The 426138-nt window shown below is 32.0% G+C and overlaps 6 protein-coding genes and 1 long non-coding RNA gene across 14 annotated transcripts; 4 read left to right on the plus strand and 3 right to left on the minus strand.

The window, feature by feature from the left end:
* The first annotated feature begins 63099 nt into the window (after positions 1-63099).
* Positions 63100-280180, plus strand: Ten-m (teneurin transmembrane protein Ten-m). Of its 2 annotated transcripts, XM_088226371.1 has the most exons (17): positions 63100-63290; positions 188527-188577; positions 258034-258207; positions 259928-260269; positions 261570-261737; positions 264702-264979; positions 265091-265307; positions 265390-265794; positions 269702-270037; positions 270610-270817; positions 271525-271551; positions 273578-273794; positions 274061-274237; positions 274360-274768; positions 275079-275331; positions 275434-279217; positions 279318-280180. In XM_088226371.1, exons 2-17 carry the CDS (start codon positions 188529-188531, stop codon positions 280032-280034), a joined length of 7761 nt encoding a protein of 2586 aa, XP_088082497.1. In that variant the 5' UTR covers positions 63100-63290; positions 188527-188528; the 3' UTR covers positions 280035-280180. The 2 variants fall into 2 exon arrangements, with proteins under 2 accessions (XP_088082497.1, XP_088082498.1); XM_088226372.1 differs by lacking the exons at positions 63100-63290; positions 188527-188577; positions 258034-258207; ... (1 more) ...; positions 261570-261737; positions 271525-271551 and adding an exon at positions 263065-263710.
* Positions 280181-281899: 1719 nt separating this feature from the next.
* On the minus strand, positions 281900-296631 carry Drp1 (dynamin related protein 1). Of its 4 annotated transcripts, none has more exons than XM_088226375.1 (14): positions 296403-296631; positions 296053-296197; positions 295788-295820; positions 294053-294261; positions 293414-293624; positions 292065-292174; positions 290388-290525; positions 289155-289395; positions 287937-288082; positions 287098-287241; positions 286298-286447; positions 284916-285141; positions 284275-284486; positions 281900-282856 (listed from the first exon to the last, which is right to left on the minus strand). In XM_088226375.1, exons 1-14 carry the CDS (start codon positions 296502-296504, stop codon positions 282800-282802), a joined length of 2124 nt encoding a protein of 707 aa, XP_088082501.1. In that variant the 5' UTR covers positions 296505-296631; the 3' UTR covers positions 281900-282799. The 4 variants fall into 4 exon arrangements, with proteins under 4 accessions (XP_088082501.1, XP_088082500.1, XP_088082503.1 ...); XM_088226374.1 differs by having other exon boundaries at positions 284916-285168; XM_088226377.1 differs by lacking the exon at positions 295788-295820.
* Positions 296632-303408: 6777 nt separating this feature from the next.
* On the plus strand, positions 303409-346124 carry LOC148281641 (uncharacterized). 2 transcript variants are annotated; one of them, XM_088226382.1, is made up of 5 exons: positions 303409-303962; positions 327699-327877; positions 329856-330012; positions 343467-343641; positions 344526-346124. In XM_088226382.1, exons 1-5 carry the CDS (start codon positions 303801-303803, stop codon positions 345182-345184), a joined length of 1332 nt encoding a protein of 443 aa, XP_088082508.1. In that variant the 5' UTR covers positions 303409-303800; the 3' UTR covers positions 345185-346124. The 2 variants fall into 2 exon arrangements, with proteins under 2 accessions (XP_088082508.1, XP_088082509.1); XM_088226383.1 differs by lacking the exons at positions 303409-303962; positions 327699-327877; positions 329856-330012 and adding an exon at positions 339433-339538.
* Positions 346125-347277: 1153 nt separating this feature from the next.
* LOC148281642 (protein phosphatase 1 regulatory subunit 36-like) lies at positions 347278-368153 on the plus strand. Of its 3 annotated transcripts, XM_088226384.1 has the most exons (10): positions 347278-347449; positions 349428-349518; positions 349871-349936; positions 351202-351333; positions 352794-352938; positions 354054-354179; positions 355588-355819; positions 362450-362626; positions 363568-363663; positions 366912-368153. In XM_088226384.1, the coding sequence occupies exons 1-10, from the start codon at positions 347355-347357 to the stop codon at positions 367027-367029; spliced, it is 1278 nt and encodes a 425-aa protein (XP_088082510.1). In that variant the 5' UTR covers positions 347278-347354; the 3' UTR covers positions 367030-368153. The 3 variants fall into 3 exon arrangements, with proteins under 3 accessions (XP_088082510.1, XP_088082512.1, XP_088082513.1); XM_088226386.1 differs by lacking the exon at positions 349428-349518 and having other exon boundaries at positions 347313-347449; XM_088226387.1 differs by lacking the exons at positions 349428-349518; positions 349871-349936; positions 351202-351333; positions 352794-352938 and having other exon boundaries at positions 347317-347449.
* Positions 368154-368198: 45 nt separating this feature from the next.
* On the minus strand, positions 368199-379518 carry LOC148281643 (nose resistant to fluoxetine protein 6-like). The gene is made up of 12 exons (XM_088226391.1): positions 379491-379518; positions 378027-378235; positions 376335-376528; positions 375223-375499; positions 373922-374082; positions 373660-373828; positions 371512-371705; positions 371296-371425; positions 370015-370204; positions 369796-369938; positions 368441-368537; positions 368199-368314 (listed from the first exon to the last, which is right to left on the minus strand). Exons 1-12 carry the CDS (start codon positions 379516-379518, stop codon positions 368199-368201), a joined length of 1908 nt encoding a protein of 635 aa, XP_088082517.1.
* Positions 379519-384661: 5143 nt separating this feature from the next.
* LOC148281644 (uncharacterized) lies at positions 384662-409436 on the plus strand. Its single transcript, XM_088226378.1, has 12 exons — positions 384662-386625; positions 390099-390337; positions 392256-392479; positions 392640-392833; positions 393036-393229; positions 393300-393460; positions 393566-393734; positions 395507-395700; positions 402782-402911; positions 405280-405469; positions 408455-408597; positions 408818-409436. The coding sequence occupies exons 1-12, from the start codon at positions 384867-384869 to the stop codon at positions 409337-409339; spliced, it is 4119 nt and encodes a 1372-aa protein (XP_088082504.1). The 5' UTR covers positions 384662-384866; the 3' UTR covers positions 409340-409436.
* Positions 409437-410574: 1138 nt separating this feature from the next.
* Positions 410575-419463, minus strand: LOC148281645 (uncharacterized). The gene is made up of 2 exons (XR_015822310.1): positions 418151-419463; positions 410575-411106 (listed from the first exon to the last, which is right to left on the minus strand). It is a non-coding gene; the product is annotated as an uncharacterized LOC148281645 (long non-coding RNA).
* Positions 419464-426138: the final 6675 nt, after the last annotated feature.

Consider the following 426138-nt stretch of genomic DNA (forward strand, 5'->3'; position numbering starts at 1 on the left):
TTTGTTTTGTGGTTTGTTTCCTTCTACGTGGACACAGTTTGATTGTATATAGATCCAAGTCTAGAGAAGAGGTAAGGAAACATGATCATCATAGACAAAAAATGATTACGAGTACACTGCAAATAGTATTATGTATTTATACCCAACGATAAAAGGTGTTTTCTACCTCAATTAAATTTGTGTTTTTTTAAATAAAATAAACTAGCTTGTGTAACAGTAATAAAAAAGTTACAAAGTAAATGCCGAATCAATTACAATTAATTTTAGTATTTTCAATCAGGTAAAAACACAGTGCGTACATAAATTAATTAATCCATCTTGTGACAGGTCATAACCCTTGCTAATGCCACTAAATAAATAATTCACGTCGACTTTGCGAAGAAACAAGCCCGGGATCTAAGGCTGCGTAGGCAAACGCGCTAACTAGTTTACCACAAAGCGGACTAATCTCTACTCGAATTTATTCTTCATGATTTTTAATAGAGTAGCCGTTATTGAGTCGTCAACAATGTACGTGTAATTTTCTCAAACTGAACGGTTTGGGTATGTATTTAGAAATTGCATTAAGGCAATATGCCCGCCCGTATATGTATTTAAACTGAATATATGTATATAAAGTGTAAAAATAAATAAATAAACATTCTTTCAGGATTCTAATTCCATTTCATACATAAAACAGTATTTTTAATTTCACCAGAACACGGTGAATGTACATACATATGCCTTCAAAATATAGGTATTATTAATGGTTACTGAGAAAAGCCAAGACGCAATTTATTTTACGAGTGCCAAAAGTAGCTTTAGTCAGTTTTGGGAAATACTTGTTTGCCAATTCCAGCAGAAAAAAAAATTAATGCATTAGTGTTGTAAAAATTAGCATTTTCATTGTGAATTCATAACAATGATTTAATTTCGCTTATTTTGATTAATGCGAAATTTAAAAATGTACACATTTAAGCTTTTAAAAGCTATAAAATTAATTATGTAATCACTTTAAAGTAATTTATTTATTATCATATTAAAACCATAAAATTATACATTCATGCAACGTTTCTTTGACTATTTAACTACAGTTATTTACCCCGTTTTAATCCAGTAAAAAAATATGTATATAAAAAACACTAATCAATACATAGAAAAATAAATACAGGTATAATACATAGTGAGAAACATAGTAAAACACATAGTTTTAAAAATAACATAGTTAAAAATTCAATTAAAATATCGTAAAAAACGTATTTGTAAACTCAGTATAATACATAGATAAAAGAAAATACTAAGTAAAAAACATAGTACAAGACAGAGTTAAAAATACATTTTGAAACCAGTATATGCGTAGTAAAAAACAAAATACCCAGAAAATATAAAAAAACATAGAAAAAACATACAGCAAAAAAAAATGTATCTATATATCAAAAACAAATTTTAAATAAACAGCAAAATACAACGTAAAAAAAACATAGTAAAAGCTGTGATAAATAAAATAATGTATTTAAATAATAAAAACAGAGGTTAAAGTAATGAGAGTAAAAAATTCAATCAATAGATAACTAAAAATATATCAATACGGTTCCAACAGCAGCATGTGTTTAGAACATGTTTAAAATAAGCATCTAATGGCCACCATTACGAATACATGTGTTAATTTTGCTATCAACGTTCTTTGCATAAAAACTAAATTCCATTTGGGAATGCATTTTTCCGATTACCCATTACGACGGACAAACGTACTAGATTTGAATATTTTACTATTTACGCTTATGCAATACGTTTCAACTCTGAGTAATAAGGCCCCACAGCTTTAAAGCCTTCCGTACGGACAAAAATCATTCTTGGATTATCAATCATGAAGTTAGCTATAGTTTACAGCAAAACAAAGGGCCGTAGGTACTCAGGTCGAGGTACCTAAGCGTAAAGTGAAACAGTCCGTTACACGTTTGTTTTTAAACCAAAAACCCCGTTGTTTTATGAAATAGAACGAGATGCCGTTTTGACTGTTCAGGTGCTTTCATACTCCAAGCGGTTCAATACATTTTGTATTTTGGGGTTCGTATTACATTATAAAAATATATGTGTAGATCTTAATTACTGTTAACTCTTGTTTTTACTATGTTTCTTACTATGTTTTTTTGTTTTTACTACGTATTGTACTAGGTTTATACATATATTTTTGATATGTGATTTACTACATTTTTGACCATGTATTTCACTGTTTTATACTACTTCAACTTTCTTTATTTATTTTTTCTGTGTCTTTATTACTGTTTTTATATTTCTTTTACTATCTCAGAACGGAATAAACAACTCTAGTTAGACAGTCAAATTAACTTTTATAAATGTATAAATTGAGGTGTGTATGTATATACTAAATAAATAAAAATAGAATACTTTCCAAAGATGAGAAGGAGCTAGAAAACATAAAATAAATAATAGTAGGATTTTTATGGTACCTGAATACAATTTATTACTTTCTACCTATGATTGTAAGGCCGACAGCTGTAGAAATCCACCGATAACTATGTACAATATGGTTCATTATCTTTATTCCACTTTTACGCCTTATGTAGGTACTGCATCAGTATAGTAATCGCAGTGTTTCTTGAGCATTTGTAATATCATTATTTTTTCTAAGTCAACACCAGCACAAAACAGTAAGCAAGAATGAAAACATGAAAAATCAGCAATAGCGTTAGCATTAGCATTTTTAAAGATATGTAATATTTATTCGCATGCTATTAAAATGAAACAAAAATAGCGGTAATGTTCATCACGAGACTGCATTTACATCCCTCTCTTCCCCTATCCCTTCCTCACCACCGCGTCTACACATCCTCTAGCCCAGTATTTTATTTCAATGACCATACCCACCCGCACCGTTTTCAAAAGGCTTCCCTTCTTTACATACATAATATCCCGGCTATCCAGTCTCCTGTAATCATCCGGGATGGTCGTTATTTTTGTTAAAGCAAGCGAACTTTTAAGGGCAAAATATTCTATGAAATGTTTCGGGGAATAAGAAAATTGAGAGCAGTCATCAAAGGGAAAAATGATATATTTGAAGCACTTTTTCCCTTCAAATCTTTCGTCTATGGTTTTTGACGTATAGCCGAGGCGAAAATAATTTAACGGCTTTTGTAAATAAGTTGTACAGTTGTTAGCGCGTTTGCCCACTGAAAAAGAAATCCTGGATTGAGTTAATTTATTTATTCGCTATAAACGCTCAAAGAACTTTTACATAACTGGTTTAAAATTAAGAATAAAGTATCAAGTTACTTAATGCTTTATAGATATGAAGATACAGTACTGCATATAAGAGGAACATATTAAAATATGTTGAAAAATTATTACAATTATATGGAAACTTAAGTTGAAATAAGTTTAATGTAGGTACATTAAGTGTAGATAAGCAGAACAGGAAATTTCTGATTAATTTTTACCGCATTTGAATATTTTTTTAATTTTTTATTTTGTCAAGGTTTATTTATTTTTACAACAACATTTAAAATGATTATTACCATGACATTAATGATTTTTTCTCATTGTTTCAGGTTCGTTAAAAACAGCTGATTCTTTCTGATGTGGTAAATATGGAACTATATTTGCTTTATTTTAGTTTTTAATTAAACATACACTAAATTGAACTCCAATAAAGGTATTATTTTCCTTTCAACAAAAAAAAACAAAATTAATATAAATCGCAACATTAATTGGATAGAAAGCATGATTAACAAACATTTATTACAAATGATAAAGATCTTTTAAAAAATCAAAAACTCTTGAAATCACCCCCTCCATACGCCACGTGACCAGTAAGTATTTAAAAAAATCTTAACGGCGTAATGTCTCATTTTGGTTGGCTACCCTTAAAATTATAAGTTTTATTAGCCATAAAATACCAGAACCAGATATAAGGGGTGGATTACGTACAAAAGAGGCATCAAATGAGTAGGGGATATTAATTACAGAAGTAATAGTTAAGCCGCTTTTTTGTGGGAATTTGGTGGGTTTAATTCACCGACTTGTCTGGCAATATACTTACATTATGTGGCAACAAATTTAAATGAAGTACTGAGAATTAAAAATAATGTACTTCTGAATTATATTGGTTTTAGAATTTTTTAATAAGTATTTTTTCAAAAAGTAGGTATTAGCTGGTTTGTAATTAATGATTAACGGTAAATTATTGGTTTTTTTTTATTTTTACTATTTAACACTTGTACTTATTTTCCTCGTGAATTTGAGAGATTTTTTAAGGCGCATTTCATTCGTGTACATAATATGAAAAATAAGTGATACAACAAAATAAATCATCCTTACTCAACACAGGACTTTTAGTCTCATGGAGTTAGAACTTATGTCTCAAATAATGTTTAATAAACTGCCTTTAAGTAAACAAATAAATAAATAAATAATAAGTGGATTAATTGATTTGAATCGGCCTCGTGGCGTAGTGGTCAGTGCATTTGCCTACCAATCAAGAGGCTCTGGTTCGATTCCCGACATGGTTGACATAAAATGTTTACTTAACAAAATTTGTTTTTACTCGAGAATATTTCGTAGTCCCTGGGCTCGCACCTGAAGCGTAAGACTGATCATCTTACCTACGTGCAACAAAAAAATATGGAATCGTACTACGATTGGTTTACTAATGCAGTGTTCTATGCACCATTTGTTGTATAAAGGAAATGATTATTATAATTAAAGTTGTTTTTATTTAAATATTTGTGTGCCCTGATGATGATTTTTTGACAGAAAATCTCAAGTAAATACTGTAAAACTCCAATAATCCAGATATTTGAATGCTTCTGAAATAATTCAGTCAATTGGAATCACATAAAACTTACTTAAACATGTCCAAGTTAGTTTTATTTTTTTTTATTTCCTGACAACGATCCGGATATTTGGCGATCCGGACGACTAGAGTTCGGATAAACGGAGTTCTACTGTAATTGCATATATCACCCATGATTAAATAAAGTATTTTTAATTTGTCTAATCATAGACAATGACTATATTTGACACCCCAGGGAGTAATTAAGTATAAAAAAAAATAATATAGATGGGTATCATTTTAAATAAAGATGTATGAAATTCTAGACATTAACAGTAACATTCACTATTCTGTGATATTTTGTATATTTTTTAATAAGTAACAAATATAAAATCCAATGTTACAAAAACATTTTAAAAAATCCACAAAGGCATAGCCTGTGTGTGGGTATACATTTTATTTTAAATTTCAATAAAGGGTACGAAGAATATGATAGATATCAAGAAAAAATAATATAAGTGTTTGTATAAAAACACAAATATTTTGTCAAAAATGAAAAAAAATTAACGAAATAATTTCAAATAATTTATCTCCATCATGTCATCCTTATGAAATAAAATAACTATCCATATTCCTTCCATCTGCTGATTTTTGTATATTTAAAAGCTGAAATCTTTGTTGGCGTTGATTAGATTCGCTTGCTGGATAAGTTCACCTACTAGGCAACGCCTGATTACACTTTTAAACCTTTATACTTTTTCTTGGACCAATTGATTTGATCAACTATCCGCGTTAAGTCGGCATTATATAGACAATCGTCAGCTAAAAGCACAACAAGTTTCGCGCATTCAGAATTACTCATCATCAAATTTGAATATAAAATTATTTTAGGTTTATGAATATTATTATATAACCACTGACTGTCTGTTAATGTCTATCGGTTTCGAGACGTACTCGTTTCTTTGTCAGGACTCTCACTACACCAACATGCAAATTGATACTAAAACACACTTTCACCTTTACGATCACTGTACTTTAACGTAGTAATCACGAAGAAATACATAAATTACCTTCAGAATTAAAGGGAGATGCAATCACCATCGTGTTCGAACATGTTCTAAAAATTAGGTTTACAGTATTTAGTGGTATTTTGGAGAATAGGTGGGGGTGGGGGTTGATAAAGGGGAGTTTAATTATATATTAGTATTCACATGGTGTTGTGAATTTTTTGATGTAGATACTGGCATGTCTCAAAACCGAGTGACATAAAATGTCGGTAAATGGTAATCTTAAAATATATATTTTATCTCTACGTGTGTATGTCACTGAACTCCTCCTAAACGGCTTGACCTATTTTGATGAATTTTTTCGTGTATATTTGAGTAGGTCTCTGAATGGTTAAGGTTCACAATTGGTTCACAATTGGATCCGGTAGGTATTACTGTGATTTTAACACACTCTGTAAACACAATAGTTGAACGACACAGATTTACGAGATATTGCACTATTTTTTTTTATTTTCCTTCGAGCCACAGGAAATCACTCAATGGCGAAACGAAAAGATTGAAATATCAAACTCAATTTCAAATGTCACTTAGTATATAGTTTATCGAAAATTCAAATATAGAAAAAATGTTAACTGAACCAACTAATAGCAGGCAAGCTAACGTTTGGGTAGAACAACGTCTGTCAGGTCCGCTAGTAGGTATAATAATATTTACTTAAACTAGTTAAAATATTTTACCACAAAGTTTAAACCTTAATACATTTAAATATACACATTATTTTAATTGTATAGGTTTTTCCACAAACGGAATGCCGAAACAAGAAATAATATTTAGTAAAATAATACTTTCTTGATTCAAATGGTAGTCTTCAAATTGCATGTTTTTATGTATAAGGCCATTTTGTTTACCCTTCATGATTACCTGCATGCATCAATTCGTCCCCCAACTAGTCTTGTAAAGATTGTTCGCAGAATCCGTACGAAGGATAAATCGTTGGTGATTGAATGATAACTTTACAAAGACACGTGTTTCCCATTCGCAACACGTGGCGGTCGGTCGCATGTAAATAAGTTAAGATTACTTAACACGATATGAACACCCGTCTCGTTTTAAGTTACCATTCCCGGTGTGGTACCGTGCTTATGTAGGTACAGATATATAGCTTCACAAGGATTGGATTATTATCTTACACAATCTTTTTCGACTTATGCGTCCTCAAAGATAAAAACGTCATTCATAACTTGGAGAAAGTGGTGTGGCGTTCTGTCTTCTCTTCCTGCCCCATGAAGAAGGCTTTATGTTTTGTTTGTTTGGAGTATAAAAAACGATAGTTGACAGGATTTTGAGTACTGCATCTAAATTAAATATTTGAGGTTGTTGAGATATGACCCTTTGGAAGACTATCGATGACTTTTTTACAATAAATTTTACATATTTAGTCAAAATATAGTTCGAAAATATTTGTAGGTTTTTTAAACCAAATTTAAAATAATTTAATCTAAATGTCAAATTGCAGAATCATTATTAGGTATGCAAGAAGCGTACCACTGCACTGCGCTAGACTATGGTCGAAACCAACAGTACAGTCAAAGTACTAAATAATTACGAGAAAAATACTTTTTGTTTTACTTTTCATTATAAGTTAGCAATTCGTTTCTATTCTAGATAAAAACATTAAGATCAATATAAACAAAAAATTAAATACATACCAACATTCTTTATAACAATCAATGTAAATATTTATGTTCAACAATAAATAAATAATAAATAATATTTATTTTCAATATTTGTGTCATATTAATGAGATTACTACTTTTTTTTACGGAATATTTTTTGTAAACAAAATGTAGCTCGCGCCAAACTAAAAATAAATAAAAGTTTGTCAGCGCGCCTTATAGTTTACAGTATTTTAATGTTTTCAGTTGGAAGTCAATTTTACAATAAAATAAATTGAATATACATGATGTCTAGATTATTTTTGTGTTAAATATAATTTCTTATCTGTTTAAAATATGTTAATTGGTTAAAGAGAATTTACGCTTTTTAAAATGCTGAGCTTTAAATTCAAAATCATGATAAACAAAAATATTGTCCGTATTGTAATCCATAGAGTTTGAAATTTTATTTATTTATTCTTTCGTTTCTTTGCGTAAGACTGTATCTACAATTTCCACCGGAAACGCTTCTCCGCCCTAAGAATCACCAATGAGTTTAAAGCGCTACCAGTTTCGTTCAACAATTTTTGTCCGCCTCTCCGATGCGCCAACCGTACTTTTGAACGTCCGAAACGTCAACTTTCAAAACGCTATAAAACCACAAAACCATGACCTCAAAACGTACAATTTAATTTATTTAGTTCCTCGATAAATAACAAATTAAAACCATACCTTTTTGCTTTCTGCCCTTACAAAACTGCAAATCGTTTTATTTATTTTGTCCGAAAGCTGGTGGAAACGTTACTTTATATCTTGTCAGCGTTATTCTACCATTTTTATTTTTGTCTTCTCAGTTTTTTGCTTGACTTTTTTCTTATAAACTGGACGATATAAGTTTTCTCGTCATTTCCCACCAGTCATCGTAGAGATTGTCACAGCTTTTTTTCTGGATCAAAAATTGAAAACTTTTTGATTACTTCTCCTATAATAGCTAAGATGATTGATGACGTTATGTAAAATTAATGGTTTCTCTTTTATATTCATATACTTTATTTCCTTCATTTTAGCCTTCATTATTTGTGAAAACAATGTTGTTTTTATTGAACGTATATATATATATGTGTGAATAATTTATATAGCCCCATTTTTGTGAAAATTACCTTAATCTATCTGCTATCTACGTGTTATCTACGTATATCTCTATTCATATATTTTTAATAATAATTTATGTCTACAAATCATTAAGACGTGCCTAATATTTTTTTAAAACAATTTAATGTTGATTGTTATTTAGCTCGTTTGGTTATCGATTCCATTAAATTAGATTTTAACTATAAATAAATTCCTAACTTGGCCTTCCGAATTCGTCCAAATTATTGCGCACACAAAAAGATTCCGGCTACCAGGACAACAGAACCCTATAGGAGATTAGAGATACCACATTGTAGATTGCTCCTAGTATGTATGTAGTTTATGTACAGGTACCGTCAGCGTCGTGTGTATCTACTCTTGCTCCTGTGTACCTGGTACGTGAAGGAAGATTTCATCTCAATTTGTCTCGCAGACAATTTGCGCGCATTCTTTTTGTTTCTATTGCTGTTCTTTCTTATGATTCCCGTTCCCTTTGCGTCTCTTCAAGACCAAAGCAGAGAAAATAAAACTACGAACGTACTTGAGTTGTGTGTTCCATGGTGATATCCTTTGTGTTAAATTTACTCGCTCTAGAATATTTGGTTTTTAGAGTATATACAAATAAATTGACTTTTGAAAAACACGTGACGACTAAGTTTTGAGATTTCTTATTTTGTTTACAAAATAACACTCCAGTAATCTATATTTGCTCTTTGATTTAGGGTAAAAGTTTTTGTTGAATTTTTTTACGTGATCATGTCAGTTAGCAAACAAAAAATCTAATTTATGAATGAACTTATCTCTATCAAGTTACTATTAACATGTTTTTTAAATAATCTTTAAATTAATGAATATAAAAAAAAAACTCATTTCCAATGTCATACTAGATGCCGGTTTTAATGTGTTTTTCTTTTTATTTTCATGAATGAAATACAAAAAAACAACACAATTTTTATTGTTGATATTTTTTCCAACAAATTATCTCAAAAAATTAATATGTCAATTTCAAATCAGGATAAATTCGGCACTCAGTTACTAAAGAAACAAGTCAACGTAAATTTCTTAGCCACAAAAATAGATTGTGAGACAACTTTGATCATTTGACTTTCGACTTTGCGTAATTAATTCCTATCAATCAAAAGTTCCTTTTTTATATATCAATGTCTTTTGACTTAAGGTTTCTCGGATTATGACATAGATAAATTGCTGCTATAATTGTTGATAAGTAGTTCAGCAAAAAGGTTACATCTTTTAAAATATGTATTTATTTCAAATAACAAACATGTAATAAAGGCAGATATATTATATGGATTTTTTTTTTAAATACTACTTGACGAGTAATATAATTTGGAAAAGAAAATATGGAAGTTCAGACGTTTACAGGGCTTATGACCTGTCATTGGTTGGTTTATGTAATCACTTTACACAATGTGTAACATTCACCATTTGGTCATGTTTGATCATTCATATTTCTTCAAAGCTTAATGCGGTTGAAAATCATCTGGCTGAATTATTTTATTAATTGGGCAACGCCTTAAATTATTTTCAAAGTGATTTTGTTTTAGCATTTGCTTCAATCAACAGTGTTTTGAGTTTGTCTAAATTTTTCTAGACATGAGTTGCTTTTTACCTCCTGAGGAGTTTTCAAGATTAACTTATATTTCAACAAAACTTTATTTATATATGTTTGCATGTGAACATTTTTAGTGGTAGTTTATTTTACATAATTTATAAGCAATACAATAAGCTTAAAAAACAAATTTTATTGTGATAAATCAAATTATTCATTTTATTTTATTTTATTTTATTTGTTAACTTTAGTAGCACCCCCAATATAATAATATGTATTTTCAAATATAATTTATTTTTAGTGTTGGAATATTTTTCTTTATTTTAGACGTTATTTAAAAATATAAACTTAATCCCACATTCAACCAATTCTGGGCTGTTGACTAACCAACTGATACAAGAAGAAGTATAAAGTTGTCGGAATTTTTCAGGCAAATGGAACAACGGAAGAAATATGGATATTCCAACAAAAGCAAAATGTTGAATGTTACACATTGTGTAAAATGGCCACTCAAACCAGCCAATCACACATATTTAGTATTATGAATAACAATAATATATTCATTTGACATTTCAAGAAAAAAATCGCATTTACATAGCACAAAATAGTATAAAATACAATACATACATCAAAAAATACATTTATCTATTATCCCTAATAGTACAGTACAATAAACTATGTATATTTTCCAATTTTTGTTTTTTGTTGCATCTACCTGTGTCGGTAAACCCGTACCAAGATATATGCAAATTGTATGTGTATGGTGTCGTATCTGTATTACATCATATTATTTTTTTACGTCATACATTTCAGCTCAACTCAAGTTTTTACCTAAAGAGCTGAAATATATTACATCGAATGTAACTGGATTTTCGTATTTAAATAAATAAAATAATTACTGGTCATAAGCCTACTAAATGTCCAGACTACAACTTTCCCTTGTTTAAAATGTTCTTTATTTTTTTTACAATATTTTACCGAATATCTTTTCTCATTTAGTTCAAATCGATACGGAATACTATCTTAACTTAAAAGTTATACGCGACGTTAATGTATAGTTTTATCGTAACTCGGTTTCCTTCACAAAACCATTTCGTGTCTGGCTAACTCAATAATCTTCCTCGACACGAACTGTCTAGTCAAAGATTATAGCGATATCGGAACATCGGTAGTCATATTCGCCCTACACGTTCACGTAAAGAGATCAACTTTTCAACGTTTTATAATACATACGTACATTTTAAATACATGAATATAATTATGCTCATTTGCAGGCGATTTAGGAACATAACAAATGTGGCCAAAAAATCTCGTTTAAATGGTTTCTGGCTCGAGACAGTTCAGCTTACGGTCTATTTTGTTAGCACGTTTACTCACCTTGTATGGGCACTTGCAACACTAGACACATGAAACTCCAGATGACAGGTCTGCTAACACAGAGACGCAATGCGGCGCTAAGGACAGTAAACTTAGCTTCAAAACGACGTCGCTACTCACTTATAATTATTACCGTAAAACTGTTTCAATTTCCACGGCCAGGTTTAAACAATATAGTTCGGTATTCATTTATTTTATTTTTATTTACTGAGGGTAGTATTTACTTTACATGCACACTTTTACTACTACCATACATTTTATCTAGAAAAAACATATATTTCTATTTTATTTGTTTATTTTTCCATACACATAGAATTTTCATTAAAAAATACACTTTAAAAAATTCGTCTTAAAATTAAGCTATAATTTTATTTGGAAAAAATGCCCACAAAGACTTCAGCGTCTAAGCAGGGGCCATTTCTTTTTAATAATTTATAAGTTTATAGTATAGTATATAATAATATAACTTACATATAACTTTGAATTATGTATCCTTACCTCTGTTCTGTATAAATACATTTAACTTTTTAATAACGATACCAGTCTCGAAGATGTCGCGAAAGCGATGAAACCGGTCACTGGATATTCCAAATTTGTGGATTAAAGTATCACTCGTGTTTTATTTATATAATAAATTACAATGAACTTCCATCAAGAATTTTCACTTACAAACTTAAATGTTTTATATAAATATAGTTTGACAAAACCATGAAAAGAAAAACATGATGAACATATGCTGCTATTACAAAAACAGGATTTATTTGTTGTATATTCATGTATTTATTTTTTTTAAAGGTGTCTTTCTCCTCAAACCTAATTCTTTTGGAAGAATTTATTTCGTTAAAAAATAAAACGAATTAATTAACTTATTTCTTCCTAATACCATGCGATGAAATCCTCGGATAATTGGTACTATGTATATAAGTCCTTAATAAAATTAACTCCAAATTACAAATAAAACATTATTTCTAAGTTCGTTCGTAAAATGTCCCAGTTATGGCTTCTTCATTGCTCGTTTCCAGGTATGATATCCTAACTTCGAAATGAAATATCTCTCTAAAGTTAAGTTGACTGCAGCTTTTATGTTATAATGTGTTGGCAGACCATGTCTGGCTTTTGTATGACTTCTTGTCTAACCGTCCATTGAATTGCTACCAACTTGTTCATTTGGCATTTCTAATACTTTCTACTTTTATCTTTTAACTTTCTGTTTGACGAGATTATAACTTTTACCCGTTAAGTTGCAACAAAGAATGATATCAACATGGATAATAGATTTTTATTATAAAAATCAACTTTTCTGTTTAAGACGCTGAATTTATTTATTAACAATTAAGGGTCTTTAAATTCCGTAATATTATCGCATTGTACGATTAAAATAATAATTGAAATAAATTGTTTATATTAAAGCAATGACATTTTCTTATTTTTCAAAAGCCCACAAACTATAATCATCATCATCACTTCCACTCAATACACTCAGTGGTGCATAGGATACTGTATTGATAAACTAAATGTATCAAGATCGTCTGTTACATGATGGTAAGGTGGTCAGTCCAACGCTACAGGAGCTAATCCATAAACCACGCAATATTGCAATCAAAACAACTTTTGAAACTTATGTATCATGTTTACTTTACTAGGAGTTGAACCCAAGACCTTAAGAATGGTAGGGAAACACACTAACTACTGCACCACAAGGTGGACTTACTTTCACTAGATTTTATTTTACAAACAAAACTGTTTGCTTCATCCGCCGCAACAGAGTAAAAAATATCGTAATAACAGTTCATTAAATTGGTAAAATATAGAGAAATCAATGTTTTCGTCCATCGTGTGTTTAAAGAAAAGAGTTTTAAAATCTTGAATACTCTTTGTTTTGATCATAAATCAAATTTCCAATTTAGCAATCACAAAATGTTATCAGTGATTTTTCATTGTTATCTCTTCTTTACACATTTTAAATTCGCCAACAACTGCATTTTGAGTCGACCAAAGAACAAAAAAATTTCATGATATTTTTTCCAGAAAAGCTAATGGCGTTAATTTGCAAAAAAAAATATAAGATAAACTTACACTTTTTTCAGTGAAAAACTAAAGTTCTTACGATCTTTACAAACATTTAATTAAATTTTTCTTTTTTGCTATTTTCATTAGTCGTAAATAACTGTGTTAGAAAATTAGAAACAATTTATGGCAGAGCAGCAATTGAACCTAGGACCTCTGATCCATTAGTCCGCGACACCACCATGACATAACTCAAAAAGTTCATTAGTTTCTTAATTATCTTAATAATTAAATAAACGTGAAATCAAACATCAACAATCTATAAAATAACAAACTTGTTACTTTTTCCCATCAAATTTTTCAATTCGTGTCTCTTGTAATGAGGAATTTCAGCCCTACGGAAAATTGGATACAAAAAATGTTTTCTTGCGCGCGATAAAAATTAGAGCATTAAATTGTATTGTAAAATTTCTTAAAAATGTACGAAAAGAAAATTAATACATTTTAATAAAAACGCACTACTTTGAATGACGTCACTGGTTCATATGAACCATCCAATGATATGAGAGCATTGAAGGATATCCGGTTTGGTCACCGCAAACGAACCAATCGGAAGAACTGTCATAGAACAACCTCTGACGTCACACGCGGAGTTATTTCAGAAATACAAAACTGCAAAAAATCATAGCGCTGATAATACGATATTTGAAAAAAATAAATTTAGCTGAGTTTAATAAAAAAAAATAAAGGAGACAGTGAATTTCCTCATAATATTGTTGTTTGTATGTAAAACACTGCATTTACCTTGCCGATTGCCTATTATTTTCGGGACTTGAATGTTTTTCCTTACTAGCGCTTACATAACAAACAAAAATGGTTTACTTGTACCGATTGAGCATCAGAAGCTCCCGTTTTGCCACTTGAAACAATGGCGTAAAACTTATTTAACATTTCTTATTTTCTCCCGCGCACTTCGACCAAGGAGCGGGTGAGAGCGGCGCTTAAAAAGGCATACGGAATTAATTTAAATGTATTTCGTGCGAAAAAGCCTACCGTTTTGGGCACGCATAGGAGGTAGCACTTCCATGGAAGTTTAAAGCACTCCAGTCCGCCGTAAAACCGGCACTGAATTTAGCAGACGCTATAAAACTCGTTTAAGGGGGAGATCGGGGAAACTTTCATCCGCGCCACTGTTGAGTGATCTACAAATTATATTACCACTCGCACTGTGAGATATTATTATGCCACCTTTTCCCTGATAGGACCCGATGGGGCAGTGAAATAGGCTCCTGCCTACGAACCTGGGGTTCATCGTTGGATCAATGACCTGTTCCCCTTAATTCATCCCATATTATTATTATTGTTGATATCTTAAGTATGAAGCGCCATTTTGTAACAACCTTAAGGGCACTTTGTGATTTTGTGCACTTAAATTTATTTTCATTTCGAATATTTTTTTCCGGCAACTTACCAAAAAACCATAAATTTAACAAGGTATTTACTAAATAGTAGAATAATAAAAAAAAAATGTTTATAGACAACGTTAACTATTTGTTATTTTTGTCATAATTTTATATTTTATTTAAGCGTTTTTTTTGGTGCATTTTTTTTTCAAAATATTTTTGGCAAGCAACTCAGATCTGAAGAAACATAAATTTTCTTTATTAATCACCATATTATATTAAACATATAATTTACCTTATATTTAAGAATATATATTCCAGTAGCGAGCTTTAATTCGCTTTTATTTAAATGTACCCTTTGTTCAAATATAAACCATTTTTCGAAAAAAAAATTGGACTTGTATAACATAGGAAAAAAATTTTGAATCCTCAAATAATAGTTTATCTTAATATATATTTTATGTTGTTGTTACTTGCCTTACCATTTTAAAGAAAATTACAAAAAATATAAATAACATACGGTTTTGGGATGTGTAAACATTATTAATGTGAGCATGCCAATATTTTTCATGTTTTTATAGTTAAACCATTACAAATCAAAATACACCGCTCCATAATGTAGGTAGTTTGAAACCCACCTCACGTGTAAATACCTGAAAAATTGCCTTCATCCACAATATAACTATCTTATAAAACCCTTCATAAAACTCCATTCAAAGTAATAAATTTGAAAGTTTTCTAAGACTGCCATACTTTATAGTGCACAAGATGCGCGCCGAGTATTTTCTAACCCCGCTCTCCTCTCGTTTCGTGAGTAAATCTTGATGTAGTGCGCTAAAGTTAGTGTGACGTCATCAAATATCAATGCGACAATTTATTTAACGACTTTCTGCTCTGGAGACCGTAACAAAAGGTTCCGAGACAAAATGAGTTTATCTAGATGAAATTGCATCTTCAGACATGATTCACACCGATCAAAAACTTTTATACTTATTTTTATAATTTTATTTGACGCAATATTGATTTCTCATAATATTTTAGTTTAAGTTTTTTATGAATGCATGCAATTGGATCGTTTTTATCATATATAATTTTCTTTGAACACGTAACAAGCAGTGCACAGAATATTTTCTTTATTTTTTTTTCATCATTATATTTTACAAATGGTACATGTTTTTTTTATTTTATTAAAACCTACTTTTATACATCTAGTAAATGTTATAACTGTAACTCTCCGAAAAAAGAGACTTCACTCTTGCCCTCGGAGAGTGACTTACTCTGTTGTATTTGTTTATTTATTAGAATCTATTCATTTATTTACTACAATTTAATGGCAACAATTTAATACACTTTTAATAATGGAGATAAATTCGTAAATATCCTTGTGTGTTTTTCATGAATATTGTTTTATTGACGCCGATTAGAAAAAGTTATAAAACTGTCATTTTACAAATAAAAGAACCAATATTACACAAAATAATTTGTACTTTCTAATACGATAATTCAAAAGTTTTATAAATATTTTACATTAATTTTAATGTTTTTATTTCTTCCGTTGTCTTAATAAATTCGGAAAAAAAAATCGATTCTACTTATTTTTTCCGTTTGCTTATTTCTTCTCAATTTATTGATTTAAACTTCCTTTTTTATATTTTTTTTTTTCTGTATTTTGTGATGTGAATCGCTCTTCCTGGAATATTATTTAGGATAAAATACCATTAAAAATATGTATTTTATACAGTTTGATTTTTAAATATCATTACCATACAAAAAAGTTTAAATACTTCTACATCAATAAATCTTTGTATTATTCCTAATAGAAGGAGTCATAATTAATCTTGAAATCGACCGTAGATTTCTATGTGCAGCTTGTTGTTCAATCTTATTAATCCATGGGGATAAACCACCATCAAAACTTTCCCATTCTCTTGTCTCATGGGTCCCATGATCGAGATCCAACAATCTTCAGCAATCGGATATCGAGGGGAGGGTAGGAGGTACCGCATTCGGATTCTCCTTATACATATATGTGTGTACAAAGGTTCTCGTACGTTCACTAAATTTTATTCACAAAGATAATAATGTCGGCCTCACGGTGTAATGGTCAGCGTGTTTGCCTACCATGCTCGGGTTCGATTCCCGACATGGTTATATGCAATATCAAAATGGTGTTTTACACTATAATATTTCATAGTCCCTGGACTAGTACCTGAAGCATAAGACTGATCATCTTACCTTCGTGTAACAAAAATGATCAAGGTACGCTGCGATTAGTGTACCAATGCAGTGTCCTATGCACCATTAGGGGCGGAAAGGGAATGATGATTATGAGATAATCAACAGGATCAACAAATTATGACACGTGTACTTATTATAAGAATCATACAAGAATTTATTTTTTTTAAATAACTTTAAAGTCAACAATATTTTGAGTTTGTCTAATTTTGAGTAGACAAGGACTGGATTCAACTCCCTGGGAGCTGTTGAAATTAACGTATTACGCCAGAGATGAAAATCATTTTAGATAATGTAATATAAAAGTCTAGGCATCTACAGGGCTTATGACCTGTCATTGGCTGGTTTAAGTGACCACTTTACACACTGTGTAACATTCACCATTCTGCCCATATTCAGACATCCATATTCCTTAAATTCCTTCAGCTATAACCTTTATTTATGCGGGTGAGATTCATCTCATTGAATTATTTCACCTACATACTAGGCAACTCATGAAAATTTTATTTTTTCAGTTTCTATTCTTCTTTATGGAATAGGTGGATTTTGTAAATGCCGAGACTTAAATATTACCTTGTCTAAAATGTCCTTTATCTCTATTGTAATATTTTAACTTTAAAGTTTCAAAATAAGGGTTGTATTCTCATGGCAGTCACGGGCAAAACTCTGGATCGGAAATTAGTGATTCGAATCCCCCTCTATCGCAACTTTTTTTTCATAAGGTAGTTATTTAAGATTATAAATTAAACTATTTTCAATAAAAAAAAAAAAAAAATTTTTATCTTCGAGAACTAATGAAAACCACAATTTTTATAAATGATTTAAGTATGTTTTTATATAAGCAACAGCTGACACATTTGAAGTGCATAAATGACAATATAAAAATGTAGAAAAAACCTAGAATGCGTCAGGATAAACGCGTGTGGCGTTCTTTCCATTTTTTATTTTTTAAATGGAGAAAGTTCTAGATATTCACTTGGCCTATGATCTGCCATTTGTTGGTTTGAGTGATCACTTTATATTATGGAAGTAGGTATTGAAGAAATATTCAAACGGAAAAAATGTAATGTGTAAAGCCTATGTTCAAATTAAAATATGTTATTTACAATTACTACGAAAAACAGGAAATCTGAATGATGTGAACAGACTACAGAGACAGCGAAATTAAATATCAAAGTTAGTTTATGACCTTTTTAAATTTACCAGCAACCAAAGAACTCTTTAAACAACTAAATAATTAAATCTAACTGAACTTTTGTAAATTAGCAACTATATGTAATTGTCGACGAAGAACTAAAACTTGAAAAATATTGTAGTAAACATGGACACAATACGAGAATATCAGAACATTATCATATACAACATTATAAAACGAGACATGGACGGTCGAGGTTTACAAACCTAGGATTGAAGTTATACAATAATTTACCATACAAAACTAAACAAAAGACTCGGAAAACTTTTACAAAAGATGTTCAAAATATTATCATTAACAATAAAATATTAATTTTGAAAAGAAAAAATATTTTGTTACATGAATGTAATACGCAAGGGTTTATAAATAAATTTCAAATAAAAAAATGCATTTTTAGGGCCCAGATTTCCATACACTCTTCTATATATATAATAATATTCTCTATCTCTGTTGCAACATATTTTAATCATTTACACGTCCACAGCCTAATTTCTTCTCTTTATTAAACGTTAAATAAAGATAGACCTTTAAATATTTTTAACGAATTATTAAATCTTAACTAACAGACAGCGCAGTATAATAAAATATTTTTTTATTCTGCAAACTCCACAAAAATGTATTTATTTGTATAAAAAATAACTGTGCGTTCTGATTCAAAACATTTTATATTTTATATATGATACATACTTCATGAAATTGGAGATCGAGTAATGTTGCAAATTAGTTTGTTTTTATCGTCATGTTTTTAGCAACATTATATGCGAATAAAAATGGAGAAAAGAAATAGAGATTTTAATCGGACAGAAAAATAACAGAAAATATTAAATTGTCTTGTTATTTTTGCAGTCCGAGATAAAGCGAGATTGCTCCCATCATGGACCAAATTTAAGTTCCCCGTTCTGTGTAATGTATCGCTATGCACCAACTTGTTTGGATAGGTATCCATTTAGTTTTATGATACATGAACTATGATACTAAATTACTGAAGATAAACAAAATAGGGGAGTTTATTTGAATGATAAAAGTTGAAAAAATATATTTGCTTGTTGATTTTATCAATAACCATAATGTATTATTCTACTTAGAATTTTTTTATTAACGGTTTAGGTTCCAACTAATCTTTTGTTGAATTTCACAATAAGTTACATCATAATGCCTTCTAATCTAAAAATACGAATCAACGCGGGCTTTCAATAGATTTTTTTCTAGAACAGTCTAAATTTTCGTGATTGTACCAATATTAAAAAATAGTAATCATTGTTAAAAAATAGAATTCGCTTATTTCTTCGACATTTTTAATTGTATTTTAATCAAATAGGCATATAATCGAGAGATTTTACGGAAAAATAGTACTACATACGGTTTCTATTATGGTAGAATCGTAAATTTATCGATCTGAAAAAAATCTAACAATTGAACGTAGTTATGCAGAAAACAGCCAGTCCACAATTTTGACAAAATGAGATATTGATGTTATCGGGTGCAATAAGGTCAATTCTATGTCCTGCTATAAACAGCCAGACCGCTTTCATACAAAAATTGTTTTATTTACCTTCTGAAAATGGTGTCCATTTCTCAATTTGCAAAAAACACCCACAGCACTAAAAAAATCTTAACACATTTAAAAAAGCATTAAAACTGGTCAAATAAATAGATGAATTCCTGTTTGTAATACATTAAAAAAAAACTAATACATTCATTGTTTATCGTTTGTAAAATTCAAAAACATTCCAACTGTTGTGTAGATTTGTTTATTCACTATTTTCACAAGGGTGCTATTATTTCAGTTCCACTTTTCTATGGCTGGCTGATTTCTGCATAACTACGTTCAATTTTACTTATTTTGCTTGTCAAAGAGCAACTAATGAAGCGACATGCTTGATTTGAACAAAAAAAAATACCCTGAACTCTCGTAAATGGGAATTTTAGACAGTATTTTACAATTGTAAAAAACCGGAGATCGATCAGATAAATAGTTATGTGTTCCAAATAGAAACGTTGGTTGGTACCAAACAGATTGTAGATGTTGGGTTAATTTGACGGCTCAGAATGCCAAGTTGTGAAAACATGGATGTGATTTATTATCATAAATCAATAGATGTTTGTGCAAAATAAATACAAAATTACGTTTTATTCATAATAAGTATTTAAAAATATAAATATATGTATTTTTTTCAATAAAACACTCAACTGTAATTTTAAAAAGATATTGATTTTTATGTATGAGACATTAAGAAATCATTAAATATGACTTAATAAAAATGGTAATATTTTTAATTATTTAGAAGAAGCAATATACTCGTGTTTTTTTTCCTGGTTTTTGTAATTACAAACAAATACAAGGCTTTGCCAAAGCCAGATACATAATAAATATATAAAATTGGGTTATAGTCCCGTGGCTAGTGTTTGCGGACTCACGGATCAGAGGACCGTGGTTTGAACCATAAATCATAAGAATGCAAAATTTATTTTTGTGTTGTTGATAAAACTCATAATAATAATAACAATGCAAAGTTAATAAAAAGGGATAGCAGCTCATAGAAAATAAATTGGTGGAAAAACAATTACTCGCAATTGTTTAAATTAATCAGTAAAATCACCTCAGAATAAAGTAACCATAATTATTTTTTCTGGCATTCATTTGTAATGCCTTCCATGCTTTTTTTAAATTATTTTTTATTTTTATTTAATCATCTTCTTCCAAGTCGGTCCCTCAATGCTGAGGATCGTGATCACCATGAACACTTCTGATTAGTCTGTTCCACTCCAGTCTGTCCTCAGCCTGACGTACTGACTCATCAAATTTTAGCCCCGTAGCCACCTTTATTTGGTCAGTCCATCTATATGGGATTCTACCCCGGCTTCTCCCACCCTTAACTCGGCCAGACATTATTGCCTTTTCTAGATCGTCTGGCTCACGTCTAGCAATATGTCCAAAGAAAGACAGTATCCTTCTCAAACACACCACCGATAGGCGAGTTGTAATATGAAGCTCTTCCAGTATTGATGCATTCGTCCTTCTGGCTGTCCAAGGCACTCGCAGCAGCCTTCTCCAAAACCACATATCTAATGCATCGATCTTTTTCCTCTCGTAGGCACGCATTGTCCACGTTTCAGCCCCATATAGGAAAACGGAGAATATCAGGGTTTCCATCAACCGTTTTTTTGTGTTTATTGAAATACCTCGATCTATATATTTTTAATCATACAAATACATATTTATTACAAAAAAAATATGATAACGCAACCCAAACTCTTTGAGGCCAAGAGCCCTGTGTTGAGTTGGGATGCTTGTTTAAAAGGTTTTTAACATATAAATTTTGATATCGTGGTACGAATTTTCTCGAATTCGTATCTCTCAGTTCAAAATATAATTTCTACTGGATATCTACAAAGGAAAAGTTTGAGTCTATCGTTTCTGGGCTGACAAAAGTTCGTCATTTTATGAAGTGTCACTATATTTTTTATCGACTGTTTTCGCAGTTACAATATACTCCCATGTTTCCATCACTATCGTTATTTCATCTCGCAATTTGCTCGCCTCCACTAAAAAGTTTCAAGAAACTTTTAGAAAGTTCTTGTAAATTGTTTGGAGATCGTCGATAATAACTTTGTCAAATCGTTGCAGGCTTAGGAGTCCCTTCGAACTCGAAAGGAACTGAGGTAGGGCACCTTTTGTGCTTGCCAATGTTAAAAGTTTAGCGAATACTGCCAATTCGCGAACCCCATTATAATAACTTACAGATACCGCGGTAATTTAGTTATTCATGACGTGATTAGATAATTTAAAACACCAGCATCATCGAAATTGACTACGTTCTTCATTGTTGAATTTCACCATATAAATTATACCTATTTTATATTGAAAGCCTTAGTTTTTTCATATATTTTCTTGATAATTTATACACACTATTTTGACGTACCTAATTTTTGTAGTAATTAAAATATCACAACTAGACAATTATAAATGCTGTTTGGGAGTCGATGAGGTGTGAAGAATACCTCGTACTAGGAGGAGGAAAATTTAGAGTGGACTGTATTATTAGGGAAGGAAAGTTGCGCAACTCCACTAACCTGCTGATGGATGAGGCGTGACGAATGCTGGAACCCCGGTGAAGCTGGCACAGCTTGTCTGGATGAATCTGGCGGTCTAAAATTCCGTACGCACTGCTAGATTAGCACAGTTTAATGCTAGATTTTGTACTGATAATGAAATCTTCGTTCCGGCACTCACACGTAGAATTATTGTTACATGGAGTGCGCTAGGAAACGGGAAAGACGGATAGGTAGGTATATATTAGGTTGAGCGTTGGTCCGAACAAATATCTTTAAAAAGGTTTTATTTCAATTTAAATCATATTGATGGTTAATACATGTTTTATATAATGGGTGTTAACATAACTTGTGTCTATTTTATTTAAAATAAAGAGAACAAGAGAACATAATACAATTTTTTTTAAATAAATATAGCAATAATGTATTATCCTTTATTGTTTTATATTTAATTAGTCAATAATTTATTGGATCTTTAACATACACTACCCAAATATCGCAAGCAGCTTTGACAACGTTATTCTCTCGATTGAATGTGAACAGAAGGAAGTGTCGAAAATACTCACTATCGTCTACTTGACAAACCATTTTGAAGGCTTGTAATCAAAAATAATACATGCAACGTAAAAATAAACATCTTGTAGAGCAGAAAATAATTTTCTTTCGATTCACGTATAGCCTTTACTATTTTGTTTTATTTGTGGTGCTTATTTTTTAATTTGAAAAAAAAATACACATTTTATGTTAACACGTAACGATACGGTTCCATTATCTCTCTTATAGATATAAATATATAAAAAAACAACTACAATCCGTTTTTTCGGTTTTGATGAAACTTGCAAAATCAAATCAGTTTTATAAATCTTAATCAAATGCCTAGATTTTAGTCGATTTTTTAAACATTAAACAAAGTATCGTGTTCCATAAAATAATTTTTGGTACAATTAAATTTATGTTAGATGAGGGATGAAAAAAATTATTCAATTTTGAAAATTGAACCTTAATTTAATGTCAATAAACACACAGTACGTTGACATTTTATTGTCAACCCGTAGAACTCAGTATTTGCAGTATTGCAAATACCCACATCTAGTGGCCATTTAATGTATCTAGTCCATCAACTAATACCATTAACTTTAATTACCATTATAAAGTTATGTAAGTAAGTTTCATGACAACCAAAAACAAAATTTATCTAGGTTTAGTAAATGTTATTTGTTAATATTTCTCCTATAAAATTATCCGCGTTTATGTGAAATAAATTCGATGTATATTCAGGCTACTTGATCTATGAAAATAAAAAATGTTATTTCCATGTAATACTTTATAAAGCAAATTTACTTTGGCAAGTCCCGGCTGATAGGAAATCTAATTCAACTTCCATTTTTATCCAATTTATTGACCAAAATGCTTTTTGTATAGCATCCTTTTATTTTCTGTTATTTGAGAATGAATTTGAATTGCAAATGAACATTTGATGTTGCTTGAACGATACGCCATTTGAGTCAAGACAAAAGTAATATTTTTTATTTATTTTTATTTTATGTTTCATAGTGTAGTATAGTTTTATTTCGGAAAGTTCAATTTTGCTAGTATATTAACGTAAAAACATTTAAAATAAATATAAGATTATACAAGTTTATACATATCAAATAAGCATAGAATTAATAAAATTAACAAAAACGGAAGTTTTCATAATAAAGACAGTTAAATTAATTTAGGATAAAAAAATCATGTGGTTGCGTTTAAAAATTACCTTTCTACTTCTGGTTTTTAAGATTATTTTAAAAATTCTTATATTTGATGCAGAAATGTATATTTTCAAAAAAAAAACACACAAAATTTTTAGTATTACGGGAATATGTATTGCATGCACAGAGATTTTCTTTACCACACATTACCAATCATATTTTGTGTATCGCAATTTTGAGAGGTATGAAAAATGATAGAAGCTGAACATAGAAAGCTGCTAATGGCAAGTTATAAAATTTGGTATTCGATTTTCCGTGCAAAACTTTAAGTATGACAAAATAATATTTTATTTTATCATCATACATTTTCTTCCAATTTGCTTCTCTTCCAAAGGTTTCTATAAGCGGCAAAGCCTTCTGCTTCCTTCCAAAGGTCGCATCAACTTTTAAATTGAACTTTTATTGAAAATAAATTGAATTTTCATGTTACAATTGACACAGTACAAATTTTTGAGTGGGTCATATTTTGCTTTGAAAGCGGTTCGGTCGTAAATTTTGAAAAATATTAAGGTTTAAGCCTAGTTTCATATAGCTTTTTAGAATATCTTTTCATCGAAATTGTATTCTTTGCCTCAGTATCAAACCAAATATTTGAACACTTACCCGGTAAACTAAATTGTAACGCTTCCTTTGACATATCAAAGGATTTTTCATCACAATTTTAAATAACATTTTGAAAAATAAACACGATGTCAGTAATTTACAGTGTTACTTCTTAAGCGGTATTAAAAAAAAAAAACTTTATCAGTCGCTACCATTTTGAATATCTATGAAAAGAGACTCTCCTTACATTTGGTATAAAATAGGAACACTTATGTTTTTAGATTAGGAGGAACATTCATTGAAGGGATATTTTTTCACTAAAATATTGGATAGTCCCTGGACTGGCATCTGTAACGTAAGACTGATCATCTTATCCTCATCTAAAAAAAAATTCAAAGCTTAAAAATAAAAATAAAACATCTTTGTCATTTTTTTTAATTTTTTTTATGGACCAGTTTTACAAGTAATACAAGCTTCCTTATAAAGGTCAAATTTACTATTTTTTTTATTTAATAAACTTTAAGTACAATAATGCGTGCACTTTGGCAAGCTTATTCGTAAAAGAAATATCTTCCAGCCAACTAAAAAAAGACAAAAATGGTCAAAATATATTTTATTTCTTTTTTGAATAAAATTGAAAATTTTATAAATACAGCTGTATTTATTCACAGAAATAGCTTGTTGACATAAACTTTTTAGTAAAAACACTTTTTCATTCACATTAAATGATGAAGAATATGGGATATATAATGCATATAACAATATGTAAGCTGCACCGCAATGGAGTGCCTTATTCACCATTAGATGCGGAAAGGAAATGATACTTAATAAAGTATTTAAAAAAAAGCATTTAATTGTACGGATGAGTTTCTCAAAAAAGTATAAATAAATTAATAAAAATTGATCACTTTAAGACATTCTTGTGAATAATAACCCATGATTTCCGGTATCCTTGTAGCCATTTTTTTTTACTGGCCATAACTTAATATTTTACTCGCCGAAATGTTTTTAAAAAATCTATATTAAAAGTGCATATTATTTATTTTATATATGACGAATGCTCGCGAATACTGGGGTTATATTTTTTTAAAATTTTATACAATTTCGACAACAGCGATCATAAAAAAAAGAGTTATCATCATAAAATGTTGACAAAATCGATTTACCAAAATGTTGATTAAAATCGTCGATTGGTTTTCCGTGTCAGTTGTTCAACCAATCGTAGAAGTTCGACTCAAAAATCTGGAGTAAGTACGTGCCATTAACGTTCTATATTTAAACAAACTTTGACTATTACGTATGCCTACGTTTCTATAAATTACTGCCAATTACCTTTCACGCCGTACACTGAGGGACGCGCACAAGCCGAAATGTGAGAATTTACATCCCTCAACACAAGATCGTCATTTAGTACATTTAAACCGTTGGTAGATTATTTCTAGTGAAATTAATGAACAATATAAATATCAATGCTACAATGTTTGAGTATGTCCAAACGCTTGCAGACTGGCTGGATTTCCTCCCTAGGGAGTTATTCATATAAAAAAAAATTCAACAGAGAGGGAAAACATTTTTGAGACGGAAATATCTAAGTCTAGGCATTTACAGGGCTTATGACCTGTCGTTGGCTAGTTTAAGTGGCTACATTGCACACTGTGCAACATTGATCATTTTACTCATGTTTGAACATCCACATTTCCTCAACTCTTCAATCTGTTGACTTTTGTGAAGTAAAGGAGCTAAAACCTTTATTATGCGGGTAGAATAGTGAATTTTACACAGTGTGTAAAGTGGCCACTTAAACCAGCCAATAACAAGTCATAAGCCCTGTAAATGCCTAGACTTTCACATTCCCTTCTCAAAAATGTTTTTCCTCTCTGTTGAAATAAATTTTAATATTAATATTAATGATTTGTTTTTCAGATAAACTTTTCCTTCATTGGAATGGAATTTGCATGGGTGTACTAAATCTAGAATACATTATGAAATTAACGGTGTAGACATACATATATATTAAAAATAGAAACATATAAAATAAAATAGAAAGTTACAATCAGATTCTTTTTTATACGGGTAAATGGAAAATAACAAATAAAAAAGACGTAGCCAAAAAAATATAACACATTTAAACTAAGAAAAAAATACGAAAGCAAAGCATTTTGCATTTTGCACCCATGCAAATTCCATTCCAGTTAAGGATTTTTGTTTGAATAAATATAGTGATATTAAAAAGAAAATGTACCGATATGTGAAAAAAAAAATGTTAATAAACCAAATAGAGATAAAGATAAGTAGTATATTTAATAATCAAAATAAAAACACTTCCGAAATTTATTCAATTACCAACCAGTTTCTAAGTCTCTTTCATCAAGATATAATTTAGAAAATATTTTAATCGTATTTTATAATTTTAACAGTCTACCAAATACTTAATCATTTGGAGTTAAAAAAGTTGTGTTTATACAAGTTTGCTGTGAGAGGTAACGGGGGTTGAAAATGAATTGTTATTTATTTATTATGGATAAATTATATATCGCCGTTTTCGTAATATAACACCTCAAGAGCGCTTTACAAAGTGTTTATAAAAATAAATAATTTTAATTTAACTTTTTAAATTTATACTTTAAAAAAAAGAATTTACTTTGTCATCACATGGTACGAATTTATTCAAATGATGAGCATAAGTCGGTTTAGAGGTTTTTCCGAAACATCACGTCACTCTGACAGTTTTGCACCTCGGCTGGGAGAACATTCCATGCCGTAGGGCCTACGACCGCAAATGCGCGTTCGCCGAATTTAGTGCGCTATTTGCGTAGAGGTATAATAACTTTTCCTCTCCACGTAGATGTAGCTGATCTAAGAGTAAGACGCCTGTCAGCTAGTTTGTCTGGAATGCATAGTTCCCTTAGATATTCCGGAGAAGAGTTGTGCAGTGACTTATACATAAGCCAAAAGAGTTTGTTTGTAAAACGTGGCCAGTTTAATTCTCGAAGTAGTGGAGTAATATGCCTGAACTTAGAGATTCTAAAAAAAGGTCTCGCTGCGGCATTCAATACAGACTGTAGGCGAGTTATTTTATTCATTGGTCGACCTGCGTAGATACCATTACAATAATCCACTCTAGACACTACAAACGCATTTATTAATCAACTGGCCAATTTCAATTGCCCTTTCTTTTAGTCATTAGACAGGAGTGGACTAGAGGAAATGGTGATTCGATGTTTTTTTTGTTTCGTTATTATTTATCGCTTTTTCAATTTTTGAGATTACTGAATATTTTTGAAAATATGTTTTAAAATTAGACAACATCGTCATTTTAAGTCGTTTTAATGCAGTTTTTTTATTATACAGGTGGTGTTCTATCAACAATTTTTTTATTACAATTCAATCACAGATCAAAAATACAATTCCGTGAGTTTTGGCGTAAAATATAACCAGAATCCTGCACAAGCGCTTCCGACTCAGTGGCTGCTCTCCGGTCAAAATTAGGGAATCGAGTATTAAGGAGATAAGTCTGCCCCATAGTGTAGGGGTTGACGCATTTGCCTACCAAACTTGAGTTCCCTTTTTTGATTCCTGGAAAAGTTGACATAAAAAATTGTTTAAATGGTTGTTTTACACTGCGATATTTCATATTTCGTATTCATGAAGCCTGCGATTGATCGATCACCTTATATACATAACAGATTATCAATATTCGTTGCATTTACAGGAGATGTAATAATGGTGATGAAATATAATTATCAAACCAAAAAAATCAATTGACGAAAACAAATACAAAATAACTGCTAAACATTTGGGTGTCAATATAAATTTGGTTCGTTTTTTTTCAAATCCAAAAATGAACTTCAAAAGTAAAACAAAATGATAAAGGTTATACGTTATTCGAAAGAATATCTTCCACTCTACAAGGTATTATGTTTGTTACGTTACGCATATTATTTTATTTGATCACTAGCCTTCAAAATAGTGTATCAGGTAGACAAAAGTAAGCATTTTTGACACTTATTACTATACGTGTATATTCTGTTCGCGTTCAATGGAGGGAATAAAGAGAATAAAATATTGACCATTTGTTGTAATTTGTCGTCTTGTTTTCTTCATTAAGAAAAAACGGACACAACCTACATTAGCACTTTATATTTCGAAAATGAAATCGAACTCGACACGTGAGTAAGTTGTTATTATTTTAATCATTGTTATTAGCTGGCAGCCCTGATTAGAAACATTCTTGTGAATTGCCTTCTCAGTGGAAAGATCGGCTTGGAACAAAAGTGTTCATGTGACATTTCCATAACCTATTTTCCTTCCATAATTACGCATGGCACGCAACTCAGTAACGAGGGTGACCACGCGCCGTGAGATTCATTATCGAATGCAAATAACAATTTTTATGTTGCAAAATGGAAACGATTAATCAGTTGCTATCGGCGTTGTGAATCTTCTCGCAAGTTGGTGCAGATAAGGTACACCTGACGATTTGCGGGACGTGCGTGCTTTTGTGATATTTCAAACCCGCTATTTTGTAATACTTGAACGCATTAAATACTTACCTGTAATGCGATTTGAAAGCGACCAAATTTTTTATGGAAGTCGCATTTGAAAGTGACTTTTTTTCTGGATATTTTTTTTAATGTGCCTATTTTCATTTCTGTGTCCAGGAAAATAAAAATTAGGTTTTGCGTGTGAAATAAAACCAAAGCCCTGGACGAGTGTTTTCAACTCGATTGGTGCTCTCAAGTAAAAATCAAAAAATCAAGTGGAGATCAGTTTAGTAGTTGGTGCGTTTAAATACTATTCTTGAGATCCTGAGTTCGATTCCTAACAAGGTGAATGTGAAGTGTTGGTAGGGTGGAATTTGAAACTGTGATCCGCGCGTCGACGACACTAGTTATGAGACCAAAATCCATAATTCGATTCGATATTGATATTTAGCAAATATTACCGAATGACAGTTTTTCTTAAGATTGCGGCCAACAAAAACCACCTACACAGGTTTTTTACTGTAAAATTAAAGAGCGTTAAAGTTGTGATTATTTTTTTTATATTTTGGAGTTTTCAGTTGTATCGATAATTAAATGTAAATTTTTTATTATTTTATTACAAAAGTCAAGAATATAAAAAGTAAATATATTAAAATGTTCTCTTGGTCTCAGTTTTAGTAATACGTCACCTTAAGGTTTTGAGCTTATTGCGTGAACATAGTTAGCTCCCAATTTTCCATTGTTCGGAGAAAATTCGATATATCAACCGTCATTAAACTCTGGTCGTCCAATCTTAATAATCATCAGGAAATATACGTTAGTGGAAATAAGGCTGTATTTATCGAAGCTGGTTTAACAATGTAACCTTGAGAGCTTTTAAAAGCTTTGCTCATTGTACTATGAAAGAGGGGTTGAATTACAAATTAATTTTAACGTCACACGAATGAAAAATTCCATAAGCGTATTTATTTCAATATGATTTATATAATGAAAGTAAAGTATTTAAGGATTTAATAAACTTATTAAATTATTACATATCTTGCAAACCATCGTCATTATTATTTCTTTCACGACACCTACGAGTGCATAGGGTAATGAATTTTTACATCAATGAGGCATGCCAGAAATAAAAAAATAAAAAAATGTTTACGGACTATCAAATTTTGCCAAATAAATGCAGAAATTAATTTCTTAGAAATTATTAACGTCAGTTGTATTATGTTAACTTAAACTTTTATAATTACGTTACCTTTTTTACAAAAGTTTACTTCTTAAACATCACTAGATGTAATAAAAATGTAAGGTAAGTAATGTGGATAAAAATAAATGATAAATACTTATTAATTTATCTTTTTGTGTCGAGTTTCAATAAGTTTTTAATATATTTCTTATTTGTTTATAGACCATCAAAGTAAACTATTTTTTTTACTGTATTATCAGCGTTATGGTTTTTATAGTTTTGTAATGTTGAAATTACTTGGCTTGAAACAACATTATATTAGTGAGTCGGCTTACCGTAAACTAGAAATCTATCACAACACTATAATTTGTTGATAAGTTAGAACTTGTATAGTAGTTTAAAACAGTTGATTTAAAAAAAATATACGTTTTCGTCACCTTACAATTAAATGCTTTAACTTTTAGCCCGTGGAAGAAAACATTTTTCATATTCAGTTTTCCGTAGTACTGAACTTTCTCATTGCAGTGTTTCCAATTAAGTTTCCTCAAGAAAGAAAAAAAATAGGTCTTGCGTTTATTGTTGTCAATTATTCTATTGTCGTGTATTTTCGAAATAGTGTAAAATATGTTTTTATTTTTCTCCTAATTTAAATAACGTTGTGTGGTTGATACGGTGGCAGTGTCGCGGACTCACAAATCAGAGGTTTAAGGTTCAATCCCCACTCTGTTTCCATCTTCTAACATAATTCATTTTGATAAATGAGTTGATCCCTAAGATGCAAATGCTTAGTTTTATTTAAAATATTAAAATCGCCATTTTCAAAAATGTGTCATTGAAACAGTGCTTTATAAATAAACTTGAATCATTCTAATTATAAGATAGCTAATTGGTGTATTCGTGTTTTTTTAAACTTGGTATTAAATCAAGAAATAATGTGTTTTTAAATACTAACCTATATTTGTATGTGAGTAATAAATTAAAAATACTTTTAACTTCTCAACTTATTTATTTGACCAATTAAGGCTTTCCGCGTCAATAGGCATCTTCACCCTGGTCCTCGTTGGAGATCAGAGTTTTGGTTATTTAAACAACCAAAAGTAACAGTTGCCGTTTTACCTATATAACATAAATCTAAATAATTTATTTTAAATGCAATAACAAATAACATTTAATATAGAATCAATACATACATTACTAAAAATTTCACATAAGTACACTACTATTTTAAATAGTTAATTACACGTCATAAAAATAATAGCCAATTTGTTAACTATAAAAACCGGCAGAGATTTTCTAAATTCCATACGATGGATCTAACAGATGAGCGTTTGGGGATGATCCCACCCCCTCCCTAGTGATCTCGAGTAGACCCCACTATGCCACCCTTAATGGACCTCCGGGGACTGGAAGGGGAATGGCACGTGCAAAAACACATATGATACAGCTTAATACCACGTGTACCAATCGGTGGAGATCTGCAAACTTTTTGACGTGTGCACTAAACTACTAAGCAGATTTATCCCCATATCACTTTTATTTTTTAGTATTTTTAGTCTAGTTTTCTGGTTCCATTCCTCACACAAAACTTCATATCTCATCCACTCAGATATGGAACACACATAAAATACAGTTTTATTTTACACATAACTACGCGAAAACCATTGTTTGATTTTTTGTACGTATAAATTTTCAGACTGACTTTTATCAAATCTGTCTTAAATTACTAGTTAAGGTTATTAACATTCCTTAATTGGAATAAATTACTTGAATTTTTTTTTAATTATTTTTTTAACTATGCCTTCTATGTACATCATACTTTGTTTGAAGATATTTATAATTTTTTTTTAATATTGATAATCACCATCGACTACAAAATATACTTACAAAAAAGTATATGAAAAACTCTACACCTAATCCATTACGTTACTTAGCACGGTAGTGAACAGTATTATTGCTATGTGATTTTATTAAAATGATTTATTTGTAATATCGCCAATACCATTTTAAATATTCTTCGGCTCACTCAAATCTAAATTCAAATATCAATTGTAAGTTATAACAAATTTTTGGTAAAGAAAATTACTAAAAAGTCGTTAATGATATTGCCCGGTCTTTGTATATTCAACTGCCCGATAAAATAAAAGCGAAATGAACATCTAAATCTCAAAGTATGGGCTTTCAATACTTTTTTCTTATATCAGTTTTTTAGCGATACAAGTGATTTTTTTATAAATATTTTTTTTTGTTCCTTGTATCATGCCATGGTTTTTATAACTGTGTTTTATAAAAAAAAATGTACGAGAAATTTATCGTATCCTGGAAGGAGTGTTCATTTTTTAATGTCATAATTACATGTTTTTTAATAGCACGTTGTCTTAAAAACAAATACTTGTTATTTTTCCTCTTTGCTTTCGCATCGTAGTTTGATGTTCGCAGTTTAAAGGTACACATGTTTACGAATATCTATCACGAGAATGTTCGTTCATAACCGGACTGAATGTTTGGTTCAGTCTGTTAACAAGAGACTTCCCTTGGGGCTACAATGTTGAAGTGGTGCACAAGAAATCTGATGGATGCACACAGCGCCTGCACACATGTTAATAGGGGACGAATAGTAATGTCGCAACTGTCAATTTTATTTCAAATACATTTCTTGTTGTTTTTATCAAGGCAAAGTAAATAAAATTTAAAAAATTAAATATACCATTAATTACGAATATATAAAACTATTAATTCTCAATTATTGTATTGGAAGCACTAACTTTGTGGTTATTCATTGTAATAAAATAAATAAAACAACTTTGTTTTTAACCAACAATTCTTTTTTTCCACCTAGTGGTTTCAAAGCAAACAAGCTTCTTCGTCAAGATTTACGTAACTAATGAATTGATTCCTATTTTACTCTTATCATTTCAAATAAATACTACACGTGGACCCAATAAATAAAGTCTTTTTTCCTTACAATATTTAAATTAGACAACTTAGAAATCTAAGAAATTAAAAAAGTGATTCATAATAAAAAATAATCGTTTATAACCAAATAAACAATATTTCTTTTAGTACTCTCCTATCTAGCTTCAAAAATATTGATATCAAATTACCACCCTTGTAAGGAAAAAAAGACTTGATTTATTGGGTCCACGTGTAGTATTTAGTTACCATGATAAAAATAAAATAGGAATTAATTCAATAGTTACGTAAACCTTGACGAAGAAGCTTGTTTGTTTTAAAACCGGTCGATGAATTTTTTTTTATTTTGTTTATTTGTGGTTAAAACAAAGTTGTTTTATTTATTTTACAATTTAATCTTTTTCCTTTTTTTCTCTCTATGAAAAACAATTAAAGCTTCTCACTACTGCCGTATTCTTTTTATAGGTTCCGTCAAATACGGTTAATAAATAAAGAAAAGGTTATACTTTATCAATTCAATTCCAGTCAGTGAACAAATCGCTTTCCTCAATCCAATAAGGTAATTTTTTTTCTGGATTATCTTTTCTCGGTACACAGATGCCAAGCTACCATATTACTGAGAGTTCCTTCGAGCTGTTATTTTTGTTCGGCACAAGCCGTTTTTACTTATATGTTGGCATCGCCTAGCAGTTATAAGTCTTAAGATGCGGTGTGCGGTAAGTTATGGGAAAACGGAATCTAGTTTTAATATCTTCATTAATGCAAATTTAATTTCATCTACGTATCATTTATTATACCTGCTCACTTGTTGAAGTATGTGTTGTCTACAAACAGCCTCAATTCTCCCAGACGGGTTTGTTTTCCGTTGTTCTGACATGAACTGCCGGCTAACAGTCAGTAGTAGGCGTCTAGGACATTGAGAAGTAAAGTAGCGTGGTTAGAGCTCTCAGAAGGTATCCACAATATAATATGTCACAGTCAACTCTATCGCCTCCACTTGATAACAGCGAAAGTTGCATCCGTTTTCCTTTATCTTCATTCCTCTCAAAGTCAAATTGATGCACACCCGAAATTCTTCTTGTAGACCCTTTCTTAAAATTTGCATTTTTCTGTATTGGGCCCTAGAGAGGCACCGCAATTCGTATCTGTAGACGAGAATATTATGTGTTATGCAGGCCTTATATAAATATAAGTATCCGAGTTTTTTTTGTTATAAATAAGACGTTTCTGGAAGAGCTTATTCCGCATTTAAAAGAAATCTTGCCTCATTTAGAGGAACTTGTATTTTTTTTTATTACCTCTCAATAATAAATTCGTATGTCTATTTTTCAATTTTAAATTTAAATTAAACACATAAAAAAAAACAAACTTTATGGGTATAATTTTTTTGTATTTTCGTCTTTAGGAACATTTTTTGTAATTCGCATGCTGTGGACAGTTATAAACCGCTGTTTAATTATTGTTTTTTTTAGTATGTCCAAATCTTTGCAGACTGACTGGATTTGGACATACTCAAAACATTGTTGAATTAATTCACTGGTTAAAGAAGAAGTACTAAAATTAGAAAAAAAAATTGTTGCAAAAACTTATGGAAATAAGGATTTTTACACAAAGGCAGAATGGTAAATGTTACACAGTGTGTAAAGTGGCCAAAACCAGCCTATGGCAGGTCATAAGCCCTGTAAATGCTTAGACTTCCATATTCCATTCTCAAAAATGTTTTCCCAATATGTTGAAATAAATTTAGATAAGTAATGACTTCTTTGAGATATGTTGAATAATCTGTGTGAACAAGGAAAATGGGTTATATTTATTGCAGTTTGTGTAAGTGTTGTTTACTATTTTTCAACTAGCCGGTAGGTTCATTAAGTTGTTGCGTATATTTCATACTTAATTATAATTAAGTAAATTTCTTTTATATTTTTTAACTTTTTTTACGTCAGTTGAATACCCTTAATTAAACCGCAAAATCAATTTACTGATTCGCATATCGGCAAATAAATTTACTTCACATCAATTGAAAAAACTTTGACAAATGGGAGTTAACAGAAGACAAGTTACGGCGTCACTTTCATTAATAACTCGCTTCAAGAATATTGAATTTTCTTAAGTAGAGGGAACTTGTTTACCTGCCTCTAAAGCGGACGGTGTCAAAACTTCTTCAAGCGGTTAATTGATTCTACAAAACGTAGACGACGCTACGTTACGTGTTTTTGTTTTAAACAACGAAAAGTTAAAAGCAATTAAAATTACGTGAATACATTAATTTTGTCAGTACTCTTCGGAGTGTCTTAGGATTGACACCATTACAAATAAAAATACCCTTTCAAAGTGTAAAAGTACTAAGGATTATTTGTCGTTTTAAAGCGGCTTGGCTTAAAGTGTCTTAGACTGACACCATTTTTTTACATCTTAAGACCAGTCATGAAGATGTTTTTAAAAGGAGGTTTTTTTTTTTCTTGCCATTCAATATATTGTGAATAAAAGCTTCTGTGTGCGATGGATTGCCTTTGTAAGGACGCAGTGAACTTCAGTGACAACTGTTTTCAAGTGGAGGCAATACGGTTGACTAAGTCATATACTGCGGATGTTACCTGATCCTGAGTCCTTACTATAGTTCCTTCTTTACAAGGCATCGGATTCTCGACGTCCTGGTTGTTTGCTGCTGAATATTTGTCCTTTTTTCTTAGATTTAATGGTTAATTGAAATAGTTGGGCATTTTACAAAATAGAGTAAATTAATAAAATAAAATATTTACACCAATTTTATCTTTAATATCTTGTTAAAAATAAATCAAGGCGTGATCATAACTCTTGTGAAAATAATCAAATAAATATTTTTAATTAGCCCCCGACAAACTTGGGGATTTCAGGAAATTTTGGGCTTAATAAGTATTAAGTGGCGCAAATTTTAAGTGATTTAGCACTCGTGTTGGTATTTATTTGTGCTTCTAAAAGTTCGCGCGGAGTTTTATTAGAAGATTTAAGCGCCTGAAATTTCTCTTAGTATTTTAATAACTGTTCGAGATTCAAAAAAGTTATCTTAATTTACTCCCTTATTTGATAATTAATCCTTTTCCTGATTGCGCAATTTAAATTTAGTAAATTGAAATTTATGTATTCCAAATAAAATATAACAGTATTTATCTATTGAGCTTCTTTTTTTATGGCAGATCTTAAAGAAATACAGATTTTTTGATGATGTTGCCGAGTTCGTATAATATGGAAATTCAGTGTCTATTTTTTCTTTTTTATTTGTTAACAGAATATTAAACTAAGCCAAATTTTCATTTTTAAATATCAAGTTATCAGCGTTTTGATTTTTTAAAGTTTTGTATTTCTGAAATAACTCCGCGTGTGACATCAGAGGTTGTTCTATGACAGTTCTTCTAATTGGTTCGTTTACGGTGACTAAACCGGATATTCTTCAAAGCTCTCATATCATTGGATAGTTCATATAAACCAGTGACGTCATTTAGTAGTGCGTTTTTATTGAAATATGTATTCGAATTTATTTTTTTTAATTTGCTGTACAATTTAATGCTTTAATTTTACGAAGGGCTGAAGTTCCTAATTTTGTACATTTTTCTATGAAAACTAAATTGAATACTTAAATAAATATGTTTGAGCTATTAAGAGGATATGCGGCGCAAGATAAATTTAATGAATAAATATTTGAACATAATTTTTCTGTCTTTCTCTCGCAGATGCCTCCTCGATATTGTACAAAAAGACAACTGAACGTCGGATTAATTATGCCTAAAAAAATCGTCACAATTGAGGTTTCCTTGTTTCGTTTTTCACACCCCAAAACTGAACCCAATTTTTTTTTTGAGAAAGTATATCGAAATAAAATTATTTATGTCGGTAAATTTTCCGTATTTCAAAATTATTTATCATATTTGTTTACCGTACTTTGAATGACCGCAAATGACACTAGGTATTTTTATGGGTTTTTGGATGGTCTTAGCTTCCATAAGAAACAATTGATCAAAACTGCAATACGATAGAAACACGCTAACAGTTAATATCCATCGTATGAAAAACTGCTCAAGTCCAGGGAGAAAATATGGAAATACGTGTGTGTGAATGAGAGTCAGGCAGAGTTTCCTTTTAAAATCATTGTTAAATGCTTCTTCGTTCTTATTTCACATAAGTCATTGCGACCTTGTTTATATTTAACAATACTTAGGCTGAAATAAAAATTTACTTCGGGTATTTCGTCAAGTTTTTAGATTTACTAAAGCTAACACTTATGTCTTTTCCCAACAGGAGTAGCAAGAGAGTATTAGAACTCACTTCCTTCGTATGTATTTTCAGTCATTTTCTTTAAATGTAAATAAGTTTTTTAATATTTTTACGTGACGTGTTCATATTATTTAAATGACATAAGTTATTAACTAAAATATTTATTTTTCTTCCATTTTTAACATACTTACAGGTAACATACTGTATTATAAATCTTTTAATGATATTCTAGCTCTCCAGGTGGATATAATAAATGTATCTGAATGGGGAAGACGAAATAAATTATTGTTCAATATTTCAAAATGTCTTTCACCAGGGCCCACAAAACACTTTTTTTCTGCCATAGAATGAATGACCAGAATCTTATGCGGACTTCGAAGGTCAAAGATCTAGGCATTACTTATGTGAGTTCCCTGACATTTTATGATCAGATCGAAACCGTTTGTAGTAGTTTGTTGGAGATGTTGGGATTCGTCTTGCGTATTGCCAGGGTTTTTGGTAATACACGAGTACTGAGAATTCTTTATAACTCGTTGGTGCGAAGTAGACTCGAGTCAAATTGTACAGCCATACACACGTACATACACGCACATACACACATATACATGCATATATACATACATATGTGTACATATACAAATACATATACACATACCCACATAAATATTCATACATATACACACATATACATAAACACCCTTACATACACATACATACACATAAATATATATGTATATAAATTTTTTCTTTGTTGTCAAATAAAACGCTGTTAATTAAATCGGTATTTTATAATTGGTAATAACATAAAGCCGTGTTATGAAATTTTAATCAAAGACCGTTTATTTTATATTTTCATGACACAGATTTTTATCTACTCATTTTATATTACGTAGGTATCATAACAATCTTCCTGCCGTCCTTGTGACCCATTTCGTATCACAATTTGTATTCAACTTTCTCGGTTGCGGGAGCGCGTACCTGTTCCAAGAAGCTTAAAGCGCTAAATATTGAGCTTTTAAGCCGTTAGCGACGGCAAACTTAATATTAGCGTCGCTCACGAAGCGACGCCGTGACGCATTAGCGCCGCGACGCACCCGCGTGCCGTCACGGGAACTAGAATATAAAGCAGAAGACTTAGACAACCTGACGTTTGAGTTAGGTTAGCCAATATGAATATCAAAAAATAAAAGTAGGCATAGTGTATTTTGTTATCTTATTTCCAGCTTTGAAAAAAAGAACTTTTTCTTTTGTTTTTTGTATATAAAATAAATATTTGTGTTGTTATAATTTAACCAAATATTTCAATTTCGCCGTAATTATTGTTTTGCTGTTGTTGTAAATAACTGTGTAAGAAAATGGGTTCTGATTGAGTAATTAAAAGGGTTCAGACCTCCTGATTTGGAGTTCGAGACACTTATCACGAGACTACAATCCGTCTCTAGCGATTTACAATTTGTTTTTGTTTTTAACTAATTTACTGTTTTTCGAATATTCTAATTGTCTCAACAAAAACTACTCTTTATGTTGGATACAATTTTTTATGTTTTATGTTTGTTGTAATTCTTATGTCATGGATTCAGCGTAAAATAGTTGTGATTTTAAGATGAGTTTTAATAGATTTTTAAACAACGTTTTAAAACAATTATTAAATTTTGATTGATTTGATGATTTGAATTTGATGAATGATTTTAAATCAATATATTTACCTTGGTCATAGTTCCGTGGTAGCGTTTTGGACTCATTCATCAGGTGTCTGAGTTAGGAACTTTATTCCGTCTCACCTTATTTCTCATTTTTAAGGACGTGTATTTATGACTCCTAAAAAATGGACCCGCATTGAAATAAATAATAAAAAAATGAGAACGAAAATTTCATTTCTCATAATTAATTTAGATTTTTTGTGCTCTTATTGACATAACTGTATTTTTTCAAAGTTTCATAAATTTATTTTCTTTTATTTTTTTATTTATTATCTTATTACATATAGAAACAGATTTTTTTTTATGAGTATCGCATTAATATTAAATCATTTTCTTGCAAGGAAATCAAATACCGTACACAAATCTGAATGAAAAATGAAATAATTGTATGAAAAGAAGACCAGACGCATAGAATTATAATTTTAAGTTGATTGATTTCGCGATTTGAGTCCCCTTCTTTTAACCTAACGTATACCCTTAGGCAACGTTACCAACTCTGCCGATTTCTCGGTATATCTACCGATTTTCGTCGCAATTCTCAGAAATTCTAAGAAAACAGTTACATGAAAACCGGGAATCTGGTTGAAAACTGAAAATCGGGTTGTGGTCCCATGGCTATTGTATCGGACTCACGGCTCAAAGGTCCGTGGTTCGAATCCCACTCTACTCCAACTTGATTCCCATTTTCTAATAGTGAGTTATTTACAGATCGTTGAAAATAAAATATTTGGATAAATCACAGGACGCAAATATTCATTTTTACAAAAAAAAAACGAAAAAATGAATATTCTCAAATAACAATTTTCGGCTGCGTGGCTCGTTAAAAGTTTTTTTTTTTTGTGAAACTGCTCTAACTGATAACGAACCTACTGAAATATATCGATGTATTTTTCCATATTTGCCAATTTTAGCTTGATGGGATTTGGCAACGCCTGTTGAGAACTAAACCGTTAGATAATTTATCCCATATTTTTTTATACTATTATTATATTGAGTAAAAAATTATTAAGTTCTTAGTATCTGTAATAATTTATTATGCCGAAATTCTTGATTTTCTTGACGTTTATTTGATTAATTGACCGATATTAGTTTTTTGTTCAGTTTTCTCTGTTGATATTGTGATAAAGTTTTTCAATGTGAAAAATGGCCGCACTGCCTCGTCGAGTAGGTACTTTAGTAAGAAGTAAAATATATGGAGAAGACGTGGTAAGGAATATAACAAATTGCCAGCCGAGTAGGACTGTATTATTTTTTGTCTATATTATTCTTCATATTTCCGTGCTTTTCAACATACAAAAGTTACTTTTCTGATTTTTAACTTTCTTAACATTCTTCAGATGTTTATGTATTAGAAACTGTAAATGTCAGTAATATTTTGTAGTGACCGACCGAAATTTTTTTTTTAACCAAAACGGAATTTCGGCTTCTGTTGTAGTTTCAGCCAAAACCGAAACTTATTTAAGTAAGTTAAAATCATCTCAAAACCTTTAAATTAGGCGTTTTTTTGTTAATCCTTACAGCTTCATTAAAATCAGTGTTAAATAAAATACACAGTGAAATCATCATTCTTTTTCCGCACCTAATGGTGCATAGGGTACTGCATTGGTACACCAATCGCAGCGTATCTTGATCAATTTTGTTACATAAAGGTAAGGAGATCAGACTTATGCTTCAGGTACCAGTGCAGGAACTATGAAATATTCTGATGTGAAAACAATATTTTAATTTTTTCTCTTAAAAAATATGCGCTATCCTGGATTCAAACTAAAGGTATCAAAGGCACTCTTTTTTCCGAGGATATAATTTACTGTCCTTTAAAATAAAAAGGAATATTCTTATGTTTTTACTTTTATTTTTTAATTATTAAAAAATAATAAGTACCTCCTAATCTTTTACAGAATATAATTATACCTCTATTTATTAAAGGAGCAAAAAAATCAAACATATTTTTTGTTTACCCAAGAACAGGCCATGCCTTTCTTGAATTTTTTGTTTGTTATTCTTACTATTAAAATGTATTTCATTGCTATGTAATTATTCTTTTTTTTTTAATACTCTTTTGAAAAAAAAATTATTCGCAAATATATAAAAATATCTAAAAAATATAAAAAAGTTTATGAAATACAATTATAAATATATTTTTTTATACACCAAACGCCCATAGAACTTTCACAGAGTTGCTTAAAATTACACATCAAGTTATCAAACAATTTCTACTGAAAGAATAATTCAAGCGTAGAATTCAATTTTTACACAGTGTAAATAAATTATTTAATCGGTACCAAAATAAATATAAAACATGTAAGCTAAAGTTTAAATAACCGTCAACAGTTCAACAGATGGAAGAATTGAAGAAATATAGATGTTTAAACATAGGCAGAATTGTGAATGTTACACAGTGTCTGAAGGGGCCATTTAAATCAGCCAATGATTTGTAAGCCTTGTAAATGCCTAGACGTATATATTCCTTTCTGTAAAATGCTCTTTATCTTTGTTGTAATATATTAATACAAATGTATCATTTTAACGCTACATAATTGTATAATATATAATTTATTATATAAAAACAAACAAACAATAACTTTGACCAACGTAATAATGAAGTAATAAAGGAATGACTTATGATTATACTATTTTTTGAAAAAGCATTGACACAATTATAATTTAAATAATAAATACAAAGTTTTGTATCTATCAAGTAAATAATTTAATTAAACAGTGTATCCTTTATCTCACACATACGTAGGCAGCACGCACATACACATAATACGATCACACACGCACGCACGAAGTTCTGCCTCGTCTTAGTCCGGAACTGATTCCTCTCGGGTCCAGGCCCGTGGATCTGTACAGCCCTGAATAACCAATGAGCAGTAGCCAACATTCACTCCACACCGAACGTGCGAACAATCCTAACCTCTTCGTATCTCATGGGATCCTGCTACCTGATTCTAAACCAACATACTAATACTTGATCACGTGAATATATTAAAACATGAATTTACATATTTAAAATATTGATTTTCTTACCAAATCGATATTAGCAAATCATAAAATTGTTTCGTTTTTTATTGTATCACTTTTTTTTCATCGAAAATCACTAATACATATATTTCAATAAATAAACTTTCAATACTTTTCTCGTTTTTGTGATATCCTAATTGCTTTTTTTTCAGTATTTTAGTGACGATATCAATGGCTTATTTTATTTCAACACGGTTTAAATTCATAGCAATATTCAGGTTAGTATTTTAAAATATCTCGGTTATTTACTTAATGTCACGTGTTTATATGGTAATTGTTTATACGGCGTTTTTTTCTGTTAAGATGTATTTTTCAAACTTATTTAGATAACTATTTCAGATTCAATCTTTGCAAGAATATCAATAATTCATATTTCACTTATCCAAATTTCAAAATATTTTAGTTTTGTCGTGGAAAAGTCATAAATTGATTCGTTCATTACGATTACAAATTATTACATCCAAGGTAAATACTGTTTTTTTTTAAAATTAAATTACTAAAATAATATATTTATAATATACTTAAATGTCAAGTCATTTACAGGGCTTTAACTTTTATAAAATAATATATTTATAATATACTTAAATGTCAAGTCATTTACAGGGCTTTAACTTTTTTATTGGGTGATCATCAGTCTTGAAAATGCCTGCAATTCCCATTCCCTTCAAAAAACGTTTTCCATCTCTGTTGTAATATTTATCAATTTTGGTAAACTCCATAGGAGATGGGATCCAGTATTTGTCTGCAAACATTTGGGCATACTCAAAACATCACCTGCATCATAATTTCCGTATCCGCACTTGGTAGTGCGTAGAGCACTGTAATGGTACCACAATCGCAAGGTATCTATATCATTTTTGTTACATGGAAGGTAAGGTGATTAGTCTTACGTTTCAGATACCATTCTAGGGACAGAAAAATATTGCAGTGTTAAACCACCATTAAAACAAATATTTCACGCCGACACTGCCAGGAATGGAACCAGGGATCTTGAAAATAGTAGGCGAATGAGCAAACCGCTATACTACGAAGCCGACTTATCCCTAATCAATTTTGGAAAAAGAAACCGAATCGAAAACACTCGTGTAGAATGCCGGTTCTATTTCACACACAGAACTGTATTACTTTTTTTTATTTTTTTTATTTATTTACAAAGATAAAAATATTACAATTTCACAAACATTTTGAGAATAAAAAACGGGTAATTGACGTGAGATTTGTTTTAATATATTTTCTTTGCATATTTACTTCAGTTTCATTAAAAATTTCATCACAATTTTTCACGAAGAGAATTAAATTGTCGTTCGTGCAAAATAATCTCTAAACCTTTTAGACAATCGAGAAATAATAACAGTTTTTTCTCTATTCCACAGTATTTTCTGCCTTCATCTTTTCGTGCACCATGTAATTTTTAATATTCGCTCATTACGTACTTCTGCACATTTTAGAAATGTCTCACAAGCTTCATTGTCTTTTCAAAGCACGGCACAGTCTACTTCACATTTCGCGTTTCAAAAATACTACGTTTACGTGTAAACTGTAAGCAACGCAGGTTTTTTTAGAACAAAAGTGTCTGGGTCCCTCGGAAGCCAGGGCGCGGGCGTGGGTAAAAGCCTTCCTATCGAGACCTTCAAACACGTGGTACTCTCTGCTGTAGGGGAGGACCTACCTGTCGTCATTTGCAGACTCTATTATACGCCTCCACCCTGCAGACTGTAGGCAGAAAAATCATTAGTTTATTGAAGCTTTGTAAGCTCTATCTGACGACGAAAATAAAAATTAATATCCATAGCTTTCGTTGTAACTTCGTTAAACAAATATTTTTATTTGTCTTTTTGACATTCTACAATTAAAATTTGTTTTTTCCTTCATATTATACATGTATTTTTAACAACGGAGATATTTTGAATCAGGTAGAACAATTTGTGTATCTGGGAAGTATGTTTACAAGGGATGGACAGACTGAGAAAGATATCGAAAGGAGTGTGAGTGCCGAGAACAGAATGAACGGTGCACTGATATCTACTTTGGCAAACAAATGTTTATCGCACGAGGCTAAACTAGCAGCTCATAATAGAGTTATAGTGCCAACTCTAATGTATGGGAGCGAAGTATGGAATTGGAAAAATAATGATGAAAGTAGGTTAAATGCTGTTGAAATGCGATCCCTTGAACAAATGTGTGGTAAAACGATGTATTGTTGCACAAATGTCGGGATCTGTACACTGTGTAAGGCTGAGACATGCATTATCGACAGAATCAAGAAAGGGGTGCTGCGTTGGTTTGGACATGTAGATCGAATGGACAGCGAAAGAACGGCGAAAGACATGGCACGATCAAGTCCATCAAATACTTGAAGATGGACATGTCATGAATAGGAATAATCGGCGTGCGTGCATGAGAAGATGTATAAATGTAGACGGAGCTAGGTCTGTATGCAAAGACAGAGTTATTTGGCGTTCTGGTGATGGTTTGTTGTTGTTTTAGTTGTTATTGAATTCTAGATTTCATTATAAATTATTCCATATAAGACAGTATATTGTTCTTTGTACGTGTAAAAATTGAAAAATTCAATACATTTTAAAAGTGCAGTATACGTGTTTACACGAGACATGTACAATAATAAAATAAAAGTATTTCTTATAATTTTATTCGTTTTAAAAAAAATATGAATCGATATTAATATTTAACTTTAACTTTTAACTATTCATTATTCACATGAAACCATAGAAGTAAAAATAGTCCAGAAGGAGCGTAGAATCATATTTTAATACATCGGACTGTGTACAATAATTCCCCCACTTAGACACACTTTCGCCGGGCGCATACTTGAAGTCACCGAGTAATATTGTCAGATCGCGAAGAATATAACCATAACACAAATGTAAGGTAAAAAAAAATTATTTGTTAATTTTTCTAAAATTTTATTATACACTCGGAAACATTGATTGACACAACAGAGTGGATAAGTAAAGGGTCATTGAATAAGAGTAATTGAATTAATGAACTTTAAACTTAAAATATAACACAAATTTTATTTTACATAAAACGGATATTTTTATATCATGTTGGATAATATTTTATGTTTTAAAGATAATGTTGGCCAAATGTCCACCACGGCGTTGTTTAATCCGAGGTTCAATTTTCATTATTTCTCTTATTATATGAGCAAAGTAGGGTAAATTTTTTTACTACCCTGGCAACACTAACGAAATTTCCATTTTGTTTCTTCGACAATCTGACAGATGGAAAAATAATTCAATTTTTACGTAATGCATTTGTGACACATTCATTTGATAATTACACATGAAATGTGACTGCATCCTGTTTCTTTAAGATCCTAGCAGTATTTCTACATTTTAAAAGGACACAACACGGCATGGCAAATAAACTAATGTGTCAAAACGTAAACTCACTCATTTATGCGTAGTTGAGTCGCCTTCTGTTTGATGTGCGTATGCGGTTTCTGGACTATTCTTAATTCTATGTATGAAACATTATTGTTTTCAGAAAATCAGCTTTATTTTCATTACTTATTCATGTAAAGCAAAAAACAAAAACCCCCGGCACTTTCGATTATTAACATTCCCTCCCTAAAAAGCTAAATTTTTCAAAAGGCTGACGCAATAATTACACCCTAAAGTCCAACATCGGACATGTGAATGGCTTTTCATTTGATTCTCCCTATTTCTAACGAATCTTGGTACCATAGGAACAGATACTAAGTTTAAAGTGAGCCCTTTATATTATAGTTACCCCAGCGCAAACTTCATTTTCATACATATTCATGTTCTTATATGTAAATTGTGTTTATATGTTCCTAGGATTTTGTTTATTTATGTTAATACTTTCCCAGGTCCAAGCAAATAGTCGAGTCCACCTACTCGGAGATATATAGAGAAATTCAAATGGATGAATTATACATTTATATCCATTATTAAATGAAGAAATAATTTAATGAACCTAAATGTTGCTGTACGCTGTCAAATGTATGTAGAATGGTTTCAGAAAAAAAAACTAAATCAAATTCCTTCTTTACGTGTAGGTTCATTAATTTTTAATATTTCAAAACATTATTAGGTTAATTCATTTGTTTTTTTTAAATTTTAAATAAAGTGTATTTGCGGTCGTATGATTTACCTAAAAATTTCAATTTTCGGAGCCATTTTTAATAAGTAGTAAATAACTCACTATCATACAATAGGAATCAAGTCGTAATAGAGTGGGATTTGAACCTCGGACCTCCGATCGGTGAGTGAGCAACACTAGCCACGGAATCACAACCCGATTTGAGACAGAAAAAAATTAGTGCCCACGAAATTGATGTTTGTTTTTATTGAACACAATTTTATTCTTACAATAAGGAAAAAGATAAGATAAAAAAGGTACCCAATATAAACTCAAAGCTTGGTTGCTTTTTATTTCACTAAGATAACGTGTTCTGAGGTAGCAAGCAATTATTCATCGGGTATATTTTTTTATACATTTTATGGTTATAAAAGTACATAAATAAACTAAAAATCAAAATATATATGCATATGAGTATGTTGAATAAAAATATTTCTTAAGAAAGGTCCATCTATCATTAACGTATTCCTGTTATTTATTTAAATTAAAATATATATCACAATTTCTTTAAAAATCACATCAAAGGCGTTTAACAATAATTATCCTAACTCGGCTTGCTGCCACAGAGCACATACGCTGATGTAATTGTTCTTCATTTACTTTCGCAAATGGTTTATATTACAATCATCAAAGCGATATGACTGAAATACAACGAAAAACCCTAAATAAGTATTTCATACACTATTTAGTAGACGAGGACGACCAAGGAAGACGTGGCATGATCAGATAAACCAAAATCTTAAGTCTGTTCATGTCAAAAGCAGACAGAACCGAAGGGCATGTATGACAAGATGTATAAATGTGGAAGAGGCTAGGATTGTATGCCAGGATAGACGTGTGTGGCGGTCCATTCTCTCTGCCTACCCCTACGGGGAAATGGCGTGATGGTAGTAGTAGTATACTATTATTATTTTACTTGTATGTGTTTTTATATTCCTCCTGCCTACATCCATTACTAGATTTTTGGATTTCGAAGCATTAATCGTAAGCAAAATAAAATTGGATTTAGGAACATTAAGATCAAAATTATACGTATTTTTGGTGTTAAAAAAATACACGTATTAAACTAATAATTCCCATCTAAAAGTCTTTTGTCTATGTTTTCTAAAACTGATTTTTTTTCATATGACTACTGCTTTTTATCTAATTATTAATGTCCCTAATGGGAAGTGTGTATCAATTTCTACTTCCGGATATTTTTAATAATTTTTATTTGAAATTATCGTGTAATCGTGTAATACTTTTAATGGCTGTTACATAGGGATATTTTCTTTATAATGAACGATAGTCCTGAAGCGCTAATAACGCACAATAAAAACTCTAGAGTTACCCGCTGTTAGGAACAGATACTTCATCGAGGGAGTTCATAACGAACCCTTTCGTTAGCATAACCCCGTGCCTCAGGAAGATTGTGCCTTTTTTTCTCACAACCTCACGTATAGACTGAGTCAAAAACTATAGACCTGTTAAATTATTTAAAAAAATGATAAAGAACATAAAAATAATTGCATATTCAGTTTATTTTATTTAAAAAAAACGAAATCTATTTAAATTATGAATAGATGCATTTCGCCGTCAACAAAATTAAGATTTACTTTGTTATTTTTATTTTAAAAAATGTTAAATTAAATTAGTATGAATTATTAATTACTCTTGAGATATTAAGCTTTGTTTGTATTTTTTTTTCCATAAATATATTTTTTAAATATTTTATTATTAATTAATGTATCTTTTTTCTTATATTACCATTTACTTTTATATATTTTGTTAATGTTATAACTGTAACTGGTAAAAAAAAACTCGCTCCTGTGCTTGCTTACACTGTTATAGTTATTTAATAATTTGAAGTTATATTATTTCGAATAACCTTGAGAAAAAAATTAAAAATAATACAAAATTAAAAAAATATAACTGAAAGTCATTGTTCATTTAACTTTGAATTCAATTCACAGGAATATTTGTAGGATTCAGAAAAAAATGTCTCTTGATCTCACTAGAAATCAAACACAGATTTCACTTTACGTGATGCAAAAATCTTAACAATTAAACCATGGGAGCTGCCTTTATAAACCCTTTAATAAATGTTATTTAACCGATTTTTCTTAAAATCAAACGAATTTGAATGTTGATAAAAGATTCACTAGATTATTTAGAATACATGTGTTTTTGAATATTTCCTTCTTTTATCACGGAATCATTAAATTGTATCAACTGGTTTTGTGTCGATATACTAACAATTTTAAGGACTCGGCGGTATGTTGAGAAGATTTTTCGTTGTTTTCCAACAATATTTAGAAGATATTGGTTCTGTTATTTTAGGCCACCGTAGTCTCCGTATGGCTACCGTTGTTTATCAAACGGATTTCCCCGCGGTATACACAGCTATCTTAATTAGACCCATAAATAAATTCAGACGCTTATTGAATACGGAGCAAAAAAGCATAAAAAAACGGATTCGTTTTTTCCACTTTTTTACCCGACAACGCTTGTTCGATGGCGGTTCTTCGTTAAATACTTAACAAAGTTGAAAAGGCACGGTAAAAACAAATTAAACACCGTATTTCAATGTATTTTTAATAGACTCTGGCGGCGATAAATGAGAACAGCGTTTTAAGATTTTTCTTCGATATGTTTTAAACGTTCCGGGGTTGGTTTTGCGGGATAGAAGTTTTCTGAAAAAAAAACATTATTTTTCGTGTTGGAGTTAATTTAATTATAAATGCACGGCAAGCAATTTGATTTCAATGAAATATTTTATTTTCCTTATTTAATTTTTGTATAAATCTCATATATCTCAATAAACGTTTTTGCTCTTTTACTTCATAAAATTCGATTTATGGAAGAGTTCAGGAAATGTAGATATTTTAACATCGGCAAAATGCTTGTTGTCTGCATGTTTTGCCGCTACAGAGCGAACAGAAAGTTAGAAATCCAGCTCTCATTTATATTTTAGAAGTAAAGTGACTAGCATGATTTTAACAAAATTACAGATAAATTCTAGTATACGACATATCCTACAGCTACAGAGCGCATGGACAGTTAAACATCTAGACCTCACTTTTAATAGTTGATCTTTATGTCAGAAGAGTGTTGGTGTTGATGTGAAGTCCATGTTATTAATAATGATATTTAGTAAATCTTATGGATTTTTTAAAGTGGCCACTTAAACCAGACAATGACAAGCCGTAAGTCTTCTTAATGTCTAAGCTTCCATATTTAAAAAAATAATAAATATGTGTAAAACATTGACAATCTTAATACTAACTTGCGCGGGGTTATTTGATTACCGCGTACAGTTAGCATACAACAGAATGTTTTACGAATTAATGTTTAGTTAGTTAAGCATGCATGTCGTGTTTATATCTTATATCTACACATGCACCCTAGAACGTGTCTGAATTATCTGTAACCCCATAATCAAATATAACGTCCCCCGACTGGCGCTAAATCAACTTTAGATACACGATTCGCGTCAAAGTGAATAATTCTTGACTTTCAATTCAAAACATTCCATTAATTATCAAAAAAATAACAGCAAAGGTAAAATTTGTTAGTCAAAATATTTAGCTTAATTATTTATTCCTTAAATTATATTAAAAAGTAGTGGCTGGGTCAGTTTTTTGCATTCCTTTAAGTAAGCAGCAAAACGAATTTGCAACAAATAGTCTCTTAAATGTATGCCTGGAGTACGAATTGGTGGTGAACAAAAGTTTGCCAAAAGTTATGGTATTCAAGTAGGAAAATAAAGTCTTGAACAATTAAGAAAAAAATTGTATCTAGGAAACACATTTTCAAGAGATTCGAGAGTAGAAAAAGATGTTAATAGAGAGTGAATGCGGGCAAAAAAATTAACCGCGTACTAAGCACAGTAATTGTGAATAACAATATTTTTATCGAAGCTAAAATGACAGTGCACAGTTTTATTTTAATCACAACACTTATGTACGGAAGTGAAACATAGAACTGGCAAAGGAAGGATAAAAGCAGACTGAGAGCGGTCAAAATGCAATCTCTCAGTTGAATAGATGAGAAATCAATGTATGACAGCGTTACAATTGATAAAATCAGGCAAGATCACAAATCTGAGACAGGTGTAATTGATAAGATTAAGATCAGGGTCTCTGAGAAGGTTTGGTCATTTGGAACGAATGGATGGCGAAAAAATGGTAAAACATATGTACATGGTGAACACGAACCATAATGAACACGACGAGGATGATCAAGAAAGACGTGGTATGATAAGATAAACCTAAATCTTAAGACTAGTCATGTCAAAAACAGACACAGCCGAAGGGCATGAACGATAAAAGGTATTAATGAGGAATAAGCTTAGAATGTAAGTCGGGATAAACGTGGGTGGCGGTCCATCCTTCTTCGGAGAAATGGCGTGATGGAAGTAGTAGTTCGCTTTGTTTAATTTCGAAATAATCGATATAATTTATTTATTTAAGAAAAACTCTCTGCGATATTGTGTACGCGGTCTACGCGCGTGTCCTAAGAGAGAGCATATGTAATTGGGTATGGCAATCGTCAGTTAAAGCTAATTTGTATCTGCTCGTAGTGTTATGTTGGTGTTGCACATTACTCAGGCGCCAATTAATTTATCGATACTAACTGTTAATGAAGTTGATTTTCACGAGACTTACTCAATTTACTGACTGCTTCCTTGGTTATTTTATTGATTGAGTCACCATTTGTTTTGATATATTTTGTAATAAAGTATTTGTTTTATTTTGACCTATTGTAGTATAAAATAAAATATTTATATGTTATAAGTGTTGCTAAATGTAATGATAACTTTTTGTCATCGATGTTTAAGGTTATTACTCGTATAATACGCGTTAAAAAATTAATCCCATATTTAAGACAAATATATGTGAAATAATGTCTAATACCTTTTGAGGCACTTGTAAATAAAGAATAGTTGAAATTAAGAGAAATTTCTCTAAAGCAGGTCTAAGGATCCTTAACTTTTTGGATCAGGTCATAAAGAAGTCTGAATCCTATGCAAAATAAATGTCCGATTCCAGTTATCAGTTTGTTCGAATATGAATAGATTAATGTTATAGAATTTGGAATAACCGGAGGATGCTATTCTGCCTATGTTTTCAGATAAACTTCCATATCACAATAATTCATATTTTTTATTATATTCGTATGTGCTAATAAAATAGTATGAACTGTGAAGATTTGAGACGGCTTCGTACCTTGGGTAGTGTTGCGAACTCCGGAACAGGGTCAGAGAACTCCGCTCAACTACCACTTGTTTCCAATTTTCTTACGTGGTTATTTAAGACTAAAAGGTAATGTTCCGTTCCAAAACGGAAATATTTGTATAATTCGTAAGAACCCAATTATTATTTTTAAATTTTACTAGCCACCCAATGATAATTTGAATTTTTACTTTAAAGTGTGGTAAACTTATTTCCTTTTTTCGCTAGGTTAGTTTTTAGAGTTGTGAATAATTATACTAATCAAATTTATTGTTTAAATTTACCTTTTAAATCCCATCAAGAAAATAATTTATTTACGAAGTTTTCTAATTAAATACTTATTTTGTCACAATCCTTTTTCGAAAAACAAAATAATTAACACAGAAGAGTAATCCTTTTAAGATTAAAGAAAACTCCCTTTCTTCGCTGTTAACCCATAAGCGAGACCTTAAATTGTCTCAGAATCATAAAAAAAGGTTGCGATAATTCTTAAAGAGATTTTCAGAAACTTTTCAATTACCGAGTTTCTATCTCAAATGTGTTTTTTTACAATATTTTTAAAGGTTACATTTCCTTAACTTTTATTATTGAGTCTCTTAGGAAGAGTTTTAATTTAAGGCATATTTTCGCGTATCTTTCTCCTTTACGCTTAACAGAAAAAAATCTTTTTAATCCTTTTTATGTCTTATTTATTTAAAACGTTGTTTTCTCTCATTACAAAAAAGTATATATTTCTTTGATTAAACAATTTGTAGTTAAATTTTCTGTTTATTCAATAAAAATATTTCACCGAACGGAAAACAATTATTTCGGTAAAATATTTAGGGATGTTCTCTTATTCATTGTTATTCATTATTAAATTTAAATAAACAACTCAACATGAATCGGGTTGTGGCTCTGTAGTAGTATTGTTGACTCACGGATCAAAGGTCCTAGGGTCAAATCCCACCCTACCGCAACTTGATTCCCATTTATCCATAAATAATTTACGATATTTAGGAAATGGTCTGAAAATTTTAATTTTTGGTTAATCGGGTTGTTCTTTTGTTCACTTGACCAGAGTGTGTGCAAGTGCAAGATAGAAGCTAGTTTTTTGCAAGTCTTGCAGCTACAAAACGAGTGAATGTTTGAAATTCTAGCATCCTCATTGTGCTTGAAATAAATTTAGATATTTTTCAATTGTTAAAAAAAAGTCTATTTTTGGTTTAAGTCAATAATATACAATCAGCCTCGTGGTGCAATAATCAGTGCATTTACCTAACATGCAAGAGGTCTAAGGTTGAATTCCCGACATGGTTGACATGAAATATTTCATTTAAAAGACGTTTTACACTACAGCATTTCAAAGTCCCTGGACTGACAAGTGAAGCTTAAGACCTATCATCTTACCTTCATGTAAAAAAAATAATATTTTGATTTGCTTTGATTGGTGTACCAACGCAATGTCCTATGATCCATTAGATGCGGAAAGGGAATTTTGATGAAATAATATATAATTTTTTCTTTTTTAATACTGCTGGTTTTGTATGAAAAAATATGAATCATTTCGATATTTTTAGTAGGGTTTATTTGCAAAGGGATATTTATTTACATGTTTAAATATTGAACTTTATACTTTGTTTTATTTTTCGATGATAGGGGAGAAGTGTTTACAAGAGTAGCCCCTGAATACATTTTAAATAAATACAAAATAGTACAATAAATGTAATCCGCCCTAATTCAAATGTGGCGTTTGGGTTTGGACAATTCGTGTTAATTGAGCCTATTTGTTTAGAAAACACACACTTGTTCAATTCAAAAATGTTTATACATAGATTGAGAAAATGACTATGTATACGTGGCCTCAACTTAAAATAATTTACCTTTGCTTAACCTGTCTACTAACTACGCATACCGTATGGTGACACGGAATACGAACATAATTGTTGCATAAGAATTAACTTAATAAGCTAGAGATACACGAATGATACAAAAGATATGAAGTTCCGAATGACACGAAGATTCGTTTAGTTCGGCGCTTTTTTCGTTCGCAAAGTAACTGACCGAGATGAAAGAAACATATCTCTAGTTCAATGTTTCCGACCTTGTCGATATGACCAGGGCTGGTATTCTAAACGAAATTATAGCGCGGTATAGCGCGTTTTTACGTACTAAATACGTATTACAGCGCGCTGTAAACGCGTTCGGAATACCAGCCCAGGTCGTTCGCAAACGACACATGTCTAATTTGTTTTACATTCAAAATAATAAGTTTAACTCTAGGAATTTTATTTTTTCTATGATAAAAATTTCGTTTCAAATATTATAATGATAAAGTTTCACTGAGTTTTTTCACTTAAAATTAATTTTCAGAATTGAGAAACTGAATACCTGCAAAGTATATTTTAACATATTCATAAAAAAAGTTTTAAATAATTCTTAAAAAAGTTTTTGATCGACATATTCTTAACCAACTTTCAATAAAAGTTTTGTTATAATATTTTTTTTTTCCTTTCAAGAGGGTAATTTACTTTAAGGGGTGCATTTTTAAGTGCAGTAATTCACAAAATCGTTTGATACTGGTTCTGGAGTGATTTCAAAACTTTAAGCCCAGCCGTATTGAAACTTTAAATTTTGCATACAGTTTCCTAAAGCAAAGTGGATACATTTATAACTTCAGTTTCTCTACATACCGCTACTTCTACACCAAGATCGCTTTCTTGTGTTTTTCTATCCCATAAAACTTATTTTTCATTATCTCTTGCATAAATTTATTTTAGTTGATGTAGTTTTTAATTAACTCATTTAACATGAGTACAAACATCATATGACAAAACTTAAGGGCATGAATGACAAGATTGACATTTGTAAAGTCTTTGACAAAGTTTGTCATAAATTACTGATAGCTAAATTATGTAAAATCGGTTTTGGAGGTAAATTTCCAAGCTGGTTAACTAGCTACTTGAATAATAGGTAGATAATTGTTAAAGTGAACTTTTTTTTCTCTTATTATTTTTAGTCTACTAGCGGTGTACCTCAAGGTTCTTATAGTGCTTTTTTTATTTTTTATCAACGATATCACAAAAAAAAGAAATAAGTTATGTTTACCTATTTGCAGATGACCTTTTAATTTATAAAGAGATAAAGTCTTATAAAGATTACACTTCTGTTAAAAAAAAAACTCAATTCTCTGGATGAGTGATGTAAACAAAATATATTTTTTTAATTTGTTGCAACAGAGAGGGAAAACATTTTTGGGAGAAAATCCAGCCAGTCTTCAAGCATTTGGGCATACTCAAAACATTGTTGAAAATGAAATGTACTTGAACATTAACAAATATGTGAGGTTATTCGTTTCCATCGAATAAAAAACTTCTAAAATTTAATTACAGTAATAATGGTGTTAATGCTTCTATAGTATCATTGTTAAAAGATCTTTGGGTATTTTTTGATCAAAAATTTGTCTTTTCTTTATCATATTATTGAAATTTCAAGCAATGCATTAAAACATTGGACTTTATTTTGAGAAACAAAAAAAAAGGTCCCTACGATCAGCAAAAATACTGTACTGTTCTCTTGTAAGAAGTAATTTAGATTTGAATTCATCAATCTGATCATCTTGCGATGATGTTTATGTCTGTAATACAGAAAACGTTCCACATAAATTTTTACGATATTTTTTTTTTTTTTTTTATTTTTTTTTTATTTAGAAAACATACAGTCATACAAAATAAGTACTAAGAACAACAATTTTTTAACATAAAAAGACCAATTAAGTTTTCATAAATTAAAAAGATATAAACATTAAATGTGACAAAAAATAAAAAATAAGTTAGAATTTTAAGTGAGAAAAGGATAATTGTTGACATTTGCGTTTTCCATGGAGGTAATAAATTAAAATAAATAAAAATACCGAATGTACACTCCGAGCCATCCACGCACACACATGAACGCACATATAAAACATACACAAACATATACATTACATGCGGCACATATACATAGCATAAACCACTCAAGATGCACATTCAGCAACTATCCCAAATAATCGACCCCATGAAGAAATTTTCTGTACAAATGCAACGTGCAGTTAAAAATGTCTACATCAATACTGAGTCCGTTATAATTTCTACAGGTACGTCTAATGAATGAATTCGAGGTATAATTGTTTTTACAAGTTGGTACATAAAAAAGGGAATTTAATCTAGTATAGCGAAGAGGACAACGGAAACCAATATTTTGTAAAAGATATGGCGAATCAACTATGTTATTGAGAATTTCGAAAAGAAAAATTAAATCATATCTAAGGCGCCTTTTTTGTAGTGATTCTATATTAAAATTGATCAAAGATGCGCCGTAATCATTTTCAATGTTACCAAAACGATATTCCAGGCTCCTTATAAATTTCTTTTAATTGTTTTAATATATAAACTACAATTTTTTTTTTGAATATATAAACTACAAATTAAACATTCCAATACATGATTTGAATTATGACTATTTATCAACACTGCTCAATCTAACGACGCTTTCTGAAAAAATAACTAATTGTGACGTCATTTTACTGTATAAAATTGTAAACTCTCTTTTTGACGTCCCAAAAATACTTGAATTGACCAATTTTAGAGTACTTGCTGTCAACACTAGGTATACTTTATTGTTTAATCGCTCCGGTACTTCTTCCAATCAATAAAACAATTAATTGATACCAAGACTGCATAGGTTATATTAACACTTATGGAACGGCTGCAGACATTGTGTCCAATACTTAACTATCTTACAAGTCCACAATATCAAGTTTATTTGTTGCTGCTCGTCAAACTATTATTGACAATTTAATTCTTTATATTGAAAAATTACTAGCTTGTTTACTTATTTTTTTTTGCTTTAATATTCACTTTTATTGACGCAACTTTTGGCAAATACGCATTTAAAAAATAAAAAAACTCTCTTTTTTTGCGATAATATGCTTGCTTGATTATTAATTTTACTCACATTTATCTTTCTTACTTACTGCAACACTTTATTTACTTTGTTTACTTCTCAGCATTTATTTTATTAACTTATATCTTTGCATTTTTTGTTTATAAACAACAAATAAACAAATAATAATATTATGATCATTGATTTAACATTAAGGAAGAGGGAAACACAATTAGTCTGGGTATGAATGTTAGAGGGAGAGAGGGAGGTGGTGAGATGGGTTTTGCTTGACCAATACTTTTTTGTATTTGATTTACATCCAGTTCTTCGCAATTTAAAAAATCTCATAATGTGTGCTATTTTATCGTTTTTTTTAAATCAAGCTTTTCTTTGTTTCTGTATTTTATCTTTTATATTACTGTGTGAATAGTGGACTTAATTTCGTGGTTGACCCACTGGTCAACTGCACTCAGTACACGCACAATACATTTAAACTCTAAATCTCAATTCCCGTTCTTAACGGGTATTTAAAAACAATTATAAAAATGTTTTTATACTCAACGAAACTAACAAAGGTTTTCAAAAAAACTTTTATGAAACATGATCTCCCTCTGATAGAATTCTCCGAGCTTTGCGTTACAGCCGGCTTACCGCACTAGAATCTAGGAATTCACGGGTTTACAGAAGTTTGCCAGAATTGGTAATTAATTTAATGGTTGTGAGCTATGTGCATAGCTAGAGATAACCACGTGACTTTATGCATAGCTCTACGAGACTCGGTTGTAGGAAAGAGGACTACTATGGGTATCTATGCAAAACCATGGCGAGAGAAATATTTGATTTCGCTTTTGCATCCACTAACCAATTTTCCTTTGATTCAGCATGGAGGGTCTGCAATATAATAAAAATATCAATAAACTTTAAATATTTTAGCATACATAATAATATACTAAATCAAAAACGCTTACTTACCAATGCATTGAATACCTTGAATTTATTTTGTTTTTTTTTCTGTTAATAAATGTCATTGGTTTTAATTTACGCATATTTGTTTTATTATGTTTATAACCTGCTACTATTTATATTCCCAATAAATAAAATAATTTAACCAAATAAAAAATATAAATATGAATGTTTTAAATATGATGTAACTTTGTAATTTTTTGATAAAAAATATTATTCTCTATCGTTAAGGGGATCCTAATCTGTGAAACAGAAAACTATTAGTTTTCTTAAGGTCCAACTGTTTTTTCATTTCCTGGGTGGTCTTCCAGGCGAACGTTGTCCAAATGAGATTTCATTGCCTACAGTATACGCAAATCTGTCGTTGCTCATTCTGTCCACGTAGTCTTTCCGGTATCTTCGTCCTACTACAGATCCAGATCTGCTCCATCGAACGATATTCTCTATTTCACACGTATGTATATCTAATTATAGTACAACGGATTCAGATTCGGAGAGTTTTTCCAGTAATGAACCTTGAGCAGTTTTCATTTCAGCAGTTCTGAATAGCACGAATATCATAAACGAGTAAATATCAATAGTGTCAGATCACGCTTCCACAGAATACGTCATGATGGGACTCACACATGTCTTGTATATTCTGATATTGCTATTGACACGCATAGCCTTATTACTCTACATTACATTCCTCAGACACCCGACACATTTGATGCTTTATTGATCTGTTCTCGGACTTTAGTGTAACTTTGTAAGGTAAGGTTTCTTTTCATTTTTCGCTAGTTTGGGACAATAGTGTTATTCTCATCTGATTATTTTTCATTTGGATTGAAACAACAAAACATAATTTAAATGATACACTCATAAACAGAGGAAGAGCTAAGAGCTACTAGTTTTTTTTTTTAATATCGTAATTTTGAGATAGGAAATTCTATTTGTATCAAAGTCAATTGTAATCTGAGTCGTTTTACAAATAAGTTTTATCTACTCGTATTTTGTTAAGACCAAAATGGTAAAGGATACGCCATGTTTGGTTTAGTACATGCATGATGCGTGAAACATCTCTTCATATCTACAAAGATAAGTAAACATTTCTAATGAATACCGTTGGTTTATATTTACATTTAGTACCACAATTAAGGAATCACTCCAATTATTGATTAAATTGAAGTGTTTCTGTATGTATTTTAGTAATTCTAGAATCAAAATAAATCTGAACTTTATTATTATTATGGATAACTTATATAGCGCCACTTTCGTAATAAAATACCTCAAGGGCGCTTAACATTGTGATTCCATTGTTAAATTAATTTAGTTTAAGCTATTTGTTGTCACGTGCTACGGATTCATTCAAATGATTTAGAGAACAAGTGGGTTTTAAGTTTTTTCCGAAATATCACTTTACTTCCACAGCCTCGCACCTCTGCTGAGAGAGCATTCCATGCCATAGGACCTGCGACCGCAAATTCGCGTTCACTAAATTTAGTGCGCTGTTTGCGTAGAGGTATAATAACTTTTCCTCTCGCCGTAGACGTAGCTGATCTAAGCGTGAGACGCCTGTCAGCTAGTTCATCTGAAATGCATAGTTCCCTTAGATATTCCGGAGCAGAGTTGTGCAGTGACTTATACATAAGCCAACAGAGTTTGCATTCGACCCTCTGTGGAAAACGTAGCCAGTGTAGTTCACGAAGTAGTGGAGTGGTATGACTGAACTTAGAGATACCGAAAATAAGTCTCGCTGCGGCATTCAATACAGATTGTAGGCGAGTCATTTTGTTTTTTGGTAGACCTGCATAGATACCATTACAATAATCGACTGTAAACTGTCTCTGGCGCTCTGTACCGGCCTGACGTATTTTTACTAGCTCCTTTTACTAGACAATCTGTTGTATTGTATTAAAATAACTATACATACATAGAAGAACAAAATAACTCACCTTTTTAGTTTATGAGAACGCTCTAGTCTATAATAAAAGAAAGATAAATGTATTGTATTATAATATTTATTAAGTTCTTAATCGATTCGGCGACCTTTTTTCTTTAATAGCTAAGATACTTGACCCATGCACGGAAGGTTCCCGGTTTAATTCCCGGCGAATCACAAAACTGAATTGTGATTTTCCTTAAGCGAACTCTTTGAATTCGGGCTTTCTGGCTTGTTGTGGTGCATTAAAAATACATTTAAAAAAAAACGATTTTAGAACCTTTATTAATTTCACATAAAACGATATCTAAAAGGCGAATTAACTCTTTTTAAGATAACCCTTACGATTTTGTAATTTTAGCCTTATAACATACAAAAACAACTTTTCCAAGACTTTGTAATAGTGCAATATACGAGTAGTTATTTTTATTTAATGACTTCTTATTTATTAATTGTCATATCATATATAAAACATCATTTATACATTTATACAACGTTGATTTTGCTGTCAAACTTGGGTTATTTTGACCGTTTTAAGACTGTGAAAATAGAAAAACAGTAATCAATAAATAGAAAAAATGAATTAAAAACAATATTTTTCGAAAAATGTTGTAAAATACATAGTAAAAAAACATTATAAAAACGTAGTAAAAAACATAGTTAAATCATATTAAAAACATATTAAAAAAATGATTAACCAACTTAACAAAATACGTAGACAAAAGAACATAGTCAAAGACTATAAAAAACATAAACTTCTTTAGCTCGTGGCTCTTACAACATTTCCATGGTCCGGCCTTTATTTCTGCTATTTTAAAACAAAACATGTTTGCTTATACATACAGTGTTTATATGCGAATAATTATTACGTAATAAATTTATTAGTTCTTTGAACTTATTCAAACTTGAATCTTATTCAGACCAAAATAGTTTATTCGGCTTAAAGCGGTTTTATGTAGCATTAAAAGAATATGAAATATTTTTCACGTCAAACGTAAAATTTAAGCTATTATTTAATACATGTTTTCATGTCACCTACTTGGCTGGAAAATTAATGAGCCTTATTCATTAAAATGGCTTTAGACTGAAAGCGTATTTAATATAACGTGAAATTTTCCTTTACGTTTGAACCCTTATATCTGAAAGCACGCTTAATTAATACGCTTTTTTATTAATTAGACATTTTGAGTTCTTATGGTATCTTTATTTATATGATGAAAGAACTGATCCTTTCATTCAAACACAATAACTTGAAAGAATTTGTATCCTTTATTATAAATATGATTTCATGTTTTACTTTTCACAAAGACGCTTGGACCCCAATTAGGTTTCTCATTATCTTGATTATTTATGAATTCATTATAAAATATTTGGACATCTTTTTTACTTTTCATCCCCGGAATAAGGTTTTAGTGGAAAAAAATTGATTATTACGTTAATTTGTATTTTGTTTAAGTTTTCATCACCTTGATTCTTCCTAAGATATAATTAGTTTTTTCACTATGTAGCTGTAATATAAAAAGTTCCCTATTTCATTCAAACGCAATATTTAAAATTAAAACAATGCTTTTTTTAATTAACACTGGCAGTTAACTAAACCCTTAATTTCTTATCTTAAAAATTCACTGTTTCTCTTTTCATTTTTGCAACAAAGATGGAAAACAATTTTAAGCGGTTCTTTTCCTTCACTAAAGTCAACAGATGGAAGAGTTGAGGAAACATGGAATATTAAACATAGGCGGAATGGTGAATAATACACAGTATGTAAAGTGGCCATTTAAACCAGCCAATAACTGTCACATACATTTGTTAAGCTATAGTAATTTATGAACCTTTACTATATTTTTAAAATTTTAATTGCTTTCTCTTTACTTTTTTTCTGGTTTTTGTATATTTTAGTGAACATTTACCATATGTTTATTGTATTCTTATTTTTAACTTTAAAAAAATAAAAATTCCCCTTATTCCGATTTTGTAATTTTGTATTTTTTTGTTCAATGTAATTATGATTAAAAATATGCCGACCTGTCCTTTTTTTAAAAAAATAACTCAATAAAAAAAATTACAAATCGTTTTGCATATTTTTTAATTTTTATATTCCTTTAAATGCTTTTTTTATTTTTTTTTATTCCTTATAATGACTTTTTATTTTTTTACACAATATGTTAGCATGTTTTTTGAATGAAACCATTTTGATATAATATGTACATATAAACTTTTTATGCTTCTTTTCCTCTTTCATCTACTGTTTTGAGGTGTTTATTTCTACATGATATATATTTTTTGTAAAGCGAAAAGCACTACGTGCTGTGTATATCCATAAATAAAAAAATAAATAACAGGTCATATATTCAAAACAAGAGATAAAGAAAAAATATTGCCAATTTAACTTAAGAAATAGAAAGACTTGAAATATTTACGATTACATTAGAACTGGGTTTATTCAAACTCCAGTCTTCCGGATTGCTTAATATCCGAATTGATATCAAGAAACAAAACCTCGAAATAAGGTCCTCGCTGTTCTTAAACGAGTTTCTTCGTCTAAGCAATTAGCTTTGTTGGACTTGATATAAAAACATGTATTTAAATATTAGTTACCAATTAAAAATCCTTGGTACTTACACTTAATTGGCAAATTATATTTAATTACAAGTTAATGTAAAGTTTATATTTGAAGCACTAACGTTGTGGTTATTCATTATAATAAAATAAATAGAACAACTTTGTTTTTAACCACTAATTTTTATTTTTCACCGACCGGTTTCAAAGCAAACAAGCTTCTTTGTCAAGGTTTACGTAACTAATGAATTGATTCCTTTTTATTTTATTTATATCATGTTCACTAAATACTACACCTGGAAAAAATCAAGGGGTTTTTTTTTTTTTTAATTAGACAACTTAGAAATCTTAGAAATTAAAAAAGCTATTCATAATAAGAAAACAATAATTAATAACCAAATTAACAATATTTCTTTTAGTCCTCTCCTGGCTTACTTCGAAAATAAAGATATCAAATTACCACCCATGTAAGAAAAAAAAACAAAACCACTTGATTTATTGGGTCCACGTGTAGTATTTAGTGACCATGAAATAAAATAAAAAGGAATCAATTCATTAGTTACGTAAACCTTGACAAAGAAGCTTGTTTGCTTTGAAACCGGTCGGTGAAAAATAAAAATTAGTAGTTAAAAACAAATTTGTTCTACATATTTTATTACAAGTTTATGTCATAACAGTGGAATTTCATCAAGAATTGACAACAAGTCAATTTATTTAAATTTGTTGGGCTCGTTTAAGTGAGCTTTTAGTGTAAGTTAGTATAAGTGTAAGTTTGATCTTAGTGTAAGTTTTGCCTTTTCTTTTAAAACATTGCCTTTTACCAATTTAATGGTTATGCAAAGTATCCGAAATTTATGCATATTCTGATAATTGGTGTTTGGCACTCATTGATCCGGATAATTAAAGTTTCACTGTAATTTGAAAAAATAATTCTTGAGAAAAATTTTATTTAAAATTTTAATGTTATTAAATGTTTATATAAGCTTTTAAGATGTTTTAAATTAACTTTATAAAATATAAATTAATAATTTCTGCAAATGCCTAGACTTCCCTGCTCCCTTTTTAAAATTGTCGTCGCTCTATGTTGCAATAACTACAAATTTGATGCTTCTTATCAATTATTTTTTTGACGATTGGTTTATTGAGGATATTTTCTCTTTCGCAGGTCGGGGGCGCCTGTATCCCGCCTACAGCGCTAGCGGCTCGGAGGGCGAGAGCTCGTGCGGGTCGGAGGCGGCGCGGGCGGGCGGCTGCGGGGGCGGGCTGTCGGACACCCCCACCAGCGGCGACGGATCCAACGCCACGCTCACAGACTCCGAACTCGCCTTGGCGAGGGACTCGACCCTGCTCGTACATAACGGTGAGTGCTCGCTTAGGTCCGGTGACGTGGAACGAATGGATGATGAAAGGGTGGTGTAAGCTCATTCTAAATTTATTTGTCTCTCCTACTAAACAGTTCTAAATTCAGACCCACAATACTACTAATCGGTATTTATTTTTAATAAATTTCTCTCCGAGCACAAGTTAGTGCTTGTATCTTTTTTGGAGAGGAGCAGCATAATACAACATAAAATTACACCTTTATATATAATTAAACCCCAATAAATTCCTTACAATTATTTTAATACATTGAATTAAATAAATAACTCGAGTCACCAGAAGTAAAAATCTGATATTTATCAAATCTTCTAAGAGTAACTTCTGTTTTTATGCCCCAATATCCAAAATGTGTAGATTAGTCAATTCATCACACTACTTGGAATTCTTTGAAATAGATTTTATGGCTTTTTGTAGATCTCTTCTCCATGAACACAGTGTAGGATGAAGATGGATTGGCATGGTTTAGCTCGAAGTCTTTTATATTGATCGTGTTTATAAATATATTATTTACCATAATTTTATTGTTCCGGTTTGGTTATTAAAAAAAATATTTTTTTAATAAATTTCATAAAAAGCACATGTTTAAAAAAAAATATAAACAGATCTACTTTATGCATCTAGGAAATGTTATTACTATAACTCTCCAAAAAAAGAGACTAACTCTTGTGCTTGGAGAGTGACTTACACTGTTGTAGTTGTTTATTTATAAGAGTTTATATAATTTTAAATATATGAGTACAGGAGAAACAAAATAAAAACATAGGATACATAAAGAAAAACATTAAACAATTATACATTCATACTTATTAAAATTGAATGTAGGTTTTACACGTGTTCTAACAATTTCTCTAGATTTACTTTAAATTTATTTACGTTTTATCTTATAACCGTTGTAATTGGCTTAAGCCACATTATAAATAATAAATAGATAAAAAAAAATCTTTTTTGAAAAACGTTTAACTTTTTACCTTACGTGACAAACACGTAGTAAAAGCAGGATAATTTATTTTTTTATATGCATTATATGTGTGTCTCAATTAAGATAATTACATTTTCCCGTATTTTTGCGTCATATTAAAATAATATTTTCGTACTTTACTGAGAGTTGTTTTCTGAAAATGTGTCTTACAGGTTATTTTTAGTTTAATGTAGGCCGTTCCTGTTCTTTAAGATAAATTATAATCCTTTGATATTATTTTCAAAGAATCCTTTACATCATATTAAGTTGCAAACAGGATATAATATAATAATGATAAAATATGCTTAATTTAAGAAAATTATAATGAAAACTTTGTTTATTTTTCATAATTCCACGTTTAAAACGTTTCAAAAAAAATAACGCAAATTAAATAAGTTCGCAGGTTTATACAGTCACTGGTATCAAAATGTATCTTTTCGGGTGATCCCGTATAAGTTGTATTCATTTTGGCTACCATTGCAGGAGCCATCTTTACACACAGCTCACTCAAGTTGGGTTCGTTCCGACGTTCCTGCTACCATTGCAGAAGCCATCTTCAGGGTAAACTGTGTGTGAAGATAGCCCTTGCAATGGTAGCTGAAACGAATCCAAATAACGGGGGATCACCCACAAAAGATACGTATTGATAACGCAAATTACACCCTCATTAACGTCGAACCATCAGAAAAACAGGTGCGAAAGTTATCACGGTCACTGTTATCAATATGTTTCTTTTTTCGTTGATACCGTGTGTGATTGGATTGACAAAACAGGATTAGCGAACACAAAAAGAGCGTGCAAACTTGGGCACCCTGACAAATCCGCAATAGCGGAACACTTTATAAACACCGGACATTTATTCGCCTCCAAACCAGAAAAGTTACATAATCCAGTAATTACAGTTCACGAATAATAAAAGAGGCAATTGAAATACACAGACACCCAAATAAGTGCTGGGAGCTCTACATACTACAAAAACTTATATAAATATGTCTACTGCCGACTACGACGCGGTGTAAATTACTAGTACTTAAAAGCATTTTTTTTACTACAAAACAGTATGTTTACCCTGAAGATGACTCCTGCAATGGTAGCTGAAACATCGGAACAAATCCAACACACACGGTATCACCCGAAAAATAAACATTTTGACATCAGGAAAAACGTTTACAATACAGTAAATAGAAACGTTTCTATGGTACTTTTTGTTTTATAATTAATTTAATTCTAAAAATATACGAAACATACATTTTAAGAAAGTGACCGTTTTGCTGGCGGCTAGCTGTAAATATAATATCAAATCATATAATTCGATTCAGCTATGGGAATAAATATCATACATTTTTTTATCGGTATTATAACAATGTTGACAAATTGACGTAGCATTTTTCTATACTCTTTTATGTGATTTTTAGTGAAATGATTTTAGAGGTGATAATATACATTCTTCTAGATTGCAGATTTATTTTACGCAATGCTCGCGTGCTGTATCTGTTTTGTTCAATTTACAACCCATCAGCTTCTTACGGAAGAAGCAATTTCCAACTTTAAATGAGTGTCGCGACAGTGCCAAGGGTAGCACAACCCCCCCCCCCCCTACCACTCCTTCTCTTTCCCAACCATCCCTTAACCGGAAGAAATAGATAATAACAACGGAGGCACGAAAAACACACTGGATAGCAATTTTCATAGACATAATGGTTTTCGCTTTAAGAAATTCTTACCCCCATACAGTGCGGCTTTACTTGTATCGATTCTTTTGTTGGGTCATAATATATTTTCTTTCTTCTTTTTTATTTTGTTTTGTAGCTTTTTTACCCTTAATGTCTTATAAGATATTTCCAGGAAATATTCGTAGCTGAATTAAGCTTTAAAAAATAATTATTATGTTTTTTTTTTAATGTTAATAATAAAACATAATATAATACATATAGTACATATTATACTTCCGTGAGTTATTTAAAAAAAGGTAATTTGATAAATTACTTCTATGCACAGCATACAAAATTTTCACCACAATATTGAAACAAATAATAGAATTATACGCAGAAAATATACTGGGAGAGTATCAAGTAGGTTTCCGAGCGGGTAGATCCACAACAGATCAAATATTCACCGTAAGACAAATTTTGGCAAAATGCTGGGAGTTTGATATAGACATACACCAACTTTTCATTGACTTCAAACAAGCATATGATAGCATAGATCAAGAATGTCTATACGAAATAATGTTACAGTTTCAAATCCCTCCAAAATTGTCAAATCAACAATGTCAGATTCAAGATGTCAGGTCAAAAGAGACGGAGAACTAACGGAAGAATTTGCAGTATCCCGGGGATTAAAACAGAGAGATGGCCTGGCCTCATCTCTTTTTAATATTGTGCTTGAACATGTCATAATAAGAACTCAGATAGACACTAGCTCCAATATTTGTTATAAAAGTAGTTAACTTGTTGGATATGTGGATGATATCAACATTGTCGGAAGATCAATAACAGCCATCAAAGAGGTCTTTGATCCCTTGGAAACAGCTGCACGAGGTGTGGGACTGCAAGTCAATGTTGATAAAACAAAAATGATGGCACAGAGCCGAAACCCATCGCACAGAGCAAGAGGCTGTGTCCAATACAAAGATAACTACTCTTTTGAAGTGGTCGAGCAATTCACCTACCTGGGCTCCAGTATAACTGAGAATAATGAGGATCCAGCAGAAATCAGAAAAAGAATCACAGCAGCCAACAAACAATACTTTTCTTTGCTGCCAGTGTTCAAATCACGTAACGTCCACAGGAAAACCAAATTAACCATATACAAAACAATTATACGTACTGTATTGGCATATGGGTGTGAGGCGTTAACACTGACAGTAAAGATGGCTGAAATGCTGGACACTTTTGAACGAAAAGTACTCAGAAGAATCTGCGGACCAGTGAGAGAGAATAATCAGGGGCGCATTCGGTATAACGAAGAACTTTACAATATATACCAGGCCCCGAGCATCTCGGCACATATGAAGATGCTTAGATTACGATGGGCCGGACATGTACAGCGAATGCCTGACTCACGTGTCCCTAAAACAATAATGTGCGGACACCCGGGAGGAAAGAGATTAGTGGGAAGACCCAGGCTGAGATGGGAGGATGAAGTGAGAAAGGATGCAGCGCAGTTTCTCCAGGTGGCAAATTGGAAGACGGCGGCTGAGGACCGACAGAGTTGGAGGCGAAAGTTGCAGGAGGCCAAAGCTCGATATGGGCTGTAGCGCCATCGGAGAGAGAGAGAGAGAGAGACATATAAAAAAATATATAAAAAATACTTCCGAAATAGTAAGAAAACATTATGCAAGCCACATAAAACCCAGTACTTTACACCATGTATATAAATTACATTAATAACTATCACTATCAAAAATATTTAAGTAATATTTTTTAATTACAACACTTAAGGATTTTCTTTTCGACTTTTCGTGTTTTAGCTCATCGGGGAGTTTGTTTGTTTGTTGTATTTTGTTTTAAGAATAATTTGCATTTTAAATTTTAATACCTATTTTTCACTTAAGGACTTCTATTAAGTAATAATTGTCCGGTAATCATTTATTATTTAGCCTGTTTTTTAAACTAAAATACTTTTTTCTCATTAAAATTCAATAATTATTTTAAGTAAATATACAACTGGTCTCACGGTTAATGTCATTACTATTAAATTTTCATCCCGGTGAGGTCACACCGATTTAAATTTGATGTTCTTCTCAAATTCACGACCGTCATTTAATCTTGAGCGTCTTAGTCGTAAAGCGAAAAATGACATTATTAAAAAATATAATGAAAACGTAAAAAATCCAAAAAATGCAACTTTTGCCCCATGTTTATATTTGTATCTTTTACGCGTTATTTTTTATATGAATAATTATTATTGAGGTATTATTTCAATTTAATCATAGGTATTATCACGTCAGGAGATTTCGCACGAAATTCCGAAATCACTTATTTGCGTTTTGGGCTCCTGGTATTCGAATTCTTCACACCTCTCCCCTTTTAGTTGAGGGTTTGAGATCCGCTTTGTACCACCAGCGGGTGTTCGACACTGATAATTCCTAGCCTCCCGCGGGGATTTTATTTTGCTCTTGTACTCTGCTGCTCTCCTGGTAACTTTCCGTGAGATATTATATTATTTACAGGTAGAAAATATTAGTTTGAATATTTGAATTTCAGTGATTAAGTATTCTCATTTTTAAAATGTATTTGGATTACACGACCTTTTTGAGCATATTGAAAATATGGTCCTTTTCGTATTTCTTTGGAAATAAAAAGCACGCCATATGATAAAAACGAGCTTATCGTCAGCGGATTCTGAAATCCACTTACGGACCCTGTACCCCCACCCCATTCTTGCATCTCACCTATCTCCTATTCATATTCTTCCATAATACCCGAGAATGCTCTCCCATATCTACCTATTACACTCTCCATATGCTATGATTCCTCTCCTTACCCGATTTTTTCAATATTGAATAAAGGACCTTCGCCATTTTCCGAGCACTTATCGGGTATTTGGCACGCAGTATTTCGACGGAAGCCTTTGTACAAGTAATATTAAAATTTCGTACCTACAAAGAAATCTACTTTTCTATAAGCGAGATATTTTATTTCTAACTATCTTTAAATCAATTTCATCGAATAAATGATAATACCGTAATTCTTATTATGTTTTTTTTTCAAAACCCTTAGTTATGCATATTAGTATAGTCAAGTAATCATTTAAATGATTAACGTTATTTTTAGTGACAAACTAAAAATTCATGATATAATACATATTTTAAATAATTCATTCAATGTTGTATATTATTTAATTAAATTGATATTAATTTTAGCTAACAGTACACGTAAAGTCTATGGCTAGATTCTATAAAGGCCAATGTCATAAATCGTAGTATTAAAGGAGAGCAATTATTATTCAGCAATTTTGTGGTATTATAATGAAATTTTCGACATTTTTAATAACAAATATTAATAAAAAACATGTTTGTTTGTATGTATGTATAAAATAGTTAAGTACACAAGTTTTTTTTTATTAACATCTAGCCTCTACAAAATGGTGGCAAGAAAAATATGAAATCTCACATTGGCCTTTTTAAATTCAAGTTATAGATATTTAAAGTTATTTGTTAGTTTTTTTTTTTTAAACTTTTTTACCAAAATTCTTATGTTTTCTGTACAATGCAATCAAATAAACATGTCAATGTATATTTTTTTATGGTAAAAAATAATTTTCATTTTTATTACATCATATTTTTAAGTTTTTCTGAATATGAAATGTTTATGGATTTAAAATTATTTGTGTGTATTTACATAACAGAAATTTGAATAAAACCCTGTGTAAATTAATCCAAACCCGCCTCACCCAATGACTTGGGACCATATATAAGATACAAGTTCTTGATATTAGGATCCATTAAACTCCACAAACTTTACTCTTCATATAAATCCACTACTAGGAAGTTGTAGGAGCTGTTCTAAGATCACCTTTTACCTCCACTTGAGCGCTAAAAATCGGAAAAACTTTGTTACTGTTCTCTAGAGCTTTTGCTAAACTTAAATGAGCGATATGTAAGAAACAAACCTATTGATTTTGATATGGATTTGGCTTCACTTAAAGGATATTTATTCAAGTGTGCATTTATTCGGCATTTATAAAGTTTTATCCTCAAGGAATAAAAATCTCGAACAAAAGTCAATAAGTGCCAAGTCTGAATTTCATACACGTTTGATTGTTGTTTGATTTACATAAGTTTATTTTCTACTTTATTTGATTATTTTTCCGTACATAAATATCGTTCCTGAAATTAATTTAAAAAATATATAAATATACTTTTAAAAATCTTCAGTTTATTGGTCGTAATTAACCCTTTTGTAACCATTACTGCAAACAATGAAACCGGCTAGATTTTTAAAGCCCTTTTCCTGAAACATGTAAGGTAGAGACGAGCTCAATATTTTTTTTGTCTGTTGGAAATAAAAATGAGGACTCAGATGCAGTAATTATGTACCTGTCAATAAATTATAAGGTGATTTGAATAGTAGTGCGTAATTAACACAAGTAGTCATGACAACACCCTTGTGTAGGTTTGTACATAATAATATTATGTTTGTTTGTTTATGTATGTAAGGGTGGTTCTATGTGCGTATTTAATGCAGGAATTGAATGTGATCTGACCGCATTGTTAATTATTGCAATGGGTGCCATAATGTCTTTGTTATTACCCTGTGATTGTTAACAATGCGGTTCTCCATAGCAATTTAAATATCTTCACTTCAAATATTTGCAGCATGGATTTAACAATCTTATAACAATAATAATTTATTAAAGTAAATCCTGAAAACTTCAACAGTAATTTGATTATTTTAAAACCGCTATAAGTAATAAAACAATCGAGTGGAGATAGGTCTAGCTCCTGAAGTTCAGATAAGTAATAAAATAATATTTCAAAAATGGTTAATTAATCATGTATCATTACATATCTTAACAAAATTCATTTATGAGAAATATGAATATTTATGATTTTATTTACCGGAATATATCAATTTTCATTCCATTTCCTAAAAGTCGTAAATAACTTGCGTTGGAAAAATAGGAGTCGAGTTGTGGTAGAATGGGATTTGAACCTAGGATCCTATGAGTTATATAGCTGCAAGACGTGCTGAGATATTTATTTATCGTACGGCACCCCTATGGTGCTTTTTACAAAAATCTCGCTACGCAAATTATCGAACTTTATTTATTTTGGAGGCTCATTGTCATTTGAGAGAATATAAACATATTTGAGCGAGTAATCGTGGATTGTCTTACGGTCGTTTCTTGCTTTGTTGCTTACATGTGCGATACACCACCGACACGCCGATACCACACCACAGACATACAATTTTCATCAGTTTTGAAGCGGGTTTACCTACATAGATAGATGCTACAAAAACAAAGATGGGAAAATATACCGGTAGACAGATGGCAGAAGAGACAATCCGTTATTTTCAAAAATGATCAGGAGAGCTGAAATAAGACTCAATTTTAAGACTTTAATCGACAAAGTAAAAATAAAGGTTTTTTTAATTTTTTAAATGAACTACCATTTTAAATAATGCTGTTTTTTTATATTATTTTCCATGTGTATTCACTTAAATACAAAATAAAACTCTTGAAAACTAAAACGCCGAATTTTACCTGCGCACTGAGAACTCTTACACAATTTGTTGGTGCGTAATAGATTTGAGAGTCGCTCTATGATTTGGGGGCAACATGAACTGAAATACTATTTTATGATAGAGACAATCCAAACGAGGTTTCTGAGATATCTCTACATGAGAAAGTGCAGGTATTGTCAGGGTATAGGTTCTACCCGACCGAGTTTCTCCAGGGTGTGCTTGGCTACAACAGTTTAAAGACCAGAAGGAATGTGTATTTGACTACACACTTTTATCGATTGATAATTCTAATATTATAATGAGCATTGGTTTGTATGTTCCTGATAATTACCTAAGACAGCGTCAGCATAGATTGTTTCATATTCCGATATAAGGACCAACCTTCTTAAGGTTATGCCTGTTGGAAAGGCTACCGCTATGCTGAACAACATCGCTCTGGATATTGATCTGTTCCATGTATCTGAAGGAGTTTTCCATAGCAGGATTATCCTACTACTTTGACATGAGTCTCTTTCATGTATTTTTTTATTTTTTGTTATATGTACGTTTTGAATAATTATGTTTTTAATGTATATGTTATATTTAAAATTAATTAATAGAATTGAATTGAATTGAATCGAATGCGATTGAACTAGTGAGCAATAAAGAGTTTTGATGGTATTAATATTTTCCTTAATTATATTATTATTGATATGTCCGTCGTCATTCTATTGATAAAACCAAGAAGTTTGAGAGATTTATTTACAATATTATTAAAAGGTTTACGATAGGAGAGTTTATTAAAATATGTCCAACAATTAATTGTGACCCCACAAAATTGCCAAATAATATATATTCTGTAATATTCCGATTGACAATATTGGCCCATCAGATCCAAGCTAGTAAGCAATTACCACTTCAACTTGTTTTTAAATGTAAAAATATTTTTAAAAAAAATAAATACTTTTTTTTTCTAACGAAAATATAAATTTAAAAGCATGATGTTTTACTTTGTTTGAAGAATTCGTATTTTTTTCTCTCCACGGCAATAATCTGAAGATACCGGAATAAAGACTATTTTTAGAAGCTTTATATCTTGTTTCTTCTCTTATCATGTATAAACTGTTCATTGTATCCTTTGTAAACGTTTTCCCATTAAGTTTACTCACTCCAAGAACATTATTTATCAACACTTTAGTTCGATTTTCTAACAAGCACCCTTAACGTCCTGATTACACCCTTCTTTACGTACCACCCTGTTATTACAGTCACCAAACCATTAGTCGGACTTTCTTCTTATTTGTAGTAATAAAATTATAACCATCCTATGTGGTCAGAGTGTACTTTGGTGCTACTGAATACCAGTTATGGGGTAGTTCGGGGGTGAAGGCTTCCCTTGAAATTGCTGTTTCAGGGCAGAGCTAAAGGGTTGAAGATTTATGCGAATAATTACAATTTAGTGCCACGCCGGGAGGGTGTGATTTATTGTTATCATTCGGGGGAGATTGCCAATCATAGTTGTATAAAAATATATTAAAATGTGATTCATTCTATTAAAATGCTAAGTTTGTTTTACACGCGGCACTTAATAAAAATAGTATCACAAACCTATGGTTCATGTCCCATGAGACACCAAAAAAATATTAAAGCATGATATAATCTGAACCAAGATTAGACGAGCTCTAGAATTGTGTTGATACCAGATTCGCTGTTATATCAAAAAGTGAAAAAACGCTTTATAATATATCATTAATAACTCATTTTTTAAAAATCTACATGAGTATTTGAAAAAGTGGTTTTATATGTACATTTGGATGCATTAAAATCCTAAAAAACGTTTTCTATAAAAAAAACTGTTCAAATTTTAACATTCACGAGTTGTAAAAATATCATTTTCAAATAATTACAAATGTATGACCATAACCACTATCGAGTTAATAAAACGACATCGTTAATTTTGTACATTTAACTTTTTTTCAAAATACTTATCATATCTGATAAGTTAAAAAACAGGAAAAACGTAACTTTAATAATGTGGTTCCTTAAGCGAAATATTTGCTAATACATATGTTTTAAAGATTTCTAGCAAAATTATTGTAATTACAGAATACGTAAATAAATTAAGACATTTTAGTGTATTTATAAGAACCATAAAGTTGATACGTAAATTGGTAAAGGCCTTTGTATGTCGATAGGCGAGTTAGTATGTTTATGGGCAATTTTATATTCTCAATCATTCCGTCCTGATTAAAGGGCCCGTGTTGTATCAAGTAGCTTTACTAAACGACTAATAAACAAGTCCTCACCTAACCTCACCAGGCTGCCGCCACTTTGCTATAAACTACTCGGCGCACTACCTTTAATTTTCCTTCATCTTCAAATTAGCCTGTAATTTTCTCAGACCAGCTCATGTCGGGAAGAGCATCCAATATCAACGTCGCATAAACTGGGAACTTTACGACGCACACAAAATGCCCGTTGTGAATATGGAGCAAATTTCATAGAAATTCCTCGCCAAAACCCGTGTTTTAGACTCGTAAATATTTTTACACACATCTCTTCTCGTTTTAGTACCGCGGGCGAGTGAAAAAGTCTGCCCAATTTTATAATGGTCAGGCCAATTACATTATCAAAGACGGGCCGAGTTTCGGCTGGAAACTCTCTAGGATTTATTTACTTTTCTAGAAAGGATTGTATCCATCAAACGGAACTTTTGGCTCTCAAAACCGAATATAAGGATTGAAGATAGCCGGTTGGTTGGATATTTGAAGTTATACTACTTTTATCTGAGGTATACTACTTTAAACGGAGGTTTTAATTACTTTGCACAGAAAATAATCACTTCCACGTTATTTTCACGTAAAATATTATCATACTCTTAAATAATTATGCCTGAACACTTAAATTTATTTGCTCACGTTTAATCAAACGTTTGGCCACACAATTATTACTCAAAATATTAAAAACTCTTAAGATTTATTTTATTAATTTAAATTAAGTCGTATAGGTACTTATACAGCAAATAATGTTAAAACATAATAATAAGTAATTATTTAACTACAGTTGAGATATTTGTAATCAATACAATGAAATCTTTCGCTTTTATTTTTTTTTTAGATTGGGATAGTAATGATTTATTGACATAACAATTCCGTTAATCTACTACATTTTTGTGGTAATAGATTTCTCTAAATTTTGTTTATAAGCTGCTTATTGATGTACTATCTATTTTAAAGTAGACATTTTTATACGCAGTGGAAAATAATAATAAAACACGTCTACTTACCAATTCACTTACTAGGCAAGTTTAATTATCCATACTATTATTTATCAAAATGTTGATGTAATTCTTCTGACTTCCCTCTACCAAACCCCGTTAATAATCATTTTGCAAATTTATTCATAATCAATTCTGGTCATGGTTTTACAATGTTCGAGCAATACATTGAATATTATAGGGTCCCAAATACCTGAGTTTGTGGTAAACCCTATTACTTATTTAAGTATTTATTTTACTAACATAAACGGCAAATCTGCCTTTTACAAACATTTATAATACTACATATTTGGCTTTACATATATATTTTTTTAAAAAACATAAATTTCCTTTTACCCAAGATTTATAAAAAAAAATATACAAGATTTACATTTATATTTATAAAATTAACCAAAAAATTATACAGCATATTCAGTAGAAAATTTAAATAATAATTTTTTTTACAGTAATACAACAAGAAAATCATAAGTACAGTTTCATACGGCTGGGCAAAGTGAACAATCAACTGTGTATATTATGAAATGTATGAATAAATAAATATAATTACCACTCACCATCTTTGAAAAAGTTCAAAAGGTTTGTTCTGTAGGAACAATACCCTACACTAAATATATCGGATACGTGGGAATAACTATTGCCGAGTTCATGAAGTCTGTTTAATACGGCATTACAAGTATACACTGTCCGTGAATTGTTGCTACAAAACGGTGGCACCTGTCTAGTCATTCTTTTATCCTCTAGTTTTACAAACCCTTTAAATATGTTTGTATTTATAATAAATTTAATTTATGATTCTGAATATTCAAACTTTGTTCTTAAAAATTTTTCTTTAATTTTAATAAAAATTACGTAATATCCCCTTTAATTTACAATATTTTTCGTTGCTTATGCAGCAGAGCTTTGAAATGAGTTATTGTATTGTTTTAGTTTATGAATGTATTTTGAAAATTAACATAGTGCATAGTACACCATGTTAAAAAAGAAAGATAAAAATATTTATTTAATTAGGCATTGGATTATTTTTTATTTTTATTTGCGTTCTTATGATTTACTTAAATATTTCAATTTTTATGGCCATTTCTAACCAATTGTAAATAATTTACTATGATAAATTGGAAATCAGGTTGGGATAGAGTGGGGTTCGAATCTCAGATTTCTAATTCTGAGTGAGTCCTCAACACTAGTCGCTGGACCGCAACCCATTCATAATAAAAAATGAATGTAATACGTTTTATATCAGTTTATTTAATAACATTTTTACACCTGTTGCAGTAATGAAGAACAAGGTTTGCACCTTCCAATTGTATATTTTAGTAATGTGAATATATACTTCGAACATAAATATTAACAAAGAAAAAATTTCAACAAATTACAAAGTACAAAATTGATTTTGAATATATGTTTGATTTCTTAATAATTATTCGTCTCACTTGATATTTGTTCTCAATTATCCCATATAGGGTTGTGGCGTAATTTTTACTTTGATTTTAAAGTATTTTGATTTTGGTAGTGACTATATGATATAGTTTTTCAAAGTTTATAAAAATGTTTAGTTTATATATTTCTACTTTTATAACACACTATCAACTTATACGTATAATTAACTCACCAAATATGCTGGCTCGTTAATATGAAATAATATTTAAATAACATTGTCCTGCATATTTCAATTTCATTATCAGGATATTCTAAATCATCCATATTTTAATTACAGATACTTGAGATTATAAAAACAGCCCTTCTTCTACACTTTGCACGTGACCATTATGATTCATACACTTTTCCCTGCACGGTCCAACCTGGTTATTTATTTGATATGCAAATCCACATCGACGCCAACCCTCTACCATACAAACTACCCCAGAGTTCTGCAAACCCAACATGGTGTATTGTAATTCAAGTATAAAAAGATGAAAATAATATCAAAATTGTTCTTTTAGTAACATTTTTGTACATCATTTCGGTAATTATGTTTGTAATTATTTTGACATTTTATGTTTTTCAGTATTTTTTTAAATTTACGCGATTATCTTAAAAATGACTTTCTTTTTACTTCCCGTTCATATCACATGAGTACGTTTCGGTAAATAATCATGTAAAACTTTTTATTTCAGTATATTAGAAACACGATTATTTTACAGATTTTGAAAATGTATTTACACAATTTTTAAAGGAATAACCCTCTAAGCCTCTATTTTAGAGACTTGTCAGCAGGTGGAAAAGAGGAAATATAGAAAGAGGTTATAAAAATACACCACAATACTCAGACAAATTAAAGAAATAATGATACTTCGATTCTTTTCTTGCAACTGGAGGGAATTGAACCTGCGACGCCAGTCTCAAAGTTGGCCGTTTAACCAACTGCGTAACGGCACCTGGGGTGCAATTATCAATATCTCTTAGAGAGTGGTTAAATAAGAAATATTTATTTTTTCAAAGCGACTAATTTTTGCTTCATTTATGGCCACACTTATTTATTATTATTTTTTTTGCACCACAACAGGCCAGGAGGCCCAATTACAGTGGTGAATTACATCACAGAACACCCAGGCTTGAGAAAAATCACATTTTAATTTGTGTGTTCTCACCGGGAATCGAACCCAGAACCTTCCGTCTGTGAGTCAAGCATCTTGACCACTACACCATGGAGGCCGCCGATTATGATTAGACATAAAGAAATATAAACATGTGAAATCAAACGTAATGATTTCTTTAAGCTTTAACCTTAAGAATTACCCAAAACACTTAATTAGGTTGAATTAACTCAACCATATTAGTTTTATTTCCGTTTTTTAAGCAGTTTTATACACCATTTGTCGTTTAATCAACAGTGTGGTAATTATATGAAGTAAAGTGTATTAAATTTTAGCGTCGTATTAAAAAAAAAAAAAATTTTGAATGGAATATCTATACCAATATTCACTTAACTTAACGCAAAAAAGTATTTTCGTGATTTCAAATAGTTTTCTTTTAATTTTTTTTCATTTCAACAAACTTTTTTTCGTTCAGTTTTTTGTGATATGATGGAATGAAAAATTTTGATCGCAGTATTTCGATACCAAATTCAATTCTTTTTCGAAGGGCAATATATTATCCATGTCTCGCAAAGAAAACACCCTGTATCCTGCAATAAACAGAAGGAGCTAAGCCCAGACAAGCCAAGTAAGTTCAGGAAACTAAAGTTGCAGACTTTACGATCATTCGCGGAGATAAAAGAAAACAGCTTTTAGATTGTAAAATGAAACACTTGCAGAGTTGTACCGCACATACCAGGTACAAAATATATACGTGCATTGTGCACAGTGCGCCCTGCATACCGGTTAAGGTTAAAAAAATTCTCCACGTATTCGTATACAGGTTATATTTGTTTATAGTAAACAAATAATTGTAAACACACAATCATATAATTATAATAGTCCAGAAACCACATACGCGCATCAAACTGAAGCCAAATAAACTACTCATTAATTAGTAGCTTTACGTTTTGGTCATTAGGTCGCTTAGTACGCAACTGCCGATTTAAATTCAAGTATGCCGTGTTGTGTTGTTTGTAAGTGTTAAAATACTGCTGAGATTAAAATAAAATACGGTTATATCACGTTTTATGAGTAAGAAGCGAATTTACAAATAGTATTATTTCAGAATTCGATTATTTTACTATCTGTCAGATTGTTAAATAAAATTAGATAAAAATTTTGTTAATATTGCCAGGGTAGTCAAATTTTTAACCCGGCTTTCTATTAACAAGCCTGAGTATAACATTATACGGTTCTAATTTACTAAATTATTTTTTTGCGTTTGCCTTATAAAAGTACCTGATTTTTTTCCATAGTCAGTAAAATATTTTTTGTGGTAAAACAAAACATGACATAACACAAAACTATTTTATGTGTGTTATGATAATATATTGTTCATAGTCTGGCAACATTACGTGGCGACTTCACGCATGCGCGCAGGTGGGATGTCAGGTAGAAGGGGACTTTTCGACATTGTACGATCATGAAAGGTGTATACAAAAGTTGTTTTTACGCGCCTTCTGGTATATTATAATTCTATGTACAGAATAGTTGCTTTACAAAATACCAAACACGTTGATTCTATTTATTTTATCCTACAATGCATAAAATACATTTATCAGAACGATAAAATGGGGTTTGTCCCACGTTGTTTTTATTTAAAAAAAAATATAAGCATAAAATTACTACCTTCGCGGTGTTATTATTTTTTCTTGCAACGTCGGATAAATTATCAACAATGGTTTTAAAAATGCATTTTTCGAATCATTGCGATTTTTCGAATCATCTCATAGGAGACTCCTATGAGACAAATGGCACCATTACGTTACCGCGCCGTACGTATATGCATTTTTTTTAAAGTACACTAGTGGGAATGACGGGTGACCTCAAAATGAACAGTCGCTAACTGCCAACCGTTTTGTATGTTCTCGTTTTAAAACTAGAGAAGTGTGAAATAAAGCATACTCAAAGCATTCATAATTCATTAGATTCGTAAATATCCGCTTTAAATATTTAATATGTTGTCATTGTTATTCTAAATTTGTGGAAATATTATATTAAAAACCGTGTATATTCCAGCCAAGATATATCAAGCATATTCCAGAAAGTATCAAGGTTTATAGAACATCGATTTCATTATTATACAAACCTAGATGTCACACAACAGAGACAGAAAAGCATTTTTGACCAAAAAAATTACTCATTATCTGCAAATACGCAAATTTTAAAAATCAGATTTTAAAAAAATCAAATCAAATCAAATTTCAAAAATCAGCAGAAGTAAACCGAAGCCTGATTGATGGTAAAAAAAAGCCAAATATTCAACTCTTGTATAATGCAAGTATTTCTCTACATTATGTGCAAATTCTGGCGCCTTACCAAAACTCAAAATACTAAACTTCTGAGCCGTCAGAATGAGTGCTTAAGGAGAATATTATGTACAAAGTGGTTCGATTTCATTACCAACATTGAAGTCCGAGAACGGACGCAGCAGCCTTCTAAAACAAGCGTTTTGAGGAATTGGCGGTGGACCTGACTTAAACACGTGCTGCGGATGCCTCAGAAGAGTATAACTTAAGTTACCTCTTTTTCAGACCTCCGGGCTACCGCCGTCATGGAGGGCCGTTGGTGATGATCTTTCGGCTTTATTTGGAAGTAAGGGACACGGGATTGACGTGGGAGGAGGTGAAAGGGCTGGCTTCTGAATGCATCTAGTGATGTCACACGCTTCACTTAGAAGTGAATGTAAAATACTAGTCACTGTGTAAGCGATCACATTAAAATCAAAGGGCTTTTTTCTATTTTCCAAATACCTTACAATGATATTTTTATTACAAGGGGAGAACGCGTCTTCTTTGAAATCGATTTTTACAACGAACTTGATAATCAAAATGTCCTGTGTGCCATTTTATTAATAGTAGGTATATACTTAACATTAATATGAAAATAAAACAAAAAAGATTGACAGAGAGGATAGAACGGCACTTTAATTAGTCTTTTCATATAGACCTCTCTTCCTCTACATTCATACATTTTTTGATCTACGCATGACGATTATTCTGACTTATGACTTTTTCGATTTCGATCATACTGTTTCTTTCTCGGTCTTTCTCGTTTTCTGCATCCATCGTCCATCTTTAAGTGCATGAAAAGACGTATATATGTAGAAAAACAAGGTCTGTATGCAAAGACAGATCAAAGTGACGTTTAATCATTTTTGCCCACCTTTACAGAGAAATGGCGTGCTGGTTTCTTTTTTTTTCCTTTCACTTTTCAAAAACGGTTTTTGTCTGAAATAGAAAATAGCTGATGGGTCAACTTGGGGTAAAATCTTCGTTCCAGATTTTCTCCAAACTTACCTTTCATTTCTTCTTCCGAGTTTATTTCGCAATAACGGAAATATTTTCATCCCTCTCGCTTAATCTGCCCTATCAGTAGAAAGAGAGAGCTATTAACGAAGAGAAATGTCCTGAGTCCTGAGGACTCTATATAGCACAATTGCAGAAAATAGGTTTTGGCCTGTGACCTATTTCTTACGCTACACGACATTTACGAAAAAGGGAAAGTTGTTTTTTCTCCTTTTAATGCAGCCAAATTGATATTTTAGGAGATCAATGAAACAACATTGAATACACAAGAATGGGAATATTGACTTTGGTTAAATCAACAAAATTTACAGTATGTTTTTTAGGGTTATTTCATTATTAAAATCAATGTATGGAAAAAACGAAGGGATATGTTCGTTTAAACATGGGCAGAATAAAAATTTGACACTCCGTTAAAAGTCATGGCAACCCTCGTGGTCTATGACTCCCGATAAGAACGCAAAAATCAGTTTGTAATTTTTCGTCTTTAAGTCTGGGTGTTCTGTACTGAAATTCACCACTACAATTCGACCTCTAGTCCTGTTGCTGTGCAAAATAATACAAATCACCTAATCATAAGTTAGGCTCCATAGCTGCAAGACACGTTGCAATCTGGCTTCTGTGTTGTTAAAATTTACCGTATTGTCCACACCACTATATTTGGTGTACTCTGCAGTACCTTATGCAACACTGGGTTTGGATAGGAAAATGATTATTAATCTTTATAATCTAAGAAAGTGAATGGTATGGTAACATTACGAACATTACTTAACGAGTTAAGTTTTCCTTGTTACTGTGTTTTGGTGTAAAAAAAATATTCTTCTAGTTCCTTTTCTTAAACATCAAAGCTATCAGCAGCACACAATGAGATTATAAATTCCTCAAAAAGCTATTATTCTTTCGATCTTTGTTTTCCTTCCGACGATTTAAGGATACGTTTGTTTGGTTGCGTTTAAATATATTGCACAATCGTAAATTGCACCTCAGTCGGACAGGGGTCGGTCGAGTGGCGAACCCTGGGGATAAATTAGCCACCCCTAACCGTTCGACCACCGGCCCAACAACCCTGTATGCAACTGTTCAGCGCAAATTAATTGTTACTGTTTCGTTTGTGTGACATACTATTCACGGTGGCATGGGGCTTATATTATTAGCCTCACGAGTCCTTCTCGCCTACTGTTCACTCCTTCGCCAGATGAATCTATTACCTTTAAGACGAGAAACTTAGACAATTTATCTTCATTTCTGAAAGACCATTCATTGGCGATGCAAACAGTTCAAGAAATTTCGAGAAATACAGTACTTATAATTAATCCTGTAGGTTAATTAATATTTATTACAAGTAATGAGGTTTACAATCAAAATGACTTGAAATTCATCGTATGCGTGTTTATGTATCAAACAATTATTGCAGACTCTTGTATAAAATGTGTATTCATAAACAAATACCCGTTCAAATAAGCCTGCTTTACAATCCTACGTTATTTTGTGAGCATTTTACTAAATAGGCAAGTTAATGTTCAAAGGTTTTTGAAAAATATGTAAATTTTTTAATATACTATCAAACTAAGCCATTTTTCAAATAAGTGTTTAAATGTATCGTATTTCAGTGCCATGATTTTTTAAAGTTTTGTAATTTTGACATTATTCCGCCCGTGACATCACAAGTTCTCGTTGGTGAGTTCGGCTGATTGGTGATTTAGCTCCCCGGAAACCAGAAATCTATAGCGACGATATATCATTAGTTGATTAAGAAGAATTTGTAACGTGGTTCAAAATACTAGTTAATTTTTATTATTTACTTCATTTATTTTTAAAAAAACTTCGCCACAATTAAATGCTCTTATTTCCACGTGTAAGAAAATATTTTATATACAATATCCCATTGCACTGAACGTCCTCATTCGTACTTGCTCATAATGTTATTTAAAATATATGTTTTCTTTTTATACAAATATCAGTCGCATGATTTTTGCGTAATGCAAAGGTATTCATGCTATATTGAGTTTGAAATTATTTTGTAGAACTCCATTTTATAATTTTATTATTAAAATCGAACACTATTTTTTTGTTTAATAATTTTGTTTACTTTATTTATTTTTTTACAACAAAACCAAAAAACATGACATATTTTGCCTTGTTAGGCCATTTACAAACAAATGTGAAGATAGATTAATTGTAAAAAATATAATAATTGAAACTACTTGACTCAAATCAATATCTGATTTAAAAATTAAAATAATTTATTTAGTCTAAAAATGTTCACGAAATCAAATGTGTCTCTGAGACCAAGAGATTTAAAAAATGTAAATTGGAGTGCAAAATAAGAACAATGCATATTATCTTAATGAATTCCGTAGTAATTATAAGTATAATCAATTACAGAACCAAAAAGTAGAGAACAATAATTTTTATAGGTATATTTAATTTCTCGTTTCTTTTACCTGACGATTTTTGCATAATGTTGAGTGTTAAGATTATTTTCCTATCCAAAACATAATGTTTTTTCCTATTCTCGATAAACAGTAACTTGCGATACTTAAAATAATCGTTTGTATGATAAGTCACATTAAAGCGAGGTTTTATGACTAAACTATTTCCTGATGCAATTTCTTTCCCTTCACCACTGCAATATCTGTCAATTTCAAGTATATTTTCTGTTCGCAGTCTACCTTTAAACATTAAAAATATTTTATCTAAAGTCTCTTTGGGGTTTATCTGCTGAGGTTTACCAACTTGAGCCTTTTTATGCTGTTATTCAAATAAAGTTAAGTCACTGAGAGTTTTATGCTCTACTTGGTATAGTTAGAATATATGACTGTATGACGTTGCAAAACTTTGGTCACGGGGAACATTCTCACCTATAATTTTCCCCAGCACTATTCCACCCTCCTTTTCTCCTATTCTCCTGGTCTTTATAGTCTATATAACGTGGAGTGAAGGGCAAACAGCAACCAGCTGACCACGATTTACTACCAGGGGAGCAGTCAACTAGAAGGGACTCTGAATGCAATACTAAAGATTTAAGCTCTCCACTTTTAGCCAAGCTTTACGACTCTCTTGAAAAGTGTTTAACTTAAATACAAACTCCTATGAAATGATTACGCTCTTATTACTCGAGTCGTATCATTTAATTGTCCTAATGAAATTAAACTTATCGTGAAATCTTGGACCACTTTACTAGAAAGTCAGCAAGACGCCACTGACTTTAAAATACCCATATAGGGAAATGGTCTACCACTTTTTATTACATTCATAAATTAACGATCCGTTTTATACACGCAAAAGCACTGTACTCGTAATTTTAATTATTGCACATTTTTCATTCAAGTCATTTTCATTTTTCAAAGGGGTTGTGTATGAAATATAAAAGCTCATTGCATATTTTTTTCTATTTGTGTAATGCTATTATTTTACAATTTATTTATTTATTTATTCATTATCAAAACAGTTTACATAAAAATAAAACAGATAAACATATGAATGCAGGCCAATAGTATGTACATACATTATATCTATTTGAAATAAAATTGCCATTTGCATGTGCAATTTTATAATATTAATAAATATTACAATGAGACTTTACATAAATGTAGTGGCTACTAATTTCTCGGTTTCTTGTTTAATATTTAGTAATTTAAAGAACATCATAGCAATGTATTACTTTTTCTATTATATCCGACGCTCCCCAAACACTAGATTTGGAGATCGTGCTTTTGCCATTGCAGGCTCCTCTGCCTCGAACCAATTGCCTTCAAACGAATCATCGACAGTCCCAGTCAGTTCAGATCCCAACTAAAATCTCATTTCTTTAGTTTATCATACCTTCAATTTTAAATCAGGAAATATAATGTCACTTGAGTTAAAATGTTAATTAAAATATATAATTGTAATCGTCTTTGAGGTGATCTTTCACTAAAATGGCGCTACATAAATCAACCAAATACTATCATTAGTTATTATTATTTGAGGTCAAACATTTCAACTAATGTTGGTAAATAACAAATAATATTAGTATATAACCACTTACCGACTTTTTGCGTTTTGTATTTATTTAATATGTCACTTTAGTTTTGTTAGAATGTAAGTTTAAGTATACAATTGTAAAGCGCCTTTGAGGTGATTTTTCACAAAAATGGCGATTTATAAATCAGCCAAATATTTTTATTATTTTCACGTTAGAAATATTTAATAAGTTGGACAAAAAAAATATTTAATAAATATCACAATGTTTGAAGACAAGTACTGAATTTAAGTATGTCTGAATTGTACAAACATAAGCAGAATGCTGAATGTTAAGCAGTGTGACTAGTGGCCACTTCAACCAGCCAACGATAGGTCATAAACCCTGTATAGGCCTAGACCTACATATGCCCTTCTCAACAGGTTAACTCTCTCGGTTGCAACAAATTTATATGTACTGTTTTATTTATTTAGGATTATTAATTTATTGGATTTGTTTATACTGCATGTTAAAAAACTAAATATTAAAAAATGCAAAATAATGTCATTTCATAGAACAAAACAACCAATTTCCTTCGAGTACCTATTAGAAAACTCCAAAATTGATGTAGTCAAGTCCATCAGAGATTTAGGAGTTGTTTTGGACTATAAACTGACATACAACAAGCATATAGATAATACAGTAAATAAATCACTGAAATTACTTGGCTTCATTAACAGAATATCCTCTGATTTTACTAATGTCCGTACAATCAAAACTCTTTATTGCTCAACTGTTCGCCCTCTTCTTGAATATGCCTCAGTGGCCTGGTCTCCATTCTATGTCAATCGCATAAATCACATTGAATCAGTCCAACATCGCTTGCTTCGAAAAATAGCGTGGATGCTTGGACTAGAGAGAGATAATTATTCTTATGCTGAAATAGAGTCAATGTTAAATATTTCTAGTCTACAAAAACGTAAAACTAATATTGACTCCATTATATGTTCGGCATACTAAAGGTATAATCGATGTTCCATCATTACTGGGACAAGTAAAATTCAATATTCCGACTCGTAGATTGAGAAACAATGAAGTACTGTTCATCGATCAGCATAGAACAAACTATGGCCTAAATTCTCCAATGACCCGCCTTTGTCGTATTGTTAACTCAAGACAGGATCTGGATTTTTTTGGTTTAAGTTTACAACGATTTAAACGAGCACTAAATAAATAGTCCAGATCTTGTCTCGATGTCCCTTATGTTTGTCAATGCTTCTTTCTTTTTTCTTTAAATGTTTTAAACTACTCTTTTATTGTAATATTTAAACCTTATAAATTGTATACATGGACAATGTCCGTTAATAAATAAATAAATAAATGTTAATATATAGACTTATGTTTCCATTAAAACCACTCGATTACTTCAGTAAACATGCCACTTTTTTAAACATTTACCATTACATACATGTTTAAATATCTATATTTTTTTAATTTTTCCATCTGTTGGCTTTTATAAAGTAAAAGAGCTTAAACCTTTGTTAAAGTGAGCGCGATTTTAACAAGCATTTGAATATTCTTATTATTGAATACATCATCCATGCAATAGACGTTTATCAATACATAACTGGAATTCCCTTTTCAATTCGTAATTAGGGTCTGTTAGACTTTTTGATTTATCTCCTTTGATTTTATCATCCCCTTTTCCTGCAGAAGGAACTCACCCCGTTTTACTTGCGTTGTTTTCTATTTCCCATCTGGTTTTGCGGTCTGGAGTTCTGCACACGACTACTCCCACACCCTCACAAGTCGTATATCATTACCCACTTACATACATATTGACGTGCCTTGTGTTTGTATTCAGCCTTTGTTATTCCAAGACCCTTCTGTTTGCCCGAATCGAGAGTTGAAGGAATCCTATACCGTTAATCCAAATGATAATTTTTTTAAACTTAATCGATTTCACTGCAAAAACCACTTCAGGCGAGTCGAGCCCAGGACCTGAAGGATGGTTGGCAATCGTTTCAACCGCTACACAACAAAGCGGACTTATCTTCACTGGATTTCCCTCATCCAGATTTTTACCTTGGAGAAAGCATCGAGTCGAAAACACGTGACCAGGATCTGGTTCAATTTCACACAATACTGAATTCTTCACCCGCCTAATTACAGACAGAAGATTTATAATAAATAAACATTGTTTTTTTGTTTTGCTCAATTTGAGGATAGCTGAAGCTCGAATCGAAAGAAATTGTCAACCAGCGGCTATGCCAGCGTTGCCAACTTTATCGATTTTTCGGTAGATCTGCCGATTTTGGGTGAAATCTACCGATCTACTGAATTAGATCTAAATTCTACCGACTTTTAAACATTTCCGTTTTTTCCGTAGAATTTTTTATTTTACTATTTATTCGTCCTCAATATAGGCAATCCACTGGTAATGTTTTTAATTTACTTATAAATAGTTTATTCCACATTTTTTCAGACAAGTACTAACTCCATAGAACCAAAAGACCAATAGTGATAAATCGTGATTCCCGGTTATTTTTTTAAAGTTTATGAATTAAAATAAGATCATTTCTCTTCATAATTTTAAAGTTTCTATTTTAATAAATGGAATGCCAGCAGATCACTTAGTAAAAATGAAACGTTTTTGTCACCTGTAACTATTTGCTGCTCAAATTTAGTAATCTGTTTCAGCAATTAGTGGTTTTTATTTTTTATCACTAAGCTATAAAGTACTAAGCACTAAGCGGAATCTCCAAAATCAGTCATATCACTCCACTACTTTGTAAATTACACTGGCTGCGTTTTCCACAGAGGGTGAAATACAAACTATGTTGGCTTATGTATAATTCACTGCACAACTCTGCTCCGGAATATCTAAGGGAACTATGCATTCCAGATGAACTAGCTTACAGGCGTCTTGCGCTTAGATCAGCTACGTCTACGGCAAGAGGAGTTGTTATAGCTCTACGCAAACAGCGCACTAAATTCAGTGAACGTGCATTTGCGGTCGCAGGCCCTATGGCATGGAATGCTCTCCCAGCAGAGTGAAGTAATGTTTGGAAAAATTTAAAACCCAGTTGTTCTCAGAAATCATTTGAATAAATCCATAGCATGTGACAACAAAATTAATTATTTTATTTAAATTACAAATTTCAAAGCGTCAATCAAATTGATTTATCTATATAATCACTTTGTAAAGCTCCCTTGAGGTATTATCTTACGAACTACTACTAATATTATTACTACCATCACCCCATTTCCCATAGGGGTAGGCAGAGAGAATGGACCGCCACACATGTCTATCCTGGCAAATATTCCTTACTTTTTCCACATTCATACATGTCCTTCGGTTCTGTCTACTTTTGACATGACAAGACTTAAGATTTTAGTTTTTTGATCATGCCACGTCTTCCTTGGTCGTCTTTGTCTCTCTTTACCGTTCATTTTTTCCATAAATACTTGTTTTACCATTCTTTTGTCGTCCATTTGTTCTACATGACAAAAACATCTCAGATAACCTTCCTTATCTCATAAATTATACTTGACTCTCGAGTCAGATTTACACTCTTGCCTGACTTTATCATTTGTAACCCTGTCATAAATTGATTTCCCACACATTCGTCTAAGAGATTGCATTTCAACTGCATCCACTCGGTTTTCATCCTTGCTCTACCAGTTTTACTTCCATACATAAGTGTTAAGAATAAAACTCCGCTGTGCCTGCCAGTTTAGCTACGATTGACATATTTTTATTAGCAATTACAGTGCTTAGTGCGCCGTTCCTTTTGTTGCCCGCATTCACTCTCCTTTCAACATCGTTTTCTTTTTTTCCATCTCTTGAAAACATGCTATCCAGATATCTAAATTCTTCTTCTTCTTTTACGAGAATAGCGCTATATAAGTTATCTATAATAATAAAATTACGATAAACGTAAAAAATTATGTAAATTATTGTGATCTCATTGGAAATCGAATTCGGAACTCGCCGTGTGTCAAGCAAGCGTCAGACATTAGTCTAAGGGGGGCGCTTTTTGGTTTGATAAAAAGAAATCTATTTTCATGTTTAGCAAAATTGTGTAATGAAAAGGGTAGGAAATTTTTAATACACCCCCCTTTCCCCTAACCTTCCCAGCCCCAAGGACAATGAATCATTTTTTGTTTTTATTTAATCTAATATGTAATACAATAACATAATTTACAAAAAAAATGTTTTTACATTAGGTACATTTAAAAACATTTCCTTTTTATTTATGGATGTAGCCACCCCATTGGCCCACAGGCACGTTCCGGAGTGTCAGTGTATTAATTATTTTATACATAATAGTACATACTTTCACATCAACTGTCAAGTCATCAAAATATTATAAATGTAAAAATTCAAAAGAAATATGAAAAAAGGTTTTAAAATATATCTACACAAGCAAAATGAGAAAGGACTTTTACGAAATCAAAATTATATTCTGGGATATGAAACGTATTCCTCAGCTTCTCGTTTAGTCCGAATAGTGATCCAATTATTATATGTTATACTATATTATTTATGTTTAAGTTAAATGTATTCTTGGCACATATAAATACTTAATATTTGTATTATAACGATTTTTAATTACTTACATTTGATTAGCTTGGCATTTATAATTAAATAGTTTTAGTTTTTCTTTTTTATGTTATTGTTTTATTGGTAAAGGACTACTCATGCTCTAAAGATAAAAAATCTCCATCTTAGAACAGGCTGAGCCATGTTAGATGGAGACAATCATAAACAAAGGATACTCCGTTTTCATTTTACATCAATTAGTTTTATATAGATTCCCTGTTATTAAGTATGTATACCCATTTTTTTCAGTATCTACCGATTTTCACCATCAACCAACTATCATTACATTATAACATAATTAATTGAATTTTATCTCGTTTACTCCGATAAACATATAAAACCCCAATTGACGACTATTGTTTTAACTTGTTTATTATATTACATAATAATTTATTTGGTTCCCCACCAGTTTAATAATATCTGTCACAATACAGGAGCCGTGGCGCAATCGGTTATATTGGCAAAATGAACGGTTAGATGGCCAAATGTGAAACTGGCGTCGCGGGGTCGACTCCTGCCAGTCGCTAGAAAATAAATCCAATAAAGATTTTCTCTCATCTGGTCGGGGTGTTGTGGTATATTTTTCATAACTTCCTTCCATATCCTATCTTTTCCACCTGTTGACAACCCTCTAAAATACAGGCTAAAAATATTTTTAAAAAGATGAAGCTCAGTCCGTCAACAATTAAAAGAGTTATAAACTGCATGCACATATATGCATTTTATTTTTTATCATTAAAATAAAAGCTGTTATCTGCTGAGTCATCATAATTAAAATCAGGATGTCACATTTATTAAATAATACAATTAATTAAGACGTTTTTTATTTTCTTGTGAGTTCCTTACAAAAGAGTAATTATGCTTTTTCGTTAGTAAGCAAAATGCAAAATCAATTTATTATACCTACATATTTTAATACACTCTTTTAATTTTTAATACTAGTAGGTACTTGGAATTACGTTTATTAGGTTTTTATATCACGAGCAATTTAAAATCGTTCATTTATTGATTGGAAAAGTTCACAAGTTCAATTATGTCGCAGACATATTTTGTAGGGTCGTCTACCTCCATAATTTTTATTAATAATTTGCAAAAATGCACATACTATTTTCTGTCAATAGTCTCAGGACTCTTAGAGTTAAATAGACAGTTTTTTTTTCATTTATTTCCTTCTATTATGTTTTCGTTAACTTGTAAACTCACACTTATATGTAAAACAAATACAAATATATTTAAAAAAAAAAAAACAAATTTAACAGAAAAATTTAAAAATCAACTGAATTCATGACGAAAACATCAAATTGCAAAAAAACCTATACTGGTTTTTTCAACACAATTAATATACGGGTACTTATTTGATTTAACGTTACTGGTTAGATTTTATGTTATAATATCTACGGGTCTCTGTCAATGACTATATATAATACAATTTTAACTGGGTTGTGGTCCACTGGTAGTATTGTGGACTCACGGGCTAAAGGTGCGACGTTCAAATCCCCCTCTACCACAACTGGATTTCAATTTTTCCTGCTCAGGTTATGTCTGAAAATTTAAATATTTTACTAAACAATAAGAACCAAAGTATTTCTCTTTAAAAATAAATTACTCACCTGCGCCTAGATATGGTACTAGTTATAATAATTATACGAACATTGTAATCGTAAAGGCTGTTCACTGACAAGCCATATTAATTGATTTGGTGAGTCCTGTAATAAAAAATATAAAAAATTGTTGAAATAAAAATATAATAAACGTAAATCAATAAATCGAATAAAAAAAAACTGTTTTTCATAAATGCTGCAGCAAGATCAAGGTATCCCTATTTTCAGTCATATAATTCCACTACTTCATGAATTATACAGGCTACGTTTTCTACAAAGGGTGGCCTACAAAATCTGTTGGCTAATGTATAAGTCACTGAACAACTCTGCTCCTAGATATCTAAAAAAATCATGCATTCTAGGCGCACTAACTTATAGACGTTTTTAAATTAGATCAGCTTCATCTACGGCGGTAGAATAAGTTTTTAAACTGTACGCAACTAGAGCATTTAATTCGGTGAACGCTGGACCTATGGCATGGAATGCTCTCCCAGCAGAAGTGCGAGTGAAGTGATATTTGGTAAAAAAAAACTTGAAACCCAGCTAATATCAAATCATTTTAATAAATCCGTAACAAAATAAACGGTTTTACCGAAATGTAATTGTTTTCATAGAATCATCAATCAATCATCACAAATTTTCGTAGAAAATGGTGCTACATAAATTACCCATAAAAATAATAATTACGTGTGTTAAATTGATTTTTTTTTTATTCGTGTAAATATATTTCAACAGAGATGAAGAATATTTAATAGAAGAGAATATAGAAGTCTAGAGATTTACAGAACTTATGACCTGTCATTGACTGGTTTTAGTGGCCAATCTATACACTGCGTAATATTTACCATTCTTCCTTTATTTGGACATCTATATCCTTAAATTCTTCCATCACATTTCCATCTCTGTTGTTATATGTTAAGATAGTAAATAGGTTAATACAGATGAAAAACTTAATATCATATTTAAAATTTAATCTTATGGCTTCTTACTTAACTCTTACTGAGGCAAAAAAAAACTCGCCTTACCGTACTGTTTAATAAAAAAATATGCAAAAATCACAGAGTCAAAATCTTAAGAATGAAATATTCATAGGCAATTATTTCAATTATTTATACTTAGTTGAGGTCAATAGTAAAAATATATTCAATCTAGTTGCTAAAAACAACCATCAGCTTATGCTCGCAACGCGAACGAAAGAACCACCCTTGGAGAAATTTGGAAAGATACTAAGTGACGTTTGGCAGAAGCATTAGGAACTTTTTTGCTCGGGTGTGACGCGTGAAATTGTTTTTCTCGCTCCCAAATATATATGTTGTATCAAGAGTGAGACGTAAAGAGTGTGTGATATGCCACACATAGGTAAACTTTTTATCGTATCAGTGATTTATCTGCGATTTCTGATAAAATGCTTTTTCTGTTCTTTATAAGTATTAATTATTTAGTAAAAAAATATTTTGACCGTTACTTTGATGTATAACGGAAGAATACAGAAAATCTTAACCCAAAATTAATTATTTTTATAAGACAGCGAAAGAATGACTAAAAAGATCTACGATGCGAATGTTGATAAATGAAGAAAACAAGAAAAACCGAGAAAGACATGACGTGATCGAGTCCAAAGTCCCAAACTTGAAGATGGGAATGTCAAGAGTAGGAATAATCGGCGTGTTTGCATGAGACGTATGAATGTAGTAGAAGCGAGGTCTGTATGCAAAGACAGAGTGATATGGCGTTCTATCCTCTCTGCCTTCCCCTATAGAGAAACGGCGTGGTGGTTTCTTTGTTTGTTTGTATATTAAGGTTATTAAATGTGATGTGTATTAGCTACACATCAGTGGAAAGCGAGAGTTAAATTCTACTTTAAAAATTATGAGAAAATAGACCTATGTTTAAAATACTATTTTTTTCATTCTATAAAACTGTATTCTTTTATTCCATCTTATAATTTTAAGTTCGATCAAAATAATCCTTGTTTGTTGAACTAGGAATGTGTAGTTCTTAAATCCATATGTTATTGTGTTGTTAGGGTGTGTTGGTGTGTTGGGCCAGTTGAATGTGTGTGAGAGGGTATAGGTGTGTTAGTAATCAGTACACACGCACACAGCCATTAAATAATTTACGGCTCCCAGCCCTGGGCATTTAACTTGCCCAATTTACGTCACAATAAAGTCACGAATCACAAATTCAGACCTGCAATATTATCGTGCTCGCTTGGAGGAGGTGTGATGCAAAAGTTTTATTAACTTTTAATCATATATTTTTTTAAAGTAAATAATCTGAAGAGACTAGTTAATTACAATTCGAATGACTAAATTCTTTATGTTAAAAGACAACCCACGTTCTTCGCTTTGGTCAAACCTTTGTTATTATTTTTAAATTTCATAGTTTAACACGTTAGTGTGATCTTAATTTATTTTTTTATTTATTCTAAGGCATTTTTAATATTTTAAGACAGAATCAAATATTTTCCATTTTTATAGAACGTCTTTGTAAAAAAACTCCAAAATTCACAATGAAAACGACTTCTTCTTCTTCTTCTTCTTATGGTTCCTCTCCCCGGTGGAGATTGGAAATCATCGTTGTGATTCTTACTTTATTGGCAGCTGCCCTGAACAAAGACTGAGTGCTGCAATGGAACCAGTCGCGTAAGTTCTTAAGCCAAGAGATGCGCCTTCTGCCCGCACTGCGTCTTCCTTCAATAATTCCCTGTAGAATGACTTGTAAAATTGTATATTTTTCACCTCTCATCACATGACCAAAGTTCTCATGTTTTCTTTTCTTTATGGTCTTCAGTACCTCTTTATCTTTTTCCATCCGACAGAGAACATCATCGTTTCGGACTCTATCCACCCAGGAAATTTTTAATATCCTCCTGTAGCACCACATTTCAAAGGCTTTGATGTTTTTCAAAGTGTTTTGAGTGAGTGTCTACGTTTCGACGCCGTAAAAAAGTACTGAAAAGACGTAAAATTGAGCAATGCGCATTTGGAGGTTTAAATTAAAGTCTCTACTGCAAAAAAGGATTGAAGGAAGACGCAGTGCGGGTAGAAGGTGTTTTGATTTTGTATCCCTTATTGATGAAGGTAGTTTATTGTATAATTTTATTCCACTACAGTAGTGGTAGCACTGTGCCGATATGATCTTTGTTTAGGAACAATGAGAGACTTGTTTACAATACTTATATGATCAATATTTTTTATTCCAAGTATTTTAGAGCAGAAACTATGTTTCTATTCCTAATAAAGTTTAATATTAACTTTAAGCTTATAATTTCAAATTACCAATGTAGATACTACAGTACCTTTTTCTATACATACGTATTTATTTGTTCTTTCCAAACTTATGCATTCCTTTTTTTTACATTAAAGATAGAGTTCTCTCGCTGAGAATATTATTTTTCATTATTTAAAAAAAAACATATTGTTTCACGGTTAGATTTCGCCTCACCGCTACTGTGGTATTTGTAGTTCTGTTTCTCGTATTTGCTTACTTGTGTATGTATCTGTTAGCTTGACAAATGCCCGTTTGAATGCCAATGGACCGCGGCGGTGGAGGGGTAATAAATCGGTCGGCGGGGTGGGGTTGGCATGGGGGCCTGGGAGGGGAAGGGAAAGGGCATTTTGGTTTGTGGAAAAGCGGGAAAAGTGTACACTGGTGTGATTCGTGGGGTGGCTGTACAAAGAAATCCAGTAGTCAAATATTGATGTTAGCTTTGTATTTTTCTACCAAATATTCATCGTATTTAATGGTCACACTAATGTTGTTACAAATCTCGGATATTACCAGAAGTTACTTCAGATAATATACAGGAAGTAAAGTTTTGATAAAAAAAAACTGATAAAGTCCTTTACAATCCGGTTTTTTTAAAAAGGTTTAAATATTTTTTTTTTTTAATTTCAACTTTTACTGATTTATGTTAACGTATAATATTATATCTACCTGTTGTTACAGTAAATAAATAATACAACAATTCATTTTATTAACAGAAGAGTCATTCATTTATCATTGAACTCTTGAAAAACTGTTGAAAAAACCCTTTGAAAACGCTTATCACGTCATGTTACATTAAACAAAACATCACGTGTACCTGTATGTGTACCATGTAAATAATATTAAAAATGTGTTTTATTTTAAAACGTTTGTATGTTGCAACTGGTACCTGAAGCGTAAAACTGATTATCTTGCCTTTAATTGACAAATAAGGTTCGTTTTACAATTGGTGCATCATTGCAGTGCTCTATGCATCATCGGGTGGAGATTTTGTAGTAATTATGGTAATTAGGTATTTTTTCAATGTAATCAAATATTTTCTTTTTTTTTTTAATTTTGCGCCCACAAAATACCATGGGCCCAGTTTAGGTGGCAAATTATAACGTACGCGTTCAGAAATATGATGTGTGAATAAAATGATCAATTATATATTTGATAATAATTTATGTCGTTTTTAGTTGCTAGTATTTTTTGAACATACTTATACTTGGTATTATGTTTGCTTCTTTTAAAATATATTTTCCTTTTTTCCAGGTAAGTTAAATCGTTCAACATTATGACGTCATGGAAGGTTAATTTTTCATGTAAGTATGTACTAAAATTCCTTGTTCAGTATAAAACAGTATTTATCGATATTATTCCTGACCGGTAACTTACCATTCCTATTGCTATTTTGACTTATTCCGCTCATAATTTCACAAAAATTATTACTGAGAATAATGTTCCGGCGCCCTCCAACATACCTGTCAGAGCAGCTGTTCCAATACTTGAAGGTGCTGGATATGAGACAACTGTACCTAAAAGAAGCACTAACACACTTCTGGTCAAACAATAAGGAGAGGTCTGAACAGAATGTCCGTACGAGGTTTTCTCAGAGCATGAATCACGTCATACCCAAAACCCGTGCGACTTTTGCTCAGAAACATCTTTCATTTACCGCACAGAGAGTGTTCAATATTTTGGAAGAACGTATTAAGCTCTCAAAAACAAAAAATATTTTTAAGAAACTAGTTTAGGACTGGATTTTCCATAGTGGGAGGGATTTGATTGGTAGGAATCTCCTTGATGATTTTCCTAATGATTGAGTTTACTGTTTCAATATACCTATATGTTTTTTTGAATTTTTTATAATTATTTTTTTATATTTCTAATCCTTTATTTGTGGTGATATACTCATGTATCTGTGTCATATAATTGCTGGTCCCATCTCAACACAGGACTTTTAATCCCATGGAGTTGGGACTTATTGTCTCAAATAATGTGCAATAAATTTATGTATGAAAATAAATAAATTCTTATGGTACGTACCACAGATATATGGTGTGTATTATCTATTCAGTGGTACGTATCTTGCAGCAACATACAGAATGAGTAAATTTTGATTCGGAAGGTTACCTACAAAATTAGATACTATATAACTATTTCTACATTACCTTTGCATTTAATGACATATTAATACGCATAAACATACCCTGAGACCTTAAAATTGATGACGCTTAACTCATGCCCAAACGCTCAGTAATGCCCAACGCGTATTTAGTCGTTTTTTAACCGCCAGCCAGGTGCGACGTTTAAAATCGAAACCAAAATGCCTGCTTGTATTACAAAAGTGTGTAAAAACCTTTCGGGTAAGCAATAAAAGCATTGTAAAAAGTATTGCGTAAATATTTGTTCATGAATGATTAACAAAGCCTGAAACAATTCATATTCATTTATTTATTTATCCAATATAAAATACAAATACAAAGTTTACAAAAGAAAATATTTATGCAATAGGTACATTCAATATTATTTTATTTTTATCTATGGATGTAGCCACTCCACTGGACCACAGGCACTTGACGTTTTTTATTATTTTTTTATATTTAAATGAGTAAAAAATTACGATGGTAACCATATGAATATTTTTTCGTTCGATGTGGAGTAAAAATTTCGGCAAAGGTTTAAAATATGCATATTTTGAATTACCCGAAAACCAGATAATTTGCGCGCTATGTGATCATCTCATTTTCGTGCCATGCTTGTGCGCAATGTCTGTTAAAAACGCAGTTGGCGGGCATAATGCGTGACGTCAAAATGACGTGTGCCAACTGCGAGCCGTTTTGTAGGTGATCATTTTTAAACACGTAAATTTTAAATTTAAACTTGTTTTAATTGTATTGGTAGTAATATCATTAGAATCATAATAATCCCTTCTAAATACATGTATTTTTTTTACCGTTTTTACTGACATGCGAAAATACCATATTGTTCACGTTAACCTAAAAGGAAACTAATCTAGTAATAAAGCATAGTAGTGGTAGGAAAACGCGCCTATTACTGTATGCGGGTTTTACTCCACTCGAATTCTTTTTTTTTTTTCGTGAGAGTAGCCATTGTGTCGAGTACTCTCGCCTAGAGTTCTGATTATGCTTCATACATAAATACAATAAAGCAATATGTTATTAACAAGTTATAACAAAGGTGGAGAATATTTTAAAGAAGAAAATATGGAAGTTAAGGCATTTTTACATTATGTTATTTATTAAAATATTGCTTATTAAATCCAATATTTGGGTTTTAATAATATATTAGCAAACACAAGCTATTTTTTTCCAAAACTAATTTTTCTTAACAGATACTAAGCAGGAGCGACTCGTCCAAATAATCGATTATGCGCAGCTTACCATTATATTTTACTTTAAATAATAATGTCCTCTAGTAGTTTTAACTTTGAAAAAAAATAATCTATATTTATTACAAATTAACGTCACCGTTTATATCTTCCTCAAAAATAAATATAGTCATCTAAAAGCGCACCAGTACATAGCCCGTTCTCAATGCGTGAAAGAAACTAGCCGATTATTGCACCTTATTTCTCAATACAAAATGTTTACTGTATTTTAATATCCAAAATCCCCAGTAGGTATTTTTTTTCTTGCTAAGTTCACTCACAGATTACACATTATTTGAAGCTTCTATATTTGGAGAGTAGCATTTTAAACATTATTTTTTAAAGACCATTTTCGTTTGATAGTATTCTGTTGACATATGACGCTAGTTTTTTCGTCCGTGCGTATATTAGTTGGTGGCGCTGCGTTCAATGTTGTCAATTTTTGGCATTATTCATTTTTAGTTTAGAAGGAAATGAAGCTGCTGCTTTCATACGACGCGCGACGGTCAAGTGAAATTTTTGTTGTAATATTATTGCAAATATGTCTAATGAATGTTATGGTTATGTTATGTAATTATGTTAAAAGGATGTATTTTGGCATAAATAAATTAATCTAAATCTAACCTAATCATTTTTTAAAAGTTTTTCAGAAAAAAAATACGTTTCCCATTACGTAAAAGAAAAAACAATTTTTGTGTTCGTAACGAAGAAAGAAGTAATACAAAAATATGTTAATTTTTTTTTAATAAGTAAATATTTTCAGTATAAAATGTAAACTACCAAAAAAATAAACGATGTTTTCAATCAGTGGTAAAAGAAAATAAATTATAAATTAAATTAATTTATTCTACCTATTTTTTAACATTTTTTTAAAAGATATTTTGCATACATGTATTGTATTTAAAAAATGGAGAGTATACCTACATATTTCGCGAATTTATTCATTGTTGTTTCTTTGTTGGATTATTGGTAATAATTATTTTAATTAAAAAAAACTAGGTGTTCTGTCTTCTGCTGTCAACAGGTAAAACTGAAACTGAAGAGATGAAGTTGTTTTTACTCAAAATCGTAGAAAAAAAAGCCGTGTTCCCGTATATACTTTATTACTTATATTTATGTATGTACATACAGGTACAAATTATGAAAAAAAATGTATCTTACCTATAGAAAAAATTAACGTTCGCTACTGTTACTTACGCAGGGAAAAATAATAATTAAATGCATAAGTAAGTCCACCTTAAAACGAACACGAGGCATTTCCTCCGGAAGGCGGTTTTTCTCCTCCCCTTACTCTACCAACCTTTAATAAGTCTTCCAACCCTCTGAGTCACATTCCATTTCTATACTCGGCTATAAATTTAGATTCCCTTCCGTTTTCTAAAACGTGTTTTTTCGATCGTTTTCCTATTAGGAACGTGTAAATGCTCAAAGAATTTTTCAATTAGGTTTAGATATATAATAAAAAGAAAAGGTTTTCTTGTTTCCTTTTCATAGATTTTATCGTGTTAACAACAAGAAAAACTCTGCCATATTTTGCTTTATTGTCAACATTTTTTTTTTTAATCTCTCGCCGGAATATATGTAGGAGAAAACAATACGTTTAGTGCCTAACTTGTTATTTTAAATTGTAAGAGAGAAAATAATAATAAATAAAGTTCCTTTTAAGAAATGGGAATAAAGAAAATATATAAAAATGGCCCAAAGAAGTGGATATGGATATTTATCCAGCATTCAGAATTAATAAAATTGGATATATTTAAAACTTATGAAAGAACTGAAAGATTTACGAATGGAAGCAAAAAAAAGTGATACAACTGTTCTTCTTCTTCTTTTCCACATCCGTTCTTAAGTGGAGCATGTGGACATCACCAGTTGCCTCCAGGAGACCCTATCGCCAGCCAGCATTTTCGCCTCTTCCCACGTAAATACAGCGCCCCTTAGTTCTGCCAAATAATGTCAAAAGATCGTCATCATCATACGACTGATAATTGTCTTTTATATTCTTATGATACCGTGCTATTTGCTATCAGCAAAGAAGGCCTGTAAATTTTAGTACCAAAAGTCTACGATGTATGGAAGAAAAGCAATTTGCTAATGACGTTGTTCAAAAGTTATGGTAAAGGGTAAAAGTAATTCAAATCAAAAGTAATGGTTCTTGAAAGGGATAAAAATATAACTAATTGCGAGACAAGTGTGAACGTTAGTATTCTGAATCAGGTAAAACAAATTTATGTATCTGGGAAATATGTTTTCTAGGGATGGAAAGACGGAGAAAGATATTTAAAGGAGGATGATTCCCGAGAACAGAGTGAACGGTACACCGAAATCTACCTTGACAAGCAAACGTTTGTCGCAGGAGGCAAAACTAGCAGTTTACAATGGAGTTCTGGTACCAACCTTAATGAATGGAAGCAAAGTATGGAACTGGAAAAATTATTAAGATAGTTGGTTGAATGCTGTCGAAATCGGATCTCTTGAGGGAATATGTGATAAAATGATGTATGATAGATGCACAAATGTCAGCATCCGTACAGTAAATGAGGCTGAAACAAGCATTATCGACAAAGTCAAGAAAGGGGTGCTGCGTTGGTTTCGACAAGTGGAGCGAATGGACAACAAAGGAACAGCTAAAAGGATCTATAGTACGAAGGTTTATGGATGCAGAAAACGAGGAAGACAGAAGAAAACATGACACGATCAAATCCAACATATACTTGAAGATTGTCATTTTTAGAGTAGAAATAATCGGCGTGCGTACATAAAAAACTAAAAATAAATGTTTATGTATTTATGTAAAGTCAAAGTAATGTTGTGTTTTATTACTCTCTGCGTACTCATACGAGGAAACGGCGTGATGGTTTATTTGTTCATTTAGTTTTATTTACATACATGTATGCTCGGTATTTTGAAAAGTCTCGGTGGTATAGTGGTTAAGACGCTTGACTCACACCGCAAGGCTCCGGGTTCGATTCCTGGTGACAGCACAAAAATTTAATGTATTTTTTTAATTATATTAAAGTGCGTGCGTGCATGAGAAGATGTATGGATGCAGAGAAAGCGAGGTATGTATGCAAAGACAGAGTGATATGGCGCTCTATCATCTCTGCCTGCCCATACGGAGAAACGGCTCGATAGTTTTTTTGTTGTGTTTGAATGTTAGTATTTTTTTATGCTGTATTAAATATGTATGTCCCTAACATCGTTTCCGAAGCCGCAGGAATTGGAAAATCAATTTTTGTCTTCAAAATTGTTTTAAAGAGTGAAAGGATTTTAAAAAATATATTGAATTCTCAATTAACGAGTCTTTATGTATTTCTAAATTACAATATTTGGAGTTCGTCTAAATTTATGCAGACAAAAGACTCGATTTCACCCCTCGGGGAGTCATTAAGATTTACAAGCTACAACAGGGGTGGAAAACATTTAAACCTGAATATGGAAGTCTAGGCATTTACAGGATCTATGACTTGTCGTTGGCTTGTTTAAGTGGCCACTTTACACGCTGTGTAGCATTCCCTATTTTTCCTTTGTTTAAAATTTAATATTTCTTCCACCTATTGATTTTACTAAAGTTAAAGAGCTAAAACCTTTATTTTTGTGAAGAGATTCATTTGATTGAATTAACATACAATGTAACGCCTAAAAACAATTTTCAAAATTTTTAATTTCTTCTTGGACTGGTTGGTTTTATTACAATATTAGAGAGACAAGTATTTAAATACTAAGAACATTTTTTTTTTTTTTTTTTCCCCATTATAAATAAAGATCAATAATAAAAATAATGTTACCTCACTCAATTAGCCGAGGACACTTAACAATATACTTTTTTTTTTTTTTTTAAACTAAATTTACGGCTCATTGTATTTCCTATTTATGTTTGTGACATATTATTTGTCCCACGTGTCGCATTTAATTCTATTTTATATTCGTGTCAATATGTAAAGCAGTATTGTTTCCAAACCTGATATCATGTATATCTTAAAATTGAAACCCTGTAGCTTTCTGCACTCCTGGCATCCTTCAATCCGTATTTCGTCAGTTCGTGTCAGAGGGTCATAAATCATTCAACAATAACTCACCCCTACCCTCGCCTACCCGGCGAGCCTTACGGTGTGACGTCATTGACAAACTTGCGAATCACGAGACGGTATTTGCAAGCCTGTGCCTGTACTAGCATTGATAAGACGAGACTGAGAATACTTGTGAATCTGGGAAGATAGATTATCCATATAAGATTCAAAACGTAATTAATTACATTCATAAAATTTATCGACAGCTACGAAATTTCTAAAAAATTCAATTGTTTACAAATACAGTTATCTTTCGAGGAAGTCAAATGAATATTTTTTTCCGTTGGTTCGATACAATATTAAGAGCCGTTTGCATCAATCAGTTTGAATTAATAATGTGTACAGTGCATTCGAATGTTTAACAAGTCAGTGTTGAATATATAAATAAGTTAGTGCCTATCGATTAGCCAAGTAAACATTCAATTTTCCAACAATATTTTGAGTTTGTCCAAATTATTGTAGACAAGGACTGGATTCAACTCCGTGGGAGCTGTTAACACGAACACAATACAACCGAGATGAAGAGCATTTTAGAGAAGGTAGTATAAAAGTCTAGGCATCTACAGGGCTTATGAAATATTTTTGGCTGATTTAAGTGGCCACTTTACACGCTGTGTAACATTCACCATTCGTCCATATTTGAACATCTATATTCCTTCAATTATTTCATCTGTTGATGTTTGTAAATTTAAAGAGCTGAAACCTTTTTTATGAGGGTTAGATTCATCTAATATAATAATTTCACCAACATACTAGGCAACGCCTAAATTTTTTATTTTTTTTCAATTTCTATATTTCTTCATAGACCAGGTGGATTTATCAACTCAAATTTTGGAATATTTGTGTACTGTTTATGAAATTTGGTCTACGGTTCTACATAAATTAGTTTTGTTTTTTATGATTAGTTTAGTTTAAATTGTTTATTATGGTAATGATAATTAGGTTAATTAGATTAATTACGTTTTTTTTTTATTATAATGTTAACTTTGTTAAATAACTAATTTAGGGGATGTTTTACTTATTGTAAAATGTTTCCCTCGACACTGGACACCCCAGTGTGGGAATATTATTATGTATTAAAAAGAATACAAACATTGTAAAAGTATAAATAAATATAGATGTTCAAATGTGGGCAGAATGGTGAATATTACACAGTGTGTAAAGTGACCACTTAAACCAACCAATGACAGTTCATAAGCACTGTAACTGCCTAGACTTCTATATTACCTTCTCTTAATTGTTCTCCATCTGTTTTGTTAATACAATTTTTGTTTGTGTTAGCGGGCATACTAGAATCTTTTAACCTTCGTAGATTTTCACGGCCGTTCAGATGCACAATAAGTTTTTTGGGTTATTATGCCGTGTGTCGTGCTTACTTTTTAGCGACGTTTCAGATCTCATTGTAATAAATGTAAAAGCCCGTAGTATATTATAAAAAAAAAAAATAAAAACTAAAAAAATATGTTCTTGATTATTTTGAAAGTTAAAATTTTAATGAACTAACTTTGAAGCAAAAATAAATAGAAAAATGCACAAAACAAAATGTGTTTTTATGTAAATAGCTATTTTGCAACTAAATAAAAATAAAACAATCAAACATTAATTTAAACCGTTTGTTACAGTATTTTATGTAATATAGAAGAGTTGCCAATAAATGTTTGTTTTCGGGGTGCTTTAACAATAAAGAATTTAATTGTCCTTAGACTGGCACCTGAAGCGTAAAAAGCCGTTTGCACATGGGAAATTCAATATTGTTTTGTCGCAGGACTCGACTATTATCCACGTGTAAACAGTAATTTTTACAACTAAAATTTGTATAAATATGTCTTTAGTTAGTGTTTACATGTAATTGATGAAAAATTAGTACTGTCTATTTTTTTTATTGTTTCTATATTTATGTGTATTATATATAATTTTTTCATTGTTTCTAAACCAAATAAATAAATAAATATATTTTAAACATATAAATGGCCATTGATTAATAAAGATTTTAAGTGATATCTGAAATTTTAAAAAATTAATATTTTGTATGTATCTTTTTATGAACTTTTACTAAACTACATTTGAATGAGTTGTTAAAAACAGATTCAGTATATTAAAATTATATTTTAGGGTGTTTGGAACTCTGTTCTCATCTTATTTTTTATTTCAAAGATTTGTGTGATCTTAGTCAGTGATTGATATTTGTAAAGAAGCAACATTTGACGCACAAAAAGTAAACTTGAACAATTCCCAGTGTTGATGCGGAAGGGACTTATCCCCGTTCTAGCATCATTAGAATAATTAATTACGTCGTTAACTGACGGACGTCAACTAAATCGGGGTTGAATGATCACACAATATTATATAAGCATATACAATACACTCAAATGATACACATATGGGTAAGTTTGTATGTATGTACATATATTTCATACGTGCGGCTTAGAGCACAAGACTGTATGTCCGATAAAAAAAGAAATTGTAAAATCACTGTTGAATATAATACTGTTGTAGTTAGTATGTCAGCTCCATTTAAAACAGAAAGAGGTGTGCGTCAAGGTTGCAAATTGTCGTCAAAATTATTCAACCTTTACTTTTACTTTTTACTTTTAATATATTATGAGAAGAGCGCTGGATTGGTGGAATGGTGGTGTCAAAGTGAGAGGTCAACAAAAATCATATCTGAAATATGCAAACTACACGACACTGATTGCCTAAGATAAATCCGAGCTAGCAGAAGCCTTCAGACAGATTGACTTGGAAAGTGAGGCTCAGGGTCTGAAAATAAATAAAAGTAAGACAAAGCTAATGATTGTAGACAGAGCTGGCGGTTTTATACGGACAAGACAGATGCAAGACCTTGAACTGATATATGACTTTGTGTACCTCGGCTCGCTTATCTCCAACAACGGCAGTTGCAGACCTAAAATTGGTCGCAGGATTCAAATGGCCAAAGAAGCAATGAACCGTTTAAAGAAGATTTGGCGAGATCGAGGTATATCAAACTAAACAAAAAAGCAGTTGATGGAAGCCCTGGGTATTCTCCATTTTACTAAATGGGGCTAAAACGTGGACAATGCTTGTCTACGAGAGGAAGAGGATCGATGCATTCGAGATGTGGTGTTGAAGAAGGTTGCTGCGTATGCCTTGGACAGCCAGAAAAACGAATGCATCGATACTAGAAGAGCTCTATATTACAACTCGTCTATCAGTGGTGTGTTTGAGAAGGATTTTGTCTTTCTTTGGACATATTTGGACTCTTACTAGACGTGAGCCAGACAATCTAGAAAAGGCAATAATGTCTGGCCGAGTTGAAGGTAGAAGAAACCGGGCCAGAATCCCATATAGATGGACTGACCAAATAAAGCTGGCTACGGGGCTAAAATTTGATGAGTCAGTTCGTCGGGCTGAGAACAGACTCAAGTAAAACAGACTAATCAGAAGTGTGCATGGTGATCACGATCCTCAGCATAGAGGGACCGACTTGGAAGAAGATAGTTAGTATTATTTTGAAGTAGCATGTATAATTAAAAAAACTTTGTGCGTATAACACTCCACGTTATTCGTAATACTCTAAGATAGATAATTCTCCTCGTAATGAGCTTGGGTCATGGGCCAGGAAGGAGGGCCTAATGTTCTTGCTAAGAGCACCTGGTCAGCACCACGCGAAGAAACTCGTAAAGGTTTGCTTTCGACCTAATAAATCTTAGCCAAAATCAGGTGAGAATTATAACCAGAGCCTATACAGGGTACTGCAGATTGAACGAACCCCTCACTAGAATGAACCTTTCCAAAATGCTTAGATGTAAGTTCTTCAGTGCAGACGAGGAAACACATATACACATTCTACGTGAATGTAAGGCTGAGATTGATATTATTGAAAAAATCAAGAAAGGAGCTCTGAACTGGTTTGGACATGTAGAACAAATGGACAGCTAAAAAACGGCTAAAAAGATTTACGATGCGATTGTGGATGGATGCAGAAATAGACGAAGACCGGAAAAGACATGACATGACTAAATACAACCAATATTTTAAAAAAATGAATATGTTCTACTTAAATTTCAGCACTTTGGGGAGTATTAAATTGTAACAAATCTTTTTTCCAGATATTCTTAAAACTTTATTATGTTTTATTTTCGTTAACAATATTACTGATTTTAGTTTCAAAAATCAACGGTTCTATTATACGTTAACTTAGCAGTTTACAACGTAATCTTAATTCATGAAACTTCGTGTATGGAATTTGAATAACATGGATAACTGAGTCTGGATTCTATTGAAATGATCGGCGCGCGTGCAAGAGAAGATGTATGAATGTAAAAGAAGCAAGATATGTATGCAAAGACAGAGTGATATGCCATTCTATTCTCTCTGTCTACCCTTACGGTGAAACGGCGTGGTGGTGTTTTTTTGTATAAAGTATTCTATCTCCTTATAAATATATTTCTCGATGTTATTTTTATTTGTATATTTTGACTTGTTGACCATGTGTTTTAAACCTTATATTTGGTTGCGTGTGTGCGTACGGATGCACTAATGAGCACTTTGACTTTTATGAAGAGTAAATTTTACTTTCGTAATCAAACCGTATTTAGAACCATCAGTGTCAATTAATAATCTGTACCTACAAATACGAAATTATCGTGCGCCATCGCTGTATCCTTTTAGGGTCAGTAGAGAATAAAACGCGGCACGCGATTTCCTTTTACATAAAAAATACCCCTCACACCTTTACTAACCCATACATTTTTTAATTCAAGGAACGAAAAATTATTTAAGCACGTTTTTTCTAGTGAATTATGACCTGTTGGACTATATTAAATAAAAAATAATCACTTGTCATTTATAAGGATAAAAATCACATACACAACAGTTATTTTTATAACTGTAATATGGTCAGGCGTTCAATTTAATTCTGTATTATTAGACAGTTTGAAAATATTTTTTGATCGGGTTATACGTTTGTTTGCAGTGAACCTAATATATTTTGATTTGTGTTTAAGTTCAAATACTTTTTTAAACATTTCTGTCCAGCAGGTAATTCTGTTTATTGGATTACATAAATAATTATAAATTTAATACTTCATGCCTTTGTTTAAGTTGTCATAATTATGCATGTTAATTGTTTTGAAATCACAATTACATGTGCTGTATTTTACCAGATTCTGTCTTTGGGCAGATAAATAAAAATGTTAGGTATGTGTGTGTAATAGAACCATAACCCTGGACGAGTGTTTTCGACTCGATAAATGCTCTCAAACAAAAATCCCGCAAAAGGAAATCATGTGGAGATAATGGCTTTGTACTGTAGTGATGCATTTTCACCTACCATGCTATAGATTTGAGGTTCAATTCTTAGCAGAATGGACGTAATATATAAATTTTAAAGGTGGTTTGACAATCCATGTTTTATTTTTTTCTGGACTTGTACATGAAACAAAATACTGCTTACCTAGCCTTCCATGTAACAAAAAACATTTACAAAATTGCAATTGTAACCTTAGTGCAATGCCATATACAATTGGTGCGAAAAGGGTAATTATTATAATGATTTTACTTGTATTTTTTTTATTTTAAAACGTGTTAAAAAATAATGAAATATTTTTTTGATTGGATCAATAAAATAATCAATAAATATTATTCTACAAGAAAACTGCGGCCTCCGTGGTAAAGTGGTTAAGATACTTGATTAACACACATAAGGTTCCGGATTCAATTCCCAGTGCGAACTTAAAAATTGAAATGTGATTTTTCTAAAGCCTGGGTACCTGTGTTGTAATTCATTAATAAAATTGGACCTCCTGACCTGTTAAAAAAAAGTGGATTACATGTATTTTCTTATCAAAATCTGATATTTCGTTGTATTGTACGACTTGTGAAAAATTTATTAATACGTATTTGAACCGGGTTGTGTTTCCGTGGCTAGTGTTGTGGATCCACAAGTCAGAGGTCAGGTCTGAGGTTCGAACTCCGCTCTATCAGAACTTGACTTAATTCCAATATTCTTTTACTGAGTTAGATACAATTCATTGAAAACAGACATCAACATAAAAATATGTGTATATATATATAAGTATTTCATAAAATTACAAATATTTATTAGAAAGAATATGTTTATTGATTCCGAAAAATTAACTATTCTATTATAAAAAAAAAATTGTGACTCTTTGAAACAATTTCGCAGTGGAAAACTATTTTTCCCACTTTTCCGGCTTCACCTGAGACTTTGAGCTTTCGAATAGCAGAGAAAATTCGCGACTCTTTTAATCGCTTCCATTGTGTCTCCCATTGTGAACTGTTGCAAATTATTTCAGCGCCGTGCTTCGAAAGCAAAAGCTCCTCTATGCAATCAGGAGGTCTTCGAAGAAAGCTTCAAACGGTGAAATTCGGTTACGCTCCGTAATCGGAAAAGTGTCTTCGCGGTAATTGCAAATCGCAGCTTAAGTTTTCTTCAGAACTTTTATTTATAGCGAATGCGCTTCGTAATAAGTTTCGGGAATCAAATTGTCAAAGAAAAATAAAACACAATGAAATACTGTGGAAAATTCAAAGCTCGCATTGTCTGATGCAAAAATAAATAAATGTTTATGGATAAATTTGAAAGTTTTTAGCACTTAAACTTCTATTTATTTGTTTCGTAGATTTTTTTTACCAAGTTGTAAACAGTAATTGGAAGTGTTATATACAATGCAATATCGAAGTTATCCTTTTATCAATGGTTTTTGAAACAACCAGTGATTATATGTTGTTTCAATTTAGATTAATTAGGTATGTAATATAAGATTTCAATTATATTATCAATCATATTATTGTTAACAAGAACGATTTGATGCAGGAAATGTACTTTATGTTGGAATGTTTAAAGAAACAAAATTAGTTTTATTTTTTTAATGGATAATTTTTTTAAATATAAAATTACATAGGGTATATAGGAACATAATTAATTATAACGTTTTTACTTCTCTAGCAGAGTAATAAAGCGTGCTTAGAGAAGAAGTTCATTTTACTTTCGCTTTCTCAGTCCAGGGACAGTATAAAATTGCAGTGTTAAACTACTTTATTATCATGTATTTCATATTGACTCTCCCAAAAAAAGAAAGCATGACTTTAAGCATTGTAGGCAACGTCAACCACTTTTGATTTTTCTCCACTCGATTTTGTGAAATTATTATATTTGGATAATGAATAGGTATTGTATATGAATGTATTTTTCATATTATTTGAATAATACACAAAGACATAAATACAATATATTAGGTTTTTTCTTACATTCGAAATATTTTAGCAAATTTTGTAAAATCTGTTACTTGTATTACGTTCTCGTAATACGAAAATATACAAAATTTTGTATTGTTTTCAAAGATGTTCCTTCTGTTCAGCGTCGCTCGTTACAGCAAAGCCCCGGATATTTCAATCCCTCAAAGCTGATAATTCTCTTTGGCTGCCAACTCCAGTCAGAACCGTTTCTATCCATTGAAAGACGTCGATAATCGCATTTTACAAGAACGCAATATTCAATAAGAAGTTAATAAGAAAGCGGGTTCCTTTGTTTTTACTAAATAGCTTTCCAGAGAATAAATATTTAATAAATGTTCAACTTCACTTTGAGCATTCATTTTACTGTATTATTCAACTGTTAATTCATTATTTATTTTAAAAATATTTTGTTTTATTCAACTGAATCTATAGGTTAAGTGAAAATAAATTATTTTCAATAACTTGGAAAATTAATAAAATTATTACGTTATTATTATTAAAAAAGAATAATCACAAATTGAATGCTTCAAATAATATCTAATTTTTTTTATCGTGTTCAATAGTTCAAACATTATAGATGACTATAAATAATACTCTCAAATGCAACATTATTGAACAAATTATATTGTAGATAAAACAAAAAACTTTTATATAAATTTAAGTTACAATATAAAAATACTTGGCGCACTTCCACTTATTTATTTGACCAATTAGCGCTTTCACTTTCTAATGAACATCTTTAGACTGGTAAATACTATACAGTGTAAGGATAATTTACATAAAACTAACTATTATCTTAAGCGTAGGTACATATAAATAATATGTCCAAAGAGATATAAAATACTCTTAATATTTCTCTAATTTTTTTTTGTGTACACCATTTTGTGAAAAGGGCCCAAATAATATTGCTATGGTATTTTTTTACAATCAATATGTGTTAAGTTTCCACACTAAGTTTTGTAAAATAAATTAAAACACATTGAAAATAAACGTAAAAATTATTTTTTTCAATAGAAAATGATAAAAACGCCACCCTTAAGTAATTAGTTTCATATTTTCGTTTTGAACTAACTTAAGTTATTTGGTAGGTTGTCTTTGTTGTGAAATACTATAAGTTATACATTTGTTTTGTCAGTATTAAGTGCATATCACTTTTTCACACACAATGGCGGGTGTTATGCCTTAAAACAATTTCGTCATATCTACCTTAACCGTTTTATTTGAGAAATTGCATAGTAAATGTGAACATATTGAGTAACAGAATTATTTTCAATTTGTTTTTTGAATACATGAACCCTTTTTTTATCAAATAAAAAAGTGATCTAATATGCAAAATAAATTCTGTCCTTATTCTGTGTTTTTTTTGTGATTATAAAGTTTCAAATCGTCAATTTTACATTCGGATATATTCGAACGAATTCAGCGGTAAAAAATAAATCGACTGAAATATAATCAGTACGAAGCCGAGAAAGAACTTTGTGAGAATATGAATGTTACTTTGTAACTGACGGGAATCGAATCGAATCCTACGTGAATTCACATTTCTTAGTATTATAATAACCTTACCTGCATTCGGATAACCAATTCATCTTTCCATCTGCACCTTCCCCTAACTATTTCTCACCCTCACCTGTACCTCACCCCTCCCCATGGCCGTCAATTCAATACGAAATCCAATTTCGTTTACGCGCTAGAACTTTCCCCATTCCTTTTTTATAGAAACGAATAGCACCATCTTTGTTCTTCTCGATCCACGCAGTTCCTATGACTCTGTTTGTATTACCTTCTTTAAGCAAATCAATAACACCTTTGGTTAAATGAGGTTTGTTTTCAGTTAACTTTACCAGAGAGAAATGAAATCACTCACACGATTGATAGATAATAAAAAAACAGATTTTCTTTCTATGAAGTTTTTTTTTCAAATAATATTATTAAGGTAGTCTAAATTTAGATCATGCGCTAGTTTCTGGGTGTGTTTTAATTAAAAACAATAAAATAAAATATTATTGCGGACTTGAATAAATTCGCTGTTTTTGTTCGACGTCTCTCGGCTTTTATTCGTTCGGCACACATTTGGCAAGTGTTGTGTGATCAAATCCTAATTATTCTGCAAGTTTGTTTTACGTCTGATATGAGTCTTTATCAAAAAATGCTTCCATTTTTTTCTTTTCACGCTTTTTCGGTGCGTCAAAGCGCTTTTTATTTTCAAAACAAAAATCTTATTTTTAAACAATAGAAACCAATGTTTGCGTATTGTTTTTAATAGAGCATAGTTGACGTACCTTTTTACAAGAATTTTCTGAGTTGCAGATTTAAAAAAAAGTAATGCATTAAAATTCTCCCCAAGCACTATTTTTCGGCGTGAAATTCAACATGTTTAACTCTATGAAGAAATATATTGCTTATTTTTCGGTATTAACATATACTCATTGTCATTTTCAGCTTAATGGTGGATCTTCACGATAGAATCGGCTGTTGTATTGTCCAATGTAAAAAAGCTAAGATAGTACCAGAAATAAAATTTATTTCACACACGATATATGAAGCGGCTTCACAAGTTTAATAGGGTATTTTCACAAATCAAGAATAACGTTAAAAAATATATATTTAGAGCGTATTTTTATGATTTCAATGGTATTTATCAGAGTATTCAAAACAAGTTTTCATATATGGATTTCGGTTTTTAAAATGAGCTCATACAAAACGGCTCGCATTTGGCATCACGTCATTTTGATGTCACGCGTTATGACCGCCGACTGCGCTTTAATAAACATTGCTCACAAGTTTGGCGCCAAAATGTCATAGGTGCCGTTTGTCCCACAGAGCGCAAAACGTCTTATTTTTTGATAATTCACTATATTTATATTTTGGACCATTGTGGAAAATTTATTCAATGTCGCACGATAAAACTTTGATAGCGCTACCATCGTAAATTTCGGCTCTTTTAAAAAAAAATAGACGCTTTTATTATTCGGGTTGTGGTCCCGTGGTTAGTGTCGCGGACTCACAGATCAGAAGTCCGAGTTTTGAGCCCCACTCTATCCCAACTTGATTATATTTCATAATAGTAAGGTATGATAAGATGAGGGTAAGTTTTGAGATTAGAAATATTTATTTTTAAAAAGTGAAAAATCAAAAAAATTAGTGTCTTGGTAATTAAGTTGATGTCAGTTAGTGACAAACTATTTCATTTATCAATTATTTTATATATTTTCATATATATTTTTACTTATCAATCAAGTATTACCACTAGTTCTACGTTGTAATTTTACCTTACGTTATTTAAATATTGTGTATTTTTGCGGGAATCTCAAGAAAATATGAGAAATAAAGGTCTTTTAAAAAGAAAATAAATACACTTATTATGATTTGTAGTGCACTCCCACTTGTTTATTTGAATAGTCTTATTTTTCGTCAGAATTAATGAGCATCTTTTGACTGGTCCAAAAATGTTTATTGTAAAATTATTGACTAACTTAATGTACGTGCTTTTTTATGTAATGACCATATTACACAAATTTCATATTTCAATTTTGAAATATGATTATTATAATTAATTTACAGTTTATATTAATCGTCAGCTGGTCAGAAAATTAATCAAGTGTAAAAATTGGTTTAAATGCACTTTTTGTTTAATTTCTTTTTTTTAATATTTATTATTTATTTTATTTAGTTCTATGATTAACATAGTCTAATATATATTTACAACACAATATTTACATCTATACTTATTCTAACATTATTTATTACTATTATACACTATTGTACACTTAATATCCTAATTTATAATATTCACTGTTTCATGTTTACATTTTCATTAATTATATTCACTATTTACACTATACGTTACCTAATATTTTTCAAATATATACTTTTTACATTTAATTTTAAATATATTTACATTTAATTCATTTTTTATGCTTTCCGGCATTTCCTCAAATAATTGTATTCCCTTGTACAAAAGGCAGTTTAATTTATTTTAATTTAATTTCCTTGGAATAGATTTTTGTAATAAAAAAATCTTTACGTTAAGTCGTTCATTACTTTGCGATTCCGAACCCATCTTTCGTTAGTCGTTGAGTTTACTGTAAACATGAAAGAAAAGTTGATCTCTTCCCCCTAACCACCCCCTAGTGCTCATTTAACAGTTAGTTAAACCCCAATAATGTTGCCATGCATAATGTTAAGAATAACCACTGCTTAATATGCAAATTGAGCTACCGCAAAGAAAAAAGAGAAAAAATATTATAAATTATTCATCAATCCTATGTATCTTGTGGAGTATTATGCATTATGAAACTTGTATTTTTTAGCAAGAAGAAGATGATTGGTTTATTTTGAATACTTTTTTATTGGCAATTTAATTTCATTACAAATATGGGTATCATCAAATAATAAAACATCCATTTGTTTAAGAAAAAAATCATGCACTGTTTTCAATTATTACTATTTGTGCTAGATTCAACTTTACTTCAATATTTGTAAATATTTTACCTTCTTATCGTAAGTAAACTAAGGGCTGATTATTAATATTTTTTGTCATAATTTTTCAATTTCATAAACGTTATTAAACAATATGCTAGTTTTTTACCATGTTAATTTATAATTAAAATTATCCTATATTCTTTGCCTTTATTTTACTATAAAAATGCGTAATCACTTTTTTTTTTAGTTTCTTCGATTTTAAGTCAATTTGAAATCAACAAATAATTTTAAATCTAATTAAAAAAACACTCATGTACCCCAAATTTGAACATACATACACTTAACCACTAATATACTCGTTATATTGTTTTAACAACAAAAAAACATTATTCATTAATTTATGTTATTTTAATTCCTTTTTATTTAAGTCTTTTGCCAATTCAATAAATAAGTAAAAATATTTTATCTGTGGTTGTGTGCAAAACCCGATACCTTTACCTGCCCTTTGGTGAAAACGTTAAGCTTAATTTATCTGAATTAATCATTTCTGCAACCCCTAATAATTTCCATCTTAATTAATATTTTAAATACATTTTTGTATCCTCACAATCCTTTAAAATTAGGGGGAATGCTAGAGATCTTGAGTTACCTACAAGTAAAAATTCATTAGTATTTAATATTAAACCTAATATTTCGTCTTCGGAATACTTTCGGAGTGGCCGTCCCGTCAGCGGGGGTTGCTAAGGAAGTCGCTATGGTAAGGGATGAAAAGGGAGAATTCAGCAATTATTAACGATCTAAAGGTTTTTAATTTGAGAATAATTATGCTGCATTGTTCAAGTTCTATGGATTACTTTCTACGGACGACGCGCTATCTTTGTAAAGATCAATTCAGGTTGTGGAAAATTCCGATGCGTATTGTTAGCTTTTGTTTGATTTTTTCATATCAAATAAAAGCTCAGATAATGATCTGAGAAATCTCTTTTTCAAACTCACCGATATTTTTGTCCTTTAAAATAAACGAAATACTGAGGTTTTATTTACTGACTGTATTTGAGCATTCAAATAAACAAAACGTATTTTTATACGAAATATTTGCGTAAGTATCCAAAACTCACTCTTCAAAATAACGATAAGACTACATTAAGATGTATTTTTAGTATTTATGTTTCCAATTTATGTATAACATTCCCCTACCCAAACATATTTACCATACATATTTTTCAATACTTTTTTCTTTACTCGATATTTTTTCCAGTGTCCTTACTTAATCTCATTGAATCCTTTCATCCGAGAATGTTTTGACAAAGCTTTTTGCTGAAACTATCTCTGCGAGCTTAAAGCTCCGTACATATTATGAGGCAGGAAGTCGGGATATGTTTTGCTATTTTGTCTCTTTACGTTTCAAGCTCTTATCATGTCCCAAGATCCAATGGACCATTGGAGAATGAATATGGTATACTCGGGACCTTTTCAATTATTGAAATCGTAGACGGAGGCTTCTAGCTTGATTAAGATTGTCACCGAAACGGTGTAGCTATCAAACCGTTATGTGATTTTTGATCACGTCTTGAGGATTTTATAGGCGTGGGAATACTAAAACTGTATTTTTTTATAACAAAGCCGATTGAAGTACGTTGGCAAAATCAAACCTTAAGTAAATAAAAAGTCTCGTAAAAACTATTCACAAGATGTTCATTGAAATATTATTTATAGATTGATTTATTTCTTAAAATGTTTAAAGTTTATTTTTTAACAACAAGGCTTGAGAGTGTCAAATTGTTTCACTCCTATGAGTTTAAGAAAAATAAAAATGATATAAATTTGAATTTTTATTTATTTACTTTTATTATTTACTGAAAATTCGAACATTTTTTGCATTAAATGCATACAACAAAAGAATAATAGCAACTCAATTTAAAAAAAATAAAATTGAAACAGTTTTCCAAGGTGTATGATATAAATTATTAAGTACCCTACAATATGTACCCAGTAATGAAATAAAAATGATCAATTATTATGAAAATAAAACTTTGATATTAGTGTTACACAATTTTTATTCTTTCACAAGAACTCTACTTCAGTTTCGGGAAAGCACTCCTCTCATCGACGGGTGATATAAAACTCACAAACAACAAGGGTTTTATTTCACCCGTCGATGGGAGGAGTGCTCTCCCGAAACCGTAGTAGTGTTCTTTTAAAAGAATAATTATTTTGTAACACTAAGAACAATTCAATTAACAAAAATGATGATTATTGCATTTTCTTGACGCCAAAAAAAAACAATTATTTATTTGATCTAAACATAATAATTAATACAGTTCCCATATTTAGTAATCGATTTCATCTTGGATAAAATTATGAAATATCATTAATAAAATTTTCGGTTCGTGAATAAAGAAAGAGAAAATTTCATAATAAATAAATGTAGAACGAAAGACTATAAATAAAATATTGAAAAAATTAAGAAATATTTATAATTTAGAAATTACGAATTATAAAAAAAAAGTTTTTTTTTCAAATTAAATAAATATATTGTAAAAAGAACAATAAATAAATATATCTATGTTAATAACAAAATCATTTGAATAATTTAGTTTTTTTATTTATAACGAACTAGAAGACGAAATGCAAAAAGTGCAACGAATCCTGTCCTGACCCTAATCAGCCTCAGTACAATAATGGACCGGGGATCGAGAAAGTTGACAGCTTTAAATACTTAGAAGTATGGCCAAAGAACACTTTTTTATACAATTACTAAAATTTTTAATAAGATTCCAAAGCAGATCTTAAAAGAAAACGTTGAAAAAACTTTTAAGGAAAAAATAATTAAATGGCTCATATGTAACGAGGCTTTATATCAATTATTATTTTATGTTAACAATCATCTATTAATTTTTTTGTAAATAAATTCTGTGTAAAAATACGTTTGCTTTAAGTTTTCAATAATGTTTATATTACTTTTTAAAATTACATAATTTCACAAACGTTTTTCTTAGTAAAAGAAAAATAAGAAGCCTGCTGACAAGCTGGTTTCGCGGTTTAGTTGGTTTCATTATTTTTCCTTTTATATATTTTCTGTTCATGTTTACCTTCTGAAATAAAAATAAATACAAAAAAAAACTATGGGGCGCTGGATTGACGTGGGAGGAGGCGAAAGTACCGGCTGCCAAAAGGGTCTCCTGGAGGCAACTGGTGACGTCCACATGCTCCCCTTAGGAGCGGATGTGTAAAAAAAAAAGAAGAAAATACGACGAAAATATAGATATTTTTTTAACGATCCATTTACGTTACAAAATGAATGCGTATGTTCATTATTTTCGTGTTGACATGGATTAAATTCTTGTGAACGCACCCACTCACATTTATAGATTTTATTCTTTGATTTGAATAACAAGATTAATCGGTCTTATAATCCAAAAAAATACAGGAAAGTCTAAATAAATCGACGTGATCAGAACACTAACTTACAGTTTAATTATCCCCTACGTCCCTTATAAGGTTCGAGATCAAAAGAAGTAAAACAAAATAAACCTTTCTTAATTAATTCATGTTGTTCGTAAGTCGCTCCCACCGCCATATTCCAATCAGTGTTAGTGGAGGCACGCGTGGGCGGAATCGGGTGAGGGCCGGAATCAGTAATTAACTTAAAAACATTTTTTATTTACGTCGTTTTTCTATGTAAGCGTTGTGAACATTGAAATGCAAAACATTACAGACATGACCTATTAATGTTTTTATTTTTAACCACCAATGATTTTGTTTATTTTTTTTATTTTTGTAATCGTTCTTTTGTGTTTAAAATATAATAAAATAAAGCAATTTTAGCCATAAATTTTTCATTTATTTAAAAACATTTATGTAAGTCATTTCCATAGTTATTTTTTTTATTATTTCATGTTTAAATTAACACAATTTTTATCCCGCCAATTTGTTGTCTTTGCAGATACATACACTTAGTTTATTTTATTTAAAAAATAATTTGTATCAGCTAAGGCTTGTAATGGGGTGGTTTTCTTATTGACCACAATATTTGAGTTTGTAGAAATGTTCGTAGACAAAAGACTGGATTTCACCCCCTCGGGAGTCATTAAGATTAACAAATAAAACAGTGTGTTAAGTAGCCACGTAAACCAGCCAATGACAGGGTCATAAGCCCTGTAAAGCCTAGACTTCCATATTCCCTTATTTAAGGTATTCTCCATCCCTGTTGGTATTTGTTATTCTTATTGATTGGTTGGTTTACTTGAAGCCATTTTTACACGCCTTGACATATAAAGATTTTTGTTTTAAAATCAATCGGCAGGTTAGTCAAATTTTAGTTTTATTTATTTTACCCAAAATAATAACGTAGATATTTTGTTTTCCCTAAAGAAAAATGACTCAGTGTTATACAAAGCCATGTAGAAAGTCATTTAAAAGTTATTTTCATTTTATTTGTGTTAACTATAATAAATGTCTTGTAAAACTTTATAATCCCTTTCTGAATAAAATAGTTACGCACTCCAAAATGATAAAACCTCCTTATAAACAAATATTTTGTGTCGACCTTTATTAGGGTCAAACCTCAAGCATATTGAGCGAGACCTATATTTAAAAAATACTTTTAAAACTGTCGTAACCGGCAATTTAGCGCCCCCCTGGTGTAATGGCTGAGGTGCTTGACACACACATGAAAGGTTCCGGGTTCAATTCCTAGTGAGAACACAGAAATTGAAATACGAATTTTCTCAATCTTGAGTGTTTTGTGTTGTAACTCAATACTGTAAGTCCCGTAGCTCCTGGCATGTTACGGTACAAAAAAAAATACAAAATACAAGACTTACTTTAAATTTCCAATAGGCCGATTAATACACCCCTGGATAAGTATGTAGAGCGTACCAGTGCCCTATCCACTAGCCACTAGCCCTTAGCACCCTTGCTTTAGCCTACATTCTACGTCGTACATCCAGTCCGTCCCCACCCGATGGAATCAATGGTCCCATGAAGCATGGACAGTCCACTCCTTAGAATTTACAGGCAATAAATAAGTCAGGACCACCCAACTGTCGCCACAAGACATTTCGACTCCGTCCCTATTTCTCTTCCCTAACACCGGCCCTGAATTAAATGGAATAAAATTTGAGTTATTTAATACACGGCAACCAATGAGCGCGTTTGAATTTTAAACTTAAGAACCTGACACGTGACAATCGATTTTCATCTTGAAACATAACCTCAAAATTTAATCTTAAATCGGAGTTCTTCGGTTTGCTCAAATAGCGTTTGATGTATGTACGAATATTAACGTATTGTTCTAAATAAAAAACAATATGCACCAAATTATTCCAAAATATCAGCCAAGGGAAGAAAATATTTGTGATGAACGATATAAATCGTATTTATTTCGTATATTAATTAAAAACCACATTCAAAAAAGCTTTCCTTTTTTCAAAACATCCAATTTTTATGGTGTTTATTAATTTATTTTTAATCAATGTTATGTCATTAGTCGACTTTTTTGATTAATATTAGTACCAATGTTTTAGCATCCGATGACAAAATATTAGTTTTGCGACAAAATTAAAATACTATTTTGTAGTTAAGTGAAAACAATGCAAATCTATTTTCTTAAATACATTGCATACAAAATAGACTTAGAAAATGCGATTATGGATTTGGACGCATCATTGTTGGAATTAAAATTTATAGAATCAAACATTTCATACGATAATTTTTTTCTCGCGCGCGGTAAAAATTAGAGCATTTAATTTTACTTCAAAGCTTCCTGAAAATGTACAAAAAAAAAACATTTTGATAAAAACGAACTACTTTGGGCGACGTCACTGGTATAAACCATATGTATATGAATCAACCAACGATGAAAGATTTATCGAAGATTTCCGGTTTGTTTGCCGTAAATGGACCGATGGGCAGAACTGATCTAGAACAATCGGAAGAGAATCTCTGACGTCATACATGGAGTTATTTCAGAAATACGAACATTGAAAAATCTTAGCGCTGATAATGCAATATATAAAAATTGAAAAAAAAAATTTTTGACTTAGTTTAATAGTCTATTAACAAATATAAAAAAAAAAACCACTGAACTATCTTTCGGACTGTCAATTGTTTTTAAATGGAATCAACATTCGTATACCAAATCGCATCACGAGAAACTGCCAATTTTTTAGTCCTCATTTTAAAATTACCCACTAAACATTTCACAATAGTAGTTTGAACCTAATCAAAAGAAATCGTTATTTAGTATGCAATGATGTTGATTTATATTTTTATAATTGTATGTTCGGTTAAGTATTTTTTCTGTTCTAAGTTGTAACTATTTTTTTTTCTTCTTTTTATGAATTATATTTTCTTTGGCTAGTTTACTATGTTACCTGCGCTTAAACATTCATGTTTTTTTTATTCTTCCATCTATTATTTTTTCGCGGAGTAGCAGAAACGTATATTAGGCATAAGCCCTGTAAATGCCTAGTGCTTACACATCTTTATTTAAATAATTTCCGTCTCTGATATTGCATAAATATTTCTTGAAACCTCTTCAGAATACAATCTACTACTTATACAAAAGATTTGAAAATTATACTTTTTTGCTTTACTGAAGGTAGTATTTCCAATATTTCCAAATACATTTGATTTCCATAAACGCCTATTAAATCATTTTCGAAAACCCATTTAAGCAGACATTTGTCGTAAATATCTTTAGATTACGCCAACGATAAACTGAAAAATAATTCATATTATACTGCCACCATTAAACTGATGTAAGCTTTTACGAGCACTATTATTTTTTGGGCAAATCAATGCGCCCCAGTGCTTGAACCACCCATTATCAAATCGTCGACTCCCAAATGAAGTCCGTTTTCAAATCTAGAACGAAGATAAGAGAACGGCGTCCATTAATGCTTAGTAATTATCACACCCCGGCCTTTATGGTTGAATATTGAATTTGGAACCATCTACTCCAGCGGTCCCCAAACTAATCAACAATAAACTAGCCAATCTGTGCAATAAAAGAAAGGGAAACAACAAAAACCATCGTGTCATGCCGCATCAACGTTGCCGTGCAAAACGCGTAGTTAAGTAAAAAAGACTAAATGTCGATGCCAGTTTACTGTAAATTCAAAGATATATGTTGCATCCTTTTACGCTGCTTCACATTTACTGACCGCTGCGTGTAAAACGCTATTTCCTATCAAACAAAAGGTAAGTTCCGAAGCCTCAGTTGAATTGAACACAAGACAAGTGTTTATTGTCGCATTTAGTGTATACATATATATCAATGCCCATATAAGATTTATTAATTAGTAGCTTGCGACCAGGAGTTATTACGTGAAAGACTTTTCTAATCTAGTAGCTAATTAACTGTTTGCCCTAGCAGTTGTGATATTTATTTTATATATTTTATTTTATAAATTTATTGCATAAAATAAATAAGCATATTGAGTAACAGGGAATCTATATAAAACTAGTGAATAGAAAATGAAAACAGAGAGTTTTCTGTTTCGGATAGTCTCCATCAAACATTGCTCAGCCTGTTCTAAGATGGAGATTTTTTATCTTTTAAAGTATAAATAGTTCTATACTAATATAACAATTACAAAAAAAACTAAAACTACTTAATTATAAATGCCCAGCTAATCAAATGTAAGAAATTAAAAATCCATATTATACAAATATAAAGTATATATTTGTGCCAAGAATACGTGTTACTTAAACATAAATAATATAGTATAGGATATAATAAAAAACAAATATAAAGTAATGGAATACATGAAAATATAAATAATAAACATATTTTTCAAAAAAAAATCTCGCTGTACTGTTTATATGTGCAATTATTTTTATTTTTTTATTTGTTTTACGTTTTGAGTCTTTTATATTTGGCAAAAAATCATTAAATATTTTTGGAGCAATTACATTATTATTGCTTTTTACCAAAGGCGGTTGATACAAATGGGACAATACCAATAATACTTTCATATCCTTTGTAATGAATACACTTAAGTCTTTTTGTTCATCAACTGAAGTTAACAGAGACACGTTTGAGGAATGTAATGTATTTGTTTATTTAAAACGTTATCTACAAAACATTTCTGTCAACCAACTATAATGATTACGCCTGGCTACAGAATAAGCTTGCCTGTGCACAGTTTTTGCAATATCTTATACAGTCTAGCTCCAACGGGCGACAGTTTGGCAAGCACTGATCTATACTAGTTATAGTGTGCGTGTGAAGTTCCTGATTACAAATTCCCTTTATCACGCCCATAAATTAACAGATTTCCTGAGAATGAGTTTGTTATATGGCCTAATCATGTAACTTTTTATGACCGATAAAATTTTAACAGGAACTCATTTGAATTTTACAGGTGACATGGCTATTAATCATTTGGATGTCAATTTCTGATGTTATTTAGTCTCTTAATCAGATTATATTTTATCCTTCATATTAATCACATAACTTCGAAACTAGAGCTTGTCTATTGAACATGTCAAATTTATGATATCCTTACATGGTAAGATCTACACAAAAACGTAATTATTTTATTTGGAATGCTTTTATCAATCGTATTTTGAAATAATGCTGTAGAGGTAAAGGTAAATGTTATAATACAATTTCTGATATCGAAATAAATGAGTGAAGTGGTTCACGACAGTTAGTTCTAGATTTCTAACACTGAATTTACTTTTCATAAAATGGAGATAGACCTTATTTGCAATTTAAAAACCTTTCATGCTTTAAATGATGTCTTATCTCTGTAACAATCAATCTGTTTTTACATTCCCAACTCTGTGAGTAGAAGTCAACATTTACTTTTTATCAAATCTTCTAAGAACAACTCTGGTTTTAATGCTCCAACGTCGAGGATGTGAAGATTAGTCAATTCGTGGCACAACTTGAAGTTATTTGGAATAGATCTTCCCGCTTTTTGTAGATTTTTTCGTCATTAAACATAATGTGGGATTAAAAGACATCGGCAAAGCTTTGCTCGAAGTTTTATATATAGATCGTGTTTTTTTTAATATGCCGTATACCATTATTTTAATGAACCTGTTTGTTTTTGCTTTTTGTATTTATATTCTGTTTGTTCAGTTTCTTGTATATATTTTTATTTATGTAAGTGCTATAAATGGCTTAGGCCTTAAATGCAATAAATAAATAAACGCATATATTTATATATATATATAATTCCTCTGTACGTGTGATGTCACTGAACTTCTTTTAAACGGCTTAACCGATTTACGTGCGATTTTCAGAGAAACATAGATCTTTGCCCTATGCGTGTTTGTAGAAAATCTTCAATCTAATGTGTAAACAGTAAATAAGAAGCATAAATGTTTTATTCATTGATCTACCATGGTTACATTCGAGGAGAATGCATTTACAAAAAAATGGAAAGATGTTGTTTTTTGTCTATAATAAAAGTATGTTTTTGAATATTTACAAACAACATTTGCTTTTTGTGGATCTCAATCAGATTCATTCCTTAAATTACTTAAAAATTCTACCCATTTCGTTCTTTTTACTGGATTTTTGGTAATACTAAAATAATATTAAATTTTATACATTTTAAAAAATTGAATTCCTACATAAGTACACCCCTCTGTTGGTAAGAAGACCGGAGTTTGACGTTTGCAAAAAGAATACCCTATTTGAAAAAATATTTATTTTGTGTTTAGGAATTCAACCAAAGACCTAGGTATCAGGTGCCTACCTACCTACCTACCAAAAACCTAGGTACCTACTTAAATTTAATATTTGAATATTAATATTTTTTTGTTTTGGAACTCAATCATAGACTCACAATTGGAACCAGTAGGTGGAAAGTTCAAATATCGAAAACACTATAGGGGAACCAGCCAGGCAACCTGGCAGGCAAGCCAACGTTCGGGCAGGCAACGTCTGTCGGGTCCACTAGTATATTTATGTGTTTTTAACGTTTCTTGGAAAAACTGTTGTTTGTAAGTGGTTTTACTCTATAAAAATAGAAGACTAGTATTGAAGATTACTTATAAAAGTGTTAACTTAGAAATACTTAACCAATAAGTTTTATTGATACTTCAATTAACACTTTTGAATTAATAATAATCTACTTATATTTTGAAAGAAATATGTGTATTGCAGTTATGGAAAGCAAAAGTGGATTCTTTTTTTTTCACATTTTTTTTTTTCAAATTTAATTTTAAGGAAACCGAAAACTTTCATTTCGGTTTATTATTCAACTCTCATTGTATTATTTTATTGGTTAAATAATATCCTTTCTTTATGACATCCTTGAAAAATTTAAGCTCTTATTATTCCGCGTTCGCGTTGTTGATAACGTCTCGATAAAATGCGTATCTACGCAAAACAAAGCATTTTGTTTAATTAGTCACGACAAATATACCAAAACGTACGCAGATATTTTAACTAATAGCACTCTGTGTTAAAACTTACACCGTTGGTGTTCAGCTGTGACGCAGAATAAGTAGGCCAAACGTAAATCAAAGCAGTTAGAGGAATTTAATGGTCTCCTTTTTGTGATAGTTCCTTTGTCCTCCACACCCACGTGAGATCCTGCTACCCTGGTACCACCAAAGGACATGCAAAGGAATGGTATAACTAACGCAATTAAAATATTCTTTCCCTAACCACCTAAAACCTGAATTAAATCTGGCAGTCGTGAAAATATATTTGATGTAGGAGAATTATTTTTAATTTACATTCCTTCTCTTTTTCTTATTGTTAAGAAGTTGATGCTTGGTTAGTTTGACCATACATAAGGTTGCAGGGTTTACTATTGATGTTACCCTGCAAAAATTCATTATTTCTGGATTGATACCTAAAGCGTTAGACTGATCACCTTAATTACGTAGCAAAAATGATAAAATAATGACGTAGATAGATACGCTGCAGCCGGAGTGTCAATGCAGTGCCAATGCACTACTGGGCGTGAATAGGGAAATAATTATGGCGATGATGGTCAAAAAGAAAATTTTTCAGGATATTTATTTTTATTTCACAATAAGAATAATAAACGTTCAAACCATTACAGTTAAACATGCGATTTGATTTTGTATGAGAGTAAGTGTTTAGGTGTGCTTCATTAAAAAGCATGGGGTAGTGTACCGCAGCCAGATAGAATAGGTGGTCCTTTATTTTGAAAAAAACTTAGGATTACGTTAAATAATTATAATTAAAACAAGAACGATAAAGGAAAGAGAGGGAGGTGCAATGAATATTTATTTCGTGTACGTTGAATAGTTGATAAGTTATAATTTCAATATTTTTTCTTATGTTTTCAAATAAATCCCTTCCCTTTCAGGGATATTTATAGGGTTTTAACTAGATTTCAAATTTAATGTTGAAATCTCAAGTTTTCCTTTTGCGGTAATTACACTCTTTTGGGGATTCGAAATTAATTAATAGCTTTCAGATTTTAGATTTACCCTTTCATCTAAACTGTCCTCCTTTTAAATAATCATCAATTAATTTTAATTTTGATTGAACTGTCATAAGTCATTATACAACTACGTCATAAAGTGAAATATCTTGTACTTTATTAATAGCATAATTTTGAAAATATTTTTTCTCCTTAGTCGTCATTAAGACCCATTTAAATAAGCTATATGGTATACACAATCATAATATAAAATATTACATTTAATTCCCTTCTAGGCTGTGTTATTAAAAATAAACATTAAAAAAAACACGGTATTTATTATCCATAGGGGGTAGTAAGTACCTAAAAGTTCAGGTATTTTTAAATAAATGTACAATGAAGAATGCTCATAAAATTATAAAAAAGCACACGTAAACATTATTTTTAGATAATTAATTATTTTTGATATTTTTTTGTACTACCTATCTCAAAAAATTAGTCAAAATATTATTTTTGTTCAAAACATTCACTTTCATCAATGCTTTTAACATAAATTATATTTTTTGCATGTTGGTGTAGTAAGTGTCCTGACAAAGAGACCGATACGTCTTAATAACATATGTACATAAAAAGTCGATACATGGTAATATACGATTATTTACTAACATTTTCTAACTAAATACTTGTAAAAATTTGAGTTACTACGTATGAAATGATTTTTGAAATGATCACTAATTCGAAAATATTAAATGAAATTCATTCCTATCTCGTATTGAGAAATGTTAACGAACAAAAAAGACAACCAACTAATTGTTTTTTTAATTTAACTTTATAAAACATCGAAAACCATACTTTCAAATTCTCTAATGACGGAACAAATAGGGATAATATCTTTTCAAATATTCTCAAAAGAAAACCATTAATAATTTATTTATTCAATATTTTTTACTTAAAAAGGGTTAAAGAAGAATAGGAGAGGGGTCAGGTAAAATAAGGTAACCAATACGAAGCAGTACCTGTTTATTGTTTTACGAAGGTGGTCGTCATTACTGAACAAAGGTATCTCTCGAAATAATCCATCTGTGTGGTATTTTAAATGATGTAAACGTTTCAAAATGCAAATGATTATATTGGAATAGTGTCGTGATTACTTGTTTAAGAAATATATAAATTACAGTGCAGTATAAGTGTGAACAACTGATATGTGGATTTTTTTTAAATCATGATTGGTGAGTTTTTTTAATGCATAAATAAATAATTAAAACTATTTTTTTTTCTCAGTATTTTACCTTTGTGTTTAGTACACATGTTGAATATTTAACCATCTGATTTTTTGGCTCTATTTTTGCCACGTTCTCCTTGTAGTGTAATGTTCAGCGCGTTGGGCTACCATGCAAGTTTGATTCCTAACACGGTAGATACGAAATTTTGATTGAAAAATATGTTTTTTCACTATAATATGGCACCTGAAGCGGGAGACTAATCATATTACCTTCATGCAGCAATAATGATCAAGATACGCTGTGATTGGTGTACTAATGCAATGCCTTATGCACTATTAGGTGCGGAAAGGGAATGACGATGACGACGATGTTTGTTATGTTTAGGCTCTCTTTCATCTGCAGTCTTTTTGAAAAATTTAAATCTTAGCTTCTAAAAAAATCGTTTAGTGTATTAAATTATTTAATACATATGGTGTAATGGCTTAAACGCCTGACTCGCGCACGGAAGGCTCCAGGTTCGATTTCCAACTGTAATTTGCTTTAATAGGTAAAAACCACATACTACGAATACCGATAAAAATATTTGAAATATATGTTTTTTAAATAATATTTTTTTCAAAATCAATATGATTATTGTGGATAAATGTTTTCATACATAACTTTAAAAATAAATCGTAAAAAATATGTCTGGCTTTAGTAATTGTGATGTCAAGATTTGTGACGATGTTCTAAAAAAAATTTAACAGTTGCAAACAAAGTTCAAACACAACATGAATCGTAACGTATTTGATGCGTGGCCAATGCAATGACCGTTTTTGCTAGAATTCATAATAATAAATTTAAAAATATTTTTTCTGCTCCTAATAAGTAGTAATTATTTTATATAGACCCTTATAACTTAAGAATTTTACAAAAAACGTGACTTTCCCCATTCAGCCACCTCTATTGTGGTGTAAAAAATGGATTTGTTTTCATTTGATGTTATTAAATTTATGGTCGTCTTAAATTTTTCGTTTCTTTTCGATAATTCAAAAAGCTTCTTATTTTCAGTTCAACATTTAAAAAACATATTTAATGCTTGAGTACTGCTTACCTCGCCCTGTTATTTGTACTATATACTAAAAATCCACAAATTGGTAATATCGGTTTGTCTGTTAATGTGTTTGAATTTAATTTGATCAATATTCTACTAAATATTTTTGCTTTTTCAATGGCGATACATCCCTCGATTAAAGCATTTATTTTATTTAATTTGGCATCCAGAATCCAATCATCCCGATTAAAAATATATTCATATTTTAATTTTTAAGCAAAAATCTGCCCACTAAATTTTTTTTTTATAATTTTATGAAATACGCATTTCAATATATTATGTAAAATGAACGTTTTTCCATTTATTATACGAGCTCATATATCACAGATCTGTTTTGACTTATTGTAATTTAAAATTACATTAACATTTAAATGGCCCGGTATGGTAACCACTCACTGCCAACGTTACCCCGGGCTAAATCTGCACCTTGTTAGGAACCATAACTTTTACCGGAAAAAAATTTACATAATTTTGAAGTTAACACAAATCCATAAGTATATTTTTGAATGCATGAATTTGGACGGGACGAAGCGGGCGTATGACCTGCAGGGGATTCCTTAGGTTCCCGTTTACCAACAGGTGTTGAAGTGATGAATCGGTCGCGAGTAGCTTTTTATGAAAGTCCCTTTTCTACCTTTTTTGTTTAATGGTCACCCCAGGCACTCTTCGTATTTTGGGATCTAGACCAAGTAAAAAAAACTCTCCGCACTTCCGTTAAAAAATACTCGCTATAAATGTTCCTTCGAAACGGTTACATTTCACACTTTTCTTTTTTTACTAAATACCTTCTTTTTTTATTAGCTTTTTTGTTTTCTGCGGATCGAACATAAGGCGTCAAATGAAAAATATCCTTAGGGGGTTTATAGCTTGATACTTTTTACTCTACTCAAATCAAAATTCTACGTCTTTCTCTTTTCTACTCGAGCAAATTAAATAGCGAAGATGGAGAGAGATTGTAGTAGAAATGTTTGACGGTGAAAAAATTTTTTTTATGTTTGTATCGAATTTTGTTTTATGAAGTTATTGTATTTATTCGAAATGTTTAATATGGCTATATTCGCTAATAATTGTTGCAGAATATTATTTTTAATTTTATTATCTATTTTGCGAAAAAACTCAAATATTTATATGATTGTTTGTACATTATTACATTTTATTTGAGAATGGTTTATTTTATACTTGAATGGGTATGATTTAAAAATCATATGCTTACTTTTTTTATGATTAGGAAATAATTAATTTTTTTTGCCATAATAAATAATACCTTCATCATCACGATTTCCGTAATATACCCCTTAAAGGGCGCTCAACAATAATGGTTCTATGCCCCATTGAATTGAACTTTGATCAAAACCATCCAAATTCTTTAGTGCTCACTAGTTCGACTCCATCTAGAATATACTTCTGCAATTTGGTCACTATTCTATAGAACCTATATTGATAATATCAAGTCAGTCCAGCACCATTTTTGAAGAAATGTGGCATAGTTGCTCAAACTGCAAAGGGTTAATCATTCCTATTTTTAAATAGAGCAATCTCTTAATCTGTCTTCATTGAAGAAACGCAGAAAGGAGATGTACCTTATTTGTATTTTCAAAATACTTAATGCTCACTTAAGCGATGTCCCATCTATTGCGTTATCATCAATCAATTTTATCAATTTTATATTATCGTATCAATTTTATTTTCATGCTCCCAACCGTATCACCAGATGTCAAAATCTGCGATTTATCAAGTTATCTAAGAGCAATTTTTGTTTTTATGCCCCGATATCAGGTATATGTACATTAGTCAAAACGTCACCAAACTTGAAATTTTTCGAGATAGATCTTCCGGCTTTTTGTAGATCTCTTCACCATCAACACAGTGTGGAATGAAGATAGATTGGCATGGGTTAGCTCGAAGTCTTATATGTTGATCGTGTTTATGAATATATTGTATACCACTATTTTATTGCCCTTACGACCCTTTGCTATATGGTTTTATGTTCTTTTTGTTCAGTGTCTTGTGATTATATTTTTTTTATACATATGAAAAAAATATATATAAAAAAATAACTACTGTCATTTTTCAGACAATTCTTAAGTACACTAAAGAGTGGAGATCCACAAGCATTGATTGCTATAATTCATCTTTGCCTGTTCAGAAACAGGGTCACCTGACCAAATTAGAAGCGGTGGAATCAGGAGTCCGTACTTTCGCAGGACCAAAATCCCAACAATCAAAAGTTTACCAGTTTCCGATTTAAATAAATCAATTTTGCACGTGAATCTCAAACAATGACGATTGTGATTGCTATGTAAATACGAAACGGAAATAGTGAACGAGATGGAACGAGTTTCCCGCCTAATTATTCAAAAATCGCGCGCGACGATGTTTTATTCAACGCCATCCCGGATGTGCGGCGGAATCTGTTACTAACTTACAAAAAGGGTGCTTTCCCGCCAGATGGTTTGATGACAACAGCGAAGGAACGTACGTACGTACTAAGCTAAGGGTTACTTTATCAAAGTTTATCTATAACCGGGTTGTGGTCCCGTGGTAGTATTGTGGACTCACGGGCCAAAGGTCCGAGATTCAAATCCCATTCTGCCACAACTCGATTATCATTTTTTCAACGTAAGTTATTTACGACTTTTAGAAAATGGTCCAAAAATTTAAATATTTGAATAAATAATAATAAATAAGAAATAGAGTTTTTCTCTTTAAAGAAAACATGAAAAGTGAAAATTAAACACACATTCATTTTATTTATAATTAGTAAAAGATCAGCCTTTTTTCATTTTCTAAAACAATACCACATTAAGTCCACGTGCAGGCGGAAGAACAATAAATTTTGTGTGTGAAATGGAACCAGAACCGTGGAAGAAGTATTTTAGTGATGGTGATAAGTCGACCTTATGAAATGGTTGGCACTTTTGCCTACAATGCTAATGGTCCTGTGTGTGATTCCTGGCTGGGAGAACGCGAAATATTGGTTTAAAAGTTGGAACGACACTGCTCATAGAACTCATTGTTCATAGACTGGCAACTGAAGTCTAAAACTGATCATCTTACTTGGTAACAAAAATATCAAAATACACTAATTGAATACAAATGCAGTGCCCCATGTAACAAAGTGTCCGGGTAGGAAAATAATGATAACAATTTAATGTTGCGTTCTTGAAAATTCATTTTATATTTTTTCATTCCTTAATTATTTTATTTTAGTTAATTTTAATTGTGATTATTTAGGAACATTTTTAGTTTATTTTACAAATATGTTAATTACGTCTAATAATTTATTTTTGTATTTAGTATATGTTAAAATTGTCTGTACACTATTTAGCCTTTTTACTTAATTAAAAATTATGAATAATATAAGTCAACTGTATTGGTTAATATAAAGGTGCATATTTGATTATTTAAAACACCTTTCACTAGGCTTTTTTTCGTCTATCTTAAGACCCCTCTACATTTTTGGTTACGTATCCAAACTAAACATACTCGCGCTCTCTGCGCTCATCTAGAAACAATATTTTTTTCCGTCTCGTCCTGGCGAAGCGAAGGTATTCGCCGCCACGCCGCGTCAGCTCTTCGTCATAAGGCATTTTTCTACTCAAGGGCGGGCCTCCGCCCCCGCCAGCAGTGATCCGATTAGGGCCCGAGAGGCAGCCGCCTTGATAAAATGCTCGGATGAAGACGCCAGATAACTTCTTACGTAATAAAACGAAAAGCCCAACGGCACACTTATAAATTTAACGTGAAATATATTCATAAGGATATAATTTAATTCTGTGAGGTGCCGCTGTAGGAGAAAATTTTACAAGGCTCGTGTCTTACAGTCAAGTTCATCACATGGACCTAGTATTTATGAGATGACAGTAAAAATTTAAATTATTGAATTTGACAATCATTTTTATTTTGTACCTTTATGCATGTTTCTTTAAATGTACCGCATTAAGAATAAATTGATGATTTATTGTTATTTATTTATTTATAAATTTATTGTTTACCAAAAAACTAATAAAAAATCAGTGCATTTAAAAATGAATATTGAGTGTCCTCTGTTCAGGTTAGTCTTCATCTTACATGGCTCAGCCTGTTCTAGGATGAAGATTTTTTGTGTTATGAAGCATATTTTTCTCTTAGTGGCGTAAATCTAAACGTAGGCGGAGAGAATAGATCGCCACTCGCGTCTGTCCTAGCATACATTCCTAGCTTCTTCCACATTCTCATTTTTTGTCATACATGCCCTTCGGTTCTGTCTGCATTTAACATAACCAAACTTAAGATTTTGGTTTATCTGATCATGCCACGTCTTCCTTGGTCGTTCTCGTCCTACGTTACCGTTCATTTTCACTTTATATACTTACTTTACCATTCTTTCTTCGTGCATTCGCTCCACATGACCAAATCATCTCGGAGACCCTTTCTTAATCTTATTAATTATACTTGACTCAGATTTCGACTCTCGCCTGATTTCATCATTTGTGTATTCACATTCGCATGTTAAAATAATTTGAAGTAATAAATACGGAAGTCAGGCATTTACAAAGCTTATAAGTTATCATTGTCCACCTCATGGTATATTGGTCAGCGCGTTTACTTACCATGCAAGATGTCTTAGGTTCGATTCCCGACATGGTTGATAAAAATATTGATTTAAATATAATAACAGAACCAGCCTGCCAATGGTGACGCCAGTAAGAAGAGCAATATTTGAACGCAACCGTATCTCTTTTGATATCGACATTTTTTATGTAAAAGTTTTTTTATAGAAAGTTCAGAGAGGATAGCTTCATCTTACTCTAATTACAGAGATTTAATTAAAACAAATTTCACAATGTAATTGTTTTGTTATATTTTTTTTCGTTTTATGTATATTTTAAAAATACATTTTTTTTTTAACGCTGCGTGTCGTTCAAAAAACATTTATTTATGTGTAGTTAGACAAAATCAAAATTAATTTATCTTGTGCTTTCTTTTTAGTTTATTTTTAGTATGGTGCGTGTTTTTTATTTTTCCACTTTCATCATTATCGTAAAAAGAATGAAGTAAGCGCAGAGTGCAATATTAAACTTTTCGTATTTTATACTTTCTACTTAAAATTTACTTCAAAATATTTTGCGCTCAGCGTATGTAAAAAGGTTAAAGTTAATTTTCTATTCCTTTTTTACGAAACTGCTCGTACATTTTGAACCCTGGGAATAAAATTTATCAAAAAATATAAGGAAGCGTGTTTCTTTACATGCTTGTTAAAATTCACGCCCATCCAAAATATAAAAATTGTCACATTTAATATTTGGACAAGATGCAATTCCCAACGTTATTATCATTGTTCATTTTTTATTATATTAGGTGTTAATATAAATTGTATTTAATTTTAAAATGAGCACCAAAAGTAAAACAAAATGGCGAAGATTATACATCATTCTGAAGAAAATTTTCTGTTCCACAAGATATTGCGTTTATTTTTAATTACGTATTAACGTATTTTATTTTATTTGATTACGAGCCTTCAAAATGGAATGTCAAGTAGACGAATGTAAGCATTTTCGACACCACCTACTGTTCGCATTCAATCAAGGGGATTAAAGCTGCCAAAGATGGTTGCGATATATGAGCAACGTATGGTGAAGATGCTTTAAATTATTGACTTATTTGTTCTTGAATAATGAGGAGAATACGAAATTGACTTACTTTGTTGAATTTTTTTTTTGTATGACATAACCTATTTTAACAGCCAATAGTGAAAGGACACATGACTAAAGATTTATTAGTTTGAAAGCTAAATATTTTAAGTACAACACAATTTTGTTATATATTCGGTCAAATAATCAACCCACCACTCAAGTCCAAGAGGTTCATACGGTTTATACAATGTATGCTGACCAGCAAACATCTCTGACCCTTTTAAGATCCAGTTGTTAAATCTGTACTTGGTATTATTATTTATTCCGTGTCTGAGCGGATGAAAAATACAGTAATGTCTGTGAAATTACCATAAACCTGGACGAGTATTTTCGACTCGATGACTACTCTCAGACAAAAATCTTCGAAACATTCGAGCATGGACCAGGATTAAAACTGTGGAGGAGCTGTTTCGCGCTGCTCAGGATAGGCAAGCTTTCTTCCGAGTTGTCGTCAACGTCGGGAGGACCGGCATGACACGTGAAGAAGCTGTGCTTTACATTTATTTATATCAAATTTCGTAGTGATTTTAAACGATATTAGTAAGACTGCAGTCCACGAGCTAATTTAAATATTATTTTATGCATATTTTGCTTAGTTTTGAAACAATATTTGTTCTATACTTAAATAATAAAAACTAACTATGCCATTTTCAGGGCGTCGGCAAACGAGATCCTAGTTGTGTTGTAGTAAACCTTTATAAAATTAACAATAGTATCTTTATGCTTTTCAACAAGAAACATATTACGTACATATATTTATTTTGTTTTTTTTGCCGTAGTATCCATCTTCATATTTTTACATTCTGAGTTTCATTTCTCCTGTCCACTTACATACGACTGTTCCTTCCTCCGTTTCTATCTCTGTTCAATCGCGACCCTTCTCATTTGCTTATTTTCTTCACTCGTCTATTTTACGGCTTCTCGCCGCCTTCGGTGCATTATCCACCCTTCATAATCCGGGCGATAGTCTAGGTGGAGTATTTGCATATCACATAGTCGGGTAATATTTCTTGTACAGTTCCTCCCCGCCTCTCTCCCTCAGGTAGCTCCCTTCTCGCCATTGTGGAGTAATGAGATATGGAAAATTTTAGCGAGTTTTTTCCCACTCTTGGTTGATGAAGTTTCAAATGGAATCGTTTTATGGCGAGTTTAAAAAAATGAATGTTTTCTACTTGAATTTCAGCACTTGGGGAGTATTTAGTAATAAAAAATATTTTTCTTAGATTTTCGGAAAACTTCATTATATTTTATTTTTGTTAACAATATTACTGATTATAGATTTAAAAACCAACAATTTATACGAAAAATTACCAGTTTACAATGCAATCCTAATGCATGGAGCCTCATGTATGGAATTTGGAAAATATGGATAACTGAGCCTGGATTCTATTGAAATACAATATCTCGGGTGAATGTGTGACAAAACTGTGCATGATAAGTACACACATGTCGAGATTTTTGCATTATGTAAGGCAGAGATAAGCATTATCGATCAAATCAAGAATGGAGATCTGCATTGGTTTGGACCATAAGAGCCATAGAATGGAGAAAGAACGGCTTAATAAATTAACAAATGTTGATGAACGTAAAAAACAAGGAAGACCAAAAAAGACATGGCATGACCAAATATAACAAATACTTAAAGACAGATATGTCAAAAGCCGAAATAATTGGCTTGCGTGCACCAAAAAATGTATTAATGTAGAAGAAACAATCTTGTATGCAAAGACAAAGTGATATTTCGTTTTATCATCTCTAGCTACTATTTTTCTGCAATACAAGCTTCTTTACTATAAACATGTTTCCTCGTTTCCATTAACTGACAATAAGGATTAAGAATAACTCTTTTTCGGGATTACCGGCTTTCGTGCCCCTTGCATTTCCTTCCGTTTTAGTCGCATCTTCCAGCCGGCTTCAAATTATTCTACCAGACTGTCAAAGCGAGGCTTTTGACAAACCAAGCATACTGCCTTACCTCTCCCCTCCAACTGCTACCCTTCCACATCCCTACCCTCACCCGTGCCTAGCCCTTCGGTCTCCCAGGGGAACGTTTTACGTTTCGGCATCCATGGCAGATATTACCTTAAATGGTTAGTTTTGGGAGAATTATTAATAACGTTGTACAAATTCTTAATATGTTCTTCAATGTGGTTGAGGTACCATTTCAAAATTGTTGTCAATAATTAATTGTATATCTCCATTGACGTCTTTAATTAATTGTAAATTTTATTTCGCAGTCAACGGAGCCATTTTTTGAATAAACCTACATATGTTTAAATTTGCCCGACGCCAAAGTGTAAAATATAAAAAAATAAAAATAATATTAATATTCAAAAATGAGTTAAATATCAAGAGGCATGGTATTTTCTAGTATTTTTGGTTTAAAACTTTTTACCCAATGTAATTTTGTTTTGACATATTAAATTTTCTCACTCCGGGCGAATGTGGAATGAAGTTCTGTGTTTGAAATAGAATCAAAATCCTGGACCTGCGTCTTTTAATCGATGGCTGCTCTCCGGTATAAACACCGAATAAGAAAGAGAGAAGATTAGTCCGCCTTCTTGTTCAGTAGTTGACGCGTTCGCTTACCTTTCTTAAAATCCTGGGCTCGATCCCTGGCAGATTCGACGTTAAATATTGATGTTGCAGATTTTTATGAATTGCAATATTTCGTTGTTCCTGGACATTATTGCAAACCAGTCTTTGAAAATCAGGAGTATAAATAATTGCATTTATTTACATATTTATGAATGCAACATTTGATAATATGTCATTTTTATGTATGCAATAATAAGAACAAAATAAAGAGATAATTAAATGTTAACTACCAATGTTTCTTATTATTTTTTTTTCGATTAGTGACTGAAATAAAATGCTTTTGCTCCTATATTATTTAAGCATCCCATTTTCTGCTTCTAATTCCGTACTTTAGCCAAATTACGGTCAAAAAATTAATTAATTCTCCCTTCAAATTGCGATAAAATACTCAGCGAATTTAAATTGCGCCGTATTCCCTTGCACAATGGTGCACATACTGCATAAGGCTGCAATTTTTAATTGGAGGAAGAGTCGAGTGAAACAGGAACATTCATTCATTTTCGTCGTTCTGCACTACATTCGCATTTAAAATAGGTTCACAAAATAGTTAGTATGTTTTGCCGCTGACTCGTTTCGTTTTGTGGTAAGGTTTTAATTATACATTTACGTGTTTAATTAATATTCACGAATGTTTTGAATGCAAACACATTTCGCGATATGATTTTAGTGCCGATGTTTAAACCTTACGTTACTTGCAATCCCGTGGTTACGTATCATATATTTAACATAACAAAAAACATCAATATTACACAAGAATTGTTTTTTTCTTTTACGTAATGGGAAACGTCTATGTAAATATATGTATTTAATAAGAACAGAAATTGTATTTAGTTGTTTTATTGTAAATATATATATCTGTATGTGAATGTTTTATATTTTGATAACAAATATAAGTTTACAATAAAACTACTTACTATAATTTCTGAACCAATTAAATAAATATATTTACATTAAATTTTCCTATTGCGTAAAAGGAAAAAACGATTCTTGTGTTTTATTGGTGTTTTTTGTTGATATTTCTTGATAAAACTCCATAGTTCATGATTTTGACAAAATAATAAATAAAGTTATCAATGAAACTTCTTAGTTTTGTTTTACTTTTTTATTATTATTTTGACCAACGAGCGCTTTCGCCTAAGTAGGCATCTTCAAGACTGGTGTGTATATAATAGGAGTGTTACTCCACATAATGTACTTTTGTGTACATAATGGAGAGTGACGTCTTACAAAAGTTTGTTCATTTTATTTTTTATTATTATTATTTTAAGGATAATATATAAATTACAAATTTAAAAAAAATATAAACGGTGTTTTCAAACAATGCTACACAAAAAAGAATTATACATGTAGTTTTTCACTTCTTTCTAAAATAGATTGTGTTTCTGACTGCACTTTTAATTTTCTTTGTTCATTTCGTTAAAGAAAAGTATTCCTCTGTAAGTATAATGATGTTGTGCTGTAGTTGTTTTAAATTTGGGAATTAAAATAAACCCACCTGTTGTGGGTCGAATATAAACAAAGAATTAATCTTTAATACGTGTAAATAACTTTCCTGTTCTAAAAATTTTTTTTGAAGTACGAGAATAATTAAAAACTTCCTTTCGAAAAATGGAATCCCAGGAAGCAACCGGTTCACAATTTTGAAAAAAATAGATATTCGTGTTATCGGGTGCAGTAAGGTTAATTTTATGTTCTACTAAAAACCGCCAGATCGCTTTCATACAAAATACTGTATCACTTTCTGAAAATAGTGTCGATCGCAAAAACGGCATTTCTGAATTTGCAGAAAACGCTCACAGCACTAAAAAAATCTTACATTACTATAAAAATCATTACAACTGGTCAAATACATAATAATATTATTTTTATTTTCTATAAAAAAAAACTAAAGTATTTATTGTTTATTATTTTTCAAAGTCAAAAATATTTCTACTGTTGTGTAGATTTGATTATTCACTCTTTTCATAAAAGTGCTATTATCTCAGTTTCACGTTTCTTTGGCTGGCTGCTTTCTAAGAAATCTGAAAAATAATTGGTGTTATAAATATTTGATGAGAGATGCACTCAGAATATTTGGTTTGTAATTTTATTTTTTATAGTTTTTATTCCTAATATATTATAATTCCTGCAAATAATACATATGAGTATATAATAATAGTCCAAACGCGCATAATGTTTGGGAGTTTCTTTAAAATCTTCAGCCGATATTTGTAACAATATACCAACATCCGAATATGTTTTTATTTATGTACCAATAGTGCATTTTTGAAGCGGGTTATTATGAACCGTTTTTTTTCTACCGGCTTTTTCTTTCGTGTACCGTGGCATGTTCAAAATATTTTTCCTAAAATATATTCCTATGGAACCATTAGGGAAGTTTTATCATAAACTGCACTTTGCCGTCACGCAAACATGATTTATTTTACAGTTCTCATTAATAGGTGGATTCCCCTTCAGCTTTCGTTCAAACGCAACGAACATTCATGAAATACTTTGCCTGAAATTTTAATGAGATGTTCTTTCACACATTGCCACAAAAGCCTTCGTCCCCTTACGTCCTTTTGCACCATCCTCTCTACCCTATCGCCACCTAAAACTACCCTTTGCATTGGAAGCTTCAAAGGCAAAACAGAATAGAACGTAGTACGTTTTTACTCTTAACGGTTTTTTGTTCAATTAAGATTACACTAAAATACGATGTTTTGTTCAATTCTGACTCTTTGTATTTCGCCATTTTTATGTGTGCAGGCAAATTCTTTTTGTTTTAATCCTATGACGTTTCAAAGGTTTGATCTGCATATAATATGCTTAGCCTAAGACATATCTTTAACAAGGAATTAGTGCTATTAGGAAATTATACAGTTTGCTCTTTGATAATATGAACTATGAAAACTGTAAAGCGCGTATCTAATCTAAAACTGAAGAAAATAATTGCAACGCTGTTTTTACAGTTTTTATTTTCGGACTAGTATTGTATTGCTACTTATCATATAAAACTTTATACGTTTTTGACCTCACAAGTGCTTTTAGTTCTTATAATAGTCTAAATATAATCTATTTTCATGAAAAAATTCAAATTACTTTAGGCAGAGTAAACAACCATAACAATACCGATTTAAGTAACGAAACAGTTAACATTTAATCGATTTTTGTTTCTAGATATGTCACAAAAGATAAGTCTCTGTACGTCATAAATATAAATGTAATGTTAACTTCGATTTACTTGTAATAAAACATTTGAAAGTGGCATGGTTTATTATTATTTTGCACTTCATAAAAAATATTTTGCCTTAAAAACAATTTGAGACACCTAGTTAGGCAGACTACACACAATCCAGAGAAAACAATTACTACGAATTATTATGTTTATAAACCATTTTTTTTTTAAATATTTATAAATATACTTTCATACTCGTATATATTACAGAATAATTATTTTTTTTGTATTTTTAAAACTTCCCGAATTCCTAAAAATTCATGTTTATTTTAAAACCTTTGCTGAATATGTTTCAATGAATCAGTATTTAAATATTAACCATTGTTAGAAATGATTATCTCTTTTTTTTATTATAGAAATAAAAAACCGGTTATGCTTTAATTCACAAATTCGGGAAAACCAGTGACTGGTTTCATTGCTTTCGCGACATTTTTAAAACAAGTATCTTTATTACAAAATTCCATGTATTTATTTATAAAAAACAGTGGGTATAGAGAATTCAAAATTAAATTTTAGTCATTTTAATTGGATTATTTTTGTGTTAAAGGCCTATTGACAAAGTGTTTAGAAGTAACTGATAAGTTGATATAATGATTTTGTAATGAGCTTAGATATTTTTCACATATATTATTGTTGTGGATAAGGATCTTTAATGGATTAACATAATAAATTTGAAGATTGAAATCTCATTCGTATTTTTTTAATAAATTAAAATAAACTTCTATTAAAAATGTTCATTTACAAACGTTAAATTTTTTAATCATTTTTATTCATCAAAGTTTTGCATCAATTTTTGTTTTTAAAAACCTAACTACACATTTTTCTGACAATTAATTATGGTTTTTCTAAAATTAACGATGTCTAAAATTGACATTTGTTTTGTAAAAAGTCCTGTTTAACAAATAGTGTGATTAAAACAATATTTTCAAAGTTCCAGTCCATAAATGGATTGCTAAAAAGACTAGACAGGAAGCTGAGGAATATGTTTCATAAATAAGCATATAATTTTAGTTTCTTAAAGATCCTTTCTCGTTTTATTGATTTAGGTATGTTCTTTAAATGTTTTATTTCTTTTGAATTTTTACACAATAATTGATGTAAAAGTATGTACGATTATGTATAACATAAATAATACACTGACACTCCGGAACGTGTCTGTGGGCCAGTGGAGTGGCTACATTCATAAATAAAAATACAATTATATTGAATGTACCTATTGTAAAAACATTTTTGAAAGTGAACTATGTATTTGTGTTTTATATTGGATTTAATAAATAAATAAATAAATAAAATTAAATAAATATATAAGTCCGTGTACACAAAAACTCCGTCATTACTCGGTCCATAAAATACAAACGCTTCCCAAAAGAGGTGTATTTAATATTATAATTCCTCTCTAAATCCTCACATTCAATCCAAATTGCCACGGAAAGAGAGGAAGGATGAAGGATTTTTTAATTAAACTTTCACATTTCCCTAGTGACCTCGTTACGGGGAAAGGCCGACCGGGATGAACCGCGATCGACGCCGACTGACGCTAGCGTCGCGACGGTAGCCCGTCTATTTTTCTACCTTTGACCGCTGAAGCCTCGCCGATAATTGAATATAATTCAGCCTCTCCCCGGGCGTGGAATTCAAATATCCGTCGCACACCGGCCGAATGACGTTCCAGACGGAAAATGTAAATATATGTTATTGGTTTAAAGCCGCTATATTGGCTGCTTATTTTCCTATCCAATGACAGATTTAAAATGCTATGCTATCAGTTTTTGTGCTGTTTTTTTCTTAACACAAAAATACCAAATAATTTCCTTCAACTCGATTTTATAAAATAAATTTTCTACAAAAATGTCGAGATCCGTGCAGCATACGAAACTAAGACAAGCATAATCGACAAAACTACAAAAGAGTGATTCATTAACTTTGACATATGGAGAAAATAGACAATATATTTATTTTTTTTAAATATGATAGACAGAGAAAAAGACTTGGTATGACCAAATCCAACATATACGTATTTCAAATGTTGGAATAATCGGCATGTATGCAAGAGTAGGTGTATTAATGTAAAGGAAGCGACTGTATGCAAAAATATAGTGACGTAGCCTTCCATCCATTCTGCGTACCTCTACGGGGAAACGGTGAGGTGTGATGGTTTGTTTATTTGTTTGTTCACAAAAAATATCGTGAAATTGGAGTTTCGGGCTTAATTCCCCTTGAGATCACGGTAATCAAATTTGAATTCTTTTAACCTGAGTTTTTAGTTCAGAGTTATCCACGATAGTATTTTTGTTGCATTGTAGTGAAAATGAAAAACCATACCTTAATAATAATATTTAGAATTAGCATAATGATGATAAATTTTAGTTTTTTTGAGAGAAAGTACATTTTCCAGACGGATGAAGAATTCAGTCACGTGTGTATAATGGAGCCTGAACTGACTCGATGGCAACTCTTAAGTCAAAATCCCGTAGTACGCTGCATTTGGTTTCCCAATTCATTGCTCAATGCAACTCCAGGTGTGGAAAGAGGAATGATGAATATGAATTACAAAAATATTTTTAACGGTATCACGTGTTTGTTAGCGTACAACACAGCATTAAATTGTTTTTTTTTTTTTAGTTTTTTTTTTCATATTCATATAAGTTTTTGTATTTTAGATTTATTTGATCCCTTTTTATCCTAACCTTATACCAAAATATTCTGGTACATTCCATTATTATTATTATTATTGTTATAGTTGGATAATTTAGATAACGCCATCTTTGTGAAAATCACCTCAAGGGCGCTGTACAACAAATAAATAGCCCAACACGTCTTGCAGCTACTGAGCGCAAGGACGGTTCGTATTCTAGTTCTTCGTTTCCAATCAAGATCTTTTCAATAATAACAGACAGGAGCTTGATTACTGCACGTTTTACAGCTATAAAGCGCATGGACGGTAAGAAATCTAGCTCCCATTTACAAATTAAAATATATATAAATATATAAAATAATTCAAACAAGGAGTAAGATTACAACGCGCCTTGCAGTTACTAAGCGCATGGACTAAGTAGCTATTGGTTATAGTTCCATACCCCATTACAAAATGTAGGTATTTTACAATTGATAACATTTACAGATAGAGGCTAGATTATTAATCGTCGTGCAGATATAAAGCGCATGGACTAGTGGAATTCTAGCAACTCAAAATTATATGTGTAAATTTAAAAAAAGTAAACATAAACGTAGATTATACTTATCAGGGTAAATGTATCTACATCAATTCTGATGATGGACGCTGTAATGCAATCTGAAACGTCGGTACGTCGTGTGGACGACACACGGCAAGCAACCCAGAAAAAATATATTGTGCATGTAAAAATACTCATATAAGAGTAATTAATTTACAATGTACACTTTTTTGTCAGAATTAAACAAATTGAAAATGTACCATCTTCATGTGAGAATTTTCCGATTCGTTTTGTTAAACCAAAAAGATTTTTTTTTATGCTTTATAATGTGATGTTTATCTTCTTTCTCTTTAGATTAGCATCGTACAAGGAGAGCTCATAAATATTTTTCATAAGCTTTATTTTTCAGACATTTGTCAAGGCAATAAAAACGTCGCGATTCGCAATAGCTGAACCTCAACTAGGGGAAATACCAACAGCTGCAAGATATCGATCCCCAAACCCACGTCTTACAATGCACCACATTAACCACTGCACTTCTTGCCAATGTCATTTTATTGCTTTTTGCCTCCCAACCATCAGTCATACTTTGTATTTTGAATTGCCTCTTTCTTGTCAATAACAAGATAAAGTATACCTTTTAGTCACCCTTTTTAAATACGTTATTTGATGTATTATATTATTTAATATTTAGCAGCGTTGCGTTATAAAGTAGTTAACTAAGTATAAAAATAATAAAATAAAAAAAGTTCATTTATTTCTGTGAGGAAATATGACTGTTTTAAAAAAATGCGGTTATTTTTTACCAAATTTGTATTTTTTTATATATTTCTCTTTAAAATAATATCGCAAAAATATGGCATCTTTTTAAGTTGACTGTCAACTTCTAGGCATTTTTGCACATCAGATAAACATCCCATAATGCAGGCACAAATTGTTAGCAGTACGTCCAGGATTAATGAACTCAATGTTTTGTAAAGAAAATGGGCACAACTCGAAATTACATGTGTTAGTTTTTGAAGGAAAATATAATAGATCACACATTTCCAATTTTTTATTTGATTAAAATAATTCATAACAAAAAATGCGTAACGTGCAGTACTAACTCTTTGTATTTTAGTGTATGGTGAATATAAATTAATCGTAATACGTTTTCTTAATAAACTGTTTGCGAATCTACTAAGAATCATTATCTCGCATCTGTGTTATATAAATTAGGAAATAGAACCCTTCTAGCTAAGCTCAGTTCTAGCAACAACCTCTGCCTACCCTCTTAGCAAACTTTAAGTTTAACCCCTAAGGATATAATCTAGACAATGTTTAAGACCCCGTATTATTTGGTTCACACCCCAGCGATTGACTTTCACTCCCTAATATAAAATACAATATATCAACTCGGGTTGAAGATGAAAAAATATTTCGTACATATTTCAAACGCACTTTTAAAGGCGCCGGGAATTTCTTATTCGAAAAAAGACCAATTTCGAGGCCGCCCTTTTATTTTCTATTTGTCGTGCGCTATCGCCAAAAATAAATATTTGCATTTTGAGAAGTTCCAATGTGTTTTTTTTTTGTTTTTTCATGCAAATTGTATTTTTTTAGAAGTCTAGCTTTTGAAAGATAACTAACGCAATTTAATCATTCACCAAAATATTTATATTTTAAGGCACTTTGTCGTTGTTAATAACTGTTCTAATAATTGAAATCAAGTTACGTCGGGTATAGTTGGGTTCAACCCATGAACCGTTTAATAAAATTAAACTGAAATATTCGAATCATTCAATTAATTTGTATTGTCATTTTCACTGCGTTTTTTTTCAGTTTTCCGGGTAGATCCAAATTTAATTTTATTATTTTTCATTGACATTTTGTAGTACAACAGTTCACGAGTCTATTCATTTTCTCTTTGTTATTATTTACTTCCAATAAAGTAGCGGGGATAAAAGAAAATTAAACAAAAAAAATGCAAACGACACCCTCTGTGCTGGCGTATGTTTGTTGCTTTACGTAGAATAGATGTTTTTATTGACGCAAATGTCGATGTTGTACAAGATCAGAGGAAATCGCATCCCTTTGAAAAATCGATCTTTATGACACGGGTTACACTTTGTGTTTTAAATTTAATTATTTTATTTAAAAACTTACGTGTTATAGAAAAATATACTTCGTCAAATTAAATTTAGTTAACACAACTTCAAATATATGAAAACATGATAATGTTTTTTTCTTGTTAGTTACATGATACTACTTTTTTGTTAAATGCACAATATTTCTCTACTTACAAATATAAAATATTGTTTGATTCCCTCGATTTGTACAATTTCGAAATGCAAAGTTTTCTTAGAACTGATTGAATAAAATATACACGATACAAAATATTTGTCATATTATTATAAAAAAATATTGCACAAATTAACTTTTAATTAAAATGTAAGATTGACCCGTTTATCCCCTTCGACACAACAAATACTTCAATGCATAGTACCTATGCTGTGTGTAGTAATATTTTGTAGCTATAAAGGTTAGACAAACTATTTAGTTTACGTTATTTGAACCGATATTTATCTATTTAATCAGATGTAAAAATTAACATTTACTTGATTTGATGTTGTTTAATTTCCCAGTCCTTTTCATGAAACGTAAAATAAGAAAATAATCCAAACGCGCCACACAAATCACGCTTTAAAGCTGTTAATAAGAAAAGCTTTAGGCGTTGAGTATTAACTTTATTAACGATCTAAAGTATATACACCGTCTGTCTTCGAAGACCAGCCCCCGGAACGTAATTTGCTTGAAATACGTATCATCCCTAATCCTTTGTCCTCCGTAAGAATTGCTTGTTGTAATATCGGTGGCACATTGTTGGGTAAAGTTTGCCATCTTTTATTCCGCAAAGAATGGCATGGCTCTGAATTTCGGAAGAGAAAGTAAAACATCTTCAAGTTATTGTGTCTCTCTTAAGCTTAGTTTCGAAGTCACCGCTTCGCTATATAATGATCTTTTAGCCCTTTGCTTTTGTCATTTTGAATGAATTAAAACACAAATTAGATAAAACCAAAAACTCATTGCACATTTCTAACAAGTTCATTCAAAGCGGTCATTGAAATTTAATGGAAAATCAATTTTATAAAATTATTTTATTAAAGTTTCAGCATATTTGCCTATTATTCCAAAGTTTTATGAAAAAAACACTTTATACTGATTTATGAGTTAAATGTTTAGTTTCGAAAAAGTTGTCTTCGCCGCCACCATATTGTTTTTGTTCTGTTATATTGTGTTGATATATGCTTTAAATTTTCTAAGTTCTTCCACAAAAAAAATAAAATATTTTAACTTTTCCTGACATTTATTTTGAATTTCACAGACGGAAAAACTATCTTCACGGGGGAAAAATGTAGTTATTTTAGTTTTCAAGGAGTATTTTTGGATACAAGATAAAGCAGTATCAAAATAGGTTGTGTATATTTTATTTGATAAGGAACGTAAATTCCGACAAAAGGGAGATATTTATATTTGCATGAACCCAAATTCTGCCCGGAAACCGTATTGTTTATGTAAGATAAAATAATTCAATAAACAAGATACTCACCTAAAAAACACGATGTACCTAAAACAAACGTGATTTATTAACAGTCAATTGGCTTTCTCAAGGCAAAGATAAATAAAATATATTTTTTAAATTACATATAAATTCTTATTAATGTTTAAAGCATTAACTTTGAGTTCGAACATTTTGATTAATGTTAGTAAATATGAGTATTTAATCACTTACCGACTTTTTATGATTACCGGTTTCGAGACGTACCCGTCTCTTCGTCAGGACACCTACTACACCAACATGCAAATAATAAAATACACACCTTTACAATCTCCGTAATATACATAGTGTTTACGAAAAAATACACATATAGAGTTAAATGGGATGCAAACACTATCACCGTAGTTGATAGTAAAGGTAAAAGTTTATTTTAGTATTTGCATGTTGGTGTACTGAGTGCTCTGATGAAGAGGCGTGTACATTTCAAAGCCGGTAGACATTAAAAGTCCACAAGTGATATTATATTTATATGTACGAACATCAATTAAATAATAAATTCATTCATATGAATCTTATCCACACCAATAAAGTTCTTAATATAATGTTATTAATGGTTTATACGATTTCTTTATATTAAATATTAAATTAATAAATAATTTATGTTTGGAATTAGCCTTAGTCTAAGTAAACTTATATGAAGTTTAATCATTTATTTATTTGAAATCACATTCAGTTTTCAATAATTTTAAATGAAAAAGTTGATTTTTCAATGCTTAAACTTTTATTTATCTCTAAAAATCATCTTTGTCTCTTAAAATATCAGTCTATCTTTAAAAAAAAGTAAAACTATCTCAATATATATTTACAGTGACATGACGTCTAAAATTCATTTCGCAATGACCCCATTATTATTTATTTTATTTAATTATTGTTATAATTTTTTGAATCGGGTTGTGGTCCTGTGGCTAGTGTCTCGAGCTCACGGATCAAAGGTCCTTGGTTCGAATCCTACTCTACTCCAACTTGATTCCCATTTTACAATACTGAGTTATTTACAACTCGTTGAAAATGGCCCTCAAAAATGTAATATTTAGGTAAATCATAAGAACGCAAATATATCTTTAAAAAAATAAATATTTATAATAAATTATGCAGCAATGCAAAATTTATACTAATTGATTATTTATGTAGCGCCATTTTTGTGAAAATCACCTTAAGGGCGCTGCACAGTAAATAAAAAACCTAGCACGTCTCGCAGCTACAGAGTGCATGAAAGGTTTGGATCCTAGTTCCTCGTCTCCAATTATATTATACAATTATTACTGATAGGAGCTAGATTACAGCACATCTTACAGCTACAGAGCGCATGGACAGTAAGAAATCTAGCCCTATTTTTTTATTTATTTGAAAACGAAGTTTAAACTTTACTGATTTCAAAAAAAAAACAAATAAATAGAAATTTGTGTTAGATTACAACGCAAAAGTGTTGCTGCTACTGAACGCAGATTGGTTGGAATTCTAGACCCCATTTACAAAATTTAGGTATTTGAGAGTTCTATTGAAGATAAATTACCATTCGTCTTGCAGCTACGAAGCGCATGGACGAGTGGAATTCTGGCAACATAAAATTATTACAAAAATTAACATTCAGCAGAATAGTAAACTCATGCTAAAAAGTTAACAATAATCAACAAAACAGATAAAACACCGTTTCAGCACTATACATTACAAAACAAATAAAAATATGTAATTAAAACACAGATACATTTATTATACGACATTCGCAGTTTTTTAAGAAATAATATTAATGTTACCATGGTTAATATTTTTGGTAATATTTCATTGTAAATTTTTTTTTATCCAAAGTTACAAAAAACATAAAAAGATATTAGAAAAAGAAAGGTTTATAATGGAACTTTTTTTCAATTTTTTATTCTTCCTCAAACTTTATGATGGGTTTTAATGTTTATGTTTTTTAAGATATTTTTTCGTTTGCAGGTTTCAGAAATGTTTATTTTCATTATTTTTTTGGTGTTTTTAAATGATCTGTTTTAACGATTGTTTTTTTTTGTTACAGGTAAGTTCTTCACAAACAAAACAGCTTATCCGAAATAATTCGTAAGTTTTTTCTTTAATTCCAATTACTCGTAAGCGTATTTATATATGTTATGCTATTCAAGAAGAATTTTATATTTGACAGGCGTTCAAAATATATGAAATATACTTCAAATAATTTATTATCTACTTTACGAGACAAAAAGTTTGCCTTTATTAAAAACTAATGCCATTTTTTAAGAAAATTCTAAAAGAATAAACGTTTTTAACATTTTATTTCGTATCTACCCAAAATAAAATCTTTTCTTTTTCACTATTTGTCGATTTTTAAGCATATCAATATTTTTTTTCGTTATTATTCCTTTATTTATAACTAATGATGCATGCTCTGTATGTGTAAAATTGTTGTATCAATACGATTTGCAGCGTAACTAGATATTTTTTTTTATATAAAGGCATCACAGTGATTTAATTGCATTTTCGTTTTTTAAATTAGTTAATAAAGTTTATTTAGTAATTTCGAATTTTTTATTGATACATAACCATGTTTTGCAAAATGAAATTGTCAACCGAGCGTCCAACGATAATTTTAATTATTTAATATCAAAAGGTTTTTTTTTTATGACGAACTTAAAATGTGTTTATAAGAAATACAGAAAATGAAACGAATCTTTGTTTTCTGATTAAAATTCTCCATTTTAAATTCTAAAAAATAAAATTTCAAATAAATCGTTTTTGAGAAGTGTAATGCACAACCAAACGTTATTTATTTATACTTGAGTTGTAAATTTATTCATTTATTTACGTTAAAAGTTTACTTGTAAAAAGTTAAGTATTTTTCGATCGTACCACAAAAATATGTATTTTAAAAAGTCTGTCTGTATCTTTTTTCAGAATTTTATTTTTGGCAACATTTTCTGAATTTTCTTTCAGCAGCCGGCCTCAAATTCCTCTTTTTTCTTGAATTATCAAGTCCGTCTCATCAATGCAGTAGATTTACTTTTTCTATGCATGAGAATTGGGGGTGGCTGTCTAAAACAACCCCTAAAGAACACTTTGAAGGGATTGATGGATGGCGCCCGCAGAACCCTTCCTTTAAGTCTCTACCCTTTCCTGCTCTTTCCTAAACCTGATACATGGCCGTGAATAATCTATCATTTTATCAAACTGTTAGCAAAAAACGAATATTTATTTTTGCAAACATTTTGTTTGTGTATTATTTAACCCTTATACTTCAGAAATAACCATTCTGGAAAGCGGTTTTATTACTTAATTTACATAGCATTTAACGTCGTGAAAATATAACTTTTTAATGTTATGGTTGAATGAACTTTATAATTTACTGGTATTTCTTATAGCACATAGGTTTATTAAACATTACTTTTTTATTATTAATATTTGTATTTTTTTTTTAAAGTTTTATTAATTTTAACAAATAAGTAACATACAAACGTGGGAATAAAAATTGTATTTTTGTTCCTACAAAGCCGAAGCTTGTCTGCGGGTTACATTATTTTTTTTTATTTTTATTATTTATAGGAGTAAAGTACATAGTTTAATAATAAATAATTATAATTGAATGATGTCTTGTTAACCTTAATCACGAGTAGACTTTTTTTAAAGCTTTAGGAGCAATTCTCGCTCACTTGTCTCCTTAGAAAATCAATTATTTCCAAATTTCCGCAAAATACGCTGGACACCGTCTTCTCTCGCACAGTTAGTTATGTTTAATAGAGATGCTCAAATTTGTGAACGTCAAATGCGTCATTGGGGAAATAAACAAAATTGATAAGTTAATTAATATTATAAAAAGAAAACAAAAAAAAACTCATTGTTTTCAGTTTTTACAATTTTTGCATACAAAAGAGTGAATTTCTCCCCCTAGGGAGTTATTAAGATTAACAACAGAGAGGGAGAAAGTTTTAGAGAAGGAAATAAAGAAATCTAGGCATTTTTTACATGGCAATTTATTAGACATCCATATCTCTTTCTTTTAAGTGTTCTCTATCTTCGTTGATAACAAATTATGTAAAAAAAAAAATTTTTTTTATTTTATTTTATTTTTATTTTATTCAAAAAACATCCAGTCATACATTATAAGTATTAAAAACAACAATTTATAACAGGATTAGAGCTATTAAGTTTTCAAAAAATATGCAAAAGATACAAACATTAAATTTGACAAAAAAGTAAATAAATAAGAAATTCAAGAGTTTTCCATGGAGGTAATAAATTAAAATAAATTAAAATACCGAATGCACATTCCGAGCCATCCATGCACACATTCATGAACACACATATAGAACATACACAAACATATACATTACATGCGGCACATATACATTGCATGAACCACTCAAGATGTACATTCTGAAACTATCCTAAATAATCGACCCCATGACGAAATTTTCTGTTTAAATGCAACGTGCGGTTAAAAATGTCTACATCAATACTGAGTCCATTATAATTTCTACAGGTACGTCTAATGAATGAATTCGAGGTACAATTGTTTGTATATAAATTTAATCTGGTATGGCGAAGAGGACAACGGAATCCAATATTTAAAGGAATAACCCGCTTATCCTTTATTTTAAGGCTTGTCAGCAGGTAATATAGAGTAGATATGGAAGGAGGTAATGAAAAATACACCACAACCCCTAGACCAGTTGAGAAAAAAAGCTTTCTTGTATTTTTTTTTCTTGCAACTGCCGGAAATCGAACCCGCCTGTCTGCAACGCAAAGCAAGCCAATGCAAAGCAGGGGCGAATTCTATTGTTTGTTTCTTAATATTTAGAAGTTATTATTAAAATTGGCATAAAAATATTTTTCAGATTTGCTGTTACCAAATTCAAGGATATATAAAAATACGTCAGTTTACGTCCAAATGAGAAAGAACGTAATTTTCTTTGAGCCCGCATTAATCTTCTACTAAATTATTCTCTAGAAATAGATTATTTTATTCGATCAGCATCATCCCTTAAAGTCTCAAAGATGGCAGCCATTTTAGTTTTATTTTGCAAACAAGATAAATTTGGGGGCCGTCTTTTCCGATATGCGGGCCCTCCTTTAAAGGATCGAGCCTTTTTTTCTTGAACGAAGCATTTCTATTTCCTTTCACTTTCTCAATCGATCTTGCATCCAGACATAGAAACAGGGTTGTCAATTTTAGAAGTTGTAATTGAGTATTTTTTAATTTAAAAAAAATTACGTTATGATGTTATAATAACAATGCATAAATTAACTTGCAAGAAAATATGAAATTTTTGAGTTTTTTGTGTTATTTTTAAACAAAAGATTTAAAATTAAAATCCAGCTTAAGCTAATAAGTGACATGTGAACAATGTTAAATCAATTTTGGAAACTGTAGTCTTCTTAAAACAAATTTCCCTAGAGAGGAGGACTCTTACATAAATTCTGTATACAAACTGTTTATATACCTAGCATAATAATTATATAAATGTGATTAATAAGAACAAAAAATAATGTAACATGCAAGAACAGAAATAATTATGTTTTACATATTTGTTTACTTTGTGGTTCAGTAGTAATTGCATTTGCCTTAAAAATTATGCTTGATTGAATCAGCCCTTTAAGTAAATATAGATATCCATTTTTTAAAAATATTTTACCCTCCATGTCGCATTTTTTTGTTTGGTCAGATCAAATATTTCGATCAAATTAATTGTTATTCGCAACGCTTATTTTATATCATCATCGTAAAGCCCTGTTCTAGAATCCCTAAAAAGGTTTAATATACTTAGTGTTTCTAAAGAAACTCCTCAGATTCGAGTCGATTCCAAGTAATTCTTTACTATGCTCTCTTTCCTACGAAATTTGATATATTTCATTGACTTATCTAAAACGATTTCCTCCGGTACTGTTGTAGACCATTAGAGTATAAATGACTATTTTAATTGAGATAAATTTGTTCATTTCTGTACAAAGAAAATTAAATCTTCAATATAATCAGTAATCTGTGATCTTAACTATCAAACTCTAGAATTTATGCGTTGATGTAAGATTCTAAAAGTATTATGTTCGTGAGATTTAGTATAATTTATAAAGTTTCCTTTTAATTTGTTGAATACATATTACATCCCTAAAATTAAGAATATTTTATATGTATTTAAAGTTTATTATATACATACATTCGATAAATAATTACTTGGTTTTTGTATAAATACTACATACGGGTTTACTGCATTTTAAAAAAATAAACATTTCTATGTAGTTTAAAAAAAAAAAAAAAGTGTGTCATATTAACATTATTTCATTCATTATTGAAATGTCATATACACATAGTTTTTGACAATATAATATAGGTAACAAATTGCGTTTCTTTGTTCATTTTTATTTTTAATCTTTGAAGCCTATCTCGATCAAATGTTACATGACGACAAGGTCATTATTCTAGTTATCAAATTACCAATTCAGGAACAATATTCAATAAATATTTAACTTCTAACCTACCAGGAATCGAAACTGGGACCTCAAGTGTGGTAGGCGAATGTGTCAGCCTCTACACTACGAGGTTTAGGTAATTATCTTCAATCGGTTTTAAAAGATTTTTACTTTTTTTACAATAAAATAATTCTAACATGTATTATTTTTCAATAATAATGTTTGGATAATTTAATAATTTATAAAGCGCCATTTTTGTGAAAATTGCCTCAAGGGCGCTGTTCAATAAATAAATATCCCAACACATCTTGCTGCTACGGAGCGCATGGATGGTTGGGATTCTAGTTCCTCGTCTCCAATTATGATATATTACAATTATGACATATATGAGCTAGATAACAGAACGTCTAGCAGCTACAGAGCGCATGGACAATAAGAAATCTAGCCCCCATTTACATTTTTATTTTCAATTTTTTTATTTGACAATGAAGTTTAGAGTTTAAGTGACATTTTAAAAACGAAATGAAAAGCAAATTAGAATTTAGATAACAACAAGTCTTGCAGCTACTGAGCGCATGAACGGTTGAAATTCTAGACCCCATTTACTAAATTTAGATATTTGATAGTTGATAACATTTACATAATATGATAAAAATTATATGATAGCTAACATCACAAAAAGTCTTGCAGCTTCAAAACGCATCGACAAATGGAATTTCAATAACATAAGAATGATTTTAAAAAGTTAATAATAAAAAATAATTTTAAGAAACGCAATAATAATACATTGAGCAAAGAACTAGTAAGTATGGCAATTAAGTGAACATGTAACAGCACAAAAAGGAAAATATAAAAAACTAAACAAAGATACAATATACCATATATATGTAGGTTTGTTTATTCCACAGTAAACTTTTGATAGTAAATACGTTATATTATGTAAGTTAAAACTTCGGTCATATATAGAAAAGTTGTACTTCAGTGTTACATGTTACGATGGTTTGAGGAATTCACTTTGCCCTTATAGAGTCTCAAGTTAGCTTCTTTAAATGCAGATTTTACGATGACTGCACCCAGATGGCTAAACCTTCACAGGGAGTTGAAAACCTTTGAAAATATCCATGTTGCGCGGTTCGCTATACCGTACTATTTTACCTGCAATTCTACTGTAAGAGCCTTCTGACTCCATTTGTAGCGTACAACAAAAATTGTCTGAAATTTCATCCTAACCCACTTTAAGCTCTAAAACCGTAAATATTTTTTTTATTTTTTGTGTCCATGTTCGGGTGGATAAAGAATACAGTTTAGTGCCTAAAAACGAACAAAATTTTGGACGAATGTTTTTTTCTAAGTGACTTCTCATAATCGAAATCCCGGAAAAAAAATCGAGTGGAGGTACATTCACCTAGTAATGCAGTAATATACACGCTCGCCTATCATGCTTGAAGATTTTTTTGGGAAGGTTTAAATTAATTTTAAAATAAATAACATTTACATTATCAGTATGACCAGAAGACAAAACTTTCTATTTAAAAAAATCTAATAAGAGCAATTTTGCTTCAAATGCTCCAATGCGCATGTGTAGATTAGTCAATTCTTCGCACAACTTAGAATTCTTTTGGAGAGATCTTCCCATTTTTCGTAGATTTCTTCGTAGATCTTTGTCACTAGACACAGTGTTGTATGAAAAAGAATTGTCATGTCTAACATCGAAGTATTATATTATGTTTTTTTATTTTATTTTTTATTTATTAATAAAACATATAAGACATGAATATCATGATATTATATTCCCAGGAGTTGTACGAGAAAACTCATTTGGGACGGTACATAAAAAAAATAGTACATTTCTTGTAGCAATACATAGTATACATTTAAACAATAAAAATTTTAACAAATTTTAACAATCTATGAACTTAATATTAAAAAAGGAAAGAAAACATTTAAACAATCTGTGAACTTAATGTTAATTGTGTTTTTTATATATTTTGTAAACCATTATATTATTGGTATTATTATTCTTTGTTACCTATATTCAGTTTTGTTTGTGCAAGTGTTGTAAATAGCTTAGGCAATAAATATAATAAATTAATAGACAAATCCTTTTATTAACTCCCGCTGTTCTAGAGGTCGTTTTTATGGTTATCTGCGGATTATATATTAAACATATCAAAAATAAATCGTTTGTGTTTAAAATAATACTTTTATGCGTTTTTCGTTTTTGAAAACAGTTATTTCCACAAATGTCATGTTCACATAAATCGGATTTGCTTTCTTTTCATTTCACGAGCATAACGGTTTTATTTCATTAGTCCAATTTTCCGATTAAGACTTAATTTTTTAGACGTTTTGGAAACGTTTAATAATTAGTAAGTTTGGTTTTTTTATCATATAATTTGCATGCAAATTTTCCTTTCCCGCTAGCGGAAATGAAATATAATATTTAAATAAGGCGAAGTTAGAAGTGAGGCCCGCGGAAGCGGGATATCAACAATACAAATTGCGTTAACTGGCATATTCGCATATTCAGTGGCTGCTCTCGCCATAACACATTTGGACCGCGGATCTTTCAGGCTTTTGGGTACCTGATATTCTGAAATTATTCAGATTCCTGGGATTGTCTACAAAGTTTGCCTCAGTGTGGAACGGTTGGATGACTCAGTCACCGACACACGTAAATGCTAATCCGATTGCCAGTCGAGAGATCTCCACTAAATTATCATAATTTTACAAAGTCATATTTTAATCCCGGGAATGTAAAATAAAAGTTAGAACGCAGACAGTTTAAACAGTTTTACATTTAAAATACAAAGTTAAACATATATTTTGAATTTAAAAGTGGTATCTTTTATATTTTTATCCAATTAATGTACTTTTTTTATTATTTTGATATATGTTGTACATAAAAGAGATGAAATTCTTTTCGGATAAATCTTTACATCCAAAAACGAAATAGATTTATAATTCGATTCAAGTATCGTACAAAATTACTTTTTACCATGTATATTAGAACTACAGTATTTTTGCTATTAAAAATAGTAAAAATGAATCCTCAATCTCGGGACTTATTAATTAAAATTAAACACTACCTCCTTTAGATTAAAGCACAGGAAGAACTTCCTGACAAACCAAGTTTTGGAGCAATGTAACAGCCTTTCCGGAATTAATGCACCCTCGCTTTATGCGTTCAAAAATAGCTAAAATATATAAATGTATTTTTTTTTTGTTTTATTTTCTATATTCAAAACGTAATTCATTAGTTATATCTTTGATGGGTGGACATAAGAGTATAATTGCAAAAGTGTAAGTTTTCAGAAGAGCAAAAAGCGTTTTTACTAGCCCAATTATTTAGCTAGAGAACTCATTGTTGGCGAAACGGGTTTTTATTTACCTGACGAAGTCCTGTGTCCTGACGAGTGTCCTGACAAAGAGACGGGTACGTCTCGAAACCGGTAGACATAGAAAATTCGGTAGGTGGTTAAACACAAACATTTACTAACATTTAGTAAAATGTTTTACCACAAATATAATGCTTTAAATATTAATAATATTATTTACAGATTATTTAGTTTGTATAACTAAACTACTTTGAAACATTTAAGTTTGTAAGTGAAAATTCTTGATGGAAGTTCATTGTAATTTATTATATAAATAAAACACGAGTGATACTTTAATCCACAAATTTGGAATATCCAGTGACCGGTTTCATCGCTTTCGCGACATCTTCGCATAACTTTGAATGATGTATCCTTACCTCTGTTCTGTATAAATACATTTAACTTTTTAATAAATATACCAGTCTCGAAGATGTCGCGAAAGCGATGAAACCGGTCACTGGATATTCCAAATTTGTGGATTAAAGTATCACTCGTGTTTTATTTATATATTAAACTACTTTGTATAAATAAATACAAAAAATATTCTTCACATATTATAAGAATCATTGAAGATAAGATATAAATAAGTCTACCTATACTACAAGAATTATTTATACTATTTGTACCGCTCAATGAATGATAGAAATTTTCAGACATATTTTGCTGAGGCTATTTGTACTATTTATACCACTAAAAATATGACACAAATGCGCATACTTTTTTATTGAAACCAAAATTTAATAGGCACGGAGTTATTTATTTATGTTATAAGTAGTCGTACATGTTTAAAACGTATTTACAAATAAGGAACATTTTCTCACGTAATTTTTAAAATTAACAAAAATTCAGTTATACTTTTAAGCCCGCCTATCAAAGATATAGGCATTAGGTTACTGCTAAAGTGTCAATAATAAAACTACTAAATGAAATTGAGTAAGTGAAAACATATGACAGAATATTTTATTAAAGTGAAGTGTTTACAGATGTTTTACGTTTTATCTCACTTAAAACGGTATCAACTTGCCGAGTAAAAAAATCTACCAGTTTGTTTTAATTATTTTTGGTTTAGCTTTTATATAATTTATTTGAACCCTGAAATTTCATTCCATATTTTTTACTTTTTTATCATACCACAGGTATTTGTTTGACGTTCTCCCCGTGATAAATTTTATAGGTGACTTTTCATCTACGGTGCATACTAGAAGAAAAAAATATTGCTCCTAATAAAAACATTTTTTATGGTTCTTTTTTCCGACGTAAAATATATAATATCCAACTTTTTAACAACTTAGTTACGTAGACAGTTGTTTTCAGCAAACGGCTCCATTCTGTGAAAGATGTGCGATCAACAAATTTGCCATTTAACGTGAAGTTTGCAGCGGCAGTGAATAACAACCGGTTGTAAAATTCTGCCTTGTTTGTATGGCAACACTTGAGAATTTTACGCGCTTTTCTCCGTAATTAACGTGCCGTAGCGCGGAGCCTTGTACTCGGAATGGCGGGTGTATTGAGCCAGTGCAGAATAAAACAGCTTTAGCCAAGCCGAGCACGGAAATTGGAGAGCTCAATTAGTAAACTACATTACAGAACTTCTAAAAAGTTGAATGTGAGAAAGGAAATCAACCATTTTTGTGGAAATTGTGTCTACTCGCTTTTTGTATAGCCGATAAATATAAAAAATTGCTTACGTTTCAATAAATGACCTTCCTTGTAAGAACAAAAGAACACTTTTTCATTGTTACTACAGTAAAATACTTTTATTATAAATTACGAGAAAAGTTTTTATAATTTTTTTAGTTATTTTGTGTATTTTGTAGGCTTGGCTTTCTTTCAGTTTTCAAATAATCATATGCACGTTTGTGTTCAACTTTTACGTTATTTTTTTACTATAAAAATATGAAAATCTGTCAGAATCTTTATGAATATATACCATAAAGGCTCTAAATTACGCAATCTGTTTCAATTTATTAACGCGTGAAATTCAAGCTGTCTATCACTGCTTGATTGTGTCGCATAATTTTATGATTTTTTGAGCTTCGGGATTTTTACAGGTATAATAAAAAGTGAAAATGCATTAACAATACTAGAGCCAATTAAAAAAATCCACTGCTTATATAATAAGACTTGATTTAAAGGGATATATTTAAAATGATTTTATATGCGCGACGCTTTTATTCATGTGTATGTATGTGAATGTGTATGTATATGCGTGTGAGAGTTCAAGTGTGTGGGTGTATAAGTTAAAAAAAAAATAATTTGAAAACTTGTATTTATAACGAAGAGGGTATAAAAGAGTGTTTGGTAAGAGGATTGATTATTTTTTTTCAAAAATAGAGCGGTAATAGTTGTAAAAAATACAGTTCTCAATATTATTTTCCTAAATATATCAGTGTACTTTTCAATAAAATAATCTTAAGTTTTACTGATATTATTTTTTGTTGTGGTATTGATGAAAATCGATTTCATTCCAAAAACAAATAAATTGAACCCTTTTGAAAAGTTTTTCTTCCGGCACTTACCTGTTTTCAGGCGGTTCATTATTTTAAAATTTAATATTCTATTAAACAAAGGCATTGGATAAAAAATACGAATCGGCCTTATCCCGAATTCTCTCAAGACACTCCCTTCTTGAAACACGAGGTAGAAGAGTGGTGAAAGCCTTAATTAAAAGGTTTCCCGTTCACCGCTGGGGGTGGAAAACAAAAGATCGCAAATCTCGAGAAACCCCTGAGCAAGTAGGCATTAACATCAACCCTCTGCTGACCAATAAAATGTTTAATTAAATTTAAATCGTTTCGGCGATGTTTGGTTATTCTAATGAATTCCATTTTTCAATTTAAAATCGTGTACTTGATTGTTAAAACTATTACCTAGTACATATTTTAAAGTTTTTATTATACTGGCAGATCCGGAAAATAAACGCAGCTTTCTGTTTGAACAGTATTGTAGAGATTTGCTTTTAATGCTTAAAAAAACATGTATTTATTTGTGACTTCTAAAAACATCTCATATCTTATAAAATATTATGCCATTTATTTTTTCTACTGTTTTTGCCCGCTAAGCCTCTATTTAGAGGCTTGTCAGCAAGTGAGATATAGAGGACATGGAAGGAGGTAATGAAAAATACTCCACAACACCCTGACCAATTGAGGAAAAAATCTTTCTTGTATTTTTTTTTTCTTGCAACTGGCGGCAATTGAACCCGCGAACTGCGCCACGGCACTTGTCTTGAACTTGTCATTGAATTTAGTTAAACGTTTAGAACTAGTAAAGAATACATTAGTTATTCAATTATTCAATATATTTTGGTGAACTATCAAATGAAAAAATGAAATTATACAATATCATGAAAATGAACAAAAAATAAATAAAAAAATAAAAAACTTAAGGTATTTTCTTTAGTTTATTTTATTTTTTGTAGTTCTCAACCAATAAACAACTTGTAACAACGAATTTTGTCTTAAATTGAGGTCATCATTACCTTTTTCGTAAAAAAAACTTTAACCTCTATTTCTGCAGATTTCTGTTTTGGTCTGTTTGACAAAAACAAAGGGAAGTGACAATATCTTAATTTTAGTAAAATATAGCTTTTTTTTAGTACAAATAAGAAAATTTTCAGTTTTACAGTTATTGAAAAAACTCCCATAAGAAATAAAGAAAACAATCAAAGTTAAAAATGGGTTAAGAATATTTCCTTCTTTTCACTCAGTTCTTTATTACTTTTCCTGGATTCAGTGACCTTAGAATCCTTGTGAGGCTTTTAGGCCCTACCCTCTGGCCTCCGTCACTTGAAATCTTTTCTTAAGGGGTTGGGGTGGATTTTTAGGCCCTAAAATACACAACAATGACCTACGCATTCGCTGAACACTGGAAATATCCGAACAAGTTTAAGAGCCCAATTCATACAGATCTATTATTTCGACAATATTTTTTATCTAACAAACCATAAAAATTCAATTTACAAACTTATAAATAGTTTTATATTTCAGTTTCATTTGGATATTCTTTATTTATAAAAATAATTATTTATTTTAAAAATAGCGCTTTACGTGCATGCATTTTACGTTAAAAATATTTTTTTTGCAATTTTTTGGATTTATTCTGGTTACCATGTTAATAATGTTTCTATTTGTTTTTAGTTTTTACACATGCAATATTTTTATTTTATTTTTAATGTGTATTTCCTTTAATTTGAAGATAGCGTAAATAAAATAATTAGTTTGAGACCACTGAAACATTATATATCCAAGCAGTCATACTTGCTACCTAGATGGGTTAATGCTCATTTGGTTGTACATAGGAAGTAAGTACTACTGACTTTGTAACAATAACCGATGAATAAGAGATTCAATGTGTCTGTATAATATACTTATATAAATGTCTATTTGTTTTTATTTTTGCCTAATTTGTGTGCCTATATAAAATTTGCAAACCTTAAACGCATTTCTTTTTTACTTTTTCTCTTCTATACTATACTATTTTACTATAAATCTTTTTTTTAAACTTTACATTACATTTATTGAGTTTAACTTTAACAATTAACTTTATTTCATGTTTATCATATAACTTCGTATTTTACTTTAATTGTGTGCAAATTAGCTACAGTAAATAAATTAAAAAAAACTAAGTTAGGGAAGTTTGAGTCTTTTTTGTTGATGGTTGAAGCTACAGCTACTTAAAAAAATTAAAGTTTGTTTCATCCTTAATCAATTGGTTTACTATGGTTAATCATGATCATATTTCCTCGTTAAAAAAAAAACTACGGCCATTCATCACTGTCATGTGATAATATTTCTGCATCTGGATTCCCGCTCGAAATACCTTATCAAATGTTGTGAACTCATTTCAATACAATAGATTTTCTTCCCGTCTTTCGTTATGGTATGCGACTCGAAGCGGAAACGCGATTTAGTTTTTGCGCTCTCTTTCCGCAGGTATTTTCCCGCGCTTCCGACTTGTAAATTACAGCGACGTATTCCTTGAGTATGGGAAATTCCTTACATCTACAACCTTTCAATACCTTTTCCATGACTAGCGACTCTACTTTCCGCATTTCTTGTGACACAATATGGCACATCAGTATGTACGTGTATCGATGTACAAATCTATCTTTTGTGGGGAGCATAGTGTATTTCCACTATAAGTTACAGATTTTTGTGCCCTAGATTCAACTCTCCGAACACGATTTTAGAAGGAAAGAAATAAAATTTTCGTATTTTTAAACAAATTTATTTGTTTCCTTATTTTTTTCTACGATTAAATTGTTTTAAAAAAAAATCATTTTTCGTGGTAGGTTTACATATTTAATTACCCGGTTCTATTTAATATTTTAGTCTTGTCGGTGTAGATTGCACACTAAATGGAAATCTTTCAAGTAGATTAGAGGAATCAATTTTATTTTTTTGCAAGAGGTCTCGGGTTCGATTCCTGGCATGGTTTATATGAAATATTATTTAAAAGGGTGTTTTTACACTTGAATATTTCATAGTCTTAAGACTGGTACCTGAAACGTAGTACTAATCACCTTGCCCTTATGTAACAAAGGTGATCAAGATACGCTGCGATTAGTGTACCAATGCAGTGCCCTATGCATCATTAGGCGCGGAAAGAGAATAATGATTATTATAAATACACACAAACGTACCTTTTTGTATGAATAAAAAATATTTTTTGCACAGAGTTTGACATTAACATTTGAATTGGTGGCTAGTGTTGCAAATTCTCGGGCCAGAGGTCTAAGGTGCAAACTTCACTCTTCCTTAACTTGATTTCTATTTTTTTAAAGTAAGTTATTAACAAATCGTTGAAAATGGCCATAAAAATTAAAATATTTGGGTAAACTATAAGAACGCTTATATTTCTTTATTCGAAAAATATATATTTTTTTTAATGGTTTTATTTTGCACTGCATAAACATCAAAAACAAAAAACATTAAATGAAAAATAATGTTTTTTAATGATTTAAATTTATTGCAACAAAGAGAGCAAACGTATTTGAAAAATGATATGGAAGACTACACATTTATGGTCGGTCATTGGCTGGTTAAGTGGCCACTTTTTACACTGTGTAAAATTTACTATTCTGCCTACGTTTTAACATCCACATTTTCTAAATTTTTCCATATGTTGACTTTGACTAAAAGAACTGATACTTTAATCATGTATTCACCTACTAGGCAACACCTGAAAACATTTTTTTAATTTTTCTTATAAAATGTTTTCCCTCTCTGTTGCAGCATTTTTAAATAAAAATAAATAGAGAGGAAATCCAGCTTATCTACAAACATTGGACATACTCAAAACATTGTTGTGTTGAATGATATTTATAGTATTTTCTTTTTATTTAAGTTTTTACTGAATCATTCGTAGCGATTTTTATTTCTGTGTGTGTTTCTGGTTGAAAAACTTGATACAGGTCGCCATATAAACATAATGTATTCAAATAAATCCTTTAATTTGAATCGCACACAAAGTTTGCGGTATTTGATAGTGTAGTGTAACACATTTGCCGGGGTTTTGGTGTTTTGGGGCGCATTAGTAGAGCCTAGTGCTGCTGGAAAGGCTTTTCCAAAGTGCTAGGTTTGAGTTCCATAGCTTATACAGCCCGAACTGCCAAATGCGAATTGCAAATGGCAACGGAGTCTGGAAAGTTTCAAGTATCCTTATACCGTCTTTGGTTTCTTTGATGTTTGTAGTTGCAATGCAATGCATTTTAAAATCAAGTTGAAGCAACTTTTCTTAAACCAAATAAATTGTAATCGAATACAAATCATCACTCAATTCAAAAATGTATTACAAACTTGGTGAAGACCTGTGAGTGAAAAAAAGGGACAAGCAAATATAATAGCGCACATGTATTTTTAAAGTGACACAACTCAAAAATCAGTGTTTTCGAGTCATCACAATGTAGGAGATCAGGAAATATTCCTCTAAGAATCATAAAAAGCGTAGTAAAGTGCCCGCCTCTTAACTTTTCCAACATTTACACTTAAACAAATCATTTGTGGAATATGCAGGTATGTAAATGTGTTAGTAAAATCGCGTCGTTTGGTTGGCTAATGTCCAACATCGAGGGCTCATAATATACGTGTCAGTACGATTCTAACTCTCACGACAAACGTTTATTTTTTAATTGTAATTTTTTTAAATTATTATTTTTAAAGCGTGTTGACCGAATATTATATTCAATATATTAGGACGAATCCTGTTCAAATTTACATGAAATTCTTTTTTTTATATTCCATAGTCCCTGGACAGGAACCTGATGCGTTCAACTGATCATCTCACCTTTATGTAATAAAAATTGTCAAGATAAGCTGTGATTAGTAAACCAATTCAGTGTTCTATGCACCATTAGGTACGAAAAAGGAGTTATGAGAGAATAAATCCATTTCTTTTATATTTTTCGCTTTAAAACTCAGTTCAGGTTAAATGATGATGATTATTTTTATATTCTAGGGATGGTATTCTCACGGTATAACATACGTAGATAACGTTTTTTAGCGCGTATTTAATACTAAAACAGGGCGAAAAAAGCATTCTCCACGCACGCTATACCGTCCAGAATACCACCCTTGGATTGGTTTGATATATAAATGCCAGGGGCGAACCGTGTGTAGAAGCGACTATGCGCAGCTTACCATTACAATTGACTTTCCATAATAATGTTTTACTGTATTTTTATTTACAGAAAAACAAATAAATGATTATTGTTTACTTTAAATAATTTCCACCGTTTTTATTTTTATCCTTTATTATTAATATCAATAAAGCGCGCTCAGCGTCTGTGGTAAGCCAAGAAACCAGCTGAGTATTATAACTTATTTTTTCATACAAATAAGTTATATTTTGAATGTCTTAACCCCAGTGCGGGTTTTTTCTCCTAGATTAAACTTGCAGATTACACAAAACCGTATTTCAAACATTATTTCTTGAGGGCTATTTTTCTTTAAGATAGTACTTTTGACATAAGACCATAATTACTTTCATGCATCATATTGCAGGACATATAGCGCTCGACGCGGCCGTTTTTAGCCCTATTAATTTCTAAAACAATTCGGCTAGTTGACATTTCAATTGAACACCTAATATCGACTAAATTCATGTGCTGTTTTTTATTTAATTTTTCATGATCTATGTATTAAAGTAATGGATAGTATATCAATATAATATGATATATCACAAAGTTACATCGCTTGAGTACAAATATATGATATTTTTTATAGCTTACCTGTAAATAAAATCACCATTTGCCACGGGTAGATACTAAGTAACGCTTGGTTTAATAATTATATTCTTTAATTTTTATTTATTTGTGGTTTGAATAACACCGTATCTATTAAAATTGTTTTTTCTTGTATTGTGCATTCAATTGCATTATGAAAAAAATAATATTTGTCAATTAGTGTGGTGTAAATGCAAACTGTATTTTAATGGCAATTTAGGCTATAAATTTTGATGAAAAGTGACAGTAGTTACAGATGGCTACGTTTATTAAAGTGGTTATCTTTTAGAATTTCGTGAAAACGATTTTTTAATAACAAAACCTTATTATCTCCATAACAATACATTTTTTTCTTCACAAAGTATCATCGTGGCTCACCTCGCTACTGACACCCTCATTCCCACACCTTCAAAACTGCAAGACTCCTCTTATCATATTTTTCATAAAAAAAACTCGGCTTTGTAAAGTTTTTAATTTAATACACTGTCCGCATTTTCAAAGGTAAATAAATTCCCGAGTAAAAAATACCTCATAAGAAGTATTTTGAATTCGACATCAAAGGAAACATCATTTCCCTTTTGTGTCGGAAACACTTTTACTATCAGGAGAACAGGTCAACGAGAAGCTTTGACTGGGAAAATAACAAGTCACAGAATAATACTATTCGGTGACAAAAGGTTCATATTCTTTCCATCGTAAAAAATAACGTTGATGTTATGTGTTTTTCACTTTTTATGATGTGCACCAGTGGTAAGTTTTATAAAATACCGGGTCGAGAGGGTGGCTACGTTGAGTGGCCACAAGTAGAACTACCTTTCTCGTGTGTTTGCACCTAAAGGCGTGACGTCACACACCTTCTCACCGTGTCTCTCTGATGGTGACCCCACTTCCTGCGGTAATGATGTTTTTCAAACTAAGCTGAGACCTATTCGTGTATTTTGTTTGCCTGGTATTTTTTTCCTTTTATTGTGCTACAATAATATTTCTAATAGAGGTTTCGCAAAAATGCACCCTCTTTAATTACTTTCTAAAAAAAATCTACCTTTCCATCGATTTCTAATCACTTAACATTTCTACCACACTTTTTTCAACTTCTGCGCCTTTCTTTTAAATTGTATTGTTAAAACACACAATACGTTACCCAGTCATCAAACGATACATTTTGTATACACGTAAAACCGACTGTTTTTATAGTATATTGTTGATTTATTTAGAGTCGTAATCCATTTATACAATTTATAGGGATGAATATTACAATTTAAGAATAGTTAAAAACATTCAAAATGAATAAAAGAAGCATTAACAAACATAAGGGACATCAAGACAAGATCTAGACCGTAATACTTAAAGATTGCGTTTTGAGTAAACAGCGCCGTACTTATCCATGATATACTTTTTTTTTTAAATTGACGAACAACTGTTATAAGAAATATATGTTTTTGAACCATATATTTTTTTCTTAAATCAAGTGGTTCTTTTGATATTTTTTTTAACTATGTCGTATTTACAGATTGCAGTACCATCGTGTATGGACAAATTTACATGATTTCAAATACTTAATGGTCAAATATCTTCTTTAAATGTAAATAAGAACTAGAATTCTAACCACCAGTGCGTTTTGTAACTGTAAAACATATAAAAAAATATTTACTACGCATTGTCCTTGACCTGATTTTCTCAAAAATAACGCATTATAAATTATCCATAATAATTAGGATTTCACGTTATTTAATCGTTGATCTATACTTTTTCATAAAACTTTTTAATTTTCGTATCCGTACACAAAACATTTTAATTTATAAAACGACAATCAGTCATAAAGCATGCCTTTCAACTTTCAATATCACTTAAAAAATTATTAAATTGACAATGCTTCGATTCTTGTTCATTTTTAGATTATTTTTTCGCAAGTGGGTAAACTTTTCCTGTGTCAGTCTTTTGTGATTCCCTTCGTCTCCTTTGTGCAGAGCACTGCTAAAAGAAAATATTTTCTAAACTTAGCTACTTGAGGGCTCCATGGAGAGCCTGCTTCGCCGCAGACGACGGCCCATTGTGATGAGAACCCCTCACTCTTCGCTATTTCAGCCCAATTTTTTAATTACATCTCGGGGCGTTCCTCAAAGAAATTCTGAAAACTTGTCTATTTTCGAGGTCGTTTGAGGATCATGTGCTTTTGGCATACTTTAAGGAAAAAACATTTTTTATTTTTTAACGAATATCTTTGAATTATTGCATTTTATGTTTGTACGCATTTCGGTTCTGAGAACAAATATTTTATTAATTTATTCATTCATTTATTCATTTACTTTATTCATTTACTTTATTCAGATATTTAGAACATTACAGAAAGAAACCCCAATTCATTATTAATACAATAAAAGATCACATATTATAGTAAATAGTTTATGTTTATAAAATCATATAAGAAAAAGTAAAAAGAAAAATTAAAAGTTAGAAAGTGCTTTCCTAGCATTGTTCATACGTAGGCTTATAATATCTTTCATTTCGAGATATTTTATAATTATTTTGTTTTTACACTATAAAAATACAGTTTAGTAAAATCAATGGTTTTTTGCTACTTTTATTTGAGTCTCTGAGTATTTGTAATATTTTATTTAACTATCAAATATTTTTAAAAAGTGACGTTTTTTTTATAATAAGCAAGTTACATTTGATTTTCAATATCTTAATTGATTTTCATTCGCTGTTAAAACTTAAAGATGAAAGTAAAAAATAACTGAAAAATGTCAAAAATGACAGACTTGCACAAAGACGATAATTTTTCAAAGCTCCAAAACATTTTTTGAGGATAGTATGATACATATTATTTGAATCTGTTTTGATTAAAATTTTTGCTGAAAGTATGGATAAAACAATCAAATTATGGCTCGTTTTTTTAGCGAATCGCATGAACTGATTCTTATTTTTATTTACAAAACATTTGTGTTTTAATATTAGAAGACATTTTTCTTTATTTTATATCTATCGTATACTTCCAGTAGCTTCCATTGAAATTTTAATTGCGTATCCACACACAGGCCATGTGTATATATTTATTTGACAGTGTTTTTTTGTATTAGTAACTTATGTTTTTTTGTAAAAAGCACATGAAAAAGATTAATTAAAAATATTATTATTCTATTAAACTATAATTAAGTTTATTTTATTTATTTATTTTATTTTATTAGGTAATTTAACAAAGATACATACTAGAAAACATACAATTTAAAAGCATTCGTCAATACAATTTTACATGCATATATATCTTCAATTATGGAATTACACAAAATAGATTTATATATTAAGATGTAATACATATTTTAAATATTTTTTATACAGGATACAATGCAATAAAAAATAAGTTGTACATTAGTACTATTAAATAAGATTTATTCCTAAGAGATGATTCGCAAAAGCTGGGAGAGTATCATAAAAAATGACAATTTTATTGTTTCGGCAGTATATATTATATTCCCGACACATGCGGGCCATAGGTGTGTGGTATGTAGCATTATTTGAAAACAAATGCAGTTTAAATATTTCCCGATGTCTGATTGTTCTTAACCCCGCATTTATTTGTTTTTTATGTAGGAGGTTAGTATCTACTTTGTAGTTTGATCTTTTTTACAGAAATTTTTTATCAAAAACAACGCGGCGATCAGAGAATTAAATTAAAAAAGAGTTAGAAGTTGCTCGTAATTTGAATTTGAACGTGAGTTAAAAATTTGTAACTTATACAGAAGGTACTTTAAGACGATTTTTGGACAGATTCTATTGAATTTTAAATAATTTTAATATTGCGGACTCCATACGCATAAGGCATTCTCAAGATTACTGCGAATCAAACTCATATATAAGTTAGTGATATTTTAAGTAATTTGTTATATGCATAATAAAATGTTTAAAAAAAACATTACTATAATTCTTTCGCGAGGTCATTCTCTTGATTATTTTTAAATTATTTCAAATTCACAACATCAATTGCCACAAAAATTTAAAGTACCTATTTCAAAATATAGAAACAGGACGTGCGAATTGAAGAATTATTTTTTCCAGAAGTACTTTGAATAAATAATGTTAGTTTATAGAGAATGCGCATCTTGAACATATACCTTTTAATATTTCACCGTTTTTGCTTGTATATGTAATTTTTAATACTATTTAAATGTTATTTGTGTTTTTTTCTTTTTATATACTTTTTTTGGCTTGTATACATAATTTCAATTTTTTCAACGTTTTTGATAAAAAAAATTAACCTGTATTGGGTGTGCGCATATTTTGTTAATTAAAAAAAAAGATTTTATTTTGTACTAGTTCAGTGTGTATATATACATCCATGTAATTTTTAAACTTTTTCAATTTTCTTTCCCAGATTGCATAATGTAAACATTATTTTGAATTTATTTCCATGCCTAGTATTCTGTTTATTCTGTTATTTTCAAGTATTTTTCATACCCTTTTTAATTTGTAGTATATCATAATTTTAATTTTTCTGCTTTTGTTAAATAATATTACAGTTTAAAATTTAAAAACGTCTCTAAAAAAATTATTATCTGTATGTCCCTAAATGAGTTTTTTTTTAAAAAACTCCTTGGGAATTTTGTATATAATTATGTATAATATGTTTTCAATATAATAAAAAAAAATTTAAAAAAATATTTTTTTTCCATTTAGCAGTTGTATTGAGACTTTTAGCAAAATGCGCTTATCATAAATCAATATTATAAAATAGTGCAGTGTTCAGTTCCATGCGTCACTTCAAAATGAATGCACTCCTTTTAGCATTCTATCGGTATATTATTTGTCCACCTTTCTTTTCCCACCCAGTGGCACAGTTCAAACATTAATTCTTCCGCCCTCGCACCGTCTTCATTAAACCTCTCTTCACCAAGTCCAGTACTTCTGTTTACCAGAATCCAATATCCAGAACTTTCCATATCGCCCGCTCCGCCTTATTCATACGCGATGAGGATTTATTGCCCCGAAGTTGGCCGACCATGTTTTTTTATTGCTTCAGATAGTCATAAAATCTTCCTTCATCTTAATATATAAACCTCCAGAATCCACGGAGGCACGGATACATTTTTATGAGAATCATTTTTATATTTCTGCGCTCTTAAGAAATTGGACTGTTTGATTTATAAGACCCTTTATTCGAATCATGTTAAATTTATTTCAGGTTCCAAAATGATAATAAACAATCAAATTACTGCACGAAAACTAACATGTTTTTCCTTTCATTTTTGGTTTTCAATTTATTTTAGCCGTAGTTAAAGAAAGTTGAAAAAGGAAAATTTACCGGTTAGGCGGTTACATCAATGATTCATTTTGGCCCGTGTACAGTAATATAACCCATGTTAGTCTAATACGATTACAAGCAGACAATTTAAACAAAAAATAATATAAAATATTTATTGGAATTTATTTGTGTTTAAATTACATGCATTTGTATATGTGCCGCATGTAATGTATATGTTTGTGTATGTTTTATATGTGCGTTCATGTGTGTGCGTGGATGGCTCGGAGTGTACATTCGGTATTTTTATTTATTTTAATTTATTACCTCCATGGAAAACGCAAATGTCAACAATTATCCTTTTTTCACTTAAAATTCTTATTTATTTTTTATTTTTTGTCACATTTAATGTTTATATCTTTTTAATTTATGAAAACTTAATTGGTCTTTTTATGTTAAAAATTGCTGTTTTTAATACTGATTTTGTATGACTGTATGTTTTCTAAATAAAATAAAATAAAAAAATAAATAAAAAAAAATAAATCGAATGTATTTTTGATTACAAAAATACCGCATTATCAATACAGTTTAGGTGTATCATAATTATATTAATAGTGGCATAGATACACAATCAAGCAATATTTTAGTAGTTATAATAAGAACTAGAATCTTAATAAATACAGCAACAACAAAAAATATTATGTAATATACTTTTCGCATATCGCAGTCCACCCATTTTTGGAAAAAATAAATAAATCATTATTTCTCATTATCAGCAAAAAACTTCCCGCATTAACAAGTTATATTATTTATTTCCAAATAAATAATTATGTGAATAACCATTTAAGATACTTTTGCTGACTTTGCCAACTAGCACAGCGTTGGAAAGTTTTTGTCCACTAGCAAAAACAGCTATTTAATTATTTATTTCAGATAACTATATCATTAAATTATGACTCGAGAATTTGTATTTAAGCAAATCATTAATTTTTTCTTATATCCCGAGTTCTCTATTCTATAAGTTCATTCGAAATAATATATATGATTTTAAAACATTATCATACAATTCGGAATACGTTTTTTTTATTTTTTTATTATTTAAAATTTAACAAAAAGGTTTTCATTGTCATTTATCGTTAAATATGCATTATCAAGGTTTTGGATGTTATGAATGATAATACATATTGTTTTCGTGTTTTCTCTTTTATTTCCACATTTTGTTATATTTATTTTAGGGTCTTCTGTGTTCTAGTGGTTTAATTTTTTCAACGTTTTATCTAGTTTCTATATTCTACGTTTTTATTTTCTGTAATGTTATTTTGTTTTAAATTTACATTAGTAAATATTGTATGTTTGAATTTTCACGAAAATAAAACTTTGTTATTAGTGTTACACAATTTATTTTTTACAAGAACACTACTACTGTTTTGGGAGAGCACTCCTCCTATCGACGGGTGATATAAAACTAATATATTAAACACAAAGTATTAATTTATAATGAAGTGTTACGAAGTTAATGCCGATTCAATTAAAATTGTTGTATTTTTGGTTTATAACTATTACCACAGGGTGGTTGGTAAATATCATTAAAAAATTAAATAAAGGGTTTTAACACATTATCAAAGTTTTGGGTGTTTTGATTGATAATACATATTATTTTTGTGTTTTGTCTTTTATTTCCACATTTTGTTATATTTATTTTAGGGCCTTTTGTATTCTAGCGGCTTAATTTTTTTTAACGTTTTATCTAATTTCTTAATTCTACTTATTTTATTTTCTCTAATTTTGTTTTGCTTTAAATTTACATTAGTATTGTATGTTTGGTTTATAACTAGTAATACAGGGTGGTTGGTAAAAGTTATTAAATAAAATTAAATAAAGGATTTTTTAACACATTACATTTCTAATTTGCGTGCCACTGTTTCTCTGTGTCCGAGTGGATTGAGAATACAGCTATTTAATAATGTGAAATAGAAACAGAATCCTGGAAAAGTACTGTCAACTCGATGGCTACTTATACTTAAATTGGTTTCTGAGAATATCTTAAATTTGGTAATAATTTTCAAAAAAATATTTTCAATTTTTTTTTCTAGTGATTCTCTATTTTGAGAACACCAAACACAAATACAGCAGTGAATTCAGAAAACTTTTTTCCATTTCATCCACGTGTTTTTATAGATTGTTCTACCCCCTCCATTCGACATTAATCCGCTAAGTAAAAGTTCACACAAACTCGGTTGCCATAGTTAAAACCTATAACAACTGCACTACAGCTATAGAACCTTGTGTTTTTTGTTTATTTGTTTTTTATACAGAAGCCCGCCAATGTAAAAATATATAAATACGAAAAGTTCATTAAAAAATATGATTTGTAATACGAACTAATTATTATAATACTATGAAATATTCTAGTGCAAAAAGACATTTTTAATAAATATTTCATGTCGATCACGTCGGGAATCGAACCCACGACCTCTTGCATTTGCATAGTAAGCAAACGAGCTGACCATTAAACCACGTGTTGAACATATTCCTATACATTTGTTAATTTTACTCGTGAGTCAATAAGTCATGTTATCGAAAACTTAAAAAAAAAATTGAATTGATAGTCATTTATGCTAACGTGTTTGTATTACAAAACGAGTATAATATGGTTCCTCAATCTACCATACTAGTATATAATCTTCACAATTAGAGTAAATGAGGGGGTGTAGTCAATCGTTAAGCCTAACGCACACCCCCGATAAACATTTGTTAGTGCATTTTCATTTGCGTCAAACAATCAACGTCAATCACCCACCACGATCATGCAACCCTCCCCTGGAAACGAACCAAACCCCCTTTACCTGCTCAGCTACAGGGCTGCTAGCCCATCCGGAAGGGATGAAATACCTTGCAGGGAGTCGAAGACTAAGGGCGTAATCAAACTAATCGAAGCAAACCAGAAGAGGTATATCCGGTTTCGTTTTGAATACTGGGAAGGAGGCTCTGACTGAATGATAGCGTAACCATTAAATTAAAAATACGTTTTCTACAATAGTTGCTCATTTATTGAAGCGATGAATTCAATAAATAAATAAGTTTATCAATTGTTTTTTTAATCAATGTGTTAGTTTTTGTTGCAATCGTTAATTAAACAGTAAATGCATGTTCATTTTTAATGAAAAACCAGTTTTTTTTTTAATAAAGTTTTTAACTCTAGTTATCTGGATAAAAAGAGTTTGTCGTCATTTCAATAACAACATTTACTCAATGAAAGTAGTATTTTATATATAAAAAAAAGGATATTAAAATGAAATTTATTCGAACCGAGAGGGAAAAGATTTTTTGAAAAGAATTGAGAAGGCTGATTGAAGGGATCACTTTACGAAATGTGTAAAATTTACTATTTTTCATATGTTTTTACAGGCAAGTTTCTTCAGCGCTTTTATCTGATGTTTTTTGTGAATAAAATAATGGTTCGTGATCCCGTGTGTAGTGTCGTGAACTCCAGATCAGGAGATCCGAGGTTCGAGTCCTACCCTAACACAACTTGTTTCCCATTTTCTAACTTGGTTATTTACGACTTAAAGAAAATGGCTCCAACATTTAAATATTTAGGGACATGACAAAAACGCAAACATTTTTTTGTTACATCATTGGTAAATAATAAAAAAACTGTAACTGAGCTCCAAATATTTGGACACAGTAAAAATATTGTTGAATAAAAAAAATATACAATTCAACTAGGCCGATACGATGAGAACATTTGTTTCACTGGAATAAACATAAATAATAGCGTCCAACCACAACAATCATTAATTTTTCACATGTATTTTTGAAATAAATCATAGTGCCAAAGATGCATTAACCTTTTTTTCTTTTAACATGCATTCAGTAGAGTTTTTGAACTTTTTATTTTTGAATTATGTTTTTTAAAGCTTGAAAACGATAACGCATAATATTTTTCTAGTTTTTTTTTCAAAACTATTTATACAAAAAAAAATAGTGGTAAAAATGTGTTATGTCAGGAAATTTCATTACTTAAAGTTATTATATATTTGCAAAAATAAATGAAAAACTCGTTTGATAATCAAACCACTGAAATATTTGAAAAAAAAAGAACGAACTATCATAATTACAATATCGGGGTTTTTAATGGAGTAGTAGTTTTACACAACCAAACGGATAACTGATCCCCAGGAGTCATTTTTTGGAACTAGTTACTTCAGAATGCCTAAAACTGCTTATTAATGTCCAAGGCAAACATAAAAAATATATGAGTTATTTTACACCTGGATAAAGTTGTACCGTCTGGAAATTTCCATATTAAATTTTGTTATTTTTCCAATATGATGTATTTACAAAAAGAAATGTAAAACCCGTATTACAATCAAACCACGGAAACAATTACTGACTGACTAATAAAAAATATATAGATCTACCCCAAATAATTCCAAGTTGTACAACGACTTGACTAATCTACGCATTATGGACAGTGTTGCATAAAAAAATGCTCTTTGAAGATTTGAGAAATAGCAGATATTGACATCTGGATTGACATCTGGATTGACACGATTGAAAACATGAAAAGAAATTGATTGCAACAGAAACGGGACATTAATTACAACATTAAGTTTTTTGAAAATGCATATAAGGTCCATATCCGTCATTCATTTTTCAAATAAAGACAGAGAGACTGTTCCATTTCAAAATATTAGTTATTTCACACCTAGACAAATTTGTTCCATCAGGAAGCAAAGAGTCGAGATAGTATGTACATTTTTTATTTTAAGAGCTGTTCTCAACACCCATATTTAAATTGAACAACTTTTATTTTGTTACTAACAGAGATATCTAAATTGTCTTCCGTGACATAATCACGGATCTCTCGATCCGGGATATAATTTATAATACATTCTTAATCAAACTCAATGAATCGACACCGTCATATCAAGCGGGAAATCCGCATATTCTCTCTCCCCTCAGATTTATGTTTTCCCCAATTATATTCAAAACCAAACGTCTATCAATCACCACCTTCCAGGTGCGTGTTAAGCTTGCATAGGGGATGTGAGCGGGACGGCATGTGTCAGGCATGTCGGCACATCACTTTCTTGAGTCATATTCATTGGTTAAGTTTGTTCCATGTTCGATAAATACGTTTTATTCAATACATGCTTTGTAATACATTTTAAGACAGTTATAAATAGTATTTTTCATCGCAGTGAACAATAAAAACGAATACTTCATTGATGTCGTTTTAGTGGTTGAAAACATGCAGACATGGCGATGAATTCAAAGTCAAGGCTTCCCAGATATCGATTAAACAGCTTTGTCGAGCGCTTAATTCAAAAGCGGATGATTTTTATAAGAATTCAGTGAATTTCAGGCATTTCGACCCGAGGTGGAATATTCACCTAACCCTTATTTTTTAACCCTTCCTGTGGGTGGCTGCTTTGAATATTATTCGTTTGCCTCAAAAAAGTTTCCTCCGATTGAATCAGCATACATAAATATAGCGCCATTGTTGGCTGGGGAAGCTCAGGTGCACGGATTTGTGGTTTCCGAACACAAAAAAGGAATGTTTTACATTATGTAGTACATGTCTGTGTGAGTTGTACATATTTGTATCTCATGATTGTTATAAATCACAAAATCTTATGTGATTTGGGTTACTCATAATAGTACATTGTTTTTTTACCGGTATTTTTACAGCTTTATTCTTAAATGATTATTTAAACATTTTTTTAGTTAATTTCCCTTAATTTTTGACATTTTCATTTTACCTTGTTTTTTCGTGATTTTTTTAATATATATTCAGCAAACGTGTTATAAATATATTTTGAATTTATTCTTAGGAAAATGAGTCATTTGAATTTTTTGTTTTCGCGGATTAAATGCAGAAATGTTTCTCCCAGATCGGTTTGACGAATGCGTTTACAATTTTCCTTACATTTCCATGTCAAACGAAAGAAAACCGCTCGCATTATCCATCATCCCCCCAATTTACTTCAATCCTCCAGAACTCCATCTCAATCAATACCCGCAGTTCTTTTTCCTCATTTCTTTCATCTTATTCTATCGAACGGCGACATGTTAATCTCTCGCCCCTCGGGGGGAAACAGACTCTACGGCAATGTATCATAAATGTGGGTTCGGCTCGGTACAAAGCGGATTGTACCCTTCTCTTTGATCAGGTTTTTCGATACAGCAGTTTCGAACAATTTCCAGTACATGAGGGCTCGGGATAATCCGATTTCGCTGCCATCTGAATGAATTTACCCTATTGAATTCGGTAATGAGGTGTTCCCCTATAGCCGTTAATACAATAAAATTTCCATCACGGATTCCACACCGCCGAAATCTCTCGCCCACCTCCGACTCATTATCGTCGGATTCGACTCTAATTCTTTTTTATTCTAGAAGCCCGCAGAATATTTCACGCTCGAGAACTTCGATTAAATCGAATTTTGAAACTCGCCGATTGCACAATCGCTTGCTTCTGAAGGCTTTGTAAACTGATGAGTAAAAGGAATTCTATCGCCTCCTTTCCATCCCGTATAAGGTTTTGTTTCTCTTGAATAAAAGCTTTCATTTGATGGTATCAACATTTATAAATTATACGACAATCGCCTTATGCTATTTACACATGTCAGTAACTATACTCAAACTATAAACAAGAATATGAAAAATTATTACGACAGCCTTTTCGTCAACTTCCAAAGTAACCCGTAATTTCTTACTCGTATCAGGCGCAATCCGAAAACATACCTCAAACATGTTTTGTTATGTCAAATTAACATAAACTGTGTACGCGTTTTGTTCTGATTTTGCTGAACGGATCGCATGATGAGGAGTAATTATTTCAAAGAAACTCCCTTAGAGCGATCTGATATTTTAAACATGGCATTTACTTCACTGCAGAATCTTGACACAGCGGAACATGGCGGTACCCAAACTGAATTTCATATTCAGCGTTTCGTCTTAGCTCTCTCTCTCCGTGACAGTTTGCATCTTAATAAGGTCGTTAAATCTTGAAAGCTTCTCGCAAATGAGTATTTATGGCGGTCCCAAATATAGCCATTGTAAGATTGTTTCTTCACAAATAGGCTTCGTGTACTATCCAGTGAGTTTATTGCGCTACCCAGAATGTATGATTGACTTTTAGTATCGTTTTATTTCCTGTAAATCACATGAAACCAACCGAACTAAATTTACATGAATCAACTTGGATATAATCCTTTACGAATCATAGATGAAAAAAGATTCCGCTAATTATTCTTGGTTTTCTATCTAATCTCAATCCGGAATAATAATTTAATTTTAAAACTCGAGATTTTAAAACATCAACCAAACGATAAATAAATATTTTTTATTGTTATTTTTATTATCATACTAATGAGAACAAGCTTTTAACATCACATAAATAATTATTTAATAATAAATATATTTACAACCATTTGGTTAGTATTTAGTTATATTTTTGTTATTTGAAAAATTACCCCATCTACTGCGTAATTTAACAATCGGATATTAAGTATTCAATATGGCACTCGGTAGTATCTTTTAATTTTTTATCTCAAGAACAAAAACACAAGCGCTTTTCGCTACCCGTTCAGTTAAAAGATTTAAGAGATAATTAAAATGCAAATGGAAGCAGATCTATCTACAAATGGTGCAAAGTACAGCATCCATTGTGCATCATCCCTTGCTTTTAATTCATTTTATTTTTACTCGAGTCCAAGAGCACCCGGAATGCAGAAGGCAGTAGGCAGTAGATGTGACCGTAGGAGGCTTATTTCCTTCAAACTGACATTTGCATACCTACAACTTCACGTAAAGCTCGTGGTGCTATTATTACTGAAGTGGTAGATATTTCACTAATGGAGATACTTTTTAAAAAAACATTTCATTTGCTTAATTACAGGATTTTATTATTAATTATTTTAACGTTCATAACGCTTTTACGAATAAATAATAAAAACACGTTCAAATCATATTAACTAAATACACAAACGAATGCTTTTTAATGGTCGTGTCTGGTTTGTTTAATATTTTTATTCTTGTTTATTCATATACAACTATTTTTTCTTACAGTTTCAATATCGAAATATGTATACTTTATTTGCATTCTAATTTTTTTTTATTTTGAATTGGTATTTTAATTCTGTTATTTTTAACTGTATTAAATCTTAATCTTAAGTAATTTAAAGCATTTTACATTGGCACGCCAAATGTAATTAATCATCCGTTTTATTAAGGTAAGGTGATCGGTTTTATTCTTCAGCTACCAGTCCAAGTAACGTAACTGCAATCAGTGAACTCTTTTGAAATAAATATTTCACGCTAACTATACCTGGAATTGAACTCAGAATCTCATGTTTGGTTGACAAATACGTCAACTTCTCCACTATGACACTACCGTACAATTACTTAGTAAAAATAACTAACATGAAAAATAAAAAAAATTAAAACGTCCCCTGCCAAAACATAGTTTTTCCAGTTATAATAATTGCTTCTTATTTTGAACCTTTTGAGTTTGATGATTTTTTATTTGTTTTACAAAGGTTTTTTTTTATACATTACCTTTTTTTAGCGTATTAAAAACCTTATTGAAATAAAATCGGCATCAAAAGTACAATAAAATATTTTTTACCGACCAAACTACTGACTGATTTTGCGAATTTTAAATATCTAAATGTTTCGCTTCAGATTTGATTTACCATTTATCAAACGCCATCTCTGCTCCATTTCTGTGATCACGCGGCCAGATTTAAATGCGGGATCTAGTTCCGGCGGATGTGACGTCCGCTGGCAGCGCAGTACACTTTCCCGCCCTCACAATAGTTCGCCCTGACCGCCCCACGAAGAACAATGTAGTTTAATTTTGCACAAGACCAGCGCATTGTCGGGGGCTGGGACGGGTGGGGACGTATTCACCCGAAGCCTTAATCTAGCCATGACTTTCTTATGAGCTCCGCCTGTAAATCTTTCAGGCGCTGAAATTCAGAAATGTACGTTTCACGATTTACATCTCTACCTCTGAAATCTGATTTCAGGATCCTGTAGAAATAAAAGTTTGAAAAATTTTTTTTTTTATTTATCCAATTAAATATTTCATTGTTTAAAAATTTATGTCTTAAAAATCGTTATTCATAACGTTTATAAAGATTCTATTATAACCAATAGAATCTTTATATTTGTTATCAAAAATAAAAATTAATGGAATATTATATTCATATTTATAAATAAAATATCACAAATTGAACGTAGTCTTTAAGGTTGGAGCGTCAAATATACCAATCAATATTCCAAGAGACAAATAAATGCATAAATTTTGTATTATTAACAATTTTATAAATTTTCTAGCTTTGACAGAGGCTTTACATTCGGTTACACGTTATTTAAGGAGTGTAATGTAATTTTTGAATTTTTTGCTTAGTGGTGGTTTGCGTTTAATTTGTGATATTATCAACGTAAAATATTATTTAAAAAGTGTATTTCATATAAAAAAACATTCAAATTTGTTGGTGAAAATTCTAGTAGGAAATTAATTTTAATTTATTATACAAATTCATGATGAATTACACCTTAATCCACCAAATTCGAATAACCAATAACCGGTTTCATCGCTTTCGTAATATGTTCGGTATCTTTATTTTAAAATATTGTACTTATACTGAAATAGTAAGCTGAGAGAATTCAATATTTTATAATAGTATATTTTTTTTGCTTATATATTTATAAGGACCCTTTCACAAAATATTACACGGTAAATACATGAGTTTATATAATGCTTTTTTAATTAGTAAAAATGCATGTATTTTTGTAACTCTAAAAGATACCAGTCTTGAAGACGTCACAAAAATGATGAAACTGGTCGTCGGTTATTCCAAATTTATAAATTTCTGTAATGTGTTATTTAATTTTTTTTATAAATAAAAATGATAATATTTTATACTTTTAAAAGCTGATCCGGGTCACTAGCCACGGAACCAGATCCCGCGTACTCACGGACCACAAAATCAAGGTTCGAATCATCTTCATCACAATTTGATACCTATTTTCTAATACCGAGATATTTACAATTGTCAAAATTTGACCCCCTGAAAATTAAATATTTAGATAGCATAAGAAAGCAAATAATTTATTTTGTAAAAAACGTTTTCTACGTTTATTTTTTTACTGGGTTAGGCCAAGAGGCCCAATAACAGTGGTGAACTGCAGCACAAAACACCCAAACTTGAGAAAAATCACATTTAAATTATGTATTCTTACTGAGAATCAAACCTGTAAACTTCTTCTGACTTCTTCAAAATCAAGCGCCTTAAGGACTACACCACCATTGTCAGTGACGTATAAATAAGCTATTATTATAAGTATTTTCACCTAACCAAAAATATTTGCTGTGACGTAGTTTGAAACATGCTAGCAAATATTTTTTAATGCCATTCTTAACATTTGCATGTTATCGGCATCAATTTAGGCATTCTTCACAATTCTAATAATACACATTCGTCCTAGCTGTAAGTTATGCAAATTGTAATTTACTCACGATATTTCGTTAGCTATTACATATATTAAAATTTAATTTTTGTTACAGAAAATAAAATTTAAATAGTAACCAGAAATATCGTAAGAATATTTATTTAAATAACACATTTTTTTCTGAAATAAATATAAAATATTATTAATATTTAAATCATTAACTGTGTGGTAAAACATTTTACTGAATGTTATTAAATATTTGTATATAACCACTTACCGACTTTTCCATGTCTACTGGATTCGAGATGTACCCGTCTCGTCGTTAGGACACCAATTATACCAACTTGCAAAACCCACTTTACACCTTCACCATACAAAACCCCACCAAAATATAAAACTCACAATATTTACGTTTTTTTCTAAATTTGAGAATGAAGTTTATCTTTAATTTTTCAAACTAGCATCCCTTGCATGAAACCCTACCCCTCCCTAACAAAAAAAGTTCACATGAAATTCTAGTTCGGGAAATTGAGGATTTACCCCATTTTTAGATTATGAATAAAAATCATAAATACATGTATATATTTTTAAATATTATTATTTAATAAAAAGTTTACCATTAGGAATGTTCCCCAGAACTGTAATGGTGTGGTCCTAAAGCACAGTATGCGTTTATATGTACAGTTAATCTAAACGTTTGTTCACTTTTTTATTTTCTTTCTTATTTATGTTTGTTTATATTCTATATTAATTTGTGGTGCATTAATTTGCTCATTTTAACGAGTCACTTGCCAAACAAAAGAGCCTGACTCTTTGTTGTCAAATCTAACATGATTTTTTTTTGCTGACTAAAAGTTGGCCTCACGGTGTAATGGTCAGCGAGAATGCCTACCATGCGAGAGGTATCGGGTTCGATTCCTGACATGGTTGATATTAAATATTTATTTAAAGAGTGTTTACACACTAGAATATTTCATAGTTCCTGGACTGGTACCTGAAGCGTAAGACTGATCATCTTACCTTCATGAAACAGAAACAATCAAGATACGCCACGATTGGTGTACTAATGCAGTGCCATATGCATCACTAGGCGCTTAAAGGGAATTATGGTAATGATAAAAATTAAAGGTTTATAAAGGTATTGATTCGTTGTTTTTTTTAATGCATGAAGTCATGATACCTCCGCGTTGTTTATTGCTTTAAGAATCACGTTCACGGTCCGCGAGCTTCGGAATTCTGTGTTGGCTCATTTGTGACTATTATGGGAACACACGACATGGTCGTGATGTAAACTACAGGCGAAATCGGATGAAATCTCATGTGAAAACCGAATCGAACAATACATCGATATTCATTTAGTTTGGCATACTATAAACCACATGTGGGCAAGCTCCGGGCCGTGGGACGTTTGATCATTCTAAATTCGTTCATAAACTCAAAATATCGAATGTGTTTCTGATTTTTTAAGTGTTTTTTTTTTATAAAATACCTAGATCGATTCATTCATCAATTTATTTATTATTAAGATTTACTTACATGCATACATGTTTATATACTTTGAAGAGAAGAGAAACAGAAGAAACAGTTAACAATTTACATATATAAAGATTTTCTTTTCTTTTTTACATTTTCAATTCACAATTTGTCACCCAACTAATCGATAGTCTGTTCTAAGGCTAACAAATTGTTAATTTACTGGTTTGCAAAAGAACATAGTAATCTTAAATTTAATATTATATTTTAAACATAGAATCAGTCATGAATTTTTAAATTACGATTTTTTACTAAAAACATTGAATTTGTTAAAACTTAACGATAGAAGAAATATTATAGACCTTTTAAATTTATTCAAAATTTTAAATTCAATATGGGATTGCCCTAAACTGTTATCTCTCATCAACTTCATGGTGCCTGGAAGAATGACTAGACAGGTGCCACCGTTTTGTAGCAATAATTCACGGACAGTGTATACTTGTAATGCAGTATTAAATAGACTTCATGAACTCGGCAATAGTTATTCCCACGTATCTGATATATTTAGTGTAGGGTATTGTTGCTATAGGACAAACCTTTTGAACTTTTTCAAAGATGGTGAATGGTAATTATATTTATTTATTCATGCATTTCATATACAGTTTTTTACTCACTTTGCCTAGCTGTGTGAAACAGTACTTATGATTTTCTTGTTGTTTTACTGTAGAATGTTTTATTATTTAAACTTTCTACTGAATATGCTGTATAATTTTTAGATAATTTTTTTAAATACAAATCTTGTATATTTTTTTTTATAAATCTTGGTTTTAAAATTCATGTTTTTAAAAAAAAGGAAAAAATATTCATCCAAATATGTTAATATTATAAATGTTTGTAAAAGGCAGATTTGCCGTTTAGGTTTATAAAATATAAAATAAAATAAAATAAAATAACAATATTAACGGTATATAAAAACAATACGCTGAGCATCAAGGAGAAATTAGAAATATATTTTGCGTTGTAGAACAAAATATTTTTTTTGTAGTCTTGCGCAGCAATCTACTTGGTTATACTGATTTTAAACGTATTTAAGCTGTTTGTGGTTTTCAAGGAACTGTCTAGCGCTCATTAGTATAATAATTTTATCAACAAGCTAGAGGGTTCTTAATAAATCTCCCTTTATTGTTATTATCAAATATCATATTAATTAGTAGATACGGTTTTTATTCAAGGGATATTACCCACGAGCGTTGTTTATCCGAAGCTTTAAATCCAATTTTCGAGGAAATTAGTAAATGCACTCGGGACGTTGGAATAATTTTAATCCAGAGCGTGTCAGTATGTGTAATAATAAATATAATTTATTGAGTTGTAATACAAAGGGCATTTTTTTTCTTTAAATTTTTATTTTGATTATTATACGGTGTTTGCTGACCACGATATTCCGGCCCGCAACTTGGAGGAAAATGAGCAATCTGGCCCAGACTAGAGAAAAGTTTCCTATGCCTGTTATAAACCATATCCACGTCAGAGTATGTGTAAGATTATCATATTTCTTTAACCTGTACCCAGTATGCATAGGGCACCGCATAAGTAAACCAAATGCAGCGTATCTTGATCATAAATTACACGAAGGTAAAGTAAGCAATCTTTCACTTTAGTAACAGACAAATTAAAGTATTATGTGTTAACATAAGTTTTGTATTTTTTTTCTAAATGTAGAGAACAAAAACAAAACGAGCTAGTCAATAATGTATTCTCCTTTATTATTTTACAACAAATTAGTCAATAACTTATGGCATCTTTGTATACAGCGCAAATATCGCGAGAAGCTTCGATTGCTTTATTCCCTCGATTGAACGCGCACCGAACGAGGTGTCGAATATGCTCATTTTCGTCTAACCGACATTTCATTTTGAAGGCTTGTTGTAAGGTTCATAGTCCACGATCAATGACATACATACATGATAAATAATTTCACTTGAAATATAGTGCGACGACAGATGAAGCAAATCAGCGTTTTCTATTAAATTAAATACATTATATTCTGCCAGCCACGAGAGAAATGTACTGCAGTACATTAGCATCGTTCCTATCAGGGAGATATGAAAAACAAATTAACGTAGCCTACAAAGAGACCCCAGAGCGTGGTAACGAACAGTCAATCAATCAACACCAGTCAGCCTAGCCAGGCCGAAGAGTCCGCTCAACGCAGTCAGTTCCAGCATGAAGTTCAAATGCAGACAGTTCAACTTCTAATCGCCGTAACACTCACGAGACATAATTCATTATTTATTCGCCATGTATTGAATACGCATTTAACATCAACCTAGTGTCTTTTGTCAATCTTCAACTGGGGTAGGAGCTCCACCAACCCTCAGCAACGTAATCTACAGATATTTAACGTAAAAGCACACACAATATCTTTTGGAAGAATAAAATATATTTAAAATATATTCTAGTAAATTTTTATTCTTTAATTTTAATTGTATTATTTAACTCTATTTTCTTACTTTCTTTTTTTTATTTCTTTAAACTATTTTTATCTGTTAATTAATTTATTTTATGTTTATTATTTTTTACGTATACAGTATGGTCTGTACTCTTTTTATTTGATTATTAATTAAAACTGAACACCCAATGACAAACTATTATTAAATAGTTTATCGGGATAAAATATATTTTAATGCTTTGTTTTCTTCATAATGTAGTAATATGGTTATAATGTGTATATTTTATTGAATAAAGACTTAAAAAAAACAACAAAAAAAAATTGGATAAACGGAAGTGGAAATAGTAGCACAAACAACTTGGCATTTTATTTTTGATCACTGCCTGCGCTGTCCTGTAAATACGCCATAAAATCATTATACTGATTCCTCCATTTCCTTTATTACTCAATTTACTTCTATACACCTGTTATTCAGTATTGATCTAACACTTATAACTTAGTAACACGCCTCATACTTATTTTCGAATTGAACTTTACAATTTCATTATACAAAGTTATCTACAATGAAAGCGTTTTATAAATGCATATCGTAGCGTTTTCTTGACGGGAAAATGCAAACAAAGGAATTGGTTGATTTATGGTTTACCTACATATTTAGAAACCGTCCAATAATTATTACTAAATGATATGCCGAATTTTCAACCATATTTCGTAATTAACGGATATTAAAATTTTCCTTTGCTAACGATTATTTTATTTCGACCAAAGTAAGACGGTGCACAAAATGCAAATATTAAATCTTTTTTTTTTAATACGCTATCAACAATTTAAAGTAATTTTATAAAGTAGGGTATTTTCACTTTTTTTTTTAAATAAGCAAAAAAATATAAATTATATAACGATGAAATAACTTTGTTTTTTTGTATGTACCACTTTAATTTTTATAATTGAATAACCGATACCAGGATTTTTTTATGTTATCAATGAAGTAGAAAAAACTATTTTATTCTAACATTATAACAAAATGTGTAATGTTTTTTCCTACAGACGCAATTAACTCCGACCTCCATGGTGTAAGTGGTCAAGACGCTTGACTCGCACACGGAAGGCTCCGGGTTCGATTCCCGGTGAGAACTCAAAAATCAAATGTGATTTTTCTCGAGCCCGGGTGTTCTGTGTTGTAATTCATCACTGTAATTGAGCCTCCTGGCCTGTTGTGGTGCAAAAAATAAATAAATTTTAAATACTTTTATCTGACAATATTTATCCAAAACCGTTTAATTTTATGTTTTGGCAAATCTTTGCCGTGGATAAGTACTTTAAGTTAAGTGATTTGAAAAAAATATATTTTTTATTTGTCAAATTTTTATTTCATCAAAGTAAACCCAATTTTTGAAGACAAAATTTTCGTGTATCGTATTATCATTGATATTATCTTAAAGTTTTGTAATATTTTAATTACTCCGCACGTGACTTACTTGTTCTCTTCAGATCCTCGTCGTAATAAGTGCGTTGGCTACATGAAAATTGGAAATCTCACACAAAAATATATCATTTGTTGATTTCGAAAAACTTGTGAACTCATTTTAAGTAGTAGATGTTTATGAAAATCGATGTTATTAATTTTTTTATACATTTTAAAGAAACTACGAGGTACATTTAAACGCTCTATTTTTTTTTGAAAACATGTTTTGTATCCGATTTCCTATAACACTGAATTTTTTTATTGATACAATATGGTTTAATTGTAAAACAAAGTGTTAGCAATTTTTTTAATCTTCTGTAAAGGGGGAAACTGCCTTACGTTTGTTTTCGATGTTAAATGTTGACATTTTCAGATTTCACTTTCTGACTTGTTCAATTTACGTGGAGTTTTGTAAAAATATCTATTTGTATTATAAAACATTATCTTTTTTTCGCTATTTTCTTGGCTCCATACGTCTGCACGACCAGACACAGTTTGCAGCAGATAATATCACCGATGATAATAATATTTAAAGATCTTACTCTCGGATAGTAAAGATATATTGTTTCATCTTTATGTCAAGTCAGTACATGTACGTCACGTTTTGTATTCGCCACGAGAATTGCATTTTGAAACTTAAAAAATGCAGATTTTCTATCAGGTTTAACATGAGAATAAGCGATAAATCAGTTCATACACTACAGAAGCCTAAGAAAGTAAACTGTTTTTATCTTTTACTGTATTTTTTCTATGCACAACTGAAATCACTTGGTTAAACAAATATTATAACGTAAGTCTTGATGGGTTACACATAATTTTTTAAAACCTAATAATAAATTTGTTTGTTTTTTTGGCAAAATGCAGCCAGCCATAGAAAAGTGAAACTGAGGTTATAGCATTCTTGTGTAAAGATTGAATAATTAAATATACACAACAGTTCGAATATTTTTTATTATATCAAATATTATGTTAAATTATGATAAATAATGCATACATACGTTTTGTTTTAATACAAAATAAAATCAAATTACGTTATTGAAAAGTTTCAATGATTTTTAAAGTCTGGCTGATCACACAACCAAAATATGCATTTTTGAGAAAACAGCCGGATCTAATATTGCATGATATTTACTTTCAAACTTTGAAAGTATGAGGTGACATTTTGTTTTAAAACCTAGATCTTAAATTATGACCTGTCATTGGTGGGTTTAAGTGGCCACTTTACAAATTAAGTAACATACATCACTTTACCTATGTTTGAAATCCCATATTTCTTCAATTCTTCCATCTATTGATTTGAGTGAAATAAAAGAGCTGAAACCATTATTGTTGTTAAAAAATTCATCTGATCATTTTATTTTACGTACTAGGCGACGCCTGAAAACAATTCTCCAATTTTTCAATTTCTTCTTGGGCATGTCTGATATAAATAATTAAGTTCATAGCACTTTTTGTAAAAATTTTAGTATAACTGACGTATTTTTCAAAATGACGTTTTTCCATACGAGCAATATTTAGAAACGAGTGGTTTATGATACAAAACTTGGATAACCATGACAAAAATTCTACTCTTTTACTATTTTTAACTGTTTACTATAAAAATCTTTAATTAATACGAATTTTACAACAGTTTATTCGTTAACGAATTACAACATGGATTGAGAATACTATATAGAAGGGATTAGGGAAGTCTAGGCAGTTACAGAGCTTATGACCTGTCGTTGTCTAGTTTGAGTAGCAACTTTATGCTAAGACTTCCATCTTCCCTTCTTTAGGGTATTCTCCATCCCTGTTGTAATTTGTTAATCTTAATGACTCCCGAGGGGGTGAAATCTTGTCTTTTGTCTACAAACATTTGGACAAAATCAAATATTGTTATAAAACCAACTGGTCCAAGGAGAAGTTTAAAAATTGGAAAATTATTTTCAGGCAAATGGAAAATTGAAGAAATGTGGATGTTCTGCTGGTAAAATGGTGAATGTTACACAGTGTATAAAGTGGTAACTTAAACCAGCCAATGACAGGTTATAAGCCCTGTAATTGCCTAGACTTCCGCATTACCTTCTCTAAAATGTTCTCCATTTCCGTCATAATTTGTTAATCTTAATGCCTCCCGAGGGGGTGAAATCCAGTCTTTTGTCTACAAACATTTGGACAAACTCAAATATTGTAGATAAAAATGTTTACCAAAATTTTAAGAAGGCATAATATGATCGATTTTTTTTGTAATGGTGGATTTAAAACTTCAAATAAGCGTTAGTTGATCCTCTCAATCAAAATGTACGTTAACTTTATTTTAAATTCATTTACTTCTGCTTTATTGATGATTACTCATTATTTGGGGATTCGTTTTTTTAAAGAGCTTAACTTGTTACAAGTACCATTGTTGATGCACTTAAAAATATCTAAGAACGCATTAATCAATACTAAGCAGGCATGTTCCCCTATAAATAACGTTTAATTCGACATATTATCTGTAATAAATTTGACTTGGGGTAGAACTTACCCCCAGTAGCCTGTTACTAAAGTGATAATTATTTCCTCTGGCCTTATATAGAACATAAAACGACCACTAGTAAACTCACTAACACCATACCAGAAAGTAGACGTTTCTGTAATATTTAAAACGCTACAACCGTTAACGAGGATAACATGTTAAATAATATATACAAAATATAATGTATACAAAATATTTATGCAAAAAAAAAACGTTTTGGGTATTAAAATATATGTGCTTATACTTACATATCTCGTATAATTAGGAATGGTATAATATTTCTCCCCTATAACAAACAAGAACGAGTAGTAAATAACTCACTATTAGATTATGCGAATCAAGATGAGGTTCGAACCTCGAACTTTTGATTTGTGAGCCCGTAACGCTAGCCACGGGATCGCAACTCGATCTTCATAAATCTTTGAATGGCGTACATAAGAGTTTAACTTTTTAGGAGACTGAAAAAACGTTATTTTGAACCCAATGATTTAACTACGGGACTCGTATTTTGTGAAACGGGTTATGATTTACAGATCACTCAATTTTTGTAACCACATTAACAAATAACAAAAATATTTAACATACGCTGCTTGAACCTTAAAAGATGGGACAGAATAAGTCTAGTTATACTACTAGAACTAATTTTTACTATTTTCACCACTTAATGAGCGATAGAAATAAGTATACTTGTATTGCTGAGACCATCGTGTACTATTTTTGCCTCGGAAAATACCACACAAATTCGCATAATTCCATAATTCAAACTAATTTTTAATTTACGTAAAAAGTTGTTCATTTACATTTTGAGTAGTCGTACGACTACTCAATGTATGCATATAAGCGTCAACCACAACCAGAATACAAGATACTCTAATAGGGATCTGATACTAGGTGAAGGAGTCAACACTGTTCTGGCATCAAGACAACACTATTACGTAACCATAACCTTTCGCCAGAATCGTGGAAAGACGGGAGTGTTGTCAAGTTGCGGAAGGTGTTGACCTCGCTCTTTTATGACACTGGTCGTAGAGAGTAAAAGTTGATGCATGCTACGGATTGAAAATTCTTACTGGATGTCGAAATTAAAATATGAAAATAAGGAATAATTTTGAAAATATATCTATGGATGGCAACCATGAAGTTTCGCATAAATAAATTGTCTATGTTTTTATGAATGTATGTATGTGTATGCGCATGGATGTATGTATATGTGTGTGTATATATGTGTGTATATAAATATATATATGTATATGTATATAAATGTGTATACGAATAAGTTTTTATTTTATTTGTCTGTGCTCTCTATTAATCTGTAAACTATTATTATATATTAGAATGTAATTGCCTGGCTTGGAACGGGGTATGTACCCTTGTTAGCTGGGCAAAGTGAACGTAAAATTGTAATTTTATAAAAGGTGTGAATAAATTAATAAAAAATAAAAAAATATATAGCGAAAATAAACGGTTACGTGAGACGAGGACGAACAAGGGAGACGTGGCATGATCAGATAAACCAAAATCTTAAGTCTGGTCATGTCAAAAGCAGACAGAACCGAAGGGCATGTATGACAAGATGTATGAATGTGGAAGAAGCTAGGAATGTATGCCTGGATAGACGTGTGTGGCAGTCCATTTACTCTGCCTACCCCTACGGGGAAATGGCGTGATAGTAGTAGTAGTAGTATAAGTGTACTGTTAATACCATTGATGAAATACACAAGAAAAGTTTTATCGTACAAATCATAAAATTAACAAAAATGCTGTTATACTGTTAAATCCGCCCATCAAAGAAATAGCAGGATATCTCCTGAGTTTCGAATATTTGAACTATTGAATAATTAATTAATTGTTTTTTTTTGTTCCAGGTATGTTGAGGTCCGCCTTTGATACCAGCGAAAGAGCAAGATCTAAAGAAAGTGAGTCGAAACCAAAAGTTCATTATCAACTTTTTCCTGTTGTCATTGTGGTTTCAATTTAGATTAGAATCATTTTCATCGTGATCATCGAAACTATTTCATTTATTTGGTTTTACAAACAATCATTAGAATATTTCTGTAGAATCGAAGCCATTATTTTATCGTGCTTTTGCATTCTATGTTAATTTCAGAGGCATTAATTTATAGAAACGAAATTTGTTTCCGCAAATTTAATTATATATTCATTTTCTGCTCATTTTGAAGTCTATATTTACGTCATTCTATTTTAAATATGTGGGTATGGAAAATTTGTATAGAAATACGTAGAAATTATATTTTCCCCGATGTTGCGCTTCCGTTTCCGGTTTTCAACGTCAGAGTTTCAGGCTTTTCAGTAACGTGACCTCGGGCACATTTAGAGGAAAGCGTTGGACGTTCTGAAATCATTTTTAAATCTGGAATTGCATTATAAAAGCAAGATACATATTTAATTTATAAAAACAATTGAAACATCATCTATTTTCACATTTTATTGTTATCTCAATATTTGTAGTTTGGTTTTAGTTAATATTTACCAAAACCTTTAATGAGACTTTGAAAGCGTATAAAGGGGATTATGGCGATATTATGCGACTTAACACGACATTTTGCAAAAACTTAATACATTATGTGGTTTCTCGGTACTCGAGTCTTCCCGCCTTGCCATAAAGCTGTCACCGATAAGTTAGATCTTTTGATTCCCAAGCAATAATGTGGCAAGTTTTTTGGCGGTGTCGATCATTAAATTGCAAATTGTTCTTTAAGAATGGTTGACAAATGGCCCCATTCATCACGGCCTTTCAGGAAAAATGATTTGGCCTTTCGTTGGGCGTCGGTCGGGGTGTATTCAATAACCCCCTCCCCGCTCCCCGCTCCCCCCTTCACCCCGTGCGAGAACTCCCGGGGCACGATACATTATTCATTTTGACTTGAAAAACTTTTTCAGAATGACTTTGCCTTTTTTGGCAGTATTCGTATTTTCATAGTTCTATGTTTTGCTTTATACCCCCGAGTTTACGTCTATTTTTTATTATTTCGCGAGCCGAAGTGTAGATTTATGTCGGTTTATTCACCCCACCCCACGCATAATCACTATTGAGATGTTCATCAAACTGGGAATCATCCCCTTCCCTCACCTCGATTAGACTGTTGTACTCCTTACATTGGATAGGTTTAATATTCCTTAATTTATCGAATGCGGCTCCTTCGAAAAGTAGCTTTAAGCGCGTAAGTACCCCAAATGCCGTTAGCATAAGTGTTTTCATCGCAAATTTGGCCAAATGTAATCCTAATTGAAAAGAGAATTCTGATAAAGAACCTCAATTTTTCGCTCTAATAAAATAGCGTCTTATCTGAAATGCGGATTTTCGCAGACGCCTTCATGAAGGGCTCCACCGCGCCACCTTAATAATAATATTATTATACAGCGATGGTACTAATTTCCTGCCAAAGTGGGTGTGAAAAATATATTTGATTGAGATGACTCGGAAGGTTGGCTTATACGGAACCACTTTACTTTTTATATTGTTAAATGGTCGTTAAAAATCATAGAAACAGCGTTCCATCAAAGCATTAACTGAAGATTGCTCTTCTTTAATTTATAATCCGTTTTTCTTCAAACATAAATTTCTTTACGCGATGAATTTTAGGAGCAAATCGTTCATTTTATGATTTAATAACTACTCCGTGGTATCTTTGAAGTGTGTTTTTTAAAATGCATTAAAGAGTTATTTTAAAATATAATAAATATAAAACAACTTTATCGTTCACCCTTTTTCCACCAACCGGTTTTAAAGCTACACAAGCTTCCTTATCAAATTATACTTAGCTTATGAATCTTATCCTATTTTATTTTAACAAAGATAACTATATTTATTTTTATACATCGAAACAGATGGAAATAATAAATTAGATCTTTTTGTTATTGTAAAGATGCGAAATTTTAAGTGATAAAGATACGATTTTCAAAACTAGACAGGAGTGGACTAAAGGAAATATTGTCTATTCGGCCATTTATTATATTTTTCTTATTATGAATCGCTTTTTTAATTTCTCAGATTTTCAAGTTGTCTTATTTAAATATTTCATTTTAACATGTAAAACTTTATATCCAGTGCCTTTTTTAAAATTATGAATATTTTCTATCAGATGGTTAACGAATTCAGTTTTTTTTTTTGGCACCTTAATACCCGTATGCAGAGACAAACCTAAAGGTGAGGAAAGTTCATTCTATTGTCTTCACCTTCGGGTTATTTTCTGCATTTGAAATTAGAATGTACTTTCCTCACCTTAAGTTTTGTCTCTGCATACGAGTATAAACCTTTTACTGTAATATTAAAGTTTATTTTAGTTTTTCGAATGCAGATTGAATATCAATTTATTATTTATATTAAGAAACTTTATCTTTGTGATTTTCAACAATGTTCCAAAATTTTTCCTGTATAGAATGCAGGTCGGTCTCGGGTTCGATTCTCGACATGGTCGATATGAAATATTCGTTTTAAAGGGTGTTTTCACAGTAGAATATTTCATAGTCTCTGGACTGGTACCTGAAGCATAAAACTGGTCATCTGGAATCAAACTATTGTTTAGAAAAAATGACATTTATAAATAAAATCCACATCCATTGTTTAGGTGGGTAAGTTTTATTAATTGTGGGAGAAAAAAACAAATATTTATTTATAAGTGTTCGTTTTTGCTTTTGATTTAATATTTTATTAATTATTTTAATAAGCGGTTAAAAATAAATTCGTATTATATTTATTTTTCAATAATGAATAACTTATAAGTGAGGGCTTCAAACATAAATCATACATTTTAATTATTTTTAAATCTCAAGAAAATTTCAATCAAATTGTTATAATATAGGCATACGATGTAATAGGATGTAGCATTAATATATTGCATCCAAGACTCCTTAATTTTTACGTGTTGATTTTATTATTGAGTAGTGATTATTTAAAATAAAATTCGCACTAAGAAAAACTTTGACATTTTGGCCAACGAGTTTTTGCCGATGTCATTTTGTAATAAATGTTATGTCCCAGCAGGTCAGTTGACCTTTAAAAAATATTCATAATTTTTCTGTTATACTTAATAATACGTCCAATTACATTCATCAAGTAAATCAATTTTATTATTATGACGTCAATAGTGGAATTTTGCGAAGTAAAAAAATATTAAAATGGTTATTGTTTGCATGTTACCAAATAGTTACCCAATACTGTTTACGGCTATGAGCTATGAACTTAAATTTAATATTTTTTTTGCATATATATATATTTTTATATTTGAAACATCAACTTCGTGATTAGTAAATTATAATTTACGTTAAACATTTAATTTAATAAAATAAATACCGAACAACTTTGCTTTTAACCACATATTTTATATTTATACAGCTTGCCCACCACATACCGCTCACCGCATCTGAGGACATAAGTCTCCTTGGCGGTGCCCACATACACGGAAAATTTGCTCGTTGTCAAACGAGAAAAGCTGCCCGAAGGAGCTCTCTGAAATCTGGTAGCCTTAGCGTCTTTGTGCTGAAAGAAAGTAATCCAGAAGTACATAATATGTACTTCATTGGATTGTGACGAGAGGGAAGTGAATTCTTCACTGACTGGTATATCAAACATTTTGATTTTGTTTAAAGCTTACCATAAGGAATGTTCCTCTGAAGTTTCGCGGTCTGGTCCTGAAAATCCATTTATATTACAAAAAAATAATTACGTATCCCTAACTCTATGAGGCCAAGAGCACTGTGTCGAGCTGGGAAACAACGTAATAGAAAACATAAGCATGTACATAATTAAATGATAGCAAAAATAAAAAAATAAATTTATTAGATAAACGTTTATTTCAGAAAACATCTGTACAACACGCTTAATAGTATATAAATCTATGCAATATCTCGCATTATAAGCTCCATATGTATCAGTTAATATTTAATAATCACTGTAAAAATAAAATAGGATATGTTTTTTTAAAATTAGGGTAGGTATACAAAATAAAATACACAAAAGTGCATGATATGATGCGTTTATTAGGACATTAACAAGAAAAAAAATGATAGTGACAATGTCCTAACAAGACAAAACGCGTCACATTATACACTCTTATATATTTAAAAAATAAAAGTAAAATGAAATCTCATGAAAGTATTTTACTTTGGATACCTACCTATACTTTAATATGAAATTCCACTAATTATCTGCACATAAAATATCTAAAATTTATTACTTAAGTTTACCGCGTGAGAAAGAAAGAAGCTTGTGTAGTTTTGAAACCGGTCGATAGAAAAAAGAAAAATAGGTGGTTAAAAGGAAATTTGTTTTTCATTTATTTTATTAAATTGAATGTTTTTATGTGAATTGCCATTTACTATGTGTTACGGATTATTGAAATCATCTTCATAAAACGTTTTCTTGTTCTATCGTACGAGAGTTTGTCATTAAATAACCCAACTCAAATTTAACAACATTATACCAAACCGTTCTACCGTGGAGTTGTTATGCCAGATTTATGTCTTCTTTTATTTAAAGAAACCCGAAATAAATAACTCTAGAGTTATGAAAAAACTACCTTAAGCCATTAAGGAAAATAGGCCGATAATTTTATTTTTTCAAAGTAGTATAAAAATAAATATCGCGGGTTTTTCAGCGTTCGGCGGCAAGCGAAGGCTGTTATAGCGGTCGTTATTTCTAACGGTGCCTTATCGTAGTGACGTCGTTCCCGTGGCGTCCGGCCGCGCTCAGCGACTATCCCAAGATTTCCTTCGACTCTCGACTGATCGAGTTCCCCGCGATAACTGCTCCCAGCTGCAGTTAAGATCGGAAGATAACTCGCGGTAATATTCTTTCCTTCCGATATGAATTCCGTCTGCGGTGCACTCGGGGGGAGATGAGACAGCGGGGTCAATTTGTTGCGAGATTAACTTGTTACGTGTCGCTAGATGGGCGTGCTAATGGACGAGACAAGCACTACGGACCACCTTCTGAGAAGGAATTGTGGGTATAGAATTATCAGGGTGGCTTTATAGCAACAAGAAGTGAAAGAAATGGTGTCTTGAAAAATATCTGATAAAAATTCTCGTACTGGTTAGGCCGTTTGAAAATGTGTCACAGCGTAAATATTTTTTTATACCTGTCTCCTTTTCTCTCGCCCACTCGAATCCTGTCCCTATTGCACCTTTATAGTTTCAATAACTATTCAGTTGATTATTTTGCCACCTGGGGTCACTGTCCGCTTTGACCGCGATTGAAGTGCATGTTCGGTTTGGAGTTTTGCCGCTTAAGCAGAAAAATAAGAAAATCTACAAAAAAGGTCAGTCCATTCACTCCATTTCCTTGCCATCCATTTGCGCTGCGACATTTACAAAATTTAATATACCTACTGTCGAGAACCAACTCACGCATCGCCACGTACATTCTTCGACTACGCCAATAGTAGTTCGTTTGGTTTTATTTTTTAAATGTATCAGCTTTAATTCATCATTTTATTAACTACTACGGTTTCCAATACTTAAGGGCCCATGCGTAGTAGTAAATACGCGGATATTCATTGATATTGATCCGCAAATCGTCTTTTTTCGGTCAAATAGCTCTGTTTCCCCCCCGCCCACCGTTTTAAGTCTTATTAACGCCCCATTTACCGAAGTTCACGCTCACCCCCACATCTCGCTACCTACGATGGCCATTAGGCCCTTATCGTGTAAAAGAAATAACTACTTGGACCAGAATACTAATTCCGCTCCGGAATACTTACTCTAAATTTTGCCAACTTTTCCGAAGTTCCCTCGCGTTAAATGTCTTAAATCCTTCCATTTACTTTCCTTGAAGGATCGCGAGTGATTTCAATCAGGCCGACCGCACATTTATCTCCGTCAAAAATTAGAATCACCGAAAGTTTTATTCAAAGGTTTTTGACAATTTTTATCTATTCCTTTGTAAAGATTTTCCACTCGAGACGTAGAGAACTCTTATTGTAGTTCTTTATAATTAAATTTAACAAAAAAATATCAATGAGATCCTTTATAAAAAGCAAGCTTTAAGTGATCGCTTTATATGAGCACTTTCTTTTTAAAAAATATTAAAAAAAACATATGTTTTAGACCCTTTTTACTTAAATGATTACCACAAATGCAAAAATATAATATAAATAATAGTTTTGCATAAAACAGAAAACCTAATTATGTTTTACTTGACAATGTACTTACGACCCATACATTTTTATTTTAAATGAATGTGTATGATTTTTTTATCATTTAACCTAATCCTCTGTTCTAAAATTACTGTATAATCAAACCATTTTAGAAGTATATATCCTTTCTCATATTACTAATTTCAATTAGGTTCTTAGATTTCATAGAAATGCTTTTGTTTTATTATCGAAATGTATAACTTATTTTTAATGAAAAGATCTTTTCATAACAGTCGTAAGTATTCTCATTCTCAAGTTCTCCTTTGCTAAATTTCATTACTGCATTTATCAAACTCTGTTTCCCCTCTTCTCCTCTAAATTACCCTCTTTTCTCCACATCGATTCCCGCTCAACCACTCCAACAATCCTCAGTTATAAAGTTTTGCCTAATTAAGTTCTGTTCGACTCCTTCCCTTACCCCCGTAACATTTCCACCGCAGAAAAGATTGTACCGAGCCCCCGCGGCACTCCGAGTTTGGCAGTCCCACCATTTTGTACAAATCTGTATCACAAAATGATAAAATCTTACAAGTAAATAAGCGATCGGGTAACAAAGCAGCCCTCCAAATCGACTGTTATTTCCGTGCAAAAATATTATTGCGATAGTGGAGTAATTAGGAGTTGATAAACTTTGGAGTTTCCTCTTCGGGACTCTTTTCCCGACTTAGCGTTCCCTGAGAACGGAGTTCCCCTCTTCGTGGACCAAGATGATGAATGCTCAAATTTAAAGGAGTGTCAAGTCAGTATTTTCGATTGCTGCCTTATCAGATTCGATCTTCAGCTATTTCCAAACAGTCTTATTTCTTATCCGTCGGCTTTGTTTTCCTTGCTAATATCCTAGAGATAAAATTTTCTGTAAAGATTATGAATTACTTTCTCCATCATCTCTTACATCCTACTTTCAGTATTCTACCCTTAAACTTACCTCAATTATTTCGTATTGATATTTATTTCTTATTTATATCAACTGTTAACAAAATAATAGAATACTTTTATATTCAAGTAAGCAAAAGATATATAATAATATCGAAAACCATGAGAAAACCCTTTTTCTATTTTATTATTATTTTAAAATTGAAAGTTATATTTTTAAATAAAAAACACAAAATCTATTATTATCTCATAATATATATCAGTTTTCTGTTAAATAAAATCTCGCTAAATATTTTTACTGTATATTTTTTTTAATTTTTTATATATGCCACAAGTGCGCATGATAGTGGACTAAAGGATCTTATACAACATGTTGAATATGCTTAACCCACTTGCATACAAAATATCTCTATTAACTTTATTACAGGCATACGTTGTTCTTATCAAATATAAACGACCGTGTTTGCGAGCCTCGAATGCCTAGTAACTTTAGGTTAACTTACTAACCACAGTATGAATAATTATAAATATATTTAATTTTAGTTTAATCACACAATTCTGCTTTAAATAATAATAGTTACTGTATTTAATGTAAAAACATAGTAGGATAATATAGTTAAATTATTAGATAGTATATTTTTGCATATTTAGATATCTAAGAATTTTAACATAATCTGTACCATAAAGAATAAACCACGGAGATCACATTGAATGAAATTTTCAGGAAACAAGATTTTGTGATTGGGTGACTTCCAAAACATCATAACTTTTGAACCAATTGAGATAATTTCAATCTGAACCTTCAATGTAAAAAAACTATTATTTTGATAACAATACTTCATAATCTGGGAATACTGATGTTTTTTGCATTAAAACGCAGTGGACTTCAGATTTCTATTTTAACTTAAAAAAAACATTTATAGGACGAAATTGGCCTTCGGTATTTCATTCGTGGATTAAAATAGCTTGGTGCAAAAATTTCTGCATTTTTAACTATAAAACGGCTAAAAGTGGACTTCCGTGTTATTATTTTATATCCTCTAAGGTACAGTAACCATTATGGACTATTTTTTTTCTTATAAGTATTGCAACTATCTACTACATACCCATTCCAAAAGTGGTGAGAGTTAAAGGCAAGGTGTTGTTCTTGATAGTGGAAAAATAGCTAAATTAATAAAGTGTCTACTCAATTACATAATTTTCAAACCCATGTATCTTTAATTTCAAATTTTGTTTAAACCATTGCAGGCCAGGAGACCCAATCACAATAGTCAAATAGTATTACAGTACAGAATACCCAGGCTTGAGAAAAATCACATTAAACTTTTGCAACCTCGATTCCTCCAATTGTTGATTTTTGTGAAGTAAAGAGCTAAAACCTTTAATGATGCGAGTACGATACATCTGACTGAATAATTAATTTCATCTACATACTAGGCAGCGCCTGAAAGGCTCTTTAACTTCACAAAAATCAACGGATGGAGGAATTCGAAAAAATACGCATTCTTCAACAGAGGCAGAATGGTGAATGTTACATAGTGGATGAAGTGATCACTTAACTAGCCAAAAATAGGTCATAAACCATGCCAACGCATAGACTTCATATCCTCTTTTATTAAATGCTCTCCATTTCTGTTGTAATAATGTTTTATTTTGTTTATTTGCATATTATGTTTGATAATTTTATTTGCTGTATTTGTGTTTTTACTAATTTTTAAAATATTTTGTTCATACATGTTACATCTCTATGGGCGTTAATAAATAAGTAAAATAATAATTGATTTGAAAAATATGTGTGAAACATTTTAATTCCGTTTCCGTTAAAGATTTCAAAGCTGTTTCTCTCTCTAGCTTTAAAATATAGCGAGACCTCTTTAAACTACCCTTTATATACTCACCTGTAAAATAGGAAATGTATAAACTGTATGTAGAACCTTAGCTTCATTGCAGGTTGCATGTTTACAGTAAGGCTTTGGAAACATGTACTTTATTTCCTCTCTTATCAAAATCAACGTGACCACCGTCTATTACATGCACCCTTAAGAATTGCTGCTTTTTCTTGGCTCAGCCAAAGTTATTTCAACATTTCAATACACGGTTGGACAAATATTTAGACCAGCTGTTAATTCCATTTTAACTTTCAATTTATTACAGCTATGTAAAAGTATGCATGTAGAGGAAAATTTTATAAATAACTTAACCCTATAAAATTGTTTCTTGCATGGACGGTTAGAAATCCATCCACCATTTACATGATGTTATAATTTGACAATGAAGTTGAGTATTTGAATAATATTTATTTATTTACGGACATTGTATAATTATACAATTCATAGGGTATTAATTTTACAACGTAAAAATAGTTAAAAACATAAAAAAGAAGAAAAGAAACAGACGAGATCTGGACTATTTATTTAGTCATATAAAAATAAGTAAAAAATACTCGTATTTAAAAATAGCAGTTAGATTTGCAGCTTACTGAGAAAAACTAATAAAATAAAGAAGCTCGAGCAGTTTTGAAACCGGTCGGTAGAAAAATAAATGTTAAAAACAAAGCTGTTTTTATTTATTTAATTAAAGATATTTTTTTGGTTAATCGGTTATTGTTCTAATGTCAGTATCATTTATTATATATTTTCTATGTACAACTATATTATCAGTATGTTAAACCAATATAGATGATAAGTATGATTGTTTGTTAATACTATTTCAGGAGTTTCAAATTAATTACATTTATCCTCTCTTTAAAAAAAAAAACTAAAAGAAATAAATGAAGTTTTCCAATTAGAGGTGTACATATAAAACAAGAAATTATGCATTATCCAGAAATATTGTGAATATTATCTCTTATACTTTTTTGAATTGACATATTTCAAATATCGATATGGCCTGCAAATTCATTTCCGGGGTTTTGCATTCGCTATATAGGAGTATTGAATCCAGACACTGTCCGGCTGTCATTACTATAAAATACTCGTTGTTGATGATTTCTCGTATTTCTGGTTGGAGCATAAAGATTTATCATTTACAAAAACAATGGACAGTCTATAATATAACTTAAGATTTTGTGTGAATTGATCAGATCAAACAGTTTTCTCCTGACCCATCTTTAATGATTTAACAAATTATGACTTTACTAGGAAATAAGTCATAAACTAAAAAAAACTTGGCGTTTGGACTACAATTCCACCAGTATATTAATTTATTACGTCTATATAATATATCAGTTCTCGTATAGCTTTAGATTGCTAGTCTGGGAAACTGAATTTAAGATAACAAAATTGGTTTCAATTTATTTTATCCATTAACCATAAAATTTTCATTATAATATCAATATTTCTCATCTTTATTTTACGTTTTTGAGATATAAAATACTTAAAACACTCTCTTTAGAATAATTATAAATTTATGTTTAGTTCAATTTAGTTTTAAATCAACTCAGCACACGCAATTTCAAATATATATAGTACAGAATGCTAAAACAATTTCATTTCTCGAATAACTGTAATTGCGTAACTCTTAATTTAGTTTTTGGATTTGATAAATATTTGCAAATAATTGAATCCCAATATAATATTATATATTACTTTAACTTGATGGCCCAAGAAAATCATAATTTTTGAGTCATTACCTATTTTCTGAATTTTAAGAAAACGGATTATATTGCATAGATGTATGTAGGTATGTTTAATTTGGTTATTACTTGAATTTTATAAAAGGTTGTAAGTCGCGTCTGGCAAAATAATAAAAATTATGTTACCCTATTGTCCATTATTTTCAAAACCGAACGGTTATGGTACCAAAACGAATCATCATTTGTTTCCATTTGATGTTTTAGTGACTGAAAAAAATATAGAAATACGAAACTTAAACGGGTTTGTTTCATTTGAAAACTCGAATGCTGAAGTTAATTCCGTTCACAGCCATCTTTCAGTTCTACTAAAATTATTTACGTTTTACTTCTTTTTAAAACTTTTGTTAACTTAAAACAGTTAAGTGCTCGTAAAAAATGTGTATTTCTGCCAGCGATTTTCCTTCCTTTATTTAAGATAAATTTGCGTTTTTCCGTTTTTTTACTTTTATAATACTGGAAACTTTTAATGATTTCACGACCAAAGAAACAATCTAAACCATAATAAAACAAACAGTTTGCTGATAAACTCTACCTGTAAAAGTTACAGCTCTGATTTATTTTTGAGGATAAATGCTAAGTCAATGAACCTCGTCTGAACTTAAGCCGCTAGGGTTTTATGTTGAAATTGGCGAACAAGCGCCTCATAAATTAGTCGAATGACCTGTATATATATTTTGATAAATTATAAAGCGCCATTTTTGTAAAAATCACCTCAAGGGCGCTGTACAATAAATAAATCTCCCAGCACGTCTTGCAGCTACAGAGCGCATGGACGATTGGTATTCTAGTTCCTCGTCTCCAATTATGATATATTACAATTCTGATATATAGGAGCTAGATTACAGCACGTCTTGCAGCTACAGAGCGCATGAACATTAAGTTATCTAGCCCCTATTTGCATTTTTTATTTTTATTTTATGTGACAATGAAGTTTAAGGTTTAAGTAATATTTTAAAAAACTAACTAAAAAACATTTTTTTTAAAATAGAAGTTAGATTACAGCAAGTCTTGCAGCTACTAGGCGCATGGACGGTTGGAATTCTAGGCCCCATTTACTAAATTTAGGCATCTAATAGTTGATAACATTTACTTATTGAAGCAACTACTACTACTACTACTACCATCACGCCATTTCCCCGTAGGGGTAGGCAGAGAGAATGGACCGCCACACGCGTCTATCCTGGCATACAATCTTAGCCTCTTCCACATTCATACATCTTGTCATACATGCCCTTCGGTTCTGTCTGCTTTTGACATGACCAGACTTAAGATTTTGGTTTATCTGATCATGCCACGTCTTCCTTGGTCGTCCTCGTCTAACGTTGCCGTTCATTTTATTGTAGATAATGTATATAGCGCCATTTTTGTGGAAATCACCTAAAGGGCGCTTTACAATATCCAAACACGCCTTGCAGCTACATAGCGCATTGACGGTTAAGATTCAAGTTCCTCGTTTAAAATTATAATTTGATTCAATAACAGATAAAAGCTAGATAATATCATGTCTTGTCACTACAGAGCGCATGGACGGTATGAAGCCTAGCCCCCATTTATTTTATTTAAAAATTGAATTTCGGTTTTTCTGATATTTTTTTCACAATCGTTTACAAATAAGATCCGGATTACAACATACCCTGCAGCTACAGAGCGCATAGACTTTATTTTTTTTAAATAGTTTATGACAATGATTACATTTAAAAAACACACATTAGCAGGGTAGTAAGTTAGTCAAGTTTTCATAATAAAAAGTAAACAATAAAAAACTAAATGAATAAAGCACTATTTTCACTTATGACGATATTATTGTTCGCAAGATGAACCAACTACCGATGTCCGAGGGGCCCCGGTAACCGAATTAGCCACATCTTTCCTGTATGTTCATAGTTTGCTCAGTCGTATTATTATGAATAACTTATATAGCGCCATTTCCGTAATATAATACCTCAAAGGCGCTTTACAGAGTGATTATATAAAGATATAAATTAAATTTTAACTTTTTAATTAAAAAAAAAAAAATTACTTTGTCACCACATGCTAAGGATTTATTCAAACGATTTAGAGAACAAGTAGGTTTTAAGTTTCTTCAACATCACTTCACTCTCACAGTTTCGGACCTCTGCTGGGAGAGATATATATATCAAGATATAATTAAGAAAATATTATAATCGTATTTTATAACATTAACAGTCTACTAAATACTTAATAAATGTTTGGAGTTAAAAAATTAAGCATATCTTTATATCAAGTGGTGTTTATACATTTTTGTAGTGAGAGGTAACGGGGGTTGAAAATTGATTGTATTTTTTTATAATGGATAAATTATTTTGCGCCATTTTCGTAATATAATACCTCAAGAGCGCTTTACAAAGTGTTTATATAAAGAAATTAATTTAATTTTAACTTTTTAAATTTATTCTTTAAGAAAAACAATTTACTTTGTTATCTCATGGTACGAATTTATTCAAATGATGTAGAGAATAAGTCGGTTTAAAGGTTTTTCCGAAACCTCACTCCACTCTCACAGTTTCGCACCTCTGCTGGGAGAGCATTCCATGCCGTTGAGCCTGCGTCCGCAAATGCGCGTTCGCCGAATTTGGTGCGCTGTTTGCGTAGAGGCACAGTAACTTTTTCTTTCGACGTAGATGTAGCTGATCTAAGCGTACGACATCTGTCAGCTATTTCATCTGGAATGCAGAGTTCCTTTAGATATTCTGGAGCAGAGTTGTGCAGTGACTTATACATAAGCCAACAGAGTTCGTATCCCACCCTCTGTAGAAAACGTAGCCAGTGTAATTCCCGAAGTAGTGGAGTGATATGACTTAACTTAGAGATTCCGAAAATAAGTATTGCTGCGGCATTCAATACAGACCGTAGGCGAGTCATTTTATTCATTGGTAGACCGTAATAAAAGTATACACAATCAAGATTGTAAATCATTACGTTTCTGGAATTTAGTACTCAAAATATGTGCACTGTGCACACTTCGAGAAGTATTTCAAAATCTCATTAAGAAATACGAATACTTTGTTTTTACTGCGTACCTACGTTTTTTTATAAGTACTCAAAATCTCTCCACGTTACTTTCTTCGTATGCTCGATCTTTTATCCCTTAACAAATCTTATTATATAGCCTTTAACCTTTCGTAAATAAAAAAAATCCCATAAAAGCCGCTGTGTCTTTACGCGTTCCATTCGCGCCTAACTTCCGCGCTACGTTCGCGCCCACCTTTCCGCGAACGCGCATCTCGAGTTGTCTCTCATTTTCTCGGGGCTTATTTCTCTCGTAATATTAAGTTAAGGGCGTCGCGGAAACTTTTTTGCGAAGACAACGCGATGCGAGCGTATTCCGAGATGATATAAAATCCTCTTTTCGAAGGGAAAAGATCCCAGCCCACATAATACATCATCAGAGTTGGGAATTACATTAGGTACTGGGCCAGGATTTCGCGCCGTGTCTAGACAATGCGGGCGTTTGATTGGACGAAAAACTCCTTTTTACTACTGAAAACAAAGCGTACCCGCGCTTCTGGATTCCGACAAATCAATTTTTGTTTCTTATACAAATCCTTATCTGCACGCTGTCATTTTGCTTTTGTCATCCAATAAACAAAGAGTTTCGGGATTTCTTTGTTTTCCCGGTTTGCGCTGACTTGGAACAAATGTTTGCTCGGAAATGTTAATAAAAATATTCGCCGAGTATAAACTACACGACAAAGGTTGTTAATGTTGTGACATCCAAACAAAAGAACGTTTATTCTCATTTTATTATGATCGCGAATTTTACCAAATTGTTTCGTAACGCTACGAAATTACATTTTAATACACATTTATGCTGTTTAGCATCAGAACTGTGAAGAGAAATTTTCGTATTTTATTTACCCCGGTAAATCATTTCATCAAAACAAATTAATAATCGCATTCCTTTACAGTAGGTCTTTAGATTTGAGAATTTAATTAAGACAGTTTTCTCTTGTCGACTTACTCCTGATACGTGTTTTGGTAATCAGCATTGTGCAGCATAGAATTATCCTATTAAATATTACCTACCTGTATATTATGTCCCTTCTGATGGAGTCTTTCCATCGTCACGATCCTCTCAATGGCTGTAAACAAATTTTAGAGATATATTTCAACGCAGTTGAATGGTTGAAATATATATTAATTAAACTTTTTACACACACAATTGGAAATTTTAATTAATTATTTACTCGCCTCTCTATTTTCAACAAAATAATTTGGCATTACCAGGAGTACATAAGATATGCGGAGTGAGAAATTTAGCGCCCGCTCTGAGGACCCGTTCTCTTCAACGCCAACGCGCAACGCTCCTTGATTCGCCTCCTAAAACGATACAATGACATCCCTAACTATCACATCTCCTGTCATCGCCGGCAAATCGCGCACCAGGAGAGCAGACATCGTGCGTAGCTCTAGGCTACCCCACACCCTAGCAACACGTGTTATTGCCCCATCTATTTCAATTCTGACATTATTATGAAGCCAACGCCGTGGTACTAATCAAATTATCCCCACTCCTCGGTGTGTTTTACCAGTTTGTACGAAAACCGGTGTAGATGAAACAATCTAAGCAGTTAATTCCACACACCCGCACCCCACCAAATCCCCTAGTACTGGGTACTTAAACATGCATCAGGTACACATACCCTTTATCATGTATTAATATTCCAAATTACATGAGCACTTAATGGGAAAAAAATTCAAGTGTTGATAGGACAGTTTACGGGGGAAAACGTTATTAAATTTATATTCAATCTAAATTTTTGCATTTATGAATATTTAATACCCTATAATACGATAAATTTATACCATATAATAATATAGATGAATGACTCGTCAAGTACCCCCCGTTTAGTTGCAACAATTCGCGAACAATATACTCGTATAATGCTTTTATGAATCGACTCCATGTACTCGGCAATAACTATTCTGACGTTGCTGATATATTTAACATCAATTATTGTTAATATAAATCAACTCTTTTTAATTATTTCAAAGATGGTGAACTGTAACTTACATTTGTCAAGCTATAGTTATGTACCCATACCATATTTTTAAAATTTTAATTGCTTTCTCTTTACTTTTTTTCTAGTTTTTGTATACTTTAGTGAACACATATTACATGATTTTGTGATTCTTATTTTTACCATTAAAAAAAAAACATTTTTCCTCTTAAACTTAGATTTTGTAATTTTTTGATAAATAAATAAGTAAATAACTTTTATCTAAATTTCTAAATTATTGTACTTACCATGCATTCCATGCCGTAGGGCCTGCGACCGAAAATGCGCGTTTACCGAATTTAATGCGATGGTTGCGTAGACGTATAATGACATTTCCTCTCGCCCTAGACGTAGCTGACCTAAGCGTAAAACGTCTGTCGACCAGTTCATCGGGAATGCATACTTCCTTTAGATATACTGGGGAAGAGTTGTGCAGTGACTTATACAACAGCCAACGGAGTTTGTAAAACGTTGCCAGTGTAATTCCGTACAGACTATTGATTAAATATATTAAATTTTGTACAGACTATAGTATTAAATATATTCATGTGTAGTATAGTAGTTATTGTTTCTTAAATGAACAACCCGGATTTTTTTTAAATTAAGTTTTAAAACGCCTTCAAAAATGATAATATTGTTGGAGAAAAGAACATCGTTTGTTCGCCGTAATTTTTAAAATTAGAATTCTAGTGAAAAGTTACCAGAGCAAGTTAATATTCCGATGCCCAGCGGTTTTATCATCAACTTATCTCAACATCAAGTTAATTAATCGTTCTACCTTTGAACTGCCACAGATAGGGCAGTCGTTTCGAAACTTCGAACCGTATCAGCGTTCGTTTGTCTCCGGGCGTTGGAATCGTAAAAGTTTTGGCGGGCTTTAATGTGCCAGTAGATGGCGACGCGATAGACGTAACTGTTGCAGTCCGCAATGCGTAATTTGATTTGACTGCAGTCGCACGAGCGACTCGGATTACAAGAAACCCACGTACGCAAATACCGCAGCAGCGAAAATCTACCCACCTTGCCGACGATGAAACGGCTTCAGATAACAGAATATCATGTCTTCTATTGCGCTTTGTTTTCGAAATTCAAACAGATCCCGATGTTACCAATAATAGTTGCCGGTATAGCTAGGGTTGCCAACTCAATCGACCAAAAATTCGGGAGTGAAAAAAAACAACTTCTTTTTATGAAATGAACGAGTTTTTCTAAAGGAAATCACATATACGTATTTCATAATACGTAATTTATTGTTATGATGTATTAACTTTATCAATTTAAAAAATACTCGGTACACTTCCTCTTATTTATTTGACCAATTAGACCAATGGGCATCTTCAGATTGGTATTTTAAAAATTAATAACTTATATGTAAATTTAAATTATTACTTAATTGTAATAACTTATATGTAAGTATAAGTTATCACATCATTTCAATGGAATTCCTTCAAGAATTGTCAATAAATTATTTAAATTAAAAAACGTAATTTATTATTAAAAACCAATTTTAAAACTAGGTATTTTATCTTAAAATTATGCTTTTTAATCTTATTTGGCACAATAACTACATAAAATCCTTTACAAGGTTAATCTGATTTTATGTGAATTTCATTGAGCCAATTTAATTTTATTATATAAGTTTATTACGACGTTAAAGACACGCGCCGCGGCATTTGCGATTCGAATTGATTAATAAATGCAACTCTCTTAAGTATGTCTTTCTTATATTTTCTTAAATTTATCCAACGTCTTTTCTATTAGTTTTGCTTAGCATAACTTCACCTCGCAACAAACAGTATTTAATCAACATTCAGCAATCGATTCCGGGAAATTTTAGCTGCATTCGGGAGATTACAAAAAAAGGTAATGTCTCGGAATTCCGGAGGGTTGGCAACCCTAGGTATGGGCAACCTTTTCAAATTGCCATGTGTAAAATTATACTTTAACTCCCTCTGAGTGCCTGTCCACATATTTTGGTAGCAAATTCTACAACAGCCCCTGATTAAAATTACAAGTGCTTCATTTCTCAAACAGTTTTATGGATAATTACCCTGGGAAATACGCCGTTTACTTTAATAAGCTTTAAATTGTTTCTTTGTTAGTAAATTGGGCTTTTAATTTAGATCCTTGTACGCACAATCCCTAATTAAAATGTACCACCGTAACTTTCCCGTTCATGCTTATTTATTTTACCTGAAATATTGTAAACGTGTAAAGACCGCCCGAAAATATTAGATAAACTATTTAAAATAATTCAAATGTTTACATTCTCTGTGTTATAAATAATATTCTCACATTAGGTGTGTACGATAATAATGTATATTGAATTATTATTTTTCAACTCAACTAATTTATTTGAATATAACAAATACATAACAAACATATATTTAATACGTACATATTATTAAAAATAAAAAAATACATGAAAGAGACTCATGTCAAAGTAGTAGGAGAATCCTGCTCCGAAAAACTCCTTCGGATACATGGCACAGATCAATATCCAGAGCGATGTTGTTCAGCATAGCGGTAGCTCTTCCAACAGGCATGCCCATAGGCAGGTTGGTCCTGTATATCCGAATATGAAACAATCTATGCTGACACTGTCTTAGATAATTATCAGGAACACACAAACCAATGCTCATCATAATCTCAGAATTATCGATCACACCGCGCAACAATTGATAAAAATGTGTAGGCAAATACACATTCCTTCTAGTATCTTAACTGTTGTAGCCAAACATACCCTGGAGAAACTCGGTCGGGTAGAGCCAAGGATTATTGAAATGTTTTCATATAATTCGATTACATCGCTCCTTACCAAAGGCTATACTTGTGTTTTTTTTTCTTATAAGGATTATAAAATATGTTTATATACTCCCTCAACTCACATACTGCTGTGAAACTTTTGTGTTCACAAAAAAAGTACACAAATTATCAGCGACACAAAGAGCTTTAGAATGAGGAGGCTGGATATTTCATTTCATCTTAAAAGGATGTGCTAAAAAAATCCTTTACACGTGATGATGTAACATCGTGTTACCACAAACAAAAGACAGAATATTCTGAAGTTAAGATTTTTTTTAAAAACATAGAGACATACTGTTAAATATTTATTTTCCCATAATTATGAAAAAAAGTTCAAATTATATAGACCTGTTATAGCAAAATAACTTAAAAATCATAAATACGCCGGGCATATAACTAGCGTGCACTCTCGCCTACTTCCAATGACCGGCTGATTGAACTGAATTTATACTTTTGTTTTTGTTTCTTTCACGCAAACACCGGCCACAGAATAGCTTCTCCGTCTTGATTGTTATAAGTTATATTCTCGTGCTCTTTCTTATACAGGGAGCAGCAAAATGATCTGACCACTTTTAAAAAACGCCTCGACAACAAACGCACGGTGCTCAGCCGACATTTGTTCCATGGCTACTAAAAATGTCCACGCGGGGGCTCTAAAACGCTCCTATCCAAAAAACGGATAGATCATTTTGCTGCTCCCTGTACTATATGCACAGTAAAACACGTCTAAAGATATATCTCCTTTCTTTTCTTTAATCTCTACTTCTTTCCTCTCTCTTCTTTATTCCTTTTTCCCATTGAGTTATAGTATTAATTTAAAGTATTTTATTATCAAATACGATTATTTTCATTCTTGTATATCTTTAGTTTTTTTTATTTTTATTTTCTATTTAACTTATTTTGTAACTTGCATTTTTAAATAAAACTTTTTTTATTGGTTTTTGGAATAAATTGCCATTTGGCAATAAGCCCGCCAATTAACAATTTATATTATGGGCGAAAAATTTGAAAACCAAAAAAAACCACATACTTTGTGGTTTCGTTATCCCATTCATTCGTATAACATTATTCCTCGTATAGTAAGGATAAATATTTTTTGTACTAAAATCTAGCATATTTATACCTACAAATGTTACTTTCCAAATCCGATGGGTAAATTTCCGTTTTCAGATTTGATCAGGACAATTATTACTTTTTCTTTGACGAGATAAAAAAAGAGTGTTTTCACACCAAAAAAAATCTAGTCCCTGGACTGGTATCTGAAGCGTATGACTGATCATCTTACCTTCATGTAACAAAAATAATCAAGATACGCTGCGGTTGGTGTACCAATGCAGTGCTCTATGCACCACTAGGTGTGGAAAGGGAATGATGATGAAGATAACGCAATAAACTTACACACGCACGTTTAGGACCAAAACGACTCAACTCAAAAAATAAAATTTTTGGGAAACTGCAAAAGAAGAATGTAAATTGTGACACCTTCGTATTCTTTCGTCGATTGTTTCGTATTTTTCGAAGTAAGCACCAAATTTTGAATTCAAAACTATACCGAAGGCATTCATCTATGAATCTATGAAAAAAAAGCGTAATAAAAATAAATTATTATAAGTATAAATATGACATTTATTTAATGAGTAATTATTAGATTGAAAAATAAAACAAACAAACAAATGCACTTTGATAAATAAGACAATGACTTAATATTCATTAGGTCAGATCAAATCACCAATCACATGTTTTTATTTATTCACGAAAAGAACTTAAATAAGTCACTAAGATTATTGGTAAGTTGGAACGAAACAATCACAAAGCTAAATTGGTCATTCTAATATTTTAAAAATAAAGTAAAGTTGCCATTTGTGTCGGAATAAAATCGACTCAACCGGCTATCGGTCACTATATGTTTGTCTGCGTTGCGTCCTTCACAGCAATATAAACACACAACTAATAACGTTGCTTCCGTACTGACACGAAACCTAAATTCTCTGAGTAACAAAGAGACCGATGTAACGGTTTTGTCCTATTCCCGCCCGAATGTTGCATTTTTTTAAATTCGGAAGGATGGATAATGTTCGTTGAAGTCATTTTATGATCTTAACTATTTTTTTATTTTTTAAAAGTAAGTCGTTTTCATTCGTAACGTGCGATATGTTGCTGTTCTGTTTTGTTTTTCTGTGATTCGTTTGTTAAATCGATGATTACGCTTTGATTTTCATAAGTCGTATTTTACATTTTCGCTGTGATTGTTCATTGTAGCACCCGATCTTACCTCACTTTATCGAATGGGTATTAACTATAACTATTAACTGCCAGAATGGGGTATTATATTTAACGTTATAAAACGTTTCAAGTGCATCGACTTAAGTGCCATCTGTGCTGTACAAGATGAAACTAAACCTCACGTCCCTAACTTAGATCCCAATGGATAAAGTTCAAACTTAAATCTTTGACCCCGTTGCTGCAGTGAATTTAATGAGTTATGAGACGAGACAACCAAACTTGAGACATAATATAAACTTCACCCAAGATCGGCGGTAATCATTTTAAATTAACTCTATAATTTACTTATGTATAATACAAACATCTAACCACACCTTAGAATCCAAAATTTAAAATAATAAAAGCTAAAAAAAATAATAGAAAACATTTCGTATTTGCAGTTTGTTTTGTTATTTAAAAATCTCCAAGCTTTAATTAATTACACTTTTTTGTTTAACTTTGATGTGTAGATTTATTTTAATAAATTTTGAGTTCTTTGAGATAGATTATTCTGCTTTTCATACATCTCTTCGTCATTAATACAGTATGGGTTTTAGGAGGATTGACATAGATTAGCTCGAAGTTTTATATCATCATATCATCATATCGTCATCGTATCATCGTTCCCTTTCCGCACCATAGGGCACTGCATTGGTACTCCAAACGCAGCGTACCTTGATCATTTTTGTTACATGAAGGTAAGATGATCAGTCTTACGCTTCAGGTACCAGGTCAGGGACTATGAAATATTCTAGTGTAAAAACACCCATTCAAATAAATATTTCAAATCAACTATGTCGGGAATTGAACCCGAGACCTCTTGCATGGCAGGCTAACGCGCTGACCATTACACCATAAGGCCGACAAAGTTTTATATATTGGTTGTTAACTTAAGTTGTGCCCGTTTTTTACCAAATATAAAAATGAACACCAAAAGTTAAACTAAATGGTAGTTAACATATTACAACAGAGATGAAGAACATTTAAGAGAATGTAATATAGAAGTCCAGGCATCTACAGGGCTTATGACCTGTCAATGGCTGGTTTAAGTGGCCACTTTACACACTGTGTAACATTCACCATTCTGCCTATATTTGAACATCTATATTCCTTCAATTCTTTCATCGGTTGATGTTTGTGAAGTTAAAGAGCTGAAACCTTTATTTTTGCAGGTGAGATTCAACTAAGTGAGTTATTTCACCTACATACTAGGCAACGCCTGAAAATATTATTTTTTCAATTTCTATTTTATATTTTATTTCCTTAAACCAGCCATTGACAGGTCATAAGCCTTGTAGATGCCTGGACTTCTATATTATCTTATCTTAAATGTTCTTCATCTCTGTTGTAATATGTTAATATAAACAGCTCCCCAGGGATTTGAATCCAGTCCTTGTCTACAAAAATTTGGACAAACTCAAAATATTGTTAAATGGGAGTTGTTCATTCGAAAGAAATGTTTACTTTGTTACATATTTAAATGTAATTATTAACAAGTCTTTAAAATGGAATATTAAGACAAAAGTGAGCATTTTTGACTACCATTCTAGTCACATTCAATCGATAGAATAAAGTTGCCGAATCTGCTCGCGATATTTGCGCAGTGTACTGTGAAGATTATATTAACTATTTACTAATTTGTTGTAAAATTATGAAGGAGAATAGATAGAATAGACTTTTTTTTTTACGTACTCTTGCTCCCTTAATATGGAAAAAAATTGTCATTTTTTTGTTTTTGATTTTATGTGATTCACGAATTCCTTTAAAACAAAGGTCACGGCTCCAAAAAACTGTAAGGCTTGCACTCTATATGGTTCTAATTGTTGAACTGCCAAGCATTTGGATAACCATAGCTTTCATGTCACTGAAATGAAGATTTGAAGGTAGTCTGTTGGAGTCATGCTTCCGGACAGTCAGGAATGACCACATTCTTGGAACATTTGAGGTAGCTCCCATAGAAGAAAAATTAGGGAAAATAGTCTACGCTGGTTTGGTCATATAACGCGACGTGATGAAGAACATTTAACGAGAATAGTACTAAACCTGGAAGAAAGACTAAGAAAAAATTGCTGTTGGCCAGTTTAGACATGAAGAAAGACAATTGACAAAGACTTTAAGAAACTGACTTAAGCAGAAGGGACCATACAGCCAGGGGGAAAAAACTGTTCTTGTTTGGTTTTTGCTAAATTAATTTTTATTTAATTTATTGATTATTTATTTAATGCGTGCACAATACACGACTTTATTATAGCACAATGATTAATTTTTATGTTCAGACTATTTGGAAATTCCGTAAGTCGGGACTTGTCTATACTAAATTCAATTGACTACCCTAAATTACTTTCTAAACTTTCTATTAATGTTCCTAAGAAAGTTCTTAGGAATAACCTTCGACTTCATACTCCTCTTGTCTCGTCTAATTATTACAGGCAAAATTCATATTTATGGCAAACTTTCAATAATTTTAATGCAATAACAGAATCGCTTAACATAGATTTATTTGCGAATAATCATAATGACGTGTGGTGTTTGCTTTTGAAATAATTTTGTAGCGTTTTTTTCATTTTTTTCTTTTGGATTTAAATCATTGTTTATTTTATGTTTGAGAATATTTTATCTTACTGTGGCGCTACTTGTGAAAACCTGTAATTGGCATCATTGGTATGTGTTTTGTTTTTTACATGTGATAAATGAAGCTGTTGGTTATCCGAATAATTAATAAAAATAAGAAAAAATAAAGTAAACACATTTAAAAATATTATGACATATCAATTTACAAAATGCACAAAATATATGCAAATGAAAAAATATAATACAGATAAGTTATTTTATAAATCATGGTGTAGCAAAGTTAAGATCATGTATATAAAATTTTAATTTAATTATTTTAAATATTAAAAATTGTTTTTCGTAATTAATTTTGGTAGTTACAACAAAAATAAAATAATTCAATCAAACGATAGTTGTTCATTTATATGGTATGAGGCACAGTATGCAATTTAATAATGAAAAAAAAACATTTAAATAAGCAATAGTTAAAATACATATAAATAAATTATTAAGCATCACTATTAAACAATGTTTGAGTATGTTCAAATGCTTGCAGACGGGCTGGATTTTCTCCCTAGGGAGTTATTCATATTTTAATTTATTTCAACAGCGAGAGAAAATATTATTGAGACGGAAATATGAACATTAAATAATAATATTTAAATTAAGAATAAATTAAATTAAAACGTCCATTTTCCCTTCTCAATAATGTTTTCTCTCTCTGTTGAAATAAATTAAAATATGAATAACTTTCTAGGAAGGAAATACAGCCAGTCTGCAAGCATTTGGACATACTCAAACATTGTTGAATTAACTACCTGGTAAAAGAAAAAGTATAAAAATTGGATTCAGGCGTTGCCTAGTTGGCGATTTGGCTCAGCCGGGTGAATATCACTCACGTAATAAAGGTTTCAGCTCTTTTACTTCACGAAAGTCAACAGATGGAAGAGTTGATTGATTTGTTTGTATTACTACGTTCTTCTTTCTTTCCGATGCGGGATCTGGAGCGTGCGGCCGCGGTCTCAATTTGGAACTAACACTGTATTCCTCCACTGTAATACTGGGAAATTATAAAAAGGTTATTGTGCTGACCATGTATATTTGATTGATCACAAACTGACAATACTGCAGTGAGGGGTACAATGAAAGTTTTTAAAGTTTATTTGTTTTGTTATTTTCGCGGTTTGATTGTAAAGAAATATTACATTTTCGCTTAATTAGTTTTTTTTTTAAAATTGATATTGATATGCGAAACTGAAGAAAGACTCGAGTCTTTATGAACAGTTTCGGGAAAGGGGTGGATGCTTTCATTGTTGATGGAAGAGTTGAGGAAACGTGGATGTTTAAACATGGGCAGAATGGTGAATGTTATAGAGTGTGTAAAGTGGCCACTTAAACCAGCCAAGGACAGGTCCTAAGCCCTGTAAATGCCTAGACGTCCATATTCCCTTTTTAATAATGTTTTGTCTCTGTTGAAATAAATTAAAATATCACTATTAAGTTTATTCAACAATGATATGCTTATAAGGGTAATTATAAAAACAACATCGGTACTATAAATGTATTCCCGCAGAAATCCTATACAGTGGTCTCTTCCCTTAATTCCCGTTATTTGTTTTTGTTGTAATATTAAAAAGGGTAGTAAAATAAATGATGGGAAAAGACCTAAACTTAAAAAATCGACTAATAGAAATAGTCACTAGTAATAGTGTGGTTGGTTACGTTTAGACTATTAGATTTGAAAATACACTTTTCCCAGGCATAAACAGCTATGAAGGTATACGATTACAACATTGCCTATTGTGAATATGACTTGTGTGTTTGAATAAATTTAGTTACTCGGAACCTTATTTAACAGAGAATTTGTGTTATTATTGTTTGAGAGAATGTATAATACATTCTGTGCGAAGTTCGAACAACCGAGGATTTTATCATCCGAGAAATACGATAATATTTTCATAATTTACGGTTCATTTATGTATGTACGGTGTATTCCATATTCTGCCCCGTTAGTCATTTGTTTATTTACCACCCAAGAAAACACGTGATCAGCATTATCTGAACTTACCCTAAAACTAGCTTCCCCTCCCCTCCTCGATTAACCCCTACCAATCATCCCCGTACAGGCTCTACCCTTCCCATCCCGGCCTTATAACCTCCTTAAGATATCCTAATATGAGGGTGTTAATACATCTACCAAATATGAAAAGAAATCTCCCTGTAATATTGTACATTTTAACAAAAGTGAAAAGGCAGTGTTCTAAAAACATTTCCGCTTTCCGCGATCTTCTGAAAGACGTATTACAAAAAGGTTTTTAAACCCAATATGCACTATTGAATGGTTTGAAAGCTATTTAGATTTCTAAAGCATATTATTTATCATTTAAAAATCAACATTTACCAATTTATTATTCCGTACACATCAAACTCAGTATTTAATGACTCTTTGAAGTTTAGTATGTGTAAAATATAATCGTGTTCTTGTATCGCTGAACTCATAAAGTTTCTTTAAATCTGTTTTAAAATAATGTCAAATGCAAACAAAATATTTTAAATGAAACTCTTAACACAAAAATATAGTTTACGTGGCCACTTAAACTCATCATCATTCCCTTTCCGCATCCAATGGTGCATAGGACACTGCATCGGTGCACCAATCGCAGCGTATCTTTATCATTTTTCTTACATAAAGGTAAGATGGTCAGTTCAGTCTTACGCAGGTGCCAGTCCAGGGACTGAAATATTATATTGAGAAAACACCCACATAATAAATATTTCGTATCAACCATGTCGGGAATCGAACCTGAGACCTCTTGCATAGCAAGCAAAAGCGCTGACCATTACACCACGAGGCCAACAAGACGAGGCCACTTAAACTAGCCAATGACAAATCATAAGCTTGGTAAATGTCCAGACTTCTGTATTCCCTTCTTTAAAATTAGACAGAAATACATATTAATGTAAGTTCATTTTTTTTTCAGTTTTATGAAAGTCATTATATCGTTGTGAGTAATAGAAATCTTTTAATTTTTAGTATTTTTATGTAGATATTTTTTTTTTTAATAATCATCGGAGTCAAACGTAAAACGAAACATATAAATTTACAAAAGCCCTTCAGGTACCCCAGCGTCGAATTGTTTGAGGAATCTTGAATTAAGATTGAATGGAGTAGAAATTATCATAAAAATATAACGTTTGTAAAAGTAAACTATCCGCTATCTATCTATCCCAACTATCCCAAAAGGAACACTCCCGCATAACCAGGAGTCAAACTAGAGAATGGGTAGTGAAATCTACCACTAACTCTTGATTCGGGCGAAGAAAATTCAGGTTTTTGGGTTCCAAAATATTCTATGTATTACCCGAATGTTGTAAAACCACTACCCGGATTTAAATGAAGCAATTAGCAAACAAATGGTCACTGGGCTTAAGTAGAGATAATTTAGGAAAGAATTAAAAACATATTGTGGTTATAATTGCATAATTGTATAATAAATGCATTAGTCGGTAGTCGTATATTTGTTGATTTTGCTTTACACATAAAAATGTATGCCCTTAAACAGGTTGTACCTAGTTAGGCAGACTACGCATGTCAATTCAGAGAAACCTATTATAAAAAACATTGTAGTAGATAAACAAATTATAATGTTTGTTAATAAACTATAATTACTTATGATATTTATTTTTGGTGTTTTACAAATTATGTTATGTGTTATGTTCGCATTTAAACAAAATTTCTTTTATTTTAATTTTCTTTGCAGTGTTATTTAAAGTACGTATGTCATATTTCGTGTTCTATCGGCCATTTTAAAAATCTAATGTTCTACGGCAACTGTGGAGTCATGCAAGGTTTCGTTGCTTGACAAAAGCCTTTTGAATCATTAGTACAAAATGAAATTGCCAGCACTTTGAAAACGTTTTTCATCCATTTTAATAAGACCTCACGGCTGGTAAACCTTAAAACACAATTCTTTCCACCTCAGTCTATAATTTATGTAACTGTTTTTTCGTACCTTTAATTGATTGAGTTATAAATGTGAAAAGTGACGCTTCTATTGTTGTGTTTCGTGGATGAAACATTCCACGAATCAATTTACAACCTACGTACATTTGATAAATCTTTTTAATTTATTACATTTTCCAAATGATTTCAAAATTTATTCTTAAATATCTTTATCACAATCATCACTGCATAACTGGAGTAACTCATCAAGATAATATTTTACCCGCTTATAATTTTTTGTAGCCTTTTTACTGGTACATATCGTTTTTATTGTTTTTTAGATTCTTTATCAGTATAATAATTCTATGAAAAAAAAAACCAGGAAACTATAGAACAAAGGATGGTTTTTACTATCTTAACCTAGAATTCTCCGACTTGCTTACATAAACCCCGATCTTGGCTTCTTTGATAACCAAAAGTTTCCCTCTCCATCTTTCTTTAGCAATATTCAACTTACGTAATCTAACCTTTATTTATTTATTTACTTAAGTTAGTTAATATTACATTGTATATTAACTAATACATTTACAATTATAACAAATACTTATTAAATATTTCTTACATAACTACATTATTACAATAGACATAACATTTTTTTTTAAATCCGTAAGTTTTCTTTCATTCTTCATACTTTCAGGCATCTCATCATACAGTTTTAACCCTTTATACATTAAGCTATTTTGTGATTTTGTTTTTTTCTTAAGTGGTAGTCTTATCCTATTTCTATTTCTTGTCCTATATTTATGTACATTTCTATTTAATATAATTTCACTTATAAAATACTTTGGCATGAGATTATTAAACACTTTATATATAAATACAAATACATTATACAATAGTCTTTTCTTTCTTTCCATATATTCTTCTTCTTCCTGAACTCCTCTTTTACCGTTTATTTTTTTTATTGTTTATTATTTATTTATTTAATATTTATATTCTGTATAACTTTACATTCACGTGTCTTTTTTTAAAAAAGGGTTTAACTTTTACCACATTCGAGACTCGGGACTATCGACATTTTGAGAGTCTCGAGACATTTTTTATATCGAGACTTTTGAGATGTTTGTATCGAAATTTCAAGATCAGCAGTGCAGTTCTGAATGCTCTTAACGGGAAAAAAACGCGTTACTAGCACAGAATTTATCTACTAATTTACCTGCTGGTTCCAGGCCAATTTCACCCTTAACTAGTCGTTGATTTAAGAAGATTTTTCTGTTACATTTTTTGAGTTAGGCTCAGGGACAAAGGAGCATATGAAGCAAATGAGGCTGAGCCTCACTAAGAAATCATTGCTACTCACCAGTACCTAATATGTATTTTAACTCACATTATACCAACGCATTATGAATATAAAAAACTAGCAACCAATATAAAAATGCCTAAAGATGCCTACAAACATGGTCCGTACGGTATTATTTACTATAGGTACCTACTAAACATTTACGTATATAATACTTATCCTTAAAATCTGAGCTTCACTAGAAATTTGGTATCAAAGACGCCACTGGTTAGGCTATTGTGATCAAGGTGTATTTGGTATATGGAAATAGTTGGTTAATATGTTTTGTATTCATTTTAACAAATAAAAAAAATATTGTACGCTATGATGAACTTAAGAGTAAATGGTCATTTGTGATTAATTTTGCCAAATTATAATACGAAAGATGGAATAAAGGGGTCATTGAGAGGACACCTTATGAAGACAAATGAAGCAGATGAAAACTCCCTGCACGAAGGTCAAATGATATACTACTGTGATTAAAAAGTAAGGCGAAATTTTAAATTTACAATTCGTTGGCTCTTTGATTCTGGCAAATCGTTAAATAAGTAGTTCTGTCAGTGACATCTGTGTCAAATTTCATGTCAGTAGCTGCATTTGTTCAATAGTTACGCACGGTTTTTGTGAACAACAAAAAATCAATATAGCAATGTTTACCATGTCTGATTTTGTTGAGCAATGAAATTAAATTGAATTTTATTTTCGGAGTGAAATCACTGCTTTAAAAACATTAAAAATGTTGCGAAAGATCTTTGGTGACCAGATTACTTCACAAAAAAATGCTAACAAGTGGTGTAAACCATCCAAAGTAGGAAAAGAAAGCATTGAAGACAACGACCTGAACTGAACGACCATAAAAATCAACTGATGAACAACACGTCAAGTAATTCAAAGATTTGGTGCTCAAAAATTGTCTATTGACAATTTAAGACCTCGTTGATTTTGTAAACATTTTATTTGGATCAGTCCAGACCGTTTTGAAAGATTTTTTGTTTTTGAAAAGAGTCAATTCTCATTTGGTGCCAAAAATTCTCATTTAGAAAAAAAATAGCAACGCGTTAAAGTCTGTAAAACAATTCTTTCGGACTATCAAGATAAGATAAAATGCATGAAAGCTAAAAATGAGAATTGGATCTATGCATATAACTCACAAACAACCGACCAATCATGCAAATACTTTCCTTTTGGGAGTTCGATAAAATCGCACCAAAGTCATTTAAAAATCAAGATCGTGTTTTCTGTCACGAGTTCCTTTCATCGGGCCAAATTGTTAACAAAAAATATTATTTGTGCGTTATGCAACGTTTACGTGACGCATTTGCAAAAAGAGACTAAAATTGTTGGCAGACAATTTTGGTTTTTGCTCCACGATAATGCACCATCTCACACTGCACTGGTGCTTCGATTCCATTTCACCAAAAAATCAACTCATACTGTTCAACGACCATCGCATTGACCTTATTTAGCACCATATGACTTCTGGCCATTCTTTAAGCTTAAGAAACCGCTCTGGGGACACCGTTTTGACACGATTAAACAGATAAAAACTGAATCGCCGCGTGCTTTACATGCCATTCTGAAAATCTACTTTAACAATTGTTGGATTGGCAAATACGTTGCCATAAGTGTATTGTATATAGAGGGGAATAATGAATTAGGTTTAGAATGATAAACAATGATTTAAAAAGTTATAAACAATTTCACTATATTTTTTATCACAGTTTTAAAGAGAACTGCTGGTTACTGGATGCAGAAAGCACAAGACAGGGAGGTATGAAAGTGTATGAGGGAGGCTACATTTCAGCAGTGGACAGGAATGACTGTGTGATGATGCGATTTATTTACTAAATTCACAATTTTTTTTATATAAATTGTCGTTTGCGCTAAAAAGTCTCGAAATTTTGAAACTTGGTCTGTAAGTTTTGTCTCAGTCTCTAGACGCAAATTCGTGTAGTTACCACTAATAATGTAATATGTTATTGTGTTTTAGAGTAAAAAATTTTACAGCTCCACACTACGGCCATAAGTTTATTTTTTTACATAAGTTAATATTTATATCTTGTTTATTTCGCTTATTTATTTTGAATAAGTTTCCCAATACACAAGCAGAACATCTGAGCCGTTAAAATCCGTATTTAAGTTAGTCGGTAATGAAATCGCAGGATCCGTGGAGCTGTTACTCTTATTTAAACGCCAAAGTATAAATAAGTTATTCTCGTTTACTCGGGAAATGTTTTCAACCAGCCAAAGGCAAAGCCCTGGCTGTTTTTGAATAAATTACGCGAGTAAACAAGCTTAAAGTTGTTTCCAAAATAATTAAATACAACCAAATCAACGCGAGTTTTTCGATCTTTGTTGACAGGATTCGAGTATTGTTCCTCACGACATCTGCCCGAAATTAGGAATATTTCTTTCAGTATTTGCAGCTTTTATTTTAGCTAAAGCAGTCACTTGAAAAGTATTTGTTTGCTTTAAGTAAATTTACTGAAACTTCGCGTAGTTTTTTTAGGTGAAAATGAGATACCACACTTGATTATGAATGTACAAATAAAATTTAATATAAAAAAACGCTAATATATGATTTTGGTGTTCACAAAATTTGCCGGTATTTTTTTTTATCCAACGTAAATTCCTGTGATTTCGCACAATTTTCCAAAAACACGTTTTATCGTACGAAGTTAAATATGCATTTTATTTATATAAGGAAATGTTTGTAGATGAGTTCTCGATAGACTGAATAACTATTGGGCCGATTTACGAGCGGTTTTCAACAAAATGTAGATCTTTGTCATGAGCATATTTATTGATCTTAAAATTTTCAATTTACTTAGTAGAAAAAAAGTTAGGACCGTAATTTTTTTTCATTGTTAACCAGGGCTGCATTCGCCGAGAATACATATACGAAAAAATGGAAGGATGTCATTTTACAAAATTACATCCTTCCATTTTTTTGTATTCGGACTTATTGCTAAAAGCAATATCTTCCAGCCACCCAAGAAACAGAGTGGCCAAAAGAAAAATTACCAAAAAAATCATTTATTCCAATTTTTCAAAATAAAAATGCGTAAATAATAAAACCTTATATATAAAAAATAACTGATGTTCTTTAGTAGGCAGATGAAACTTGCAAGTATATAACAACATATTATATTACGCACATTAAATGATGAGAAATGTGGGATTAAGTAATGAGTTTGAAGAAGACAGAAATATAGTCCAGAAAAGAGAAAGGAATAAAAATAAAAACAAAATAAAGTTATGTTAGGGTTCTTAGGATACAAGATATATATAAGGATATCGTTTTTATTGCTTGTTGGGGTATTTTTTACTGCAATTTCAATCAAAGTTTTTGCTGGAAAATGTAAAACATCTTAAAAACTTGATTTAAGAAACTAGGTCACTTTTGCGATGTACATAATATTATAAGAGAAAAAAAACTGCCCTATCCATACAAACCCCAAAGTTTCGCTCCCTTATGACGTTTAATATCGTTTCTTTCCCATTAAAGTTTAGTCCATCGACCTGAGTACAGTTTGGGTTTGATGTTTGACGTTTGTACACTGCATGCGACCATTCGTGCATTCTTTTCAAAAGCCGTCGTTTAAATCTACACTACTTTACAAAAGTCAACAGATGGAAGAGTTTGGGAAATGTGGATGTTTAAATGTAAGCAGAATGGTGAATGTTACACAGTTTATAAAGTGGACACTTAAACCAGCCAATGACAAGTCATAAACCCTGTAAATGCCTAGACTTCCATATTCCCTTCTCAAAATGTTTTCCTTTTCTGTTGCAACATATTAAGAATGTTAACTCAACTCATTCTCGTATTATGACATCAATTTTTGATTTTACATCTCTCTATTTTTATCAGACATACTTAATTATACAATATTTTTCTATAAAATATTTTTATTTGATTCATTAAGATAATTACAAATGATTTCTGTTACAATTTTTTAGAATTATTGATTTACAATTTTTTTTATGTGTAATGATTTTTATTTTTTATTAACATTAATATTTATGTTTAACTTTTTTATTATCAATAGTATGTTTTCTAATTAATATTTATTTTTAATTTTTTAATATTATTGTTTCTGATCTGAATTATTTAGGCATCATTTAATGCAAAACACACAAAGAAGGTCATGCCTAAACACAGGAATTTCCTAGCTAGTCGGGACCTGAAACAATGAACCTCTGTACATTATAAAATTGTGAAATAAATAAACAAAATACATAAAAAATGCGGCTTCTGTGGTGTATAAAATAATCTTTATTATTTATTTTTTTAATGTTTGCAACAAAATATTTTTGAAAAGTCATACATGTTAAACAAAAATTCTCAAGAGAATAATGAAAAATCGCCGAAACCCCAAAATGAATCAGAGGTCCGAGGCTCAAATCTGGTTCAACAGAAACATGATTTCATTTTTCTAACTACACCAACAAGCCACAGAAAGTGGCTCGGTGGGGGGGATTTTAGTAACTTTTAATCTTTTTTTTAAAAAATAAAATGTAAAATGTGTAAAAATGTACATCAATGTAAATAAAAAAATGCGTTACTTACCACTTGTTGAAAAAAGCGGAATATGTTTGATAAAAAATTAATTAAATATGAAGACTAGTGATATAACGTGGGGATATTTGGAAGTCATTGCGTATCATAAAGGGAGTTGTTTTTCCTTTTACGAAACTTATTGATTTCTTTTTATTTCCAATCCAAAACAATTCCTTGCTAATCTCGATATAATTGTGAGTAATGCCTAGTAACGCTGAACAGAAGTAATACGAAATAAAGGAATCTTTCCGTAGTCCTTTGCGGGCTATAAAAAGTTTCTTCATCTCTTCCATCCTAACTTCCTACGTCTTTTCTCTTCTTACTTCCTACTCTCTCTATATTCCAATTTCGCCTGCTTCATCAATATCCATTGTGACCACTAAATGGTCCGCCAATGAAAGAATCTCCATTCTGTCTAAAAACAGAACATCAAATAACGTTTACAGACTAATGTACTAAAAATGAAACCATATAATTAAGAAGTAATTAAATTACAGTACCTCTTCAAAAAAAAGACCTACTTAAAATAATGTGTACTTCGGTAATAATATCAATGTTACATTTTTTTCTTCTCGGGATAACTATTGCTTTGTATATCGTCGTTGGGCTGGCAATATCTATTAAGTTACATTGTAAAACTTGTTAATTAGATTAATAAAACAGTGTACCTTTTAATGACGGATTTTAAAAAAATATTTTTTATTGGAAACGCAACGAAAAAATACGTAATTTCATTTTTAAATTATATTTAAGTAGCAAAATTTGTTGAAACAAAATTGTGTAATTACATCGAGATGATTTGTTGATTACAGCGGAATAATTTTATGTTGACACAACCTGGAATTATTTGTTAATATTTTAATTGTATAAAAGCATAATAATATTTTGACCATTTTTAGTTTTTTAATTTAATCATTAATTTTTTTATATTTATATCCCTACAGAGATGAGGTAGAATTTTTTCAAATTCAAGATTCAGGATTATGGATATTCGAGTGTTTACAGGGCTTATGACCTGTCATTGGCTGGGTTAAGTGGCCACTTTATGTAGGTACTACAACATTCCCCATTACGCTTATTTAGCGAATATCAACACCAGGTAACATTTTTGGTTTTTGTATATATGCTACGAATCAAGAACCCATCCACAAGCGAGTTGAAAGCCCCATCTTGGGAGAAAATCCAGATTTGTGTGCAGGTACACGAACCAAAAAAATGTTAATCATTAATTCACTGAATTCCATAAATTGTGAACGAGTTTGCTACGGAAAAAGACGAAAGAATTATTTTTTAATTTGATTTATTTTAAGTACTTAATACGTTTTTTTACACTATTCAACGTCAATTTTATAAAAATAATACAATGAAAAAGTATGCACATTCAATCGTTAATTTTAATAAAAAATAAATATAAAGAAAAAAATACATTGCCCGTATTTGCGGGTGAGAGATGGCAGAATTTCGCTCATTCACTCGATACATTCATAGTTCACACCTTGATTTCTTCATTCACCTTTCGATTCCCTCACCTGAGGCCCGAGCCCCGCCTAATCCTCTCTCACTGCCCCCGAGAGAGCGGTGAGCCGCCCCCGCTTCCACTCTCGCCCCCGTCCCCGCCGCCACCTCTACTTACACTCACATCCTGCCACCCCCTCTCCCACTCCCGCACTCTAAAAGTGTGCAAATGCTCTAGGCTTGATACACCTCGTTAAGGCTGTAGTCTGGTAAAACTAACGCAAAATTAAGAAATCATACGATTTTGCCATTTTAAAGCGAATGTTTTTTTTTAATCGCGCAATAATAAAACAATATAAATTAGATAAAAACAATATTTTTTAAAGGTTTTTCAGTTAAAAAATATACTTTAAAGTTTTATGTTTCGGGTACTAAAATTGCCAACATGTTTTGTTTATTATAAACGGCAACTAACTTTTAAGTATTCTTAATGGAAATAACACTTGACGAATTTTTAGCGTCTGGTTTAGAACGTGATGCGTTGATTAAAATTTCATTTATTTTTTCACTAAAAATCACTATAAAATATACACTATTGTATATTTTTTTTTTTAAATATGAAAATAAAGATTTAAATTATTTTTTGGGATGTTGCATTGTTTAAAACATTTTTGCGTTATTGTAAAAAAAAGGTTAAAACTTTAAAGGTGCTCTGTACAAACGTGATATTTCACTGTTTTGTTGAATTTTCCGATTAATAAATATAAAAAAAGCTTTGTCTTTAATGGCGTAAAAAATTATAATAATCTTCTCAATGAACTGAAAACTATTAAAAATAATATATCAATAAATAAATTTAAAGTTCATCTAAAGAAATTTTTTGAACACGTGTAAAAACATTATTCAATTTAATTAGTATGAAAGTATTATTGTTTTATGTTTTTTTCTTTATATATCCTATGTTTTTATTTTTCTTTCTTATGTACTCGTATTTAAAATTATATTTTTATTTATTTAATTATTCATATTTTTTCGCTTACAAACTATAATTAATAATAAAAATAATGTGACCTCACTGGGGTTTCCCGTGCCGAGGACACTTAACAATTTAGTTTTTTTTATTATTATATTTGAGAATAAACAAAGAAGACTCACTTAAAAAACAAACATAATTAACAAATATTCAGACAGTTTTAAAAACAAGGTATTTATATACATCTATATTATTTATATTAAAAAACACACAATGAAAACAACAAAAACCTAACATAAGCTCTTATTAAATAAACAACTAAAACAGTAAGTCGCTCTCCAAGCACAAGAGTTAGTCTCTTTTTTTGGAGAGTTACAGTGATAACATTTACTAGATAAGTAAAAGTAAATATGTTTAGAATTTCACAAAAACATGTACTCGTTATGAAATTTATGAATAAAAATTAAAAAAATAAAATTGTGTCACCTTTTTTTCTATTGAGTATTTTTTATATTTTTAATTTAACAGCCTAGCTGAATCATATTTTTGAAAACGCACCTTATGTTAAACATCTCAGTTTGAGGTTGGTGTTGCCTAACGCATTTTTGCAAACACCATCCATTTGAAAATGTGTCAAAACTTGATTAAAACGTTACTCATTTTATCTGTTTAAAGCTTAATTCCAATACCAAATTCTATTCTAAAAATATAATTTAGATGATAATAGAGTTCAAAAAATACAATTTGCGCACTTCCAAAAACGTTTTTATCCTGCCATTTTTTCTTTCGATAGCTTTTATATCTACCCCGCATGCATAAATCATCATACGTTTATTCAGATATCAAATTCGTCTGAAGCAATATTGTTCCTTAATGGATTTCCACCGAGTGCAAGAATAGCTTTTTCTCGCAAATCATCTGGGCGGTAGTTATCAATTTATTTTCTCCTGACAGAATCAACAGGGACTTTTTGAATAGCCCTTAAACCTCGTTTTTGAATTTTGTTTCTAAAGTGACGCTCGAGGGAAGTCCGTGTAACACACTTAAATACTTCCATCTTGCACGAGTTGTTACCGGCATAAATTGTAACGTTTTATTGCTCTTCTGTGAAAATGTAATTAAAAAGCGAGACTTTTTGTTATACTCTCTTGTAATTTCGCTTAAACTTTGTTTTTCCGTATTTAAGGCTTAAACAATGGTTGTTTAAACTAATTTATTTGTTAATCTTTCTTTATAAACATTGTTCATCTCGAAAACTTTCCTCGACATCGGGAACATTTTTAGGTTCTAAGTACTAATATTTCAATTCTCAATTTTGGTATCGCCCTTAAATTTATATTTTAAGTGCATTACGCGATTTGATTAAATTATCATTACATTTTTAATTCATTCAATTAATGTCTGTAGATATGCGATTTTTTAATTCTTAATTATAAATTTATTGAAAGTTTTGGAAAAAAAAACAATCAATATAAATATTATGTTGATGTTCATTACAACACAAATACCGCTGATAAATCTTTATTAACTCTTCTTTTAATTAACTATATAAACAAAACACGAGTGATACTTTAATTCACAAATTTGGAATATCCCGTGACCGGTTTTATCGCTTTCGTGACATCTTCGAGACTGGTATATTTATTAAGGAGTTCAATATATTTATACAAAACAGAGGTAAAGATAGAGAATTCAAAATATGAAAGTAAATTAAATGAAGTTATTTTTTTCTTTATTATCATTATCAAAAAATTTGCGAGTTAACTAATTAGTTGATACAATGATATTTTTATGAGTTTAAGTATTTTATTTTTAGTGTCCCATCCTTCGTGAGTGTGTTTTTTGTCAATTATGATTTCTGAAAAACAAAGGGTAAAAAGTCATTAGTGAAAACATATTACAATGGGTATATGGATAATGATTCTTTTAATACCAAAAAATTATGAATATAGTTCTTGAGTTAGATTAAATTACCTCCTAACAAAATATTTACAAAAACATATTTGTAACGTTGTCTGACTCAAATTCATATCGCTCATTAATTTGATTCCATGACTAAGAAAACATTGAATTTCCCCCGTTTTTTCACTAAGAGGGGAATACAAACAAAATGGATCATGCACAAATTTATAAAAACAATAAATTGAATTTCCATCCCTTATATTTTAATTTTGGTTTTGTTGAATTTTCGTTTTGTAAAGAGAAGCCCGTTACGCTCGTGCGGTTCCGATATTGCTCACGAAAGACCCCATTTCCAATCTTGATTCGATTAATAAGATTCCTATTTTTGATAATTCTATAATACGATTACGCTTTCGGAAATTGCGATCAGTACCAGAAGAAATAATTTGGTTTCACGGACCGGCCGCACTCGCCCCGAAACTTTCCCTCGTTTTGTTTGATTTGAAAGACTTCTTTGCTCATTAAAAAACGTTATTTTTCGTTGGCTTTACGCTTAATTCGCAACTTTATTTTCAAATAACCATTTGAAGTAATTCTCCGAGTTTATATTTGTTTGTTTTTACACTATTATCGTTAATTCCTACATGAACTTCTGTCGTAAAATCGAATAATCCAATAATGAATTCTTAAAGTTTGGCATGAAAATAACGATAAAAATAAAAATATCTCGTCCCTTTGGAAAAAAATTACTCGTTTTAAGTCTTATACCAGTTGCATATTATTTTGTGTATTCTTACAAAAAACTGATTATTTTATAAAGGTGCGAAGGTTTTCACTGTCACTGTTATCAATTTGTTTTTTTTTTGGTGATACCGTGTCTGTTGGATTTGTTCCGACGTTTCGGCTACCATTGCAAGAGCAATCTTCAGGGTAAACTGAGTGTTTGTAGAAAAAAGTATGTGTTTAAGTACTAGTCATTTGTACCGTGTCGCTGTCGGCAGTAGGCACATTTCTATTCATTTTTGTAGTATGTACAAAACACTCAGTTAACCCTGAAGATGGCTCCTGCCATGGTATCCGAAACTTCGGAACAAATCCCACAGACACGGTATCACCCAAAAAAGAAACAAATGGATTTTTTTGTTTTCCAAACACCTAAATATGGATTTTAATAAAAAATACGTCTTTTTTCTTTTTCCTAGATGTATGTTTCGTTTGCTTGCGGCTAGCCCTCCTAGTCCTGTCTACACGTCAGACCAGGCGATTTGTTGTTTGGTTTGTTTTTTACGACCAGTTGCCACTTTTCGCCAAGACAGTTACCCCTCTTCACTGGGGCTTAAGGTGTCACCGTTGACTATTGATCCTCCGCTGCCATCCTCGACACAACGTCCCGCCCGACGCCGCTGTCTCCCATCAGCCCATGGCCCGAAGGATGTCCGGGTGGCCCGAGAGAAGACTTGTGCCCCTTCTGCCTGTTCTACCGTACTGATGCTCTTCATCCCCGCTATTAAATATTAAAGCCGTTGAGGTCTTCACCCGAAGCCCTAGGCAAGGGATCGCGTTATACCCCGCAATACTGGGTTATCATCCAAACTTAGCCACCTAAACACTTCAGGGTACCGAAGTGAGAGGTGCCCACCCCCGCGACGTGGACGCGCTGAATAAGAATAACTCCAGTAAGAACCGTAATGACTCAGTCCCCCTGGCGTCCTTTAGCGACAAGAAAATATCAACTCAATAGATGCATTAAATTATTTTCAATCATAAATAATAACAGATTTGAAGAACATCTTTGAAACGGGATATTTAAGTATAGGCATTAACAAGTTTTATGACCTGCCATTGACTGGTTAAACCACACATTTACCATTTCGTCCATGTTAAAACATAATTTTCTCAACTCTTCCATCTGTTTACTTGTAAAGATGTTTTTCTCGTATGTGTCCTATCAGCTCTTAAGTTTTTTTTTTCAACTACTATAGTGAAGGTGTACTCTGGGATATATATATATTACTTATTACTATAATTCTCAAGTCTCAAAACCGATAGACATAGAAAAGTCAGTAAGAGGTTATACAAAAATATTTATTCAAATTTACACCTCTCTCCAGCTTGAATAAGTACGTAACAAAAAACTATTATCCCGAATCGACAAGAATTTTGATTAAGTATTTTTTTTCGAAGTTATTTTTATTCGTATGTTTTACTTGATAAGTTCATTTGTTTTATTTTCTTACTCTCAGCTACATTATTGTGTGCTTTAAATAAATAGACTTTAGAACTATCTGGACTTTTTAAAGCCTCAGTTGTTAGGTTTGTTCATTAGTTCTCTTGCAATCGTTGTTGAACACTTCTCGAAGTAAATTAATCTTTACAATTTGAGCGGGAAAGCGAACTCAAATATCTCAAATCGCAGACCTCTGATCTTCTTAGAAAACTTTCTCGCTGACGACTCTGGACCATCCCCTATTGAAAATACAGAAAACTACCGAACTCCTTTAAACTTCAACTATTAGCTAGCGAAATCTTGTAATTAAACACTTTCGTCGGATTTTTCTGTGGAATTGGAACTTTAATTCTCAAAACATATATTTTATTTTTTTAAATTTATTTTTTTATTTATTTATTTATGACAAAATTCAAGGTTATTAAACTTTACATATTACATACTTTATTTGTACGAAAAATTCCCAATCAGCAAAAGTGCTGGTATGAGGGGATAATATATAACACAATAGTTTAAATGAAAATTCGATAAAAAAAACATCACATATCACTCGTCACACGGGCTGTAAGAACTGTTTTATTTAGGTGTTTTTTAATTACGTACATATTTTGTATATTTTTTAGATCATTAGAAAGTGAACTGTAAAAATTTATTGCCGTATACAAAAAACTGTTTCTTTTTCTGTTGGTCCTTGGTTGTTCGCAAGTTAAATTATTTGATGATCTTGTATTTATTTTATGTATGTTGTAGTTAAAATAAAATTTAATATTTGTCTTTATTTTATTATTTTTCATCTTAAATATCATTTATATTTTTTCTGTGTAGATTTTACTATTTTGTTGTGTATTTAGATTATTAAAATTTAATATGATTTATGTGCCCGAGTGGATTAAGAATACAGTGTTGTGTGTGTATCGAATCAGAATCTCGAGTGTTTTCGACTCGATGACTGCTCTCACGTAAAAATCCTGAAAAAGAAAATCGTGTCCAGATCTGCAGACTGCTAGTTACTCGCTTTATTTATTTTTAATCTTTCAAGATTATTTAAACGAAGACCATTTTTATTAATATGTCAAATTTCTACACCCATGACGTATAACTAAAAAGTTTAAGTGGTTTATACAAGTTTATAAATAAAAGTAAAATGTCATAACATAAATACATAATTATAAATAAAAAATAATATGTGCACCTAGAGGTAAATAATTATTGCGTTTTCGTAAAAATTTTCAAAATTAAACGCAAAATAAAATAACGCGACTTTCCCATTTTTGACTTGAAAACTTTTTTTTAACTTTATATTTGTTTTATGCAACTGAGCAAATAACTCTTAAATAAAAACAAACAATCTTTTCTAATAGTAATTGGTTTATCATGTGCAGTATTGGTTATTATTAATTATCGCTTGATTGTGTAATTCCGAAAAGAAATTAATTTCCTTGGGCATTATTTTTCGAAACGTTAAATAAACTATAATAAAATAATTATATCTGATTCTGACATTCGTCTGCATTGTGTTTTAAAACGTACACAGAAATTAACAAAATTGCTTTCCTTTTCCATCAATGTATATTTTCTAGACCCACCGTTTTATTCTACGTCATTAGATTCGGCAAAAATAATTTACACTCGAATTATTTCCCAATTTTTGCCCCGTCTGTAATCCTTGATCAATCCAATAGACGAGATGTAAACTGGAGAATTTCGTTTCAAACTTTATCATATCGTCGGACATTCCCGCGGTTTTCGGGAATTCCATTTCATCCCGCGGGAGCTGAAAATGGACGTTTACGTAATTATTTAAAACTTGTTTATTAAAGGACCTTTTCTGGTTTTTGCTGTTTGTCCACCCCATTTTTGTTTATCCTATAGGGAATACTTTTAACAAGTTGAAATCACGATACAAACGGCAGGCTATCCAATAAAAAAGTCTCCCTTTCCAAATATAACAAGAGACATTCACTTGTTAAATTTACAAAGTTTTGCCTGTTAAAAAAGAAAACAAAAAACGATCGACTTTAAATTGACGGGCCATCGTAAATTTTCTTATCTTCTGCGATTCTCATTTATTTAACGTCGCGATGGAAAGTTTTTTTGGGCCTCAGATAATATTTTCGTATCATGGCGTTCAATATTATTTACTTTCCGACACAAGGATAAAGGACGCATCCTGAGTAGGTGTCCATTGACCCTAAAGTTAAATTAGTTTCCTCAATTTCTCACGCTCTTGTAGCTAATCTCCTCCCAACGCCGAATATAGGACAGAGTCATGACACTAAAAGGGCAACTTGGAAAAGTTCAAAGTTTCTCGGAAAAAAGGACTCGTGTACCAATTGTCTCAAAAAGTACAACCTCTACACTTTTCCACGCGTTCTTGCTATAAAGATTCGTTGGTAAAAATAATTTTAAAGTCCATTGAATTTTAATTTTTAAAATAAAAAAGCTTTACAAATATACAACATCCTATTATTGAATGTCACAATCATATTACAAATTATTTTTTTCCATCAATATTCATGTCCTGGCTAAAATAAGTAGAATTTTGGATGGGTGTCTTTGCATTTTAGTGTTTGGTGCGATTGCTCGATACACTTAGGTCCCAGTTTTGATTTCTAGCAAGATTGGAATTAAATATTTGTTTGACATTTGTGCCGTTAAATGAATGAAAATTTCGAAAAACAAGTATTTTTTTTATTTTTTAAAAATGAATACAAGACTCTTTTTATAGTCATGTCCCGACATTAAAATGTTAACCAAATGGGGTTTTTCAATACATCTACTTTTGATTAAGATAATGAATTAATATTTAGCTAAATGAAAGCACTTAATTATATGAATAATAGAGTAATTCATTCCGCAAGATACGGCGAGGCTATTTAAATGTTTGAAAGCCTAAACATTGTTTTATTTGCGCGTATTAAGAATTCTCGAAAGCATGTTTCGCAAACAGACTGGGGTGAATGTACAAATGGAGTTTCAGAAATTAGGTCGAGATGAATAAGTTGCACTTTTAATAAACATGGAACATTTCTCTCCCAAGTCAGGAGTTGTATTACAAGAGCAACTCCCCGTGGAGAGCACAAACTCCGCTGTAGAAACTTTTCTTGGAAAACGAAACCCACAGTGTATATTTATTGTTTTAATTTCAAAGAAAAGTGAGCAAATTTTACAAACCATTGAAGGTTCACTTTGCTTTATGAATCAAATCTATGCAGTTTTTGGTGCAAACAGCATTTTTACTGTACATGGTATTAGTCATTCTATGTTAAACTCAATTCATTTTACTGAGTATTAGTTTATTTAAATTCAAAACATTTTTTTATGTTTTACTCTTATCGTTACCAAGTAGAGTTGGTATCTAATCTTAACCCAAATTAAAATACCTTATCGTTACCAAAAAGTGTTGGTTTCTATTCTAAACCCAAATTAAAATACTTTACCGTTACCAAGTAATGTTGGTTTCTATTCTTAACCCAAATTAAAATACCTAATCGTTACCAAGAAGTGTTGGTTTCTATTCTTAACCCAAATTAAAATAATATTCAGGAATTACTTCATCAAACCTTTTTTAGTAAACCAACTTCAGCGCTTTGTGACCATTTATTGCAGAACCTGGGATTTTATTCGTAGTTACTCAATATGTTAACGTACATCTTATTTTTTTTATTTTAAATTCTCTTTAATTAATCAATTTGTGGCATTATACATACATATGTAAAACGAAACAATACCGACCAAAATGGAAACCAAGTCGTTGGAACAATAGACATCATCCCTCTGTAACTACCCATGTGCATTAACCATCTTCCAGGAATTATCAAGCAGCCAGTAGGCCACATTGCGGCGGTGTCTAGCTACTATCTACAAATGATACTCTTCGGACCTCTATCCTTATTTTGTTTACCATAATGTTGAAACAGTGCTTTATTTATTTAGTTATTTATTGCTTACATCTTGGAATGAGTTATTTTAACTTGCTAGAATTCTACTCGTCCATGCGTTTTGTAGATGCACGACGATTGGCAATACGGCTTCCATATGTTAATGTTATAAACTATAAAATACTTCAGTTTTATAAATTTTGTCTCAAATTCCAACCGTCCATACGCTTAGTAGCTGCAAGACGTATTGTAATTTAATTCCTTTTTATTATTTTAATTGACTTTTTTAAAAATTTTATTAATACACTTAATTTTTTTGTCGATTTCAAAAATGTGTAAGTGTGGGCTAGATTTTTTACCGTCCATGCGCTCTGTAGCTGCAAGACGTGCTGTAATCAAGCTTCTATCTGTTATAATTTTATCGTATTTGAATTGGAAACAAGGAACTCGAATTCCAACCGTCCGTGCGCTCTGTAGCTGCACGACGTATTGGGATATTTATTAACTGTACAGCGCCCTTGAGGGGATTTTCACAAAAATGGCGCCGTATAAATTATCCAACATAGTAACAAAACTTTTTATTAAGATCCTAAACCAATGCAAAAAAGGCAACAGTTAGGTGTGCATTTATATATAAATATTACATGTATAACCGGTTTTTTTACTACTTTTAAGAGCGAACACGTTATCTATGCATGAAAACCGTAAGTGCATCGTGGCCTCGTTCCTCCCAAAACACGGCCACCATTTTGTCTGCGCGAATCTTCCAAGACTAAAGAAAATGGCGGTCACATGTAATGTGCATATAGCAGATACGGTGTGCAGATTGCGGCGCCCTATTCTTCAGGCTGAATATTCTGTGCACGTGTCTGCCGCGTGGAGCAGCATCTACAGACAAATGTGCACTGTCTTGTGATGAAATGTTTGCTTTGTTTTCTTTTCTCGTTTTCGCCATCGCAATAGAGACAAAGATATTCAAGAAATCTGAAACCCTTTATATGCTTACAATCACCACTTTTCATATGCCTATTCATTAAATTATGTTTTTCTCTTGTTTATGTACTAATGCAAGAATTATTTATTTATTTAGTCATACAAAATTAAATAATACACACAAAATAACAACAAATAACTAGACTCATTGGGTAGGTGCGGGTTTTATATAGGAACGATTACATAAAACATAACAAGCACTTACAGAAGTAAAAAGAAATGAAATGAGAATGTAGAGAACGAAGGGAGAATCGATTGAGTAGTAAGAAGAACGAATTATTTATTTATATTTGAATAATTTATATAGCGCCGTGTTTGTGAAAATCACCTCAAGGGCGCTGTACAGTAAATAAATATCCCAGCACGTCTTGCAGCTACAGAGCGCATGGACGGTTAGGATTCTTGTTTATCGTCTCCAGTTATGATATATAGGAGCTAGATTACACGTCTTGCAGCTACAGAGCGCATGAACAATAAGAAATCTAGCACTTATTTACATTTCATGTATAAAATGATACAAAAAAAAACAAATGATAAATAATAAAAAATATAAAATAATTTTTTTTAAAGAGTTTTGTGTCATGTCTTTATCGTAATATTAACATATTTTTCAATATAATATTTAGATTTACTGAAAAGGTTTACCATTAAAATTCCTGTAATATGAGAATAATTGATGTATTTATTTTTACTCAGATTTGATGTAGCGATGATAAAAAAAGGCGTGATAATCTGCTATTAAATCTGGGTATTCTGAATAGTACGTTTATAACAGTTCAGTGGAATTTATTTAATAATTCAAAATTTTATATAAATATACTTGCTCTTAAGAAATTAATTAATCTTTTAGACAATTCATTCCAATTGTTTCACGGCAGCTTCATAGTTTGGAATATAATGATTATTAATTTGTTCGATTATTTAAATTATTATTAAATTTTTCTGGGATATTTAAAATTCCTTGTATTTATAAATTAAACATTCTTGAATTGCTCAATTTACCTGATTTTGACTGAATAATTTATTGGAATATGTATCTAGTTAGGCGCGTTGGACTTGAGTTTCACTCGAAGTTTTGCGAATACTTGATAAAATCGTTATAGTATAATCCCTACTCCTGGGTTTAAAGTAGTCTTTGATAGCTAGTTAAAATCACTCGAAAATGTTTTTATTCAGTACACCATGATAAACTATGCATTTTGTAATTTTTCTTAAAAATCTATTGAGTTGGCGATATTGAGAAGTATGTTATAAAAACGTATTATAGTGCTCTTTCTTACTCAATTATATCATTGGTGTTGAATCTCATAAATCGCGTACTTTTTAAACATGTAGGTAGTGGTTTCGTTATTGCTTCTATTTGACTTATTTTTGGTTTTGAAGCCACTTGTAAATGGCACAATTTTTTTTTTCTTAAATGTTTACCTAAGTTCCCTTCAATTGGATCGCAAATATGTACGAATTTCAGTCGGAAGTACCTACGTATGCGTTGTAAAATTGAAAGCAAACTTTATTCAATTCTCAGCGTTTTGTGAAGGGGTTGTCCGAAACGCATTAGAAATTCCATAAGTAGAGCGACGGATAAGCGTTCTCTCAGTCTCCCCAACGGTCGCGAAAGGGTTAAGCCGAGCTTCGGGCCGAGCATTAAAGGAAAATGAAAACAGACAAAGCTTATTAATGTCACGGGGGCTGAAGGGGTCGAGGAGACGAGGATAGGACTATAGAAATAGAAACAGACTATGCCTCTTGTTTTACAACTTGCAGATTTGAATATTTTAATTTGGGGAGAGAAATAGTCTTTTGTGTACATCAGCAATCACGCGTCTGACCAAAAAACGTGACTCCAATTTGAATTCAAAACTCATCTAAAACATTATCATATATTGTATATGCATAATTAGCAATCTCTAAAATGTGCAACAGATATGAAAGCGAAACTCTTACACACTAACCTATTTACCGTTTAACTAAAGATCTTACTACCCGGACTATCAAAAAGACACCAGAAAAATTTAAATAAACTTCATCAAGAGTACCTGTAATATATTATACTTCATCCGATCACTAGTCGGGAAACTGTTCATTATTTTATTTTATTATTAATTTAACTACGATATCACCGGATCATACATATTCCAATAAACACCCATTACTTCTACTAATTTAACACCTTTTTAATATTTTTTTCAGTGGAATATTAAGGTTTGTTTCTTCTATCCCGCGTTTTGTCAAAAATATTCGACTCAAAACTGACCGAGTCTCGATAAAATACACGAACAATGTGTAAGGCTGACCCGAGCCCAATATTTCAACAAACATATAGAATTTAATCACTCACACGAAAAAGGTCGCTTCGATGGTTTTGACATCCGAGGCGCATGACTGATTAGAGTTTGGCGAAAAAGATTTATGAATCTAATGCTGATGTCGTCCTTTTTGGTCCTTGTCAAACTGAGTCCCGTAACATTTTTATAACGTTTGCTAAAAGCTCTTATTTTTCATTGTAATAAATAAATGCAACCAACATTAAAACCAGCTTAATAGGAATAAAACCTAATTGATTTTATTTCGTTTTAAGATTAAATTTTTTGATTCGTATTTTTTATATTTTATTTTAAATAAAAACTAACTTTACATTTCCGTACTTTATTTAATGTGCATCGCTAGCCTAGCTATTAATTTCTCTCCCTATAACAAATGTGCAATTATGATATTTTACGGCACTTAAGCTCTTTCCTCTTATAATTCCGCAAATGGCCAAACTCCGAGACCCAATTTCGGTCCCAAATTAAACGGTCCAAGTCAATCTCTACCTGGTTAGACCTACTTGGACGCTTCCGGCATTGTTAAGGCGTCGGGACGCTCTGCGATGCCCGAGGGTCCCTTACTTGCACCCACCCCTTTACAGCCCGTGTAGCTTTTCAAAAATAACACCCCTGCTGAGAGACATTAATATCTTCTTACCGTCGCTTTCCTGAAAATACAGCCACATATTTGATATTTTATGTAAAAATTGTATCTTTGTAAACGGCATTGTGCGTAGGTGTATTACAAAAAATTCAAACCTTTTTACTTACGAAAAGCGTATGAAAACATTGTTCATAAATGCTAGTTTAAAATAAAATATACCTCCATCCCTCCTGTTACCGGGATAGCATAATAATCGAAGAGGTGTTCTTAAATGAAGAGTTGTTAGTAACCGCCTCTAGCTAAATCCACTGCATGATAGTCGGTGCCCCTTTACTGTTATACCGCAGAAGAGTGTGTTTGCATTTAAATGCTTCGTTTTTCCTGAGGGGAGAGTGCCCTAAGAATATTCGATATGCGGAAAACTTGAATAAGTGTTCAAACTACCTGAGGTCTGTTCCGGCTGTAACGGCTCTATTTTGTATTCATAGCCTTTGTTTTACCTATTATCAATCGAATTAAAATAATGTGGAATTTATTTTTTTATTGATTTAACCTCCATTTATTTACTTCTTCTCGCGGCTTCCCTGACGTGGTATTCGGGAGAAATTAGTTAGGTATGAATTCTTTTTGTCGTTTGGCAATAAGAATATCCCCGATGGAATGATATTTTTTTTCGGGACAGAAAGTAGCTTGTATCAATTGCCGGTCTTCTAACTAGATCAATGAAAAAAATACGACCATCCACTAATTTATGGCGACGTCGCATCGTTATTCGATTCACAAATCCAAAATCCTACTACAAAACTATAACAAAAATCAAACCAAGTTGACCATTGATAATGTAAGTAAATTGAGGAGACTTTAAGAATTGATTTGAAATTTATTATTTTTTACAAACCACCTTACCGCCTACTCGTTTTCAAATAATGCTGCTCATTGTTGATTTTTTTCGTTGTACTTTTTTTAATTCGGGATAAAAAATAAGTGTTTTATTTTTCTTTTCATCTCTCTGGCTATCCCCATGCAAAAAAATCCGTCAATCTGTTGCTCCGTTGAGACGTGAAGGAAACACAAACACACGTTTGTATTTATAATATTAGTATGGGTCATATTTCCAAACTTTGCGCTGCGCGTTCTCAGCAAAGAAAATACGCTCGTATCATTTTTCGCCGCTTGGAGTTTTTTCTGGTAGCAAGAAAAAGAATTTGTCCCCTCTTCTAGAAAAACAGAAACAAATCAACTTTCACAACCTTTTTTCAGGCAATTAGATTTCTCTTCCCACGAGATATCGCTTCTGATCCTGTCATTCATTCTCATCCCGTGTCGCGCGCGTACTACTCATCTCCTCGTGTATGTATGGAAATCCTACTCCTTAAGTACTTGGAAATCCACCCGAAGTTGGACTCCTTATCTGACGCATATAACCCTTTTTAGTTTCTGCTTCCCGGGTAGGTCCTGCGAATATTTTTCCTTCATTAAACACGTCCGTCAAATAACCACCGATCGGTTATAGATTTCGGGGTAGATTTTACTTTATGTGACGGGCCATTGTTTCATAGGAGTATTTCGACCCTTGGAAAGTTAAAAGGTGTTCCTAAAAAAATATTCGTAATCTATATCTTTCACTTTATTCTATATCAAGAAACTCGTATTGCTAACATTGATATATATGTTTACACTAGATGCAGCTCTAAATACTCGTCTTGTCTTCCATTCAACCTAAGTTCCGGAACCCAACTTGTCAATAAACGTGAAACAACCTGAAAAGGAGCGACACACAGCTTTAAATTTACGGTAAACTGGCATAGACAGTTAGTCTTTTTTACTCTACTGTGCGTTTTGCGCGGCAATGTTCACACGACAACGCTCATTTTTCGAAACATAATTTCAAGTAATCGTTCTATGAAGGTCTATTTAATTATACCTTAGTGATTGCTAATAATTTGAAATTTGTTTCCAAATTTTTCAATTTTTTTTGCAACTTGGTGACTCACATTTATGCAATCTAAAAACAAACAGCTTTTGTTTTTAAATATTTTTTATTCAAATTCCCTTAAAAACTTTTATGTTTTGTATTCTTTTTTTTTTTAAAACAGTTATTTGAATTTTAAGTACCTAGTGTATGCTCTCACCATACATAAAATATTGGCAGCCAGGGGCTTGTTCAATCGCCTTAAAAATCAAATATCCGCTTTAATTTAGTCCATCGGATTACGCAAAGTTTTGCAATAGCGTGCATTCACGACTTTCGAGCATCGATCTCTTGTCTACGCCGTGTGTTGAACATCCCTTTCAGATCCCTAATACGCGATAGAGAAATGCATCAATCAACGTAAGCTTCTGGGCAATATAGGACCTAGACAGGTCCCAGGTTTATCTGTTTATTTGAGGTACGAAATACAAGGGTAGCTGTATCACAACCCCCTTGGCCGGCGGCGCTGTAATATCCTAATATAAACGTCATGAATCTCCGTGATATTATGCTTCAGAATAAGGTTACACCCAATAACCCCGAGATATTAGATCATAATTACACACTCGGTTGAATAATCTTGTTTTGAATACATTTCTTATTATTTGTCAAATAATATGGCAGCAAAAATATATTTTTGCTCCATAAAATTTGTTATTTTATCAACCGCTTCAGTTATCAGTTTTTTATATACTTCAACATCTTTCCATTTGAATATCTTATCTTTGCAATTATCTAGTGAGTACAAATAATCATTAAACGTACCTTTTTCCATCTTTTTTCCTGTTCTCTAAAGTAAATTAAAAGTATAATAAATAAAATTAGTTCCGCTTTAAAAGCTTGCCGCAAAATTGTACTAGATGTTAGCAAAATGATACCAGGTTTTTCTTAAGATGTAAAGCTATATTGTAGCTTTATGGAAACATCAGTGCATGTGACACTTGCGTCCGTTTTCTGCTCAGGAAGTGCATTAGCGTCGCGGCGCTATCCGCCACGGGACGTCTCCACACTCTCTACCATACGACGGCGGCGCTTTTCTCGGATTTTCACAAAAAGCTTTAAAAAATCACGCATCGAATACAGCGTTTCGTCTTGGAGGCAATGGAGTCGAACGTAACGCATCATTGTGGTCTACTCTATCTACCCCAAAGTTTTCTGGGAGCTTCCTGTCCCTCCCCCACCCTCGCTTCCCTTTCGAGAGAACTTTCGACCGCTGCACCGGATGTCAGCTTCACCGCAACCCCGAGTTATTTAACCCAAAGTCAAACTGCTTAAAAGTTATTTCACCAAACTAGCCACATTTTATACTTTACTCTACAAGTGGCAAAAACACACAAAAAAAAAGAAACGATCAATAAAGTGCTTAAAACATTTAATCAAATCACTCTGTCCTTCGATGAAATCTCCGGAAAGCTGTTCTCCAATACACGACAATTTCATTTATATTCCGTTCGTGGCCTAGAGATGGTTGCTCATCGGATTCCGCAGAAATACACTGCGAATGACGGGGCCGAATTTTTTTAGTTTGAAGAGGGTCTTTCGGGGGGAGTATCCGCGCCCCCCTCTCTCCCCCCAGTCGCCTTTTTACAACCCCCCGCTGTGTCAACTTCCTCTCGCAAATTTTCTTTTATCATTTACAGCGTGGCAATGTAAATAATGAGAAGACGTATGTCAACGTCACGGCCCGCGGAAAAATAACACCTGTTTTACGCGAGTACGGATTTAATCGTAATTGTCGTTCCCAGCGCCACTTACACGGAAAGAGGTTTTGACGCTGTCTATTACGAAAAAAAAACATTTAATGCTACACTTAATGTAACTTCCATTAAATACAACCGATCTTAATTTTTTCCGCTTCGCAGTGCGAGTTATGGAAATCTTTTTATTTATTTTTCACATCTATACAATTTTTCTCGTTTTATCTTTTCATTTTGTTAGAGCTAAGATCTTTTGATACTTGTTTTATCCTTAAAGTTTGTATTGTGTGCATTCGAAGTAAAATTGTCAAACCCGTGCAGTTTTTACCTCTTTACAAACAGAACTCGGTTTGATATACGAGCGTTTGAAAAATACCAAATTTATCGACGGTCAGATTATAAATCAGCCAGACTGAATATCTGAACTGTCGAATAATAAATGTATGCTCCGAAAGTAATGATGTGAGCGATACGAAGTGATGAATAGCTCTGCATGTGTCCGCGGATATTATTGTAGAATTTGTGGACTTGACAAAAAGAACAGTAGGGAATGATTCATCGTAGATTGTTAGACATACATTATTGTAATTTACATGTTTTTCCCTTTTTTATCTCTTTTCCAAACAGCTGTGTGTAGACCAATTGCTTTTATTCTGTAATATAGATTATAATACCTTCATTTTCACATGTGAGTCGTGTATTTCAAAACCCGCTATCTCTCTATTGCTGCAATAAGAAGAAGACGACTCATGTTTCAAATTGTAGTAAAATGAAAAATAAAAAATGTATTCACATATACGAAGTGGATTGATGAATGGAAGAGGATGTATGTATCGAATATTTGCTCTGCGAAATATGACAGAAAAGTTTCTGGCTAAACACCAAAAACTTTTCTGCGCCTTTGTCGATCTGCAAAAGACATTTGATAGGGTTGAGAGAGAGAAATTGTAGAAGGTTTTATCGGAGTATGGAGTGAATGGTAACCTGGCAAGGGCTATTGCGTCACTGTACAAGGACAGCACAGCATGTGTGAAGGTGAATGGGTCATTCACTTCGTGGTTTAACATTCCTAAAGGAGTCAAACAGGGGTGTGTAACGTCACCATGGTTGTTCAACAAATACATCGATAACTGTATAAAAGAACTGAAAGATTTAAGAATGGGGACAAAAATGATATAACTGTTAACTGTCTTCTGTATGCTACTGATGCCGTACTTCTTACTAGCAGCAAAGAAGACCTGCAATTCTTAGCAACAAAAAACCCGTTTTTTTTTATTATTTGCTTATGAATGTTGATAAACACTTAGACAGACGTTTATGACGTTTATGAAGTTTATAGTTTATATATATATTTAGTTTATATTTAGAACAATAAAGAAATAACAACAAAAAAAAAATATTTATATATTTAAGGTTGTTTAATTTTAAATTTTTATTTAAGTTTCTCATTTTTTGATTGGCAAAATTTTTCCCATATTTTTATTTATTTTTTCCTATATTTTCTGCCTGGATTATACCACTAAAGCAGTGTTTCCCAATTAGTGGTACGCGTACCGCCAGGGGTACGCGAAGTTGCATCAAGGGGTACGCGTGGCAATTTCTTGACTAGGATAATTCAATAAAAAAAAACTAAACATCGTCACAGACTTAACTTCAAAGACGGCTTGACATTGAAGCAGACCAAAAAACAACCAGATTTTTCAGAGTTGTGCAAAGAAAAACGTGCACATTTGTCACAATAAACTGATTTTCACCGTCATTAGAACTGTGGTGTCTCCATAGTTTTGTTTTTTTTTTATCAATTGTTTCTAATAGGAGCTAGGATCATCCAAAACCCTTTCAAAACACCCAGTTTTATTTGCCCGTCTTCGGACCTACGTAATATGGTAATTAATTTTGGAAAACAGAAAACGTACTGATACAAAAAATTTCATTTTAATACTCTTTCTTAAAAAACATTACCGGATCGATTCAGTTTTAGGGTGCCGAAAAAAGGACAGTGAAACAGCGATTTCGTCAATTTCTGACGTGAGGGCATTTACGAGATAGTGACAGAAAAACAATGTTCAAATACCTATTCATCAAAATTGTCTGTCATGCAATTTTTTGTGTTTGAAAAACATTACAACTAATTCTGCTAACTTGATTTATCTGCGTTTTACTATACATAAGGCACTTTGTAGTAACCGTTATTTATGTTTATTACAAAAAATATCGCAACAGAGATGGAGAAAAGTTTAAGAAGGAATATGGTAGTGTAGGCATTTGCTGGGCTTATGACCTATCATTGGCTAGTTCAAGTGATCACTTTACAATCTGTGTTGTGTGGAATATGTGATGATTCCAGTTTTTCATTAGAATTTTTTTTTTAAATCATTTTTACATAAAACACCGCGCGTTACAATAATTTATTGATTTTTAAATTACGAGTTTTTTCGTTAATTCGAAATTTCATATTTATTACTTTGTATATCGTGTTGTTTTACTCAGTTTACATTTTTGCTAGAAAATACATAATATTTTTTTATCGCTCTGGGAACTTGGTAATATTGCTTTTCAGAATATTGGTGTTATTATAACATTTTCCTGTGAAAATAACCCTAAGAAATCCGCTGTTAGAGGACTACACCTCGGGGGCGTCAGATAAAGAAAAGTGTAAAACTTTTTCTATTATGTCATTGAAAATGTATTCATCCAAGTTATCGTCAATCATTTTTACCCGTCATTTTTTATCGGGAACTCGGGTAATAATTGCAACGATAAATCAAAATGACATGCATCCTGCCTCTCCCCGCTGCGGGTGACAATTGTTTATCGGGGGCTTTTTGTAAGAGGCCGCCCGCGCCCCTCGGAAAAATCTCGGGATTAGTGCAAGTGACGTAAACTGCAATTAAACGGATGCACAACTGTCGAGATTATTTACGTTCAAGTAATTAATAGCACCTTGAAAGGAGGTTTGTAATTGCACTACATTAGTAGAACAATGTTCAAATATTCGTCAACTAGGAACAAAACAAGACGTTTAGGCTTTAAAGTGAAAATTGATGGGGAAAATGTTACCCCATTCTGAATGTAATGAAGAATTAAGATACTCTTCATTTAGTTAATTTTTATCCTTCATTTTTTCTGATTTTTTCATTTTTAAAAATAAATATTTATGGACTTATTCCATGCATTTAACAACAGTCAATACATTAGTTATTTTTTTAACTATACTCGTATATGGGTATAATTAAAATAAAATACAACTTGACAAAATTAAAGCTAGGACAAAAAAGATAAAATAATAATAACTCCCTCAAGACAAAATCTGGGTTTAAATGTAGAAAGACTTCCACAAAAAAGTTCGAATCCTGATGAATGGGAATGAGGTTTATTTTAAGGTGTAATAACATGTCCAGGTGAAAGAAACTTTTTTTTTTTAATAAGTCAAATAAAAATAAATTACTGGTGCTTATTAGCATGCATTTGTGTAGAATGCCATTAAATATTTCAATGATTCCTGATATACAAGTTAAAAAACATATTCTAATTATTCTCCTCAAGTGGTGCATAAGGTATTGCATTGATACCTTCAATAGGACAATATAACCTTTTTTTACATTTTAAACGTAATAAAGGTCTATCAAATACTGTCCAGTAAAGAAAACTTTTTTGCTAATTATCGGTGGCAGAAAAAATACTTTCAAATTTGTAATTATGATTTCCCGCAAAAACTCACATTTCATTGGCCACGTGATAATGATATTTATCTTTAAATAAAAGTGCCTACTCTTTAGGTAATAGATTCACGTTTTGTTCTTCCTTTTATTTCACTTATTTATATAAAAAAACAAATTGATATTTTTTTCAAAAACCATGGAATTTAATTTGTCCATAGATAAGGTTATTTTTAAAATCATTTATTCATATATACAACAGATGTTTTTTTTTATTGTTATGGAAGAGGAACAAAAAACAGACAGTATTTTTTCCCAGAAAAACATTATCAGTGTCCGGAAGGCCGTGACATTTAAAACTTTAATATCATACAACCGGGAGAAATATTTAACTTTCTAATGAAACAAAGGATAATTCGTTTGTTTCGGACATTGCCGACTTACTAATAATAGAACATTCTGAAATATATTGGCAGTGGAACTATAAAAAATATCACACAATGACTCAGTGAGACTTTATTGCAGATATGAAATTCAATTGCTTTCAAATTTATGACCAATCCCAGATAAACTTGTGCATGGCCAAATCGGAAAATGCATCCCAAATTGGCGTGGCACAATGAGTATAAAATTGGCGAACGTTTGACCTACTTAACATTTACTTACCTATAAAAGTATAGATCATATCTATCTGAATTTCCATTAAATTGTAACGTTAAACGATGTTTAATCAAATAGTGGGCACCACAATAAGGATTAGATACAAAATAAATCAAATTATATAAATCATATAATACAAAGTATAATACAAATGAATTACATTGTTGGGAGTTAATACAACTGAATTCGGGAATTTAAAAAAAAACGTTTTTTTTAAAAAGCACTTATTTAGAACAACAATGAAACGAAGCAAGTTCAACAATTTTACGACTAAATATACAAGTATCACAACAGTACATACGCCAAAAAACTTTCCTTACACAAACAACATAAATATATGAAAATCCTTTTAAGAAAATAAGAATTGGTAAATCTAGGACTAAGTAAAATAAGGTCGTTAAGGTCACATACTAAGCAGACGATGCAACCACAGTGCAACCTAATCAACATACCTCCACCTCTCACATTGCACTTTATTATTTAAGCTCATCATAATTATCATTATCATAATTATTATACAATCATAATTAAAAATCAAGAGCTTTTTGTTTATATAAATGTACATTGTGTCACAATTATATCTGCTTTCTGTTCACTTAAATCTTTTTATTGCCATTAATTAAATTTACTTTCAATGTATAATAATAATGTACCTTAAAATATATCATGAGATATTTTGATGACAAAAATGGTCCAAAAATATTTCCTTTGATAGTTGCGTCATTCAATCAAATAATTTTTAAGGATTTAGAAGCATTTTTAAGTATTTTGTGGTCACATCGGGTATCCATTTTACATAGCAATAAAAATGTTTTTAATTTTGAATGAAATTATCCTATCAATCAATTACTAATACAATCCAATCACATATGTTCATGTCGAATTGCGTATTCGTTTATTTAATTTTATTTATTATACCGAAAGCGAATTGTAGTCTACTTCAATACCAATCAACGCAACGCGACTACACAACTATACTAAAAGATTTGCATGGAGAACCCTTATTAATGAATAATGAATTTGTAGATCTAGGTTTTGTCTTAAGAAAATAATCCAAACAAAAGTCCTCGCTTTATTTTTAACAGATAAACAGTAGGATCACGTTGAAATATAGCGGCAAATATATCTCCCGAGTCAAAGATAAAGTCTACTGAAATCACTTCCTGAAAATCTTTCAGCATTTGTCTAGCTGTTGAAAAGTTCTCACGCAATCGATACATCCTTCTTCTGCCATAATTAAAGCTGGCGCAATCCTCTTCTGTCCGTTTTCTCTTCGGGCGGATTTGCATAGAGCCTTGGCGGAGGTAATATTAGCCTTCCCTGCGAGAGGGTGATTCATTTGAAGTCGTTATGTTCCCAGCGTGAATAATTATAACGTCCTTAGTGCTTCTTTACCGAGCCCGGGAACACTGTCCCTCCCCGCCCCGCGCCGCTTCGCCCCCGCTCCCACGCCCACTTGATGTGTTTTCTCACACTGCTTGTGCTCCGTACAAGAACAGAAGAAAAACCCTACCGCGGAAAATTAAAACACCGCGGTTTTTCGAGAGCAATGTACAACTTTTATTTTCCAAGAAAACAAGTTCCTCGTCCTCAAAAATTCGTTCGCGTTTTCTTTTGAGAGCTTTGTTCAAAAATGATCAAATAAATGCGAAAAGAAAATGACTTTTAATTTTGCACAGACTCGGCAATCTTGATTACCGTTAATTAATTAATATTTTATCAAGCGGTGTCCGCGTAGTTAAAATACAAAACCTCAGAATGCATTTACCGGTGATTGATATCCAAAATAAGTTGAATGTTTAGATTTGCGTTGCGGAGTACATTTGGCATGTCGAGGCGCTATATATTACGGCGTTGCAGCCACGAATTTACACGGAAAAATGCCCCGCGCTTCCGACTGAGATAATGTCACCTGACATGGCCGGGAAGACGCCACGGAGAGGGGGACGGGGAGGAAGGTATAGGCGATACTATCGCTGTCACCCACCCTGTAATAAATTAGGCGGGAATGTAGCGTGACAAACCGCCTAGCGGGACGATAAGCCCGCCCTCAGCGAGCGGCAAAGATAACACTCAAGTTACCCGTATGTTTTTCTTACTGTCACGGCGCTAGGCCTTCTTTTGTCAGTCTGTGTTTTGTACAAGCGTACTTCATTTGTACGTACTCGTACCTTACTAGACTTGTACAACACTAAAGAAAGATAGTACAACACTATCGTATAGCAGCTAGGGTATTAATATATGTATTTATTCTAAACACGTACGTATTTAAATTTACAAATTATTGATACAGAGAATGTTCAAAAACGATAATTTTTGATACTTTTATCTTTAAAAAAATTATAATTATCCATTCTTGTATCCATCATTATTTTTAGCAGGTATGCTGGATTTTTATTTTTTTAAATCAACACAGTCATTTTGATAAACAATAGATAAAGAATAACAACAAACAACAAGACCAATAATGGGTTTCATATAGGAACAAAAATATAAAAAAACAAAATGTACAGTTCGCTATGGGTGAAAGGAAGTGGGATGGGAAAATAGGGAAGGAAGAGAAGAAGAAATAGTAAGTAAATATAAAACAATGGAAAAAGAAATAAAAATGTAAATAAATGTACACATACAACATACATACATATACACATACACACACATCCATATATACATATAAATATATATATATATAAACATACATACATACACATACATACATATACACTCATGAACATGCATATACACATACATACACATTTATACTTACATGAACATATACGCATATACTAATGCACATACATACGCGTACAATATAATTAATAATTGAATAGTGAAAACTAATAAGAAAAACGATAAAAAATAGTAACTAAAAATTTTGCTAATGTGACGTCTCTATCTCAATTTTGATTTATATTTTTAACAGTATTTTCTTTCGTTGAAAAAATATTCAACATCTTCGAATCTCTTGGGAAACATTTCTATAGGCTGATTTCTGGAAGTATATGAAATCCAAATATACTGAAAGAGATCAGTTTGTATGTTCCCAATATTTATGCTAGAGCTCGATCTTCACGCACTGCTTTACGTACCCAGAAGCCGTACAAACGCAAGTCAGATGTCACCCATTAAAAGAGCAATCCGCCTGCTTAATACGGTTTCTGGAGATAATATGGATCTATTTTTCTCTACATGTCCGCAGTTTAGCAGCTATCTGCTTTTTATTCATTAACTTCTATCTTATATTTACAGTTTACATTACGTGTTGGGTTAAGCAGCCCGTAAAATAATGCAGACTACTACAATTTAAAAAAATAACTTTCTGATACAGCTTTGTACGCCCCGTGGTGATTACAGAGTTTGGTTATCAATAATTTAGCCATCGATTAGATTTTCGGTAAAGTCAGCGTAATTTTTTTTAATTTTTTTTATGAATTCTTCGATTACATTATTTCTGATATGCTCAAACGGCATCTGGAGCGTAAAGCTTTATTTTTCAAACGCTAAAAAAATGCTGTTTTAATTTTATACAGTAATGCTTTTGAACGCATTATATGCAGGCAAGGGGGAGGGTGAAAAAAAACTTTGGGGTTCTTCTATTATATGAAATGGAAATAAATAAAATTGATCAAATAAAAATCACAGAATAATAATTCTGTGATTTTTATTTGATCAAATGCAAAAAAAAGGTTTTTTTAAAACATAATACCACCATTTAACCGGAACACAACTGTCAAGGCGTTTACATTAAAATTGTATACATACAAAAAAATATTCACACGTAATTTTTGTTAATATAAATCGGGTTGTGGTCCCGTGGCTAGTGTCTCTGACTCACGGCTCAATGGTCCGTAGTTCGAATCCCACGCTACCCCAACTTGATTCATTTTTTAAATAGGGAATTTTTTAAACTCGTTAAAAATGGCCATCAAAATTAAATATTTGGTTAAATTATTTGAACGCAAATATTTCATTTTATAAAAAAAAAAAAACAATTTTTGTCAAGTTCCACCAACTAATTATACCAATAATTAAATATTTCCTTTATTCACGAATTGATTTTTTTTTTCTTCGTATTTTTTTGTCATTTTTATAGTTTCATTTATTAATTTTTATTTTTACCAACGTGAATCATCTCAAATACCTTTTTTTTTTCAAATTTTTATAGCACGAATATAAAATTTTCACACAGCAAAACATCCTTAGAAATAGAAACACTCAAAGTTTTAGATTTTCCTCGTTTTTATGTTATTTCTGCGGATGGGAAATCGTTTTAATTGGAGGCAAACCTCCACCGGAACTCGAGGGGCCTTCCGAGCTAAAACTTTCGGATGAATAGAACCTAGACACTGAATGGATAAAGGAAGGGAGGAGAAATATTAGGGAAGAATAATGCTTTAGAAATTGTGTTTTTAACATACTTCTTGTTTAATGTGTTATTCTTATTCATTAAGACTTCTTCATTCTTTATTTACTCGTATTAGTTTACTTCTCGAGTGAATAGCGTGCATGATTTTTTCTTGTAAATTAATCATTTTTCATATCTCATGTTACGCGGGTAGGTATCTTACTTCGCTGTTTAGGCGTGAATGAATATAAAGCTTCCATTCCACAAACACTTTAGCATAATAAAATATTCAGAATAAACTTTCCAACCGAGCATTATCAATTCATAGTCCAACTTTTGCAAATATATCATGATAATGAACATTAAAAACTTGAAGAGATTGTAAAACGCTTAGAGAAAAGAACTTTACTTTTAATTTAATTTTCTTATCGCATTAATTTATCAGCTTCTTAAATCTAGCTTACCAGATTTATAGATCTCGCGTTTTCTCATAATTTTCTGGAATTTTTTTTTATGCATTAGACAGTAAAAATACTAATAATGTTTTCTTTATGTTTGACTTGGGCAAATTATAACGTGTTTATCCTATTGTACTATAATGAGGAAATTTGTCTATAAAACTTACAAAAGTTAAACATCCGAAGAGGTATGGTGTAGATGAATATTTGTATTAGATTTGAATCGAAAATTCAAATCATTGGTTGTGTTCAGACAATCTATAGACGCTCATGATCACCCAAACAACGATATTAAACGAATATATAAATATCCTCCTTTTATCTGTTTCATTGTTCAAAGAGGCCAAAGTCCTTTCAATTAGGCAAATTTACTTAAAGTCGTGTCTTATCTACTTTTGACCACTAGTAAACAAAGAACTCAGCAAATAATTATAACCAGATATTCTTCTAACATTTTTTTTTATTTTTTAAAAGAGTAATACTTAAGTTCTTATTGTTTATTTAAATATTTCATTTTTTACCATTTCGTAAAAGTCGTAAATAACTTGTGCTGGAAAAATGGAAATCGAGTTGTGATAGACTGAGATTTGAACCTGGGACCTTTAAACCACGACTCGGTTCATTTTCACGAATAACTACGTACCAAACCGTAAAACAATTTTGGCTAAGAGGCGTTTCTCTGTGGAGGTCCAAAGATCTTTTATTTACGAGATCAGGTGACAAAAAAGTATGAATCCTTTTCAAAATTGAAATCTAGTTTCAGTAATTTGTTTGCTAGAACAGGAATGAATCGCTGTGATGGAATGTATATTTTAAAAGTTGTTTTAAGACTAGAATATTTTATAGTCCCTGGACTGGCACCTACAACATAAAACTGATCATCTTACCTTCATGTAACAAAAATGATCAAGATACGCTGTGATTTATTTACAAATGCAGTGCCCTATGTACCATTTGGTGGGTTAAGGCAATGATAATGATGATGATGAATAAAAAAGTAAATTAACATTAATTTTTAAAAATTGAGCTGACAAAACACTCTTGTAATATTTTTGATAGTTCGAAATTTTGCAATAAACTCCATACGAAATTGTACGGTATAAGAAGGTACGTCATATTTATGATAAGATATAAAAACTGTTTAAAAATAACACAAATAACTTGTATATTATTTTACCAAAATATATATTTTTTACGTATTGGAAAGAAACTGCGAATACTGCTTGTATAGTATCGTGGACAGATTAACGCTTTGTCGAAGTTTGATACGAAAAGAAAATTATTTACAAGTTTCTTTTCTACTGACGAAAAATTGAAACGTATTTCAAATTTGTTCCTGTCTGACCGTCCAAGTTGCCGATGGAGTTTGAAAGTGCCAAGCACAGTGGTCATCATGGGCCCAGGGAGAGGAAGGGCGCAGGCGGGGGAGCAGGATACGGAAGGGGAGGGGATCGGAAGAATTTTCCAAACGTAGGTTATTCGATGTCGAAGAGAACTCGCAAACTTTCGCGATTTATTGTTTGAAACGAAAGTTTATCTGGATCCAGCGAATCTCGGGCTTCATTTTAATTGGAAACCATTGATTTCCGTTTCCTGTTATACACTTTACAGATTTTCATGGCCTCTTTACTCTTATAACTAATCTCTAATTTCATATACTCTAAAAACGATTCAGAATTTGCAATATTGCAAATTACTGTGTAGGCTTGATGAACTAAAAATTATCAGATATCTAACCTTTTTGCATCGAAATGTTAAAGTCTGGGCCTGTACAGAGGTATTTACTTAAGATTGGCTGTTTTAGGTTTTTTTTAATCAATATTAGCGTTCCTATAATTTACCCAAATATTTCAATTTTGGTGGCCATTTTCAACGACTTGTAAATAACTCACTATCAGAAAATGGAAATCAAGTTAGAACAGAGTTGAGCATGAACCTCGGACCTCTGATCTGCAAGTCTGCAACACTAGGCACGGGACCACAACCGGATTCATAATTTATCGCTTGACACACTGTATGACATTTACCATTCCGCCTATGTTCATTTAATTATTTTTTAGACACAAAAAATACAGGTTAAAATTATTGAAACAAAAACCGTCTACAGGATATTAAGTGTTCTCATAGAATCATCATATATTATAATGCGCTTTTATCAGAGTAAACGTTTTCTAGAACTGTGGGACTTCAAGGCGAATCATACATTTCCTGTGTGCAATTATTAGATTGTCGAAATGTTCATACAACACAACAACTTGCTGATACGAGCGGATATAAAATCGCTGAGAAACACGGAATTAGTATACGACCTCAAGATCCCATTAGGAAGTACAATGAACACTAGACCTATATACTCGTATAAGTGGTAACATCTTTAGTTAGTCAGTCCATACCCTCAGTCTCAGTTCCACCATGTAATCAGATAGTTCAGTACATACACAGTTACTCACTAACGTTAAACGTTTACGTAGTTACACTCACTGTCCATCTGTTTATACAACATGTAATAAACACGCATCTAACATCAACATTGTTTTCTTCTGTCAACTTCCACCTAGGTAAGATCTCCCATGCATCCACACGCACCAAATACAAAATACTAACTTTTTGAAAATGGCCTTTATCATCTAATCGTGGGTTCTATACCAAAATCACAAATACAAAGAAAAAGACATCAAACTTATGTTTTTTTATTAATGGAACTTTAATCGTAGTCAGACTAGCCCGGTTATTCATCAACAAACAAAGTCGTCTATGGCGTCACTCTGTTCTTTTTTTTTAATATAAAAACCAGTGAACCACTAAGAAATTTCTCTAATTTTAATTCGATGTGTTGAAAGCTAAAATGAGATTATTATGTTACTACAAATCAGTGAGTGTATTTTAATAAAATATTTTTACAATCCTACCTACTGCAATGTTGCCTACATAATTGTTCAGTTTTTATGTAATTATGTAATGTAAATAGGGTCTACTAAAACATTTGAAACTTTTAAGGTAAACGGGAACAACACAAATACTAACTTTGTACCCTTTTGAATACTGATGATATGTTATATTTAGTATTTATTTAGGCACTCTGCTCTGGAATAAACTTCAATCTTGGAATAACGTGACTACCTGTATGTATTTATTTGCATAATTAATTGGACCATTCGTACTCGTATTTTTATTCAATAACTTTGTATTATAGTTTTGTGACTAAAACACAAAATTTCAACTAGTTGTTACATATTAACATATTACAACACAGATAAAGAACATTTAAGAGAAGGTAATATGGAAGTCTAGGCATCTACAGGGCTTATGACCTGTCAATGGCTGGTTTAAGTGGCCACTTTTCACACTGTGTAACATTCACCATTCTGCCCATATTCAAAAATCTATATTCCTTCAATTCTTTCATCTGTTGATGTTTGTGAAGTTAAACAGCTGAAACCTTTATGTATGCGGGTGAGATTCATCTAATTAAATTATTTCACCTGCATACTAGGCAACGCCTGAAAATGTTATTTTTTCAATTTCTATACTTCTACATGGACCAGGTAATTTATCCACAATATTCTGAGTTTGTCCAAATTTTTGTAGACAAGGACTGGATTCAACTCCCTGGGGCCACTTGAACCAGCTATTGACAGGTCATAAGCCCTGTAGATGCCTAGACTTCTATATTACCTTCTCTTAAATGTTTTTTATCTCTGTTGTAATATGTTAATATAAACAGCCCCCCAGGGAGTTGAATCCAGTCCTAGTCTACAAAAATTTGGACAAACTCAGAATAGTTGTTACTTGTTAGTACCTTCTTTTAATATATATTTTCATTTATTTTCAAAAGATAACGTGTGTTTATAATACAAGTACATTCAAGTTATGATAATATTGATTGGAGGTCATTTTATTGATTTTACACAAACTTAATGCCTCGTAATAAAATAAATATGATACAACTTTTTTTTCCCACATATTTTTTTTTTCTACCAACCGTTTTCAAAGCTATGCGGCCTATTTATCAAGGTATAATAACAAACGAATTCTATACTATTTTATTTTAATTTAGTAATCACTGTTAAAATAAAACTGGATAAAAGTTAATTATATTTTGATAAAGAAGCTCGTGTAGCTATGAAACCGGTCGGTAGAAAAAATAAATGGTTTAAAACGATGTTGTTTTATATTTATTTAAATATAATAAATAACCACAAAGTTGATGCTTCAAATATAAATTTTATTTATTACCTCAAAACTAATACTTCAGAAATTAATTTTAAAGTATTTTCATTTATAAAGGCCATTTTCTTTTATCGTTTTATCGTGCTACAAAACTGAATCAAAATCAAAATCATTTGGTTCGAATATTGATAACGCTTTTTACCTGTCATTGACTGATTTAAGTGATTACTTTACACACTATGTGACATTTTCAATTTTTCGAAATGTTTGTAATTTCCAGATCACCACATTTTTATAAATTGTACTATCTAGTCAAAGCTGGCGTAATTTCACATTATTTGACACTTCCTTATAGGCGACATCTGGTAAAATTTTTATGGCAATATTATTTATTAACGCGTCAAAGTTATATATATCAAAGTTTTTTCTTTCATAAGAGATATTCGCCTCTTTAGATGAAATTCTTAGAATATTGATGTTCACTGGTATCGGAACTGATACTAACCACCAGCCTACACACATTTAAACACACTCAAAATACTCGTATCTACGATTTTTTTCTTCGGGGTTCTAAAATCAATTCAAAATCAAATTTTAATTCGTAAATTGTCCTATAATTTTAGACATGCAATTGAAATTTATGCTTTAAATAGTACACTTGTATATCTGTTCGTACTTTTTGCTTCGAACTTTTTGTTCATTTATACATAAAAATACTTATGACATTATTTAGTACTATTTCTCTAGATACATGAAATAAAAGCTTTTAAATTTTTTATAGTGCATGAAGCCAAAATATTACTTAGAAATGCATTCCTAAGTAATTTTCTGGATTGTACTGGCTGATACCGGCCCAGAATTAGCGTAAGGAATGGCATTAAAATCGTGATTGTGATTCTTTTCCCCGTCTGTTGTAAGGACATTAGCATAAGACACTGCTTATATCGCCTGTGTTTACGAATTATCTTGGGGAGGCGAAGGGGGGCTATTTGTCTCGGCGAGTAGGAATTTCCGCCCTAGCGACAAACTAACGAACTATTCCCGTAAAGGGTGATACTTGCCACCCCCGAAACATCCCCTCACCTGAATCCGGAGTCGAGTTGTTGTGCTTAACTAGAATCGCACAAATTATTGAGAGTAAATTCGTTTTTTATGTAGTCGGGTTACGTTTATTTATTTTACTAACAGCTCCGTGTCTACATATTAATGCTATCAACTTAAACATATTGAATTATGAATTTTAGTACATTTTTTAAGATGCATTTTACAGAAGATTATTTTTACAGGAGTACAATATGACACCACAACTTCGAATCAAATTATATTATTGATTTTTTATTATTTATGTATTAAAAATACACACCGGCAAATTGTGTTCATTAATTGGTCATTTTACAAAATATTGTCGTAATTTAGAACAAAATAATAATACTTTGTCGGCGATACTGCACAGCTTGAGGTAAATTCGTTTAAAAAACTTCTTTCAGTTAAAATTAATACTGTTTTTTCTTTAAATAATGATGGTCTTTTTGATATTCTAGCGATATTTTTGGTTGGTTAAAATCGTAAGTAATATATTTACAGAATGCTTTTTCGGTTCCCCTACCAAAAAATCTATTGATAGTTACGCGGTGTTGCAGTACACCGACGATATCATTATTTAAAATGTATCGCCATTTTAGAACGTATGCCTTTGTTATTATATTTCATTAACATGTACGGCAAAATTGCCGTTTACAAAACTTATAACATGAACATACTGGTTTTGGTGTATTTGGTTTAATTATTTTTAAGAAACATGAACTTCTTTTTACCAAAGATTTAGAAATAACATTTAAACAGCCTAAAAATAATGTAATATAACACATCCAGTAGAAGTTCAAATCAATTTTAGAATAAACTTTAAAATCTAATTGTAGTATTGTTATCTTATTTTGTATGTATATTGTGTCATAAAAGATCTATTGTTAATAATATTATAAATTCATAAAGACCTATTGTTAGTTTTGGTTGGCAGGAAGACATTGCTTTTACAAAGTTTAGAGGAGTTTCTACACTGCAATCTTTCATTCTTTCGTGTACTACATGTGACTAAAATGATTCAGATACGCTGCAATCGGAAATCCAATTCAGTCCCCTCTTCACCACCGCGTGCAGGTAGGGAAATGTTGAGGAATATTGTTGATTTCTCATCCTAGATGATGCAAGACCATTGCATATTCTGCTGGTCATTGAATAAATGTTGATCCGGATGTCATAATATTGTCTGTTTCGCGTTTGCGAGCGGGCCATTTCGCTCCTGCGCCTGCCCGCCGCACACCCACCGCCCGCGCCCCCACTAAATGAATGCCACCAACGGCAGTATGATTATCAACTTGATTAATGTTCACCTCGGGCGTATTAAAATTCCTTTTCACTACTAAAATGCCACTGCTAGTAGTCGAACCCGTCCTAACGTACTTATATAATATATGAACATTATTCAAATGAAGCGGACTCCACGCTCTTAATGAGTATTGATCAATTTTCTTCCTGGGAAATGACCGCCGGGGGGTAAACGGGGGATGTTTTGCACTTTAGTCAGCATTTTGTAGGATTTTGATAATGATCTTAGAGTACTTCGCTCGGGGTTACAGTTCCTAATCAAATTTTGTTGCCAGTCTGCAAAAAGTGATCAAAAGATTCGCTCTACGTCATAATCAGATTACTGTCTTCCCGATTCACTCGGAAACAAACTTAGGCTTGAACTTATTGTTATCATTTAGATACGATCAGATCTAACATTAATTTCCTTACTAAGTGAGTCCGCCTTGTTGTGTAGGGGGTGGCGGGTTCGGCTACCTTGCATGAGGTCCCCCTTCAATCATCGACACGATCCACAACTTCGTTAATTTTAATTTGTTTTTTTTCACTTCAATATTGTATAGTTTTATTGGACCTCTTAAACGTAAGACTCTTTTTGCGTGCAATAAAACTTATAAATATACCTTTGCTACAATCAAGGCACCAATGCGGCACTCGACCATTGAATTATTTAATTTATTTTCACAAGACAGGCACCTTGACGCAGTTACTTAAACGACAAACTGTGAAACTGACATCGCGTGTTCGATTCCCGCCGGGGAAACATAATTTCTCAAATGGTCTTGTGGTCTATTTTGTTTTCTATCTTCTATTTCTGACAACTCTCTAAAATAAAGACTTTGTGGATTATTCCTATAAAAAAAAACAATGCAAATTTATCAATCATTTTAAAAACAGTATCAGGCTGTTATTATATAATATTTTGAAAAACGCTTTCATAAACAAGTTGTTTTTGTGCATATTATATTAATTATTATTGGGTATTAATCGTGCGGGTGTATGTTTGCTTTTTGTCGAGTAACTTCAAAAATCATAATATTTTTCTTCAATACGTAAGCGCCAATTTTAGGAGTGCCTAAAAATCATATAAGCATGAACCATGGATACCTAAATTAATTGTTATTGGATCCCTCACATTAATTACGAGCTAACCCTTGTATAAAATAATATTATAACGCCTGTAAAATTATACGAAATCAACCTTCTGAATGTTTCTGGTGAACTCTCTAAAATGCTTAGTCACCAAGCCAAATAATTTAGTTCAGTGATTCCTGAGTTAGTCGTAAACTAAAACCCTTCCGAAGCACCCATAAATATTCTAGTTTTGGTGTAAAATTGTACTGAACTAGTATATTAAATTATCAATCCTTGTGTAGCACGCCGCATAAATTCCATTACTAGATTTAAACAGTTTACAGAATAATTTTATTTCATATAAAACACATTCATATTAAATGGATGTATTTTGTATATGATTTTTCTGATAATACAGGTAATGTTATAAAAAAATCGTTCTTTTTAATACTAGTACTTTTATTTATTTATATATACGCCCAATGGGCATTTTTATGGACACATTTATACATAGAAAATTATTATTTAAAAAAGTAAAGACTCAATGGTATATAGTAGACTTTGTGGGAGTGGAAGCGGGAGAGAGGTGTTTATAGTTGAATTTGATTAAGTGTGATCACTTAATCAAATTCAACTATGATTTTGAAAGAAGACAACTTGTTATCAAAGAAATCAAGACTGGTATGTTTGTTGGCAGACCTAAGAATTCTTGGTGTAGGGGAATGAAAACCATTGTTAGTTCTATGGTTACATTATGAAAGAGTAAGTTTTGTCTGAGGTTTATGTTTTCTTTTATCAAAATATTCCTTTATTCGCAACTAGTTGTGCATAGGGCACCGCATCGGTACACCAATCGCAGCGTATCTTGATCGTTTATTACTCGTCTTTCTCGGTACTGGTTCTATTTTACATATTCTGAATTTTAAAAATTTATGTATCGGGAAAAATATGAATAATTTAATCATTCCACGGATTTCTATCCGTTATAGCTTTGTAGCCATAAAAACAACGTTATTATGTTTTATGGTTGATTATTGAGAGGAAAGGTGGTCCAACTTTTTATTATTTAAACGTATTCCCGAATTCACTGCCTGGATTATGGCACTAGAACGGTGATTTTTTGCACACTATAGATATTTACTATTGGCGTGTCTTTATCGTACTGCTTGTCTGATAAATTGTATCCAAAAACTCAAAACACCGCCCAGTTTTATCTACCGTCTTCGGACACGTATACCGTAGTATACAAATATCATAAATAGTTTTGAAAAATGGAAAAATTACTGACACAGAAAAGGCGTTTGCGAGAGAGTGGTAGAAAAACAATGATCAAATACCTATTCATCAAAATTCCCAGACTCCGCCTATCCTCCAAAGTAAAAACGGGAGTGTTTTTGGTTTCACTTTGTTATTTTTAATATTTCGTTGCACTTGTTTTCCATCCATTTATTTTCTATTCTAAATGGTTTTTTTGGTTGTTCGCAGGGTGTTTACTAGACGGTGGCGGCGGTGGGCGAGGTCCCCCTGATGTGCCCCCGAGGAACGCTCCCAGCATGAGTCGACTCAACGGCCGCATCACCGGCAACCCCGCCGACCTGACGGACTTCGAGCCGTCCTGCCTCGTCAGGACTCCATCGGGGAACGTCTATATTCCCAGTGGTAAGCTGCATTTAAACGACTCCAGTAAATGCTTCGAGACGGCTGACCACTGCGATACTGCCCGTAACGCCAACAAGATTGAACAACGCGTGGCATAGTAACGTAGAAATCCATCAGTACCTATTTAAAAGGCCGTAAAAATCTAATAATTTATTCGTGTATTTTTAAAGTAAGATTATTTTAAAAAGAAAAATATTTTAGAATTCTTATTAATAACTTTTTCTTTTAAATTTATTTCAACAGGGAGGGAAAACAGTTTTGAGAAGGGAATATGGAAGTCTAGGCATTTACAGGGTTTTTTTTTATTTTAATTTTTTATTAATACATTTCATAAAAGGTACATGTTTTTTTAAAATTCTATTCAGATGTACTTTTATACATCTAACTAACTACTGACTACACTGGAGAGTGAATTACACTGTTGTAGTTGTTTATTTATAAGAGTTTATATTATTTTGAATACACGAGTACATGAGAAAAAAACATAAAATAATAATACATTAATACTAATTAAATTGAATGCAGTTTTTACACGTGTTCAAAAAATTTCTCTAGATTTACTTTGGAAACAAGTTAGGGTAGTGGTATTGGAATCTCTAATACACGAATCCAGGATACTCGGGAGAATCGGGTTGTGGTCCCGTGGCTAGTGTCCGGACTCACGGATCGAATTCCGCTCTACCCCAACTTGGTTCCCATTTTCTAATAGTGAGTTATTTACAACTCGTTGAAAATGGCCCTCAAAATTAAATATTTGCGTAAATTATAAGAACGCAAATATTTCTTTTACAAAAGAAAAAAAAACTAAAACGAGACAACCCGTCCTTGAGCGCACTGACTACAGGCGTTTTTTAGACGATGAATAGAACATAACTACGCATTGGTGTTAACATTAGTTGTCCGTTTTTTCCAAATGAAGATAACAAGAGGACATAGTATTCTCCTTCATTATTTTGCGACAAATTAGTCAATAATTCAAAGCATCTTCACTGAACAGTGAGCGAATATTTGTTTTTACGTTACAAATGTTTATTTCATTTCATTAGAAGACAAAATGGAATGTCAAGGAGACGAAAGTGAGCATTTTCGACACTTCCTTCTGTTCGCGTTCAATTGAGGGAATAAAGCTGACAAAGCTTCTCGCGATATTTTATTTATTAAAATTTTTGTACATAATGTTATTTGTACATTGGCGGGCTTGTTGCCAAATGGCAATTTCTTCCAACCAACCAATAAAATAATGGTTTTATTTTTATTATTCAAGTTACAAAACATATTCAATAGAAAATACAGAACAAAAAGCTAAAGATATATAAAAATAGAAATAAACGTATTTGTTTATTAGTTACCTTAAATCAAAACTATAACTCAATGGGAAAAAGGAAAAAAAGGGGGAAAGAGGAAAGGAGGAGAGATTAGGGAAGAGAAAGAATATATTTCTTCAGACGTGATTTAAACAGAGATACTGTAGTAACATATTTGATGGTGGATAGGAGATGATGACACAGTCATATAGTTATTAAGTGATTAAATGGTGAAGTTAGAATTCATTAGGCCTACTTTTTAAACATGTCATAATTTATTATGTATAGTTAACTCAAAATCAAAGTTATCGCACCAAATTACTAAAATAAATACCAAATTTTGATAGCTTTCGGGAGAAATAGTTAGAAGTTAAAACTTCGGTCATGCGGTCTTTAACATTCGCTTTTTTTTCTAGGTGATATCCAGAAAAACTCTTCGATGGACTACAAGTCCAACTCCTCGTGCAGCAGTCCCTCCAAAGACAAGGGGATGGGCGGCATGGGAGGCATGGGCGGGATGGGAGGCATGGGCGGCATGGGAGGCATGGGCGAGGGCAGGTGCGGGATGCCCTTCGCCGGGGCGCCCGTGCTGCCCCTCAGGAACAACCTGCGCAGGCCGCAGTCGAGCCACTTTCCCCCCGCCCCCGGTCGCTTCCACTTCCGCAAGGGGTTGGCCTCCAAGTGCTCGTGGAAATGCACGGCGATAGTGGCCATCATACTGTCTGTGGTACTCACAGCTGTCCTGTCGTATATATCAGGTAAAAATGGTAAATAACTCAATTAACCCTTACGTTTCTGCCCCTCTTCCTTACTAACAATAATATTTATTTATTCTAATTAGGAGGTTCGGTACTACGGAAAATTGGATCCAATAAATGTTTTCTTACGCGAAGTAAAAATTAAAGCTTTTAATTGCAAGGCAATGTTGCTAGTTTTTTTTTTTTTATCAACCGATTCTGGAGTGTTTAGATAGATTTACGATTTACAGGAAGCCAATTCACCAAAGGGAATTTGCGACGTAACACGCGGAGTAATTTCAAAATTACAAAACTTTATAAAATTATTGCGCTGATAATACGATACATCAAAACATTTCTTTGAATTTTTTGGCTTAGTTTGACAGTATATCAACAAATAAAATTAAAAAAAGAAACCACTGAACTATCTCAAAACAATTTATTCAAATTACGTTTCTGATTTAAGTCAAGACAATTATCTTAGAAATCCATGGAATAAAATTAATAACTTGTTGGTAGGTTAGACCGAATATAAATGTATATGTATACTTTTTATTTAGAAACTTCGCTGGTCTGTCTTTAAACCGTAACTTTTTTTATTTTATTATATCATTGTCGACTGTTTGTTTCTGTAAAAAAAAAAAATATATCAAATATAGAATATATCGCCAGACTAGGTGGATGAAATATAGAAACGTCTCGTCATTTTCGTAAAATATCTTTGTAAAAGGGCAGTTAGTTATATTGTGTATATAATTGATATTCATAGCACAACTTACATCTTCAATATCTTCAATGCAAGTTCCGGGTTCAATTCCCCACGATGCTTCGTGACATTAAATATTTATCTAAAAAGGCCTTTTCAGACTGAATGTTCATAGTACAAAAATTTATATTTATAAATTATGCTCATAGGTCCTGGACTGCCACCTGAAGTATACTTGTCGTCTTAATACTTTGCAATGGGTGTACCAGAGCTTCACAAGAGAGTGGTGAAATATCTTAATTTCTCTAAAAAGAGATAACAGCCATTAAAATATATTTAAAATCGGTTACAGGCTAAAAGTTCAGCAGATTCTTTCACTTAATATCAGAATACCAGAATATATTTTCATAAATACATATTTTCAACTACCGCCCGTTAATCATGCGGGCACATTTTTGCACAAAAACCTTCACCCCCCATTTATATATTTTTTTTAAATCAAATAAAATATTAAAAAATGATTAGTTGCAAAGTATTATTGCTTTAAATATTTTATATAAACTGAATAAAACAATCTAGATAAAATCTGATTTATTCCATTTCTGTGTGTTGCAGCTTCAAATCTCCTCAACTGGTCATACCAAAATACAAAGGCATGCACAGTTTTAGTAGGAGAGAATCCAGACATCTTCCCTGCTTCCAAAGCCACGACTCTGGAGACCAACAAGTCCCTCAGCAACCGACCCCGGCCGGGGGGCACAGCCTCGGGGGCTCAGGCCTCAGGTAACCCAGACCCTCCTTTCTCACCCACGCTTGGCCGTCGTTCTCGTAGACACGCTAGTCAGCATGAATCTTCTTCTTCTGACCTTTCTCTGTCTGGTGTTGTAGACTCTTCACCGAGTATAGATATTGTGCATGATATGCTAACTACCATTCCTCGAGGTAGCCTGCATGATTTAGATGAGCCTTTGCGAACGATTAGTAACCAGAAAACACAAGTTACTTCGGATAGTCCTCTTGAAGACATTACTGCTTTTGGTGAAACAACCTTTTATGTCATATCTACTGCACAAGATATTTCGACTGAAATAGTTCCAAGTGCAGAAATTGCGTCTGAATCTAGTCAAAATCTACTGACATATTTACAGAGTCGGATCTTAAATCGAAAACAACTATCGCTATGTCTGACGCATCAACGATCATATCGAGTGGTGATAATCCTACAAAAATAATCTTAACAACTGTTGATGTATCCACAAGTACAATTCCTTTTACAAAAAAAATATCAACAGATTCGGATTTTATGTATTCAACAGTTCAATCTTACGAAATTGAAAACTTTTCTCCGTCTACACAAAAACTAAAAAAAAAATCATTATTGATACTTCAAATATTACTAAACATCCAGTAGTAGAAGACGAAGTTTTAGCCATCACTCGCATAGATTCAACCACGCAAACACATATTGCATCTTCTTTTACACAGCACATTTCACACAATTTTTCTATGTCAACAGCACCGACTTACACTCAACATGATAACTCTTTGTTAATTATCAAACCAAATAATTCCAAAATTTACTATATTCCTGAAGAACCATTTTCCAATATTAAAAATCACAAAATAGAATTTGATTCAGATCTCATGCAACGAGATGAACTGACAATTGTTAATTATGAGAAGGAAGAAAAAGAATCTGATGAAATAGATAACACCAGTGAAAAAAATAACAGCAAAAGTACCATCACTAATATAGTAGAAAAGAGCTATAGACTCGATAATAACCAGTTCAAAAATGACTTACCGCTTAAAGATAAAGACCCTATCAGCCAAGTTCAACTAAGTGCTATTTCGAAAAAAAATAACAAAATTAACTACCCACATAAAACGGTTTTGAAACACAGCATGGTGGTGATACTAATATATATGTTAACTCGACTAATGACGTGAGCTATAACAATGCGAGCAACGGAAATAACATAGATCAAAATATTCCTACTATTACAAAACCCCCTCCTACTTTCCCAAAAGTTGACAAGCCTTTGCCTTTGGATCAGGTAACAACTCGAGCCGTGTGGTAGTAAATGTGACTATTTCTTCCGAAGGAAATGGAAATACTCAGCCAAAGCCACTTTATGTTTTATCCATATATGTGCCCACAAACCCTAGCTCGGGTAGCTTGCCTGATGTGCGAATTAATCCAGTCGAAGTCAAGCATGAGTTTGGAAATCACGGCCAATCTAACCAAATGGAGAACTTACAAATCGCTTCAACATCAACCACATCTTCAGTACATCAGCTTTCCACCACAATAAGACCAAGTACCACAACTTCCATCAAAAGTGATGCTCTTTATGGTGGAACATGCCTTTGTTCATGTCCAGTGTGTTCAGATAATTACACTTCTGATAATATTACAGACCCATTTTATGAGAACTATGTGGACGAAGATGAAGAAACGGAACCATTATCCACTGACATGTTTTTTAGTAATACTACGAAAAATAACACGAGTATTGAAAATGTTGATTATTTAGACAATACAACAACGTCGTTAACCTCTGATGAAACTTACACAATGTCGAGTGAATATTCTTCAGTATCAGAGAGTAGCAGTCAAACTGATATATACAGCAGTACAGAATCCTCTGAGCTTACCAGTGAAGCCACAACTGAAGAAAGTACTTCCACTGAAACAGCTTGTCCCTCAGTGACCACCCCTCTACCTCCACTACCCATCATTCTCATCCTAGAAGGTAAGGTTATCAATTTCATTTGCACAACCGTTTGAAGGCTTTCTTAAATTTACAAGACTCAGCTCAACAAAAAATGCATGTGGAAATCTTTCAAAGAAGATACCTTTTGTGATACTTCGAATCGTAGACCCCCACCATCCGTCATCACACCATTATACCTATTGCGCATGTTTTAAAATAACGTTTACATCCATTATTAAAAAAATTCTTTCATTTTAATATTTATGTAATATGCTTGATAGTGTTATTAACAATAAATATCTACTAATTTATTGATGCTCTCAACTGCATGCTATTTGTTATTATAATTACTGGTTGCATTCAGGGTTGTTCCGTGTGCTTCATAGATAATTAGTACGACTTCGAATAGTTTATTTCCAATATTATTTTAAAAAGGTATCTAAATTTTTACACTATGTACCACCATTTATTTTTGTTCCCCTATACAAATTTCTAGTCATTCAAAAAATTTTAAACATCTTTCTTTACATTACCTACAATCAAGTGTAGGTAAATACAAATATAACAACCTGGAATACAAACAGCGATTAGTTGATTTACCATCCATTAATAAATATTTAATAAAAAAATATTTTCTACTAATATTAACTTTTCAAATTAATTACATTATTTGAGGATACTATTTGCAAAAATAAACTCTTTTGAAATATATTTAAGCACATCCTTTAAAAAACTGCTGCAAATAAATATTTATACCATCAAACAATGATATGACCCTTAAATTTAATTTAATTGTGATCTGGATTGCTTGTAGTATCGCCATTTTATAAGTGAACTACAATACTGTACATACTGTTAAGTTTTTTCTGTTAAACTCTAATAAATAATTGAACATTAACTTTTTGCTTGTATACAATCATTTCAATTAACCTTTGTAAATATATATTTAAAAATCAATAACCAGAAAAGCTTTTCATCAACTAGTATCACATTGCTCCTTTTACTCACATGTTATTTTGTATGTCTGTAGGAGCTAGAACATTCCCAGCGAGATCATTTCCTCCTGATGGAACGACCTTTTCTCAGATTGCTTTAGGGCAAAGGTTGTCCAAGGAAATTCCGCCATATAGCTACTGGAATATGCAGTTTTACCAGTCTGAAGCTGCCTATGTGAAGTTCGACTACAATATTCCTCGAGGTGCATCCATCGGGGTCTACGCAAGGCGTAATGCTCTTCCGACGCATACGCAATATCACATCCTAGAAGTACTCAGCGGGTTCAAAGCACGAACAACGAGGGCATCACATGTAAGACCAACTTTTTTTTTTTTAATTTTGCTCTCCAATTATCATCACAAAATGATTTGTGCTAATGCACATAATAATACATAAATAAACATTATGAATTCAACATTTTAGCCTTCTATGAAAAAAGAAGTTACCCATTATATGGAACAAGGGCACTGGTTTTTATCATTATATAATGATGACGGTGATCCTCAAGAAGTCGCCTTCATAGCTGTTATTGCTGAAGACATGACGCACAATTGTCCTAATGGCTGTTCTGGAAAGGGAGAGTGCTTGATGGGTCATTGCCAATGTAATCCTGGATTTGGCGGAGATGACTGTAGTGAAAGTAAGTATTTTTACATCACTCTTGCAAAACAATAAAGAATAATTTTTGTATAATAATAATTCTCTAATGTCTTTGTTTCCAGGTGTTTGTCCAGTTCTCTGTAGTCAAAAGGGAGAATATATCAATGGAGAATGTCAGTGCAATCCCGGGTGGAAGGGAAAGGAATGTTCACTCAGACACGACGAGTGCGAAGTTCCTGATTGTAATGGCCACGGTCACTGTGTCAATGGAAAGTGTGCTTGTATTCGGGGATACAAAGGAAAGTTCTGCGCTGAGGCTGACTGTCCTCACCCAACGTGTTCAGGTCACGGTTTCTGTATAGAAGGATCTTGTTTCTGTAAAAAGGGATGGAAAGGAGCGGACTGCGCAACAATGGATAAGGACGCACTTCAATGTCTACCTGATTGTTCTGGACATGGAACATTTAATTTAGACACTCAATCCTGCACATGTATAGCTCGTTGGTCCGGGGAAGACTGCTCTAAAGGTGAACTATTTAAAATATTATTTTTTTATGTGTGCATTTATAGTTACAGTAAAACCTCGTTTTTACGTTCCTCGAAATCTCTAAACATTACATAGGACCATTTTTTCCATTTATTTTCATTTAAATATTCCCTTAATTAACGTTTTTCGTAACCCCGGTTTTACGTTGAAAATTTTCCCAAACTCATTCGATCTGTCAAAAGACGCCGAGCCGTGCGCCGCCGCGTTTGCCCAAAATGGTGAATAAAATCAAGGTTAATAAGAAAATGTGTAAATTGTTGTCTGAAACTAAATTCAAAGTTCGGTGTAATTGACCATTTTGTTTACGTGTCTAATTTTGACATTTTACTAAATTGTCACATGCAGTTGACACATGTTTAGGAAGAATAAAGTCTTTGCATCAATAAATTACGATGCAGAAAGTTAAAAAATTTAGCAATAGAAATATTATTTAAAGTTATAAACATAATTCAGAAAAAAGATTGTTTAAACAGTTATCATAAAAGTGTGAAACAGTTTTGCCGCGAGTGACAGCTGAATTTCTGTGGTGCCATACTAAAAAAAGTGATACCATATAAATAAAATGTCCCAATATTTAGGGGAAAAATCATTGTATGCAAATTCAAATGTTTATTTTCGTGTTTTTAAGGTTAAGTACCTACATAAAATTATTTAAACATTTTTTTTATTCAATAAAAAAAACACATTGCGGTATTGATTAAAAAAATACAAAATATTTTTTATGAAATCATAGGTAAATATGCATAATCCCCAATAAGGACCGTTTTTACCATTTTTCTGCAGTTTTTCATTTCCTCACTTTAGCGTTTTCCTCAGTTTAACACTTTTTATCACTGCTCCCTTGAAAAGTGTAAAACAGGGATTTTACATATGATTTTAATCCACTATCTGTATCGGCAATGTCACTTCTTATAGACCCATTGGACTCTTACCAGTCTTGGGTAAAGTCCTAGAAAAACTTTTAATTAATAGAATATCATGGAAATTCAACAAATATAATAAATTGAGTCCTCGCCAATATGGTTTTACTCGACAAAAGAGTACAGAGGACGCCATGCTTGACGCAGTAACTTGCATCAAGACGGCAACAAGGGAAGGTTATCACGTGTGTGTGATATCCCTTGACATCAAGGGAGCGTTCGACAATGCCTGGTGGCCTCACATCCTCCGGCAACTAGCGCGACTTGACTGCCCCTTGAACATATTTAACATGTTCAAGGACTACCTTTCGGATAGGATGGTAGAAATAAAATACGCAGGAGCCAGCTCAAAGAAAGGCTCCAATAAGGGTTGCATACAGGGATCTGCTTGCGGCCCGGTGCTTTGGAATATCGTCCTAGACGAACTTTTACAAAAAGAATATCACTGCAATGTTCATTTACAAGCATTTGCAGATGATGTACTACTGGTCATAAAGCACAAAGACATTAACGTTCTGGAGAGTATAACTAATGAAACGCTCTCCTCGGTCACTGAATGGGGAGACAAAGTCAAATTGATATTTTCAGAGGAAAAAACTAACGCCCTCTTCATAACTAAGCGCAATAAGGCGCAGGCACCTTGCCTTTTCATGAAGGGAAAAAGAATTAACTTCGTAACAGACTGCAAAATCCTTGGAGTGGTACTAGATGAGAATCTTAATTGGAGTAAACACGTAGATTCAGTAACGAAAAAAGCGACAAAAATCGCAAACAAATTAATATTCATGGCCAAGCCAACATGGGGTCTTAATCCTGAAATATTGCGGTCAATTTACATTGGAGTAGTGGAACCGATGATCACCTATGCTGCGGCGGTGTGGTCGGAAGCGGCAAAAAGGAAAAATATACAGGCGAAACTAAATAGAGTACAGAGATCTATGGGAATAAGAATATGCAAAGCATACCGCACGGCTTCCCTTACATCTGTACAAGCAATAGCTGGACTGATTCCACTGGACTTAAAAGTTAAAGAGCTGGGAGAAATCTATAATACGAAGAAGAATCTCACCATCACTAATAGACCAGATGATCAAAGATACCAGGGAAGGATAGCGTACACGGAACTGCCGCATCCAAGCGAGCAAATAGGTGAAATCACCAGTTACCCAGACTCGTACGCAAGAGTCAAATTCCCCGTCGAAGAAATCGATATATACACGGATGGAAGTAAAACTGAAGGAAAAGTGGGAGCAGCTTTCGCCGTGTTTAATAATGACGGAGAAGTACACAGAAAGAAACTTCCCATGGCTGACTACTGCTCGGTATTCCAAGCCGAACTCTTCGCCATTATGAAAGCCTTAGACTGGGTCTCTAGCAAGACGAGCAACTGGAAGACTGTCAACTTGTTGTCAGATTCTAGAAGCTCTGTTCAAGCACTTGAAGACGGGGCTCCCGACAATCCGATGGTTTTCTACATCCAAAACTCATCTCGGATCTTAAAGTCCAAAGGCATCGATTGCAAATTTATGTGGATTCGAGGCCATAATGGCCTTGCGGGAAATGAAAGAGCTGATGAACTAGCTAAAAGCGCAGCTCTACACGTAAAAACCGCAAAGCTTTACACTGAATTTCCACTTAGTTACGCCAAAAGAGAATTAAGAAGTCTGACTTTAACAGAATGGGAAGAACGATACCAAAGCAGCACCACTGGTTCTGGAACCAAATACTTTTTAAAGACACTAGAAGAGTGCAAAAACTTCAGAAAATCAAACACGCCAACATTCGAGTCAACCCAAATTCTAACGGGCCATGGAGCCACACTCTCTTATCTTCACAGATTTAAATTGAAAGATAATCCGGCTTGTCCTTGCGACGCACAGACGGAGCAAAACGTAGATCATCTGTTGTTTCACTGCCCCATGTTTGCCATAGATCGATTCTCTTTCGAAAAAGAGTGCAACAGATTAAATGTTCCATTTGAAGATTTTACGCAGGTACTTCAAAACAGGTTACTCTCCGGGATGTTCGTGAACTTTGCTAAAGTAATTATAGATAGAATAAGACCCATGAACAAGTAAAGAGGCTGGCACTCTATACTTGTCATAACAATCTGTGATAATAACAATATTAAAATGTAAACTAATCAAAATTTCTCCACAGATACCTCCCTTTCCTGTTAAGGTTTCTCATGGTTCCCTTAACACTTGGACGAATGTCGGAAAGCGAAACTAGCCCATGAAAACAGAGGTTATAGGTACACAAAACACAAACACGCAAAATGACTCACATAAAAACGAACACATATAACAAAATACATAACACAAACAAGTATAGTCGCATTCGGGGGCGCCGACACATGTATTTGTGTTAGTGCTTTTGATGTGATTGTAAACTAATTGACAGTACACAAACACTTACACGTAAAATCATACACAAAGCACTAACACTAAAAACAGCACAAATATATCACCTTGATAAATAATAAGCAAGGGAAAAACAATGCAACACAACCAAGAAAAAAAAAAAAAAAAAAAATCCACTATCTGAACATGATAAATACTTATCGGACCTCTGTATTAGGGAAAATATGGTCAAACAAAATCAACTCTTATGTCAGCATTTGGATTCAGGGAGAGAAATCTTGTCAAACTCCAGCACTGCCCAAACACTAGGTTTAGAGTATGTGCTTTTGCCGTTGCCAACCCCTCTGGCTGGAACCAGTTGCCTTTACATTTGCGAATCATCGACAGTCCCAGTCAGTTCAGATCTCAACTAAAATCCCACTAGTTTATTAAACCCACAATTTTAAAATCATAAAGTTCAATACGTAATGTTAGGTTAGTTAGAATGTAAGTTTAAGTATAGAACTATATGGCATTCGTAATGTGATTTTTCACATTTTTTGTTTTGTGTAAATCAGTAAAATATTATTATAATTATTAAATAAATTAATATGAAATATTTCAGAGGTCTGCGATCTGGATTGTGGGCCACACGGCTCGTGTGTTGGTGACGCCTGTCGGTGTGACGCAGGCTGGGCAGGAGATGCGTGTGCCACGCGCCTGTGCGACGCTCGTTGCGGTGAGCACGGCCAGTGCAAGAATGGAACCTGTTTGTGCGTCAACGGCTGGAATGGTCGCCACTGCACTATGGAAGGATGCCCGGCTGGATGTGGAGGCCATGGAATGTGTCGAGTAGGAGCCGATGGTCTCTGGGAATGCCGCTGTTTCGATGGATGGGATGGACCCGATTGCACAACACTCAAGGAACAGAATTGCAACGATTTAAAGGATAATGATAAAGGTACTTTCTACTAAATACAAAAAATAATATTTCATAATATTCAACTTCTTGTTTTATTTGAATTGTTGATTTGGAATGAGCTCTTAGCTTTAAAAGTGCAATATCTCACTACCAGTAAAATGCTGGTTACCAACTTGTTCCAGAAACCCGACTATATTATGTGCTTCTGATTTACCTTCTTTCAGCACAAAGATGCTAAGATGATTACAGATAGCTCCTTCGGGAAGGTTTTCTTGTTTGGCAACAAGCTATTTTTCCTTGTTTTTGGGCACCGCTAAGAGACTTAAGTCCTCAGATGCGTTGTGCAATATGTGGTGGGAAAGCTGTAAATATTTGGTTAAAAAAATTATAACTTTGTCTCAAATTGGTTGTCTTTAAACTTGAATAAATAAATACTAATACACATTTAAAATTCGCGTACAAAAAAACATATTTAATAAGCTATATGAAACGAAACACATTTGAATCATTAATACAATAATGTTTTGACTGTTTTTAAGTTCTCCCTGACTGGTTCACTGTAATGACATAAATGAAAATGTGTTACCTAACTGTTACGAAATAATTTTCAGATGGACTTGTGGACTGCGAGGATCCCGAATGCTGCACTAATCACCACTGCAGCTCTAGCCAGCTGTGTTTATCTGCTCCAACACCTATAGAAATACTTCTCAGGAAGCAGCCACCAGCCATCACCGCGTCATTCTTCGAAAGAATGAAGTTTATAATCGATGAAGACAGTCTCCAGAACTACGCTCGTCAGGATACATTCAATGAAAGGTGAGCGTTGTAGTTGGTAGTATATGTATATATCGCTTACACAGAGTGAGTTTCCACAAGTGTGAAGCTATTAAACACATTTATATCATCTTTATTGAAATCAGGCAAATTATTTCTTTACGGATATCTGTTAACAATGCAATGTTGTGCCCCAGTCTACATTCCTGATGTTTTCCAATTGATATGTGTGCGGGTATGAAAATGTCTGTCATTATTTTCTGTTTCTATGTCAATAACAACCTCAATGCTCCATCTACTTGTTTAAGTGTGTGTGTTGTCTAATTTATAAATGTTGAATCATGAAAAGCTTTTGTTGTAACATTCCAAATTCATCAAAACATAATGGGCACTTAATTGATAATGCTCCATTTCATAAAAATTCATTTCGGATTTAATTTCAGTTACAACATTTTTTTTGAGCTTCAGCTGAAAGCATGACAATTCATAAATGTTATGAAAGTATAAGTAAATATTATTTATTCTTCTAGAAAGGAGTTGCTTTGAAGTTTTAAAAAACCACAACGCTTTTTTCCCCACTGTGTTTACAAAAAATATTTCTTTAGATTTTCTAGACATTGACTTCAATAAATAGATAAAACATTTTCTAAACTGGTTTCAAAATTTAAGAATTTACAGTGCTAATTGGTGACTTAGCTATTTCTAAAAAGATTTTAATTTATTTTTGTCATAATTTTTATGCTGCTCAGTGTCTTTTGGAATCAATTCAATGCAAGGTAAGGACTACGACAGAAATGTAATTTAATCAATGAGTTGTAGATTGACCAAGTATTATTGGCGGCGTGAATTATCCTCACTGTGTGTTGCATGAGTGTTTTGTGTGTTTTCTAATCATTAATTTCCCTTGTTTTATGTGTCCTGTGAAAATTTTGTTTGCTTAAACATGTGAAAATATGTATATATATATATATCATAATCCTATTTATGTTCTATGAATTTGTGACACCCATGTAAATATTCCATATATTTTTTATTTAACATAAAACACATTGATCATATGAATGCAAATATTGCATAATGATACAATAGGATTGATACAATCAATGGTTGTATTTTGCAAATAGTAGGTATAATATATTTTTTCCATTGGGTTTGTTTTTTTGTTTATTCAATACCCAGTAATTTTTACACAATACTAATACACGTATGCAGAGACAAACCTTAAGTTGAGGAGAGTACATTCTATTGTCTTCACCTTCGGGTTATTCTCTGCATTTTAAATTAGAATGTACTTTCCTCACCTTAAGTTTTGTCTCTGCATACGGGTATTAGTTTCATTGTTACAGTCACTCATTTACATAAACATATATATTGTATTTAATGAACTTAAATATTAGCTGTTCACAAAGTTTTGTCTGTTTTTTCCAAATTTAAAAATGAGCACCGAAAGATTTTAAAAAATAGCTTAGGTTACATGTCTTTTGAAAGAATACATTGTTTGCTTTTACGTTACGTTTATTTTTATTTTTTTTACAAGGCTTCAAAATGGAATGTCAAGTTGACGAAAGTGATCATTTTCAACACCTCCTTCTGTTTGCATTCAATTGAAGGAATAAAGGTGCCAAAGCAGCTTGCGTTATTTGTGCAGTGCATGGTCGTGAAGATGCTATGAATTATTGACAAATTTGTTGTAAAATAACAAAAGAGAATACATTATTGACTAATTTAATGAAGAGAGCAAGAGGACACAAGTCTTCTTTCTCTTCATTTGGAAAAAAAAACAGTAACAACTTATGTTCACATCAACAAATTAGTCAATAATGTATTCTCCTTCATTATTTTGCAACATATTAGACAAAAAATCATAATGTCTTCACCATATGCTACGCAAATATCGCAAACAGCTTTGGCAGCTTCATTCCTCGATTGAATGCGAACAGAAGATGTCAAAAATGCTCAGTTGGCATTTTAAAGGCATGTAATCAGATAAAATAATATATGTAACAAAAAGCAAACGAAATATCTTGTAACGCAGAAAATTTTCATTTCAATGCCTATGTAATCCAATAATGTAACCTTTACCATTTTTTTTAACTTTTGGTGTTCATTTTTAAATTTTGGAAAAAAAGGACACAACTTATGTTAATATCCGATATAAAATAACTTTCACCATTGCATAGTAACCAAAGTAGCTTAGTTTAGACTGAACACAACACAAGGTTTCAATGCCTACTTTACACAATTCTTCAAAACAATATGAGAGATACAAATTTATTGATTGAATCAGCGTTCATATGTACATGTAAAATTAATCCAAATTAGTTAGAGGAGTGAAAACATTTTTGTAGTTTATAATAACTATAGTTTGGTGAAAAGATAAATCAATAAAATGCAAATGTAGACCCCAATATTTTTAAATACATAATCTTATTTTGTAAAACTGTTGATGATGCAGATAATATTAAAATTCGATAAAAAAAAATGGTTTTGCTAATCAATATTCAATTTGGGTCAACTCTAAAAACAACCATTGTTAATAGTAATATTGAAATATTTGTCCTAGGAAGGATAAAATTACTTTGAACATTTTATCCACTGGGATCTATAGAGATAGAAAGAGTTCTAAAGAAAAGTGATAAATTGACTGTAAAACATCCTGTGAGTTTCAAAACTAAACATATATTAAATAAATAATGTCTGGTGTTGGATTAGAATTGCACCAACATAAAAACGTTAGGTCAAATGTAGTTTAATGTTTGTATCGACTGCGAAGATTACTAATACTTTTATTCAATCGGACAGTCGATCTGGAGTAGTGAGAGGTCGTGTGGTCACTTCCATGGGATCTGGACTTGTAGGAGTAAGGGTCAGCACTACCAAGGCGTTAGAAGGATTTACCCTCACACGAGAGAATGGATGGTTTGAGCTGCTAGTCAATGGAGGAGGTGCTGTCACATTACTGTTTGGCCGAGCTCCTTTTAAACATACATCACATGTCGTCTTTGTTCCATGGAATGAGGTACATTACAAATAAGTCATATACAATAACTAACTGAAATATTAAAATGAAAATACATATCATCGAACAATGATTACTCTTTCTTTGATACCCTGAAATTAGTGAACTTGCGTTCACTACAAAACTGTTATTTTTCTTATACAATTTACAACCTGCCTTAAGAAAATATAAATATTGCCCTTGATATGAAACATGCCACATTGAAAACCTGATGTCGAAAATCTTCATAACTCAAACCGGATTAAAATATTCATATACTTTTTTAGGTTGTGATCATTGATAAAGTGGTAATGACCCTAAATGATGAAAAGACTTTATCCACACCACCACAAGCATGTATAGTGCACGACTATGATGTGATGAAACCTGTCGTCCTCGCTACTTGGAAACACGGCTTCCAAGGCGGGTGTCCCGACAAGAGTGCTATTTTAGCAGAATCACAGGTAAATAACAAAAATAATTACAGGTAAAATAGATATAATCGGTTAAAGTATATTGTCTAAAGGATGGATAAATAAATTGTCAAAAGGATGGATAAATAAATATCAATTAATTGAAATTTCAGGTTGTTCAAGAAAGTCTTCAAATACCCGGCACTGGGCTAAATTTGGTATACCACAGTTCTCGAGCAGCTGGATACCTGTCTACTATACAACTTCAGCTCACTCCAGAAACCATTCCTCCAACTCTGAATCTCATCCATCTGAGAATTACCATTGAAGGCATTTTGTTCGAGAAAGTGTTTGAAGCGGATCCGGTCATCAAGTTCACATATGCCTGGAATCGGTTCAACGTTTACCGGCAGAGAATTTATGGAGTCACAACTGCAATGGTTAAAGTCGGGTATCAGTACACAGATTGCAAGGATATTATTTGGAATTACCAGACTACCAAATTGAGTGGACACGATATGAGCATATCCGAAGTTGGAGGGTGGAATTTGGACATTCACCATCGTTATAACTTCCACGAAGGTATTACTAACTTGTTTAACTTTTGGATCACATAAATTATATACCATACACTAACTCAATACAGTTGCCGGCGGTAAATTACAGACATTAGGCTTAAGAACGAGGCAGTCAGCCATAATCGGCTAACTTCAGCTTTGTTATTCATCCTTGTCGACTCGTGCGATAGAGACGACGCTCTATAAACCCGAACTTAAGTGATTGTGGCAAACAGCCTCTTTCTTAGCTCGATGTCTGTTACTCGCCACCGGCTACTTGTACCTTAGGTTTTTTTATGGTTTTCTCTACTAAAAATTGTATAAACATTCTCCAGGTATTCTTCAAAAAGGCGATGGGTCAAACATCTACTTGAAACACAAGCCGAGAGTAATTTTAACAACGATGGGTGACGGACACCAAAGGCCTTTGGAATGTGCAGGAACTTGCGATGGTCCAGCTTCTAAACAAAGACTTTTAGCGCCAGTAGCTCTAGCAGCATCACCAGATGGATCTATATTTGTGGGTGATTTCAACCTAGTAAGAAAAATACTTACTGATGGAACCGTCAAGACCATTGTCAAGTTGAAGTAAGCAACAATTTTAATCAAATAAATATTATTAAGTTTCATTCTAATTGCCAATAAAATAAAATGAAAAAAATATTTATTTATTATTTTTTATATTTTCAGTGCAACAAGAGTATCATACAGATATCACATGGCGCTTAGCCCATTAGATAATGTTCTCTACATATCAGATCCAGAATCGCACCAAATCATAATTGTGAGGAATTTAGATGAGTATTCAGATCCAGAACACAACTGGGAAACCATTGTCGGCTCCGGAGAGCGATGCCTTCCGGGAGATGAAGCTCACTGTGGTGATGGAGCCTTAGCCAGGGATGCTAAACTAGCTTATCCCAAGGGGATGGCTGTATCTACCGATAATGTACTGTATTTTGCAGATGGCACAAATATCAGGATGGTTGACAGGGATGGTATTGTGACAACAATAATAGGAAACCACATGCACAAATCACATTGGAAACCAATTCCGTGTGAAGGAACTCTTAATGTAGAAGAAGTACACTTAAGATGGCCAACAGAGCTAGCTATCAACCCACTAGATAATACTCTCCATATAATAGATGACCACATGATATTACAGCTTACGCCTGATGGTAGAGTAAGGGTTGTAGCTGGTCGGCCTCTCCATTGTCCAAGTCCACTGTCTGGTTTTGACGTAGAGCTTGCCACACACGCTACTCTGATCATGCCACAGAGTATTTCCTTTGGTCCGGCAGGAGAACTATTTGTCGCCGAAAGTGATTCTCAACGAATCAACAGAGTACGTGTTATAAGTACGGATGGGAAAATATCACTATATGCCGGAGCAGAATCTAAATGTAATTGTCTGGAAAGAGGGTGTGATTGTTTCGAAGCTGATCATTATTTAGCCTCGAGCTCTAAATTCAATACGATATCCGCAGTTGTAGTCAGCCCGGATGGTGTAGTTCATATTGGAGACCAAGCCAATTACAGAATTCGTTCTGTAATGGCCAGCATACCTGATGCTAGTGGCTCCCGGGAATATGAGATATTCTCACCAGAAACTCAAGAAATTTATGTGTTCAACAGATTTGGGCAGCACACCATAACAAAAAACATTCTTACAGGAGAAACGGTTTACTTGTTTACCTATAATGTTAATACAAGTAACGGGAAATTGAGCACAGTCACTGATGCTGCCGGCAATAAAGTATTTTTGTTGAGAGATTATGCCAGTTCAGTTAACTCTATAGAAAACACCAAGGGACAAAAGTGTAGATTGAAAATGACACGAATGAAAATGTTACATGAGTTAAGTACTCCTGATAATTACAATGTAACTTTCGACTACCATGGAGCGTCAGGATTATTAAAGACCAAACTTGACAGTACTGGAAGAAGTTATGTTTATAACTATGATGAATTTGGCAGACTTACAACTGCTGTCACGCCAACAGGAAAGATTATCAGTTTGACTTTTGATTTGAGTCTCAAAGGAGCTACTGTTGAAGTTAGTCAAAATAACCGCAAACCAGTATCCATGCTTATCAAGGGATCATCCGTGGTTACAAAAACTGGAGAAGCTGAATTGAGAACTATAGCATCAATAGACGGCAGTATATCTACTATTCTACCGTGGGGACACTCTATATCTACAGACACAGTGCCATATTCTATTCTTGCAGAAATTGACCCTCTTCTGGGAGAAAGTTATCCAGTTCCAGCAAAACAGAGGATAGAAGTTGGAGGTGACTTAGCTAATAGATTCGAATGGCGGTATTTCCCAAGAAAGATTCAATCTGGCAAAGCAAAAAGTGGGAAATCTGTTGCGCAAATAGGAAGGAAACTGAGAGTTAATGGTGAAAATTTAGTAACACTCGAATATGACAGAGATTCAGCTACAGTGGCAGTTTTCATGGATGATAGAGTGGAACTATTAAATGTTACATATGACAGGTCAGCTAGACCTATCAAATGGGGTCCTCGCAATGGCATATTTGCTGGAGTAGAATTAGAATATGATCGATTTAGCAGACTAACAAGCTGGCGCTGGGGAGATCTTAGCGAAACATATGGATTCGATAGAGCTGGCAGGCTCTTTGAAATTAAGTATGGAGATGGATCTTCTATGATTTATGCTTTCAAAGACATGTTTAGTAGTTTACCCTTAAAGGTTACAACTCCTCGTGGCAGTGATTATTTGTTGCAGTATGATGATGCTGGAGCTTTGCAATCATTAATTACTCCAAGGGGACACATTCATGCATTTTCCCTACAAACATCATTAGGATTCTTTAAATACCAATACTTTTCTCCTATGTACAGATACCCATATGAAATTCTGTATGATGATGATGGACAAATTCTATCCAAAATTTATCCACATCAGTCTGGAAAAGTGGCTTATGTTTATGATGGCTCTGGAAAACTTGAAACCACCCTATCAGGTCTATCTTCTATTCATTACACCTATGTAGAATCTTCTCAACTTGTGAAGACTATCGAGGTAAAAGAACCAAATTATGAATTGAAAGAAGAATTTAAATACCATGCAGGTATTCTCAAAGATGACAAACTTAAATTTAATGTTAAAAGCGGTTTGAGTAATGGACATTTCAAATATCAATATGATGGAAACGCAAGACTCTCAGCAATAGAAGTAAATATTAACGGAAAAGAGCTACCAGCCCAAAGACTAAAGTACAACCAGAATTTGGGCATGTTGGAAGGTATTAGTGATTTGAGAATTTACAGAAATACATTCAATCGATCAGTAATGCAGGACACCAGCAAACTATTCTTTACTATTACGGATTATGATGACCATGGCCGCATTAAAACTATTTTGATAAATATCAAATCATACGATGTATTCAGATTGGAACTCGATTATGACTTGAGAAATAGAATCAAAACACAAAAAGTTCTCATAGGCCGTTCTTCATCTACTGATCGTATCACATACAACAATGATGGACATATTATGGAGATGGTCGGAAGTAGCGATTGGAAGTATGTGTATGATGAGAATGGTAATATCATCGGTGTTATCGAACAAGGTGAAAAGATTGTGTTAGGTTATGATAGTGGAGACAGGGTCGTTCAATATGGAGATGTAGAATTTAATAGCTACGATGGTCGTGGCTTCGTTATTCGTGGTGGAGAACAAAGATATCGCTACAATTCTAGGGGACAACTGATCCATGCATTTGAAAGAGAAAAGTTCCAGACTTGGTACTTCTACGATGATAGAGGTAGACTAGTATCATGGAAAGATGACAAAGAAAATGTCACTCAATACTTTTATGCTAATCCCACGACACCGACCCTTCCAACCCATATCCACTATCCAAAAACTGGCAAGACATTCAGATTCCTGTATGACCAGAGGAATGTTCTTATTACAGTTGAAACAAGCGAACAGAGATTTTATGTTGCTTGTGATCAAAATGGTTCACCTATGGCATTGTTCGACACCAATGGCAATATAGTTAAGGAAATCAAAAGATCACCTTTTGGTAAAATTGTTAGCGATTCTAACCCTGATTTTATTCTGCCTATTGATTTCCACGGAGGCATTCTCGACCCTCACACAAAACTTGTGCACATTAATCAAAGGCTGTATGATCCTACAGTCGCCCAGTGGATGACGCCATCTTGGGAGCACTTAGCCACCAAACTAAGTACTCCGACTGACATATTTTTATACAGATTCCAAAATAATGATCCCATTAACAAACGTCAGAACTTCACATACATGACAGACTTAGCTAGTTGGCTGAAACTCTACGGATATGACTTGGACAAAATGATCGGATCCAAATACACAGGCAGCATGATATATCAACCTATGGCTACTGTCACATCTCCGCAACTTACTCCTGACTTTGGAGTTATATCAGGATTGCAATGTATTAATGAAAAGGTGAGTTTGAGTTGAATTTGTGAATAATCCTTACTCAGTATTAAATTAATTTTCTAGCGAAAATAATTGTCAATAATTTATGTTTTATCTTTCATTACAGATAAACGAAAAATTCTCAGACTTGAGTTTTGTTCCGGCACCACTTTTAAAAATGGAACCGAAGACTAGAAACCTTTTACCCAGAGTCGCCTACAGGAAGGCTGTATTTGGAGAGGGAGTGCTGATATCCAGGCTGGACAACCGAGCCTTGGTCAGTGTTGTAGAAGGAGTTAACAGTGTTGTTCAGGATGTAGTTACGTCCGTATTCAACAATTCATTCTTCCTGGACCTGCACTTCAGCATACACGACCAGGACGTATTCTATTTTGTTAAAGATAATCCATTGAAAGTCAGAGATGACACCGAAGAGCTGAGGAGGCTCGGCGGAATGTTCAATGTGTCGCAGCATGAGGTAGGGGACCAGGGAGTAGAGGTGCGCTTACACGGGGCAGAGGCCGCAGTGGTCCTCAAGTATGGGGTGGACCCCGCGCAGGAGCGCGCCCGTCTCATCAAGCACGCGCACAAGAGGGCAGCCGAGAGGGCGTGGGAGCACGAGAAAGAACTGGTGGCAGCAGGGTGGGAAGGTCGCGCCCTTTGGACGGAAGAGGAGAAAGAGGAACTAATAGCGCACGGTGTAGTGGACGGTTGGACAGCCCAGGATGTGCACTCCACGGCGCAATACCCTCAGCTGGCAGACGACCCGGGCAATGTAGCCTTTGTCCGCGATGGCCGCCGTAAGAGAAGGAAGAGTGGCCACACCCACCGCCGCCGCTCTTGATCACTAGGCCCCCGTATCCAACCCCTAACTCTCCCTTATTAATTCCGCCCTTAATACTTGCGGTCTTAAGAAACCCAGAATGTGCGGCCCTCATCGATAGTTGTATATTAAAATGGCCGACATTGGGAAAAATACAAAATATAAAAGCAATGGTAAAAATATAAACAAATTGTCAGTAGTGTGATATATCGTATACTATACGATTGAGTGCGCGTATCCAAAAGTGACGCTTCAAAATCCACTAATAGTGATTTATTTAATACATAAGCTGTGAATTATATATATATATATATAAATAGTGACTATTTTTTTCACACGCGTATCTCTTAGACATTTTGTTAGTTTTATTATGAGGTCTATTAATAAAAATGTGAGCGGGAGACAATTTTCGCGATGTCTTGTACTCGCGAAATATTTTTATGCGGATGAACTAAATCACAGGGTATCAACTGATAAAATACCAACCGTGTTTGGCCGTTAAGCCGGAGTGCCATATGAAAATATTATGTTTACTGTATATTTATTTTACCGGCTGAGGTTATTTTCTATGTTAGAATCCCCCTTCCTGACTATCTCGCTGAATGAAAGTTTATTGAATTTCATCTCCCGAAACTGAATAGTTAACAGCTAGTCAAGCTTGAGTAATCTAATATTGTTTCATTCGTACATATATTATATATGATTATACTCAAAACTATACTCCAATCATTATTATTTATTAGATTTTGTGAACATAGGCGAATGGCATTTTAATACTTATTTCTAACCACATAACGAAGGAAGTGCTACAATTCAGCGTGTAGGCTGATTTCTCTTGTTAACCTTTATGGATCCATTTTGCTTTTCATGTTAGGTTTGAAAGATTATTAAATACCGATAATAATTGCATTTACCACTACGTAAGATAAAATATGACCTTCGAGACATATTTTTGAATAGCCGCATTTATTAAGAATACTACAGACTGCTGAAATTATATTATAAGAATGTATGTGTTTACTGATGATGGTGATCACAATCTCCTATATATATATATATATCATTATAACCACATAGCCAAATGTAATGTTTAGTGAAATATTTCAAGTAAATGCTGTAAATAATATAACTCGAGAACTTTTGTAGAGGCTTTTATTTAATGTAAGTTGATTTTTTATTCCAATGTATCTGTTAATGTAAAGCATGTGACGTGCAATATCTCACGTAGACTAGAAACTTCAGCCTAGACAGAATAGAATATACAAAGTTTATGGTGTTTGTCCTGACAGTCTCTGTTTTCCTTTCAAACGTGGTGTCTGAATATTACTTTAGCTGTATGTATTGTATGTTTACCTGTATAACGAGAGTGGAGAGCTACATACTGCTACTAGGCAGTTCTGATGGACACAGGCCCAAACTGTGCCGCAGTAAGGTGATATTTTTGGAAAATGTGACTAAACAAAGCAATACTTTGTAACTTGTACGTCTTATTCATTATGTAAGCTAAGTGATGTCTGTGTTGTTATAGAGGAGTCAGTTCTCTAACCGGAGCCACTATAAAAATATAGCGGGCTTACCCATGACAAATTCCAAACAAACTTGGACTAGATACCATTTCATGTTGTAAAAATTTATTGTACATAGGTACTTAATATTACTTGTATAAATTATCATTACTTCTTTTGTACATATCTTTGTGTTGAAGATTATTTAAAGATGATAAATAATATATGGAGCCCTTAGAGAGAAAGGCGGACACTGCATTAGTAACCTGTCCTAGCTAGCCTAAGTCTATCTAGACACAGATTGTGTTGTGCGGGACTGTAACCAGGAGAGGGATGTACGTATAGGCATTATTCTACTGGAAAATGTAATAAAACAATAAATTTACTTACTTATAATACTTCAATATTTTATTTCTCCGTTAAAACCCTCCTAACAATTTCATCACAATCTCTTAACATAAAGAAAATTCATAGTTTAAATTTAAGGCGCCAGACAATCTATCGAACTGAGCCTGCCATTGGTACAATTGCCTATACGTAATTACATATATGTCATTAAAAGTTATTTCTGTACCAATAAGTACAAAAAACATTTGCAGTAACAAAACACAACAACAGGGCTGAAATAACAACATGGCGCTTCGTATTACATCATTATAAACGGCACACTGATAAAATATTGTAAAATGGAATCAATTCATAGCTAACACTACTCCGATACTAGGAATAAATTAAATCACTCGGACCACCCTCGGGTGCTCGCTCCACCAGCGAGTAATCTTTACATGCACGGAAACATTTCTCGGTTCCAGGCTGACAAGCCCAGACAAACATTATATAAAATCACAAGGCCAGAAAAACAATACTGAACATTTGAGTACAAATCGATAGTGGCTTTATATACCAAAATTCATTCTTTAAATTATCGTCGAGGAAACAACTTTTAGAAATTTCTAGAAAAGGGATATTTTCCTAGTTAAGTGATAAAATTCATTGTAGCAATTAAAAAATCATAGGTTACATCATACATTAAAACACATACACATTCTGAATCTATTTTTGTGAACCTACACATAGTAAATTAAGAGAAAGTTTACAAACACAAACTAAGCTACGCGTATTTGTGTGCCTACATACATAATTTTTTGGATAAAGCAGAGTATCAAAATCACCAGCAAAATTGATCAATGTTTTAAAAAAATCTCCTACGAGGTATTATCTGACTGAAACTGTTAACTCGAGAGTATAACGTCATAGACTAGAATTGTAATATCAGTTCATTCACCACAAATGCGTCTCGCGGATTTCGCTGATTATTTGTCCCGCTCTTTGTAAGGCCTGTGAAAGAAATGGGTCATATTAGAATCATTGGACAAGAAGGATGACAAAGTGAGTGGATTCTCCAGCATCACAGTGACTTGTGGAGGAAGAGTTACTAAGGATAGGAAAACAGTTAGATTTGTAATACAAGGAAAAAATTGTATGATTCTTGCATTGAAATAAACAAAAATACAAACAGTGAACCTACGTTCGTTGGGTTTCTGGCACAAGTTAGTGACTACAAATTTTTGAAAAATAAGAATTCTGCATAACTGGCATCAAATAATTTTTGTTTAAAAAAATTAATAAAAATCTGTTTAATTTTATAATATTTGACTTGCGGCTTTATTTGAATTATTGATTTAGGATGAGCTTTTAACTTTAAAAGTGCAATATCTCACAACTAATAAAATGTTCATTTGTACCAGAAACCGGATGATATTACATATTAAATAGATGTCCAGAAATAGAAAATAGAAATTTCTTATATAAAGAACCTGAGTGCATTAAATGTGCACATTTCAGCTACTAGTGCATTAGTTAGTAGGGAAAATAATATGAAAAATATTTCAATTAAAGGTGCCAAGCATTAAGGTAAAATGTACTATTATTGATGTATTAAATTAATACATCATAATAATAATAATAATAAAGCTATTTATTTATATTCGTACAAAGTACATTTTTCTTCAGTATGAACACCTCACTGGACACAACCCGTGTCGAGGCATTAATATGTACAATTTAATTTGTGTAACTAGGTTATATTAGAACCTTAAATTATATTTTTTTAAATAACAAAGCAAATTAAATAATAATAATAGCTGATAACAAAAAAAAACAAAAGAGAATCAACAATAAAAAATGGTACATATTTATGTATAATAATATGCTTACAATATAAAGATATAAACAAATCTAATTTTAAGAACTAATGGCATGCAGGAATACTATGTCTATTAATATCCGCCCACCTCGTTTGGCTACCACCGTGTGAGGTCCCGGGTTCGATTCCCAACAAGGTTATAATGAAAGTGATTTTTAACTGAAATAAGTTCTCAGACTATATTTGATGGTATCCGAAGAGAGATACTGTATACAGAAAAACTTCATTTTTACGTTCCTCAGTTTTGTTTTCCCATTTTTTATACCAAAATGTTAAAGTCCCATTTTTTTCCATACGTTATACATTAAAATAATCACCTCAATTAATGTTTTTTACATTTTTCATTGTTCCGGTTTTACATTAAACAATTTTCTAAACTCATTCGATCTGTCACAAGACGCCGAGCCGTGTGCTGCTGCGTTTGCCCAAATGGAGAATAAAATCGAAGTAAAAAAAAGGTCATAAATATATTCCCTTCTCAAAAGGGTTTATTATTATCTCTTTGAAAACATGGCAAGTTTATTGTCAAGGCAATATGTATGATATTTACCTTCAACATGTCAGCTACTTCTTTACGTCTGTGGGCGATGTGTTCGGACTCATTAAGTAATGTCTCCACCTGCTCCGACTTGTAAAGATGGGTGACCAGCTCAGACTGTAGATTGTCCTTAACATAATTCACTAAGAAATGCATCACAGCCTTTGGGACAGAGTCCTGTATGGACTTGCGGACAATGTAGAAGTATGATTTTATCAGACGTTCTGGAATAAAAATACAACTTATTGATATAAATTTATTTTTGCTCACCCACACCTTTTGGTCACAAATCGACAGGTATACATGAAAGTGGAAAAAACTAGGGTTATATGCAAAGATAGACGCATGTTGCATTCAGATGTTTTACAAATTATTATTATTGTTACATCCTCTCTGCTTACCCCTAAGGAAAACGGTATGATGTTAATCAATATGCAGTAATAATATGTCTACATTGACAAAAAATCTAAATGGTTTAACCCAGCATTTGTCTAGAAAAATTTGTACTTACTTAATTCAATGTAAACAAATTTTTTAAAATAGTCAAATAATGAGAACTATCAACACAATTTTTTATAGAGAGGAACTGCATACTGAACTAATTTTCTTCTTCTTGTTGCCACAGAACTATGCAGAAGAATTAATTAACTTACCAATAACATCGCAGTCGTGTTCTTCTCTATCAGAAAGTTTTCTCGAGTTCAGAGCGAGATCTTCAGGTAACAGGTTGACTGGCTTCATGGGACTGAGCATCTTATTTGGGTAACTCATTCCATTGGCCATAGCTTCCTTAACTGGTCCCTTCCCATTCCCGTTGGGAGTCTGGCTGGGGTTGGGGGTCGGCGGTGATCCGATGAAGCCACTCTTTTGGTTTGAGTTCTGTTGGAAATTTCCAAATGCTCCGTACTTAAATTAAATAAACGAAACACAACTTTCAAGCACAAACCCAAATAGATGCAAAAATGGGCAAATGAAAAACACAAGATGCTCGGAAAGATAATGCAAAATCAAAAGACAACAAGAAAAAATCATTCAATTTAATCAACCAAGGAATATCATCATATCAATCAGCAAAATATCACAATGTATGCCTATTTATTGCTGATAACAGCGGAACAAAAAACAATGATTGAATGAATTTGAAAGGGAATATCTTTTTTGATACAAAGTATCAATCAAACTTTTCAGTACAGTTTTTCTTATTCTCTTATTGATGAATGAGAGTTTTACCTAAGAAGGTATCTTTAAGACTGATAAATATATTTTATTTAATTTACATACATATAATTTATTTTAAGTAGATGAACTATGGAGTTTTATCAAGATATAGGATATGTTTACATATTTCGATAGGAGATCTTTCTTGAAAATAGATTGTGATTTCTGCTTAAGTTGCTAGCTCTGTCACTACATACACATATCAAAATGATTACATACACAAATCATTGACCTGTGGGATTATGTAATAAGTCGCTTTTTAACATTTTAACATTGTAAATCAAAATATTTGAATGATTTGATTTGGTACAATTCAGACTAGATTCCAAAACTTGTACAGCTCTCTCGGTAATCCGGTGATTAATTATTTTGCCATTATTTCACTAGTTGTAAGAACAAACTCAAGCTTTACAATTTTTCAGTATTTGTGTGTCAAAATTAATAAACTGTATTCGCCGTTTGGCAGGAATTTAAATGTATGTGCATGAAATATTTCTTGAGATAATTTTTGATAATAAAAAAAGTTTTACCCAAAAGAATACATAAAACAGTATGTTCCGAGGAATAATTTCGCAACAAAACTATTTTTATGAATAACCTATTTGAATTTTTAGCATATTTTGTATGTATTCACTATAATTTGCCACTTTTACAAATTGGACACTTGCTGGGCTTTGGGGAGGCGGATTAGTAAGAGTACTGTAGTTGTATAGAAGATGTTACATCTGAATACATTAGTCACCATACAAATGTTTGTTACATAAGAATAGAAAAATAAGACAGGGCTTTTAAGAATTTGATTATAAAGAGTACTCACACCAGAAGGCTGTTGTATTTGGTGTCCAGAAAACATTGGGCTACCATGATCACTTCCTTTTAATAAACTAGATACAAGAGCGGCATCTCTGTGGAAGTCTGGATGTTTTGTGTTGATGTAAGCCAATTCTATTGCTACTAAGTTCTCCACCTAAAAATTTTCATATTTTTTTACAAGAATACAACACTCATAGTTCGTATAGAATGTCGAGAGGAGTGTTCCAATTATTTGTGAAATGGGTCAAATCCAGTCCTTGTATAATGCATAGAATATGTGGGAAACCCCAAGCAGTTTCCTAAAAGAAAACATTTATAATACATTTTTCTTACCCGTTGAATTTTGGTGAATTTTAAGATGTTCACTTCACAAAATGTTAAGTGAACATCTTAAAATTCTTAAATTAATAAATAAAATGTTTAACATAAAATCTTGTTTGAAAAATTTACTTGATTTATCTATGGATAGTTTGGTTTGCTTTTCGTTTTGGTTTTGTGGTAGGATTTTGGAATTCTGAACAGAATAACGATGCTACGTCACCATAGATTAGACTAACTGACCGTGGCAATTTTTTCATAGCTAAAGTTGGAGGACCAGCAATCAATACAAGCCATAGAAAACAGGGATAGAAAATACCGAAAAAATGCGTCATTCTATTGGGAAAATTCTTATTGCCAAATGACAACGAATTAATTACATAACTTATTCCCCTAATACCAAGCAGCAAAGCCACGGGTAAAAACTAGTGATTTATATAGCCCTAGCAGATATTAAATTACGTATAAAAATAATTGGTTAATTACCATACAATTGGTTGTTGGGAGCCGAGTTCTCAGAAGTTGAGTGACCACATCTACAATCTTCTGATGTAGCCGAGGGAAACGCAACATTTCTTGTTGAACTTCCGTCCCGCAATGTTGGACAATGCGCTGCATCTCTTCGTGTACCTACACACGTACAAATAATATTTTTTAGATATTTATAAATAAAAAAAGTAATGCTTTTTATTTACAATCAATAATAAAGGTACATATGTATTTTCCAAAGACACAATCAAATTAAATACAAAACATAATTACACAAATAAAATAAAATATAGTCGATTGCATTAAATTATAAATAAGTGATAGAGTTACAAAACCTGCTCTGGAGGCTATTTCTACTTTCATAGAAGAAAGTCGCTATTTTTTTAATGAATATCATCAAAAATATGTTGACAATAAACATATCATTCGGAGTGGGTTATTCAACTCACCGAATTTATTTTTTTGATACGTACACATGAGTGAGATGTGTGATTCATAGATTTCTTAGTTATAAGATTAACATTAATAAATGGCGCTCTTATTATTTATATATCCTGAGCCGATTTTGTAAATCTGTAAAAATCATAAAATGTGAAAATCACAGTTAAAAAAATATAATTACTATAAAATTCAATAAGGGAATGAATCAGACCAAGAACAAGGAAAAATCTCCAACACAATATTGCTAGTGGTAATATTATTTTATAATACACTGATAAAATATTAATGTACGGTACATAGTTGTAAAATTTTCACTCGGCATGAAAGAGAGAATATTATTATTTTGATAAAAATGTTCAGTAAAATAATTGGTAGAAATAGTGAAAGTTCTCTACCAACTCAACACATCTCAAGGAAGGGTCTTCTAATCGTCTGATTTGTCTCTTAACCAGGAGTTCAAATGACACCTCTGGGACAAAAAGGGCAGGACGAGGTCCAGTAGCATTTCTGATAGCAGTTAGAATTTCCATTTTCGTCAAACCTAAAACAATTGGTTCAATGAATAACTTACCTACAATAAATTAACAAAAGGTTACAGCATAACAGGACAAAAAAAAATATATGAGAGGAAGTTATCTCATTAAAACATTAATTTTAATTTGCAAAAAAATTTAGTATGCCTGCTGTCAAAAGCACAAGTATATTTTACGACCAAGGTTTGTTCTTTCTTTCCCGCTAATTCTATTCAAAGGTGTATATTTTTTAATAAATAAAATAATATAACACAGCACAGCCTAAAAAGCGATAGTACAAATATAATTTGAAATGATTAATTAAATAAAATAAATATTATCCCCGAGTAACTTCCTCTAACAGGGTGAAAAATTTTCTGGCGAGCACACCCAGGAATGGTCTCTTTGGAAATCTTTCAACATAAAGAGTCAGTAGAACTCGGGATAGCCTCAAAAAGTAAGGTTATCTGGACCAGGATACAACAGAGCAGTGCAATTGTGGAGCTCAATAGACAGCCCCCAAAGTCTACATATGTTGCCCCCCCCAAGTATCCAGCAAGCTGCACAATGGATAAGCTAATGATGAGCATTGCCACTAATGATGAGAAATTGCCACTGCGCAAATATAATACCGGACTTCCATTTTACACAGTGGATCCACCCAATAAAATAAAAAAATATTTATTGTAACCTTTTTTAATTTAAAGAATTTCTTTTAAAAAATGGTATCACAGATTATTCATTATTACTATCAGACAAGACGTTCAGGCGCATCATTTACCGCACCTGTTTACAGTATCGTTTTCATAACTTGAGATACCGAGTCTTCAAAATACCTCCCTACGCCTACTGAGTAGTAAGTTCATGCAATGGGTGTAGGAAAGTACAGAATCGAATACATAGTATTACTGTTACCCATTATTCAATTGATGTTCCAATAAAAAAAACAATATTCTGCACCATGGTTTTTTGAAACTGTGTAAAAAAAAATAAAGCGTTAGTCCAGTGAGTATAGCCGTGTTACGGATACAAAGAAAAATAAATAAAACATTGCGGTTCAAACATATGATTATTACATACAGGTACATCCTTATCTCTTACCAACAAGGGGATGAATTGAGTCCAGTGTCCGTCCAAATGTTTCATGAAATATATAACAAATTCTCGCTCCCCCGCATAATTCTGTGGTCTCGATATTTCTGGCCGTTCCCTCAATAGTTGAGCAATACGCGCTGGCAAATTTTGTGATAATTTGGAGTAGAGTTTGTGATTTGTCTTGTACATCTTCTCCGTAAGAGTTTAAAAGTGATTGAAATTGTGAGACCATTACGTTAACTCTAACCTAAAAAAATATTCCTATTATTAGTGAAAAAAAAAATGTGCAAGTTCGTGGTAATCTATCATAGAAATCAGTTGAAGATGCCATGAAAGCGATGAAACCGATCACTGGTTATTCTAAATTTGCATATTTAAGTATTACTCGACTTTGAATTCTATAATTTAAAAAATACTAATACAAAGGGTAAATAATATTATTTTAGTGAATGCCATAAATATGATCAACTCTTATACGGAAATGACCAATACTAGTTAAAATCATCATTCCATTCCACACCTAATGGTACATAGGCCACTGCATTGGTACACCAAATGCAGCATATCTTAATAATTTTAGTTACGTGAAAATAAGATGGTCAACCGTCTTACACTTCAGATCCCAGTCCAGGGCTGGTACTCCGAATGCAATTATAGCGCAGTATAATGCGTTTTTATGTACGAAATACGTGTTATAGTGCGCTGTAAATGCGTTCGGAATACCAGCCCAAGGACTATGAAATATTCTAGTGTACAAAAAACACATTTTTTGGCTAAACCATTTTGGATATTAAACCCAAGATCTATTACAATTTATTACAAGAATTATATTTTGATTTGATGCATTAATATTTGCAAAATTAAAAAAAAAATCTTTCTTTTGCTTCACTGACACTATTTACATATTTATCAGTGTTTTTGACACTTCTTGTTGTTAAAATCAATCAGATAAAAAAACTGATAGTAAACATTCATAAAAATTCATTGCATATCAAACAGTATCATAAAAATAAAAACTACTGATTCATCAGATAAGCACAAAATGAGATATTGATATATCAGCGGTGCTATTCTGAACCGCTCTCGCAGCCGAAAAAAACACTTTATCTAGTGTATTTCGTATGTAAATATGCAAGATAAATGGTTTTTCTACGGCCGCGAGAGCGTTTGGAATACCAGCCCAGGTAGGCACAAAAAGAGGATACACGGTTATTAAAACTTAGTGAAAAAAAAATCTACCTTGAGATCGGGTAAGCAGTCGCGAATATGATGCATCAGTAACCTATTTAATGTTTTAGCTAAATATGGAGTGCCATTTCTTGAAGCGATTGTGGGATATTTACGTTGCAAAAAGGATGCCTCATCCCTCAATGCATCCTGTAAATAAAATATTTGGAAGCAATGAGTCAACTGCAAAGTACATATATATTAATTGAAAAGTGACTTCGATGTAATTGTACAATGAGGAACTTCAGCCATACGGGAAATTGGATACAAAAAATGTTTTCTTATGCGGGGTAAAAATTAGAGCATTAAATTGTAGGGCAAAGTTTCTTGAAAATGTACAGAAAAAATAATAATAAATATTTTGATAAAAACGCACTACTTTAAATGACGTCACTGGTTCATGAGAATCAACCTATAATCTAAGAGCTATGGAAGATTTCCGGTCTGCTTGTCGCTTCTGGACCAATGGGAAGAACTGAATGAGAATAAGCGGAAATGAACCTCTGACGTTACACGCGGAGTTATTTCAGAAATACAAAACTTTGAAAAATCGTAGCGCCGATAATACGATATATAAAAATTTAAAAATAATAATTTTGACTTAGTTTAACAGTCTATTAACAAATATATATTTTTTTAAAAACCACTGAACTTCCTCATTTAGATTTTTAAGATACAAAAACAAGATTTTTAAAATACAAATTGAGAAAAATCCCAATTGTAGGTAATCACAATGTAAGTACATATTGTACGAGTACATAATCAGTAAATAGTCAAATTCATCATATCGTATACAATTATATAAGACAATGAGTTTCTCAAACTGGGATTCCAGTTTTAAAATGCAGGTCTGGATTTTTCCATGTGAGAAAAATATGCAATTTGATATGATAAATAAGGTAAAAAAAATGGTGAAAATATAGAGAATTACACATTTACAAAGAATCGTGGCGGTATTTTATGAGAACTAAAATTCCCCCCCCCACACCAAGTGCCGATGTTTGCTCATTCTGATTTTTTTTTGCATGCACATATATTGTTAAAGTTTATATTATTTATTACAATGTGAAAAGTTTCAAAACTTCAAAACTTCACTATGCTCTCAGTAAACGAGGTGTATATGTTCAATTCTGCTGGGTTAGAGCTCATGTTAGGGAAATTGGAAACGAGAGGGCAGATGAGCTAGCCAAGGAGTATTATTCTAAGTTTTGTAAATAATGTAAGCATACTCTTGAATCATTGATATGTCCACTTTGTTGTATAATCTTGTGAAATATTGACAAATATTGCTGAATAAATATTTGCGTTACAGATATTTATTCAAATTATTTTAATTCTTAGTGGTTTATTTCATTTTTCATTAAATAGAGGGATATTCTATTAAATATAATTGAGATTTTTTAATTTCTGCTACAAATAAAAACTGCTTGTACTTCCAAAATTACAACTGAATAAATCTAATAATATCATCGAAAACAGGGAAAACAAAATCCATCAGGATTCTTTCAAAATAAATTCTACTAACTCAATTTTTTTCAATTTTTTTAAGAACTGTTAACTGTCAAATTCTGCCCAGCTATACGGAATGTTTACTCAGCGGGGTTTCAAGGTTATTGATTCATATTCTTAGGTTTTAATCTAAATACCAAGTGAGAAAGCTAATTAATATTGAAAATATCAAGTACTTACAGTGATGGATTTGTTATCTATGATATCTTGTTGAGAACGATTAACTACTCCTACAATACCAAGTTTTACAGGAATCACTCTCCCGCATAAAATTTCAATGGCGTCAGTACCTAAAAAAGTATGCAATTATTTATGTGAGTTCAAGTTTGTTAATAAAAATTATTGTTGGAAGTTCAATGTAATTTACTATAGAATTTTCTAAAAACATATCAAAGGAATGTCATCACCAGCATGAAAATCCAAGCTAACGCTATTGGTGAGAGTTACTGCTTTAAATCAAGAACAAATTTTTGTTTCATATTTTTATGTGACAATTTAAGGTTTCACATGCCTACCTTCACAATTTGGCAAATTTACACAATAAAAAAATGGGGATTTTTTTATTTTTGATAAAATTTATTCGGACCATTTATTCGGTGAGTTCAATTTTTTATCCGTTTATTATGATATACAAATAAATACCTACGTTATAATTCCAAAAAAAAATATTGATGGCATGTACCTGAGTCACCTCAGATTCGCAGATGATATATTGGTCATAAGTAAAGACATGTATGAACTAGGCGAAATTAATATAAAACTACATGAGGCTTCAAAATGGATTGGTTTGGAAATGAATATTATGCATAAAACAAAGATTATGAGTCCAACAGGACGAGACAATTTCATTAACAACAATAAAATCGAAGTGGTTGATGAATACATATATCTAGGACACAAAGTCAAACTTGGTAAGGATAACCAGATAGCGGAGTTACCAAGAAGAATAGGGCTAAGTTGGGCAGCTTTTGGCAAACTAAAGTATATTTTTGAAAATAAAGAAGTCCCTATATGCTTAAAAAGACAAGTATATGAATCGTGCATATTGCTGGTGACAACATACAGACTAGAAATCATGTCTGTAACACAAAAAAGTAGTCAGAAATTAAAATGCACACAATGATCCATGGAAAGACAGATGCTCGGTGTATGTTTAAGAGACAGAGTAAGAAATGAAGAAATAAGGCGAAGAACCGGAGTCGTGGATATCATGGATCGTGCAGCGAAATTGAAATGGCAGTGGGCAGGACACTTGGCAGACAAAATGATGGCAGACACCCAGAATAATAAAGTGGAGACCATGGGCAAACAAAAGAAGTGTTGGAAGGCCACGGAAAAGATGGAGCGACGACATTACCTCTATTGCCGGTAAAACGTGGATGATGAAAGCGGGTGATAGGGAGGAATGAAGACGTTTGGAAGAGGCCTTTATCCATCAGTGGAGAGAACAAGGGTGAAAAAGAAGAATTCTAAAAATGAAGAACTTAGCAGGGCTTAAATATTACATTTACAATAAAAAAAATATATACCAGCATCCATGAGATCTAGTTTAGTAACAACAGCCAGGGTCCTGCGGCCATCAGGATCCACCTCTTTGGACATCTTGATGCTCTCACTAGTGGCCATGTCTGTGTTGGCGGAGGTCACCGCAAGAATTATCGAGTTGGGATTAGAAATGTATTTCATAATCAAGTCTCTTATCTGAGCCTCTATGTCTTCTGGTTGATCTCCAACAGGAACCTAAAACCAATGTTTTTTTCTTGAATAAAATATAAGTTCATTTCTAAAACATATGAAATATAAACATTTCGGTATTGAGAAAAATATTTTTTTTTCTTTTATTGCATGAATTTTTATCAATATGCTTATTTTATAACCTGTTATTATTGTTTGTCTCTTATTGAATTTATTTTTAGATAAGACCAAGACCATTTTTATTTTATTTATCAAGTGCCATTTTATTCTAAATGACACAATTAAAATCAATATAACAAATAATCAGAAATAATTATATTCATAAAATGAAATATGTAAATTATTTTACATGTTTGGAAAAAAAATGAAGCATTTCATGACAAATATCAATAACAATGGTTACGATTTGCGCAATTGTGATAATTGGAGATGATCGAGTCACATTACCATCGCAAGAATAAAACAATGGATACCTTTGTTATTCCAGGTAAATCAACCAGTGTCAAGTTAACTACTCGGGTAGAAAATATTTTCAGGTTAATGGGTTCCGGACAAATTCCTTTTTTGTTTCCTGCCATTCTATCCGTCTCACACTCTATCTCTTGTCGCATGGCGCTGAAGTCCGTGTATATCTTTTCTTTTGTGTGTAAAAACTTTCCCCATTCTTCCACATCGATCGTCCCTGCAAACAGCAAAAACTTTATAAATCAAAAGATAATGAATTAGAATAGAGAAATACAAATAAAGATCAAGTATATTAATTTGAATATTAAAATTTTTCACAAAATAACAACAACGCAACTTAATTGCAAGTTAATCCGGATATTAAGGGTTTTACTGTATTCTTTTTTGAAAAATTCCTAATTTCTTTTAAGTGGGGGTACAAAAAAAGTAGGATTTCACTAATGTGCACATACAAACGTGAAAAAGAAACAGAGGTTAGAAAATATAATTAATTAATTATTTTACAAAAAACCTTTCAACTACTCTCCATTGGAGCAAACATATTTGTCCAATCGTACATTCCATTGTTGGACACATTTTTTATTTCGTCTCCCGTGATGCTTGATAGCGCCTCTGTAGTTTCTACTAAGCAATGTCAGCAAAATGCTGACCTTTCAACTAATTTTTCATTCAGGGTCGCAAGGGACTAGACTGGATGAATAGGGGCACAGCGGTTGTAGCATTTTTGTTCAAAAATCGGCACACAGAGGGCTGTGTAAGAGCAAATTTGGCAGCCATCCTTCTAATCCCTAAATCTTCACTTAAAATTTGCTGCATTGAACTCTCAAGTCACAGATAGCTCCACAACTTTTTTTATGGTCTGCGGTCGGGCCATCGAAGGATGGCCAGAGCGGGTTTGGCCATCAGTTGATATTTCACCTCTTTTAAAACTGTAAAACTACTCAAACACTTGCGTTTTACACAAAGCATCATGTTTGTAGGCCGTTGTTGACATTTCACAAGTGTCAGTTTTCCCAAGCAAGGAGCTAACCTTCACGCCGATCACTCGTTAATCAATCACAAAAACGATGACTACACAAAAACGTCATAAAAAAATTCACACCAGCCAAACGAAACACTCTCCAGCGACGACACTTGCCATACTGACTGAGAATAGGTAGCCCTACATGATCTTACCGGCAAAACCCGGTACTACAAAAACTCTGCCTACCACAAAATTACTTGGGTACCTTGTATGAACGTTAGGCAAATAGACTTTCCACATAATAATTTTAAAAAATTTAATTTTAGGGTTAAAATCTAAAGCTTCGTATATTTCATGTAGATTTTCTCACATAATATTTGAATATAAGGTTAAAATCTAAAGCTTCGTATATTTAATGTAGATTTTCTCACATAATATTTGAATAGCTATACAAAATAGTATGCAGCAATGAAAACATAAGGATGATTAAGAAATCACATTGCTTTCTTGTAATCAACATAAAATCTAACAATCGTATGGACGAATTTTTGAATTTTTATTGTTAATTTGATTGCACGTGTTTCGAAAGATGATTAACTGATAATTCACACTAAAACTGTTACAAAATCTTGAACAAATGCATGAAAGTCTTCAAGGACACATAACAGAGGAAATTGCATGCTATCAAATTCATAAAAGTTTAAGCAAATTGCAGGAAACAGAAAATGGTATTGAATATTTTGGCGAAAGGGCCACACTTAAATATATCAAATAAATACCCTTCATTTTTGGCGCTAAAGTAACGATGCCACCTAAAAATTATATTTTATTGAGATATAAACATGTATTTTACTTAATTTTACAAGAAAATCACATATAAGCATACGTCCATAATAATTCATTTTAGAATACCTTGCAACATAGTTAACATAAATTCCTGACTGAAAACTGACAGACCATGAAATGAAAACAGAGAAATTTAACTTGTTTTATTACTAGAAAATTTCGCTGTGATAAAATAGATAAAACGGTTGATTTGGGTACCTTCTTCAGCAGATCGATGTTCCTTGCTGTCTTTGGGAGCATAAATTAGCTGCAAAACTAAAGGTCTCCTGGTTACTATGCCAGTTCCACGGGGTAGAAATGAACGCCCAACCAAACTCTCGATCACCGAACTCTTTCCCGAGCTCTGCAAAATAATTAGTTCGATTTCAAATAATGAATGACCTTAGCCCTCATAACCATAACAAAGGGCCGTGGATAGGGTAAAACGACGACATTTATATCGCTTTTTGATTTAATAAAGCCATCAATATTAATCGAATTATAACTACAATAAAGAAAGCGATAAATCTAATACATGTTATGCAATATAATGTCAAATTTTCGATTACCTGGGTCCCAAGAACGACAATTTGGGGGAGCTGAATGGCATCAGCCCCAACAGTGTTGAAGACATCTTGTAATTTATTAATCACAGGAATTAATGCTTCCATTATTTCACAGGTATGAAAATACTGAAACTGCGCACAATTTATCAGATTATAGTTTCAAGAATCTCCCAGTACTTGCAAAAAAATAACTTCAAACGAGCACTCCCAACGGACAGACGGCGGCCATCTTAAATTTTGTGTAGAAATGCGAAATGCGAATCGGCATTCTGGATACCCAATCGGTACATGACAAATCGGCATTTCAATCTCGCGACAACTACTTTTAGACAGATTGAAATTATCTTTAAATAGCCTTAATATCTTTGTTATTGTAGCGTGTGTGTATCTTGTTGGTATTTATAAAGTGAATATTTCTTTTATTGTTTTCGAAAATTGCCTATTTTTAACATGTGAATATTTTTTTTGACGTTTCTTGGCTGCTTTTTTGTTTTATTTTATTTTGTGATTGCCTATTTATTTTATTTGCGTACTTTAATTAGTTTAAAAAGTTTTTTTACTAATAAATTATGAAAATTATAAATAAAATAGATATAATATCGGTCTGTTAATCGCAACTCTATTATTTGTCCTGCCATATAAAAAATGTTTCCAGACGAAATATTGTATTTATTACAAAATAACAAGATAAGTGGTACCTACCTTTCTGACACAAAATATTTTTACGTTGATGAAACCTATGTAGCTTTCAACCATAGAATTCAGAATAGTCAAGAAACCGCATGTGCACATCAAACGGAAGGCAACTAAACTACTCATAAATTAGTAGGTTTACGTTTTTACCCATTAGTTTCTTTGTAAACGTCGCTCAGTATGCAATCCAGATTTTAATTCAACTATGCCGTGTTGTGTCGTTTTGAAGTGTAAAAATACTGCTGGCTTAAAGAAACAGGATGGGATTACATTACATGTGTAAGTACCAAATACATGTGTGTGTAGCAAATGCATTACTCATTTTTTTTTCCACTTGTCTATATTTCTAATGAGAACACAAAATTAAAAGGGTTTTTTCTTAAACTTGGGTGTTTTGTGCTGTGATTCACCACAACAATTTGGCCCCCTGGTCTGTTGTAGTGCAAATAAAAAAAGAAATTGACTCGAACTTAAAAGAGATTTTATTTTAATGATCACGTTCCGACCTTAAAACGCATTAACTATTTTACATGATGAAGATAAAAATTGACATCCCATAAATATTGGCAGGATTCAGGGATGTATGCTTATGAGTTTTGAATAACAAAAATCTTATTTAAATCTACCTACATACGTATATAAATAAAGTGCGTCAAAAATTGATATCAATAAGACAGTGGCGCAGTTGGTTAAACGGCCAATTGTGAAACTATTGTCACGAATTCGATTCCCGCCAGTTGCAAGAAAATCTATGAACTATTTATTTTGTGTGGTGTATTTTTCATAAATTCCACCTAAATATATTTTCTCTTTCTTGCCTGCTGACAAGCCTTTGAAATATAAACTGCGGGTTATTTCTTTCAAAAAAATATTTTTTCACGAATAATAATAATAATATGGTCTATAATATCATAATATCATAAGAGGATCTGTTTTAAATTATATTTGGGTAAATTTTTTGTCTCATGATCTAGTACTACATAAATGATTGAGATTTGTTGTGATTTATGTACTGATTCAGTGCACTTTACACCATTAGGTGCAAATGTCTCAATAATAATGATGATGATATAAAAATATGACACGGTTGCAATAATTATTTTTTTAATTATGTGTTTGGCAAGAAGTACAGTAAAATCTTTAAATAGTTAATGGCAAAATGAAAAATAGTTAATAAAAAGGTAAGAAGCATTTTATTTGTATCCTTCTTTAAACATCATACATATCCATATTTGTGTTATATTGTATACCCCCTTACCTTTCGACTTTTTAATGACTACCGGCTTCGAGACGTAGGTACCCGTCAGGTAGACATTAAAAAGTCGATAAAAGATTACATGTTTAGGTATATGTGTTATCTAATATTAGGTGAAATGTTAAACTACAAATCAATGTATTAATTTAAAATATTCTTGTTCTTTTTAGCCTTCTCTTCACGGTTAAATATGGACCTCTCCTAATAGTTTTCATTCTTTTCTATCGTGTGATTTTCTCCACCAGTTCATCCCCTGACTGGAATCATATTATTTTTCTGGGGTCGCCTTACGAGTCTTTTGTTTTCCAACGGTCTCCATTTCCATCTGTCCATCCCTCGTTTCCCTGTCTCGCGTGACCCGCCCATCGCCATTTTAATTTAGCTATACATTGTCTGCTATGTCAGCGACCTTTGTTTAGCGTCTGATCATTTCATTTCTAATTGTGTTCCTTAGACTTATTGCTAACATTTGCCGTTCCATAAACCGCTGTGCGCACTTAAATTTACACATTGTGTTAGCAGTCAATGTCATCGCTTCCAAGCTACGTGTTACCACCGGGAGGATACATGTGTCGAAGACTTTTATTTTTAAGTTTGTTGGAACTTCCTTCTTTTTAAGGATGTGATCGGGTTCACCGAAGGCTGCCCAGGCTAGCCCAATTCTTATTAGTAATAATATAAATATCATATGATATCATTATAAATCTAGATGCCTCTTACAAAATATTTGTATTTACCCATTTACTGCCTTAATAGGGGGCTTCTTAGAAAATGGTTGCTTCACGGTAAATGGGCTATAATTTGGTGCGTAGTAATATATCGCATCAGGGAATAGATTAGTGCAATGCTATGCAACGTTCGAGGAAGTTAGAATCTACCTCTTACTTCATCGCGGTAGAATTACGTCACACAGCATCTAACATCTCGTTCCTACGCTGTGATATTCTGAACACTAAGCACATAACGGGATAATCAAACCTAGAATAATTATTTATTATTTAACAGCAACCAGTCAAGTCATCTCAGTCAGTGTCGGTGATTTCCGTATTCATAATAAAAACATCATTACTTTTGCTATTTCTGACTCGTGAAGTACAGATACGCTTATACCTACACTAGAAAAATTATATCAAATGTAGATTATGGGATTCCACCAAGAAGCTAACGAATTTAAGCAGTGAATATATTTTTATTTAATATCCAAAGAAACAAAAACACGTTTGCCTGTAGGGGTCGTTAGACAGGATATAACGCGATACCATTGTGTAAATACACAAAAGCATACAGACCTCGCTTCCTTTACATTCATAATACTTCTCATGCAGGCACTAGGTTCTACATGATTATTCTGACTTTTGACATTTACATCGACAAGTAATTTATTGGATCTTGCCATGCTATGTCTTTATCGTTTTCCCTCATTTTATTCATCCATCAGCATCCGCATTGTTAATTTTTTAAACCGTTTTTCCGTCGTTCATTCGCTTTAAATGTCAAAACCAAGGCAAAAATCTTTTCTTGATTTTGTCGATAGTGCTAATCTCAGCCTTACCCACCAATTGTACATAGTTTTACCACACATTTACTTTAGTAATAAGAGAACGGACGCAGAAAACTCCTGTGACGACTATCATCAAGCGGGTATACGGTTGGCTGGGTCATATACTGCGGATGCCTCCTGAGAGCCTTGACCATGCTTGTCTACTTTACAAGTCATCGGGTTCTCGACGTCCTGGACGTCAACTGCTGACTGTTCGTCAGCAGTTTATATCAGAACTAAGGGACGTGAACCTGACTATGGAGGACGCACATGAGGTGGTGGCCGATAGAGATGCATGGAGGCTCTTTATGGACACCATATGCTCCAAATAGGGAGCGAATATGGAATGATGATGATGATTCGCTTTAGAAATCGCATTTCGACAGCATTCAGCATATTTAACACATCTAACACTCGACTTAACACGTTTCAAACTTTTAAAAATACAGTAGCCTGCGCAAATTCTTCTAAGTAAATAGTAAAAATAAAATTAGGTTAAATATGTGCGTAGGTTTTCACGGTCACTGTTGTCAATGTATACATTTTTAGTTTCTTTTCGGATACCATTGCAGGGGCCATTTTTAAGATAAACTAAGTTTTTTGTAGAGAAAAAAGTGTTATGATGTATTAGTAATTTGTACCGTATCGCAGTCGGCAGCATGTACATTCCGTGTCATTTTTGTAGTGTGTAGTGCCGGGAACCATGTTAAGTTTAATTTCAGCCGGTCGTCTTTGTTTATGTTATTTAGGTGTTTGGACATTTCAATCGTCTCTGCGCACTGTAATTTCTAGGTTTATGCAAAAGCTTTGGTTCGAAGGCGAAAATATGTCCGGTGTCTATAAAGTGTTCCGCTATTGCAGATTTTTCAGGGTGCCCTAGTTTACATCCGCTTAGATGTTCATCAATTATTTTCTTTGCTATGCCCCCTGTTTGCCCAATGTAGACTTTATCACATCCTTGGCGGCTCAGTTTACAAACTGCTTCCGATTCCAGGAGGTTCTTGTCTTTCTTTATAATAAGTGGACCTTCATTTTTCCCACAGTCCCAAATTTCGTTAAAATAGTTTTTTTTCTTGAGCACTTTGGCTATCCGTCAGTAACATTTTATACATATGGTAGGTACGCAGTCACTCTTGTAACATATTTTTCATTAATCTTCTTTGTAGCTTTTGATATTAAAATTTGGTCAACTTGTTGCTTCTTGTATTCATTGCGCTCTAACGCATCTGTAGTTTTGTTAATTATTCTTCTTTTGTGAAATCTTTGCACATTTGTGTCGCTCTGTTAGTAAATTATTTATCAGTCCTCGTTTTTGTGCTGGATGATGATGTGAATCAGCGTATAGGTATTGGTTCGTATGGGTTGGTTTTCTGTTCAGCGTATGCCCAAGACTGTCGTTTCCAAGAACGAAAGAGTTTTCGACATCCAAGAACAAAAGAGTAATTGTTTTGAAGTTCCATTGTGAACTTTATAAGGGAATGTAATGCATTTATGTGATGTAGAAAAATATTCAGTCCAGTGGTCAGACCGCAAATATCCATGAATAAATTTGCTATCACCGGAGAGAGTGGAAAACCCATGGGCAAACATCAAACATACCCAAAGAAGATCAACAGACACTGTTTGTGAAAGCCTCAAGGACACCTTCCACATATGGTCTTCCCAAGATACACATAAAAGATATCCCTTATAGACCTATAGTTAGCACGATAGGCTCTCCGAGCTAGAAACTAGCGCAGTATTTTTCAAAACATTTACAAACACATACTGGAAAAACTAGCTCGTTTGTTTATTATTGGCCTCATTTTGTGAGCTTTTTTAAAAACATATCGGTCACAGAGGGCTATATTTTAGTGAGCTTTGACGTAGTCCCACCGCTCACAAATGTACCTACAAATGGGAGACTCCATGGCTCTTCTGAAGGAAATTTATGATAAGGATATGTGTGATCTATTTGAATGTTGCCTTAGAAGTGGCTACTTTACATTTCAAGGTGAATGTTATTAACAGATGGAGGGTGTTCTCCAAAATTATAAAAACAAGACAAGAAATATATTTTCGTTTTTTTATTGTAAAGGTACTTACGTGGCGTCAAAAAATATCATTTTTAGTGCCTGTACCTTCACTGTTTTTATATTGTTACTTTCACCTTTAGTATGAGTCTAGGCAAATGAATGAATTCTATTATGTGTGTGGAATAGAACCAAAACACTGGACGAGTGTTTTCAACTCGATTCCTACTCTCATGTGAAAATCTTGAAAAAAGACATCGAGTGGAGATAAGTCCGCCTTGTAGTGTATTGGTTGGAACGTTCGCCTATAAATCACGAGGTCCTGGGTTCGATTAAATAAGGGTGATTCACGAATATTTTTTTTATTAAATAACATCTTATACATTCAGGCATTGACTTCATTATTAGGTACATTGAAATGAGCTCATTGCATTCAGATTCGACTAAGTTAAATCACGAAGGAAATAAATCGATATCGAATATCGACGCATAATCCGTAATTTATTTTATCGACAAGTTCCTTACATAATAAATCTGCAAGAATTTCTTTCTCTGAAAGTATTACAACCGATTTCGACAGTGAAAAAATAATGTTTGTAGGTCATGCGCAGAAAATACGGCTTTTCGGTGATAAATATCATTATTGGTGTGAAACAATAATGTAATGTAGTTTTACAGTATATAATTATACATCTACCAGTCATGTACAAAACAATTTGTATGATAAACACTCGTCCAGCCATTGTCATTAAAAAAATAATATTTAGTCAATCGAAAATGTATATGCTTGTTAACGATTTTGTGTAAAATTGATAGTTATTTAAATATAAAAATACTTTTTAAAAATATATTTTTAAATAAATATCTTATTGCGACTATGCCGGAAATCTAACTCGAGACATCTTGCATGGTAGGCAAACGCGCTGACTACCACGAGGCGGACTCAATAAATTAATACTAGCAAATTTAAATAGAAAAATATTTGAACTTCTAGTAACGTATTTTAATATTATTATTATTGTGCTAATAATGTGAGTTGATCTTTTTTGCATTTCATTAGTTAAAATTTTGATTTATATCCTTATATAAAATAAAACTTGATCGGTAACATAACATTATTGTTTTGTGCACAGTTTTAAAGATCAAAGTTTGGTAATTTTTGTATTAAAAAGTAAATGGATATCTACTTATATTAACATTCGTCTTAAAGGAAATATAAATGTCAATGCAAAATACCGTTTATTGCATTTAAAAAGCCTTGTACAGTATTGTTTTTTACGTGAGCTGTGATAATACAATAAATTTCTTAACAATTAAGTATTTCAAATATCAACGCAATTTATTTGCAATACCATAAACCTTGAAAATGATCACTTTTATTTATTTTATAGGTACGTAAAATCATTAAGTATTAGTGGTATAATGATTCAAATAAACAATCCGAAGTAAAGGTGTAGTAGGTAACCGGCATTCTGTATTCCAAATTCAGTTCGAATCTGACAGCGAGACCGTTGTGACGTTCGTGCAGCTGATTGGCCCGCTAGCTGTCAGACAGCACGTGCTCCGCGAACAAACATACATACATAGTTTCTAATAATAATTTTGTTTAATCCAGAAAACACTTAAAATTATTTCTTATGCATGCTCGCGTGTTATTGCAGTGTTAAGTTCTTACAAAATTAAGACGCTAAAGTGAATTGTAGTGATAAATATAGTATTTGATTACTAATGATATAAAACAATGTGTCATTTTAAGCACAAACATTCTTAAAATCGTGATACGAGTAATATATTGGATATTTATGTGTCTTTAAAAACATGAAGCCGAGGAAATGGATTTATTTTTGAAAATTATATATTGAAAATTGCTTATTACCAACGTAATAAAAAACTCCTATGAAATGGCAACACTTTTTTTTGTGTTGGTTTTGGCGGGAGTGTGCCAGAGCGCGGTGGTGGCGCCGCCATGGGCTAATCCCGTCCTCAACCCTTGCGCAGTACGACCGCGAGGGTGGCAAATGTTATTCTGGCCCGGAGATGGAATGTGTTATACTATTTTTAAGGTTAGAATTGTCCTGGTCCATTATGCTCCACAAATTAATAAATAAAAACAGTATTAACTACTTAGCTCTATGTTTAAACGTGCCATCCAGAAACTTGAGGCAGATCAGGTTTTTCAGTTAGAAAACTTTTTCCACGTATTTTTTAGTAAATTCTAATTTGAATTTTCTTGATTGCTTTGTTTTTTTCTGTGTTTTATATTTTATTTCTTAAATTTACTCATTATGTGTCCTGTATGTTAATATTTTTAATATGTAAATATATTTAATAATTATGTAGGTCCGAACCGTACCCACCATACATTCACCTGGGGAGCTATTCTGAATCTTCTCTACCCTCTAGATAGTGATAACTTTATGAATTTTTATTTTTTGCATTCGTTTACATTTTGCTTCATATCTGGCCACAATGATGAATAAACTTCAAAAAATATGAACACGTGAAATCAAACATGATGATTTTCATTTAGAACATTATTGCGACCTTAAGCATTACCCAAAACACTGAATTCGGTTGGATTGACCAAACCATATTAGTTTTTCTCCACATGCATCATTATGCATCATGTGTCGTTGAAACATCGGTGTGGACGACCATTATACGAAACATACAAAAAATAAAAATCCCCTAATTAAATATTCTCTAGGGGGTAGAGAAGATTTAAAATACCACCCCTGGGCTGCGATTACAAACGCTGTCGTCATCCGTATGTACATGTTGAGACGGTATAAAGCAAAATCCATATTTATGTACGAGAATGTGTATATTTGAATTTTAAAAATAAGTATCTACGTCGGTAATCTGTAATTGAGCATGTTTAGAAAAAAAATATACGTATTTTATTTTTCATACAGAAAACTTAATTCTTCTTTGTGGATAAACTTTAAGTTAAGTATTAAATTTCCTTTGTAATACGGGCCCTCATGTGAGTGTCCGTTGCGTTAGAAGTTAAAATACAAAATAAATAAATAAACAATTTGGTCATCCAATGGATAACATCCTAAAAAATATTGTTTCCAAATAGAAACGAAGTGCTCCTTACATACATTTAGAATTCAATAATTCGTGTCTACACAACGACAAATATCGGTATATCTTATACTGGCATACGAAATACGATGAATGTTATCAAAAAGATTTGTTTTTTTAAGAGTGAAAACCCCTTTGTATTTATAATTTACCCAATTGTTTTAAAAATCTAATTAATTACTTTTAAAAACTTTTTCTGCAGCACAAAAAAAATAATTGTTTTGCTTCTGTTCAGGTTCTAAATATTTATCCCGAATGCCTGTCACAGTTTCAAGAGTACCTACATACAATAGCTAAGGCCAAGAAAAACCCATTTCAACATATTGTATTCTTCAAAAACGAAACTTATTCGTGTCGTGTTCCTAATTCACTATCGAAAGACATATCAATTTTATGCAGTATATATTATTGCGTATTTTCCACATTACATATATCTAGTATTATCGTCTGATGATTCAACAAGTTAGAAGTATTCTGTTTCAAAGAACTTGAAATAATTCATGTAAATCAAACCGGTTATTTTCGTACGCTGACCACATAAATGTGCCAAAAAATACATTGGTACTGTATTTCCTTAGTGATATTTGATCCGATTAAAAAAATGCGTTTGTCTGTTTGTTTGTGTTTCCTTCACGTCGCAACGGAGCAACCGATTAACGTAGTTTTTTTTGCATAGAGATAGCTGGAGAGCAGAATAGTGTTATAGGCTACTTTTCGTCACGAAAAAAATACCGCTCCCTTGGTAAAACTCTTAGTGGAAAAACTCAAAGTAGCGTTCTTTCAGAGCTCAGTTCTATTACGATATTATTTGTCTGTCCTGTTCGGTCAAACCAAAAGGTTCAAGTAATTCTCTAGTTTGGGTCTCTTTACTGACAAATACTTCGTTATATTTCCCTGATACCAAGCAAACAAAACCGCTGGTAAAAGCTAGTAATAATATTAATGCGTAATATTTTAACTAATTTTAATTTGAAAATATTACAAGAAATATGGAGAACATCAGCCAGGGGCGCAGCCCTCGGGGGGACGCACTTTGCAGACCCACGGCCTTCTTTTCTCTTTCTCTTCCTAGAAAAAATAAGTCTTGCGGGGCGCAAAATTCAAATCTTGCCAGGGTCGCTCTTGACCCTACTACGACGCTGCCTTTATATTAAAGGTTTTTGTGTTTTGAAATTGTGAAGAATGTTCTTTGAAATATTACTTACTGAATAAATTAGATTTACAACCAACTTACTACTTTTGTGTAAAATACACGCCTTTCCTCATATTTATGTATGTAAAAGCCTACAAGGCTTTTAAATAAATAAATAATAAAAAAATATATTTAGAGCCTATCAAAATTTTTGTTGACAAGAACTAGATTTAACTTCCTTGGGAGTTATTAATATTTATATATTATAACAGAGATGAAGAACATTTTATAGAACGGAATATAGAAGTCTTGGCTTATACAAAGCTACGAAATCGTTTGTTTATATATTTTTAAATAAATGTAGCATGGTTTCCCCTTTTCCTTTTAGAAAATTAATGAAAAATAAGAAAATACAAAATTAAAACCCACTAATTATATGAGGGTGTTAGAAGCAAACATATAAATCTCCATTGAAGGAGTTACTAAGATATTTGCGAAAAACTTTGAAAAAAGAATTTTGAGATTTCTAATTATGTTTTACTAACTAACTCAATGGAGTGCTATGTGCCGATGTAATGTTACACACAGAGAATAAATATTCGATGTCCAATAGATCAATTGAGAAGACACGAAGATTTTGTAAATTGGTTTATTATTTAAAAGACATTACAAAAAGGCATTTTACTGTTACACTTGAAAGAGACGTGTATATTGAAACTAAATATTACGTCAGAGCGACGTAGTAACCACGAGAGATTACATTTCTAATTCCTCCTCAAAGGACTGCGTATGGATTTATATAATACAAATTTCGGTTCTTTGGAGGGGTAGTTTTGATACTAAAAATATGTGTATTTATTCTTTCCACGCTACATCCTGAGATTTACGCAAAATAATATTTCTCACACGTTAAAGCATATGGTTTTCAAGTGCTTTCTATAAACGACCCTTTTTCATAAAAATGCATGATTTCTGCATTCCGTAAGATGTTAATATTGGTCTCAGGGGCTTTACCAGATAGTCAAGTGCCAAATGCATCAGAACTCTGGGTATATTACATTCTGTGGAGAACGTTTTTTCTACCACCAGCTAACTAAATTACAATACGGAGTATGTAAGCACATAACAGGAGAATGCTAAGTTTGCAATATCAAGTATTTTAATTTAAATCTGTTTTTGCAAGATTTAAAGACGGTTTTGAATTAGGCTATTATTTTAGTAGGTAGATTTTTACGTATAGTTTATTTTGGCATCAATAACTAATTTTCCGTTTTTGGTGAAGATTTCTAAGTTTGCTACAAATACCCTTATATAATGATATTTAATTAATCTCCATGTCCAGACCACCATAGGTAATATTTAATATTTTTAAAGGTACCTGTTGTATTTTTCAAATGTGTAACACAGGGAGTAAAAGAAAATAGGACAAGCTGCGTGAATTGGGAGCATAAAATAATATATTTTAGATGATTTGAGAACTATCAATTGTAACTAATTATTCAATGTAACGTGATTATTCTATTCACGTTTCTCATACAAAAGCCAAATCTCCGCGCATGTTCATAGTTTGGGTGTCTCCAAAGGTCAACAGCCTATACTCATAATAAATAGGCTGTTCAACTAACTGACTGTACCTACATATGTAGTATTGTGAGTGTATATTACCCATCTCAGATAAACGGGTTGTACTTAGCTGCTATTTACAATACTTCTTAAATTATGTAAATATAAACACACAATACAATACACACTCGTAGATACATATTTCAAAATTCGTCCCTTAGTATACCTAGATGGTTTCGTAACTAAAATATTTTGTATTCTTCGTGCAACCTCTCAAATGTTTCCTAAAAAACGTTTTGGATTAAATAAAAATTGATGAGGAAGTCAATTTTTTTACGTAGACTTTTTTGTTTAAATACTTATTATAAAATCTCGTATTTCTTAATAGGGAAACATCACTTTTTTATTTACGTTTTTAGAGTAGAAGGGGTCTACAGTAAAACCTATTTTTTCCTCTTTATTATGGCCTTCTGCCAAAACATGATAACATCGGCCAAAAACAAGTTACAACACAACACAAACAGGGAGAAATAACAACATAGATACAAACAGTAGACATCAAAAATATATAAATGAAGATAAAACTTAATAACTTGAAAAATTACAACAAAACAATAACAAATATAATCTTTTAATAATATTTTTTTTAAATAAACGCATAGGATCAATAATGAAGTTAAAGTATTTTATATAAACCTAGAAATGTAAGAGAAATTTATTGTTAAAACTTAAGAATTAATTTGCACCTATTATTTCAATGAAACAAACATTACAAATCATAATAAGGAACAGTTTGAATATAAAAAATATAAACAGAATGGATTAATAAACAATTTGTAGAAGAAAAAATTCAGAGAAATAAATTGGAAAGGTTATAAAAAATATAAGTAAAATATCAAATAATTTTTGCCTCCCAGTCATTAAAGGACATAAAAAAATGGGATTTAGATCTCCAATGCCTTCACATTTGCAGGCACTGGAGTCTAAAATTTTAATTTTAAACAGATGGGTTGGAGTGCAACAGTGGCCAGACCTGATACGGCAAAAAGTCCTTACAATCCTAGACCTATTGAGTTTACACGCCCAAGGTTCGGAGGGAACATCAGGCTGGATATTATTATTAAAAATTCCCTTTGACAATTCAGAAGAATTTCACTCAACTTTCCAAGAATCGAAATTAACTTCTCTAATCAAATTGAAATATCTGAGAAACCTATCCGGTCGTATTTTAAATTACCAACCTAAGATCCCCATCTCTCGCTTTTTCATTGCCTGATATTCTAATGTGCCTTGGAATCCAGACGAAAACAATATTTTTGGCGCATTGATATAATTTAAAAAGAGAAGAAAAAATATTGCAAATGATAAATGAAAAGTTAGAACTGAATGGGGATAACTGAAGCAATTTTAATCAGCTGAGTGAATCAGTAAAAATAACGGAGTGCGAATAATAAATTTTTTCAACATGGATTAAAGATTCGAGAATTTGTATGCATTCGGCATTAAAATTAGAGAGCGAAGAAGGGAGTTTAAAAATACCAAACAAATTGTCTTGTTCGCAAAAGAAGGAAGCGCTAACGCCACTATTCGATTTTGAACCATCGCCATCGGTAAATATATAATGAGGAACTTCAGCCCTACGGGAAATTGGATAAAAAAAATGTTTTCTTACGCGGGGTAAAAATTAAAGCATTAAATCGTAGTGCAAAGTTTCTTGAAAATGTACAGAACAAATAATAAAAAATATTTTGATAAAAACGCACTACTTTAAATAACAAAGCGATATTAAATTAAAACAACCTAATGCATCTATATATCGTGCATATTAAAATATGTTTGGTGAACGTATAGGAGTAGTTCACTTTGCAGTACCTACTTTGGTATATTACATACAATGTAATTGGTCACATTATACTGCGATTATCAGACAACACGTGGCTATTAATTATTCACTTGTGTTCTTGTGTAATAAAAGGTCGGAACTCAGAACCTATGTAAGTACTGTCTGCCTCGTGTCGGCAACCATCGGCCCACGGAAGTCTGAGTTTCGATCACATTCATTTATCAACTTTAAAAAATCGAACCCGTGTGTACTTTTTTGATTTTTAATTAAAAAAATGATCAAAGCCAACATGAAAATGATCACAATACCAGAGAAAAGTAAACGTTGGACTCCCATTTAGAAAAAAAGCGAAGTCACAAAATTCTATTTTATATTCTCTTTTATATTTTTATTTTAAAAACCACCCTTGAACCGGTAACAAATGCACAAAAATCTTTAATCCGAGTAATTAAAAAAAAAAGATTTCGCTATCCAAGTGACTTGCTATTCAAAGAATTCAGAGTACTTAATATTATTCAACAGTAAATATTATTTATTCTGATAACAAATAAAAATACTATATTACACCTTAATACATATTCTTACATTAATTAAATACATAAATTAACATTAACGTTTCCCATTACGTACAATAAATAAACAATTCTTGTGTACACAATGGAGAGCGACGTCTTACAATAGTTTATTTTATTTTAATTAATAATTAATAATATTAAGAACGGTAGTGGTTACACACATAAACAGAAACAAATACCCAAGCGTCAACCACAACCATAATACAAAATACTCCAATAGGGATTTGCTACTAAGTTAAAGGGTCAACATTGTTCTAGGATTGAGGTTCTATGTCAGGGGTGCTCAAACGGTCGATCGCGATCGACCAGTCGATCGCGAGTGCTTTTTGAGTAGATCTTGAGAAGAAAAAAATTTTTAATAAGTAGGTAACTAAACTACAAAAATTTATTACGTAATAACACTGCTTACGGCAAAAGGCGGCTTTATCAAAGGAACGCGCGGTACTTGTCAAAGAAAAGCCGCGTTGTTTCTAGACTAGACTGTACTAGACCATTTCGGGCGGCGCGTTTGACGGGAACATTCGAGACTTTCGTTCACGCCGATATAAATGTTGCGCCTGCAGGAATTGTAGTCATTCTGAATTGTAACCTGAAGGCGATACTACGTCGATACAAAGTTTATTATTAAATAGTGCGAAATGAGTGCAATGAAGAAATCTAAAACGTATCATTTTAATAACGATTGGGAGGAAGAATTTTTCTTTTGTATGGTGAAGGATAAGTGCATTTGTGTTATTTGTCGTGCGTCAGTTGCAATACCTAAGCGTGGTAACTTAGAGAGGCATCATAAAACGGTTCATAAAAACTATGAAAAGGATTTTCCGCCACAGAGTGAATTAAGAAAACGAAAAGTAAGTAATTTGATATCTTGTTTGAAAAAAGAACAAACCATGTTCACAAGACCAGCCAAACAATCAAAAGCTGCTACGATCGCGTCATTTAAAATATCTCATATATTGGCGAAACACAAGAAACCATTCGAAGATGGATCGGTTGTGAAGGAAGCATTTATTGAAGCAGGTGAGACTTTATTTGGAGATTTTAAAAATAAAACAGAAATCATGTCTGCTATTAGAGAACTTCAGTTATCTCGTCCGACTGTCACAAGGCGTATTGAAGTCATGAGTCAGGACATCGCAGATAAACTAAAATATGATATTATGGAATGTACATACTTTTCTTTACAGTTCGACGAATCCACCGATATGACAGACACTGCCCAGCTGTGTATTTTTATTCGGATGGTATTCAATGACATGTTGGCTAAGGAAGAATTTTTGACAATCATTCCTCTGAAGGGGAAGACCCGTGGCGGAGATATATATGACGTTTTCATCAATTTTGTAAAAAACTACAAGCTACCAATATATAAATTAGTGTGCATTACAACCGATGGAGCACCAGCAATGACTGGAAAGAAGAACGGTTTTGTGGCATTGTCTCGAGCTAATGAAGAATTCCCTTCATTTTTTTCATTCCATTGCATTATACATCAACAAGTTTTGTGTTCAAAAGTTTTAAACACGGAGGAAATTATGGGCATTGCAACAAAAATTGTGAATTCCATCCGTGCACGTAGCTTGCAACGGCGGCTTTTTAAGTTGCAGTTGGAAGATAGGGAGTCAGCTGAACACACTGATTTAGTTCACACGGACGTCAGGTGGTTGAGTCGCGGAAAATTCCTAGAAAGGTTTCAAGAATTATTGCCCGAAATAACAGCTTTTCTAGACGAAAGAGGTGATGACACTGAGATGTTGAAAAACGAAAAATGGCTGATTTGGCATTTTTGACTGACATCACAATGCACTTAAACACCATTAACTTGGAGCTTCAAGGTAAAGGAAAAACTATTATTGAGATGATTAGCGCAGTAAACGCATTCAAAAGTAAATTGCAACTTATGATAGATCAACTGAAAAGAAATGATCTGAAACATTTTCCGTCTTTAAAAGCAAGGATTCCTCAGTTGAATTATGATACGTATGAGGCTGAATTATCAAATATTTTGGGACAATTCGAAATGCGTTTTTATGATTGCAGTAAATTGGCAAATATAGCATCATTTATGAGTTATCCTTTTTCATGTAAAAACATTGAGGAATTAGCTACTGAAGTACAAGTCAGTTTAATATGAACTCATGTTCTGTTGAAAATGAGTTGGTGCAGATTATATCAGATATACATCTCAAAGCTACAGCATCTGATACAAATTTCTGGTGTTTTATATCTGAAGATAAATATCCGAATCTAAGGCAAATCGCCCTTCAACTGACGGCAATGTTTGGGTCAACTTACTTGTGCGAGTCTGCATTTTCTGAAATGAAGATAATTAAGTCAAAATATCGCAATCGACTAACTGACGATCATATGTCATCATGCTTGCGATTGGCACTCAGTGGTTACGCACCATCTTATGAAAAGTATGCTGAGGACATGCAGTGCCACGCTTCAACATCCAAAGTCACTCCTTAGTTGAGTTTAACACCATATGTAACTCTTTTGTTTTGTAACAACGAATAAACTCGCAATTTTGAATAACTAGGAGTTTTTTCATTGATATTGTAGAGAAGAACTTAAGTAAACCTAACCCAAACCTTGACTAAGATAATGTAAATTGTGCGGAAAGCTAATATCTATATATGCTACGGTATGTATCGTGTATGTACGACAACCCTGCATCACACATACTTGCAGCCTCTCAAGTCGATCGTAAGTAGTCTAAAAATATTGAGGTAGATCGCCAGCAGTTCAAGTTTGAGCACCCCTGTTCTATGTATTATATTGGCAAGAAGGTGCATAATTTTTGGCCAGAATTGTGGAAAAGCGAGAATGTTGTCAAGTTGAAGAAAGTCTTGACCTCGCTTTTTCATTACGAGAGGTGAATGCATGCCGCGGATTAGAGATTCTTGATGGATGATGAAAATAAAATATAAACATAAAAAATAATGGAAAAAAAATACAAAAAGCAGTTATAAAGTTTCGCATATATTAATTAAGTTTTATATATTTTATGCATGTATGTATATGTATGCGCATGGGTATATGTATGTGTGTATGTATGTAAATATATGTATATATGTGTATATAATTGTATTTTTTAACAATCCCAAAATGAATATTTTAAAACCGAAATGGTTTTGATCCAGATCAAATGCAAGTGAGCATGTGAAATTTTAAAACCAATTTTAGAGAATTTGATCCGTGTTATTTACTGGCAATTCGTGATGGGATTCCAATACAATTAGGTTATAACTTTTGTTTCCATGTAATTTAAAATACTGATTCAATAATGTACTCTCCTATTTATTTATTTAATGAATTAGCGCATGCACCCTCTAACGGGTGGAACATTAGATTTATTTCAATCTAAATAATTGCATAAAAAAATTTCGATTGGCCTCTGTCCATACATCTTCTTCCCGCGTCCTTAATCTGCATAGAGTTTGTATTCCTTAGGAATATTTATAATAACTTTCCTCCATGCGCAGCTCCCAGGACTCTATAACAGCTGCGGGTGGATGGTGGGCTTAAGGATCTCCCTCAACGTCCCTGGACTCGTGCCTGAAGCATAAGAATTATCACATCACCTTCATGTAAAGAACAACATAATATGACCCATGTTATGATGTAGAAGATGATTGGCATACGCTGCATTTGGTGCGTCAATGCAGCGCCCTATGCACCAACGGACGAGGTTAAGGGTGTGATGATAAATACCCTGCACGAGGGCGTTCGAATGTTTAATAGACTGTAGTATTTATGTTAGTGCTGGTCGGTAAACCAAGTAAACGACCTATTTTTATTTGTGTTAGTACGAATTGCATATTTAAAAAAAAAAAAATATTTTATGCACACATTAACAAGGGATATTAAAGATTTGAATACATATACTGTATAATATGTATTTATATACGTTGAAAGTTATTTTGATATTTCGATTTTCGTTTTTTTCTTTTTACTATGTATTTTACAAATTTTTTAATAAAATATTTTTTTGCCATAAGAACATATACATAGTTTTTTTTATGCTGTCTTTTACTATGTTTCTTGCTATATATTTTGTTTTTTACTACGTATTTACTGGGATTTAGACATGTTTTTTACTATGCTCTTTACTATGTTTCTGACTATGTATTTTGTTTTTATCATGTATTTAATGTTTTTCACTATATTTTCATTATGTCTACTACCTTTATTTATTTTTTCTATATTTTGATTACGGTTTTTATATATTTTTTTTACTTGCTTAGAACGGGGTAAATAACCCTAGTTAGATAGTCAAAGCAAGTTTATATAAATAAATAATTTTATGTTTATAATAAAATAATAATAAAAAAATATATTCCGGCTCGCGACTTAGAGTAAAAATTCGGCCCCAGACTAGTGTCTGGGTAAAGGTTGCTCACGCCTGGTGTATGTTATATCGTGTCAAAGTACCTAAATACATATGTACATGTGCGGTGTTATGCAATGACCAGTCAATCCTCAATACACTTGAACAAAAACAATTAGATTCAATAGTTCCATAAAAAATACCGTTATATATTCATTATCTCTCAATCAATAACAACTTTAGAAATGCAATGAAGCTTGTAATGTTTTTATACATCTGTCCTTGTTTTACAATAAAGAAATCTGTCTCGTTTTGATTTTAACGTAAATCGGGTCTCATATTCAAATACCTGATTGCTGCAATAAAAAAATATGTGTACCGAGCTAAAAATATATTGATAATAATATATTTAAATCAAAAACATTTGTTTTTTAATCCTGCATTTCTGCTGCGATATCACTTTACTAATTACACATAGTACCTACATAGTTTTTTTATTTGATGTTTACGAATTAAGAAACAGTGCTAGCGTAGTCTAGCTTGTTTTTTTATTTAAGAAAAACATTACATATACTATAATGACGGGGAAAAGAGCAATAAATCGGTATTAGTAACATGTACAATACATAACGTTTATTTTACTTATTGTCGAATTATAAAACATTAGTAGATTAGTAGCACACGAATTAATCATTTTCTTCCGCGTAATAAATGTACCAATAGGTTTTTCTAGCAAGTATAATACTTACGTACATTATGTAACATTGATGGTCACATTATTTATTTGGGTCTAAAGTTAATTCTTGCATCTCGTTTCCTTGTTCTCTGATTAGAAATTTCACAAAGTTTTTTTATAAAAAAGTGTCATCATAATTTAAATTAATTTTCACGAAATATACGGACGCATTAAAATAGTCTTATGTTGCTTTTTTTAACTTCAACGTGTATTAAATTATAACATAGCATCATGAATTTCACATGAAATTTTAGTGTTTATTGTTTGACAATATTTATATTTGAAACACTAACTTTGTAGTTAGTCATAACAATAAAATAAACATAAAACAACTTTGTTTATAACCACTATTTTTTATATTTTCTACCGGCCTAATTTAAAGCTACACAAGCTTCTTTTTCAAGGTATAATTTGGTATTAAAATTATCCTATTTTATTATAACAGTGTTCACTAAATATTAAATCTTAACATATGGAGCTAATAAGTCGAGTCTTTTTGTCATGTTGTTCTTGTTAGTATGGGAGGTGTGCAGTGAGATGAATAGATCTTTGAAACTAGACAAGAGTGGACTAAAGGAAATACTGTTAATTTGGTTATTCAATATTTTTTTCTTAATATTAATTGCTTTTAAACTTTAACATTGTTAAAATAAAATATAATAGGATTCATTTCTAAATTAAAGTATAATATTTGTTTATTATATACATATATTTTTTTTAATATATTGTTTTTTACTATGTTTTTTTCTCTTTTTACTCGGTATTTTGCTAAGTTTTTTTTAAATATGCTTTTTGCCATACACATATATTTATTTTTTACTATGATTTTAATTATGTTTCTTACTATGTATTCTGTTTTTACTTAGCATTTTACTGGGTTTTAAATTATTTTTATTATGTATTTTTTAAAATGTTTTTCACTATATTTTCACAGCAAATTTCACTATGTTTTCACGATTGCAGAAAAATCCTTTTTTTGAAATATAAATCTTGTATATTATAAACAAGGTAAAAAATAATGCAACTCCAATATTAAAAATATTTAAAAAACTATGTTTTCACTACATTTAGTATTTTGTTTTTATTACGATTTAAATACATTTTTGCTTCATTGTTTACTATGTTTTTACTACATTTTTTAATTTGTTTTTCACTTTTTCCACCACATATATAAATGTTTCTTTCTATTAATTATTCTTCATATATATGTTTTGCCTGTCTTAGAACGGGGTAAATAACCCTAGTTAGATAGTCAAAGCAACTTTGTATAAATTATAATTTTGTGTATGTAATATAAGATGATAATAATAATAAATAAAAAAAATATTTCACTAATCATGAATTATACATTATTGTTTTAAAATAAATGTAAGACAACTTTGTTTTCAACCACTTATTTTTATTTTTTCTACCGACTGGTTTCAAAGCTACACAAGCTTCTTTAATAAAGTCAACTTTACTAAATATTATTTATTTTATAATAATTAATAACTACAAAATTAGTGCTTCGAATATAACGCTTCAACATAAAAAAAAAATTGTTGTTAATTTTCTTTTTTTTTATATTTACTTAATTATATAAAATTGCCGCAGAATGACGTTTGTTTGTAAAAAAATGTTCAAAAATTACAAATCAAACAAACCTGCTGTGTATTTTTTAAAATTTTTTAACTCGCATTTCTTCTAAAAAAAACATTCTCTTTAAACTTTCCACTTCTGTGAAAAACGTATTTGCCTGCGTATATTTATGTCATATTTAGTTTAAGCAAACCCCATGATTGCATTTAAAAAATTAAACTGAAATTTACCAAAATAAGCTCACTTATATACATTAATAAAAACACAAACAATAATGTTAAAAACGACCCAAATACCTCAAAAAACAGTTTAATTAAAAGCAGCCTATATACCAACAACTTTATGTTCGTATGTATTCAAACAATCTGATTCAAAATAATATATGATTACGCAAGTTAAAAAAAATCACATAAATTTTAAAAGCCATAATAAATTTATAAAATATTCACACGGCATCACATTTATTGTATGTTATCGTATATTGGTATATTGAAATTAGTTAATAAAAATATAGGAATTAATAGTTAATTACAGGTATGCTAAAGACATAAAGGCTGCACAATATATTTTAATGATGCGAATCCGATCAGAGAGTAATATTATATCGCACCTTTAGGACGAAAACGACTCAACTCAAAAAATCAACTTTTTGGGAAATTGCAAAAGACGATTTTAAATTGTGACAACTTCGTATTCTTCCGTCGAATGTTTTGTATTTTTGAAATAAGCACGAAATATTGAGTTAAAAATTATACCGAAGGCTTTTAGTTATGAATCTATGAAAGAAAAAGCGTTATAAAAATAAATTATCATAAGTTTAAACAAGACATTTATTAAATGAGTTATTATTAGATTGAAAAAAAAAACCAAAGCACTTTGATAAATAAGTTAATGACATATTTTTTATTAGGTCAGATCAGGTCACCAAGCACATGTTTTTATTTATTCACGAAATGACATAAACGTAAATAAGTCACTAAGATTATCGATAATTTAAATATTAAAATGACATTAACTTAAATAAGTCACTAATATTATCCGGAAGTCGGAACGAAACAATCACAAAGCTTAATTAGTGTTTTAGTATTTAAAATCATTTTTTGTTTAATCATATAACACAACGTATTTTACAAGTATAACACGTTGAATTACATTCCCAGGAGTTACAAAAACTCAATTCGGAACATAAATAATCTTAACATTTAGAAAATAACACATATTGAGAACAACAAAGAAACAAAGCAAGTTAAGCACCTTTATAACTAAATATAGCACAACAATATATACGCTTAAAACCTTTTCTTACACAAGCAGAATAAATAAATATAAAAAAACGCTTTTAAGAATGAAAAAAGTAATGAATCTACTAAGGGAGATAAGGTCATTAATATCACACACCATGCAGATGATGCTGCCATAATGATGATGAAAACATATTCATGATTATTGGAAACATAATTTGGATACACATAAAGTCAACATGTCATTTGTTTCGGAATAAAATCGACTCAACCGGGTTTCGGTGACTATGTTTGTCTGCGTTGCGTCCTTCACACAGCAATGCAAACACAAGACTAATTGCGTCGCTTCCGTACTGACACGGAATCTAAATTCTCAGAGTAATAAAGAGACCGGTGTAACGGTTTTGTCCTAACCCACCCGGATGTTGCGTTTTTTTAAATGCATAAAGGTGGATAATGAAGTCGTTTTATGATCTTAACTCATTTTAAGCGTTATTTGAGTTAAGTCGTTTTCGTCCTAAAGGTGCAATACTATAGTTGTATAGGAAAGATCTTCCCTCGATGTTGGAATCACGATTTTGAAGTTTCTTAACATCCGAGGAAATATAAATACGTATTGTAAATACATAGCAAATGGCATTTTGATACATTGTAACTTTCAAATATAATATTATGTATAACGGACATATTCTAATTCAGGAAAGTTCAGCATATAACGTAGGCGTTATTCGTTTTCTCTACCACCAGTAACTGCATATTATATTGGCTTTACTATAGTAAATAGTGTTCATTCAATATCTATTGTCTAAGAATATTTTATGTTTGGGTCGTTTACGATCGGACCTTACTGTTATAAAAAGTGTTAATTTATAATTAATTTAATTTTTCTTAACAAATTGAATTATTTACTCATGAAACTTATTAATGTTCATGTCGACTATGTATACAAGTGTATCTTTTGTAACCCGCATTTTTTTACATATAATAAAAAAATTACATGTTTTTGAACTATTTCCTTTATTAAAGGTACTTTATTTTAGAAAGATTAAAATAACATATTGTAGATATCAATTGTAAATAACATATCCATAATTAGATTTTATCGAAGGGTAGAGACCACTGTATAAGATTGCTTCGGAAATAAATATATAATTTCAATGCTGTCTTCATTATTATCCATACACGTATACTCGTATGTGTATATAATCCATGAATAAACTTAATAGTGATGCTTGATAATTTGTGAATATAAACTTCAACTATTGCTAAACGAAGCATAAAATTATTTATTATTATGTTCATTCAATTACAAATTCTACCATATAAATGTGTTACTATTATTACTTTACTGCAGAATTTTGTATTTATTTTTAATATCAATTAATTACCGAATTGAATTATAAAATTACCATGAATTATTAATTACCTATTGTCATTAATTATTAAATAACTTTTCTGCATTCCATTTCTTGACATAGATAAATTTTTAATATTTTTATATATCACTAAATGTTTTTAAATATTTGTATTTAACCACTCACCGACTTTTCTATATCTACCGGTTTCGAGACGTACCCGTCTCTTCGTCAGGACACCAATTAAAATTAATTTTAATTAGGTTGATTTGGTGTCCTGACGAAGAGACGGGTACGTCTCGAAACCGGTAGACATAGAAAAGTTGGTAAGTGGTTTAATACAAATATTTAATAACATTTAGTTAAATGTTTGACCACAAAGTTAATGCTTTAAATATCAATAATATTTTATATATTATGATATTTTTATTTTTTAAATTTTATTATTATTTTGTATAATGGTTTGATTATTTTTTATATTGTTTAATATGTTTATAAATGTTTTTTATTTATGTATAGAAGAGTCCCGACTTAACACGGAATTTTCTAACAAGTCGGGACATGAAAAAATATGATTGTGCCATGATAAAATTGTGTAAATGAATAAAAAATGATAAAAAAGTTAACAAACAATGAGACAAATTAAACTATGAACAGAATATTTATTAATCGTTTTTGTTCAATATTAACTTTAAAATATATAATCTAAAAGACTCATTATTTTTTTTAAATATATAATTTTCTCCAGGTATTATTATATCTAATTTTTTAAAACTATTAATGTGTTCTCAGAAATAATAAAAAAAAACAAAAGGGGTTTTTAATTTACGACTATCTAGTAGCTGAAATACTTATCTAAATTATAAATAAATATACTCGTGGCTATAATATATTATTTAGTGAGGCGCCACACAAAAGACAATAAAAATGTGAAATATCATGTTAACCAAAGCAATATTTCATTTCTATTGCCTGTATGTACAAGCGAGAGTATCTATGTCGAAATAAAACCCAATATATTGTTATAAGTTTGATAAAATCTAAATTCAAATTTCATTATATTATTCCCGCGCCCCGTGATTGAATGATTGCAAAACACCTTAACCCATGATCTTGTTAAAAATGTGTTGCAAAACGACACCCAAGATTTAAAAATATATTACTAATAATAGGTTTAATTTTGTATACAGTATTTAGAAAATTACAGCCATCTAGTAATTGATGGTTTTCCTGATTAGCCACTCGAGCTTTACACTTTCGAAAAACCCTAAAATAGGTTTTTTCAATTAATGAGGAAGTTCGACAGAAAATTTGATGTAAAAAATGTTTTCTTACCGAGGTAAAAATTAGAGCAATTATTGCATGGCGAAGTTTCTCAAAATACGAGAAAAGAAAAATATGTAAAAATAAAATTTAAATAATAAAATTTAACTACTTTAAACCGCGTCACAAGTTCTAGGGAATCAATGAATCACATTTAAATTTGTTGCAACAGAGAGGGAAAACATTTTTGAGAAGGGAATATAGGGGTATAGGCATTTACAGGGCTTATGACCTGTCATTGGCTGGTTAAAGTGGCCACTTTACACACTGTGTAACATTCACAACTCTACCTATATTTAAACATCCACATTTCCTAAACTTTTCCATCTGTTGACTTTTGTAAAGTAAAGGAACTGAAACCTTTTTTATGTGGGTGAGATTCATCCTGCTGAACCAAGTCACCTACTTGGCAACGCCTGGAAACAATTTTCCAGTTTTTTTACTTTTTCTTTTACCAGGTAGTTAATTCAACCATGTTTGAGTATGTCTAAATGCTTGCAGACTGGCTGGATTTCCTCACTAGGGAAAAAGGGAAAACATTTTTGAGAAGGGAATGTGGTGTAAACAGATGGAAAAGTTGAGGAAATGTGGATGTTTAAATAAAGGCAGAATGGTGAATGTTATAGAGTGTAAAGTGGCTACTTAAACCAGCCAATGACAGGTCATAAGCCCTTTAAATGCCCAGACTCCCATATTCCTTTCTCAAAAATGTTTTCCCTCTATGTTGCAACAAATTTAAATATGAACAACTCCCTAGGGAGGAAATCCAGCCAGTCTGCAAGCATTTGGACATACTCAAACATTGTTAAATCAATGAATCAATTATAGAGTTGTTATGTGTGGTAATAAATTTCCGGTTTCCGGGTAGCCATTTGGCGTATTTTGACACTACGGGGCTATACTTTTAAATGTTAGCACAACTCACCGACGACAACTCGTGACGTCACTGGTGGAGTACTTCAAAATTACGAAACCATAAAAAAACATGGCGATGATAGTACCTACGATGCATAAAAAAATTTTTTTTTAAATTCCAATTTGGTTTGGTGGTCTATTAACAACTAAAAAAAATCGCTGTATTTCCTCATTGAGAATATTAAGAATGAAAATGGCTTTGAAATGAAGGTGGCAATTTTTCCCATTCGTCACTGATAAAAACACAAGTTAGCGAATTTTCAAAGAAACGATTTCATCACCTAGTATCATGGCTGATCGTCGCGCTTCGTGTCGCATCGTCTAAAATAATTATTTCATACTCACGCTATGAGACTTAAGATTGAATACTAAACAAATGGCGAATTATCCAAACGTCACGAGTAGGCCCGACCGCGGACAGATAATGGCGAATCATTATTACTTACCCATATCATTGTGTCGTAATTTGCAACTACATGGGTGGAAATCTATTTTCTTTCTCGAAGCAACGCGCTTGCAAAAAAAATTCATTCAATTAGCAAAGCATTTGATATAATATATTATTATTATCAAAAACATTTTTCGAATTTTTTTGATAATAATCATATCGGAAGTATTTTAGATCACTTTAACCAGCCAATGGCAGGCCCTGTAAATGCCTCGACATTCACTTTTCCTTCTCTAAAATATTTCCCATCTCCGTTAGAATATTTACTTTTAACAACTCCCTAAGAGGTGAAATCCAGTCGTAATCAAAAAACATTTGGACCTACTCAAAATATTGTTTATTAAACCAACTGGTCCAAGAAGAAGTATGAAAATTTAAAGAATGTTTTCAGATGATGCCTAGTAGATGAAATAATTGAGTCAGATTAATCGCACCCACATCAAAAAAGGCTTCAACTCTTTAACTTCACAATAATCAAAAGATGGGAAAATTTAAGAAATATGGATTTTCAAATAAAGACAAAACGGTGAATGTTTCACATTGTTTTAACTGGCCTCTTGAGCCAGCCAGTGATAGCTCATCTTCTACTTCTTCTTATCAGCCCGTTTCTTTTGATTTCTGGATAAAGGCCCCTTACAATTGTTTCCGTGATTTTCTGTCCTGGGCACTCTGTTTCCACCCACGTGCCACGAGTTCGACAATGTCGTCAGTCCATCTCCACTGTGGTCTCCCTATTTTCCTTTCATTTTCGTAAGGTTACCAAATGTATTATTCTGGGGGTCCACCTATCAACTTCTTGTCTCGCCACATGACCCGCCCACTGCCATTTTTGTCCTCTCCGCGATAACGGATTTTGTACGATAGGTCATAAGCCCTGTAAATGCCTAGATTTCCATACTCCATTCTGTAAAATATTATCCATCTCTGTGGTAAGATGTTAACAAAGAAACGTCTTCCGAAATAAATTAATCGTATCCCAGTACATAAATGTGTTTTAGTTCTGATTATTTTCTCAAGATTTTCAATGCCTTGTGTAAACGTTTATTACAATTTGTCCCGATCCGTTATCGTGTGAAAAGTTGGTAACTCTATTTTCATGCCGTGTGATAAAATTGTTAAGTGATTGTACTGATTATTCTTTACAAATTGAATGCATTACGAAAAATATGTAATGACGCTATTTCAATCTAAAGATTGCAGGCGTTATCACTGCAATATGGGTGAGTGAATAAAAATGCATTGTGAAATTCGTAGAACAAATGAAATAGCTACATTGGTTATTTTTTATGAAATGCTTCTGATGTGCATCGCTAAAAAACAATGTAGTACCTACCAGGGGCGAATCGTCTAAATAAGCGATTATGCACAGCTTACCATTATATTTGACTTTCGATGCTAATGTTTTATATTTTATTTTTATTTTTATTTATCAAGGAAAAACAACAGTTGTTATATAAGAATACAAAATATAAAAAATAGTACATACATCCAGTTAAAGTTTTTCACAAATATAATGAGAGAATATGTTACACAGTAAAGAGGAAAATAATATATTATATAAGACATGAGAAAAAAAAGAGCTCGTAGGAAGGTTAAGGGATGAGGAAATAGAGTGGAGGAGAGGGATTTTCATAATATAGTTGACCAATTCAAAATTTTGATATTATAATAAAATAAACATAATTAAAGGAACATTAACTTATTACACACTGACAAATGTTTCATTTTATAGTGTTTCAAAAAGTTTTTTTTTTGAAGTCACAAAATTTTGTATTAAAAATATCTAAATGGGGACAAAGTAAATTAAATTTGGAGCAGCTACGAGGGAAACTTATCATTAACCATGTTTTTAGGAAAATAAATAAAATAATTGCCATTTATTATGAATCACCAACCACAGTTTATATCTTCCAATAAAAAAATATGTGTATAAAGTGCTCTCAGCGTTCAGCCTGTTCTCAGTGAACGACGAAACTAGTTGATTACCTCAGCTTATTTCTCCATTCAAAAAAGTACACTATATTTTACATCTCTAACCCAAGTCAGCTTTTTTAGTACTAAAACAAGCTTGCAGATTACAAATTCTCCATTTGGAAGCCAGTATTTCGAACATTATTTTCAAAGAACTATTTTTCTTTGATAGGATACCGTTGACATATTTTTTTTTTAAATTTATTTATTCATACAAATACATGCATATTACAAAAAATACAATAATAACGTATCCTAAACTTTATGAAGCTGTGTTGAGTTGGGATACAACATAATGGAAAGTGGAAGCACGTACATAATTAAATAATAGCAAAAAAAAAAAATAATAATAATATTTCGTAAACATACATATATTTCAAAGGGAATCTGGACAACACGCTTAATAGTATATAAATCTGTGTATCACAATATCACATGGGACATGTGGCATTTGCAGTGGCCGTTTTTGGCATTATTAATTTTAATTTAAAAGAATCGGCCAGTACTTAGGGTGGACATTTAAATCATAATGGAAATATCTGCTGAATGTCATTGTGGTGTTTTTCTAATAAACTTTTTTACAAATATAGTATCAAATAGTATAGAATAAAGCTAAGTTTATCGCGTGGTTAGTAATAATTTTTGTTTGAGCTGATTTTTACAGAACCACAGAAAAATAGTCATTTATAATTATATCACTTACATTGTATGTACTTATTATTAGAAACAAATAAATTAATAAACATTTTTGTAGATTACTTATAAAAAAAATCTCGGCTCGCCACCAGTACTTATATATATGTATTTGTAAATACCAAATTTTTAGTAAAGAACTGAATTTTTATGTTATCATATTACTGAAAACAGATGAGATTTCGAGAGGGTGGGTATTTTTTTACTTGAATGGTATCCAATTTTTAGTTAACTTCACTATTGTTTCTTTGAATTTATTATAAAATTATGTTTATGTTATATTTTGTTGTTTTTTTAAGGCCATAAGTTTTATCTACCTATAAGTATTTTACTATAGTATCACTTTTCTGTTTAATAGGCACTATCAGTCTTACGCCTCAGGTACCAGTCTAGGGACTGTAAAAACACCATTTAAAAAAAATATTTCATATCAACCATGTTGGGAATCGAACCCAAGATCTCTTGCATGATAGGCAAACGAGCTGACCATTTCACCACGAGACCGACATTATTATTATAATAATGATTTAAGGTTTTATATTTTTGTTCTCTATTGTTTATGTAGACATGTAATTAATTGTCCTTTCTGTTTTTGTTGTTTTTATATGTTTATTATAATTTGTAAATGCATGTAACTAGTTTTTGGCCAAAGTAATTATGATTTGGTAAAAGGTCCTTATAAAGAAAAATAAATTGAGTAAAAACTACAGGAAGCCATAAACCTTTTTTTTTATTACGAAGAAATATTAGTGTAGTAATTGTACAATAGATTTTTTTGTACCACAACAGGCGAGATTAATTACAGTGGTGAATTACAGCGCAGAACACCCGGGCCCAAGAAAATTCACATTGAATTTTTTTGTTCTCACCGGGGATCGAACAGGGAACCTTTCGTGTGTGAGTCAAACGTCTTGACCACTACTGCACGGAGGCCGCCATTTATTGTACTTTAATTGTAAAATATAAGAGAATAATTAAAATTTCATAACAAAACTACGTTCCTCTAAACTCTGTGAAAATATTTCATGATTTTGACAGTGATTAAAAAAAATACTAACAAGTTTCAAATCATTCTGTTTTATTAATAAATTAGCGTTCACTTTTAAATTTTGAAAAACAATTTAGAAACTCGTCCATTTGAACAAGTTATAAATATTAGTACCTATGTCGTTTTTAATATAGAAAATGACAAACACGACATGTTACATGTAGAAATACTTGATCTCATGTTCTGAGCTAGGGATAAAAAAATATTCATGCTAGTCGTTGAAACGTTTATTATGAATTAGGTACAATAAAACAAAACAATGAATGAGCGTCACGTTAAATAACATGCAACGACAGAACAATATTAATTAAAACATATATGAATGTACATTTGCACATACCTTTAGTCGTATGTTGTACATAGTTGTACAATATACATACATCATGATGTTAATTACTTCACGCAATTATAAGTATAAACTAATCTAAAAATAAAAATTATCTTGGAAAAAATCACGAATGATCCAACTACTGAAATCAGTACCTAGCTTACATGCTTAGCACGCGAATAATTTTTAAAATAAAGGTGAAATGTTTATTAGAAAGCATTATTTTTTTCGCTTATTAAACAATCCGAACAATCATCATACATGCGACATGTTAAGAGTTTTTTTTAGCATGACTACAGGGCAGTTGGTCCGATGACAGTTGTATATTACAGTACAGAGCTCTCTAGCGTACAAAATAATACATTTAATTATCATGATTTTATCGGGATGAATTATTAGGTTGTAGTCTCGTGGATAGTGTCGCGGACTCGCCAATCAGTGGTCCGAGGTTTAAACCCCACTCTATCACTATTTGATTCCTAGAATGCAAATGTTTTTTTAAAAAAGAAAACATAGTTACTTATTGCCATGATACGGGCTGCTAATGTTATTTATTTATTTATATTTATTAGTTTACTTTGTACTTGCAAGTGGCTATAAGAGAAACCATGATGTGGACACTAAAAAAATGTCAAAAAATCTACAATTATGTTACACAGTGACAGCATGTCAAGCTTACAAGGATTGAATGATCCAAAGTCTACATATCCAATTATCTACGAAATTAAAAAGCTTACTGAAAAAAATACCGAACGTGTAAATAAGAAAATTGCAATCACATGGATTAAGGCACACTATGATAACACGGAAAATGAGCGAACGGATGAATTAGCGAAAAAAGCTTCCAAAATGAGAACTCTCTCTACTTACGACCATATTCCCATGTCATCCAATAAAAAATAGTACAAGAAAAATCATACGATACTTGGAACAAAAGAGCGATACAGGCAAAATAACGAAATTGTTTTTCAAAAATTTAAAGGATGCCGAGATATTGGATACTTTTGGGCGACCTTACGAGCTAACACAAATGCTTTCAGGCCATGGTACTTTCCGAAAATATCTTCATAGATTTAAAAAAAGACTCATCTCTCAAGACGTCCTCCATATATTACAAGATTGTCCTATGTTTGACGTCGAGGGGTTAAACTGCAAACAAATGTGCGCACAAAACGGGCAAATTTTTGAAAACCCAGAAGAAGTAATAAAAATGAAGCCACTGCGGAAAGATACATTGACTTTCTGAGGACTATAGTTACAAAAATGAAAAAAATAATGAAGGAATGGACCCAGATACGTAAAAAATAATTATTGTACAAAATATACATACTAGGAAAAAAACTTTGTATGCATAAGCAAAGCAATAAATAACCGGAACAAGAGGAAAAAATAAATGAAAAAATAAGGAAATTACCCATGAATTTAAATGCCATCAAATACGCGCCATGAACATATCTTAATTCATTAAACGTAATTGGTGTAGATACATGTAGTTTTAATAATTCGAATAATCCGAAAAATTGATATTTTATGAGTAATTTTTAAGAATTTTTCCCACTGATCTTCGACTTAATGTTGCAGCATAAACAAGTAGGCTAAATAGCTGAGTTGATCATGTTTTTCGCAGGTCGGTCACCCTTGCCCCCCGACTATGGAGCTCACCCCGGGCCCCCAAGGGGCGGCGGAGTGCCGTTGCCCCCCTCGCACCCTCCGCCTGTGGAACGACACGGACTGCTTCACGATATTCTCCAGAGGGCCATGCCTCCCGGGAGAGTACTTCTCTCCTGATTTTACAGCCATATCCCAGTAAGTATGACTATATTTAAGAAGTCGTCTTTGCCGCCTGATCATAGTGCTCATCTCCAGTCCTCGGGTAGGGGTGTAATGCCGCTGGAACGACCCGGCAAAGACATGCCTACCAGAAGCGTACCTTTCATTGGATTCTGCAGTCATGTATTATCAGTAAGTATTATTAGATGTCAAAATTCATAGGTGGGATCCTTTTGTCCCCCGGCGCTCGACATGGGGTGGAGTCCTACTAAAATTACCCGGCGATGACATGCCTACCAGAAGAGTATCTACTTCTCGTCTTATTCTAGAACCAATGTCCCAGTCAGTATTAAAATACTGTTTATGAATTCATGATCGTAGACTTAAACGTGTTGTTTTGTTTTTTTCTTTTTCGTGTTGACATATGTAAAAAATATAGAGTATTAAAATACAATTAAAAAAATGTAGAAAAATATGCCTACTTTTTATGATTAGATAAACCAATTAGTGAATTTATAAATAACTTTTTGATTAACCAGCCTGTAAAGTAAAACAACACGAGGGAAGAAATTGCCATTTGAAACATTTGGTGTTTTTGATCTTTGTTTTTAATTTTTTAACTTTATCATAAATATTTTACTTTGGCAATATCTTCATTTTTTTTACAATATTATTATGTTCATATTTTATAATATATGATTAAATTTTGTGTAGGTATATATATGTTATATATTATGTAGCTTTAGAACACGTATTTTTATATCTAGTGAAGCTGCTAGATATATTTTCTTACAATTTTTACATATTTTACACTTACGAAGACTTATTTTGTTTTATTTTGTATTGCAAGTATGGACTTTATTTTTTTTTGCCAATAAACACCGTAATTTGGCACTGAACTAAAAAAAAGAACTTAATAAACCTAAGCACCACCGAGTTTTTAATGTTCGAGCGGATGATGAATACAGTTAGTTCTTTCTGTGAAATAGAACCATAATACAGGACGAGTGTTTTCGACTATTTGCGGCTATTCTCAGGTAAAAATCCCGAAAACGAAAATCAAGCGGAGAGAAGTCCGTCTCGTAGGATAGTGGTTGACACATTCGTCTACTATGCTTGAGGCCCCGGGTTCGATTCCTAGAAAGGCCGATATGAAATATCTGTTCTTTAGGTGGTGTTAAACTGCGATATTTAATTGTCTCTGGACTGGCATCTCAAGACTGATTATTTTACCTTCCCGTTACTGATGATAGAGATACGCTGCATTTGCTTTTTAAATGTAGTGCCCTATGATCATCATCAGTTTCGGATAAGCGTGAAATTATAAAGATATGCAGATGAAATTTAAGAGGGAACATATCATTCCTTTTTTAACTAAAGTTAATTGCTAAAAATTAAGTACCTACTAAGTAGTGACCGACCTCGGTTCCGGTTTTGGCCAGTTTCGGCCAATAAAACGAGTTACACATCCGAAACCGGCGCTCGATATTTGTCTGATTACGTTCGGCTGTACTCGGGTGCATCTTTTAGCTCGTGACTGTGACCTTTAGTTTGTTTCGGGTTTCAGCGGGTGAGTGTTATTAGTTCCAAACAACGAACCAAAAAGCGTAAAAACTAAATGAAAATTCACATGAGATTTGTGGCTTTTATTTCATTATGTTTATTATTTAACACTTATTTTAATGAACGAAGTAAGGTTTAACAATAAAAACGCCTAATTTTGGGCGTTTTGAAGTGACTTAATTTATTTTTTTAAATTTCGGTTTCGACCGAAAATCTTTTTTCAGTCACTACTACTAAGTACAAATACATCAGCCATGTAATTATATACTAAATGACTGTAGTTTTTTGTACCAAGATTAACCTTACCCTCAAATCACAAAATTTCAACAGCAACATCAACCCTGTAAATTACACATCCAACGCACAGGGCAGTTACTCGGGAAGTCGTGAGATATTTGCAACATGGCGGCGATTTTGGCGGATAATTATGTTTTTTTTTGTATTTTTAAAGGTATCGCGTGGGCAGGTGTGTCCAGCCTCCTCCGTGTCCGGACCCCACGCAGATAGTATGGCCCCCTGACGGGCGCTGCTACAGAACACTGACCCGCGGCCCTTGTGTCCCCGGACAACTGTTCATCAAAAACGATGACGGCATAGCCAATTGCACGGTAATTAGATTTCAATAATATTTTTTAATTCGTATTCAGACAGACGAAGAATTTTTATTTTACAATAGTTATAGTTTGTCTAAATTTTTGTAGACAAAAGACTAGATTCCATCCCGGGGGGAGTTATAAAGATTAACAAATAAATCGGGTTGTGGTCCTGTGGCTAGTGTCTCGGACTCACGGACCAAAGGTCCGTGGTTCGAATACTACTCTACCCCAACTTGATTCCCATTTTCTAATAGTGAGCTATTTACAACTCGTTGAAAATGGCCCTCAAAATTAAATATTTGGGTAAATAGATGTACAAATGTATTCCACGACTTTAAATGAAAATTTCATGAAAAACGTATTTTACGGATTTTTGTTACGTTTATTTTACATCAAATAGTTTATTCAAGAGATTTTGATTTTTTGCCTAGTGAAGAAGACCCTCATATATATTTAAAGTTTTTCTTTTAACCGAAAAATAGTTGCATTTGTTTTATTATCATCTCTTTTATTGCTTCTTCCACACGTAACATTTAAATTCATCGTCTTTGTAACTGTGATTTGTAAAGCCCCAAAGCTTTTTAAACATCAACCAAACCAAATTTAAATGACTAAAATTAATGAACATATTACATCAGAGATGGAGAACATTTTAGAGAAGAGATTATTACCTGTCGTTGCCTGTTTTTTTTTTTAAATATTATGCTGTATGGATAAAATATTTTTTATCTAAAATAAATTTAGGAGACCTTCTCACTAGAAAAACCTGTTCTAAGGAGAACAGAAGTGACCAGTTTACACACTTTGTAATATTCACTTTTCGCCTGTTTTTTTTTTTTTAATAAATATTTGCGTCCTTACAATTTACCCTAATATTTTGATTTTTGTGGCATTTTCAACGAGTCGTAAGTAACTCACTATTAGAACATCGGAATCAAGTTAGAATAGAGTTATATTCAAACCTTTGATCCGTGAGTCCGCGATATTAGCCACGGGACCACAACCGAATTCAAATTTGATCATCCATATTTCTTAAATTACCGTAAGTAGATTTTTGTTAAATCAAAGAAATGAAACCTTATATTAGTGCGGGTGCTCAGACTAATAATGCGTAGGTTGGCGCATTATTACTCTGAGTGCGGGTAAGATTCAACTTACTGAATTATTTCACCTACATAATAGAGTGAGTGCTATAGTAATTGGACATTCTAAATCTAATAGTCAAAAACATACAAAAAAAGTATCTAGTGGATATAAATTCTTACGGTTACTTATTTTTTACCATTAGATTTAATTACTAGAGCATGTCCAACTTCTATAATGGAAAATTGAGGCACCCACTTACTAAGCAACGCATAAAAATGTTTCCCAATTTTTCTGTTTTTTCTTGGACTAGTTAGTTTTATCAACAGTATTCTTAATTGACCAAAATGTAAAAATTTGAAGAATTAAAAGGTCCTAGGGAGTGAAATCCGGACCTTGTCTACAAAAATTTTAACAAATTTAAAAGATTGTTTACTTATAAATTTATTTATAAAGTCTTTTATAAATATAAGGTACAAGAGAACAATAAAAAAAAGTAAGACCAACTACAGATTTCACATTAATTTAATATGAATACAGAAGGAGAGGAGAAAAAAAATTCATACTAAAAAAAAACATAAAAATTAAATAAAATGTAAATAAAGGGAAGAAGATATGGTATGGCTCCAACTCTACTTTCCTCTCCTCTCTGTCCATGAACATTTATATTTCTTAGTAAAAATTCACAACCAGCAATAATTAATTAGATGCGGGTAGTAGATGTACAGATGAATAAGTAAGAATTAAAAGTCAAAATAATATGATGATAATGAACGTTTGTTTTTATGAAACGGGTTGTGGTCCCGTGGTAGTATTGTGGACTCACGGGCCAAAGGTCCGAGGTTCAAATACCACTCTACCACAACTCGATCCCATTTTTTCCAGCACAAGTTATTTACTAGTTTTAGAAAATAGTCTGAAAATTTTAATATTTGATCTAATAGTAAAAACTCTAGTATATCTCTTTTTTCATGATAATAATTTTAAAAATTATATACGAATAAACCCTTCAGATGTAATGCAATTTCACATAGATACTACACGCGTTTTCAGGGCCATACCGCGAAATTTTAGAGGAACATTTTGTATCATGTACTTTTAAACATATCCTAATGGATTTTCTGGAAAACCGCATCTTTTAATTTTATTTTCTATTTTTTATTAAACACGTAAGTATTTGAACAACGAAGCGTTGCGCACTGGTCGCGGAATAGGGGAGGGTTTGTGGGAGGGATGCTAGTCTGAGAAATGAAGGATTGTCTCAATTTTCAACTTATAAAAAATATAAAAAAAACAGTTTCCAAAAAAACATTTTTGAAGGAATCGTCCTCTGAAGATTCGCGATCTGGCCCTGAAACACTATGTACTGCCTCGTGAGCGAAATGTTCCCATCAAAAATCAGTCAAGAATTCATTTGTTAATATTTTAGCCGTATCGGTTTACGACATTTTAAAAGTTACGGTCTTCAGACAATAATGAGCTTTATTGGTAGTTAACCTGTAACCGCAGACGTGAAATCTGACTAAGAGTTTTGGTATTATCACCTCGTACATTGGTTACATCAAGACACGGATTATTGAGTAACGGATTGCGTTCACTCTTTCTTTCTACGTAATACTTCTCACTTGACATTGAAGAGCCATAATCGTCTTCAATTAGCATTTGTGGCGTCGACGAAGAACGCATTTGAATGATTGTGTGTTCATCAATTTTACTCATATTTGTAAATGAGTGTGACCTAATTGTACTGAATATTTATGCTCGCTTTTCTTATACCTTGCGTCAGTATTTTTTTTGAAGAACACAGCAAAAATAACTTAGTAAAATACAATAGACACAGAATTTCATTTCGTATTTTGTAGTAAGTATCTGTTATTAAATACGTATGTTTTTTTAATTCAAAATAATTATTCGTTATCCCGAAACCGCTCTGAGGTATGAAGGAGAAAGCCTACCTGCACTTGCAGCTGGTATATAGTCCTGTAGCTCAATCACAAATAACTATCGACGTACTAATAAGCGACGTGATAACAATTTCTCACCATGGTTGTTTATCGTATTCGTGATCACAATGTAACATCCGTGAACACCTAATATGAAATGTCAAACTATTTCATTTTCACGACGTATAATCCTGCTGCGCAATCACATATTTGAATTTTACCGGTGTAAATATGAAGAGTATTCCAAAACTGGTATTTTTATTTATTTATTTTTCACTTTTTTGTAAAAGATACTGCTTACTTTTTTGCAAATGCAATATATTGTATTATTTTTTATAGTAAACGCCAATTTTTTGCTAATTAACTGTATTTATTTACGAGGAAAACAAAAAACAGTACGACACGAGCGTTGACTTCGAGATTGTATACGCGTTGACTAATGACTGCGATAATTTAAGCATGTTTATTATTGTTCATTGTGATCGCCCAAATGCTAAGCATGTTTTTAAGCACGTCGATAGTTATTTGTGATTGAGGTACTGGGCCGCGATTTATTAGGCCAGGCTATCTTCATAGGTTCATACAGAGACGGTATATTTAACTTCTGTACAATCTCTATCTACCTCGGTATGTTCCAACTTCCAACTTGTCATCTCGACTTCATATGACCAAATCCAACCAATAAATACCACAGAAAATTTAGTCCGCGTTCGTTACTTAATTTTATTTTCAAATATATCTCATTTATATTTTAAATAGGCTTTTGTGATAAAAATATTTAAAAAAGCGATTAAAAACTCCAATAAATCCCAATTCAACCATAAAATACTCGCTTGACCATGATTTTTACATGATTTTTGACAATAACCAAGATGGTGTGGTTAACTTTCATCTGTATTTATCTACCGAGCGATTACAAGGCCGTCTCTTTTAATTTCTCGATTCGTACACTCAGGAAGATAGTAAAACATATGAAAAAAATATAATTACTCAATTTATTGATTAAAGTGGCAACAATTTTACGCCTAGATGCTCTCATATGTTAATAAAGCAAAATCTAGCATTATATGTGCATCTAGGCGTTCATTTTCAAAAGGGACGAATTTGTCGTTTAATTCGACTTCAAAATTTACTTATTTCTCTTTCATATTTTTAATATGCTTTTAAGAAAAATTGTGCCAACCTCAGAAGGATTAAAAATTTAAATTAAAAAAAAGTGGCTCAGTGGAAACAAATTTTATTTGTCACTTTTAATGAGTAGATATGCGTACCGAGAGGTACTAGACCCGTCGATTCTAATCGATATACCTACTTCAAAACTTGAAGGTAGGGGGGTATCGGTAGTGTATCTCCGTAATCACTCGGGATAATTTTTATTCAACTTTGACGTCATAAGGAAGTTTATCTCTTTAGCGCGTAGATATATGTACTGTGGAATACGCTCCCCCTTATTACATACCGATGTACCTACCCAAAACATGAAGGTGAGAGGTCGGTAGTGTATCTTCATAATATCTCGGGAGAATTAATCTTTAACTATACCGTCCTAGTGAAGGTATAACGTCCTTAGCTTCCCATTGTAATCGCGGCCCTGGGTGATTCTGTCAGCTTCTCTATTTTAATGAATTTACAATACTATATACAAAAAAATTATATGTGATTTTATTTAAAATTGAACGCTGAAAATACGTGCAATGAATAAATATACAAGCTTTTCCTATTCTCGTCTCCCTTGATACCTCCGTCCCATTTTTTATGTATTACAATTTTATTTTAGACATATGTAAAATTTATAAAAACTGTCATATTTGTTAGTTGAAAATTCTTGCTGGAAATTCGTTGTAATTAATTATAAAAACAAAATATGTTCGCATATTGTATATTATATTAGAGAAATAGGTAGTTAATTATAAATAACAAAAATACGTCTTATCACAAGAATTCAAGTGCCCATTTTATAAATTACATCTTAACAAAGTAAAATCTAAGATGCTCATTCAATGAAATGGGTTGAATTAAAAGTAATAGAGACTTCAAAACTCATGTACATCATTGATTTGTTTACAAATTTCTGTTCATATTATTATGTATTCCGTTAGCATTATGTAAAATGAACCTTCTTTGCATTTATAAAGGCACAAAAAAGCGTTTACTAATTGTAATGATATTCAGCAGGTTATAACATATATTAGAAAGTATTTTTGATTATTTAAAAATTTATGACATCAGTAACGCAATAAAACTGTTTATAGTTAACTCATCATTATCATTAGTGTGATGAAAACATCTTAAGTAAGTTAAATCATTGATTTCATTACCGAACTGACTACCATAAACTCCGCTGATTTCAATAATGGAGTAGATTTATCCATCAGCTGATAGAAAGCAGTTGAACTTTGGTAAAAAGGTCTCACAATGGTCTTAAAAAGTATCATAAAATACTGGATTATTCACTCTTTTATTTTAATTAATCAAATTTATCATCATATCCCCTTTCCACACCCAGCGGTGCTTAAGACACTTGGTAAACCAAATGCAGCGTAGTTCGATCATCTGTTAGATGAAGGTAAGGTGATTAACCATACGCATTAGGCGCCAGTTTAAGAACAATTAAATATTTATTTATTTATTCATATTTTTCGCTTACAAACTATAATTAGTAATAAAAATAATGTGACCTCACTAGGGTTTCCCGTGCCGAGGACACTTAACAATATATTTTTAAAAAATTACATTAGAGAATAAACAAAGAAGACTAACTTAAAAAAACGAAGAAATATTAAATATCATCATCATCATTCCCTTTCCGCACATAATGGTGCATAGGGCACTGCATCGGTACACCAATAGCAGCGTATCTTGATCATTTTGTTACATGAAGGTAAGATGATCAGTCTAACGCTTCATCTACCAGTCCAGGGACTATGAAATATTCTAGTGTAAAAACACCCTTTAAAAAAAAATTCATATCAACCATATCAGGAACCGAACCCGAGACTTCTTGCATGGTAGGCAAACGTGTTGACGTTTTTTTTTATTTTATTATTAAGTCAATCAACAGACTTAAGTTAGCCCTAATAGATTGGCATTAATGAGTAATACTTAATTTAAACATTCTTAAAATCTATTTAAATTAACAAAGTGTATAATTAACAAAAGGTATGTATATAGCATAATCTAGGCGGAAATGGCAAGTGTGATATCGCAGTCAGGAGAGACAACACCGCTTTCTTCTTAAATGCCTGCCTTTGCTGTTGGAACATCTCGGCAGTACCGTTTAGTGAGATTTCGTTGACCTTTACACCACGAGACGGACAATAATAAAATATTACAGTTCAATAAATAATGAAAATAGTGAAATAAAGGTTTTATGAACTACAATAAAGTATTGCAGTTCAAAAAACCTTTTAAAGTAATATTTTTTTTAATTTTTTTATTTACAATTTTAAAAAACCCGTTGGGGTTACATTAGAAATTTAATATTGTCTAGTCATTTTATGTCTCGTCTAGTCTAGTTAGTTCAGTCATCATGCGCTTTTTCAGATTGATTTTAAATTTGTCTCTAGTAAAAGTTTTCAAGTAGTAAGGTAGGTCGTTGTAGTGTTTAAGTCCATTATGTAGTATTTTTGACTGTCCTGTGTTTGTCTTTGCTTTTTCAATATGATAGTGTAGTTGTTGTCTGGTGTTATATTTGTGTATGTCAGCATTTTTGACTAATATTATGTCGTCGTCTTGTATTTTTTCCAGTGTTATTTTGTGCACAATTTTTAAGGTCTCAATTTTAGTCAAGTAGTTTATGTCAAACTGGTGTGTTTTTTTGTACAGTTCAGTCGTAGAGGTCAGGTAGGGTAGGTTGTATGTTAGTTTAAGAATTTTATTTTGTTGTCTTTGAATTCTTGTTATGTCTGTCTTGTTACCAGTTCCCCAGAAGGCGATCATGTAACTTAATTTACTTTTGACATAGGCTTCGTACATCATAATTTTTTCCGTTCTCGGTATAAAATCTTTAATTTTGTAGAAGAGGCTATGTAGTGATGCCATTACTTTAGTGAGTCCGTCTATGTGTTTTGTTCATTTTAATTGTCTGTCCATTGTGAGTCCTAGGTAAGTCACATGTTCTTGTTCTTTAAGAGTTTCGTTGTTTATTTTTATGTTCATGTTATGGTTCTTCTTTTGTGTTTCGAAATGTATTATATTGCATTTCACATCCATCCTGCTAGAAATCGAACCCAGGATCTGAAGAATGTAACGCGTAAATTAATCCTTAATCAAGACTTCTACCTGAGAGCAGCTATCAAGTCGAAAACACTCTTTTATATATAACACCAACTAAAAATGCAAAATATTGCGAATAACCCGGAAATAATGCGGATTTCAAAAAACCTAAAATTGAACATGTTTAAAAGAAAAAAAATGTAATCGGGGCCTGGGCCTCTTAATTTTGTATAGCGTTGCGTAAAATATGTATTCTGAGGACAAGAAACAGGACCAACCTGCAGATAGCTATGCCTGTTTAAAGAGCATCATAATTCAGCTTCATTCTTCTTTTTTGTGTTGAATAATACCTTTAGACGACCTTTTTTGTTTGTTTTTGCGTATGATACGTAGAAGATATACGTAGAAGATATACTTATTATTAACCTTCGATTATAATGGTTATTGATAAGATTGACTGTAACAGTTTTAAAGGTTTTTTTATAGCTAAACAGTAATGGTATTATGTGCAGAGTATCAATTTATGTAGAAATACGTTCACTAACTGTTTGTTTTAAGAAATAATTTTGTGATTCCTGCGAATGTATCTTCTTATTGTATTGAAAAACATTGTAGTTTATTATCTATTTCTATTAGATATGTATTTTTTCTAACACAGATGTGGCTTTTGAGAAAATAAAAGTCTTCTGGCATTTCTAAGCTTATGATCTGTCATTAGCTAGGTCAATGTGCACATTACACATTGTGTAACATTAGTATTTTTCCTATAGGTAGTTGCCTTCTTTATTCACGTGTGGCATTTATCGATTCTGTATAATTATATCCTCGGTTTAAATAGTGTATTTCAATGTTGGTTTTACTATATAGAATTTAATGTTTAAAAGGTGCAAGTTTTTCTTTCCATGGCCAGGCGGGTTAAAAATTCAGGTTTGCCAGGGAAAATAGAACTAGAACCAGAACCTAGGACAATAGTTTTCGACTCTAAAGCTGATCTCAGAATCCTTAATAAAGAAATCGAGAAGAGATAAGTCCGCCTTCTTTTGTAATGTTCAACGCGTTTGCTTACCATTCTTGGGGTCCTGGGTTCAATTCCTGGCCGGGTGGACGTGAAATATTGATTTCAAGGGTTTGTTGAACTACAATATTTCATAATTACTGGACTGGCATCTTACCTTCATATAAGATATGGTCGAATAAAACTGCGATTTTGAGAGTGAAGGAAGGTGTTATTTTATTAATAAATGTACTAGTCTTTAATACTTTAACCCCAGGGCCCCGATTACAATGGGAAGTAATAGAGTTATCTTCGACTGTCCATAAAGAAAAACCAATATTTATGTACGAAAATGAGTAGATTTGCATGAACATTTAATCTATCTTTTTTAGTAACCTACGATTAAACGCGTTTAGAGGAAAAAATTGTATGCATATTCTGCTTTTCGTGCAGAAAACGTAATTTTACTTTGTAGATAAAATTGAAGATAAATGTTAACTTCTCATTGTAATCGGGGCCAAGATACGAGTATTTCTGCTTTTTGTGTTTCTTACATAACACCTTTATCCATTCATACCCTCAATATAAAATCTCATATTTAAATTTTTATTTGAATTATGTAGGAGTTACGACAAAATAAAAGGTGTATATGAGATTTTTTTATTAATTAAAAAAAATACAAAAATCTTTATTTGACTCTCCTGAAAAGTTGCTACATGTCGTTTAGTAACTTTTGCCTATTCGCCGTCGATATTTTTTTATAATTATATTGTTTCGGGGTCTTTCTATGCCGTGGTAGAATTTACGGGATCTGAAGGCCACTTCGTGAAGTCACGGTGATACTTTACTAGAGAAAGTCATTGGCGCTGAACGGGTACGGAATGCAAAGTTGAATTTGTCAAGTCCTGTTTTCTGACCTCCACAAGTAACTCCTTACTATATTATTATGTAGTACACTATGTACAATCTACTTTATACTCGGTAAAACCCGGCAGTAGTGATAACCACAACAATGTCTCACAGATTACCAACTTCTACAAGCGATAAGATTTCCTTAACAAACAAATAATTTACAAATCTTTAAGACCGGGTTGTTTGATCAGTAATAGTATAACCTTGGAGTATATACATCCTCTAAGAGTATAACATTGTAAACATTTAATAAATTATTTATTTTTTTCTTAGAAAAAACATCATTTTTGAAATCATTGCTTTTACTTTCGATTTTTAACTATTACTAAAGATAAGACCCAGGCGGCTCGTAGCAAGACCATTAACGTAGTGTGGTGTTACTCGGGTAGAGGTAAAATATTATAAAATATTACAATATTTTTAATTTAACTTTAATTCACTACAGTACATATACAGATGTGTATCTACTTGTTGACTTGAATCAGACAGTTTTATTTCTAATTTCAAAAGATTTCAAAAATTTTATTTGAAAAATCACTGTAACACAAAAATATTTGTCCTTTGAAAGAATCGGACAATTTCTGGATTTTTTTATTTAAATTCAGTATTTTAATTATTTTATAAGATATACGACTTTTAAAATAATAAAATATATAAACGAAATACTAATTTAACAACTTGTTTAGCATATCTGTACTCAAAACATTATGTGTCTTTATTAACCTATTAACTCAATAATTGCCACACCAAATAATTACGAGAATCTTATTAACCTATGAATTTTGGAAAATGATTATGAGTTATAAATATATATATATATATATATATATATATTTATAAAACAAATTTATTCAGAGACAACGTTTCCAAAAATGAAAAGAATACCAAAAAAAATAAGATTTAATTGCTGTTAAAAATGATTCACGGATCGAAGCATCGAACACTCATATTTAGCACCAGAAACGTAAGACTATCCTTCATGTCACAAAAAATCTCAATATACCTTGCATTGGTGTACCAATACAATGCCCTATGCACCATTATGTGTGGAAATGAAATAATGACGATGATAATTAGCGTGATTCATAATAATTCATTATTTTGATTATATTCATTAATTATGATGTTAGTGTGCAAATAGCGTGGCTGATAGAAACAAAAAAAAACAAAATACGCTGCAATTGGTGTACTAATGCAGTGCTCTATGCACCATTGGGTGTAGAAAGGGAATTATGATGGTGATAGTCCTCCAGGACTTAAGTGTGGGGGAGTTTCCTCTTAAAAAAACATCGTTTTCTGCATTTCATCTTTTGTAAACCTAAGCTTTTCCCGACTTCTACATTTTTAAAATTATTTTTTGTGTCCGAATCTTTGTAAACGAATGCCAAATGACAGTCGACTGTCGTCGTATATAATAATACTTTCATTTTATTTTAGACATTGTATGAACAAATAACTGATATGGATCAGTTGTTTATTAGAATGACAGCATACAATATGGAAATGTACTAAAATTTAAGCTTTCAAAGCTTCTTAATATAGTGAACAAGCACCCTATTTTATTTTCTGACAATGTGGTATTCAAAGACTTTAGTTTATATTTACTCATTTGCATGTAATTTTATTTGACACCCTTCCTTAAAAATAAAACATAGCTAACAAACACCATTAATAATTGTGCATTTATGCTTAAAAGGTAATAAACTCTAAAATCTTAACATAATTACTGGATAATTATAACTATCGTGTTTCACTTTCTATTTCGTCAATTTCCGTAATTTCAATTTATTTTATCAAACCTGTTCTAAACCAGAAACCTTATTGGAATAACCTCTGGCTAACAAGAATCTCATCTTACAAATAATATAATAAATATACAATACATACATAGATTGTGATATAATGAAACCTATGTACTATATATCTGTGCATAAAAGCGGAAGCATAAGCGTTTAATTACACGTTTTTATATGTAAAAGAGCATAAACAATACCCCCAGCTATTATCTCATTAATTTTATTATGTAAGCTTATATGTAGACTGAATATTCAACAGATTGTGAAGGTTCCAATGCAATTTATGCATTGAGGGTGTGAGAAGATGATTTGTGTAAGTAGGAAAAAATTGCCTGAAGACAATATGCCCGCCCTCTAATGTAAACTCTATATGTATTAATTATTATATACACTCACTTATTCAGAGACTACATAAACTTGGCAATGAATTTAGCTCTATTAATATCTTTTGCTGTTCAATATCCAAATTTAAAGAAAGACTTTTATTAACGATAGAATAATTTATTGGGTCATTTAGCCATTTTGTGTTTGAGTCCCAATTGTTTTCATGGTTTTATTTTTTCAATTTCTTTCCATTGCATTTGTATTCTTGTATTAATTTGTTTTATACTCGCTAACAATTTGTAGTTTATAATTACCAAATCTGTGTGTTTTTCATAATGTAAAAACCCGCTAGGGCATTTAAATAAAATATCAAGTGTTTAAACAAATAAATGAGATGAAAAGTATGAGATAACTAAAATATGTTTTCCATTATAAACAATGATTATTAATAAAAATAATGTGAATTCACTGGGGTTATCCGTGCCAAGAACACTTAACAACATACTTTAAAAAATATATTTTTATTTAAGAATAAACAAAGAAGACTTATTAAACAGAGGTAATCAACAGAATATTGGGACAGTTTTAAACACTACGAATTATAAATAATTTATGTACACGTATTTATTATTTTATTTATTTATTTTATTTTATTCAGAAAACATACAGTCATACAAAATAAGTATTAAAAACAACAATTTTTTAACATAGAAAGACCAATTAAGTTTTCATAAATTAAAAAGATATAAACATTAAATGTGACAATTTTTTTAAAAATAAATAAGAATTTTAAGTGAGAAAAGAATAATTGTTGACATTTGCGTTTATATTATTTATATAACAAAACGCCCAACGAAAGAACTAAAACATAACATAAGCTATACATTTGTGGAGCAGTTTATTCAATATTGGTTTGGGCGAATAAGACAATCCATTTTATTTCAACCCAGCTCCACTATTATTATTTTTCTGGGCCTTTTGAACATTTTATCGTTACTAATTATTTGAATATATAGTGGGGAAGTAGGTAATAGATTTTAATTAAATAATTCTCATAATCTCTTTGTCCGAAAGTGGTACTAGTTTGAATTTGTTTAAGTTGTCCTTGTGTTGAAGATCTAGTGATTATATTATTTGTATGTGATGTACGTATTAATTTACTTATTTACACAAAAAAAATACTTTTGAGATGTATTTTGATTAATACAAATTTAAACGTTTTAGTGTATTTCCATGATTTCAGATATAAATCCTTTGCAAAAAAAAACCTATCTTTGAGCATGTATTTTATACTGTTTTCATTTATTTATTCATATTCATTTCGTGCTATAAAAAGGTAATACATATCTACAACTCCACAAAACATAAAGCTTTGTTTAAAAAAAAAATGTGTATCAATGTAAAAAGTCTATTCCCAAACTATTCATTGTGTACAATATATATACGAGGATGTCAGATTAAACTACAATGGTAAAATGTCTTCCTCGGCATATGTTTTACCAGTGAGAAATACATCATAATTTCAATTATATAATAAATATGTATTCTTATGAAGTATTAAAATAAATTAAATTAAATAAATAAATTGGAACAAGTGAAAACATATTATTTAATTATACAAAAACATGAATTACACTATTATATCATCGGCACGGATAACCCCAGTGGAGTCTCATTATTTTTATTATTAATCATTTCCTTTTCCCACCTAATGGTGCATAGGGCACTGCATTGGTACACCAATCGCAGCGTATCTTGGTTATTTTTGTTACCTGAAGGTAAGATAATCAGTCTTTCGCTTCAGGTACCTACCAGTCCAGGGACTATGAAATATTCTAGTGTGAAAACACCCTTTCAAATAAATATTTCATATCAACCAATTTTATTATAAATTATTGTCTACTATATGGAAAAAAAGAATAAAATGAATACGTATGTATAAATTGGGTCATTTTTTACAAAAAGGGAAATAGCATAAAAAATTTAAAATTAATTCTTAAATTGATTTGTAAAACAATAAATTTTTATGATTCTGAAAAAACACGTATCATTTTGTTTACTATTTTAAGGTTAAAAATATTTTTTCAAAATGAATTTTCTCGCAGCAGTCTCATTTAACATAAAAATACAAAAACTTGACTAATTTGCACTTGCTTATACCAGACAAAAAAGCAATGAAACCCTTGATTTCTTTTTCAGTGTTCTGACACCGGTCCAACCAGTGAGCACCGCTGGGAAGAAGATGGGAGATGCTATGAGCCCTATGGGCGAGGGCCGTGTAGTCCAGGGCAGATCATGCTTCCAGAAGGAAAATGCGGCTGCGAAGTGCATCTCCCGCACTATCACAATACCAGCAAGGCTTGTTACCAGATAGGTAAGACTTTATCATCAGGTTTGCAAAATTGTGCATTGAACGCATGTTCACGAACACTAAACATTTAACAAAGTGAAGTCATCGTGATTAATTCAAGAAGAGAGCTAAGGGGCCCGATTACAAAGTAATTTAAGTAAGCAGAGTTATCTTCTGTTGTCTATAAAGTAAAATCGAACTTTCTGGACGAAACCGCGTATTAAATGAGAATAAATATTTGAAAATTTTAAGTATTTTGGTCAGTTACCTGTAGTTAGTTGGACACGCGAAAAAAAATATGTTAGTTTTCTCTTAGTTATACTGAAAATTCGATTTTACTTTATAAACATAGAAAGATATCTGCGTTAATTTTTCATTGCAGGTAATATGAGGACAGGATCAGTTAATTTTTATCGCAATTTTTGTGATGGAGTAAAACAATCATGATCCATGATACGTTTTAGCATATATATATATTTATTTGTTTTCTTACAATTTATGTTAAACTTTTTTATATGTCCCGTGCCGAGGGAGACATTTAATATGATTTTGAAACATATTTTATTAAAAATAATTTAATCAATTATTATATCAATCAAAAAAGATTTAAGTTATTTAAACATCTTCTTGAAGATGTACATTTTTTTCCTCCATAATTTAAGTCAAGTTAATTCTTAATATTTAAAGTATTAACTTTGTGGTCAAACATTTGACCAAATATTATAAAATATTTGTATATAACCACTTACCGACTTTTCTATGTCTACCGGTTTCGAGACGTACCCGTCTCTTCGTCAGGACACCAATTAAACCAACATGCAAACATGGTAGACATAGAAAAGTCGGTAAGTGGTTATTTGGAAATATTTTAGTTAACATTTAGTTAAGTTCATTCGTTTATTTTTCAGGTTCAGTAGGCCCGTGTAACAAAGGCCAACGCTTCAAACTGTCTCCAGATATCCCCGGCAAAGCGCAATGCGTCTGTAAACCAAATAATGTTCTGTGGCAGGATGGGTCTTGCTACAGACTTTACACGAGAGGGCCTTGTGCTCAAAATGAGCTTCTTGCTCCCCCGTCTCGGTGCGTTCCTCTTCCTTGTCGTAAATCAAGACTTTATTTTCCGGAACACAAGAGATGCTTCAAAATAGGAACACAGGGTCCTTGTAAAGTGGATCAAGTCGTTTTATTCGATTTTGAAGCTCGGCCATCCGTCGATGGCATCGCTTATAACGGAATTTGCGGCTGTGCTGGAGCACTTTCCCTGGACAACCCAGACGGTTGTATGATTAGCAAAATGGCGGATGATAGTTGCTCAGATAGTCCCGGGATGGTCGCCATCGATGGTGGTTGCCATATGCTTTACACCAAGGGGCCTTGCGGAGACGGTCAGTGGCTAGTGCCGCAGAAGAACTCGACCAGGTCTTATAAAGATGCTGATTGTGCGTGTAAACCGGGGTTCACAAAGTACCCGGCAGATGATTCGCAGAAGGAAGGAGGCCTTAAAGACTCGTGTCTTCCACCGACAGTGACTCTGGCTCGTTATTTAAATATAAAATATAAATTTTGATAATTTAGGGCCATGCAGGGAAAATACAATGTGTGTATAACTTTAAAACAGGTGATCAAAAGACAATATAGCAATTTGGACTGAAAACATGTATTTATTCTGTGAATTTAATGCATTTAGTTAATTAGTTAATAGAATATTGTGATATAGGATACTGTAATGAGGACCTCATTATTTTAATGGCATTATTATTCCTTTTAACTAAGTACCAACTGAAAAAATAATTCACTAAAAATTCAGTTTTTTAATATTGTAGCATTGTATATGTGTTAAAGGTACTGCTGTCTAAGGATTAAGTTTTTCGTCTGTAATTTACTTAGTGGCTAATTTATTGACTTAGTTTTTTTTGTGATTTTTATTTTAAAATGTATAGTTGGAGTTGTATAAGGCAGGTCATATACTACTTTCAATTTTTTATTTAACTGTCATTGCAGTCTGTTCATTATGCAATGTGTTTTTTATATAATCTCATAAGATAAATGATTCGTTAGTTTGAAAAAAATCACGATTCTTAGTATCAGTATGGAACAGTTTTTATATGATTCAATTCGTGTATAAACAAAACTGGTGACGTAATAATTATAAGTAATGAACTAACTTTACCGAATCTAAATTGTACCTATTATGCAAAATAATGTTTGCATATTCCTATTAATGCATTTAACGTACAATTGATTCATTATTATAGCTAAAAAAGTATAAAATATATATGACTGTTAACTTTAATAAACTTTCGTATTCCACATGAACCAACAAGACTATTTTTTTTGTACAGTCATCATCACGGTACTAATTATTTATTAAATTCACCAATTATTCGCATGCAGCGACTTGCAAATCAATACTGAGATGATTTAGATTTATTTTATCCTAAGCCGCTGATGATTAAGTCCTGTATTTTGAAAAAGAATAAACAATTAAAAATTCAAATAATGATTAATTCTTCACTTTTATTTTAACTCCTTACTCTTGTGTGTATAATAATTTTAAAAATATATTATTGTTTTGTATTAATATTTATACAAACCGGCTATTTTCTGAAATTTACATTTCTTTTAAATGGGTAAATATTTATATTTGTTAAAGATGCAATATTTCTTTTTTTTTAAATGTAAATACTGTTTGTATACTTTGCTCGATGTTTTTGTTCTTTTTGTTGTCTTTTTTTTCACTGGTTTTATTGTAATTATGTTAAAGGTTCATGGAACCGTAAATAAATAAATACATAAATTATGTGCCCAACATATTATTTTATGATAATAAATTCTCGTTGGTCTAAAGCTGCGCAAAACACAAACTTTTTAGATTCATCAATAAATCATATGCCATGAAATGTTACTTTTTCTAAATAGTGCAGAATCATAATATTAGGAATTTTATAATAAACGTAATCTTATTGCATCGTATGTATATTTAAATTGGTATATATTTTTGTGTTATGAAAATATTATAGTAAGTTTTTTTTTTGTAAGAATAAGTATTTGAGTTTTTATTATTTACCCAAATATTAAAATTTTTATAACATTTCCTAAAAATTGCAAATAACTTGTGCTGGAAAAACGGTAAGCAAGTTGTGGTAGCGTGGGATTTGTACCTACGACCTTTGATCCGTTAGTCCGCACACTACCACGAGACTACAACCCGGCTCCAACGTTCAACTTTCCAAGATAAAAGATTATTATTTTGTATACCTACATACATTTTAATGTGACATTATGCTTTAGAGCTTCAAAATATTTTTAAAAAAATATCTTCAAGTTATTTTAATCGTAAAAGTAAATACTTCAAAAAATGTGAGAGAAATCCTTGATTTTTCAATCATCGAAAAATGTCAAGTTACGTGATAATTTTTCTTCACGTGTTGTGCCATAATCGGTTACATCATGATGTGAAATAATGTAAATATTTTAAAACATCATTGTAATAAAATTTAATTAAATATGTCAATGTTTTTTTACTGTATAAAGTGAACCTATTTTAATACCTACACTGTAAATTTGAATTTGTTTGATGGGTAGATTCCAGTTATCTATTCAAAAACATTTGGAAAATGTTTTTTTTTATTACATGAATGAAAGCGAGATCGTCCGGCTTTTGTTTTCATTTGACATTTGAGAAAAAATTCTGAGTGAGCGTGAAATTTTAGCTTCTTATAAATTTAAGTATTTCAATGGACGAAGACGAAGATGATGATGAACGAATCAATCAATTTGAAGATGGACACTGGATGTGGGATACTGATGAAATCATTTTAAAGTTTATTAGGTAATTTTTCTCTACCTCGTTTCCGTAATCCATACAATTAAGAAAAGTCCAGAAACCGTATACGAGCATCAAACAGATGGCGACTTAACTACTCATAAATGAGTAGCTTTACGTTTTGACCCATTAGTTTCTTTGTAGACGTCGCTCAGTTCACAAGTTCTGATTTGAATTCAACTATGCCGTACTGTGTCATTTTAAAGTGTAGAAATACTGCTAGAATCTTAAAGAAACAGGATGGGATCACATTTCATGTATAATTAGCAAATGAGTGTGTAAGTAGCAATTACATTACTTAAAAATTGAATTATTTTTCCATCTGTCAGATTGTTGAAGAAAACAAAATGAACATTTCGTTAGTGTTGCCAGGGTAGTAATTTTTTTACCCTACTTTACTCATCTAATAAGAGAACTAATGAAAATTGGACCTTGAATAAAACATCTCTGCGGTGAACATTTGACCGAGATTGTCTTTATACATCAAATATTATTTAACGTGATATAAAAATATCCGTTTATGTAAAATATATTTTTTTAAATATTTTGAGTTCAAAGTTCATTAATTTAATTACTATTTTTAAATGAACTTTTACTTATCTACTCTGTTGTGTCAATCAATATTTCCGCATGAACTATACAATTTTAGAGAAATTAACAGATTGCTTTTTTTTTACCTTACATTTATGTTTGATTATATTTTTTTCCATCGTGGAACATTACGCGGCGACATCACGAATGCGCGCGGTGAAAGTGTCGCATAGTGGGGGGATTATTGGACACAGTCCGATGTATTCAAATTATTCCCGTAGAATTATAACAGTCCAGAAACCGCGTACGCGCATCAAACAGAAGATGACTAAACTGCTCATAAACGAGTAGTTTTACGTTTTACCGATTAGTTACTCTGTAGACATCCCTTAGTACGCAACAACCCATTTGAATTCAACTATGCCGTGTTATGTCGTTCGTAAGTTTTTAAATACTGATGGGATTAAAAGGGAATGCGGTGGGATCACATTTCATGTGTAAGTAGCGAATTCACAAATGACATTATTTCAGAATCCCATTATTTTACAGTCTGTCAGATTGTTAGATAAAACAAGGTGGACATTTTGTCAGTTTTTCCAGGGTATTCGATTTTTTTACCTGGCATTCTATTAATAAACCTCAGTACAGTATTGAACTGTATTAATTTACTTTTTTACCGAATAATTGTTTAATTATATTTTTACGTTAACCTAATAACCTGTTTTTTTTTTTTTTAATAGTCCAGTCAGTGAAATATTTTTTGTGGTAAAACATAACAAACAAAATTATGATAATGTATTATTTTCGGTCTCGTAACATTACGCGGCCACTTCACGCATGCGCGCAGGCGGGATGTCAGGCTTTTGGACGCAGTGCGATGTACGCAAACATGATTCTTCACGCCTTCTGGTATATTATGATTCTATGGTTATTCCTGCACTATAGTACGATTCACGACCAGAGTCGTCTGGTTTATAGAATCACAAATGTGTTATTGTCCTTATAAGCCTAAAGAATATTGTCAAGCTACATACATGAATCGGTTATTTAAAAAACCCCGTAGTCTATTTATTTCAAATAAAACACTTTGTAATTTTTTTACCACATACGAGTTAAATATAATAACACTACCAGTTTCAGGTATTCTAAATTACCCCTGATCAGGTGTAAATATATACTTAACTAATATATATACACAGATTAGTACCTAGGTACTGATAGGGTCGGGTGGAAAGGAAAAGGCTTTCCTAATTATGGGGAATATTGATAGCAAGGGTGAAGTCCTGACTTATTACGGAACTTTCTAGCAAGGCGGGACACGAAAATTAATAATTATTAAATAATGGAATTGTTTATCAATGAATTAATAAGTTAGTAACTTAAAAGTCTACATAATTATGTATCATGATTTTCTATCTGTTACGCAAAATGTCATTGCATTCGTATTTTATAGTCACAAAATCATCGTTGATGAAGAGGATGAGCCATATGCTCCCGTATCAGACGATATAAGCTTTAGACTAGATGTGGATCTCTTGGAACAAGTAAATAAACCTTACATAAATATTGTGTCCGGGCCGATGAAGAATACGGTTCTGTGTGTGAAATAGAACCTGGACTAGTGTTGTCGACTCGATGCTGCTCCCAGGAAAATTCTGAAAAGGGTAATCGAATGGAAATACGTACCCCTCATAATGTAGGGGTTGGCGCGTTCACCTACCATGCTTGGGATACCAGGAACTGGATTTTTAGCCATCGATTAGAAAACACTCGTCCGGGATCTTGGTTTGGATCTATACACGCCGGACTGTTTTCTTCAGATGCTCGGACACAGAAAAAATATTTTTTGAGTAAATATTTGTTATTATTCAACATGACAGAATTTTTTCATTTTAGGTTATGTTTAAAAAAAAGTTTTACCGAAAAGTTAAAGAAGGAAAACCTGATGTCATCACAATACAGGTACGTACATAATGCTCATATTCGTCTAATTTATTGCTTTGTCTAATTTCATTGTAATTGTAAAATGTATTTATTTAGTGTAAAAGTGCATAAAAATCTAGGTATATCTGATTTTTTTTCACCCTCATATCTTCGGGCAATTACAAAAACTAGGTATCTTCGAAATCAGCATTTTTGAGTTAACCACTAAAAGCACATTTTGTATATACACCTCCATTAATGCCACAAATTGACAAGTCGTGCTTTCAAATCATCATAATATTATTTAAATGCATCAGTTACCTAGTTTTAGTTATTTTGAAGTGATCTAGTTTTAGTAATAGCCTAATTAGTCTTTTTTTTAGTATGACTTGGTTTGACTTTAATTTATATCACACAATCTAACAAGCTGCAAATTTCAAATTAACGTAATATAATCTGCGCATACGGGCCCACGAGAAAACATGAAATAATGTTAATTTTACTTTAATACATAAAAGTTATAAAAAAGAACTAATGTGACAAATTATAGGTATTCTAAGACGTCTTGGTATTGTCAAAAGTGCTATGAGTCGGCAGGTGAAGATCTTGAAGAATCGCAGAATAACCATTAACACCAAAAAAAGACTTGTTAACGCCTTGATTTTCTCAGTGTTCATGTACGGTGTGGAGTGTTGGACACTGAGGGAATCTGAAAAGAAAAAACTCGAAGCTTTCGAAATGTGGTGTTGGCGGCGAATGCTGCGGATTCCGTGGACGGCCAGACGTACGAATGCATCTATTCTCCAGAAACTAGACATAGGAGAAAGACTAACATCTATGTGCGAAAAAAGAATCCTGCAGTTTTTTGGGAATATTTCCAGAGGAAACTCTGATAGTTTGGAGAAAACTATTCTCCTGGGAAGTGTCGAAGGGACAAGGTCGCGTGGACGACAACCGACAAGATGGAGCGGCACAGTCACTGAATTATCAAAATCATCCCTGACGTATGCCTATAGAAGAGATATTAATTCGGCTGTGTAATTAATTGTTAACAGCGTAGGCTGCAGAGCTAATTCTGTTTGATAAACCAGGTATATGCGGACCCCATTAATGCTTGGAATAATCCTTTATCTTACATGTACGGACCGTATAACAGTAACATCAAGACACTAAAAGAAACATTGATATATTTTTCTTGAAGCTCACATGTTGTGGACATTTGGTTTTGTATGTTTTTGTGTAAGTTTTACAGGTATTATTGTTTTAAAATGAAATGAAAAATTAAATACAAATGTATTTTTTAGGATATCAAAGACGTTGTTTTATTCACTGCGCCCAAAGGAAATTTAAATTTTAAACTAATCTGCACATTTCACACTCCCGCGTATGAAAGGTTTACCAGAAGTCTAATTGCGTATACTCAATTTTACTTGCAGGTAATTATTTGGTTATGTTTACTACCGTACCTATGCGCTTAGTAAATATGTTTTATTAAAAATTACTCTCCTAACCTTTTTTCTACTTAATAAATTGACGATATATGCTCATAGCGAAGATCTTCATGTTGCCGCACGTAAATCGGTTCAGTAGTTATTCAATCCATCTAATTTTAAATATAATAATAACCCATTTTACCTTTATTAAAAAATACTGTTTTTAAATAAATAAAAAAATGCACTTTGCAAAAAAATGTATAAATGTAAATTACCAGCTTTTACCCGCGGCTTCGCTCGCGTGGTACATACTGCGGGGAAATAAGTTAATGAACTAGTTTTATCGTTTAACAATAATAATTTTCCCGATTATTTTTTTGGAATAAAAAGTAGACAGTATCGATTGTCAGTCCTCCAAATATCACTATGCAAAAAATACTACGGTCCCTCAGTCTATGGGGAAGTAGCATCGTTATTTATTTATTTTATTACTTTCCATCAAGAATTCACGTTTCTACTTAAAATTTTCCCCGACGGAGTGAGATGTTTTATTTACTTACTTTATAAGTATACATATTAAATACCAGTGAGTCTATAGTCTATGTAAAACTAGTAAATTAGAACATGATTACGGAGCGTCCTCTGGTTAGGATAGTTGCCATCTAACATGGCTCAGCCTGTTCTAAGATGGATATTTTTTATGTGTTACAGTATAAGTAGTTCTAAACTAATATAACACAACAACAACAACAAAAAGAACTTAAACGACATAATTATAAATGCATAGCCAATTAATTATAAGAATTTAAAAATAATAATAATGAAAAACATATCATAAAAAAACAAGTATAAAGTAATGTAATGCATAAGAATATAGTATATATGTATTTCAATTATGTAAAGTAATATGTTTATTATTTTGAGATGAAATTTGTGAACCATGAGACACAGGTCACCTCACCTCTTCGGCTATCCTTATGCAAAAAAATCCCTTGATCCATCTCTCCGTTGCGCCGTGAAAGAAGGACAAATAAACAAACAAACCATTGCATTTATTTGAGTATTAATATTATGGATATAACATTTAACTTGTTGTGATGTCAGAGGTCAAATGATAAATTTGGTATCTAGAACAAGCACTGAAAAGGAAATACATCTATGAGAACAAGAATAAGTGAATAACAACTATCCTTTCATATATATGTGTATATTTCAAACAATGGGAGTCATTCAAATGATTTCGTATACCTACGTATCTGTTTGCTAATAAATGACAATGGAAACTAGTTTGTGGTCAAATTTTCATATTAAAACAATGGAAAATGTTTTTTTTTTTAGCAAGTTTATACGAGTATTTTACCTATTTTCGCGTTAATATAAACTTCGAATTATAAAATTGTGTTTGTAACTTTATTTTTTCTAATAAATATGAACACTCTGACACGTATTTAACCTCTAAACAGGTAGTGCAAATAATGAAGCGTCGATGTTCAGAAGGCGCTAAAAAAATAAGGTTACCTCAGAGCGATGTCATAGAAAAAACTTTGGAAAATAACTTAGCCGATTTTAGAAGTCTTGTTGGCAGAGATTTTTTGTATCTTCACCTCGGTAATATCAAACTATTAATTGTTTATTGTAAAGTATATTGTTTATTTTATACTCTCATAGGCGGAAATTTGGAATACTGTATCGTTATTATTATCACGAATAACTGAAGGACAACATCAAGGGCGCTTTTCAAAAGAGATTGTACGCAGTATTAAATTTGTTATGAATCAATATTTAAGTAAAAATTTTTGTTAAACTTCATATTTATCATTTGAAGATTTACTGAAATGGTTAAGAGAACACGAGGATTTATTTTTTGAAACTTTACTTCGCTCTCACAGTTTCGCACTTCTGCTGAAAGAGCATTCCATGCCGTAGGGCTTGCGAATTTAGTGCTGTTTGCATAGCATCTTTCTTTTATTTTATTTTATTTATTGTATATACGGCCTAAGCCAATTATAACAGTTATATGAAGAAATATGAGTACAAGAAACTGAACAAAAAGAGCATAAAACTACGTAGCGAAGACAAACAAGGGCAATACAATAGTGGTATACAATATATTCATAAAAACAAAAGACATAAGACTTCGAGCTAAACCATACCAATCCAACTTCATCCCACACTGTTTAAGTCACGAAGAGATCTACGAAAAGCTGGAAGATCTATCCCAAAGAATTCGTGTGATAAATGATCTTACTGGTATAATACATTTTTTGATTGTTGCAGATGCAGCTTAGCTGAGCGTAAAACGTCTTTCAGCTAGTTTATCAAGAATACTTTTTTTTTAATTTTGGGCCAACAGGCCAGGAGCCCAATTACAGGGGTGAATTTTATAGCACAAAACACCCAGACTCATATTAAATTTGTGTGTTTTTACCGGGAAGCAAACCCGGTACCTTCCGTGGGCGAGTCGACTGTCTTAGCCATTACCGCACGGAGGCTACCTTAGACTTTGTCGAAATTCAAACTTTGATCCTTACAGCGTTTTAAATTTCAGACACCGAGACATCAAAACTGCTTTCGATTCTCATCACTTCAATATATGTATTTTACTTCCTTTGATTTGCCAGATACGGTTGAAGTAGATGAGGAGGTTAAAATTTGGCAATTCTGAATCGAAACAAGTTTAATTAATTCGTATTTAACGATTTGATTTATTAAAACTGTTTTAGATGACGGTGACATAAAACCAAGAATAAATATGATTAGTGTCGAGATGCGCTACACAGAAATGTTGATTCGAGTTAGTATACAGATTGTTTGGATAGCTTTGCTTCGTCCTCGTTTTGATACCATTGGTAAGGAAAATTGAAGCATTTACTTATTTAGAACAATTTATAAAGCGCCATTTTTGTATAAATCACCTCAAGGGCGCTGAATAATAAGTATCCTAACACGCCTTTCAACTACAGAGCGCATAGGCGATTGGGATTCTAGTTTCCCATTTCCTTAATTTTATTAACTTTATGAAGAGGTAGATTACAACACGTCTTGCAGCTACACAGCGCACGGACATTTAGAAATCTAGCCCCCATGCACAAAAAAATAGTAAGCAGTGTTTTTCATTTATAAATAATTGTTTACAAATAGAATCTAGTCCTGCAGTTACAGAGCGCATGGGCAGTTAATAATCTAGACCCTGTTTACAGTTAAGGTTAAATTTAGGTATACTATGAAGGCTAGCGTCACAAAAAGTCGTGCAATTACAAAGCGCATTGACGAGTGGTATTACAGCAAGATAAAAATGATTTTAAAAAGTTTACAACAAAAGATACAGTAATAATACATCGAGCAAAGAATTAGTAAGTTTGGCCATAGTGAACATGCAACACCAAATATACAGCAAAAGCATTTATCCTGCGAATAAATCATGTTTTCGTGATATAAGCACATGCTAGTTTGGTTTTTCTGTTCTTTTCTTTTCTTTTGATGGTCATGTCATGCCATATTTTTGTGCTATAAACTTTTTAATAATTAAAAAAGGAATGGCCCACTCTCAGACGCTGAAGTCTTTGTGGGCATTTTTTCCAATTTATGTTATAGCTTAATTTAAAGATGTATTTTTCTAAAGTGTATTTTTGTGTATTATATTTATATGTAAATAATATATGTATGAAAAAATAAACCAATAAAAAATATATATGTATATATATATATATAACACAAAGTTTACAAGTGTGAATAGATTAGCTATCACAAAATGTTATAACTAAATTAATATGGTAGAAGACTTTTTCTTTTTTTTTAAATATGTGAGTTGAATTATTATTTTACCTTGCTTGTAATGTACAATATTTATATTTACTTCAAAGCGATAGTTATTTATTTGTTTACTTAAAAAAAAAAACATTTATTCTATTAAATTTACTTCAATGAAAAACTTTGTTTAGTTATTTAGTTATTTTATGTAAGGATCGGTGGGATGTTTTAGCTGAGTATAATACTTTTTTTTTAAACAGTATGAGAAATTTATATTAGTAGTAAACGTATTCCTATGTAAGAGATATAAAATTGAAGTATGTACTGTACAATTTGTTAATATGCAGTTCAGTAGGATTTTTATAAATAATCATTATTATGAATTAACAAAAAAGGTATTAAATCAAAACACATAAAATTATTTTAATAGATCGAAAAAATCAAATGCTACCCAAATGTCGGACTATCGTTCTTTTAAAAATCGTACTATGACAATTTTTTTTACAGACACCGAACTGAACAGAATGTTTCGAAGCCAATTATTCAACTTATCATTGCACAAGTCAAGCAGTAATACTCCTGACCTGTCCCAGTATGAGAAGGCAGTGTTTTATAGAGAAAGGAAAGGTGTTTCACAAATTATTGACAAGTTTAACATATTGTCTCCTGTTGCGAAGGACTTATTTCTATATCCCCAGGACTACAGGCACGTGGGAATTGGGGAAGTTGGATACAAAAGGTAATTAAATACGAACTTTTATTTTGAAAAATGAGGCATCTTTAGTTTTATGTGTCCGGGCAGATGGAGAATACAGTTCTGTATGTGAATTAAAACTACAATCCTGGACGAGTTTTTTTGACAGATAGGGGGTACTCTCAGGTAAAAAATCCTAAAAAGTAAAATCGAGTGCACATAAGTCTGACTCGTAATATATTGGTTGACGCGTTCGCCTACCTAGCTTAAGATCCCGTGTTCGATTCCCGGCTCGATGAATGTGAAATATGGGTTGTTTTCATGTAAAAAAAAAATTCCAGATGCGCTGCGATTATAGTGCCAATGCAGTGTCCTATGGACCACTAGGTACGGAAATGGATATGACGATGTTTTTGAAAAAATACTGTCAACATAAAATTTCATACAAAATATATTACTAAGGCAAATAGGCATAACAGATACCACAACTAAAATTATCTTTCATTCGTAGTTACATAATAAATATAAACATTATTTTGACAGCAAGTCGTATAGCATAAAAACGCTCAGAGTAAAAATGCGCCAAGCTATAGAGGAGCCTAAACGTAGGAAATCCATTCTATGACTATTAAGTATTAAGTTAGCTACAGTTCACAGCAAAATAATGGGCTGTACTCGGGTCGAGAACTGCCAAATCGAATTCATTAAATCCATTGTTGCCGCGTATTGTCATCTTTAGGAATGCTAAAAAACAGGACGTACCTACATATTAACACATATTTTTCACTTGAATTAAAATGAACATTATTTTACTTTTTATTTTTAATCATTCTAATCATTACAGTAAACTTTTAAAATGTATATAAATAGGCGTTTTAGTTTTTAAGACATTATATGGATGCCTAGTGCGGCCCTGACATATTGCCCGTAATCAACTGTTATTATCAACAGTAAACATACAGTAATTCACAAATTTATCGCCTTAATTGAGAAAAAAAAGTATCTAAAATTACTAATATAAGAAAGTTTTTAAGCAACATAAAACAAATGTCGGGACAATAAATACCAAAAATCAATGTAAATCATAGGAAAATATTCGAAATCAACTGCCTGTAAAAACTGATTCATTTAACACCTTTGACGCTTCTACTGTTGCAACCAAACATACTGCAATTCACCATAGTCGATTTTTATTAATTATTACGTAAATATCCAAGTTATTTACAAACAAAGCCAAGCACACCGACAAAAGCATCTGACAGAACCGTTATGTGTTTGTTGTCAAACAAAAGAAAATGGTTGCTAACCAACAAACCAACATCGCTTGCGTTGTATGCAACATAGTGATATGGGGTTTTTCTACTGACATTTCTTGGTGAAACTGCATTTTGCATAGTGATAGGGGTTACGCATTAAACTATGAGGATAATACCTGTAAATGCCCATACTCTTTCTTCGAATATGTTCACCTCGGCAGAAATACCTGGTAATAACGGAACATGGCTCTAGAACCGTTAGTTTCAATTTGATAACATTATTATTTTCATGAGTTAAATTATTTTTAAAATTACTTGGATTTAATCAGCAAATTCTTTGTTTATTTTCTATTAGGTACCATCTTACTTAATTTGAATTCTTAATTAAAATTTAATGCAAATTATAACTTTATTGCACACATGAACTCTTTTGACGAATCACTGTAAGAAATTGTGTAAACATTATTCGTAACCGTGACCGAGTGAATTCCTAAAATTTACGCGTTAGTTTGCGTAATAGATTTGTGTAATTTATTTTTTCAATTGTAACGACTGTACTGAACTGCATAACGACGTGGAACATAATAAATCAAATTCAACACACAATATTTTAGAACTTACAACGTATTTTCGGGATATGAATGAATAAAACCATGTCTCACATTGATTAATTTTTATAAATACCATTTTTTTAACAAAATAACTATTTTAAATTCCAACCATTACTAAATATGTTGCAACAGAAAGGGAAATTTTTTTTCAGAGGGTAATATGGAAGTCTAGACATTTACAGGGCTTATGACCTGTCATGATCGGGTTGTGGTCCTGTGGCTAGTGTCTCTGACTCACGGACCAAAGGTCTGTGGTTCGAATCCCACTCTACCCCAACTTGATTCCATTTTCTAGTAGTGAGTTATTTACAACTCGTTGAAAATAGACCTCAAAATTAAATATTTGGGTAAATCATAAGAACGCAAATATTTTTATTCTTTTTTTAATTGAGTGGTTTAATTAGCCACTTTACACACTATATATTATCCACTATTTTGGCTATGTTTTTTTTTTTTTTTTTAAATATATATTTGGACCCCTGGATTTAGTAGCCTTACTTGTCATGTACAAGGCTAAGGTACTCGGAAAAAATCGTTTTGGTTTGTCTTGGAAATGGGATGTTCGATCACTGATTTTGATTTATTACCTTTATGAGTCCAATCACCATTGTTGCAAAGTTCGAGAACAATGGCGCGTGAAAACTACTTTTAACTACAGTGTGGATATCTGTTAAGGATATATTTTGGCTATGTTTAAACATCCACAGTTCCTCAACTCTTCCATATGCTGACTTTTGTGAAGTAAAAGAGCTGAAACCATTATCATATGGGTGAGATTAGTCTGGCTGAACCAATTTACCTACCAGGCAACGCCTGAAAACAATTTTCCAATTTTTATACTTCTCCTTATACCAGTTAGTTGATTCAACAATGATTTGAGTATGTCCAAATGTTTTCAGACATGCTGAATTCCCTAGGAACACAGTTACACAGTGTGTAAAGTGGTTACCTTAGTCATCCAATGACAGGTCATAAGCCCTGTAAATGCCAAGACTTACATATTACCTTCTCAAAAATGTTTTCCCCCTGTTGCACAAATTAAGATCTAAATAGCTCCCTAGGGAGGAAATTCAGCATGTTCGCAAACATCTGGACATACTTCAACAACTATGTTTACCATATGTAGTTTAGCGAAAGTTATTATATGCACGAAAATTACATCACTTTAACAAATTTGTTTATATAAAAAAACGTTTTTAATAGATAGAGAGCATTTCAGCTCCTTGCAGTTTTTTTTTAAGTTCAGAAAAATTTTATTTTCATAATAAAGTATTACGAAGTGAATGCCGACTCAATTAAAAATGCAGAAAAGTATATTATTCGTCCTTGTATTGAAACAATAAATAATTTTTTCAAATAAGCAATAAATTACGATGATACCGGTATTTTTTTTTTTTTTGTGTAACGTAGGATAAATTTTCTAGAATGGTTTAAAATTTAAAATATACATATTTTGAATTACCCGAAAACGAGACGTTTCCCGCCATGTAGGACAAACGGCGCGAATGACGTTTTGACGCCAAACTTATACGCGATGTTCATTAGAAGCACAGTTGACAGTCATAACACGTGATGTCAAAATGACGTGATACCATCTGCGGACCGTTTTGTATGTATTTATCATAGAATAAAGTATAGTCCAGAAGGAGCGTAGAATCATATTTGAATACATCGGACTGTGTTCAATAATCCCCCCACTATGCCCTACTTTTGCCTCGCGCATTCGTGATGTCGCCGCGTAATGTTGCTTGATGGTAAAAAAATGATCATAACACAAATGTAAGGTAAAAAAAAAATTAAAAAAACTGTTAATTTCCCTAAAATTTTATTGTGCACGCGGAAGCATTGATTGACACAACAGAGTAGATAAGTAAAGGGTCATTTAAAAAGAGTAATTGAATTAATGAACTTTGAACTTAATGCATAAAACAAATTTTATTTTACATAAAACGGATATTTTTATATCATGTTAAATTATATTTGATGTTTTAATGATAATATCGTTCAAATGTCCCCCACGGCGTTGTTTAATCCAAGGTCTAATTTTCATTAGTTCTTTTATTAGATGAGCAAAGTAGGGTAAAAAAATTTACTACCCTGGCAACACTAACGAAATTTCCATTTTGTTTCTTCGACAATCTGAAAATAATTCAATTTTTAAGTGAAGCATTTGTTTGCTATTTACACATGAAATGTGATACCTTTCTGTTTCTTTAAGATACTAGCAGTATTTCTACACTTTAAAAGGACACAACACAGCATAGTTGAATTCAAATCAGGAGTTGCGTACTGAGCGACGTCTACAATGAAACTAATTGGTCAAAACTTAAACCTTCTCATTTATGAGTAGTTGAGTCGCCTTCTGTTTGATGTGCGTATACGGTTTCTGGACTATTCTTAATTCTATGGTGTTTATTTTTAAACCCAAAAAATACTATTAGAATCGTCAAGATCCGCTCTTAATATGTATATTTTATTTTTAACGTTATTTCCGACTTGTGAAAATACACTCTTTTATTACGGTTCAGAGTTGTGATGAAATTAATTCTCATTTTATATCATGGCACCAAGCATTGCAAACACCAGAAAAAATCAGACTCCCAATAAATTATTTGTGGATAACCTATTGGGCCTTATTATGTTGGGCCACCGGGAACTTACCGGTGTAAAGGTGCCTACGATAGTACCTTGTTACTTAAACTTATGTCTGCACAGTAGAAAAATATGTGAGCTGTTTGTTCTGCTTTGTTTTTTTTATTTTATTTTTTTATTATTATTATTTTTTTATTTATAAATCATAAAACACAAAGTATTTTACAAGTATAATACGTTGAATTACATTCCCAGAAGTTAACACAACTCAATTCGGGACATAAATAATATTAACATTTTGAAAATAACACATATTGAGAACAACAAAGAAACAAAGCAAGTTTAGCACCTTTATAACTAAATATAGCACAAGAATATATTCGCCAAAAACCTTTTCTTACACAAGCATAATAAATATATATAAAAAAAAACGCTTTTAAGAATAAAAAAAAGTATTGAATCTACTAAGGGAAATAAGGTCATTTACATCACACGCCATGCAGATGATGCTGCCATGGTGATGATGAGACATCTCAGTTAGTAAACATCTGGATGCCTAAGAAATGTCGTATAGTACAGTGAACACATGATTATTGGAAACATAATTCGGATATACAAAACGCGTGTCAGACCAAATCATGGTGTATACAACAGAGATGAGGATACATAGAGAGAAAATAAAAAATACGAAAAACCTAGTAGAAAAACTAAATAGAAAAACTAAATAGATAGACTAAAAAACTGCTCATAACGTCAGAGATGAAAGTACTTAAGGCAATCTCAGGGAAGCCCAAAAGAGGCAGAATCTAGAGTCAAGAAGTTAGACGGATTTGCAATACCCATTGCATTGTAAATAGATTATGGAGAGATTTTATTATTATTTATGTATATATATCTATGCGGATTTCAGTATAAATATGAATTTTTCATTTATATTTTTTTGACATTTATATTGACACCATAAGTATATATTAAATACAAAAAACAAAAGTGTTATGTAAAACGTGAAATAAAAATATATAAAATTAATTATAAACCGGGTATAAAGTTATGCCTTTTGCATAATGGTAGAAATTTCTACCACTATGCCGAGGCAAAACTTTATACCAGGTACGTAAGGCCCATTAACTTTACCAATATGTTTTTTTTTAAATAGTTGGATATTTGGATATTATACCGTCCATAAATAATTATTGTATCCAGGTTTTGCTGTCCAACGCCTCCTCGAAAGTGTACTCGTACATAGCGTCCTCTAATATAGTCGCATACAACTGATGTATTTGTTTTAATTATCAGATTATGATATCCTTCTAAGCTCATATTTTACGTCACTTGACGGCACGTGTCAGGGGTGTTATTCTGCTTGGCATACGCCTTCTTCAATTTATTTAGGTGGCTCAGTTTCAAGATTCAAATTGCCTGAACGGAATTTCTCAAATCATTGATAACCGTCGGAGTAGAGTTCGTATCGGTTACGCCTTTGTTCCTAAGCCTTTGATATTTTAGAAGTAGCGACGCAAATAAATATTTTTTTTGTGCAATTCGTGAAATTTACGGATATCAACACAAATAACTAAAAAAAATCAGAATACAGTTCTGTTTGTAAAAGTTTTGTTTTTGAAAAATAGCCAGAACCCTTGACAAATGTTTCCGACTCGATAAATTCGCTCAGGTAAAAATCTAAAAAAAACGAAAATTTGTAAAATTTAGTCTGCCTCGTGGTAAACTGATTAAATGCATTTGGTTATCTTGCCTCAGGTCCTGAGTTCGACTTTCAGCAATATCAATGCGAAATATGGATTTAATTAAACGGTGGTTTTCTAATGTTATATTTTATATGCTCCCAGCAGATCAATCACAATGGCTGCACAATGACCGACAAGGTCATTATCAACGCGATAATTTTTTTTTAGTGATAAGTGTTGGTTTAGGACTTTTAATCGACGTGACGTGATAAACATCTGTGATTGAACACCTAGACTAGCCCCTGGAACGCAAGCATCTTGCGCGTATATTAAAATAATGATAGCTTACACACTGCAATTTAAGTTCCGATACAGTGCCCTATGCACCATCATGTGCGGGTAAGAGAGTGATGCTGCCAAAAAGAAGTTGGAATATAAGTTATCTCATTAAAAAAATAAAAAATTGGTTCAGTATAATGGAATAAAATACGTTTTAGGCTCCTCGAGTTTTTTTTACATATTTTTTTCCAGAGATACGTCCACTTTGCGAATTGAATATTTGGATGATGTGTTTTCCCTCCCCGAGGAAAAGATAATCCCGATTGATCTCCATGTCGGTATATTGGGAGAGCCGAGGAACAAGTTCGATATGATGCTGAGAGAAATTTCGGTAGGCAAAACTGGCACCGGTAGCAAATCACAATCCAGGTATGGTTATATCACGATTACATTATATGAGTGAAAATAATAAAAACAAAGTGCGATTTTGTATTTGTTGTAATTCAATTCGCTTACTTTACTTTTTCTCCATTACAAAGAAAATAAAAACATTATTTTATACTTGCACTATCTACAAAAACATACAATGTAATATGCATGTTACATTTACCATGAGAGTTTGATGATGATTTTTTTTATTTGACAAATTTTTTATAAACCCTTACGAATTATAACATTCATTTTACAAAAATAATATAAACATTTTACATTCATACTCTGTTGTTCAAAATAATATTCTCGTATTTTGAAAAGTTTGTCTAAGTCTTTTGTTTAGTTTTGTCTGGTATTTTATTGTAAAATTTCAGTCCCTGGTTCATTAGTCTTGATTGTCCTTGTCTTGTTTTAGAAAGTTGCATATGGTATTTGTCTGATATTCTCGTATAATGTCCATGTTGACTACAATTTATTACAAGTTTAATAATTTATGGATAAATTTTAATGATTCTAGTTGAAAGAGTTCAACTATATTTAATTGCTTAGTTTGTTTAAAAAGTTCTCTAGTTGCAGTTAGATAGAGAAGGTCATATAATAACTTTAACATTTTATTTTGTTGTCTTTGTAGTCTGTTTATGTCATTTTGATATCCTGTTCTCCATAGTAGTTGCGTATAACATATTTTAGTTTTTACATAGGCTTCATACATTAGAATTTTTTCCGTTTTTGGAACAAAGTTTTTGATTTTTAAAAAAAGACTCGATAATGTCGCCACTTTGCTAATTAAATTTTTTTATAAAATTTAATTAGCAAAGTGGATTTTGTGTATAAAATTTTGAATGTATTATTTTTTACAAAATATATTTTTGGTTTTTTTACTCTGTCATACCAACATAAATAAGTGAATGGATTATAATTTCTTTATATTTTTTCAGTGTTGCTTTGAAAGGAGTTATTTCGTCCGTCTCTAAAAAGTCGAAATATTCTGTGCACATGTGCGGGACGTTTGAAGTTCCCTGTGTTAGCGATTCGTAAGTTACAAAAAATATAATTTATAAAAATTAGTGAGATCGTTTACGAGGCTTATTTCAAATACATTTTTTATGACAATCGTTATTAGTGTACCTCACAGTTTGTGGCGGCTAAACTGGTATGAGACATTTATGGATTGATAAAATACACACGAAATGAACACAGATGGACTTAAAAATTTATTAAGATAAAAATAATATTATTTGTAATTTGGGACTTTTTTGTTTCATATCATGAAGTAGGGCACTCAAAAACATATTCTTTTGTGTGCTATAATAATATCATTGCAAATATAGTTCATTTATAAGTTGCTTAACACATACATATGTTTAATTTAAATTATTTATTGACAATTCTTGATGGAATTCCATTGTAATGATGTAATAACTTATATTTACATATAAGTTATTAATTTTAGAAATACTTGGTACACTTCCACTTATTTATTTTGACCAATTAGCGCTTTCACCCTCTAATGGGCATCTTCAGACTGGTGAATATTATACAGTATATGGATAATTTATATAAAACTAAATATTATCTTAAGTGTAGGTATATTTAAAAATAAGTTGAAAAAAATACAATACGCAATATTGCAATGGAACAGAGTGAGACAAATGATCGAAACACGTGTTGGCGGATATTCTATGTTTTGAAAAATATTTTTTGTTTTATTACAATGTACAGGGTCTAACTAAGGGGGCTAACAAGGGTGAGTTTTTAAATTCTGCTGATTTATTAAAATTCTATCGCAATTATTTTTTATCCTATTTATTTCCAAAATTTCTAATCTATCTAACTTTTGACCTTTATGTCCTACATGTAAAATTTTTATGTTTTTTTCTTTATCAAAATTATGTTTTAATTCATTTAAATGTGATGCATAGTTTGATGAGTCGTTATTTAATCTATGTGAAGTTAAATGTTCTTTTACTCTATATTTAATAGCTCTCCCGCTTTGTCCTATATATGAACCAGGACAAGTACATGTTAGTTCGTATATTCCGCTATTTTCATTTGTCTCACTCTGTTCCATTGCAATATTGCGTATTGTATTTTTTTCAACTTATTTTTAAATGTACATACACCGCAAGACAAATAAATTTACGAGTTCTCAAAAAAACTAAAATTGACATATAATGAATTATTCTTGATATTTAATTAGTTTTTTTTATATTGTTTGACATATGTGATGACTACTCGTTATTTCAAGGTTAAAATAAAAAATCTTACTCATGAATTGTACTTAGAAATTGCCATTATATATCAGGTATCAGATTACCCGAACCTTAGAGACCCATAACGGTTCATTTATGGTCGAGTGTTTGTGATGGAATAATAAAAGACATGTTATTTTTTAATTCATATTTAAGAAGTAGGTTCTTATCGCTTTATTTTAAATTAAAGTATTTTACATTTAAACATATTTATAACATTTAAAAATATTTAGTACTTAGTGAATTCACCTTTATTTTTTATAACATGTAAAATTCTATTATTTAGAGAAGCGTAAAGCGAATCTAAAATTTCTGATGTTATTTCTTCTTCCCAAACTTGAATTAAGTTTTTTTTTAATTCCTCAATGTTTTTTGATTTTTTTTTCCCGACTTTTTTTTTCATAATCGCCCATAAATTTTCTATCGGGTTCAAATCAGGGCTATTCTCGGGCCACGTCAACGATTTTAAGCCAATTTTCTCCTTGAATTCATTAATCTATAAAAAAACAATAAATTATTTATCATGTGGTCACAAAATGCATTTAAAAATATATATATTTGTACTCACAGTGCGGGCTCTATGGCACGGCGCAGAATCGTCCTGAAAAATTGGGTCCGCGGTATACTGCGTAATGTCCTCGATTGTTGGAATAATATGTTTTTTTAACACTTTTTTGTACTGAATGGCATTCATCGTACCCTGTACAAAATTTAGAGGTCCTAAACCGTATGCTGTCATGCACCCCCAAATCATCACGTAGGGTGAATGTTTAACGGTTCGAGTGACGCACGACGGATGATATCTTTCCCCACGTTTTCGTCGAACTATCTTTCTGCCGTCTGGACCAAAAAGGTTGAATTTTGATTCATCAGAGAAAACAACATTTTGCCAATCCTCCAAGGTCCAATTCTGGTGCTCTTTCGCCCAATCCAGTCTAGCCTTCTTCATTTTGTCCGTGAGTAATGGTTTCTTTGCGGGACTCCGTGCTTGGAAACCATGCTCCAACAGCCGCCTGGACACTGTTTTTACTGAAAATGTTGATGTGCTGGTAGACTGCACCTCTGCGTGTATTTCAGGTGCCGTTAAAAATCGATCGCGCATAACAATTTTTTTTATTAAGCGATCATCTCGGGCAGATGTCACGCGCCCCCGTCCGATCCTTTTTTCCGTTCTATGGATCCAGTTTCTTGGATTTTTTTAAATAAAAACCTCACTGCACCTTCTGAATACCCAACTCGACGAGATATTTCACAATTAGATATGTTTTCTTGCGACAATGTGATTATTTTGGATTTTATCGCAATCGACATTTGCTTTGCACTTTCCATGATTGTTGTGTTTTGTTCACTCAAACGCGGGTAAAACAAGACTGTTGAGACATTTTAAAATGTAAATATTGTAGAAAGGTGACACATAGTGTCCTTAATTTATTAAACAAAAGAAAGAGGTATCGATAAAGGATTTCTTAGAAAAAGGGTTCAGTAAAGTCAAGGGGCGCGGTAGCAGGTAAACTCGTATTTTTTTTTGTCTTGCGGTGTACCTACGCTTAAGATAATATTTAGTTTTATATAAATTATCCATACACTGTATAATATTCACCAGTCTGAAGATGCCCATTAGAGGGTGAAAGCGCTAATTGGTCAAAATAAATAAGTGGAAGTGTACCAAGTATTTTTTAAATTAATAACTTATATGTAAATATAAGTTATTACAACATACATTTGTCTTCACGTTTCAACTAGTTTGACGTTTTACCGTATATTTTATTTTTTTAGTGTCTTATAAAATTGAATTTTGTTACTTCGTCTTTTTCCTAAATGGGTGTCTGGAATCTTTTCTCTTGTATTGTGATCATGTTCATGTTGGATTTGATTATTTTTTTCAAGCATTTTGTGTTTATTTTTTAGAATTAATAATTTAGTACACGAATACCGCTGTATTGTAAAATATTTTTTTCGCAGATTCCATGATATAATGTTCTACTCTGCAAATGGCTAAAAGTGGTATTAAAATATAAATTTGTTTTCAGATACGTTCTTACCGACACATTCCCTAGTTTTCCACCAAGTAATCGTCTAAGACCGATCAACAAAAAGCAGAAGATGAGATGGTTAAAATATATCAAACCGAAAAAGAAAAAGAATTAGATAATACCGCCGTGTTTTGTTGAGTACGGGGGTTATAATATTCCTGACTAAATCGTACTCAACAAATTTCGTACACAACTAGAGTCATCTATGGGTGATATTTGCGAGAAACAATTCATTTTATTTAATGAAAACGCACTTATTTATTCATAAAAATAAAACTTATTTATAGCCTAACAAATATTACAAAATATGCTATTATATACAGCACTTATTCATTTGTTTTTCTGTAATAAATAAAGACATCGATTGTGGAGTGAAGGGGCCTTTTCAAATACTTTTACGGTTAATTGTTTTCGGGCAAGAACCGATTTCCCGTCCATTTCTTGGCAAATACTTATATTATGAGTACTATCGGAGTTTATTTCTATTAGAGTTTCGTTGGTCATTGGCTCATTGTAGGCTTTCAGTACGATTATAATATTCTCAACCGCAGCACAATCAAAGCCTTCGTTAATGGCCATACGACTAATATATTCGATTAAACCTTTAATATTATTTTCCATAGCGATGTCTTTATATTTTATATTTTTATACGTCCGCCCTTAATATATGATGGGGAGATTTCCTTCCATGCTTCGTCAGTAAGTATGGTTATTGTTATCTTAATGGTTTATTCCTTCCACCATTTTCGGGTGGTTTCATTACCTCCTCAACTTGTTGATGTACAACAGCAAATTTTAGAAGTTATTTATTGCTGTCGACATCATTTTTTCTGTGTATTCATTCAGTTTTTAGTAAATCCCTGGACTGGAACCGAAGCTTAGGACTATCATATTACTTGATGAAGCAAAATGATCTATATACGCTGTGGTTGGAGTACCAATCCAGTTCCGTATGCACCATTATTTTCAGAAAGAGAATACTGATAAAGAATGATTTTTTTAAATTTTTTGAATAATGTGACTATTAAAATCGAGAAATTACTGAATTTAACTAGAGACTTCTACCCGGCAAAGCAATGTACAATGTATTACTAAAAACATAACTGTCTAATAATTTTTTTCTTCCTTTTTATCGTTGTTTTATTACATATTATGACGTTCATTTATTAAAACAAACATAAAACTACTGTTTTTCTACCAGTTTCGTAATTTTTATGACGACGGTGGTTTTTTATTCGTTCCTTTCCTACATTTTTAATAACATGTTGTTATTTAAAAAAAATCTTACTTGGCGTTGTTATTATTATTTGTGATATTGTTATTAAATAAATAATCTATTTTCTTTTCTAATCTGTATCCTTCTTTGCCGTTATCAGTGTTTATTTTTCTTGGTTCATTTTCTGAAAAATCATAAGTTTACAATTACAATGCAGAATAGTTTTTTTATTACAAACATTGACATATTATTCTACATTAAAACCCATAGTCGCTCTTTTAATTAAAATATATTTGAAAATCCTGCTTACCTAATATAACTATGCACATATTGATGAAAGGTAGCTCTACGCATAAATATAGCACAGTTGAAATCAGAAGAATAAAAAGGACTTCGGGCAGGTTAAACTGAAAGCATAAAAATATTGAAAAAATAAAAACAATTTTTTTATCAAATTACGTTTACAGAAATTTATTTTACTTTTTAAATAATTGTGTGTCTGGGCGAATAAAGAATACAGTTATGTGTATGAAATTAGGACCAGAAACCTGGACGAGTGTTTTCGCCTCTATGGCAGGTCTTAGCTTTAATTCCTGAAAAGGTAATCTAGTGGAGATAGGTTCGGTTCATAGAATCACCAGCCACGCTTGAGGTCTCTGAGTCGATTTTTGGTAGAATCAACGAAGATATTTATTTTAAAACTGTAAATTAATTTTATTGCCCTTTAATAATAAGGATATTTTTTAAGGATATTTTATTTTTTCTTTCTTATGTTTCACAAAAATACTATAACTGACCATTATTTATTATAGGAGCAAACATTCATTAACATATTCTTGTATACCTACGAACAGGCCATGCCTTTGTGGGATTTTTTTGTTTACTATTTTTACTATTAATATGTATTTCATCGCTATGTAATTATGCTTTATTTTTTTAATATTGTTTATTGTAAAAAAACAGAAAATTAAAATTTAAAAAAATTTGAAAAATTATTTTTAAAAAAATATTTAAAAATCTGTGCCTTTTTACAGAACGCTTTTGTGCAATTTATTTATTAATGAGTACCGTGATAATTTTAATCGGATGCCATCATCTTTGTTTATTTTATCGGGATGTCCGTTGATCTTGATCGCTTCTTTTATCAAAAAAAAATTGATACTCTGGGAAATTTGATAGAAAAATATATTTTCTTACGCGCGGTTAAAATTAGAGCATTTAATTGTACTGCCAAGTTTTTCGAAAATGTGTGAAAAAAAATTATTAAAATGGTTTGACTAAAAATTAACTTCTTTGGATGAGGTAACGAGTTTTTGTGAATCAACCAATGATAAAGTATTGCGATAGATTTCCGGTTAACGGAGGGTCAATTCTCATTGGTGATTGCAGCAAAACTGACCGTAGGGAACTTGTGACGTCACGGACGGAGTAATTTTTGAACTTCGAAACTTAAAAAAATCATAGGACTAATATGTGATACATAAAAATATTTTTTTGGCTTAGTTGATAACAAAAAAAAACCCTCTGAAGTTCTTTACTGAGTTTCATAAATTTTCGGCCTCCCTAGGATTACTGGCTTGAAAAGAAAATTTATACCCCACTTCTATTTATGGAGGCTCAGCCCATATAATCTCATTGAAAGATATTTTTATATTTGAAAATTACCATCATGTGTGTTTTGAAATATCCAGAGTATCTTTGGATTCCCACGTTATAGAAAAACACGGGAAATTGCGTCAAATAAACACCGTAAGATATTTTTGAGAAAATTCTAAATCCTCGCCAGGACAAGAAGTCGCCAAACCAACCTGAAATTGAAACAAATGTGCTAAGTGTTATTAAAGTTTTATTTAATACGGATTTACCCGAAAGATGTTTGCTTACCAGCGCAATCATTGCTCGCGGACCATATTCCCCAGCAAATAAAGAGCCCCCATGATATAGGGGATAAAGCGGCATATATTCCTGCTTCAGTACTATTGTACTGGTAAGTCCTTACGCACATGTGCCATGGACCTATCATTGCTAAAAGTCCAAAAATTAAACCCAGTACCCACCCTGAGCCAGCCTGGAACTGCAAAAAATAAAATTCACTTTTGAAAGACTATGGTAAATAATCACAGCGTGCGGTAATGTAACATTGTGTTACCACAGACATTAAAAAAAAAACATGAAAACAAACTGTTAAATAATTCATTTTCCATAATTTATAAAAATTATCAAATAATTTAGCCTTGTCATAGCAAAATAAATTAAAAATCAAAAATACCCCGTTTATTTTACATGCGTGCGTCAATAACTGACTGAATCTTTTTACACTGGCCACAGAACAGCGTCCTTCCATGTAATGAGTTATACGGTTTATTTATTTATTATGAATAACTTATATAGCGCCATTTTCGTAATAAAATACCTCAAGGGCGCTTTACATGGTGATTCTATTGTTAAGTTAATTTAATTGAAGCTTTTAAATTTGTAATTTAATTAAAATAATTTATTTTGTTATCTTCGTTATCTCTGTTATACAGATATGTTGCTATATAATGAACATTCATTCTTCGTGTAGCAAGGATAAATATTTTTTGTATTAAAGTTCTGCAAAGTTGTACAAATTTTACTTTCCAAATCAGGTGTGAAAATGTCCATTGAATGATTACGAAAATAGACATATATCAAGTCTTGAATTGTATGTAGACTAGTGTGACATCACAGCCACACAAAAATTAATACATTGCAAAATATCCAACAAAATTGAACATAAATAATGCCGAAATAAATAAAAAAATCTCCCGAAATTAACAGAGACAAAAAAATCTCTACTTTGATTTTAATATCCAGTTGTATGAAAAATACAGTTATGTGTATGAAATAGCCTTATACGAGTGTTTTTGGACTCTATGGCTACTTTGGGGTAAAAATCATGAAAAGGTAATGGAGTGGAGATATGTCTATCTCGTAGAGTAGTGCTTGGTGCGTTTGTCTACAATGCTTGAGATTCTGGGTTCAATTCTTGACAGGGTGGACAGGTACTGCACTGAGTAGGAATAAAGATTTAATTTTTTTTATATGTTAAATAATTGTTACTTTCACCATGAATAATAATGACGATAAATAAGGTTTTTTATAAATTTTGATGTTAAAAAATTTAAAATAATAAACGTCAACCTTAGAAAGATAAATATGACTTATTTTTTGGGACATGAAGTAAGCCAAAAGAACTCCCATTAAATATATTGTCAGGCGGTGAGTTGGTAGAATGTAAGATAAATTGGCTGAATCGATTAGATTGGTGACTCTAAAACAAACAAAAAAGTACACTTATTATAGGTTCTTGATGTAATAATATCTACATCATTCTAATTTATTAAGAAGGGATCTTACGATAAGCCGAAATAAACAACCATGGATATGTTTTTGGCCCCAGTTACCCAGTACCTCAGAAGTGTGGAAAATGCTCCCAAAGCTAAAAGGATGATACATCCCTTCCGTCCCATTTTCCAGAGTAAAATTATTGCAACGGGAGCAAAAAGAAATAACTGCATATCAATTGCAAGCTGGTGTGTATGGGTCAGGCACTGAAAGTAATAAGTATTTTTTTTAATTGACCAACTGTAACAACATGATGTCAAAACTTTGATGTCTGAGTTGAGGTTACCATTGCTCTCTACCAGAAGGACAATTGCAGACCTCACTTTAATGCACAAAGTGATATGCACCATAACATATTGCCCAAAATTACTGTCCCTAATAAATTTTCGTGTACTCACAAGAACCACCAGACTCCAGCACATGTTCCAGTGTGAGTACAATAGGACAAACTTCACCCATCATTCTCCACTGGCACGCATCCACAGAACAGCTTATTAGCTGTTATTACTATACTGATCTTTTGGACTTGCTCCACACCTCTCCTGCTACTATTAAATTAGCTATCCTTTCCATAGAATGGGCTTCCCCTCATTTTTTCTCCTTTTAACTTCTATTCATATTTCCTTATTTCTTTCTCTTAATATTCTTTTTTATGTAATTATTTAGATATTAGTGAAATAATAATGATTCTATTTTCAATTGTCAATTGCTATTATACTTCATGTAATTTTTAACTAAATATTGTAAAAGACCTCTGGGCGTTTATAAATAAATAAACATTTAAGAATATTTCAAACACTTCTTTACTGTTTTGATGAGTTTGAAAGGATTTCTACGGGAAAAGCAAAAGTTGCATGAAGATTTTTAGTTAAATTTACTGGTAAAGCAGTCTGATGATGTCTGTCCCAACGACTGAATAGAGATTTTTTATATCCGTGGTAACGACTAAACTCGGTAACTGTTTTTTTTTTCAATTTTCCATTAATAGTGGACAAAATTAAAAAACGTATTTCTCTTAATATTGAAATTAAATTGGAGTTGCACCAAAACATTTCTGTAAAGAAACTCAATTATTAGATGGCATAATTATTCATTTAAATGTGTAATACAGCGCTACTGCCAATTGAACAAATCAGGTTTGATTATTCACTCTTTTCACAAAAGTGCTATTATCTTAGTTTCGCCTTTCTATGGCTGGCTGCTTTCTGCATAACAACAGTTCTCATGTTTTTGACTTTGACGAATGATAAACAATAAATACATGAGTTTTTTTAAAATTACGAACAAAGAATCTTATTATGTATTTGACCAGTTTTATTGATTTTTAGAGTACCGTAATTTAGTACCGTAATAGATTTTTCTAGTGCTGTGGGTATTTCATGTGAATTGAGAAATGCCGCTTTTGTGATCGACACTATTTTCAGATGGCGGTTATTACAGCTTTTTGTTTGAAAGCGGTCTGGCTGTTTTAAGCAGAACATAGAATTGACCTTCCTGCACCCGATAACTTTAATATCATTTTTTTTTCAAAATTGTGGACTGACTGCTTTCTGCATAACTACGTTAAATTACAATATAAAATTACAAAAACATGTTTCCAAAAAAAAGCACAATAGTAAACAAAGACAAATAAGTAACTAATACAGATACATGGTTAGAGAGGAAGGGTCTAAAACTGGTAATCCTAGCGTGGAAAAGATCTCCCTCTTTTGGTTAGCTGTTCAACATACCAATCATTCTCCCCACAGGCAACATCAACGGTCAATATGTCCTGCATTCTGGAAAAACTAAATGGTCTGTGTTGCCAAGCTCTTAAATAGTTGCCCGGTACATATAATTTTAGGCGCTCCAAAATGTTCGTATTACGGATAGATACTGTTTATTCTCTTTTCCTTTTTTTTGTTTTTGTATTCTAAATACATAAAATGAAAGTAACAAGAGCTTTTTTCCATTGAATGTGGATACAATACATTTTTTAAAAACTATTTAAACTTCAATACTTAAACTTAATCTTAACAATCTGAGAAAGAAGGATTATGGATGATATTTTAGCCCACATAATGCAAGGTAAAAAAGATCATAACACTGCTTAAAATTAAATTGTTTACATTTTTTTAAAAAGCAATTCTCTATAACAGATCATTTAAAAAAAAATCTCACCATAGTTTCAAATCCCATAAAGTTTTGAATAAATAAGAAGTTTCTCCACATATTATTTTTGCATAATCTGGAGTGTTCTGTTATGACCATGTCCCAAAGTGGTCCATTACCCAAATCGGGGAGGATGAAAGTACAAAACAAAATTATAAAAATGAGGGAGGGAACGATTCTGAAAAACAATAAAAGATATTGGTCAATGCCAAACGACAGCAAAGTTTTTGAAAAATTAAAAAACTTTCGTAAATTATTATTTAATATTTACCTAAATAGCCTGTTAATGATCTTTTTCTTAAATCCCATGTTTCCATTTCGTTGAAGATCACGAAGTAAAGTGGTTGCAGTCAAAAAACCACTTATTAAAAGAAATGAGTCAGTGTAAATAATGGCAGTTCGACCTATCACTGCCCAGGGCATGCTAAAAATCTTTTTAAAAAAAAAACAAACAAATTACCGATATTAATTTTATAAAATAAAGTTGAGTCAAGTATACCGTTCAAAATGACAGCCTGATGATTTAAAAAGCTGTATAGATGTTAACACAATTTTATTGATTGTTTTAAAAAATCTGTCCTTTCTCTCTCTTTCAAATGTCAAATTACTTGGCGGTCTTTAATTTCTTTTTTTTCTGGGTTATCATGCCGTGTGTCGTTTGCACTTTTTTCCGGCGTTTCAGATCGCATTTCAACATCTGTCATTGGAGTTGATTTTATTTGTGTAGACATGTATGTTACGTTATGGAAATCTTATGCCACATTTCTAGGTGGTGTTCATGATAACCGAGAAAAACCATTTCATCGCGGCCGCAAAGGTCATAGAAATTTAATGTCGAATTTTATATGGCCAACCATTTAAATAAATATCAATATTTTAATATTTCTTCAACTAAATTGTGTAAGCTTAGAGGAATAATAACCACTCGCTTATAGAGTCGCCCACACGGACAAAAACCACTTTATAATTATCACAAAGTAAGCTACAGTTTGTAGCAATACTACGGGCTGAATGCACTCAGATAAAGAATTGCCCGTTACGTTTATTGTTAAACCAAAAACCAATTTAAAAAAATTAAACGATTTTGTTATATTACGCTGTACAGACAATTTCTTCATGGAGTTGATTATTTGGACAGTTGCTGAATGTAGCCTATCTTGAGTGGTTTAAAATATGTATATGTACCATATGTATATGTTTATATATGCATGTGCATGTGCGTATATATGTGTGAATATATATACGTTCATATATGCGTGCATGGATGGCTAATAGTGTGCATTCGGTATTTTTATTTATTACCAATAACAACCTTCATGGAAAACACAAATATAAAGAAGATTTTTTTTCTAAATTAAAATTTTTATTCACTTATTTTTTATCACATTAAATGTTTACATCATTACTCAATTTATGAAAACTTAATTGGTCTTTTTGTGTCTTTGTTTTGAATACTTATTACGTATGACTATTTGTTTTTAATTTTTAATCCAACAGTGTAAAAAGACGTATTTTAAAGCAGGTAGCGAATGATTACTCTGAGTGTATAAGGGTAGTTTTTAAAATTCTTACCTCTGCCATAGCAGTCCTATTTACGTAAGGTTTGTAAAAAAGCGCCATAGATTTATGGCTAAGGATTAACGCAAATGCATTTAAAGCTCTTATTCCGTCGATCCCCCTGACCTGTTCCTTTAGGGATGTGTCCAAAAGTTTCGATATATTTTGTAGTAAGGAAAATTCCGTTATAATTTTAAAAAATTTGCCGCTTTTTCCACCTTTCTTCTTATTGTCCTTCGATATTAGAAATGTTGCAGTAAATATGAGTGTTGCTAGAGAAGCTAAAATTATCCTAAAATTAATAAATAAAACGTAGAAAATGTACACATGATGGTCAAATTAATATTAGAAGTACCAACATAAACAAAAACAACTTTTTTTAATCACTTTTTTTTTCTACCGACCGGTTTCAATGCTACACAAGCTTCTTTATCAAGTTATACTTAACTTATGCATTTTTACCTGATAAATATTTGATTGCCAAAGTAGATTTCAGTGCACCGTTCACTCTGTTCCAGGCACTCATCCTCCTTTCAATATCTTTCTCGGTCTTTCCATCCCTAGTATACATACTTCTCTATTTATATTTATATTTATTTTTTATTATTTTACTTATTTATTTAAACGTCTTTTAGGTTTTTACATATATTACATACATTTATTCAAATAAAGACAGACATGTATTTTACACAGAAGTAGCAAAAAATATATATAAATAATCTTTAGAAGAAAAATAAAAATATCACCTTTACATATTCGTATACAAGTGGAGAGAACAGAAGTGCATTTTTAAATATGAAGACAGAAATACATTTAATATAAAAAAGAGCAAAACATAAAAATGAATCAAGAAGAGTAAGAAAAATAAATCATTATTACATATTAGTAGAAAATATATGAGGCTCCATAATAATACAAACATATATTGCTGTGGAGAACTGGAGAATATTTTTTCGTAAAGGTTATATTAAAATAATCTTAAAATTAGAAGAAGTTAGAAAATACTAATTTAGAATACAGATATAGGTCAATAAACGGTAAACAATTGAAATCAATATAGTATTATTTAGGTATTACGGATGACGTTATTATGGAAGGATTTTATAGAATAATTTGGGTTTACTCACAAAGTGATTCGTTTTCCAATACCATATGATTCCGTTCTCCCATTAGTTACACTCAGTTTTTCATCAACCATGACCTTCAGATCTAGTGCTTGAAGATTATCTTTTAATGTATCTTCGAGATCTTTGGCTGAGCATGATGATGGGAGGCATATTCCCCAGTAGATGCTGGAAACTCTGGGAACACGATGACCGGGCTGGAACACGGATTAAAATAACCTCAAATTGACGTAAATATAATCAACTTTACAAAAAATAAAAAAAGATTTGTAAGGATTATTTCTAAGTCTTGAAAAAACACGCGTATTAAGCGCCTACAAAAAAACCATGACTGATTTTAAATAATTTTCGGGATATTAAGTTTTAAGCATTAACTTTGCTATTTTGCTATCGAACATTTTACTTTATGTTTATAAACATAAGTACATAACAACTTAAAGACTTTTCCATGTCTACCGGTTTCGACACATATTGTAACCCAGGGTGACTTTACGCAATAATAAGCAATGATCGTGAATATTGAAAAATCCTACCAAATGTATCAAGAAAAAAAATACACCTTAAATGGAAGACAAATGTATGTATTTCACTTTTATTAAGTAAAAAAAATAATATTTTTTTTACTTATATTTAACGAGTAATATGCCGAATTACAAAATCAAATAAATAAGAATTGGACGCATTGTATATAGCGTCAACTATAAAAAAATAATACTATCTAAAGAGTTAAAGAGTCTGTCGACAGTACTATAAAAATAGTACTATCGACAGGCGCCGTGGCGCAGTTGGTTAGACGGCTATCTGTGAAACTGGCGTCGCGGGTTCGATTCCCGCCAGTTGCAAGAAAAAAATCGAAGAAAGATTTTTTTCTCAATTGGTCTGGGTGTTGTGGTATATTTTTCATTACCTTCTTCCATATCCCCTCTATCCCACCTGCTGACAAGCCTCAAAATAGAGGCTTAGCGGGTTATTCCTTTTAAAAAAAAAAAAAAAAGGTTTTTTACGTTCACACATCACCATAGACTAGCAACCTCAGAGGAACTTGGGTAAAAAAACTTTTTTCCTAATATTTATTGTGTGCACGTAAAATTATTCGAAACAAAGTATAGTTTTTGACGCACCAGGCAGTCGCAAAGTCACCCCGGATTACGGTAACAATCTCTTCGTCAAGACATTCAAAATTGCTAGTGTAATTAGTAGTTATATGTAATTAAATGTTTTTTCACATTTATCGAATTACATATATTGGAAACTGATATTATGTAAAAATGACGGATACGCAGTGCAAACATTAAAAAAGAAAAAATATAAAGAAATATTAGCGTTCTTATAATTTACTCAAACATTTCATTTTGATGACCATTTTAAAGATGTTGTAAATTACTTGCTAATAAAAATGGAATCAAGTTGGGGTAGAGTAGGGTTCGAACCTAGGACTTCTGATCCATAAGTCCGCAACACTACCACGCCCACGAGACCACAACCCGATTCATGTTAACATAAACTACGTGTGAATATTTTTTATGTAATATGTACAATTGTATTGTTAAAGCCTTGACTAAAAACCAGTTGTGTTCCGGTTAGATGGTGGTATTATGTTTTGAAAAACTATTTTTTTATATTTATTTCGTAGAATAAGTTTTAAAGAACGAGCATTTGATTAAATAAAAATCAAAGAATTATTATTCTTCTTACATCAGACATATTACTCCTGATCCATCGGTGTGAGTTTACAAGAGCGTCCACTTCATCAGAAATCTTGGACTTCAAGGAAATTTCCAGGGCAGCCAGGAAATATTTCCCCTGAATGGGATGACGGATGCTTAAACATTCGTCAAAGTCTCCGAACTGGTTCACGTTTCCACTTAGCAGACCGGAAGGGATCTTGGCCGTAGAGTCGACCACTGAAATGAATTTGGTTAGACTTATTCATATTTGCGACTAAAAGATCAAAGGAACTTACTTAATATTCATAGTCATCGTATCCCTACTTGCACCAGATGGCGAATAGGTAACTGTATTAAACACCAAACGCAGCGTATCCCGATCTTCTGTTACGCTCCAGGTACCAGTCCAAGATCAATAAAATATTGCAGTCTTAAACCACCAATATTTTAATTAGACCCTACCAAGAATTTAACCCGGGATCTCAAGAACTGTATTTTTCACCCTTCCGGGGACACATAATAAAAATACGCGCACTTTTACTAGTTATATGTATAATTTAAATCAATATTTTGAATACTCGATTCTTTTTAAAAATAACAAAAAACCTAAATTCCCCATGGTAATTTTTAAAAATTACAGCTATAATATAATATGACCTTATATTGTATGTTTTACCTAGTAATTTTAAACTAAATTTATGTACCTATATTAATATTATTTTTAAGTGGAAAGCCCAATACTTGCATAATGTTGGTGCCTAAAATAGTAATTTTATGATTAAATGCATTCTGTCAAATTGTTTTTAAATCCAATTACTTACATAGTTTTTAATGAAATTGGATTTATTGAAATTGATTTTAGAAGTCATAAGGTAATATTGAAAAAAATGCAAAAATTATGTTTTTATGAACTGATTTTTTAAATGGGAGTTGATTATTTTTTGCCTTGCTTATTACGTGCAATGCTTAAATGTTTTTACTGCATTAAGTATGTCCTTTCTTATTATGTACTTTAACAGTATCAGTAGGCGACCTGTTGACGAAGGACTGTTGACTACTGCCAACAGGCCAGCTTCTCCTGAAGAGTTTTAAGTGGTTTCCTCTCCACGTGAGCAAATGCTGAGAAGTTCCTGATTCGCCCACATTAATATATCCCTCCTGATCCCAATAGTTTAGATAAGTTTTAAGATATTTAATTGCAGAAAAATCCACTTTTTGAAATATAAACTTTGTATATTATAAGCAAGGTAAATAATTAAGCAACTCCCATATAAAAATTAAAACAAAATAAAAAAAGGCGACCTCCGTGGTGAAGCGATTAAGACGCTTGACTCTAGCGCAGAAGGTTCGATTCCCGATGAGAACACAAAATTAAATATGATTTAGCTCAAGCCTAGGTGTTCCGTACTGCAATTCTTCACTGTAATTGGGCCTCCTGGCCTGTTGTGGTGCAAAAAAATCAATCTGGCGGGATAGTCGGCTGTGGCCTTACTAAGGAACTTCTCCACCAGAAAACTCATTCATAAGAAGACGGATTATTGACATATATGCAAAAGACCTTCCGTTACTGTTTACTTTTTTTTATTTTAAAAAAGGAATAACCCGCTAAGCCTCTATTTTAGAGGCTTATCAGCACGTGGGAAAGGGGTGATATTGAAGGAGGTAGTAAAAAATCCACCACAACACCCAGACCAATTGAGAAGAAAATATTTTATGGATTTTTTTCTTGCAACTGGCGGGAATCGAACCCGCGACGCCAGTTTCACAGTCGGCCGTCTAACCAACTGCGACACGACGCCTGTATTACATCGAATGTTAAGGATCTGGGCGTTAGATTTGTAAGCACTCTGACATTTCATGAACACATAGAGACAATCAGTGGTAATGCATTGAAGATGTTAGGATTTGTTCCGCGTACTGCCAGGGTTTTCGAAAATACCCGCGTACTGAGAACTCTTTACAACTCCTTGGTGCGAAGTAGACTCGAGAGTGGCTCGATGATTTGGGGGCCACATGAACTGAAGTACTCTCTTATGATAGAGAAAATCCAAAAGAATTTTCTGAGATATCTCTACATGAGAGAGTGCGGGTATTATCCTCGGCTCTACCCGACCGAGTTTCTCCAGGGTATGCTCGGCTACAACAGTTTAGAGACTAGAAGGAATCTGTATTTGACTACACATTTTTATCGATTGTTGCGCGGTATGATCGATAATTCTGAAATTATGATGAGCATTGGTTTGTATGTTCCTGATAATTACCTAAGACAGCGTCAGCATAGATTGTTTCATATTCCGATATTCAGGACCAACCTGCCTATGGTTATGCCTGTTAGAAGGGCTACCGCTATGCGGAACAACATTGCTCTGGATATTTATCTGTTCCATGTATCCGAAGGGGTTTTCCGGAGCAGGATTCTTCGACTACTTTGACATGAGTCTCTTTGGTGTTTTTTTTTATTTTTTTTTTATAATATGTACGTATTGAATTTATTTTTGTAATGTATATGTTATATTTAAAATAAATAAATTGAAAATTGAAATTGAAAAAATTGAATTACAATAGTAATTGAAAATAACCATGGTTTTCATAGAGTTTTTAAAAAGACGTTTTATTTTTTTTAGCGAAAGTACTTTAAAATATACCCGAGAAACCATTTTAAACACTGTGGGTTCTTCCTATCCGTTCGCTTCCTTTTGGAATATTTCTGTAATACTTCCTCCCTCGTCATAAGACAATATATTGTTAAAATTTAAATAATTAATAAAGTGGAATTCCTAAAATAAATACCGTATAACAATTTAATAATGTAATACTATTCATTCGGGCGCCATTTCGATATGAACTAATTACAAACATGTTTGGCACTTGTTACACGTATTAATCGTTTTATTTCTGGCTCAATGAACACACCCTCTAATTCATTTGTCAATTTGAACCATGTTTCACAACAATTGATTTGTTTATTTATAAGAAGTCAAATATTTATTTTTAAAATATCAGTAACTACAATGTAACAAAAAATCAAAATCAATCAAATTTTCTTTCATAAGCGCTACTACTTACTTTTTAAAGCCCACAATTCATTATTGGTAAGAGAAGATTTTAAAACATTCATATCTTTCAAACATTTTGATGATGCATTCATTTGCGGTATGAAAATTAAATGGTAACCCTTCCAAAAATTAAATAAAATTTCAAATTTCTTATTCGACGGATCGATTACTCCATTTTCAGCAAACGACGCCGACGTTTCATTAACGTAATGAATTACTTGATTAATAATTTTATCGGACGCACAACATTCACTTTTATTTCTGAAATAGCTTCCGGAAAAAAATGATCTTTTAGAATAATAACAAAATGTTTGGTTTGTTTGTTCATCACTTCTTAGAAAATCATTATATTGATTATTTAATTCACTGCCAAAATACGTTTTTACACACGATATTAAAATGATAATCATAAATAACGGCTTCTCCATTCTCGGTTAAAATTGAGTAGTTACTAAAAGATAATAAATTTTACAATCTTTATAAGTGTTAGGATATTGTATTGTTCTTCAGCCATTACATTGATTGTATTGTACGTGTTTTTTTTTTCTACTCGTGTGGTTACTTATTTCCCCGTTGACATACTTAATTCTTATAACAATACTTGACACGCTATGTTTCTAGATTCTAGATTAATGAACTCATTAGCATAAAAATTTATATGAAAACATTTTAGTGGGATAATAATTGAATAAAAAACAAAACACGTTAGTAAAAAGTATGCTTATTCGGATGTCAATTTTTAAATAAAAATTTTGACAATCGATGCCTATTACCTCAATCCAAATTTATGGATTATGTAAATACGTATGTCCTTATTAAGATTTCCAATCTCGACACAAATTTATATCTCAAATAAAAACCTTATGTGTGGCAGTATGGGTGTGCGGAGTGCATGATTTTTTAAATTTTTTATTTTATTTTATTGATTTTTTTATACAAATACATATATTACATCAACATAATATGTTCTTAATTCTATGAGGCCTAGAGCCCTGTGTTAAGTTGGGAGAGAACATAATGGAAAGTGGAAGCATGCATATTAACATTAAACAATACCAAAAATAAAAATTATTAAATTAACAAATATTTCAATAAATATCTGAACTTAATAGTATATAAATCTATGCAATATCTCGTAGCAGTCTCCAGCAATGGTTTCTTCCCTTAGACAAAATCCAAATTTCTACACTTCTCATCCAGGAAATTGAACACTCTTTGGGTCACAAAGGAGAAATTTCTCTGAGTGAAAGTCATGCGTGTTTTTGGTATTAAATAATTTAAATTACAGGAAAACCTCGTACGAGCGTTCTGCTGGATTGCTGAAAATGAACATGTTAAATTATGCATGGGAGATGTTCGAATAAAACACTAGTCTGATGATGCCCAATAGAGGTTGAAAGCGCTAATCGGTCAAATAAATATGTAGAAGTACCAAGTTTTTTCGTTTACTGTTAAGATTCAAGTTATTACAATATCTTATTAAGTATGAAAATGGCATTCTACTGGTTTATTGTCATTTCTTTCAAAATCATTCATTTCTCCTTGATGATTTATTGTTTTTTTTTAAATCCAATACAACAAAGGTTAGAACAATAGAATGAGAAGTGGAGGTTATTTCAGGTGAGACTGACTGGAGCTTAAAATAACCTAAACAATAAAGGTTACATTCTGCTTGATTGCCAGAAAGACTCAGGAAAGCTGGAAGAATCTCCACTTTTCGAGCGAAATGTTTTTTGCATATTAGGTATAGAGATCAATCCGTGTATTATGTTGTTTTTTTAGATATATTTAATTTATTTGTCTTTAGTTTAATGATTAGTTGATATTTGTGTTATACTTTTAAGTAAATTTAAGTTAATATGTAAATTTACATCTAAACATTTATATTTTTTTATATATATTTGCGTTGAGAATACATTTGCATAATTTTGTCTAATTTGGACGTAAAAAACTGAATTATAATTTACAATGAAATATTATAGAACAAATTTAAATTCATAATTTGATTCTGATTATTGTACTTGGTCTAGCAAACGACCTGCCTCAAGATGAATAAAATGTACCGAAATAGACAAAGGAGGGTGACCACATAATTTGTACGAAAATACGATTGATTGTAATATTCAAAGCTAATAAATTAATGTTTATGATCTCATTCTTGTTACAATTTAATTACAGGTATTGTTTGAGCGTCATAATTTTAAAATATATTTATTTTTGACATTGAAAAACCAAAGTGGTGTTTTAAAAAAATAAACAAAACCAAGCGAATATAATTAATTACATAAACAAATTAAAAATAAAACCATTTCTTATCAAGGTACAATTTGGCTTACGTAGCTTCGAAACCAGTTGGTAATCAAATAAATATTATGTTTATTTTATTCAGAAAAAATAAATGTATTTAGATTGAAAAAAAAATATATATTAATGTTCACGTTTCCCATTACCTAAAATAAATAACAATTCTTGTGAACATAAAGAGGAGTCACGTCTTACCATATTGTGTTTAATTTATTTTTGATTAGTAAATATTTTCAGTGTAAAATATAAATTACAAAAAAATATACGGTGTTTTCAATCAGTGCTACACAAAAAAAAAATGAATTTAATTTTTGACTTTTTTCTGAAATGTCTTGAACCTATTCCTGACTGCACTTTATATTTTCTATGTTCATTTTGTAAGTATAATGATTTTGCGCTGCAATTATTTTTTAATTTTAGAGTTAAGATGTTACCAATTGTTCTAGGTCGCGTACTTACGTTTTATGACGTGGAAACACTATTATGTATGTTGTCTTTATGGATATTAAGAAAACGATTCTTTTTAAACAAAGATTTTATTTTAGAATCCTGTATTTCTTAAACAATCAGACGGTGAGGAAAATGGACTTTTTTTTAATGTAATTTTTAATTATTAATTTTTCGACCGGTAAAATATTTGTTTTAAAAGTACCACCCCATCCGATTATTCCATACTGTAATATGGTTTGGGTTAATGCAAAGTAAACCGATTTGTGAATATTTCTTCATCAATACATATGAAACAAGGAATAAAAAAAAATAGATTGCCAATGAGGAGAAAAGCAGAATCTCAAAACTCATTGTATAAGGGATTGAAGCTGTTCAAAGAGTTACCTAAAGAAATAAAGGAGATAGAAACGATAGATATATTTCAAATTAATTTGAAAAAATTTGTTATTGAGAAATTTTGTTAAAAAAAACTGTGATGTTATTAAAAGTTTATATTAGGTCTTAAGAGATTATGAACTAACTTAATAAAGCATAAATAAATAAATAATACCTACACATATGAGATTTCTCCTTCTATTTACAATATTATTTACTTATAATGATGATGAAGATACAATTAAAAAGATAAATAAACAAGAACCAAAAGTTCTTGCGCGCGTGGGCACAAAAGTCTCCGCCATTCGCACATCAGCTGTGAAGAGCAGAGGAGGCGGGGTGGGGGTGCGCACACCGGCCGCTCCGTCCCGACTAGAGCTGTTTCTAAATAAAAACTCACTCTTGGAAGCTTGCCACTGGGTCCATTCCCCACGGACTAGATTGACACATCGTGTTATGTGTTCCCAAACCCGCGGTCATACTCAGTCAGCAGCGTGTTATCAGACCCTTTTTTGTTAGATTAGTCCAAATAAAAATGTGAATCGAATTATAAATTTTTACCTAACTCTATATCTGACTACTTGTTTAGGTTTGTTCGAATTTCGACGAATGGCAGGTTGATATTACCACGGTGGGAAATTCATCCTTCTTATCTCATGGAGCCGTGATAAATTCTTATCAGAATGGCTCTCGGGCCTGCGCGGTGGGTGCTGCTCCTCATCATTGGGTTGCTTCTCTTAACAACAGCCCTTCATGCCTTTCGGCTGAGGGATGCGCCACCTAAGGCACTCGTCAGTGAAAATCTATTGAAAAAAATCGCTCCAAGACCAAAATGTGACACGTGTGGTAGTCCAGATGTAAACGCCGTTAAGCATTCAACTGCTAATACAGCAAAAATTAAACAACCCGTTGTACCTAAAGCGTACGATAAAACCTCCGACACTAAAATAATTCACAGCAACCGAGATTTCGAGTTAAAAAGACCAGTTACTCAAGTAAAGAAAACAAGTTTTAGTATCAAAATGTCTCAAAAAGATGAGGATAGCGACGACGATGACGATGATGATGACGATGATGATGATAATGATGGTGAAAATGAATCGGACGGTACGTCTGATTCTGATAGTACTTCGAGTGATAAAAGTGATAAAGACTCCGATAAAGAAAGTGGAAGTGATAATGAAAACGACAGTGACACTGACGATGAAGATAACGATAGTGAAAGTGATCGAAATCCCAAAAAAAAAAGTGAATCTGATAGTTCGGATGATGATGATGATGATGATGACGGAAGTGACAGTGATAGTGACGCCAAAAATAGCGAATCCGAAAGTGATGCAAAAAATAGTGAAGATGATTCTGAGGACGATGATGACTCCGACGATGATAGTGACACAGATTCTGAAAAAAGTGATAAAAAAGTAGAAAACACAGAATCTGAAAATGACAGTGATGATGATGATGACGATGAAGATTCAGATGACTCAAGTGATTCTGATAAAGAAAAAGATATTATTCAATCAAAAACTACCAATGTAATGGGTAAAAAGCCTCAAACAATCATTATTACGCCAAGTGCAAAATTACCATCCAAAAAAATAACCTTTGTCCAAAAATTAGAAACTTCCGATTTAAAAGATTCAAAGCATAATAAAGATATCATTGAAAGTAAAACTAAGCAAAATAAAATTCTAGTCCAACAAGTGAAACCAAAAATACCAGAAACACCTAAAATAGATTCCGCTAAACCTAAACAAGTAGTAAATATTCCAGAAAAGGTCATAGAAAAACCTCAACAATCTGTAAAAACTCCTGAGAAAATTGTCCATCCCGCTAAACTTCCCGAGCAACCGAAAGTGATTCCAAAAGTACAACCTACATCTTCTCCAAAAATTGAAAAGAAAAATGATGAAAATAAGTTAGAAAAAACGTCAAAAACTGAGAGTAAAAAAGAAACACAACTTCCAGTTGAAAAACGTTCTACTGTTGAACAAAAAAAATCCGTCACTCCCACGATAAAAGAAGCAGTACAAAAGAAAAGTGAAGTGAAAGAAGAAAGTCCTAAATCTTCGCATAAACCGCCAAAGACTGAACCTCCTCAACCTACTCAACCTACTCAAAAAGATACTCACAAACCGGAAAAATTAGACAAAAAACACGATAGCCGTGAAAAAAATTCAAAATCAAAATCTGAAGAACCAAAAATGTCTACTAAAGATAAAAAAGAGAAAGTTGAAACGAAATCTCATAAAAAAAGAGATGTGTCCAATGCACAAAAAGCGATACATAGAAAAAATCTACGTGAAAGTGAATTCGAGGACTTTTACTCATTTTTACCAACGTTTGCTCCAAATTTTAGTCGCATACATAATCCGGAATGTCGTCGACATGGACAAATTCTTTTGCGACAACTTCGTGGAGCGAAATTATGGTCTTTACAAAGTAAGTGTGCATATGATCTAACTCTGTTTAACGTTTGTTTGGTACAATTTAAGAAGTTTTATTGCTGGTCTTATCAATTTTTATTGCTTTAAAAAATTTACTCGTTTTTTTCTGACACCGAAAATTCCAAGAAACGCTATCAAATTTAAATTAAACTCAAATATACTGCCGATCTTATTTTTGTCAAGATGCCAATTTTAGTTTCTTAATTTACACAAGTACATTATTTTCCCACCATATGTCATGGATTAATTATTTGCGGGTAGGACCTACCACTTATCATTTCAATATCAAAAAACTCAAAATATGTATTAAAACACAATACGTATCATGTATCTGAACCAAATATGAAATCCTGGAACCGACTGTTAATGATTTCATTGTAACACGGTCATCTTTTACTATTATTACTTTTGTTAAGTCAAATTCTGATGTTATGCACCAAAACATTATGGAAAAAAGGACATCAAAAATATATTCATCGACAATAGATAAGGCTTTAAAAGAAAGTTGAGCAATTCGTTTATTCCATTTATATCCCGATTGCGATTGCACTATTTCCCCTTTCTTAATCTTTGAAATAAAGAGTTAGTGAGACATCTACCATCATTGATTCGTAAGTTCTCTATATTAATGCTAGTCATATTATATTAGATTCAATATAATATTAGTAGTCATTGAGTAGTATTATATAGTATTATATTAGTAGTCATTGGGGGTAGTCATTGACCAACATCATAGCAGGAAATCTCATATAGACACAACAACTGATAAATTAAGAAAACTAATATATGTATTCTACAACTTAAGAAATGTTTTAGACCATAGCAATCTTTATTAGGTGTATTTTGCACTCTTTCAATCAGTGGCAACATATGGTATAATAGGATGGGGTGGTTGTGTTCAGGCAATCTATAGACCACTCATGGTAACCCAAAAACAATATAAAAAATAGAATATAAATATCCTCCAATCTTTTCATTTCATTAATTGTTCAAAGTGGCAAAAGTCCTTTCAATCAGACAAATTTACTGCAGTTCATGTCTAATCAATTTTCGAACCACTAGTAAACAAAAAACACAACAAAAAAGAATAACAAGATATTCCTCTAACGTGAATTACTACGTACAAAAAGGTAAAACAACTAAAGTTAAGCTAAAGCTAAGAGGCATTTCTATGTGGTAGGTCCGGGGATTTTTAATTTACTGGATCAGGTGACAAAGAAGTCTGAGTCTTTTTCAAAATTCAAATCTAATTGGTCTGCTCGAACGGGAATGGATAACTGCGATAGGATGTAGAATAACTGATGAACGACCAATATATATTTATAAATGTATAATGAAATTAAAATGTAGTAAGTGGCATAATGTATAAAGTAATAATGATATGTATAAACTTAATATCTATGTATAAAATATAATATAAATATGTTTATGTATTTGTATATGCGAATATACTCGTATATGTAAATATATGTGTATTGTGTATATGTATGTTAATGAATGCATTACAAATGCCCCGACTCAACACGGATTTTTTAGTGAGTCGGGGCAAGGGCACGGGTCGTTCTTGATTGTGTCACTAAAAACTATATCTCTATCCCTAATATATATATGTACAATGTTACTAATAAATAAAATATTCATAAAGATTATCTCTGAGGCCACGTAACCGCAACTTCATTCCCAGAACACACAAATATTATGAAAGCTGCATTTCTTGTACGCAGTACATTCATAATATGGTTCTGTGTCTTTCTTTCGCACGGGACTTTCCAGTGAGGAATGAATACATTATAAACGTACAATTTTTTTTTACTCACAAATTATCTAATAAAATAAATAAATTGTACAAAATTTACTCGAATGTACCTGACATTTAACAAATTGAATAACGAAAAAAAACGCTGCAGCTCTCGAAAAGGTTATTCTCGTACCAAGGATTCTTAAATCATTTCTGTATTCAACATTTCATATTATATTGTAGTAAAATAATAAGTATAATAAATAATGTTACCTGAATCACTAAATAAGATAAAAATATTATTAATAATGTTATTAAGGTGAAATCTTCAAATAACGAAAAATAAATTAACAGTTAATCAATCAAAGTATGCGTAATGTTGTGTAGCAAAATATGATAACAATACATAGTGCACACGAATTAATAGGCCCATTTCAAACGACGCGACGCGTGACGGTAAAAATCCACACGGCACGATAAAACAACTAAGGATTGATTGATATTTGTATTTATTTCATGATAAGCAAATGCACTTATACCTAACCTCTACTCAATTTCCCTTTGCAGTATTTTTACCTGAGAGAAGCTACTAAATAAATAAAAAGGAAAAGGAAATAAGATAATCGTATCAAAACATTTTAATTTTACCGATGCGCGCCGTGTAGATTTCGACGATACGTGTGAAATGAACGTACACTTTATAGGTTATCCGTCATTCGGAATAAAGTTTTCTGCTCTATAAGATATTGCGTTTGCTTTTACGTGACGTTCATTACTTTATTTAATTAAAAGCCTTTAAAATTGAATGTTAAGTAGACGAAAGTAAGCACCTCTTTTAGTTCGCGTTTAATCTAGGGAATAAAGCTGCCAAAGCTGCTCGAGATATTTGCGCAGTGTACGGTGAAGATGCTATGAATTGTTGAGTAATTTGTTGTCAAATAATGACGAAGAATACGTTATTAACTAATCTGCTGTAAAATAATGAAATGTATTGCATTATTAATTAATTTATTGTATTTTTTTTTTCATTTATTCTCTTCATTTCACAAAAAAACGGACACATTTAATGCTAACACCCATACTTAGGTTAATTTAAAAAATATATTTAAAGCACCAACTTTGTGGTTACTCATTATAATAAAATATATATAAAACAGCGATTCATAATAAGAAAAAATATATAAGAAACCAAATAAACAATAAATTCTTAAGTCCACTCCTGTATAGTTTTTAAAATCGTATCCATCTCACGTCACACTTCTTATCTTTAAAAGAACAACATGACAAAAAGACTTGACTTATTAGCTCCGTATGTATCGATGTAATATTTAGTAATCGCTGTAAAAATAAAAAAATGATCGAATTCATTAGTTTAACGTACCTTGATGAAGAAGCTTGGGTAGCTTTGAAACCGGTCGGTAGAAAAAATAAGTGGTTGAAAACAAATTCGTTTTATAGTAAATTTCTTAAAAGTTTAATAATTAAACCTTCATTGCGGTGTTCGAGAAAGTTATTCTTATTTAATACAGACCCCGATAATCATTCTTCATTATATTACAACAAATTAGTCAATAATGTATTTTCCTCGTTTGTTCTCTGAAGAAATTTGAATGGCGTATAAACCTTTGCCATTTTGTTCTAATTTTGGTGACCATTTTTATATTTGGTAAAAAAATATGAGCTAAACAAGACAACTTATGTAAAAACAAATATTTTCGTTTTGTTTTTAGTGTTGGACTCGACCGCTAAAATTCCTTCGGGAATTTTGCGAGGAAACGGCAACCAGTTCGGAGATTATAACCAGTGCTTGGAAACTAAAGCCAGGGTCCGCCTGGACTCCGGTTCAATTGTCAAGGTCTCGGGGAAGTACTGTCTAGCTCAGATAGACCTCAAGCCGGCGTCTGAGGATGTTAAGTTGGCTGTGCACATGGCTCAGGCGAGAAACTTCATCAGAAGCAATAACTTTGATGTTTGTATTCAGAAATAATTTTATATTTCATTTTATTTTATTTTATTTTATTTTATTTTATTTTATTTTATTTTATTTTATTTATTTTATTTTATTTTATTTTATTTTATTTTATTTTATTTTATTTTATTTTATTTTATTTTATTTTATTTTATTTTATTTTATTTTATTTTATTTTATTTTATTTTATTTTATTTTATTTTATTTTATTTTATTTTATTTTATTTTATTTTATTTTATTTTATTTTATTTTATTTTATTTTATTTTATTTTATTTTATTTTATTTAATTTTATTTAATTTTATTTAATTTTATTTAATTTTATTTAATTTAATTTAATTTAATTTAATTTTATTTAATTTTATTTTATTTTATTTTATTTTATTTTATTTTATTTTATTTTATTTTATTTTATTTTATTTTATTTTATTTTATTTTATTTTATTTTATTTTATTTTATTTTATTTTATTTTATTTTATTTTATTTTATTTTATTTTATTTTATTTTATTTTATTTTATTTTATTTTATTTTATTTTATTTTATTTTATTTTATTTTATTTTATTTTATTTTATTTTATTTTATTTTATTTTATTTTATTTTATTTTATTTTATTTTATTTTATTTTATTTTATTTTATTTTATTTTATTTTATTTTATTTTATTTTATTTTATTTTATTTTATTTTATTTTATTTTATTTTATTTTATTTTATTTTATTTGGGAAATCAACCGTTCTACATACATATTTATAATAAACAAAAAGATATAGTGTTTAAACTCAGAACTAATAGCATATTTCCACAAAGTATACAAAGTTAGTAAAGAAAATATATTACATATTAAATAAATACGTTTATACATATAAAAATAGTTTCATGTATTCGAAAATATTTTTCAATAATCAAAGAATTTTTTTATATTTTTTTAAGAACAGTAAGTTATCGGTAATACTTACGACATAAAAAGTCAGTAAGTGCTAAAATATTCATATTTACTAACATTAATTAAAATGTTTGACCGCAAATTTTATGTTTTGAACATAAAATGTATTGTGCGTATTTGAATGTTCAGTGCATATGTAGAACACAGTTAGCAAACATAATAATGATATTCAAAAAGAAAAGCCAATGTTTTTAAAAACAGATTAATTTTCACCATCGAATTTAGAAATATACGGTATATATATTTTTTTTCAATTAGTGCAAACACTTTGTCGCCTTATTTAGTTACAATGTGTTTTGACGTCTTCATAAATACCTGGGAAGCTATTCTAAATCTTCTCGTTGGTGTCTTCTGCGACTACACTTTGCTTAATGTATGGCCACACTGATGATTAAACGTCAAATAAAGCGTTTTATAGTTGACATGTCACAGTTTGACTTTGTAAAACTGTTTAAAAAACGAATACGGTTTGGTCAGTTAACTGATCCTTAAGGATGCAATAATATTCATTGTCTTGGTTTTTTTTTCGATAAATTTGTTAATCAATTTTTCACTTTTTTTTGCACCACAACAGGCCAGGAGGCCCAATTAAAGTGATAAACAGAATACCCAGGCTTGAGAAAAATCATATTATTTTTTGTGTTCTCGTGGGAATCGAGTCAAACGTCTTGACCACTACACCACGGAGGCCACAATGGAGGATGCAGTAATATTGTAAATGAAAATCGTCATGTTCGGATTTACGTGTTCGTATTTACTAGACGTTTAGTCATCAGTGTGGCCATATATGTAGCAAAGTGTAGTCGCATGCAAAATATATAAATTCAGTTTTTTTCCCTACCCCCGCAAGAAAATTTAAAATAGCACCCCTGTACTCTTTTATTTATCCTACTTCAACCTTTTGTGATACATTCATGATCAAATACGAAAATGCTCACTAAAATTTCTTGAAATCTACCTATTTTCCTTTTAGCCAGGTCACTTTATTCCACGTTTTACTTCCTTGAACTGGGGCATATGTCTCCCAGCCTCGTGTGGAGCTCCGGAAGCTGAATTCATATTAAAGGATGCCCTGAGGCACTACAACGGAACTGCCGGACTGAAAATCGTAATTAATGTTGATCCAACGAATTGTTACACAAATCAATATGAAGAATGGTGGGAGGAATGGATGGATATTCCAACCATTCTAACTGTGTAAGTGAAGATATTTCAATAATGTACTTTCTTTGATCTTCATCCCCATATCTGTTTATTCTGCTAGTAGGTGCTGCTCTATGTACATTCAAAAATTTATTATAAAATTTATTGGATTAGTCCTATATGTTTAAAATTTATTATGTATTGTTTTTTTTAGATTATTTTACTCATTCTTCATCCTTATAACCATTTATGCAACAGCTTACGATATCTTTTCTTCTCGAATAAAATCGGTTGATGGTGAAACTCAAGAGGAATCTAAAGAAGATACGGAAAATGGTGATGGTAAAAAGGAAAATGAAAGTGAAAATGCTGAGGAAGAAATTGAAACCGAGAAAGCTTCTAATCAAGGTAAATGTTTTGTATTAAAATAATATTTTATTTTAATAACAGCTAAAATCTATTTTTTTAGAATGATGATAGCTTTAACACGGGATGTTTATCTTCCTTTGATCTTATAAAACGAATCGATCAATTGTAATCTTTAGTACACGCCTCGTTTACGTATAGAGGTTGTTTAATGCAATTTGTGAATGAAGCATGTTTTTTGCAGATGAAAAAAGCCATGTCGTTGAAGCTTTTTCGCTTAAACAAACTACTGCAAAGCTTTTGAGGGAAGGAAGTGCTGAAGGCGATATTGAATGCATTCATGGCATACGTGCATTGTGTAGTATTGCATTGTATGTTGCTCATAAACTTATTCCTCTCGCTATGACGCCATTTAGTAATAGGACTTATCTAACTGAGGTAATTGAATCTTCATTTCGAAAAAAAACAAAATTGCTGAATACTATTGACGAATTTCATATTTTTTTAGCTATCCAACTCTCCTCTGTCAGTTGCGTTAAGAGCGAGTCTTCTTTATACCGATACATTCCTGCTGCTCAGTGGAGTTCTAACAGCATATCACATGAGTCAGGATATAGACAAAACTGGAAGCATTCCTTGGCTGCGAAGATACATAGCTAGGTATCTTAGGTAAGATCGCAAGCCCTACAAATCACGGTAATCAAATCGAGGTATGTAAAGTGTTGTAGAACTTCGTTATGATTTGACTGAAAACACTGAATAGTTTGGTTCCAGGTTGACCCCCGCTCTTGTAGCTGTGCTGTTGTGGTACGCTTGGATATCAGACAAGATAGGAGAAGGACCGCTGTGGGGAACCGTCGTCACTCATAATGCTGAGCTTTGCCAGGAGCACATGTGGAAAAACGTATTCTACCTACAAAACTTCTTCCCCTTTGAAGATATGGTAATTTGTATAGTATTTCAAATACTTGCGATTTAAATAAAAATAATGATAAATCCGCGAATATCTAAGAGAGCCATCACTAGACATCCAGGGCCTTAATTATGAACGCCATCTTCATCTGTACATATCGAGACGGTATACTTAACTTCTGTACTGTCTGTATCTTCCTCGGCATGTTCTACTTACTTATCATCTCGACATCGTATGATCAAAACGAACTAATGAATGACCGAAAAAATTAGTCCGCGTTCCTTACTTCATAAATATTTTTAAAAGTTCTCATTTATATTTCAAATAGGCTTCTGTGATAGAAAGTGCCCACTTCAAAGCGATTGTAAACTCCAATAAATCCCAATTCAAGCAAAAAATGGTCGCTTGAACATGATTTTTTAAAGACTTATGACACTTGTCGAGACGATATACAAAGCCGGTTCCTTTAACGTCTTGATACTTATACCACAGATTATGACTTATACTCCGGAAGATAGTAAAACAGACGGAAAAATATAAAAACTTTTTTTTTATATTTTCATAGTGGCAATTTTCTTACGCCGAGATACTCTTAAATGTTACTAGGGCAGAATCAAGCGACATTATTTTTTCCATCTAGTCACTCGTTTTGGAAACTGACAGTTATGTCAGAATTTAATTCTACTTCAAAATTGACTTATGAAAAAGCCTTAAAAACGAAGAAGAAGAAGAAAATTGACTTATTTTTCACTCATATTTTTAATAGGCTTTTAAGAAAAAAAGTACTAACGTTTAAACAATTAAAAATTTGAGTAAATCGTAATTAAAGGAAAAATTGCTCGGTGGGACCAAATTTTTGTCACTTTTAATGCGTAGATAAACGTATCGAGGGGATCTAGACCCGTCTATATAAACCGATGTACTTACATCAAAACTTGATGGTAGCGTTTCTTCTCAATCGGTCGGGAGAATTTTATCTTTAACTATGACGTCACACTGAAGCTATTATATTTTGATGTATAGATAGTGTACCGTGACGTACGCTTCCCCTTGTTTCATATTGATGTAACTACCCAAAACTTGAAGGTGGGGGGTCAGTAGTGTATCTTCGCAATCGCTAGAGAGAATTCGGTAGTCAGATGGCAGAACGGACCATCCGTAATTTTCAAAAATATTCAGGAGAGCTGAAATACAACTCAATTTCAAGACTTCAATCCCCAAACTAAAATATTTTGGTGTTGCTTTTCAATAATGAATTACCATTTTAAATTGTAATGTTCTTTTTAATTTTATTCTGAATGTATTTACTGAAATATTGATTAAAACTTTTGAAAACTAAAAAACAGAAAAAAATACAGATGGTCCCTTCTGCCATCTGACTACCGAATTTATCTTCAGCTATACCGTCAAGGTGAAGGTATGACATATTTATCTTCCCATCATAATCGAGGCCCTGGCAGGCCTATCTACGTCTTATTTTTACCTGGAGTAGCCAACGAGTCAAAAACACTCGTCCGGAGTTCCGTTTCAATCTCACACACAAAACTGTATTCTTTATCCATGATGACACAAAAAGCTATACTTACCGTATTTTTCGAACCATAAGATGCACTCTTTTATTCTGAAGATTCAAGCCAAAATCGGGGTACGTCTTATGGTCCAATTCGTCTTATCGTACGCAAAATATGGTACTCCTAAATATTTATGTAATGCAACAAGTCCATCAGCTTGATATTACGTAAATGTAGGGTGAACTTCGAGGTATTTACTTCGGGAATGCTAATTGCTTTTTTTTATTCCAGTGTGCAACACACACGCACCAGCTAGCCCTAGACATGCAGCTGTGGTGGCTGGCTCCCCTCAGTGTCTGGTTGCTGCGCTCCCGACCCGCCCTGGCGCTTCCCGCCTTGGGCGGCCTACACACCCTGACTGTCTGGCTGCGCTACTCCGTGACAAACTCGGAACATCTGTCTCTCGTCATCTATCACGGAATCACGTAAGATAATCACAATCCTAAAAATGCGTTATATTTATCGCTTGAAAAGTATTCGGACCAACGGAGATTAAAATAAGTCGAATCGGTAAGTTTCGTGGGTTCAATAAAAAAATATCTGACTTGTCTTGCCCGACGATCATACCGACTTTTCTACCAGCTTGTTACTTTAATAACACTAAATAATTAAGGTACTATACGTGTATTGATTTGTGTTCTTATTGTGAGCTAATGAGGAACTTCAGCCCTACGGGAAATTGGATACAAAAAATCTTTTTTTTTGCGTGATAAAAATTAAAGCATTAAATTTTACCGCAAAGTTTCTTGAAAATGTACGGAAAAAATAATTTTAAATATTTTAATAAAAACGCACTACTTTTAAAACAATTTTTTTGTCTTCCTAGGAGTTACAACCAACTCATTTTGGGACAGATAATATTTACATAAAGGTATGGTTATAATAATAATAATAAAGTAACAAGTAATAATATGTACATAAAACTGGAATAAGAAAGTATATAATACAAAGAAATTAAAACAATGCAAAATAAAAATAAATATTAAACATTTGCATATAGTAAGAAAGAAATATCTGAGAAAAAAGAAGAGCTTAAAACTAAATTTCACCTTCCACGTACCTCCTCAAGTAGTATTTTTTTTTAATGAATATATTCATTTTTTGGCGTTCTATAGGACTCCGGTAGCCTGTTGTACTCGCTACAAGCAAGGTACAGCAGAGACCTTAGACCATACCTTGTCGTGCGTGATCCAGATACGTGAATATTTCGACTCTGTCGCGTATTATACTGGTGGACGTCACGATTGAAGGTATAGCTAATATTAGTGAGAGAGTCTTTATTTACACCTTGAAGCACCGGTTTTGCACTTTGATCTACGTCACTGGTTCATATGAACCAACCAATGATATGAGAGCTGTGAAGGATACGGTTGGCTTATCGTAAACGAACTAATCGGAAGAACTAACAGAGAACAACCTCTGACGTCATACGCGGAGTTATTTCAGAAATACAAAACTTTAAATATCATGGCGCTGATAATACGATATATAAAAATATAAAAAAATGGTTTAGTTGAATAGTCCATTAACAAATAAAAAAAGACACTGAACTTCCTCATTAATATTTGCGTGTTTAAGGGCTAGACTGCAAAACTTTAGAGGAACATTCATCATGGTAAACTTTTTTTAAAACCCTATTTTTTTTTTCAAAAACTATTTTTTTAACCAAAAAATTTTTTTATTATACTTAATTTGAAAACTATGAAAATTCTTTATTTCTCGAACTAGCAAATTTCAGCACTATATATTATGTTAAATATTTCCAAAATATCTATTTGGGTACTGTTTTGTGGACAAGTATCATAATTCTTAATTTATTGATTACTGTTACTAAATTTTATTTCTACTAAGTACCTAATTCAATGACACTTGTTTTTAAATTATTCTTCTGGAATTCGGTTTACAATAAATTCACTGTCAATTTATTAAAAAAATATTATGGGAATCTAACGAACAAAACGTGTTCGTGTAAACCTTTATAATCTATACTTTTATGCCGTGATCATTCAATATGAACGTTGATTATGCTATGTAAAACTTACTTGTTTAGTCAACAGGTGACGCCATAAGACATGTTGTACATTTCATTTCAAAATGATTTTATTTATAATATAAGAATGTTAATTTCTAAAATCGCTCGCAAACAAGTGGAGGCGTCTAAAAAAAGTATGTTAATTATAAAATATTTCAATTTAAATTACAAAAACTATTTTAAATAACTAACTAGTAATAATTTTAATACGTTGAAAGCAAGAGAAACCTGCATTTTAAAAACTCCTTCAGAGACGTAAAAAATATCATACATATTAGACAGATTTAAATTTTAATATTTTGTATGACTATCATTTTGGTTGGGTATTTATTTTGATACGTCAATAGTAGCACAAATTTCAAACGTTTTTTTTTTAATTTTGTGGAAAGTGGCATGGCATACTTATATAATATTAATGAATTTTGGTTTGATAATATATAGTTTCCTACTAAATATGGATTGAAATCTTTTTCGGGAGCATTTTATCTATTTTTAATTTAAATTATATTACCATGGAAAAAAAAATAAGCATTTTAAATCTGCAATGTATTACTGTTTCTACTAAAGGATAAATTTTGTGAGTAAATTAAAATTTAAATACAAAGTGCTTATCTATGAAATTTACATTTTACATAGAAACATTACAGTTTTTTTTTTTTTTCAAAAATTACATACTTAATTGATCAGTTTTGTCATTTTAATGATAGTTTATTGATGCCTTTGCTATGAAAATTATATGGGCGGGATTTTAAAAATGCCACAAAGACGTTTTTCGCCGACTTCTCAGCTATATATTTTTTTATTTGTAAAAAGCTTTCTAATTTTCCTAACCACAATACTCTTTTGGTAATTTTTCTATTTGGGGATTATTTGACTTTTTATCTAACTACTCTGATAAACGCTTACGGTTGTACAAGACCCATTTCTCATCGCAAATAACGATCCTCAGAATTCCTTCGTTATTGTGTCGACTCGACAAAGTAATGCAGGCATTGACGCGAGCTTTCCCCTCATTCAGCTTATAAGGTACTCACTTTTCGAGCGGTTTTACTTTTTTTACCTTACGTAATTGACTTAATATTAATTTGTCACTTACGTTTAAATTATAACTACTGCTACCTAAGTCGTAATTTGAGACGTATCTGTTTCCACTATCGCTTTCAATTCCTATTCTTCAACTTTAATCTTTGGTCTTTCACGGAGTTTGTTGTTGAGTTCTAAATTTCCCGAACGGAAACAATCGAACTGAAAACGTGCAGTGCTTGCAGTGCTTGCAGTGTTTAGCCAGTACACACCCCATTCATGTTGCGTGCCATCTGCGATGCGTTAGTACCACGACGAACTCGTATTAAAAAATAATGAGAATTTTCAACATATTCATCATTGCATAAATTAACATATCAGAGTCTTAAAAACATTTTTAATTTGGTTTTCCTATGCAAACTAAAGTCAGCCACATTCAAATTGTCCAGTTTGTAAAAACGGCAATTTCATGGGTAAGCACCTAATGTTCGTAACTAATTTTACATATGAATCACTAACTCGATTTTATAACTTTTCTCTATAGTTCTATTAAATCTCTTACGCCCCGTCATTTTTCAGTTATTTAGCGATGATGTAATCTCAACCTTTACTTATCGAACTTCCTTAACCAGGCACCTACATATGTACATATGTATATGTAATGTCATGTATTTATTTAGATAGTTGTAAAAAAACTTAAACAACTAGTTAAAACTTACATTCTACTTAATACATACAAACAAAATTTCAATAACGATATTACAAGTTATCAAATTCAGACGCATTGTGTTTTCTATTTTTTTATATTAATATTTATTGTTCTTCATCTGATACACAAGGGTTATTGTATACCATTATAAGTTAGTTTTCTTGAATATTTTTTTATTATTTTAGTACCTAGTCTTGATATTGTCAATTACTCTAATCACCAAAGGATATTCTCAATCCTTTACTTCAAATATAGATGTTTACTTATTATTGTTTTCTTTTTAATGATCCATGCGGATTTTTTCTTTAAATTTGTCCAAACGTTTGTAAACAAAAGACTGGATTTCATCCCCTAAGGAGTCACTAGGATTAACAAATTACAATAGGGATGGAGAACATTTTAGATAGAGAAATGTGGAAGTCTAGGCATTTACTGGGATTATGACCAGCCAATGACATCATAAGCCCTGTAAATGCCCAGGCCTTCATATTGCCTTCCCTAAAATGTCCTTATCCCGGTTCTAATTTGTGGATATTTTTTCTTCGCTGTAATTTTGCTTTAAGGCTGTAGTTTGGTAGAACGCACGCAAAATGAGGAAATCATACGATTTTGCCATTTTTAAACGAATGTGTACGCGCAGTAATAAAAAATAAAAAAACATAAATTATATAAAAACAATAATTTTTAAAGGTTTTTTAAAGGTTTACCGAAGGCATAATTTTACGTAGAAATAAAGGGAAATATCACAAAAATGTATGTGATTCAAAATGCTTGTATTTTTTATTAAAAAACAAAAAATTAAAATTTTGCATCGACCACTTTTATGTTCAATTATTATCTTCAAATAATTATGACCAATTTTAGTTCAATACTTAATCTTTATTGAGATCCTATTACCTAAGTTTAGTCTAAATTTGAAATGGCGTAATCTGCCGGTCTAAAAGTAATTTTGTTTTAGTTACATAAAACTTTTAAGTATATTTTTAATAATACCTTTAAAAATTATTGTATAAACCTAATTTATGTTTTTTTATTTTTTTATGATTGCGCGATCAAAAAAAAACATTCGTTTTAAAGTGGCAAAATCGTATGATTTCCTCATTTGTGTGCGTTTTACCAGACTACAGCCTTAACCTCTGCCATTGCATGTTTTTCGACACCAACATTCGAAAAATTCCAATAAATTTTTATTGTATTGATTTGGGGAATGACACACCACTGCAAATGTCCCTGTTATAAATTTATTCCTAACTTGTATAACGAGCATCGTGAGTTTTGTTTTTTGCAGAACCTAATTTGAAAATATCTTGAAAGGACATGAATTCGCATATGGATTTTAGATTAATAGGTTGCCTTATATTTGGCTTTATTCATAAACTTAGCATGAAGTCACGTCTAAGTATAGTGGTATAATTCAGATGGGAATACCATCCTTATTCTACCATTTTATTAAGGATTCCTTTCTTATTTTACCACTATAATACGGATGGTATTAATATTGATTAGCGGCCTTCGTGGTGTAGTGGTCAAGACGCTTGACTCACAGACGGAAGGTTCCGGGTTCGATTCCTGGTGAGAACATAAAAATTAAATGTGAATTTTGGAACGCACACGTTCTTTTTTTTTGTCTTCCCCTTACGGGGGTGGTATTCGGATTCTCTGCCTCTGACCACTTAGGGAGTCCTTTTTTATCCAAAGTCATTCTCTTATTGTAAATATCCGTGTTTTTACTTATGTTTTGTGTAAGTTATGTTTGTTATGTTACTATAGTTTTAAGAAATTATTTTTGTATATTTCGATACGTTTATTTATGTAAATTGTTTAAGATATTTTTTAAATAAAAAAAAACAGAGGCATTGAGGGGATCCTGAGGGGTGGAGACGACGTGTTGGCCTCTGTCCATACATCCTCCTCCTCCCTCCTTAATCTGCATAGAGTTTGTATTCCTTAGGAATATTTATAATAACTTTCCTCTATGTGCAGCTGACAGAGAGTCCCCCAGGACTCTGTAACAGCTGCGGGTGGATGGTGGGCTTAAGGATCTCCCCTCAATGTGAATTTTCTCAAGCCTGGGTGTTCTGTGATGTAATTCATCATTGTAATTGGGCCTCCTGGCCTGTTGTGGTGAGAAAAAAATGATAATTATAATAATATTTGGATGATTTATATAGCGTAATTTTTTGTGAAAAATGACCTCAAGGGCGCTTTACAATGGTATAAATTAAACTTACATTCTAACTAAGCTAAAGTGATATATTATATTTTCTGATTTAAAATTGAGGGTATGATAAACTAAAGAAGTCAGATTTTAGTTGGATCTGAACTGAGTGGGGACTGTCGATGATTCGTAAGTTTGAAGGTTATTGGTTCCAGGCAGAGGGGCCGGCAACGGCAAAAGCTCGATCTCCCAATATAGTGTTTGGGGAGCGCCGGATTTCGAAAAGTTTTTTTCTTCTTGAATCAAATGCTGATTCCCATCCAAATTATACCACTATACTTAGGCCTAACTTTATGCCAAGTTTATGAGTCAGGTTCAATATTATTTATTGTTTTGGCATTAACTTTGGGAAATAACCTTTTAAATGTTAAATAAATGTAATATGTTCATATTTACTCTTGCTGATGGGTAATTCAGAATACCCCAAAATTGTTGTTTACTTATTAAAATTAACTTATGATTGTGTATGTCCCGACTTGACACGTATTTATCTAGCAACATAGGTGTATTATGCTTTTAATAAAACAAAAAAACTCGTGTGTGGAGAATAAAAAATACCCACTAAGTGTTTTTCAATTATTTATTGGGTTACCTTCTTTAATAAATATTCACAATATGATAAATCAATGTCAATTGAATCGTTTCCTAAAATAGATTATTTGCAAAACCGATTTCATAATTTAAATTTTTATTAATAAATGTATTTGGCAGACAGTGTTAAATATGAATCGGCTTGTGGTCTTGTGGCTAGTATTGTGGATTCACGGATCGAAGGTCCGAGGTTCACACCTCGATCTACTACAAATTGATTGAGTTATTTACAACTCGTTGAAAATGGCCACAAAAAATTCAATATTTGGGTAAATAGTAAATAGAACCCAAATGTTTTTTTTCCATAAAAAAACATATAAAAATAATAAAACTATGGTAAACTTGAGTTCTGTTTAATTGATAACTTGATTTTCTTAAATTAAAATATTCATAATCATCAGTATGGTTAGTGCTCCAATGCGATGGGCACTACGGTCAGCTGTTGATCAACATGAAGGTAAAGTGGTTAGTATTTCGCTTCAGCGGCCTGTCCAGGACAATAGAATATTGCTGTGTAAAACTATATTTTAAGCCCATATTTCATGTCGACCTTCCCAGGAATCGAACACGAGACTTTAAATTTATTTATTTTTTTGCACCGCTCTAGGCCGCTACAGCACAAAACACCCACGCTCGTGAAAAATCATATTTAATTGTTGTGATCTTACCGGGAATCGAAACCGGAACCTTTCGTGCATGGGTTAAGTATCTTAGCCATTACACCACGAAGGTCGCCAGGTAAGTATGGTAGGCGTACGCGCAAGCCACTGCACTACGAGGTGGACTTATTTCCACTCGGTTTTCTTTTTCTGGAGTTTCTATCCAGTCCACGCACCGAACTGTATTCTTTATCCGCACGGACTCGGACAATATATATTTTTTTAAATCTGAGAAAACGTGTGATTGTTAATGAGTTTTTAATATTATTTTAAGTGTGAGTCAACTGTACCGGACAGCCAACCTGTGTTATTCGTTAGCCCTTCACAGAGCTACCCCTTACCTGGCCGGGATAGGGCTGGGGGTTCTTCTACAACAAACGGGGAAGGATATAGAGCTTCCAAGGGTAATCATTATGTTGTCTATTTATTTAAATCTTATAATTTAACAGTAAGGATAAAAATATATTTTAAAAATCATTCACAGAAAAAAAACTGTGAAATAAAAATTAAAAGTTAAAATTTGAAAAAATATTAATACTTACTGCCTTGACAGTAAAATACAGTATTAATAAATATTAATAATGTGTTTGATTTCATAAATTAAGATTATCTCGTATTCTGGTATTTTAAATTTTATTTTTATTAGTAAAAATAAGAGAAATTATATAAATAAATAGTGCATCCAGTTAAAGTCCTTCAATTATATGTTTATAATAGTAAAGATGTAAATCAGTATTTTTATTATTAATAGACGCAAATTTAAAAAACTATTTCTACATAAAAACATAAAAAAGTGGCGAAACTATTGAGTATTGATTTCAAAATAGAAAACTTTGTTCCTAAAACGTAAAAAAATCCAATGTATAAAGCTTATGTAAAAACTAAAATATGTTATGTTGTGCAACTACAATGGGGAACAGGATCAAAATCACATAATCAGACTACAAATACAACAAAATAAAATATTTAATTTAGAATACCCTTATCTAACAGCAACTAAATAACACTTTTAACCAAATAGACAAGTAAATATAACTGATTTCTTTCAACTACAATACAAAAAAAATATTGATAAATTAACAACTGATGTAATTGTAGTCGAAGAACTAAAACTTGAAAAAAATTGTAATAAACATGGACACAATACAGAATATCTGTAAAATATCATATTCAACTTTCTAAAACAAGACAATGACAGTCAGGACTAATAAACCAGGGACTGAAATTATGTAATAAACTACCAGACAAAACTAAACTAAAGACTCAGACAACCTTTACAAAAGATGTTAAAAATTAGAATATGAATTTGACAGCACTGCAAGAAGGTTGAGAATGAGTAAATAAAATGGAGGAGAAGAATAGGGACTTTTAAAATTTATTTTTACCGATTTGGAATTCACTTATGATAAATAATATAAATATATCAATATGAAAAAATAACATACAATATTAAAAATTGCTTAAATGAAATTATTACACAGATAAACATTTTGTTTTAAAGAATTACAATTAGTTTTCTTTAGCCATAAATTTTATTATTAAATATAAAAAAATAAATGGGTACAGAGTAAGTAAAATTTGGAGCATCAATGTTTTAAATATCTTCAAATGTTTGTAGACAGACTGGATTTCCTCTCTTGGGAGTTATTTAGATTTAAATTTGTTGCAACAGAGAGATAACACATTTTTGGGAAGAGAATATGGAAGTCTACGCATTTACAGGGCTTATGACCTGTCATTGGCTGGTGTAAGTGGCCACTTTACACACTGTGCAAAATTCACAATTCTGCCTATGTTTGAACGTCCATATTTCCCTAACTAATTTCTTGCCAATCAATTTTAAGCAAACATTAGTCCAGAGCTTACTTCTTCCACTCCTTGACTTTGCAGATATATGTTAGCCAGATGCTAACTCTGAATTATTTGATATGTTGGAACGATTGCAGAATGTTTGTATACGTTATATCTTTGATCTTTGCAAATTCAAACACATAACCGAATATCGCACGCAACTACACTGGCTCAATATAAAGCATAGAAGAAACATTCACATTCTATTACTGCTTCACAATATTTTAAATAATCCCACTTCGCCTATTTGTCCTCAGACAGACTTCGCCTATTTGTCCTCAGCTCTCTCAAGAGCTTTCCAACCTCTTTCACAACACGGACTATCTCTTCGTTCTAGTAACGAGAGAACCCTTTTAATACCCTGTCATCGCTCTAATTTTCTTGCCTCCTCTTTCACAGTAGTAGCTGCTCGATTGTGGAATAATCTACCCCCTAATGTCTTTATTTTCATTTAAGTCAAGATTGAAATGTCACTATTTAAATATTTAAATTGTTCCTTTATCCTTCTTCTTTCCTTCCCTCTCTCCTCTCTTCATAGTATGGTTTTAATTTTAATTTTTTATATGTTTGTTAGTTACTCTTTGTTTTTATCTTGTATAATATCATAAGATTCAATATGTTCACGTTCTTGACTGAACGGTTTGGGTAGATAAGAAGAAATTTCCTTAAGGCAATATGCCCGCCCTTATATGTATATACTATATTGTATATGTATATAAAGTGTTAAATAAATAATTTCAGTATTTACGAAGGTACAAGATGTGAGCAGAGATGCGGGTGGAGGGAGCTGATGGAAACAGCAAAAGCACAGGGTCCCAGTAGTCTATTAGACGAATGGTTAATCTAGAGAAAAAATGTTCTCCATCTGAAAATACACATACATTCAGTTTGTCTATTTATTTATAAATGTATTCTTTCCAGTTATTTTACCTTCCTGGCTGGCTGATATGTGCCTACTTCGGTAGCTGGGCTCTGTATACCCCATCACATCTGTCCATGAGAGATTACCAGTACAGCGTGGACGAGGCGGCCCAATATGCGGCCCTTGCTTCTGTGGCCTGGTCACTTTGTCTCAGTTGGCTCATATTTGCCTGTTATACTGGAAATGGCGGTTAGTCCTCTGATATTATTTTAATTATAAATAATAAATTTATAATATCCATTTATACTATAGATACGAGTACATATCATATAGTCCAATAAGAGGCTTCCACATAATATTGTTATTGTAACAGTGTAAGCCACTCTCTAAGCACAAGAGTTAGTCTCTTTTTTTGGAGAGTAAATGTTATCACTGTTTTTTTGGAGAGACAGTGATAACATTTACTAGATGTATAAAAGTAAATCTGTATGGAATTTTTAAAAAAACATGTACCTTTTAGGAAATTTATTAATAATTTATTTTTTTAAATGTTGTCGCATAAAAATTATACATGACATAACCTAACTAATCATACACAACTTATAGTATTAATAAAAATGTTGATGTAATATATTTTATTAAAAATAAATCTGCTTTTGAATATTGGTCACACAATTGCACATTGTACCTAATATATATTACAACTATCATCATCATTCCCTTTCCGCACCTAATGGTGAATAGGGCACTGGATTGGTACACCAATCGCAGCATATGTCGATCAAGTTTGTTACATGAAGGTAAGGTGATCAGTCTTACGCTTCAAGTACCAGTCCAAAGACTATGAAATATTCAAGTATAAAAACACCCTTTTAAATAAAAATTTCAAATCAACCATGTCGGGAATCGAACCCGAGACCTATTGCATAGTAGGCAAACGCGCTGACCATTATACCACGCGGCCGACTACTATTACAACTATAGTTATTAATAATATATTGGACTAAGTATTGAGTGTTAACATGAGTTGTGTCGCTTTTTTTCCAAATTAAGAGAACAAAAAGAAAAATTATAACAAATCAGTCAATAATGTTTTCTTCTAGATTATTTTACTACAAATTAGTCAATAATTTGCCCAGCTTTGTCAAATTTATTCCTTCAATTGAAAGTAACCAGAAAAATGTGTCGAAAATGCTCACTTTCGTCTACTCGATAATCTTGACATTCCATTTTGAAGGTTTTCAATAAAATAAACTCATACATGTAATAAATGTTTTAATTTGTCGAAATTTTATAGACAAGGACTAGATTCATCCCCCTAGGGATCTGTGTAAAGTGGCCACTTAAACCGGCCAATGACAGATCACAAGCCCTGTGGATGCCTAGACGTCTACATTCCATTCTCTAAAATGTTATTCATCTCTGTTGTAGTATGTCAATATGTGTAACGTTTAAGCAAACACAATATCTTGTAGAACAGAAAATTTTCTTTCAAATGATATATACCTTTAACCAGTTATACTTTAAGTACTCATTTTTTAATTTGTAAAAAACGGACGTAACTTATGTTTACACTTCGTACTTAGTTTAAATACTTATAAACTAGAAAAGTGTTTTTATAATGGAAGGGGAATTAATTAAAAAATAACCCTATCTATAAATACTGCTTGGTTGTGTCATTTCCATAAAACACAATCTCTGAGTATATCGGCTAAATAAAATATGGACCTTTTAATATTCTGCGAATCGTTTATTTGACGTAATATTTTATGTTTTCATTTTTATTATATCTCATTTTAATAAAAAAAATAATTAATATCTATGTGTCAATTATTAGTATTATGAGAAATGATTTTAATTACTAAGCGCCACTCAATAAAAAAAATATGAAAAAAAAACGTCCTGACTAAACACAGAAAATTTCTAGTTGTTTAGAACCTAATACAACAAACCTATGTACATTGTAAAAACATTGAATTTAATAAACATTATGCCTCAAAAACAGTCAGTTTTGTACCGAATGTATTATTTGAACGCTGGATAGTATATTGTGTGTTTAAACAATACAGGGTTCAACGTAAAGGCAGAGCAGTTTAACAAAATGTGCTAGAAATGTTGTATGGTTAAAAATTGATTGAAATGTAGAAATCGTCGTAGAACAGATGTGCGAAAAATGCGTTATTTACTTTAATTATTATTTTTTTATACATTAAACTCCCACAGAGCTTTAACAATACAAATTTGCTTATACAATACATAATGTTTATAAACAATAATATATAGCAATTATGCAAAGGTTAAAATGTAAAATCAATGAAAACGTGTTTAAAAAGATGCATTATAAGTAATTAAAAAATACGTCATTTATTTTTTACAAGGTGTTATTTAATATTTGAATGAATAATACAGAAAATAAAGATATTAAAAATACACACACGTATTTATAAAAACAAATATCGAAAGGTGTTTCATAAATCTATAAAATAGTTAAGTAGCAAAGGAGTGATTAATTTAAACATGGTTTTTACTGATTATTATATTGTACTTGACATATTTTTTTATTTAATTAAAGCAGGCGATGTATTAAATATTTCAAAGAGATTAAATGAAATCGCACTAACGGAGAGAACAGAGCATAAATAAATTGAAATGATTTTGTGTGGAAAGTACATCTAAGTCTGGTGGTCTGAAATGGAATCCTCCAGTTAATAGTTTTAATTTATATTTGATCTTGAAATGGTAATAAAGGCTTTTCATTCCAAGTTTGAAAAATATAATCGGGTTGTGGTCCCGTGGCTAGTGTCTCGGACTCACGGACCAAAGGTCCGTGGTTCAAATCCCGCTCTATCCCAACTTGATTCCATTTTCTAATAGCGAGTTATTTACAACTCGTTGAAAATGGCCCTCAAAATTAAATATTTGGGTAAATCATAAGAACGCAAGTATATTTATTTTTTAAAAATAAATAAATTTTAAAAATATAAATAACTAACCCAAGTATTAAATGATAAACATAAAATAAAGTGTCAAAATTTTGTTTTTACCGCTCTCATGTAAAGTTAAAAAAATCACATGCATCGTTGTTCTACAATCATGACAAAATATTCGTATTTTTTGTAAAGTAATTGAATATTATTAATTTTAAGCGTCTATGTAATAGATTTTAGCACATCGCTCTATGATATATTGAAGAAAATCATACGATTAAAACATGTTTTCGTTTCTTATTTTTAGGTCCTATAAACGATTTACTCTGCTCGCATCCTTTGGTCATACTAAGCAGAATATCATACAGTATGTATCTGTGTCAATTCCTGGTATTCTTCTACAACGTTGGGAGCACTCGAACATCCAGTGAATTTTCATTACTGAACGGGGTACATATAATTGATTATTTAATTCATTTTATCTCGGAGAAAAGATTCGTTAAATAAAAAAGATATTTATTTTACCTTATAAAGTAGTAGAATTAATACTAAAAGGGAATTCAGTCGGTTAAAACATGTCTCGATCTTAGCAAACAATATAACTTAAATGTTTTCAGAGTCTTTAAAACTTTTCATCAATTAATTATCATGCCTTATATTTTTGTTTCAGATAAGTTTACTCGAAATACTGGCGGTGTTATTCATTTCGGTTATATTAACTCTTTTGTTTGACATACCAATGCAAAGTTCAAAGAAAATAATAATGGCTGTCGAAGTTACATTTGGAGGAAATAAATCAGAAGAGGAAGATAAAAGAGAGCCAGACGCAAATGAAGAATCTAAAGAGGAAAATCAAGAATTGGTTGAAGAATACGAAAATGTTGAAGCTGATATGAATTATGATGTAATCACCCAAGTTGATAATGACGAAACAAACCAAGATGATAACATTTACGATGAATACGATGAGAATATTGACAACATTCATCATGAGGTAGACCAAGATACTATTTACGAAGAGGAAGAAGAGGAAGAAATAGAAATTGAACCGGAAGCTCAAGAAGATCACATCATAGAAGACGAAGGAAATAAACCGGCTGAAGGAAACGAAGGAGAAAATGAAATAGAAGATGAAGATTTGCAGGATTGGGAATGGACCAGTGGTGGTAACAGCTATCACAGGAGATGGTGAAATAATTGATGTGTAACTATTTTATAATTACTTAAGAATCTTGATTTTAAACACAGTTAATATATAAATAAAATGAATTTTATTACCTACACACCAATTCAGTTATTTTTTTTAACATAAATAATTATAACGAAATTGTTCTCATCACCAAATTTCAATTTTGGAGGAGACATGTAAATAAAAAAACACATTTTTGCAAATGATTAGGTATGTTTAATATTAAGCAAATCACCGAAAGTAAAATACTTTTATGATTTTGATCGTTGTTCTTTGAGAAGCTCCTACACCAGTTGGAAAATACAGAAGGAACGTCGTCAATGTTCTTGTGCATACGTGCTAGAACTCAATCAAAATGGATGATGTGACGATAAAAACACTCAACTAAACTGAACGATGTCACCACGCTCTGTGGTCCTTTTATAGGCCTTGTTCTTTTGCTCGTGAGGTCTTTATGGCGAGGATGAATTTGATATTTTGTTATTAAGAGTTTGATTCATGTGTATAAGTTCGTCTTGTACAATATAAGAAAATGCTAAATTGCTTTCTTCGGTCGATGTACTAGATTTCTGGTTAATTAATTTCGCACGTGTGTGTGTCATCAATTTGTACCCACATCTTAATCAAAAACATCGATTTATTTCGATATGATTTACATAATTATTTATATTATTTACTGTTGTTTCGTTATTTCTTTGATTAACTCTCCACAAGTTACCATTTATCATCATCATAATCGTCCTTGTACGCTCCCTATTTAGAGCATGTGACGTTTACAAACAACCTCCAGATCTCTCTGTAGGCTTCCAACTTTTATGCATCCTCCCGACGACTTGTGTACTGACGCAGTGGACGTTCAGGGCATCGAGAAATGTATGTCTTATAAAGCAACCTCGCATTGTCACTCTCAGAAAGCATCCGTAGTATATGCGTAGTACTGCCTCCCCTTATGACAATAAAATTGCCCTCGAAAGTTGTACCGTCCGTTCTCTTATGTCTTTATTCTTTCAATATTAACACTTATGGTACTGTTTACTTAGCATATTTTTACTAGGCTTTATCGAAAATTTTCATAAATACCAACAAAACAGGACAAAAATGTAATTAACCTGAAATTTATATTTATTCATCAATATTCCGTTTCTGCGCCTCATGGTTTATAAGGCGCTACATTAGTATTTCAATCGAATCGTATAAAAATTATTTATTGTAACATGAAAGCAGATAATCCGTAGGATGGGCCGATATTTTTTTTTTCAGAATTTTGAAATGATAGGGGTCTTAAAAGTTGCCTTTTGAATTACTCGGAATGCAAGAAATATCAAAAAAAAATATTTGATACTACTTTTAGCCCTCAACCAGAGCTTGAAGTTTTCGAAAAAGTCAATTTTTTGCGCTAAACCAGCTGTCATTTCGTATTTAAGTAAGAAAATCAGTCTAATTAAATTTTATAATGTGCATTGAATCTAATTAAATAATCAAATGAGGGCGTGAGTTGCACTTTGTTTAGAAATGAAAGGGTAGCATTGTTTTAATGAGCCGTTGTTTTCGTCAATATTGCCCAGGCGCGAATGAATGCAAAGGACTTATTTTATTTATTTACTACATAATTTTATTGGGACTTATGTCCCAACTCCACGGGACGAAACTCCAGGGTTGAGTTGGGACTAGGGTTTCCATTCGAGACTTGAAACTCTCGAAATTTCGAGAGTCTCTGGATATTTTCAATACTCTCGAGATGCTAGTGTCAAAATTTCGAGACCAGCAGTACTGTAACAGACGCGGCGGATCACTGCTTCGTCCGTAGCAATCGCGCCCGTCACAAGAACTGTATTTCTATAGGTGCTGGTGTCAAACGCAGAGTGGCCGGGCGTAGGCGGGCCTCGGCCGACGAACGATAAGCTCCGGGGGAGGTATCGTCGCCTAGAGATCCCTTGCGGGGTCGCTAGCGAGTAGCGCTGGCGGCCGCAATCCTGAGTCAGGCAACCGGGTTGTAAGGCCGGTATCTCTCCGTCGGTGGGAACGGCGGGGTGTGTTCCGGGGAAGTATCCAAGGGTCCAAATTATCCGGGGTCCAAAATCCAATCCAAAGAGTATCCGAGTTCCAAGTCCAGGGGGGTAGCGGTGTTCGAATCCAGGTGGCGATGAGGTCCGGTTTGAAGCGAGGTAGGGAGGTGAAGTGGAGAGTAGAAAGCCTTAGTAGTGTGGTGAGATGACTGACTTTATTTTTCCCCGGCGGGGCTATATATACAACATTTTGCCGTGCGGCGGTGGGCTAGGCCAATAGCGGGCGGTGCTAGGTTGACCAATCACGCGGCGAGAGAGATAGCGAGCACATTTGCCGGCTCTATCGGTCTCTCTCGCGCCACGTATAAGGTCCCCACCCTCCCGCTACCGGCCGCAGTTCCCCGCCGACCGCGCGGCGATCAACACTTATACAGAACAACATAAAAACACATTATGGGCATACAAATATTTTCATGAATTCTAATCTATATGTGGGCTTCAGTATGGCGATCACCACCCCCGAAAGTGACAAATACTAGTCTTTATTGAGGAGGTGGTAGATCGCTTACACATACTGAAGCCTCCTATGCTACATTAAAACCCCAGGAAGGGCCGCCAAGTTGGTGCATGTACTTTTACGTCGGCAACACTCCCCCCTGCCGAGGAGGCATCTCTGCGCCGACGTCGTCCTTGATTTGCAACACGGCGAGCTTGACGGCGGGTCGTGTGTAGGTTCCGGTGGCTGTCTGGACCCGGGCGCTCCTGACTTGTCCATCCTTCCCTGGTGTGACTGCTATGACGCGTCCCCGCGGCCATTCATTCCGCGGGAGGGCGGCGTCCGTTATTATGACCAGGTCATCGACCATGATCGGTGTGGCGGCCTGTTGCCACTTCCGTCGCTGTGCCAACGTCGGGAGATATTCCCTCATCCATCTTTTCCAAAATGCGTCGGCTAGTTTCTGCGCCACCCGCCATTGTTTTCTGAGGCACAGTTCGGGCGGCGCGTCTCTGTAATCGGCCAGATGCGGCTGGGCCCCGCTCGACCCGATGAGAAAGTGCATCGGAGTCAGCGGAGCGTCGTCTCGGCTATCAAGCGAGACGTGGGTTAGGGGCCGAGTGTTTACTGTGTACTCGGCCTCCGCTATCGCTGTCATTAGCGTTTCCTCTCGGGGGGCTTGTTCCTTTAGAATCACCATAAGCGCCCCCTTTATCGACCGGACGAGCCGTTCCCAGGCTCCCCCCATGTGTGGCGCCGATGGCGGGTTGAACACCCATTTGATCCCTCTCCTTGTCGCCTCGTTCTGTAGTTCGGGATCGTGGGCTAGTTCCTTCATGGCGGCCGCCATCTCTTTGTCTGCGCCTCTGAAGTTCGTCCCGTTGTCCGAGTAGAGCGTTGTCGGATGTCCTCTGCGGGCCGCCATCCTTCTGAGGGCCTGCACCGTCGAGTCAGTACTCAACGACGGTGTAATTTCAATATGCACGGCCCTCGTAACCATGCACGTAAACAGGGCCCCGTATCGTTTCTCCCGGCGTCTTCCGATAGTTACGTATACGGGCCCGAACATGTCCACCCCACAGTGGGTAAAAGGCCTTACGTGATGATCGAGTCGGCCGGCAGGCAGCTGTCCCATGAGCGGAGGCTGCGGGCGGGCCTTCTGTATTCGACAGTAGCGGCACTCGTATATAATTTTCCTTATATTTGTCCGTAATCGTGTTATAAAGAACTGTTGTCTGAGTTCGCTGAGTGTCCGCTCTGTACTTGCGTGTTGCCGCGACTCGTGATAATGCCTTATCAATAGACGCGTATAGGCGTGCGCTCCGTCCAGTATGACGGGCGCCTTTAGTTGCTCGCTCACCGCGGGGGCTTCCATAATTCGCGTCCCCATTCTGAGGACGCTATCTTTATCGAGGTAGGGAGTGAGGCCCAGCAGGCGGCTGTTCCGCGGGAGGCACTCCCCCCGTCTAATTGCGGCTATCTCGGCGTGGTAACTGTCTGTCTGGCTTATGAGTATCCACGCCCTCTCTGATGCCTTGAGTTCCGGGGCGATGAGTGTCGCGCTTCCTGTATTCTTTTTCCTGCAGCGGTTTATGAAGCGCAACACCCACGCTGTAGTCCTGATCAGTCTCCGCCAGGAGGAAAATCTTCTTTCGTCCGGGAGGGCTGTCATCACGATGGCACTGTTCGCACACTTTATTTCACTGCTTGTATCCGGGGTCGCCGTTATTACCTTGAGCGGCGGCCATTGACTTTTATTTTTCTTTATGAAACTCGGCCCACTGAACCACATGCCGGCCGGGGAGATGTCTGGTATCTCGCCGTCCCGCGTCCCGAGATCAGCGGGGTTCTTCTTTCCTGGTACCCACCGCCACTCTTGAGCGTTCGTTAGCTCATCTATTTCCCCTAGGCGGTGGGCTACAAATGGCGTGAAGATGCGCGAATCACTCTGGACCCAGCACAGCACCGTAGTAGAATCTGTCCAGTAGTAGGTTTCGCGTATATTACTTCCGCATTCTTTCTTAATTGTGGCCGCCAGTCGCGCGGCCATGAGCGCGGCTTGTAATTCCAGGCGTGGAATTGATAGCGCTCGTAGCGGGCTAACTCGGCACTTGCTAGCCATGAACGTCGCATTCCTTCCGGCGGCGTTCTCCTCCACGATGTAGGCTACGGCGCAGCTCGCTTGCTCCGAGGCATCGGAAAATACGTGCAGCTCTACTGGCTGGCCCTTGGCGCTCGATACGCGCCGCGGTATAGCGCACTCGGTATTGCGTAATATGTCCACCCAAGTGCGCCATTTCTCTGCGTGTTCTTCATTCACTTGTTCGTCCCACTCTATGTGGGAGCGCCACACATCTTGTAGCAGTATTCGCGGGCGTATTGTCAAACACCCTACGAAACCGAGTGGATCGAAAATGCTCATAACTTCACTTAGCATCTGCCGTTTTGTAGGCCTCTCTGTTGGAACCTCCCGTGACACTTTAAATTTAAATTGAAACTCGTCTGTCACCGGGTCCCATTTGATGCCGAGGACCCTCTCTGTTACGGAGGTTCCGCTAATTATTTCGCGTGCGCTTTTCCCTCTCAGACTTGAAGGAATCGCTTCCATTACGGAGGGATCATTACTCGCCCAATTCGCGAGGATGAATCCGCCCCGCCGTAGTAGTTCGCTGACATCGTGGCGCAGTTGTATCGCCTCTGTTGCACTGTCTACGGCATCCATATAGTCGTCCATGTAGAATTTATTTCGCACAGCATCCCTGGCGGCGGCCATCTCTTGCCCGTGATCTTCTGCGACTTGATTTCTCACGTACTGTGCGCTGCTCGGTGAACACGCCGCGCCGAACGTCATCGACGTCATAATCATTTCCCGAATTTCTTCTTCGGGACTATCGCGCCAGAGGAACAGCTGCGCCCTCTGGTCTTCTTTTCTTATTTTAATTTGGAGAAACATCTCCCTTATATCTGCTGCCAGCGCGATCTTTCCCTCGCGAAATCGCATTATATTTCCCATAAGCGATGAGAGAAGGTCCGGGCCGTTGGCCAACATGTCGTTCAATGACTTCCCGTTGCAGCGGCTGGCGGCGTCAAATACTATCCGTATTTTATCCGGTTTATTCACGTTCGTCACTGCGAAATGCGGCAAAAACCAAAGCCCACTCGCAGTGTCTTGTCTTTCAGCCAGCGTCAGTTCCCGGGCATACCCCTTGTCTAGATATTCTTTAATCTTTAACTTGTAAGCCGCGGCGAATTCACTGTTTTTACTGAACTTTTTCTCTATGCTTAAAAATCGATTCAGCGCTGTACGGCGATTATCCGGTAAACATATTCGATTGTCTTTCCACAGTAGCCCTGTCTCGTACTGTCCTTGCGGTAGGAAACGTGTCGTGGCTCTCATGGTTTCTGTGGCTCGCGCCTCCTGACGCGATATCTTGGCTGTCGAACTTATACCTAACGCGTCGACGGCGTAATTTTGTTTAACTAGATTTTCTAGTCTCTGTTCTGTACTAAGCGCCATTAGTATGCTGGCGTTAGTCTGGCGTGTCCGCCCACCGTGTATCACCTTTCCTAAGGCTGTCACTGAGGCGATGTATTCCCCGCATCTCCGTGCCTCTCTCGTCACTATGAGAGAGGCGTTATCTTGGCCGATGAGTAACTGCGGGCACACTTGTCGCATCCTGCCTTCCCCTTCAATCACGGGCTGTAGCGGCAGACTCAGCTTCTGTATTGTGTTTGCGCGGAGAGTGAATAAATCTTCCGTAACTCCGCGCACTTTAATTGTGACTTTTCTTGATGCACTATCTGTTACGCACATTCCGCCGGCACCGTGGATTTTTAATCCTCGAGTCTCTCCCGGCGCGCCGATGTCGTTTGCTATTTTTGCGTCAATCAATGTCACGGTTGATCCCTCATCTAGTAACGCGTACGCGTTCACTCGTCCTCGCGGACCACTTAACATGACGGGAATCACTTTTAGGAGGACCGGTTCCTCCCGAGCGTAGGTGCTCGTCACTATATTATTCGTCCGCGAACTGTGGCCGTAATCGTAGTTTCTTTCGTTTGAACTCGCGGCGCGGGTTTCGTTCGCGGTCGGTCTGTTTCCCCCGGCGCCCGCCGCTGCAGGCGTGTCGCGGCGGGCATTATTATCTGGCGCTCGTATATCGGCGCTAGACCGAGCTTCACTGATATCGGTACTATTTCTGTCGTGTAATGTCTTGTGATGTGTTCGGCGACATCCATCGAGGCCGCACTTTTTTACATTTCTACACTTTATCGCCCGATGAGTGTTCGATAAACACGAAAAACACAAATTCTTTCGCTTCACTATGTCCCATCTTTCCGAAATACTACACTCTATGTATTCCTGGCACGTTTGTAGTAAATGTCCTCGTCCGCACAAAACACATGACGCTACACTTTTCCCGTTTCCCTCTGTTGAAATCACTGTATGCACTTGTTCTCGCTTCTGTGGCTTCTCGCGTTGTTTTCCGCTGTACACTTGCGGCTCTATTCCGCCGCCTATCATCGAAGATTCCGTTAAATCTTCCAAGAAGAGCGCGAAATCCTTCGCGGAGGGCCTCACCCGGTTTCCTCTTCTGCTGTACCACCAGAGAGACTTCATGCACAGCGGTAACTTGCTCACTAGTTCACTTAGTAGTTGTGGCGTAGACATGTAATCGCCACCGAAGCCTTCTAAGGTCGCTATCGCGTTCCGAACTGCACTAGACAGATCTACTAATGCTTGCGTAGATCCGTCGTTCTGTATGCAGCGGAGCCTTCTCACTTTTTCCAACAAGGAAGACGCTACAATGTCCGGCTGGCCGTAGTGTAGCTCCAACGTCTTCATTATCACCCTCACTTGGCTTGGATCCACTAGTAATGACGACACAGATTCTCTTGCCCGTCCTTTTAACGCACGCTGTAGACGCAGGAGGTTTTCTGGATCCGAAAGGCAGCACATCTCCGTCGACTGAGTGTACTGCGATTTGAAAGTAGCCCATTCCTGCGGCTCTCCGGCGAAGGCGGGTAGGTCCTTGGCAGTAGATTGGCGCGCTATCATGGCGCCGACTCTGCTAACGTCCTCTGGGGCTGAAGTCGGGCTTCTTCCTTGCGAAGCCTCTAGTAGAATCGCCATTTTTGACAGCACCGTCATGATGCCGTCCATATCCGTAGTACGCGGCGCGGGCTCGGGATTCGTCTCCAAGGGCACGCGTCGGTCTTGATCGTGTAGTGAAGCACGGAGCGTTCGAACCTGCGTCCTCAGCCGCTGGACTGTATCTTCGGATGTGTCCGACTCGGCTGAGTCCTGATCTGTAGCAGGGTCTTCTCTCGGTTCCGTGCCTCCTCGACCCGAGCGGAGTGAAGGGGTTCTCGAAGTCATCTCTAGGCGCTCTGCGATGAATATCCGGCTCGAAGGACCAACTTGTAACAGACGCGGCGGATCACTGCTTCGTCCGTAGCAATCGCGCCCGTCACAAGAACTGTATTTCTATAGGTGCTGGTGTCAAACGCAGAGTGGCCGGGCGTAGGCGGGCCTCGGCCGACGAACGATAAGCTCCGGGGGAGGTATCGTCGCCTAGAGATCCCTTGCGGGGTCGCTAGCGAGTAGCGCTGGCGGCCGCAATCCTGAGTCAGGCAACCGGGTTGTAAGGCCGGTATCTCTCCGTCGGTGGGAACGGCGGGGTGTGTTCCGGGGAAGTATCCAAGGGTCCAAATTATCCGGGGTCCAAAATCCAATCCAAAGAGTATCCGAGTTCCAAGTCCAGGGGGGTAGCGGTGTTCGAATCCAGGTGGCGATGAGGTCCGGTTTGAAGCGAGGTAGGGAGGTGAAGTGGAGAGTAGAAAGCCTTAGTAGTGTGGTGAGATGACTGACTTTATTTTTCCCCGGCGGGGCTATATATACAACATTTTGCCGTGCGGCGGTGGGCTAGGCCAATAGCGGGCGGTGCTAGGTTGACCAATCACGCGGCGAGAGAGATAGCGAGCACATTTGCCGGCTCTATCGGTCTCTCTCGCGCCACGTATAAGGTCCCCACCCTCCCGCTACCGGCCGCAGTTCCCCGCCGACCGCGCGGCGATCAACACTTATACAGAACAACATAAAAACACATTATGGGCATACAAATATTTTCATGAATTCTAATCTATATGTGGGCTTCAGTATGGCGATCACCACCCCCGAAAGTGACAAATACTAGTCTTTATTGAGGAGGTGGTAGATCGCTTACACATACTGAAGCCTCCTATGCTACATTAAAACCCCAGGAAGGGCCGCCAAGTTGGTGCATGTACTTTTACGTCGGCAACAAGTACTGTTCTAAACGCTTTCTAGGGGATAGAGAACGCGTTGCGACCACGTAATTTACATACTAATTAAAAAATATAACGATGGAAATATCATTTTATAAAATACAATAATGAAATGAAGGTAGAGTTTTACAGGATTAGTGCTAGCATAGGCAACACTAAGAATCCAAGACAAAAAACGTACTCGCCAAGTTAAAAACTGCCTTTTTAAAATTTAATTAAGACTGGAACAATGCGGTACTACTCGAGTGTGTGATAAGTTGCTCATATTTCTCTCAGCTCTGTCTGGACTTCTGCAGCCTGATGACTGCTGGTCGCTCGCTGATTTAAGAAGATTTTTATCAATTAGGCTATTTTAATCTATGTTTTGTGATAAAGGGAATTTTGATTGATATGTTTTGTATTTATTTTGATAAAAAAGTTTCATTAAAAGTATACTATGATGTGATTTGAAGGTATTAGAAGCAAACTAAGAAATCTCCACCAAATCGGATAATTAGTTATTGATGCCAAAATAAACTTTACATTAAATCCTACCTGCCTAAATAAAAAGTCAAGTATTTAGGGCACATGTGGACTGATGATTGTAAAGATGATCAGAACATAGAGAGACAGAGAAGAGCCATGAATGTCAGGGCCTCTATGCTAGCAAGACGCTTCTTTCAGTGCAGTAACGAGTGAAGAAAACCATCTTTATTTCGTAATTGACGTCCATAGATACAGCGGAACTATGGCACAATTATACGCAAACAGCATAGAATAAATGAAGGGTCGCGTATAATAATTCATACAGGCAATTATTTGGACTGCCTAGGTATTGCAGTGCCTCCGAAATGTTTACAGCTTGACGAGTAGACACCTTCGCTGCCCTACTTTGTCAAAGAGATTAGAGCCTATGGGAACGCCTGAAAAGCCCTAATTACGTACTTCTCCAAGCTACTGCAGGGTGGATCTATTCACCGTTGTTCGAGCGATGGCGGGATATGCTGAGACCACCATAAGTGCTGCAAATATAAAACTTTGTTTTATGTTTATTTTTTTGTAATTTTTTTTTGCACCACAACAGACTAGAAGGCCCAATTACAGTGGTGAATTACAGCACAGAACACCCAAGCTTGAGAAAATCACTTCGGTTCTTACCGGGAATCGAACCCAGAACCTTCCGTTTGTGAGTCAAGCGTCTTGACCACAACACCACGGAGGTCGCCAATTATGTTAATATTTATGTTTATATTTATGTTTATACATATTTATGTTTATGTTTATATGGCTCTGCACTATGTAGCCATTTTACCGGAATAAAAATAAAAAAAAAAAAATAATGGCGTACTTCAAAACCGACTCTAAATCTGGCGAACACAGATTTTAATTATACTACTTGACATCGAAACTTAGCATTCTCCATTGAGTTAGTCAAGAACAATAATTAGATATCTCACAATTCTTATTTCAAAGTTTTTCACAAATATCTTAGTAATTCCTTCAATTAAGATTTCTAAGTTTGCTTTTAATAACCTCGTTTATTTACTACATGCATTTTTTTTTTAAAATATAAATTATCGTTAGTATCGAATAGTCTTGAAGTCTCGAAAAGTCTCGAGGTTTCGAGACTTTGTCTCCGAGTCTCGCCTTCAAATTTGTGTCGAGACTAGAAGCCCTAGTTGGGATGAAAAATACACATAAAAATAGAACACAACACCAATAATGTACAAAACAAGAATACCATAAAAAATAGCACACGGCACATAAATGTAAAAAGAACAAAGACAAAGATTTGATTAAAATAAATACATTTATCAAGAAATTATCAAGGAATTTCCAACTTGAATCCCTCCCCCGAGAAAATCCCAGCCCTGGTTGTTCTTGGGAGCTTAACACGCTCTTCTAAAATATTAAACATTTTTTGTGTGATGAAGACGAACTGCCTCTTAGCAAAATAGTCCGGGTTTTGGGTATAACATAAATCATTTTCTTGAAAAACCTCGCACGAATGTTTGGCTTTTTTTTATTGTTCGATCAGAAGTGTTTTAATGCTTCTTTTACGTAAAATTGTCACACGTTCACCATTTTCATTTACTGAAATAATTGTTATGAAGGATGTGTTTGAAGGCACCGGAATATTTTGATCCTTCGCAATATTATTAGTGAAGTTATAAGAGGCTTTATGATGGATGCTGCACAACCCTTCTTAGCCAGAAGAAAAAAAAATCTTTATAATCTTCACCTTTCTAATATAAAACTAATGTATTATATGTATTACAAAATACAAGTATTTAATAAAATATCCATAAAATAAAAAGTTATTATTCATTGAAATTTTTTTTAGGACAGACTATGTTTTGACATTCAATATTATGCTTAAGGTTACCCGATGATTTTTCTGTTTGAATATAATAATTTACTTTGTTGACCATTCACAATGTACATTTGTTTATTTTTCTATTTCACATAGAAATCTCGTAAATTTTATTTGCAAAGATTCGTTTTGTCAATGAATATCAAAGTTCATACGAAGAATGAGAATTATTATAAGTAAACAAGCATCACATGAAAAAGCGTATCAACAAAGTAAATATAGGTAAATACGATGTATAAAAAGTAAACTATTCAGTTGGATATTTCACTAAAATAATTAGAAATAATATTTTATTTGATTTTATTTAATTTAATTTCTTTTTTTTTAAATTTTTTATTTTACTTTATTTTATTATTTATTTTTATTTTTTTATTTATATATTTTTATTTTATATTATTTAATTTAATTTAATTTAATTTAATTTAATTTAATTTAATTTTATTTTATTTTATTTTATTTTATTTTATTTTATTTTATTTTATTTTATTTTATTTTATTTTATTTTATTTTATTTTATTTTATTTTATTTTATTTTATTTTATTTTATTGTTTTTTTTTTTTTTTACTTGTTTTTTACAATTTTTATTTTATATTGTTTTATTATTTTCAATTTTAAAAAAATATATTATTACTATTATTGGAAATATTTTTTATTTAATATTTTTTATTATTATTAGGTCACTCAACAGATATGCATACAAAAAAATTTTTTTTTTCGATATTCGTTGATATTAACATTCAATTTCTTGATATTTATTTCAAAAATAAAAGCGGAGAAAATTATGATTTTTATCAAATTCAAAACAAAAAAAGTTAATTGCGGTTTAATAACGAAAGCTTACCTTTGCGAGATAAAGATTAAGGTAAAAGACAATGATAAAGTATTATTTAAAACGTTTTCTTTATTAACAGTGTCAGTATAAGTTAGTGACATATCATTTCCTAGACTGCAGTTTTAAATTCAAAATAAGCTACCAGATCGTGACCCGACAATTGCGTTGACGGTGCCTCGACAGAAAAACTTCTATGGAGATCCTCGGCGTTGTGGGAACAACAATACAATTATATAATCTTTTTTATTGTTAAAACAAATAACAAATAATAAAATATAAAAATTTACTTTTAAAAAAGTACCCTTTTATCAGTTCCTTCGCATGGTGCTAACCAGGCACTTTTTGCCAGAGCATTACGCTGGCCCATGACTAAAGCTCGTTAGGAGGAGTACATTTGGGTAACCCACATACGTGCATACCTACTTCATAACATAATTTTAATAATAATGATATAATATATATTTTTATGAAATCAAAACTTTCTCACGAAATCTAAACATTCAATATTCATAGAATGACGATAGGCATATTTATTTTTGCAAAAATATCGAAGCCGTGATGATAAATCCTTCCGAAATGCGTCAACTTATGGTGGGTATATTATTCACATATAATAAAGAAACATAGTGTTTACCTGCTACTTTTCGCAGAAATAAATCTATGGTTAAAATATCCCAAAATTATTTTGGAAATAGTTTATCCTTTTCATGAAGTCATAATAGTACATGTGCTTGTAGGTTATTGTGATTTAACATTAACTTATTGATTTATCCACCACAGATATTCGCAGTTCTTAAATGAAATGTAAGGCTTGTATTTTGTTACAGAATTCCTAAATAACTTTTTAACTCAGTTCTAGTAGGATCAAAAGTTTGTAGGTTATTTTGTTGGGCATAGAGCTTCGAACCCCCAATTATTAGGTCTACTACTTCAGTATCGAAAATTTTTTCAAAAATATCGACTGGCTTTAGTCCTTTTAGTGCGGCGATTGCGTTTTCTCCTTTATTTACGTATCCATCTTTTGTAAGGCAAGGTGTTTCCGAATGCTGTGGATTGCATTTCCTCCATTGTCGATGTTCCAGATTTATAAACCGGGGTATATTTTGTGATAGCATTTCCTCGTCACATAGTAATCACTTTTATCTTCATCTGACAATTGTGCAAATACCTCGACGCTTCCAGGTATATTATTTGGCATATTATCTCTATCTAGATCATCATCAGACCCCTTTTTATCATCTGTCAATGCGCTTAGTTCTGGAGGTATCACAACTAAATCGTGTTCAACCCTCTCAGAGAATTGAAGCTGAGGCTTCCTCTAATCCTCGATAGTTGTTTGATGACCTGAACATTCTCTTACTCATTATTGTGTTGCTCGGAACTGTAAAAAAATGCAATGAATATCACAAAATAAGCGTATGTATTATTCACTTACTACATATTCACAATATTAATATGAAGAGGGAATGAAGAATCGTAAATGATCTAATTATAAAAAAAATACAACGTATGTCAAACAATTCATTTGACACAAACTTACTACACTTAAGAGTAAAAATGTAGTACTAATGAGCCTATTGTCCCTAAACAAGGACGGCAATATAAAACTTGACTTAGACATCGATATAGATTATTGATGGATGCTTTATATGTAAGACATAATTTGTACATGAGTTTCGTTAATGTTTTTAGTGAAATTTCGAAAAAAATATAAAAATAATGTGAAAAAACAATGCAAACAATAACTCACCAGTAGACGCTGTAAATGCATTGAAGTTATCCACGGATTAAAGTCAAATTTAAACAAGTAACCGTAATTTTTGGCACATTGTAATATCCAGTGACATTTATGCTAAAGGGTTCATAACAATTTTTCCCAATAAATAGTAAAAAAAACAAATTATAAGCTTGGTAAGTAGTGTCCCCAAATAGGGACAGAGGACGTAAATGGGTTAAATGAACAACTTACTAGAATGAACCTTTCCGAAACTTCTAGATGTTGGTTCTGCAGCGCAGATGAGGAACCACCCATACACATTATATGTGAGTGTGATGATTTGCATCAATCACAAAAGGAGCCTCATCCTCGAGAGACCACTGGTTAAAGCTGTGGATGTTAAAGAGCTCGCTCGCTGCCTAGTGCTTTACGGATCTGGGGTGGTATTCTGAATGTTTTCTACTCTCTAGAGAGTGATCAAAATAAAGATTTTTATTTTTTTAATCCGAAGACACTTTGCTTCATATGATGGCCACAGTGATGATTAAACGTCAAATTGTGTATAAAACTGCTTCAATAACGGAAATATAACTAAAACGGTTTGGTCAATACCACCTAATTAAGTATTTTGGGTGATCCTTAAGGTTGCAATATTGTTCTAAAAGAAAACATGTTTGATTTCACGTGTTCATATTTTTGACGTCATCAGTGTGGCCACATATGAAACAAAAATTAGCCGCGTGGAAAAAATAAATATCCCTAAATAGGGTATTATCACTCGGGATGAATATCGGATTTAACCTACTCTACAAATAAAATATTTTTTAAAGATTCTCCTAGTGTTTATATAAACCCTTATAATGAATGTTTTCATTCATTATTTTCGTTTCGAAAATAAGTTCTTTCGAAAACGATCGTTTCTCAAGTTGGTATCAAATTTCGTCACATAAGTTTACGATTAATGCATTCATTTTAATGTTGGTATGCCACAGGCCACAGATAGAAATATAAGGAGAGTTGTATATGCATCTTACCTTAAGCCACCCCCTTACCCACTCCACACTCCAGTTTCAGGCACTGACGGATGAAAGTGAAAACGCATTACATCTTACATCTCGAATTTCTTTTATTATTTTATGGTTTTCAACCTCTTCCAAAGATTAATTTATTATGATAATGATAAATTAAATTATCAATTTATCATGAAAATTATAAATCACAACTCGTAGCGTTTGATAAGTGACAGCACGCCGAAAATGTAAACAAACGACACATAAAAAAAGGAAGCTATCTACAATACTATATAAAATCCATAGACATTGATGAAAACAATCTGATGACGTCACAAAACATCCGCGAATTGTTTGTTTTTGGCACCATTCAAATTACTAGAATTTAATCCTTTATATCTCCCTTATTTCTTAACAGATTTTAATAAGAATAGTACCGATCGGCTTGTGATTTTTTACATTATTTATTAGGTAATAAAAAAATCCATGATAATTGCCCATTAACCACTCTCTGGGGCAGGGGTTCCCAACCTTTTTGTACTCCAGAGCACTTTTTAAAATATCGGTGGGGTGGCGGGTACCACCTATTTTTAAAAGACAAACTCCGTCCATAACTTCTCATTTTCCTATAATTTATTTTCTTATATTCATAATTCATTAATAAATAATAAACACAAATGTTTCAAAATAGTAAAATTATTATTCAAATTGCTTCCGCACAAAGAAATGTATTTACAAAACGTAAACAAAAATCACAAATACAAAGAAAAAATAAAAAAATATTATCAATATGTCAATGTGATCTTTGGCGTTGCATATCATTGGCCAGTGCCTCATAATTAGGAGATATATCGGCTCAGTTCGTGACGTTCATTCACTTCGAGTTTTTTGCGTGTGCAAGGAGTGATGTGCAAATAGCACTCCCTGTTCCAGGCTAGCGTAAAGACTGCAGTCTGGCTCGGAGGGGGAGATTTGGCAAAACGTAAACTCTCGCCTTCCACACAATAACCAGGCTCTTTACAGACCTAGCCTTGGAGGGCGAGAACTATTCACGGGGACCCGTCACAATAGATCCTCACAGGTCGCAGTGACGTCAGGTGCTTGCATGGCACCGACCCCCACCTCTAGGATAAAGAATAATTCATCAAGAAAACTCATTCATATTTTTTTAATTTTGAAATAGGGCACACGTAAACATATTCTTATGTGTGCTCTAATATGAACAATGTACATTATATATTTAAATTATAAGATATTTATTACATATTTCTTAATCTTCTGTTTTTGCTTTGAGAAACATTTTTTTAATGATTTTTTCAGATTACGTACCATTCAAATTTCCCGAGTATAATAAAAAAAAATTTACGCATATATAATGAATAATTCTTTTTTTACTATCGACAGAAACAAGTAAAGAGCGCTGCGTTAGTTAGGACATGTAGAGCGAATGGACAGCGAAAGAATGGCTAAAAGAATTGACGACGCAAATGTTTATGGATGGAGAAAACGAGGAAGACATGACACCACCAAATCCAACAAATACCTGAAGATGGAAATGCTAAAAGTCGGAATAATTGTCGTGCGTGCGTGAGAAGATGTATGAATGTAAACGAAGCGAGGTCTGTATGCAAAGACATGGCGTTCTATTTTCCCTATCTACCCCTACGGGAACGGCTTGATGGTCGGCTTGTTTTTTTTTCCGTTCAAGCAAGATTTACAAAAAACATTTTTATGCTGAAAAAATCAAAGAAATCTCAAAATCGTTTTTTATAAGCCGTTTTAAATTCCTATTAATTGCCGTGAACCTGTTTTTTTAATGAAGATATAGACGGGCTTTACTTTCAAGGCGTATGGAAGAAATGCGGTAATGTGTTTTGACGCTGCCCGGTTGAGTTTCGATAAAAATTGGTACGTCGATATTCAAGAATATAAAATATTCGTGAATATCGACCAGATATTTTTTATTTAAACTTGACTGGACAGCGCAGCGTCACAACAGACTACCGCATTCCTTTCGTGCGCCTTGAACGTAGACCCCGACTATACGCGCTGTAGTATTTTTTATTTTAGTAGATGTG

Source organism: Micrasema longulum, unplaced genomic scaffold (genome assembly GCF_059751315.1).
Source record: "Micrasema longulum isolate JH-2025_06_02 unplaced genomic scaffold, ASM5975131v1 h1tg000428l, whole genome shotgun sequence".
Classification (NCBI taxonomy): domain Eukaryota; kingdom Metazoa; phylum Arthropoda; class Insecta; order Trichoptera; family Brachycentridae; genus Micrasema; species Micrasema longulum.

Bases quoted from the DNA above. Each gene is read 5' to 3' on its own strand.
- LOC148281643 (XM_088226391.1), bottom strand. From the start codon at position 379,518: ATGAGTTTTCTGGTGGAGAAGTTCCTTA. The intron at 376,529-378,026 runs GTAAGAAGAATA...TCCGTGTTCCAG, and splicing joins TCAGGAGTAATATGTCTGAT to CCCGGTCATCGTGTTCCCAG. The intron at 370,205-371,295 runs GTTGACGTTTAT...TATTTTTTGCAG, and splicing joins GTCATATTTATCTTTCTAAG to TTCCAGGCTGGCTCAGGGTG.
- LOC148281641 (XM_088226382.1), top strand. From the start codon at position 303,801: ATGGCAACACTTTTTTTTGTGTTGGTTTTGGCGGGAGTGTGCCAGAGC. The intron at 327,878-329,855 runs GTAAGTATGACT...GTATTTTTAAAG, and splicing joins GATTTTACAGCCATATCCCA to GTATCGCGTGGGCAGGTGTG. The intron at 330,013-343,466 runs GTAATTAGATTT...TTTCTTTTTCAG, and splicing joins ACGGCATAGCCAATTGCACG to TGTTCTGACACCGGTCCAAC.
- LOC148281642 (XM_088226384.1), top strand. From the start codon at position 347,355: ATGGACGAAGACGAAGATGATGATGAACGAATCAATCAATTTGAAGAT. The intron at 347,450-349,427 runs GTAATTTTTCTC...CGTATTTTATAG, and splicing joins ATCATTTTAAAGTTTATTAG to TCACAAAATCATCGTTGATG. The intron at 349,937-351,201 runs GTACGTACATAA...TGTATTTTTTAG, and splicing joins CTGATGTCATCACAATACAG to GATATCAAAGACGTTGTTTT.
- LOC148281644 (XM_088226378.1), top strand. From the start codon at position 384,867: ATGGCTCTCGGGCCTGCGCGGTGGGTGCTGCTCCTCATCATTGGGTTG. The intron at 386,626-390,098 runs GTAAGTGTGCAT...TTTTGTTTTTAG, and splicing joins GAAATTATGGTCTTTACAAA to TGTTGGACTCGACCGCTAAA. The intron at 405,470-408,454 runs GTTAGTCCTCTG...TCTTATTTTTAG, and splicing joins CTGTTATACTGGAAATGGCG to GTCCTATAAACGATTTACTC.
- Ten-m (XM_088226371.1), top strand. From the start codon at position 188,529: ATGTTGAGGTCCGCCTTTGATACCAGCGAAAGAGCAAGATCTAAAGAA. The intron at 260,270-261,569 runs GTAAAAATGGTA...TGTGTGTTGCAG, and splicing joins TGTCCTGTCGTATATATCAG to CTTCAAATCTCCTCAACTGG. The intron at 270,038-270,609 runs GTACTTTCTACT...AATAATTTTCAG, and splicing joins TTTAAAGGATAATGATAAAG to ATGGACTTGTGGACTGCGAG.
- Drp1 (XM_088226374.1), bottom strand. From the start codon at position 296,504: ATGGAAGCATTAATTCCTGTGATTAATAAATTACAAGATGTCTTCAAC. The intron at 288,083-289,154 runs GTAAGAGATAAG...CAATTGTTTTAG, and splicing joins CTCAATTCATCCCCTTGTTG to GTTTGACGAAAATGGAAATT. The intron at 285,169-286,297 runs GTGAGTACTCTT...ATTTAATTTAAG, and splicing joins AAATACAACAGCCTTCTGGT to TACGGAGCATTTGGAAATTT.